At 49.9% G+C, this 422,520-nt stretch overlaps 2 protein-coding genes and 1 pseudogene across 6 annotated transcripts; 2 read left to right on the top strand and 1 right to left on the bottom strand.

The window, feature by feature from the left end:
• The first annotated feature begins 17,916 nt into the window (after positions 1-17,916).
• On the top strand, positions 17,917-18,219 carry LOC119511835 (annotated as a pseudogene).
• A 6,508-nt stretch (positions 18,220-24,727) lies between these two features.
• Positions 24,728-345,073, top strand: CTIF (cap binding complex dependent translation initiation factor). Of its 4 annotated transcripts, none has more exons than XM_037805809.1 (13): positions 24,728-24,912; positions 91,878-92,084; positions 102,566-102,613; positions 123,747-123,818; positions 143,384-143,457; positions 144,109-144,213; positions 147,802-147,877; positions 190,520-190,596; positions 246,361-246,847; positions 248,626-248,925; positions 299,840-299,995; positions 340,592-340,645; positions 342,364-345,073. In XM_037805809.1, exons 2-13 carry the CDS (start codon positions 91,905-91,907, stop codon positions 342,577-342,579), a joined length of 1,845 nt encoding a protein of 614 aa, XP_037661737.1. In that variant the 5' UTR covers positions 24,728-24,912; positions 91,878-91,904; the 3' UTR covers positions 342,580-345,073. The 4 variants fall into 4 exon arrangements, with proteins under 4 accessions (XP_037661737.1, XP_037661736.1, XP_037661739.1 ...); XM_037805808.1 differs by having other exon boundaries at positions 246,361-246,853; XM_037805811.1 differs by lacking the exon at positions 102,566-102,613.
• A 47,591-nt stretch (positions 345,074-392,664) lies between these two features.
• On the bottom strand, positions 392,665-421,648 carry SMAD7 (SMAD family member 7). Of its 2 annotated transcripts, none has more exons than XM_037805971.1 (4): positions 420,548-421,648; positions 419,118-419,171; positions 412,940-413,011; positions 392,665-394,421 (listed from the first exon to the last, which is right to left on the bottom strand). In XM_037805971.1, the coding sequence occupies exons 1-4, from the start codon at positions 421,149-421,151 to the stop codon at positions 393,883-393,885; spliced, it is 1,269 nt and encodes a 422-aa protein (XP_037661899.1). In that variant the 5' UTR covers positions 421,152-421,648; the 3' UTR covers positions 392,665-393,882. The 2 variants fall into 2 exon arrangements, with proteins under 2 accessions (XP_037661899.1, XP_037661898.1); XM_037805970.1 differs by having other exon boundaries at positions 412,940-413,014; positions 420,548-421,645.
• Between the last annotated feature and the right edge of the window lie 872 nt (positions 421,649-422,520).

The following is a 422,520-nucleotide window of genomic DNA, read 5'->3' as shown; positions in this document are numbered from 1 at the left end:
CAAAACAAAACTCTTAGCAAAGGAGAAACAGAAAGGAACTTTCTCAACTGATAGAATACATCTACAAATATTCCTATAACTTACATCATACTTAATGGAGAAAGGCTGAATGTTTTCCCTGAAGATTGGGAAGAAGGCAAGGATGTCCACTCTTACTCTCACCACTCCTATTCAGCATGATAATGGAGGTCTAGCCAGTACAATAAGGCAAGAAAAAGAAATAAAAGGCTACCACTTGGAAAGGAAGAAAAGAAACTCTATCTCAGATGACATGATCTTCTATGAAGAAAATCTGATGGAATTAGAAAAAAGCTTCTAGAACTAATAAACAAGTTTAGCAAGGTAATAGGATATGAGGTAATATACAAAAATTAATTCTATTTCTACATGATAGCAATGAACAATTGGGTATTGAAGTAAAAAAAAACATATCATTTACAGTAGCAATAGAAACCACAAAAAATATTTAAGTACAGAGCTTACAAAATACATGCAGGATCTGTATCCTGAAAATCAGAAAACACTGAAATCAAAGAAGGTCTAAATATTGGAGAGAGAAACCAAATTCATGGATTGGGTCAATTCTTTCCAAACTGATCCCTAAATTCAATTTCATTCAAAATCCCAACAAAATTTTGTGTAGATTCAGACAAAGTAATTCTAAAATATAACTGGAAAGGCAATCTAGAATAGGCAAAACCATTCTGAAAAAGAACAAAGTTGGAGAATTAACATTACCCGATTTCAAGTAACTTAAAAGCACCAATAATCAAGAAAATGTGGCATTTGAGAAATGATAGATATATAAATCAATGGAACTGAATAGAGAGTCTAGAAATATACCCACACATGTCTGATCAATTTGGTTTTCAATTAAGTGAAGAAAGAATAGTCTTTTAGCAAATGGTCTGGAATATTTGGATATTAGTCTTGATCCATAACTTCTACCCTATACAAAAAGTAACTATCAACAGACTAAAATGGATTTCAGACCAAATGTAAAACCTACAACTATAACACTTCTAGTAGAAAACATAGGAAAAAATGTTTGCGACCTTGATTTCTTTGTAACTTAAAGTTTCTTAGATAAGACATTAAAAGCATGATTGATAAAAGAAAAACTTTATAAATTGGGCATCAGTATAACTAAGAACTTCTGCTCTTCAAAAGACACTGTTAAGAGAATGAAAACACAAACCACAGACTGGGAGAAAATATTTGTAAATTACATATCACATCCATTTTTTGGTTATTATGAAGAAAGCTATGAATATTCAATGACAGGATTGGTATGGACATATATCTAGAAGTGGAATTGCTGGATCATAGAGTAAGTGTATGTTTAACTTTAGAAGAAACATCCAGATTGTTTTTCAAAATGGTTTTATTATTTTCCCACCCATCCATAAAGTATGAGACTTTCAGTTACTCCTTAACTTTGCCAAAACATGGTGTCTTTTTAATTTTAGCCATTCTAGTGGACAAGTAATTGTATTCATGAATTTATTTTGCATTTCTCTGGTGAGTAACAACGAACACTTTTGCACGTGCTTATTGGCCATTCATATATTTTCCACTGTGAACTGACAGTTTGAAGTCTTTTGCACCTTTTAATTTGGGCTGTTGTATTTTTATTATTGAGCTGTAGTCATTCCTTATCTATTTTGGATACAATTCTTTTGTTCTTCATTTGAGATTACTTTCTTCCAGTTTGTGGCTTACCCATTAATTTTCTTACTTATGTCTTTTGATATGTACAGGTTTTTTATCTTGATAATGTCTAATATATTCAATTTTTCATTTTATGGTTTTTGCTTTCAATGTCCTGTTTAAAAAATGTGTTTCTACCCCAAAGTAGGAAAATATTCTCCTATGTTTACCTCTAGATGTTTAGGTCTAGGATCTACCTTGAACTAATTTTTTCATGCAGCCTGAGATAGTGGTTGGGGTCCTTCCCCCCACCCGCCATATATTCAGCCTGTTGTTCTAGCACCATTTGTTGAAAAGATTTTCCTCTGAAAGTCTTTGGTGCTTTAGCTGAAAATCAATTGACCATGTATGTGTAGGCATATTTCTGGATTCTCTATTCTGTTCCATTGATCTTATTTGTCTATTCTTATGCCAATACCACACAGTCTTTCAGTACTCCTGCTTTATAAGTTAGTCTTGAAATCAGAATTTCTACAAAAAAGTCCTGCTGGGATTTTGATTGTGATGATGTTGAATCTACAGATTAATTTGGGGAAAATGGATATCTTCACAATATTGAGCATTTCAATCCATTTATTTAGGTCTTTATCTCTCGGCAATGTTTTGTAGTTTTTAGAATAGATATCTTAAATATCTTACACTATAAAGTTTTGATTTAAAAGTAGGAATAAGATTTGAGCATAAAATATGGCTTTTAACTTTAATAGGAGTTGATTCTAAAACAAATAAAGATGCTTCACTCATTCAGTGTATCAAAAAATGTTCAAATAACCACTAAGAATAAGTCATTGCTAGTTGATAATTATCCAACAGGCAGATCAGATTATTAGCATCTTGAAGGTAAGAGAATATCTCTTTGGCTGGATTTGAACAACTCAACATATTTTCATAACCAAGTGAGACTCTAATAAAGTCATTTTAAAAGGTTCATTATATCCCTTGACCGAATTCTACTTGTCCTTTAAAACACCTCCTAAGTGGCACCTTATCTAAAAATGACTACCTGTGACCCATGCTGTCAGTGCCCTGCTACGTCTCTCCCATGCCACCCTGTATTTACCTTTATCTTAACTTGTGATTAGGTAGGCTGTAACAGTGGCCTGAAGTGCAGTGACTTAAACACACATGAGTTTACTCACTCATGCAAAAAAATGGCTGGATGTAGGCAGGCTGAGGCCGGCACGGCAACTCAATAAAGTTATCAGAGCTCCATTCTTCTCTTGTTCTGCCCCAACATCCTCACTGCAGGATTTTCATCCTCAAGGTCCAAAATGGCAGTGATAATCCAGACTTCTGGTCCACAGTCCAGACACCAGGAAGCACAAAACGCAACAAAAGTGCCCCTCCCTTTAAGAAGTCTACTTAAACTTCTACCACATGGGCCAGAAGCTAATGAAGTGAGCACATGTAGGTGAGAAGCCTGGGAGATGTAATCTTTATCCTGGGTAGCAATGTCCCCAGCTAAGAATCAGGATTCTGTCACTACTATAGCAAGAGAAAATGGATGTGGACAGGTAACAGCGGTTCCTGCCAAACTGTCCTTAACACACCCTCGTGTAGCCTGGTTGTCTGTCTCTGTTACAAGAACATGAAGAAATTGAAGGACTCTATATTTTATCACTCTGACCCCAGCGCCCAGTGCGGTAGCTGGCTCATAGAAGGCATTCCAAAAAAATTTTTGTATTGAGGCTGATCACACACAGGTGGCACTAATCTTTAGTGTCTCACCATGAATTTTCACATATGAATATACCATGTAACCACCACTCAGATAAGGATGTAGCCATTTCCTCTACTCCAGTAGGTTCCTTCATGCTCCTTCTCAGTCAGTTCTCCTCAGGTGGACTTCTCTCATCTCAGTCAGTTTTGCTTGCTTTTGAACTTCATATGAATGAAATAAAATGGCACTTGACATTGTAACTAAACCAATTAATGACTTCTAGGAACAGTGACCATACATTCCAGATTTTCTGGGTTAGTTTTGATTTCAAATAAGTTGCCATTATAAAAACATTCTCACTCTCCAGAGCTTTGGGTTTCTTCCTAATTTACATACCCCAATGCTGTCAACAGACTTTATATATTCCAATTTCCTTTTGTCTGCAACTCTTTCCACAATAATGCTCTCTCATCTGCCTTTCCTTTTTTTTGGAAAAAAAAAAAAAAAAGAAAGAAAAGAGAAAGGCCTTAAAATACCACTGCCATCATGAAGTTTTCTGTGCTGTGCAGGGTACACAAGAACATTTAACATGCATTTGATTGGGATGGTGATGATTGTGGGACATAAATAAAAGCTGGCAAAGGAGATGAACCAGGCTGGCCATCTGGAACACCTGCAGCTGGCCTGATGTGATGCCGTGTGCCTGAACTAACTGCCCAGCTGGAGAATTCTATGCCTCTGCCACCCCCACCACTGGCAAGGAACCATCACCCTCCTTACCAGCAGTCAGCTCTTTCTCTATTGGTCAGAAACACAAAAGTGGACCCTCAACTTGCTAGTCAGGCCTGGCAGGACATGGCAAATGGCTTGACAGAAACATAACCAGCAGATAAAAAAGCAGGCAGAGCTGGGTCTGAATGGAACTGGTGTTTGTTTAGAGCAGAAGAGAAGCAGAGCATCTCTGTCACATCTGAAAATGACCCCATTCTTCCTGGAAGTCCACCCCAGAAAGTTTTGTGCTGCTACATGTCAGGTCTTGGCTGTGACCAGGAAGTTGACAGGGACAAGGGGAAGAGAGAAAGGGAACAGAGAAAGGAAGGGGTGTTTCATTTAGCCATCTGGAAGTACCTGCAATCATTCACACTGATGTGGGGGGAATTTGGACATGTGGGAATGATGGCATCGTAACCAGATTGCTGCCCTCCCTCTTTCCTTCAGCTCAAGGAGCATCAGCATGCTCTGATCAATCCCCAGAGAGCAGAGCTCAAGCCCCAGCCTCCAAACACAGAAACCCTGGTGTGATTGTGGGGAGGCAGCTCACCCCATGACACAGGGTGGAGTGGGAAATGCTGGGCTGGACCCTCTATTCCTTTCCTTTTGCCTTTTACCTGCTCTAGCACCCAGGACACCACTCAATCCAGCTGTGTAGAGTCAGGATAGGATGACTTCCGCTGGGGCCAATGCCCCTAAAATGCACTAGCTGGACTGTCTTCAAGGGGGCTGTACTATTCCGGCAGCTTTGCATTTTGGGTTCTTAGACACCAAAGTATGGTTTATTCCATCCCCACTTGAAGAACAGCACTTGAATGTCTCAAAGGGGACCCAGATCCTCACAATGCAAATATAATCTAATGGGGGAGAAGGGGCACCTTCCCTGCCTCAGAGGTGATTCATCCTACTAAGGTCAACCAGGGTGATTCTCTGCACCTTTCTCACCAAAGAAGAGAGAAAATGAAGCTAGATCTCCATGAGGGCATCTGCAGACACCACAATGAGGAGAGGAGAGGGGACTCTCTGCCCTTCACCATTGCAACTCACCCTTCAAGGCCCCTCAGGTCTTCTCTCCTCTGTGGAACACTTTCTTACATTCCCAGTGAAGTTGGTTATAACAGACCTCCATGTTTTCCAAAATCCTGTATTACATAGCTAAGCTTGTCCTGCCCCACACATTGCCACACACACAGCCGCTCCCAGCAGCAGGGATTCGCAGCCATGGGGCATGTCCTAGTTTGCTAATGCTGCAGAATGCAAAACACCAGAGATGGATAGGCTTTTATAAAACGGGGGTTTATTTCACTACACAGTTACAGTCTTAAGGCCACAAAGCGTCCAAGGTAACACATCAGCAATCGGGTACCCAAACCGGCACAGGGCATAAAGCAGATCTTAGTGGGGAGGGCAAGTGTGCTTTGACTAAGCTCCCTTCGTGAGTTTGATTTACCACCTCCAAGTTGAAAGTCACTGCTACACAGTTTAAAACAAACAATTAAGCATTTGTTATATATACCTTTATTTTGTGTTCTATTTGTTTAAGTGTATAAATCTTGTCTCCCTGTTATAGCCTGGGCTCTCAGAAAACAGAAACTGAAACAAAGGCTTATGTGCAAGTATCTTACTGGAAAACGTGATCCCAGGGAGTCAAAGTGAGGGACAGGGGAGAAAAGCAGGGCTAGAGGGAGAGTCAAAAAAGAGGCATTATGAATTTGGTGACTTCCATGGGTGATTAGATCCTGGCCCCATAGATCCATGTGGGAACCCATATGCGATGTGTTGAGTCTCAGGGTAATCCCTCCAAGAAAGAAAGGGGAAAGCGTTTGTTTACCAGCTTACAACTACCCTGAGTCAGTTTTGCTCTGCGAGGTGGGTGTTAACTCACCTGCATTTCTCAACTGTGCAAATGTGTGTGCAAAGGGGGTTCCCATGGCGTCCCTTGTGGCAGCATCAGAGCAACCTGAGGACAGGAAGCGAGAGCAAGGCTGTCCTGAGGGTATATGGGGCCCTGGGCAAATATTTTTTTGTAGGACTCCATCTATATAAACAATTTGACTTAAAAATATGTTACACATTTCAGTGATTTTAGTTGACAATTTAGAATAATGGATAGAGAATAGGTACTTATGTTTGGGTAGAGAATGGGTACTTACATTTGCTTATTGTTCCATCAGTGCATGTGAGATATTTTGTGGTGTCCGGGCCCTGTCTCTTTTCACACAATTCCTTGAACCATCTCTTCCTGTTCACTATTGTCAAACTATTGCGTCATTCCGGACTGATTTCATCTCTCTCCTTGTGAGAAAAAGGGTAACAATACTGATATTACGACGACATGGCTTCTCAAAACTTTTTGCACCAAAACAATACAGGCCCTCTTGCCTCTGCAGTTCCCTAATACCATGTTTAAAGCTGCTTGTGTCCTTACTCATGATGCCACCTCACAGCCATCGAGTCGCCTGTAAATACTGGCTGCCAGTGACTCTCTCAAAGGTTGTTAATGTGCTTCTTTGATGATGACCTCAGATTCAGGTCTTGGCCAGAGTAGGCAGGAAATGTGAGGGATAATACCTTTTCTGAACATATATGTTAAATTTACCCTTCTGGATTTTATAATGTAAACAACATGTTTTCTAACCAATGTCTTCCCTTGAGCTCTTTAGGCCAAAATCATTACATTCCTAGAATGTGATCTCTTTCAATGTTGACATCCCCCTGCCTTCCATATACCACCATCAAGGGGTCGGAGAGGTGAGGGGCCCGTGGGAAGTGCAAGAAGGGCAGACCAACGTCTACAAGGAATGTCCGTGCCTCACACAGCAAGGCTTCAATCTGACCCGGAGAGCACGTGGCCACCACATCAGTCGGGAGGGCCTGCTGGTGTGGAACAAGCATCCTGAAAGCCTCTGGAGGCGACAGAAAGAGGCATCGCCGGAGGACTGCCTTCCTGAAACCAACCAGAAATGGATTCTGGAGCAGCCTTCTTGGCACAAGTCCTGGAGCTCCTCAGGGTATCTGGTTGACTCAAGTTATACTCAAGGCTCAGGGGGACTTTGAAAATTTCGAGGAAGGAAGGTGGGGTGTAGGCCCTGAGGCTCGGGTTAGAGGCATGGGCCTCGCTTTCCTGGGTCTAAGGGCAGTACCGAGTGTTGGGCCAGGTCGGAGGAGAGGCACTGCTAGGCTGGCACCACAGGAAGCTGGTCGGAGCCCCAGCAAAACTGGTCACTACAGTTATGGCTAGAATAAGAGGCAGTGAGTCTTAGATGACCTGGAAAGGTACAGAAAATGATGATATACTCCTCCACGAGATTTTAAACTCTGAAAGGATAAGAACCAAGTCTATTCATTTTCTTAAATGCCCTACATCATATAGCATAAATCTATGAGGATTTAATAAGTGCTCAATAAACATTTAAATTTATTCCTTCAATCAATCAAAAACTCGTATTGAAGGCCTACCTCAAACATACAAAGAAACGCTAGGCTTTGGGAAGAATACAAGGATATATATAGTGCAATCCCTGTCTGAGGAAATACTGCATTATTTGGTCAATCAGTTGAAGGAAGGAGATGTCAAATTTGAAATTAGCAACAGAAGCCCACCCCCTTCCCCAAGGGTTGTATAGTGCCCTATATATATAATAGACACTCAATAAATATTTGTTGGATGGATGAATGTTAATATTAGAAGCTTCAGATTATCCTGCCCAAAATACAGAATCCCATTTGGGGCTACAAGGGGGTCAAATAAAAAAGCATGTATCAAACATCATTGTGTGCCCAGTCCTAGGCTGGGCATTGATTAGTTTAGGAAAGACAAAAGATAAAAGTCCTGCCCTCACAGAACTGACAATCCCATTGGGGAAAAAAGAGAAATCAAAGAACCAGGTAAAATGTTACAGGTCTCAAACATTTGTGACTTCGATCTCAGGGTCCACACCTGTGCACCCCTTATAGCTCAGCACACAGGCTGATGTACACTTGCCTGAACATTTATTTAATGAGGAAACAAATGGGAGAGAGGGAAAAAAAAGAATCAGAAAGTTGTCCTATAAGAACTTAGAACCAGAGCCAGCCTTTAGGGAAACAAATAAATGGAATGTCTCTTTGGTGCCATCCTAATATCCCTTCTAGGACCTTCTGGATTTTGCTGTTCCAAGGTTCGAGGACCCTCTTTCCAGCTGCCTAGCACCTCCACCGGTGCCTCCTTTGGCCAGCCCACCCTGGGCAATGACTCACACCCAGAACCGATTTCTCACCTCTCCACACTCACTCTCCAAACCTACCTACTTCTCTCCCTTTCTTGTCAAATGGCTGTTATGATGAGAATCACTTGCTAGTTAAGAGGCTGATGATAACTGTGTGAAGGCCTCCTTTGCCCATGGGTAAGACCCAATCTTCATATGCCTGAAGAACTTGGGCTTTAGGGGAACATGCTGAATGCCTTTCCTTGTACCCCTAATGTCAATCTGGGAATTCTGAAGCTAGGTGAGGCTGATGGTAGTCAGAACCACTCTGAAAAGATCACTCTGTGTACGTCACATTTCTTGGCTATCTAGACAGTTCCTCCACAAAAGTGATACCACCTTTCCCTATGCTTACAAAAGAAATCAATATTTTAATTCCACCATTAGAAATAAGATATAAAATACAAATATTACTGGTAAAGCTAATCCAGGGATCTATAATCTAAGAATCATCTATAATCAAGATTTCGGAAATAATCAAATCTGGGGTTCTCAACCCTGGCCTCACATTAGTACCACTTGGAGAGCTTTTAAAAAATTCTAATGCCATGCTCCTGCCCCCAAATATTCCAATTCAACTGATCTCCAGTGGAGCCTGGACCCTGGTGACCCTGGTATTTTTTCAAAGCCTCCCAGATGGCTCAGTCAGGATTGAGAACTGATCTACTCCACCTCCATGACCTTATTCATGAGTAGCTGAGAACCATAGAAAGGGGATGTGACTTGCTCGAGGTCACTAAGACAATTAGTTGCTGAGTCAGCTTTGAACCCAGTCGCTTGGTTCTAGTTCAGAATCTTTCTTCTGCTCTGCATCCATAAATAATCAATGACAACACTTTTCCCAAAAGTAGTTTCTGGAAGTGGGGGTGGGATCCTGGATGTCTGGGGGAAGGAGAGAAGGAGAAAGGTAGCCAGGGTGGAGGAGCCAAAGTGAAGTTTGCCCCACTTCACAAGAGTAGAAAGCAACCACATTACTCTTTGCACAGTAAGCGTGGAGGGAGAAGAAAGTAGTTTAGTCCTAAGATTACACTGTGTGGTCATTGTTGCAGCCTTCACTGTTACCCACTGTGTATCACTGTGAATGTTACCATAGTCCCCAAACCTGGATAGGATTCCCAGCTCTGAAAAGACAGCACTGGGCCTGACCTGCTCCTTTCACCTGCCCAGGGAAAATTGCAGCCGACACAAATCCAGCCACTCCCAGGAGACAGTCATGCTGAAAGGGTCCTGTGTCTTTCGAGGCTGCACATAATACCTAATTATCCCCTGACTCCCACAGGGAGAGAATGGAAAGGTGAGGGTTTTCAAAAGCATGCAGCCCTCCAGGCTCCATTATGGGGAGATTCACACAGCCACCTTCCTCTAGACGGCACAGAAGGTCACAGGGACACGGGGCTGGGAGAACAGCCTCCCTCCCTGTCCTGGCCCAACCTGGGAATCCCAACTCCCATTCTTAGCTGTTGAAATGAAGACGGGAGGGCGCGGCTGTAGAAATCCAGCATCACCTAAGAGGCGTCTTCCAGGCAGGCGGGGGGGGGGGACCAGATCCCAGAGAAGCCCAAGCTGGGAGGTCCTGCTTTTGCCGAAGGCCTCGCTGTGCTCTGTGAACCTTTTGCTGCCCACCACCATCCCCAGTCCCACTCAGGTTTCTCTCAGCAGACTGTCTCCCACATTCCTGGTTCTCTCCAGCCACATTAGCAACTCCTGGGGCAGCTTAGTTTTCCCACAGCTATGAACATGGTGCTGAGCACACAAGAAATCCAATGTGATAATTTTTTTTTTTTTTTTTACCCCTAGAAACATTTAAATTTTAACAGTGCACCTACACTTCATGAAAAGCATTTGTTTTTAAATTCTGTAAGTATGCTGAGGAGGGAGCATCCTGCAGTGTTTAAAAATATGGAATCCTGGTGCTTAGATTTTGAGGTCTATTCCACCACTTACTTGCTAGGTTATTTTTGGCAGGCAACAACATTTCCAAGCCTCAGTCTCCTCATCTGTATAATGGAGATAATATTAGTGCTTAACTCCTTGAGTCATTGTGACAATTAAAGGGCTAAGGCAGGTAATGCTCTTAGATGCTGCCTGGTGCATAATCAGTGCTAGCTAAATGGGAGCTAGTGTTATTTATTGAGTGCCTGCAAATTTTTTTTGCCCAGTGTGGGGCAAGGCCGTGGATATACAAAGGTGAATAAGGCAAATGTATGGTCTTAAGACTCGTAATCTAGTGGGAAAAGCAGACTCCTAAAGGATTACTATGAAGTGGTGTCATAACTGCAATACAGAAATGTAGACAGGGTATTTTAGGGAGTTCAGAGCAAGGGAACCCAACCAGACTTCCGGGTGGAAGAGCCACCCAAGTGAAGGATGAACAGAAGGGTCGGAAGTGGGGTGGAGGGGAATGGCATTCCAGGCAAAAGAAACCACAAGAAGCAAGGTACTAAGGCAAGAAACAGACTGGTGTGCTAGTGTCTGTGTGTGCACACACACGTGTGTGCATGGCACTGCCTAATGGGTAAGGGGAGTGTTTGATATTGCTGGGGCTTTAAGCACAAGACAGGAAGTGGTAAGAATATAAAACTATTAGCTACCTTTCCGTTTTTTTTCCGTCTCTGGATGTTGGTTCACAGTGGGGCCTCCCGGCGGGGGATGCCTGGGAGAGATTACATGCTTGGCTTCTGCCACCCACTTCTTTAGGAAGCATATGCCTGGAGGATGAGGAGGAAGGAAAAGAGGCGCTCTACCTCGGAGCTGAGACCATGCACTTAGCAGTGAATTCCAAATGGTGCCGAGTCTGCAGGAGCGAATGGCAGGGCCGGCGGTTCACAGAGCCTCTCGCCTGGAATGACCACCGCCAACCAGGAAACATGCTAGGCAAAAGACTGACAGAGGATCAGGGTCTCTGCTGAGCCTCCTACACCCTCCGCACAGACTTGTTCCTGGATTTCAGTGGTCACCGGCCTTGGTCATCACAGACTTCACTACCTAGACAGGGTGAGGAACTCGCGGAGACCAAGGTCAGGCTGGTGTGGGAGTTCCCTTTTTGATGCTTAGGTAGGGGCGTGATCATATCTGCATGCCAGGATCCGCCTCTATTACCATATTAGGAAATGCTCGGGCACCAAGGACATCTACTTCCTGGTTCAATTACGCACTGCATCATGGGGCCTGCCGTGGTGTTCTGAGTGACGTCAGGAGTCGAGCAGTGCAGGAAGGAGGTTATGCGCCCGCTGTCTGGCGTTAGCCAGTCATGAAGCCAAATGCAGACTCTGTCTCTTACAAACCTCACAAGTTAATTAACCTCTCCTCTCCCTTTCTAAAATGGGAATGAGTACTCATGTCACAGAGCTCGGGGGCAAATTAAATTAAAAAATGTCGGTAATAGGCTTGCATATGTTAAATACTCAAGAAAGCTTGGCTAATATTAATGTAAGTAGTATTGCTATTGTAAGAAATGTAGGTAATTGTTGTAATTCAGGCTATGAGTTTGGTTTTATACCACATGTCAGTTGTTTTAATAAGTGTTGGAGATACTAGTAAGACATGGTTTTGGTTTTCAGGGTTTTGTATTTTAGGAGAGACAGGACAGAAATATAAAAACAGTTGTAGGTCAGGTGCTGTGGGAAAGACAGTCACAGGCCACAGAAACCAAGAGGTTTAGCCAGACTCTGCAAGGGCAGCGGTAAAGTAGTTATTGGCTTCTTAGAGGAAGTGACTCATGAGTTGAGTCTTAAAGAATGGGGAGCATAATCTGAGGGGCAGGGATGAAATGGATAGTGGCTCAGGGAACAACGTTCCAGGCAGTGAGAATGTGGGCATGACGGAGTGTGCTGGTAAGTCTAACCCACAGGCTGTCGGTGGTGGTAAAACGAGGAGAATGTGGTTTGGTGACCAGGGCACTGTCTGATTTGAAGGCTACGTCACAATAGCAGTTTTCAATGGCTTATCATTAGCTGGTGTGGCAGAGTGTGCTGATTGTCTACCAAATCTCCACTCTCCCCTTCTTCTATATCCTGAGTGTGACAAATGCCCAGGTAAAAATCTATATCCCAGCCTCCCTTGCAAATAGGGGTGGCCAAAGAGATGTATGCAGAAATGTTTTGTTTTGAATTTGGTTTTTAATAAAAACTATGAACATATACAAAAATAGAGAAAATAGTTCAATGAATTACATTTTTGTTTATTGAGTGCCTGCACTTTCACTTGTCTTTTTTTTTTTTGGCTAGATTATTTTAAAAGATAGACCAGACATTATATTATTTCCATCCCTAAATACTTCAGTATGTTTCTCCAAGAGATAAAGATTTTCTTTCTTAATGTGACCACAATATCATGCCAAATTTACAATCATTCTTTAAAATCATGACTGTGTTTCGGTTGAGAAAGCTCTTTAAGGGGAATGACTTGGTAGGGAACCCTTTGCCGTTCCTCCCATTTCTCTCCTGTTATGTGATATTCAGATGGCCAGAGCTCAAGTAGCCATTTGGTGGTCTTCAGCCAACCTTGAGGATAGAAGCCACACAACAAGAAAGACAGAGTCGGAGGGTGGAAGACGCTGGGCCCCGATAGCAATGGAGCCATCATGTCAACCCAAAACTGCCTGACTCCGGACTTTTTTTTTTTTTTTTTTAATGTGAGAGACAATCCCTATCTTTCCCAAGCCACTATAATTTGGGTTTCCGTTACTAGCGGCCGAATGCAAGTCCTAATTGATATAGTGGGAATGTGCCTACTGAGTGCTGATTAACTGGACAGAAATATTCTAACATACCACACATCACCTTCACCAAAGCCAGAAGTAACTGCTCATCTACTCAGGTATTATTACCAGTTGACATTTCTTCTTTTTCATGAGAAGGTCAAGAGACTCTGTCAAATGAATAAATCTATGGCTCTCTCATATTCCAGCTCTATTATTAGCATTAGCAATAAAATACAAAATTTCAGTTTGGCTAGCTTTTTTATTTATGAACCAAAGTAGTCTTCAAGTGATTACTTCTTTTGTTAAATGCTTTTTAGTTTAATAATCTGTTTTTCCCGTCTTTTGACATTTCCCTGGTTTTTCATAATTTCACCAAATTAAGAATAGTAGTTTGATAGTTGACTCTGCAAATCCTTTCATAGTTAGAAGCTTCAAATGCTGAAGTGAGCAAATATTCCCCACTATCATTATCCAGTAATCAAAATCATTTTAGCAACTTGATTTGGCCTCATGCTGTGTGATAGATGTGCTCTGGGGGAGCTATATATACATATATTGTTATAAATTAATTCCTATTTGAAATGAACAGAGAAGCTCATCAGAGAAGAGGATAATTCAGTGAATCCTCTATAAGGCAAATAATTCCATTATATGAATAATCGCCCTTGAATTTAGTTCTTTACGAATATGAAATGTTCAAATATTGAGAGTTTTTTTTGACATAAGGAGATTATAGTTGCACATTTGTTACATTCCTTTTTTCTTCTTTATCATCCTCATTTTCATCATTGTCATCACCAGGAAAGGCACTAAATTTTAGAAATACAAGAAGAGAACTGCGTTCCTGGAGGTCGTCTTGCCCATGCTTAAGCAGTCTTGTTCTGTGCTAAGGACTCCCATAGCCTCCTTCAGTACCCACCTCCAGTAGTATATAATGATTACTTACTTTTATGACCTTGGGCAACTCACCCAATTACATAAATTCTTTGGGTTGCAGTTTCTTCATCTGTAAAATGGGAACGATAATGGTACGTAACTCATAGGGTTGATGTGAGGATCAAATGAGATACGAACAGAAAGTGCCTACTGCATGCTGTGTGTTCAATGCCAGCTATTAAAATCATCACTAGTACAGTGTTATCAGTAAATGGTGGAGTTAGACAGTCTTTCTCCCTAAAAGATGATGATGATGCCATCATCACTGATGGGAATGGGAGTATACCAGGTGGAAGGAGAGTGTGGGAAATGGAGAAGTGACAGTGATGACAGCCTGGGATGTCTTTGGTGGAAATGAATGTCATAGCTGAAAGGCCAGCCATTCAGAATGTGCTTGCATTTTACAAGTATTCCTGGAGTTAATTCCACGGCAGAGTGGCATCATGAAGCATAGTATAGGTTAAAACCTGTCTGGATAACTACCACTTCCAGAGATAGGCCAAGCCCAGGAAGATGGTATTTGAGCATTACAACTCAATTGATAGCAGAAGAAGAGTTCCCTGGTGCTGTCTTAGTAATTAAATTACAAGGTGATTATTAGTCTGCTCAGGCAAAAAGATTACATGTGAGTGCTAAAGTAACTTAAGTCTAAAACTCCTCCCAGGGAAAAAATAAAAAACCTGTAACTAAATTAATGCCATTTTCTACCAATTATAGATGTCCTTCAGTGTCTATAAGGTTGTCATGGCAACATGCCCACTGAAAAGGTATGTTTGATAAGGCCTGAAATAAAGTACAGCAGAAAAGAAATATTTCACATCTTATCTCTGGGATAGACCAAAATTGTTTTTTGGGTTGGGGACAGGTAGAGTCACTAGCCTGCTCCCCTCTCTTCCATGGCCCTGTCAGAGATCCCAGGCCGGCCACCTCTGCCACTGCAGGAAGAACAGCAGCCCGTGCATTCCATCCCAACCTCCCCTCACCCCCTGGTCCTGCTGCTCCCTTCCCCTGGGATGGCTTCCATTCCAAATCAGCCAAATGGCTTCTTTCTTTCTCTGAGAACCTGTCTTATCACCTCCCTCAAGCAAGCTTTCCTGACCAACTGGCCAGACTGGAAGCCATTCAATCACTTAGCTGTGCACATCTGGAATTTTATAGAAATTCATTAGCTATTACAGCAGAACCCCTATTTTGGTTTAGGATAGCAGAAAATAAATTCAAGGGCTTCTTACAACCTTTATTAAAGGACCAAACTTGATCAAAAGCAGTCAACACCTATGAAAGTGACAAAGGGAAAGAAAGTAAATGGTAAACCACACTGATCCCATAGACGTGTTCCAGTAAAGCAAAATTCTGTCAATCAGATCTGAAGTTGAGTGCATCAGAGGAGCTGCTATTTAAAGAAACTATAGTTACTACTTCTATAAAAGGGATAATCATCTCCTAAAGTGTTGTTCCGGTTTGCTAATGCTGCCAGTATGTAAAATACCAGAAATGGATTAGCTTTTAAAAAGGGGATTTATTTGGTTACAAATTTACAGTTCTAAGACCATAAAAGCATCCATACCAAGGCATCAACAAGAGGACACCTTCACTGAAGGAATGCTGATGGCGTCCAGAACACCTCTGTCAGCTGGGAAGGCACCTGGCTGGTATCTGCTGGTCCTTTGCTCCCACGTTGTGTTTCAAAATGGCTTTCTCCAAAATGTCTCTGGGCTTCTATCTTCACTTCTCTCTCTCAGCTCCTGTGCTTCTTTGCTTCTTTCTCCCAGGGCGTTTCTCTCTAAGCGGCTGGGAGTCCTTTCTGAGCTTCTCTGGGGCAAACTCAGGGCTTCATCTCCCAGCTCAGCGTCTCCAAACATCCCTCTGTCCGCAACTCCAGGCATCTCCAAGCGTAAGCAAGCATCTAGGTCGGCTCGTGAGCTCTCTTAAGCAGTCCAGTGAACTAGTAAATATCCACTCTGAATGGTGGGGTCCACACCTCTAAGGAAATAACCCAATCAAAGGTTCCACCCTAATCAACAGACTAATAAATCTGCCCCCACAAGACTGCATTAAAAAATATGGCTTTTGTGGGGGGCATAATAGATTCAAACCAGCACAAGTGTCTTTTTGGTACTTTCCTATTTTCATATACTAGATATATTTCAGAATGTAAAACATTTTCTAAAATCCTTTTTGGAGGGAGTGGCGTATAAACAAATTCAATAACCAACATTGTCAAAACAGAACAAGAGGCAGGGTGTGCGTGTTTGTGTCTGTATGTGTGTGGCAGACAGAATGCCAGCTCCCGGAGCACCAGGAGGACAGCTCTTTATTCCCCAGTCCACTGAGACCACCTAGGTGGTGTGCAGAAGGGTCAGATCAGGATCAAAGGATCATGGCTCAGACCAGGAGAGAATCCCACAGTCTGGGCACGCTCCACTTCCACCTGGGTTATCAATTAGAAACAAACTCTCATTGCACCCCTTAGGCCAGACAATAAAGTCCAAGTTGGTCAGATTTTTGTTCAAGATCCCTATACAGCCTATCCTGGGTGTAGCTACAACTACTACAAAAGTAACAACCAAAAAACTAAAATCTAACCTTCAACTGAGCTCTTCCTATGTGCTAAATGCTTTATATACATGTTTGGGATGGAATCATGTCCCTCATAAAAGGCATGTTCAGGTCCCAACCCCTGGTCCTGTGGGTGTGAAACCACTTGTAAAGAGGGCCTCTGAAGATGTTATTAGTCAAGGTGTGCCCAGACTAAAATGAGGGTGGGCCCGAATCCAGTATGGCTGATGTCCTTATAAGCAAAGGAAATTGGACCCAGAGAGGAAGCCACGGGGAGCAGCCAGAAGCTGGAAGTCAATAGAACCAGTAAGAGAAAGGAAAAGATGGTGCTATATGATGGAAAAGCCAAGGACCCAAGGATCGCTGGCAGCTGGCCCCAGAGCACCACAGTCATTGGGAAGAAAGCATCGCCTTGCTGATGCCTAGATTTTGGATTTCCCCTAGCCTCAAAACTGTGAGCCAATAAATTCGCATTGTTTAGGCCAACCCATTGTATGGTATTTATTATAGCAACCCAGAAACTAAGACAATACATTATCTCATTTCATACTTAAACCTCACATCAACATACCATAAAACAACTCCCTATTTTATAGAGGAAATGGGGGTGCGGGTGGGGGTGGAAGTATGTAAGGTAAAGGGAAGATTCAGATCCTAGTGCACCTGCCTTCTGAACCCAGATCTTGAATCAGCTACACAACACTACCTTTCTGGACCTATGTCTCCCTCTCCCTTTCGCTCACCTCTCCACTCCCTTACCCTCACCTCCTAAGACTTGCTAATTCCCATTTTTGAGCTCCTGCTGGTCTGCTTCTTTGGAAAGCCCTCTTCCCACCCCTCCAGCCATCCATCAGATTCACTCTCAGGCCTCAAAGCCTGGTTAGGGGCCTACTTCTCCCATGAACCTTTCCCTGCCACTCCAGCTTTCCCTAAACAATCACTCTGTCTGTAGGACATGACTGGCACATTTTGGATTTTAATCTTATATTGCCATGTCTCTTTTAAATGCATGTATCTTCTCTTTTGAACCAAACTGTGAGGTCCAGGAAGCCTAGATGAATTCACATTTTTGTGTGTGTTTTTTATTCATGATATCTAACTTAGAGCAGACACATTACATGTATTTAATAAATACTAGGGTAATAAATAAACCAATAAAGCACACTCATATTTAGCTGACTGCATCTTCATTATTTTCTGCAATCATTTCATTATTAACAAATTAGAGAACATGACAAACATTCAAAATTCAGAGTATAGGCGTGCAGATGTCATCACCTGGGGCTTGGGCAGCTAACTGCACCTGGGTGTTGAAGGACTGGTGAGAGAAAATGGCCAAGAACAAACTAAGAGGGCAGAAGTCTAGGAATGTATTTCACATAGCCAGCCAAAAAAACTTTAAGAATAAAAATTAAGCAAAACCAGTTACCACGAATCTTAAGAACATAAACATCGTGAATGATGAAAAAGTTAACAGAGTAAATAAACCTTTTGTAGATATACAAAAGGAACTTGAACACTTCTCAAAAGGCCTTCCCCTTGAACCTCTGCAGAAACAGCTGATTTCTCAGCAGCATCATGAAAACAAACCAGTTAATGTTGATGAGGCCACAAGATTAATGGCTCAGTTGTAATAGAGTGGTGATGTATCAAATTCCCAAAAAAGATCAATAAATTAAATGTTCTATACAAAAAAAAATTCAAAGTATAGTGTGTACACCCCAGGGAGTATACAAAATGAGTCACTGGGTGTCAGAAGAAAACACTGTAATATTTATTGATATTCACTTTTATGTAAAAAATGGGCAAAAAAATAAACTTCCCTAAGAGCAAAAAGATTTTTGGACCATTAATTCATAAAATTTTAAAAATTGTTAGAAAATAAAATCTTTAGATCATTGGGCTGGTTTGACTTATGTTCCCCAGAACGCCATTATTTTGATGTAATCTTGTGTGGGCAGAAGTATCAGTGTTGATTAGACTGTAATTCTTTGAGTGTTTCAGTGGCGACGCACCCCACCCAACTGCGGGTGATGACTCTGATTGGATAATTTCCATGGAGGTGTTACCCCACCCATTTAGGGTGGGTCTAAATTAAACCACGGGAGCCCTATAAATGAGCTGACAAACAGAAGGAACTCAGTGCAGCTGTGAGTGACATCTTGAAGAGCAACTGAGAGTGACATTTTGAAGAGGAGCTACAGCCAAGAGGGACACTTTGAAGAAAGCGCAGAAGGTGAGAGTAGCTGCAGATGAGAGACAGTTGGAAGATGGCCACTGAAAGCAGACTTTTGCTCTGGAGAAGCTAAGACAGGACAAATGCCCCAAGAGCAACTGAGAGTGACATTTTTGAGGAACTGCAGCCTAGAGAGGAACATCCTGGGAGAAAGCCATTTTGAAACCAGAACCTTGGAGCAGACGCCAGCCATGTGCCTTCCCAGCTAACAGGTTTTCCGGACACCATTGGCCATCCTCCAGTGAAGGTACCTGATTGCTGATGTGTCACCTTGGACACTTTATGGCCTTAAGACTGTAACTGTGTAACCAAATAAACCCCCTTTTATAAAATCCAATCCATCTCTGGTGTTTTGCATTCCAGCAGCATTAGCAAACTAGAACAATCATCATTTAAAATTTTTAGTTTGATGACTGTTAAAGTATGCAAAATACATGTGCATAATCACAAAGGTCTCTATTTTATAAACAAACATATAGATGTGGGATAAAACAATGTTTTTTTTTTTTTGATTAATGAAGTGTAGGAACAAAGATCACTGTTCTATGGCGCAGAATCATTTGAGGCATCAGATATACACAAATACACACATTTCTCTGAAGCCTCCATTTAAAAGAAAAAAACACCGCCTTACAAATGCACCAGCAAGGTAGAACAATGTTTTCTATAGCTGGCGGTGAGGCACTGGCTGGGGACTTAAAGAGGGCACCCTGCCGTTCCCCGATGAGGGGCATGGCTAAGCTGGCTGGCTCTGTCAGGGACAGCCTGGGTGGACCACCACCCACTTGGTGTCTGTGTACCCCTGGACAAGTTACTCCACCGCTCCCAGCCGCAGTTTCTTCCACTGTAAGAGCTGCTGTGTCGATTATATGGCACAAAGCACAAAAACGGTTTCTCTTGTTGCCTGGCGAACAGTAACTGCTCAATGAATATGTCAGCTATTGTTTTTTGAAAAGGGGATCTAGAGTCCGTGGAATATCTGTCAGTAATATTAATGCCTCAATTATTTTGCAGACACATCAGAATAAGATTTAGGAGACAGGAATCATCAGCTGGTTGAAGAAAGAGACATCTGGGATAGAAAAGAAAGGGCAGCTTCAGGAGGGAGAAATTCTCAACTAGAGGGACCATAACGGCTTAGCTCCTTTCTCTATACTTCTTGTCTTTCAGGCTGTTCTACACGTGGATCTTTGGATTACACAGATCAACCTAGCACAGATTAAAAGGAAACAATTATAAGGATACAGAGATATCAGGAATCCAAGAGAGCACAGCAGAGAATCCTGTGAGGATGACTGGAAAGTTAGGACCTGAGGATACTCTAGACGCCAATCTCTCTCTCTCTCTCTTCTCTCTCTCTCTCTCTCTCTCTCTCTCTCTCTCTGTCTCTTGTGCTTGTTCATCTTGCACCTGACCCACCATGGAAGTCCTGACCCAAGGAGCTTTCTCCAATGAGCATAAGTTTCTCTGCCTCTTCCTTCAGATTCTTGAAAGAGGGAATCCAATTAGCTCAGTTCAACTGATGGAGCCAAGGCCACTTAGGTCCCAGCTAGCCCACGGCTGGAGCCCCCTGGATCAGGTGTACACCCATGGTCCACTCCGCTCTGGCTGCTACTTACAGGGTGAGAGTGGCCGTTGCTCTACAGAGTGGCCTGGCAAACAGTGAAACTTTTCTCCCAGGCCTTCGCCGTGGACATCTTGTGAATGAGGCAATTAATGTCACTGACCCATGAGTTCTCACTTTGAACTTGAAGAACTCTGACAATTCAAGGTCTTCTCTTACTGTATTACAAAGTGGAATCTGCTTGTTTTATGTGACCTCTGGACGTCAGGTCACTGTTAAATGAATATATCAAACTCTTCCAGCTCTCCTGGAAGAAGAGAGCTTAAAATTCATCCTCTTTGCTACTTAACTTTACAGCTTCTTTTGTTAGCTACATTGTAAGCTTCTTGAAGGGAGAACTTCAGATTCGGAAATAATCTTAGAGATCACAGAGTCCAACCCTCTTATTTTACATTTGTGGAAACTGAGGCCCACAGAGAGGAAATGTCACATGGCAGAATAGGGTCAGGTGGAACTTCAAACCTAGTTTCACATGGTCTGTTGCTCATGGTGCCTTGCAATGCTTACATGTACTGTGCTCCCAATAAATATTTGTTGGTTTATTTTTTATTTAGCTTTTGCCTTTCTCAAGCTGTTCATTTTCTATTCATGTCACTTCCTCCACCACTGACTTCAGCCTTAAGGGATCACATTCCGTCTGCCTTTCAGCTGTTGGTAGTTGGAGTTGTGTAGTGGAAGCTGAGATGAGACGTGGGTGAAATTTAACCTGGTTCTATCAAGCCATTATCTCTCCAGGTCAACACCAAAGTAACAGAGCGTGGACACTAGACTGGCAACTTCCTTCCCTCTGTGGGGTCAGTGGCCACCTAACTACATGGATCCATGCTCTAGTTTCCACCTAGAGACACTACTGTTGCAATGCCTCCCAGGCCAGTGCTACAAAACGGGGTCTTGGACACTGCTGACTGCCACCCAATGGGAAGTTACAAGTGGACCTAGTTTCACCTTCCTCCCAGGAGCCTCTGAACACCCAGCCTGCCCTTCGTACACTTAAAACCACCTTCACAGCTGGAGCACTTCACTCATTCTCCTATTATCTCACTGGTGTCAGCCTGGTCTCCTCAGCTCAGGAGGGCGAGTTCCTTCTCTCCCACCAGGCCTTCAGTAAATGTCTTCATTGGCGGAGGGTAACTTTCCCTTGGAAAACTGGTAGGGGGGTGGGGAGAAAGGAGAAATATTTTCTTTTGCTGGTGTCTTAGGCAAGTATGGATTAGGAGAAGTAACAGTTTAAAAGAGAAACCTCTGGCTTTTAATTTCTAGGCTATGTCATAACAAAGCAGATAAAGGCAACTCCTAGCAATTCAAAATATGCCACCATTAAGCCAGTTCCAGTGTCATTCCCCCCAGAAGTCTCCAGTTCATGAACTCTGCACCCAGCAGCAATTCCAACCTAAGCCTGCAGGTTGGGTGGAAGGTCAATTGCAGAGCAGAGAAGGACGGATGCCAGGGGAGGGGCTAAGTGAGCCTTGGGCCTCCCACATCAAGAAACTGTTCTCAGTGAGCCACTGAGCCTTCCTCCCAAAGATCCCCATTGCAGCCCGAAATCTGCACCATCAGAAGCCATTCCAGAGAGTTCTCAGTAACAAGACTGAAATATTGGGGTTGGAGGAGACAACGAAAAGATTATTTTGTCATACATTAATGGAGGTTTATTAGATTGGAGCTAAAGCTGAGAGCCAAGCTCTGAGCATGTGGGAAGCAGGAGGTAAGTTTTTAATGGGCAGGAAGAGTCAGTGTGGGAGCCAGGGCACTCTCCAAAGAAGACAGCCTTGGGTAGGGTGACACTATGAGGGTCCTTGGGCAGCAGGGTGGGAGGGGGAGAGCATAAATCACTGTCAGCTGGTGAGGGTTAAGAGAGCTAGGCCAGTAGGGGTGAGGACTAGAACTGGGTGAAGGGTCCTTGAAGACAAACCTAACCTACTTCACACGTTAAGATGAGTCACCCTCAGGAATCTTACCTGCAATACCAGGTCAGCTGCCTGACTCTGCAGAAAGAAAAAATTAAAGGACCATCCCTATCCAGGCCAGAAAGACCCTGAAAAAAGGAAGGAAACCAAGGATCATCGAGCACTCTCTGTGTCAAAGCCACTTTACATACATTAATCACCTGTTTTCACAAGAACAAGGCATGTCATTAAGTAAGCTGCCCAAGGTCACCCATTTAGAGGTTAAGTAAGCTGTCAAAGGTCACAGAGATAGAAGGTGTCAGGCCCAGGATTCAAACCCAGGTATCAGGCTAACTCATGAGTCTGAGTGGCCACAACTGCCTCTCTCACCCCAGGCACACACTCCAAATAGAGGTGTGTACTCTTCATGGATGTTTTGCATCCTGCACATGGCTCAGCCTCTCCTCACTTCTGGGGGTGGATCCTCTCCTCACCTCTAGGGGTGTGATTTAAAGCAAGAGAAAAGCCAAGACTCAGACAATTCACTCTTGTTTCCTTTGCAGATGGTGTGATGGTCACACAATGTGCAAAAACAGCAGTGACAAGGTAGGTAAATGGGAATTTGCTGAGTGCATAGACTCCAGGACTCTCATTCAATATTTTGTGAACCTAGGAAATCGTCCAGATGTTAAAGCATAAAAATAACATATTGCTGAGCCAATGAGGCATAAAACATAAATGCTAAGAGGGATGAACCAGCTGAAAGAGTCAGATATGCTTCAACATGTTCCTTTGGGGGACAGGAGGGTACTGGGCCAGGCACCCAGACAACTGGCTTCTGGTAGTCTCTTAGTGATTGCATGACTGTGGCCTGCTGCCTCCCTCTAGGATGGAGGGGATAATACTCTGTGCCCTTTGGTTCAAGAATCGAATGGGTGGATGTGTCTTTGCTGCTTTGCCTTCCTTCCGTGTCTTGGCCTACTGTGCCTCAAGCCTGGAAGACTGACCCTTCTCTCTCCTCCACACAAAACTAAATCCCACCCATCCCTTCAAGACCCCGTTCAAGACCTGCTTCCTGTGGGAAGCCGCCTCAGACTCCTTCTGCCCTCTAGACTCACTCTCCAGCCCACACTCTCCTCAGTCTGTCCCCTTCCTCCCTGCTAAGTTGACTACTGGGACTTTCAGAATTTGCTCTCTTCTCTCTCATCTGCCGTCTTTGTACCCAGGACACTTCCTTAGTCATATGCCTACTCCTTCCTTTACCTTTGTTAAACATATTAATAATTCCTAGCTTAGGTACCATCTCCTCTGGGACTTCCCTGACTCTTTCATCCCACCTGGCTTGGCGGCTCATCCCGAGGTGTTCCATAGCCCTTTCTGCTTATTCCTATCCCTACTTCCTATTCTCTCCTTGATATGATCCTTACACTGGACTTTAAGTTCTGAGGGCAGGGACTGAGGATCTTCCTCTTCTTAGCATTCCCAGACGTTCCTGGCTTGTGAAAAGTGCTCACTAAACGTCACGTGAATAAATTAGTAAATGGATTTATAAGGCAACTGTACTGTGTCATACAGTTCCTCCAATGGGTTTATAACCCCTTGCTTGGAGGGGCATTCAGCAACATCTGTTTCTATTGAAGGCCTCTCTGAGCCAAGTTCAGTGCGTGGCACCTAGAGGGTGTTCAAAAAACTCTGGAGCTTGGTTAAGTGATTCTGAATTATCCATTGCAAGGAATTCTCCCAGCCACCACCTCCCAGCCCTTAGCTTGGCCAAGGGAAAATTAATTGGTTGCAAAGTGCACATCTAATTACAACATCCTGCCCCTGCCACAGAAATGCTCAAATGTTAATTATAACATATGCATCTCAGTAACAGACGTTAGCATCTAATGCAGCATTAATAACGCCACTTGGGCCGCCCAATACATACTCAAAGCTCCCTTTTATCCATTAGGACAGACTTTGCACTTGATGCACGTAAATCCTTATCTTTAAAGCCTTCCTGCCCCTGAAAGCAAACGTTTCCCTGTAAGCCTGGACAGCGCCTCAGCCTCCAGTTCTCCCAACGCAGCGATCCCCATTCAGGGCCGCGCCAGAGGCCAGAGACAGCCCGCGCGGCTTGCGTCGTCGCTAGATCGGACTGTCTAGGCTGCTCAGGCGCCACCCGCGGCGTGCAAACGGCGTCCGACTCTCCAGGGCCCGCCATCCCGGGAAAGAAAGGCGAACTACATTACCCAGCAGGCCTCCCGCCTCCCTCTTTCCTTTCAAGTCCTTGCACGTGGCCGGAGGGGAGGGCGGGGCCTGGACGTCACTCTCCTACATTCTCTTTCCCTGTGTCAGAGCAGGGATCATTTTTTTTTTCCTTCCTCTACTCCCTCCCCCCTCCCTCCCTCTTTCCCTTCCCTCCCTCCCCTCTGGGCTGGGTCTGAAAGCTGGGGCGCCGGATCCCCTCCGCAGCCGGGACGCGCGGAACTCGAGGCAGGAGTCGGCTTTCCCGAGCCTCCTCCCTCCCTTCCCCTTCCCTGTCCCCTTCCCCCATCCCCCGACTCGGGCTTGGAGCGGCGGCCAGAGGAACCCCGAGGTGAGCATCCCGTCTTTCGTCCTCTTTTAGTCATCTCAGCTTGCCTATTGATTCGGGGACCCAAGAGGAGGGCGGGGACGTGCGCGTGCCTATAGATAAATACAGGAAAACCGCCCCAAACAATTAGCCCCCTTCCCCCTCCCTGCGCCTCGGGTAACGGGGAGGCAGCATCCCCCTACCCCCCCCCCCCTTTCGGAAACAACACTCCGCAGTCTCGCCCCGTCCTGGGTTTGCCGGGTTCCCCGCCCGGTGCGGAGCCGTGGCCCGGGAGCTTCTGCGCGGAGGGGGTCTTGGGGGTAGGGAGGGGGTGGCGCACGGCTGGAGGACTGTTCGCATTGGTACCGTGCGGTGTAGCCGCTGTCATGTGCCGGGTTCCGACTCCGGGGAAGGAAGGGAGTGAGCGTGATTCCTCTCCCTTTTGTTTTGAAGCCCGCATTTGCTGCATTGAGCAGTTGCAGTTTGATGCCAGCCAAAGTTGCAGCTGTTTCTGACCGCGCTTGGCCGAGGTAGGGAGCGAGGCTCGCGGTGGCGACTACTGGCCGGAGGCTGCTGCACTCCGGGCTACTGGAGGGACCCCGAGAGTGTGTCTCCATGCCGCCCCTCTTTCCCCTGGTGATTGATTGTGTCTGTGGTAGCGACCGTGTGTGTGCGTGTGCGCGCAGGGATGTCTGTGGATGGTTGTCGTCTAGACAGGCTGCACCCCCCTCTCTTCGTCCCCGGTGAGCCTGCGGGCTGCGGGGGGTGCGGGGGATGGGAGCAGAGGAAGAAACCGAATCGGTGAATCCATTGCGTGCGCAGCTTTGGGCATTCTCCACTGTTGTGATTCTGTTAGCTTTTTAAATTATTATTATTTTTCTTGTTGTGGTATAATCCGGCCTGGGGAATAGATCCGCCCGGCGGAGCAGGGGTTAAATTAACAAGCTCTGAGAAAAGCCAGCTCAGGGTGGCGAGCGTGACTCGAGCGATCGCGGGGTGGGCTCCGGCTCGGGCTCATCAAGACAAGCAGATGACTGCCCCCGACGCCGGCCGGGGGGGAGGGCGGGCGAGGGGCGGTGAACCGGTCTGCGGCGGAGGTCTGGGACGCCGGAGTGCCGCGCGTCTGGTCTTGGGTATTCTCCATTGACATTAGAAGACAATCCGGGGTCCAAGTCCCTTCTCTGGTTGACATTGATACTGTTGCGTTTCGCGGAGTGTTCAGGGTTGGGGCTGGGAGTGCGTGTGTGAGGAGGAAGGGGGGTGCGGCGTGTTGGGGGGAGGGGTGGCTGGCGGCGGCGTGTGCGTCCCCACCCCGGGGAGTGAAGCGTCGCCTCCCCCGCCCAGCTGTTTGTGTGTGTACACACCGATCTGGCGCGCGTGTGTGCGGGGGGCGGGGACCGCAGACCGCGGTGTAGTGGGGACGCACGCGGCCCGGGATTCCCGGCCGGGAACTGCGGAAGCCCAGACCCCCATCCGGCCACGCCAGCTTTGTCTGAGTTGAGCTCGTGGTCTCTGTGTGTCCGTTCGCGCGCGCCTCATTTACTTGGAGAGGGGTCTTGCGACTATTGAAGAGGGAGAGACCCCAGGGTCTCTCCAGGTAGGAGTCCCCGACGTGCCGCACGTCTCGGATCACGCCGTTCCTCTTTCCGCGTCCCCGACGCTCCAGATCCAGCCGTCTAGCAGCCTACCCCGCGGCGCGGTGGGCCGGGAAGAGCGCATGCCACCGCCCCCCGGACACGCTCGGGTTGACCCTTGCACCGAGGCGGTCTGTGGGTGCGCGAGCCCGCGCGCGCCCGCCACTGCCTTCGCAGACCCCGGCGAGACCGAGCGTTTTGCGGCCCCCTCCCAACTCTTCTGTCCCCGGACCAGTGGGGCCAGAGGCTGCCCGGCCGCCCAGCCCGGGCCCAGCCGAGCGCCGCGGCCTCGGCTGCTGCCGGTTCCCAGCGGGCCCCACGCCTGGGCCCACTCCGCCCACCCCGGACCCGTGCCGGAAGAGAGGAAGCGACTGGAGCCACCGGCTCCGCGGCGACTGGACGCTCCAGCGGGTGAAAGTGACACAGCAGGAGCGCCGCCGCCGCCGCCCGAGCTGGAGGAGAGAGGAAGGAGCCGCCCAGAGGGGTCTGGGCCGAAAGCCTCAGGAATCCAGTGGGCTCGGAGTGTGCTCGGTCCGCGTGAGAAAATTGTCTGACTTTATAGAAAACCCAATTATGCGGGTACAAAATGCACCGAGCAGACCTTGATGTCGAGTCCCTCACCGGATGCACTCAGATTGCCTGAGGAAACTCCTTTTGAGTATTTAAAACGGGATTCGATTTCCACACATATCAACTCCTCTCTCTTGTCAAGTGTCTGCCCTGGGTGGTGTATGCTCAGATGCCATAACCTTGTAACTCATCCTGCAGGGCGGTGCCATCGTGATTAACAGATTGCTAAAATAATAATAGGATTTTCATACATCATCGCACTTATTCCGACGGTCCTGTGAGGTAGGTGGGTCCAGGTGAGAGCGCATGGGGGTTCTGAAGACAAGTGACTTGCCTAAGGCCTCCCAGTAGGGGAATTTCTGATTTCTCCGTTCAATCCATGGCTTTTTATTTAAACAGGAGCCATTTCTTTTCAGAGTGGGTTCTTGGCACTTCCAAAAGTATTAAACAGGAGAAATGGGGTAAATTATTCGGGTATTTATTCTTTGTCAAAATGTTTTTGATTTGCTAACCATCCCGAATGAGAACAGAAATCTGCAATGGTGCTACACTCACTCACTCAACAATTTGCTGTTGGTGAATGGGTATCAGCTGTGATACATCCAGTGTATACTAGAATCATTCTTGTATGTTATAAATGTGTATAGTATACATGCTTATGCAACACATGGGCCATTCACCTGGGTGTGTTCACAGAGGCTTTATTGAATCTGAGGTTTATTCCTTAGATACCAGTTTCAGAGCCATCTAATTTAAATTGTGGACCCCTGAGAAACCATTCCAGATTGCACACCCCACCCTTCTGCAATCAACCAGGAGAGAGCAAAGAGCTCATGTGTGCCTGTATCTATTTCTCAGATTTCATGTACATGAAAGTTCTTAGACATAGAACTTTGGCCAGAGAATCACCATTTGTTCACAAATACCTACTGAACACTTGTATGTTTGTGTATCTAGAGGGGCTTACAGAGAAAATTTAATACACAGTCCCTGCCTTCCAAAAACATATTCTTGCTGTGGAGATAACTGTAAGAGTTTAAATCAGCAAATGTTTGTTGAGCACCTAACGTAGGCTAGATACTTTACTGCATTTTGGGTATACAAAGATAATATAGCAGAAACAGTTAGGTGACAATGGAATAAAATGAATGATGCAGAGCCAGCAGGAGAGGAACAAACCATAAGTATTCTAGACACTCACCTGGGACTTAATCAGTTTCTCATATGCAGTTGTGAGGGACCCACGATGCCTGTTCTTAACATAGAGCAAATGCAGAAGGAAGCAACTGGAAAGAAGACCCTAGAGCACCTGCTACCCTGGAGTTCAGGCTGTTTGGAACCTCTTGGGTGAGCCCAGAGGCTTGCCCTTCTGGAGAAGCTGGTGAGGAGTTACCTGAAGCCAGCCAGCAAGTTCCTCTGAGCAGGGAGGAGCTGACGAGATGCTCTCCATGGTCCGGCCCCAGCTCTGACATGCTGTGATTCAGTAACAGGCTGTGGCTTTGGCCCCTGACTGGATTTAGTAGTTTCTGTCTTATAGGTCTATGTAGGTGCTTTAATATGAGTCTGCTTTATATCTATTCCCAAACCCAACCCTAGTGGTCCCTGACATTGTCCTCTAATTTCATCACCATTTGGGGGTGTACTGCCCATGTTTTAAGGTTATGTTCCTTGCAGGTCAGATCACGGCAGAGGAAGCAGGAAGTGAGTAATTGGGATGGAGAGAGAATCCCAAGCCCGGATAGAGAACAGGACGTACCAACAGATGGACGGATTGCAGCCTTTCAGGAGTCTCCCAGCTTGATGGCGTTTCTGCATAACTTACCCAATAATGTGGCAGCCCCTTTTGATGTTCTTTTGAGGGGGGAGGGATCCTCTACTTCTGGGCCTCACTGCTGACTCACTGGTCACCTGAGCCCGCTGTTCACATTTGGGCTTTGGTTTTCTTCTGCCTTCCTGCCTCATCCTGCCCACATTCTAATCTAAAGCAATGCTGGGCTGTTGTCAGAGTGACGGTGGCATTCTCCCGGAATTATCATCATGCTGCTTATCGGCATTTGCCTCTTGATTCTGAATTAAGTCCGGGCATGAGCTGTGGTTTGGAACAGTGTGAGAACAAACACAATCTACAATTCTGGGCACCCAGAGTTGAGAAGGACATTGGAGGTTATCTCATCTCCATGTGATGACACAGGGGCCCAGGGATGTAAAATGACGTGGCCAAGGTCTCCAGGACCCCTTGACAGAGCAGGACGGAAACCTGGCTTCTGATTCCATAGCCAGTCTTCTTTCTCCATACTATGATAATTAATAAAAAAAAAGTTGGATCCTCACTTCCCAAAAGAATGAGAACCCTCATCTTCCTCTCTCCTTTCTTCTGGTCCTGGGAAAGTCTCTGGAATTCATTGTTTTAGTCTTGGGATTGCTTTTCTGTGAGACTGGCCTTTTCTGCTTTATCTTTCGTCCCTGGCATCCAGGAATGCGGAGGGGCATATGTGGGAGAGGTGGTGGGCCCTGGGGCTTTCTAGTGCTTATGAGTTTGGCTTGTGGCTTTCCCTTTCTGGGACAGGGACCTCAGGAACCTCCTGAAAGTGTTTACAAAGCGGTTGTGTATGTGCATTTTTCTTAGGGAGAGGATTCATTGCTTTCATTTGATTTTCAACAGACTCACGTAAGGGGGGCAGTAGGATTCGGATGGTAGGTTGGTTGGCTCTGGGGACTAATACTACACTTGGCTTTCCAGTTTGCAAAGTATTTTCACACAGATGATCTCATCTACTTTTCACAACAACCTTTTGAGGTTGTCTACATTACCCCCATTTTGCAGATAAGGAAATTGCGCCTTGGTTGTTAGTGACATGTTCAAGTCAGAAGCAAGGAGCAGGGCAGGGCCTTCAGACTTCAAATCCAGTGCCCAGAACTGAGATGGGTCACCATTGTTGACATCGTGGCAGTTTTGTGAGTAGAAGACCTGGAACCTCTCAGGGCTTCTTTATGTCCACTCTGGCTCATATGCAACCATGGAGCCAGACCCAGTGCAAACTTTCCTAGGGGGTGGGATGAATAAAGCATGGGAGGTAGTCACCATAGCAACGGCATGTGGAATGGGGCCAGTTTGGGATGGCTTCATGAAAGAGATGAATTTGGGAGCAGGCCTTGGGTCAAGGTGGAGGAGGTTTTAGGCTGGGACAATGGCCCACAGCTGGGAAGAGGGAAATTATGTGTGCTTGGGGTGAGGGTGGAACAGAATAAGGAGGATCACCTGCAGTCAGAGGTAGTTTCTTTCAGTTATCGGGCTCTGTTTCTAGATCTGCCCTATGCCAGCCCCTGGGGTTACAACAGTGAATAGGCACAGCCCCCTGCCTTCAAGGAGCTCACCCTCTAGTGGGAGAGACAGACGCTTAAACAGTTGCATTCAACATGGGGTGTCCGGCCACAGAGATCAGGGGAGGCTCCCTAGAGGAGACAGCTGCTGAGCAGAACCTTAAAGGATGTAAAGGAATCACCCAGGAGAGGAGGCTGGAGGAGGACACTGGGGAGAAGGAATGGTGTGTACAGAGGCATGGACATGAAGCTACCTGGGTGCAGGAAGGGAACCACAGTAGCGAGGTGAAGAGCAAGGGCAGAGGGGCAGGCAGAGGTCAGACCTTAGGGGCTTTGCGAACCTGGTAAAGACCTTGGCTTTTACCTGTCGGTAAAGCATGGAGGAAAGGGCTCCATGCAGAGGGAAGACTTGCAGCCATGAATCAGCGGGAACGTGCCTTGGAGCTAGGAGGCTGTTGGACTTATGGGGCAATAATAGATTCATCCTAGGGAGTGAGGCCTGGACCCAGGGCCATGAATCTAGGTTTGGAGGGAAGGTCGTATTTAAAAACTATTTGGAGAGTAAAGTCTGCAGATTGCTTAGATTTGGGAACAAAGAAAGGAGTCCCTGTGACTCTCAGGTTTCTGGCCTCATGGATTTGGTGGATGGGCACCCTCACCCGGGTATGAAGTTCTGGTTGCTAGAGCAGGTCTGCAGGGGGTGGGGCGAGAGGGAGGATTGGCGAGAGGGAGGATTGCAGTGAGTTCAGCTTTAGTCACACTGAACTGGATTCGCTGGTAGGATAGTCTGATGGTGCAATCTACAGACAATATACCACGCAATGTGGGGGCCTGAGGATGAAGTGGGGGCAGGAGCTGCAGTTCTGGGAGTGGGAACCAGTGTGGGTCTGCTGCTGAGAGACCCCGGCATGGGCTTCTGGAGACAATAGGAGAAGACCTCTTCCTCTCATTGTCAGAGAATCCTTTGTCATGTGGGGCTGCTGTCGTCAGGGAAGCCAGGCGGGGATGCTGTGTCATGCTGGAGGCCCAGCTGGCAGAATCCAGACAGCTGAGAGCGTGCTTCAGCCGGAAGCATCCGAGTGAGTTAGGGGAGAGGCGTTTTCATTTTCTGACCTCCACGATGAGCAGAACCCGGAACCAGGCCCTCTGGGCCTGAGCAAAGGGCAGGAAGTAGTGGTCCCAACTTGGGAAGAGCATGCAGTCTAGTTGGGGGACAAGATGTAGACACAGGAATCCACTAAAAAGCTCTAACAACTGGACAAATAGGAGAGTGCAAGTTATATAGGAGAATGTTGCCGATCCCTCTGACTGCTGTACTATGTTTTTATCGAGCTGATGTGTTTTAAGCATAGCTCTGGTCTTTTCAATTTTTTATCCTTGGGACTTAAATAGTACCTGGCACATAGGAGACATTTGACCTACGTTTGTGGAACTGCAGAGATGTGGCCAGAGTTAGTGTTTTGGGGTAGGAGGTCAGCCGGGAAAGGTTTGCATGACCAAGTCCCAGAAGGGTATCCCAGTACTGATTTAGAATATTTTTAGCACCACAGTGGAGTAAAAATCTTGAAAACCTTCCGACTACAGATCACCTGGAACTGCTGGATAGAATATAACTAGCAGCCTTTCGAAGAAGTGCTAAGCTCATAGAATGTAAGGAAAATCCCCAGAGAACACAAAAGTGAGTGTGGAGGGTGAGCTTGAGCTGATGCTAGGCCAGTCCTGGGTGCGTGGTACTTGAGGGGTGGTTACTGGTCTCAGAACCAAAGAGGGTCGAGTCCTGACAATGTCTCCTCCAGGTTTGGAGATGAGATGAGGAGTTGAACTCGAGAGCCCTGCCTAAAAGGGCACCTGCACAGGTCAGCTCACTTGGAGAAAGGATGCACTAGAAATAAGCCTTGTAGTGGTACAGGAGGAACTTGTCTGTTGTGGCCTAATTTGGGGTGGGGAAAAAGCCCTGGGTATTCAAAACCTCAAGCCTGTTATAAGCTTGGATGTCCACTGCACTTATGATCCCGGTGAGAAATGGCCATATCCTGTAAGGGATCTGAGCCAGGGTCCTCGAGACTGTGGCCTCTAGGCCTTCAGGGCTGCTGGGGAGATTCTGGGGCTTGTCACCCTTTGTTGACTTGATCTCCACCTTGGAGAGATGCTTCAGGACCATATTATGTGAGTGAGTCAGTGAGGAGACAGAGGCAGGAGGGCAGAAGCTCCAAAGAGTGCTCTTGGTGGGAACCTTCGAAAAGTGCCAACAAGAAAACTGCACAGCTCGTGGAGGAACGTACAGGGTGTTGGAGGGGTGACTGTTCCTGCCCCGGATTTCGTGTCTTAGGAAAAGCCTGCAGATGCACGCTGTCCAGGAAGGCCAGAATGTTCTCCCCTGTCATGGACTCAGGCCAGGTTTCACATTTGAGGCTTCTTTCCAGGCTCCCCTGTGTACATACCAAGTGTGGCTGCTCCTCAAGGCCGTGCACACGTTGTCTTCCCCACGCCCAGAGTCTTAAGTTCCTAGGATTTCAAACTTGGAAGCAATCTTATATGTGGCTTAGTCAAGCCCCCTCCTGGTGTAGGGATCCTGATTACAGCAGCACTTTGCTCTAATGCTTCCTGTGGCTGGGAGTTTGCCATCTCATGAGGCAGCACCTTCCCTTATTGGAAGGTGTTTGTAGCCCATCATGTCCACCCCTTACCCCTTGAGTTGCTGTCTTGAGAGATGGTTTCCAGGTCTTTCTCCATCCTGCTCGTCTTCTGCTGGAAGGGCCTTCCGTTGTCAAGCTAAGATTCTGTGAGACTCCAGCCAACTTCTCCAGCTTACTTAGCACAGAGGGAGCCTTTGAAGTTGGATGTAAGGTTAGCGGAGCTGGCTGCATGTGCGCAGTCTGTGATGTGGAAGTTTTGAGAAGCCTTGGCTCCCTGCTTTTCTTATTACCAAGAGAGAAATAACAGCACACACGGCAATTCCTTCCTCCAACACCCAGAGTATGTTCCAGCTTGGAAGCGAGTGGCTCAGGAATCTGACATTTATTGAGTGTCTGTTATGTGGCAGGCGTTCTCTACATGCTTCACCAAATGACAGGAACTTCTGTGAGAGAGGCGGAGGCATGGAAATGCCTAACTGGAGTTGTGAAGATTGAGCCCTGAAGTTATTCAGAAAGAATGTGTGTGGTCCCGTGTGGGGTGGGTGGTGCTGACCCATTCTGCCTTCTGTTCCCTTATACGGCCTCCCCTTGGGGTAGGCAAGGTCACCATCTCACCAGCAGCTGGGAACCCACAGGCCTTTGCCATGGTCTTGGGGCATTTGCTGAGATGCATACAAGTTTGAACAATGAGATCAAGGACGTGGCCTGCTAAAGAATTCACATCTTGGTGTGTCATCGAACCGGACACTCACAATGTTTTTTAGAGCATGCAGTTGAACTGTCTTGTGGGAAAGAGCTCTGGGCTCTCTCATGGAGCAAAGACACCTCCTGCCCCTCCATCTCTTGTATCTAGAGGATGATTGGCTTCTGCAGAATTTGCAGGGAGTTGGCGTCACACAGTTGGATGCCTGGACGTGCCCTTGCCGTGTCACGCAGGACATGGTGCTGGCCGGGCTCCATGCGCAGATGTCAGGGATTCAGGGAAAGCACCCAATTTCCCCTCTTCTTTCCTCCAAACAAATTTTTCTCATGCCTACATTCTACTGTTTTGCCTTAATCCTTTGAGCTTGAGGCTCATATCCCTGTAAACATTTGGTTTAGTTTAGCAGGCATGTGTCAGGCATCTGCTCAGAGTCAGGCTCTAGGCAGATTTCAGTGAGCTGGGCAGGGCCCCTGCCTCCCTCTTGGAGGGGCAGACAGAATAGCCCCGCTTTAGTGTAATGTGGTAAGAGCCTGGTAAGGAGAATGAAAAGTGGGCTGAGGCAACTAGAAGTAGGGGCTTGCGCACAAAAGAATATTTTTTTGTCCAGATGAAGAGACTTCTGAGAGTGAAAGGGAGTGCTGTTAATGATCAAGCCGAAACCCCGGTGTAAACTGTATTTGTCCCAGGCAAATGGGAGCTTATGGCCACAGGGATGTGTGTGTGGCTCACACCTGATGCTGCTGTCAGTCACTTACACTGCAGTGGGTACATAGGGGTTGATAGAGGGAGAGACCACTGCACAAAAGAAACCGGTGACTGTTTCCCTATTTTGCTTAAGAGCTAGAGAGGAAAGCACTATCTGCTGGGACTATGGACCTGGAATTCTGATGGGACAAGGTTATATCTTATGGTACCATGATCTCAATTTTGGGAGTGGGGGTGCAATAATGGAGAGATGGAAACTACCTGACTTGTAAGATGCTATGGCTACCAGAAACAGAACACTGGACTAACAGTGGCTTAAAAACAAGTTGCTTACAACTTACATAACAGGAGTCTGATGGTCAGGGATGTAGGGTTGGTTAATTCAGTGGCTCACTGATAATTTCAAGGACCCATTCTAATCTCTTAAGCCACGTTCTTCCACATAGTGGCTTTGGTCCTCAGATTTGTTCCCTCATGATCACAGCATTGCTGCCACTGGACTAGGCATCACATTCTCACATAACTGTATCCAAAGACAAACAGGAAGGAGTGTTAATCCGGATGTGTCTTAATTTATCAGGGTGTGTGTGTGAGAACCCCTCTGTCAGAATTTCCATCCAGTCCCAGTGAACAAAAAGGGATCAATGCTCGTACTCTCGCTCTAGGGGAGGCTGAGAAAGCAAGTCTCTGCTGTTTCCTGACTCACCTATACCACGAGGTGAGCTCTGCTTGCAAGGAAGCTGGAAGAGGAATGATGGTTGGGGAAGCAATGATTTAAGTTTGCCTTACCAAGTTTCATTATGATTTTATTTATTTATTTGAGGGCACTCAGCTTTATTGAGGTACAGTTTACACATAATAAAATTTATTAATTTTAGATGTTTGACGGTAAGTGTGATGAGTCTTGACAGATGTGGACGCTTGTGTAACCACTGCCACAATCAAGATGTAGAACATTTCTGTCACCCCAAAAAGTTCCCTTTGTCCCTTTGCAGTCAATCCCTTCCCCCCAGCTCCTGCCTCTGGCAACCGCTGATTTGCTTTCTATCACTCTAGTTATGCCATTTCTAGTAATTGTTTCTTAACCCACAAGTAGTATTAGGGCATAGGACCTAACCCAGGTGTCCCATGGATCCTTCAGTGTGATCTCAGTGGAGGGTCCCAGAGATCTTTCCAACTTTCCTGCCCTTGGGGCAAGATGGAAAAGCCCAGCAAGCAGAATTGCCCAGTGGGAGGTGGCATACATTCCCCACCTGCAGGTGGCCTGAGCAGCAGACCTGGAGATACCCAAGGCTCTAAGCTAATGGTCACTCTTCTCGGCCATGGCTTGGAGATCCTGCAACCTGCTGAGTGACTCCTCTTGCCCAGGCTGATTGGGAACTTAGGCCAAGGGAATGCAGGCCATGGAAAGATTATGGTGGACACCACCTTCTCCTGCCCGAACCACCATCCTCTTCCTACATACCCACAGAAATAGTCCAGGCCATGGGGCTGACTGCCCAACCCCCTGGGCCAAATCTGTCCCCTCCTCTGGGCTCCTTGTCACTCTACTCATATGGTCATTTTTTGCCGCCTTCTTCCACTCACAGCATTTGGTCTGTAAATCTTCCGGGCACCTGGCACTTTCCCTTTCTTTCTACTTCTTCGTCATTGCTTGGATGTTTGCCTGACCTTTCCTGTGAGATCATAAGCACCTTGAAGATACTGTCCTAATCTGCATCATCCTTGTATTTCTTACAGGGCCTAGGGCCGTGCCTACCACAAGACCTATGCTCTGTGACAAAAAATAATTTTTATGCAAAATGCGAATTTGTAGAATGAGGAAAGGTGTTTGCTCACTTTGGCCATCTTTCCAGGAGCACATCATGGCGTCTTGCCACCCTGATTCATTCACAACACTATTGCGCAGGGCCCTGGATGGAGATTTGTGTCTTTCTACATTTTCCTTCCCTGACAAGGAAGAATGAAGACCAACCAGTTAGTAAATGCTGGGCCCTGTGCGTTGAGCTTTGACCCTCAAATGTATTTAACCGTCACCACTGTCCTGGTCAGAGGTATTATGATGCTCTTTTATGGATGTGCTGTCAGCTCCCACCCTTTCCCTTCCACACCCCTGGGAGCCTGTGTGGCTCCGAGACGTAGGTTGTTTGCTCTGTGGACAGGAGGGGAGATGTCTGTGAACCCAGGAATTGAACTGCTGGTATTTCTTCTGAAACCTTGGGCCCATCCTATAATAATCTGACAAATCTACCATCTGTTAAGGGTCACAGTGTTGAAGGGCTTGGTGAGCACTTTACACGTGCTACCTCAATCAGCCTTTGCAGCCTGTATTTTATAGATGAGAAAACGAGGGCCCAGACAGGTTAAGTCATTTCCCCTAGGTCACATAGCTGGTGAGTGGCATGGCCAGTTTTGCTTGTTTGCCTCTTAGTCATCACACAGAGGGATTGGCAGGTGATGCTCGAGTCCCCTTGTGGTGTTTTGAAAAGGTCACTGGCCTGGGGCCTGCCACTGGTGATCACTTCCCATCCGATGCTTTCTCCTCAGTGGCCTCAGAGTTTGGATGAGTTCGTTTCTGAGGTCTCTCTTCTTTTCATTCTGGGGTTCTGAGTGCCAGCCCTCTGGGACAGGGGTTACAGTCTCAGCTGGAACTGACACAGGGAAGGAAAACTCCCTGCAGCCTCCTCTCTGGCCTACACCCACACCCAAGGTGGCGGCTCTAGAGCTGCCTGATTTGGCCAGGTGGACCTGAGGTTTGGCAGTTTGCTCCTTCCCTATAAAATTTATTCTTTCAACAAAGTAGAAGTTATTCCTCCCCCGTGCTAGGCCCTATTCTAGATCTTCTGGGCAGGTGGGCTTGAGTTATACCACTGAAGGGTGATGTCACTGTGTTTTCTTCCTCTGGATGAAGCAAACTTGTTGAACTCTTGCCTGTAACCTCATTAGCTCCAGAAAAACCGGGCATGGATGCAGCAAATCTTCTTAGAAGCCCAGCTTGAGCCAAGGACCTCTGTGTCTTTACCTTAAATACTGTTTTCATTTCCCGACAGGCCCAGGTAGGTCTAATGGGAAACGGAACTTCAGCGAAGTTAAAAAATTCAGTGCATGTGGGGAGAGGGCGCCAGGAATGCAGACTGAAAACAGGGCAATGAGAAGGAGGAGGAGGCTGGCCGGGCTGCCCCCGTGGGCCTGGTGAACAGACTTTAGGCAGTCCAGTGCCCAGTTTATCCCACAAGGTTTTAGTGATTTTAGTTACCTCATTAGAGCCAAGTTTACTTAATGTACCTGTAATAGACTTTAGAATTACAAAAGCAGTTGAGTGTATTTCAAAGTTTGTTTTTCCCCAGTGGCTGCTTACAGCCTCCACAGCTCCAGAATCTGAGGCTCTCTGGCTCTAATATTCAGACGGATGAAAGGCGGGCTTCAGATTCCAGGGGGTGAAGAGACGCTGACCTTGCCCGACTGCTGTGGCTGGGTGGTTGCCCGCTGCTGTGACAAGCTGAGTTATCACGTCGTTTTGTGGTGGTGTCGGTGGCACCGGGATGATGACTCCTTGTATTCTTGCAAGGAGTGTGGATACATGTCGTTTAGGCAAGATCAACCAGGTGACTTGGCCAAGGTCACATACCAAACTTGCCCTCCTGGTTCTCTAGACTGCAGCTTGTGGAAGTTTCTGGATGCCCAGGCTGCTGTGTCTCCCTGGGGAACCAGCTCCAGACTGCTGCACTCGGTGCACATCGTCTGTCTATTCCAAGGCCCGAAGTGGGTGCTGGAATCAGACACACTTCATTGTGCTTGCCAAACTCGCAGAAACTGATGGGCGATGCCTTTGCAGAGTGGCAGGCGGGTGTGGCTGAGAGCCTGCTGGAGGCAGGACCCCAGGGAAGGATGGCTGTAATCACTCTGGCACTCAGAGCCCGGCACCTTCCGTGAGCTGGCACCTTCCGTGAGCCCTCTGCTCTGGCACTGTCACGCCAGCTTGTCGGAGGAGGGAGAGAACTGAGAGGTTTTCTGAGAACTGCTTGAGGACTTCAGGGCTCTCTGTCTTCCATAGTCTGGGGCATGGGAGAGCTTCTAGACGTTTGACCCAATCCCAGATCAGAAAGCTGGGAAGGACCGTAGGGTCTGTGGCCTCCTGCAGGCATCTGCCCCACAGCGTCCTGGGCAGCCCCTCAGGGACAGGGAGGCCACTGCCAAACCACAGCACCCAGGCCATTATTTGGCAGCCCAGGGCCTACCTTTTCCACGGACCAAGGTCTTCCTCCCATTAGCCCTGGCTCTGATCTGAGATCACACGTATTAAATCCCAGCCTTCTTCCAGGGGAACTATTACAGCACCAAGTCTTTTCCTCCTGGAGGTAAACACCCCATTCCCCCCATCCTAGATCCCCTTCTCTCTGTATCTCTTATGAATGCCCCTCCTAAAATCGGTTCCTGGGAGGCAGTGCTCCAGGTGAGGTCTGAGCAGGGCTGGACCGTTGCCCCGTTACCTCTCTCCATCCGGACACTGCACCCCTGTTAACGTGTCTTGTGACCGTGTCATCTTTCGGCAGGGGCAGCCTCTAGATGAGGGGTTCCCTCTCCCTCACAGGTCCTGCCAAAGTCATCTGTGGCAAAGACCTGTTTCCCCAGCCCCGGTGAGAGCCCAGGGCCGCCCCTGCCCCGTCCTGTGTGACTATTCCAGGCGGCTAAGGGTCAGGGTGTTCAGGGTAGGTGGGGTTATTAAGGGCTGATCCGCCTTTGAGAAGGAAGATCTGGGGCCGTAGTAGTCGTTTTGGGCTTTAAGGAGGCGTGGACTTCCAGGCCCCGGACAAGTGTCAAGGCTGCCCACCTCCAGGGTCCGTGCTGCCCACTTTCCGTTGGAGCCGCCTCCTGTGCTTCGGCAACTGCCTTCCCCAGCGCCCCAGCCACCAGGCACGAACCCAGAGTCCAGCCAACCAGCAAGCTCCCCTGGGAGTTAAAAAAAATTTTTTTTTAATTGGTGCTGGGAGAGGAAGGTCTTCTCCTCTCTGACTGTGAAGCACGAATATGGAGCCTGAGAGCTCCACTGGCCACATCCACTGCCACAACTCAAAAGAAGTAGAGCCAGAGAGCAGAGAGAATATCTGCATCTGTCCACTTTCTCTTCCTCAGACTTGGTGTTGAATTTGATATTTTCCATAGTCTCCGTTCAATAACCCCCCACAATGCCTTTACGTATGGCATCCATACCACTGGTGGGGCGGGGAGGATTTCTAGTTCAATGCCTATGAACACTTAAAAAATGTAAAGCCGTGCATTTAAATGTATATTAGAAAAAATCATGATTAGTACATGAAACCTGTGATTTCATTATTGCCTAGCAGGAGGCTGCATTAAATAAAAAGCCAATACAAAGTCAATAAGAATATTATAACAACTGTATGAAGAAAAACTCTAAGGTGGTGAATTTTGGGAAATTCTGCATGAGCTAGTTTGGGTTGGGTTTATGTCACCTGGCACTGGGAGAGTTTTGAATAATACATGTCCAATAGCAGCCCAAGGCTTTCTCTTTGCATGTAACAACTGTGGTTTCCTAAATATTTATTCACAAATTTTTTTATAAATATGATTGGGATTTGAATTTACAAAGATAAATATAATATATTACATTAAAATATAATGTATAATATTATATAAATATAAATATGATTGTGATTTGAATTTACAAAGGATGGTCATTACCTACAGACAACCTTAGTAAATATTTTTGTAAAGCAAAGAATCCTTTTATTTAGCATCAAGTTTCTTTTGAAAGCATCTGTTTTGCAAATTTAGATTTTCAAACACAGCAACCACGGTTATCCAGGATTTTGATAACCAGAAAATTCTTAATTGGCACCTGAATAACTTTGGCACAATGGCATTTGGTACATTTTAATTGTTAGAAAGACCTTCCTAGCATCAAATGTGCTGCAATAAAAATTCTTCTATTTGGCATCCATTCTACAACCAATAATAAATACTCTTGTCTAGAAGTTAACTAAGGGATGCATTATACAGTTAAGTCACCCTGGTAAACCCAGCCTGGTAAACTTGATAAAGTTTTGCTATTCAGATACTCTCTTAAGAGCTATGTTGACACTTAACCAACTATTTTAGACAAGAATATCGTCTTCCATATTGTGAGCAAGGGTGATTGCAGTTTCTGAACCACAAATCAGGATGCATGATTAAGTACTTGAAACCAGGGCTTCTCCCAACTAGCATCATATGTCTAGATTGAGACTCTGCAGTGTCATTTTCAAATTTCTTTTTGGACACTTGCAAATTCAAAATTCCTGTTTTTGAGAAAAAAATGGATCCTACCTTCAGATCCCCTGAGACCTACTCTTTCTCTTCCTATTTTCCCTCAAAATATCTTAGCTCCTTTACTAATATATCAGAATGTTAAATCTGGGACCTGAATTCTTTCTCCCCTCTCCACCCCCCCAAATTCCTAACGAACAAAAAGAATTTTTTTAAATGTTATCTGTGAAGGGCAGATTCTTTGCAGCCTGAGCAAATGATTGCAAATTAAAAGCCTAATTACTGGTGTCCCAGTTACTATTGCTGTGTAACAAACCACCATGACACTTAGTGGCTTGAACAACAATAATCTTTTATTTTGCTCATAAATCTGGGCAGGGCTCTCTGGGTACAGCCTGCATCGTCTGCACCTGTCGTCAGCTGGGATGGCTCAACCAGGGCTGGAAGATTCACTTCCAAGATGGCCTACTCCCATGGCGGGCAAGTTGTGCTGCCTGTTGGTCCTTTCTTGTATGGGCTTCTCCACAGGGCTGCTTGGGCTTCCTCAAAGCATGGTGGCTGAGTTCCAAAAGGGAGTGTCCCGAGAAGGAGGAGCAGGAGCTTCCACTGAATTCCACTGTTAAAGCAGTCACAGAGTCCAGATTGAAGGGGAAGGGGCCTGGACCCCACTTCTTGATGGGAGGAGTGTCAAAGAATTTGGAGGCTGTGTTTTAAACCACCCCAACTGGTCTCACAGAGAGGGAATGTCCTTCTCACAGACCTTCGTGGAGGTTTATATTTCTTTTATTGCAGTGACTTTTGGAGAGGTGAAAAAAGAAATGTCTATAAAAACCTGTTTGTATCATCTGAAGTCAGTAATGTAAATGGCTGTTTCCCGTGAAATCCTTTTTATATTCTAATTCTTTACAAAGCGGCTTCCCCTTGTGATGGGTATGTGGTCTCTTCATTTAGTCAAAGTCATCTCACTCCCAGAATTCACAGATCTGTGGAAGTGCTGGGGCCCCTGACTTTGCTGGATGTGAGTCTCTCCGGGCAAAGCCATCCACAGTTGTTAGCATTCAGGGGCAACTCTACTGGTGCCAGACCCTGGCTGGCTGCTGGAGGGCTCCTGAGACACCCCAGCCCCGTGTCCCACCCTCAGGGAGCCCAAGGCATTGCCAGTAGAAAGCGATGGCCTCAGTGACACTTTTACTCACGTGTCCTCTTCAACGGGCAGAACCACAGAGGGACCTGTGTCCATACTCTTGAATGAACTATTTACTGCTGAACGGAGAAGAATGAAGCTCTCACTCCCATTTTCTCTGGGGCTAGGGCACTTTTGTGAGCAGCTCTTTGACAGGATTCTCTTCCCTTTATGGGCACTTGATTTTAGAAAGTGTGCTGGGCTAAGAGGGCAGAGACCTGGGTTCCAGTTATGTCAAATAATTTTCCCACTCTATTTTCTTCTTCTGCAAAATAGGGAATTTGGTCTAGTCCAAGAGTTGATCAACTGTGGTCCATGGGTCAGTAAACTATGGACTGTGGACCAAATCCATCCCATGGCCTGTTTTTCTAAATGAGGTTTTTCGGACCCTGGCCACGCCTGTTGCTCCAGGCTGCTTTTGACCTAAAACGGCAGAGTAGTTGCAACAGAGACCACGTGGCCCACGGAGTCTAAAATATGTACTATCTGGCCCTTACAGAAAAAAGTTTGCTGACTCCTAATCTGAAACAAACTTCATTTTACCCATGGAGTTCTTTCTTAAACATTTCTCTTTTGTTTTTCTTTAACAGTAAAAGCAATTCTTATGGCACTTACCATATGCCAGGTACCATACCAAGTGCTTTAAAATTATTAACTGATGTAATCCGTATAAAAACCCTATGAGATGGGTGTTATTATTACCATCCACATTTTAGAGAGGAGAAAACTGAGACAGCGTTAACAGAGAGGACAAGCAACTTGCCCAGGGTCACACAGTGAATAAGCAAGAAAGACCAGATTTGAATTCAGCAGTCTGACCGAATCCGGTTTCGTACCTGAGCCCTCACACTGCCTCTCCCTGGTGGCCTGATGCGATCATCGGGTACCATGGGCCCAGCCAGGTGGAACTGATATGATATGAGCCTGGTCAGCAGCTGCCCCTTGCCCGGTGGCTCTTCTCTCTGCAATGGCTGGAGCTCTCAGAGCCACAGTTGGCCAACCTCAGGAGCCTGTGGATTTAGCAAGGCATGTGAGCTTGGAGCCAGGATGGTAATTCCTTTTGGTTTCTACAAGGGGAATTGACCCTGGTCATTGGGAATTCAGGCTGGCCCAAACAGTGGAGAGCACTGTCCCGGGAAGGAGGATTCCAGATAGATCTTATTTCTAGATGATCTAATTATGGCTAATAAAAACGAGTGCTCAGAGAACAGAGCCCACATTTAGAACAATAACAGGAAGAAAGGCATATTTCAATTAATTTCAATGCCTCAAACAAATATTAAAACCAGTAAATCTATTTGGAGCCAGCTCCCTGGGCCAGAATTATTTACCTTAGAATCACACCATAAAAATTAGCAATGGGGGCTTCACACACTGAATGTCACCTTCCCAGCTCCCTTCTACCAATAACTCTAAATTAGCCTTTGGGGATTTAAGAGATTTAGTGGTGGTATTTCTTGGTGAGGTGGGAGCTTGGAACTGCAGACTGGCCCTTGGGGTCCTCCTGTATGTAGACTGTCTGACTGAGGACCCCTTTTGTAGAGCTAGGGTAAGTAATGACCAGCTCTCATGGAAGTTTGCAGGGAAGAAATACAGCCTCTCCTGCCCTTTGGGATATAAGCTCTCCTAGGAGCAGGGGAAGTGAGGGTGACTCACTTTTACTGCCAGTGGAGAGCTGACCTTGATCTTGATGGTGGTGTGAAGGTGAGTTTTGTATTCAGCTTTCTGGGATCTTGGGGGAGGAGGGAAGGTTAGTGTTTGAGCTTGTCTCAAGAGTGGTACCTGTTCAATTTTGTGATTTAAGAGGATTTCTGCTTCCTCGGGGCCCCTTCTCTGGCCCTTTGCACCTCCGCCCTGGACAGAAGTTTTTCTTGTTCTGGGATTTTTGCTGTCCTCCTGTTTCTTCTGGGTCGGCGTGTGCCTGCTGTGGTGGGGCGTGGAAGCCCGGGATTGGGTAGGGTGGGCTCTTTCTGGATGCCACTTTCCTGCCTTCCGACGTCCCTGGCCCTGCCCCCTCCCCAGACAGCAGCATGAGGCTCCCTGCCCCCTGGCCCCACCCCAACGATTGTGAAAGAGTCTTCCTGAGTTTGGTTCCTTCTCAGCTGGAGATTTTCTATTTAGGGGAACGGCTTTTAAAGTCTCCCAGTTTCTTTTCCACTGCTTTCAGGACATTCTTGTCTGTTCCTACATTTATCCAAATTGATATCATCCTTGTTTACAGGAGACAGCATTTCTGAGTGCTCCTCTCGGTGGTCCTGCTTGTCTTAGACATGGTGGGGTTGGTAATGGGTACCCCAGAGGCCAGAAGGTAGTTCCGCAGCAAAAGGACTTTATTTTTTTAGATTATCATATTTTTCTTTTTTTAAATGCAATTTTATTGAGATATATTCACATACCAGATAATCATCCAAAGTGTACAATCAGTGGTTCGTGGTATCATCATATAGTTGTGCATTCATCACCACAGTCAATTTTTTGAACACTTTCATTATTCCAAGAAATAAATATGAAAATAAGAATAAAAATAAAAATAAAAGTATGAAAGAACATCCAAAACATAATATATACAAACCAGCACAGTGCAATAACTCACTTCACTATGGAGGGAGGGGGCCTGGGCCCTGGGTCCCCACATTGAGCTGTACATTTCATTGGTTCTTTTTCGGTGCTGACCCGAGTCGGGGCTAGGTGAGCAAGGGCTAGGTGTGTGTGCGCCATAAGGAAGTTCTTGTTACGGGTCTTAGGGTCACTTCCCCCTTCTTCATTCCCTGTCTAACTGCCTCACTGGGGCAGCTCCACGAGCTCTGGACACCCTCGCCAGGCCTTGACGAAGGTTCCCAAAGCCTGGGTCTCCTCTTCTTATCCTGGGAGAGTATTTGACCTCATTCATCTAATAATTAACTATTGATAGAATAGAGCAGGTCTTAAATACAATGAAGCCATTTAATTTGGAGGTTATTTTGGAAGATAGAAGTTTGGTTGTCATTCAAGATACCTAATTTGTGTCTGTTTTGAACAACTTGAAAAATATGAATGAATATATGGTGCCACCATTGCACTAAAATACAATTTTAGGGAATAATCATTTCCATGTTACCACTTGGATACTATGTTGATGTTTGCATATTATATCACTTTCCCCTCACGAAGAGCAATTGGCTCAGTTTGCAGTTATATTAAATATAAAAAAAAGAAGGATTTGGTTTTGCAGACTTAATTAGCTTGTTCTCGATTTGTTTCAAGTCTTGATTTGTTAGCGGTGTCACCTCCTGTGCCCCTCTTGTGACATGCAGACTTTGGAACCTGTTTTCTGTAGATCCGAAGCCCCAGAAGCACCGTCATGTTATCGCCTTCGTCAGCGACCTGCTCGCGGCACAGCTAATCTGGTTTGGGTTTGTGCTTCCTGGCTGTGTTTCTAAAGGAAACAGCTGAGCAATCGCCAGGACTGCTGCACCCTTCCGGGAATACCACCTGCCCCTCACTTGTGTCCTCTCACAAATTTGCCAAGTGTTCTCGTGCCTCATATGTGGGCACATGTAGGTGTTATTACTGCCATTTTACAACATACTCTGAGATGAAGTCTCCAGGACTTGGCAGCTGGCACCAGGATCAGAGGCCGCGTGGTCTGACTCTACATCTTGCTTGCTTTCTATCGCACCACAGGACCAGCCACAGAAAACCGGGGAGGGTCCCCCCTGTAATGTCCCTAGGGTCATTTGGGGGCTTAAGTGAGTTGTTCATGTTCCGTGCTTGCGACACTGCCTGATGTGCCATGCATATGAGTTCTCGTGAGAGGCAGTCGCAGTGATCCCAACCCCCCTTTCCCCACCACCAATTATGTGCTAGACACCATCAGGGACATCATCTAGTGATGCAGACAAAATGCAGGCCCAGGTAACTGTCCTATAAGGTGGAAAGGGTGGCTCCCCTGCACTGTGCATCTCAAGGTCCAGCTTCTGTAGTGGTGCCCTTTCCTTCTCCAGGGCAGGTTGACCAGGAGGCCGAGGGTGGGGCTGAAGCTGCTTATGAAGCTGAGCTAATGATAGTTTGTGGTGTGCTCTCTGGGCTTTTAAACTGGCAACAAGTGCAGCAGCCCATTTTACAGATGAGGCTGCAGTCACATGGGCGGTCTGTCTCCCAGCTTTGCCCCACTTACTACTTTCACAGTGAGTATCAACAAATAAACACGCACGTGAGGGAATAAGGCTGCCAATGGGGGAACAAATGTATGTGGTGTGTAAAACAAATGGGGAGTTTGTTCGTTCATTCATTTGGCCACTATTTCTAGGATTCACCGAGCCCTGGGGGTGCAGCAGTGAGCAGAGAGCTCCCGCCCTCAGGGAGTTCAACACCAAGGACCCAAAGAGCACAGAAAAAACACCTGCCAAATGCCTGCGGGGAGGAAGAAGGCAGGGTCAGGGGCAAGAGGGTGTGGGAAGGGAGAGGGTGTGGGAGGGGTGTGGTGACTGGGTGTAAGGCAAGGGAGGATGCAGGAGGGGGCTTGAGGCACAGCAGGAGGCCAGTGGGGTTGGAGGGCATTGCTGGAGAAGGTGGGGAGCAGCAGAGAATCAGGTCATTGAGGTCACGGTGCAGATCTTACGGGCCCTGTGGTCCTTGTAAGGACTTGGACTTGGACTCCTAGTAGTGTCGGATGCCTTTGGAGACTGCAGTGCTTGGGAAAGGGAGAAGCTCTCATTTCTGAGCTCAGCGCAGGCTGGGATTCCAGGTTCTAGCTTCCCCATCCCGCCTCCTGCCCCACATCTGCAGCCTGCCCTACAGGACCTGCCTGTGATCTCCAAGGGGCGGGTCTCCCCCTCCCCACCCAGCGCTGACCACCCATTGCTGGGACTCCACCCTCTCCCACAGTGCACCTGGGGATGCCTCGGGTTTGCTTTCGACAGGTCTCCCCTCCTGACTGTGAGCTTCTGGGACTCGGTCATCTTTGGGCCCTCTCGGTGAGTGAACACGGTAGGCTTCCCCGAGGTTGCCGGGGAAGAGAGGGGAGGTAAAACCCAAAACTAGGTCCTTTGCGATGCCAGTGCCTCAGGGAGTGTTTACAGGGGAAAAGGTGAGATTTCGTAGCACAGATGAGGTGGTATTGGAGGTTGCCCTCACGTGGGATCCGTGGGTTCTGGGTCAGTGGAGGATCGAAGTCAAAGAGCTGAGGCTTTGTGGGAGGCCTGTGCCAGCCATGACTCGGGGGAGAGGGGTCCCTTCCAGGCTGTGGGCAGCCGCCCCTTTCTGCTGTCCGGTTTGAATCTCCGACACCTGGGAGGGTGGCTGCTGCCTTTTGAGCCAACCTCTTCCCTTCACATGCCTCTTTGAAAGGTGTTTCCCTTTGAAATGGGAGTTGCAGTTCTTTGTTTCATCCAGAAGGAAGGGATAGCTTTGGGAAGGCCATGGAAACCCCCTTGGGGGCAATTCTGGGTAGATGACATGAGAAGAACCTTTTGGGAGGGATAAAGAACTCTAATGGGCTCCCTGAGCACTCCTATTTGACTGGCAAAGCCCCATGGCCAAGGGCCCGCCTACCTTCAGCCTGGCTAAGGGACTGTAGGTTTGGAATTTCTTTCAAGCAATGATTTTTAAAAAGCCTATGAAACTGATTGCCAACGGATTAATAATCTCATTCATTCAACAAATGTATTCAACAGATATTTTTGAGCAGCAACTAGGCACCAGGCTTTTTCCCAGGTACTATGGGTATAACAAGTGAATAAAGCAGATGGAAGTGACTCCAGGAGAAATATTTCCTTGAAGACAGGCCCCAGGAATCTTAAAAGTAGTATCTTCTGGAGTTCACATAGGCATTGGTTTATGGATCATTAACTTCTTGCCAGAGAGTTGGTGATGGTGAGGGTATTTGGGATGTCTAGGGACAGAATGGAGTAGAAACTGGATGCCCGATGGACAGAGCAGATGTCCAGCCCTCTTGTGATGCAGCAGAAGTCAGGAAAGAGTAATATCCAGTTTAGAAAGCTGAGTTTGTAAATAGCTGTTTTTGAACGTTTATTATGTTGAGGAGGTAACTTCTCCCGTGATTGGTCTTCCGAGAGAGCATCCAATGTTTGCTCTATTTTCTTTGTGTTTTCATTTTATTTTCTTTGTATATGGTGGGGGTGGAGAGATATGGTCCCTGCCCTTAGGACTGATGTGGTCAAGCAACTTGCAAGCAAAACAAAGGCAAGTGTATTCAGAGCCACCTTATGTGGCTGGGCTCGAGAATGGTGTGGAAATTCCGGGGAGATGGAACTCAGTGAGAGCAGTCTGAGAAGGCTGCCTGGAGGAGGTGGCTCCTGGGCTGATCAGAAGGGAACAGAGAAGGTGTTCCCAGAGAGGTAGTCACATGTAAATATGACTGGTCTGTCACAACAGAGGGAACGGGGATGTGGGGTGGGAAGCAGTGCTGAAGGCTTGGCAGCAGAGTAGTAGCCTGGTGACAGTGTTGCTTTAAAGTGTTTAGGGTGTCAGTGATGTGGGAGGGAACAGGGAGAGCAGGGACAGCAGATGAGCATGAGTCTGGAGAACCAGGGTCATGCCTGAAAAGATACGGAATCTGGCATAAATCCCTTGCTCTTCTGAGCCTCAGTTTACCTTGTCTGTAAAATAAAAATAAGAATTTTAATCCTGGCTGTTTCACAGATTTGTGGTGAGTCTTACCTTTAAGAATATTTGGGACAACACGATTTTAAAAAGTAAAGTGTTAATTCAAGAAAAGCATCCAGGCTATCCATGCCAGGATCTCCTTCTCACTCTGACTTCCTGTAAGAAGTGAGAGAGAAATAACCCATGTGTCAGAGAACCAAGGAGGGGGGGCTAATGAAGTGACAAGCATCGCTGCTACTGCTTGCATTTAGTCTTCATAGCAACCCTGTGAGGTAGGAACACACTGGAAAACTGCCACAGAGCTAAAGCACCCGTGCCCAAGCTCACCCAGCTAAGCCGCAGTGGAGCCAGATTTGCGTTCAGACCTGACCACCGTGCCATCCCTGCCGACTCGAAGCCGTGAGGCCGTATGGAGTTGGGGGAGACATGATTCCTCGTTACATGGGACATCGTGCCAGGAGCTGAAGGAGAAATGCTGATGAGAGTGATTTAGTGCAACTGGCAAACTTGACTTTATTTACTCAAGCAAACTTTATAAACAAAAAGCCCAGATTTCAAAAAAGTTCAACTAACTTGCTTTATGAAAGATTTCATAACAGGTTTCCTTTAAATACCCAGCCTCACTAGTATACTTGAAAAGTGATTTGATTTACTGCAACGTGATTCAAGCACTGTGTTTGCAGAACCTGGCCTTTAAAAGTAGGAGAGGCAGCTTGTAATTACCATTTTGCTGGACCTTCCTCCTCCAAAGATCAGTTTGTTTCAGAAGAGTTTACTGCTAAAGCAGCCGAGGCCCTTGAGGGCCTGGAACCACCCCACTTGGGTCAATGTGCTTAGGGATCCAGGCCTTGTCTAGGATGGTGAGTCCTGGGGGAGGGCAGCACTGACCACTGGGCCCCCACCTGGAGTCGGACGTCCCTTCTGCTGTCTAGGAGCCAACATGGGCTTTGTCCTGTGCCTGCAGCAACCAGACCTAAGTCCTTTGCCTCAGTCACCAATGATCTTGGTCCCCTGCCAGTTAGGGGGCAGGAAGGCATAGACAATGAATATTCAGTGTTGCCCAGACCTCATGTTAGCAGTTTCACACACGTTTTATTCCCCTCATCAGAGCTGCTAACATGACCAGGTTGATTGATTGACTTCCAGTTCTCCCCGTTCATGGAACATATTGCCAGGCACCATGGCAGAAATCCATGTGAGGCCTTGCCAAGTGGGGCGGGCAGTACCCACTCCAGAGGACGTGGTGAGGGGAAAGGGAAGATCGAGGGTAACTGGGAAACCAGGCATGTGCAACTGATCGATCCATTGGCAGGGAAGCATGGCATGATCCTTGGAGCATAAAAGCAACAATTATTGGGAGGAATAACACTTTCATCTAGGGCAGAGGACACTGGGGTTGAGTAAACCCAGTTGCTGGTTGGCTGTTAGACTCTGCGTTCCATCCTTCCATCACAGATATTTATTAAGCACCTAAGTGCCAGGAACGGCACTGTATGCTGTGAGCAATAGGTAATCTCCCCTGGTCGGAGAGAACCTTCAAGCATGATCTAGAAAGTTGCATGCTTAGCCCCTGCCTCATGCTGGAGACAGACATTCACACATAGAGTGGAAGAAGCACGGGACATTGTGGGTGTCCCTGGAGAGCAGCCTGGCTTGGCCTGGAGAGTTAGGGAAGGCTTCTTATGGAAGTGTTGAACAAGTTGCCTGAGAGCCAGTCCCACCAAGAGGGAGGGGAGGAGTGTTTACGGCAGAAGGAACTTGATGTAAAGGCCTGGAGGTGGGAGAATGCATGGGGTGGGGGCTGTTCAGTACTCACAGGGAAGTCAGTGGACTTCGAGGAGGGCGGAGGGAGGTGAGAGATGGTGTTTTGAGAGCTGAGCAGAGCTGAGTGTGATGGACACATCCATGGAGATGGAATAAACCAGACCTTTTCCAGGATCTCACTGGTCTACTTTGGGGCTGGAGGTGACTTGGGCAGAGACTAAGGGCTGGGGCATTGTCTGGACACAGCCGTGCCCCTTTCCCCAACCCCTGGTGCTCTGACCCATGGCTGTTCAGAGGGCTCATTGGGACCCCTCATTGGCATCCAGGCCCGAAGATTTGTGCTTTGATTTGGCTGGGATGTTTGGATGGCCTCCTCTTCCTTCACATCAGGTTGCCTGGCTATTTTCTGGTCTGGGTGGCTGCCTCTGTGCCTCTTTATGCCAACACAGATCTCTTCAGAACCTAGCAGCCTTAGTTTTTCAGGGTATGTGAGCCAACTCAAATGAACCAATCCATGTGTATTGGTTAGTAACAGAGATCAGAAATAACCCAGGCTTAAATAAGCTAGAGATTATTTTTCTAAAGACACGTAAATGAAACCTGGAGGTAGGCTGACTAGAGCTGGTATGCTAGTTCTATGGTCATCAGGGATCCAGTATGCTTCCATCTTTTTGCTCCACCATTCTCTGCATATGGCCACTTCACTCAAAGTACCCTTGTAGCCCAACATAGTTGCTAGAGTACCAGCCATCACACCTTCTTTCTGAGCAAGGCAAGGAGGGAGAACTAGGATCAGTTCTCATTGGTCACTCCTATCTGCAAGGGAAGCTGGGAAATGTAGTTTTTCAGTTGAGCACATTACCCAAGGAAGAATGGGAAAATGCAACAATCAGCCTCTGCCATGTTATAAAGATAGGGCAAGGAGGACCCACAGCTCCTTTAGCGCTTGGCTCTGTGTTCCATCTCACATGTTCTCCATGTGGCACAGCGTGTGGAGATGCCTACTGAAGGGGTGAGTAAACAAGACAGTGACACAGGGGAAACTCCAGTTCTGATTAACAACCACCAAGCCCGGGTGACAAGTGTGCTGTATTTAGACACATCTTATAGAATAAGACTCTGTATGGGCCAGAGTCCAGGCCCCACTTCTCAGACAAGTTGTTTACATACCTTCTTTGAGCCTCAGTTTCCCCTTCTTCAGAAGGAAAACAGTCATACCCCTACAGATTTGAGGCAAAGATGGAATGAGTTAATAGACTGTAATTAGAGCATAAATGTATGTTTGTGGTCTGTAGCTTGCTTAGCTTCTCAGACTCCCTTGCCCTCCCTCTAGATGAAATCTAGATTAGGTTACTTTTCTGAACTCAATTATATGCACAGACTTCTCCTCCCTCCAGGCCGCAGCGGTCATAATAGCCCCTGTGTTTACTGGCATCTTTCTTCTGAAGGGCTCAAAGCCTTGTTAACTCTGGACTATCTAATATTCTAAAATACAGGGAGGCGCAAGAGTTATTCTCATCTGGAAAATGAGCTAGTAACTTGCCCATGGTCAGAGCTGCAACTAAAACCGGGTCTTCTGACTCCAAGCCCAGGGCTCTTTCTCCCAAGATGGTGTTTACAGACCTTTCTTTTTAAAGCAACAGACGCTGCTCTCCAAAATAATTCCGACTCAGAAGTCCGCACCACCCCACAAGCCACCACCCTGGGAAACAGTGTGAAAGCCTGTCCCTCTACCAAATGCCCCTTGCCCCAGGGGTTTGACTGCTCGGAGAGGACGCCAGGGAGGTAGAAGCCCCAGCCCCAGCCTTGGGGTGTGTGACTGAGTCGGGAAGAAGAGGTACAGGGAAGCAGCCCAAGGTCATTGTATGAGAAAATCATCTCACCGGCCCCGGCCCCATCTCCTCATCCAGCCGAGGCCCACCGGCTCTCCCCACCAGGCTCTCAAGTGGCTGATCCTTGCTTGAAGGAATTGTAAATTGTTTGATGTAACCATTTCCCCAAACACAAGGAATTCTAATTTATTATCCTTTTTCCTTTTATAGTCTTGCATGCTTTCTCACTATTTTTTGCCAAGCTTCTTGACTTTTTAATGTATCTGCCCCGTCGTGTCATCCTGCCTTCTCTGTGGTTCACGTCCATTGTCTGCTAGAAATTTAATTTGTAAAATGCTTTTGGAGAGGCAATATGTTTACAGCCTTCAAAAATGAAAGCAAAATAAAAAGATGTACTCTGCCAAGTGCCCTTCCCACTCTGTCCCCATCCACGCCTTTTCTTCTTGTCCCCACCCCCTCCTGGAGGTGGCAGTGCCTTTTGAACATTTTATTATTGGAAATTTCAAACAGATGCAAACAGATAAAAAAGTAGATGGAATAATAAAATGACCCACTGTGTGCCCATCACTCAACTTCCTCAATGATCATCTTGTGGCCAAGTTTGATTCTTCTATTCTGCTGTCTATTCCCCCACGCACAGATTATTTTGAAGCAAATCCCAGACACCTTATTATTTTACTCATAAATAATTCAGTACATATCTGTAAAAGTAAGAGCTCTTAAAAAAAATACCAAGAGGTAGCACTTTTAATATTTAGTTTCTCCTTTCAGTATTTCTTCCTGTACTGCAAAGAAAATGTTATTTTCTCCTTTTTTACATCGAAAGTGCCATACTAAAAATGCTGCTCTAAACCTTGCTTTTTTCACTTAACAGAATTTTCTGTAGATCTCTCCGTATCAGCATACAGTGTATGATATCCTATTGTATGGCTGTACCGTAGTTCACGTGCATCCCTATTTCTGGACATTTGGGTTGTTTCTAGTCTTTTGCTTCCAACAGTCATTGTTCAAAGGTGACCAATACATGGGCCTTGAGGGGCCCAAGACCAGTTAGAGAACAGAAAATGTGGGAAGGCAGAGGAGAGGAGCCAGGCTTTCCTGACATCCCGCAGCTGGCCTCTTCATTTGCTATCTTCCCAGTAGCCATCTGAGGTAGGAAACTGAGGCTCAGAGAGGCTAATCAACTTGCCCAAGTTGCACAGCGGGCTGGTGGTAGAAGCAGGATCTGACCTTAGCTGGTCTGGTGCCAACCCTGCCAGATTAATGTCACTGCATGTGGGGTGGTATGCACCGTGGTGGAGACATTTGAGCCGGTCCTAGAAGGAGAGGGTGTTGGTGAGGTGGGTAAAGAGGGCCGGTTGGCACTTCTCAGCTCCGAGAACTGGCTTGTGCAAAGGCCAGTGTGGGGCAGGTGATGGATGGGCAGTCTTCTTGGGGGTGGCTGGTGTGTGTCTGAGGGTGATCTGCGAGGAGTGGAGCCCCTGTGTCCCGGGGCTCTATCCCTGTGTCTGCCCTAAGGAGCATTGAAGATTATCATTTGAGAGCCGAAGTCACAAACTGGCAGCCGCTGGCCAAGTCTGGCCCAGCCCACAGACCTGTTCTGAGCAGAGCAGCATTTCACACGTTTTATTGTGAAAGCCTTGACAGCAGGCAGACCGTGGACATGACCCTGTGTTTCATGCCCTCCAACCTCCACCCCATTTATTCCTGTCGCCTGCCTGGCCCTGTGTGTTCTCTGTGTGACCTAGGCCAGTCATCTCCATATTGGCTTACCCTAGCAGGAAAAAACAGATTTATGCATTCACCCCATTCTGTGTATATTGATTTTTTGTACTTCATATGCATGCACCACTGCACAAATGTGTAGTGTGTCCGTTTTAAAACATATCAAAAAAGAAATTTAAAAGGATGAGATACAGAAAAGTGCTATTCTGCTATTCTGTTCCACCATGTTCCAGTGGATCACCCAGGTGCCCCACTTTGGAGACCACCAAGCCAGACGATGGGAAGCCAGTGAAGTGCAGGTTTCTGTGACAGAAGCTCCAGGTGGCCACGTGGTGACAGGGGGTCTGTTTAGGTCAGGCCTGGCACACAGCCATGCTTGGCATCGTCCAGTGAATCTGTTGTGTGTCCCTCGCCGGCTGGCATGGGGGGAGGTGGATCGCTACATAGTAAATATGAGCATGTCCTACTCACCTGATGCTTCCTCTGTATCAGGCACCATCCTGGGTGCTCCTGACATCCCTGCAGGACTAAGCATCATTACCTGGGGAACAGGTGGGGTGGCATCCCAGGCACTGCTCTGTCACATAAGGTCACCTTGCACGGAGCAGAGTCTGGTGCCGCTGGAGGCCTTGGGTCTGGTTTGCAGTCAGCACACTGGATCCCACCTCCTTTTGCCTCCTTGCTCAGCAAAATCTGGTCTCACCTCTTCCTTCTTGGTCCCTCGAGCTCCTTCCTGCCGGAGCAGGCTTCCTGGTATCCACCGGAAGGGAGAGGGTCTCCATTCCTGCCACTGTTTGGTTCAGGCAGAGGCTGGCTGCTTGGAGTGGTGCCCATTTGGGGACATTGCATTTCTTTTTCTTTCCATGTTGCATTGGAATGAGTGGGCTTAAGTCGTTCCCTGAATATCCTGTTTAAAGTTGCACACCTTTCTCCCTCTCCCCTTAGCCTTCTCTGTCTCCCTTTTCTGTTTTAATTTTCCTCCATAGCCTGTCACCCTCTGCTTTGGTTATTTAATTATGTATCACCCTCTGTTTCAGTTACCCAGTGCTACATGAAAAACTAAACAAAAATTAGTGTCTTAAAGCAACAGCCTCTATTAATTGCTCACAATTCTGCAATTTGAGCGGGCCTTGGATGGGGACGGGGGTCGGCTCATCTTTGTCAGGCAGCACCAGCCTGCGGGGCTTGGTTCTTGCTGTCCCCTGGCATCCTCTGTTTTCCTCTATGTGGCATCTCTTGGCTTGGGCTTCCTCCTACCTGGTGGTCTCAAGACTTCTTCTCTGAATCTCTAAAATGGAGATAATGGAAATGCCAGCTGCCTGCCTGTTGCTTGTGGGGTTACCGTGAGGTTCAAAACGTGAGAGAATAATAGCTGTGAGAGGTGTGTGGGGTTGGGTGTGGCAGGCTTTTGGGGATCTCCACCCTCAGAGACAGTGAGCCCCACCTCTGCTGCCAGGACCCCCGGGGGTGGGCAGCCATCTGGAGGCGCAGGAGCCAAGTCCAGCTCCTCCTCCTGAGGTGGCGAAACAACCCTGGGCCAGGGTGGGCGGGTGGAGCTCCAGTGTAGTCAGACACAAGGGGAACTGACAGTTGTTGAGCCTTTACCATCCAGCTGGGTCTTGACGTCTTTTCTGGTGTACCCTCCTAACAGTTTTTTGAGGCAAGTGGCACTTTCTCCTTGTTTCCAGACATGCCTGCAGATACACAGCTGAGTAACGGAGCCAGAAGTCAGCTTGGGCCTTGCCAGTTTCCAAACTTCATGCCCCTTTCCCACAAACTGGCCAGGGAGTGAGACTTGGCAAAATGCCAGAATGTTCTTTACTGTGAACATTGTTGATGTTAATGAGATTAATTTTTACTTTTCTTTTGCCTTCAGGGGATTTTAAAAATGAAGTGGCTGCCTTGCAGCGACACATCATGAACAGAATTGAGGCATGCATAAGGACCTCCAAGCCTAGTGACTTCCAACTACACGTTATTTATTGATCTGTGAATTCCTGCTAAGAGAATCCCACACAAGGGGTCGGGAGGAGGGTGGAGACCCACGCTGTTGGTCTGTCTCTGCTCTCCTGGGACTTTCTCTGCCCTCCAGTCCAGGACCGTTAGAAATGCTCCTGCCTGGCCTGTCTTTGGGCTGCTGTGTGTACACGTATGCCGTGAATTATGGCCCCAGCCTCCAGCCTGAGTTATCTGTAGTAAATAAAGAACAGCAACTACATTATTTAGTATTCTCTTTCTAAGGTGAACTCTTAAGAGTGAGGATTTGTGCCTGGATTAGGGCCTTACTAAATGACAGTGCTTTGCTGAATCCAAATCTTGCTTTTTGCCCTGGGGAGCCAACAGCAAACATTTGTGGAGGGCCTAGTGCGTGCCAGGCAGGCGCTGCACTCAGGAAACGCTCATTATTGAACAATTAGCCTCCTGCAGAACAATACATATTTGTGGATTGTCCCTCCCTGACCTCGCACTGCGGAGCCTGCAGCCAGGTGCATCTGCAGCCAGGTGTACCTGCAGCTAGCTGCGCCTGAACCATGTGCCCCTGCAGCCAGGTGCACCTGTAGCTAGGTGTGCCTGAAGCAGGTGCACCTGCTTGCCCTGGCCAGAGCCTGCTGAGGAGTGGGCCTGCACCTGAGAGTTGTGGGCGTGCAGTTACTTGCTCCAAAGATGCCCAGGGTAGCGCTGACCTTTGAAAGGTCAAGCATGTGGCCTTTTGGTCTTTGCCCAGGCCAGCTGCCAGTCCAAGGGAGAAATGTTTCTCTTCTCCTCTAGTCTGGTCACTTTTAAAGTCACATAAAGATACGGCGTTTTGCAGGAATTGAGGGGGTTCGGGCCCACTGGTGTGGCCCGGCATTTCCTGAGATGGGCCTTTATATCTGAGGCCTCCCCGGCATCTCCCTGGCTTCTTCGCCCTGGACCTCCCTCGCCTCTGCCCCTCTCGCTTGCCGAGTCCTCTTTCGATGTAGTTCTCTGCTTCGGCCAAAGCAAACACCAGAACTAAGTAGGTGAAAAGCCACCTCTGAACGGAGCTGCTTCTGCGTTTTCCAGATCCTCTGCCAGCTGAGGTTTAACCACTTCACTGCTGACGAAATAAAGCATGGTTCCCTAGAGGCCCAGTGCAGGATCTGTGTGTGACACAAAGAAACAGAGAGAGGACACAGGTAGGGTTTGCTCTGCCCAAGCTCACTTCCCGAAATTCTATTTAGACTGTAATTCACTGTTCTACTTAGTAAGCTTGGTGTTTGCGGGTTTCAGGGTTTGCCTTCTATGTGGTTTTGTTGTTTTGTTTTCTGACTTTCTCCTTCAAGGGGAGAATGTTCTTTCTAGAAAGCTTAAATTGCTCGTTATTCGTAAAATCTTGAGAACAGCTTATGTGCAGTGTGTGATATTAGAGCACTTTATATTGCAAACCATGATAGTGAATGCACATGTGGAGCCTCCGAGGGTATTTTTAAGGAAATACTGAGTAGGGATCATCATGCCTTCTCAGGAAAAGCCCCTGCAGTGTGAATCTGAGCAGAGGGACGTCCATGCAGCGCAGGTGAGTGGTCAGACGCAGGCTTCAGCTCCCTCGCGGGGCCTCTGTTCCCCTGGAAGGCCCAGGAGGGACAGAGTCTGCCCAGGGCCCCGGCTCATCGTGCAATAGCCTAACGGACCAGGCTGGGGAATTGGACTGACTCTCTGAAACTTGAGGTTAGAAAAGTGAGGAGCAAATCACAAAAGAAACTGTGGCTGGAGAACAATATCCCCTCATCTGTCTGAGGCAGGAAAAGTTGGGTGAGATGGAATCTGACATGTGTCTCTGCCCCAGACCTCGTGTGTGGCCCTCTCCTCCAGTTTTCTTTCCTACCATTTTTAAAAATAACAGCTTTATTGAGATATAATTCATAGACCATAAAATTCAGTTTTAATTTAAAAGTGTACAGTTCAGTGGCATTAAGTACCTTCACAGTGTTTTGCAATCAACACCTCTAATTCCGGAATATTTTCATCACCCCCAAAAGAAACCCCATACCCATTAGAAATCTTTCCCCTTTCGCTCTTCTCCCCAGCCTCTGGCAACCACTTACCTAGTTTTCTGTTTCTATAGATCTGCCTATTCTGATTTTGTATAAATGGAATCATATGGCGTGTGGCCTTCGTGACTGGCTTCTTCCATTTAGTATAATGTTTTTAAGGTTCATCCATGTTGTAGCATGGATCAGAACTTCCTTCATTTTTGTGGCTGAATAATATAATGTTCCATTATATGGATATACTATATTTTATTTATCCATTTATCAGTTGATGGACATTTGGATTGTTTCCCTGTTTTGGCTATTAGGAATAATGCTGCTGTGAGCATTCATGTACAGGCTTTTGTGTGAGCATATATTTTTAATTCTCTTGGATATATACCCAGGCATGGCCATATGGTAATTCTATGTTTAATGTTTTGAGGAAATGCCGCACTGATTTCCAAAGTGGCTGCACCATTTTACATTTCTACCAGCTGAATATGAGGCTTCCAATTTTGCCACATCGGCACCAACACTTGTTTTTGTCCATCTTTTTGATTATAGCCATCCTAGTGGGTGTGAAGTCGTATCTCATTGCGGTTTTGATTTGCGTTTCCTTGATGACTAATGATGTTGAACATTTTTAAAATGTGCTTATTGGCTATTTTTATATCTTCTTTGGAGAAATGTCTATTCAGATTCTTTGCCCATATTTTAATTGGATTATTGTTCATTGTTGAGTTGTAAGAGTTTTTTTTATTTTCTGGATACACGACCCTTATTAGATATGTGATTTGCAAGTATTTTCTCCCAATCTGTGGGTTGTCTTTTCACTTTCTTGATGATGTCCTTTGAAGCATGAAAGTTTTAAATTTTGATGAAGTCCAATTTGCATTTCCTTTGACTGTGCTTTTGATGTCATATCTAAGAAACCATTGACTAATCCAAGGTTTTGAAGATTTCTCCTGTGTTTTCTTCTATGAGCTTTATAGTTTTAGCTGTGACATTTAGGTCAACGATTCATTTTGAGTTAATTTTTGTATGTGGTGTGAGGTAGGGATCCACCTTTATCCTTTTGCATGTGACTATCCTGTTGTCCCAGTACCATTTGTTAAAAAAACTATTCTTTCTCCATTGACTTGTTTTGGTTTCCCTACTATTTTTATCATGCCTCTTTTCTGCTTAAAACTAATTATTCCCTCTATCTCTCTCTCTCTCTCTCTCTCACACACACACACACCCACACACACACACACACACCCCTGCCAGCCTGTCCCACTGTGATGGGCATCCTTGCTGCTTGAGGGAGGCCTACATGCCAGCCCAGGTCTTGTGCATGACCCCCAGGACTCCATCCCTAGGTGGGCCTCGGCATACTCTTTATGTGTTCATTCAGATCCTTCAGGGGAAGGGTGCAGAGGAGGAGCTGCTTGTTACAAAAGAAACACTAATATTTGCCTTTCACACCTGTATTTCTGGCTCCCAAACCAGGTGTAAGCTTTCCCAGGCACAACCTGCTCTTGTCCTTCATCGTTCTGTACAAATGATGTTCATTAATTGGGTAATTATATGGAAACTTCTCCAAGGCCTTTGGCTAACAAGTCATTCATCAAAGTGGTAGTCTGCCTGTCTGTCCAACCATCCACCTATCCATCTCTTTGTCCATTTATCCATCCTCTGAGAAAGAGAAGGGTGGGTTGCTTGCTTCTCGCCTGCTGGCTGGGTCACAGTTTCACTGTGTGTTTGTAGTATTATAAGCTCAGGTTTACCTGCTCATCCAGGGGGTAGTCTGAAGTTTCCCTGGCTGGTGTCACTGCTTGGTGAGGGTTATTGGCACAGGAGCCCTTTTGGTTGGTGGGGGTGGTTCTCAGTGGGCCAAGAGACACATGTCTGACTCAGTGAGCAAGAGTTAGAGCAAAGGGATGGGGGGCCTTAGGGGTCCCCTTTCTCCACTCCAGGGACATTTCTGTCTGGATTGTGATTTCTGTTCATTAGAATTTAGTGTGAGAGGATGTAGCTGTAGGCTTGCTGATTAATCTCACTCTCAGGTGCTCTGTGCAGACCAGCACCTTCCCTGGTGACATCCCTGGGACCTCAGTTCTGTCACATCGCATTTCAGTTACATTTTAGGTAACCTGAACTTGGCTTGGGCCCAACCTGAACACCTTTGGACCCTGTTATGGGTTGAATCTTGTCCTCCCCAAAGTCATATTCAAGTCCTAACCCCTAGTCCTGTGAATGAACACATTTGTAAATAGGATCTTCGAAGGAATGGAGCATGGCTCCCAGGAAGCAGGAGGCAGGGGCTGGGGGCCGTGGGGTGGGGTCCCTGAGTGTTGGGGGGCAGCATTCACCCGGTGGCAAGATTTCACAGAGACAAAATGATGGCACCAGAGGTGTTCTAGTTTGCTAATGCTGCCAGAATGCAAAACACCAGAAATGGATTGGCTTTTATAAAAGGGGGTTTATTTGGTTACACAGTTACAGTCTTAAGGCCATAAAACATCCAACGTAATGCATCAGCAATCGGGTACCTTCACTGGAAGATGGCCAATGGCATCTGGAAAACCTCTGTTAGCTGGGAAGGATGTGGCTGGCGTCTGCTCCAAGTTCTGGTTTCAGAATGGCTTTCTCCCAGGACATTCCTCCCTAGGCTTCAGCTCCTCAAAAATGTCACTCTTAGTTGCTCTTGGGGCATTTGTCCTCTCTTAGCTTCTCCAGAGCAAAAGTCTGCTTTCAAAGGCCGCCTCCAAAATGTCTCTGTAAGCTGAAGCTCCTCTTTCAGTTCCAGTGCATTCTTCAAAGTGTCCCTTTTAGCTATAGCAAGCTTGCTCCTTCTGTCTGAGCTTATATAGTGCTTCAGTAATTAAATTCAGACCCACCCTGAATGGGTGGGGCAACACCTCCATGGAAATTATCCAACCAAAGGTCTTGTCCACAGTTGACTGAATCACATCTCCATGGAAACTCCCAAAGGATTCCAAAATCTAATCAACACTAATATGTCTGCCCACACAAGATTGCATCAAAGATAATGGCGTTTTGGGGGACATAATACATTGAACTCTTTGAGGAAGAGCCAGGGTGAGGCGGCCAGGGACCAGAGGCAGGTTGGAGGGCAGCAGAAGCTGGCCTTGGTGTGGCAGGGTGGGGAGGTCATAGGAGCATGGGTGGGGGTGATGCGGGCAGTGGGAACAAAGAGGAAGGGATGAGTTTGAAGGACCTTTTGGCAGAAGACGCCCCAAGCAGAAGAAGCTTCGGGGGATGACGGAGGAGGCTGGGGAGAGCTTTGATTGCTTGTAGCCCCTGTCACGTCAGGGTCCTCTCTGAGCCCTGGATGGGCTTCTGGACACACTGGGTCCCAGTGACTGCCTGGGTGCTGGTGCTTTTCAGGACAGGGACAGAATGTTCACCTTCCCAACCTCCCAACTAGCACAAGTGAGCAAGTTGTGATGGTGGTGGTAGAACTAAAAGTGGTAATAATAGGACTATTTGAGCTTCTCCTATGTGCTAAACCTTTTCACCTTAGTTCATGTAGTCCTGACGACACTGCCCCGGGGTGGATGCTATGGTTGACCCCGTCGTTCAGATAGGGGCACAGAAGCATAGAGAAGGAAGCCCTTTGCCTGCAGTGACAGCCTAGAAAGGGCAGAGCCTGGATTTGAACCGCAGTCTTAGGGCTTCAGGCTGCCTGCTCTCGGCCCCTCTGTCCCTGCCTTTCCCAGAGGAGTGGGCCTTCAGTCACTCCCTTTTGAGTTTTGAATTGTGTCGATTGTGCAATTTTACAGCTGGCCAAATTGGGCCAGCACCTCCTATTGCTTGGAGCTGTGCCCCACCCTCCCTCCCGCCTCCCCACCCCTGCCTGGGATGCTGGGTATGAGAGGAGAGACCCCTGGGGAAATGCTGGCTCCAGGCCCTATTTGCTAGATTGCTGCTGTAGCCTCTGAACCTCCCAGGTAGCACTGGCCGGGACCTCCGAAGGGCTAGGAATGACACAGGACTAGGAAAAAGGAATTTGTGTCTAACTGGTAGCTTGTAGAGTTACATGCTGCAGAAAATTTTAATGAATTCCTTGTTATCTTAATTTTCTTACAGTGTGAAGTGTTTAGGCATCAGAGGGATAAGAGTGATATCAAAACCAGGAGAGCTTTGAGTTCAGGTCGTATTATTCTTAGCTTTGTAGATTGGGGGTGCTGGGGAGTTAGACTATTTTTAGACAGAGCCATGCTAGGTTTGTAATTAATAGACAGCCTATCCCCCTGCCACTTACTCACCTTGCTCCCGCTTTATTGTAATTAGTGTTTTAATCATCTTTTAGATGAGATGGTAAGGTCTGTGAGGGCCTGGGACATGCCTGTTCTCATTTGCTCTGTCCTCGGCAGGGCACACCAGCCTGGAGGGAGGGAGAGCTCTGTCTGCAGGGACTGAGGAAGGCGCCAGAGATTGGGTAGTTGAACATTAGAAGTTTGGTAGGTGGCAGGGGCAGTGTGACTAAAGCATGGAGACACAAAAGGCTGTTGTGTCGGGCAGGTCAGTGAGGCCCTGGGACGAGGAGTTTGGGTAGGTGATGAAGGTGGGGAGTGATGGAAAGAGGCAGATCAGGTGGTGTGTTGAATGTCAGCTCTTCTCTCTTGTGTTCAGGGAGCCAGGGCTGAAAGCAAAGGCTTTGTAGAAGGAACATGGATGTTTTCATGACCCTGGTCTTTTTGCATACTGGACTGCTACCAAGCTGTACAACACCTTTGTGAAAATCAGGAAAAGCATCCCCTATCTTGGTGGAGGAATTTTGAAGAAAGCAACCTCTATCTTCTCCCCCCAGATGGCTGCAACCTTGTACCGGAGTGCGCAGCCTAACAAATGGGGTATGACCTGGCTCTTGGCCCTTACTCACCCTCTTGGATGGGTATCTTTGTGCAGTGCACAAACTGCACCACTGTCACTCTTTTGCAAATGTTTCCGGGATTTAATGTCTTCCTGTGTCACCCCACTCTGATCATCCTGTTTATGTACAGCCTTCTCTTGGTTATGTGTTGCTGTTCTTTCCATAAAGAACAGGGATGTTACCACTGGAGGTTAGAACCTTAGTAAGTGTACTGTCCACATTTCCCAAATGCTGGTCCTGGACCCCAAACTTAGTACCACCCAAGGAGCTCATCAAAATGCAGATTCCTGTTCCCCAAACTCAAGAGCCCAGGAATCTGTATTTTTCATAGGCTCCCCAGCTGGTGCTGGTATGCAGCCAGGTTTGGAAACCATAGATCTAGCCCACCTCTCCAATTTATTGATAAGGAAACAGAGACCCAAAGAGGGGCATTTGGAATGGGGCTAAAACCTGACCCCCCCCTGTGATTTTTCCCCTCTTCCTCCACCCCAACTGGCTTTCCAAGGCCAGGAAGAATCTGCTCTGTACCATTTTGTTGGCAGACCATACTTCCTGTAGCCATCAGTATTTCTTTTATTACCAACAGTCCTTTATTGAGGTATAATTTGCTTGTAGTAAAATGCATGAATCTTAACTGCACAGCCCGAGGAATTTTGACAAATGTTTATATCTGTGTAACCATCACCCAGATTAAAACAAAGATCATTTCCATCACCCCAGAGACACCCATAAATTCTGAAAGCTTATTGGAAAGGCTGGTGAGGACAGAAGGGATCCGACTGGGAGGTGAATCACCTTCTTCTCTTTGTTCCCTGTACGTGCCTTTGTGTTCTCTGCGCTTTTCCTGGAAACAGCAGAGCCTGTGTTTGTGCCAGGGGTGGGGAAGCAGCAGGATTGGCTTTTGGTCAGATTTCTTAAACTCTGAACACCTTCACGTGCCAGTGCCACACCAAGCTGCAGGAACAAGGTGGTGTATCTTTTTGGAGTGTCGATATCACTTTAAGATTGTGGGGGGAAAAAATCTAACGTGAAATAACAGGATGTATAGAGAGTAGAATGCAAGTGTCATTTTTGTCATTAAAGATAAAAAATTAATTTTAAACAAAGTTCCAGCTTGGCCCAGGCTTCTCTTAACCCCACCTCTGGGTCCTCGAGGGGGGTGCGGTCTAGCTGCTGTCCAGTCCCCCCTTGGGGGGAGTTTGGGTAGCATGGTGTGTGGCATTGCTGGAGCCCATCAGAGGAGCCCATGGCTTTCTGTGTGGTTGGGGTGGGGGTGGGAACACAGCCTGCCCCCCACCCACGGTGACCTACTGGGAAGGAGCCAGCACCGTCCTCCCTGCAGGCTTGGCATGTGGCCCATCTGCGAGGGCTCTCTTTGAAGAGTCTGCACTTCTAAGAGAGGAAGCTGCTGCCGGGGACCTGTGGGGTTTTCATCCTGTCTTTCGGATCCAAGAGATTCCATCTTCTCCAGCCTTGACAGGCTCCCTGGGGCTTTGCTAGGGGGCGTTGACTGTTGCTCCCCCTTCCCAGGGACAGATGGCCCAGCCGCCGAGGACTCCTTTACTCTTGGATGCTGCTTCCCTGGCTCACACACTTTCTTTTTTAATGCTTTCTTTCCTTGCCTCAACTTCACAGCTCTTCATAGCTGAGATTTTTTTAAAGAAAAAAAAAAAAACAGCCTGTGAAGTTTTCCCCTTTGGATGAACGCTCGCTTTGCGTGTTTGGTGGCGTTGCTGGTGTTGACTCAGAGAGCAACAGGTTTGGAGGAGAGGCCCTGATTTTTCCTGTGGACACACTTGTAGGCAAATTGGCAAAACAACTTTGGTGATTTTCTTGGTAGATTCCCAGGGTTTGCATACATATAAAGAATTTTTTTTTTTTAAATACCAAATTACCACACGGAAGAGAAGTTGCACACATTTTTACTCCCATTGGTAGTGAGAATGTCTGTCTTCCTGATACTAGCATGCCCCTTCAATCTTGCAAATTTGATGGGTATAAAATAGTATCTCATTTTCCTCTGCATTTCTTTGATTATGAGCAAACTTGAAGATTTTCTGTTGAATTTATAATCATATTTCTTCCTTTGTAAATTTATCTTTCATGCTCTTTGCCCATTTTTCTATCAGTGTACTTATATTTTTCCTTTGTTTGAATTAGAAGTCTTAATTTATAGGTTAAGTCATTGGTGGCCAGTGTGTTTTGAATATTTATCACTACCCAGATTCCGGGGCTTGAAATAAAGTAAATTCATTTCAAAGTGGTCGCAGGCCACCGCCAAGCCATACGGTGTCTTTGGAGGTTAGGAAAGGTGCCCCTCCCTGGCAGAGGCAGCTCCGATCCGGGACATTGGGCTAGGTGAGTGGCACGCAGGTGGGTCTCACCTGGCGCTCGGCCCCTCGTTGGCCGCCCCTGTTCAGAGCACAGTCTGCACAGCCTACACAACCCACACAACCTACACCACTGCCCGCAGCCGCTGAATGGCCTAAAAACAGAATCGGGTCCAGTTTAAAATATAATAACAAAAACTCCAAACCACAGGATGGACGGTACAATGTCTAATATAATAACCTCTCAAACCACTAACGTGGGGCATGATGGTATTCTCTAATGGAACCTGAATTTGGCGAGCCTTTGGTTTGGTTTGGTTATAGCATGCAGAGGCCTGGAAGAGTAGTCAGAGGTGTAGCTGCTTGTGCTGGCTGCCTTAAAAACTAACACCTGACTTTGGGCGAGCCAGCTAACTTTTCTGGGCCTTAGGTTTTCTCACCAATGAAATGAGAGATTGCAACTAGATTAACTTCAGGGTCGTCTTCACTACTAAAGGTCTGAGTCCAAGTTCTACCTGAATTTTTCTTTTTTCACAAGAAGATTATGACATATTTAAGATATGAGAGATTTATTTTTTCATTAATATCTGGGTTATGTGAAAACCAAAACATTTAAAAATCCTGTACATAGGTTTTTGCATTTCACCAAATTTCTACCTGACCCAGTTCTTCTGTTTTAATGTGTACTCAGAAAGAAATACTTGACCCTTGCTAATCCCTTCTACATTTAACCAACGGACATCCTTGGGGTCTGTGACTGGTGAGAAGGCACAGGGGCATTTGGCCATGGGAAAACTGTGGGTAAATTAGCATCTAGGGTCATTCCCCTTCCTTCTTTCCTTTCCCAATAATCATTTATGGAGCATTTCCCCTGCGAGGCGTAGAAGCGAGCCGGCCCTCAGGGACCTCTTTGCCTAGTGGGGAGCAGGAATACAAGCCTGACATTTAGGGTACTCTCCTAAGTGCCAACCCCTGGGATCTGCCTTTGCTCTGTGGTTATTTTGCTAGAACCCCTGGTGGCTGCTCCCACTGAGGACCCTCCTCGACTCTGTAACTCTCACTGACTTCTTCTCCCACAACTCCACTTCCTTCTGCTCCCCCATGCCTTTCCCACTCCCCACACCTTCCCAGAGGGACCTGTTCTGCAGCCTGTGGAAGGTGGGGCTGCCCGGGCTCCCAGGCCCAAGCCCTCTCCACTTGACCTCTTCCTTGGCCTCTCACCATCTCCTGCGGCCCTGCATGTCACCTGCATGCCATTGACCATCATGGCTTGTCTTCTGTGTCCACCAATTTTCCCACCTGATGGCCGCCTGGACACCTCAACCTCAGGTACAGCAGACCACACATGTCCCAAGTCCAGCTTGGAGTCCTCATCCCTGTCCCTGTCGTGGTTGGCTTTATCGTCATCTAACTAGTTATCCAAGTCCACATACAACCCAGGACTCACATTCTGCTTCTCCTTTATCCCCATCCCCCCACAATGGGTTTGTCCTGCACCCCCCAGACCCCACCCCATGAGCTCGCCCGCTGACCTGTGCACCTGCTTCCTGGACAGCTCCCGCCCGCCTTTTCTTCCTCGCTACTGCCTTTTGTTTTAGCACAAGTCCACATCTTCTCTGGTCTGGCCTCTTAGAATAGTCTCTCCACTGCTCCTTCTGTCTCTAGTCTCATTACCTTTCAATCAACATTTAGTCCTGTGCTACAAATTTAAAATAAGGAAAACCTTGATTCTGTGCCTGGATCAACCCTGGCATCTTTGCTCCATCTCTTTACACCACCCCTTCCCACGTGGGGCAGAACGCAAGCTCGCAGAGATGGACCTGCCGTGTCCCCCCCACCCCCTTCTGTAAACTCTCAGGCTGGACGAGCCGTGTCCCTTCCCCTTTCTTTCCTGCAAATATCCCTCTCCCCCCGTCTCCCACACCCCACGTGAGGCTTACTAGGTCACAGCATCTTGGGTTGGGACGACAGAGCTGGAGGGAGCTGCCTGGTCCAACGTGTAAAATTTCACAGAAAGCCAAGGGGGTGTTATTCAGGGCCATTGGCTGAGAGGTTGGATTCTGCTGACAGTTTAGATCAGAAACTCCCAGTACTGTCCTTGGGAGACCCACACTTTTTTTTTTTTTTTTAATTAGAGAAGCTGTGGGTTTACAGAACAATCATGCATAAAATACAGAGTTCCCATAGGCCACCCTATTATTAACACCTTGTATTGTGTTACATTGCATCGGTGTGGTACATTTGTTACAATTAACAAAAGCACATTTTTATAATTGTTCTATTTACTATGGCCATGGTTTCACTTGGGTTCACTCTTTGTGTTGTGCAGGTCCATGGATTTATTTTACTTATTTTTTTTAAATTCTAGTAGCATATATTTATAACCTAAAATTTCCCCTTTTAACATTCAGATATATAATTCAGTGCTGTTAATTATTTTAAACCCACATTTTGCCACTAATGGGATACTTCTTTGTGGGGGCTGTGGGGTAGAGATGGAGTACTGATGTCATACAGACCTCTTTTAGGGTGTGATGGTGGATCTCAGCCCAGGGAAGGGGAGAACTGCTTTTTTATTTTTTCACATTTTGTCATTATTTCACTTTGAGAAATAAACATGCATGCTATGGAATTTAACAGTTCTACATTCTTCTCTGTTTTACTAAACTGGCAGGCCCGCTGCTATTTTCTTTTAGAGGCTAGTGCCTTATGTTGCTGGTTTTTTTTTTTGTTTTTTTTTTTTTTTTTGATTGCTCTGAAAGTTCATTGTTACCCTAGCTCTCCTGACCTTTGTCTGGCCTTTGCCCAAGGGCAGAGTTTCTGAATCAGCATTTTGGGTGGGCTGGAGGGCAGGCAGCGGGATACACCATGGCTGTAGAGGTTCAGGACCCTGGGCCTGCAGGTGAGGGAAGCCTGGGTCCGGGGCTCCACATTTAGTCTGGAATCCAATCCCAGCTGCTTCTCTGGGGCTTTGGGGGATGCCAGAAAGGGTGGAGACTTGGCTGCAAGCCCAGGCAGCCGGGGCCTGCTGTACGGCACAACTGGGGATGCAAGTGGCCGTCTGTCTGCTGGGTTTACCTGCACCCTGTCCTCCCTATACAGTGACCAGGAGGTCAGGGTAGGGAGCAGCCAGGGAAGTGAACGAACAGCCCAGAATTAGGTGAATTAGAGCCAGGAAGGGCCTCAGAGATCAAGTAGTCCAATGCTCCCTTCCTACAGATAAGGAGGCCCAGGGGTGGCCCAGAGGACTGACTTGCCCACGGTCACAGAATTAGTGACTGAACCACTAGATTTGGGTTTCTGGACTCCACGTCCTCCGCCCTTCCCTGGAACCACGCTGCCCAAGGGACCATGCTGCCATCAGGGTGGGCTCCTTCCAGGCACCAGTTTTATCAGAGGCTGGGAAGAGAAGGAGCAGGTGACATCCCGACAGCACCCAAACCGCAAAAGGCAGGCATCCATTTCAGATGTCTCCTTGCCTCCCTTTCTGTGCCACTCTTCAGTCCCCACTGAAACCTCATATTGGTCATCTACACCATAGCATGAATGTCAGTCTTCTCCCCTGGGAGCTTGGACAACCCTCGTGGGGTGAGATTTGGACTCAGACGGACTCAGCATGCTGACCCATGTCCTTGCACTCTTTGCTTGGGGCCCTCCTGGCTGCAAGGAGCAACTCTTGCTTGGGTCATCTCCAGTTAAGGGGCATCCTGTAAGGTGCTTAAGTACTGAAACAGGCCAAGCTCGGAAAGGAGGAAGCTCCGGGACCTGCCCCCTCCTGGCACTCTCAGAGCCCCTCAGCTCCTATCTGATGCCTGCCCCGTTCCCCTGTTCACTGAGTGGTGGCTGGTCCATGTTCTGCAGTCCAGTCCTGCTCAGGAGCCAGGGTGATGGCCTCGCTGCTACCTCCACACCCCAGAGTCCTCCCACCACGCCCCTCTGTGGGGCCCCGGCTGGCTGCGGGTGGACCAGCCCAGGTGCGGGGCCTGCGGCTCCAGACAGTGGCTGCCTGCAAGACAGGACAGCCTGGCCCGAGCCTCGGAGCAGGACATCTGGGTGGGAACGGTTTCAGCTTCAAGAAGAGGTTGGCGCCACGATGGCAGGCCCCTTTCCTGCCGTGTGACCTTGGCGCCTGAACCTCTCCGGGTTCCCGGTCTTGGAGATGGTATGGTAGTGCGGTGAGGAGAGGGAAGTTACTGCAGCCCATTGGTTGCCTGGGAGGTAGGCGGGGCCAAAACCACTGACTCCGCCCTACGGATGTGGGAACTGACAGTGGAGCAGGGTGGGGTGCCCTTTGGGTGCCTGGCGCTGCGTTCTTTCCACTGAAACACCCAGGTACTATCTGTGGTTCTCTCCCTCCCCCCCAATTAACCTAGACACTACTGAGTAAATTATAATAAAGCTTTCCTGCTGCCCCAGCACCCCAACTTGCCAGGGATGGTTTTTAAATAGCTCCCTGAAGCTGTCCGCTCCCAGATGGGGCAGCAGGAGCAGATGCAGGCTCAGGCTGAGCGGAGGAGCAAATGGCAGCAGCTGAAGCACAGGGAGTGGACTGATAACCGGCAGCCTGCCTCAGAGCCCCGCGCCGTCATTCCCCTGACATGCAACTTTTGTCACTGGTAACCGTTGGAGGCTGTGCGCTGGGCGGGGGAGTGGCTGGGAGGGCTGGCAGTGCTGAGGACAGCAGTTAGCAGGGAGTGGCCGGGACGAATCACTCTGGGCAGCCGAGCAGAAACCACACCTGCCTCTCACAGGTAGCGTTTGGTTCCGTGGGCCCCAGGGAAAGAGCAAAACCTTGGGAGCTTCCTCTCGTTCTGGAGGAGCTGGCTGCTGTGGGAGCCGGAATGGGGGGCCCCTGGGGTCTGGGGGGCTGCGAGGCTGGTGAGGCTGTAGCTGATGCCACTGTCTTTGGATGAGCCCGCACATTTTTAAAATGAGCCTTCTCAAGTTTCCTTCCCACCTTGGACCTCCTCAGCGGATAGAAAGACCGTGGCACTGTGTGCCTGCTGGGGCCATGCTTCTAGGGTTCAGGAGAAGGCTCCGGGAGGGGGTTCCCTCAGGTCGGTCTGTACCTGGCACAGACGCCCAGAGAACCCCTCTAAGAGGGTGAGTGCCCAGATGGAGCCCAGGGAGCTCAGTGCTGGTTCTGTCCTCCTGAGAAGGCTTTGCAGAAATGTCTCTGCTGAATCAAAGCAAAGTTATTTTTATTATTGTCATTGTTGGTATTAGTAATATGCTTTTAGAGTTCTTTTGTAATTTAGACCTGATTTTTATGTTCTTAACAATCCTGCGACGTACAACAAACAAAAACGATGGTACTTTCCGCATTTATAGGTGTAGAAAATGAGACCTAAAGAGGATGGCAAGTGGCATGAGGATCAAACCAAGGTGGGAGCAGATTTTGCTTCCTGTGGGACTACAGCCAGGCTGAGTGATGACAGGGACTCACTCAAATTTCTTTTTTTCTGAATATCTGGCAGTCACTTGTGTACCCTGTGCTCTAAGTTCCTGAAAGACTATTTAGGGGACTGCTTCCTTCCAGAAGAGGACACAGGCCAGAGTGGAGTTTTACCTCCGTGTCACAGCTTCCTGCTGTGTGTGCAGCAGAGAGCAGGAGGGAGTTTGTCTGGCAGCTGAATAGCCAGCTCTGTCTGGGCTCCATGGGCTCCTTCTGGCCTGCCCTGTTCCTGGGACTTCTGCGTGGGAGTTGACCCAGGCAGCCACACAGGGCCCCACTCTGAGAAGGCTCGTGCTGAGTTTGACGTTCTGCCATTGCTGTCTTGAAATTCTTAATAACTTTTGAACAAGGGGCTCCACATTTTCATTTTGCACTGGGCCCTACAAATTATGTAGCCAGTCCCGCTTGCTGAAGGCTACACAACAGTGGGGGGCCTCAGTCCCACTCTCCTCACATCCAAGCCTGGGGCCTTTCAGCTGACCAGTGGCCGTGGAGTCACCAGCAGAGGCCACGGCTGCTCTGTCTGGAGGCAGGCATCTGTGGCAGCCACGCGTGGCAGCTGGGCAGCTGAGCTTGCCAGACGGGGATTTCTGGAATGAGCAGACATTCTTTGGCTGCCTCTCTCCTCCCCTCCCTCCACCCCAGGCCTGCCCCTTCCCTCCTCACTGGGCAACATCATGTGGGCTCCCCTGACCTTGCTGGGTCACACTCAGCAGATGGGTTTCCCCCCTCCCAGCCTGCGGGAGGCTCAGTCAGAGCTCTCCCCTGGGGGGTGGTTTTGGTGGGTTGAGAAGGGAATGACCCAGGGAGCGAGCCGCCTCCTCCCCTAGTGGGCTCAGTCAGGCCGTGGCACGTGCTGACCAGGTGCCCCAAGCCCAGGCAGGCCAGGCCTTTGTGGGGCAGCACAGCCCAACACACAAACCCTGCCGGAGCAGATCCACTTGCTAGGGCATCAAGTTCAGCAGAAAAGAAGTTAGCTGAGGAGAGAGCAGAATTATGAATCCCAGATCACAGTCGCTGTGTGACTCGAGAGAATGGAGATCAGTAGTTAGTGCCAACTTTGCCATCTAAAACAGGTGCTCTCCAGAGTGGGGTGCACAAGGACACATGCAAAGAAAATCTTAGAACACCTATTTATGTTTATTTTTAATCTTTTAATTTCTTTTTTTTTTTTTTTTTTGGAGTTTGTTTTGTTTTGCTTTTTAGTTGCCAGCGATTTATTAGTCACATGGACTCATAGTCTGTGGATGGAAGCGGTCGCTGCACATCACACGGGGCCACACAGTGGTTGTACTCAGGAGCAGAGTGAACCAGCAGAGGCTGTAGTAACAGGGTGGGGTGACCTTGGTTTCTGTGAGTGGATGTGATTGGCTTGTTTGAATTATTATAATGTATTAATTATATTGCCATGGTGAGTGTATGTATATGTGTGTGTTGCATATATATTATATGTCGTATGTGTGTGTGTGAATGTGTGTGTATGATGCACACATGGTGTAAGCAGTGAAACAAACTTGAAAACCACTGGCTTGCATAAGCCGTTTGCCCTGTCTGCGATCAGCCACCTTGACTGTGCACCTGCCCCCTCATGTGCTCCTCAGGAGGACCTTGTCGAGGAGGTATGTCTTAATGGATGATAAGAGTAGAAGGGTGGCTGCAAGGGTTTGTTGGACCCTGAGTCCTGCAGTGTGCCAAGAAGGGGAAGACCCTGTGGGGAGAGGGCCTTTAATGCCAGGCCACAGTGACCGAGGGATTAGCCCTGAGCAGGTGGGAGTAAACGGTCAGGAGACATAGATCTGGCCTGGTATGACCCAGGGCCATCCAGTGATGCTAGGATTTTGAAGTCGGCAGGCACCTGGGAGTTCACCCAGTCCCACCCTCTCATTTTCCTGATGAGGACCGAGGCCAAAGAGGGAGAGAGTCTTGCTGAGGCTTTCAGTTAGGATTAGGATTGGTGGCTGTGCTAGTCAGCTAGTGCTGTGTAACAAAGAACTCCAAAGTTTAGCAGCTTAAAACAACACACATTTGTCACCTGTGGTTTATGTGGCCAGGAATCAGGGTGTGCATTTGCTGAGGCCTCTGCTTTAGGGTCTCTTACCAGCTGCAGTTAGGGTGTTGGCTGAGGCTGTGGTTGGCTGCAGAAGGACCTGCCCATTCGTGTGGTTCATGGTAGCATTCAGCCTGGCAGGCTCTTTGGCTGAGAGTCTCAGCCCCTCACTGGCTACTGACCAGAGGCTGCCCTCAGATCCTTGCTGTGGGGCTTCTCCACCATGGCACCTGGCTTCGTCACAGTGTACAAGTTGAGAAGGCAATAGAGCACAGCAAGATGGAAGTCACAGTCTTTCATAACCTGCTCACAGAAGTGGTATCCTATTGCTTTTGCCATACTCTGTTCCTTAGGAGCAAACCACTAGGTCCAGCCCATACTCAAGGGCAGGGGATTACAGATCATTGAGGGCCATCTTAGAAAGCCGCTTGCCATAGTAGCATATAACAGAAAACCCAAATAACAGTGGTTTAAACAACACAGAGATTTATTTCTCTCTCATGTAAAGGAAGTCTGGAGGCCAGCAGCCCTGTACTGGCTTGTAGACTCTGTGATCATTAGAGGCCCAGCTTCTTTCTATTCTTCTGCTTTGCTGTGCTTAACACGTGACTTCTATCCTCAAAGTTGCCCCGTGGTACAAGAGAGCTGCTGGAGCTCCAGGCATCATGTCCACATTCATTGCAAGAAGGAGAAAATGGGAAGGGCAAAAGGCATGGGCCAGCTGATATAGAATCTTTAAAGGGATTCCCATGCAGTAATGTCCCGTGGAGTAATTTCCCTGTGCATTGGCTACTCCTAGCTGCAAGAAAGGCTGGGAAATGTGGTTTTTAAATCTGGACATTCTGTCTCCCCCCAATTTTATATGGGTTCTGTTAGTAATAAAGGAGGAGTGGATTTTACAGATTCACCTAGAAGAGGCTGCTGCTCTCATGGCTCTACAACTTGAAGGCATCAAAGCCAGGTCTTTGGCCTCCACTGCATCCTGTGGGCCCTGCTCCCAGTTTCTGGTCTCCTAGAGGTGCTGTGTGTGTGGAATAAGGTCAAAGCATTGTAGAAATCAAATGAATGAAGAAGTACAATGTCAATCGGCTGATTCGTTCACTCCCTCAATCATTTTAATGTCCATTTGCTGATCATCTACTCTGAACCAGGCAGCAGAAAATGGGAAAAGGAAAGGACTTGAGAGATTCACAAGCAGAAACAGACATGTGGATGTGTAAATGATCATTCAACATATTACTCATCAGAGAACCAGTCCTGAGGAGGAAGGGCCTGTGGGCTGGGGCTTGACGGGTAGATAGAAGTTGTCCGGGCAGGAGTGGGCCATGGAAGCAGCCTTGCTGCTGCCTTCTGATCTTGCCCCAGGTCTTAGAGCCTGGCTGGATGTTCTGTCTTTTCCATCCTGAGAACTTTGGCTTTTAGATGAGGAGACCTAGTTGCCAATGCAAGGGGTAGGCCTGTAGCTCCGACAGGACCCAGGATGGGGCCTCTTGCACCCTCTAGCCCACTGCTCCTTTGGTTTTTCCAGCCCATCCCTGGCTTCTAGACCCTGCTACCAAATCCCCTAGACCTCCAGTGGGCACACACCAAACTCCAGGCCCTGACATGATGGTGCAGGTGACCTGGGTGGGCAGGGAACTCCAGCCGAGGGTACCAGGGAAGGAGGGGAGGTTCTGGGGGTCTCCTGCTTAGCAGCCTAAGGGAGATCATGGGCATCCCTCGAGCCTTGGTTCCCTTATAACAAGAGAACAATCAAAACCACATGACTTTGACTGTGAACATCTGCTCACTTGTATTTGGGAAGGTTTCAGAGCCTCAGTGTGAAGGCAGTTAGAAGCGTGGTGTCACTAGCAGGGAGGGAAGGTGTGACAGGCACCTCTCAGCTCTGAGGCTAAGGTGGCACCATGCGAGGATGCTCCCAAACGCCTGACACCTGCCCCCACTCCAGCCCAAACATAATTGGACAGGAGGGCCCAAGGGGCAGCAGGACCAGGGCATGCTGAGGAGGAGAGGAGATGGGGACAGGCTTGTGCCTCTGCCACCTCTGTGCATTTAAAATTTTAAGATCAGAACTCGGGTACCTCTTTCCCTTGGAATTTTGCTGCACGGAGACTTCACCACCGGGAGGTATGTGAAACAGTGAAATGGTGTTGGGGTCCAGGCCGTCAGGCTCCATATCTTCCATCGTGTGGACAGAGGGAGATTCTTTTAACAGCACCGGGAGCAAGGACGAGGGCAGGAGCACCAAGGATGACGACAGCGTTGTTTATTGACTATATTGGAGTTTTCACCGCGGGCTGGAAGTGCTTTGTTTTCCTTAGTCCTCCTAAGACTCCCAGGGAGAAGGCTGGGACATCCCAGCAGTTCCCAGACTTCCAACCCCGGCCCGGTAAGGGTTTAGCAGATTCTGGATGAAGTGGTGACGCGATGACAGATGTAGGGATGAACTTTACAGGCCTTTGCCCATGAGACTGCCCAGCCAGCAGGGCCCACGTGCATTGGCGGAGCAGGAAGTGGCCCCTGTGCCAACTCACCAATGGCTGCAGAGAGTCCGTGCACGTTCTAAGGCAGCTTCCCTGCGGGCGGAAGTGAGTGGGTGACACTGCTGGCCGGGCAGGGCCCGCGCCTCCACTGAGAGGAATTTTGGGATATTTGTTGTTTATGGTCATGTTTAATGCATTTTTATAAAGTTGAGATCCTAGTATATATAAAAAATTATTTTCTCTGCCTAATGTGGTGACGTGAGCATTCCCAGGTTGTAACTACCCTTCATAAATAATGCCTGGGAGCTAAGCAGTCCGTTGTGAAGTGGACCATCGTGGGACTGTTTCCTGTTATGGAATGGATGGCCTTTTGCCGCCGACCAGCCTGTCCCCTTCCATGCCTGCACCTGCCTGCTCAGCTGGGCCTTTGCACTCCCCAGGTCGCCTCCCCCTGGCTGGGTTCTCCAGGAATGGCTGGAAGCGCATATTCATTCAGTGAGCCATTGGGGCTCGCTCCCCTTGGGAGGTGGCAGGACAGCGCACCCCTCTCAGGTAGTTGGACAAGATCCCCTGCGGGATGCAGGGTCCTAACGAGGGTATCACGGCCCTCCTCCCTCGGCCTGTTGTGGGGTTCCCTGAGCCACCTGCTGCTCCCCAAAGTGTTCCAGCCTGTGGTACCTGCAATGTCCACCTTGAGTTGTGAGTTGAGAAGAGGGCTGCTCACCAGGTTGCCAACCAATGCGTCCAGCGGCTCTGTGCCTCAGTTTCCTCACTGTCAGATGGAGGCGGTGATAGCACCCGCTTCCTGGGGCGGTGAGCACCAAACACACAGACATGAAGAACTCCTGCACTCAGTCCATGTGACCCATGGTGTAGCTGCTCTGGGGAGTTCCCGGGGGCTAGGGGGCTGGGCCTGGCACAGGAAGTGACAAGGGTGCCATAGGAGACGGTATGCAATGCCAGGCCGAAACCAGCTGCTTGATTGCTCCCTGCCTGCCGCCCATGTTCAGATGTAACCAGCCGCTGTAACCAGGAGCATCTCACCTGGGACAGTGCCACGGTCTGGGCCCCTTTGACATATACTCTCATTCAGCCTCCAGACCCTTCACCCCATAGCTAAGCACTGAGCGAGGTTCAAGGAGAGAGGGACCGCTCACTTTCAGCAGTCTGCACGCCGTGGTGAGCCTGGCTGCTGTGGGGTAATATGTCGTGACTTCCCCAGCCCACACATAGGGATTCCTGTGGCCAGGACGGAGCAGGAGAGGGAAGGAATGGTGGCCAGAAGGCCTCTGGAGCCCAGTGGACGCTCCCTAGGCAGGGTCAGCATCTCCCTCTGCAGGGTCCTGTGCTGAGTGTACTCCTCCTCCCGGCGGGGTCGCCTTAGCTGGGTTTTATGTTCATGTTCAGCCGACTGGGCTCTTTGGGTCTTTCATGGCTTAAATGGTGGTTATGTGGCCTGAGTGCCTGGGAAGGAAGATTGGTTTCCTGTCTAAGGCCTCTGCGGCTCACACACAGCAGTACAGGCTGGCCCGTGCTGCTCCTCAGCCACTGACGCCCGCTCCGTTGGAATAAGGATTTGTGAGCTGTTTTTTCTAGCAAATTGCACTGTGCCCCTCACCCCAGAGGTCACAGCCTCCCAGGGGGCTCCCACCCCTCCCACCTCCTTCTCCCCAGCAGACTTCCTGCTGCTCCTTTAAGGTCATGTGTTCTTGAATCCTCTTTCCCGGAGAAATCATTATTAATTGCCGTTATTTATTGAGCCTCTAGTGCACCTTTGATTCTGAGATAAGCACCTCCAGTGCATGCATCATTTGTTGAGTGCCTACGGTATGCCTGGGAGTGCGCTAATTTTGCATACTTTTGTATAATCCTCTCAACTGCCCTGTCCAGTAGGGATTTTTACCTCTGGTTGGAACTGAGGAGACCTAGGTTCGGAGAGTGAAGTAAATTCCTGAAGGTCATGCAGGTGAGGTCAACGGACTCCGAGGCTCTGGTTTGTCCACCTTTGTTGCTCTGTGCTGCCTCCTCCAGGCTCGGGTCGCAATTCCTGGGGTGCCTGGTGACCCTCGGGAGCACCCCCAGGCAGAGGCTGTGCCTTGTTCATGCAGCTCTCCCAGGGTGGAGCACAGGGCTTGGCACACGCTGGGGCCTTGGCTTTGAATCAAGGATGGGCCAGAGGGAAGGGTGCTGGGTGAACTGAAGGATGCTGCTTCTGAGCTCTGCAAGTGCGTTGCCCCCGGCTCCGCTCTCAGCTTGTAACAAACCATCCTGGATGCTGGGCTTTTTTTTTTCCTGGTAGGCCACCCACTCCTTTGGTTACTGCTGGATGACATGGACAAATTCTTGACTTTCCTTTCCTTGGATCTTCCTGACCAGCCCTGACACAGCATCTGAGTGTCCTGTTCCAGCAGTGCCAGGGCAGCTTCTGTCCGAGTATCTGCTCTCACATGACCCATCCCTGGTGAGATCTGAGAGCTGCCCTCTTCCCTCTCCACCTCGACAGTGCCCGTTCTCAATAGCCATGCTGTTTCCATAGGCCATGTTCTCACGTGGTTCGGACAGTCCTTTCTGGCTTTGGTTCTACGTTTGGGGACGTACGTCTCAGCTCAGTTTAACTGGATCTGCCCTCACCTCTAAGACTCTAGGCCCATTACTTTTTCAGTTGTAAGAATTTAAAAATATATATTTTATTTAAGCAAAGAGGACCTGACCTTGTTAATCTGCATTAATGTCAAGAGGCCAACGCTGGAATTCCAATTTCTCCAAAATAAAAATGTGTTTTCCCATCTTGATCCAGTGCCCCGTGAGACAGTGTGCTGCTGGGAGCTAGGCAGCATGCTTAGATAATTGAGAATCAATTAAGCAGTCTTCTGAATTGCTGAAAAATTCAGCATAATGATTTCTAATGTCAGGCGTGGCAGGGGCGTTGCCCAAGTTCCCTTGTATGGGACCCGATGGGGAGGCTGGCTGCCCGAGGGCCTTCCCCCAGGGAGAGGCGTGTGAGTCAAGGGAAACACCTGGGCAGATCTCCGTAAACATGACACAGTATTGTTGAGTGGCAGCCTGGGGAGTTGAAATGTGGTGTGCTGGCAGCCCTAACTGATGGTCCTTCTTTCCTGACGTCCGTGGCATTGAGAGGTTACTCACCCATCTTTACAGGGCCTGTGGGACCAAGACTATATGTACTGATACGTTAACCTCACTGCCATTTATGCACTAAAAGAAAGCTTTTGTGAGCACAGAAATGTAATACAAGTCTAGGGATGGCAGTATCCCGGAGGTAGCCTGAGGGAGCTGAAAGAACGCACGTTGGCACAGATCTCAGGAAACGAGGCATGTATCCTGTCTGTGAGATGTGGGGTGTGTCACGCCACAGCTATGTGCTTGTTTCCTCCTCTGTAATGTGAGGGATTGGCTCGCCCTGTTTCAGTAATTCTGAGAGACGGGTGCTTTTGCATTTTAGTATCTCTGATGTGAGGGTGCATCCTACTGTCGCTGGCTTCTCACCCTCGCGCTTGGCCAGGGGCAGGTGTGATGAAGTTAGCCTTACCCAAGCACGCGTGAAAGCGGCTGAGCTGCTCGTACCATCACTACTTCAGTTGAATTAGGTCTGTTGTTAGTTATGCACGTCTTGGATGTAATTGTCATTCAAAATGTCTTCAAAAAGATCACAATGTGATTCATTGTTGATACAGAAAGTTATTGTGCACATAGAAGGACATGGAAGCAGAACAGTGGGGCATCAATTAGATCCTAGAAAAGCAAATACTCGTTGTGGGAGGGACTACCATCTCATACATTATAAAACAGTAAGAATTGCAATCTCATGCATGCTAAGCCATGCCACCAAAGGTGGGGAAAATCGCAAATCCCCCAGAGTGGTTGAAACATCTCAAAGTTCCATGAGGATCGTGTGACTGATCTGTCTGCATGCAGGCCTGCCATCAAGGCCTTATGTCATAGTTTAATTAGTAGGATTTTTTTCTTTCTTAGTGGCGCATTAAATAATGGCAGGTTTTAGTCAATGACTTTTTTTTTTCAGGAATATGATGTTATTTATTAGATTTGTTAAAATGCACTTAATCATCAAGACATTTGGGCCATATTTGGAAATAAATATTACTAACAAATTAAATGCAATATCTAATTATATTAAATCTACATTTCTGTCCTGCACACATTTACATTAGCAGATATGTATCTTTCAAGTTTGACATCCATTTTTTAGATATCTCTTAAGATAAAGCACACCTTTTAATTTATTTTTTAAAAGCCCTGGTGGGAGGGAGTGAAAGTCATATTTGAGGAGATCTAGTAAAATGACCCCTCCTGGAGGTAGAGAAACTCCATGGGGTCTATCCTTACCCCCACTCTTCCTGAAATTTAAAAGGGAAAATATCTTAGTAGATCTGTGGGATTCATGGCTTCTTTTTGTTCTATGTCCATTCTTTTAGTATAGAAAACATGTGCATAGCAATCTCAGCATGCAAGAGTTGAGAGAAAACATGGAAATTCTCTGTACTAGTAAGGACAGGTTAGGTTCTGCTGCTGTAATAAATTAATACTAAAATATTTGTGGCTTAACACAAGAAATGCTTATTTCTCACTCTCATTACATAGTCAATGACTTCTTTGCTCTCTGAGGCCTCTTCCTGTTTCTAATATCTAATATGTGTATTTGCATTTTTCTGTCCATTAGAGGAAGCTAACAAAAAATAACATTTCTGGTGCTCTTTCATGGGTTGGTGCTACTCCTCTGGGCCTCCACAGCAGGTGACTCATGATATCGTTGTTGCCTGGTAACTTGTCCACCTTTCCTACTAGCTGGGAGCTCTCAGAGGCCAGGGACCCAGTCAGTACCATTGTGTCCCTAGACCCTAGCACTAAGCTTGAGCAGGTGCTTATTGGATGGATGGATGGATGGAAAGATGAATGGAAGGAAGGATGAATGGTTCGAAAGAAGGAAGGAGGGAAGGAAGGAAGAATGGATGGATGGATGGATGGGTGGATGGAAAGAAGGAAGAAGGAAGGAGAGAAGGTAGGAAGGATGGATGGAAGGACAGATGGATGGATGGAAAGAAGGAGGGAAGGAAGGAAAAATGGATGGATGGATGGATGGATGGATGGATAGATGGATGGAACTACATTGTGAGATACATTCCAGTTTTGGTGAAGCAGCAAGACCCTTTCTGGGAAGCTGCACACAATTCTCCTAGATTCCGTGGGGAGTTGAACTCAGTGGCTTTTAAGGTCCTTTTTCCTTCTAAGCTCCTAGGAGTCTGGAGTGAAACCCAGTGGCTGCTGAGACATTGTGAGACTCCTTTCTGACTTTCCCTCCTCCTCCTCTGTCTCAGTGGAGTTTGCAGAGGGCTGTGGGGAATTTCTCAGTTAATTATCTGCCAGTTAACCACTCAGCCTGCTCCCTGCAGTTGTAACTGTCCACAGATGGCTCCTGCTGCGTGAGTGTAAAGAGGTTATCTGCCGCTATCAAGCTCTGGTGGGTGAAATTAACCACACGGATAATGGGAAATCAAGCCAAGGGAATGTGATGGACTACTAAGAGGAGCCGTCCAGGGTCTGGTACCAGGGGGCTCTCTCTATAGGGTGTCAGGCTGCACCTGGGAGTGGATGCTGCCTTGGCCCCACCCCAGCCCTGGTATGAGAGTGCTCATGTCACAGAAGCCAAGATAGGGACTCCACGGGCCTCCTGCAGGCAGTCCATCCATCTGTGTTCATTCCTGGTCCTTCCATCCAGCTTCTGTTGAATGTCTGCTTTGTGCCTGGCCCTGGAAATAGAACAAGAAAGACAATATCCCTGACCTCAAGAAAGCTTATGTAGTGGGTTTGCACTGGAAGGGACCTGCAGCTCAGGTTTTCTGGTTGCCTGTTCCCCCAATTACTTGACCTCAGCTGGTCCCAGAGAGAGGCACTTGGAGAAACCACCCCCAGGAGAACTACCATGCCCGAGCCTCAGACATGGACTTGACCAACACCTCTCGTCTCTGGCTTGGCCATCCATTGCCAGACCCCTCTATAGTTGGAGCTCTGTGTTACACAAGGTAAAGGAGGTAGCGGGCTGCAGGGGTTGGCTTTCCCACAGCACATAGGACCTTTATCTGTTCCATCCCACCCCTTCCGCCCTTCATTCCTCAGAGCTCCTGCCTGGTAAGAATGTTCAGCTTTTCATTGGCTCATGCCCTAAAACAGTAGAACTCTTGAGAAGCTGCTGGTTCTGGGGATATGCCCAGGGCTGGGGTCAACATGCCCAGGTTATATTCCTGCCCTGTCCTTGGCCACAGCACATTGCCCGTGGGTCTCCATCTTAACAGGAGGTGGTGCTGCGTGCCCTGCCTTACAGCACCCGCAGCGTGACTGAGAGGCGGTGGATGGGTGGTGCTGGGCTGAGCAGACCCAGGCCCAGGAGGCCCAAGGCCACCTCCCTCCCAGGCCTCCCCAGTGCCCAACTGAAGGCAACATTCTCTGCCACCCTGTGCAGGGCACAGAGATTCAGCCTGGCACAGGTTTCAAGGACCATGGAGCACAGCAGCTTTTGAGGGGTGTTGGACAAGGGATGGGAGCATTGAGTGGGTGGCGCTCCGGGCATCTCACTTTGGTTCAGGCAGAATAGTCACATTTTGGAGCCACGCTGCCTGGGTTCAAATCCTGACTCGGCCTCTTACTAGTGACTGGTTAACTTTGGACAGCCCCTTCCTGCCTCAGTTTCCTCATTTGTAGAATGGGGGCGGAAATGTTGCTTACTTTATAGTATTGTTTTGAGGTTTAAATGAATATACAAAAAGCATTTAACCCAGGGACTGGCACATACTGCGTGCTTAATAAATACTAGTTGTTTTTTATCTTTCATATATTGGAGGGGGCCATTTATAGTTTCATTTGAAAAAGAAGTATGGTATTGGAGAAGAAAACATTTGGAAACCAATGATCTATGGGGAATACTGTTTTTATAGTTTGCTTTCCTGCCTCAGAAAAATCCAAAGAGCAGCTGTAATTGAGCCGGAGTAGCCCTCCCTGGGCCCCCCAAGCAAAAGCAGCTGTGAAGGAGGGGCCCTTCCTTCCACTTTGTGGGTTTTCACCACCCTGGGCTCCTGCTGCTCAGTTCTTTATCTGTCTGTGGTTCCTACAGAATTCAGGGAGAGCCCTGGGTCAAGTTTGAGATTCCCATGGTTGCTGTCCAGTGGGTGTCAGACGTTACCTGTGAGCATGTGGGGCCATCCCGGTAAAAGAGGGGCCAACCTTAATTAGCTGGTGCCACGTTGAACGTGCCACTCACCTCTGTGCCCCTCAGCAGCCAGCAGCTGCCTGTTTGCTAATAGCAAGGGGGCAGATCAGTTACCTTCTGATCTTTTTGTTTGTTTGTTTCTGGGAATCCACTGTCAAATTCTCAGTGATTAACTGCATGAATGTGGTGGGCCCAGGTCTGGCTCACAAGGTACAAGGCAAAAGACCCACCTTCAGGCTCTAAGAGCTTGTGGTTTAGGTGAGAAAGGAGGCAGCTGCTCAGACCACATCTGGACTGAGCCTGGTGTGGTGGGGGGTGTTACGGGGAGGAGTGGGGCATCCCTGTGCATTGCCTGGGCCCTTCTTCCCTCCCTCGATTTCCCAGGAAGGGCATCCCTTTCCTGGGACATAGCTTGGGTGCGCCCTGCCCTCTGTGGTTGGCCGTTTCTCTGCTGCTGCAGCGCCATCCCTTCTGCGTGATCTTCCTGAAGCTCTACCTTCAACCAGGTTAGGGCCAAGTCCTGCTGGGCTGCAAGGCTTTCTCTCTTTCTCTTTGCAGTGACTTTGCATATTTTTATTCTGGATGATCGTATATTGATTTTACATTGTAACTCTCAGGGAACAGTCCTTGTTCTTGGTTTCCAAATTCTTAGGGGCACCCCTCACTTTTGTAGACATGTATGATTGACAGTTACTCTATTGCTGGGGTCTGAAACTCAGAGGTCTGCAAGGGCCACTGTTCTAGTTTGCTAATGCTCCTGGAATGCAAAACACCAGAAATGGATTGGCTTTTATCAAAGGGGGTTTATTTGGTTACACAGTTACAGTCTTAAGACCATAAGGTGTCTAAGGTAACACATCAGCAATCAGATACCTTCACTGGAGGATGGTCAATGGTGTCTGAAAACCTCTGTTAGCTGGGAAGGCACGTGGCTGGCGTTTGCTCCAAAGTTCTGGGTTCAAAATGGCTTTCTTCCAGGATGTTCCTCTCTAAGCTGCAGTTCCTCAGAAATGTCACTCTCAGTTGCTCTTGGGGCGTTTGTCCTCTCTTAGCTTCTCCAGAGCGAAAATCTGCTTTCAATAGCCATCTTCCAACTGTCTCTCATCTGCAGCTACTCTCTCAGCTTCTCTGCATTCTTTAAAGTGTCCCTCTTGGCTGTAGCTCCTCTTCAAAATGTCACTCTCAGCTGCACTGAGTTCCTTCTGTATGTCAGCTCATCTATATGGCTCCAGTGATTTAATTTAGACCCACCTTGAATGGGTGGGGTAACACCTCCATGGAAATTATCCAATCAGAGTCATCACCCACAGTTGGGTGGGGCACATCTCCATGGAAACACTCAAAGAATTACAAACTAATCAACACTGATACATCTGCCCACACAAGATTACATCAAAGATATTGGCGTTTGGGGGGACATAATACATTCAAACTGGCACAGCCAGTTAACATATCAGTGAGGGGGCCTATGTAAGAGTGGACACCTGACCTTCAGGGTACAGAGACATCAGGGAGTGGTGGAGTCTGTGGAGAACTGGCAATCCTAAAGGGGTCAGCACTGCTTAGCTCTGGCTAACGGTTGCATTGTGGGAAGGTGAGCCAGGGTTGCTAAGTCTTCCTGTTTTTCCAGAAAAACCCAGAAACGTAGATTTTTACACAAATCATTTAATTTCTAAATGTTGGCTGAAATATTTTTAAAAAGAAAACACCATGGTCCAGATGTGGGGCCCACAAACGGGCATTTGCAATCTCTGGTTTGTGTCTCGCTACTGTCAGGAAAAGCTAATGATCCAAGGTGGTGGGGTCCAGGGACTGAAGGGCTGGCGAGTGGCCTGCCTGCGGTTGCTGAGGGTGTTCCCAGAGCTGGGGCCCCTGCGGACCACAGTGGTCAGGGCGGCTTCTGGAAGGAGGTGGGCTTGAGCTATCCATCAAAAACTATTTTTGTTTGTTTTAGTCTCTGAATCTATGGGGCCTGTTTGGTCACAGTATGTTACAAATATTTGTGCATGTGTTCTGTGTGTGTTTTTTTACACCATGATATCATATGTTTGTCTGGCACTATCCTAAAGCTGGTTTATAGATGTGATGGTATGGAAACAACCCAGTGGCATATGACAAAACAAGCTCACTGGGTGGAAACGAGAGAGGGGAGGAAGGAATTCAGTTCCACCGAGGAACAGAGGTCCACGGCGATCACGCATCATCCGTCCCTCTTGGTTCTGACCATTTTCATCCTGCTCTTCTTCACTGTCACAATCACTTCCTATAAGCTTGAGGATGAAGAGGGGAGAGGCAAAGGGATGCTGTCCTCAAGGGAGCCAGCTCTGCCCGCCCAGCCGTGGCATCTTGATGGTAAAGGCCAAGGCACACGGGCCTGCAGGTTATAGCCCCGTGGAGGGCCAGGCCCTATGGAGCCCCCTGGTCTTCTGAGATGCCCATCAGATGCTCAGAAACAGCTCAGTATGGTCACTGCTCCAGCTGGGCTTTAGTTCAGGAAGCTGTTGCCAGGAGGGAGAGTGCTGGCTGGGGCCCTGGTTACCCCAAAAGAGACACTGCAGAGAGAGTCACCTGAGAAGGGAGGCCTGGGGTGCTGGGGCACTTGGAGGAGCTCTATGGTCTCAACCTGAAGTGATCTCACAGGTGCATTGCAAGGCCCAGAGCAGGGCACTGTTCACCTGTCTTCCTTGTAGGCTCTGAGTTCATTCTCACTCTTAGTCCGTCAACCTAGAGGCATTTGGCAGGCCTGTGATGGGGTCTGCTCTATCTACCGCAGGACCCACAGAGGGGAGAAAATGAGTCCTTATGAATCCAGCCTCTACAGGTTGGCAGAGCTGAAGGCAACCCAGGAGATCAGACTGAGACCCAAGCAGGGCATATGGAATTCAGAGTGGGAAGACATTAGGGAGTGGTGGGGCCTGTGGAGAACTGGAATTCAGAGACAGCAGGGACCAGTGATAGCCTGTGTGGCCAAGGAGGGCTTTGTAGAGTAGGGGTGCCCAGAGCTGGACCCTGAAGGACACGGTACGGAGGGGCAGGGAGGCAGGGGACAGTACAGAGACGGAGTGGGATAGCAGGGCTGGCTAAGGTTGAATGATAAATCACCACTGAAATTGAGGGCTTACAACACCTTAAGGGGGGATACCTTCATCACCAGCTCATGTTAAAGATGAATAATCAGGCTGGGAGATGTGCCACTTGCTTACGGTCACTCAGCTAAGAAGTGGTTTGGCCAAATCGGTACCCATGACAGTTGTGTTACCCCGTCTAGGAGTGAGATGCAGTGCGGAGCCGCCTGTCTGCAGCCAGGGATGTGGCTGGCCGATGACCCTGAGGCCCGTAACCCTGCACAGCTTTGGATTGTGTACAGCAGGCGCCCCTAGATGTGGTGGGAAGAGGTTGGAGTTCTGGTTCTGGGCCCGGGTGACCTTGGTGGGAAGAGGGTTTGGACACGCTGACCCCGGCACCCTTTAGCTTTAAGAACAGGGAGAGGGGCTGGGGGCAGAGGGCAGGAGAGTGGAGGGGGCCGTGGGAGGGCTCGGGGCGCCTTGGGCAGGTCGGCCAGCGTGCATCCCGGGCTCGGGGCGGTGGGAGGTATGAGATGGCATGGGACACTCAAGGATCATGAAGTCTCGTCAAGACAAGAGAAAAAAAAAAAACCCATAAAAGATTCAGGAGCAGGTCAAGAGTTAGGTTACAGCATAAGAGAAGGATGAGAAAGTATGGCAGGCAACCTGTCCTCGGTGCCAAGGCAGTGGGTGATCTGGGAGGCCCAGTGGGGACAGGGGCCCTTGCTGTGGCCCTGGAGACAGGGAAGGTCCGGGGAGTCCACAGGGGCCAGGCCTCCCGGGCTGCCCCAGACACCCGCCGCTCTCAGAGGCCTCGACAGAGCCGGGGACACTGCTGCCACAGCCTCCGCGAGAGGTCCAGCGAGGGACCCGGGTGGAAGCGGCATTCTGGGCTGGGCTGGCAGTACATCCCCCCCGCCCAGGCTGGCGGGGTGCCCTCTCCCCACACGTGTCCGGGGTCCCTCTCCCTGAGGCTGGCAGAGCTGAGGAAGGGAGGATGTCACTGCATCTCCATTGCCTTCCTCGTCTGCAGTAACCTGCCGGGAGGCGCTGGACCAGATTTCGCAGGGAGGAGCTGAGCCCCATTGCTTCTCCGTGAAGGCTCTGGAAGGACCTGGTCCAGGGCCCTGCGCAGAGGGGCTTGGTAGTGGCAAGGATGATGCCATGATTTGGGGCCTGCCTGGAGAGAGTGGGGTGTAAGGGGAGCGGCCTCTCCTCCCCAGAGCCGACCAACAGGTAGAGGGTCGTGATGCAGGTTCCACACCCTTGGAGACCAGCTGGGATGTCTGAATCATGGCTAGAAGAATGTTAGAGGTTTTCCAGGTTTTTGCTGCTTCAAAGGACAGTCCCCTGCCCAGCGGCTACATCCATCATCCTCAGCTGGAGATTGTTAGAAATGCAGATTACCCACTCCCACCCCCCTCCGAGAACTCCTGAATCAGAATCTGCATTTTAACAAGATTCCCAGGGATTCCTGTGCACATCAAAGTTTGGAAAGCACTGCCCTGGGCCACAGAAAGAAATGCATTCTCCATGCATCTTTCTGTGGGTAAGTAAAACAGTTTCCATGAAACTAACAGTTCATGTGTAATACACACTGATATTTTCAAATTATTTATATGCTTTTAATGCTGAGATCACGGCCCACTAAATTTGTTTTATAACCCAGTAAACCTTTGAGACTTGCAGTTTGAAAAATCACTTCTCTAGCTAACCCTGTCTGATGTTTAAGTGACAAAGGGTTGAATTGGGGAGTTCAGACATTTAGAGGCCAGACGCCTGGACTCCTGAGACAGTAAATGTTGCTGATTTTCAAAGTCAGCTCCAGCTCCAGGTGTTTTTGAACTTTCCCGCTGCCCAGTGGTTGGGGACCTTGGGGCGTTCACTGGATTCTGCTTTTCTTTGGCAAATGCCAACGTGTCCAAGAGTTATCAGACCGTCCCTGACAAGAGCTGGAGGGTAAGGGCTGCAGATTGTCCGGGAAAGGGCAGGCTCTCCTCCAGAGGCCTGTTTATGCAGGAGGTGGAGGGGAGCACGGCTCCACTTGGGTGGGCTGGCAGCCAGCCAGACAGGTTTCTTCCTCAGGGAGAGCTGTGGGTGTCCTCCACTCCTGGGCAGCCGTGCCTCTCTCCTCCCTCCTCTTGCAAGCTCCCAGCCACTGTGGCCTCTGTACTGGCCCTGCCCTGGGAAAGAGAAACCCCCAATTGCAGGCTCTGGGTGGCAGGTAGCAGTGGCTAGCACTGCATGGAGGTGGGCAGGAGGAAAGGGGAACGCCAGGGCCAGGGCAGAGACAGGCAGCAGAGGGGTTTGTGGGTAACAGGGTCTCTGGAGGGAGTCCTAGGGGTGCATGGCTTTGCTGGGCCAGGTGGCATGGGAGGCAGGCCATGGGGAAGGCGTGGTGGACATCAGTGGATGCAAAGGGTGGACTTAACCCCAGGTAAGCCATGGTGACATGCTGGACCTGCCGCCCACCCATGGCTGAGGTGCCTACCTCTCTCTGCAGAGTGGCTGGAATGGGTGGACAGACCCAGAGGCCCTAGGGCCCCTGAGCTCAGGAGCTCAAAGCAAGCCCCCTTCTGCTCCCCTGCAGCTGGCCTAGGGTCCAAGGGGGGCTGGGTCCCTTGCAGCAGCCAAAAGCTGGGGGAAATAAGAGCCAGGAGATTTTCCTCCATGAGGTCCCAGAAGAACCATGGTGCCGGGAGTGAGTTGGGTGCTGAGAGTCTGGGGGGCACACGGGTGCTGCCTCCGTTTGGGGCCTGGGATGATGGATTTCCCAGAGAAGGGCTGGAAGGCAGACAGCAGAGTCTCTCAGGGACTGCAGGTCATGGGGTTCATCCCTGGGAATGGACGGGGGAAGGAGGAAATCCCCCTGTTGTAGTTTGCTAATGCTGCTGGAATGCAAAATACCAGAAATGGATTGGCTTTTATAAAAGGGGGTTTATTTGATTACACAGTTACAGTCTTAAGGTCATAAAGTGTCCAAGGTAACACATCGGCAATCGGGTACCTTCACTGGAGGATGGCCAATGGTGTCCAGAAAACCTCTGTTAGCTGGGAAGGCACATGGCTGGCGTCTGCTCCAAAGTTCTGGTTTCAAAATGGCTTCCTCCCAGGACGTTCCTCTCTAGGCCACAGCTCCTCTTCAAAATGTCATTCTCAGTTGCTCTTGGGCCATTTGTCCTCTCTTAACTTCTCTGGAGCAAGAGTCTGCTTTCAATGACCATCTTCAAACTGTCTCTCATCTGCAGCTCCTCTCTCAGCTCCTGTGCATTCTTCAAAGCGTCCCTCTTGGCTGTAGCAAGCTCGCTTCTTCTGTCTGAGCTTTTATGGGGCTGCAGTGAACTAATCAAGGCCTATGCTGAATGGGTGGGGCCATGCTTCCATAGAAATGATCTAATCGGAATTATCACCTGCAGTTGGGCAGGTCGCATCTCCATGGAAACAATCAAAGAATTACAATCTAATCAACACTAATATGTCTGCCCACAAAAGATTGCATCAAAGATAATGGCGTTTTGGGGGCATAATACATTCAAACTGGCACACCCCCTAATGCCCAGCTGCTCCTACAGGGATCAGCTACACTCACTGTCCTAATCCCACTCATCACCAGGTGGGTGGGCCAGGCTGCTGGGTGGCTGCGAGTTGTCTCTGGCCCGTGGGGTATTCAAGGGTGTCCACCTTAACCTTGTCCTCCAGATCCCCAGTCCCCGAAGGAGCCTCGTGGGTGGCAGCAGACGCACCTTCACTGGGCGCTGGTTTTCTAAGGAGGCTGCACAGCTCTGGGCGGGAGCCACAAGGGAGGGTTCCTGTGGGTCTGGAGGGTGGGGAACGAGGGTGGGGAAAGGGGCGTTTTCATCAAGGAACCCTGGGCCTGGTTTTTTTTTTTTTTTTTCTTTCTCCTGACCTTAAAAATAGTTGGGCTTAGCAGCTTGGTAAGTTGCAGTGCCCGACTGTGAGTCATCTCTGGGAAGCAGGGCCCAAGGGGCTCTCCCGGCCAGCCCCTCTGCAGCCACCTCCCCGGCCATCCATCCAGCTCTGCCTGCTCAGCCACCTGCCGCCCCCCTGCAGGCTCAGGGCCGCCCGCCCCTTCCCTTCCTGGCACAGTGCGGCCTCAGCGCTTTCCCTACACCGGCTGCCTCACCTTTTTGTCCCTCTCATCCATCACCTGGCAGGAAGCGGGGCCAGGGCGCGGAGAGGCGCAGCAGGGAGGGGACAACCCAGAGGCTGTTCCTGGGAGAAGGGCCCCCGCTCTGCACGGCACCTGCACCCTGCACGGTCACAGCCAGAGCAGTCTCTCTGCCTCCTTCTACTCTTTCTCCTCTTTCTTCTTCTCCCTCCAGGCCCGTCCTCCTCCTTGACTTTCGCTGATGATTAAAACTCAAGCCCCTCTTCTCTGGCTCTTGGCTTAGCCAGTAGCCCAGCTGTTCCGGGATTTCCCTTCCTGTTCTTACAGTGAGAAACTGAGCCAGGAGGAAACTCCCAAGCAAGGCAGCCAAACAAGGACTTGGGGAGGGCACCCTGCTCCCCACGCATCCGCAAGGCTGAAAGTTCAGCTCTGTTCAAGTTTCTTATCTTCAAAAAGGTGGGGAGGGGCCTGATGAGCTCCCCAGCTGGGGGTTGTGCAGATGGTCCCGGCAGGAGACAAGGACAGCACTTGTAAAAGGGGTAAAAATTCAGGGCCCCTCCAGCTGAAGGAGGGGGGCTCTCAGTTCACACTTGGGAAGAAATGATGTATCAGCCTGGCTCGCCCTCGGAAAGCAGAACCCGAGTCATGGGTGCACGTGCTGGCCATTTATTTGGGGAAATACTCCAAGACCAGGCGTCCCTGGGAGAGGGACAGAGGGAATGCCAAGTGAGGGGTGTCATGGATTTGGCCACACTGTGAGCAACTGGGGCTCAGTCCTTCAGGGACCTACTGGGGGGCCATGTAGAATGTGCCTCCAAATTGTCACGTGAGACACCAAAGAGGGGTGTGTTCACCCCTGTCAAGTGTGCTCCCTGGAATGTTAACTCCTCACACCTGCACCTGCAGCTACCTGCGGGCCAGGTGGGTTCCTGCAGCCTCTCACGGCCTGTGTCAGAGGAGCCCCAGCAGAAGGTACTCAGGGCAGCTGGGGTGAGGCGCTGTCAGGTTTCACTGCGTAGGAGGGGGGCCGAGGGGACGTGAGGACACCGTCGGGTTCAGGACAAGTAACCAGCAGGGGAGTACTCTTTTTTCCTCTGGGCACCATAGTTCTGCAGTTTTCGGCTGCGTCTCAATACCTGTCCCTTTCCTCAGAGAGCCAGTGTGAGTTTGGGGATGATTTTCCTACCCGGGCTCCCTCACGGGGTACCTTGTGCCTCGAGAGAGACCCAGCCATGCCCAGGAGAGCCCCAAGAGAGTGGAGCAAGGCTGCTGCTGCCTGCAGAGCCTGGTACCTGATCCTCCTGGAAACTGCTCTGCGTCTGGTTCCTGCAAAACCTAGTCTTCTGACTGTACCTGGCAAGCGTGCTAGGAAGCCCTTGATAAGATCTAAAGTCTTTCAGGAATCCTGGGAGTGGTTGCAGGCACAGAGTTTTCCTGCTGTTGGCTCTTTTTCAGCATTCTCTGGACATCACCCTTATTGCTCCCTTCCAACTAAGGCTATCCACCCAGGGTCCCCCCGCTGATCGGCATGGCACATGCCCAGCCCTCCAGGACTTGCAGCCCAGTTGGGCAGATAAGAAGCTCCCACTGGAGCTGTGTCACCCCAGTCTGGGCAGGGAGGCACAGCATTTCTGTCAGTGGACTTCAGTGGCCACATTATGCTGGGCTGCCCAGAGAGAGGCCGGGAGGCACACAGGGTGGTCCTGCTTCTACAGAGAGCAGCCAGGCAGGTGTCCACGCCCAGCCATGCTGCACAGATAGCCACTGGGCTTTTCACACCATTTCATTAAAGCCAGCCATTCCTACAGACTGAAAATGGTCAGAGTGCCAGGAGCCTCTGTACCATAACAGGGTTGCAGTATTCAGCTTATAACTTAAGGCCTGTAGGCTTCAACTACTTTAGGGGATAGTCTGGTGACCCAAGAAAAATGGCTTTTTAAAAGGATATATTTTCTGGAGGCCACAGGTTCTGAGGACCCCCTGCACATTCTAATGCTTTGGTCAGGGACACAAAAGTTATGGTCTCTTTTGTTCTGCTTTGTGGGAAGTTTTGTTAAATCCAAGTTGGGAAATGGGGCTTGAGCATTAGGCTGGGTCTACCTTCCACCTTTTCTGAGGTGGGAGGGCCTAACATTGCCACAGGTTACTGTGTTGGCTGATTAGGCAAGCTATCTGCCTTCTCTGGGCCTCAGTTTTCCTCTCCATCTGGTGAGAGTCACAGCATCTGAACAGCGGTGTCCATCATGTACAGATTCTTTCCACTAAGGGTGAGCTGGCACTCCACCTCCTGCTCATGGTTGTTGGGAGAACAAAATGTGATGGATGAGAAAATGCTGCCAGGAGCAGATTCCCAACTGGGAGGTGCTCTCCTGCCTCCAGCAGCTGTTCACGGAGCCCATCTGTTCTCTTCCCAACAGCCTTGTCCCAGGCTTCTGAGCTGGAGGATGGAAAACTCCTCAGCGGCCTCGGCCTCCTCCGAGGCTGGGAGCAGCCGCTCCCAGGAGATCGAGGAGCTGGAGCGCTTCATTGACAGCTATGTGCTCGAGTACCAGGTGCAGGGGCTGCTGGCTGACAAGACAGAGGGGGACGGCGAGAGTGAGAAGACACAGTCGCACGTCTCCCAGGTAAGCAAAGGCCCGAGGAATGAGAGAGGGGCCAGGGCTGGGCAGGCGTGAGGTGTTGGCACACTCACAGCAGGAGATAAAGGGGACCCAAATTCCAGGCAGCTTCTGGGCATCTGGTCCCACAGTGCCAGTTTGGATGGTCCCACCCGACAGAGCACTCAGAATCCTTCTAGGTGAGGTTTGGGATCCAGGCAGAAAGCACCCTGGCTGTGCACATGCAGCGCCTCTGACCCCCTCTACTTCTTCCACCTCACTGGGCAGCTGAGGTCTAGCCAGATCACAATTCATTGCACACAGATTAATTGAGCACCTACTGTTCCCTGTCCTCAGCAGTCTCATGCTCTAGAAGAGAGCTAGTTTGTGGCTTATCCAGAATACCCATAGTCAAAAGGCTACAGCTTGTGAATATTTTCATTGTCTTCAAATACAGGCAGTGGTTGGCAGCCAAAGCAGTGAGTCTCAGGCAGCTCATCCAGGGTTCTGGGTTCCTGGCATAGTTAGATGAGTGGGGCTTTCTGGTCAACTTTGGGTTGGTCTTGCCCCCTCCAGGATCAGTCTGTGGCCGCCCGGGCCTTGGGTGTAAGGTGAACTTGGTGGAACAATTGTGGGTCAAGATTTGGAAGTCTTGAGTTCTCTTGAATAGTAGGAACCCACCAAACACAGGGACCATACCGTATGTACCTTTGCCTAATACTGTAATTCCTGAGTTCATATTTGGTCAAGAGTTTGTTCCAAAGTTGCTATTAGCTGCCTGTATGACCTTGGGCAAATCCTTCCCTATCTGCAAGGCTTAGTTTTTCCATCTGGCTGTTGGAGATTCCTATGCCTCTCCTGCTTCCTCAGGAATGTTGGAAGGTCCAAGGAGATAAGAGCTACAAGAGCTACAGGAAAACAATGTGTTTCTGTCACAAGGAGACACCCTGAGAGTCTTCTCTCTTGTTTGGGTCAGGGTCCCAGGTGTCCACCTCTTGTCCTTGCCTTCCCCTCCTGAGCCTGGGACTCCCCTTTCTAGTAGTGGGTGAGCCACTTGGCTGCCTGCATTGGAGAAAAGCTGAAGCAAGTTTGCTTTCTGGGTGGGGAGAAGATCCCCAGCTTTTTAGAAAGTTGGAATGAACCTGTGGCTTTCTTGGGACTCAGGACTGGGAGTCACCCTGGGAAATTCACAGTGTTCTCATTTCCTACCCCATCAGGAGGCAGGGGGAGGAAACCTACCCTGAGTGAAAAATGGAAATATATGTGATGCTTTCTTTCGTGCCCTTGAAGTTCTAAGGTCACAATTAATGCACACTTATAATTTGTCCATCATTCAGTGTACAAGTATGTATTGAACACCTAGCCTTGTGTCTGGTGCTCTTGTAGGATGGGGTCTCCAGGAGTGATCAAAACAGACAGAAAGCTCTGCCCTCATGGGACTTACATTCTAGTGGTAGGTGATAAATGCTGTGAGAGAAATCGAGCAAGGAAATAGGGTGGGGAGGGCTGAGGCATGGGGAGGGGATTGCAGTTTTAGATAGAGTGGTCAAAGGTGAAGAGTGAGCCATCTGGGGGAGGAAGATTCTGGGCAGAGGGTGCAGCATGTGCAAAGGCCGGGGTGGAAGAGTATTCCAGGCCCAGCAAGGTGGCTGGAGTAGAGAAAGAAGGAGAGTCAGAGCAGATGAGTCAGAGGGTAACGGGGCAGTGTGGAGAAGGTGTCCAAGGCTGAGCCTGGCTCTTCCAACACTTAGAAAGGTGGGATATGTGTTGTGTTCATTTCCTGTGGCTGCTGTAACAAAGTAACACAAATCAGGCTGCTCAAAAAAAACAGGAATTTTTTTTTCAATTCCGTTTTATTGAGATATAGTCACGTACCCTACAATAATCCACAGTGTACAGTCAGTTGTTCACAGTAACATCATATAGTTGTGCATTCATCACCACAGTTTTTTTATTGAGATTGTTCACATACCATACAATTATCCAGAGATCCAAAAATGTATAATCAGTTGCCCATGGTGCTATCATACACTTGTGCATCCATCGCCACAATTAATTTTTTTTCAATTTTTAGTACATTTTCATTACTCCAGAAAAGAAATAAAGACAAAAAAGGAAACTCAAATCTCCCATACTCCTAGCAACCCCCCCCTTCCATTATTGACTTATAGTTTTGGTATAGTACATTTATTACTCTTGATGAAAGAATGTTAAAATACTAGTAACTGTAGTATGTAGTTTGCAATAGGTAAATTTTTTTCCCTATACAACCCTCTATTATTAACTTTTAGTTATAGTGTCATATGTTTGTTCTAGTGTGTGAGAGAGATTTCTAGTAATTGTACAGTTAATCACAGACATTGCTCACCACAAGATTTACTATTTTATACATTCCCATATTTTAGCCTCCAGCTTTCCTTCTGGTGACGTACATGACTCTGAGCTTCCCATTTCCACTACATTCATACACCATTCAGCACTGTTAGTTATTCTCACAATGTGCTACTGTCATCTCTGTCCATTTCCAAACATTTAAGTTCAACCTAGTTGAACATTCTGCTCATAATATGCTACTGCTACCCATTCTTTAGCCTCACTGTATATCCTAGTAACTTATATTTCATGTCTACAAGTTTACATTTTATAATTAGTTCATATCAGTGAGACCCTGCCATATTTGTCTCTTTGTGTCTGACTTATTTCACTCAGTATAGTGCCCTCAAGTTTTCTTCATTAACCCATTTTTTTTAAGACGGTCTTGTTCACACACCATACATTCTGTCCTAGGTAAATAATCGATGTTTCCCTCTATAGCCACTTACTTATGTATTCACCACCATCACCACTATCTATATAAGAATATCTCCATTTATTCCACAAAGAAAGTGGAAGAGTCAAAGAAGGTAAAGAGACAAAAGAAAAAGAAAAAAGAAGAGAAAAAAAAAAAAGAAAAAAAAACATGACAGCTAGGAAGCAACAAAAGGAAATATAGCATTAATCTAGAGTAGAATAAAGAGTCAGACAACATCACCAATGCCATGAGTCCCATACCCCTCCCTTATGTCCCCCTCTTATATGCATTTAGCTTTGGAATATTGCCTTTGTTACATTAAAGGAAGCATAATACAATGTTTCTGTTAATTATAGTCTCTAGTTTGCATTGTTGTATTTTTCCCCCAATATCACCCTATTTTTAACACCTTGCAAGGTTGACATTCATTTGTTCTCCCTCATGAAAAAACATATTTGTACATTTAATCACAATTGTTGAGCACTCTAGGTTTCAGTGGGTTATACAGTCCCAGTCTTTATCTTTTCTCTTTCCTTCTGGTGTCCCGCATGCTCCTAACCTTCCTCTTTCAACCATACTCACAGTCATTTTTGTTCAGTGTACTTACGTTGCTGTGTTACCAGCACCCAAGATTGTGTTCCAAACCTCTCGCTCCTGTCTTTTCCTGTCTGTCTGTAGTGCTCCCTTTAGTGTTTCCGGTAGAGCAGATATCTTGTTCACAAACTCTGTCATTGTCTGTGTGTCAGAGAGTATTTGAAACTCTCCCTCATATTTGAAGGACAGTTTTGCCGGATATAGGATTCTTGGTTGGCCGTTTTTCTCTTTCAGTATCTTAAATATATCACACCACTTCCTTCTTGCCTCCATGGTTTCTACTGAGAAATCCGCTCATAGTCTTATCAAAGTTCCTTTGTATGTGAAGGATCACTTTTCTCTTGCTGCTTTCAGGATTCTCTCTTTGTCTTTGACATTTGATAATCTGATTATTAAGTGTCTTGGCATAGGTCTATTCAGATCTATTCTCTTTGGGGTATGCTGCACTTCTTGGATCTGTAATTTTATGTCTGTCTTAAGAGAAGGGAAATTTTATTGATTATTTCCACTATATTGTTTCTGCCCCTTTTCCCTTCTCCTTCTGGGACACCCATGACACCTACATTTATGTGTTTCATGTTGTCATTCAGTTCCCTGAGACATTGCTCGTATTTTTCCATTCTCTATCTGTTCTTTTGTGTGTAGTATTTCAGGTGCCTTGTTCTTTTCCTGAGTGTTTTCTTCAGCCTCTTGAGATCTGCTGTTGTATGTTTCATTGTGTCTTTCATCTCTTGTGTTGTGCCTTTCATTTCCATAGATTCTGCCAGTTGTTTTTTTGAACTTTCAATTTCTACCTTATGTACTCCCAGTGTTTTCATTATATGCTTCATCTCTTTTGCCATATCTTCCGTAAACATTTTGAATTGATTTAGCATTAGTTGTTTAAATTCCTGTATCTCAGTTGAAGTGTAACTTTGTTCCTTTGACTGGGCCATAACTTCGTTTTTCTTAGTGTAGGCTGTAGTTTTCCGTTGTCTAGGCATCTAGTTTCCTTGGTTACCCCAATCAGGTTTTCCCAGACCAGAACAGGCTCAGGCCCCAGAATGGGGCAGTATTCAGTATCAGGTTTCCCTGAGGGTGTGTCTTAGAAGATTGATACACCCTGTGAGGCCTCAAGCCGCTGTGCTTTTCCTAACCTGCCCAGCAGGCGGTGCCTGTCAGCCTGTTGCTAATGACAGGTGTAAGGAGGTGTGGCCCACTTAGTTTCTGTTTCATCTGTCTTCCCCTAGGCTCTGTGGTCTGGTTCTGAATGGAAGACGGATAGTAGAGCTAGGCACCACCTCCTTCCTCTTAGGGAAGATACACCCCCTAGGAAGTTATCATCTGCATTTAAATAGGTTCTTTGTCTCTCTGAGTCTGCTATCTCCACCCTTGTCTGGGTCAGAGATCTGTGAACTGAAAATGGCTGAGACTTTCTCCACTAAGCTGCTCAGGTTGAGAGAGAGAGAAAAAGGGACAGAAAGCCCTCTTTAGGGGCAGTCCACGCACCCTTCCCCACCCCTGTTGGCCAGAGGTAGCACCTGGTCCTCTGGGCTTCCCCTCTCAGGACGGAGAAGTCTTCTGGCTCTTTAAGGTCAGTTGTCACTAAAAGCCTATGTCTGCTTGTTGGGGATTTGTAGCTTGTATTGAGCTGTCCACATTTGTTAATTAAAACCCCATTTGGAGCTGGACTGAAGTATATTTGCTTGTTCAGAGAGTGCTGCTGTCTATGACAGTGAGGTTTTGCAGTTTGGGCTGCCATGGGGGGAGGGGGCTCCCGGCTCGTGTCCACAGTTTTTACTTACAGATTTTGTGCTGCGATCTCAGGCATTCCTCCCAATCCAGGTTGGGAATAACTGTCCCCCAGCAGTTATTCCAGATTATTTACTAGTTGTTCCTGGTTGTTTATTAGCTGTTCCCGGGGGAATAGCTAACTTCCACTCCTCTCTATGCCGCCATCTTCTTCCATTCACCACAATCAATTTTTGAACATTTTTATTACTCCAAGAAAATAAATAAATAAATAAAAATAAGAATAAAAATACAAGTAAAGGAGAACACCCTAAACATCCCACCCCCCCATCACCCCTATTATTCATTTAATTTTTGTCCCCATTTTTTCTACTCATCTGTCCATACACTGTATAAAGGGAATGTGAGCCACAAGGTTTTCACAGTCACGTGGTCACACAGTGTACGCTATATAGTTATACGATCATCTTTAAGAATCAAGGCTACTGTGTTGCAGTTCAACAGTTTCAGATATTTCCTTCTAGTTATTCTAATACACTAAAAACTAAAAAGGGAAATCTATATAACGCATAAGAATAACCTCCAGAATGACCTCTTGACTCCATTTGAAATCTCTTAGCCCCTGAAACTTTACTTTGTTTCATTTCTCTTCCCCTTTTTGGCCCAGCAGGCTTTCTCAATCCCATGATGCTGGGTCCAGGCTCATCTCCGGGAGTCATATCCCATGTTGCCAGGAAGATTTACACTCCTGGAAGTCATGTCCCACATAGAGGGAAGGGCAGTGAGTTTACCTGCAGAGTTGGCTTAGAGAGAGGACACATCTGAGCAATAAAAGAGGTTTTCTGGGGATGAGTCTTAGGCACAGTTTTAAGTAGGGTTAGCCTCTCCTTTGCAGTAACAAGCTTCACAAGGGCAAGCCCAAGATCAAGGGCTTGGCCTTCTAAATTGGTAGTCCCCAATGCTTGTGAGAATATCAGTAATTTCTCAGGTGGGGATGTTTAATATTTCTGCATTTTTCCCCAGTCCCTCAGGGGGGCTTTACAAATACATTTTTATTCTCTGCCCAAATTACTTAGGGATGTATTGGGGCTTCACACTAACCTGCACAAACGAACCAGACCTCACTCCTAATCAACGTTCCATGTAAGTATGGCATTTGAATAAACTGATTAATACAAGATAAATTATTTAGTGTGCTACAGAAAATAGAGATTTTGGACCAAGTAAACATCTCTTCCTTTGGTCTCACACAGAAGTTGAAGTTTTAAAACACCATCAATATCATCCTTGACCCTTTAGTCTGATTTGCTTAGTCCTAACCAGACCCACTTCATTCATATCTCTAATAGAAGTCTAAACTCCTTTTCAGCTTTTTTAAAACATTTGCTGTATGGGGTAATGCTGACATTCATAGCTGCCAAACTCTGGCTCTGAGTCTCAGGTGACACACAGATACCTGAAATTCCAGGGAAAAACAGCAGAAATTTATTATCCCACAGTTCTGGAGGTAAGAAGTCCAGAATGAGCACGCTATGGGGCTAAAATCAAGGTATCAGCAGAGCCACACTCCCCTAGGTCTCTAGGGAAGGACCTGTTCGTGCCTCCCTCCTGGCTCTGGAGCTCCCTGGCAGTCCTGGTGTCCCTTGGCTCTCGTGTGCATTACCCAGTCTCTGCCTCCATCGTCACATGGCCGTCTCCTCTGCACCTGCGTCTCTTCTCTTCTTATAAGGACACCTGTCCCGATGAATTAAGGGCTCCCCTAATTCATCTTAACTTAAGTTGATTACATCTATAAACATCCCATTTCCAAATACGGTCACATCTACAGGTACTGGGGTTGAGACTTCACCTATCTTTTTGGGGAACACAATTCAACCCATAATAGGATGTGAGGAGGAACCAGCAAAAAGACCAGGAAGGAGCTGCCAGTGAGGGAGAAGGGGAGCCAGGAAGGTGGGGAGTGCTGGAATCTGAGGGAGAGACATTGCAGAGAAGGGGTGGGTGTTAACTGCATTGAATTCTGCTGACAGGTCAGGTAAGATCAGGACTGAGATAAACCTGATTGAGCAGGGGCATGGGGGTCACTGGTGATCCTGACCGGAGCAGTTTCATTGGAGCAGTGTGGGTGACAGCGACTGGCGTTGGTTCCAGAAAGCAAGCGTTTGGAGGAGTTTAGGGCAGGAGAGTGATAGGAGTGGGGAGGTCCTTGTGTGTCGATGGGAATGATGCAGGGGAGTGGGGACTGGCTGGAGCAATGTCCTTGTAGGTGACAGTTGCTGGGGTCTAGAGCCCAGGTGGTAGGAGGGCTTGGCCTTAGCTTGGGGCCCAGGCAGCCTATCCAGAGTACCGGGAGGGAATGGCCAGGTGTGTGGTCCTGCATTTTAAATGACACCTGCAACCCACACCTGGGTTTTTCTCTAGCTACTTTCAGCCACGTTGGGGCAGGTATACATTTAGGAAGTTGAATTTACTGAGGACTGAGGTTTCTTCAGGTGAGTACCGTGGAGGCAGAGAGGGTGAGGGAGATGGGGCAATGATGACAGTGATGTACCCTGGACACTGAGCCAGGTAAGGAGGGAAGTGAGGACACGAGGCAGGTGGAGGACGGTGAAGGGGGTAGGATCGATGGATTGGAGATGCCGTTGAATTGGTGCTAGAGGGAGTGAGCTGGAAAGACAGCAGGGGTATGCAAGAGTGGGATGCTTGGAGTTGGGGGGTGGAGGGAATACAGTCACTGACACTGAAAGGACTGGGTGTGACCATGGGGGTGAAAAGGGCAGAGAGAGACATCCGGGAGGAGGGGCTCATGGGATGGGAGTGCAGGGCATGGGGACCATCTTCATGGTTACTGAAATCATCAAGGAAGAAAAAATGAATGTTGGAGAGGGTGGCAGTGGTCCAGGAGAAAGTGTTGTAGTAATCAGGGACCAGGAAGGTGACCAGGTCATCTACCAATGATGGCAAGGAAGAGGGTGAGGGTGGGGGTGTGTGTGATCTGATGATGTGTTAATTTATTTGCATAACTTTGTTTCTTCCTTTAAACTATCCTTGCAGTTAACAATATCATAACTAGAGATGGAAGGTGAGAGTCAGAATAGATTTCCAAATGAAAGAGCAGGAAATAGGGGAGCTGAGTGAACCATCTCCGGCAGATGCCTGTAAGGGTCCCGGAGCTGACTTCCCCGGAGCGTCCGTGTGGACTGGCACGGGGGGCTGGCCTGGCGCTATCTGGCTTGTGGAATCCTTCATAATTTGCTCCTGGTGAAATGAGCTCTCCCCAAAGGAAGGTCCAAGGAAGCCGGGACGCTTCCCCAGAGGAATGCTTTGTTAATGGTAGAACCTCTGCTCCCACAGCAGACATGGGGGGATAATTTTGAAAGGAGGGTCCCTCCCAGCCCCCCTCTCCTCATGTGGCAACCACTAAGCTTTCTGGAGGTAGAGCAGGTGGAGGTGTGCCCTCAGCCGGGGCCTTCCGGCTCAGCTCACGGCTGACCCACCCTGGCTGCCCACATCTGGACTCTGGAAGGGCTTTCCTGCTTTTTGTTGTGGGGCAGAGGGTGGAAAATGCCGCCATTTATAACATTTGGATACTTTCCTTAAACTTTCTGCAGTTCCCTGGAAGAAAGCAAACACATGCTGAGTTCAGAGTTCTGGGTCCTGCTTGTCTACTGCTGGCAGAGGGGGCACATTTCAGCCCTGCTTGCCCCCCTCCACAGACACACTCACACAGACACCCAGACACACACACACACACTTACAGCGACACACACAGATACACCTGTCCTGCTGACTTTGGAAGAGAGGGCAGCTGTGGCCAACTTCAAGTAGGGCCTGCGATATAGTTGTGCCCAAATAAGAACTTCTTTTAAAAGACAATCTTTATTGACACAGCTTTATGGGAAACCTTTTTGGTGCTAAAGCACTTTTTCTTGCTTTTATTTAATTTTCTGACTATTTTAAGTGAAACGCACCCCACCCCACTGCAAATACTCTCAGAGAATGACTCTGTCTGCCTATCTGAGGTATTGTTTTGATGTTACTGGGAGAGGAAAATTGTTAAGAAACCTTGAGAAAACTCAAAGGAGCAGAGAAGACTGTTCTGCAGTTGGTGAAGTAAATTTTTAGGATTTGAGAGATGACAGTAGGACACTCGGGAAGAGAATTCCTCATGATTCCTGTACAGTTGTGTCCTCCCCACCCCTCCCCCGGGAACAACTGGAAAGAAAGACGGATGGATGGATGGGCGGACAGAGAGCTGTTTAGTTAGATCGATGGATGGAGAGAGAGCACATCCTTTTTCTTAGATGATGAGCCAAAAGAATATGTTTTAGTCCTCCAGCACTTTCAGGATATCATATTTAAAATGACACCCTTCCCCGACATTTCAGGAGCACCCATTCACCAGGGATCTCCATGTCCCCCGAGGCACGTCCTGAAAGTTGTCTTCATTCTGTCCTTGGGAGGAGGGGGATTTAACCCTTTTCTGTAGAAGGGAAGATTGAGGTCCAGAGATGGAAAATGGCCAGAACCCCCTGCTCTGGGGCTGAGCTGGGCCCTGGTGCCCTCTCCCCATCTACCTCTCCCGGTTCCCTGCTGGGTGTGAGCTGTGACTGGGAGGATGTTGAGTGCTGAATATGTTTTCCCCCATGGAAAGAGAATTCAGACTCCGAATCTCATTGACCATTAGCCTTTTGTGGAAGAGATTAGGGTGTTAGCAGTGGGGAAAGGGTCAACTCCTCTGATGATCATGGATGATCTCGTAGATCATCAGAAAGCTGGAAAGTAGTGTTTGCAAACTCTGGCTACACATATCAGTCCCACTGATGTACTTTTCCCACACCCATAAATTCATTTGACAGAATTGGGACCTGAGCTTTGGCATTTTTGTAAGTGCCCCTCCCCTGTGTGACTCAGTTGCCCAGCTGGGGTTGAGAACCACAATCGCCAAGCTCATTTCCGTTCTCCACCTCTCCATGGCTAGCTGCCTCAGGTCTCCTGTAAGACTGTCTCTCAGAAGGGTAGAATGTAGGGACATTGTGAAGTGCAGGTACATTCAATGAAGGCGTTTTTTCCAACAAATTCTCATTAATAGGTCAAATTACGAGCCAGTAAGAGCAAAGATGGTATTTGCTGCCTGGCACTTGGAAGTCCTGGGTTTTGTCTAAAATGCAGTGGCCTTTTGAGGAGAGACTCAGTACAGAAAAATGGGATGGGAGGAGAGTATTCAGATTGGTTTGCAGTCTCTTTCTAACATGCTTTTCTCTCTCTTTTCCTTCGTGTTTTTCCTTTCTTTTTGCCTTTCCTGTTCACCATTTACTCATCCCCCTTTCCCTGCATCTCTTCATTTTCTCCTGCCCTTGAAATCTGCTTTCCCTGCCGTCTTCACTCTTAGGAGGAAGTGCTCAATGGTGGACCAGCCCTGAGAGGCTTAACAGAAGAAGTGAGTTTTCAGGAGGACTGTGGGTGGTTGAGCATGGAGGAGTCATTTAATTTTTCCCCTTATTTTAAAAAACAATTTGTTTTTAATTATACAAGTCCTATATAAATGCACTCTCATTGTTCACAAGACTCAGATATTAAACAATAAAATCTCCCTTAGCTACCACCTCATTCCACTACCTTATCCCTACTTCCCATCAGATTGGTGAGTTAACTTCATCTTTTTAAATGCATTTACAGACCTATCTATGACTTAAAGAAATATATTATTTCAAAATCATTTATCATAGCCAGTGAGTATATTGCTCAATAATTAACAATATGCCGTTGGGATTCTTCCAGGTTTGCGTATCGGCTGTGTTCCATTAACAGCTGCACAGAAATCCATAGTATAGTTTATTTAGCTGTACATCTACTGACGGACTTTCAGGTTGTTTCTAAATTTACAGACAGTACTTTAGTGCATACTGTTGAGCATGCCTTCCTCTGCATATATGCATGTGTTTCTTTAGGGTAGATGCTGAGAAGTGGAATTATTTTAATAGCTGTTGCCAGATTGCTCTCCAAGATGGCTGTTCCATCACTCACGCCACTACCAGTGTATTGGGATTAACATTCTCTTGACTTTTTAATTTGCATTTCCTTGATTTCTCCTGAGGTTGAGTACTTTTTAATCAGGTTACTAGTCCTTTTCTTTTTTCAGTAGGTTAAAATTTTACTTTATTTTATTTTAAAAGCAACAGTTGGGAAAACAAAGATAACTGGAAAATAGAAAGCAATCTGTCATAATCTTTTGACAAGAACTAATGTAATTTTTGTGTATTTTATTTTTATTTATATACCTTTTGCAAAGTTGCACTTATAGCATACATATAATTTTTAGCTTGCCTTTTTATTTAGCATGATCTCATAGACATTGTTTGGTGGTTTTTAGCATCAAGTATAATTATTTCGATTGCCTCTTATTCTGCCAGTTACTCTTGGCTAAATAGTTAAAACAATTGGAGCTATCATTTTATTCATTCACGCTCTGTCCTGGGCTCTGGGGACAATTGTAAACAGACTCGACCATGATCCCCATCCTTGTAGTGTTTTCTTTTTGGTTAGGAAAAACAGCGTAAACAAAGAAGTAAGCAGGTTGTCAGAAGGTGATGAGCCTGAGGCAGGAAGGCGAGCAGGAGTGGAGCGGGGTGCTGGGCTGTCCAGGGGGGCTCATTTAGAAGGGGGCTTTTTTTTTTTTTTTGAAAGACAAGCCCAGTTTAGCAAAACCCAACAGCAGGGATCTATAGAATCAATAAATATTGGTTGATGTTCACAGCGAAAACTTAGCAAAGTTACTCCAATTGGGAGACTTTTTGTAGATAGTTGTTTTAAAAAAAAACAACAACACCTTTTATTTTGAAATAACTTCAAACTTACAGGACAGTTGCGAAAACAATACAAAACCCATACAGACAACTCCAACGTACCCCCCACCCAGATACCCAGGGCCACCAACTTTTACCCTTTGGCTACATTTACCATATCGTTCTTTGTCTCTCTATTTTTCCTCATCTAAGTATCTATATCTATCTTTTAAACATTTGAGAGTAGGTATGTACATCATGTTCCTTGAACACTTAATAATTCCATGTACATTTCCTGAGAACAAGGATATAGAAGGGGACATTCGAACCAGGATTGAAAGGGGGTAAGTGATTGAGTCCATTTGGAGGGAGTGTGCCAGGCAGGGGAATGGCAGGTGCCAAGCTCTGCTGGGGCGAGCGGGCCTGGCTTCAGGGAACAGCAGCAAGGCCAGCTGGCTGGGGCAGGGTGAGCAACGGGGAGGGTAGGGGTTGAGCCTGTAGGGTTGTGTAGGCCCTGGTGAGGATGCTGGCTCTTTCTAAATGACGCAGGATGATCTGGAAGGTTTGGAGCAAAGAAAGTTTAAATAGGATCCCTCTGGATGCCGTATTGAGATGAGGCAGGAAGACCAGGAGGCTATTTCATGGGTGCAGGTCAGGGGTGAGGGTGACTTGGGCCAGTGAGGGCGCTGCGGAGGTGATGAGAAGCAGTCGGATGCTAGATACACCTTGAAGGTACAGACAACATGAATTTCTAATGAATGACCCTGAGGAATTTGGCCTGAGCAACCAGAAGGATAGATTTGCCAGAACTGAGAGGCAGAAGACTCCAGGAGAGCAGCTTTGGGGAGCAAAGATCAAGGGTTCAGTTTTAGACACAAATGCTTTAAGATAGTATCCGGTGTCTTAGCGGAGACATTGGTTAAATGTGCAAAGGTGGCATTCAGAGGAGGGGACTGAGTTGGAGACCTGTATTTGTACTTAGCGTGTGGATGGTATTTTAAGCCCAGGGAGTGAGTTCAGAGAAGAGGGACAAAGATTGAGCCCTAAGTTAAGAGGTTGAAACAGAGTTGAGGAGGAGTTAATAAAGGAGTCTAATTTAAGTGTTTCTCACATTTTAACTCATTAGTCTTCGTAATAATTCTATGAATAAGATGCTGTCGTTAGTGTCATTTTTTTAAATTTAATTTAATTGAGATTGTTCACATACCATACAATTATCCAAAGATCCAAGTGCACAAAGTGCACGGGCAGTTAAGCCCGTGGTACCATCATACAGCTGTGCATCCATCAGCACAATTAATTTTTTTTTCCAATTTTTAGAACATTTTCATTACTCCAGAAAAGAAACAAAGACAAAAAAAAGAAAACTCATTTCCTCCCATACCCCTAACCACTCCCCGCCTCCATTATTGACTCATAGTTTTGGTATAGTACATTTGTTACTGTTGATGAAAGAATGTTAAAATACTGTTAACTGTAGTAACAGTTTGCAATAGGTATATTTTCCCCCTATATACCCTCTATTATTAACTTCTAGTTATGGTGTCATACATTTGTTCTAGTTCATGAAAGAGATTTCTAATATTTGTACAGTTAATCATGGACATTGTCCACTACACGATTCACTATTTTATCCATTCCCATCGTTTAACCTTCAGCTTTTCTTCTGGTGACATACGTGACTCTGAGCTTCCCCTTTCCACCACATTCACGCACCATTCAGCACTGTTAGTAATTCTCACAATAATGTGCTACCATCATCTCTGTCCACTTCCAAATACTCAGGTTCACCCTCGTTGAACATTCTGCTGGCAATAGGCAACCACTCCCCATTCTTTAGCCTCATTCTATATCCTGGTAACTTATATTTCATGTCTAAGAGTTTACATTTTATAATTAGTTCATATCAGTGAGACCCTGCAATATTTGTCCTTACGTGTCTGACTTATTTCACTCAATGTAGTGCCCTCAAGGTTTCTTCATCAACCCATTTTTTTTTAAGACGATTTTGTTCATCCACCATACTTTCCGTCTGTACTGGTTTATATATATTATGTCCCCCAGAAAAAGCCATGTTCTTTGGTGCAGTCTTGTGGGGGCAGACATATTAGTGTTGATTAAGTTGGAACCTTTGGATTAGGTTGTGTCCATGGAGATGTGACCCACCCAACTGTAGGTGATAATTCTGATTGGATAATTTCCATGGCAGCGTGACCCCGCCTGTTCAGCGTGGGCCTTGTTTACTGGAGCACTATATAAGCTCTGACAGAAGGAGCTCACAGCTAGCTGGACCTGAGACAGACGTTTTGAAGACAGTCGTTGGAAGCTGATGCTGACATTTTGGAGAATGCCATTTTGGAATGCAATCTGGGAGAAAGCAGGCGCCAGCCATGTGCCTTCCCAGCTAACAGAGGTTTTCCGGACGCCATTGGCCATCCTCCAGTGAAGGTACCCGATTACTGATGTGTTACCTTGGACACTTTATGGCCTTAAGACTGTGACTGTCTAACCAAATAAACCCACTTTTATAAAAGCCAATCCATTTCTGGTGTTTTGCATTCTGGCAGCATTAGCAAACCAGAACACCATTCCAAGTAAACAATTAGTGATTCCCTGTATAGTCAGATATTTATGTATTCACCACCATCACCACTATCTATTTAAGGACATCTCCATTGCTTCCACAAAGGAGGAGGGAGAGTCAAAGAAAGTAGAGAGACAAAAGAAAAAGAAAAAGAAAGAAAAAAAATATGATAGTTAAAAGGCAACGAAAGGAAAGATAGAACTAAACTAAAGTAGAATAAAGAGTCAGACAACATCACCAATGCCAGGAGTCTCATACCCTTCCCTTATGTCCCCCTCTAATAGGCATTTAGCATTGGTATATTGCCTTTGTTACATTAAAGGAAGCATAATATAATGTTTCTGTTAACTATAGTCTCTAGTTTGCATTGATTGTATTTTTTCCCCAATACCACCCTATTTTTAACACCTTTCAAGATTGACATTCATTTGTTCTCCCTCATGTAAAAACATATTTGTACATTTTATCACAATTGTTGAGCACTCTAGGTTTCACTGAGTTATACAGACCCAAACTTTATCTTTCCTCTTCTGGTGTCCCACATGCTCCTAACCGTCCTCTTTCAATCATACTCACAGTCATCTTTATTCAGTGTACTTGTGTTGCTGTGCTACCACCATCCAAAATTATGTTCCAAACCTCTCACTCCTGTCTTTTCCTATCTGTCTGTAGTGCTCCCTTTAGTATTTCCTGTAGCATAAGTATCTTGTTCACAAAATCTCTCATTGTTTGTCAGAGAATATTTTAAACTCTCCCTCATATTTGAAATACAGTTTTGCCAGGTATAGGATTCTTGGTTGGCGGTTTTTCTTTTTCAGTATTGTTCCAGTTTGCTAATGCTGCCCGTTATGCAAAATACCAGAAATGGATCGAATTTTATAAAGGGCATTTATTTGTTACAAAGTTACAGTCTTAAGGCCATAAAGTGTCCAAGGTAAGTCATCAACAATCGAGTACCTTCACTGGAGGATGGCCAATGGCTTCCAGAAAACCTTTGTTAGCTGGAAAGGCATGTGGCTGGCGTCTGCCCCAGAGTTCTGGTTTCAAAATGGCTTTCTCCTAGGACGTTCCTCTCTAGGCTGCAGCTCCTCAAAAATGTCACTCATAGTTGCTCTTTGGGCATTTGTCTTCTCTTAGTTTCTCAGGAGCAAAGGCCATCTCCAAAATGTCTTTGTAAGCTGTAGCTCCTCTCTTAGCTCCTGTGTGTTCTTCAAAGTGTCCCTCTTGGCTGCAGCAAGCTTGCTCCTTCTGTCTGAGCTTATATAGTGCTCTGGTAAACTAATCAAGGCCCACGTTGAATGAGCAGGGCCACAGCTGCCGAAATTATCTAATCAGAGTTATCACCTACATTTGGGTGGGTCACATCTCCATGGAAACACTCAATGAATTACAATCTAATCAACACTAATATGTCTGCCCACACAAGATTGCTTCAAAGATAGTGGTGTTTTGGGGGACATAGTACATTCAAACTGGCACAAGTATCTTAAATATATCACACCACTACCTTCTCGCCTCTATGGTTTCTACTGAAAAATCCGCACATAGTCTTATCAAGCTTCCTTTGTATGTGGTGGATTGCTTTTCTCTTGCTGCTTTCAGGATTCCCTCTTTGTCTTTGATGTTGATAATCTGATTATTAAGTGTCTTGGTGTAGGTCTATTCAGATCTATTCTGTTTGGGGTGCTCTGTGCTTCTTGGATCTGTAATTTTATGTCTTTCATAAGAGATGGGAAATTTTCATTGCTTATTTCCTCTGTTATTGCTTCTGCCTCTTTTCCCTTCTCTTCTCCTTCTGGGACACCCGTGACATGTACATTCAGGCACTTCATGTTGTCATTCAATTTCCTGAGATATGTTGCTCATATTTTTCCATTCTTTTCCCTATCTGTTCTTTTGTGTGTAGGATTTCAGATGTCTTGTTCTCCAGTTCCTGAGTGTTTTCTTCTGCCTCTTGAGATCTACTGTTGTATGGCTCCATTGTGTTTTTCACCTCTTGTTTGTGCCTTTAATTTTCATAGATTCTGCCAGTTGTTTTTTCAAACTTTCACTTTCTGCCTTATGTTCACCCAGTGTTTTCTTTATAGTCTTTATCTCTTTTGCCATATCTTTCCTGAACTTGTTGATTTGGTTTTTGATTTGATTTAGCATATCTCTTTTAAAGTCTTTAATAGATTGTTTCATTAAAGTGAAATAATATCTCACCTGTATCTTCAATGAGGTGTAAGTTTGTTCCTTTGACTGGGCCATATCTTTGTTTTTCCTAGTGTAGATTGTAGTTTTCTGTTGTCTAGGCATCTGGTTTCCTTGGTTACCCCAATCAGATTTTCCCAGACCAGCATGAGTTCAGGTCGCAGAATGGGGTTGTATTCAGGATGTGTCTTAGAGGAATGACAGACTTTCCTATGAGGTCTCTAGCCGCTGTGCTTTTCCTAACTTGTCCAGCAGGTGGCATCTGTCAGTCTGTGCTCCTGACTGGTGTAAGGAGGTGTGGCTCCTTAGTTTCTGTTTTGGCTGTTTTCCCCCAGGCTCTTGGATCTGGTTCTGAAGGGGAAGCTGGGCCCCACCTCCTTACTCTTAGGGAAGATACATCCCCTAAGGAGTTATCATCTGCATTTGAATAGTCTCTCTGACTCTGTTATCTCCACCTGCCTGGATCAGAGCACTGCGAACTGAAAATGGCTGTGGCTCTCTCTTCTGAGCCCCTCAAGTTGAGAGAGGGAAAAAGGGACAGAAAGCCCCTGTTTGGAGCCAGTACACAGCCCCCCAGTTTCATTCGTCAGCCAGAGGTAACACCTAGTCTTCTGGGTTCCCTCTCCCGGAACAGATGAGTCTTCTGTCTCTTTAAGGTCAGTCGTCACTGAAAGCCTCTGTCTGCTTGTTGGGGGTTTGTAGCTTGTATTCAGCAGTCCACATTTGTTAATTGAAACCCCAGTTGGAGCTCAGCTGAGCTATATTCACTCACTTGGAGAGTACTGCTATTTTCTACCACAGTGAGGTTTTGCAGCTTAGCCTGCCATGGGGGGAGTGGGCTCTTGGTGCAGTTCCACAGCTTTTAGTTACAGATTCTGTGCTGCAAGCTCAGGCATTCCTCCCAATCCAGGTTGCTGTACGATGTGTGGACAGTCACAGTTGTCCCCCAGCAGTTATTACAAATTATTTACTAATTGTTCCTGGTTGTATATTAGTTGTTCCAGGGGACTGACTAAATTCCACTTCTCTCTATGCCACCATCTTGCCCCTCCTCCTAGCGTCATTTTAAAAGGGATGAAACAGAGGCACAGAGAGGTTTAATCGGCTGCCCAAGGTCACACAGTAAGTATGTAGCAAGACTAGACTTTGAACTAGAATATCAACTAGGCTCAACCCTTAACTTCTCTGCTATTGGTAGGTTCTTACAGGTAGGGGAAACTGAGTCTTTGGGATGCAGTGACTTGCCCATGATGATAGAGTAAGTAACGGAGCAAGGATATGAACTCAAGATTCTCTGCTTCAAGCTCCTAATCACTATATCTCTACGGGAAAGTTGTGGTTTATTTTTTTAAAAAAAAGAGGAGCAAAGAAGTCTGCCCCTGTCTCAAACCTCAGCCCTTTGGTAACATCCTCTCCATGTTACACCAAAGGCTTTGTGGAGCGTCCCTGTGCATGGAACGTGAGCGGCCAGCCCATCTCAGGCCCCTCACCTTTGCCTTCCTCCCCTCCTAGTCAGTGAGCCACGTGCCCAGGATAAAGGACACTGTCCGACCTGGTGCTGTCCTTGAGAAGCGCGCATCATTAGGTGGCAGGATAGTGGTCCTGCCCTCCCAGGGCGGGCTCCGTTCGGCCGTGAGGAGGCCACATGGACGTCAGCCTCAGGACCCTCTCCAGGGAAGGGGGGCGGTGAGCGAGAGCCAAGAGCTGTGGTCCCAGCCTGGCTGGCCTGTCCCCTGGGGCTGGCGGCCCATCCCACCGCACCCCTGCCCATTCAGAAGCTTTGGGGGGAGGCCCGACTTTCAAAATGACCCCTTGGTTAAGAAACTCTGGCCAAAAATGACTTTTAAAATAATATTTCATTTTGAAATAATGTCAGACATACATAAAAAATTACGATAGTAGTACAGAGAATTCCTGCATATCCTTTACCCAGATTTTCCATAGTTAACATTTACCACATTTGCTTTCTCTCTCTCTCTGTAGGTGCATATGTAAATTTTCCCTGAACCATTTGAGAGTAATTTGCAGACATGATGTCCTTCTATCCCTAAACACTCAATGGCTGTATCCTAAGAACAAGGATATTCTCTTACATAATCACAGTGCAGGAAACCAACATTGATAGAATACTATTATTTAATATGCAAATCTTATATTTAACCATTTTCCCCAATATCCTTTATAGTAAAAAAAAAAAAAAAAAAAAAAAAATTCTGGTTCAATGTCTAATCCAAGATCATACGTTGCCTTTAGTATCAGTCATTTTTGTTGGCTCTTTGAATTAATACCTGTTTATGCCCTTTGCTCATCCTGCCACTTTTTGGCTTAACCCTGGATAAGTTACTTAACCCTCTCTGTCTTAGTTTCTATATCTGCAAACTAGGGATAGTAAGCATGCTTAGGTGGCTGGGAGGAATAAATGTTAACAGATATAAAGAGCTTTGAGCAGCACCTGATGTTAATGAAATCCTTCTGTATTCTGATAATTGATCCTGTGTTCATTATATAAGGCTGTCACTTGACTTTAATTTTGTTCTTGGTTTCTTTTGCTGCACAGAAGTTTTAAATTTTGACATAGTTTTAAATTTGTATCTCAGATTTTAATCAACCTGGAATTTGTTTCCCAGGGATAGTGTGAGGTAGACATCTATGAGCTTTTTTTCTCAATGTTTAGCCAGTTGTCTCAGTACCAAGAATTTATTGATGAGTCACCACCCCCAGTACCCCCCCCACACACATTTAAAGCACTCTTCTTATCATATTCTGAGTCCCCATTTGTACCTTTTTTTGTTTGTGGAAGTTGCTCGATCTCATGATCTATTTGTTAGGCTTGGAATGTGCTGTGGTGTCTGGTAGGACAAGCCCGTGGAGGGAGCTTTAGAAAGCGCTGGAAGGTGGGCCCGGGTTACCTTCAGCTCCTTTGGCCTCCCCTTGCTGTGCTTTTCCTTCTCCTTCCTCCTCCTTGAGTGCTCCATGCCCTCCTGGCCTCCCGCTGCCCATCACAGAGTCTGTTCATAAAAATACGGTCCAGCCTGGGTGCAAATGACTGATAATGCATTTTAATTATTTTATTGTGAAGTATATCAAATGTACTGATAAAAGCAGACAATAATAGAATAAACATCTTGTTTATTTATTTTTTGTTTTTGTTTTTATCTTCATTTTATTGAGGTATATTCACATACTACGCAGTCATACAAAACAAATCGTACATTCGATTGTTCACAGTACCATTACACAGTTGTACATTCATCACCTAAATCAATCCCTGACACCTTCATTAGCACACACACAAAAATAATAAGAATAATAATTAAAGTGAAAAAGAGCAATTGAAGTAAAAAAGAACACTGGGTACCTTTGTCTGTTTGTTTGTTTGTTTCCTTCCCCTATTTTTCTACTCATCCATCCATAAACTAGACAAAGTGGAGTGTGGTCCTTACGGCTTTCCCAATCCCATTGTCACCCCTCATAAGCTACATTTCTATACAATTGTCTTCAAGATTCATGGGTTCTGGATTGTAGTTTGATAGTTTCAGGTATCCACCACCAGCTACCCCAATTCTTTAGAACCTAAAAAGGATTGTCTAAAGTGTGCGTAAGAGTGCCCACCAGAGTGACCTCTCGGCTCCTTTTGGAATCTCTCTGCCACTGAAGCTTATTTCATTTCCTTTCACATCACCCTTTTGGTCAAGAAGATGCTCTCTGTCCCACGATGCCAGGTCTCCATTCCTCCCTGGGAGTCATATTCCACGTTGCCAGGGAGATTCACTCCCCTGGGTGTCTGATCCACGTAGAGGGGAGGGCAGTGAGTTCACCTGTCAAGTTGGCTTAGCTAGAGAGAGAGGGCCACATCTGAGTAACAAAGAGGCATTCGGGAGGAGGCTCTTAGGCACAATTATAGGGAGGCCTAGCCTCTCCTTTGCAGCAACTGTCTTCCCAAGGGTAAAACCTACGGTAGAGGGCTCAACCCATCAAACCACCAGACCCCTATGTCTGTGGTCATGTTAGCAACCATTCCGGTGGGGTAGGCCAATACCCCTGCATTCTCCACAGGCTCCTCAAGGGGGCACTACATATTTTTTTCCTTTTTTTTTTTTTAACCTTTTTTTTCCTTTTTAAATCAACTGTATGGAAAAAAAAAATTTTAAAAAAAAACAAAAAAGAAAAACATACAATAAAAGAACATTTCAAAGAGACCATAACAAGGGAGTAAGAAAAAGACAACTAACCTAAGATAACTGCTTTACTTCCAACCCGTTCCTACTTTACCCCAAGAAAGTTACATAATATAGCAACATTTCTGTGAACTTGCTCCTACTATATCCATCAGAAATTAACAGACCATAGTCATTCCTGGGCATCCCCAGAACATTAAATAGCTTATCTGTTCTTCTTGGATTACTGTTCCCCCTTCCTTAATTGCTCTCTATTGCTAGTTCCCCTACATTCTACATTATAAACCATTTATTTTACATTTTTCAAAGTTCACATTAGTGGTAGCATATAATATTTGTCTTTTTGTGCCTGGCTTATTTCGCTCAGCATTATGTCTTCAAGGTTCATCCATGTTGTCATATGTTTCACGAGGTCGTTCCTTCTTACTGCCGTGTAGTATTCCATCGTGTGTATATACCACATTTTATTTATCCACTCATCTGTTGAAGGACATTTGGGTTGTTTCCATCTCTTGGCAATTGTGAATAATGCTGCTATGAACATTGGCGTGCAGATATCTGTTCATGTCACTGCTTTCCGATCTTCCTGGTATATACCGAGAAGTGCAATCGCTGGATCGAATGGTAACTCTATATCTAGTTTTCTAAGGAACTGCCAGACTGACTTCCAGAGTGGCTGAACCATTGTACAGTCCCACCAACAATGAATAAGAGTTCCAATTTCTCCACATACCCTCCAACATTTGTAGTTTCCTATTTGTTTAATGGCAGCCACTCTAATAGGTGTTAGATGGTATCTCATTGTGGTCTTAATTTGCATCTCTCTAATAGCTAGTGAAGCTGAACATTTTTTCATGTGTTTCTTGGCCATCTGTATTTTCTCTTCAGAGAACTGTCTTTTCATATCTTTTGCCCATTTTATAATTGGGCTGTCTGTACTATTGTCATCGAGTTGTAGGATTTCTTTATATATGCAAGATATCAGTCTTTTGTCAGATACATGGTTTCCAAAAATTTTTTCCCATTGAGTTGGCTGCCTCTTTACCTTTTTGAGAAATTCCTTTGAGGTGCAGAAACTTCTAAGCTTGAGGAGTTCCCATTTATCTATTTTCTCTTTTGTTGCTTGTGCTTTGGGTGTAAAGTCTAGGAAGTGGCCGCCTAATACAAGGTCTTGAAGATGTTTTCCTACATTATCTTCTAGGAGTTTTATGGTACTTTCTTTTACATTGAGATCTTTCATCCATTTTGAGTTAATTTTTGTGTAGGGTGTGAGGTAGGGGTCCTCTTTCATTCTTTTGGATATGGATATCCAACTCTCCCAGCCCCGTTTGTTGAATAGACCATTATGACTCAGTTCACTGCCTTTGGGGGCCTTATCAAAGATCAGTCGGCCATAGATCTGGGGGTCTATCTCTGAATTCTCAATTCGATTCCATTGATCTATATGTCTATCTTTGTGCCAGTACCATGCTGTTTTGGCAATGGTGGCTTTATAATAAGCTTCAAAGTCAGGGAGTGTAAGTCCTCCCACTTGGTTTTTCTTTTTTAGAGTGTCTTTAGCAATTCGAGGAATCTTCCCTTTCCAAATAAATTTGATAACTAGCTTTTCCAAGTCTGCAAAGTAGATTGTTGGAATTTTGATTGGGATTGCATTGAATCTGTAGATGAGTTTGGGTAGAATTGACATCTTAATGACATTTAGCCTTCCTATCCATGAACATAGAATATTTTTCCACCTTTTAAGGTCCCCTTCTATTTCTTTTAGTAGAGTTATGTAGTTTTCTTTGTATAGGTCTTTTACATCTTTGGTTAAGTTTATTCCTAGGTACTTGATTTTTTTAGTTGCTATTGAAAATGGTATCTTTTTCTTGAGTGTCTCTTCAGTTTGTTCATTTCTAGCATATAGAAACATTACTGACTTATGTGCATTAACCTTGTATCCCGCTACTTTGCTAAATTTGTTTATTAGCTCTAGTAGCTGTATCGTCGATTTCTCAGGGTTGTCCAGATATAAGATCATATCATCTGCAAACAATGACAGTTTTACTTCTTCTTTTCCAATTTGGATGCCTTTTATTTCTTTGTCTTGCCGGATTGCCCTGGCTAGCACTTCCAGCACAATGTTGAATAACAGTGGTGACAGTGGGCATCCTTGTCTTGTACCTGATCTTAGAGGGAAGGCTTTCAGTCTCTCACCATTGAGTACTATGCTGGCTGTGGGTTTTTCATATATGCTCTTTATCATATTGAGGAAGTTTCCTTCAATTCCTACCTTTTGAAGTGTTTTTATCAAAAACGGATGTTGGATTTTGTCAAATGCTTTTTCAGCATCTATTGAGATGATCATTTGATTTTTCCCTTTCGAATTTTTAATGTGTTGTAATACATTGATTGATTTTCTTATGTTGAACCATCCTTGCTTGCCTGGAATGAACCCCACTTGGTCATGGTGTATGATTTTTTTAATGTGTCTTTGGATTCGATTTGCAAGTATTTTGTTGAGGATTTTTGCATCTATATTCATTAGGGAGATTGGCCGGTAGTTTTCCTTTTTTGTAGCATCTTTGCCTGGTTTTGGTATTAGATTGATGTTAGCTTCATAAAATGAGTTAGGTAGTGATCCTTTTTCTTCAATGTTTTGAAAGAGTTTGAGTAAGATTGGTGTCAGTTCTTTCTGGAAAGTTTGGTAGAGTTCCCCTGTGAAGCCATCTGGCCCTGGGCATTTATTTGTGGGAAGATTTTTGATGACTGATTGGATCTCTTTGCTTGTGATGGGTTGATTGAGGTCTTCTATTTCTTCTCTGGTCAGTCTAGGTTGTTCATATGTTTCCAGGAAATTGTCCATTTCCTCTACATTATCCAGTTTGTTGCCATACAGTTGTTCATAGTATCGTCTTATAATTTTTTTAATTTCTTCAGAATCTGCAGTTATGTCACCTTTTTCATTCATTATTTTGTTTATATGGGTCTTCTCTCTTTTTGATTTTGTCAGTCTAGCTAGGGGCTTGTCAATCTTGTTGATCTTCTCAAAGAACCAACTTTTGGTGATATTTATCCTCTCTATTGTTTTTTTGTTCTCTATGTCATTTATTTCTGTTTTAATCCTTGTTATTTCTTTTCTTCTACTTGGTTTAGGATTGGTTTGCTGTTCATTTTCTATCTTCTTCAGTTGATCCATTAGTTCTTTGATTTTGGCTCTTTCTTCCTTTTTAATATATGCGTTTAGTGCTATAAATTTCCCCCTCAGCACTGCTTTTGCTGCATCCCATAGGTTTTGGTATGTTGTGTTCTCATTTTCATTTGTCTCTATATAGTTAGCAATTTCTCTTGCTATTTCTTCTTTAACCCACTGATTGTTTAGGAGTGTGTTGTTTAACCTCCAGGTATTTGTGAATTTTCTAAGTCTCTGATGGTTATTGACTTCTAATTGTATTCCACTGTGGTCAGAGAATGTGCTTTGAATAATTTCAATCTTTTTAAATTTATTGAGGCTTGTTTTATGTCCCAGCATGTGATCTATTCTGGAGAAAGTTCCATGAGCACTAGAAAAGTATGTGTATCCTGGTGATTTGGGATGTAATGTTCTGTATATGTCTATTAAATCTAATTCATTTATCAGATTGTTTAGGTTTTCAATTTCCTTATTGGTCCTCTGTCTGGTTGATCTATCTATAGGAGAGAGTGATGTGTTGAAGTCTCCCACAATTATTGTGGAAACATCAACTGCTTCCTTTAGTTTTGCCAGTGTTTCTCTCATGTATTTTGTGGCACCTTGATTGGGTGCATAGACATTTACGATTGTTATTTCTTCTTGCTGAATTGCCCCTTTTATTAGTATGTAGTGGCCTTCTTTGTCTCTCAAAACATCCCTGCATTTGAAGTCTATTTTATCTGAGATTAATATTGCTACACCTGCTTTCTTTTGGCTGTAGCTTGCATGAAATATTTTTTTCCATCCTTTCACTTTCAGTTTCTTTGTGTCCCTGTGTCTAAGATGAGTCTCTTGTATGCAACATATTGATGGTTCATTTTTTTTGATCCATTCTGCGAATCTATATCTTTTAATTGGGGAGTTTAATCCATTTACATTCAACGTTATAACCGTGAAGGCATTTCTTGAATCAGCCATCTTATCCTTTGGTTTATGTTTGTCATATATATTTTTCCCCTCTCTCTATTAATATCCTTTATTGTACCCATACTGAATCTCTTTAGTACTGAACCTTTCTCCAAGTCTCTCTGTCCTTTCTCTGTTTCTCTGTCTGTAGGGCTCCCTTTAGTATCTCCAGTAGGGCAGGTCTCTTGTTAGCAAATTCTCTCAGCATTTGCTTGTCTGTGAAAAATTTAAGCTCTCCCTCAAATTTGAAGGAGAGCTTTGCTGGATAAAGTATTCTTGGTTGGAAATTTTTCTCACTCATAATTTTAAATATATCGTGCCACTGCCTTCTCGCCTCCATGGTGGCTGCTGAGTAGTCACTACTTAGTCTTATGCTGTTTCCTTTGTATGTGGTGAATTGCTTTTCTCTTGCTGCTTTCAGAACTTGCTCCTTCTCTTCTGTGTTTGACAGTGTGATCAGAATATATCTCGGAGTGGGTTTATTTGGATTTATTCTATTTGGAGTTCGCTGAGCATTTATGATTTGTGTATTTATGTTGTTTAGAAGATTTGGGAAGTTTTCCCCAACAATTTCTTTGAATACTCTTCCTAGACCTTTACCCTTTTCTTCCCCTTCTGGGACACCAATGAGTCTTATATTCGGACGTTTCATATCATCTATCATATCCCTGAGGTCCATTTCGATTTTTTCAGTTTTTTTCCCCATTCTTTCTTTTATGCTTTCATTTTCCATTCTGTCATCTTCCAGGTCACTGATTCGTTGTTCAACTTCCTCTAGTCTTGTACTATGAGTGTCCAGGATCTTTTTAATTTGGTCAACAGTTTCTTTAATTACCATAAGATCATCCATTTTTTTTATTTAGTCTTGCAATGTCTTCTTTATGCTCTTCTAGGGTCTTCTTGATTTCCTTTGTATCCCGTACTATGGTCTCATTGTTCATCTTTAGTTCTTTGAGTAGCTTCTCTAGGTGATGTGTCTCTTCTGATCTTTTGATTTGGGTGCTTGGGCTTGGGTTATCCATATCGTCTGGTTTTTTCATATGCTTTATAATTTTCTGTTGTTTTTGGCCTCGTGGCATTTGCTGAACTTGATAGGGTTCTTTTAGGGTTTGTAGACCTATTGAAGTCCTTATCTCTAATTTATCAGATCTACAGCTTCGTGGAGTACACTTTCTCTAACTAACCAGCAGGTGGCGTCCACGAGCCACCTGTTCTCCACAAGCCAGTTCTCCCCTGCTTGGCCTTTGTGGTGAGTGGGGGAGTGAGTCTTTTGGGGTCCAATTGGTGTACTAAGCTTGCGTGTGTCGTGGGTGTTGCCCGCCCTGTATATGGGGCATGTTTCTGGGCAGTCAGGGAGGGGGGGTGGCTCTAACAATCAAATCTCCCTGGTGATCCTGGAGTTTTAAAGCTGCTGCAATAGTCTAATCCTTCAGTTCAGTCCTGCCACAGTTTGTCTCTGCCACTGACCCACAAGTCCTTGGTATTGGCATATGGCTCCTGAGACTTGCAAGTGGGCCCCTCTTCCAGGCCGTGCACCCCGGGTCCTCTGTTGAGGGATGACTGTGCTATGTCACAGGTGAGTGCCATCCCCCCAGGGCGGTTCTGGGCTGCTGGGCTGTGTAGGGAGGCTCCCAGTCTGCTGAAATGATGGCTGAATGGGGCTTTGTTAATTCACACTGCTCCACCTTCCCAACTCTGGGACAACCAGCTGAGGGTGCAGGTAAGGCTAATGTCCACGCCCAGTTTTGTGGTGTGTGCCTGTTATTTGAAGCACTTCCGTCACAGTAGGTTGTCTGGGGCAGCTCTGGGCTATGGGGCTGGCGATGGACAGGAGTGTTTCCTGTCCACCAGGATGATGGCTGTGAGCAGACGCCCCCCCTTTCTTGGGAAGTTGTGTTGTTTATTGAATTTTCTCAGCCACTGGATTATTGCCTTTTGTCTCAGAGCTCTCTTAGTTCTGCTCTTGACTTGACGTGCCCAAGTTGCAAGTCTTTGAAGCTTTCTGTATTGGGCTTCTTAGAGTAATTGTTTTCGAAAAAGAAAAAAGGATTAAAAAAAAAAAGGGCCCTCCTCACAGATCTAATGGGTTATTGAAATGCTAAGAGACAAAGCAATTAGGGCCATTAAGGAAAGGTCCACAGGGCAGAGAGATCAGCTTTTCTTCGGGATTTGCATATGAGCCTGAGGGCCTGAGCTCTGCCCTTCCCCTTTCTATGTTCACCAGAACTCCAAAAATCCTCCGCTTTTATTTTGGAGTTTTTCTTGCTGTTTTTTGCTATGCCTGTCTGCTCTCTGCTGGGCTGGCTGCTCTCAGATTCTCTGGTGTCTGGTCTCAGTCTATCTATGGTTGGAGTTTGGATCAGTAGAATGAGTTTCCGATAAGGGCTACCACTGCAGTTCTCCCTTCTCCTTCCCGGAGCTGACAGCCCCTCCTCCCACGAGACTGAGCCTGGCAGGGAGGGGTGCGGGTCCCCTGGCCGCAAAAACTTACAGATTTCGCTGATCTCAGCAGTTCCACATTTTCATGAGTGTTGTATGAAGTATGCCCAAAGTCAGATTGCTCTGTGGTGTCCAGTCCACGGAGTTCCTGGCTTTCTACCTACTTTCCTGGAGGAGTAACTTTTAAAGTGATGCCCAACAGCTACATCTTGTTTATTAAATCCTAACCCAGTACTATATTTGTTTCATATTTTAAAATTAAGAAATAAATTATAACAGCAACAGTTAAATCCAGAGCCTCGATGCTCATCATTCCATGTATAAAAATTTCCCACTTTTGCTGCCTCTTTCTATTTGATAACCTTCTCAACTGCGACCCCACCCTCAGGCACGCAGAGGACTTGCATGCCAAGGAGGCTCCAAGCTGTGAGCCAGTTTCTCTTGAAGGAGAGGTGCCCCAAGGGTGGGATTTCAGGCAAGGGGCCACAGTCGGCTGAAGAGAGGATTTGGAGAGGTGGGACCCTCCTTCTGCTTCTAGAATCACCTCCTACAGATCACGTCAGGTTCCAGGGAGTTACTGTGCCTGGAGATTTTCCAGGCAGTGGCTCAGAAAAGGCTGTTGTAGAAGTAGGCAAAGGGGAGGCAGGAGGCAGTGGCTGCAGGACAGGAAAGAAGGCAGACAAGGGCAGAGTCCCAGCAGAGAGGGGGAGGAACCCTGGGATATGGAAGGGAGAGTTCCAGGGAAGAAACACCTGACCCCAACCGAGGTGAGCCGGGCAGCCGCAGGTGGACAGGCTGTCCCTGAGGTTGCTGCTTGTCTGGTGGGATTAGGGGAGGGAAATTGAGGGAGGGGATTTGTAGCCACAAACCCAGTGGCTACAGCTTGGTGTCATGAAAGCTGTAAAGCAGGACCACAGTCTCTCTGACAAATCGCACTTTGGCCTCCATGTTTCTCTGGAGTGGGTTTGCTGTAGACTAGTCCATCTTGCTTGCTTTCCTGCAGGTAGATGCCCCCGCCTCACCTGCTGCTTGTCTGTTCCATGCTCTGGGATGATTTCTTCATGTCTGTCTCTACCCACTGGGCCAGTTCAGCAGAGCTCTGATAGGCCCTCCCCCAACAGAAACCTTCCCGCCCCCGTCTTCATAGGGAAAGTCTAACCTCTGTAGCCTGACGGTCACGCTGACGGTGACCTTCCTGAAGCTGGCCTGGGGTCCAGCCTTCTCTCCTGCCGCCCCGGTTCATGTGCACGGGCTCACTCTTCTCCGGGAATCCAGGGTTGCCCATCTGTCCTCCCTGCCTGCCCCATCCGCCACCTCCACGGAGCTTTCCCTAACATCCCTGCCGCAAGCCCCCCTTCATCCCAGCCGCCACCTGCTGCTCTCTGCACGGCGTTATGAACACCTCACATCCTAGGAAACGGAAGCACTGTGTTGTGTGTCCCACACAGAAGGCATTCGGGATTTATCTCTTGGTTGGCGGGTCTAAAGTCAAAGATGACCTTTGACGAAGCAGAGCGGTGTTTTCAGTGTTAGCGGCGTTGGGCCTGTCCTCTCAAAGGGAACCGAGCAGGGGAGCTGGCGTGATCCGTGGCCCCTGCTCCGTGCTTGTCAGGAGGCACCGTCTGGCTGCCGGCCCCACCCTGCCAGGACCCTGCCGACCCCCATGCACTCTCCCTGGGATGCCTGGGAGGGGAGAAGCCCCCCAGCCAGTGCAGTCCCCCCTGCCGCGGCTCCTTCCACCCTCTCAATTGGGCTCCAGCCAGGAAAGGAACAACCACTCCAAGTATATAAAGCAGAGGGATTTTTGTTTAACAGTAGCTTAAACATTATATCTATCTATATATATAGCCCTATTTATATCTTTATCGTGAAATAATTTTAGATTTATTACAACGGTGCAAAAAATAGTACCAAGTATTTCCATACATTTGTCACCCAGCTTCCCCAATAATAACATCTTACACTTTCATAATACAATTATCCGAACTAAGAAATTAACATTGGCACACTGCTATTAACTAGAGACTTTATTTGGATTTCACCAGTTTTCCCACTGTCATTTTTCTGTTCCATGATCCAAATTTTCATTTAATTGTCACCTCCTTATTCTCCTCCAAACTGTGACAGTTTCTTGGTCTTTTCTTGTAGTTCATGACCTTGACGCTTTCGAAGAGTACTGGTCAGTTATTTTGTAGAATGTCCTTCCATTTGGGTTGCCTTATGTTTTCTCGTGATTGGATTGAGGTTATGCATTTTGGGGAAGAAGTTATGTGTCCTCTGTGCACTATATCAGGGAGCACAGTTTGCTCATATTTTATCACTGATGAAATTAACCTCGGTCACTTTGTTACGGTGGTATCTGATGGGTTTCTCCATCGTAAAGTTACTATTTTTCCTTTTGAAATGAATAAATATTTGTGGGGAGGTACTTTGAGACTGCAAATATCCAAACAGAGGGAAGTTAATCCAGGGAATTGGGTACCCAGGTGATGAAAGAGCTGAGAACTAAAGAATCCAGAGGCCAGCAACAAGAGACCTGTGGGGCTGAGGCACAAGGGTCAGAGTCCTGCAGCAGAGAGCCTGTCAGGTGAGGCCCAGAGCCACGAAGGAGACCCAGTCATGGCTGGTGATGCCACCTCCATCCTCCTGTCTCCCACCTGCCGAACCCAGCCGGAAGTCAGCTGACACAGGAGCCCGGGAACCACAGTCTGCAGGGCTCAGCCCCTCTGCATCTGAGAGCAGGAACGGGCAAGAAGTGGTCCTGAGGGCAGCTTGCCCAGGACTGGAACCCTACTTTGTCCAGTTCTGTCCAATATGGCGGCCACTAGCCACATGTGGCACTTGATCGCTCGAGTTGTGGCTCCTCCAGATTGAGAGGTGCTCCAAGTGCATTCCAAAGACTTAGGATGGCAAATAGAGGGCAAACTATCCCATTATTAATTTTTGCATTGATTACGTGTTGAAGTGCTAATATTTTAGATATACTGGGTTCAGTAAAATATATCACTAAAATTAATTTCAACTGTTTCTTTTTTTATTTTTTAAATCTTGGTACCAGAAAATTTAACAGTACATACATACTCCTATTTGTGACTCTCATTTCATTTCCATTGGACAGCCTTGCTCTAGAGTACATTTATACCCAGCTTATGTCATCAACATTGTAAAAAAAACTCCTTTCTGTGCAAAGGTCATGCCCCTGACCCATTGTCAGGAGGGTGTGTCCAATCAAGGTTTTAGAAAACCAGGACCGTGCTGGCCTGGAGCCATCTGCACTCACTCACTAATGTTTGTAACCAGGCTCAGGGAACACACAGAGACTGGGCTGTCTCTGCCTTTTATATATCATGCAGGGCGCCGGCTAAGGTCAATGTTCAGAATGTTAGCCTGAGGCCAGCTAACGTTCAAAGCAATAAAACCCCACAGTGTAGCTAGATAGCACTTCACAGAGGAGCCATACAAGACTACTGCTTGATATTGACACACTGTTCACAGTTTACAAAGTTCCTGCCTCTCGACCTGGCAGAGTGGCCCAGCATTGCTGTCCCCATTTTATGGAGAAGAAAATGCAGCCTGGGAGAACACGTGGATTTTGGTGGCTCTCAAACTCCTGGTGGATCGATTGGGGAGCTTGTCAAAATGCTGATACTCAGGCTCCAACCTGAGATTCTGATTCACTGGCTGGGGGTGGGGCCCAGGGAGCTCCTGGGAGTAGACTCTGGGTGATTCTCATGCAGGCGGTTGTCAGAATCCACTTTGGGGCACATCAGCCCTCTGAGCACCACCAGGGTGGGCACAACGGGACTAGGCTCGAGCTGGGATCCTGATTGCCAGTCTGGGGCTCTCCCCCAGTGCCAGGCTGTCCTGTCAGTGCACAGGTCCATTGTCTTTCGGAGCTGGGCATACAGGAGGATGCACACACACACACATGCCTCACCCCCAGCCCCAGCCATGCCGGTACACACCCTTGGACACTAGCCAGGTCAGGCAGTCAGCTGTGCTGCTGGTTTTCCAAAACTCAGAATAACCCTGTCCTGTCTGATTGACTTTGGAATGTAGCTAGCTCTTTGGCACTGTGGTGGTCTTAGGTGAGGAGGGAGGCATTTGCCTGGACCCTTCGGCAGGGAAGGGCTTGCCCCTGGAAACATCCGAGTTGGATTTTGTACTGGCAGAGCTTGATCTTCTGCAGAAAGGCAGAGCCACGCCCGGGGAGGCCAGACGGGGAGGGTGAGCCTGTGTGTCCTGCCATCACTGACGGCTCCTTTTCTCCCCTGCAGTGGACAGCGGACTGCAGCAAGCAGCTGGACAGCGGCTGCTCCTTCTCCCGAGGCCGAGCCCCCCCACAGCAGGTAGGGAACCAGTGCCACTTTCTGCCCGGGATCGGTCATGTGCCTTGTTTCTCTGGGTTCCTGGGCTGGCACATGATGGCCCTCCCGAGAGGTGGTGATAATGAGAGAGCAGGAAAATGGGAGGGCGAGGTGTGGCCTGCCTCTCTGGAAAGCTCTTCCCGAATACCCAGTCTACAGTCGAACTCTCCCTCTTGTGAACAACTGGAGTCATAAGGTTTCTTTTTGGCAACAGCATTGTTCATGATAATAAAGATCTGGAAACAGCCCAAATGTCCATTGAGAGCAGAATGGATGAAAGATTTGTGGGATATCTTTACAGTGGACTCATATATAGCAGTAAAATGAATGAACTGGGGGTTCACACATCGACATTGATGAATCTCACAAACAATGGGCTTCTAGGATGTTGGTACTGGTGGGGGCCCTTTGGCAACCACTTCAGACCCAGTCCTCAGAGGGCCTGGAAGGGCAGATTGTGGGATGCCACAGGCCTGTCCATTTTCCCCGATCTACCATCCGTGCAGGTGCCAGGCTGGAGCCTACTGCTTCTGTCCCGCCTGCTTGCCTGTGAGATGCCGAGTGGCCCCCTGTGTTGGCCGTGCGGCTGGGAAGGAAGGGAAGCAGCTGCTTGTCGAGGGCCATCACTGTGTGACCCTCAGCCCACCCTCCGTGCACCCCCCAGTTGTCCAGCTTTTCTCGCTGCTACCTCATCTCTGCTCATGGGATTAGAAGTCCCAAAAGAAGCATTCACGCCCAGCCCCAGCCTAGCTTCAGACCGCACCTGTCCAGAGAGATGCGAGGAGCCCCTCCAGGCTGTTGCATAGTGTGCCCCTGAGTTTAAAACAGCTGCGCTCACCCACTGCCCCCGGGACCACTTGCTGGTGTCTGACTTCAGTCGCATGGTGCGGAGTGAACCAGCTCTTCTCTACTCCATTCTGAGGGAAGAGGGTCCGCGGCCTCAGCTCGGGCATCTTTCTTGGCTGCAGGGCTGTGCCACACTGTGCTGTGGGGGCCCAACTGCCCTGGGAAGCTTTCTCACCTTGCCTGAGGTGTGTTGTCGGGTTAGGTAGGAGGCTGTGGTAAGAGCCCTGGTGGGGCAGGAGGAGTCCTGGGCTCTGATTTCTGCTCTGCACAAACTTGCTGGCAAGTCCCTTCCTCCTCAGGTCTCAGTTTCCTTGTGTGAAAGCCAGAAGGGGACTCGATGGCCTCTGAGGGTCCTTCTGCTCCTCCACACTATTTACAGCTGGGGAAACTGAGGCCCATTGGGGTGCACCGACTTGGCCAACCTGGGGCTTGAACCCAGGTCTCGGGTCTGCAGAGACCGGGCTGGCTGCTTGTCTCCTCCCCACCAGCACTTCTACCTTGCCTTGCTTTAGTAAGTGTCCTTCTGTGGAGGTCTCTTGTCCCTGCCACTGGACTGCCACCTCCCTGGCCAGGGAGCCAGTTTTATACTCCCCAAACCCCTTTAGTCCTTTGCCTAAGGCTTGGCACATCCTCCAATTTCTGCAAGTTATTCTGGGGTTTCCTATATGAAAATTCCTTTAACTCTTAAGCATCAAAGGTGGACTTGGATGTTGGGGGACAAGAACCTGAGAGAGGGTTCCAGGGAAGGGTTGAAATTCCTGCATGGGGGACAGTAGAGGCTTGTAAACTAGAGACTGAAATATCAGCTCTGTTATTTGGTTAGTAGGTGACTGCATCTGGAAATTTCCAGTGGAGAGTTCTTTTTTCTCCACCACCCCCCCACATCACTTTTTCCTGCCCCTTCTCCCTGTCCTTTCCCTCTGGTCCCGTTCTCCCATCACTCCTGATAGGGTTCCCAGGGGCCGAGAATGGGTTGTCCTTCCACTCGTCCTTCCCTTCCTCCCTCATCCTGGGTGACTGTTCAGAGCCTGCCTCACACCTGGAGGTGGGTGGTGGCGAGTTGGCCTGTGGGAGCACTCACCCTGGGTCTCACCTTGAATCTCCAATTTCCCTGCCTGAAGCAGGTGTCCTCTGACTCTCTCTGATAGAGGGATCCAGAGCCATCAGCACCGCTTAAGTGGCTGCATCACGAGAAAAGGCTGTCCTGGAGAGGCTTGCTTATGGAGGGAGGTGTTCTGGTTTGCTAATGCTGCTGGAATGCAAAACACCAGAAATGGATTGGCTTTTATAAAAGGGGGTTTATTTGGTTACACAGTTACAGTCTTAAGGCCATAAAGTGTCCAAGGTAACACATCAACAATCGGGTACCTTCACTGGAGGATGGCCAGTGGTGTCTGGAAAACCTCTGTTAGCTGGGAAGGCACATGGCTGGCGTCTGTTCCAGTGTTCTGGTGTCAAAATGGCTTTCTCCTAGCAGGTTCCTCTCTAGGCTGCAGATCCTTAAAGATGTCACTTGGTTGCTCTTGGGGCATTTTTCTTCTCTTAGCTTCTCTGGAACAAAAGTCTGCTTTCAATGGCTGTCTTCAAACTGTCTCTCATCTGCAGCTCCTCTCTCAGCCCCTGTGCATTTTTCGAAGTGTCCCTCTTGGCTGTAGCAAGCTTGCTTCTTCTGTCTGAGCATATATAGGGCCCTAGTAAACTAAACAAGGCCCATGCTGAATGGGAGGGACCACACCTCCAAGGAAATTATCCAATGAAAGATCTCGCCCACAGTTGAGTGATTACATCTCCACGGAAACATCTCATCAAAAGTCTCCAACCCAGTCAACACCAATACATTTCCTGCCCACACAAGACTGCATCAAAGATAATGGCATTTTGGGGGACACGATATATCCAAACCAGCACAGGAGCGCAGAACCAAGGGGCTGCCTGTTATGAGAGCATTTGCTGGGCCCAGCTCTGATGGATGCTGGCCCTCCCATCCTTTCAGGCTCCCTCAGCCTGGTCCACCTGCTGCAGAAGTGCAGGACTAGCTCTCCGAGACACCCATCAGCCCTGTGGCATGTCCATCTGGCCTCCTCACTGTCCCCGCTCATCCAGGCCGACACCCTCACACTAACTCGTATCATGGTCAGGGTGCTCCTAGCCCTTCCGCCAGCTTGTTGACCCTAGGACGGGAACCAGGGCTGGCTCTACATCTGTATTGCCCTTGGCCCAGGGCCTTGCACACAGCAGACTGCACTGAGTTGGCCCAGGCCCATCCCCAGTCCGTGGTGGTCATTCCCAAGGAGGCCCTTTTACTCCGGCCACACCAACCTTGCTGAGCATTCTGAGGGCCTCTGGGAGGATGGGGGATCTCAACTAACTCACAGGCAGCAGTGGGGGGAGTTAGTTTCACGGGGAAACTGAGGCTAAATCAAGACTGGGGTGGCTGGCTCCCCCTGATTCCCTCCACCTTGGCCACATCTTGCACAGGAAGTTAGGGTCCCAGGAGGACGCTGTGGTCCTGCTGTCCATCCAGGGGGCTCTGTGGGCTGAGTCCCAGACCATGCCTCCACACGATTATTTATTTACCTACAACAGGCTTCCCTCCTCATTTTGTGTTATTTTAATTCATGATAACAACAACAATAACAAATAAAATAAAACTCTGGCCTTCTCTGAACCCTTTTGGAGGGACCAAGTGGTGGCAGTCTTGGGTATGTTGCGTTCTGTGAGCTGGTGGGGCGGAGGCCTCGAGAGTCCAGAACAGGAAATGGGCTATGGAAGTCCAGGGAGGCCCGTCCACCTGCCAGCAGTTGAGAGTCAGCTGAATTTTGGATTATTTGGCATGCTGGAAACCACTTTTCTACAGCGCTTGATCATCACCTAGTCATTTAGATAGGATGTTGGAATAGTTACCAGCTTTTTATTGTAATAAGGGAAATACGTGGAGCTAATCAAGAGGAAGGCACCTGAAATAAGAGAGTGCAACAACAATGCATTTAGAAAACATTTCCAGGTGCTGGCAAGAGTGTTAGCATTCAAGAAAGAGTGCTTAAAACATATGAAAGGTTGTATGAGGTCAGGAGCAAGCACTTCTTTTCCGTTTGCACAGAAGTGCCAAGGACAGGAAATGAATGTGCACCACAGCAGCAGAGCCTCTAATTAGACCTTGAGAAGGACTTCCTGGCTGGAGGACTTATTGGTCCGCAGTGTTGGCTGTTAAGCAAGGTGGAGAAATCTGTGCTGGGAACCCGAGGAGCACGCCTCCTTATCTGCGGGTTCACATAAAGCCCTGGGAAAGATGTGGGTGTGTCAGAAATGACGTCTTTGACTCCTGGCTGGTGGCCCGTGATCCCACATTCCCTGGAATGATGACAGAAGGGCATCTTCCCTGCTCCATCATGATCCCCAGTAGCAAACTGAAGCACAAGGAGAGAGTGAAGAGAGCCTTGGTCCGAGGGTCAGCAGAACCAGATTTGACCCAGGTGTGGCCCTGATTCCAAGCACGTCTGCAGAATGAGGTGTTGAGCTACACAGAGTTCCCTGAGCCTCCCTAGAAATCCCTTTAATTGCTCACATTCTGTGCCTCCATGAAATGATCAGCTGGATCTAAATAGCTGCTAAGCGTAGCAGCAGGGCTGGCTTTTCCTGTTTCCTCCGCTGTCCCCCGCCCACCCGGACACCTGTGTCAACCTGCAGACCAGGCATATCGGTGCCAACATTGATGCTGATCCGAGGGATGACCCTGGAGGTGGAGGAGAAGATCCTCAGACACTCCAGGTGCCTCTGGCCTACAGAAAGGGTAGAAGGAGTTTCCTGCCAGTCATCTTGGTGCCCTCCAGTGAATTACAGTATTTGGTTCTGGACCAATTTTCAAAGTCATTAGCGCAAATGCCATCTTGGTAAAAGGGCCTAGATTTTTAAGTAGCTTCCATGGAAATGTAAAAAACATCATTTTTTTTTTTTACTTTTCATGATGCTACTCACCATTCAGTCAGTATTTTTTGAGCACCTGCTGTGAGCTCAGCAGACATACATGAGCTGGAGCCTCCTGGCCCTCTACTTGTTTGTGGAGGAGAGGTTAGTTAACAAGAAACAGGGTGAAGACATACAAGATAAATCCCTGTAGTGAGGTCCTGATCACAGGTACCCCAGCCACGGTGGCCCATGTGGGTAAGGAGAGGTCTTGAAGGACGTGGGTCTAGATCTGTGGCTTCAGGAATGGGCCGGATGTTGAACAGGTTCAAGGAAGAGGGAGGGCACAGTAGAGAGAGATGATGTCAGCAAAGGCTTGAAGTTGGGCATAGCTTTGGGATGTTAGGGCGACAGAAGAGAGCCCAGGTAGTGTGGAGGTTAGTGCTGAGTGTTACCAGCGTCTTGGGGACTGAGGATGGTGAATGTGGGAGTGTCTGTATGCTAAGGCTGGGATGTTGGAACTCCTGTCCAACCCAACCCCTCTTGTGTGCCTTCTTGTCTGTCTGATAATGTTCTCTGGTCATTTCATACAGGTAAAGTCTGTCTCCCTGTCTTTGTCAGGAAAGCCTAGGTAAGGCTGTAGTAACAAACAACCCCAAATCTCAGTAACTTAACACAACACATCAGGATGAAGCTTGATGGAGCAGTTAACTCAGACAACTTAAGTAGTTGTCTGAGAGTGGAAAAAGAGGTCTGGAGGAGCTCACATTGGCAATTCAATGCCTGAGCCCCTTGTTGACCAGTAGTCACAGGGTCCCATCCAGCCAGAAACACACTAAGAAGTATAATCCTACTAAGTGCCTGAAATGGGGAAAAAACAGAACTATTTGGTGACCGCTAGAATGACTGTCACATGCCCCAACTCTAGTAGAAGCTCACCAGAGGCTGGGGCTGACCTTTTCTTCGTCTCACCTCCATCAAATCTACAGCTAAGCATGACTCGAGTGAGCTCTAGAGACATGTGGGCTTCACATTATGAGGTCTCAGGATGGCAAGAAGCTCAGAAGTTACCTGATCCAACCCCCTCCCTGCAGTGTAGGAACCCCATCATGTGGCTATTGAGCTGCTGGACATTTCCAGTAATGGGGAGCTCACTGCTTCAGAAGCCATCCCAGGACAATTGTTGAGCAGCTCCATTTGATAAAAATGTCTTTCTGTGACTTTCTTATAATGCCAGCTGTTGGTTTCAGTTTTATTCCTTTGTCCCTAGCTGTTTAGTCTCTCCTGCAGCAGCCAACCATTGCAAGTCTTCTTTGAATGCTAAATATTCTCATTCCTGCAGCTATTTCTCTTTTGTCATGGTTAGTTCATTCCTCTGTGTATTAATTTGTTCTTTCATCCACTGATCCAGTCAGTGAATCATCACTGAGGGCCGCCAGTGTGTCAGGCACTGTTCTTTCATCCACTGATCCAGTCAGTGAATCATCACTGAGGGCCGCTAGTGTGTCAGGCACTATGCTAGGAACTGAGGATTGAGAGTCCTGGCTGAGCTGAGAAAGTCCAGTTTACACGGAGATTAGAGCAGGGAGGACAGACACGCCACGGCATTAAGAAGTCTGGACTATGATAAGATGATTCTTGGGTCCTGTCCTCTCCTGGGTATCCCCTTCTGGAAGCAATAATTGTTCACTCTAATTCCTGTCACTGTGCCTCCCAGAACTGAACACACTCCTGCTAGTGTGAGCTGAATATTGCAATCTCAGCTGCTCCCAACATGTGAGACTCCTCCCCCACCCCGAAAATGCCTTCCATCTCTATCCTCGAGGTGCCTTCTGGCTCCAGCTTACTTGGAGGAACAGGATTCAACACTTACCAAACAACATCAATAATTGACTTTTATAGGAAGAGCAGTTGGCAGCTCTTCCTTGAGCATCTGCTCTATATATAATGAGCTGTGTGGCTTGGTCTCTGCCCTCAGAGAACCTCCAGTCTGCTTAGAGAAATAGAGTCGTTCTCATGTGAAAAAGCAGTAACCCACAGCAGCATGTGAGCACAGGGAGAAGTAGACTGGTGTCTGCAGAGGGAACTTGCTTTCTGACAGGAGAGGGAAGATATACAGGCCTGTGGGAGGAGGTGCCATGTTGTTACGGAAATAGCGTTGGATTGGGGGTTAGGAGACATGGGTTTTAACATATCAGTAACTACATTAGATGCGCATGGTCTAAATATATTAATTAAAAGGCAGAGATTGGCAGGGTGGATTTAAAAACATGACCCAATTATGTGCTGTTGAAAGAAATTCACTTCAGGTATAATGATACGGACAAGTTGAAAATGATAGAAAAATAAGTATAATGCAAACATTAATCAAAGGAAAGCAGGAGTGTCTACATTATCAGAGAAGGCAGACTTCAAAGAAAAAAAAATTACTGGAGACAGAGAGGTACATCATATAATGATAAAAAGGTCAGAGCACCAAGAAGACATAGAAATCTCAATGTGTACCCACCAAAGAGCAAGGTTGCAAAGTATTTGAAGCAAAAACTGATAAAACTGAAAAGAGAAATAGACAAATCCAAAATTATAGTTGGAATATTCAGCAATATATAAAAAGAATTATACACCATGGCCAGTGGCATTTATTCCAGGGATGCAAGGCTGGTTCAATATTCAAAAATCAACCAATCTAATCCAGCATATTAATGGGCTATCAAAGAAAAATCACATGATAATATCAATTTATGCAGAAAAAGCATTTGACAGAAATCAATACCCATTCATGGTAAAAACTTTCAGAAAAATATGAATAGAGGGGAATTTCCTCAACTTGATAAAGAACATCTATTAAACACCAATAGCTCAGCTAGCATTATACTTTATGGTGAAATACTGAATGCTTTTTCCCTAAGACTGGGAACAAGGCAAGGATATCGGCTCTTACATGTTCTGTTCAACATGGGGCTGGAAGTTCTAACTAGTGAAATAAGGCAAAAAAAGAAAAAGCATACAGATGGAAAGGAAGAAATAAAACCGTTTGTATTTACAGATGACATGATCATTTACAAAGAAAGTTCCAAGGAATCTCAAAACAACTCCTAAAACTAAGATGAGAGTTCCATACAAAACCAATTGTGTTTCTAAATAATAGCTATGGACACACGGCTACCAAAATTAAAAGTACAATACCATTAAAAATCATTCAAGAAATGATATAGTTAAGTGTAAGTCTAACAAAACATGCACAGAACTTGTATGCTAAACACTACACAACTCTGATGAAAGAAATCAAAGATCTAAATAAATTGAGTAAATGGATTGGAAGACAACATAGAAAAATGTCAATTTTCCCCAAATTGATACAGTTTTAACACAATTCCTATCTAAACTCCATCAATATTTTTGTGGTTATAGAAAAGATTATTCAAAACTTTATATGAAAAGACAAAGAAATTAGACTAGCTAAAAACTTTTTAAAGAATAAAGTGGTAAGAATCAGTCTACCTGACTTCAAGACTTATTATATAGCCCCAGTAATCAGAACTGTATGATGCTGTTAGAGGAATAGACACAGATCAATGGAACAGAATAGAGAACCCAGAAATAGACCTGTACAAATATGCCCAATTAATTTTTGATAAAGGTACAAAAGCAGTTCACTGGAGGAAAGGCAGACTTTTCAACAAATGGTGCTGGAGCAATTGAACATCTGTAGGGAAAAAAGAAACCTTGACCTAAGTTTCACCCTTTGTACAAAAATGAACTCAAAATGGATTATGGACAAATGTAATTGGAAAATCATAAAATTTTTGGACAAAAACATGGGAGGAAATTTTGGGGCTCTATATCTAGGCAGAGGATTCTTAAACTTGACACCAAAAGCATGATCCATAAAAGGAAAAATTGATAAATTGGACCTAATTAAAATTAAAAGCTCTTGCTTTGTGAAAGACCCTGTAGCAAGGGGGAAAAGACTAGCTACAGAATGGGAATAGTATCTAGAATATATGAAGAACTCTCAAAACTCATCAGTAAAAACACAACCATTCATTTTTTAAATGGGCAAAATACATGAGGAGTCTTTTCACCAAGAGGATATATGGATAGCAGATAAACACATGAAAAGTTGCTCAACATCATTAGTCATTAGGGAAATGCAAATCAAAACTACAACATGATATCATTACGCACCTATCAGAATGACTAAAGCAAAAAAAGTAGTGACAATATCAAGTGCTGGAGGATGCCCAGATACTGGATCATACATATGTTGTCAATGGGAATGTAAAATGGTACAGCCATTCTGGAAACAGTTTGTCAGCTGCTTAACAGCATGCAACTACTGTATGCCCTATCAATTGCACTCCTGGGCATTTATCTCAGAGAAATGAAGGCTTATGTTCATGCAAAACTTGTACACAAATGTTTATATAGCTTATTCAACAGTCCAAAACTCGAAACAACCCAGGTGACCTTTGCCTAGTGAATGGTTAAGCAAACTGCAGTTCATCCATACCATGGCTTGCTAGTCACTAATAAAAAGAAACGAACTATTGATTGATACATCGACAACCTGGATGCATCTCCAGAGAGTTATGTTGAATGAACAAAAGTCAATCCCAAAAGGTTAACATACAGTTTGATTCCATTTATATAACATTCTTGTAATGGCCAAATGATAGAAACAGAGAATAGGTTAGTGGTTACCAGGGGTTAAGGAGAGGATGGGGGCAGGAGGAGGGGAGTGTGACCATAAGAGGATGATCTGTACTTGACTGTATAAATGTCAATATCCTGTTTGCAATATTATAGTGTAGTTCAGTAAGATATTTAGGAGAAACTGGGTAATGTGCCCAAGGGACCTCTCTGTATTATTTCTTACAATTGAATGTGAATCTACAATTATCTTAAAATGAAGTTTAATTTCAAGGAAAGTTCAGAACCTTTTGTTCCGTCAGAATCTTAGATGGAAATACCACATAGAAAACAGAAATGGGGCAGAACTGCTTGGTTGATTCAGGGCCTGGAGCCCACCTTCTCCCCCTCCCCACCCCCCATTGCTCTGGAGCACCTCTGCAGAATTTCCGGCTCACTCCCTGGATCAGATGATTCCTCAGAGCCTTTCCTGCCCTGGCCTCCTGTGGTTCTTAGACCGGCTCTCCCAGGGAGGAAATCCCTGGGGACTGGGGAGTTCAAGGAAGGCTTCCTAGTAGTGGGGTGAGGGAGCCTTGGAGGATGGAAAGGTGTTGGAAGGTGGAACCTTGATTTCCCCAACCTTCTAGAAGCTTTTCTCTGCACAGGCTGGGGTCAGTGGAGTGGATCCCCATTATTTCAGCAGACACTGGACAGGTAGTCAGCCGGAAGCAGCCCCTGGCATGGCCCACTCCAGGACAGGTTCCTGTAACATGGCCCATTTAAAACCTAAATCACAAACCCAGTTAACCCAAAGAGAGTGTTGTGGGCAGAAAGGTTTGGCTTAGGAGAAATGCATGCAGTTATCTGCTGCCATCCTTGTCTGTCACCTCTCCCTGGCCTTTGTGTCTTAGTTAGAAGACGAAGGTGGCACAGTTCAAGGGGCGGGATGGACAGACCCAGCAGTCCCAGAGTGACAGGAGTGGCCTCTCCTGTTCCTGAACTCAGCTCTGGTGCCACCCAAGAAACTGCACTGGTCTCTGCCCTGCCACTCTCCTGCCTCAAAGGCCCTTCTGTTGTGGGGGAATTAAAATGTTGGGGGTCTCTGCTCATTTCCACCAGCTCGTGGGGTGCTGTCCTTGGTGCTGATTTATTTTTTGGCCAATGCAGGACTGTTTCTCCTTGGACCCTGCCTTGCTGTACCACCTCCCTCTGCACTTGTCATCTCACTTCCCCTCTGATCAGGCAGGTGCAAGTCAGCCTCAGAGCCAGGTTTGGTTTGAGCCTAGAGGAGTTTCGGATCCAGCCTGTAGGAGATGACTTTGGGGGTTTTGGTCCCCAGACATTTTGTATGATGTAAAAAACTCTCATAGTGTTCTCATGTGTTGCACCATCCTCCTCAGGAATCACCAGTCAGGTCCAGATGCTCACATACAGATGGGGAAGCCCAGGTGCAAGAGCCTGGGTGACTGTGTGAGACCCCCAGAAGCAGGTGGCAGGTCCAGGCCTGGAATCCTGTTTCCCACTCTCTGTCTGAACCATGCGCTACTTCCAGGAAGTTTTCCCTGGAGTCTCCAGCAGCACTGCCCTCTCCCCCAAAGCCAGCAGCATGGGCAGCATGCCCCTCATCGTGGGACACTTGATTATGTGCCATAATTGTTCCTTCTGTTTCTGCAACTCCCCAGTTGGGCAGGGAGACCTGAGTGGGAGGCCTCAGGCCTCGTGTGGTCCTCACAACCTAGCACTGTGTTAATTCACGTACAAGGGTGACAGATTAGAATGAGGGCCGGGGAGTTGGGGAAGGTGTCCTTAGGGAGAAAGAAGAGAAGTTTTCCCATTGTTTTAAGGGGACCCTCCCACTTAGCTCCCCTGGGAACCCCATGTCCATGAAGCGAGGGAATCCACATTAGGGTCAGGCTTGCCTCTTGGTCCTTGTTGTGGGTTGAGTAGTGTCCCCTAAAATTCATGCCCACCTGTGTTTTAGTTTCCTAGGCTGCTCAAGCAAGTACCATGAAATGGGTTGGCTTAAACAATAGGAATTTATTAGTTTATGATTTTGAGGCTAAAGGAAAGTCTGAATCAAGGCATCATCAAGGCGATGCTTTCTTCCTGAAGATGTGTTCTGGGGCTGGCTGCTGGCGATCCTTGGCTTCTCTGTCACATGGCAGCGTCACTTGGTCTCTCCCTTTTCTTACAGGTTCCGTCAATGTCAAGCTTCCTGTGGCTTTCTCTCTCTCTGTCTGAATTTCATTCCTGTTGTAAAAGACTCCAGTCATAGGATGAAGCCCATCCTGATTGGCCTGGGCCACATCTTAACTGAAGTAGTCTCATCCAAAGGTCCTACTTACAATGGGTGCACACCCACAGGAATGGATTAAATTTAAGAACATGTTTTACTGGGGTGCATACAGCTTCAAACCACCCCAACCTGGAACCCCAGAATGTGGCCTTATTTGGAAATAGGGTCTTTGCAAATGTATTAGTTAAGGATTACGATGAGCTTGTACTGCCCTAAATCCAATGACTGGTATCTTTATAAGTAGAGTTGAGGACACACAGAGGCGTAGAGAAGAAGGCCACGTGGGGATGGAGGCAGGGACCGGACTGATGTGTCTATAAGCCCAGGAACACTGGGGATGGCCAGGAGCCGCTAGAAGTCAGGCAGAGTCAAGGAAGGATTCTTCTCCAGAGCCTTCAGAGGGAGCCTGGCCCTGCCAGCCCTTGATTTCAGGCCTCAAGGCTCCAGAACTGCAAGAGAATAGATTTCTGTTGTTTTAAGCCACTGTATTTTTGGGAATTTGTCACGGCAGCCCTGGGAAACTGATGGCCCTTATGACGGAATGGATGGAATGACATTCTGCAGGGAGAAGGGAAATGGAGTGGGGTCGTGAGCCCTTGAGGAACAGGACACTTCATTGCCTTTTCTCGCTGGTGCCCACACTGGGCCTGGGGCAGCCCAGTCGCTCACTCATGGTGCCACTGCTCTGGGGTTTCGGCTGGTGGCGTGGGGTCGTGGCAGAGGCCAGGGCAGAGAGCAGTCGCCCGGTGCAGCTGGCACAGTGGCAGATACTCTGGGGAGCTCTGGACTGCAGTGTCCTGGCCTTGTCTAGGTGGGCTTCACTTGTGACTCTCCCAATAACAGGGGTGGGGAAGAGAGAGGCCGCCCCTTCCTTGTTCAGCCAAGAATTGTCCATACACATACGTGCATGTGGACAAACAAGAATTGCTATGCAGTTGTGTATTAGTAAAGCGGAAACAGCAGCAAAGAACAGGGTGGTTTATTTTTAACGGCACCTGACTGATGGTTTCCTACTGTTCAGTGACTCTCTCGTTTCTTGATTCATTCACTCATGCCCAGAGGTCCTGTCCTTATACATACAACCCCATACTCCCTCTTTCCTCCACTACAATTTGCAAAGGTGTGCTCAGAGAACCCACATGTTTGTAGGCGATGGATATATACAGCCTCATGGAAACCTCCATGGTCAGGCCAGAACTTACCTCAATAGTTGACAGTATCATGTAGTGGGTAAGAGCCCAACATCAGGGCCACGCCACCTGGGTTCCCATCCTGGGAGCTAGCTCTGTGCCTCAGTTTCCTCATCAATAAGATGGCAGTGATGATACCTGCTGCCTCCTAGGGCTGTAATAACTATAAAGGACTCAGGTCGTGCCTGGCAAAAAGGGAGTTCTTTGTCCATATCTGCTGCAGTCACCCTCTCCTGGCTTCTGTCCTCTGCTGAGCTGGGGGGAGCTGTGCACCCAGTGGGACCCTCTTTGGGCCCCACTCAGAGGTGGCTTCACACTCCCAGCCCATTTTCTTTTGCACATGGTTTAAAGTACTCATTATCCCTCTGTGATCTGTTCTGAGAACAGCATGGCTCACCCGCACCTGGTACCCTCTAATTGCCAGTGACAGGGGCTGCCGTGAAGGATCCAGCAGCGTTTGTGCTGAAAACTATGAACAGAGAAGGGTGATTGTTTTTGTTAACCCTTCTCCCCACCTTGGCCTTTCAACAACCTGGGGGGCAGAGGCTGGGTGATCTTAGGGCTGAGGAGGGGGCTGTGCTCTGGGAAAAGCTGTGGTCACCAGGGCCAAGCGTGAAATTACAAACTGGGGACTGTTCTTTAAGAAGCAGTGAGGTTCTGATGGAGAGCTCTCAGAGCCTGCCCATGGAGCCCACACTAAAGCAAATATTTAATGCATTGTACTAGGTAGTAAGGCCAGGGGGGTGGGTCTAATTGAGGGAGAGAGTTAGCATAGAGAGTGTTAGGTGATTGTTTCCCAAAGAGGGGGTTCTGTGGAACCCTAGTCCTTCAGTTGACTCTGTGGAATAAAAATGGGGGTGGGGGTGGGTGGATTTTTGGCTAAATAAGTTTGGAAAGAGTCAATATGCATCTAAGATCAATAGGCACTGATAAGTTCTGCAATAAAGATTTATTTAACCATTTTTAACTCAGTGTGACCCAAACGTTTGGCTTGGGAGCCTTTTTGAATTTTTCTTTCCTGTGAAATTCTTTTTAACATCCAGAGGAACCAGGACCGTGCTTCTAAAAGCAGGTTCCGTGGGCCACCCCAGATGCACTAAATTTAAACTACCCACTCCCTCACCACTTGGGTGATCCGATGCACCAGGACGTTTGTGAGCCAGTGGATTAGCATTTCTAGAATGCCTTTGGGGAGTTCTGCAGTAGAACATCAAGAATGCCATCAGCCAGGTCACTGTGGAGGTCACAGACGCTGGCGACTGAGGAAACTGCAGGGTCCCAGCAGGGAGGCGGGGCTTGAGCTGGATCCCGACCGAGAGACTTCAGCAGGGTGTGTGCAAAGAGCACGTGCTTGTTCTCTCTGGTTCCAGGAGGAGTACAGTGGCCCAACGGGTCCGAGCATCTTCACAGGCAGGATGCTGTCCGAGCCACACAACCGCCCTGGGAATTACCTTGCATCTTCGTTTCCCAGGGCTGCTGTAACAAACCATCGCAAACCAGGTGCTTAAAACAACAGAAGTGGATTCTCTCGCAGCTCAGGGGGCCAGAGGTCCAAAATTGAGGTGTGGGCAGGGTTAGCTCCTCGTGGAGGCTCCAGAGGCTTCTTCCCCGGCTTCTGGCAACTCCAGCAACCCTCAGCATTCCTTGGCTTGGAGCCGTGACACTCCGGTGGCTGCCTCTGCCTTCGGGTGGCCTTCTCCCCTGTGTGTCCTCTTCTTTCCTTATAAAGACATCAGTCATGGGATTTAGGGTCTACCCCAGTCTAGTAGGATCTCATCTTAACTAATTACATCTGCAAAGGGCCTATTTCCAAAAAAGGCCACATTCTGAGCTTCTGGGTAGACATGACTTTGGGGGTCACTACTCAACCCTCTCTGCCCCGGTCTGCCCCACAGGTGCTGCTCAGGGAGGGCCTGGGGAGAGCCAAGCCCTGCTCTCCTGCTCTGTCCTCAGCCTGACAGCCACCTCTCTGCCTGGGTCCTCAGTGTGAGGGTGGGCTGGGGGTGGGTTGCCATGCGAGGCTCCTGGTGTGGAGTTCCTGCAGTCAGGTTGCAGTCTGCCTGTCTGTGGGTCTGTCCACCGCTTCTACCCCTCTTGCTTCTCTGACTTAACAACACCTGTGGACCAGGTGGTACGTGTGTGTGTTTTGGGGGTTGTGGGGTTTGAGGGTTGGTGGCCAGAACCCAGGAGGGTGTAACGTCCAGGTGTGTTTGTGGCTTCACGGGGTTTGACTGGATCTGAAGCCACGTGCAGTGTTGGGTGACTGGGTGGTCTGCTTCCACCAGGGATGGGCGTTTGAAGCCGTGGGGTTCTGGGTTCAGTTCAGTTGTTGGGGGCAGTGACTCTGGTGCCCATGGGCATTGCCTGGGCCACCACCTCAGCATCAACAAAGGACAACAAAGGAAGGCTCTGCTGGTAAGTCTTCCCACTCGGGGCTGAGACTCAAAGGAGAGGGAGTGTTGCTTCCAAATGCCAGGCCATTTCTCAGGCCCCCGTTGATGAAGGTCTGTGTGCAGTGATTATACATGCCTGTCACATTCCATTGCAACAGACTCGGAGGAAATGTCCAAACTCTTGTTTCGTGCTGCAGTTACTGGATCAAATGCACTACCACTAAGGCGGTCGTTGCCTGCAGCCTGGGAAATGCTTCTGCTGCACCAAGACTTTCATTGTGAACTTCTCCAGAGACCTACCCTCTCACCTATAGGACACGGCCTTCCTGGGGATCCCCTTCCTATTATATTCAGCACAGAGGGAGAGACCCAGTAGCTTCCCCTCTGCATCCCCACTTCAGTAGCCCCAAGAGTCCTCTTCCCTGCCCAGTGCTGTCACCTCTGCCCACCTCCCCCTCCCGGGCTGCTGAGTTGCCCAACTCGAGGGGGCACCATCCACATTATATTCTTTCCCGGAGGTGTGCCCCAGAGCACCCTAGGGTGATGCAAAGATGGGTTCTGGCTCATTGTTCTGCAAAGAGCTCAGGCTCCTGGCACTTCTGTCTCTCAGCCTGGAGAATCAGAGTCGAGTTGCCAGTGAGGAGGGACTGGAGGCAGGAGAAGGGTCAGGAAACTTTTCCATAATCACCCTGAGAACTAACAAAGCTGAACCCTGTGGAAGGGGAGAGGCGAGAACCGCTGTGTGGAGGGTCATGGGCACCGAGATGCACGGGCTGCCATGGGGGGGCCTGGGCGAGAGGGACTGGTGTGTGTTCCCGGGAGTGGGGGAGTGGAACGGGTGGTGAGGCGGGACGAGGACGGAGGGTGGTTTGAGGAGCAGGGTGTTTGCTGGGAGTGGTGTGGAGACCTCTGCACTTAAGAGCAGGATTCGAGTTGTAGATGTCTGTTCAGGACTGTGTCCTCCGGGTGGTTGTAAGGATGGGTGAGAGTTGTGTGGATTGTGGGTGCAGTCTGTAAACTTGGAAGCCCCGGGACGGTACCATGTGAAGGTGGCCTGACTGCTCTGGCTCTCCCGACAGACTGTAGGCCGGCTTTCTGGCTCATCTGCCCACTCACCAGCCGGGCCTTGCAGCCCCCCTCCCTGGCCTCTGTCCTCCACCTCCACATGGAGACAACAGCACCCACCACCGGGCTGTGCTGCAGATGCACAGAGAGGTGTTGAGTATCAACTCGTGCATTCAAAAGCCAGGGGCATTGCTGCCCAAAACTTGTGCTTCACTCTGCCCGTCTTTCCCACCTTCAGCCACTGGGGCCTGTCCCTGACCCCATGACTCTGGAGGCCCAGGGACTGAGGGGTCCCTGCCAGGGCTGCTGCTGCAGGAGAGGCCAAGGCCCGAGTTTGCTGCTTCCCTTAGCCTGCGGGAAATGCTCCTCTTCCAGGCTGTGCCTCTGGTATGTCACTGATGAGGCCCAGGAGGGTTAAGTGACCTGCCAAGGTCACACAGCTCCAGTGTTCTCTCATGACAGCTCCCTTGTTCCCTCCACCCCTGATCATATGCTTCCCCTGCCCTGTTAGCTCCCAGCCACCTCGTGTCTGTGAAGGTTGGAGCCCCTGAGCCCCTTCTGCTGGGAGGCTGGGCCACTTCACCTTTTCACCTGCGCCAGCCTATTTCCCTTTCCTTCAAATTAATTAAAAGCTGGAGCCCACCCTCGCTCTGCCGTCTCTAGGGAGAGAGGTCAGTTTCCTCCATGAGGGGTTGGAGAGCTGAGGCAGGCCGGGGAGGAGGCAGCTGGGGTGGAGAGCTTGCCTCCAAGCTCTGCCCCATTTTGAAGGAAATGAAGAGGACTAAAAGGAAAGCCTAAAACCCCAGACCATGTGGCTTCTTTGTCAAGATGCTGGGTTTTGCATGTTGGGGGAGGAAGAGGAGGGATCGTTGAGCCTGGAGTTCTGGTTCATTTCTAGCCTGGTACTCAGTGCTTTGTATGGAGGAGGCCCGCGGTAAATGCCAGATTCAAACACTCACACACATTTTCTCTTTTCCCCCAGGAGCTTAGCGTTGTCCATTTGTACTTGGCTTGGCAGGTGCTGGGGGGATGCTGGCCGTGTCCTTGAGTGGGATGGGCTGGCTTGGTGGGCCGTAGTGAGGACAGCAGGGGAAGTGCAGTCGGGGAGGTCAGAGACCACCAGCCTGAGCCAGCCTGGTCTGTGCTTGTCTTCCCATTACTCTCTTTGCAAGGCCCGGGAGACTCAGGCCCCCAGGTACTTTCTTTGTACGAAGTACAAAGGTTCAAAGGACATGAGAAGGGCACTGGGGAGTTGTCCGCTGGCTGTGGGAGGGAGGGACGTGGAGGTCTGTCCTCACCAAGGGAGTTTGTAGGCGAGGTGAATGGTTGATCACTGAGGAGCACCTGCAGGTCCCCCAGGAGGCCCTGATGAGGACCAAGAGTGGGTGATGTTGGAGACCACCAGCTCACCAGCTCTGGGGTCCCTCGATGCACATTCTCCAGCCCCACCATGCTCCCTGTGCAAACAGAAGGCCTTAGTGTTACCCAGAACGCCCGCTGTGTCCTGCTATGGTATCTTTCTACACACCATTCCCTCTGCTGGCCTGACCCTGTGAGTCCTTTAATCCCCTGCTCAGGGGTTCTTCCTGAGTCCTTCCCCGGCCTCAGGAGAATTGCCATGCTTTGGTCCTGCTGCAGCACCATGAAGCAGAGCACAGATCACGCTGTGCTGGATTGACTTACTGTGGGTGTGTCATCCCATATCATGATTTGAGGGTGGGGTTTCTGACTTCTTCACCTTTTATCCTCAGCATCAGCCCCAGCCTAGGCACTGGTAAGTGCGCAAAAGAAGATCAGCCAACATATGAGCAAGTAGAGCTGAGGGATGATGGGTCCAGGGACAGATTAGTCAGAGCCGATGCCCATGGAATCAGACCCAGCAGGAGGTCCTGAGTATGAGGACTGGGTCTGCACAACACACAGAGAGAAGAGGGTGCCGAAGTGTACAGCTCGATGGATCACCACAAACTGAACACTCCCGTGTAGCTGGCACCCAGATCAAGAAAACAAGCATTACCAGCCCCCCACAGGGGCCAGGGCCCCCTTCCAGAGTCTGTCAGATTTCCATCACCATACATTAGTTAGTTTGCCTGTTCTTGAACTTTTTACAAATCGTATCATGTAGTTGGTACTATTCTGTATCTGGATTCTTTTGCTCCAGATTGTGTTTGTGGAATTCGTTGGTGTCATTGCATATTGTTTGAGTTTGTTTATTCTCATCACTGGGTAGCATTCTAATATGCAGACATTCCACAGCTGGTTTATCTGGTCGGCTGTTGGTAAGCACTGGGGTGGTTTCCAGTTTGGGACTATTGTGAACAGTGCTGCTGTGACACCTTTGTGTGCATGTCTTTAGGTGAGTGTGTGTGCATGTTTCTGTTGTGTTTATACCTGAAAGTGAATTCCCGTGTCATAGAGCATGCCCATGCTTGGCTTTAGTGGATATGGAAATACCATTTTTAAAGGGCATGATGATGGAAAGCACACTGAAGGGATAAGGAGGGATGGATGGCATCAGGAGGGAAGGCAGGGGGTTGGAGGACTTGTCAAGAAAACCATCAGCCAAAGGGCAGAGAAACCAAATCTTAGATGCTGGATCAAGTGAAGAGTTTTCTGTCTGTGGGGGGAAGGGGGGTGATCATGTAGGAAGCATTGGGAGAGGGAGACCAGAGAGGGTTGGCTTGGTGAAAAATTCAGTCGCTGGTGTAGCCTTGGTCGTTGGCGGCTTCTCAGCTCTGTATAATGTTGAGGAGTGGGCTTAACTCCAAATGAAGTCAACCCCTCCACCCAGACTCCCCAGTGTGCTTGGCCCTGCAGAGCTCCTGCCTGGGAAGAAGCCACTGCCGTCAGGCTGGCGATGGTGGTGGCTTGTCAGCAGGTCGTACAGAGCCCCTGATGGGTGCAGAGGCTTGGAAGAGAAAGCCATGTGCTGGGGGCAGCTGAGGCCTGGATCGTTCCCGTTCCTGACTGCACACCTCTGTAAAACACTGTGGAAACGAGGGTCCTTGCCCGGGGGTGGGGGGTGGGTAGGAGGCCTCTGCAGAGTCCTCCTGACTCTTAGTGGGTGCCCCTGTTAGCTGGGACCCTCACCCCAGTGTGCCCAGGATGACTGGACGATGAGGGAAGGGAAGTCTCTGCAGCCCTCTCCAGGATCGGGCCCTCTTGTTTCCATGTCCTGGCTGAGCAAGTAATACGCCCTCTGCCACCTCCCGTCTCTTCCAGAACGGCAGCAAAGACCATTCTCTGGACATGCTGGGCACAGACATTTGGGCTGCCAACACCTTTGACTCCTTCAGGTAAGTGCCTCTTCCTCCCAGAAGATCCCAGAAAAGTTCTCATTTTCATTGACAGTTAATAAAGTTATTCATGCAAAAGTGTATATGACAGAACACTGCTCTTTTTTATTTTATTTGTACTTTTTGTCCTGGGATATGGGTTTTAAATGGACATTGTACCAGCTTCACTAAAATAAACAAGATATTTGTGTAAAAAAAAAAAAAACCCGGTGGAAGTTGACTTCTTTCTTCCCCACTGACTTGTGTTGTCTACCTCAGAGGTGCTATGTCACCGTTTTATTTCCCGTCCGATGCTCTAGTGTCATGTTTTTGGCCCCCTTTCTCTCTCCGGCCTCTCTCAGATGTAAGTGTGGAAACAAACCGTTTTGTGGGGCTGCTGCAGTGTAAGCGCCAGCCCCGCACCTGCGTTTTGTAAGCATGCATTGCCACGCAGCCGGTTTGAAGAGACATGGAGCCTCCTGCCCCACTGTCTGTGGGCACAGAGCTGATCCTCAGGGTTTATTCTGAGTGAGGGGTCCCTGTCTGGCCCCTGCCCTTGCCTGCCTCTTTCTGAGGATGCTTCCCTGCCCGGGCCCAGCCTGGGGTGCCTGGTCCCATCAGTTAACGGGGCTCGTCAACCCCTTCCTTGTTTTTCTCGCCCTCGCCCTCTAGTGGTGCCACCTGGGATCTGCAGCCTGAAAAGCTGGACTTCAGCCAGTTCCACCGGAAGCTCCGACACATGCCCAAGCAGCCCCTGCCACACATCGACCGTGAAGGGTAAGGGGCGGCTGGGAGGCAATGGCAGGTTAGGGTGGTGGGTGGTGGCTGCACCAGAGCACTTGAGGAGACAGAGGGTGGCCTTTCCCTTGGCAGGCAGACTCCCTGTAGCCCCAGATGCACACAGATGGCTGATGTGCCGGGAGGCTTTCCCTCTCGGCCCACAGCTGCAGACTCACCGGCCTACCTCTGGAATCCCTCCACCCTTCACAGCCCATGCTGCCCGCTTTCCTTCCCAACCATCCACAGTGAACCACAATCATCTAGTGCAGTGGTTCTCAAACTTGAGCATGCATTCAAATCACCTGGAGGCTGGTTAAAGCTCAGACCCGCTGGGCCTGAGCCTCGGGAGAAGCCTGAGAATTTGCATTTCCAGCAAGTTCCCTGGTGACGCTGACGTTGCTGGTTCAGGGACCACCCTTGGAGAACCAGTGGTCCAGGGCTAGATTCCTCTCTGGCGGGTGTGAGAGGAGAGCAGTTGTTGCGGGGGAGTTGCCTGGGAAAGGCCTTGGGACACAGATGGCATTTCCCTGGGCAGTGCCAGTCTCTCCTGTGCGTCTCCTGAGATCACAGAGATAGTGAAACCCGTGGGGAAACTGAGGCGCAAGGATAGACGTGATGGCACTGCCTTAACTGACTGAAGGAATCCCATGGGGAATGTGTGTTGAAGCCAAGCTTTCCAAATGTGTCTGCACCTGTTAACCCCAAAATAACTTCATTAACAAAAATACTTGGCCATAGCAATGGATTCCTATCCATGGGAGGGATGATCCCCCTCTGCAGAAGGGTGCTGCTCCTTCTGGGCCAGGCTTTCCGACCCACCAGGAGCCTGCCAGGTTTGCTGAGGGTCGCCTGGGGTCTCCCATAGACACGTGGCTGTGGCCAAATCCTGTCTCTCCTGGCTCCCTGAGGAGTCTGGGTGCGGTATCCTGTGGCCTCCTGGTGGCCAGGCCGGGAACTGCATCTCCTCCGAGTCCTGTCCTACTGGAGGGGGCCGGGAGGAGGCCTCCAGGCGCGCAGCTGTCACGCGGTATCCTGGGAAGCAGAGGACCACTCAGTTGCCAAGGCTTCCTGCAGCCTGTGTTTCCATGGAGGGACAAGAATCAGAGAAGGCTGTTGCCTTGGCAACCCTGTTGGCAGCAGTGACTCAGCTGGTCTGTAGCAACCTTCTGCCCTCAAACCTGCAGCCCTCCAGGGAATTCTGAGCTCCAAGCCAGGGTGGGCCTCGGGGCACAGGAGCCCTCCCTGCACACTGCTGCTGCGGGGAGGTGGAGAGGCCATGCCTGGGTGGTGCTGGGCCCTGGTCTGTGCTCAGTGAGCGGACGCTGCCTCTGAGGGGCACTGTGCCCACACGGCATGGGGGAGGGGCCCCAGCCATTCCAGGCCCCCCGTCGCCCTCCTCCCACTGCCCTGGCATGTGCAAAACACGGGATTTTCATAGGCCAGCCCGTCTCTGCCAGGCACATTTATGAGAAGATGATTGGACGTTTCTAGACTTTCTTCCTTGTCTGTATAAACCAGCACATTAACCAGGGGCCCAAGAGTTTTCTCTCCCCTCAGGGCTGTCCCACCCCAGTTCCTCCTGCCCAGACCTGAGCTGTCCTTCCATTCTCCCCTCTCCGGCTCCAGCTTGGCCCTTTACCCACCTTTCCGCCCCTCCCCACACCCTACTCAGCACAGTTCCCTGCTTGCAACACATTTTGTTCTTAGCTCCAGGCCTGGGCCTGTGACCCTCCCTGTGCCCGGGTGGAACCCTCCTCCAAACTCTCTGTGCTTGGCACCTCACAGCTCACCCAAGGCGTCTCCAGCAGAGAAGCCATCCTCCCTGCCTCGCCCAAGGCGCATCCAGACACTGCTCCTGGGTCCCTGTGGCGCCCCTGCTGGTCCCTGATGCTGCACTGCCCACCCCACAACTGGAGGGCTGGATTGCTGGGCAGATCCCTGACAGCAGGGCGGGGTCCAGTTCCTGCCTTGTTTACACCTGGGGCCAGCACTAGCCCAGAGCCTAGCACAGAAGTACCTGCTGAATGGAGACGTGAACGACTGATTGAGGGCTTAGGTCACGGCCTCACACCGCTCTTGCACCAAAGCCTTTGGGCTTCTCAGCCTCTGGATTCCAGGGCTCCTTGGTCTGTAGGACATTTATGATGCTCATCCAGGCTGCCCACCCTTCAGATGAGCTTAGGGCTTGTTCTGCTAAGAACTCTGAGCTGTCTGAGGGCAAGAACCACGTCTCATTTAATTCCAGTGATGCCAGGGGAGCTAGAAGTGGCTGAAAACATAGGAGATGCTTGGCAAATACTTGAACAAATGAACTCATTACTCTGAAATGTGGGAGCTGCATTAGTTCTGCAGTGGCAAATGCTGCCACCAACTTTTTGGGTGGCCCTCACCATACCTGGGTCAAAAATAATTAGTCAATAGCTATTGATAATAATAATTAACTAATAATACTTATCATGTGCTGGCCATGTGCCAGTCTCTGTTCTCAGCACTTCCTTTGTGTTACCTTGTTTTAAACTCACCACCTCCCGGGTTGGGGGTAGGAACTATCATCACCTCCACTCTGACGGATGAGGAAACTAGGACACTGGAATTGGGTAACTTGCCCGAGGCTGGGATTTGAACCCAGGCACTTTGACTCCAGAGCCTGTCATGGTCCCATCCCTCTTCCCTAACAATGACACTGATAATAGTGGGAGAAGTAGTACTGTGGGGAAATACAGCAGCCAACCTTTAGGTGGGGCTTACTACACACCTGGCACAGTTCTAAGCATTGAGATGAATGAATTAATTTGGTCCTCCAACCACCTTATGGTGTTAGGTACTATTATTATCTACACTTTATAAGTTAAGAAACTGAGGAACAGAGAGGTTAAGCAACTTGCCCGGGGTCACCCAGCTGGTAAGGGATGGAGCAGGGATTCAAACCCTAGAAGTCTGGTCTCAAAGTCTGTGCCCTTAAATATGCAAAAGCAGTGGACCTTTGGCCAGTGAATCGGGGATTGTCTGGCCTGAGGAGGGCCCCACAGAGGGCCCTCCGACAAAGCATGCAGTAATCTGGGGAGATGGGGGGCAGCTTGCTGGACTGGCCCAAAGTCAGGCCAATGAAGAAGAAAGCCCCACTCAGCCTGGGAGACCTTGAGAATTTGCTTCATTCTCATCTCTCTGTGCATTGATTTCCCCTTTGGCATAATAGGGCAAGACAGATGGGGTTTTGTAGAGTTGGGACAGGCTTTGAGGTATTCATTAGTGAGGATCTTGGCTTCTTTGCCAGGAAGTTTCCAGGAGAACACCGGTCCCTCGCTCACCTCCCCACTTGTTGGATACTGCATTAGTGGTCCCACCTACCCCACCCCCAGGTGCGTCCCAGCATTCCTGCCTGTTGTCCTCGTTGAAAGCCCTGTGTTGTCCGGCCTGGGGGAGGAGGGCCTGCTCCTCCAGTGCTGTCTCCTCTGGGTGCAATAGGCCGATTGCGCAGGCCTGAGGGAGGGCGGATCCCCAGGCCCCTCCTCTTTCCGCCTCAGTCTGGGACAGTATGCAGAAATGAACCGTTCTTTCAATGCCTTTCTGTCTTTTCTGGTTCAGGTGTGGAAAAGGGAAGCTGGAAGATGGGGAAGGGATCAACCTGAATGACATCGAGAAGGTCCTCCCTGCCTGGCAGGTAGGTGTAGGGGCAGAGTACCCCCAGACTCCCTTCGGCATCCCCAGCCCAGACAGTGGGCCAAGTCCATACCTTCCCACTCTCTTGGTCCAGTTAGGGGTATAGCCAGCTGGACGGCCATGACAGGTGGGGGGTCAGTGGGGCACCCACCGTGGTCCGGGGTGTCCCACTCTCTGTGTGTGTGGGCAGGGGGCCAGTCCATCTCGGCTGGTCATGAGGCCACCGGTGGCAGGCCTGACGTCCTCCAGTGCACTGGGGCACCTCAGCCAGCTTGGAGGTTTTTGCCCCTTGACCTGAAGCCTCTGAGGGGGAGGCACCTGCATTGTGTTCAGCTGGGACCTGAAAGGGCTGCTGGAGTTTCTAATGTGGTTATTTTAGGCTTTTGAAAAGTGGAGTTTCCTGCCAGCCTCCAGGTATCTGCTGTGCTTGCTGATTTTGTCATCAGTGGAGCTCCTTTCCCCGAATAGGGCCAGGCCCCCAGACAAAGAGGATTCACCCAGCAGAGATGGTGAATCCAGGTCTCTGGGAGACACAGTAGGAATCCAGCAGCTTCCAGGGATGGGGCTGGGCCCTCTGCAGGCAGCTGGGAGCAGCAGACACTCCCAAAGCAGCAGAGCTGCCACTGCTTGCAGCCTGCACCCACACCCCCCGCAGCCCCCTTTTCCTCCCTCTTTGCCAGTCTCTCCAGTCGTTTTACCGACTTCCCAGCTTCTCCACCCTTGTGCCGCTCCCATTCGGACTGTGCTGTGTTCATACCGTAGGCCTGTAATGAGGCTCCAGAGAGTGCAGGCTAAGGCCTCAGCAGTCGATTATGCTGTACCTTGGGCCATTTCTCTTCAGGCTTCTTTGGCTTGGGGTTTAGTGAGATTCTTGATTTTAGTTTAATGACATTTATTGAGATGTGGTTTTCATCAGGTTTGGAAAATTTTCAGCCATTATTTCTTTAAATATTTTTTGCCTCACCCTTTTTACCCACCCCGGGATTCCAATTATATGTATGTTATGCTGCTTTATATTTTCCCATGGCTCACCAAAACTCTGCTCATTTTTTAAGGTCTTTTTTCTCTGTGTGTATCTTCCATTTCTCTCTCTTCATGCTCAAGCTTCCTCCTATCTTCTTAAACTTAGAAGTATATTTATAATAGGTGTTTTAATGCCCTTGTCTATTCTATCATCTGTGTTATGTCTGGATCTGATTCACTAGATTGATTTTTCTCCTAGTTGTGGGTCATATTCTCCTGCTTCTTTGCATGTCTGGTAATTTTATATTAGATGCCAGATATTATGAATTTTTCATTGCTGGGCGCTAGATTTTACTATTATTGCTACTGCTACTACTACTATTCTTATTCTTGTTATTATTATTATTTGGTATACCTTTAAATATTTTAGGCTTCATTCTGGAACTCAGTTGCATTGCTCAGAAACAGTCTGATCTTTTCAAGTCTTGCCTTCCAGCTTTGTTAGGGTAGGACTCCTTTAGTCCAGGACAAATTTTGACCCAGTACTGAGTCAATATCCTTCTGGTGTCTCAACCCAATGTCCTGTACAGATGAAGGTCTTTCCACTCTGGCTGATGGGAACTCAAACTGTTTTCAGCCCTCTGTGATCTGCGGGGATTATTCCATCTATCCCTTTTGGGTAGCTGTTCCCCAGTGATGTAAGTTTCCTCACACATGTGCACAATTCAGGACTCAGCCAAAGACTCAGAGGTCTGCAGACTTTTGTATTTCTCTCTCTCTCTGCAGCTCTCCTCTCTGGTAACTCTGCCTTGCAAATTCTAGTCACCTTGGACTCCTTGAACTTTGAACTGTGCCTCCTTAAAGCTAGAGAAACAGCTCTGTTTAGACTCCTCTTGCTGTGTTGCCAACTGGACACTCTCCCCTCGTTACAAAGGGAAAAATGGTGACTTGATGATGTAGAAACCTGGCAGGCTTAACCGGGTCAACCAGGTGACCAAATTAACATCACCAGTGGTGGGTTGAGTGGCATTATGTGCTCCCTGATGGGCTGCGCATTTCTGGGGTTTTCCTGCCAAGAAAGCATGACCTGAGCCTGGTCATGAGGATACAAATATCCAGGGACATGAAAGGCAGGGAAAGGCTGAGGAACTCGTCTAGACTGGAGGAGACTGACGCGTGTACAGCTGAATGCAGCCTGTGAGCCTTGCTGGGACCCTGGCCCCGAGAGGAGATAGAGACTTCCTTGGGACATTTGGAGAAGTTGAATGGGGTCTGTGGTGGGACATTAGTATTGCTTCAATGTCAGTTTGCCAACTTGGAGGATTGTAGGGAAATGTGATTTTTTTTATTTCTGTAATTTTATTGAGATATATTCACACATTTTATACACCATCTGAAATATACAATCAGTGGCTCACGGTATCATCACATAGTTATGTATACACCACCATGATCAATTAGTAGTTAGATATTTTGAACAGATATAGCCACTGGATGCCTTCAAGCCTCTTATCTAAAAAAAGTCCCTCTTCCAGCAGCAGCTGAAAATTCCTACCATGGGTCACCCCTTTGGGCTGAGGCGCTGATCGCCTGTTCAGAAGCCAGTGGCTCCCTGGGAGAGGTAACTCTGGAAGTTATCATCATTGGCTGATTCCCCAGGAGAACTTGCCTCGCCCAAGAGGCCCTTCCTGATCTGGCTCCTGTCCACCTCTCTGACACTACCTTCTACCACTTTCTTCTTCACCCACTCCAGCCACTCGCTCCAGCCTTGCTGTTCTTGAAACACTGCAGATGCCTTCCCATCTTACAACTTTCTCACTTGCTCCTTCCTCCCACTGTAATGTTCAATGCCTGATATTCTCATAGCCAGTTCCTTCTCTCATCAGGTCTCAGCTCACATGTCACCTCCTCAAAAAAGTGGCACCATAAAACTTAGTGTCAGAAATGTTATTGTTTTTGAGAAATACGCACTAGAACGTTTGAGGGATGTGGGCATCATGTTGGCAGCTTGTTCTCAAACAGTTTAGAAAAAGATAAATGATAATAGGGATTAGATACATCGAGGGAGAGACAAGCAATGTGGTACCATGTTAACAGTTAGGGAATCTAGGTAAGGAGGATTCTTGCAATTTTTCTGTAAGTGTGAGAGAAAAAAGAATCAGTAGGGCCCAGGCCAGGGTGTGTGAGTCAAGGCATGTGAACTATTAGCTCAGGCAGTACCTGTGTGGCCGGATCGAGGTGAAAGTATCACGGCTAATGGAAAGCCAGCCTTGGTGTCAAAGATAAAGGGATATATTTCTCAGAAATGATTTCTTTATCACTATATTCCTAAATGCCTACAGCATTCATTATTGATAGAAAAAACACATTTGACACTGATTTAAGTGAGGAACCAAATACCCGCGGCCCCGGGTGAGATGCCAGCCCCTTGGTGGCCTTAGAGCCAGGAGCCTGGGCAGTGGGGCTGGAAAAGCAGCGGGTCTGACAGCTTTTCCCATTTGGTGATGGGCTCCAAGCTCCTCAGCGGGCAGAGAGGAGGGACTTCCGTTGCTATGCAGAAGGCGTGGGAGAGCTGGGCCGCTGGCTGGCTGGAGGCAGCGGAGGGCAGGGGTCAGGGCTTGGCACTGGGATCCGGGTGGCCTGGATGGAAGCACAGCCCTGCCAGGCAGGGAGGCTTGGGCTAGTTGCTTAACCTTGCTCTGCCTCAGTCCCTCCTGCATAAAATGAAGATAAAAACAGCATCTACCTCAAAGGGCCATTGGGAAGATTAAGAACGTTAATACATGCCTGGTTCTTGGAAGGGGCTTTGTAGGTGCTTGCGGTGATTCTTCTGCAGGACTTGATGCTGCAAGTTAAGCCCCGCCCCCCGTGATGGAACAGGCTCTGGGGGCTCCCTTTTGTTAGGGGGTGTTAGAAGAGGACCCCTTCTTGGCCCTCCGCACCCTCTCCTTTCTGGGGATGACTGTCCACCTGGGCAGGCCCTCTGGGGTGAGTTGTTCTTGGTGAAGAGGGGCGTTTCTGCTGGGGAGCAGCTCAGCTAATGAACCCCAGTTCATTGCTGTCCCGACAGCTGCTACACATGGTTACAGGGCCCCATTGTTTTCCTTTTCCTAAGTGTCATCCAGGCAGTGTAGAACATTCAGACAAGACACATTCTCGCTGTCTGCGCTGTGACGTCCTCCCTGTGGCCTCTGTTTACTGTCAGTGAAATGGGCTAAATTAGAGGTTTGCAAACTGCATCTGTGAAGCCCTCGGGTACCCTCAGGGGTCCTGCTGAGCGGGGGAGTGGGGAGACTGAAGAAGCAGCTCTAGGGATGTCTGCCCAGGCTCCCCCAGAACCGCTTAGCCAGTATGTGTAAATCAGTCTTTTATGAATGATTGGATTTGAGGAAAAGGTTCTGCTACTAAACAACTTTTGAAAATCATCGGACTAATGTCCCTTTCATGTTTCATACTCTCGGGTTCTCTCCCTTCCTTCAAGAGATAGTAAAACAGCACTCATTCTTGGTTTGCCAGGGCCTGTGTGTGATGCAAAGCTCTTAGGTGCTGCTGGGAGTGGAGATCTTCACCCCTTGTCTCCATTTTTGGTCAGGATCCACGTGGTAGAAGGGTGCTGATGTTGCCCCCCAACACCTCACACTCACCCCCCACAAACGTGCACATTTCACTACTCACACTTTGAACCTACTTTCTCCTCACAAAACTGTCAGCTGATACCTGCCCGAACCTTGGCTGCACAGCAGAAGTGCCCTGGGAGCTTTGTAAATCTACAGCTTGACCCCTGCATTAGTTATCCACTGCGGTGTAACAAATTGCTCCAAAACTCAGCAGCAGCTGGAAACAATAAGCATTTATTGTCATTAAATATAATTCCAGTATTTAGCTGGGTGACTGGCTCAGAGCCCCTCATGAAGGCAATCTATCGTCCAGAGCTGCGGTCATCGGAAGGCCCAAGTGGGGCTGGGGGAGCCCTTTCCCTGAAGGCTCACTCGCACGGCTGAAGGCGGGAGGCCTCTGTCCCAACCCAAGTGGACCTCTCCACAGGTTGTTTGAGTGTCCTCACAGTACGGCAGCTGGCTTCCCCCAGAGCGAGTGGTCCAAGTGTGAAAAAGAGAGTACAAGTGAGTGAGAGAGCACCCGAGGCAGAAACTGGAGTCCTTTATAACCTAAATTCAGAAGTGCCTTACCCTCACCTCTGCCGCGTGCTCCGTGTTTCTTACCAAACCACCCTGGTACAATATGAGAAGGGACTACATGAAGGTGCAATTACCAGGAGGCAGGTATCACTGGGGCCGTCTGGGAGGTGGCCACCACACCCACTGAAGCCAAATCTCTTGGCTGGGACCGAGGAGTCTATTTTTTAAAGCATCGCAGGAAATTCTGATGGTTAGCAAGAGATGAAAATCTGACGTTACAGCTGATCATGCTCATGGCTTGATCTCTCCTTGGGGTGTTTGCCTTCTGCACAGGAACCATTAGAACAAGGCCGACAGGCATCTTGGTCCCAAAGAACGGATCTCTGGTGGTAGAATTTGAGGTCCCCGTCCCACCATGGGATGATATTTCTGATTTTTCCTAGGGTTCTTCAAAGCCTCTTGTAGATGGCGCTGGCTGGTTCCAGGGTTCAGTTAGCCTAGCTATTGGCAGTTGGGGTGGGAAAATTCTTAATTGTATGGAACTGTCCAGTGCAGTGTAGGAGATTTACTGTCCACCAGTGAATGCCAGGGGTGGGGAGTGGGAGGGCAGTGCCTGTGACCAGCAGTAGTGCTCCGCACACCCCCAGGGAGCACTGTGCACCCAACTGAAGACCCAAATGGGAGGGAACACTCAACCCCATCCTGAGAGCCCCCACCCTTCCATGGGAATCAGAGAAGCAGTCTGGCTGCTACCAGCTCTGTCTCCCTAGCATCTCCTCACCCCACAGAGACCCAGGCCCCATCTCTGACCTCTCCTCCTCCCAGCCATCCTCCCCACCTCCTCCAGAGCATGCCAGGATGCTCCCTTTCTTCCCTTTTCAGACTTGGCAGATGGGAGCCCTTGTGACTTGAGCCTGCCCACCTGTCGGGCCTCTGTTCTGGGCTCACCCACCTGGCCTGGGCTCCAGCTGGACCCCTTTCCCCCAGTCTGCTCTTTCTGACAGGCAGTTCCCTCTGCCTGGAAATCCAGCTCACCTTTGTGTTGCCTGATGGACTCCTCGTCCTGGCTCAGAACCCCTCTGTGGAGATGAACAGGGCAGAGTGCAATAATCCATCCGCTGAGTCCCAGGCCCCTTTCTCACCCCCATGTGAGGGCTCCTGCCACACCGCACCTGCCTGGTTAACTGGCTGACTCCCCTCCTGGACTGGGGGCTTCTTGGGGCTGGGGCCATGTCCTATTTATCAGCACCTCATTCTTTAATGAATTATTGTCAAAGGATATCCCTTCAATATTCACCGTTGTGGCTGGCTGTGGATCACAGAGAGTGCCTGCAGAGCTTCCACATGAACCTGGTTATGCTCTTGTTGGTGTGATTTCTGTTAAATATCTTTTAAAAAAAAAGAGGATTTTTCCATCATCTCCTGTTTTGTGATATGATAGGCTATGGCATGGTATTGGTCAAACCCCCAGATCTCAGTGGCATCACATATGGACTTTTATTTCACACCTACTGAGTTTCCACTGAGGGTCCAGCTGCTCCCCAGTTCCTTTCCAGCGTGGTGGTTCCAGGGTCCAGTTGGCTTCTGTTCTGTGGCCCTACCATCTCAACCCCACGGCATCCAGGTGGCTGTGGCAGGGGCAAAGATAGGGCTGGAGGGTCATGCTCCAGATCTTAACTGCTCTGGCCCAAAAGTATCACTTCCACTCATAGCCCATTGGCCCACTCAACTGCAAAGGGGCTGGTAGGGGTGGGGGACACATGGCTATTTTGTGATCAGTATATGCCCCTGCCATGTCCTCCTCATTCCTTCACTTGCTTACTTAACTAATCTTCATGGGACAAACGCTTTGCTCAAGTTTTGTAGAGGGAGAGAATAGCATAAAATACAGTTCCCCCAAGCGTGTACAGTCTAGTAGAGGAAATGAGATGTGTACACAAGTTAAAATACTGCAAAGCTGAAAGGTGTAAATGCCCAAACAAACCCTGGGTACCTTACCTAGGTCAGAGTCCCCAATGGGTGAAATTTGGGTCCTTTCTCTGTATACCCTGTCTCCACCCCCAATCTTGCTGCAGTCCATGCAGAATGCAGCTTGGTTGAGAATGGAGCAGAGAGTCCCAGGGGCCGTCAGATTTAACACCTATTATAGATCTCTGAGGAGCTCTAGCTTATCTCACCCATCGAGGCACATGTCACAGTGATTAGTCCTGGGTGAGGTTGTGTCAAAGGTCAGATGCTGACACCTGGGTGCCTGGCCAAGCCCCCTTCAGCCAAAATCAAGGACCCTACCCCTGAGGCTCACACATGGTTGTATTTCCATGGCGGGCAATGCATACGGGTGAGTCTCATTTCGGAGCCCCTGTCATGGAGGCCCCATCACTGGGACTGCTGGGGATCAGGTCCCCGGAGCTTCCCAAGGACTTGGGGCAGACAGAGTGGGTACCCGAGCACACTTCTCCACCCATAAAAGGCATTTATGTAGTTAGTGAGGACCGATGTCAGTGATGTTACTTGTCCCCAAGGCCTGCCTCCCCCACAGCGGTGGCTGGAGGGAGAAGAGTAAGTGAGCTGGAACGGGTGATAGTCAGAGCTGGATTTTGCGTGGGCCCCGAAGACTTAGCAGCGAGTTGAGGCTAAATGCTACCCGAGAGCTCTGATCAGGGGAGGACAGCAGGAGGCTCTGAGCACAGTGACATGGATTCAGGGTGATGTCAGGCTTGGTTCCAGGGTGATAAAGCATTAGGGAAGGACAGAAGCTGAGACCCACACAGTTGAGCTTACAGTGGGGCCCTGGTAAATGGCCTCTGTGGGACCAGGTCCTGCCTGCATTTTGGCATCTCTTGTGAGCTGCGTATGGGTGGAGGGGGTTGGCCGCCTGCTCTTGTGGCAGTGGTTTGAACATTCCAGCTCCATCATTCGTAATCCTGCTCTGAGTGGAGCTCCCGGGCTCGCACGGCCCCCCCGTTAGGTCTGGCTGGTACTGAGGCTGTGCTGGGGCAGATGGCTGCATCACAGTCTGCTCCCACTAGAGGGCACCAGCGCATTTCTCTGGAGATTACACTGTCAGGCCTGGGCAGCGGGATGTGCAAATGTGTACTTGCCAAGCACACCTCCTTATTGGTGCTCAGTGTGCAGATTATCCTGAAAATGAGGCAGGCCAATGACTGGGCTCTTCCTTCCCACAATGAGATAGAGAGGATGAGGTGCTGCACGAGGCAGCCATGCAGAGGCATGGGAAAGCACCTGCTGGGCTGCCGTTCCTCCAGAACCCTTTGCTCTGAGTCCCCTGGGAGCACGTGGCTATGCCCAGGAGGGCAAACTCCAGAAACCTCATTCATCTGCACAGACAAGGAAGGATTGCTCTCCCACCGAGTTGGGGGTGCAGGTGACATCCCCACCCTGGACAGCTTCAGCAGCACCTGCAGGGGAGATACCAGATGACGTGGGGCTTGGGGAGTCAGCAATGTCGGCTTCTGCCCTGGGAAGGTTAGGAGGCTGGTGGGCCGTGCTAAGGAGGAAAGCTGGAGCTCCCTGAGCAAAGCCAAGTTCAACTCAGTCAGGTTTGACGTGAGACCAAGGAGGCAAATCTGAGTAGGTCCAGTGATTTTAGGCTTCTGGCCTCTCCCTGGCACGTCTCTCACTCCAACCTGCCCGCTGTCCGAGGTGTGCTGACCTAGGGGTGCCTTCTGCTCAGCACCTGCGGCCTTGTGTCTTCGGCATCCACGGAGGCCTCATGCCCCATGGCCTCCGGAGACAACTAACATTAGAAAGACAGTCTGCTGGGCCTGCTCTCCCCGTGTTATCCCCAGATATCCTGAGGTTACCCGTGTGCACCAGCCCAGCCACAGGGCCTCAGCACCCTGCAGAAATGATGGATCTTTATTCCTCACACTGCCCTGTCCACTTTGCATCTAACCCTCATTGAAAGACGTTGCTGTTGAATTATCCAGTGTCTTACACAAGGCTTTACGTTAAGGACATATTTTGATCATTTTTCCTGGAGTTCTTTGTCAGACAAACGTTATGTCTGCTGACTTGTCTGACAGTAGGCACTCCACAGCCCAACATATTCCTTCCCTTTGTGCCTTTCTGTCAGGAAATTTTGAATCTGAAGTCTGTCTGCATTGTTTAACTCTCTCTGCCCTGGTAAGGTCTGCTCCTCTGCTCCTCCAGTTACAGACCTGGTTCAGTAGCACATGAAGGCACGGCACTCACGTTCGACACCAAGTAACCAAGTCAGGTGGGATTTCTGGCCTCATGGATTGTACCCCACGGACTCTATATTGTGGGGCCCACAGGACCCAAGGAAAGTGAAGAGGGATTTCTGACCTTGTGAGAGCATGTCCAAGGGCCCAGGGAAAGGAGAACTCATGAGAAGTGCTGAAGGAGGGGACAGTGAGAGTGTGACTTGGGGTTAAGCCTCTCAGCCCCTGCTTGGCCCCAGACACTAGCAGGGTGAGAATCCCTCCAAGAAACCTGGGGGACAGATGAGCTTTCAGAATGAAAATGCCGGTTGGAGTGATGATCAGGTTTGCCAGCTGCCTCCCTGCTTAGAGGACCAAGTTGAGGAAGACGCAGGAGCCCGGCCCCCCAGCAGGGGGCACTCGTGCTGCTTGGCCGCAGGGTTGGCGGGAGATTGAAGCTGACAGCAGAGCTGCTGCAGCCCTGTCCCCAGCCCTCCAGATGGGAAGGAGTGACTTTATTGTTCCCTAGAGCAGTGTCTGCTCTGTTGCCAAGTCTGGAACTTCCAGGATATGCTAACTCACATGTGTAAGGATTATTAAAGTATTCTGAGGTGCCAAGGAACAAAGTCATGTGAAGACCAAGCCCCAGCCTGGACCTCTTCCTCAAGTGCTGCTTCATGTCCCCTCACGTCCTGTGGAGATTTGGTCTGGATTCACTCATCCAGTCCACACTGCTGACCAAGCCCCTTGCAGTGGACCAGGCATCGACTTAGCCATGAAGACTTCAGATGAAATGCAGGAGCCGGCCCCTTTCCAGTGGCTGGGACGCTGTGTTCTCCTCATGTCCCCTTAATGAGAATTCAGCAATCAATAATGCACCCATGACAAGATGAGTGAACAGTTACCGAGGGCTTCCAAGCTCCGGGACTGTGAGGCCTGCTTTCTCTCCATTCCTTGCCTTCCTCATCCTTCCGTCATCCCTGCCGAGTGCATGCTGTTATTGAGCTCGTCTACAGATGAGGATGTCTTTGGTCAGAGCTCACCTCTCAGTCAGGCCTTTTGAACACCTGTCCCAAGCCCTCTTTTTGCTTTATTTTTTAATCCATCCCACTCATCCCACACCTGCTTCCCTAACTCACTTTGGGTCTATACTCACCCACTAGAATGGAGGTTCCACCTGGGCTCATACACGGTGCTCATTCATTATTGATTGAATGAAGAGAGAAACCCCACCTTCCTCCTGTCCCAGAGGTGCGCACCCCCAGAGCCCCACCCGGAGCGTGTGCTCCCTCACACGTACTGAGCACTCGCGGAGCTGTGCCTTTGCCTGTGTCCTCTTCATTTAGCTCTAGCTGCTCTGCCGAGTGTGAGGTGAGAGTATAGTTATTTTCATCATCGTACAGATGAGAGAACTGAGATAAAGCACCTTGCCCCAAATCATACAGCTTTTAAATGGGGGGTCAGGATTAGAACTCAGGCCACCCGACTCCCCTGGCACCCCTTTTCTGCAAAAGGCTTTTCTCACTCCAGGCTGCCATAGTCGTGTACAGCAAGGTGGGGTGAAGGCCATTTCCTTAATAAGCAAGAACAAGAAAATGGATGTCTTTTTTTTTTTAATTGTTATTGCTGAAGGCACTAAACATGGAAGGGAGCAGGGAAAAGCCTTGGCTGATGCCTTTGAAAGGGGAAGAGGCTCCCGGTGGCCTCCACGGACCCAAGCTCCTGCCCAACAGCGCAGAGGACTTACCTAGGAGAGTGCCCCTGCCTCGCTAGCCATCCCCCCCACCCCAAGACGCTTCCTCCTTCGGGATAAAAATAGACGCTGATACAATAAAGGAGACCAGAAGTTCTTCACTCCATGGTTTCCTGTCAGAGGCCACCAGGTAGCAGGGCCCATTGGGAACAGGCAACGTGCTCCGTGAGGCGAGCCTATTTTTATTTTTGTTGTGTTTTTAGCCTTTTTTAAAGAAATTTTCATTTTGGTGGGGGTGGTGGTTATGACTTTTGTTGGTGATAACCAGGAAATTTCCTCGGGAAGAGGCGATTGGCAGGACCCGGGCTGGTTCCCACTGGGTCTTCTCCTGCACCCTCCGGGGGAGGCAGGGTGGGAAGAGGCAGGTAGCAAGTGCCTTCTGAGCTGGGGGGGGCTGGCTCCCAGGGGTCCAGAAAACATCTGCCTCTGTTATATGGTGGCCTCAGTTATCCAGAACATGACTTAGATCCAGCTCAGGGGCTGGCAATCCACCGTCCACACTCCTGGTCCAGCCTGCTGGCCTGTTTTTGCAAATAAAGCTCTTAGGACACCACCATGCCCATTTATTTGGCCATTGTCTGTGGCTACCACGGCAGAGTTGAGTAGTTGTGACATGGACCCTTGAGCCTGCAGAGCCTAAAATATGTACTCTCTGGCCCTTTACAGAAAACATTTGCCAAACACTGATCTAGGATATAAATAGAAAAAAGCCCTGAGAGTTAATGCAGGTGGAAAACATCCTATAGTTCATTCACTTTAGCCATCCCAGAGCCCTTCAGTTTTGCACACAGAGCATGGTGTAGTTCATTCGACATAATTCTCTTTTAGTGTCTATTTTTTTTTGGTTGTGGGAGGGAGTATGGTGGGGTGGAAGGGAAGGAGAGTCTGCTGGGCGTCCCCCCAGCTGCTTCTGAGACTGAGCGCGAGAAGAATCACCTGTCGTCAGACTGACAGAACGCTGTCCCCACTGGCTGCCTGGCTCACTGTGTTTGGAGCCTTCTTTTTCTTGCTTCCTTCCTCTTACCTGCGTGTCCTTCCCTCTCTCTTGCCTAAATCTTCCCCGTTTCACAGCCCAGTTCAAATTTTACCTCTTCCGTGAAACCACCCTGGAGAAATCAAACTACACCAGCCCCCCGAGATTTCTCCTTTCTTGGAAGTTCGGAGAACTTGATTCTGGGCCAGTTTTGAGGTTTTTTAGCTGTTTCTTGCCTCCCCCTTGTGTCTCTTCTTCCTGGAAGAAGTAGATCTTGAACTGGGCCTTGAGTAATGGCCAGGGAGGTGGATCTACAGACAGGAAAGAGACGTTCTGGCATGACAGGCTGGGAGGTGAATAAGCAGTGGTTCCAAAGAAAAGGTGGCTGCTGAGGGTGGGGGATCCCCAAGTCCTCAAGAGACGTTTCCACGAACAGAGCAGTCGGTAGAGGCCCTCGAGGCCTCTGAACTCAACCAAATAGAGACTCATGGAGTATTCCTGAGCAGGAAAATGCATGATGGAAGGTGGCTTTAGGGAGCCAAGGGCCTGACCTCCTGGAGACCTGGAGGGAATTCCTAGGATTGTTTGCAACTCCCCTTGGTGGCCAGGGAAGGATGCTTCCATGGTTTGTCAGGGACAGGCCAAGGTCCCTTGAAAACGGGACTTGCCGCAGTGGAGAGGTCATCTTTTGCACGCACCGCTTTGGGCCAGACCATCCCGAGAATCCTTTGCTGCAGACTAAGGACTTGCTCGGTGGGTGGGGGGTGGGGGGGTATTGAGACCAGTGATGAGGCATTTGGGGTGCCGTAGGCCCACCTCAGGCCAGATTGAAGGCTGTCTCCTTCAGGGCCTTGGCTGGGCCAAGGACAGATCACAGATCAAGAGCTACCAGCCCAGCTCTGCTGCTGCAGTGAGCTTGACCTTGGGATGGGGAGGCTGGCAGAGGCTCCAGGACCACGCTGCTGGGAGCAGGCCCTGTGCTGGCCGGCAGAGCCTGTCTATGGATGCTTAGAGGCTGGTCCACCCCCCGGCCCCTGCGTCACAGCTAGTTCCTGCCAGGAGAGGCCCCACAGCCCAAGGTGAGCGGGCCACCTGGCCTGCTGCCATCCTGTCCTGGGGCAGTGCCCAGGGGCTTTGGGCTGGTCCTGCAGAAACAGGTTCCCCCAGTGGCCCAGCACCTTTCGCTCCTTTGTGCTTTGCCAGTGGCAGGAGCAGCCGAGGCTGGGGGAAGGGGAAGGTGTTCCTAAGGGTGTGAAGCATCCATTCTTCCTTTATTAGCCACTGTGCCATTTCTGGTCGCGTTCTCCTTCCTGGCGGCGGCGGCAGGTTTGGGGGCGGAGAAGCCGGGTTATTTTCGTTCACCCCAGCTCCTGTCCCTGGGAGTGGCCGGTGGGGGAGCAGAGGCGGACGGGGCTACGTGCTCTCCAGCAGGCGCTTGTGCATGGGCCCCCTCCCCCGGGCGCGCTGACTCTCACTGGCTGGACGGGGTTTTTTCTAGCAGCTCAGAGGCCTGGCGGGAGGAAGCTTTCTTCTGGCCCAAGAACAATACTAGGGTCAGCCCGGGGACCTCCCTCCTACACCCTCTTCCTTCCATTGTGAGCTGCTGCACAATCCCAGGCCGCTCAGCCCTGCACAGTGGGGGGGACGGGCCCAGGAGAGATTAGCAATGTGTGCTTGTGCGACACCTCCAGGCGCCTGCCTCCTCCACTTCCCGGGCCGGCCAGGGGGTTCTGGGGGCAGCACATGGGCAAACAGGCCAAGCACATGGGAGTGGCCGTCCTGTCTCTGTGCTTTGCAGGGGGCTGCCAGCAGGGTGAAGCCACTGGCTGAATGGTACCGCCTCCCCCTACCCCCCATCGAATCCTAGCACGTCAGGGTTGGAGGGGATCTGGAACTTCTGCCAACTCCCCTTCCCTGTTATACAGACAAGGAAACTGAGACCCAGAAAGGTAAAGCTTTTACCAAATTTCTTATTGCTGATCGCTGGGTCCTTTGGGGAAACCCCAGACTTTATAGCCTATCTGTAAGGTCCTTTTCCCCCAGCCTCTGCTAGCCTTTCGGGCCTCTCTCCGGTCACTCCCCAGCTTCTTGGTGCTCCAGCCTTGGTGACTGATTGACAGGCCCCTGATCCAGCAGCACCGGCCCCTACCTTAAATGTCCCTTTCCTCACCTGCCTGCCTGCCACACACCTGTTTTTTAAAGACTACTCAAAGTAGTGAAGCCTTCCTTGAAAACCCACTTCCCCATGCCCTGCTGACTATTGGTTCCTTATGGGCTCCTGCAGCACATAATGCATGCCTGTAGGAGTGTCTCCCCCCACCACACACACACACACCAGATCCTGGGGATTGAAAATGTACCTTATTCCCTTTTGCAACCTTTAGAACAGTGGCTCTCAAAATGTGGTGCCCAGAGTAGCAGCCTTCATATCACCTGGGAACTTGGAAATGCAAATTCTAGGGCCCCAACTCTCTCCTCCTGAATCAAAACCTCTGGGGGTGGGCCCAGCAATCTGTTTCAGCACACCTTCCAGGTGGTTCTGATCCCAGCAGGTGCCTTAGGACCTTGCCCAGGGTCTGCTTTTGCAGGGAATTTGTTCTTAAGATTTCTTGATGATTCAGTCAGTAACTGACATCACCTTACCCTATCCCCTTCTATTACCTGCCTTAAATTTTTTTTTTATCATTACTTTGTTCAAATGGGTTCTCGCCCTATTTGACTACCAGGGATAAGGATTTGCAGAGCTGAGTGATTCAGGAGCACACCATCCCCCAGATTCTGCCACTGCCACGCCCACCTGGCCCTGGGGGTGCAGCCTTGGGGGAGCTGCAGTGGGTTAGGGTTCCTGCTGGCCGAAGGTGGAAGTCTCCGCAGTGACACCGTTTCCAAGGGGCCAGAGCCGCCCCCTGAGTTTGTGCAAGGAAGCAGCCTTTATTCACAGATGGTGAAAGCCCTGGGCCAACCCTGAGGGATGCTCACTTTATACCACACTGCTTTGGGGGGGGGGGGGGGTTGCGGAGCGGGGGGGGGGGGGTGGGCAGCAGTGGCCATGTAGGGGGTTTGCTCCCTGAGTGTGGAGCGGCTGTCAGCAGCAGGCAGTGGCCCAGAAGCATCCTTGGTGGCAGAGGGAACTGACCTGGGAATAAAACAACAAACACATACTTCTGTCTACAAAGGGAATAATCAAAAACTGATACCAAATAGACTATACATCATACTAGTAATGTTGTTGCTTGCATGCTCAACTGACTGTGGAAGTGCTAATTATTGGGTCGTGTCAGAAAGCAAGTCTGGTCTTTCTCTCTGAGGCTCAATGGTCTAACTTGTCCCCTAAAGTCCTTGGGACAGAGGGCCGAGGAGGACAGACAGGCTGTCACTCCTGCCTCTGGGCCTTGCTTTCCCCCTGAAATGGGAGTGTAGGATCCTGCTCTCCCTCTGGGTCCAACCTTGCACCCTCCTCACCCACTTCGGGGGCACTTGTAGAGGAAAGACCTAGTCTGATCGTTAAAGCATTGAATGTATTCTTGGGGTTATCTATTTGGCATCTCCACCCCAAGGGTTCAGGAGGAGGTGCTGCCTTAAACACCTCTGGGTGCTGCTGCTCCCGTCATCTGGTGGCCAGATGCAGCCCCCTTTCCTTCCTCTGCCCCCCCATCCCCAGGACTTTTCTCACTCCCCAGAGTTTATAAACCTCGAGGGGTTTCGTCATTCCTGATGGGGAATTTAATTGAGCTTTTTGCTGTTTGTTTCTTGGAGTGTTTCTTTTGGTTCCCAAGACGCCTCCTGGCGTGGCCAGGATCCAGGGAAAGGTAGCTGACTGGCCGCCTTGCCCTCTGCCGAGACAGGAGCGGCAGTGCCCGGGGTGCCGGCTCGGAGGACCTGGGCCGTGGGCTCCCGCGGTGCCGTCCGGAAGCCTGCCGTTCTGGGACCCACAAGTTCTGTGCTGGGGAGCACGCTGGCCTGGAATTGGGTTGCACTTCACGTGAGGCCCTGGGAGTGTCAGGTGGGGTGTAAGCTGGAGCGTCGTCTCCTAACTGGGAGGAGGGGCCCTTCCAGGCAGATCCTTCTGCCCCGTGGTTTGTGTCGTCGTCTCTGAAATGAGTGTGTTGGAGCAAATGATGTCACTAGCCTCTTGCACCGGTACATTCTGTGGTTCTAATTCGCTTATCTCAAACTCATTGGCATAAGGTGGTGCCACCATTGTAGCAGGTGGGATTCAGAAGAGAGACAGGAAAGGGTAGGCCAGAGAGAATCCATGAGGGAATTGGGCCCCAAAGATCAAATAATGTTAAAAGGCCTTTAGTAGAAAATAGCAGCTTTCTGCCCCATTCGTCAACGTACCAGCTCCATTCCTCAAAGAAGCCACTTTCTGTATTTTTTAAATTGTTTTATTTCCTGCTGTGCCACCATATTTCTAAACAACATTTTTAAGCCGCTCTTTTAAATTTTTAAATTTAACAATTTTAGGCATTATCTGCTGATTTCCTGTTAGTGTAGATGAGAATTTAGCTCTCTTGTACCCCTATCCTCTCAATGTAGTAGTAGCCATTTTTAGCTAAATTTATAATCAGATTATTACTTCATTACTGAATCCTACCTTACTTTTCTTTTATTAAAAAAAGGAGACTTACAAAAAAATTGCAAAAATAATGCAAAGAATTCCTGTATACCCTTCACCCAGCTTCCCCAAGTGTTAACATTTTAGCACGCTTGCTTTATAGTTTTCTCTCTCTGTGTTTTTTCTTAATGGCTTGAAGTAAGTTGCAGGCATGGTGCCATTTCACCCCTAAACACCTCAGTGTGTTTTCCTAAAAACCTCAGTTTAACTGTCAAAATCAGGAAACAAAATTGATAGAATTCTATTGTATCACCTATAGACCCTATTTAAACTCTGCCAATTGTACCACTAATATCCTTTCTGCTAAAGAAAAAAAAGGTCTTTGTTGTTCCTTTTTTTTTTTTCTTTTCTGGTTTAGAACCCAACATTAGATCCCACTTTGCTTTTAGTTGTCATTTCTCCTCGGTCTCCTCAGTCTCTGTCTTTAGTGACCTTGGCATTTTTGAAGAGTACAGGCTGGTTATTTTGTAGGGTGTTCCTTAATTTGAGTTTGTCTGATGTTTTCTCATGATTAAATTTTTGCGCTTTGGGAAGGAATGCCACCAAAGAGGTATTGTGTCCTTCTCAGTGCATCATTTCTGGAGACACGAGATGTCGATTTGGTGATGTAACATTGAGCATGTGGTTAAGGTTGTGGCTTCCAGGCTTTTCCACTACTTTTCCCTTTGTGACTAATGCGTATCTTGCAGAGAGACATTTGAAACACTGTAAATATACTGTTTCTGATAATACTTTTTACTCATTCATTTTAGCATTCATTGACGATTCTTGCCTAAAAGAGTTACCATCGTGCTGATTGGCAAATGGTGATTTTTCTAATTCCAGCTAATTTATTAGTTGGCTTTCTACTATAAGGAAGAGCTTTTATTTATTTATTCTTCCATTTATTTATTTGTTTGCTTTTTTGTTTGTTTTGACTAGTGGATTTTTATTTTATTCTATGAGTTATCATCCATTCTTAGTATTTATTTTGATGCTCAAATTGTTCCAGATTTGACCAATATGAGCCCCTTCAAACAGGCTTCTGTGTATTTTTGAAGTGTATCCATTATTCATGGAACACTTCCTTCATTTTGGCACAAATGTTTCCAGGGTCATCTTGTACTTTCTTTGGCCCAGCCCTGGAATCCATTTATCCAAGGGGCCCTGGTATGGTCTAGTGACCGGTTTGCCAGATCTGGGTGCTGGCTGCTCTCATTGCTACTGAACCAAGCTTTGCTTTTTTATTTACACTCCCTCTCTCCTGCCCTCTGTGTGCATGTATTCTCAGGTCTAGAGCTTCTTTTGTTTACTTCTCCAGAAAATAAACCTTTACTCTTTTGCCTGGGGATGGGGATCTAAGGGTAGTTGTGTGGCTGTGTAGGGTTGGGGGTGGGGGGGCTTGGGGATCCCCATGGAAGGACTTTCATCTGCTTTCGCTGTTTTGTCCCAGCACCCCAGCCTTGCATTTCAGGGTACTTGGTGCCTCCAAGCTCTGAGCTCATGGAGGTTTGCAGGGACAGTCGGCTCATTTCCCATCAGTATTCCTCTTTGCAAACATTTGGGTTGTACATTCCCCCACTCTGCTTTGTTCCCTGCTACTTCTCCATTCGTGTTCTGTGTTCCTGAAGTTTGTTGAAATCTCTTTTCTTTTGTGGGTTTAAAACTTTTTTATTAATGGAGAGGGGGAGCTGAAATAAATTCATGTGGTCAATCCACGATGTTGAGCCAGAAGTCTAATTTGGTTGGATTTAAAGAGTCAGAGAAACAGGGAGAGTGCTGAGGTGAGACTGAGCAGCAGCTGGAGCAGACGTGTGCGTCTGGGTGTTGGGGGGGTGGTGGGATAAAGTGGTCTGTCCTCTGCATCCAGGCAGGAGAACGGGCACATGCCGTCACTGGGGCTAAGTAAAGGCGGATATACCTGCATGCAAATAGTTTCTTTCCTCTCCTGTCGTTCAGAGAACTCCAGGTTTGAGAAACACACGCGTCCTGGCTTTACCAACCAGGAGGGCAGACTGAGCAGAGTAGGAACCCGCAGCCAGCTGTCTGAGGGTCCTTGGAAACATGTTCCAGGATCCAAGGAAAAGGCTTTTCTTCCTTCACCCATTTAGGATTCCAGCCACCCCCTACCTAGCATTGGACTTTACCCTTTCCAGGGGGGAAAGACTTCCCCAGCAAGCCTCCAAGGTCCTGAGAGCATCGTACCTTGTCCTACATCACAGCTGGGGCAGGGCTGGACACATGGTGGAGCCCAGGAAATCACAGAGCCATAGAGCAGTTGTAAAGCACCAGAGCAGTTGCGTGAGCCAGCTGTGTGCGAGGGGGAGAAGCAAAGCGGGCGGCCTCCTACAATTGCCATTGAAAACCCGCAGGGAAGTTGCAGGCTGCCTCTCTCTCTTGCTCGCTCTGCAGCCCCTCCATGCCAGCCTGCCCGAACCCTCCCCTTTGGCATTACTAGGAAATGTGACCCAGCCTCTCCCCAGTGGTAGACCGGCTCCAGGAGGCCTCACATAAAGTACAAGCTGTCCCTACTTTTTGCCAATTCACATTTCAAAAACCCATGCGTTCTGCAGTTCCTGAAAACCATTTGCCTCAAACTTCTGGTAGCTTTAATCTTCTTACTTGGGAGTTCCTGCTCATTTCTAGAAATGTTTAAATAAGAAGATGCCCCTGAGGGCAGGCAGGGCTGTTTTTCTGGCCTAACATGTTGCATCTCAGTGACAAAAGAGCAGCAACCCAAAGAGTTACCCGAGCTTGATGGAGGGGCTTTTCTGTGCCGGGCTCTGTCAGCTGCTCCTTGTCTGCAGGAAAAGAAGGCAAAGCCCTGAAGGGCAAGGATTCTGGGGACCCTTAGTACCTGGACACACTCTGTTTCCAGTCCATCTCTGGCCAGGATTTGCTCTGCTGGCAAGTTGTCACTTCAGGGCCTGATGTACCCGACAAAGCTGGGGAGTACTTGGGGTGGGGATGGTGGGGGAGAGAGGGTCAGGTAAGGGCAGGCTGTGGAGTAGGTGTCGCCAAGGTTGGCAACCCAGAGCAGCAGGAGGAGAGGACACCAGCCAGAGGCAACACTGGCGACTTTGCTGGTCGTTCACACTGGTGCTGGCGGGAGGAGCTGCCAGCATGGGTAGAGTCTAAATTTCCTCCCGGATGTGGCAACTTGAAGTACACCTAGTCAACACTCTAAACGAGGAGGGGACGCATTCTAAACAAATCATTCTAAACAAGGAACTAAGGCCCCGTCTGGGCAAAGGCCGAACCAGAGGTGTGCACAGCTAGTTCAGTGGCAGATTCCTGGCCCAGGATCCCTACGTCGCTGGTTCCCACACACCCTCAGTTTCTTTTATAATGAATTCTGATGATTGGTCCTTTTACAAATAAGGCTGACAGGACATCTGTTTAATAACTTATTCTAGAATTTCACAGGGATCAGCATCCAGAAGGTGTCTTTGAAAAGGTGTCATCACTAAAGTGTCTGCATTATAAAATGTTCTGTAGAAAGGAAAGTAGATAAATGGAAAGAAAATTACAGTCAGAGCTGCTTCTCTGCCATGCCCCCCACATGCAAAGCAGAACAGCAGGGCTGTGTAGGCCGCTAGCCCCCAAGCCCCGCTGCCCGAGGCCTGCTCCTCAGCCCTGCTGTGTCTGGGTCAGAGAGAGACTCTGAGGACATCTAGAAAGATGTAGTACAAATCAGGAGGCCTTCATGAACCCCGTGAAGGAGATTTCTCTGTCCTGTTATCTTGACACTCCATGTGGACAATTGGGTTGTGTTCTTCTCATTGGTCGCTGGGTCTAAATACTGTGCTGTCTGGTGGGCCTGTGAGTTCTTTAACCCGTAAAGGCTTTTGGAAAATGTTCTAGTACACGTCCCAGCTCCAGCACTAGCTAATATGGTGACTTTGTGCAAATTGGAAAGAGGTGCCCCTTCCTCAACACACTTGACTGCCTCTTACTGAAATTTTCACAGAAACTATTCAAATCTACGACACCAGGAGTGAGGGCCACCTTGTTGTAAAAAGCCTGGGTAAGGAGAGGTCTGTTCCTCATTTTAAGCAAATTTCTGTATATAGAATTCATTTTATAGTAGAGCCCAGACTTTGAGTTTAGAACTTTCCCAGCTGAAATTACCTCCATTAGGTGAGGTAATTTTTAGGAAGAAGTGGTGCCAAGGTCAGAGTGGTATAGCATGTTCTAGAATGTTATGCCAGAAAGGCACCAAAAAGTCCATCTATTCCAGTTGCTTTCTGAAGCCCAAACAACCTCCCTGTTCTTAGTATGTGGCTTCTGCTCCTCCCCAGTATGAAAAAGACAGACTGAATTTAGAGGCTGTTGTGAGAAGTCAGAGGGTCTCCAGGAGGGTCTCAGTGCAAAAGGTGGTTGATAGAAAAGAAAAGTAGCCACCAGATTCCCAAACTTCTTTGCAGTGGCGGGAAAGGCCCTGGTGGGTCACCCATTCACCTCTTTCTGGTGAAGGTCATCCACACAGCAGGTAGATTCCTTTTCTGGAAACGTCAAGTATATCTGGTAATGCCACAGTAGCATGTGATTCACTTTAAGGGCTTCATTGCAAAGGCCCTCGGCAAAGCTGGCGGTGGGAAGTGGTTGGCCGCACGGCAGGGTCTTCCTAGGCCAGGTCCATAGCCCCCGCCCCAGCGATGGCCCAGCCGGCATCGAGGCTGGTGGGGCAGTCGCCCCTCTTCCACGCTTCTCAACACACACGCAGTAAACCCTAAGAACTTATGAAAGGGTTCTCTAAATACCTTCAGGAATGTGGGGAGCAGTTGACTCTGGTTCTTAGCCTCTGACCTCTAGGGCTTCTCAGTGCCCTCTGGGGAACCATTTTTGGCGTCAATGGAGAAATATTTCCTTGGCAAGAAAAGAGAAGATGTTTCTTTATGTGGCCTTTCCTGGTGGCTAAAAAAAAAAAAAAAAAAAAAAAAAAGTAGACATTGTTTCCAGCAGACTGGTGTGTGGTGTGGTCAAGGAGGCACATCGGTCTGCCTCGGCGAGTTCTTCTCAGGGCACCCCAAAGGGCAGAAGCACCGCACAGCTGGCCTCAGGTTGGGCAGCCAGCACAGGGTGTCCCCAGTGGAGAAGAAAACCTAATTGGTTGAAGATACAGGGTCCGACACACCAGCCTGGGGATGGGGGGCTGAGGAGGAAGGCTGGCTGGGTCAGTGGGGAAGTTGGGCAGGGGGAGCCTCTCTCTGCTACAAGAGATGACCCTAAGACCTCAGAGCGTTTCAAAGAATCCAAAGGTAGTGACCAAGAACATTTTATTCTTTCAATCCTACCGGAAACGTGTGAAGTGGCAGCATCATTTCTGGCCAAGTTGAGATCTTATTTCAGGTCCCTGAAACTCCTTGGTGCTGTGACCCCCTTCTCAATCCCATAGGTATTTAAAAAAAAAACAAAACAAAAAAACTCTTGCCTGGACCCTACCACAGACAATTAAATCAGAATCTCTGGGCAATGGGTCCCGGGCATGGGTAATTTGTAAATCTCCGCAGGTGCAGCCCAGGGCCCAGAACTTCCACCGAAGGCACAAATGGTTTCTCTGCCCTACAAGGCATTTGCTTCATAGAAGAGCAAGTGGTTAGGCAGGGTTTGAGCCATACTTAGAAAACATCAGTGTGGTGGCCTCTCTCCAGGGCTGCACACCTGCCTGCCAGGAGACTCCGTCATTGTCTGGCTCTCCTACAAGAGCATAGGACTCCTCAGGAGCAGGCAGCGTGTCTTATTTGCCATCGTATCTCTCACAGAAGACCCTCTAGATGAGTTCCCCAATCCCCATCCTTACCCAAAAAGTGGTTGATTTTATTCTTAAATATTTATGGGCTCTCCTCCTGCCAGCCCCCTGCTGCCTTCCTAATTCCTAAATATGTCGTCTCTTTGGCTATCGTGATTGCCCCCTAACTGGTTTCCCCCATCTTTGGTTTAGATGCTGTGCTGGTTTGGATCTGTTATGTACCCCCAGAAAAGGCTATGTTCTTTGAAACCAGTCTTGTGGGTGCAGACCTGTTGTGGGTGGGACCTTTTGATTAGGTTGTTTCCATGGAGGTGTGGCCCCGCCCGTTTAAGGTGGGTCTTATTCCCTTTGCTAGAGTCCTCTATGAGAGGATCAAAGGCACAGGCATTTTGGAGAGCTCAGAGATGCTTAGAGAGAAAGTGCCCAGAGGCATTTTTGAAGACCACTGAAACCAGACCAGGAGAGAAGCTTAGAGATGAAATTCAGACTTTGGCCTGGAGAAGCTAAAAGAGAACCCCACAGACACTTAGAGAGAAACACCCCAGAAGAAACAGACAAAGACACACACGGTCTGAGAGAGAGAGCCATTGAACAGCAGATATTGCCATGTGCCTTCCCATTTGACAGAGGAACCCTAGGTGCCATCAGCCTTTCCTCAGAGAAGGTATCTAATTCTTGATGCCTTAATTTGGACATTTTCATGGCCTTGGGACTGTAAATTTGCAACCTAATAAATGCCCATTGAAAAAGCCAACCCATTTCTGGTATATTGCATTCTGGCAGCTTTAGCAAACCCAAACAGATGCACTGTGTGATGATTAGGTTCATGTGTCAACTTGGCCAGGTGATGTTGCCCAGGTGTCTGGTCAAGCAAGCACTGGTCTCACCATTACTGCAAGGACATTTGTGGCTGGTTAGTAAACCAGGAGGCTGGTTTATTAAGTCATCAGTCAATTGACTGCACCTGTTACTGATTAAATCAATGAAGGGCGTGTCTTCCACAATGAGAGAATTCAATGGGCTGAATTTAATCCAATCAGTTGAAGAATTTTAAGAGAGGAAGACAGAGGACCTTCACTACTTCAGCTAGCCAGTGTCTCCTGAGTTCATTGAACACCTTCATCGGAGTTGCCAGTTTGCTTCCTGTCCTACAGAATTTGGACTCTTGTATCCCCACGGTTGTGTGAGACACTTCTATAAAATCTTATATTTACCAATAGCTCTTGTTGGTTCTGTTTCCCTAGAGAACCCTAACTGATACACCCTGGAATCCATCCTCCACACAAACTCCAGCATGAGCTTAGAAGTGCACAGATCGAACTTTTTAACTAATTTGCTTAAGCCTTTCCTTGCCTCCCATGACATTCAAGACCCAGCACCTGGCAGGCAAGACTCCCCCAACCCAGCCCCTGCTTTTCTTTCCAGCCTTGGAGCCCTCATTTTCCCCATCTTGCCCTCCCTGTAGCAACCTCTAGACTCAATGACAGAAGGGCCAAGCCTGGCTGATTCACCGGGACCCAGTGCCTGGCACGGGGATGGGTGATGGCAAATTGTGACTAGGGGGTGCATCACAAGCTCACAGCTCTGGCGCACACCACAACATGTGCAGAACACAGAGGGCACCTTCTAGGTGTCAGAGCCTTCCCTCTCCCTTCCATGCTAGGCGACCTGCACAAGGGCCTTCTCTCCTCCATTCCCTATGTGTAGAATGGCTCCGAAGGCTGTTGTGAAAATCAAGCAAGATCACAACCAAGAAAGTACTTTGACAACTGTCAAGCACTCTTCAAGTCTCAGAGCTCCCACAGGGCATCGGTGCATCTGTGCTGGATCTGACAGCTCATTGGGGTCCACTGGGAGCCGTTCACCCACGTTCCACCATGCACGTGCTTGCAAGCAGGGCCAGCATATCGGCGGCAACACTGGTTTCTTTCCTCAGTATTTTTATAAAGGGAATTGAGTGAAGGAAACGTCTTGGAATAGACAATCTTCCTAAACTCCCCCAAAATAACTTCAGTGGAAACAATTGTGGTAATGTCCATTCTGCAGTTATTGTTTCAGTTCTACTACAACATGGGAAAATCTCCCGGCATTTCCAACTCGACTGGGAATCGACTTGACTTCCAGAGGCCTGGAAACAAAGAGATTGTCCTCCAGGGTTCTTCTGGTGTTCATGGCCCACTGGTCCTGAAGACAATCCCAGGGCTTGTGTACAGTTTAGCTTTTCCTCTCTCCTGCCCTTCAGGGGGCATGTTTGCTACAGGCCTTTGCATTTTCCCATAGGTGACTTGGGGTGGGGGTGGGGGTGGGGCGGTTATTACTGTAAGAGTTTATTATAAGTATCCTTAAGATTCTAGGTCTCCCTCCAGCCATTGTCCAGGCCAGTGTCCCAGCTCTGAGACCCTGGAGTCCTCAGTGGCTCCCTGCACCAGCCCAGGTCTGAGCGGTCACCCCTCTGAATGACCTTTCTCGCTGCTCCTTTCCTCTGTCCTCGCGCAGGTCCAGGCCTGGGTCGTCACCTCCCACCTGGTGCTCCTGCCTCTCTGCTGCTGCTCTTGCTAGTCTCTCCTCAAAGCTGTTGTCCCAGGACTTTTGCTCAGTCCCCCTTCGCATCCGTATGCAGCACGCAGCTCCCCGTGCGCCCGTGAGCCAGGCTGATGCCCTCACTGGGCATCTGTGGGCCCCTGGAATCTTTCTTAACTTCCCCATCCATTCCTGTCATCCAACACCCCCTAATTGTTGCCCCAAATTTTCCAGGACAGCCCTATTTTCCTGTCATTTTCAAAGTGTTCATTTCAGAATTGTTCATTGTGTGACTAACTGTGATTACATGTGATTTAATTGTTGTAATTTTGTAAAATTCCCTCTTTTAGACCACCTGTTCATATTTCTGGCTCACCAGACACAGAAACCAGTTTCCTTCTTGCCTCTGTAACCTGTCTTAAGATCCCTCCCCACCAACACTCGGCTTCTAATTCTTCCATCCCTGAGTCTCTCTGTTGCCCCCACTTCCTCAAGAAGTCCTCCCTGATTACTCCATTGGAACTTCTAGAATCTTTCCTGTCTCAGAACATGGTTCGTATAGCCATGCTTGTGAAACTTTAACATGCATATAAATTATGCACGTTAAAAAATATCAGGCAGTTAGGTACTTTTTTGATGATCAGTCAGTGTTAATAATGCACATGCTTGCAGATCTGGTTAAAATTAATGCATGTATTGCCAGAAGGAACCCTCCCTAGATGTCAAGAGGGCAACACGAATGCTTGCCAGAGCATCGTGAAGGCTCCCTAGTGCCAGCCTAGGCTGAGGATGGCCTGTGTCACGTGATTTCAAGGGCTCTGGGCATGTTTCCTGCCCATCTCCAATACACGAGGTTGGGGGTGGGGGTGGTGGCACATCTACACCACTGGCTAGCTCATTCCAAAAAACTACACTGATTTTTTTTTCCCTTTTAGTCTTAGGCAGTGGTTCTCAATCTGGCCACCGTTCACCCTTTAGAGTCACTTGGGGAGCTTTTAGAATTCCCAGTGCCTGGGCTAGGCTCCAGACCGAGTCCCTGGAATGGGACCTGGGCATCAGGATGCTTTACAGCTCCCCAGGGGTCAGGGAGCAGCCAGGGCTGAGAGCCCCATGATCTAACGTTTTTATTGATTTAAATGTAAATATAATCCATTTATCCTCAAGTGGGGGTGGGGGTGAGGTTGAGTTTTCAGGTCCTCTCCTGAAAGTAGATTCAAACAGCGGTAGGGGAGAGAGGGTGAGGCTGCTGAGGGTCTATCAAGTGCAAGAAATCACCACCAGACCGAGGTGGAAGGACCCAGAGTGGAAGGCAGCCTGCTGCAAAATGCACTTTGCCTCCCAACAATTCTTCAGAGCAGGGGTTGGCAAACTATGGCCCGCAGGCCAAATCCAGCCTACCAGCCTGCTTTTCTAAATAAAGTTTTATTGGGTCACAGCCACACTTACTTGTGTATGATTGTTTGTGGCTTCTCTTGCTAGACAACCCCAAAGCCTCAAGTATTTATTATCTGGCTCTTTACAGAAAAAGTTTGCCGACCTCTGCTTTAGAAGGTTGACCCTGCATGTACTCCCTAACTACAGTTTGTGCATCAACACAGTGCTGGGGATTTTTAAAATCACCTTTCAGACTCTTTGTAAATTTTTAGTCACTCTTAAAGAGAGCACCCCATAGATGAGCTGAGGGTGGCTCCCTTCACGCAGCCCTTGGGGCGGCTGGTGCTGCAGGCTGCTGCCCTCCAGCCTCCAGCAGCCTCTTTGGGTTACCTCAGTGTGCCCTGCAGAGTCACTATCTTCTCAGGTGTCAAAACCTCAGAGACTTAAGGAGTTGGACCAACTGTGCTTGGCATGTGTTCTGATTTGCTAAAACTCGCCGGAATGCAATATAGCAGAAATGGATTGGCTTTTTCAATGGGGATTTATTAGGTTGCTTATTTACAGGTCTAAAGCCATGAAAATGTCCAAATTAAGGCATCGAGAGGTAGATACCTTCTCTGAGAAAAGGCCAATGGCATCTGGGGTTCCTCTGTCACATGAGAAGGCACGTGGCTGGCTCTGCTAAACCTTCTCTCCTGGATTTAGCTTCTGGTTTCCATGGCTTTCTCCAGATTGTCTCTGGGCTTCTATGGCAGCTTCTCTGTGCTCTCTCCAAAATGTCTCTGCCTTTTATCCTCTCATAGAGGACTCCAGCAAGGGGGTTAAGACCCACCTTGAATGGGCAGGGTCATATCTCCATGGAAATAACGTAATCAAAAGGTCCCACCCACAGTAGGTCTGCTCCCACGAGATTGGATTAAGAGAATATGACTTTTCTGGGGTACATAACATATTCAAACCTGAACAGCATGCTTCTGGCCAGAGAAGGAAGGTGACAGGTGAGGAGAAGCCACAGGAAGCAGAGGCTCTGGAAATGGAGAGGGGAGGGGTGGGAGGAGGGAGAGCTGTGCCTGATCAGAGGAAAAGGAGGCCGGGAGAGGAGAGGATGGCCAGCAAGTGCCTGGAGGCCAGGCTTGCTGAGTCCAAGCTCTCAGATTCCCCTCCATTCTTTCTTGAGCCATGCCCATGCTCCTGAAATGAGGTCAGATTGCTGCTACTACAGAGACATGGAGGGAAATAGATACTGAGTGGGTCCTCGAAGCTGCTGTTGCTTCCAATGACCACCCAATTAAATCCACCGGTAGAGGCTCTTCTTTGTGGCAGGGAGTCCTCAATGGCCCACATCCATTCAGCAAAAGGTCAGCCTGCTTTCTGGGAATGGAACAAGGAATTGAATTTCTGAAATGGTAGATTTTTAGATTTCACTTGTGAGAGAGGTACAACCAGTGCCCTTAAAGTACCTGGATTCACTTTAATAATTAATCCATTGGAGGCAGTTAATGCATTTTACCAAAGATATTTGGAGCAGGACTTAATAATTTCCTAGTACAGTTAAAACCTCAATTCTATACAGATTTTTTTCTGCATAGAGTAGCTTTCTAGGAACTCATCTATAGCTACTGATTTCTTCTTTTTGCATTACTGGAAACCTTCATAAGACCATGTTCCTTATATTTTTTAAATTTTTGGCAACTCATTCATCAGGAAGGTCCCTTATATTCCCATGGTGGTGATCATATTAATATTTGGCAGCATAGCTAATAATGCCTTAATTTGGAACGCGGCAGAGGAAAGAAGCAAGGTGTCCCAGCAGAGCCCAGTTGCAGCAGCCCTGTGATCTTAGGCTTTGCACGACTCTGATTGTCTATAGGGTGAACCCAAGGGAAACTGTGAGTGGGGTTAACCTTTTCATGTTTAACTGTTTGCTCATTTTCTCATTCCATCAACAAGTGTTTGCTGAGTACCAACTATTTGCACACCAATGTGTGAAGTACATTTTAATGGAAGCTGGGGGTCTGTTACCAGAGAAATGTCACCCCACTGACTTCTGGATGCTGGTTGCTCATGTAAGTGCTGGGTCTCAGATCATCTGTGAGCATGGCATTAGGATTCAATCCTGAGCATTGTGGGAGAAGTCAAAAGGCACAGGCTTTGGTGTTAAAGGACTCTTAACTCAGAACCTGCCTCCATAAATGATAGTCACTTATTGTCATTCTTATAGTTCGTAACCCATGCAGACATCATTTAGTTCCTTCTATGGTGAGGATACTATGAGCACCCTCCAAGAACACTGAATTGCTCACTCGTGGAAAGGAACAGAGCTACCTGGCAGGTCTGGAGAGGAAGGAAAGAGTTTGCAGGCAAGCTTCCCGTTAGGTCGGGGCAGCTCCTGTACATAGAAATGCCTTAAGGATGCCTTCCTCTTCTTGCAGGTTCTTTATTGCCTTGCCTCCCCTAGGGGCCTGAGAGGGAGCCGGTAGAACACTTGAAAATAGCCAAGGAGTATAACAAGGCGGGTGTTTTCCCTGTGACCAAGTTCTCTCCCACCAGTTTCCTCCCTCTTTACTCCTCCCTCAGCTATCAGTTTCTTCAATTAATTGCATGATATTGATTGAAAATTAAGATGCTAGTTTGGAGATAAAACTACGAGCTCCAACAGGGAGGACAGGGCCCTTAGGACTCCGCAGAGGCCCAGAGCCTTTGCCAAGGCGAAGGTCCTGGCCGTGATCCAGAACCCACCTTCACCCCTGGTCCTTCCACTCCAGGCAGAGAGTGCAAATCCAAGGCAAATGGCAGGGAGCCCCTACATTCTGTAGGGGCCACTGAGCTGGCCACAGTTTGGGCTGGCCCACCACTCTGCCTGGTGCAGGAGAAGCCTTGTTTCAAGTTCCTAAGGAGATCAAACCTACTTCCTTGGACCCTACTGCCATCCAGCCTGCCCTGTCAGGGTGGGGTCCTGAGCCTGCCTCCCTGGTCTCTGTCACTTGTGGAGTCCCTCCAGACACCACTCTTGGTCTGTCTGGCCCCAGCTCTGTGGACCTTCTCTGGCCACAAGCCCTTCCCCATTTGGGTTCAGCAGACGTGTATTCCAGGACAAGCCAGGTGCCTTCCTATGTGTCATCTCAATTGATTTACAGCACTTCATATAATCCTCACACCAAAAGGTGAGCAACCTGACTTGGCAGAAAGTTACACTTGTTACAAGCCTAGGGGGGCTGTGGGGTTAGCACTGGGCACCAAGGATCCACCTGACTTTGCTCCCATGCAGGCCAGTGAACAGCCCCCTTGGACCTTTGAGAACTTCCAGTCAGACCAAGGACTGGGAGATCCAGGCCCTGGGGTCACCTGTGGATGCTCGTGGTCTGCAGTGGATAGAATGGGGGTGGCCCGGAGTCATCAGTTATCTCAACTTTTCATCAAACAAACAGTCCTGGAGGTTGCACTATCTAAGGCACTGGGTTGGGCACCATGGGGCCTAGAGCAGTGAAGAAATGTGGCTCCCAGGCTCCCAAAAGTTTACAGCCTGGTTGGGGTGGCAAGCATGTAAGCATCAGCCTAGACAGGATGGAGTGCTACAAAGAGGTTTGTCCAGTGTGCTGTGTGGCCAAATGGATTAATTCTCATGGGAGAATTAGGTTTGGTGTTGCAGGGCCAGGGCATTTGAACTAAGTGGGCAAAGGCTGGTCAGGATTTCATGCATTAGCAAAGGTGTGTAAGATGTTCCAGGCAAAGGGATGAGTCTGAACAAGGAATGTGCCAATTCACGGGTGGGGTGGCAGACACAAGGGGACAGCAAGGAGGAGTGGCTGACCCTTAGAAGTCAGCCACTGACCATTTTCTAACTCCAAACGCCTGGCATCCTGGTGTCCTGGCTCCCAGCCCAGGTGCATGTCCATAAATAGAAGCTTCAAGCAGTTCTTGAGGCAGAGGGAGGGGACCATGATTACCTCTTGTCCTCCTGGTGGGCTGCTCCTGAAAGCTGACATGTGGGAGGGCTGTGAGAGCCTAAAGCATTGCCTTCTTCAAGTAAGTCAAAAGTCACCTCCCCAGTTGGGAAGGCTGTGATGCCACAGGAATACCAATAATGCCATTGAACCTGGCCCTCGAGCGGGTCACTCCAGCCCTGGCTCTGGTCCCTTGGGCCCAGCTCACACACTCTGACTGCCTTGGCTGATCGTGGTGTGTGCACAGAGCTGGGAGCTGTGTGACTTTGCAGGGCAGCCTCTACTCCTAGAGGCCAACTCTGCAGAAAATGTAGTCACCTTAAAAAAAAAAAAAAAAGAATGGAGCAAAACGCATCCCCTGAAAACGTCATGGATAAAGGGAATACCAGGTGTCCAATTTGCTAAAGCTGCCGGAATGCAATATACCAGAAATGGGTTGGCTTTTAACAGTGGGGATTTATTAAATTACAAGCTACAGTTCTAAGGCCATGAAAATGTCCAAATTGAGGCATCAAGAAGAAGACGTCTTCATGGAGGAAAGGCTGCTGGCATCCGGGCTTCCTCTGTCACATGGGAAGGCACATGGTGACATCGGCTCGTCCTTCTCTCCTGGGCTCTGGTTTCAATGTCTCTCTCTCAGCTCCTGTGGGTCCTTCTTGCTTTTCCTGGGGTGTTTTTTCTCTAAGTGTCTGGGGGTCCTCTCTTAGCTGCTCGGGGGCGTACTCTGGATTTCATCTCTTAGCTTCTCTCCTGGTTCTGGTTCCAATGGCTATCTCCAAAATGTCTCTCTGTGCTCACTGAGTTTCATCTGTCTTTTATCCTCTCATATCCTGGTGCATATAAAAGTTATGTTTATATTATATTGTAGCATAAGTGTGCAATAGCATTATATCTAAAAATCAATGTATATACATTAATTAAAAAATACTTTATTGCTTAAAAAAAAAAAAAAAAGAAAGGAAAAAAAAAAGACTCCAGCAAGGGGATTAAGATCCACCTTGAATGGGCAGGGTCACATCTCCGTGGAAACAACCTAACCAATAGGTCCCACCAAACAATAGGTCTGTCCCCACAAGAATGGATTCAAAGAACATAGTCTTTTCTGGGGTACATAACAGATCCAAACCAACATACCAGGTGCCTTCAGGGAGAATGACTAAAGGTGGCTTTCCTGGCCTCTTCTGTTTCAGCTGCTGGGTGAATCAGCTTACAGAGCTGCCCTCCCGAAAATCTCCTGTCACAGGAGACAGGCAGGCCGGAAGCTAATCCCAGGTGGGCTCTGTTGGCTCACTTGATATGTTCTTGGGGGGTGACTTTTGTGTTAGGAGCTGCAGCCCACTGAGGGCTAATGAACGGACACCTCTGGTCACTAACCAAGTATATTTTATTTGTCACCAGCCTAAGGAGGGGTAGGAGAGGGCGATGGCAGGGAATGGAGAAAGTCAATGAACAAATGATTGAAAAATCTCCTGCATGCACTTCGAAAACAAAACCAAACAAAAACGGGTTGTGCCTTAACTAAATGCCATTAACAAGAAGGCAAACAGACACGTGCCTTGGATAGACACGTGCACTTGACTTTCATACCTGCAGGTAGGTAGTGGTTGCTGCTGAGGCCCAGGACTCAGGCCAGCACAGGTAGAGAGGTCCTCGGGCTGGGCAAAGGGAAACACAGTGAATTCACAATCAATTGCCCACGAAGTTCAGAATTCTTGATTTGGGTACATATGCCCGTGCGGTGTTACATTTATATAAAGGTGTCACTTAAACTCTGTTGTAAAGAGCACATGAGCCCCATATGCTTTTTAAATCTTGTTTCTTTCTCTCCCCCACAGCATCTGAAGGTGAATTAGAGTCAGAGCAGCACAGGATTGGTGATTGAGCTCTGTAAAGGGCTTTCTATAGGTCAGTGGAATGAGTTTTTCATAGAGCTGAGGGTCCTCATAAAAGAACTCTCCTTTGTTTTAAAGGTGTGTCCTTTATGAAATGATGGTGACAGTAGATCGGATGTCCTTGGGCAAAGTAAAAAGCTGGCAAGCCTATATCAGTTCCCTGTATTTTTAATTTAAATTCTGATAATGAAATTCAAAATTTGGGGAACTGCTAATTTAGGCCATTTGTGTCTGATCCTGCCCAGTGGCTTTTCCTTGGGCTACAGACCAGAAACAGTGTCGTTTCCCTCAGCCACACAAGTCTCGTTCCTTGAACATCTTCACGGCTTTGTCTGCCTCAGCCCAGCAGGGAGCCAGGACCCCAGTCAGTGTCCCTCGTGAGGGGAGGGGAAAGTGTATGTCGGCCCACTTCCATTCTCATGTAAATGTCCCTGTGTCGGTGAGCAGTAGAAGCACCCACCAGAGCCTGGGTGGCTGTGTCCAGAACAGCCTCTGGGCACGTAACCTGGACAGGCCCTCAGCCACGTGGTCTCGTTTGGTCTCGGACATAGGGAAAGTCATCCCTTCCACTCCGCCTCTGCACACACACACACACACACACACACACACACACACCCAGACATACACATGTGCAGAGAAAGTCATGCCTTCCACACAGCCCCTCCACATGCACACACACCCAGACACACACGTGTACATGCACAGATACACACAGAGATCCACACCTACACACACAGATACACACAGAGGTCCACACCTACACACACAGATACATACAGAGATCTACACCTACACACACAGGTACACACAGATCCATGCCTACACACACAGATACATACACAGAGAAACGCAAAGATACACACAGAAGTCCTCGCCTACACACACAGATACAGATACACACACAGGTACACACGCAGCTGCAGACCCCTTGGGGATGGTTGATGTCATGGGCTCTCAGCCCAGAAATCGGCCGCATGCAAAAGTCCCGTGTGGTTTCAGGAGGTTCGTAGACCCCGTTAAAACCTGTCCGAGATACAAAGATGTTCTTCTAGAAAAATGCCCACTTCACTGTGGATCTAGCACCCAGTAATGCACCTAAAGCATAGGTTCTCCCAGAGCGGGCAGAGGCCAGGTGGGGTGCCCAGGGCTTGGGGCAGTCTCTGGGTTTCGTCCCTGCGTACTTTCATCTGTATTTTTATACTAGGAATCCAGCTAAGGAAGTGATTAAAAAATACAAATTAAAAGAAAAGCTTAGAAAACCACTAATTTTTAAAGGGGAGAGCCCCCTCCCCCACTTCTGAAGCAGGTCGGCTTCTCTGAAAGCCATGCAGCCTAGAGGTTCCAGGAATTTTGGAGACGTCACCTGTTTATCTCTGCTTGGACGTGACCCACACATCCTGGTCTCGCTCAAGACCTTGGTAGGATAACTTCTGAGAAGCTGTGTAAAAACATGACCCCCGGCAGGAGGAAGGCCTGTCTATTGTGACAAGTTTATTGTCAGAGGAACTGTACTCGGTGTTTCTATGGCCCTTTAAGTTGTCAAGTGCGTATGGCGCTTTCGTACAGTTGGCACCTCGGGCTGGCTCCCCTCCCCGGGCTGGAGGGGCCTGGCCCTGCCTCCGTGGGGCTTGGCTCCTGCTCCCCACGTTTACCCAGCAGTGGGTGGCAGCATCCGGTACTTCTGTGCCAGACCATGGTGACCTCCACTCCAGGTCACCTAGAATTTTCTGGAGATAAAGAAGCCATGTTTCCATTTATTTAATAAGCATTCTGGAGAGTGGCAGGAGTCTGCCAGGGTTAAGATGCAAGCTGGTGAAGAAGAGGAGGGGACCAGATTTCTAGGAGCCCAGGGCAGACAGCCACTGTCCAGGCCGCAGTGGCAGACAGGTGTGTCCGCAGGGCCTCCCTTTTCCAACTCCGGCATTTCATGGTTGTTTGCTACTGTAGATTAGGTATTGAGTGCTCTTTTTCTAGGTCTTCTGCCATCAGGAGGCTCCTCAGTACAACAGGAGGAAAGTTTTCGTGTATTTGTATAACATTTCTCTCTTGTCAAAGAGCCAATGTTGGAGAGAGAAAGATAACCAACCAAAGAGATAGTTAGGCCTGTGTAATTTTTATCAGACAGAGGTCCAGGTGAGGGATCAGAGGTCAAAAGTCACGGGTATCAGGGAAAGCTTCCTTGCGGCTAATGTGGGTTTGGGGTTCCAGGAAGATGCAGGCCATGGAATTGACTTCTGTGCTGCCTTTGTAAACCTGAACGAGGTAGATGAGAGGGCACCACGAGGGGACAGCAGCAGCCTGGGTCCCCTCACCCCACCCCCCGTGTGGACTGCAGGGCTGCGTGAGCCTGGCAGTGACTAACACCAGCCTCCAGAGAGAAGAAGCTGGAAGGGGAGAGGCAAGAGGGGGCTTGCTGACCAGCCACAGCGGGTCCTTCCCTGGGCCTGTGGCAGGCACACGCGGGGCAGACTTGGGGAGGGTGTTGGAACCACGCCCCGCAGACACCCAGCCCTCCATCTTCGGACCTGTGGGGTGTGCACTGGTCACTGGGGAGCCTGTCCCTGAGGGCAGATAGGTGGATGGATGGAAAGTTGGGGAGCTATATCACTCTTGTCAGAGTGTCAGCTCACCACGGCAACCAGGCACATGTGCCCTTCTTGCTTAGAGTGTTGGCTTTGCCCTCCACCTTCACCCCAAGACCCAAGATTTCTTTGTCATCTCAGGGCAAGGCCCTTGCACTCCCGACCTGCAAGTTTTCACTGCCTGGGATAACTGTTGTGGGGCCACCAGCTCTGGGCCTGCCCATAATCCCTTGAAAATACCCACTGCCCCAGGAGTGTCAGCCTCTGCCTGCCAGGATGGCTGAGTTTACATAACGTGTTTTTACAACCAGAGCACTGAGGTGCTGCTCTGCCGTGCTGCTTGTCACAGCAGCGCCGACCTCTGGGCATCTGTGTCTGTGTGTCCGTATGTGGGTGTGGGTGTCTGTCTCCCGTGCACTTTGCCTGTGCTGCCTGGGGAAGGAGTATTATCTTCCCTCCCTCTCTGCAGAGACTGGTTTATAGAAACCACTTGTCTCCCAGGCCCCGTTGGTTACCGACAGTGGTCAGAGGCTGGAGAGAGGGAGCCGTCCCTCCGAGTACACAGCTGAAGAGTGAGTGGTGGTCATCTAGAGGCACTGAGGAGGAGCAGGTCGGGCTGCTGGTGGTCCCAGGTGATGCACGGGGCAGCGCTGACCCAGTGGGCCAAACGCACGGGAATCAGCTGGAACACCAGAGGACCGGTTCTGCCCCTGGTGATGGAACTGCCCCTGGCCTGACAGCCACACAGGGCTCTCTCCAAGCACCGAGCAGAAGGATCTGTTGAGCAAACGTCACCAGATGCTCTTAGAGGGTAATCCTGACAAGCCTGATAGATTTCCTCCTCTCCACTAGAGGGGTATATCCTCTAGGAAAAGCAGGAGGGATCCCTGCTCTAACCCAGAATACCTCGCCCTGGCCAAGCCTGGAGACACTGGCAATTTCTTACGTACCAACTCACGTCCACCCCAGACTCCTTATTACTTGCTCCCGTCATTGGGTGCCCCCTGCCTAGGACATGCCACCCTTTCCAGCCCTATCTTAAGGGTAAGGTTCTAGGGCAGCTGCTTCCTGGAGATAATTGGGTGGGAGGAGAAGCCTGTTCATTGTGGCTGGAGTATTTTTTTAACACTTGATATTCCCTCTGCCTGGAATATATTGCTCCCAGATGTTTTTTCTACAGTTTTCTTGGAAATATAATTTACACAAATGAAATTCACCGTTTTAAAGAGTAACAGTTTACTTTTTGGTTTTTGGTGTTTCACACGGTTCTGCAACCATCACCACTTTTTATTCACCCTAAAAGAAGCCCCGTGTCTGTTAGCAGTCACTCCTCGTCCCCCCGCCTCACCCCAACCCCAGCAAACACTAATCTGTTTTCTGTTCTATAGATGTATCCATGCTAGTCATTGCCTATAAATGAAATCGTAGAACACGTGGCCTTTTGTGACTGACAGTTTCCCTGAGCATGTTGTCCTTACGGTTCACCCACACTGTGATGCGTCCGTACTTCATTCCTTTTTGTTGCTGTTTAATACTCCGTTGTGTAGATGCACCGCTTTTGTTTATCCATATTCATGTGTTGTTGGACATTTGGGTATTTTCCACTTTTTGGCTGTTGTGACAAGTCTTTGTGAGAAGATTTCAGTTCTCTGACTGGATCTGTGTCCTATAGTGACGGTGGCCGTGCCCTTCTGTGTTAGGGGCAGGTGTGGATCAGGCCTCACTCCTGACGTGGGAGGAGAGGCGAGTGCCTGCCGGGACGCACAGGAGAAGAGTCTGCACCGTGCCCAAGGCGGCTGGAGCTGGGCCTTCAAGGGATGTCAGCTGGGGATGACAGGGGAGGAAAAGTAGGGGTACCCTGACGGGTGAGCCTTGGAGGGCCCTGGATGCAGAGCAGGAGAGAAGGCTGCTGCAGGCAGGACCTGTGGGACCCTGTAAGCCAGGCTGGGGCCCGGAAACAGAGGCCTAAGGCATTGAGTATCTTTGTGGGTGACTCAGGCTAACGGTGTCACGGCCATCCAGGCTCAGGTGAAATTCTGTGGAGGGCAGGAGACGAAGGCTGCTCCCCAGCACACTGTCACCCCACCAGCCTGCTCTGCAGCCTTCTGTGCATTCTCAAGTAGTTCTGCGCAGTTCTCCAGGACTTGGCTTGTTTGTTTTGATTCCTAATTCATTTTTAGCCAGTTATTCCTGTCTAAAAGAGTGCTCTACACTCAGTACAGTGAAAAGTCGCCATGTAAATCCCCCGCGATGGGGAATCAGTGGAAATAGCTCAAGTGTCTACAGCAGGTGGGTGCTCATAGAGAGGCTGCAAATAACATGTGAAGTATGATCCCATTGTTTGTAGAAAAATAGCAGTGCATTTGATCACGTGTATGCCCAGGAAAAGGACTAGCTGGCCCTGCCAGGGGGTCAGGGTGGCTGTTTCGGGTGGGGGTCCATGTGTGTGCCTCGTGTGTGTCCTTGGCTGCCTGTCATTTCTGCATTGTCTGTAATATCCACGAAAGCAAAGGCACTGGCATTGGGATGTTCGGGACTTTTTCCTACTGAAATGAATGTCTAAACCAGTTAGGCCTGCTCTAGCTGTTGGGTCTCATCTCATGGCTGTGTACCCACTTTCCCCCTGGGTCGTGTGTGGCTCCACTCTGCCCTAATTAAAATGAGCCTGAATTGTTATTGGGATTATAAGGAATAGTGCTGTATTGCAGGTGAATTTGATTGAAAGGGGTTGTTTAAAGTCACCAATTAACACTACAAATATACATAAGTTCTTGCATGAACTACTGCAAATGTATGACACTTGTACAGAGAGTTAATAATAGAGTAGTGGATGTGGAAAAATGACCTGTTGCAAGCTATGGACTATATCCTTTCATCAACAAAAACAGATACACCACACCAATGCTAGGGGTCAATAATGGGGTGGGTAAGGGATATGGGGTGTTTTTAGTTTTCTTTTCTTTTCTTTTCTTTTCTTTTATCTATCTGTTACTTTTCTCTTTGGAGCAATGAAAATGGTCTAAAATTGAGTGTGATGATGATTGCACAACTAAATGATGACACCATGAGCCATTCATTTTATACTTTGGGTGGAATATATGGTATGTGACTATATCTCAATAAAAATCTGCAGATTAAAAAAAAAAAATAGCTAGCAGCAGGCTTGACTCTTAGTAAGGACAAACAAGGCTGTGCTGGCCCTCACTCAAGTGAGAGAAGGAAGAGGGAATCAGCAGAGAGCCTGATGGAGAAGTTCTGCTTGTGCTTTCTCTGGCCTGAGGCTGGCTGACCCCTGTGAGAGGCCCAAAATCAGCTGACAAAACAAAGCTTTGCATCCCTTGAGCCCTCTCCAGCCCAGGAACAATCCAGACCAGGGCTCTGGAGAACTGACCCCACCCATCAGGCTACCTGGGGCCCCAGCCTCAACTCCATCTCCAGGTGCATAAATGAGGACCCTCACAAGCTTCCCTGGGGCACATTACATCCAACTTGCAGGCACCAGAGCCTCTTCCTGCATAAAATGGAGTGCACTGTGTATTTACACAAGCTTTAATGGAGGACCTTCACTCAGCCACCATGTTCCTCAAACTTGAGCTGGTGGTTCACAGCTCAAGGGGCTGCCCACACTGTCCCCAAAACCAGGGCACCAGGCTGGGCCACATGCTTGCCAACAGATTAGCTGCTGAATCAGGCTGGCAGTGGTTCTTTAAAGCCATGAGCAAGAAGTAAGGATGGGGAAAGTTATGGCAGCAAGTCAGGAAGATGAGCTCAGCTCCTGCTTGGGCAGGCTCTTCATGGAAGGGGAAAGTGAACCAAGGGGGCTTTCCTCCTGCCTCAGAAGAGCCTGCACTCCCCCAGGCAGGGCATCGTCCTCTCCTCTCAGGCCCCATGAACTGCACATGCCACTGTGCTGTCAACAGCTCTAAAGTGGAGGGCTGGGAGGGAAGGTGACTGGCAGGAGAGGGGCAGCTCCAGCTCTTTGCTTGGACCAGTAGTTTTCCAACTTTAATGAGCACTGGAATCACCTGAAGGGCTTATGAAAGCACCCACTGCTGGGCCCCACCCCAGAGTGTCCGATTCAGTTGGCCTGGGGTGGGGGGACACTGAGAAGGTGCATTTCTAACAAGCTCCCCGTGATGCAAATGCTGGTTGGTAGGCCACACTGTAGAACCACTGCCCTAGACCCGCTCTGACAGTACAGGGGCCACTGGTCACACGAGACTATTGAGCATTTGAAATGTGACCCGTGTAAATTGAGATGTCCTATAATAATAAAATACACACCAGATTCTGAAGACTTAGTACAAAAAAAAAATGCAAAATATCTCATTAATAATGTTTTATATTGATTATATGTTGAAATGATAATATTTTAGATATATTGGTTTAAACAAAATATATTATTAAAACTAATTTGATCAGTTTCTTTTTACTTTATTAAATGAGGCTACAAGAAAATTTAAAATTACATAAGTGGTTGTGTCTGTGACTGACCTTATATTTCTATTGGACATTAAATTCCTATTTCTGTGTCACCTTCTCTTTCTATTTCTATGGCTCTAGAGACTAAGACAAAGTCTTGTTCTCATGGAGGTTACATTGTAGCGGGGGGAGACAGAGAAGAGCCAAATAAACAAGAAAAAAAAATAAATGTCAGATAGGAAGAAGGGTTATTAGGAAACTAAAGCAGGGAAAGGGAAAGAGAGGGCCAGGAGGGTGGTATTTTAGAGGGTGACAGTTGAGTGGAGGCTGAGCAAAGTGAGGCAGTGGGCCACATGGGGGTCTGGGGGGGTGGCAAGTGCAAAGGTCCCAAGGCAGGAACAGCTGGGCATGTCATGGAAGAGGAGACGGCCAGGGTGGCTAGATCGGAGTGCGCAAGGCCGTGGGTGGGGGGTGAGGTTGCGAGGTGGGCCAGCGGAGGGTCTGGATTCCACTCACTGACGGGGCACCACTGGAGTGGAAGGCAGGGAGGGGCATAATCTGACTTGCATCTTTAAAGGCTCACTCTGGCTGCTGTGTGGAGAAAGTTCAGGAGCCAGAGCGGAGAGGATGCAGGGAAATGAGTTAGGAGGCTGGGGCAGAGGCAGGGCACAAGGCTGACGGGATGGAGGGCTGAAGGGCAAACCGAGAAGGGCTTTGGACACAGATCACAGGTCAGGTTTTGAAGGGCTTGCTTTATTGAGGAGTGAGGGCCCTATACCCAGTGTTTGGGGGTGGGAGGTGGAAGGGGGCAAGGAACAGGGTAAGGGAAAGGATGGTCCTTGTATCACTCAGCCAGGGGAGAAGTGGTCGGGCCTGGGTGTGTGTGTGTATGTGCATGTGTGCGTGTGTGTGTGCACACTTCCAACCCATCTCTGGCCCACTTTGAGAAGCATGAAGATGTCTGAGGGTGCCAGGGGCTTTCCGGCCAGACTGCAGCCAGCCAGTTGTGGGCTGAGAAGGGGAAGCCGTCCTTGAGCCAGATTAGCTGGTGGCCAGTTATTCTCAGTGTCCTCTTCCTTCTCCTATCCCTGAGTCTTCAGCTGTTGAAATGTCCCAGTCTGACCTCAGCTGGATTGCAGGGACTGGATCCTCACAGAACAATACTAATACAGCAGGATGCCAGGATCATGGGGAAGATGGTAAAGTTGATGATGATGATGACGATAACAACACTGGAGACACTTATTGAGGCTTACTATATACCAGGCACTATTCTAAGTTCTTCAAATATTTTTAATTCATTTCACCTTCACGAGGATCCTATGAGGCTAACACTGTTACTGTATCCATTTTAGAGGTGTGAAAACTGAGGCACATAGAGGTTAGGTCTTTCATGCAAAGTCACACACCCATCAAGGGGAAGAGCCAGGATTTGAACCCTTGCAGCTCAGCTCCAAAGCCATGCTTTTAACTACTATGATATTCTGTATACATGTATATGCATTTACACACATCTATATGTATACATTAATTCTGTGGGATGGGTGGGTGGATGTATAGATGGACCCAGGTCATAGCAACGGCTTCATTAGATGCACTGGGCAGCTGCGGTGTGTCCCTGGGCCAGGTCCCCACCATTGCTGCCGGTGCAAGGCGGCGAGGCCAGAATCAGAGCCAGAGCCCAGGACTCCGGGGCCCGGTCGAGGAGCCTGGCATCTCCCGGGTTCCTGGAATGCCAAGCATTGCCAAGCAGCTCCCTCTGCCCGGCCTCCAAGCTGAGATCTGGATCACAGGCAGCAGCTCGGAAGGGAGCCGTGGCTTCCTGTCCATTGTCTGCTTGGGGCACACCCAGTGGGTTCCTGCAGTGACCCGAGGGGGCTGGGAGGGAAGGAGGGAGGGACGGGGGCCAGCCCAGAGCTTGGTCAGGGTGGAGAGAGGGGAAGCGAGAGAGGAAGACTTGGTGTTTTTCCTTGTTTGTGTTTTGTATTAAAGAAAGCAAATAATATCCTTTGAGAAAACCATTAAACAAAGCACATCCTAAGGCCCCAGAGGCCCATTGTGGCTGCAGAGAGTCCGGAATTCATTCATGCCTCTTTGGCCAGATTGTTATAGACAAGGACGGGGGGTGAGAGTAGGGGATGCTGTTAAAACATATTCTGAAATGTGTTGTTCTCTCCCTGGACTCAGTAAGGATCTAGGCCCAGGGTCCTCCTGAGCCTGTCGTCTTCCCCAAGACTGGCCAGTCCTGGCCCAGCCAGAGCTGCGGATGTCCCCCGGCCCTCTTCTCGGTTAGGGGCGACCTTGTGAAGGCAGCCCAGCTGGGCCTGCTATCGTGGGTTCCGTGTGTCCCCATAGAGGGAGCAGGGCAGCCAGCACCCCAGAACCATCTGGCTTTAATTCATTGTGGGACTTCTGTGGGCCTCAGTATCCCTGTCTGTACAGTGGGGGTGTCAGGCTGCACAGATTCCCACTGGCCACTCTGGGCAGCCCGGGCCCCTTTGCAAACCCGGGGCTCCATGACCTGCTGCCCTCTCAGCCACCCTTGGGTGGGGTGGGGGTCGGACTCAGGCTGTGGACTCAGTATCAGGGCCTCAGGGCCTGCCCTCAGTTGTCCCAGGCCCAAGCCAGACCCCCAGGCCTAGGTACCCCCTACCCCAGCCCAGACTGCCTGTAATGGAATGGCTGTTCTTGCCCCCATGCTCCCACCAGAACATTCTTTTGGTTGGTGAGCGGGGCGTGGGTTTGGTAAGAGCAGAGCCCACCATCAGCCCAGCCTCTGCACGTGTTCTCCCCAGGCCCGGCATTTGCAAGATTCACCCCGTGTTATGGGTGGAGGGTCTCTCCAGCTAGAAGTAATGATATAAGTAGTTACTGCCGTGAGGGTGCCAGTAAACAAAAGACAGAGTTTTCCCCAGTTTCGCCGTTAAGGTTTAAAGAGCTGTTCAGCTCTTTGAAGGTTTTCCCTAAAATACTTCTGAGGCAGATCCAGGGTAAGGATTGTACCAGGGAGCCTGGGCCAGGGGATGGAGACTGGGGCTCACCATGCTTTCCCTCTGCCCAGGCGCAGGGTGTACAGACTTCATCTCCTCGGCATCCCCCTTGCCCGGAGAGGGAGGCGGTAATATCCCCATTTTATTAGGAAACTTGACAGGTTAGGAAATTAGAGGCATAACTTTTCTTCGGTCATCTAACCGGTGAACATCAGTGCCTGCCCAGCTTTGTTGCTAATTCTCTGCCAGACCTTGAACTTGCTCGTTTACCTCTCTAGACTGAGCATTCTCATCTGTAATTTGCAGGGTTGCACATGACTTCCAGGGTCTGTTTTGTCCCTACTCTTCTTTGATGATGTATTTCCAGCATAACCACCTGGTGGGAAAGTCAGTGACTGTAGAACTTTCCATTTTTCAGCCTGGATTTGGTCATCAGAGTCTAGTCTCGCGGTGCTCTTGCTTTTTGTTTTTGGTTATAGAGGTTATAGTTAGTTCAGTCCAGAAGTTCTTTACGCTCTTTCAGCAGTTTCTAACGACCCCCTCATCTCTCCCACGATGCAGGGTTACCACCCGATGCCCCATGAAGCAGAGATCGCGCACACGAAGAAGCTGTTCCGAAGGAGGAGAAATGACCGGAGGTAGGAGAGGCTCTGCCGTGGGCCTTGGCGTCTCTTGTCCTCTGTCGGCTGCCTGTAGCTGGGTGGTTCCAGGCTGGGCTTTGCTGTTGCCCCGCTGAGCACGACTTGAGGCAGGGGGAGCAGGGTTGGTTACCGGTTGAGAGTCCCCCTCTGGGAGTGGCAGCTCCGCTTCTCTCGGTGGCCTAGGCAGTGGATACCTTCATGAGCCTGCTGTGGACCCCCATCCTCACCTCCTCTTCCTGGAGGGGAGCTCTGGGGGCGTGGGGGGCAGAGGGGAGGGGCAGAAGGACACGCCCAGGTTTTTCACTCCGCAAGGAGAAGCACTCTTCCCCCAACCTTCCAGCCACAATAGCCGCGTCCTTCAGGGGACTGAGACCGGCTCACTGCGTGTCCTGACGTGTGGCCTCCAGGAGGCTCCTGGAGCCTGTAATTCCAGGCTGTCTGTCTCTCCTTCTCCCTGGTCCTTGGGCGTCGTCCCTGTTCATGCTGGCCCTGCTGTGCCAGGCAACGCACACGTCTGCTACCACGCGTGCTGCTGTCCATGCGTGCCTAGAGTCGCTCCCTTAGACCCAGGCTGAGCTGGGCTCTCCCTGGAGTGTGGACAGCCGGACAGCCAGAGGCCAGGACGGGCAAGGGGGTGCCTGGGGAGGAAGGAGCACTGAGGCTGGGCATGCTGGAAATGTGGACATTTATTTTTTTTTCAAGGGCAAAAGCCCTTTTTTTTTTTTAATTTTAAATGCATCTTTTTATTGTGAGCTTTAACATATGTACATAATAGTGATAACTTTCAAGGTGCAATTTAACATCAAAGAATGTCGTGGGTCACAGTTCCATAACTTCAGCCATTTCCGTTATTGTAAAATATAACATACGTACAGAAAGGTGTCAACTCTCAATGTACAGCTCAACAAGCAGCTGTGTAGGTAATTTCAAAAATTGTAATGGATTACAGTTCCACAGTCTCAGTCTGTTCCCTGTTATGCAATACAAGGTATATACAGAAAGGTGAAGACCATCAAGGCACAAGTCAATGAGCAGCTATAGAGCAAATCCCAAAGGATGCTATGGCTTCAGTTCCACCTGTCATTTACCTCCTTCTAGCCATTCCGACACCCCAGCATCCAAAAAGATATATATATAATTGTATAAAGTTTCAGTATTCATAGACCTTTGTTAAATCTTTTTTGTTGCTACCCCTTCCTCTCACTTAATCTCTTTCTCCATCTTCGGGGGTGTCTAGGCAGTGAGCACCCTAACTTGTTCATATTGAAAGGGGGTGTTGACAGGATGGGGAAGGGGTCATATCTGATAGTTGATCTTAAAGAGGCTGTTGCCTCTAGGTTTTAGGACTTGTCTGGCACAGGAACAATCTGGTGGATTTAAGTTTCTGAAAGAAAAAACTTAGTGAATCTTTTATAGAATCTCAGGTAGGGACCTAGGTATTTGGAGACTACTTTTGGTAAGGGCATGGCATTCTGTGGCCGTTTGGGGTGTCTAGCAGGAGCTTGCATAAGAGAAACCGCCAGTATAGCCTCCTGACTCTATTTGGGATCTCTCAGCCACTGTGACCTCAGCTTTTTTTCCCCCTTTTGGTCAAGTAGGCATTTTCAATCCCTCACTGCGGGGGCTGGGCTCATTCCTGGGAGTCATGTCGCACACCACCAGGGAGAGTCATTCCCCGGGGAATCATGTCCCCTGTGAGGGGGGTGAGGTTAATGAATTTATTTGCCAAGTTGGGCTTAGAGAGAAAAAGGTCACCATCTGAGCAACAAAAGAGGCTCCCTGGAGGTGCATAAGGCGTAATTATAGGAGGGCTCAGCCTGCCATTTACAACGCTAAATTTCACAGTAGCAATCCTCAAGTCAAGGGCTTGATTTATTAAGTAGTGGGTTTCTAATTTCACTTAATATATATTCTATCCCAAGATAAATGGTCAGTTTCTTACAGTATATTCACTTAGTTGTACAATCATCATCACTCTCAACTTTAAACAATTATAACATAATACATCCTAGTGCTCTTATCAGTTGCTAATTATCATCCCTAGCATTAGTGCAGTCTTGGTAAGATATTCCTATTAAATATAGTCTTTAATATGTAACATATAGTTTTTCCATATATCATTCTGTTGTTAACCCTCTGCACCAGTGTCATACCTTGTAAGTATATCATTCTAACACTTATTTAGGTTTGTGGTGCTAATCTGTGGGTTACATGCCTTTAAACAACCATTTACAAACATGTTTGGCTTCAATGCATCACTGATACTTATAATCCCATTAATGAACCATAGTCACACCTGACCATTCCCATACCATTAAGTTCACCCTCATTCTCATATCTGTACATATTAGATTATCATTCCCCCTTCACTAGCTTCTGCCTATATCCAGGTCCCCTATATTCTACATTATAAGACACTTATTTAACATTTTTCATGGAGTTCACGTTAGTGGTAACTTACAATGTCTCTCCTTTTGTGTCTGGTATATTTTACTCAGCGTTATGTCTTCAAGGTTCATCCATGTTATATGTTTCACAACCTCATTCCTTCTTACTGCCGTGTAGTATTCCATCATATGTATATACCACATTTTGTTTAGCCACTCATCTGTTGAAGGACATTTGGATTGTTTCCATCTCTTGGCAATTGTGAACAATGCCACTGTGACCATTAGTGTGCAAATATCTGTTCATGTCACTGCTTTCAGATCTTTTGGGTGTGTACTGAGAAGTGAAATTGCTGGATCATAGGGTAACTCGATATCTTGTTTTCTGAGGAACTGCCAAACTGTCTTCCAGAGTGGCTGTACCATTATTTATTCCCACCAACAATGAATAAGAGTTCCAATTTCTCCATGTCCTCTTCAGCATTTGTAGTTTCCTGTTTGTTTAATGGCAGCCATTCTTATTGGTGTGAGATGATATCTCATTGTGGTCTCAATTTGCATCTCCCTAACAGCTAGTGAAGATGAACATTTTCTCATGTGTTTTTCAGCCATTCATATTTTCTCCTTGGAGAAATGTCTTTTCATATCTTTTGCACATTTTATAATTGGGCTGTTTGTACTATTGTTGTTGAATTGTAGGATTTCTTTATATATGCAAGATATTATTAGTCTCTTATCAGATATATGGTTTCCAAATATTTTCTTCCATTGCATTGGCTGCCTCTTCACCTTTTTTGACAAATTCCTTTGACGTACAGAAGCTTTTAATTTTAAGGAGTTCCCATTTATCTATTTTTCTCTTTTGTTGCTTGTGCTTTGAGTGTAAGGTCTAAAAAGCCACCTCCTATTACTAGGTCTTAAAGATGTTTCCCTACATTATCTTATGGGAATTCTATGGTACTGTCCCTTATATTAAAGTCTTTGATCCACTTTGAGTTAATTTTTGTATAGGACGTGAGGTAGGAGTCCTCTTTCATTCTCTTGGATATGGATATCCAGTTCTCCCATCCCCATTTGTTGAAAAGACTGTTCTATCCCGGTTCAGTGGATTTGGGAGCCTTATCAAAAATCAGTTGACCATAGATCCGGGGGTCTATTTCTGAATTCTCAATTTGATTCCATTGATCAATATATCTATCTTTGTGCCAATACTATGCTATTTTGACTACTGTGACTTTATAGTAGGCTTTAAAGTCAGGAAGTGTAAGTCCTTGCAGTTTTTCTTTTTTAGGATGCTTTTGGCAATTTGAGGCCCCTTTCCCTTCCAAATAAATTTGATAACTAGCTTCTCCAAGTCTGCAAACTAGTTTGTTGGAATTTTGATTGGTATTGCATTGAATCTGTAGATCAGTTTTGGTAGGATTGACATCTTAATGATATTTAGCCTTCCTGTCCATGAACGCAGAATATCTTTCCAACTCTTTAGGTCCCCTTTTATTTCTTTTAGTAAAGTTATATAATTTTATGTGTAGCGGTCTTTTACATCCTTGGTTAAGTTTATTCCTAGGTATTTGATTTTTTTAGTTGCTATTGTGAGTTGCTTCTTCTTGAGTGTCTCTTCAGTTAGGTCATTTCTAGTGTATAGGAACATTACTGACTTGATGTGTATTAATCTTGTATCCCGTCACTTTGCTGAATTTGTTATCTCAGATAGCTGTTTCGTTGATTCCTCAGGGTTTTCCAAATATAAGATCATATCATCTGAAAATAATGATAGCTTTACTTTTTCCTTTCCAGTTTTGATGCCTTTTATTTCTTTGTCTTGCCAGATTGTTCTGGCTAGAACTTCTAGCACAATGTTGGATAATAGTGGTGACAGTGGGCATCCTTGTCTCATTCCTGATCTTAGAGGGAAGGCTTTCAGTCTCTCACCATTGAGTACTATGCTGGCTGTGGGTTTTTCATATATGCCCTTTACATACTGAGGAGGTTTCCTTCAATTCCTAACTTTTGAAGTATTTTTATCAAAAAAGGATGCTGAATTTTGTCGAATGCTTTTTCTGCATCTATCGAAATGGTCATTTGATTTTTCCCTTTTGATTTGTTAATGTGTTTTATTACATTGATTGATTCTCTTATGTTGAACTACCCTTGCATTCCTGGGATGAACCTCACGTGGTCATGGTGTATGATTTTTTTAATGTGTCTTTGGATTCGATTTGCAAGTATTTTGTTGAGAATTTTTGCATCTGTATTTATTAGGGAGATTAGCCTGTAGTTTTCCTTTCTTGTAGCATCTTTATCTGGTTTTGGTATTGGAGTGGTGTTGGCTTCATAAAATGAGTTAGGTAGTGTTCCATTTTCTTCAAGTTTTTGAAAGAGTTTGAGTAAGAATGGTGTCAATTCTTTTTGGAAAGTTTCGTAGAATTCCCCTATGAAGCCATCTGGCCCTGGGCTTTTATTTGTAGGTAAATTTTTGATGGCTGATTGTATCTCTTTACTTGTGATTGGTTTGTTGAGGTCTTCTACTTCTTCTCTGGTCAGTCTACGTTGTTCATGTGTTTCCAGGAAATTATCCATTTCCTCTAGATTGTCTAGTTTGTTGCCATACAGTTTTTCATAGTACCCTCTTAGGATTTTAAAATTTTCTTTGGGATCTGCAGTAATGTCCCCATTGATTTATTATTTTGTTTATTTGGGTCTTCTCTTTTTTACTTTGTCAGTCTAGCTAAGGGTTTGTCAATCTTTTTGATCTTCTCAAAGAACCAACTTTTGGTTTTATTTATTCTCTCTATTGTTTTTTTTTTCTCTGTATCATTTATTTCTGCTTTAATTCTTGTTATTTCTTTTCTTCTACTTGCGTTAGGATTAGTTTGCTGGTCGTTTTCTAGCTTCTTCATTTGTTCCATTAGTTCTTTGATTTTAGCTCTTTCTTCCTTTTTAATGTATGCATTTAGATCTATAAATTTCCCCCTCAATACCACCTTTGCTGCTTCCATAAGTTTTGATATGTTGTGTTCCTGTTTTCATTTGTCTCTAGATATTTAGCAATTTCTCTTGCAATTTCTTCTTTGACCCACTGATTGTTTAGGAGTGTGTTGTTTAACCTCCAGATATTTGTGAATGTTCTAGATCTTTGATGGTTATTTACTTCTGATTGTTTTCCATGTTGGTCAGAGAATGTGCTTTGAATAATTTCAATCTCTTAAAATTTATTATTGAGGCTTGTTTTATGCCCTAGCATATGTTCTAGCCTGGAGAAAGTTCCATTAGCACTAGAGAAGAATGTGTATCCTGGTAATTTGGGATTTAATGCTCTGTATATGTCTGTTAAGTCTAATTTGTTTATCACATTATTTAGGTTCTCAGTTTCCTTACTGGTCCTCTGTCTGGTTGATCTATCTATAGGAGAGATTGATGTATTGAAGTCTCCCACAATTATTGTGGAAAATCTATTGCTTCCTTCAGTTTTGACAATGTTTATCTCATGTACTTTGGAGCACATTAATTGGGTGCATAAACATTTATGATTGTTATTTCTTCTTGGTGAATTGTCCCCTTTATTAGTATACATTGTCCTTCTTTGTCTCTTATAACATCCTTGCATTTAAAGTCTGTTTTATCTGAGATTAGTATTGCTACCCCTGCTTTCTTTTGGCTGTGGCTTACATGGAATATATTTTTCCATCCTTTTACTTTCAATCTTTTTGTGTCACTGGGTCAAGATGAGTGTCTTGTAAACAGCATATTTTTGGTTCAGCTATTTTAATCCATTCTGCCAATCTGTATCTTGTAATTGGGGAGTTTAATCCATTCACATTCAGTGTTGTTACTGTGAAGGCAGTTCTTGAATCAGCCGTCTTATCCTTTGGTTTTTATTTGTCAGATCTATTTTTTCCTCGATTTCCTCTAAGTTACCCTTACTTATACTCTTCAGTTCTGTGCTCTTCTCTAGGCATCTCTCTCCTTTCTTTTTTTCTCCACTGGTAGAGCTCCCTTTAGTATTTCTTATAGGACAGTTCTCTTGTTTACAAATTCTCTCAGCATTTGTTTGTCTGTGAAAATTTTTAGCTCCCCCTCAGTTTTGAAGGAGAGCTTTTCTGGATAAAGAATTCTTGACTGGCAGTATTTTTCTTTCAAAGTTTTAAATATGTCATACCACTGCCTTCTCGCCTCCATGGTACCTTTTGAGTAGTCACTACTTAGTCTTATTCTGTTTTCCTTGTATATGGTGAATTGCTTTTCTCTTGCTGCTTTTAGAACTTTTTCCTTCTCTTCAGCATTTGACAATCTAATCAGAATATGTTTTGGAGAGGGTTTATTTGGATTTATTCTATGTGGAGTTCTTTGGGCATCTTTGATTTGCATATTTATGTCATTTAGAAGAGTTGGGAAGTTTTCCTCAACAATGTCTTAGAATACTCTTCTTAGCCCTTTACTTTCCTCTTCACCTTCTGGAACACCAGTGATTCTTATATTTGTGAGCTTCATATTGTCCATCATTTCCCTGAGATCCATTTCAAATTTTTGAATTTTTTTCACCATTCGTTCTTTTGCGCTTTCGCATTCATCGTCCTGTATTTGTTCCTCTACGTCTTCACTTCTGCCTTATGTGTCTAAAGAATATTTTTAATTTGATCAACAGTATCTTTTATTTCCATAAGATCTGCTATTTTTTTGTTTACTCTTGCAAATTCTGCTTTATGCTCTTCTAGAGTCTTCTTCATGTCCTTTATATCTGGAGCCATGACATTGATGTTTGTGTGCACTTCTTTGATTAATTGCTCCAAGTTCTTTGTCTCCACTGACTTTTTAATTTGGATGTTTGGGTTATCCATATCTTCTGGTTTTTTCATATGCTTTACAATTTTCTTATCTTGATAGGGTTCTTTTAGATGTGCAGGATTAGTTGAATCTTTATAATTTGGCAGAGCTACAGCTTGGTGAAGTGCACGTTCCCTGATCTACCAGCAGATAGAGCTCTTGAGCCACCTCTTCCCCTCAAGCCAGTTCACCCCCAGCTTCATCTGTGCACTGAGAGGGGGTCCTAAGCATATGGAAGTCCAGTCAGTGCACCAATTTTCCATGTGCACTGGGGACTGCCAGCCCTGTGGGTGGGGGCCTGCCCTGCACAGTTTGGCAGGGAGTCCACTCCAGGACATAGTGGTCCCAGCCGTTCGCAGGGCTGTGGGTGGAGTGCTCTGGAAGTACACAACTGCGCTTCTCATCTTCCATCTTAAATGCCCCACAGTCCCTGTCTGCCATGCGCCCAAGAGTCCCTGGGATTGGGGGAGGGCTCCTGGCACTTCCGTGTGGCACAGTCACCTCTAGGCTGTGCACACCGCGGACTTCTGTGGAGGAAGAGTGGATGCTGTCACAAGCCCGCCAAATCCCAAATTCCCTCAAGGAAGCTCTTGGCCACGGGGTTGTGAAGGGGTGTCTCCCCAGTCGACTGCAAAGATGGCTGCACTCATCTGTCTGCTCCAACCGCCAGTCCCTGGCACGGAGGCTCTTGACCGCAGGTCTGCAAAGGGTTATCACCTGAGCCAAGTGCTGAGGAGGGTGCCCGGGGCATGGAAGGCTGGTCCCCTCCGCGCGCGTCAGCCGGCTCCAACAACCCATTCCCTGGTGGCGTTCCGGGCCGAACGCTCACCGGTCTTAAACTCAGCCCCTCGGTTTCTCCAAGTACACACTCACTATTGGTGTAGAAGTCCCTTCCCAGCTGGTGGAACCCTGGATCTGCTATTCTGGAGCACTTTCTGTCCTTTAATGTTTTTCATGGAGGAGAGTTTTGCTCTGTCTCTCCTAATCCACCATCTTCCTGGAAGCTGGACATTTATTTTTTTAAAAGACTTTCTTATCTGGAAAGGTCTTCAAAATATATTTTAAGTGGAAAAATCCAGGTGCAGAACAAAATTCGCCATTTGGCCATTTGTGTAAAAGGGGGGTGAAAGAGTATATTTTTTGCTTGAATAAGCGTAAATTATTTCCGGTTGGAAATACAAAACAAGAACAAAAAAAGAAAAGGCTTCTGCCTGGAAATGGGGTATCCCCAACATGGGGTGTTTCTCCTTAGGGAATTTCTTCTTAGGTAAAGGTTTTACTTTTATCTTGTGGTTTCACCTTCAGTGAGCAGAGAATATTCTCAGGGAGCCAAGAAACAGTCCAGCCAGCATCGCTTCCTCAGAGAATGAGCTGTGCCTCCTCCCTTCCCCAATGACAGCCCCCTGGGGACTGAGGGTTGTGGCTGAGTGGTGCCTGTGATCCTGCCCCCCTGGACGAGGGGTATTAGGTGGTGGCCACAGCTCTTGGGTGGGTGGAGGACTGGGCTCCCGGAATGCCTCGTAATCAGCTGGTGGATTTCTTGGGTCTGAAGACGTTTGCGGAGGACAGTAAATGCACAGCTTGCTGGGAGGGAGGCAGTCCTGGCTTAGACATCAGAACCGTGAGGTGCTTTGTGCAGCAGCAGCAAGAGGGAAGACTGTGCTAGCAGAGTTGGTCCAAGCCCTACTCCCGGACAGACCAGAAGCTGTGGAGTTGCATCGTGGGTGCTGCTCTTTTGCCAGGCAGCATCCTTGGCTCCCGGCTGGGGGAAGCAGTAGGGTGTACCCCTGTGGGAGGAATGGAGGTCCCAGGCTGAGTGTCTCTCCTCCTCTGCGCCTGCGGTCCTGATGGCAGAGGACCCCGAGAATGTGTGTCCCTGTGGTATTGGGAGTCCCTGCACTTCCGACTGGGCGGACACCTTCTGACCGGGGCAGTGGCAGCCGCCGCTCAGCGGCCAGGTCCACCGCATCTCCATGTCTGACAGGTCGCCTCGCTCAGCGGGAGTCCCCTGCGCACAGAGGCAGTGCCAGGCCTCCGGAAAGCAGCAGCCTGCCCAGGAATGTAGGAGAGGCGCACGACAGGCAAGGACAGGGAAGTGGAACTTCCGCTTAGCCGTGCTTGCGTTAACACCCAGTTTAGGTCAGCACCCCTTGAAGAGGATGTGGGCCTGGGACAGGGCCCAAAGCCAGGCAATAAAGATGATTAAAGGGATGGAAAATATGTCCTGCGAGGAAGGCTAAGGGGACAGGATCAGGGAAGAGGAGGCCAAAGGGAAAGAATGTTGATGCTGTTAATTTCATGAGAGATTTATGCAGCGGAAGGAGAGCCGTTGCCTCCACGTTCACAGGGACCCAATCCGGGGAAATAAGCTTAAATGGATGCAGGATTGCTTTCAGCTGGACCAAAGATGAACTCGAGGAATGAACTTCTTGGCCATCAGGGGGGCAGACTCTGCAACCCGGGGAGGGGAGTGAGGGCAGGCAGGCATATCGCAAGCAATTACTGGGCCCCAGCAGGTGTGCTCCGTCTTCATTCCCAATCTGGAATACAGTGGAATCCATCACTCACTAACATCCTGGAGAGGTTGTGGAGCCCCAGGCCACAGGGACTTTCAGAAGAGCAGGCAGCCTCTTGATGTAGGGACCTCAGTTGTCTGAACTCAGGGAGCCAGAACCAGGAGCCTCTTGGGTCCTTCTTGGTAGATCATGTGGCTCTGACATTTGAAGAGCAACTGCAGAATATTATCAGGACAGCATTAACCCTCACAGCTGATGATGGCTAGTAGTGGGCTTGCTAAGCCCCAAGGCTTTATATTTGACCTCGGTAGTTACAACTTTTGTATAGCAGGTTAACCTCCCTAATTATTCTGGGCTTAAACCGCCCTGACAGTGGCTTGCATTCCTTAGGCACACCAGGTGGCAGAAGGGCAGGGCACCAGAAGCGGTTTTGGTGGCCAAGGCATAGTCACCATCTATGTCGTCTCTGATTCCCCCTCCTTAACTCTCCTCCCCACTGTTAAGGGGAAAAACAGACACTGTTCCCCCATTTAACAGATGGAATCACTGAGGCCAGGGAGAGTACTCAGGTTTATTCAGCTTAGAAGTGGCAGACCTGAATTTGCCTAGACTGACTCCAAATCAGAGGCCCTTTTAATTCCAGAGCCTCAGGTGAAAGGCCCAGCAGGTTGCTGTTTGGTGCCTAGCAAGTGTGGCTATAATTTCACATGAAGGAAAGTGTCCAGCTCAATCCCCCGGGTCCTCTTCTTGGCCTGCCTTCAGGGTTCTGTGGCCTTCTATCTTCTTGCAGAGTGACCAGAGTCAGTTTCAAGTCACTGCAAACTCCGTGCAGCCCGGGCCTGTAGCTGAACCTGGGATTCTGGGATTCCCCGGGGCCTGGAGCAGGAGTTCTCAAACTGGGAGTTGGAACCCTATTCTTCACGCAAGTCTCACGTGGCCTCTTGGGAGTGTTAGGTGTGTGCTGTTACTGCTTTTGTTTTCCATTTAAGTCTAAGGATATTAGGAAGCTGAATAATAGAGTAAAGACGCATGCCCTGGATTAGACAGCTGGGCTGTGAGTCCCACCTCCTCCCATCACTCACTCGTGATCTTGGCAAGTGACTTCACACCGGGAAAGCGCTATTTCCTCCTTGGTAAAATGGGTGCACTAATTGAGAGGCATAAATGAGCTCATCCTTGCAGAACGCCTAGAACCGTCTCAGCGTCAGCCCCCTCTTCAGGTCAGATGGGGAACCGAGTTATCCTGGACGCATTTTAAGGAGAGGATGGAGTGTAGGTGAGGGTGGAGTGTAGATGCTGGTGGTGAGGGATGGGCTTTAGCTCCTTAGCCCAGAGGCCAGGCACCGGCATGGATTGTTCCTTCTCGGGTGTGAGCTTTCCAAGCTCTGCCCTCACTTCCAGGGCTCCCAGGCCCAAGCTGGCTGGGCAAGAGGCCATCTCCAGAGCAGTCTGCTGCAGAAAACCCATGTTCTGTGGGCAAGGTCAAGGGGGCCCTGGGATTTAAAGTTGAGTTGTGGGTGTCTGTTTTCCCATTTTACAGAAAAAAAAACTTACGGACAGTTCAAATATTTTCTCCTTTAAAATGTTCTCAAAACTTTGACAACCAGTACCATGTGTTTATTTTTGGAAGCTAGGGAAGGATGTTTGCAGATTTCAAACAAAATTATGCATTCTATATGAATTTACTTACGCACTCCTCAAGAGTGGGCTGCCTCCAGGTGCTCTGTCCCCAAACAAGCCGGAGACCTGCTGGTTGGAAGGGAGCCTGCTGAGGCTCGCCTCCCAGCCGCCCAAGCTCTGCCCACTGCAGGCAGGAGAGGGGAGTGGGATTCACCAGAGGGCCTGGCTTAGGGCCTGGCCAGCCCATGACTATCTGCTTGTGTTTACCTTGAGGGCAGTCTCTCATCCCCACAGGACACAGGGGGTCTCTCCACCCACCCCCCATCCAACCCATCCTCCACTTTATGGAATGAGCAAACCGAGGCAATGAACAGATGTCACCGTCTGTTTCCTGGGAAGCACCCTCTAGGATAGGGATCAGCAGACAAGACATGTATTAGGGAATGCTCTTGGGATCAATACCTGTAGAAGGGAAGGGAAGGAAGCAGGTTTGGGCAGAGAGGGAAGTTGAGCTGCAGTGCAGTGCAGTGCCGTCCTCACCTGTCCTCACCTGTCCCAGGGTGGTGAGGAGCTGGGCCTCATGTTAGACCCTGCAAGTGGTGGAAGCCTCAGCTTACCTTACAGGGAGTTCTGAAGTTGGGGTGACTCTAGAGTTGTCCCAAAATGGAATGAGGGGGGTGGGCCTTTAAACCCCCACATCCACTGGTCATTGGATGTGCACTGCCCTGGGGAAGGGGGCTGACAGCTGCGTGCTGCCTGCACAGCACTGCCGGCAGCTGGGGGAGTGGGCATGTTGTTCCCGACAGGGGCTCTGGGTGGCACAGCCCAGTGAACACCCCATGGAGCACTATTGAACTCTTCAGCTAGGATTTACTGAGCAGTGCTCTGAGCTATAGTCTGTGCTCTGAAGGTTACAAGGGAAGTGCAAGGCGCTGTCCCTGCTCCCAAGGACCTGATGGTAGAGCTTGCAAAGTGACACTCTCACTCCAGAATCAACCAGAAAGTTGTGCACAACTGTACAGCATCCAAGTGTTATCTTGCAGAGGTTCAGACAAAGAAGCGATCTTCGGGGATGATTACAGACGCTCCCGAAGGAGGTGGGGATAAACGTTGCTGTGAGACAGGAGGAGTCTTTGGAGAGGAGGTGGGAGGATGTCTGGTTGAGAGGAGCATGAAAGCTGCAGCTAAACAGGTGCCAGAGCCCAGGGATTTGCCGCCCTCCCCAGAAGTCACCCCCACACAGTCTCCCAGAAGCAGAGCCAGGTGGGTGGAGCAAAGGCTGCTGCTTTCCCCAACTGAACTAACTAGAAGACGAAAATCACAGAGCCCACTGGCTCCTGAGGACCCAGCCCCAGACTCTTCTAGAAGTCTCAGCAGACTCTGCAGGCTCCAGAGCCTGCCCCCCAACGATTAGAGAGAGGCCGCTCATGGAGGCACTAGTGGCCTATCCCACCAAAGCCCAGGCAGCCAGGGAGACAGGAGAGCCATTCTCCAAATTAATTTGTTTCATTAAGAGAGGTCTCAGAAGGGTTTGTTTACTCCACTTGCAAAGCAGATTTGAAAAGAAGGAGAGAATACTGTGGCCGGACCCAGCTAGTGATCTAGGCAGGGGAGCGAGCCGTCCTCACCTGTCCTCACCTGTCCTCACCTGTCCTCACCTGTCCCAGGGTGGTGAGGAGCTGGGCCTCATGTTAGACCCTGCAAGTGGTGTGAGGCCACGGCAGCTCCCACAGCTGAGCAGGACTGTGCCTTGGTGTCCTCCTATCGCTGAACCAACTAAGAATCCCGCCCCTCCCTCCCATTCCCTCCACCGACTAGATCCAAACTCACCGTGGGCCAGGCTCCTTCTCTGTGGACACGGTGTCAGCCATCAGATTGGACTTTGCAAATTCTCTGGGACATCATCAAAGTCACTGATAGAAATGAACAGGACATCTAGTGGTGATGGTCGTACAGGCTTGTGATTATACTAAAACCCACTGGATTGTATATTTTAAAAGTTTTGTGGCATGGAAAACATATAGCAAAAACCTTTTTTTGATGAACAGGATGGATGATGCGGCAAGCCCTGGGAATACCTCTTCGAGCTTGATGTTTGCATCAAGATTGTGTCAGGCTAGTAACCGTTTCAAAAAAGGTCGTGGATTTGGTCTGGACTTGACTTGGTCTGTATGAACCTTTTCTTCCAGACCATCTATCTGGGAATCTCTTTGGGATGTTTTTCCAATTTTTGAAAATTGGAGCTATACACACATAGCTCCAGTCTCCAGCACTTTGCCTGTTCTCCAGAATTCCTCAGACATGATCTGGGCCATTTATGACCTCACTTGAAGGGGTCTGTCTTAGTTTGCCAGGTCTGCTATGACAAGTACCACACATTGATTGCCTTAAATAACAAGAATTTATTGGTCCACAGTTTTAGGGGCTAGAAATCCAAAGTCAAGGCCTCGACAGGCCTTGCTTTCTCCCTGAGTCTGTAGTGTCCTGGTGCTGGCTTGCTGCGGTCCTTGGGGTTCCTTGGCTTGCATCTCTGCCTCCGTCCAAGGGCAGTGGCTCTCTCTTATGCCTGGTCCTCAGGTGTCCACTAACTTCTGGTGTCTACCTTTGATTATAAAGACTCTAGTAATGTGGATTAAGGCCCATCCTGATTCAATCTGGCCTCATCTGAATAGAATCTTTGAAGATCCTGTTCACAGATGAGTCCACCCCTGTACTCACCTTAACACTTGCAAGGTCCTTTTTTACAAATGGGTTCACACCCACAGGAACGTGGATTGAGACTTGAACGTGTTTTTTTGTGGGGGACAGTCCCCAGCAGTTTCTCTCATCTTGAGCAACGTCACCTCATCCCTTGTGCAGGAAGATGAGAACTCAGAGCCCTGGGCCGTCTCCTGTCCTCGCCTCCCCTGCCTCGGCTTTGTGTGGCTGCTCCAGCAGGCTCTGCCTTTTCTGGTCAACCTTATTCTTCCAGCAGAAGGCAAACCTGGGGGTAGGCGGGTCTCCTCTCACTCAGCTGCACCTCAATTTCCCATCACCTGCCTACCAGCAGCCCCGTGCTTCCCTCCTCCTTCTCACTCTACACGTGAAAATATAACTTGGGGATTGTCGCTAACATTTTTTAAGCCCCGCTCCTTGACCCTGCTCTGACAGTTCCATCCCATGCTTTGAGGGTCAGTGCTGGTGATGGGGGGCCCTCGTTCCATTCCTGAATCCACCCGACTTCTCCTTTTCCCTTCTGGACTCATGGGCGAGGCCCCTGTGGAATCTCTAGTGCCTCCTGAGACCCCTTGCTTTAGGCCACAGTGGCTTTCTGAAGCTTGCCATCCCCTCTAGCACCTCAGGACACACCATCAGTCATGGAGCTCTTCATCTACAAAAATGACTGCGTCCTAGATCGTGCCCACCAGGAACTGGTTCAGAGCCCGGAATCCATCCATCATTTGAACTCTCTCACATTCATTGTTTGGTTAGCCCTTTTGGAAGGCCTTGCTTTTTAAAACAGAGTAGAGAGATGCTGAAGGTAAAGGAAAATATTGTGAGTGATGGGATTTTAAGCCTCAGTAATTGATTTTATTTGTGTTGTAGGGGTAGGAGAGCCAGGGGGAAGAGAAGTGGGGAGCCAGAGACACCCCCTCCGCTGGTTGTCGCCCACCTGGGGTTGCCCTGAGCCCACTGTTGCTTTGTTCCTGGGATGACACCATCCCTGAAGCCCTCGAAAACTGTTCAGCCTTGCAGTGACTATCATTGTCACCCTGTCATCAGGAGATGGGGGCACAGAGAGGCAGATCCACACTCATTGCCTGCGGTTTGTCTTTCTATCCGAGCAAGGAAATTGCCCTCATTAAGTCCCTGCTAAAGATAGATAAGAAAATGGGGCAGGCAAACCCCCACCTGGCAGGCAGCCCTGTCAGTTTCTAAGCAAAATGAGTCAGACAGGGATTATTTTTAGGATCCTTCTCCTCCTCCCCCACGCCCACCCCCAGGCAGGCTCTTTGGGAGAGAAGAGCAGTTCGCTTCTTCAAGCCAGATGTCCGGGTCCAAATTTGATTGAAGCGGAGCCCTGAGAAGCTCCGAGAGGACCCCAGCCTTTGTACAAACCGTGGTGATCCAGATAATCCTGCAGCACGCAGCTGCCTCCCCCAGCGCTCCTGGGCAAAACAAGCTGCCAAAGGGGCTCCCCACCCAGGCTGGCCCACAGCTCCCCTATGTGTGATGCCCTCCGCTGCCCCTCTCTCCTGGGGCATGCTCCACACTCAGGACCTGCTCTCAGCACTCACCTCCAGGGGAGTGCAAGGCCCTGGGGTGCCCCTCCCAGAGAAGGCAAGTGTATCCCCTAGCCCAGGATCTGCATCCATGGGCGGTGCTAAAGAGGCTCAAGAGGTGGTATGCAGCTCATTCTGGTAGAACCCCGGGCACCAGGCCTTCCTACCCTGGCAGTGGGCACTTCCGAGTCCCGTGCCCACTGTTGCAGAGCAGAGCATTATTCTTCCTTGAGTGGTCCCTTCCCCTTTTCCCAGCCATTAGAATTCATTCAGACCCTGAAGCCCCAGAGAGAGAGAAGGGAGGCCTGGGGACATGCCTAGTGGCTGGCGGCCCCACTGGGCTACACCTGACATGGGAAGTAGAATGAACACCCCCAAGAATATAGTTGGTTTACTTAATTCTCTTCGGAGGCCTTTGTCTATCTGTTACTGAAAGGCTGGGCCTTTAGGGATTGGCTCACAAATGCTAAACCCCAACCCTTTATCCTCGCTCGCTGGCGCAGAGGGCAGCAGGCCACTCGGAGGGCCCAAGGGACCAGCCTCTGGCACTGAGTCCGCCCAGCCTTCCCTGGGGGCAGTGCGGTGGTTGGGTGCAGCTCAGGCCTCACCAGCCAGGAAACCCTGGGAAAGTAAAGGACCGCCCGAGCCTTGGCGTCCTCCTGCACCCCAGGACACGGATGTTCAGCCTGGGGCGATGCCTTTAGGGTGACAGGTGGAGCTGGGCTCTGTGTCTGCCTTCAGAAGACTGGAGTCCCCACCCCCTTCTGATGCGGATTTCTGGGACCCCCCTGCCCTGGGCAGCGTGCGGGGAAGGAAGGAACCCTGCTCAGGAGTTTGGGAGCCTGGGTTTTCATCCTGTGGTGCCCCCAAAGGAGTTCCATGACCCCTTTGGAGCCCCCAGTTTTCTCAGCTATAAAATGGGGTCCCTGATTCCAGCCCCAAAATGTCCCAGGGTAGTATTAGAAAGAGCACAGGACTGAAGATGGAAAAGGGAACACTCCTCAGGGAGGGGGAGACTCAACTGAGGGGCAGCCCAGAGGCTGGCTGGGGCTTGCAGGGCAATGAAGCTGCACCCCGTATCCTCATCCTCCCTGGTGGCAAGTTCCAGGAGGGCAGGGGACGTCTGCTTGGCCTCCAGGGCAGGGCCGCACCCTGGGCCCCACTCTGCCTGCCCAGCCCTCCCAGCCCCCTGGCCACTTAAGAGCAGGTGCTGGGTGGACCACCCGACTGAGAGGGCCGGCCGTGTACCCCCTTGCTCCAAGGGCCCTTTTCGCTGGACTCAGCGTCGGCCCAGCCCCAAAGTCATCCAGTGATTTAGCACACACTCACTCTGTTCCAGGCACTGTTGTGAGCCGTTTGCAGATAGTAGCTCATAATCTTCTCAACAACCCTATGTAGATTTCTCTGTTTGATGTGGGATCCGGCAAACCTGACTATTTAGGACCATGTTTTCTAATGGTTACAGGAGATACTCTTATCATCCATTTTACAGGTGAGGAAAGTAAGTTGCACAGAGAAGTGAAGTGATTTGTCCAAAGCCACAGAGCTGGAAAGTAGCGGAGCCGGAAGTCACCCCCAAGCAGCCCGGCCTCAGAGCCTGTGCTCTTAGCCATTATCTCTGCGGCAAACCTTCTCCTCTGTCCCCTCTTCCCCGTACCCACCTTCCCTCCTCTGGGTCCCTAACCTCATCTACACAACCCCCCTATTAACTATCTGGTTAACACATGCAAGGAGATGTTAAAGATGGTGTGGCCCTCTTAGTGGGGAGAGAGCTGCTATTTCAAGTGGATCGAGGGGAGTAATTCAGAGGAATAAAGGGTGAGATTTCAGACGGGGTTGCCACCCTCTGCCTTCTCAAGCCCTGCACCAGCTCAGCCATGCCCAGAGATCCTTCTCCTGTCTGGATGACTCACGAGTGGACATGTTTAGGGAGCCCCTGTGAGAGAGCAGGGTTCCCCAGGTTTCAAGGGTCCCGCTCGCTGAGAAGCCAGAGGGAGCATGCTCTGAGTTCAAATGGTGAGCAGCCCTCAGGGGCAGGGAATCCGACCCCGGAGAGAGTCCTCCACTGCCAGCCCCCACTCCCAGGAGGACAGGCCCGGGGTGTGAGGGTGCCATCCACTCCCCAGGGCTCCCCAGCAGTGACAGGGCACAGGTTTTAAAAATACAAGAAGCCTTCCTGCCTGGGTCAGCATTCACCCTGAGCTCCGGGAGTTATTTCTGAGTCTTCCCAGTAATTTAATTTTCGCCATTTATTCCAATGTGTGTGTTTTGGGGAGGCCGAGATGCCTCTGTTATGGTTGGGAGTATTTTGGGAGGCCCTGGTTTCCTTAAGTGATGCAGGGGCTCAATTAGGCACGACACCAGCAAACAGAAATAACATAACTCAGGAAGACAGGCCCTGGGTCCCAGAGGTGATACCAGCTCTTCTGCCCTGGGGGAAATGAAGAAGAAGGTGTCCCCTGGGCCCTACTCGGGGCATCTCTGAAGCAGCAGGTTGTGCCATTGTCTCCAGCTCCCTGAGCACTTGCAGGGTTCTAAACGCCCTTCGAAAAGTGGGCTGGATGGAGGTGCCCCTTTTTCGAAGTAGGCCCAGACAGGCAGACAGAGCCCGAGCACCAGGAGTAGACAGACCCGTGATGGGCCCTGTGGGTCCTGTTTGTAGAGGGACACTCAAACTCACCAGCAGTGTGTGGAGAGTTCAAAAGTTGCAGCTACCTACGCATTAGCATGATAGAGGTTTCTGGAGGAATTATTAGCAGCTTATAACCTTGCAGATAGGCCTTTAGAACACCCTGCCAGAACCGGCCTTACCCTGAGTCCCCCTACCAGTGCCCCCTGGAGGACATGGTCTGCTTATCCTGTCCCCTGCCCCTCTACCCGCCCTCCCCTCTGCTCACTGTGTCTCTGCTCACTGTGTCTCCATTCCCCAGGCTTCTCTCGGTGCCTTGACCAGGCCAAGCCTGCTCCTGCCCCTGCACTTGCTGCACTCTCTGCCCAAGACCTTTCTCAACCCCCACTTTCTCTTGCTGGCTCCTTCTTAGCTTGCAGATTCCACCTGTCCCCTTCCCACTCCCTCCACTGTCACTATTCAAGCCGTTTATTGCCCTCTCTTGATCTTCCCTGACCTTCCCTAACAGGAGTGGGCAGATCAGGCCTGACACAGACTGGGAGAGAGTTCCTGGGCTCACCTGGAGCAGGTGTGGCAGCTGAAGGATTTGGGGGGTGGGCAAGAGGCCTGAGAACATGGGGGCACTCATGCATTTGGGAGGGGGAGGAGGAGCCCAGTGTCCCAAGTAACCTCTAGAGGTAAACAGATGAGCCAAGGGCAAAAGCGGCTGCCCAGAGCCAGCTCCATGGTTCACCAGTCCCATAACCCACTGTGATTCAGGCTCCAGGGACATTTTTCCTAAAGAGCAGACCACCCACCCACCCTGCAGCTGGCTGGATTCCTCTGCTGCCACCCCATCCCCTCCCCAGGCTTGTCCACATCCTCTGTAACCCAGCGGCTCTTCAGCCATCACCATCACCTGGTGAGGTAAGGAATCTGTCAGACACCCCGCCCGCAGGAATACCACTGCCTTTGAGTTGTCTTAAACCCCCCTCTTTTCAGCTTCTAGGGGAGGTTCTCTATAGTACAGGATTCGGTGGACAGAGGATCCAATTTCAGGCTTGTTGCTTGTCAGGACTGACAACTGAACTCGGGGAAAATCAGGTATATGGATTTGAAACAAAAACGAGAGATGTTTTTAGAAAAGAAAACAGCATGGAGTGTTGTGCGTGTTTGGTCTGGTTGCCTGGTGGCTGCAGCAAACACATGTTCCAGGTTGGCTCGTGTGTCAGGGAGCAGATGGCGTGGCCTGGTCACCCTGAGCAGGAGGCCTGGCCCTGTGACCCACACGCTGCCGTGGCTCTAAGGAGCTGGGTATGGACTGGGTGGACAGAGAGAGGATGGGATTCTGACTTGGCCCCGATATTCCGGAGAAGCTCAGCCGGGAAGGGGGTAGGGAAGTGATCAGCAGGCCTCTCTGGGTGGGACCTGCAAAGGCCAGCTCCCTCCCAGGTCCCCTAATTCTGGTTCCCTTTGCATTGCCCCTCCAAGGTCAGCAGAGGAGCTTGGCAGCTCTTTCCTGGCCAGAGTTCTCATATTTTTAACTAGGATGCCTTATGCTGTGAGCAAAACTGGACTCGAGCAATTGGGAAAAACTAGCTCTGCCTCTTTTCCACCCCCTTTTGACAAGAGCTCCCATTTCCCACTACTCTCAAGTAACCCTTGTGCCCCAAGATTTATCTGACCTGCTTTCCATATAGTAGACGGGTGTCAGTGCTTGATCTGGCCTTAATGGGTAACCCTGGGCAGGTCACTCTGCATTTTAACTGGAGCCTTCAGTTATTACCCAAAAGAATTAAGAGAATGACATTGGTGCTAAAAAGCCAATGTGGGCAAGGTAGGAGGATGAGGGCGGAGTGGAGGGGTCATATTTTTTGAAGGCAGGTCTTTTAGCTCCTAAAAGCTGAAAACTATCCCTTTTTAGGCCAGCACTGTTTTTGCCTCTACCTTCCCCACCTGGAAGTCACATAAACGTGAGCCAGTGCAGGGCCCAGGCTCCAGCCCAATGGATAGACAGTCCTTTGAGCGTGCTGAGTCGTCTTCAGACTCGGTTTGAGTCCCGTTTCCTCCCATTACTAGCTGCCGTAGCTAAAAGTGAGGCATCTCTTCACCTCTCTGAGGCATGTTTCTCACCTACAAAACAGGACGTCTCCCTTGGAAGGCTGTTTTGTAGTTCAAATGAGATGATGCTCAAACACAGGCAAACTGCCAAGGGCTGCACAAACATGAAGACATCTTCCCTGTTTCTGTGTTTGTATTATACACACATCTGTGTTTATAGCTATGTCTGTGTATGTATGTATGTGTGTGTGACTGTTTTAGGGACTTTGCCAGTTCCTCCAAAGTTACTCTTTCCAATGACTGTTTGCTGGAAATGGAGCATGGCCTGGATGTTTGTGTTAGTAATCTGTTGGTGCGTAGCAAATGACCCCAATACTTAGCACTTAAAACAAGAAACATTTATTGTCTTGCACAGTTTCTGAGGGTCAGGAATCCAGGTGTAGCTTACCTGGGTGGTGGGGCGGTGGTTCCTTCTAGCTCAGGGTCTCTTCTGCAATCATAGCCGAGCTGTCGGCTGGAGTTGTAGTCATCTAAAGGCTCAACTGGGGCTGGAGGCTCTGCTCCTAAGCTCACTCACCAGGCTGTTGGAGGTCTCAGTTCCTCACTAGCTTTTTTTTTTAATGCAATTTTATTGAGGTATATTCACACGCCATATAATCCATCCAAAGCATATAATCAGTGGCTCACAGTATCATCATATTGTTGTGCATTCATCACCACAATTTTAGAACATTTTCAGTACTCCAAAATAAAAAAGTAAAAATAAACAAGAACATCCAAACCATCCCATACCCCTTATCCCCTATTATTTATATATATATATATTTTGCATTGTTTTATTATTCATCTGCCCATACACTGGGTAAAGGGAGTGTTAGTCACAAGGTTTTCACAATCCCATGGTCACATGATAAAAGCTATATAGTTATACAGTCATCATCAAGAATCAAGTCTATTGGATTACAGTTCAACAGATTCAGATATTGCCTTTTAGCTAATATGTAGTGTATTTAGTTTCTTATACACTAGAAACTAAAAAGAAATATGTCTATAATGCATAAAAATAACCTCCAGAATGACCTCTCGACTGTATTTGAAATCTCTCAGCCACTGAAACTTTATTTTGTTTCATTTCTTTTCCCCTTTTTGGTCAAAAAGGCTTTCTCAATCCCATGATTCCAGGGCCAGGCTTTTCCCTGGGAGTCATGTCCCACGTTGCCAGGAAGACTTATACCCCTGGAAGTTATGTCCCACATAGTGGAGAGGGTAGTGAGTTTATTTGCAGAGCTGGCTAAGAGAAAGAGGCGAATTGTGGTGTGTACATACAATGGAATATTGAATGGCTGCAAGAAGGAATGAAGTCGTGAGGCCTGCAACTAGATGAATGAACCTTGAGGACTTCATGTTGAGTGAAATAAGCCATAAATGAAAGGACAAATATTGTAGGCCTCACTAATGTAAACTAACTATAATGAGCAAATGCTGAGAATTAAATTTGAGAGCATAGGTTATCATGGGATAGAACGTGGACAGAGAATGGGCAATCGACTATGCAGGAGTGTGGAGTGTTTGATGAGGCTTGATGTAAAGGTTCGTAGACTGTAAGCTCCTCCTCCAGTCACATCTATTCCTGAGTTTTTTGACTGTTATTTAAGAGATATTCATTTGGAACAAAATTTGTATTCTCTGTAGCACCCTTTCGTTGCTAGCTTTTTGTCACAGGTGGGCCTCTTTACAGGGTGCTCCATGGCATGGCAGCTGGATTCTACCAGAGTGTGATCCAAGAGAGAGAAAGACAGACTGGCAGACAGAAACCAAGATAGGAGCTGCAGTATTTTTAAGAACTTAATCTCAGAAGTGACATACAATCACTTCTGCCATGTTCTGTTGGTCATGTAGACCAACCCTGGTCCTGTGTGGGAGGCGACTACATGAGGGTGTGAATCCCAGGCGGTGGGGCCATTGGTGGCTGCCTGGAAGCTGGCTGTCACAGCCCACCCTCTGTTCCCCAGCAACACACATCCCTCCTCCAGGCCAAATACACTCACCCTCTCCCAGTGTCTCATTTCATTACAGCAGCAGCTCAAAATCCAAAATCTCAACATCAAAATTAGGTCCAGGTGTGGATGCGGCTCCTTGGGTGTAGTTGCTAAGTACAGCTAGTTCCTCTCCATGTAAAGGCCTGTGAGTTTAAAGAGACAAGTTATCTACGCCACCGTGTACTCAACATACAGTGGTGGGACAGGCCTAGGATAACTGTCATAGACACTCCTGTTTGAGAAGTCATGCAGGAGGCCTTGGTCCAGAGCAGTTCTGAGATCCAGCCAGACAAAGACTAGAAGTTTGTTAATTAGAACTCAGTCCTACTCCTCCCCACCCTCTACCTTCAGGGTCTCCCAAGAGATGGCAGTCAAGCTGTCAGCCCAGTGGATACTCTGGTCTCTTGTTCTGCCTCGTTTTTCCATGTGTTTGTAGCTGAGCCATTTTCTCAGCCAGCTTCCTGCCAGTAGCCTTTCGGAGATGCAACAGACTCTTTGCATTTGGTGCCACCTCTGTCCCTTTCCATTTGAGCCGGCAGTGTTTCTGCTGATAGAATTCTTCGAAATTCTTGATCCGTCTTCTCTGAACCTTTTTAGGGTCTACTCCACTAAGTAGAAGCTCAGCCACAAATCTCTTCATGATAATCCCTTCTCCACTTTGGGCTTTTGCTGAGGAAGCCCTTAAACTTCTTGGAAGCCCTATTGTTTGATTGAGAAGATCTGAGATTCACACCCTTGAAATCTTCAGTGAGCTTTTTGTCTGACTGAATAGTACTGAGGCAGCACCTTTGATCTTCCTGAGATCTTGACAAAGGACTGTATGGCCTCACCCTCAGCTGCATCTTTGAACCGTGCTTTCCTGGGAGTGCCCTGGGTTTGATCTTTGCTCAAAAGTCATGTCTTAATTTTAGCATCATTTGCCCCCTGGCAAAACTGAGAATCTTCAAAAGTAACAAGTCCCGGCTCCTTTCTTTTTGTCATAGTCTTTCTTTTAGCTCGTCTCTCTCCTCTCACATTTTGCTACACCCAGCACAAGAAAACCCAGGCAGCATGTTCAGTTCTCTGGCTGGAAATCTCAGCCTGGTCCCCAGGTCATTAGGTGCATTTCGACTTCTCCCATACCTACCTGCAGGAGGCAGCGTTGCTAAACTTTCTGCTGCCACCCAGCCAGAGTCCTCCTTCCTCCTGTGCCCAGTACCACGTTTCTCACTTCCCTAAAAAGCCCTCACTAGCCATCTCCTCAAAGCCTGTATTTCTACCAACAGTCTCTTCATGGCGGTTTAGGATTTCACTAATACCGCAAAATCCTTCTGGTTCCTGCCCACTGCTCAGTTCCAAAGCCACTCCCACATTTTAGATTTTTGTTATGACATTACCCCACTTCCAAGTACCAGCATCTATTTTAGTTATCTCGGGCTGGGTAACAAATTATCCCAAAATGTAGCAGTTTACAACAGCAAGCATTTATCAACTGACGGTTTCCGAGGGTCAGGACTTCGGGAGCAGTTTGGCTGGGTGATCTGGCTCAGGGTCTCTCCCGAGGTAGCCGTCCAGCAGCTGGCCAGGGCCGCAGGCGTCTGAAGACTTGACCGACGGGAGGATCTGCTCCAGGCTTGCTGGCATGGTTGTTGGCAGGCCTCGGCTGCTCCCAGGCTGCCGGTGGAGGTGTCATTTCCGCGCACTGCGGGTCTCTCTGTAGGGTGCTCGTGACAGAGCGAGTGACCCAAGTGAAAGGGAGAGAGAGGGGAACCAAGATGGAGACGGCTGCCATTTTCCATTGGTCACAGAGACTAATCCTGGCGCAGTGTGGGAATGATGACGTGAGGGTGTGAACTCCAGGAGGTGGGGACCGCTGGGGGACGTCTTTACCTGTTTCTAATCCCTTCCTGTGACACTGCTTTTCCCCACTTTAAATGCCCTAGTGAAACCCACCCATAGCTTTGAAGGGATTGAGGTTTTAGGTGTTTACCCTCTTTTCTGGTTCAACCTCGCATATCTCTAAAAATGCCTTACTTATCTCACCTTCTTCTTTATGCTCCCTCCCTCCCTGCCCTGTTTCTCTCTACAGTGGTGCGTGAGTTAGAGGGTTTCCTCCCTGGGGCAGGTTTTAAGTCAGACGATGCTGTTGCCCGAGCATTGGAATGTCCTGTTCCCCGGAGGATTCAGGTAGTTCCAGAAAAAGGGCAGTTTCCAAGATACACACACACACACACACACACACACACACGTCTTCGAACAGAGTCCCTGGAAAGGAAGTGATAAAAACGTCCCCTTTGTCAACAGCTGCACAGTCAGTGCAGTAGCCACTAGCCCCATGTGGCCATTTAAGTTAATTTAAATTAAATTAAATTTTCAGTTCCTCGATCACAGGAGCCTCATTTCAAGCACTCGGGAGCCATAGGACAGTGCAGATAAAGAACGTTTCCAACATCACAGAAAGTTCTCTTAGAGAACACTGCTGTTCAGAGTCTCTCCAAGGGCCCCAGAGTGACACAGCCAGTCTGGGGGCGTCTGGGACAGGACACGCTGAGACAGAGAAGGGGGTGCTCACCAGGTCCCGTGCGTGGCCGTGGGATGGCGGCTCGGGAAACGTCTACTCCTTGTGGAGGACGGTGCCACCCAGTTGGGGGTCGGAAGCCCACAGTCCTGGAGGCAGGGAGGGCGTAGCTTGGGGTGGTCCCCAGGCCCCTCTGCAGGCCATCAGGACTCCTGAGGACTGTGGGGTACCCACCAGACCCGATGCAGGTGACACTGAGAGTCAAGCATAGAGCTGTAATTGTGAACAGTCCAGAGCAAATCCAGTCAAACGGAGAGACACCCAGAATTTCTGGAGAGTAGAGGGAACCCATTTGTTAGAAGTTTCTTCAAACAAAATCCTATATGGAAACTAAGTATGCAAAACTGATAAAAGAAAATGTTGTTAATCAGGTTGGAGGTGAAAGACTGCCTGTCCCACCACCATCTCTTCGTTCCCACTTAGGATAATAGTGATTATGGATGCTGCCTTTCACGGACTGCCTCCTATGTGGGGCATTCTGTCCAGATCTTTACACCGTTTCTGTAAAGGGCCAGATAGTAACTATTTTCAGCTTTGCAGGCCATACAGTCTCTGTCACAGCTACTCACCTCTGCCGTTGTAGCACAGAAACAGCCATAGATAAGACATAAATGAATGAGTGTGGCTGTGATCCAATAAAACTTTATTTACACAATTAGTGGTGGCTGGATTTGGCCCATGGGGGTACAGGCAGCTGCAGGAGACCTATTGGATGCTGCCGTGGGGGGTGTTCGGAGTCGGGGGACCAGGAGGTGGCCAGTGATGCCTAAATGGTGGCAGACAGAGCTTGGAAGTCCATAGGAGAAAACAGGGGACAACTGGCCCCTGCTGCCCTGAAGTTAAGGCAGGACCTGAGAAGGTGGCAGGGAAAGGAGGGCCACCAGAGCGATGCAACCGACAGGAGACAGAGCTCGCCTCAGCGAAGGGGCAGCCAGCCCAGACCCCCTGCTCTGCGTGGGAACTCTCCCCTGCTCCCAGGGGGCAGCACCATATCCAGCCTCCCCTTGCAGATGGGGCTGTTTTCCGAGCCCACAGCCTAAACCACGGCTAAAAGCGTCGCAGGCGTAACGGGGGCTCTCCGTTCCTGGATGACCCATCCTTCCCCAGTTCCTTCCTGGACACAAGGCGTCTCGTTCCTCCTCCTCTTGACCCTTTGGACTCCAACGTTGCCTCTTCTCCTGACAAATACAGCCCAGCCGGTGCAGCCTGCTCCCCTATGCCCCTGCACTGCAAATTCTGCCCCGCTGAGGGACAGGCTAGCCAGGTCCCAGCCAGGATCCCGTCTGCCGTGTAGGCAGGAGGCAGCTGCCCCCGACGTGAGCACCCCATCTGGGTGGTTTATTCCTCCCTGTGCCCTCGGGGGAGGCACACAGTGTACTCTCCAAAATTATTTGATCTACAAGTTATTAACGATGGTGCTGGTAGTATAATAGTAATAACTGATTTGAGAGGTGCTGGGAGCCCTGCTGCCCAGAGGTGCCGCCTTGCCTGAGTGTCCACCCATAGTGCGTGCCTTATTTGGGTGAAAACTTCATGTTGCCCATGGTTCTCTTCACAAACGTAGCTGCCCTGGGACAGGTAGCATCCCAAGGCACAGACACCTTGGTGACTGTCAAATGTTTTAATTGCAGGTAAGGGAGAGGGTCATGCACAGAGGCAGAACAGGGAGGTGGGGGAGGTGGGGGTGGAACTGAGGGTCGAGCTGAGCCACCTAGATGACAGCGCCTGGGATCTGTCTACCTGTCTGGGGAGGCACTGCCCCCACCTGCCACCCCACCCCAGCTCATGGAATCCCTCAGACCCACCCAGAGTCTGAGGCTGCAGCAGGATCAGCCAAGCCCTGCACTAGCCCTCTGCTCTCCTGGGGAAGCCTTTTCTGAGTGGGATCAGGAGAGAGGCTGTCGCAGGCCTGGAAGGAGCCTTGCCAAATCCTGTGGCTGGGGAGGAGTGACAGGCGCAGAGAGACTGGGGCAGGGAACCTGGTTCCTGACAGCCCTGGCAGCCAGACTGGAGTCGTGCCTTCTTCAGTGAATTGGTTTGGGTGGGCCTTTAGAAGGCGTCCAGGGGCCTGAGCTGGCCTGTCCCACCTCAGAGCAACTGGGGGTGTGGAGAAGGAAGAACATTTTCAGCCTGCCTGCAGTTTGTAGTTTTTTAAGAGCAGAGTGGGGCAGCATTGTGAAAGGCCTGTGCTTGGGGGCCCCTCCCAGCTCCACTGAGCCCAGCAGGCCCTCCAGCCCACTACTGCTGCTCCAGCCCCTGACACCCCAGAAGGGAGCATAACTAACATCCCTTCTCCAGGTCACCCAGACTAGATCTTGAAGCTAAACTTGTCAATGGTGAAGGCCTAACTTCCCATCCTAAGAATCTGTTCCAGTTTGCTAATGCTGCCATTATGCAAAATACCAGAAATGGATTGGCTTTTCTAAAGGAGGTTTATTTGGTTACAAATTTATAATCCTAAGGCCATGGAAGTGTCCAAACTAAAGCATCAACAAGAGGATACCTTCAATGAAGAATGGCCAATGGCATCTGGAACACCTCTGGCAGCTGGGAAGGAACGTGGCTGGCGTCTGTTGTTCCTCTGCTCCCTAGTTGTGTTTCAAAATGGCTTTCTCCAAAATATCTCTGGGCTTGTCTCTCTTAGCTTCTCTGGAGCAACCTCTGGGCTAGCATCACCAAACGTCTCCAAGCATCTCTAAGCACCTGCTCCCATGCGTGTCTCCAAAAGCTCTCTCAGCTGCTCTGAGCTCCTTCTGTCTATGAGCTCTCTTATAGGATCCCAGTATTTAAATAAGACCCACCTTGAATGAGTGGGGTCAAATCTCCATGGAAACATTCAATCAACAGGTCACACCCTAATCAGAAAGAGTAATAAATCTGCCCCCACAAGATTGCATGAAAGAAAATGGCTTTTGGGGAGACATAATATATCCAAACCAGTGCAGAATCCTTTGTGCATTTTAGCGGGGGTCTTAAATCTGATCGAAGTGGGTGGCATTTTGGGGTCCAATAAAAAGGGCATTTAGAAATAGAGCTGGACATCTCTTTCTGGGGCAAAGCCATTTTAGACATTGTAGCTGATCATCGTGGGTTCTTCTAACTCTCCCTGTGAGCATTGGCTCAAGTCCCAGGGGGACCACACATCAGGGGAAGGGGCTGGGCAGGCAGGAAGAGAGGTCTCCAGGCACTACCAATTCACTCCTGGGTAGGAGGCAGGGGTGACAGGCGAGGGCTGCCCCTTCTTCTGGCCATGACTGCCCACCAGAAGTGGGGCAGGGCCCACCCACAAGCATTGTAAAAGAGATGATGTCAGATTAACAACATTGAGATTATTTTAATCCCAGGCGTCATGGGATTAGCTTGCATCCTGTTTGTCATTGGGGATTCATCACCAGGGCAGCGTTCTGGGAGAGAAAGGAAAGGCTGCTGTCAGAGGCTGACACTCTTGGCAGTACTGGGCTCGCCTGCCTCGGTCCCCTGGGTGGTGGCGATCAGGACCTTTCACCAACCCCTGTACGGACAGATAAGTGGGGACCTGGTCAGGAAGGGAGTGTCCACTGAGGGCTCCTCGCAGGCCTCGGTCTGCACCAGGCATTGGAGGGGCCTGGTCAGAGAGAGAAAATTAAGATAAGCCAACCAATTCATACTTCTTATTACTTATGTATGTGTGTTTGCATTAACATGTGTGTTGTGTCTATGTTTATGCATATGTGCGTGTGTGTCTATGTTGCAGGCGTGTGTATGTGTATCTATATGTGTATTTGTGTGTGTGTGTGTGTGTGTGTGCGCACGCGTGCATGTTGCTAGGGTGTGTGTTTAGTGGTACAAAACAGATCTTAAGGCCCTAGGTCTTCAGAGAAAGGAAAGTTTTTTAGGGTCTGGAATAGCCTGGGGGGCTTCTTGGAGGAGGTAGAACTTGACCCGTCTCTTCATTGGGGCAGAGGGCAGAGGGAGAGCATGCCCGGTAAGAGACAGAGCAGAGGCAGAGGTCCGGAGGTGGGACTGGCCTGGTGTGGAGTCCAGGGACAGTGGTAGGCCGGCCTAACTGAGGAGCAGAACGCCTGCTGAGCCATGGAGGAGAGGGGGCAAGTTAGGGACTCAGGCCCTTGGCAGAGTTTGGACTTGGTGAGCCAAGCTGTGGTTGCTTCCGTAGATGTGCTGTGTGCAGTTGTCCGGCAGCAGGTGGGGAGAGGACTCTGCTGGAAGGATGGGGGGCAGCAGGTGCAAAGACCCTGCCTGGGTTGGGTGGGTATTTGGGGAGGTGGTGCAGAGGGCAAAGGTTTGTGTTGGAGACAAGGAGATGAGGTCAGAGGCTGATGGGAAGGTAGGGAGCAGAGAGCAGTTGAAAGGGGCCCCTGAACCGATTGGTGTCTTCTAGTGTCCCAGGCAGTGGAAACTCTCCACAAAGAGCCAGGGACTTTGGCCTTGGGACCCAGAGCCCAATCTCCATCCTTTCAGACTGGAGTTTTGGAATGCTTGCTAGTGATTGTTTCCCCAATCAAAATCAGTCGGGACCAAAGTCTGAGACATCCTCCCTACCTGGGGCACCTGGGTCTGGTGAGAAGAGGGGCGGAGTGTACTCCACCGCCCGTTCCCCCTGGGGGCCCCAGCCCATCCTCGGGGGCGGAGATGGTGAACGCCTAGTAAATGTTTGCAGAGCAAAGAGCAGATGGCCCCTGGGGGAGGGCTGGGCTGGCTGTCCTCCCGTATGTCATGGAAGGGGAGGAGCTGGAAAGGGCACGCCAGGGTGGTCTGGCTGTTGGGATGGCCTCATTCCTGGGAATGGTTGCCATGAAGCATTTTCCCTGGTTTCTCCGTAGCAGTGACTGTTCCTTCCCAGAATGTTAGGAAAACCAGCAATTACCAAGCCGTTTCTGGGTGGGAGCATTCAGACCTCCTCTTCTTTCTTCCAAGAAACACTGAGTCGATACAGAAAGCAGGCTCCTCTCCCACGGAAGGCAGCGCCAGCCTTCCCGCGCGGCCCCTGGGGGCTGTGGTTAATGAGTTGGGTGGTGATGCATTGCACGTCTGGGATTAGGAAGGTGAAGGGGGTTGGAAGGGTGCCTGTTCCTCTCCGGGCTCTTAGGCAAGCCGTCCCCCCGCTGCTCTTGCCTCATTCCAGGGCCACTCGGCAGATGCCACAGGGCCCCCTGGGTTTGGGGCTCTCTTCTTCCACCAGCTGCTCCGCACGGAAGTCAGAGCTGTGGATGGAAGCCGAGTGAGGGCTTCAGGCAGGAACGTGTGATGCTCGGCTAACGGAAGGGTGCCCCAGGCTGCCAATTTGGCATGGCTTACAGTCTTGCTCTTTTTTGTTCTTTCATTGATTTTTTCCTTTTGGCAGATTTATTTCCTGGCTTCTTGCCTTTACATTTGTGAGTTGTCGTGGGGGCGATGGGCAGAGAAGGAAAACCATATAGATGAAAGGGTGGCTCCAGATTTGAAATGTTCTCAGTGGAAGAAAGAATAAAAGCAACCCCGTGCATCAGGAGCTTTCTGGGCCTGCACTGTCACCGCCGGGAGAGCCTGTGGCCCAGACGGTCCTCCTTGGGAAGCTGGCATTGGTCCTGCCTCAAGCAGGAAGAGGGTAGGGAGCCTCCGGTGCAAGGCAGGCCATGCCTCGGAGGGCTTGGCTTCCTTATCCCTGGGGGAGCACTTGCTCCGCTGCCCCCCTGCCCAGGTGCCTGGGTCACCGGCGCATCCATTCGCACTCCCTGGCACTGCACCCGCTCGGCTTGCGGTTTCCCGCTGACCTCTGCTTTTCATGCTCTCTCCCACCTCCTGCTTGCAGCCCTGCCTCCACAGTCCACCACGTGGCTCTGAATCACCCCAGCCTCTTGCTGCCTGTGCGGGGAAGTCGGTGGTGGGCTCTGAGGCGGCTGCATGGTGAGGCGCTTGTCTTAATCACTTCCCCTAAGGGGGTTGGCTAGTGCCACTCCTGTGGCTTTGCCAGAAGCGGGTTCAAGGAAGCCCCTACATGTGGTCCTTTTAGAGACCCACAGTGTCCACATCAAGGCATAGGGATCATCTTGCTGAGGCTTCTCATTTTGCGGCAAGAGCAGGGCTCCCCAAGGTCAGACACTTGGCATTCGACTATAACCTAGGTTTCCAGCCCCTGCCTTATCCTTCTCCCAGCATATGACAAGGCCCGTCCTGTCTCTCCCCGAGAATTAGGGAGTTCTTGAAGTCAGCAGCCAACCCAGTGTGGGGACTCAAGCACCAAGCCTTAGGGGCTTCCCTTCCATCACTGGCCGAATAAAGGGAACAGGGTCAGCTGGCAAACCTGGATATCAGTCACCCCGTCTCTAAAGCCTCTACCCCTCCTGTGAGTGTCATCATCAGGGTCTATTAATTACTCCTCATACTCCCTAAAGCCAGTTGATAGACATGATTCCTTCTGTCGTAGGAACCTTCAAACCTGAGCAGAGGAAACTGTGGGGTGGAGTTGGCGCTGGCCAAAATGAGTTATTGAGGGAAGCTGGGTTTATGGGGGCACAGTTTGGACCCCCGAGTTGGAAGCCAGCCTGGCACACCTCCTCACCGTGGCATCTGGCACCTCTGTGAGGGACAGAGTCCCCACCTGATAAACACCTGGGGGAAGGATCTCGGTTAGCCTGGACGGTCCGTCGCTCACCTGTGGACACAGCGGGGTGGCCACAGGCAGCCTGGCCCGGCCCTGGCCCAGCCCTTCTTCGCTGTTTGGCTTGTGGACTAACCCGTCTGTCCCTCCTCAGTGTCGTCATGTTTAAAGAGGCAGAACAGTAATCCCTGGTCTCGCAGGTTAGCAGTGGGGGTGGAGTGGGTCCACGTTGTGGGGTGCTGTGCCCACAGTGTGATGGTTAACATTCCAAAATGGCGGCCTGGCGGGGGGCGGGCGGCAGAGGCCCCGAGAAGCTGGGAGACCTGTGGGGGACACAGGTGTGTCACGAGGTTGGGTTTCAGAGTTCACAAGCGACGTCGGTATAGCCCTTGGGTGGTCCAGATTAACTCCTGCTGATGTGGAGTCCGTTAGACCCAGCTGGTATGTTCACAAAATTCTTAGAGTGTGCATCCTGCATTCTAAGGGCTTTACAATTATCGGTGGGTATCGTCCGTACAACCACCCTTTGAGGTTGGCATTGTTATCTTCCCATTTTGCAGGTGGAAAAACTGAGGCAGAGAGGTTATGCAACTTGCCCAGGGTCACACTGCGAGCCAGAGCTAGGACCTAAATCCAGGCAGGCGACGCCACTGTCCTGCTCCAACAGTTCCCCTCCCTCCTCTCTCCCACTGTCCCAGCTCAGCCCCTCAGGACCTCTTTCTGATGCGTTAGCCAGTGACCCAGCTGCTCCCTGACCTGCCCACCCAACCCCAGCCTGTCCCCAAAGCCCAGCTCTTACCATCCACCTTCTGTCCTCTGAGCCCCTTGATGGCTTCCTCCATCCATAACCAAGATTCCTTGCCTTTCCCAATCATCAGCACCCAGAGCCCTCCAGGGCCTGGCCCCATCTCACTTGCCAGAATCCCCGCACTCACTGCCCATGCACCCTGGGCCTCCATCCTCGGACTCCCCCTGCTCTCTGACCCTGCCTGGGCCTTCCCTGCTGGGATGTCTTTCTCCCCAGAAGAAATCCCATCCATCCTGCAAGGCCCAGCTCCAGCCTTACCCAGACTCCGCCTTTGGGGTCAGGCAGGTCATTCATCCATGGCACTTTTCCACCTGGATGACCAGAGTTGCAGCAGCTTGTGGGGACAAGAAGCATTTTATATTCGTCTGTCAGGATGTCCTTTGGGCCTGCTTGACGGTCAGCCCTCTTCCTGTTCCTTATGTCTGCTTAGAAAGGGGCAACTCTGGCTTTGGAAGGAGGGGAGGGGGCTGCAGCTCCCTGCAGCTCTCTCTCACCCATGGTTAGCTCATTGGAAGTCTGCGGCAGCTAAAACCAGACCGTTAAACAGTTACCAACAGGTTATAGATATATTATATTAACTATTACAATATTAAAGCCCAAAGGGTCTCTAGAAATCATTTTCTCTAGCCCCCACCCCCACCCCTCAGCTAAATCCAGAAGAATCCCGTGGCTCTTCCCCAGCTTCCTACTTTCTAGCAGCTTAACCTCTGTGCCGTTTTTCTCAGCTATAAACTGAGGATAATGATGTTGTTTTCTATCTCCTAGAGTAGTTGCGATGATTGAATAAGTTCGTTTGTGTTCTTCGAACAGTGCCTTGCACTTAGAAAATACCTTACACATGCCATTCATTAGTATAGCTATCATCCTCGTTTGTCATCATCGTCATCATCATCATCATCATCATCCGTTGAGAACTGGGGCCCAGAGAGGTGTTTCCTTTAACCCACAGCTGGTAGCCGCAGGGCTGGAGCAGAGTCCGGTGGCCCATCTCTGCAACCAGGTTTCCCCCTGTTGCTTTGCCCTCCCTTCCCTTTAGCATGTGTAGCCAGGCAGTGGCTACCCAGGGGTCTGAAGTGCCACCTGGGCTCTCAGGCTGAAGTGAGTCCCAGGGCTCTGCCAGCACTGCCCCCCGACCCACTGTCCCTCTGCTGGCGTCACTTCCCTTCCTGGCCAGGGCCTGCGCTTGAGGCTGGACTGGGTTTCCCACCCAAAGGAAATGGGCTCCTGGGCTGTTTGGAAAGACCATTTCCCTCTGCCATCCCACCTCCCCCTCTCCTCCTTCCCGGCCATTCTTGGTGCAAGAAGGGACAGCGTCGTCCTCCTCCTGGGGAACGGGGAGCCGCTAAGTGCTGCTGGAACCAAAGGGCTCCTGCGGCCTAACCCCCTCCTCTGCCCCTGTGGAGCTCCCCTCCTCCCCCAGCTCAGGAACCCCTCCTCGGGGTCCACAGTAGGGACCTAAACATTCATTTCCAGTCGAGCCTGCTACTTGCTGATTGAGGCCAGGCACAGGACAGAGGACTAGGACGTGGTCCCTGCTGCTCTCCAGCAATGCCCTGTGGACACAGGCCATAAACACGGAGACATTTACCAGCCGGGGCACTCACTGCAGGCTGCGGTGACCACAGTTCTTTGAAGGAGGCGGCGCTTGAGCTCCCCGAGATCCACGAGATGTGTGAAGGCAGGGACCAGGGAGACGGTGCAGGTGCGGCGACAGGAGTGGGGCATGGACGTGCACCAAGGGGAGGAAGGGAGCCAGGCAGGTTGGAGGACGGTACCTGGACCTCCAGATGGCATTTTCAAGTCTCTGAGACCTCCCGAGGGGCAAGCTGGAGAGCACAAACCTTTCTGTATGCCATGCACAGGAGCTGCGCACCTGAGGCCCTGTGGAAGATGCTGAACTTGCCACAGGAATCCTAGGGAGACCAGAGGAGGCACCTTCTGGGGGTGAGCCTTCTGAGCTCACGTGCAGGGAGTGAGAGTGACGTGCCAAGTGTCCTGACTTCTGACAGCCACCATCTCCAGAGCTGAAGCAGTGACAGCAGCAGCTGCTGCAGCTACTTATTGAGCCCCTGCTCTGAGGCAGGCCACGTGACAGCTCAGTTAACTCAAAGAACCATATGCAATAGGCCTTATCATCACTGCACTCCCAACATACAAATGGGGAAACTGAGGCACCAATCCATAAGAGCCCGGTCCAGGGGCACACAGGTAGGAAGGGACCGTTCCAATTTGAGCCCAGGCCGGCTGGCTCCAGAGCCTGGCTCTGACCCCTCGGCATTGTTTCTCCTTTAGAACTGCGTGGCGTGAGGTCCTTCCGAGGTTGGGGAGTGAGCACCAGGGCTCAGGGGAGACCAGGGAGGCTCACCCCAGGCTCAGCCCCCAGGCCGATTTAGCACTCGGCAGCCCTGAGACGCTTTGGTGGTTTTGACCATTTTGCAGTTCGAAATTATTTTTATTCTTAGTCTGATATTTAATCTTTCCCCATAATGGACAGTTGGGTACAGGCAGGAAGCATTAAAGAACCCTGGTATTAAGAGGCTGGTTCTTGAGGAACATGAACATGGTCATTGTTCTGCAGTTGTGGGTTGAGGTGCTTTGCCCGGGTCCGGGGGTCCCACTCCTCTGGCTGGTGAGCGGCTGAGGCCACCTGCGCGCCACCCTGGGCTGTGCGGGCAGCGGGTCGGGCCCCGCATCACTCAGGTCTCGGGGAGTCAGGACCAGCCACACTCGCGATGTGTTATCTGGGTCGAAGCAATTGTAAGCACCTCCCAAAAGCTCTCCCTTAGAAACAAAGCAAGAAAATTACAAAAACGAACCAGTTGACTTTTAGACAACAACATAAAATTCAAGAATTCCAAGCAGTGGGCCACAAAATTAGTTTTTGGTTGTTTGTTTCTTTTTATGCCTTATATAGTCACACGTTAGCCCACATTTAGTGTAGGTCTGGTGCCAAAGCCACAATGTAACGGTAATATGTCGTTTTTAAATGTCTTTGTAGAAAATCATGCTTTTGCTTTCATAACTCATTTAAAATAAATGAAGGGGAAGGCATCACTCAATAAACAGGGAAAGGTCAGAATGTGCCTTTTTTTCCTGAGTGTTATTTGAGACCATGTTAAACATGAACCTTATAATTCAGTCCCAATAACATATCAACCTAAAACCCAGGTTTTACGTAAAATGACTTCTTTGTCCTATACCACCCAAAATAACAAAACATTTTTAAAATTCCTAAGGGCATTCACAAGATGATATATTCCTGTGAGAGAAGTTCTCAAGTCTAAAAAAATTGACCAAGGCTGCGCCTGCCTCACCAAACTGCCTCCGTTTCCACAAGCATACATATAAGAATAATAAAAATCTGTCCTTTTTCCCACTTGGTGAGGAGGTAGCTCTCCTGGTGGTGCCTCAGGCCCTCCCTGGCAGCAGGGTTTGGCTTTGAGAAGCTCAGCCTTGCACGTGTTCTCCAAAGTGGCAAAGTGACTTGTTTACCTGTGTCCCCAGGTTGTGGGAAAGTGTGGTTGGGGCAAGAATCCTGAGTTCCTCGAAGGACTCCCCATGGATGCTGTGTCTGGCTGGTGGGGCCACCCCTAGGGTGAAAAGCTCTCCATGTTTGTGACTCTTGCAACGTGGAGTAGGACCCCCTTTAGTCAGTTTGATTTTGTTTGATTTGCCTGGTGCATAAGAGATGGATATAAAAAGTATTGCTGCCCAGCCTTGGTTGAGTCCAGCTCTCTCCACTTCTCACCTTTTAACCAAATCTGACTCACTTTTTTTTTTTCTAATTCAGTTTTATTGAAATATATTCATATACCATACAATCATCCATGCAGCCGTTCACAGTACGATCATATAGTTATGCATTCATCACCATAATCTATTTCGGAACATTTTCCTTACATCAGAAAGAATCAGGATAAGAATAAAAAATAAAAGTAAAAAAAGAACACCCAAACCATCCCCCCCATCCCACCCTATTTGTCATTTAGTTTTTGTACTCATTTTCTACTAATCCAACCATACACTAGATAAAGGAAGTGTGATCCACAAGGTTTTCACAATCACACTGTCACCCCTTGTAATCTACATTGTTATACAATCATCTTCAGGAGTCCAGACTGCTGGGTTGGAGTTTGGTAGTTTCAGGTATTTACTTCTAGCTATTCCAATACATTAAAACCTAAGAGGTGTTATCTATATAGTGCATAAGAATGTCCACCAGAGTGACCTCTTGACTCCATTTGAAATCTCTCAGCCACTGAAACTATTTCATCTCATTTTGCATCCCCCTTTTGGTCAAGAAGATATTCTCAATCCCATGATGCCAGGTTCAGATTCATCCCTGGGAGTCATATCCTGCGTTGCCAGGGAGATTTACACCCCTGGAGTCAGGTCCCATGTAGGGGGGAGGGCAGTGAGTTCACCTGCCAAGGTGGCTCAGAGAGAGAGAGAGAGGGCCATGTCTGAGCAACAAAGAGGCACTCAGGGGGAGACTCTTAGGCACAATTATGTGCAGGTTTAGCCTCTCCTTTGCAGTAATGAGCTTCATAAGGGCAAGTCCCACGATACAGGGCTTGGCACATCAAACAACCAGTCCCAATGTTTGTGACAACATCAACACCAGTCCAGGTGAGGAAGTCCAACACTTCTGCACCTTCCCCCAGCTCCTTCGGGTAGGGGGTGGGGGGCTGTAAATATATTTTTCATTCTCTGCCCAAATTACTTTGGGATGTCCTACTCACTGTTAAAAACTTTTTATTTTGACAAAATTTCAGACTCACGGAAAAGTTGCAAGAATCATACAAAGTGTCCTCATAGATCCTTCCGTCAGATTTCCCCAAATAGTAACATTTTGCCACGTTTGCTTTATCCTTCTCTTTCCTATCCATGCTTTCTGACCCATTTGAAAATAAGTTGCAGAAATGATGCCCTGTTACCTCTAAGTATGTCACAGCGTATTTCTTGGAAGCAAAGACATTCTCTTTTCTAACCACAGTACAATGATTGCAATCAGGAAACTAACTTGGTCCAACAGTATTCTCTGACCTGCAGACCTTATTCCTATTTTTCCAGTGATCTGAGGTCATGGGGCCTGTTCAGTTGTCAGGCCTCTGTCATCTCCTTTGACCTGGAACAGTTCCCAGGAGCTCCTTTGTAGTGTATGAAAGTGCCTCTTTTTAAAGGAGAAGGCTGGTTATTTCTGTAGAAGGCCCCTCTGCGTGGTTTCCCTACTCCTTCCTCACGATCAGACTCGGGCTGCATGCACTTTAGTGGTGCTGTGTCATCTTCCAGGCATCCTACGAGGACGTTCTGCTCTGCTAACCCCACTGCTAGCGATGTCAACTTTGATCACTTGGTTAAGGTGGTGTCTGCCAAGTTTCTCCACCATAGAATTATGATTTTTCCCTTTGTAATTAAGAAATATTTGGTGGGGACATACTTTGAGACTATGCAAATATCCTGTTTTTCCTCAAACTTGCATCCACTCCCATCCACTGATGATTTTTGCCTGACAATTATTATGATGATGGTTGCCAAATTGTGCCTTTCTAATTCCGCCATTTCTTCTAAATTTACTAGTCGGCTTCCTACCATAAGGGAGAGTCTTGGGCTGATTGTAAAGTCACTGCTTTAAGCCTCAGGACTCCCACATGTGGGGGACAGGGGGAGCACGGCCTGGTCACCTGTCTGAATGCCTCTGAACATACATAGTGAATCTTGGTGGAGCAGGTGTTCAATGCGAAAGCGATCAGCATCCTGCTACAACCCCTCCTGCATTTTGGAAAATTCTGACCTCAGAGCCCATGTGCTGCAAAGCTGTGTCCCGAGATGGATGGGCTGGGTCAGGGTTCGTGACACGTGTGAAGCCGTTGAGTCCTTGAGTGGCCCCTCCTCGGCGGCAGCGTCCTGCCATAGACCTGTCAGCTCCACCAGCGCTGGCTGAAAAGTGGCCCAAGGGAAGCCCAACTCCAGCTGACTCCACTTCCACATCTCCTCCTCCCGGGATGGAGAAACAGCCCTTGGGGAGGAGCAGACCTGTTGGTAATGAAGTTGTGGGGGGCGAGGCTGTCCTGGGAGGGTGGCTGGGCGGCGAGGGCTAATGGAGAGAGGCTGGCAGCCCGCGGCATGTCCCCCAAGAGCCTGCACCCTTGGTGGGGCTCAGCTGCCCCCAAAGCAGAAGCAGCTCAAGCACTGAGCAGACCAGAACCTACCACCCCCACCTTCACAGAGGCCCCTCGGCTGGCCAGGAAGGTCTGTGGTGCTTGTGCTGCGGGCAGAGTTCATCCACTGCCCTTTGGTCATCCGTTTCAGCTCCAGCCCAGTACCCCAGCCCGCCCCTGGGGACCCGCACCCCACCCCCCTGGCTCCGGACTCTTCTCTTCTTCAGATGTGCCTCTAGTGTATCCTCTTCCTTAGGGTGCTTTGTCTGGGATTCCTAGTCAAACTTGCTGCGCTGATAAAATACCCCAGGTTAGCTAGAGTGTTCTAAATCCCTCTTCCTGTCCTCTCCCAAAACATGTGCATTGACTGAAATGAGAGTGCATGGTGGTGGTCTTGAATCAGGGGCTGGGACAGGCAGGCAGGGAGCTATTTGGTCACTCTGTCACCCAAACCTTGCATCCTCGACAGCTGCTTGTCACAAATAGGAGGGCTGGGCTTGCAAGGAGGGGTCAGGCATTAGGTGGGAGGGGAGCATTTTCAGCCAGGACTTCAGGTCAGTGCCTGGCAAAATGATGCTCGTAACCACACAGCAGGTGGAGCGAGGAGTCTTGTCATCTACAGATGCAGAGCCTGAGGACCTGGGAGAGGAGGGCTGGGCCCAGCCCCACCCTGATCCCTGGGCAGGGCCGCAGCTCCTCTGCTCTGCAGGGCTCCAGGGTGATTGTCTCCCTCCTGCTTCTCTGCCTCCATCCTGCCATGACCCTGGCAGGTGTTTCTGCTGTTCTCCTGCTCTAGAGTACTGCTCCCTGCTCTGCAGATCCTTCTGTCCACCCCTCCTCCAGGAAGCGTTCCCTCACCCCCCCTTCAGAACACTTCAGGCCCTGTGTCTAGCACCCTGCTCTCAGTTATGGTTTTTCGAGTGAATTTAGAAATTCTGCCACAAGATGCAAAGATCTTTGAGGATAGGAACCATACCTTACATGCTTCATAGCTGCCGCAGCCCCCTCCACATAACACATGTTTGGTGAACACATAACACACGTGTTTGATTATTGACTGATTTTAGGGTTGCAAAGTAAAACGCTCATCTTTGTGAGGTGCTACCCTGATTTCAGGAGAGAGCAAGCCTGAGAGGCAATATTCTAACTTTATTTCATTTATTAGTTGGATCAAATGTGGCTGTAAACGAATAAAGAGTAAACTAGTTGAGGAGGGAGCTGTGAATGGCCAGCCACTGGATGCTCTACGTCCCAGTCTCAGCAAGCTCCCCAGCAGGTCACGAGCTGGGATGTGTGGGAAACCCTGGCAGGGCGGCTCGAATGGAAGGGCTGCTAGCCGGGAGTGGCAGAGGTTTGCTGGGAGTCAGGTAAAGGCTTGCACTGGAGCTGGGTTGGGTAGCCGGCCACCCTGCGTGCAGAGGCTAGTGGCCATGTTCATTGTCCCAGAGGCTCTCCTGTTACCTTGGGGTCCTGGGGTCAATGCTCAATTCCATGCCAGGCCTCCGAGTGAAGCACTCGATTCGGAAAGTCTAGAAGAGGAGGACTTGCCTTGTTCCCGAGGCCTTTGCCCTTTCTGCCCTGCCCTCGCCAACTGCTGAGGTAATGGAGAAGGCAGCCCTCGCTGCCAGGCACGGGGTGGACTTGGGCAAGTTAAAATGCCCAGTTCTGCGTGTTTCCCAACTTTCCCTACTCTACTTATCTTAAGTAACAGCTAGAGTCTTCCTGGAAGAGCCAGTCCCTCTTTGTTCCTTGGGCAGCTGAAATGTGCGAAAGAGCAGGGGCCCCCGAGTCACAAGATCGGGGTTCACTTCCTGGTCCTGGAGGGGCCACTGCTCAGCCTCAGGGTGAACGGTTCTCCCCGGGTGGTTGTGAGGATTAAATGAGAACACGTGTACCTGACAGGTGATAACCACTCCGTGCATTTGTTTAATCTGAATTCAGTGGAGACTTGCACGTGGGTGAGCTGTATGTGATGACGATCAATTCAGTAGCATCTACTGTGCGTTGGGCCCTGTGCTGCTCACCGGCTTCTCTTCCTCTCCCCTTCACTCCTGCCCTGAGGGCGAGGGCTGGAGCAGGGAGCCCGGGGTGTGGGCCGGCAGGGGCGACGAAGGCAGAGCTCAGGTCCCTGGGAAAGGGGGATGAGGGGCCGAGTGGAAGGGGCCCCTGGGCCAGGCACCTCCCAGATGTAGGCCCACTTCATCCTCATCCCCTCAGCCGCTCCACGTGGTGGGCATTGCGAGGTCCATTTTATTGATAAGGAGACTGAGGCACAGAGATTAGTCCCCTTGTTCAAGGCCACCCAGGATTCCCAAGGTTGTCATTGCATCAGGCTGCTTCCCCACATGAGAACTCCTTGGAGGCTACTGAGATCCAGGAGGGCTTCCTGGATGAGGTGTGGTTGGAGAATGGGGGGTGGGGGGCTATACATAGGAATAGCTAACTGCTGGCCTGTGAGTGGGCCCATCCAGGGACAGGAGGGCACTGCATTCCCAGGCAGCCCCTCCATGGTAGGGCAGCTCTCCCTGGGAGAAAGGTCCTCCTTTAAGGGGTCCTGCCCTGTGTCTCTGGTCCCTCCTTCCACTGGCCACTTCTCCTTCCCCATATTTCAGAGTCTCAGCAGTTAGTCACACCTGGGGCCCAAGATTCAAAACACCCCTTGGGGGACTTTCTCACCATCCTCTTCCCCTTTGTTTCAATTTGAGGGCCATTCCATCTCAGGCAAATGGGGAAATCAGGATGGACAATGAAAAGGGCCAGTTCTTGGGTGGTTCTCTGAGGTCAGTCAACTTCAGGTAGGATAGCCCGGGGCCAGCTGAGGAGGCCCCTTGATCTTGTTGCTGAGCTCCGTTGTGGTGGACACCAGTGGCCAGGCATTAGCCTGGGGATAAAGGAATCCCGTGGAGACCCTTGGACAGTGTTTCCGCTGGGACAGTGGTGGTGGATGTTTAGCAGTGACTAGTTTCATGGTGGGAAACCGTGTCCAAAGTGCAGTTCTTAGAGGTCAGAATTAGAATGGAAGCCAGAGCAGGCATTCTGGAGGTTTCTTCCTTGACTCCTAACACTTGAAACAACCTCTGTTCCCCCTTGGCCTCAGTTCTCCCACCTGTACTATGGCTGAGCCATTACTCACCACTTCATCTGCCTATCTAGAGGATTTGTGCTGTATTGCTTGGAAAAAAAATACAGTGTAATATTATTACAGGCAAACAGAAATATAGCAGATAGCATTTACGTATATCAACTCCTTGAAAATAACAATCTTATGAAATAGGTACTGTGTTTGTCCCATTTTACAGGTAAAAAAAAAGAAACTAGGTCTCGGAGAGCTCAATGAACTAGCCCAAGGTTGCACAGCTAGAAGTGCAGAACTAGGATTTGAACTCTGAGAGTCTGGCTCTGAAATCCATACTTTGACCTCCTACAGTATGTTGCTTCTCAGCAAATACACTGGGAGCTTTTGTTGAGCACTTGCTGTATTCCAGGCAGCGAGGGGCTGTGAGAAAAGGCCTTGCTGGGGGGGTGGTGGGGGGGGGGTGAGTTCACAGCTGCAGCTGGGCCTCCTCAGTTCTTTAGGAGGTGTGGTCTGAGCTGGTAGAATCTCAAGGCTCCAGCAGTTGGGCTCACCAGATTTTGCTTCCTGCTGTTGATTCATGTGACCAGTCAGTTTAGCCACAGGTAGTAAGAGCTGGAAAAGCAGGGGTTGAGCATCCCAGCTGAGACTTACCCGGAACCTCCTTGGCAGGTCTTTGCCAGCCTCCAGAGTGAGCGCCCAGGTTGAGGCGCGCAGCTCTCACAGCTCGGGGGAAGCCCTGACTTGCCAGCAGGCTGCAGTGAGGGCACTGGCCGGGCCTCCGGGGCTGCAGGGCCTGGCTGGGCCGAGCGGAAGGGCGAGGGCCTTCCCCTGGAAAAGCTCAGGAACTTCTCGCTGGAGCCTGACAGCTCCCCCGGGCGGCTGTGCTCTTTCCATGACATCACACTGCCTCAGAACCTTTGAGGCCAAGGATTCTTGGAATGCCTGATTCACCCTGGAACAAAATAATACCTCAGGTTTATAATGTGCCTTTGTTCCCCGAAGGCTTTCCAGGCTTTATTTCACTGAGTCCTCAGACCAGCCTCGTGGTCCAGGCAGGAATGGGAGAGAAAGTGGGAACCTGCCCCGTGAAGTGCTTTGAGTGGGGACATGTGTCCCCATTCTACAGGTGGGAATGCTAAGACAAGGATTGGGTGGTTTGCCAAAGCCATCCAGCAGATTGGTGCTGGGCAAATGGGGCCAAGAGCCTTGGAATTCAGTGGGGCTGAGAGGAGGACCTGAGAAATGCCTTAGCAGTTGAGTGCATCTAGATCCCCATCTGATATCCCAAAATAAGACACTTCCTTATGGCCTTCTGCACTGCCCCCAAGAGGGAAGGTGGCAGGCTCCTGCAGTTCCTCCCCCCACCACCAGGGTGCAGCACTGAGGCCCGAGGAACCACCCTGAAGACTCAACCTGCCCCTGCCTTGCCTACCAAGCTGGAGCCACGGGAAACGGCAGACTGTGGTGGGGAAAGGATTGTTCCTGGCACAGATGGAAACTGGAGGGCCACATGTGGCTTCTGTGGTTTTCCCCAGACCCAGTGGAGCCAAGCCCCAAAGGCCAGACTTCCAAATCTCAACCCAGAACTCCTGTCCAGAGCCCTCCCAGGCTTCCCTCCCACATCCTCAGCTTCCCATTCCCAGTGGGCTCGGCTGAGCCTTCGGCGCTTGCTTCTGCAGGTCTGGTGCCTGCGCCCTGCCACACACACAGCCCAACTGCCAAGGCCTGGGGTCCTCTGGCTTTGTGTTTCAGTGGCTCAGCACTGGTGTACAGGCTGCCCTGGGCCCTCAACACCTTGAGGCAGGCAAGCATGGAATGCAGAGGTACACATTCTCAAGCTAAACTACCTAAGTTCAAACCCAAACTCTGCCTCTTCCAAGCTGGGTGGCCTCAGGCATGTTTCTCACCCTTTCTATGTCTTGCTGACCTCTCTGTATAATGGGGTGAACCGTCGTACCTCCCTCTTGTGGTTAAATGAAAGGCATACCCGGCACATTGTAAGTGCTTTGCATGTCAGCTCTTCTTTTACTTTTATTCCACATCCCTGTAATCTCTGTTCAGGCCCATTACCTCGGGGCAGCCACACAGGGCCCCACTGCTCTGGTGTCGCCATCTGCTTTGGAACAAGGGGCCCTGCGTTTTCCTTTTGTTCCAGGCCCCACTAATTATGTAGCAGGTCCTGCCTCCAGGCCTCCCAGACCAGCACAGGCCCCTGTGCTGCTCATGCCTTCCTTTCCCTCTTAGCTCTTGTCCGGGGTTGAAGATAGATACCTGTTTCTGTAATTAATGGATTCATGTCTGCCTCTTCAAGCAGATCCTGAGCAGCCCTATCAGGGTCATCGCCATGTTCCCGGGGCCTGCCATGATTCCGGGGTGGGGATGGGGGTTGCCCTGTGGGCCGGGAAAGCTGGGGAAGGCTCCCTGGGGCAAACCTGGGTGGAGCTGGACTTTGAAGCCTGGATAGGATTAGAGGAGTTGCTGAGACTCCTTGGAAAAAGCCAAACAGCTTTCTGTCACCACCTCCCCCAGCTTCCCTGGGCATGTTCTGGGAGTTGTGTGACCTTGGGCAAGCTCAGTGGCGTCTCTGACCTCAGGTGGAGCGGAATCTCAGAACATGTGTAATGGATGAAAGAATCAATGAACCAGCCTTCTCACTCATCATTCTTTCGTTCCCTCAGTCGTTCTGTAATTGGTGGAAAAAGTATGTTCTCTGCGTGTAGGGGCTGAGGTACCAGTCAGGTCCTCTAATTTCCATCCCAAAGCATCCCCTTGGACAGGTATTCATCTAGTTTCTACAGCTTTCAATCCATGGTGTGAAATACTAGAACTTACCTTTTTGTTGTTGTTGTTCTGCATTGGTTGGCAGAGATCTCAGTCCTGAATTATTTCCTTCCCAACCCTTATCAAAAAGAGCAGCATAATCTATTGGAACAGGGAGGCCTAAAGCTTGGCTAACCACTGGCAGCAACGGCAATGTTCCTGGTGCATGCTGGCACTCCTCCGTGGGGTCGAGAGGATTCGGTGAGGGGTGTGGGCCCGGCATGTAGGAAGCACTCAGGACACCGGTGCCAGTGCTGTTGTTACAGTTGTGATGATAACGATGAAGATGATGGTGGTGGTGGTGACAACAGTGATGACCTACAATGACAAGGCAGTTCAGTTGCCTGAGTCTCGGTAGAGATGCTCCCCTGTTCTGCTAAGGTCTCAGATGAGTAATTGTTAAATCCAGTCAGAGAGAGTCTTAGGCAGTACATTAGAGCAGAAACGCAGGCCTGAGTTCAAACGCCAGTGTTAACTAGCTGGGTAACCCTAGGGGAATAAAGCAACCTCTCTGAACCTCGATTATCTTGTCTGCAAAACTGTCATGCCTCCTCTCATGTCATCCTCATTGCCACACCCGAGGGGACTGGCACAGCTGGGGACAGAGAGGCATAATCCTCAGGCCACAAGTGAGTGCTTACACCAGGATTCCAGTGGGCTGCAGGGTCTTGTAGACAGACCTGGCAAGGAACATCCCAAGGAACAGACTCAGCATGCTTCGATCCTCTCATTCAGCTGTGGTGCAGAGTAGGAGCCCAGTTATCCCGAGCTGTCACAACCCTTTCCCCTGTGTTAAGCCAGTGTCCCATTTGCCCTCGGTTTGTGACCTGAAGAGGGAAAAAGTTGCCTCCCGTATACTCTGCCTTAAGTTTCCCAGTCATTGTGCAAACTGGTGGGAGGGTGTGGCTCCGGGCCCTGCGTGCCAACCCGAGCCGAGCAGCCCGTGGGCCGCCGAGAAGCCCCTTATGCTTGTGCTGCTGAGTGTCACCTCGAGCCTTGCTCTGTTGCTTGGTGGCTGGGTCGGGAGGACAGGGCCTGGCAGGGTGGGGGCAGGGTGGGCAGGAACGGAGGCAGCTAAGCTGGTAATAAGCAGTCATCACTTTTCCCCAAGGCAAGAAATATGAGCCCATGCATAGTTCTGAAACCACTTGCCCTAGGAATTTTGCTTTCAGAAATTTTTAAGCAGACCTACAAATTATGTGGTCAAGTGCCCCACATTGAGAGAACTGTGTAAGTCCGTGGCCCTTGGAACCTCTAGTTGGGAACGATTGTGAAAGAAGAAAATGAACAGGGAGATGTTTGTCTGCATTTGGACCACTGTTAAAACCATTTTTTAAAACAAAATCTGAAGTGATTCTCCCTACACCCACCTCCCAAAATGCAGCTGTGATGTTCTGAGAATTTTTTTTTTTAATAAAAGAGTCTCAGAGTAAAACAAGACGTCTGATTTCAGAACCCACAGAAGGAAGAATAAACTAAATGAGCAATGGAAAAAGTATAAACTGACGATTTTCATTCTCAAAAACAAAACGAAACATTATTTCCCTAACAGCAGGTGTTGCCAGTAGCAAAAACGGAATATTAATCTTCTCCCAAGCCACTTCCCCGAGAGAAACCTTTCCCAGAGAAAAGATGAGAGGAGGCGATAAACAGGCAGGGAGGTAGGGGTTTGCCCTTTTTGCTTGTAGCTTCAGAACTTCTTGTCTGGTCTGTCTGAAGCCTGGATCCACGCATCCTTGTATCGGAGACTAAAGGCAGCTTCCTGGCCGGGCTGCTGGGAGTCCAGGTGGCTCATCTCTGGCCCAGCCAAACCTAAACCCACAGATTTCGTGGGGAGCAGCCAGGCTGGCCCCCTGAACGAAGGTATCAACGAAACCCAGTGCCAGCAAACACAGAAGAGAGAAGAGCTGGTCTGGGCCAGCTCAACCAGAGATTGCTGACAAATATTTGTGAATGGCCAGAGCAGGAAGCCTGGGCCTCCAGTCTGGGGGCAGGAGCCCGGCCCCAAGTCTGCTCGATAGCCAGGGCCCCCTCAGCATCTTTGCAGGCATGGAACCAGGGCTCTCGTGTGTCCATCACACAGCAGGTCCCCACAGTAAATCAGCTCCTCTCTCCTGAGGGATGCATCTGAAGGCAAATGGGGAGGCTGACAGGAGGTGGCCTCTGGGTGCTGTGATTAGCTGCTGACTCAACACACTCCCCAGAGCTTCTAGAAGGCCCTCTGCCGTCGGGCCTCACCTCCTTGAGCCTCAGTTGGCTTATCTGTAAATTGGAAAGAAAGATTCCTGACTTCCTGCACGTAGAAGCCAGTCCCAGTGATTGCTTGCCCTGAGAGCTAAGCAGGGCCTTGGGCAGAAAGAAGAAAGAGGGACAAAAAAAAAAAGGCTTGATGTCCCTTGCCTGCAGTAGCATCTGACCTCTTCCCTGCCCCTCCAGGGCCCACCCAGCCAATCCCATCTCTGTTCAGCCCCATAGCAAGCCCACCTTCTTTCTAGTTCATCAATCTTGCCCACTTAGCAGGGAACCCTTGAGGGTGGACACCCTGCCTCCCCTTCCTGCCCACGGACGTCCCTTCTGTGCACTTGTTGATTGGGCAAAAGAGCCACCACCCATAAAGAGTGAGTCAGAAAATCCACGAGGGGCATTCTTAGTCATTGCTGTACTGACAGAGCTGGCTCCAAGGTCTTTCGAACAGAGAGGATGTGGAATTCCAGGCCCCAAAATTTCCAGCATGAATGAACAGCAGAAGCTCTGCAAGGCCTAGCTGATTTCATTCTGAGCTCCTGACTGCCAGCCATGTAGAAATTACCTCCTTCCCCTGTAGGTGGAGAGAAGTAATTGTTTTCTTTTTTTTCTTTTTTTTTTTGGGGGGGGGGGGCAGGGGTGGCAGAAGGGGGAAGAGAGGGAGAAATCCTTGATGGTAAGTGGGAAGCCAGACACAGATGCTGGGAAGGGCTTGGTCACCCATCCTTTGGGGGCATTCCTTGGGCCATACCTGCAGGCACCACAAAAATTCTAAATAAGGATGGCAGAAGTTGTGAGAATTGCATTATCTGCCAGGGAATTTCCAAGGTGCCTCTCTGAGCATAAAAATAACTCATATTCAAAGAACAAAGAGAGTGGAAGGAGAAAGGGCCAATTAGTTGGAGGTAATTGAAACATTAAAGTGGGGAGAACTCACAAAGAGTGGCAGGCACATGGTACCCAGGGGAGTCGTCGGAGGGGCGCAGCGTCTCTTCCAGACTCTCCCAGGTTGTGCTGGTTTGTGCTGCCGGGAATGTGGGCTGCAAGCGTCGGAACTGACCTGAGACTTGGTGCCTGGTTTAGGTCTGTGCAATCTGAAGACTAGTTGGAAATAGGATCACCGGGAGGAACCTGACTCAGTGACCCCACCACCACCACTGGTGGGGCCCAGCTCTCTGCTGGGTGTCTGTGGGTTCTGATGATCCCTGCTCAGCTGTCGGTGCAAACTGACCATCTTCCCCAGTCCTTAAAGTCCTAGGCCCACTGACAACCCTCGTTTTTAGAATGAGATCATTAGGGGGTGAAGCTGAACTTTTCAGGCATGCTAGTAGGGGATGGTGAATTTGGATGGAGGGGTGGCCTCTTCCACCTGAGCATCAGGACAGCACTGCTTCTGCACCGAGAATGTGCATCAGAATCTGAGAAGATCGAGCCTGGGCAACGACAATGAAAAGTCTCATGCAGGCCTCCAAAGGCGGGCCCAGGGCAGATCCCGTCTACAGGAGTCAGTTCAATGTACTAGGCTTCCAGAGATATTTTTATAATGACCCTTAAGGTATAAAAGGCAACCAAGTTAAACAGACAACCAAAACCCCCGAAGATTATAATTTAGACAATAACTGCTCTATTCCAGCCAAATACCTCAGAAAACACTGGCCCCATCCCCACTCATGCCAGCAAAGGTGAGGAGCCTAGACTTCCACTATCCCCAGGCTGTAATGAGGCACCCCAACACCTTCAGAGGGTGACAGTGACTCCCCCTCCCACAGCATCAGTGAAAACTACATGGGGAGCCTAGAACCCCAACTTCAGCCAGTGGTAATGGGGTCACCTCCCACCCTGGTGTCAGTGAAGGTGGCAATGAGCCCTTCCACCCCTCCCAGCAATAATGATGAGCCCCCCTCTGGTATCAAAGAAGGCCGGGTGAGGAACCCGAACTTCTCCCCGTTACCAGGCAGCAATGAGGCGGTACCCCTCTGCACTGCCAGAGTGGCGTCAGAGGAAGCCAGCTGAAAAAGAAGGTTTTATTAAGTACAAACTCTAACACAGTACCCCCAAATGTCCCAGTTTTGGTGGAAAATGCCTTGTCATACCAATACCCAGGAAGATTTTAAACAGAAAGAAAAAAAATGGCACTCAACAGATGCCAACACCAAGATGACAGAGAGGTTAGAATTATTGGGAAAAAAATGTTAAAATAAGCAAACCAAATCCAACAGCATATTGAATTATCTACCGTGACCAAGTGGGATTTATCCCTTGTATGCAAGGTTGACTTAACATAAGAAATTCAATTAATGTAAAACACCACATTAGCAGAATGAAGGGAAAAAAACACACAAGCTATCAATTGATGCAGAAAAGGCATTTGACAAAATACAGCACCCTTCCTTGATAAAAATGCTTAAAACACTAGGAATAGAAGGAAACTTCCTCAACACGATTAAGGGCATCTATGAAAAGCCCACAGCTAACATCCTACTTAATGGTGAAGACTGAAAACTTTCCCTCTGAGATCAGGAACAAGACAAGGATGCCCACTGTCACCACTGTTATTCAACATTGTTCTGGAAGTTCTTGCCAGTGCAGTTAAGCAAGAAAAAGAAATAAAAGCCATCCAAATTGGAAAGGAAGACGTAAGACTTACCGTATTTGCAGATAATATGATCCTATATACAGTACTCATTGGAAAATCCACAACAGAGCTCCTACAGCTAATAAATGAATTCAGCAAAGTGGCAGGGTACAAGAGCAACACCCAAAAATCAGTAGTGTTTCTATATACAAGCAATGAACAATTGGAAGAAAAAATGAAGAAAAATATTCCATTCACAATAGCAACCAAAAGAATCAAATATCTAAGAATAAATCTAACCAAGGATGTCAAGGACTTATACACAGAAAATTATAAAACCGTGCTAAAAGAAATTAAAGAAGAAATTAAATGGAAGGATATTCCTTGTTCACTGATTGGAAGACTTAATATTAATGTGATGATGTAAAGCCTACCCAAAGCAGTGTATAGATTCAATGCAATCCCAATCAAAATTCCAACAACCTTCTTTGCAGAATTGGAAAAGCCAATAATCAGACTTATATGGATGGGTAAGGAGCCCCAAATAGCTAAAGCTATCTTGAAAAAGATGAATGAAGTTGGAGGACTGATACTTCCCAATCTCAAAACTCATTACAAGGCCACAGTAGTAAAAACAGCATGATACTGGCACAAGGACAGCCATATAGACCAATGGAATTGATTTGAGAGCTCAGAAATCAACCCTAACATTTATGGCCAACTGATTTTTGACGAGACGGCAAACAGCACTTGTGGTTTGGAACTGTGTGTACCCCAGAAAATCATGTTCTTATAGCTAATCCAATCCTGTGAATGTAAACCTATTGTAAGTAGGACCTTTTGATGAGGTTACTTCAGTTAAGGCATGGCCCAGGGTGGGTGTTAATCCTCTTACTGGAGTCCTTTACAAATGGATTAATAAGGAGAGAGAGAGAGAGAAAGCCATGGAAGTAAGACGCTGAAAGCAACAAAACCTGGAAGAGAGGGGAGAGACCAGCAGACACTGGCATGTGCCTGGCCATGTGGCAGAGGAGTCCAGGGTCACCAGCGCCTGGTCTTCAGGAAGAAAGCATCACCTTGATGATGCCTTGATATGAACATTTTTCTCAGCCTCAAAACTGTAAGTTTATAAACTAATAATTTGTCACCAGCAAACCTGCCCCAAAAGAATGGCTATCGGACACTCTGCAAACAAAAAGGAAATTATAAAATAAGGAACATTGGAACACTGGGGAAGAAGAAAAGAGCACAGTAAGCAAAAATATGGGTAAATACACTAGGCTTTCTAGGCAATTTAATAGACTCCTCTTGAGTTTTTAAGATTATTGTTGATGGTTGAAGCAAAAATTGTAATACTTTCTGATGTGGTTCTAAATGTATATAGAGGAAATATTTAAGACAATTGTAAACAGGGGAGGATAAAAGGATGTAAAGAGAGGTAAGTTTCCTATACTTCACATGAACTGGTAAAATGGCAACAGCAGTAGAGTGTGACAATTTATATATGTATAAAGTAATACCGAGAACAACCACTAAGAAAGCTATACAAAGAGATACACTCCAAAGCACTAGGTATAAATCAAAGAGAATTCTAAACAACATAAAAGGCAGGAAAAAGAAAACAGACCAACAAGAAAACAAAAATTATAAAATGGAAGATATAAGCCCTTCCTTATGTATCAGTAAATAACTAAATGTAAATGGTTTAAATATACCAATTAAAAGACAAAGCATGCCAGGGTAGATTTAAAGACATGACCCAACAGGAAACTATAAGAAACTCACTTCAAATATGACAATATAAGCAGGTTGAAAGTAAAAGGATGGAAAAAGGTATCATGCAAACAGCAATCAAAAGGAAGCAGGAGTGGCTATGTTAACATCAAATAAAGTAGACTTTAAAGCAAAGAAAATTACCAGAGACTGAGCAGGGCATTATATAATGATAAGAAGTTAATCCACCAAGAAGGCTTAACAATTCTAAATGTGTATGAACCAAAGGACAGCGCTGCAAAATAAATGAAACAAAAACTGATAAAAATGAAAGTAGAAATAGACAAATCCAAAATTTTGTTGGAGATTTCAACACCCCTCTCTCAACAATTGATAGAACAACCAGGCAGAAAATCAGCAAGCATATAGAATAACTCAGCAACACCATCAACCAACAGGACCTAATTGACATTTATTGTACACTCCACCCAGCAACAGCAGAATGCACATGATTTTCAAGTGCCTATAGAACATACACCAGGATAGAACATATCCTGGACCATAAAACAAACCTCAACAAATGTAAAAGAATTGAAATTATACAGAATGTGTTCTCTGACCACAATGAGTCAAACCAGAAAGTAGTAACAGAAAGATCATAGGAGAATCTCCAAACACTCAGAAACTAAACAACACACTTCTATATAACCTGTGAGTCAAGAGGAGGTCTTAAAGGAATTTAAAAATACACTGAACTGAATGAAAACAAAAATAGTGTCTCACAATTTGTGGGATACAGCTAAAGCAGTGCCCAGAGGGAAATTTATAGTACTAAATGTATACATCAGAACAAAGGAGAGTTTCAAATCAATCATCTAAGCTCTCACACCAAGAACCTTTAAGAAGATCAAATTAAACAAAGAAGGCAGAAAGAAAGAAATAATAAAGATTAAAGCAGAGATCAATGAATGTGAAACAGAAAATCAAGAGAAAATCAATGAATGAAAGAGCTAGTTCTTTTAAAAGATCTATAAAGTTGGCACACCTCTAATTATGGCAAAGAAAAAGAAAGAGAAGACATAAACTACCATATGAGGAAAGAAACAGGGGATATCACTCAGACCCTGCAGCTGTTGAAAGGATCATAAGGCAATGCCATGTAAAAGTCTGCACACATAAATTTGATAACTTAGATGAAATGGACCAATTCTTCAAAAAACACAAACTATCACAGCTCACCCAATAAGGAAAAGATTATTTGAATAGCCTATGAGTTCTAAGGAAATTGAATTAATAATTTTAGAACTCTCCCAAACTAAAACTCCAGGCCATATGGTTTCACTGAAAAATTCCAACAAATGTTAAAAAAAAAAAAATAACACCAGTTCTACACAATCTCTTCCACAAAACAGAAGAATGGTGAACACTCCCTAGTTCATTTTGTGAAGCTAGTATTACCAGCTTCATACTCATTTCCAAAACCAAAGACAGTACAAAAAAAAGAAAACCACAGACCAATATCCTTTATGAATATAGATACAGAAGTTCTTTACAAAACATTAGCAAATAGAATTCAGTAATATATAAAAAGAATTTGTGACCAAAGGATGCAAGGCTGATTCAGTATTTTAATTTAGAATATACTTTTCTAATATCTATCAGTGCAGTTCACCATAGTAACAGGGCAAAGAAGAAAAATCACAAATAATATCAACTGATGCAGAAAAAATCACTTGGCAAAATTCAACACCCATTCATGATAAAAACTCAGAAAAGGAATAAAGAGGAACTTCCTTAATGTGATAAAGAGCTTCTACAAAAACTTACAACAAACATCATACTAAATGGTGAAAGACTGACTGCTTGCTTCCTAAGAAACAAAGCAAGGATGTTCACTCTCATCACTCTTGATCAGTATAATGCTAGAAGTCTAGCCAATGCAATAAGGCAAGGAAAGGATATAAAAAGCATACAGATAACAAAGGAAGAAATAAAACAGTCCCTATTTGCAGATGACAAGATTGTCTATGTAGAAAATATCAAGGAATTAATTAAAAACTAGAGCAAATAAGTAAATTCAGCAAGGTTGCAAGATACAAGATAAATAGACAAAAAAAAAATTGTATTCCTATATAGGTAGCAATGAACACAAGGACACAAATTTAAAATTCAGTATATTTGCAAATGCTCCAAAAACAATTTATAGAATATATTCTCAAAACTCAGCAATAAAAAACAATCTAATTAGAAAATGAGCAAGGCTCAAAGAGACATTTCTCTAAAGAGGATATACAGATGGCAAATGAACACATGAAAATATTTTCAGCATCATTAGCCATTAGGGGAATGCAAATTAAAACCACAATGAGATAACATTACACACCTATTAGGATATATAAAATAAAATATAGTGACAACACCAAATGCAGTGAGGATGCAGAGAAACTGGATCATACATACATTGCTGATGGGAATGTAAAATGTTTTGGTACAGCCACTCTGGAAAATAGTTTGGCAGTTTCTTAAAAATTAAATGTGCAACTACCGTACAATCCAGCAATTGCATTCTCGGGCATTTATCCCAGAGAAATGAAAAGTTATGTTCACACAAAAACCTGTATGTGAACGTCCATAGCAGTTTTATTCATAATAGCCCGTAACTGGAAACAACCCAGATGTCCTTCAACAGGTAAATGGTTAAACAAACTGGTACATCCTTAACATGAAATACTACTCAGCAATCCAAAGGAATGAACTATTGATACATATATCTACCTGGATAAATCTCCAGGGAATTATGCTGAGTGAAAACAGCTAATTGCAAAAGCTTACATACTGTATGATTCTACTTACAAAACATTCTTGAAATGACAAAATTATAGGACAGATAGTGGTTGCCAGGGGTTAGAGAGGAAGTAGGAATGGGAGGGAAGTGGGTGTGGCTATGAAAGGCAACACAAGAGGCCCTTCTCGTGGTGGAACTGTTCTGTATCTTGACTGTATCAATGCCAATATCCTGGTTGTGATCTTGTACTCGAGTTTGCAAGATGTTACCCAGGGGGGAAACTGGGTAAAGGGATTTCTCTGTACACAACTGCATGTGAGTCTATAAATATCTCAAAATTAAAAGTTTAATTAAAAAAAAAAAAAACACTTTCAATTAGAAAACACATTTTAAAAAGAAGGTAAAAAAGTCCTCATTCCATCTCCCAGAGATCACCACTGTTAACATTTTGGCACATATCCTTCCAGATTTTTCCATATATATAAATACAGCTTGTCTTAAAAAAATGACACCATGCTTCACATATTACGTATTATGTTATAACATGAAGTTTCTTCCATCGACAAGAATGAACCCTTTTGCCATGTCCTTAATTACTCCACATTCAGTTTTTCACTGTTATAAACACTGCTGTGTTGAACATCTTTGTACTTATATCCTTGTGCATATTCTTGATTATTTCCTTTGGATAAATTACCACAAGCAGAATTGCAAGGTCAAATGGTTCATGTTCTGGAAGCTTTTGAAACAGATTGTCAAATTTCCCTCCAGAAAGATTATACCAATTTCTACTCATAATATGTGGCACATCGAGTGTTGTATGTTACCATTTGTGTAGAAACAAAAACAATACTTGACACCTTTCCCTCATGTAGCAATTTTAATTCACTTCTGAAATTCTTACCAGTAAGTGGAAAACTTTTCAATTAAAAAAATCTCATTAATTTTAATGGGAAAAAATTAGGATGAGATTAGCCCCAACCAAAGATATCCCCAAATTTTCACAGATAAGAAAGCTACTTATTGTTCAATGAAATCAAGTAATGTAAGTAATGAACAATAATTTGAAAGTAAATAAATACACTGTGTTCATAAAATGCAGTGCATGACCGTCTGTGGTATCCACTGGAGGGACGGTTGCAAGGAGGGTATCGGGCTCATTCTGGAGAAGGTAAAGTCTCTGCAAATTTTTTCACTAACTTTACAACTTTCGAGGCGCTCATGGTTATCTTTCAGTCCAACTGCACGTCAAATCAAGTTAAGGCACAGAAAATACCTGGAGAGTGAAATAAAGGTCAAACATGGGAGTAGGCCGCATGATGGGGAAGAGTCATGATGAAGGCTCCTTCCCACCCCACCCCCACACCCCACCCCCACTTCCCTTCAGTCCACACATCAAACCCCTGGAGTTTGGTCTGTGATACACAACTCAAATTTGTTCCATATGGCATTCTCTGCTCAGAAATTGTTGTGTCAGGTAGATCGGTGAGTCTGTCTTTGCCTAAAACCATAATGTTGAAATATCACTTCTTAGAGCATATTTCTTTAGTGGGCTTGGGAGGTGGGGGAGTCAATGTTAAAAAAAATAAAGGAGTGGCTTGAAAAGCGATGTAACTTGTCAAGAGCCATTATAATGAAAAGTCATTGAGGGGGCAGCTTGTGTTCCAAGAGGCTGGTCTGTGTCAGCATCTTGGCTTGAAGGTGCGCAGAAATATGTCTGGAAGAGTCACGAAATAGTAACAGTTGCTTCAGGGGGATATAATTCAGTGGCCGGGGACAGAGGTGAGATGGTTCGTGTATTATCTTTTGTCTTTTAAATTTTGTTCCCTATGCATGTATTCATGAATATTTTAATAAGTGAGCAAAATACTTCCTTTAAGTAAAGGATTGAAGTAAATCCTGTACAGTAACAGGGACCTGTCTGCCTGTCTGTCTTATTCTGTGCCATCTCCCCAGATTCTCTTCAGAATCTGGCACACAGTAGGTGCCCAATAAATGTTTGTTAAAAGAATGGGCGAATGGCCACACCCAGGAATTCCTGTTGTGATGTGCGGACGCAGGACTCTGAGCAGCCCACCCCGTGTGTCCCACTCCCTGACCCCTCCCTGTCTCTTCCTTTGGCTTGCAGACGGCAGCAGAGACCCCCAGGAGGAAACAAGCCCCAACAGCACGGTGACCACCAGCCAGGCAGTGCCAAACACAGCAGAGACCACCAGAAATCCTACCAGGGGGGCTCAGCACCCCACCCCTCAGGGAGGCCCACCCACCACGGCTACAGCCAGAACCGGCGCTGGCACCACGGCAACACGAAGCCCCCGCCCGGTGACAAGGGGGAGGCAGGCGCCCACCGCAATGCCAAAGAGACCGTGGCCACTGAGAGCCCCAAACTTGAGGATGCCCCAGGGGATGCCGGGCACAGCAGCCTCGAGACCCCCTGCAGCCCCCACTCCCCAGCCCCAGCGGCTTCCGAGAGGCTCCCCCCACTGCAGCCAGGGGGTCCGGAGGCCGAGACAAAGCGTAAAGACAGTATTGTCCCCGAGCGCGTCGGGGAGCGGCCCAAAATTACCCTGCTCCAGTCTTCCAAAGACAGACTGCGGCGAAGGCTGAAAGAAAAGGTACCGGTAATTGCATTTTCGTTGTTCTCTTGCACCCGGGAGGACAGCTGAGAGGTAGGCACTTTGGAGGGTGGGCTCGGGTGCAGCCTCACCGGTTTAAGGGCCTAGGGAGCTGTGCGGAGGGTAGCAGGGACTTTGGTGGACACCACGGCTTCACGTACCATCGGCCCGCAAAGGCAGGCCTGAGGTCAGGGCTGGCCACCCTAGGCCAGCTCTGCAGGAGTCCCTCCAGCATATTCTGGCCCCTTCATACCAGCTCCTCACCTCCTGGCTCCCCAAGAGGCCCCGGGTGGGTACTTGACTCCGAGGTCCGGCCTGTGAGGTGGGAAAGAAAGGGGCACATGCCTGGGGGGTGATGGAGGGATGCAGGGAAGGTCTGATCCTTCCCTTGAGCATTTCCTGGGGTCACATATCACCTTGTTAGTGCTAAGGGCTTTTAGGGGAAACATCAAGCTTGTGAAAGGACTGATGCTTCTCCCTGAGGTAAGTACCAGGCAGGCCCTGGTCCCCAGGATTGAGAGCAGAGGTGAGTTGTGCAGAGTGGGAGCAGGCTGGCTCAGCCTTGCTGCTCCCTGCCTTCATCCTGGGACAATGCCTCCCATGGGGAGATATCCCATATCCCTGGATGGGACCCGACTCAGGGACTCAGATTCACCTTCCTCGGAGAGGTAGATAAGTTTGAGGGGGTTTGGGGAGAAGAAGCAGGACATTCAGGGGTTTGGTCCTTACTTAAGATTAAATTCTCAGCCAAAGGACCAGTTGGCCTTGGAACTCAACCCCCAAATGGTGGGGCTCAGGGAAAGCTGTGGATCTTCTAGTCTACCTTCACATTGCCAGTGAGGAAACAGGCCCTGAGGGGTAAAACCACTTGCCCAAAGCCAAGCAGCTACCACGCAACTAGAGGCAGAGAGCAGGGGCTGGAACCTCGGTCAGTTGCCTCCCAGCCCAGTGCTCCCATTGTTGAGAGCAGAAGGGTCATTCTAGGACCCTCACCCCAGCAGGTAAGCATCATCATATTCTTGACCATCGATGTATTGTGTTTGAGTAAATACTTTTGAGACTGTCAGATGCCACTTTGTTCCTGTTCCAGCCTCTGGTCTGTCCCAGTTGCAATGAAACCTCATGAAGGTGTAGGGTTTTTTGTCTGAAATTTCCCTCCTAGAGATGGCACCCATTTTAGTGGCACCTGGGAGGATTCCTCGGTCTTTGTGTACAGAGGCCAGCACAGGGCTGTGTTCCCATAGAACCCACATCCGGAGAACACAACCGTCCTTGGGCTCTAGGAGCTGAGGGCTGGAGGCCAGGGTGGCTGCTCCTTGGGCCGTCTCAACCCAACATAGCAGGCCTTTGGGCTGCCACCCTCCTTCCTGACCTGATCATCCTACCCTCATAGTCTCTGTGGTGCAATTTCCTATGCGTTATCCAATTTCATCTTTTATAAACCTCATTAAATCATGTCTAGATTAAGACATTTGATGGACAAATAAAAAAACAACCTAACAAAAAAAAAAGCGATGTATGGGAGAATCCTGTGTAAGAGCCGGGGATCACAGAGGGATCAGCCTGGTACCGTAGGGGCCAAGGAAAGGTCAGCAGAGAGCCTGTGGGGCCTCCTGGGTCCTTGGCACAGGTAAGCGTTTCTGAAGGGTCCAACCTCAGGTGCAAGACAGGTAGGACAGGGTCCTTTCTGGGGTCTCCTGCCCCCCACCCCCAGGCTCCTCCTGGCAGAAAGCTTGGTTTCACTCAGGCACGGCCTGGTTTGTCTCCCGCGCCCCCAGGACGACGTGGCGGTGGAGACGCCCAGCCCACAGCAAAACAAGATGGACAAGCTGATCGAGATCCTGAACAGCATGAGGAACAACAGCAGCGACGTGGACGCCAAGCTCGGCACCTTCATGGAGGAGGCCCAGAGCTCCACCAACTCCGAGGAGATGCTGGGGGAGATCGTGAGGACCATCTACCAGAAGGCCGTGTCAGACCGCAGCTTCGCCTTCACGGCTGCCAAGCTCTGCGACAAGATGGCGCTGTTCATGGTGGAGGGGACCAAGTTCCGGAGCCTGCTGCTCAACATGCTGCAGGTACCCGGGCTCTCCGCGCCAGGGGCTGGGGCACGACAGGCAGCGGGCTGCAAATCCTGACCACGGTTGAACTTCCACCAAGTTCCACACTTGGCCAATTAGTGATAGAAAATGAGAAGGCACTCCGGGGGCAAGGGGCGATGGAGGGTTTGCGCGTGTTTGTGTGAGTGCTCCATGGTTACGATGGAGCAATATAATTTTATAGCTGCTCTGTGTTTAACCAGCCATTCCCTCTGTCTGTTTCCATGATAAGAGGGCTGTCTCTTGGTCTTTACTGGGCTTGTGCTTTGACCTCTCCATCATCTGAGGAGCCGCGGACTTGCTGTGGGCTCCCTGTGGGCTTCCTCCTTTCCTCCCCCTTCCCAGGCCGTCGCACACCTTTGAGGTTGTGCAGTTGTCATAGCTGGGGCTGCGATGGGTTTGAGCAATGACTCTGAAGATGACTTTGAGGAATCCAAGTGGGTGCAAGAAAGGGACAGTGTGTCTGCTTATACGCTGTGCTTCCTGAAACCACTTTCGGGGCAGAGGAAAAGCTTGCAAACCCAAGATTGTCTTGTTCTTGGTACTCTCCCACTCAAAATCCCTTCACCCCCCGAAAGCTTAACTCCCTCCCTCCCACTCCTCCCTCCACTGATGTCAGTGTCCGGGGATGGTTTAAGCAGTGTGAGCACATGATGGGTGTGGGAGGTGATGGCTGTGGGTGTGGGTTGAGTGTGTGTGTGTGTGTGTGTGATGGCTGTGGGGGTGGGTGGGTGTGTGTGTGACAGCTGTGGGTGTGGGATGGATGTGTGTGTGTATGTGTGTGTGATGGCTGTGGGGGTGTGTGTGTGTGATGGCTGTGGGGGTGTGTGTGTGTGATGGCTGTGGGGGTGGGATGGATGTGTGTTGTGATGGCTGTGGGTGTGAACTGGGTGTGTGTGAGATGGCTGTGGGGGTGTGAAGGGTGTGGGCGCGTGCACTTAGACTGAGCCCAGCATAGTTTCCTTCACAGTGCAGAGCTGAGGGTGAATATCTGCTCTTCTCTCATGGGTGGGAGCCTGTGGATTGGTGGCCCCAGAGCCAGTGGCATCAGGGAGAGGTGGCAGGGGCACCCCACGGCCGTTCTGGGAGACTCTTGTCTGTAGCAGAGTCACCTCTCTTCCTGCTTGTACCTTAGAGACTCGTTAAGCTACAAATTTGAGTTTTTAGTCAAGATTTAATAAGAAGGTGACTTGGAAGTTATGAAGTGAGGGAAGAATTACAGAGCTGGAAGGGTGTCCTTCAGGTTTGTTTTAACTAGGGTGACCGTGCAATTTATCTCCCAAACCAGGACACTTCTGAGTGTCAAAGGGGGCTCTATTGGTAATGACGCCTTGACCACAGGCCCAAACCCAGACTGTCCCGAGTAAACCAGGGCTTATTGCCCCCTAATCCTACCCATCCCGGGCACACGTTTTGCTGCCTTCTCCCTGCAAGCTGCAGGGAAGGAGCTGCTGTGTCCCCTCGGCTGCTGCCCACGGGGCTCCATCCCTGCCTGTCCTTTCCTCCTCGGGGTGAGCCTTGTTTACTGCCATGTGAGTCCTCCCCATGGCCGGGGTGCTGCCCTCCAGCTTCAGGCCCCGATCGGGTTCCCGTTCCTGGATCGCCCGCACTCCCCTGGTGACGAATTCCCACATTACCTGAGGGATTTGCACATAGGCATGTTCCTCGTGGGCCGGAATGTCCTGGGAGCACGAGGGTGACGGACGGGGAGCAGTCTGCCTGCCACCAACTGCCCGGCACCGGGGAGTCAGGGACAGGAGCAGCCTTTGGCCTTGGCTTTCATTTTCTTTTCAGAGAAAGGCCAGGGTGGGGCAAGACTTCTCGACAATGGCTGCCAACTCCCAATAACCCGGCCCGAGCCGGTGGTGGACAGATTCTCAGGGCATGGCTGGGGGCACCAGCCGGAGAGAGCCGCAGGCTGCAGCCCACCCCACAGTCCAGAGTCAGGCATTTCCTCCACGGCCTGTGATGAGAGCACGCTGCTCCCGTGTCGGTGGAGCCTCGGTCCTGGGAAACACTCAGCCGTAAGAGGGGCTCCAGCCCTGTCCCCACCTCTCCACCACCACCAAGCGCACTGGCATAGGAGCAGCTCTAAGATGTCCTGGCAGGAAGGGAGCCTGTTTGGTTGTGTTTAACTCAATGAAGGCCTCTTTTGTTCACTGGTTAATAACTCCTTATGGAAAATTCTGATTATTAAACACACCAAATCTAAGACAAGGCACGCTGAATGCTAAATGTGCTGGCGGAAGGCTGCCCCCTGGGCCCCTTATGGACGCACATGAGTAGAAGGCCCCAAGGGAGCCAACAGCACATACCTGATTTGGCCTCCTTGGGCCCAGCAGCTCCTCTCTGCAGCCGAGGAGGTGGCAAGTTGGAGCAGGGCTTCTTGGACAGCATAGTTCATGGTCACTCACCATCCCAGCCCCAAGAGAAACAAGAAAAGAGAGAAGTGGGTACAGCTTGTGAAACCCTGCTTTCCTTCTTAATACCCACAGGGCTGTCATTTTTCACCTGCTCTATTTTCTGGAAAACCTGACTTGTCCTCTCCTGGCAGACAGACCTAGGCCAGCCAGCCAGTGGAACCTTCCCTTCCTTTCCCCCTCTGAGTTCATGCTCAGTTCTAGCCCCTCAAGGCCCACTTGGTCCAGTTCCCTAGCCAGACCCCAGTTGGGTTTGGCAGCCTCTGAGGCACCCCTCATGTGGCCAAGTTTGGCTGCCACCTCCACGCGCAGGTTCTGAGACCCAGCTTAGGGTGCTGGCTGCAAAGGGCCCAGGGTGTGAAGTGCCCCATGGGCACCTCCCAACAGCTGTCTTTGGTCACTGCCCTCCCTGTCGACTGCTCTTGCTGCCTGGAATTCAGGAGCATGGGAGGAGAAGAGCAGGCTCTGATGTGGTGGGCACTCTGTGGCAAAGGCCCGGGGGCTTCCTGCCAAGCTGGGGTGCAGCCCCCATAGAGTGGGGGGGGGGGGTGAAATGTCCTTTAACCTTTCCTAGCCAGTCAACATTCCTGTGTCCAGGAAACCAGAAGCACGGCCCTCAGGAGCCTTGACAGAGACCCTGGGGTCCCAGTGGACCCCTGTCACCAATCCCACAGCTCAAAAATGGTCTTCAGTCTTTCCATTCAAACCAGTCTTTGCCTGAGATTTGGTCTTTTCTTAGTAGTGTTCTTGTAAAGAAAATTCTAGCTATTGAACAGACATTTCTTGAATATCTATTATGTACCAAATATGTAGTCTTTGTTAGATCAGTGCTTCTTAAATTTTAATGTGCACATGAATTGCTGGGTTAAATGCAGTAGGTCCGGGGTAGGGCCTGATATATTCTGCATTGCTAACCAGCTCCTGGGTGATGCAGACGTTGCTGGTCCAGGGACATGACTTGAGTAACAACACACTGGAGGACTGATGGTTAGCAGATGATGGGTTGGTTTTGTATTTGGGCACACTGAGGCACAGTCTTGTCATTGTGATTGTCAGAAGTGGGGATGCAGCCTGGGAACACTGAGTTTCAGACACCAGCTTTTCTCTCGTTCAGCGGTTCTCAACGGGGCTGTACATCAGAATCCCATGGGGAGCTTTTAAAACATACCAGTCCAGGGGCCCCACCTCAGACCAGTTGAATTAGATTCTCCAGGCATGAGCTCTGGTCATCCTTTTTTTAAAAAAAGATCCACAGGTGACTTTAAGGGGCAGCCAGTGTTGAGGACCGCTATTAGGGAGACGTTTCAGAGACACCAAGACTGCATATCCATTGCCATTTCTGAACCACAGCCGGCTGACCCTGTCCCTCCAAGAACTAGTCAAGACATGCACCCCAAGTAGCAGGCCCTTTCCAAGCAACCTGGAGGACTCAGAGCATGAGCTGGATGGTGAGCACTAAAGTGCAGGCCATCTGCTGCAGAGGCAGTCCCTTTACCTCATCCAGCCTCAATTTCCCTTCAGTGCAGTGAGGCAGCTGGACTAGGCCATCCCAGGAGCCCTTTCTTGCCCTTCCTCGCCATCCTTCTGAGCGTCTTCCTCAGTGGATCTCCGTGCTGACCAAGCCAGCCCGGCATGCGATCGGAGCTGCTCTCTCTCTTCTGCTGCCTCATTTCTCTCTGCCCTTTGCTTCTCCTCTGGCTGCAGCTCTCTCCTTTCCTGTTTCCTTTTTTCTTGGCCTCAGATATTAGGCAAAGCAGCCATCACATGTTTTAGGAAAAGGGCTGCCCTTTCAACCCACACTGCCAAGCTGTGCCAGGGACGGGCCTCCCCAGAAGGCGCACCACTCAGCCTGCTTCCCCAGCCCTCCCTGCTGAGGTCCCCAGAGCCTGCACGTTTCCAGGCTCCGCACTGTACATATGTCTGTTGATGCCTTCTGACTTCCAGGAGAACGTGGGCTGCACAGAAGTAACCAAAACACTCCCTTGATCCTCAGCAGGGAAATGTGCTTCTGTCCTGGTTGGGGTGGGGTGGAGGGCTCCCGTTCCACTGAGAGGTGAAGAATAAACGCCTCTCTTTTTATGGGACCTCTGGAATGACAGGAATCCGAGGCCTGAGCCCCTCCATCCAGCCCCGTGTGGCCCTGTCACCGCCCCAGTCCTTCTGCTTGGTCCCAGGAGTGCTCCTTTGCTGAGATAGGCTTGGGTTGTACAAGTTCAAACCCTCCTCTGTTGAAATGTGTGCCCTGTTTAGCTGAGAGGTGTCTGTATCTGAGCTATGCAGAGCAAAGTATTATTAGAGCAGGCATCAGTGTGTCTGTAACCAAACCCAGCTCTCCCTAGCAACCATCGCCAACAACACATCTAACAGAAGGATGTGATACCTTTTTTTGGAAAAAAAAAAAATGTATACACACACACACACACACATACATACACACACACTCATCTCAGACAAGTCATTAAACACAGCAGGGCTATTGTGAAAAGACAAGGCAAAAGTCAGAATTTCTGGCATGTGATCAGCACCTTTTAAAAGACAGCCTCTTAAAAAGCTGACCTCCAGCTAGAGAACGGATAATCTTATCAGAGTTTGAGGTGGAGGGGCAACCATTAAGTATTGTATTTGGGGCTTTTGATTCATAGAAACTCAATTGGGTGGTGGCAGGGGCTTTGCGAGGCCTCTTTGAGGTCTTTGGGAGTGATTTTCGCTGTGGCTTTTGGCCCCAGAAAGGGCACACAGGACTTTCAGGTCTGGCTGCCCCCATCAGTCCATCTTCAGAGCTTGTGTGAGACATCTCTGTCCCACTCTTATCCCTGTTTCTGTCATCCCACCCACCCAAACACACACACAGCCCTCATTCTGGTCCCATGTTTGTGGGTTGGGAAGAAGAATGAGTCCATTCCTCCAACTCTGTACATAAAGGGAAAACCTCCTTCTCTCCTGGTTATTTCTAGGTTTCAGGAAAGTCCAAAGTTGTTCCTTTTTCCAAACAGTCCAGCATTCCTAACCCCTGTCTTTTCAGAGGCTGGGAGGAGGGAGCTAGCGCTGACTGCTGGTGCTCTAACCAGCTCTAAGCCTCAAGCTCCTCAAGGGCAGGAATCCGTTCCCAGCCCCTGGCCTCGTGCCTTGGGCAGAGCGGATGCCCCGAGGTGTCCGTGGAGGGCGGAATGGTGCCCTCAGGCTGGGTACCAAGGCTCCCGGGGCTTGGATGGGCTCCCCACCTCTCTGAACTGTTTCCTGGGTGTGAACGTGGAGGTTCTGATCTCCCCTCCGAGGCAGGTTCCAGGGCAGGAATCCTTCCCTGCATTTCCAGGAGAAGAAAGTGTTCTGTGAGGCTTGAACACTTGCCCAGAGTCACGGGGCTGTCTGCAGGCAGTCGGTCCCAGTGCCCCAAACTCCCCATCCCCATGCCACGCCCCAAAGAGGGTAGAAGGGTCAGAATCTTAGGAAAATCAAGGATCTGTCTTATGAAGCCGTTGGTGGGGATTTCAAAACCCGCTCTTCTAGAATAATCCCACTGCTTGTCCAGTGGCCTCTGAGTCACTGAGCTCTCTGGGCCTCTGGAAGGCCAAGGGCGCCCCAGGAAACACCTCCACTTCTCCATTTGCCGTTGTCCAGATTGGCCACCCAGGCTGTGGCTGGTGAGGTTCAGCTCTCCTCCTCGCCCCCGCCCTGGCCCTCTTCTCAGACCTCCGCCCTCCGCTCTGCACACCCATGGCTGAGCCCCTGTGCACTCCAGGCATGTAAACTAATTTTAATGTTGGCCCAAGCCAGACATCCCCAGGGATAGAGCACATTGTTCCATGCATTCCAAAGTCCGAGCAAAAGCCCTGGACTGGCTTCACACCCCAGCTCCCCTCCATCGGTTGCTAGAAATCAGGGGAGGTGAAGCAAAGGGCTTAGAGGGCCATACATGCAGCTCTGCCCCAGGGCAGATTGTGGTGAGGGGTTCAGAGGCCTACAGAAGGTCTCTTTTTTTTCCAAAGATTGCTGCCCTGCCTAACAGCTCAGACAGGTGGGGAGCCCATCAAAGCCAGCGTCTGTGCCACGCTGACGGCTAGGCCCTGCGAGGGGTGCAGGGCTGGCACACTCATGCCCCTGAGTAGGGGACCCAGCAGCCCTCCGCAGGCTTGCCCAGTGTCGTGGAAGCTGATTTCACAGGAGCTGCAGCCTCTGCTGCAGGCGGCACAAGTCTGTGGCAGGTACGGGCTACCAGGACAGGGACAAACCATGCCCGGCTTGCACCTAACACTCTTAGCCCTTGACTGGAACAGAGGGGCAGGGGCCGGGCTGCCTCACTGCCAGGCTTGTTGCCCACGCTTGCATTTTACCTTTTTGCTTCCAATCTTCATTTCCTCCTCTTGACAAACATTTATTGAGCAGCTGCTACATACCCCACACCATGGCAGATCCTGTGCAGTGTAGACTTATTTAATTTGCCCACCCCTCTGAAGCACTTAAGTATTTTGCTGGAGGACTAGCTGGGATGGCTCAAAGTCAGTATTTAGACCAATATTTAGCTCTGGCTGTTCAATTTTTATTTATTTTTATTTTTTTGTCAAGGGAGCTTCTGCAAGTGCTAATCTAAGGTTCCAACCTCTGTGGGACTATGGGATGCCCAGTGGGGGCAGGAGCAGCCAGTGAGCTGGGAACAAAAAAGCATTTTGATTTTTGAATCTGAAAATAAGCAGAGGAGAGAAAATGGTCATGGGCCCTCAGTCCCTTCTGGAAGGAGCCCAGGCCAGCAGCCTGCCCAGTCGCCGTCTCACCGGGCAGGAGTGGCGGAGCGGCAGCAGTCTTCCCCACCCCGTCTAGAGGCTATGGCTAATTCTTTTTTAAAATCACCAAGCCGCACTTGAGAAAGCCCACGTTGGCTTTCTAAGCGAGAACATGACCTTTGCAGCCCTCACAGGCAGTTCATAGCAGGCCTGGGCGGGGAATCTAGAGGTCAGCAGGGGCTGGGGTCCTGGGATAAGAGTCACCATTTCCCGTGAAAATGCGCCTGCATGCTGAGAGCATGGGTGGTGGAGGAGAGTGGCAAAGGGGAGAGCAAGGTAGCAGTACAACTTCACCCCTCAGGTGGGCTGGGCAGTCTGGACTGAGCAGGCCGTGTCGCTTTCTCGATTCTCATTTCTGTAGCGTGGATTTATTGCCCGGAGGCAGGCAAGCCCAGGCCTAGGAACCCAGCACGGATCCTGAGCATTTACCAGCCTGCACCTCAGTTTCTGTTCTGGAAAAGAAGCTCAGGTTGAGTTAGAGATTGAAGGAGAGGAGGCCCGCACGGCCCCAGCTCAGCCAAGCCCGGGATGGCCACTCTGTCATCTTGGGTTCCTGCATGAACAAGGAGCCCTTGCCAACGTTATCTCTTGACCTTGCGTTATAGATTCCCCAAGGCCACCCTCTCCCCGGGTCTGAGGGCAGTGTCTCTGTCCATGCCAATCAAGTATGCAGCAGTGAAGGCAGGTAATGGGCACTGGTGGGCCAATTGGTCTTGGGGGCATGGGCACAGGGTTCAACAGTTCCTCCCTTCCTTCTAGTGAGACCTGCCTCCTCCAGGAAGCCTTCCCAGACCATCCCACTCCAGGGACCTCATCCTCCTCTGACCCTTTAAATCTACTGTGCTGTGCCCTTCATGGAATCTTCCAGTCCCTTATTTAAGTTTGTTTATCTGAGACTTATGTCCCCAGGCATCTTGGGGGACAAAGCCTGGGAACATGCCATCTGCTTCCCCCTGCCATCCCAGCACACAGTAGTTGTTTAGCAAGTGCCAGTTGGCTGGTTCAGTGGGGAGGAATGCGCACTGGGTTGCGGGTGCAGGAAGCGTGCAGGCTGCCATGGAACCAGAGGTGGGGGCCTCTGGACCAGGGGAGCATTACCCAGGTCAGGGAATTATTTCGCCATCACCCGTGTCCCTTGCCAGGCCATGTCCTCTTCCCTGTACACCCTGACCCCCACCGGGGCTTCGTTTTCCTTGCTAAATCCCCTGATAGAACCCAGCCAGGCGCTTCCCCGTCTGAAGTTGTCCCGCCGAAGCAGGCCCTGCAGATAAGTGGGTTATTGGAGAAGGCCAGCTCCGGTGTCCTGGGCCTCAGCGAGTCACCCCTGGCTGGCTGGCAGCTCACCCCTAGCACCTCTTCCTCCTCCCTCCCCAGAGCCAGGCAGGCAGGAGACAGCAGATCTGTTCCCACAGCTCAGTGAGTGGCCGGCCCCCTGCCGCCACTGGGAATCTGAGCTATGCTAAGCCACTCCAGATTGCCAACATCTCTGCCGGGCATAGCCAGACCAGACCGGGAGCCTCTACCTGCTGCGGCCGCTGCTGGAAAGCTGGCACCGCCTGAGCCAATGGAAAAAATCTCCCTGTGGGTTATGTAACTGCTCGCCGCCCTGTCCCTGGCTCCCCAGGGACGCTCCCAGCCGCCGCTGGGCAGGAAGGGGACGGCAGAGGGTCACTCCTTCAAAGGGAAGAGAATGGTCTCGAGTTCTGGCCCGAGGTCCTTCTCTGGACACAGGCTGTGCCAGGCCTCACCGTGTCACTTAGCAAATGAAGTGTCCTAGTTTCCTAGGGCTGCTGGGACAAAGCACCACAAACTAGGTTTGTATTCTCTCACAGTGCTGGAGGCCAGGATCAAGGAGTTGTCAGGGCCCTGTTCCCTCAGAATCCCGAAGGGCAGGAGCCTTCCCGGCCTCTTCTGGTGTGTAGTGGTGGCCAGCCACCCTGGGCATCCCTCGGCTGGTGGCTGCCCGGCTCCCGGCTCCACCTCCACCTTCACCTGGCCTTCTCCCCAGGCATCTCCCCGTGTCCTGCCTGCAAGGACACCATCGGGGTGAATTAGAGCCCACCCTCATCCAGACTGGCCTCATTTTATTTCTTCACGTCTTCAAAGACCCCATTTCCGACTCAGGTCACGTTCTTGAGACCAGCGGTCAGGACATGAGTGTATCTTCTGGGGGACACAAGAGAAGACCTGGTGAGGGAGCCGGGCCTGGCAGGGGAGGAGGGGCGAGAGGTTAGAAGAGGGACGGTCAGACCCTCAACCCAGCCGCAGCCCCCTCCCCATAACCTAGACACCCCTCTTCAGCATGAAGAAGTTAGAATGGCCATTGTTCAAATACCCCTAAGCCTGAGAAAATGATCAAATGAGAGGGAGGAGTTGTAACAGCAGTTAGGATTTAACAATTGATTATAAGACTGCTGAATCATATAATTATATAGATATTTCTTTTTGGTTTCTAGTGTATTAGAACAGCCAGAAGGAAAGACCTGAAATTGTGGAACTGTAACTCATACTCTACTTTGAAATTTGCTCTGTAACTACCTGTTAAACTGTATTTTGAAATATGTTATATTTCACTATAAAAAATGTTTAAAAAAAAAAAGAAGAAGAAGAGAGGGAAGGGCTTTCCTGGTGGGGGAAATACAATGAGCCAGGACCTCGAGGAGCAGTGTAAGCAAGGGACAGCGAGGACATTGCCTCACCTGGAATCAAGGTATTGGCTGGTTGTTGAAGGACATCTGTACGACAGAGCAGGTAGGCAAAAGGGTTTGGACTCAATGTTGGTTCTTGAGCTGATGAATCCCAGGATGAATTAAAAGTCATGGAATAAGAGAGATCTAAAGACGGACCTGGAGATGACCAGTCTGGCCCAGTTATATTATAGATGAGCAGCTAGAGGCCTGGGCAGGGTAACCTTTAGGAAGATGTTGCATTGGGGAGTGCTCACATCAGAGGACCAGGGGCTTTAGGTGACCACATGGTCTGTTGCATAGAATGAGCATAGCCAGGATTCGAGCATCTGCCCCTCGAAGATCTAGGCCACGGTGACAGGCCTCTTCCCCATCCCCACTCAGGAGCCTGCTCCCCGGCTCTTGGCACACGGGACAGTAACATGCCAGCCACCACCCACAAACCAGAGGCCAGACACCGGGGCTGCTTCCCACGGGACAGTCAGGCTGGCATGGGAGTTCCCTTTCCTTTCACAAGTGGGCTCCGGAGCTTCTAGAAGGGTCAGTTGGTGGGCGTCTTTGAACCAGAGCCCCCCGGGTGAGCAGGCCTCCCCAGCCAAGGACCTCAGCCAGGTGCCCCCCAGCCTGGCCCTGCCTCCCCCTTGCCCTGCAGTGGCTGTGCTCTGGAGGCCTGGCATGAGTGGGAGTGACTTCTCAGGAAGTTAGGGAGGAGGGAGAGGGAGGGGGTGACAGGACGGCTCTTTCAGCAGCCAGCAAGAATGCCACACTTGCCTTGAACTCGCTGCTCCGAAGGAGGATTTACACCCGCAGCTTTCAGTGCAGCCAGGTTCTATCTCCTCTAGATAAATAAAAGGACCCTTTCAATAGTCAGAGGGCTTCTAGCTCCTCTCCAGATGGCCACTGGGAGGCCACACAGCAGGTAGCCCAGGGCAGAGTGGGGTACAAGCTAGAGGAGAGGGGCAGTTTACCTGTGCCTCGGTTGCTCCAGGGTCAACGGGCATGATGTGAGTGAGCCAGACCTGTGTTAGGCCTGGTTGCTAGCTTCCTCTTACCTCTAGACCTTTCCCTGTTTGATTACCCTCAACCGGGAAGCAGAGGACTGAATTGTATCTCCTTTTGAGGTCACCTTCCAGCCCAGGAACTCTTGGAGTGCCCTCAAGACCATTGGCACAGGGGATCTGCCTTGTGCCAACACAGCAGGACCTGCCCTTGAGCCCAAAGTTCATAGACAGGGCTCCCCACACACCCAGGGTCTCCATCCCTCACTGCCTCATGCCCAGAACTCAGGTTTAAGGTTCTTTGGGAGGGTACCGGGGCCCGGAGTTCTGAGTTTCCCAGGAGAAACAGCCCCAGCCCCTTCCTGGCCCCATCTCAACTCCAGTTCCAGCTGGCAGTTTCCAGGCAGAGGACAGGCTGCCTCACTGGGGGAGCCGGGAGCAACTTGCAGGGAGTATCTTAACTTACCCCTTCAGTGGCCCTTCCAGATCCCCAGGACTGGGGTCAGTTTGCAGTGTGAGAGAACTGCAGGCCACTTTGAAACATGGGGACAAAGGTGCTCAGGCAAGAGCTGTCCCCTCCTGGGCCACCAAAATAAACACCCCTCTGGCCACCCAGCCCTCCCTCTTGGGGATGCTTTCTGCCCCCCAAATCATTCCCAGCAGAGGACTAGGCATACTCTAGAAAAGTGTTGTCCCTGCTGTGTGTTTGCATCCCTGGGCCCCTTGCACCTGGACCCATGAGCAGAGAGGGTTGAGCACCCCCAGGCACCAGGCAGTGATCCCCCCCTCCCTTACTGCAGCTCCTCTGCTGAGCGGGGCTGACACCAAAGGAGTGGGGAGCTTAGGTGGTACTGGGGATGGCCGGACTCCAGCTAACACTTATGAATACCTTTCTATAATTGGAGCAAGTGCATTCTTGAGCAGCTGCATGTGAATCAGAGCTCCCCACCCTTACTGAACTCACGCTCACCATTGACGCCCATTACACGGCAGCCTTGCATTACTCTGGATGTTAAAAAAAAAACAAAAAACAAACAAACAAACAAAAAAACCCTGATTAGGGGAGTGGGATCTATAAAGTGGGGCTGGAAGCAGAGTCACCTGGAATTCAGCCTGCCAGGCCCCAGAGATGTCCTTCAGTGACTTACTACTGTGTGGTCTAAGAAATATTTGAAGCAGCCAAATGAGTCTGGCACGTAGCATCCAGTCCTGGTGCTGGCCCAATTCCATGGGACAGATCCCGCCGTCAGGCTGCCTGCTGCCTCCTACCCTTCTGTTAATGGTGCAAGTTATCACACCTGTCTCCCATACCGCCTTCCTCCACAGGCATCGTCAGTGTTGAAGTCATTCAGAACACATCGCATCTTGTCTGTGTACTCCTAAAGCTCCTTCTCCAAGAACAACTTAAGAATTTCATGAAAGCCTGCTTCCCTTTTCCCCTTGATGAATTCCCTTCATTCACGGTCCCTAGTACAGGCCTGAGATGCAGACGCAGACCTTCTTCTGCAAGGCCAGGGGCCGGGAAGAGCACAGGACTTGGGGTTCAGATGCTGCCCTGAGGGGTCGCCCTGGGATCCAGCCACAAGGAACGCTCCCGTTAGGCCTGCTTGTTCCCCCATGCTTGACATTCATGCGTGAGACATTTAGAATCCTGCTGGAGCAGCAAGACCAGCAGGGCCAGAGAGCAGCCTAGGAAAGTTGGAGAAGGGATCAAGTCCTTTTAGTGTGGGAGGTTGGAGAGGAATTCCTGGAGGAGGCAGGCATGACAGCAGCAGCAGGTTTGGGTGGCCAGAAGAGAGGAGGAGGAAAGAGCCAAAGCACAGGCTAAAATTTCTGTCTTAGGAGTAGCACACTCCCCCGCTAGCCCAGGGCAGGAGGCAGGCAGGCAGCCTCCTTGGGCACCCAAGCCAGCCTGCCCGGGGGCTCTGGGCCCAGGCATTTCACCAAGGTTGATGGCGTGGCATCAGGGGCCTGGCATCCAAAACCGGAGACCCTCCATGACAAGGAGAGAGTGAGGCTGCAGATGCCCCATCTCAGCAGGACCCACTCAGCCCCTCTTTATGGACCCGGTCCTCTCCATGAGCCACCTGCAGAGGGGTGTCCGCACACGTACTCCAGCACAGACGCAGCGGTGTTGTGACAGTAATTTTCCCTGTCCTGGGCCAGCCACATAGCCCTGCAGAGAACCGAAGCAGGCTGGAGAGGTGGGCAGGGCAGCTGAGCAATGCACAGCTCTTACCTCCCCTCTTCTGCAGAAACCCCTCCCGCCACCCCCAGCACCTGTTTTCAGGCCGGCCTCGGGGCAGAGCCGGAGATGAGCGCCCCAAAGCACCAGCCTCTGACCCTCTGTGTCCCCAGGAGGAAGACGAAGGCCCTGGGGAGGTGTGCTCTGCCGGGCTCAGGTCTTCCCGTGTGGCATCCTGCCCCTCTGTCTGCCTCCCAGCCCTTAGAGAGTGGGGTGGTAAAAGTTGCTTGGGGATGAGATTGGGGGTGGAAAAGAAGATAGGGGGTGCTGTGCAGCCTGTAGCTGTTTAGGAAGAAGTGCCCTGGGTTCCTGCCCCAACCCTGCCCTTCTCTAGCTGCATGATTGACCCTTCTAGTGGCTTCCTCACCAGAAACAAGGGGGCTGGAAGTGCTTTCCAGATCTTTGTTAAGGCATGTTGGCTGTGGGCATGCACGGGGAGCCTGTTAGATGCATGACGTGAAGGACAGACCCCAACTCTGATACTCCCCACCCGGCCTGGTCTCCAGTCCTGCAGATTGCCTGGCCTGCCCCTCCGTCCCCTCCTGGACCCGTCCACCATGCACTGTCCACTGGGTCTGTGGCCTTCTGCTCGGCTCCTGTGTCCCCGCCGCGGGCTGGGCAGAGCGGCCTGCAGGGGGCACCAGCGCACAAGGCCGGCTTGGCCTGCCTGCAGCCGCCGCTTCCAGCCCGGCTCTCCCCGGGCCTGGAACAGCCCTGGGCCCTAGTCCTCAGAAACTCGCCTTGTACCAACCAGACTTTAGGTCCTTCGTGAGTGGCATCAGCTCCGGGGGCCAGCCCATGAGACCCAGCCCCCTTGTCTATGGGGAAGAAGTGTCACTCCCACACCCCACTCCCTCCCGAGACGCCCCCCTCCCAGGCTGAACTTCCTGTGCTGTCCCGGGTGGCTGGGACCACTCGCTCTGACCCCTACTCTGTGCTCCTCAGCACCCCGTCTTCTGTCCCAGCATCTGTCACCTGTAGCCCACAAACGTTAGTCACCCAAGAATTAACCCAGAATCTGCCATGTTTGTGCTCCAGGCTAGGGGTTGGGAGTATGGGGGTCCATAGACAGATGCAGCCCAGCCCCTAAGAAGCTGGCAGTCCAGAGAGGGGTCAGAACTTAAATCCAGTGGCCCCATGAGCACATAGGGACAAACTGGGGCTGGTGCTGTAATTGTCCTCTACCTGCTGCGGTGGCCATGGTCAGGAAGCAGGCCGCAGCCTCAGCTGGCTCCAGCATGCGGGCCACCCCCTCCCCAGGTCGCAGCCTAGCAAGCACTGCCCTCCACACGGGCCTGGGCCCCAGAACGGAGGCGTCTCAGGTCACAGGCGGTGGGCAGCCAGGGGCCATGGTGTTTCCATGCCCCCGGCTTGGTGCCCCCGTGCCTGCAGCCTCTGCAGTCGTGACTGTAAGTTTTATGAAAACTTCTGGTGGGATTCCTCCTGCCGTTTTTCAACAGTCACCTTTGTTGGGATGTTCCTAACATGGAGGGCAAACAGGGTACAGGGCCCCCGAATCCTGGCTGTTTGTGAACTTAGCAGAAGACTGAATCAGGCCAGGCCTCCGTCTCCTCTAAGGAACTTATGGCAATGGGTAGAAAAATGGAGTCATTTCTTGTTTTAAGTATTTACTTATTTTCGCTTATTCACTCAGACATGTTCACTGTTCAAAAGGACACAACATGAAGCAGTCAGGGAGCACAGGCCCCAGCTCTGCAGGAGCACCGAGGAAGAAGAGAATGGGTCAGCCATGAGCTAACCTCCAAGTGCTCAATCCCCCAGCAAGACGCCTTGAGAAAGCAACAGGCATTTCCTGTTGGTGGTCAGTGTTCCGTCTGTCTACATGGGTGGACCCTTGCTGGCGTGGCTTGGTTTCTGCTACGGGTCCTCCCCTGTGCTGCAGCCTAGAGGCTGGCGACAGCAGGCCAGCTGGGGAGTCCAGGGCCCAGTGTGTCCCTACTTGTCATGGGGGTCACTGACCTGAATTATAACTCCTCCCAGGACTGCCAGCTTCTTAGGGGCTGGGCTGTGTCCATCTGTGGACCCTCGTACCCCCAGCCCCTAGTCTGGCACCTGCACACGGTAGATCCTCAGGCAGAGCCTCAAGAGAGGGCCTCAGAGCACAGAGAGCCCGGGCAGCTGGGTGGTCCAGGCTCTGAGCAGATACGCAGAAGGGACAGTTCTTGGTGGAACTTGGACAGTCAGTTGCTAATTTCTACTCCTGAACCGAGGAGGCACCCTCCAAAAGTCATCCACAGTGAGGTGGTAAAACAGGAAGCCAGGGGAGGTGGGGTTCAGGGGACACTTGTAGGCCTGAGATTGAGTGCTAGACCTCACGAATCACTAGCAGGCACCCTGCACATCCGTCAGACTCTTGTGAGCTAGGTGCTAATAGATCCCTTTTACACAGGGGAAAGAAAGTTCCAGAGAACTGGGGAAATACGGCAAAGCCATACAGCTGGTTTGTGACAGGAGCAGAACTCGACCCGAGTCCCCTGGCACCCCGTGACCTTGCCCCCTCGGAGGACGCTGCCTCTGTGGGTCAGAGTGTATTTGTGGGTGGGTGGGGCGGGTGGCACCAGGTATAGGCAGACGACAGGTGGGAAAGCGAGATAAAGAAGGCACTGCCGAGGTGAATTTGTTCAGAGCTCCTCCCAGAGACTGAACTTTGGCAGGGCGCCTCCCCTCTGTCATCTTATGCGCCAGAGTATTTGGAGACCAGGGTTCAGCAGGGGGCTTAGGGTCTGCTACTTCCTTCTTGTGTGTCTAGGGGTTCCTCCCCTGTTCTAGGCTGTATTCACGCAGCAAGATGGCTTTTCATTCTCCCCGGCCAGTCTCGGCTTCTCCTCTGCGTCCTTCCCACCGGCTGATTTCTAGCCCATCACCTTCATGCTTCAGGAGAAAATGCAAAGAGAAGAAAACTCCATTCGATATGTTTTGCTCCCACTTTGCAGCCGGGGTGGCTGGAGGCTGCAGCTCTGGGTTACAATGGGGTGTGGAGAGTGGGTGCCCCCGGTGCACTGTTGTTTGGGCATCCGGAGCACCCCGCTGTACACAAACCGCTTGGTCAGGTGACAGGTAGGGGCTCCAGAACCAGACACCCCTAAGAAGCAGATCTTGTCTTGGATGAACCCCACTTTTCCAATTCAGATATAGGTCAGAGGAAGAGGGTGGTCCCCTCCTCACCGTCCACCAAGCTTGAAAGACCAGGACCTCAGGCTGCAAATTGAAAACAAGAGAGAAAGCGCCTGCATGCTGCCTGTTTTCTAAGGCTCTAAATTATTAAGAAGTGTGAGGACCCTGGGGTGTGAGCTGAGGCAGCCCAGAGTTGCTCAATACCCAAGGAGCCCTTCTAAGGTTTCCCCGGCACACAGCCCAGAGTGTCACCCCGGATAAACAGCCATGTTGTAAAAAGCCTTCTTCGCCGCTGCTGCCATGCTTTTCTCTTTTTTTTTTTAAACTCTTCCCCTACCGCTTGATTTATCATGCTCTCTTTACATCTCAGTGGCTTAAGTAGCCCAGGGCTTAACACTGGGAAGGTTGGAAACTGGGTCTGCAGGAGAGGGAGAGACACTTACTACCCTGCCCGCTGCACCAGCTTCCCTGCTCTCCGGCTCTCCTCTTGTTGCAAACCTGGTGAGGCCACACAGACACTTATAAAGGGAATGCTCTGCACATGGGAAGCATAAAATACATCTCCATGGTGTATGGGCACACTGCAGCACACCCCTCCACTCCCTCTCCCTCCAGCCTGGACAGAAGGCGCAGCGTTGTCGGGGCTGACGGGCATGAGGGCCCCATAGGGGCGAGATTCTCAGAGGCCAGTGCAGCCTAACAGGCATACACGGAGCAGCCTCTCTGTACCTGGGGCCATGGAAGAGCTGGGCAGGGCCTGAGGAGGGAGAGAGGTGCAGGTGGGCTCTGAAACACTGTCTGTCCCCGCGACCCTTTCCCCAGCCCCCCCCCACCCGCCTTCCTGGCTAGCACACCTGTTCCATCTCAGGCCACCAAGACTCACCAGCCCCGTACGTCTGCTGGGGGAGTCACAGAAGGCGAGGACCCCCTCACCCCCGCCCCAACCCCTGCCTTCATGGAGCTTCTGGCTTTGCAAAACACTCCCCACACCCCACCCTCACCCCCACTCCTGTTGTCAGGTTCTCAAATGACCCCAAAGGGCTTGCTTGCAAAAGTTTGTTCCCTGGACTTTGTTTTTTTTCCCCATCTGTTCTACCCTCCTAGTGCCTCGTGGCTCCCGCCCCAGCGCCAGCCCCCTGTCTGTCCCTGCAAACACAAGTCAGCTGTGTATGCAGACAAAGCCTTGCGTCTCCACAGGGGCCGAGCCGCAGAAGGGACATTTCCAGGGAACTCTGGGGGCGGCGGCTGGGAGGGCAGAGGCAACTGTCTGATTAGCAGGGACCCGGCGTCACCGTCTAGGGCAGAGAGGGCGCTGGGGACTTGGCCGGGCCCCAGGGGCCCTGCCTGTGGGTGGTGACTGGGAGAGGCAGCCAGCCTGGGAGAAATGTGCTGTTTGAGAAGTGTAGGAAACGGGCTGGAGAGGAGAGATAACAGGCCGTCCTCCGGGTGTCTGTGTGTCTGCGTCTGCCGGCCAGGGTGGCTGGAGCCAGGCGGTCTGAGGCCGTATCTGGTGAGATTTTTGTTCTGGGTTGTGAAAGTGACCTGTGGAGCCAGCAGCAGGGTTCAGGGCCTGGGAGAGAAGACACGTGGCCCTTCCCCCTCCTCCCCCTGGTCTTGTGTCCGTCTCCCTTCCTTCCCCCTTTCCCAAGAATAGGAAATGAGGGAGCCAGAGGGCATGGTGAGAGGAAACATTCTGAGTGCAGTGGAAATTGGTAAAAGGCCTGGATTTCAGTCTCGATTATAACCCTAATTTGACATATGAACTTGGAAACCACCCCTAATATTTCTGGCTCTCAGTTTCATTGGCCGTAAAATGGGGATTATTTATATCTGCCCTGCATATCTTGCAGGGTGGTTGGGGAGATCTTATGAAATAATGATGTGAAAATAGTTTGTAGACTGTAATGTGCCACATAAATGTAAAGAGTTGTAATATTGTAACTTTTTATCTCCCTGTGTTAGGGGAGCAGCTCAAGTTAGCACAGAGACTTGCAGCTCCAGGGGTTTTCGTGGGAGCCAGTGGGAGGTCCAGGCCCAGCCAGGGGAGGGGTCCTTACAGAATCCTGGACCCCAGGCAGGAGGGGAAGACACAGAGAGTCAGGGGCCTTCTCAGGTGGGGTGTCAGTCACGGGGTGGCTGGCTCAGGTGGAGGGAGGCCATCCGATTGGGCATGCACTTTACCAGGGAGGGGGGAGTTAGGAGAAGCCCCTCCCGCATCAGGGTCTCAAGGCCCTTCCTGTCCCGGAGGACAGAGGCAATACCGCTTTCCTTTCCTAAGTCTCCACTGCCCAAGGAAGCCGGGTCACCCTACCCCCGCAACCCCCACCCCATCCTGACCTGGAAATCAGCCTTCTCTGGTGTGGAAACTGCAGGAAGGAGCTGGCAGAGGTGACAGGACTGCGAGGCTGAGAAGCTGAGCTATTTAAAGCGTGCGGCACCAAGGGGGCTCGAGTACCACCCACCCCCAGGCCCTCCAGCACGCAGCAGTCCCTTCCTGGCCCAGATCCCAGGCCCTCCAGGCACCCAGGGGGTCGCAGGTCAGGCGCCAGGGGCTCTGGGGAGCTGCAGGTTGACAGGGCCTGGGGCAGGCAGGGGAAGGCGGTTTGGGTTCCCTCCTCTGAGCCTCCGGGCTGAGTTGGCCAGGCCACACAGACTCTTTGGCTCCTCGCACCTTATAAACGGGGCTGGGTACGCGTGTGGAGCTTAGAGGTGGAATGCACGGGTGCCCGCAGCCCAGGGCAGCTGCCCCTCTCCCCCCATCCCTGTCCCCGTTGGCCACTAGACTCAGAGAGCCAGAGCCAGGCTGCAGCAGCACCGGGATGTGGGGAGCTTTGCTGGTAGGCCCTTTTCTCCTCACCCAGTCCTACCCTCCCATCCACACCCCAGATTACAGAGGTTTCCTTCCTCTATCCCCAATTAGTGTTTGCCTGCCCTGTGCCATAACCCATTAGCAAGGGGTACAGTATATTGTCCTTCCTCCCCTCCAGAGGCCAGCATCTTAACCCAGAAGAGCCACACAGCGGACCACACAGGCCACAAACCTGGTATACACTGTGGGCACCACCCACGTGGCTCATGTATGGATTGACACGGGTGTTAGCCAACTGCCCTTGCTGGGAAAGGCTCTCCATTATTCTGAGATTATATCCTTCCTACTATCCTGGCATTACAATGACCTTTCTCTTATGAAATGATGGATGAAAGATTTGTTAAGATGTCCTTAGCAAAATAGAATGTTAGCAACTCTCAAATTTTGCCAGTCCAAGAAATCCTGGAGTCCAGGCCTTGTGCCCTGGTTGGTCCAAAGCAGCACAGTTCAGCTGGGCACCCAGCTGTCCAGGACCCAGAGGGGCTAGGTGGGCCCTGGGGCCCGAGGGACGAAAGGCCTGCTGGGTGGAAGGAATCGACAGGAGGCATGGTGAGTGGGGTGCAGCCCGGGGAGCTAGCGATGGGGCACTCTTGACCCCGGGGCCTGCGTGTCTCAACCCAATGGTGACTTGCAGCCTCACAGCTTGGGTGCTCTGTTCTCAGCTGGAGAGCCTTCCTCCCACATGGCTGGGAATTCAGTGGCCCTGCTGCCTGCCGCAGGCTGCCGCTGTCTCCCGACATGCCTGGAAAACCCAGAGAACATGCACGGTCTGCTTTCTGTCAACCCCTGCCATTTGGCTGAGCCTCAGAGGCACCCAGCCAGCACCCACTCCACCAGCCTTACAAGAGTGAGCTGTTTCCCACGCACTTAACGGCGCTGCTCTCTCCTCTCTCGCGCCCTCTGTCCGCCTCGCGTGGCTCCCGTGTGCGGTGCCGATGACACCTCACCTAGCCAGCTTCGTTCATTTATCTGCCGAGCACCTACTGTGTGCCAGGCAGTGTGCGAGTGCAAACATGGATGAGACCCTCATAACTGATGGGGGAGATGGACAGGTAAACCAGTAACTACAGAACCGGGTGACAAGTGCTGTGGTAGAGGCCCAGCCAGATGGCTCTGGGACCTTGAGGAGAAAGAACCAGCCACTTGGGTGGTCGGAGGAGGAGACGACAGGGAGTCTTGGTGGATGGTTCGGGAGCTGCCAAGTGAAGTGCACGGAAGAGTATTTTCCGGGTGAACCAATGAGCAAAGGCAAGAAGCAGGAAAGCAGAGTGTGCAGAGCAAAGGGGAGCGCTTGTTGCTGGAGGGGTGGGGGGCGGAGCCAGGTTGGGAGGGGCTCTCTGTCCTCCCAGGGGTCGACGCTAGACCCTTTGGGGTGCATTGAAGTTTCATAGGGAGGGAGCTGTTGCCTCAAGATTGGAATCTTAGCCCCTCCCCCTGCAACAGGGAGGAAGACTGGGCGAGGACCAAGTTTGGAGCAGGGAGTCCTACTGCGGTGGGAGCCTCCTGGGGAGTCCACTCAGGTGGCAGCAGTGGGACCTGAGGATCAGGGAGTGATCTGAGTGGTTGACTCAGAGGGAACAGCTGAATGCAAGAAGTGGGAAAGAGGGAAGTGGCAAGTTTTCCGGCTTGGATGCCACCAAGGACCTTTTCCTTTCCCGTGCAGCTGCACCGTGAGCCCAGGGCTCTCAGCAGAGGGGATGCACTCTTCCCTCTACGTGCAAACAGTCTCTCCCCTACCTGCTCAGGGCAACCCACGCCAACACCTTCCCCATCCTCCCTGGGAAACAAACCCCAAACAGGCTGGCCCTCGGCCTCAGCTCTGCTGAATGTGTAAGCATCAGGTTTTGTTTCTGGCAAAAACAGACACTGAGGTCCAGGCTGAATTTCTTTTTTTCCTTTCTCTTTTCTTTCCTTTCTCTTTTCTTTCCTACCCTTTTCCCTCCCTTTCTCTCCCCCTCCCTCCCTTCCTTCTCTTCTCTCTCTGCTCCCTCCCTCCCTCCTTTGCTCCCATTTTTTAATGAAAGGCACTCATAGAAAGGTAAAAGGAGCCATACAGACTACTGAAGTTTCTTACTCATACAGGTTCCAACCTAAACTAAGCTTGGGTTACCCATAAGTGACTACAAAGTTAGAAAAATAAATTGCAGAAAGTGAAGAATGAAGACTTACATGGGATGCCCTTTCACAAAATAGTCCGATGGCCTCAGTGGACTGTGTGCCCCTTTCCCCACCACGTCCCCACTGCCTGCTCTCTGGGGACCTCCTTGCATCCCGAGGCTGAACGAGTATTTCCTTCCTTGCATACATCAGCCATCCTGCAGAAACCTGCCCACCTGCAGAGAGTTCCTATTTTCCTCTAAAATGAGCAGAGGAACCTGGCCCAACCATGAGACCATCAAGGGAGCTAAAGGCTTTCAGAAGTGAGAATCACCAAAGACTAAACCAGGGGAAGGAACTCGGGGGTTCCTAAGAGACTGCTGGGAGTCAGAACCTGGCTATGACCTCAGCTTGGCCATGAACAAGCTTGTGACCTCAATGGCATCAACACCTGCCGGTCACCAGGCTTCCACTATGTACCTTGGCTGCACGTGGGGAGCTTTTAAAACCTCCACTGCCCAGGTCTCACCCAGAATCAGCAGACCAGACAGAGAGAAGGAAGTCGCTGGCCGAACAGTCTCCCCTTCCCTGGTGTTTGGCAGGAGGCCTGCAGGGGAGGCCATTGCTGCCGTGTGGACCTGGCACCTCTTGGCAAACACCCTGAGGGCCTCCTGGGCCCAGCAGTGAGCAGTGTGATGAGCCTGCACTTGGACCCCCCTTCCTGCCTGGGTCCGAATTCCAGCTCTGCCACTCACAAGCTGTGCAACTTTGGGCACGTGAGCTAATCTTTCTCATTGTGTGATGGGGGTGAGAATAGAGTTGTTGCTGCTGTTGAATGAGACCGTGCACGCAAGGAGCTTAATGCGGTGCCCGGTACCTGGCAGGCACTCGATAAATCCCAGTGCTCTATTACTGGTATCATCAGGCCCTTGCTCAGGGCTGAGCAGAAACCAGATGGGCCAGGACCTGAGTCGATGGGAGATGACCGTCTTCATCCAGGGCTTCCTCCTTTGGCCTTATGCGCTCCTCAGCTATAAGCTTGTGACCCCTGGGCACAGAGTCCAAGCCCAGGACACTGGGGACAGAGGGCAGCAGGGGCCCTAGGCCCAGCTCTTCTCCCTCCCCGACCCAGTGGGCCTTCCCTCTCCCTCTACCACAGTCACTGCCGCCTTCACCTCTCCCCTGGTCACCTCTGAGCCCATAAAAACCTTCTGCTTGGGGGCAGGGGGTGGGCTGGGTGACCTCTGGGGCTCCTGCCCTCCTGGCACTGCAGTACATCTCCTCCTCTTGCCCGGTCACTCATTCTGTGTCCTGCTGAGGACCACCACCCTTCCATAGGGCTCAGCCGGCAGCCGGGAAGGGGCCCCAGGGCTGGAACTTTGTCTGGGGCGTCAGCACCATTGAGGCAGGGGCGGGGCTGGGTCAGGACGACAGCAGAGCCTTTCACTGCTCTCTGGGAACAGCTGTGAGGGGTGCAAGAGGGGACAGATGACTAGGAGCCACCCCCCTTCCTTACTGTTAGTGAGGGGTGGGCAGAGGAGGGGGCTCACCAAGGCTGCCTGTGACCACATTGTTTCACATCCTAAGAATCCAAAGAAAGAAAGAAAGAAAGGGGAAGAAAGTGAAGAAGGAAGGAAGGAGACATGTATCTCTCAGAAGAGAAAAACCATGAGGCACCAAGGGCTTCTCCCAAGTAATTTCTTAAATTACCTGTTGCAGGTTGGTTTTACACTCAGGAAAGCGCAGCCCACCTCTCGCCCAAGCTGCTTGTGCTTTGCAAGCCTTCACCCCTGCTGCCCTAACCCAGATACTGTGACGAGGGCCCCCGAAAAGCCCCAGCTCTCGGCCTCCGAGGTCTTCCCCTGGTTGGGTCCTGGGGAAAGGGGGCAGCCGTGTGCATGTGTGTGCACGCGCGTGTGTGTGTGAGCCTGTGTGGCCACATTATGCATTCCGTCTCCCAGACAGCACTGTCTGGCTGCGCCCTGTCTGCTCCTTTTCCAAAGGACAGTTTGCAGTTTAGATGAACGGTTCCCGGCAATAAATGGTGTTCTCTCTGCTCCTACCCCCAGCCCTGCACAGCTTCCCTGAGCCCTGAGCAGAGCAGAAAAGCATGGCAAAGACTGCCAGCCGGCCACAGTGCTGGGCTGGGAGCCTGGCAGTCGGGGGCATCAGAGTTTCTCTCTCTATCATCTCCTGGGGTGGCAGGGGCCTGGGTCTCAGCAGAGGTGAGGTGGAGCCAGACCCTTCTTGGCTCTGTAAAGTACTGCAAGGAAGAGCATCTCTTCCGACCTTGAGCCAGGGGCTCCCCCTTTCCAACATCTCCAAGTGATAACTCCCAAAGGGGACAACTGGATGGCTGACCCTCTGACCTCTAGTTTGGGAGGAGGAAAAAAACTTATTACTATAATTTTTTGTCCCTTTCGAAAAAGGAGGGAAAGGACCCAGTAACAGCAGTACCCTAAGCTGAGATCCTGCTCAGGGACTGGGGCACGCCGGCTTTGGGGACAGAGCCTCATTCTGGGGACCTCATGTGTAAAATACAGCTGTGGCCCCTGGTGAGGGGCAGGCTGCAGTGCTTTGGGCCAGGATTCGGGATGCTTGAGTTCTGGGTCCCACTCTTACCCTTTGGGGGACTTTAGGTGAGCCCTTTCTCTTCTCTGGCCTCAGTTTCCTCACCTGTAAATAATAGCCTAAGGCGACTGAGGGTCTTTCGTTACCAACACTGAATCCTATGACCCTGATCCTCCCAGTTCACCGGGCCATCCCTGGCCACGCCTGGAGCAGTTACCCCTGCCGGGCCACGCTCCTGCCTGTCCAGTGGCTGCACTGCCGGAAAGGCTCTTGGGGCGGAAGGAGGCCGGGGAGCATGTGGACAGGGACAGCCGGGAGGCACAGCGACCGCCTTTGTAGATAAGAGTCCCAAGTCTGGGAGACGCGGAGTCATGAGAGCCATGGGGACAGAACCCAGACACCATCTCCAGAACAGTGAAACTCCAGGATCAGCCTTGGAAAGGTCACTGTGGAAAAAATAAGAGGAAGCCCTTGTATTTCTTTACCAGGTGGGGGTGAACTCATCACTTCCCTGGAGACGCAGGCCCACAGTGGACACAGATGCCGGGAAGGCGGAGATAACATGCAGGCATGGCTTCACAGGGAGCCTGAGGGAGGCTGCTCACCGACGGCCAGCAGAACCCTGTGCCCACCCCCACAGCCAGCCCTTCAGGCCTGGGGAGACCCTGAGCAGATGAGGAGGGCTCCTGCCGTGCGGAGCAAGGGGGAGAGGTGGCAAGAGTGCATGTGTGCAGATGGCACAGGGTGGCCGCTGGGAGACGTGGAGTCCCACAGGACCCACACGGGGTGCAGACCCTTGTCCTGTCTTAGCACAGTCCCTCCCCACCTCCCACCACTGTGCCTGCAGCTCCCACCTTAGCAGGGAGGACTGAGAAGCCCCAAATCGTTTTCTTTGGGTTTGGGGAGATATTAGCTGATTTTTCCCTCCTACAGTATGGTTGTCAGTAGCATGAAATAGGGAGTCAGACAGACCTGGGTTCAAATCCCAGCTGTACCACTTACTAGTCATGTGATTTGGGATTTTAGATGGGTTTCTTAATCTCTCTAATTCCCACTGGGGATGTGGGAATGATAACAAGTACTCCATGCGGTTGCCATGGGGATTAAATGAGGTAACGTATGTCACATGGTCGGTACACAGGAAGCATCCGTGATGCCAGTAGATATCTAACTGGACTTCGCCTGGGGTAATAGTGAAGGGAGTTTGTGTTTCTATCTGATTCACCGGGATCGTACTGATACTGTGGGTATCAGTACGTGCAGCTCCCAGGAAGTACAATCAAGAGAAAATCAGGGCTGCCCCATGTTCATGGATCAGAAGACTCCGTATTGTTTGGATGTCAGTTCTTCACGAGTTGATCTCTAGCTTCAGTGTCATCCCAGTCAAAATCCCAGCAACCTTTTCAGTAGAAATCGACAAACTGATTCTAAAATGTAGACGAAGTGCAGAGGACCGAGGATCTCCAAAGCAGTCTTCAGAAAGAAGAGCCAAGTTGGAAGCATCAACCAAGGGCTGGTTTCAGCTCCCAGGAAGGTGAAGGCTCTGAGAGGAGACAAGACATCGTGAGAGACCACACGCTCAGTTCCTGGGAGTGTAAGGTGGTGGCAACACGGACAGACGCTGGAGCCAGCTTTGCCGGGGACCAGCCTATGAGCCTGGGCAGGGTGCTTTTCACCTCTCTGTGCCCCAGATTTCTTGTCTGTAAAATGGGGATCACAGCACCAGGACCCAGGGCTCTTGTGGGGATTAGATGAGCTAATGCACTGATAAGATAAAGCCAAGAGAATACCCAGATCCTCTTGTTTGCTTGGGTTGAATTAGAGCTTCTAATCTGGTGGGAAAAATAAGCCACAAGCAAATGGTCATGGGGGCGAGGGCCGTGTGACCAGTGCAGTCAGTAAAGCTAGAGGGATTCAGGGGGAGAGGCTTTCTGCTGGGTTGGCAGGAGACTGTGCCATCGAAGAAGCAAAGCCAGGTTTAGTTCAATATTAAACTCTCCGCTAGATGCTAGGGAGGGGACGGAAATGGGATACACTCTGGGTTCCTGCATTGAGGACCTACGTCCCAGGGAGGTGGGCCTTGAAGGGTGAATGCACTTGCCCAAGGGTGAGACGCTGCCGTTGGTGAGGACGGAGGCTCTGGGAGCCCAGCCCCTCTTTTTCTGAGACCCAGATCGGGGAAGCAGGTTGCCCAGGCTTGCTGGGCCGAAGGTGCAAGGTAGAGGAAGTTTCAAGCAGAACGCGGGTGTGAACACAGGTCTGAGAACAAGACGGTGTTGGTTGGGGCCTCGTGAGAAGAAGGCTGTTTCTTGAGCCCAGAGTTCAAGGGGGCCATGTGGGTAGGTGACGGCCGTCAGGCATGAGTCACCCGGGGCAGGCTGCCAAGCCTGACAGGACGCCCCACAGAGCCCCTTGGCCCCAGCCCAGCTCAGCACCCCCTCCCTACCCCCGGACACACGGACCCCACCAGGCCTGGAGACATTTCCTGAAAGACCAAGAAAGCGCCAGGAGCTGGGGGGGCTGCCTCGGCCCGCCGGGGGCTCAGGGCCAGGTCTCTCACCACAAAGCTGATGTGTGAGGGGAGGACGTGACCGGCAGCTTTCATTCTCAGATGCCGGGGATTTCAGAGGAATTCAGCCAGCTCCGGCTCTGAAGTTCCCACTTCAGACCCCGCCCGGCTGGAGCCACGGGCGCCTCCGCCACCACCCTGAAAATCAGAGAAGCACGTCATAGGCCACGTCTGTGCAGGAGAACACGTCCTCCTGGTGGCCTCTGTGCGCCGGCCCTCCACCTGATCTTCCCAAATGCACATTCCCCTTCAGGGAGCCACGGGCACTCCTCTAACCTGTGAGGGGTCGTCCGCCCAGGAGAGTGCCAGCTCGTGTGACCAGCGTCCCAGGAATGCCCGTCCGAGTCTGTGAGTGCCTGAGCAGACCTGGGGAGAAAGGGCAGGTGCTGTGCAAGCCCTGCATAGCGGCTCAAACCAAAAGAGGGGGACACCCGTGTCCAGATCACTTCGTGGGGCTCCTATATCGCTGTCCGGTCAGGTGGTGAGTGCCACAGGAGAAGGCCTCGCTCTGGACAGATGAGGAAACTGAGGCCCCAGAGTGCATGGGATTTGTCCGAGGCCCTACAGTAAGATAGAGGCTGAACAAGGATCTAGTTCTCTTCAAACCTTGATTGCAGTTTTACTTCATTTTCTTCCTTCTGTAAGAAAAAGGCAAACTCTGGACAGGCAGGCAGGGGCACAAGAAGGACCACCAGACACCAGAGGAAAGGGGAGGGTGGCCGTGTCCGAGTCAGGCTCCCTGCCCCTCCCCATGCTGAGGAGGCGTCTACTAACGAGAAACGGGGGGCAGTGGGGGGGGGTGCAGGCTACGGCCCATCACCGCTAAACCTCTTGACATTTCATGGGAAAGTAGTGTCATTTTATCATCTCGTTCTTTGGTGACACTTAAGTTTCAGCTTCCGGGAAAGTGGTGGAGAGGGTAGGATAGACATGTAGGGCTGCCCTTGCTCCCTGCAGCTTTATATAACTCAGACCTTTCCCACCCAGCCATTGACAACTCTGGCTTCTGTAGCTGGTGCCAATAAGATTAAGTATGTAGCACCCATGATTTTTTGTGCTCAGTATTTCTGACAAAGTGTTTCCTCCCTCCATAGCGATAGCTCGGTAAACAGACTGCCCTGGAGAGGAAAGGCATGTTGTGTGCCCACAGGCTCCAGTGACAGCTCTGGTGCCCCCTTTTTCTTTTTCTTTTGAATAATCAGCCTGGCTGAAGTTCATCTCCATTTATCTGCTTTTCCCTAAAAGTTGTTCCCAAATACTTCACTGAGGTAACCAGGTAAATGCCCAAACGAGACAAATGGAGTAGGTCAAAGTGTCAGCCCACCCAAGTTTTATTAGATTTCAGGGCCATTAGGTCCAGCCAGGCCCCCAGGTAAAGGGGGAAGGTCTTCTGAGAAGGACACAGGGACTGTGTTGGTTAAACCAGCCTTGCAGATAAGAATCCTGGCAACGTCTCCCGGCCACTCATGCCCACACAGTGCTAGCAGTAGGACACCCAAAGTTAAGCAAAATTGAGTGGGAGCATCCCCCTCTGCTCCTACTCTCCTTACCTTCTCTCCTTTCTCCACAGAAGATTCCATCCCCTTGTCCATCTTTCCAGAGGAGAGGGTGGTACCTGTACCAATTCAAGATCCTCTGGACCTGCTAGTGGCCCAAGGGTGACTTTCAGCCCCCCAAGAAAGTGCCACAAGAGGACCCTCCATTGCGTACCCCACTCTGGCCCCCAGCTTGGTTCCTGCTTCTCATACTTCCTGCCTGGAGATATGCAGACAATCCCAAACAGATTTTTTTGTAGCTTCTTCAATAGATTTATTCCCCATAGCCAGCCATAAAGTTGAAGACAAGGTTGAGCTTTTGAACAGCCACACTGGGCAAGGAGTCAGCAAGCATTCCAGCACAGCATGATGGGAAGACAGTAGGAGAGCCAGATCCAGACCACCAGAGACTCAGGAGCTAAGACTCTCAGGCAGTCTCCCACCCAGCACATCCAGTTTCCCCAGGTTAGGGGAAGGGTCTTGCTGGTCAGGAAGGGGTGGGCTTTGGCCAGTGCTCCCTTGGCTTTCCAACAACAAACACAGACTTTGAATGACTTAGGGGGTCAACCTTTCAAGAACCAATTGCTTGGGGTGGCAGGTAGAGAGAAAACTTGGAAACAGAGGAAAGTTTGAGGACAGTCTTCCCAGAATAGCTTTAAAAATGGGACAGCTTTACAACCCACCTAGGATGATTGAAAGCAGGTGGGATTGAACTAGATGCTCGCTGGAGATGCCTGTCAGACCAGAGTTTGCTGTAACTCTGTGGGTTTCCTGATTGTTCACCAGATCTCAAGATACAGCTTGGGATGTTCCTTCCCCCAAGGCTCCTTGTATATATTGCATTAGATTCAGAGCCTGACAGAGTGTAAGCCCACAAACATTTGTGGACGGATGGATGGAGTATAGACAGATGGGAAGATAGGTGGATGGATAGTGTATACATGGCTGGACAGATAGATGGATGATGTAGACTCCAAATTAACCAACCAGAATCTTGCATGGGGATCCATGACAGAGAATACAGAAATCACAAGGACTTAATGTTGTCTTCACGTCCTGTGCTATGGATGTTGGTTTCACCTTAGGAATAAACCATATTTTAGAAGCAGGTGGTGTTATTCCTGGCCAGGTATTTTGATCCTCCAGCGGCAAGGTTACCTTTTCCTTGAACAATGGAGTGTCAAACCAGGACTGGGTTGCTGGAGGGAGGCCATCAGATCAGGGATGCTGTCCTGAGGGCTGTTCTCCTGGCACCCCCTTACCTCTGCGCCCTGCTAATGGGCCATAGCTTCTCCTAATCCTGTTTCTGCAGGGCCATTGGCTCGCACACATACAGTTGCCTGAGGTTATCGTAACTTGCAGTTGTTGAGAAATGGACCCTGCACTAGCTCCCACAGATGCAAGCAGCAAAGGCCTGTGCATCACCTTCTCAGCCCCACAGGACTGTTTTAAGGAAGCTCCCAGATAAAGGAAGCCTGCAGTGACTCCTTCAGTTTAATGAAGATGCCATGCCTGTTGGGAAACAATCACAGCTTAGTTTTACACTTTTAATCAAGCTTCTTAAAATGGTTTCTAAAGGGGGTCCCGCATTCCCTGGACTCTTTTAGGTCTGTGGATCCTGTTTTCCCCAGGAGTTTGATACCCCTGCAGGGATGACTGGCCTCCTTCCTCTGGCTCCCCAGCAAGAGGCTCAGCACCTAGCTGCACTCACCTTCTTTAGGTCACCAACCTGATGGAATTGGACGTCAAGCTCTTGGTGGGGAAGAATTTAAGACCATTAAGTGAAATCCTCTCTCTCTCTGTGAGGGTTTAATGTTTATGGAAAGTAGGACTTTTTTCCCCACCGTGAGCCTTGGAAAGCTGTCGGCATCCTTGCGCCAAGCCAGTTGCCATCCCTGTGTGCTGGCAGTTACGGGGACTGCAGGCATAGAGCAGAGGAGGGAAACAGCCTCTGAAAGGCCAGCTTTGAAATTGGCAGAGATTGCTGCCACTCTGCATTATTTTAGCTTTTGGTTCTGCGAAGGTCAGTGTGCAGGAAGAAGGGACTAGCTGGAGGTGGTGAGAACAGAAAGCTGTTTATCAACATGGATATTCCTACAAGGAAGCAGCCATCTGAACTTCTGTTAATCCCCCCATGCAACCTGCACCCCACCCCACCCCACCCCCAGAACACATGCACCCACAGCCACCGCAAGGCGAGCCAGGGCGGAAGGGCCTGGAACACCTTGCTTATTTTACACAGTTGGGGCTTCTGGAACGTTTGTCGGCATATTCCTACCTTAAATTCCCCAGGGAGGGAGGGACCTGGGCAGTTGGAATTGTTTCCCCTAACCTTGTTGACTGATAAAAGTCTGGGTTAGGGACCTACAATTTCCTTAGGAGTGTCCATTGTACTGCTCGAGCCTTTCAGGAGTCAGAGGTGCCCGGCCCGGAGCTAAAAGGCCATGTCAGCTGTCTGCACTGACAGCATACTCCCCCACCTGGGTCCCCAACAGCCTGGCCGCCGTCTCCCAGGGACTCTAAGGCCCCCTGTTATCAGCCCATAGATGATTTCCCGTAGTCCTACTCCACAGAGGCATCTAAACTACCCCTAATTTTCCTTCCTTCAAACCCCACTTAAACCCTATTTTTCTGAGGGAAGAGTATATTTCTATCAGTTGAACTGTGCTAGTTGACGTTGTACCCTATGGTTTGACTGGGAAGCTTCCAGAGAAACAGAATTATCCTAAAGGCGTGGTGCCAGCGGGGTGATCTCCGGCGCTGTGGCATGCTGGGGTGGGGGCGTTCCAAGGCAGAAGAGAGCCTTCCGGGGCCCCTCTGCCCACTCCCCTGAGCCTGTGCTCTCTGGGCCTGCAGCTGCCTCTCCCCCCAGCATGGGAATCAGGCCTTGGGGTCTCACAGAATCTGTAAGGAGTAGCAGGGCACATCTTAGGAACCCATTTTCCAGATGGGGCTCAGTGGGGTGAAGTGAATCACCCAAGATCCCATAGTGCTCTCTGCACTCCCCTTGGGTGTTTGCTAAGAAAGCAGAGCCGGTGGGCCAGAAAGTGGGACCACTCCAGCTCGCCACCCTTCTGGACTGCAGGCAGAGCATCCACGTCAGCAGATAACACCTCTGCGTGCAAGGGTGACGGGGGTAAGAAGGTGCCAGACACAATTGCTACCACCAGCTTCCTGTCCTTCCTCTCAGCAGACTTGTGAACAAGCTGGCATGATTTTCATCTGGGGGCATTGTCATAGGAGCTGTTTGTCAGCGTCATCTGGTAAATGCAGCTGAATTATCTGTTGTCCAAGACGTCCCCAAATATGTAGTGTTAAGAGTGCTAAGCTGTACACATTTAAAAATGCAGTCAAACTGATGAAAGGTAATTATCTAATGGTACCGACATCACAACCTAAGCACAGGACTGTTAGTTCCAGAGGCCACGCTTTATTTTTACTTTCTCAGGTTTTGGGTTCTTCACACATAAGGGCTCACTCTTTTTTTTTTTTTTAAAGAAAAAAAAAAAAAAACCATGATTCTGTCTCTGTAATCCACAAAGGGGAAATGGCTGCTGATTAAACACTGGGTGCAGCTTTTATACACTGGGTGGGGGTTGTTGATCGATTTAGCACGAGTTCCGTTGAGTCCAATGAAATAGGTGCTTGGTACACAGCTGAGTGTCCTCTGCAGTCCCCAGATGGCTCCTAAAGAAAGCTTTAAGGGTCCCCCTCACGGGCCTTACGTTATCGTTCCCTCACTGGGTGTGTTTCCCAGTGTTACTCAAGAGCCTCTGAGTCTTGCTGTGTCCTAAGAAGTTGCTCCATGGGGATGTGCAAAGTTGTCACCCCAGGCAGTGATCCTCAACTGGGGGCAGTTTTGCCCCCAGCTGACATTTGGCAATGTCCGGAGATACTTCTGATTTTCACAACTGAGGAGGGGGATGTGCTACTGGCATCTAAAGGGTTGAGGCCAGGGATGTTGCTAAATATTTTGTAATGCACAGACACCCCCCACCCCACCCCACCCCAGAAAAAAAAATGTCAATAGTGCTGAGATTAGGGAAACCTGTTCTAGCAGATGGAGCCTCTTCCCGCCTCCCAGTATGTCATTTTACAGGAGATGCCTGGGTCAGAAAGGCTATGGTGGGCAGGGAAAGTGCACAGTGCCAGCCAACAGCCTTTGGTCATGTGGGTCAGTTTAGGAAGCAGCTACTGAGCCATCCACTCAAGGTCAGGACCAAACCGTACTTTAAGGGGCTAAAAGATGAGCAAGGTGTGGTCTCTACAGAACCACCCAGCTTTGTAGAACACTGTCAGTTCACAAAGTGATTTTATACCCATTGCCTCATTCAATCTTCACAACAGCTCTTGGGTCTGACAGGGCAGGTATGATCAGCCCCAAGGTCACATAGCTCATAATGGCAGATATTCTGGTCTTTCTACTGGGATCATTTTTTAGTTAAGTTCAGCACATCCTTTTCTGGGCTCAAAGCTTCCTTTCCTTTCTTGGTTGAGCTGGATCCCCTGTTGGTGGGGGAATCAGTCCTTTCTTCCATCCACCTTAATGAAACCTACATAAGGACAGAACGAGCTTCCCATCTGAGCATCTATGCTTTTCTTGAAGGAGCCTCCCGTCATAGCCCATAGCCATCAGAATCATCTCGTTTTCATACCCTGTCTGACCTTTTGCCAAAGCCAACCTCAGATACAGCAGGGAAGTTACCCATTTGATAAGGGGCCCAGAGGCCACCTCTCACTGTGCCCCAACAATAACTCCCACCCGGGACTGCCATAGCCTCCTTCATTCAGTTTCTCCAACAGATGCTTACTAAGGGCCTTCCATGTCCCAGACACTGGGTATAGATGGGTGAATAAAATAGACACCGTTCCTCTGCCTCATGGCATCTGCAGTCCCAGAGGAAGAGGCAGTCACTGAGCACATAAACCAACAAGTGTGCAATTACCGATTGTGATGTGTGCTATGAAGAAGAGCAAACAAGATACAGTTGTAGATAGTAACAAGAGTGGAGGTTCTACTTCAAGCAGGATAGAGGCCTCTGGGAAGAGAAGACGAGTAAGCCAAGACCCGAAGGATGAGAATATGAACCAGCTTTTCTAAGGCCAGAGAAAGAAGGGAGGGGGGCACCTCAGTACGTGCAGAGACAATTCTACCCATATTTCATGGCTAGCATTTGCATCATCAGACATATCTTGAATGCAACAGGAGTCCCCAAACTGCTGTTTTATACCCAGCTCTACTTCCTGCCAGATGCATGAAAAAGACAAAGAGTAAGATACCTAAGAGGCATACAGTCTAGCCAAGGAAATAAAATATGCCCACAAAACTATGCTAACCAGAACATGAGCTTGCAGTGGAGGTCTCCCCCACCCCACCGCCAGCTCTGACCAGCCCCCCTCTTCCCTCTACCCTTAGTCACCACTTTTCTCCCTCCTCTCTGAAGAGACACCATCACCCTGGCCTGGCTCTAATGCCCATCACACACTGGCCAAGGAGTGGGAGGTTCGATGAGCTATCCCATCACATCTGAGATGGTTTCCACACACAACCTGTGTCCTTGGGCCCTAATTTGGGAAGGCCTAGGAAGTAGGAGAGACAAAGATCCATTAAATATTTACCTTGGACAGGTGACTTCCATTCCTCATTATATTTAACCCTGTTGTCCTTTCTTGGATGGGGAATGTGAGACTGGGAGTCCTGGGCCTTGCCAAGGTCTTGGGGCTGGGTGAGATTCACATCAGACACCCTCATCCAGGCCTGCCTGGCTTTCAAGCCCATTGTGTGTACTTTCAACTCACCAGTAGTTTTTATACTTTTTAGCAGCAGAGTTATTTTTTCCAAACTCTGTTTCAGGGCATATCCTCAACCATGCAAAATGGACCCAGCAGAGGGGTTTTCTCTGAGATTAAGGAACTCAGTGTCCTGCCCCCCATGACCTCCCCTCACCCATCCCTATGGATAGCCACCTAGTGTGTGGCCTGATGCTTAGATCTCATCGAGAGGGACTGAGGACTTCCTTCAGGACCACCCCCACCCCTGCAGCACTGAGCACAGAGCAGTCATCACGAAGCCCAGATGGGTAGGCTCATGTGGAATGGCAGTAGAGGGGCAGACATCTTCCGTCCATGTCTTGGCAGCAAATAACAGACATGACGATAGCTTCCATGTCCATATCACATACTGTCTCCAGACGCAGGGCATGAGCCAGTGTCCCCAGTTCACAGATGCATATTTAGGCCTCCCAACCCCCTTGGACTTTGTGCCCTCCTCTCTCCTGTCTCCCCACCCACGCTGTTCCTCCATATACACTCATAGCTGTCGTTTAACCGTTGTCCAGTAAACCTTCTGGGATACAGCTTGATGAAAGATGTGAGCACCCAATTACAGCTGCCCTGAAGGATAATGCCCCACAAATGTTCAAGTGACTTTTGAAGACCATCTGTGGAGTTCAAAGTCACTGGTGGATTTAGGCTTCAGCTGAGTCATTCTGGAATCCCCATTTTAGGCCAAATCTTTTCATGAACATTTCAAGGGGTTTTCTCAAAATCTATAAATAGTTTAATAACGCCTACGTAATCATCTATTTTTAATGCTGGCCTTCCGGACAGTTTCAGCAGTAATCGGGTTGCATGTTGAAAATAGGATTTCACAAAGTCATTTCTCCAGTTTCCTGGAGTGTGGTCGGTAGGCCTGGCCTGGACAGCATGGCATGTTGACTTGACACTCTTGGTAGACCCTGGTTCTCGGGAACCCTGGGAGCAGACTCTAGGAAGTGCCAAAACGCTGGGTAAGCCAAATCCTGGCCTCAGCTCCCCCTTTCCTCATGTGGGAAACCCTCAAAAGGACACTGCTTCGTGCTTTGGTTTCTCACGTTGTAAATGCAGACAGAGTGACCCTTCCTGTTTGTGGCAGGCTCTTAGCTTTTCCTGAGAGTTTTCACTCAGTCTGTTTCATCATCCCATCACCTCCTTGACCCTGCAATGCAGTTTGAATGGTCCCTTCCCGTTTTACAGATGAGAACACAGAGGCACAGCGGTACGCTTGGGGATATGCCCTGAAACCGAGTTTGGACTGACAGTTACACGGTGCCTTGCCCAAACCAGACTTGTTGCCCCTTTGTTTCACAGTCGGCCTGCTCCTCGGGCTGAGGCCCCGGTGAGCACGTGCCCTCTGCCCCACCGCGTGGAGAACTCTGTCTTGTGGATAGGGTCTGCCTGTGCCTCCAAGCCCTTCGGCCTCCCTCCTAAGCAGGATGGCAGCTGGGCAGGGAAGAATCCTAATTCTGGGCCCTCTCCTCTGGGGGCCCCGGAAGGAAGTGCAGTCCTTCAACAGGACACCGTGGGAGTTAGAATCAGAGACCTAGGTTCCCAGCCCAGGAACCGTGGTCAGTGCAGTAGAGCAGGTGAAACTTCTGGAAAGTACCTGGAAAATTAAAGTGCTATAGAAATGCATGCTGGTACTATCACATCAAGTCGGCCAGGCAGCCGACAGCCAGACCAGGAGCGCCAGCACCACCGTCGTCTCCTGAATGTCTGTGTGCAGAAGGTTGCCCTCAGGTCTGTGGACTTCAGCTCCCCTACTCACCTGTAACCGGCAAGTGGTACAAGTCCCTTCCCTGGACCATGTGAGTCCTGGGACACCTGACTTTGAGAAATCTCTGCTTATCCACTAGAATTCCTCATCTGTCTGCCAAATCCAGCCCTCTCTTCCCACTCAGGCAGAAAGAAAAACTTCTCCCTCTTCTGAGGGCTTTTCAAGGCCATGGCCACAGCTGGCACTTCCTCCCCCTTGCCTGAGAAGGAGGCTTCACACCTGCAGAGGTGTCAGACAGAATTCCCACTGAATCAGCCCAGCTGCTCGGCTTCTCCCCACTGCACCCCAGCGCCTCCTCCCCCTCCACCTCCCACGGAGCAGCCGAGCTGAGCCTACCTGACCCAATTTTGCCACAGAAATATTCAGGGTGCCTACCCCCTGGGAAGCTTGGAGAATGTCTCTAGAACCATCTAGATTCATCAGGAAGTGGCTGGTGGCAGTTGCCAGCCACAGTGTGTGCCCTTCGCCTGGAGCCAAGTGCCCAGGAAAAAGCACTCAGCCGGCGTCGTGAATGGTCAGTCACAAAGAGTGGCTTGTAATAGTAGTTAAAGACCAGCCTTTGGGGAGTGATTGGCATGTTTGTTGATTGGAGCAGATTCAAGATCATCCCCATAATATCACCCTCTCTTCATGCTTTCGGGTGGGGCAGAAGAGCTGCTGTCACCACCACCATGCGGGAAATTGGACATGATGCTCAGCAGAATCGGGGCATGTGTGAAAGCCGCCCTCGCGGTACCAGGCCCGCCTCTGTGGGCAGCTGTTGTCTTTGTGATCTGGGGTCTGCCACAGGGTCCCACCCGACCTCAGCCGCAGAATTGGTCACGTGACTTGAGGCTGGTGTTCAGGAAGCTTATCTCCGTGTCCACAGCGGTAGGCCTGAGGGAGGGGCAGGTGACAGGCAGGGCCGGACGGAGTCCTCCCTTGAGCTTTGACAGTTGAACCTTAGGAGAGAAGGGGTCTGTCTTCCTTTTGGCTCATGAGTTGCTATGATAGAGACTTGGGGCTGCTGACAGCCATCTTTGCCATCACAAGGGGAGAACCCGTGTGGGGCAGGAGAGAAAGTGGTCAACATGCGAGTCAAAGTGGAGGCACGCAGAGGTAAGGGCAGGGAAGGAGGACAGACTGGCCTTGTTATCTGAGCCCTGCGGACCCAGCTGCTTCCTTGGACCCCTTCTGTGTAAGCCAATCCAGGCCCCGTGTACTCATGCTAGTGGGAGAGGGTTTCTGTCACTTGCAACCGAAAATCCTAAGGAACAGTGCCGGGGGCAGAGCAGAGTGAAGCAGTGGAGGAGCCAGGGCTCCCAGTGGTGGTGATCTTGGGTGTCATGTGGGTGGGACCTGGGTCATGGGCCAGGAGGGTGAGAACACTCAGAACACCCGGACTGAGAAAGGATATGCCTGAATGCAGGGAGTGGTCCGGGGCCCAGTGGGCATCAGAACTCCGACAAGCCAGCTGTCCTGGGGTGGAAGCTGCAGCCGCCTGCTCACCCAGTCCTTGGAGGGCACCTCCTCCCTCTGGACAGGAGAGGGGAGCCGCAGCTGACTATTGCTGGAGCCTGAAGAGACCTGCAGGTCAGATTCTTGCTATTCCCGAGGCACAATGCAGCAAAGGCCCCCGGGGCCAGGTCTCAGAAACCAACGGGATGAGCCAAGACTGGCAACTGTGGGCAGATGTGGCCTCAATGGCCAGTGTGAGTGCAGCCTGGCAGGTGCCTCTTGGCTGGGGCTGCACACACAGCCTGCCAGGAGGAGGGGGGTGGCCAGGTCTGGGGCGAGCTTTGGTGGATGGAGCAACTCAGGTACAACCACCAGGAAGTCTCGCTACCACTTCTAAGCACCTATTGTGTGCCATGTACACTGCGCATGTCACTCACAGAAGCCTAGGAAGTCTGCCTGACCAGGCCAGAGTGACGCCAAGACTGGGAGATCCTTCCATGATGCCCCCCTGAGTTGGGGGTGGTGAGAGGCAGGGCCCCTGGACCACAGCACGGGATAGGACAGAGGTGCTTTCTCCCTGCTCCTCCTCTGCCAGCTCCTTGCCCTGCTGGAAGCACTGCTCACCCCAGACTTAGTCCACCCTCTGATTCTGCCCCATCCCCCTCCGCCCCATTCCCCTTCCTCCTGCCTGGGACCCGGGAATCCCTTATTCCATCATAGAGGAGGGGCCTGTGGATTTCACTAGTTTTCTTTGGTCCCAAGTCACAGACACCAACTTGAGGTTTCACAGAACCCAAAGGTCCCAAGAAAGGACAGGAGATGTTATATTCAGGGACCCTCTCTTGGGCAGGGGTTACCTGGGTTGTTATAGTGTCTCCGTGCTCCACCCTCCAGTCCAGCCCCACGCTTGGGGACTCCCCTCGCTCTGATGGGAGCAGGGGTAAAGGAAGGTCTGCACTGCCTTCTCTGGGGTGAGGGCTCCTTATGGTGGGGACAGGGCAGGGCTGGGCCTTCCAGGAGCAGCCCAAGGCCATTATAGGTGGGCAGGGGGCTTTAGCAGTGGGGGGGACTGAAGAGGAAAGCCTTCTGGATGGGCCAGGCAGCCCATCTGGCTGAAGGGGAGGCTTGGGGCTGGGGAAGAGCTCAACTGAAATTGCAGGTGACCCCACACCATTAAATGGCAGCTCTGCCACTGAACATAGAAACTTCACCATAAGGCCAAAATGTTATCCCCAGAAATGAAACATGCCATGAGGTGGCCCTGCAGTGGGAGCAGGCCCCATCCTCTGTAGATTGTCAACGCCTAGAGTAGGGGTGGCAAGGAGTAGGTGGGGAGGAAATAGCCAGTGAGTGAAATGACAGCCACAGATGAAAGAACAAGTGAGTCAGGCAAGCACATCAGTGCTCTCTTCTTAGTCTCAGATTCAGAAAGGAGAACAGTCGGAGCCTGGACCCTTTGAATAGGTTGGCCTCTTAGAGAAGAGAAGCGCGGCCACGTTTACCCATCCAGCCCACAAATGTTCACTGGGCACCTGCTCTGAGCCAGGCACTGACCTTGGAGACATGGCAGTGAATGAGACAGAAAAGTACAGGATTCCTGCTCATGAAACTTTCTTTCTAATAAATGAATAGGTCATCTGCAAATGCAGGACTTCACAGCATGATGTGGGCTCGGACAAAAAGAAGGTGGGCTCGGGGGCTGGTGAGTCATGGGGGCTGCTACTTTGGAGGCCTCCCCAGGAGCTGACGTTGGAGCAGAGGGCTGCAGAAAATGAACATTTGAGCCAAATAAAAATTAGAACACCTTTTATTTGAAAAGCACTTTCCTCTTTCCAATATAAAGAACTCTGTCAACACTTTCTCAAGCCCCCTCCCCAGTTACATGGGAGAAGAATGCCCTTTGGTGCTGGGCTCTGAGTATCCCCCCGGCTCGTCCCTCCCACATCTCAGCCGAACTTCTCAAGGGAAAAGAAACTTCCCACCAGCAGTAAATAAAAGTGCACCTTCTCCCCACTGGGGAGACGGCAACCATGGCCACCTCTCTGGAGAGCAATAAATCAGAGTCACTGGGGAGACAGCACTCGGATGAGCCCATTTCCCTTGGTCATTTGTTTTAAAAGAGAGTAATTGTGGTGAGTGTGCAGAGATTGGGGGCTGCCCATCTACTTCAGGACCTTTAAAAACACACTGCGCTCCTTGTGCTTTAACCCCTGGCTTCTCTCAGCAGCCGCGTGTCCCCGCGGTGGCTGCCGGCCGGCTGGGTGGGAGTGTTTTTCCCCCTGTGCTCGTCCGCAGCTGTTTTTGGCTTGGCCACTGGGTTCCCCACCATGCCAGGGTTCATGTGGGTTTCCAGAGCAGGGAAGAATTTCCCAGAATGCCTTGAGAAACCTGAGACACTGAATGGCTTTCAGGGCTTATTGATGTGGTCGGTGCAGGAAATAGCAGTACGTCAATAAATAGTTTTAGGCAGGAAACGGGGCCCAAATGGTAGCCTTAACGTTTGGGGAAAGGCACTAGGGGTTGCTGGGATGGAGCCTGCCAGTCAGATGAGAACCTGGAGCCAAACACCAGGCTTTGAAATGGCTGCCACGAAAGGAGGCCCCTCACTGGTTCTGGGTGGATGAGGCTAGGGTTGGGAGCAGAGCTGGAGACCCGGGGAATGGCTGGTTTGGGTTGCCGGACAGGGGCTCGTTGTTCCAGAGGAAAAGCCGGCAATCTACGCCGTGTGTGCTGAGAGGAGACACATAGGCTGGGTTGTGGAGGCTCCTGGGCTGGGCCTGTGGACAACCCACTTCCCCTCCCTTCTTGTGAGAATTGCTTTTGGCTGGCAGGTCCGCCCAAGAGTTCCACTGTCCCACTCAAAAAAAATTAAGGAAAAGGGTCATAACCTGCCAATTTCTTTTTAAATAACTGCTTTTTCTGTTTTAAAAAGAAGCTTTCACAAAAAATCAGGGAAATAAAATAGTGAAAAGTAAAAAATAAATTCATCCATAATTCCACTGTGGAGAAATAACTAATATTATTGATACTGTGAATATTTCTCTTTTTCCCTTAAAAAATTAATTCATGGAGAAGTTTGTATAGTGCACACAATTTTGTTTGTGCTTTTTTAACTTGACATTCTGTAAGCGTTTTCCCATGTAATTACAAAATGTTCATAAACATAATTTTAAATGGGTACATGGATCATCATTTACTTACCCATTCCCCTATTGTTGGATGTTTAGGTTATCGAATTTTTGTGCATTTATTTTGCCTGTTATTTTCAGTTATTTCCATTTGATAATTATCCAGAAGTGCAATTACTGCATCAAACTATAAGAATAGTTTTAAGGCTTATTTTAAGGTTTTCCAGAAAAGTGGTACCAATTTACGCTGCCTGCTGTGAGACTGTCTGTCTCACTGCATCTTCACCCGCATTGACAATTATATTTTTTTAAGCTTATCTAATTTAGTAGGTGAAGAAAAATGGTCTTTGCATTCATTTGATTGCTATTGAGATTTAATTTGTTTTCATATATTTATTACAATTTATATGTTTTGATATATGAATTATCTTTTAATGCCCTTTCCCCACTTATCCATAAGGGATTTAATACTTTTATTACAAATTTGAGTGAGGTGTTTCTACATTAAGATCATTATCTTTTGTCAACATTTATTGCAGTTTTTTTCCCAGCTATCGATTGTTTGCAATATTTTGATGCATTCCTCTGTTGTTTTAATGTGGAAAGCCCTTCTTTATCCTGAAATTTGATGAATACTCAATTTCATTTTCTTTAGGTTTTTATGGTTTTTCTCCCCTCCCCAATGATTTACCTCTTTATTCCATCTGGAATTTATTTTAGGGCCCAGTGTGAAGTTAGACTCTAAATTATTTTTCCCCTGATACTTAGACAGCTGTCCCTGCACTATAGCATGAATGAATAATGCTTCCTTTCCTGCTGATTTGTTGTCCTTCCGGGATCGTGTGATAAACCCTTACAGATGCCAAACTTGTTTCTAGGCTGTCTGATCTAGCTGTCCATTCTATGTCAGTTCCACACTCTTAATTATTAAAGCTTTAGGATAGGTTAAAAGTAATACAATTCTTTCTAGTTTTGTTTTGTTTTGTTTTTAGCTATTTCTCCCATTAGTCTTTCAAATTACTTTTAGAATCATTTTTTCAACACTCCACCTCCAGCAACAAAAAATTCATGTTGTGTTACTGAGTACAAATCGGTGTTAAACCTGTGCATTATTTCAGGGAGAATTACTGTCTTTATAATATTGGTTCTCCATTAAGGAATACTATGTTTCTTCACTTCTTCAAGATTCTATTTCATTTTGTAGTTTTCTTCATAGAAATCTTATGCATGTCTTAATAATGCCATTTAAATTTTATTTGCTAAATAGATGCACTTTGCATCAAAATAACTCATTGGTTCCTCCTATCATAAAAGAAAGCTGTTGGTTTTTGTATGTTAATTTTGTATATAAAGAAATACTCTTATTAAGAAAATAATTACCAGAATCTCATAATCTCATATTAATGATAATTTTTTAGAAGGTTCCTTTGGGTGTGTACATATATATATATATAAAATCATGTCAGATCATTTTATCTTCTCCCTTCCAAGGGTCATGGATGTTGCTGCTGTTTTTTTCTAATCAGCCTATTGATATAATCTATTATATTTATAGATTTCCTAATAATAAATCATGCTTGCCTTCCTGGGATAAAATCTACTTGGTTATAATGGATATATTTGTTAGTATTTCATTTAGGACTTTCATATCTGCTCACATTAGAGAGATTAGCCCATAGACTTCCTTATTTGTAATGTACCATCATTATGAGATTTTGGTAATAAGGAACTGGGAAAGCTTATCTTTTTCTATGTTCCGGATCAATTTACATAACAGAGCAATTAATCTTTTTTTTTTTTTTTTACATTTGAGTGAACTTGCCTATAAAATTCATAAGCTCAGAGATCTCCTTATAATAGGTAATTGTTTCATAACTTTTCATTTTCTTTTATGATTTTTAGTCTTTTAGTAAAGTTTGGTGATATTTCATTTCTTTTAAAGAAAAATAACCTACTTCATTTTTGTTTTCAAAATCATCAGCATAAACTAATTTTTTGTTATACTTTTTATCTATTCCATATCTATTATCATATATTGCTCTTATTTCTAGTTTTATTACCATTTCTTTTTTTTTTGATTATTATTTATAATTTCCTTCCTCGGTTTTCTGCTTAATTTCTGGTTTGATCTGTATTTCTTCCTTTCTTATATTTCCTTAGTTGTTGGTGGTTTTCTAATTCTTTGAGTTATGTTTAAATCCACATTGTCTGATAGAAATATAATGCAATCCACGTAGGTAATTTTAAATTTAATCATATATTTTACTTAACCCAATACATGCAACATTTCAACATGTAATCAATATTTTTAAGATATGAGACATTTTACATTCTTTTTTCGGCGCTAAGTCTTCAAAAACCAGTGTGTCTTTTACACTCACGGCACATCTCAGTTCCTACGTTTCAAGTGCTCAGTAGCCACATGTGGCGAGTGGCTTCTGTGTTGGACAACATAGGTTAGGGTGATACAGTTTATTCCTTTTTCTAATAGCCAAAATAGGTAAGACAATAAATTTACCCCTCAGTATGGCTTTGAGCACATGCCACAAGTTTCACAGTTTATTTCCTAAATCACCTATTATCATATATTTAATAACATCTTTATTCTATCTTCCTTTAGGAAAGTATCTTATAAATATCCAGATAATTTGCTATTCTTTTAATTGTTGTAATTTTTGGGTCCCAGTATGTAGCTGGTACAATTTCTGTGTTTTGGAATTTATAGTGGAATCACTGCTTGCTGGGAGATTCCTGTCAATTTTGTCTTATTAATTACATTACTTAACTCATCTAAGTAATTTATTTTTTGTTTAATCAGCAGTAGAATGCTAGTGGTTTCATTTCCCAATATAATTCTTTCTTTCAGTTTTTCTTATGTTTCCAGTGGCTTTTGTTTTATATTTTTGAGTCTGTATATATTTTGATACCTATTTATTCTAAATTAGATTTTTATTTATATAAATAACTTTTTAAGCTTACGTACTTTTTTTTTTACCTTTTTTCAGGTATCTTTTTTCTTCCTTATTAGAGAAGTTGTGGGTTTACAGAACAATCATGCATGAATTACGGGGTTCCCATACACCACCCCACCACCAGCACCTTGCATTGGTGTGAAACATCTGTCACAATTGGTGATAGCACATTTTTATAATTGTACTATTAACTGAGGTCCGTGGTTTAACCTAGCGTTCATTGTTTGTGTAGTATAATTCCATGGAGTTTTTGTTTTTGTTACCATATATACAATCTAACATGTCCCCTTTTAATCACATTCAGATATGTATTTTAGTGCTGTTAATTGTATTCATAATGTTGTGCTACCCTCATCGCCATCCATTACCAAACATTTACACCATTCCAAATAGGAACTCTGTAATTTCCCATTCCTTAGCCCCACCCCATCCCCTGGTAACCTAAATTCTAGATTTTGTCTCTATAAGTTTGCTTATTCTAATTATTTCAAATCTATGAGATCACGTAATTTTTATCCTTTTGCGTCTGGCTTATTTCACTCAACATGGTGTCTTCGGGGTTCACCCATGCAGTCACATGTATCGGAACTTCATAGTATCTCATTGTATGTATATAGCACATATTATTTATCCATTCACCGGTGATGGACACTTGCACTGCTTCCATCTTTTGGCAATTGTGAATAATGCCACTATGAACATCAATGTGCAAATATCTGTTTGAGCCCCTACTTTCAGTTCTTTGAGGTATTTACCAAATAGTGGGATTGCCAGGTCATATGGCAGTTCTATACTTAGCTCTCTGAGGAACCCCCAAACTGTCTTCCATAGCAGCTACTCTATTTACGCTGCCACCCACAATGAATGTGTGTTCCTGTTTCTCCTCTTTCTCTCCAACATTTGTTATATTCTGTTTTTTTAATAGCAGCCATTCTATTGGGTGTGAAATGGTATCTCATCATGGTTTTGATTTGCATTTCCCTGATGGCTAATGATGTTAAACGTCTTTTCGTGTATTTTCTAGCCATTTGTATATCTTATTTGGAGAGATGACTATTCAAGTATTTTGCCCATTTTTAAATTGGGTTGTTTGTCTTTTTGTTGATAAGTTGAAGGATTTCTTTATATATTCTGGATATTAAGCCTTTATTGAATATGTGGTTTCCAAATATTTTCTACCATTCTGTCCTTTTACTTTCATGATAAAGTCCTTTGAGGCACAAAAGTTTTTTACTTTGATGAGGTCCCATTTATCTCTTTTTTCTTTTGTTCCTTGAGCTTTGGGTGTAAAGTCTAAGAAACCATTGCCTAACACAAGGTCCTGAAAATGCTTTCCTACATTTTCTTCTAGGTGTTTGATAGTTATGGCTGTTGATATTTAGGTCTTTGATCCATTTATGGTTGTTTTTGTATATGGTGTGAGGTAGGGATCCTCCTTTTTTTGGCAAATGGAGATCCAGTTTTCCCAGCACCATTTGTTGAAGAGACTATTCTTTCCCAATTGAGTGGTCTTTACCTCTTTGTCAAAAATCACTTGGCCATAAATATGAGGGTTGATTTTTGAGCTCTCAATTCATTTCCATTGGTGTATATATCTGTCCTTGTGCCAATAACATGCTGTTTTGATTACTGTGGCTTTGTAATAGGTTTTAAGATGTGGAAGTGTGAATCCTCCAAAATCATTCTACTTTTGCAATTTGGCTTTAGCTATTCAGGGCCCCTTACCCTTCCATGTATATTTGATGATTGGCTTTTCCATTTCTGTAAAGAAGGTTGTTGGAATTTTGGTTGGGATTGCATTGAATCTATAAATTGCTTTGAGTAGGATTGCCATTTTAATGATATTTAGTCTTACAATCCATGAACACAGAATGTCCTTCCATTTATTTGGGTCTTCCTTGATTTCTTTAAGCAATGTTTTCTATGTACAAGTTCTTTACATCCTTGGTTGGATTTATTCCTAGATATTTGATTCCTTTAGTTGCTATTGTGAATGGATTTTTTTCCCTTGATTTCTTCTTCCAGTTCATTGCTTATATATAGAAACACTACTGATTTGGGGGTGTTGATCTTATACCCTGCCACTTTGCTGAATTCACTTATAAGATCTAGGAGCTTTGTTGTGGGTTTTTCAGGATTTTCTGTATATAGGATCATATCATCTGCAAATAAGGAAGTTTTACTTCTACCTTTCCAAGTTTTGTGACTTTTATTTCTTTTCTTGCCTAATTGCTCTGGCAAGAACTTCCAGTACAATGTTGAATAATAGTGGTGACAATGGGCATCCTTTTCTTGTTCCTGATCTTAGAGTGAAAGTAGCTTAATGATTTTTATCTTGAAAACTACTCTGATTTTATTATTGCTTTAATTTTCTTTTTATTTGCCTACAATTATTTTATTCATTTATTTTCTATAATCTGTTTCTAATGCTTACTTTCAATATTTTTTTAAAGCCTACTTTAACTTATATTTCTCTGATTACCAAACTTGAGAAAGAAACAATACCCTATGAATCCTTATGGTCTAAATTATGAAATTCTGTTTGTTTTATGTTCTTCTGTTCCCCTCCCACCAGCGTGTACCAGTCTTCAGTAATTTAATCTTGGATTCTTTAATCATTACTATAATGAAATTTTAATCACTTAAAAATTTAATATCATTTCTTTCAAGGACGATTTCTGGCTTTGGATTCAATCTTCTAACCAAAATTGTAATTATATATTTGACTTAACTTCTTACATCTACCTGATGTCAGTTTTCACTTCTGGCCTTTCTATTTTGTGATTTCCTCAGAGTTGTTATAAATCGTGCATGCATCCAAGTAGTTTTAATTTTTTAAAACATAGGCATAGCAGTGGGACTTTTTTAAACATTTATTTCTATGAGTTGTCTTTCTCTTGCTTTCATTCATAGCTGAGTCTGTTCTTTCCCCTCAAACCTATGAAGATGTTGCCTCAATGTCTCTGAATTTCAAAATCAATGCAGAAGTATAAGGTTGACCAAATTCTTGTTCCTTTGTAAGAAACCTGGTTTTTCCCTTCAAAGATTTTTTTTTTTTCCTTTTCCTTGAAGTTAAAGAAAAAGTTCCCCTGCTAAGTATAAGTGGTGAGGCTCTGGAATACAGTGTACCCTTTTAACCTGAAGAGTCTACTGGGTTTTTGTTGTTGTTGTTGTTGCTTTTCAGCTTAAGAAACCTTTTCTCTCTGGTCTCCTTGTTCCAGGTATTCTGGTATCCTTTTTGAAAACCTCTATAATTCACAGGTTAGATGTCCACTCTTATTCTTTTTTCTTCTTTCCTTTTTCTGCCTGTTTTGCTTTGTCTTCATCTTTCTGGATGTTCTTCACATTGGTCTTCTGTATTACTTTTTCTACAGTATCCATTCTATCCTTTACTGCCTCCAATCCACATTTTCATTTTGCTGTGGGACTCTTAGTTCCTGTTGGTTTTCTCCTAATCCCAGTTCCCATCAGACTTCATCTCAGCCTAAAGTTGGGTTTAGCTAACCATGATCCCTTCCTTGGAATGCCTTCTCACCTGTCCCAGAATCCACACACCGCCATTCTTCTTACAGACATTAAAGCTCACATGTTTTGTATTTAGGTTTTTCCTTTTGTTTATTTTTGGTTTATTGCAGTTATACATTTTCAGAATTATATATTTCCATTTCCTCTTCAAGATAATGCGCCCCTATTCTGTTATGTATGCTTTTCCCATTGACACCACATTGTTTTTCTCCCCTCCTTGCCCTTGAGCAAGGAAAGCTGTGTCTGGTGGATCATCCCTGGAATTATATTACTCAATGTCTGCTGAGGTAACAGTCGAAGAGCCTCCCTCACAGCCCTAAAGCTGGTGGGCGGCTTCACATGCACATCCCCAAACCCAATTTCCAATTTTGAGCAGGTTTCAGTCTTCTACTGAGCTTTCCTGGCCCAAAACAGAATCCTCTCTTGATGCCATTGGTTAATTATCAGGAGGAAACTAAGTCAGGCTGTAGTTTTTTGTTTTTTTTTTTAATTGCCTTTGTTACATTTAATAGAAGCATATTACAATGTTACTATTGATCATATATATTTTTCCCCCAATACCATCCCCTTCCCAACACTCTGCATGGTTGACATTCATTTGTTCTCCCACATGCAAGAACCGTTTTATATTTGTACATTTAGTCACAATCATTGTCCACTCCAGTTTTTGCTAAGTTAAACAGTTTTATCTTCTGTCTTTACCTCATCAGGCTATAGTTCTTTGATCAGAGGCAATCAGTTTTTAAGAACTCCAGTCCCTGGTATGCACTCACCCCAAGACTTTTCTACCCCACAAAGGGCTTTACCAATGGTGCCACCTTCTAGGGACACAGCAAAACCTGGCCTGGCCTCCCTCTCCGCTGGCACCACCGTTTACCTCCAATAACAACCGGAAGAGCAGAGCGGAGGGGGCTGCCTGGGAACGGGGGCAGGGGAGGTCGCTAGTGGTTATAGACTCTTTGTCTACCCGCCAGGGGCAGACAGGAAGGGGCTGACACTTCAAGCTACCTCCCCATCTCACCCCCGCCTTTGTTCTTCTGGATCCGGGAGCTCAGCTGCCCTGGGCAACTCCAGAGTTTCTTGGAAGCAGCGGTTTAGTTAATAGTTCTACCTCCCGGCTCTGGTGAGGAGGCTGCTGGTGCACTGTTACCTTCCTTCTCAGTGTTGTGGGGCTTTGTTCTTCTGTATGTCTTCGTGGGTATTTTATGGGACATGGGGAAAGGTCAAGTCGGGCCTTGACGGAGGACCACCATTTTAACTCCCAAGTTGGCGCTTTATAAAGGCCTGAAGCGGTGGTTTTCAACCATGATTGCACCTTGGAATCACCTGGGAAGCTTTCAGAACTAACCTGTGCCAGGCCCCAGCCCTGACCAATTACACCAGGCTGTCTTGGGTGGAGTCCAAGCATCAGTATTTTATACACTGTCCCATGTGACTGCAGGGTGCCACCGGGACAGAGAAACTTAGTCCAGAGCAGAGAGCAATGGAAGGGGCTTCTGTTCTCTGTCAAGTTCTAGTACTGTGTGATCTTGGGCAAGCCTTTTAATCTCACCTACCTGTTTCCCCTGAATATGAATGAAAATGGTAATGCCTGACCCCACCCCTGCCCTGAGCACTTAGGATACTTTGGGATAAAGAGAGGTTAATGAGGGCGGAGCTGCCAAAAGATGTGTGTCTTCAAGGACAGCCCTCTGGGGATCCTGGCAGGCTCTGTGTGGCAGGCAGAGCCCCTCATTCATTCACAGATACCCCGGGAGGCTGCCTGCTCCAGGCCCTGTGCTAGGGAGGAGATGCAAAACCACTGACCGCTGCTGGACGCCCACCCAGGAGGGGCCCCTGTCTAAGCCCAGGGGACCTCCCAAGGGTCCCCACCCTGCTCAGACTCTGGGGGTGGGGTGGGGGGAGACAAAGGACAGAAACGGTGGTTGTTCCCAGGTAGAGAGTGGGAAGTGATGGGAACGCAGGAGGCCCGAGGGCTCTGGTGTGAAGCCTGTGAGCTCTGTGGGCACAAGAGGACTTCCTAGGAACGGTCTGGGCTAATGGCTTTGTGGAAGAGCAGCCATGGAGAGTGACAAGGAGCTTGAGCTCTGATGTTTTACTTTGCCAATTTGAAAACAGCTGTCAGAAAGAAAAGGGAAAGAAAAAAGCTTGGTCTCCAGAGCAGGCAAACCTGGGTTCAAATCCCAACTCTGCCATTGCCACCAAGCCATGGGCAAGTTGCGTAACTTCTTTGGCCTCAGATTCGCCGTCTGTCAAGTGGGGGCAATGAGACGACCTGCTTCCTAGGGTCATCGTGACAGTGAAATGTGATTTGCAGTTAAGGCCCTTGGCTCGCTGCCTAGCTCACGGGTTGTAGCTGCCGCTGCTATTGTTTTATATATATATACATATATATTTATTTTCTAATTGATGAGACTCTGATAGGTATAAGCTGTGACCTCACCTCATTAAAAGCTGAAACTGGAGGGATCTTGGGGATCTTCTCATCCAACCCCTGATTTGCCAGCTGAGAAGGGTGAGGCCCCATCTACCCCTCTAGATAACACTTTCTTCACATACAGGGATAGACATAAACCAAGTGGTTTCTAAGGGCCTTCCACCTCTGGAGATTCTGAGATTCTGACATTGAGGAGAGTGCTCAGCCTCCATAAGCAGTGGAGCGTGGTCCTGGGCTGTGGGAATGGCCGGGGTCATATTTTACAACCTGCTCCCTCACATGTTCTATTTCTTTTGGTGGCAGAGTCACCCAGACCCAGAATCTTGGCATGATCTTTGAGTCTTCCTTTTCCATCACCTCTTACAACCTACCACTTAGCAAGTACTGTTACATTGACAGTGCATCTTCTATCAATCCTATAGGAGGCAGCTATTGCTGCATAACAAACAACCACAACATTCTCAGTGCCACACAACAGGAAGCATTTATTTAGGTTATGTGTGTACATTTAGTTAGCGGTTGGCTGCTCTAGGCTTAGTCTTGGATGGGGCCCTCCTCCACATCCCTTTCACCCTCCCCCTGGAACTGCAAGGTCAGCTCAAGGATGATCTTCTCATGATAACGAAAGATGCAGAACTACTTGAGGTCTCTGAAGGCCTAGAATGGGAACTGGCACCCCGTCACTTCTGCCTGGTTCTCTTGGCCAAAGCAAGTCACATGGCCAAATCCAAAGGCTCACTTTAGTGGAGGTTGTAGAAAAGAGTGATTATTTCTGGACATAATCTAATCTGCCCCAGAGTCTTTCAATTGTCAGATAAATCAGGTTTTTATGCCTGGACTTCTGCAGGGGCCTCCTTCCTAGTGTCCACACATCCACCATATTAACCTTTCTAAAGAGCACAGGTATGATGGTAGCACATCATGCCCCTCAGAACCTTCCCTCCCGGCCACCTGAAACCCAGCTCCTTAGCTGCTTTCAGGAGTCTTTCCCAAGCCCCAACCTTCTTCCCCAACCCTGTGTCCGATTCTTCCTCTCTACCTCATGGAAGCTGGAGCCAGGCTAGTTTCCCAATGCCCGTGTCATCCTCCCTGGGCCTTCACCCTTGTCATTCTCTCCACCTGAAATACTCCCATGCTCCCGTGTCAGAATCCTAGCCTCTTTCATATGCCTGATTTCCAGTTGGCAGTAATAACTCCTGCCTCTGCACTCCCATTGTCCCTGTCTTAGACCCTCTGATGGCTTTTAGGCCTCTCTCTTAGATCACAGTAACGAGTGAGCATGTCTCATCCTAGCCCCTAGCGCCATGCATGGCACACAGTGTGGCAATAATACTTCTAAGGAGGAAGAATGAGTGAATGCATGAATGAATGCCTCCAATCTCCCTACTGGTGTCCAGGCCCCTTGCAGGCAGAGGCCATAGCTGTGCCTCCAGCCCACTGCTAGGGCCCAGATGGGGCTCAGCCTCTAATTTCTGACCATGCTGTGGGGCTATGCTTTGGTTACCCTCTCTGAGTGAAGGGCATGATTTGGGGGGCATCAAGAGGAGGCAGTTTGACCACAGGGAGTTGAACTGGGTGCAGGAGTAGGTCTGGGAATGGTATCATCTCCCCACCCACCCCACCCCACCTCAGCATTGTGGTCAGTGAGCTGAGGATGAGGGGCCCCGCTAAGAAAGGCAACCTCCAGCAGGTCTGGGCAATGCCCAAAGGAGGGGCAGCTGTGCCCTGGATCTGGGGACACTTGTGGCCACAGGTGAGCCCATGGCACTCATGCTTCCACCACAGGTCCCCCCAGGCCCGGCCCCATTTAAAACCTGGGGTTTGCCTGTACCCCTGACATGGGTGGCACGGCCCTCCCCTCCCCGGCGAGCTGACCCGGTCTCTGTGCCTCCGCAGAAGGACTTCACGGCACGGGTGGAGCTGCAGCGGCAGGACGTGGAGCGCTGGCTGGGCTTCATCACGTTCCTGTGCGAGGTCTTCGGCACCATGCGCAGCAGCACCGGCGAGCCCTTCCGCGTGCTCGTGTGCCCCATCTACACCTGCCTCAGGGAGGTAAGAGCCGGGAGCTCCGGCACGCCAGGCCACGCCGGGGCGCAGTCACTTGGCAAGCGGTCAGTGGTCAGCCCTTCCCTGGGGAGAGGTGCAACTCCCCGAGGCTTCTGTTTCCCAAAGCAAGGTTTTTGTTTATTGCATTCCCCCAAAAGGAAAGTATTGTTGACTCAGACTTCAGTGATTCCTAAGTGGGAACTCGACTGCAGAGAGGAGGCCACCAGTATCATTTGAATGAATCTTTGGATTAAGTTGCTTTTTCATTGAATTATTTCTTTAAAAACAAACATATTTTCTTCTACATTTCACCTGAAAAAGAAATAAACAAGATTAACCAAACACTTTTATAAAGCAAGAACACAGTGGAGTGCTTGCCCTGCCAGGGTCACTCTGGCTGCTCTTGAGGGCCAGGATGGGAAGGGGACAGAGGTGGATGCTGGGTGCCCAGCGAGGAGGCTCTTGGTCCAGGGGTCATCTGATGAGAGGGTGGTGGCTCAAAGTAGAGCTGGGACAGTGAGGAGAGGCAGGAGTGTTTGGATTCTAGTTATATGTTTGGGTTAGAACCAATGGGACTTGCATAGAGATGTGGGGAAGGGAAGACGTGATGCGGGCTCCCCTGGTGGCATTATTTTCCAGGCTGGGGAACACTGGAAGAGAAACAGATAGAGTGGGGTGAAAGTCGGGTGTCGGTTTTCAGCACGGTACATCTGAGTGGCCTGTTGGAGCTGCCCCGTGGTGCTTAGGTGGAAGTATCGAGAGATCCTGGAAAGGTCAACACTGGAGGCGTGCAACTGAAATGTCCAAAGTGGCTGAAATGTCGGCATGTACCTGGTGTGAAGGGCTGAGGAATGGATGAAATCGCCAGGGGAGAGGGAGTAGATGCAGGAGAGGAGAGGAGCCAGCTGAGGAGGCTGGGGGAGAGTGGCCAAGGAGGCAGGAGGCTCAAGGCTCCAAGAAGGCTCTGAGAAGAAGGCTCTGGGAGAAGGCTTGAGGAGAAGGCTCGAAGAGAGCATTTGAGAAGCATCACAGTGGACCTTCAGCGAGGGCCTATGCCAGCCTCACCCCACAGGTAGCACCCCCCTCCCGTCCTCAGCAGCCCTCTGCAGTGGGTACCAGGATGCAGGAGTGGCAGCCTCTGGGGAATGCAGCTAAGTGCTAAAAAGGAGCAGGACAGAGAAGCATCCTGGATTTGGCAACAGGGAGGTCCCTGCAGACCGTGGTTTCAGTGGAGGAAGCCCTGAAGCCAAACTGGAATGCAGCGAGGAGTTAATGGAGGTGAGGACGTGTGTGTGTGTGTGTGTGTGTGTGTGTGTGTGTGTGTGTGTGTCTGCAGACCGTGGTTTCAGTGGAGGAAGCCCTGAAGCCAAACTGGAATGCAGCGAGGAGTTAATGGAGGTGAGGACGTCTGTGTGTGTGTGTGTGTGTGTGTGTGTGTGTACGTCTGTGTGTGTGTGTGTGTGTGTGTGTGTGTGTGTGTGTGTCTGCAGACCGTGGTTTCAGTGGAGGAAGCCCTGAAGCCAAACTGGAATGCAGCGAGGAGTTAATGGAGGTGAGGACGTGTGTGTGTGTGTGTGTGTGTGTGTGTGTGTGTGTGTGTGTGTGTGTGTGGATGAGTCTTACGGAGAAGTTTTCATATAAAGGCAGCAGAGAAAGGAAAGTTTTTGGCTTAAGGGGATGGGGTGGGGACTAGGGACATTTTTGTGTTTTTGTAAGCAAGGAGATAACAGAGCAATTTACGAGGAGGGAGAGGTGCATTTTAAAGTATTTTTGAAGCACCCGTTTATGAGAAAATGGCATGCTCATTCCAGAACGCCTGGGTGCTCACCAAGCAGAGGCCACAGGCCCATCTCGGGCACTTGGAAAACCCGAACACCTCTGCCACTCTGCACAGCCAAACTAGGTTTCTTAACAAAGGCTCCTGAATTCAGACTCTTCATAGATTCAGACAATAGCCTCTCCCAACTTTACTTCTCTCTCAAGGTGTCTTAAGGCCGGCTTTGCCTTTTTTTATGCCTCTGGGATGATTCTATGGCAGCCCTCTTGGAGGCAGGGGGCTGGCCCAGATGGCCTCTGGGGTCCTCCCGTCCCTGCCTGCTATTGCCCTGCGCCCCCTGACAACCTCCCACAAGACTGTTCTAGGGCAGTGACCTGAATTGCCCCAACATGTTCACTTTCCGTGATCGGGACACCTCCTGGTGTTGCTGTCACCTGCTCCGCTAGCAGGAAGCAGGGCGATAGCTGAGCACTGGCCCTGGCTGCTGGGACATTTCTAACACCGCCTGAGATAGTGCAAACTCTCTGGTGTGAGATCCAAAGATGCCAGGAAGTCTGACAAGAAACAAAGAGCTTCCCCCCAGTGCACACTTGTTTAATGCATTAAACTTTTCAAGGCTCATGGTAAACTTAGAGGGTAAGTAAATCATCTGTGTCTTTTTTGTAAAAGAAGGAAGCATAGACCTAGGGTGCCCAGCCACAAGCCTGAGGCCACAGGGTGAGGTGGCTAAAGAGAATCATTCCCAGGCCAGGCTTCTGCCTGGGTTCAAACCCCAGCTCCACCATTTTCAGCCAAGTGATGTTGGGAGAGTTTAACCACTCTGACCTTTGGTTTTCTCAACTGCAAAAGGAGATTTGCAGTCTCACTGTTTTCTCTGCAGAGGTTTGGGGAGGGTGACAAGGCATGAAGATGTGCTGACCACATGGAGTTCCCAGGGACACACAGTGGGTCCATGCTAGGGCTGATCCAGAATTCCTGAACTCCTGATCCAGGGCTCTTTCCAGTACAGAACACAGCTGCCCTAAAATGGGGTCCCGAGAAAAGACGGGAATATAGAAGAGGACCCTAGCGATCTTATGAATCCCTTTGGAGAGCTTTCCCAGCTCCTGAGACCCTGGAATTTTTAGTCAGTTGCTGCCTCTCCTGCTTTATCACATGTACACACTCACACCCAGTCCTGACTAACTTCTCCAGAGCAGGTCAAGCTAGCTCTTGGCAGTTTCTAGAAGCCAAAGACACTGCTATTGCCTCTCTCCATGCTGGAAAGTTGAAGCTTTTTCCTAGGGCCATGCAGACAGCTGATTACAAATTTACAATTCCCTCTCTGCCCTGGGATCCTCCTGAATCTCAGAACCACCCCCAGGCCCACATTTCCAGCTGCCCACCAGACCCATCCCAGGTCAGGCCCCAGACCCCTCCAAACCGAGCTGGCCCCAGCTGGACTCCACAGCCCTCCTGCCCCTTCCAGGTCCTCACAGGGGTCCAGAGCGCCCCTCCTGCAGGCCAGGCAGCAGCCCCAGCACACTGTGCCACCCACTCCATCCCGCTTTGACCCCCCCCTTGCCATCCTACCACCCCCACGACACCCCCTTCCTTGCTGACTCTGAGTCAAACTCAAACGCACTGGCCATTTTGGGGTGAAGAGTTGAGTTTAAAACAAGCATAAGGAGAAGCTACAAAGTGGCCCCCAGCCCCAGGCCCTGACGCTGAGGTCACCTTCATTCCTGGGCCCAGGAGGATACCCTGCTCTCTGTGGCCCGCCCCACCCTGGCCCACCTGGGCATTTGCTTCTATACCCCGACCTAGGTGAATTAACCCTTCTCAACCCTGAGGGTCATCCCCAAGTCTCCCTCCTCCTGGCCTGACACTCCTCCAGGCTGGCTCAGAGTCCCCTCTTCTGTGAAGCCCCCTGCCCCACAGTGGGGCACAGGTTGGGCAGTGCACCCCCTGCTTGCAGCCCTGCCCACCTCCATCCTCCCCACACTGCCCTGTATCTAGTAACAGTAATGGCACCTTTAGACGGCACTGCCCACAGCACGTTATGTGTTCATTTCTCTTTTAACTCAGACAAAACTCTGGGGCCAGGAGGGCAGGGAGGTCAGGTGACTTGTCCACGGCCATGCAGCCAGAAGGTAGCAGAGTCAAGATTTGAATCCGCATCTGGCCTTGTGGGCAGAGCATGTCCTTGGTCCCTACCCTTGCACCTGCTTCACGGCGGGGGCCCAACGGACATTCACAGAATTGATTCCGTTTTGCCTCAAATAGCACGCCAATCAGAGATCCTTCTTGGAGGGATGGATAGGAATAATTTTCAGTGAGCCCATTTATTGTTTAAGAGCAAATGGTTTCTGCCAAGATGGTTTTCAAAGTGCTTGAAAAGTGTTGGTCCGGCCCTCAGGCTCCAGTTCGTCGCTTTCAGAGGACACCCTCGTCCTGCCCAGGTCCTCAGCTGGACTGCGTGTGAGGGGTCCGCCCCCAGGGGCTGTGCAATTCATGTTTGTGACCTGAGCTCAGGGGGTCACCATCACCCCATCTCCTGAGATCCACCTGCCAGGCTCTGGGTCTGGCTCCTCCAGCATTCCTGCCCCTCCCACCCCCTCCACACCCCGTTTTCTGATCTCGCAGCCCTCTGCCTCCTCCACTCGTATCAATTCTGTGACCCAGCGGTGTTTGTGCTAAGCAACTTTGGGCAGTCACTGAATGCTTCTTTCTGGGCCCCTTCCAGAGCTTCCCTGAAAATTCCTCTGGCAGGGGATGCTGGAGGCTCTGTTAACCTCTTCGCACCTTTCACCATGGAGCAGACTTTCCCCTTGCTGCCCTGCTTTCTCCACTTCCTCTCATCCTCCTGGCGCCCTCCCCTGCACATCCCACCTCCCATCTCTCCACTCCCAGCCCACCCTTCCCCATATTGCCCACCCTCCTCTCCGGCAGCCAGAGTGGGGTTAAAGAGGAAGGGAGGGAGTGTAGGTCAGGAATCCCTCATCCTTCCGCTCCCCCTTCTGACTCCCACCAGCCTCTCCCCTGATTGCCTGTCCTTCCCTCCAGGCTCCAGAAACCCCAGCGGCCCCTCCAGGCACTTTCCAGGGGCAGGGCGGGGAGGGGGCAGGCGGCATCCCGCTGGGGTAAGAGCTGACTGGGCTCCTGGAGGGCCGGCGGGCGCTGGCTCCAGGAGAACACAGGTCAGCAAGTCAGGCTTCTCAGGAAATGAAATTGCTCCGTGCAACAGGGAGAGAGCCACTTTTTAAAATTTTTGCGTGAGCGTGCATTCAATTGCTCACATTGTTTTGGCTCCGGGGGAAATCTGACCTCGGAAAAGGCCGAGATGAAGTGGGTGTGGGTGGAGATCCTCTGCTATTTTGCAGGGCTAACAGAGTCAAGCAGAACATTCTTCAGAGGGACCATTCCTCCTTTCCCAGGAAGCTGGAGAGGGAGCTGCATTTGGCTGCCCACCTAGGGACAGGGCAGGGTCCACTTTGGCCAGAAGAGGCCAAGGCAACTGCCCAGTGGCAGCGAGGGACTCAGACAAGGAGCATGAGAAATTGTCCTCCATGCAGCTCAGGGCTTCTACCCTGCACCTTGGAGAGCTTTTAAAAAATTACAAATTCCCAGATGCCTCCTTCAACCAGTTAAATCAAACTTTCTGGTGATGGGTCTGATAAAAAAATTGTAAAAAGCTACTTAAGCTCCTTATGATTGCGGTGTGCAGCCAAGGTTACATAAGGCAGAACCATCTCTTCTTGGGGCTTCTAGTGAGTATTCATTGGCAAGCCAAGGAACCCTGTGGGAAGGGCACAGCCCTAACAACCAGAGAGACCTGAGTTTAAATTCCAGCTCTCCCACTTACTAGCTGTGGGGCTTTAATCTAATTCTTTAATCTCTCCAAACCTCAGTTTCCTTAACTGTAGTGCAGGAACATACTCCCCCTGTAGGCTTGTTTCTAAGCTTACCGTAAGCGATGTTAGTTTATAGCAAGTGGCCCGTGACTGCCATCAGGAAGCTGTCATATTGTGTACTACTGTTCAGTGCCCCCTGTGTTGCAGGCAATGCTCAGAAAAGTGTTACATCAGAGGCAGCCCCATAAGGTCTGTTCTCCTCAACTGGGCATCCCAGGCTCCCCACAATCAAACTCAACCCTGCCTTTCCCGGGGAACCTCTCATCAGCCCTCTATGGCTCCAGCCAAATGCTCCAATTACATTTCCACCAAAGGCCTCTGGCACTCCTCCAGCCTGGAGCCCACCCTCTCTCTTCCTTGCTGCCGGACTCTTGCCCACCTTCAAGGCCTGGCTCACTGCCCATCTCCTCCAGGAACTCTTCCCCCGTCAACCCAGCCCACCCAGATTTCCCCCTCCTGTGATGTAGAACCAGTGTCTACTCGGGGCTATTGGCACCTGTGTTCTGGACGTGTCTTTTGCTAGATGGTTGTCTTAGTGCCTTATGACCTCTTCTTGGCTGCTTTTAAATCATATCCATCTTTCATTGGTATCCAGAGGCATTTTGCACAGGACTCTGTGCTCATTCAATAGCAGTGATTTGATTTGAGACAATGCTACTTTCTTACTGGACTGCAAAGTTTCCTAGTAGTACTAGAAGGAGGAAGTCTAAGTTGGGATGCTCCCCAAGGAGGAGTTTACAATCCACTTGACCACCCCCTCCACAGAAATAAAACAGACATGAACACTTACGATGGATTGTGTGCTGGATGCATATAGAGGGGGTTCCCAGGCTGTGGGTTGCTGCTGGGGGGTGAAGGGTATGCTCCTGGCAGGGTTTGACCCTGAGCTAAAGCTTAAGGGGAAGTGGGCTTTGGACAGGCATTGGGGGAAAGGGAAAGGCTTCCAGGAAGAAGAGGTTGGGCCAAGGCACAGGAGCTGAAATGAACATGGCCAGTCTGTAACAGCCTGGTAAAGAGAGAGCTGGTGGGTGAGTTATGAGTGGGCTCTGACTCCAGGAAGAGACATTTGGTGAATGCAGGATGACACTGAGAATCTCTGAAAGTTTTTAAGCTAGAGAGCAATACCATGGAAGGCATAAAAGAGAGTTCAGTTTATTCATTCAACAAACATGAAAAAAATGCTATTCATATTGAACTGAAAAGTCTTCTAGACACGTGCTGAGATTACAAAGTCAAATAAATCTGGGCACTCCCTAGGTAGACAGACCTATGGGTAACTCAGTAGAACTGTGATAAAAAAATAAGGCCTGGGAGTGGGAAGGGGTATTGTGGGAGAGCAGAAGTCAGATGAGACAAATAGATCTGCTCCAGAGGGGTGTCTTAGCAGAGAACGAACGACTCCTCAACTCATTGTCTAATTTTTTTCTTACCGTAACAGTTCAACAAAAACGTTAAGCGGAAAGTGAAGGGCTAGAATGAAGCTCGAAAAATCTCATGATTTTTCTCATGAACAGTTTATTCCAGCCCTAATCTTAGGCACAGACCCTGCCTGGAATGTCCCTCCCAGACTGTAGACTTCTTGGGGCAGGTACACAGCCCCTGGGCCCTGGTTTAGCATCTGAGTCCCTCCAGGTCCAGCAGCTGCCGCTATGAATACCCCAGCTTAAGCAAACATTCCTGTAACCACCGCCAAAATAACTCCCCACCAGTTTTGTTCCCTCCAGAGCTTTCCTTCCCCTCTTTCACGTGGCAGAGGCAGAGAAGTTCCCCAATGGTGGGATGCTGCGGACCTGCTCGCCCCCACCTCACCCTCACCCCCCTACACTAAGGCAGCCCCAACAGATGGTGCCTGGGATCCCTGTCCTCCTCGGAACAAAACTCAGGCCCCCCACCCCCACCTCTCCCAGACCCTCTCCCCAACCCCCATCCTTAACTGCTCTGCTTCCTTAGCCAGGCTTGGCAAATTGAAATGTGAAATTCGAAGCCAGTGTTTCCCTTAGCAACCACAGGAACACAGGATCTGATAGAGAGCCTTGAGTTATAAAAATACCAGCTTCCACCAGACACTGGTTTCCAAAGGGAAACCAGTCCCCAAGCCAGAACCGTTTTTAAACAGTCTTAAAACTCAAGAGATTTCCAAACCGATCTCAACATGGCTTCGGGCAGACGGCTCTTTAATTCTCGTTTGGAAGGCGGTAGTGCATTTTCTCCAGAATACAGAGATTCAGAAAGGATGTGGCTCACTTGAGAATTAACTAGTCTTGTAAAGGATGTATAGATTGAAGCCGTTTTTTTTTCCTTAAAAAAACATCAAATGTTTGGCATTGGTAAAAGTTAGAAGGAACTGCCGAATCCCCAATGAACTGCAGTCCCTCCATTTGCCCTCCCAGGGGCTCCTTAGCTCCCTCTCAAGTTCATCTCCCCTTGGTTGAAAACAATAGCAATTAACTTAACCACTTTGTACCGGGAATTCTAGGTGTAGGGCCGCAGGTAGGAAAGCAAGAGGTGGAGTTGCCCAAACTTTTCTGCTCAGGCCCAAAAAGGAAAATCCTGCGTGCCTTCAGCCCCGTCTCTCCCCTCCCCACAGACAACCCCTTAGACGGCAGCCCTGCGCGGGGCCCGAGAGCGCCCTCACCTCCGCGCGCCCTGCAGGGGGCGCCCGGCCTAGCGGGGTTGGGAGGAGCTCTTCCCGGGGGCGGGGGCGCCTCCCGCGCCGGCCTCCAGCCCCGCCTCCCGGCCCTAGGCGGATTTGCCCTCCCCGCCTCCCTCCCCCTCTGCGCTCTCCTCCTCCTTCCTCTTATCTCCTGGGGCCATGCCTTGTAATTTTGAAAAATATTCTAACTCGGTAATTAATGTCTGAACTTCAAGAGGCCCCTGCTTTCTGCAGAGCCGCGCTGCAAACAGCCCGGGGGCGGGGGGGGGGAGTTGAAGGCCTGGGCGGGGGTGGGGGTGCAGATTTTTTTTTTAAGTGTTGAATATTCTGAAATGCACTGAAGAGGATAAAATTGTATTGTGTGTACAAGATTACATACACATATACAGATGCATCTTTTTAGATTTTTGAATCCTTTGGGTTAAACACACACACACTGGGATTGGGGGATGAGGCTTACAGGAGCAGCCGTGTCCCAGTAAGCTGATGGCAGAGTCTACTCAGCAAACTTGGAGCACAGGGGAGACAGCCTGGGGCACTTTCTGGCGGGAGAAAGAGAGAGGAAAAGAAACCGTGCCCTGTGGGGGTAAAAAATAGCCATTGGTATCTTCAAATAACCCTCAGGTCAAAAACAAAACAGAAAAAACAGTTTGCTTGGTCCCCACCCACAGCTGGGGTGTATGTGGCCACACTGCATCCCAGCCTGGCCCCCTCCCTGCCCCCCACTCCAGTGCCTCCCCACGGCCTGTCCTCCTCCCTCATCCCCAGTCCAGGCCCTGCCCAGCCGTCGTGCATCCAGTACCCCTGCATCCAGCAATTTGGGGGCCAAGGCGGCTGCCTCGGGAGAACAGCATGCTGTCTAGTGGGGAGGGAAGGCGCGGAAACCGTGCTTAGCGTGAGGTGAGAGCTCCTCAGAACACGGAGCACACCCAACTCTCTCCATCTCACGGAGCACATCCAACTCTCTCCATCTCCCATGCTGGTCGTTTTCTTTAACTTGCTCCAGTCCTTGTCAGGACCTACCGTTTAAACTGAGCAGTTGATTACACCCCTTTCACTGCTCTTCCCACTGGCAGATGTAAAGAACGTTTAGGCAGCACTTATTTACATGTCAGGGCCAGACACAGATAGGAACCGCTTTTCTCCTCTTTGCTGCCATCTCAAAACCTAGTTGGAATCTGGTTCCCAATTGGCTGCTCCTTCGTCATTTCCCACCAGCACGAATCGTTAGGTTCCAGGTGGCCTGGGCCAGGCCCTGTAAGAAGCCACCAGAACCAGCCCTTTCTTGTAGCCGGGAAGAGTGTGGTGCTGGGGAATGAAGGCAGACTTCAGAGCCAGACAGACTCGGGCATTTGCCCTCTCGGGCCCTCGGGATTCTTGTCGGGATGAGGAGTAAACGTACGTAACTTGGTAGATTTGCTCCATCCAGATTTGGAGACTCTGTAGCTCCCTGTGTGGTGGACACCACACAAACAAAAAACGAAGATATGAGAAAAGGAGATTGTATAAATTTAAGTGCTTCTCAATGAGAAAAAATGTAAAGGAACAGGGTTACTTAAGTCTCAGGCCTTGGTCCTCATGGTCCCCTCTGCCGAGAACGCCCCTCCCTCCTTCTGGGGGTCCTTCAAGGTGCCCCTTCTCAGAGGGGCCTCCGGGGCTACGCCCACCCCACCCACCACCTTTCTTTTTCTTAGCCGCTATGGTATCTGTCTCTACCTTATAACTTTGTGAATCTGATTGTTTTCTGTCTCCCCAACTAGAAGGGAAACTCTGGACAGGCAGGGAATTTGTCTGTTCTGTCTGCAACTATATCCCCAGTGCCTAGAGCAGTGCCTGGCATGCCGTGGGTACTTGCAGAATAAATTAATGAAATACAGTGTCTAGACTGAGCGAGGCAGGAGACAATAGCCAGCCCTTCTACAGTTACTCCTGGAAGAGGTCCCAGAGGAGGTTAAATCCAGAATCCTGGAAGAGATAGGGTGAGCGAGCGGGGTGGGCCTGGGCTGGGGGCGGTGGTCCCCGGGGATGAGCTCAAGATGGCAGAGGGGAAGAGACATGCTCTGGGACATCCTTGCCTCCCAACTCCCCGCCAAATCAAACTCAAAAGACGCCGTCCGCTGGGAGTGAACCCGCGAGGAAACCGCTCCCGGCCCGGTGACGCAGACTGTATCCTGTCCCGTCTTACGCTCGGTTAAGGGTGGCACGAGTCTTCCTGGCTTTCTGGCCCGAAGTCTGTCAGACTTCACAGGGCATTTAATTCGTCTGTCTCAGAATCCCACGAGCTGCAATGATCAGAAGTAAGAGTGGGCTCCTGGCAAAGCCTGGCAGGTTGCGAGCCCATGGCAAGTTCGTGAAGAAGCCCGCTGTGTGCTGTGCCGGCTGCCAAGGGATGGGGTGGGTGGCTGGAGATGCAGGGGAGTAGCAGGGCCTTCCTCTCCTGCCACCCCATGGGGACGAGAGTGGGGAAGTAGGAGGTATAGGGAGCAAGAGAAGCGGCGAGGGTCAGGAATGAAGCCAGAGCACAGCCCAGGGGGTGCAGGGGAGAATGGAATGGGTGGGAGAGGATGCCCCACACAGTCACAAACCTGGGGGATGACAGAAACCTCTTAGCCCTTAATAATTACAGCAAACACTCACAGCAAACACTATGAAACGTGTCCAGTGGCAAATAACGTGAGTTGCGTTTTGTAATTTTTAATTTTCTGGTGGCCAGATTTTAAAAAAGGAAAAAGGAACAGGTAAAATTAATGTCAATACTATACTTTCTGCAACTCAATATATCCAAATAGTTATGATTTCAGCAGGGACTCAATATTAAAAAAAACAGCATTATCAGTGAGACAGTTTTAAAAATTGTTATTCTAGTACCCATATACCACCTAACATTTCCCCTTTTAACCACATTCAGATATATAATTCAGTGCTAATGTTGTATTACCATTACCACTGTCCATTATCAAAACATTTCCATTGTTCCCAATGGAAACTGTACATTTTAAGCCTCAATTCCCTATTTCCTATCCCCATCCCCATCCCCTGGCAACTTACATTGTAGATTTTGGCTCTTTGAGTTTACTTATTCTAATTATTTCACATCAGTGAGATCATACAATATTTGTCCTTTTGTGATGTGTTCAAGGTTCATTCACGCAGTTGCATTCATTCCTTTTTACAGCTGAATGATATTCCATCATATGTATAATACCACATTTTGTTTACTCATTCATTGGTTGATGAACACTTGCATTGCTTCCATCTTTTGGTAATTGTGAATAATGCTGCTATGAACATTGGTGTGCAAATATCTGTTCAAGTCTCTGCTTTCAGTTCTTTGGAGTATATAACTAGAAATGAGATTGCCAGGTCATTTGGTAATTCAGAGGAATCAACAAATTGTCTTCCACTGCAGCTGCACTATTTTACATTCCCATCAGCAGTGAATGAGTGTTTCTATTTCTCCATATCCTCTCCAACACTTGTAATGTTACATTTTTTTTTAAATAGTAGCCATTCTAGTGGGTCTGAAATAGTATCTCATTATGGTTTTAATTTGCATTTCCCTAATGGCTAATGATGTTGAGCATTTTTTCATGTGCTTTTTGGCCATTTGTATATCTTCTTTGGAGACGTCTATTCAAGTCTTTTGCCCATTTTTAAATCAGGTTGTCTTTTTGTTGTTGAGTTAAAGCATTTCTTTATATATTCTGGATAGTAAACTCTTTTTGGGTATGTGGTTTTCAAATATTTTCTCACATTCTGTAGGTTGTCGTTTTACTTTCATGACAAAGCCCTCTGGTTTGCAAAAGTTTTTAATTTTGACGAAGTCCCACTTGTCTGTTTTTCCTTTTGTTGCCTGAGCTTGGGGTATTAAGTCTAAGAAACCATTGCCTAACACAAGGTCCTGAAGATACTGTCCTGTGTTTCCTCTAGGAGCTTGATAGTTCTGGCTCTTATATTTAGGTCTATGATCCTCAATGAGACATTTTTTTACACTTACATCACCTCTCAATTTGGACTACCACATTTCCAGTGCTGAAGAGCCACATATGGCTGGTGGTTATTGTCCTGGACAGCACAAGTCTAGAGTCTAACTTCTGGAATCCTCCAACTTTTGGAAGAATTCTGGGTCTCCAGAGTTTCAAAAGCATTTTTAATAGGTGTTCTCTCTGAGCACCCAGCAGTAAGGGAGAGCAGGGGAAACTAAAGCCCTAAAGCCCACAGCCAGTGTGCTAGGCGGTAGTGGGTGGTTGGCTGGAGCTCCCTGGCAGGGTCTGCAAAAGGCAAAAAGGTGGGAAGAGTGAAAGAAGGGACAGAAAAGGTAAGAAATAAGAAAAAAAAGGACATGGCAGGGTCGGGGCAGTGGACAATGTGACAGGGATAAGAACAGAATCCGCAGACAGGAAGGAGCTTTGCTGGGCAGGGGCAGGCAGCTTCCAGCTCCGCCTCACCAGGGCAAAACAGAAGTCGTGGCCCGACGCATAGAAGGCACAATTAGCTCATCCTTTCATTGCCCTTCTGATTACACGTTGTTCTCGGGACTACCATTTCTGTAATTAAGACCTCCTCCCTTACTCAGAGGTATTGAAACATAAAAGTATTTGCTGAATCTGGCTTCCCAGAGTTAAAAGCCAGACTTAGGAAATGCAAACACACATTCAGTAACTAATTATCCCTTAATTAAGGCAGAAGCCCTGCTTGAAACAATTAGCTCTGGGAATTGAACAGTGGGTACAACTCCACTTTTTGCTAATTGTTCTTTCCTGATAGCCGGGATGTGACCAGTGGTTGGGAGTACAGGGCTGAGGGAACGATTTAGTCCGCTTTTTGTCCGTCTGGACTGGACATGCACTGCTCGGTTTGGGACTGTTAGTCAGAGGAGACTTTGGAGACGCATTCTGAGGGTGTGGGGAAGGGCAAGGAGGATGTGGTTTGGGCAAGGGGAGTCGAGAGGCTGCCCCAGGCTTGGACGCGGGCCATGGGAAGTCTCAGAAGCTGCTGCTGGCCACACTGAGATGGCTTGCCTGGCTGGAGCTGAGGGCGTGGGCCAGGGATTAGCTGACTGGAAAGCAATTAGATGAGGTGGGGCTGGCTGGGAAAATACCTGGAATCCCATGACCAGAGTTGAGACTTGCTCAGGGAACACCGCAGGCGGGAGGCCCCGTGGGGTCTTGGGGATAGGAGGTGCCAGTTGCTGAGGGTGGCTGCCCCAGGCCCTGTGGGCTCGGAGCCTTTAGCCTCTTGCTGCAGGAGAGAGATGGATTAGGGGGTGTGAGGAGCCGGGAAGAGGCCCTTTGTTTCCTGCAGTCACCGTTTCCTCTTTCTAACCATCTCCCCCACTTCTGCATGTCCCCTCCTCCAACCCCCTCAGACACTTAGGTCTCCCCTGGGATCTGCCCCAGCCCTCAATAACCTCCCCCTTTCCTAGACTGGGTGTACAAGGTGTTACGATTCCAGGAGAAGTGGGAAGAGAAAAATGTGTGCCCCAAAGGATAAAACTGTGCTGGGTTTTTTGGAAGGGTAGGGTCAGTGACTGAGCCCTCTGAGAAGGTGGTGCAAGAGATGAGCCTTCTCCCCAGGAAATGCCCACTGCATTAAAGCCTGCAGTCATCCCGGAAGCCTGTCCTGGGTGGCTTCCCAGGTACCCTGCTCTGGAAGTGGAATTTTGAGTTTTGATACAGGCAAGTGGGGCCTTCCAGAAAACCCTCAGAGGGATTGTGTAAGGCTCCAACTGCTGCCCCAACCCAGTTAGGGACTCCCACAGATTCCAAAAGCCCCTGACAGCTCACTTTTTCTTCCCCAGAAAGAATCCCTGCTCAAGGGCATCTCTCCCTCTCCTTTTTCCTTCCCCTCCCCTCCTTTCCCTCCTCCAGTCTCTGTATCCCTCCCCTCACCCCGAGTCATAAGTGCAAATTCTGGGGCCTCACTCCAATCCTACTGAAATTCTGGGGCCAGACCCAGCAATATGTGTTAACAAGCCCTGCAGGTGACTTTGAAGCACACTGAGGTTTGAGAACTGCTGCTGTAGGGGAGAGTTTGCTGCTGGTGGGTGCTGCCTGTGGAGGACACTCACTGAGTGGTACTGATCTAGTCTGGCCTCCCAGCCCCATTTTACGGAGGACAAAACTGCGACCCAGAGGTTTGTCGTGTATATACATAGCTCTGACATGTGCACCCCAGGATGCAGGGCTGACTGGTTTTTCTATCTCTAGCTGCCTTCAGAGATCTGCCCTGCCAGCTCACATGGCCCAAGGCTCTAGACGACACACAGGAAGTGTGTGTGTGTCCTCTGCAGTCTCAAAGATGGCAGGACTCCAGTGAGTCACTTCCCGCGAGCGCTAGCCGTCAGGGTGTCCTCAGTCAGTCAGCTGGCCAGCCCATGGCGCTCTCTGGGGAAACTCCCTGCCATGTTCAGAGATCTGCAGAGACAAATGGGCTGAACAGAGCTTGGAAGTCAGACTTAATGTTATTTCAAATCACACACTGTTGGTACTGGCTGAAACCTGAGGCAAGCTGCTTAACCTCGCTGAGCCTCCATGTCCGTCAGTAAAATGGGGAAACAGCCCCCACCTCTGCAGGGTTGCTGGGAGGATTAGTGATAAATCTGTCAAGTGTCCAGCACATGGGAGAGAGCTTACATGGTGTCTTTACTGGCTGTGCTGGCCTTATGTCCTAACCATGGAGCTACCTGGCTGTAGCCTAAAGAGACGCAGAAAAAGTCCACATGATCCTTCTGGCCGACACACAAGACCCGTGGTTGTGTCGATGTCCTTACAGAGGCCATCACTGGCACATGCTCTTGTGACATTTCCAATGATTTAGATTGGGGTCGTAAGGCCCATGTCAGAGGTTTGTAACTGTGGCCCATGGGTGGCCTTCAGGAGCTGGGAACCCACTGAAATTGTATGACAATGTCTGTGAACCTGGGTAGATACGCATTTTTCTGGGAGAGGTGCCAGAGCTTTTACCAGATCCTCAAAGGGGTCCATGTTCCCAAAAATAGTTAAAAGTCACAGACCTGTAAACACAATGCATGTAAGAGCATCAAAATATTGAGACAGATTCCTGGATTTGGAAATCAGCTCCCTGGCCCCAATGTATGGCCTTGGGCACGTTGGGGATCATTCAGATCTGAATTTCCATTTCCTCAGCCCTAAGAATTATGACTGGCACAGCTGTGCTGCCAATTCCCAGAATCAGATTATGTGCTACATAGGAAAACCCTGCGGAGAGCAGACCTGAGCACGTGGGGCTCTCAGGGTGCCCCTGGTGAACGAGGGGGCCTCGGAGGGAGCCACAGGGCAGGGTCAGCATGTTTCCTTCAAATTTTGACACCTGAAAGGTTTAAGATGGGCAAAAGTAAGCTATGGCTAGGGGTGGGGGTTAGTGAAAGGGAGGAGCAAATGGGGCCTCTGGGGTGCTACTGAGGTTCTATTTCTTGTTTGGGTGTTGGTAACAAGTGTATCCCTTCGTGAAAATTCATCTAACTGTATTCTTAGGATTTGTGCATGTTTTTGCATATGTTATACTTCAACAGAGTTTTCTCAAAAATGCTAAAATGAGAAAAGTAGAAATATAATATACAATCACCCCCTTGGGGGGGATTTTTCTACAGAAATATAATTTTGCAATAAAGGTAACCCATATCTTGAAGAAAGAGTAATTTGTATATAAACACAAATAATAGAGTAAGTTTTTCTAAAAATCCTCCCCCACCACCGATAATGTCTTTCTTTTCTTTTATAGATTCTAGGGTTCCAGTCTTGATTAAGAAGGTTTCTACCACTGAAAATTTCTTGAGTGTTTTTTTTTTTTAATGTTCTCAATAGTGTTTATGTTCTAGAGTATACCTAAAATCACCTCGATTTTCCTGAGGAAATTTTACTTTTATATTTTTACATGTGTTTTTAAATTCGAGAGGAATCCAGTTTAATTTTCTTTTGGTTGCATAGCTAATTGTGTTGACATCATTAACAAAATATTTAATTTTATGGGCATCTTCCTTCTTAACCCACACTGCTATCTCAGTCTGCTTACATAACATTTGCTTTCTTTACCTTGCGGCCCACAGGCTGTCTCGGGGCTTCTTCGCACTGGGATGGCCCTGTCTTGTCCCAGCCTACTTTGGGTAGCCCGTCTGCCAGCGCAGTGGCTCTGCTCAGCACACCCCTGATTCCAGAGTGTTCCTGACCCATCACCTCTCGCCTTCCCAAGGCTGCACTCCTGGGGTTTTTCCTCTCCCTCCTGCCTCACATAGCTCCCCTCTCCATTGGTTTGTTCTCCTCAGCCCACCAAACCCATCTGAAGGGGCAAAACCTGCCCCTGAACCCAAGGTCCCCTCCAGGAAACCCCCATTTCTCCATTGGAGGTTCATGGATTTTGAGCCCCTCCAGTGGCTTCCTGGAGGGTTGAAATCCTACTTCTGCCACTCAAGGGGCTTGTGAACTTAGGGAAGTCACTGAGCTGCCTGTGCTTCCTTCTGTGTGGATTAAATGTGGTAACCCAAGCAAAGGGCTACAAGCGAGGTGAGTGGATGTGAGCTGTTGTCCAGTGGCACGTCCCACACCCGGCCACCCCGCCCTGTCCTCTTGGCTGGCTTCTCCCCTCATCCTTCGGGTCTGCTCTGCGTAGAATCCTGGCCTGCCTTGCTGTCTAAAGGAGGCACCCCTACAGTGGTCTCCCTCACAGCCACCTGTGTGCCCCTCCTTAGTGCTGACCAGAGAGGGTATTTGTTGCTTTGTTGTCACTCACTCACCCAACTGTAAGCTCCTCCAGGGCAGGAACCATGTCCGTCTGGTCTCCAGGCCTCTAGGATCCCCACATGTTACACATTTGCTGCAGAAAGGCTCTTGTGCACGCTCCCCGCCCTGCCGAGGACACGTTGCTTGGAGCCCCCATTCCAAGGCCTGCCTGCCAACTTCAGAACTTCTCCATCTTCAGGCCCTGTCTTCCCTCCACCCAAAGAGGCTGGCTCCCCCTTTGCTTCGGAACGTTCAAAATCCCATTAACAAAGTCAAATGTGATTGCATGGTTTCCCTTGTGGGCTCCTGGGCAGAGGTGCCCCATTAGGCAGGCCCTCTGATCATGGCCAGCAGCCCCTCAGGGTCCCACGTGCAGAGCCTGGTCTTTTCCAAGAGTGCTGCAGGTCACCCAGTCGCCTCGGGGGAGCCCATCCCACCACTTCTATCACTGCTACCATGTAGCTGACCTAAGATGTGGACCGTGGGCCGTGCGGGCCCTCGGCCCTCTCACACACCAGCTCCAAATGTCCGAGCAGGCACGAGGGACCAGTGAGGACCCCCAGCACCCCAGCACTCAGTCCTCTGGTTCCCCACACCCCACCAGGTTGTCCCAGGCTGCCGAAGTGTCTGATTCACCCACACAGGCAGGGACAGTTGTGTACGGGGAGTGGTATCTCAAGTGTGGATTAGCCAGGCCCTCTTCCTCCTCCCCTCTCCTCCTGCCTGGTGGCGGCACAGCCAACAAGGAGTCAGGAAATCCAGGTTCTGGTCTCAGCTCTGCCACCGACCAGCTGCGTGGCCCAGCCTTCGGTTTCCTCACGGGGACAACACAGATCTGACCATGTGGCTGCTTAGTTTGCATCACCCACCATTGCCCTTGTGTGAGGTTCTGGGACCCTGGGAGAGCCTTGGAAATTGTCATGTACTGCTCTTCGTCCTGACCCATGTTTGGGTCTTTTCTGCTTCTCGTCACAGTAGCGACAGCGGAAGAACAGGAAGTGGTGCAGTGAAGGCTTGGGTAGCGAAGCGTGCACTGGCAGGCCTGGGGACAAGGAGCCAGGCCCCTGGAGGCTGTGGCTGCCAAGAGTCTGGGGACCTTGTCTTGTTCCTCCTAACTCTGGCCCAATATGTGAGCTCTCAGACCTCAGAAGGAGGAGGAGCCGCCCTGCCTGCACGGGGTGCTGGGAGGGGTGACGGCCCAAGGCCCACCCAGCCCTAAGCCCAGGGCCTGGCTTGCGGTCGATGTTAACTTACCTTTTCCCATTTAGGTTGCGATGCTCAGGGAAGGCAGAGATCCCCATGAGCTGGGGTGCTTTAGAAAGGAGTGGGGGCTAGAGCTGGGCTTTGGAGGTTGGCCTGGGTTTGGGTGGGGACTGTGACAGCAGATGTGGATGCTGTGGGCCCGGCTGACGGGGGAGCCTTGGCTGAATGCAGGGCAGTCCCGAGTGATTTTGGCAGAAGTGATTTTGGCTAAGAAGGAGGTCCCAGTCATGTATGGAGGCTCTGCTGCTACCACTGACCTTTTCCAAAGTGGTTTCCACTCTGTGCTGCAGAAACACTCAAAACCATCTTAAGTTAATGCGGGTATCCCCAGCCCTACAGAGCCCTGATATGGAAGAGGTGAGGAGGGCCCAGCTCTGTTTCTGAGGCAAAGCAGGGCTAAGAACCACCTGCTATCCCCACATGTTGCCTCTCTGCTCACCATACCTGCTGCCCCTCCAGGTGCCCCTCCCCGCCTCCCACAGCCTGTCCCAGCACCCCCCCACTCCCCACCCACCCCCCAGGTGGCTGAGCCACTGCAAGCCTGAGCCACCCCACAGCCACGCGCTTCCTGCTAGTAGGAAGGTCATGAATAACTTCCTGACGAGGTGGGCAGGGGTGTGGGACTTGTCTCTTGAACTCTGATTTGGCTTTGCTGCCAAATGCCAGGCAGGGTGGTGCATTGCAGAAGAGGGACTTTCAAAAATGTCATCATCCCCAGGGTTTTATTTTACTTTGGAAAATAGAAGGACTGACTTTTTCTCTTCTTTTCCCAAACTTTCCCTCCATGACTGTCCCTCAAATATAAAGAGTTCTCCATTACCTGGGTGTGGATTCTCTGCAGCAACTTAAAAAACAAAAACAAACAAACAAAAAACCCCTGCTTGTTTCTCCTGCTCATCTCCCCCTCCCGGGGTACATCAGCCCCCCTCAGCTGTTGGGGTGGGGGGACCTCAGGGACAAGAGCCTACAATTAACCTTTGTCCCAGAGGAAATGCCTATTGGAAGGCAGATGGGCCACAGCCAACGAAATCTGCAGGAGAGGTTTCTAAGCCAGATAGTCCATCTGGAACAGAGTGTGCTGGCTGCCCAGGGCTGGAGTGAGCTCTCATCTGGAGAAATTCTCCCCTGGGTCCTTGCACAAGCAGGCAGGCAGGCATCACTTAGGTGTTAGAAGGAAATAGAAGGAAATAAGACTGATTCTTGTATGTCCCCTTGAAATAAGTCTTCTTTCTGGTCATAGTTCCATAGTGCACATTTGGATGGGTGTCAAGGTTTACATGTTAGCCACAGCCTTGGCCTCTCTCAGGGTGAATGTCCACAGAGTATAGCACGGGCGTCTTCACCCTGGGACTATGTCTGCCTTTAAGGCCTTCCCCCACACCGCATTTGGTGGCTGCCTGACCGGAAGCACGGAGAAGACGTGCAACCATAGCTGGTGGGGGCCGGAAGTGGGGCTGGAAGTGTTAGTCACAGGCAGATCCCCAGGGCAGCAGCTGCCCCAAACTTGACCTGCACAGACTCTAGATCCGTGCCTCCAGGTCTGGGCTCATCCACCTGAACCTTCCCCTGGCCGGCCCACGGACCCCTCAAACTCCCAGCATCCTAAGGGAACCATCTCCTGTTCCCCAAACCTGTTCCTCCTCCCAGAGAAGGTTCCAGCATCCCCGGCCTGGCCAGCCTCTCTTTCTCACCACCAACCTCACTCAGGCAGCCCCCAGAGCCCAGTGTAGCAGCTCTTACAGATTGCTTGGGTCTGCCCCGCACCCCCCCTTCCAACTGGGCTCAGCCCCTTCCCCATGCTCATCCCTCACCTGCTCACCTTGCTCTGTCCACCCCAGGCTCACAGGGCTCTACCTGGAATGTTCTTCCTTCCCTCCTCCTCCTGATTCCACTCTTTCCCTGAACCCCCCACCCTCACCCCAACCCCTCAGAACTCCGTTCTCCATGGCATGCAGCTCACTTAGTAAGAAGAGCTAACTTGATCAAGCTCAGCTTTCTCGGTGCCAGACACTATTCTATTTCACATAGATTCTCATTTAGTCCTCTGAATCGCCCTCTGCGGGGGGAAACATTACTATCTCCAATGAGGAAACTGAGGCCTGGAGAGGTTACCTGTGCACCCTGACTAGCAAGGGGCCAAGGTGGGGTTACAATCCAGGCGTTCTCACCTGACAGCCGGATCCCATCACCCCCTGGCTTCCCCACTAGGCAAGGAGAGGGCTTGTGCCTCCTTGTTGAATGAGTGATGAAAGCGCTGTTACTGCCCTTTCAGACTCCCTAGGGGCTGAGGGTGCTGGGCCCCGGACTCCAGGCCTGTATGTCATGGGAGGCAGAACGCTGCATGCCAGGAACAGAGACGCCCTTCTGATGGCCTTGCCCCGGCCCACACATGCTTTCCTTCGAATCTTCTCTGCGGACCTCAGAGGGCTGGCCAGGCACAAGGTCCTAGGCAGCAGTGTGAAGGAAATTAGCCTAGGAGACCCTGACCTGGGCCTACCTCTAGGCAGAGCCAAATAGTTGGCCCAGGGCTTTCTGCTAAGGAGGTCAGGGAAGGCTTCTCGGAGGAGGAGGGCCTTGTGGGCGAACAGCCACGGTGGGAAAAGGCATGCCTGGCAGAGAGAAAGGCAGAGGAGAGGAGGCAGAGAAGGACAAGATGTGTTCACAGACCTGTGAGCAGATGGGTTTGGCCATTGCGGAGACTGGTGAAGTGGAGGGAAGGGCAGATAGGGCCCCAGGGAGTGGCCTGAGGGCGAGGCCAAGCACATTAGCCTCCTGCGGCCTGGTCAGTTGATACACAATATTGACTCCCATGCTCATTCATCCGAAAAGATCATCTCAGTTTAGAAAAAGAGTGGCCCATTATTAAAATGCATATTCTGCTAAGGGTAAGGCTCTAAAACCAAACAAACTTCCAGGTGTCAATTAAACACTCTTATCTCTAGCCTTTGAGTTGGCAGAGTCCTTAGCAAATCCCTTCAGAGTCCCTAGGCAGCCCCGGGCCCTTTGCTCAGCCCAGGCCTGTCTGCCCCCTGTTGGGTGGCTGCTGCCTGAGAGTACAAATGCTAATTACACCTTTAGCACAGTCCTATTATTCTCTGCACATTAACAGAGCTTAATTGTCCTGGGCCCAGCTGTCCCTGCCCAGTTGGTCCTTGGTTACTGCCTCATGCCCAGCCCCCCCACAGAACCCGCCGAGCTCTGTCACCAAAGGACGGACTCCAGCTCAGTGTCTGCGATGTGGCTTCAAGCTCTACCCCCCCCAGAAGGCTGGCACTGCCACCTGGGAACCGGCCACCGCAGGCGTGTATTCCTAAGTGCAGCGTACAGAGCTCATCCTGCAGGAGAGGACACGGTTGAAGTAAAGGTGTCTTTAGTATGCCATGCTTCAGTGTTCCAGCCACGGTGCCTGCTCCCCAACTCCTCAAGGCTCCTTGCTGGTTACTTATGCCCCCCCTCACCACCACCACATACCCTGTATATCTGAGCTTGGTAACAACTCCCCGCCATTTGGAGAAACACCTGGTTAGCTTGGGTGTTCCATGAAGAACTTTCTAAGAAACTTCTTTCCCAGGCTCAGGGGATGGTGGGTTGGTGCAGCCCTGCAGATGACACTGTGCCCTGGTCAGTGAGCTGGTGGGGCCAGTGGGCTGGAGTGGCCCTTGGGCTCTGGGCCTTCACTGTCCAGCCTGGGGCTCCTCCCTCTGAGGCAGGGGGTGGGGGGTGCTCTCTGTAGCAGTGCCCTCCTGGAGGTTCCTCTGAGACTGCAGAGAAGTCAGCCACTGCCCACAGCTGCCTCCCACCACCCTTGTTTCTCGTTACAGTTTTTTGTCTGTGCAAGGAAGCATCTTGCACTCCCAGGAGGTGTTCCGTCTTGCCCACTATTTTCCGATGAATTTAATAAAGAGGGAAGGCAGGAGGCAGGGGCGAGTGAAGGGAGGGGCCGCGGGCAGCCCTCCCTGTCCCAGCTCAGCGACTCGGGTGGCTGGACCGCGGCTTGCTGCCCCAGGGGAGCTTACCCAGAGGAGGGAAGGACTGTTTCGCAAGCAAGGCCGGGCATTCTGAGCTGGCCTGTCAGCCCCTGGCATGCGGCGCGGCCTCTTAGGAAATCAAGGAGACGCTTTGTCTGCCTTCCAGCAGGCGCCACTTCTCTCTTTCCACTGCTTTGCTCAATTCGGGGAGCTGGCTCCAGGGCCAGGCTGGTGGGTGGGCAGACAGGCCGGGCACCCTCTGCCTCAGGCCTGGTGCCCGGGAAGTGCCCACTCTTGCCTCGGCTCGTGTTATCACGGGGGCCAGCCTGAGCCCCAGAGCGGCACTGATAAGGCCGGCAGGGGCGCCTGTCGTGCCACCTCGGGTGGTAAGACAGGGTGACGCTCAGGGAAGGACTCCAGACTGTTTCCTTGTCGGGCTGAGCTCACGCCCTTATCTCCTTTCCTGCCAGGCGAGGACTCCTCAATTCTCACACACAAAAGAAAACCCCACCCAAGACACACAGACCCTACATACTTGGAGGTGGAGGTTTTGCCTCTGGTTTAATTCAGTCTACGTGGTCATCAGTCAGGGGATCGATATGTGTGCATTGTGCTAATATTATAATAGCATATATTTAGTCCCGAAAGGGGGGCTGGTTGGGAGAAGAGGACGTCCCAGAGACGGAGCCACCTTGGGGGCTGCCTTGAAAGTTCCTTGGAGTTGTCAGTCATCTGAGATGCTTCTCAACTGAGAAAGAAACAGGGTGTGGGCCAAAGGCCAATCCCAGGGTGCAGGCTGTAGGGAGGGGCTGCTATGGAGTGAGGAGAACAATCATGGTGGAGGGGTGCACAGCCCCTCATCTGTTCATCTTGCAGCCTTCGCCCAGTTCAAAGGCTGCTCACTTTAGGACTGGGAGCAGCTCCCACGCCTTGCAAGTCCCACCTCTTTCCCAGGCTTACTGTCCCACCTCAGAAGAGCACGGCGGGGTGGCAGTGGGGGCCTTCATTCTGACCTGCTGCTGGGCTGCACTTCTTGGAGGCAGGGGACTGGCCTAGTTGACCCCTCAAGGTCTTGTTCCAGCCTAGCTGTCCCTGATTCTACGAGGCTAGTTGCTATGGGAACTATAACTTTGAATTTCCTGGCTCTGGGGCTGTGAAAATCACAACCTGAACCTTCCGTTGATGTGGGTTTCTCGATTAATTTCCTGTTTGATTGTTTACTTTAGAGAGCGGAAAATGCCTTTGCAGGCAGCTAAGTTGGCTCCGTGGAGACTCTTATCGCACCCCTCCCCCTGTAGCCAGCGGGGTCAAGTCCGGGCCTCGGGTGGGCCGGGAGGGGTGGGGGGTGGGAGTTTGGGGCAGGGGCCCCGGGTGGGAGGAGGCCCAGCTATGAGCCATGGCGGCTCCAGCCACCCGGCCCTCCCCTTCTCCCAGTGCCTGCCTGGGGTTCCAGGCTGGTGGGTGCCCCGGGAAAACCTGTGGGTTCAGAGCCCCCCCCCCGGGGGGGGATCTGCCCACCCACCCCAAGCCCCCTTCTCATAGAGCTGTTTTGTGTTGACTCAGATGCAAAACACAGCCGTTCCTCCAGAGGAGTGGTCCCGAAGGGTGGGGTGAGGGGGATGAAAGTCGGGGGGTGCCACCTGCCCCCACCACACCCCTGTGCCTCTCTGGCCAGGTGCTCCTGGCTGTGCTGTCATGGGAAGCCTGGAGAGCAGCTGCTTTTCTAGGTGTTTCTCCTCAAACTGCTCTTCCCACGGCCCTGCAGCTCCAGCACAGAGCAGTGGACATCTGTGCCTATGACCATCATCCCACTGGTTCCGGCTCCCTCCTGGGCAGTGGTTGGCGCTGGCAGCTCAGGTGAGGCCCTGGGGGCAGAGCCTGCCTGAACCCTGTAGAGATGGGCAGGAGCTCTCATCCCAGCCTGGAAATAGGGACCCAGAGGCCCGGGGTGGTGAGTGGCAATAGGCCACAGGTCTTCCAACAGGCTAATGCAGAGCCACAACTGGGCCTAGTCCCTGGACTCCCACCCCAGGGCCCCTTGCAAGGGGAAACGGGCGAGCAGAGAGATCAGACTGCTTGCCTGATCCATAGGCAGCTGGCCAGGTGGGGCTGGGGGCTGGGAAGGGCTCCCAACCCCTCGGCCTTACTCCCTTGGTCTGGGTGGCTAACAATGTAAGGTAAGGACACTTTCATGAGTGAAAGGAGTGCTATTAATAACCTCTTAGGGGTGCTAGGTAAAAACCGGACCATCCTGGGCAGTCGCAGGACGTCTGCTCACCCCGCCTCTTGCTGACCTCTCCCTGTTTGCCTTATTTCCGAGGGACTTACTCCTGGGGCAGTAGCTCAGTTATTTTGAGTTTGGAGTCAGACTCACAGGTTAAATCCTGTTTCTCCACTTACATTTGTGTCCTGGGAGAGGTCACTTCGCCTCTCTGTGCCTTGGTTTCCACACCTACAAAATCATTAGAACGGCAACTAAATCAGATAAATTGCTATGAGGATAAAATGAATTAATGATGGACAAAAAGCTCAGCGTGTGGCACCTGGAGTCCGCAAAGAATGTGAGCAGGGTCATGAGTGAGAGACCAGAAGGGGCTGATCCGCCTCCAGGTGGCCTCTCTCGAAAGGTAAAATCTCAGGGCTGCCACAGGCATTTTCTGCTGACCTTTTAGGGAACACAACAAACCACAGAGAGGACAGGCAGAGCCTCTAGAAGGGACGAGAAGGACACTGAAGGAGAAGCTGGAAGGTGTTGACAGCAAGCTCCAGCTTCCCTGGTGTTTCAAAAACCCGACCCAGGGCCCTGGGGATGCCTGGCTGTGGGCAGACTGTGATCAGAACTGTCCCCCATCCTGCCCAGGCCACTGTCCGGGGCTTGGCCCCCAGGAGGAACCGCTGGAGCTGCGGCTCCTGTCCTCGGGCTCCAGTGTCTGCAGGAGGGTTCAGTGTCTGCTCTGAGCCCCAGATTACATTTCCACCCCCGGGGACCAGCTGTGGGCTGGAGCAGTCCCGTGTGACACTTACTGTCGCCACTTTGTACGGAGAGGTTTGCAAGCTCTGCAGGAAGGAGGCTAATTATTCCCTCTGGGGCGCCGGGTCTGCAGTTAGGGTGCCGCCTGCCCGCCTGCCTGCCCGCCCCAGTCAGGAGGGCAGGCAGCCAGGCCACAGGGCCCAGGCTCGGCCAGGAGCCCAGGTCAGAACCGTGAACCTCCTTGACTTCCTGCCCTGGTGCCGTACCAGCGCTCCTTATTAGGCTTGTGGAAAAGTGGCACTTGGGGCAAATTCCCTCTCCTAGTGATGCCTGACATACAGGCGGACACAGTATGCTCGTAAGAAGTCGTGAACATAAAACACCACTAATTCCCTAGCTGCACTGACAGTCTGGGCAGTACAAGCATTTCCGAACTTGCCCATGTCCCCAGCCACCCTCGTCCCTTCTTCCCTTTTCAGAGGAGAGAGATCTCTTCTCATTTTAGGCTAATCTCTGGGCTTGATCTCTCCTCTCCTCTGACTCTCCGCTCCTCTCTTGCTCTCCACCCACTCTCCTCCTGCCTGCCTTAAACATACGCAAGTCTCCTTACTTTAGGAGCTATCCCCTTGACCCACTGACAGTTTCTTCCTCTTAGCATCCTACCCTTCTTCTCTTCCATAGGCAAGTCCCAAAAGAGCTCGGCAGGAAGAGATGGGTGCAGAGACAGAAAGAGAGAGGAGAAATAACAGAAACCCCAGAGAAAGAAATGGTTTTTCTACTTCCTGACTTCCTGACTCTGCAACCCCACAGTGCCCGTTTTCCACCCTGCCTTGCCGCTGCACTGAAGTCGTCCTGGCCAAGGTCACAGTGCCTCCTAATCACCAGATCCAGGAGACCCTGGTCATTGTTCGTCCTGCTTGACCCCTCTGAGCGTTTGACCCTGTTGGCCTGCTGCTTCTTGGAACTCTCTTAGCTTCCGTGAGGCCACTTCCTCCCGTTCTGCTTAGCTCTCGGACTGTCCTTCTTTTCCTCCTCTGGCGGCTCATCCTCCTCTACCACCCGATGGATGTTGCTGTTTCCAGGCTCGGAGCATTTGCTCTCGTCTCTTCTCATTCCTCATGTTCTCCCAGGTCCTCTCCCCCACTGATGATGGCAGGGGACAGACTCCCCCTCTGCATCTTCACTCATCATCCCCAAGCACCATGGACTCTAATTCTGACACTGAACTCATGTGCTTCTCCCAAACCAATTCCTCCTGCCTTCCCAGTCTCATTAATGGTGCCACAATTAATCCAGCTGACCAAGCCCCAAATCTGGGAGTCATCACCCTCCACATTGTCCCTTTATCACCCTCACTTCTGCCTCCTAAATATATCTCCCCACTGCACCTGCCTCAATTCAAGCCTCTACCATTTCTCTCAGCAGCCTCCTCCTGGTCTCCCTGCCGTCAGGCCCACCGCTGTGCAAAGGGGATCTTTCTAAAATACAAGTATTATCTTGTTACTCTCCAGTTTAAAATTTTTCAGTGACTCTCCAGTCCCTTAGGATAAAATCCAAACTCAGCAGCATGACTTCTAAAGCCTTCATATGTAGCCCTTGTCTTCTTTATCATCATATTCTCTCACTACCGCTCTCCTCCTGGCACCATTTGTTTTAGCCATCTTGAAATACTTGTTGATTACCAGTGCACTCTGCTATTTCATATATTTTGCTTTTACACAGACTTTGTATACTAAATGGCTGGAGTGTTCTCCACCACCACTGTCCCATCCTGTGCTGCAAACCCATCCACCTCACAAGTGTCTCTTGATGCCCCCCTACTAGCTACAAGTTACAAGTCTTATTCTTCTTGTTATCTCTGTACTTACATAGTGTTCAGTACATGGTAGGTTTTCCATAAATGTTGAAAGGATAGGTAGATGGATGGATAGATGGGTAAGTAGGTGACTGGGTAGATGGATGGATGGGTGGATGGAATGTTGGATACATGGATGTGTGAGTCGATAGAAGGATGGAGGGATGAATGGATGCATGATGGATTGATGGATGCAGAGCTGGTTGAATAGATGGGTTAGTGGAACATTATGTAAGTGGGTATGGGGATGGGTAGGTGAACAGGTGGGTTGACGAATGGATAGATGGTAGTGAATGCAGGTAAAGAATAGTTAAAGGCATTCCAGTGTTGCGATGGCCAAAGTTTATTATTGTCACCAGTCAACAGAATTAAGAGCTCCAGCCAGCAAGATGAGGATTGGCTAATTTTGGAGAAATTAAAAATCATTCTCCAAAGGAAAAGAGGCTGACCTGGGAGTCTTGAGCACCTTCAGATTTGCTGGCTAATTTGTGCAAACCACTTAACTACTGAGCCTCAGTTTCTCTGTCTGTTAAATAGAAATAATTATGCCTGCAGCCTATCCTTGTCTCCACAAGTGGGTCATGGTGGGAAATGAGATGACACTTACAAAGCTTGTTGAGGTCTTCAGGGAAGAGATATGTTTATCAAGATATATGTTTAATAACAATAACAACTTCCATCTGAATCAAGCTTTGCACTTTTCACTGATCTCTCACATACATTATCTCCTTTGACTCTCAAAACAATTCTCGTCAGGTATTATCATCCCCATTCTCAGGTGAGGAAGCCCAGGTGCAGAGTGATTAAGTGATGTGCCTGGAGTTACGCTTAGTGAGAAGCAGGCCTTCCAGCTCCGAGTCGGCTGCACGTCCCTGATGACAGCCTTTCTCGAGTGGATTATCTTCCTCCCTACCTCCCAGAACCAAGAACCAGTCATAATTGACCCTCTTCTCAGTGACTCAGGTGATTACCCTGGTGTCAGTTCCTGTGCTGTCCTCTGGACTTAGTTGTAGATGCTGATCTGGATCCGGCAGGGGTGCGGGATAGATGGGCCCTGACATGTCAGTGAACACACCTGAGATGCAGGTGGGCATGTGCAGCCTGCCACCCCACATGCCACACATCAGGCCATCTCATGCAGCCAGGCCTCGTTCTTCTCCCTCTCCCCTTTCCCTCCACTGTCAGCGTCTGTGCTCCTCACAGGAGCTGGGGCTTCCTCAGCCACTGCAGGCGTCCACCTCCACTCTCTGGACTGCGACTTCATGCTTCAGCTCTTCCTGCCTCAGACCTGGCCCTTCTTTAGACCCAGCCACCAATCAGAGCTCTCCAACCTTGCTCTCCAGCAAACCAGCCAACCACACGTGCTCTGTAGTCTCCAGGTTTTGCTTCCTGGTTGCTGTTCCCCAGCCCACCTCCAACACAGCCCAAAAAAGGGACGCTCCTAAAGGCAGGTTCTGAACTGAGGTCTTATTGTAGCTGCAGCAGGCTGCTTGGGTGAGTCCTACCCTGGTTAAATCCCGAGTTGTGTGAGCTGAGGCAGTGTGGGGGCTGGTGGCCCATCTCAGGTTGGTGGTGACCCCTCTCTAGGCAGGCAGGAAGTTGTGATCTCCAGCCTCACGTCACTCCTCCCCGGGAAGGCGGCTCTGCAGGCCCTCCCGTCAGCACCCTCCTCCCCTCCCCGCGGGGTGGCATCCGAAGCAGCTGGCCTGGTGACCTCCCGAGCTTACCTTGGGCAGCCTGCCCGTGCCCTCTGGACCTTCCCTAGAGGACTCTGGGATGTTCCCACCATGCCGCTTTTTTTCTCTGGCTGCTGCCAGGCCTCCCACAGCCGACTTGGAGCACCTTGGCCTCTCCCCAAGGGAGGATATGATGGGTGTGCCCACAATAAGTCTCCAGGAGAGACAATAGGACAGGAATGCATTAGCTTCCGAACAAACACTGTGCAGGCTCACACAATCGCCTTGGATTCTCGTCCAAGAAACACATTTCACTGTTGGAGGGCGCGGGTGCCCCGGCCCGCCCACATCCCTTTCTGTTCCAGAGACGTTGAAGAGTGGGCTGTTCGCCCTCAGCCCTGGGGCCCTCAGCCCCAGGTTGCCAGCCTTGCCTCCCCCGCTGGCCCAGCTCTTCTCCCAGAGGGTGGTGGCCGCGAAGGGGGACAGCCTTGCCCAGCCAGAGAAAGGCCCCAACCACCCAGAGAGCGCTGCTTCTGCCATTACTTTTTTTCCTTTTTCATTGTGGTAATATATAAATAGAACATAATATTTCCCATTTCAATCACTTCCATTCTCTGCCCCCATCCCCACCCCTGGTAACCCATCATCTACTCTCTGTCTCTATAAATTTGCATATTCTAGTTATTTCAGGTAAGTGAGATCATACACTATTTGTTCATTTGTGTCTAGCTTTGTTCACTTAATATGAGGTCTTCAGGGTTTATCCAATCATCTGTTGTCAGACGCTTGGGTTGCTTTCACCTTCTGGCTGTTGTAAATAATGCTGCCGTGATCCTTGTGTACAGATATCCGTCCAAGTCTCTGCTTTCTGTTCTTTTGGGTATATGTTCAGAAATGGAATTGCCGGGTCATGTCTATGTTTAACTTTTTGAGGAACCCTGCCATTACTCTGTGACTCTTACTTGAGTTAAATAAAGCCTTGTCTCCAGAAGATCCCAGATAGAACATAAGTAAACAAAAGGGCTATCCGTGCCCCCCCCCCCACATGCCAACAGGGATTAGTCTGTTCAAAATCTAGCCATCCCTTAGGAAAGCAGAGAGCCCGAAGAAAGGGAACACAGAACAGACCAATTCTGACCAAAAAGGAAGAGTGGACACTGCCCAGAAAGACAAGTCCAGGAAGGATTCCCGCGAAGCCGTCAATCACCCAGGGCTTCGGGACCTCAAAGCGGGTGCTGGAAGGGGTGCGTGCCTTGGGAGGAAGCACCTACAGAGCTGGGTCCAGGGCTGACCTGGGAGAGGCAGGTCAGCCTCGTGTTACAACACCAAGAACAGCAGGTTGGAACTTCCTGGTCATAGACCCAGAACTGGGAAGGTTTCCTTACTGGTACAATGGGGAAGTTGAGTCAAATGCTCTCTTCAGCCCCTCCAGCTTTAAGGGTCTGAGAGTCCACTCTCAAAAGCTGGCAACGAGAGGCTGAGTCAACGTTTGAGAGACAACAGGACCTGCCGCCACTGATTCCCTTCCCTTCCCTTAGCTTCTCTCTGCATTTCAGCAACTGTGATGGAAACACGAAGTGAAAAGCTCCCAGCCCTCCCTGACTTCCTTGAGAAAGCCCAGCAGGCTGTTTGCAAGACAGCCTATCACACGATATGATTTTTGGCTGGACACACACTTTCCCAAACAACCAAGCAAAAGCTGAGGCTAGAAGAGATGCTCAGGGTGAGACCCCGCCCAAGCTGTGTTAGAGGGCCCGCTCAGGCCGCACCCCAGAGCCCCCCACACCCCGCCCAGAGGAAGCTGCGGTTATGGGGTGGTGGGCACAGCCCCTGGGGACATGCCAAGGGGAAAGGAGTAGGGGGTGATTAGAAAGTCATCCAGTCACAAAAGATGAGGCAAGAGAGGAGAAAGAATGGAAAGAAAATGGCATCTCCCTGCAATTAAGAGTCTTCCAGTCACCAAGGAGCAGAAGGCAGGAAGGCGGGCCTTGGGCCATAGAAGAAATGAGAGACACCTGCTTATCAGGGCAAAGCGTTCCCTGACAAGGAAATCAGGGCTCAAGGAGGCTTTCCCTGCAGCCCTGCTGTAAGGCCGAGGACACCTACCTTGGAGAGAGGAGCAATTACATTTCAGACCACCTAGCACTTGTCAGGCCCTGCTTTTCATGGCATTTCCCATGATGTCACCCCTTTGGTCCCTAAATCTCACAAACTGGCAGACCCCAGGTGTAACCACAGCCCCCTAAGTAGCTGGTCTCAGGTCAGGACATGGCCCAGGTTCCCATCATCATCTGTCAACTCACCATCTAGAAGAATTTGTCGAGCACCTACCGTGCATCAGCCGACATGCTGGATGTGTCCTGAGCCGACCCCGTCTTCCTTCCCATAAGCTCCTGGGTTCGGCCTACTCTCCTCATCCTGCCCAGCTGCCACCTCCAGGGGTCCCTTCACACAGATACCCCTCTTCCCCATTTCCTGTGCTTCCTACCAGCAATTTTTATTCTAAATATTTTGCCTGTAAGCACTATGGGAAACATATATGAGGGAACAGATTTTTCATCAGAAAAAAATTCCATCAAGATCTTACAGTCCCTAACTTCCCTTTTTCTCCCAACCTCCATCCCAGACAGGGGCAGGACCCTCCTGAGCCCCTGGGACCAGCCCCTCCCATCGGAGGCAGGGCTGGACACAGAAGACCCTGCTGCAGGACAGCCTTCCCCCAGCGGCCCCGCGCCCGCCCCACCACTGGCTTGGTGGAAACCTCTCGGCTCTCCTTTAGGATCTGCAGCCCTGGCCCTGGGAGACACCCTCCCACACGGCACCTGTGGGAGGAGAGCTTTCCTGTCTCTGTTACCTTCACCTCCCCAAGGAGCCAAAACATAACTACACAAGATGACTCCAGAAGTAGACACCAGGGTGGAAGAGGAAGGGCACCTGTGTGCTGAGAAAGTAACCCCAGCAGGCAGAACTTAGAGGGTTGTCACTGCAGAGTCCAAAACTCTATGGGTTTGGGCTAAGAAGCCAGTGGAGCACAAGGCAGGTATCAGGAGCTTGAAAAGAGGGATCTGAAGCCAGGGCCAGCCCCAAAGGGCCTTTTGGCAGACTCAGTTTGGTCCTCCTTCAAACAGATGTTCCTTCAATCTTGCTGACCACTTTTCAGAGGAGAAGTTGAGGGCTGAAAGAGAGAAGCGCCAAGAAGGTGCAGGAAGCAATTCTGCTTGGACCCCAGGCCCGCAGCCCCACCCGGCAAAGCCAAAGCCACCCGCAGGATGTCTCCCAGCACAGAGCAATAGAACGTACTCCTTGGCAGTCTCCACCACCTTCACCCCAGGAAGCTTTTAGAAGTAATCATACAGCACTCATATTATAATCCCAACAACATGTAGATCAGTATGCACAGTGGCTCCTCATTTGCCCTACCTCTTCACACGGTTTCAGTGGCAGGAGTGGTCTTAGAGTGCCCCAGCCCACCTGAGTGGGAGCCAGGCCATTGGACACCCAGCTCAGTCTTGTGAAGTCTGACTCTACCAACCTCCGTGGTCAGCCTCACCTCGCTGCAGCCTGTATATATGACTTGGGGGTCCCTCACCGAGCCCCAAGAGCCCTCCTTCTCTTCCCAGTGGGAGGGGAATGTTTGTATTGGCAGATCTTCCTGAGTTGATCTCAAATCTGCACGGCCCTACTGTTGCCTTTTACATGCATGCAGCCGGTGATGAAAGAGAAGTTGCCAGCCAAGCCCGTGGTCAGCCCTCCACACGGGCCCAGCCTGGGCAGGTCTGTTTGACAGCCGGGACAGGCAGGAGTGGGGGGTTGGGGTTCTCTGCCTCTCTGTGAGTCTCTTCAGCAGGGTGGGATGGGAAGGGCATGGGCCCATGCTGGCAAAAGCTTCCTGGATCTCCCGGGAATGTTGTCCTCCCTGATGGGTCCCCCATTCAGCCTTTAGGAGTGAAAGATTATTTTCCTAGAGTCCGCCTTCTGCTTTTGGGGTAAATCCTTTTCATTGTTTCATGTATGTGTTATAAAATACATAGAACAGAAGATTTACCGTTTTAACCATTTCAGTGACATTTATTACATTCACAATGTGCAACCCTCGCCACTGTCTAGTCCCGGAACATTTTCATCACCAGGACATGAAACCCCGTACCCATTAGTGCTCACTCCCTATTCCTCTCTCCTCCCAGCCCCTGGCAGTCTCTAATCTGCTTTCTGTCTCCTCTGTCTCTATGGATTTTCTTATTCTGGACATTTTCTAGAAATGGAATCATACAATAGGTGGCCTTTTGGGACTGGCTTCTTTCTCTTCGCATTATGTTTTCAAGGTTCTTCCGTGTTGTGGTATGTGTCTGCTTCATTCTTCTTTATTGCCATGTAATACTCTCGTGTGGCTTTTGTTCGTCCAGCCACCAGTCGCTGGGCGTCTGGGTTGCTTCCACCTTTCCACCATTGGGAATAGTGCTACTATGAACACCTTGTCCAAGTTTTTGTTTGAACCCCTGCTTTTAATTCTTTTGGATATATGCCTATGTCTTATTGTCTAGGGCTGCCGTAACGACATGCTACAAATGAGGTGCCTTATAGCAACGGAAATTTATTGCCTCACAGTTCTGGAAACTAGAAGTCCAAAATCTCAGTGCCAGCAATCCATGGTGTAACTGGAGTGCTGCTTCCGTCACATAGCTGGGCTTTCTCTCTGTCTCCTACTGATCAGATTCAAATTTCCTCTCCTTGGAAGGACCCCAGTCATACTGGATTAGAACCCACATGAATCCAGTCTGGCCTTGTCTTAACTAATCCTGTCTTGAGAGAGCCTGTTTCCAAATAGGGTCATCTTCAGGAGACCAAAGGTTAGGACTTGAACATATTTTTTTGAAAGACACAATGCAATCCCTAACAGCATAGAAATAGAATTGCTGGGTCATATAGTGACTCTATGTTTGACTGATTGAAGAACTACCAAACTGTTTTCCACAGCCAATGGCCGCACCATATAAGGATTCCAATTTCTCTGTATCTTCACCAAATCTTGTGATTTCTGTTTTTTAAATAACTATCCTAGTGGGTATCTCATTGTGGTTTTGATTTGCATTTCCCTAATGACTCATGATACCGAGAATCTTTACATGTGCTTGTTGCCCATTCATGTGTCTTCTTTGGAGAAATGTCTGTTCAAGTCCTTCGCCCATATTTTAATTGGATTGTTTGTCTTTTTGTTGTTGCATTGTAAGAGTTCTTAATTGTCTTTATTTGCCAGGCTGCTATGACAAATACCACACAATGGGTTGGCTCAACAACAGAAATTTATTGTTATTGTCTCATGATTTCCAAGGCTGAAAGTTCAAAAACAAAGCATCGACAAGGCCATGCTTTCTCTTTGAAGTCTGTACGTGCTTGTGCTGGCTTGCCACAGTCCTGGTTCCTTGGCTGCACCTCTGCCTCTCATCGATTGGCACTTTCTCTCTCTCTCTTTATGTCGGTTCTTCCAGTTTCCACTGACCTCTGACTTCTTCCTGCGTGGCCTTCTATGACTCCTGAGCTCCAGTTTCTTCTCTTTATAAAGCCTTCAGTAATATGGATTAAGACCCACCCTGATTCAGAGGGCTGCAGCTTAACTAATAATAACATCTTCAAAATCTTCAGAAGGTCCTATTTACAAATAAGCTCACACCCTCAGAAATGCACATTCAGATTAAGAACATGTCTTTGTCAAGTCACCACATTTATAGACTCATAGCAGTTATATGATCTGTAAATATTATTTCCCATTCTGTGGATTATCTTTTCTCTCTCTTGATGGTAGCTTTTGATACACAAAAGTTTTTAATTTTGATGAAATCTAATTTATCTGTTTTCTTCTTTGTTGCTTATGCTTTGGAGTCATATATAAGAGACCATTGCCAAATCCAAAGTCATGAAGATTCACCCCTTTGTTTTCTTCTAAGATTTTTATTGTTTTAGCTCTTATATTTAGGTCTTTGCTGCATTTTGAGTTAATTTTTGTATGTGGTATGAGGTAGGGGTCCAGCTTTATTTTTTTGCATGTGGGTATCCAGTTTTCCCAGCACCATTTGTTGAAGAGACTGTTCTTTTCCCACTGAATGGTCTTGGCATCCTTGTCAAAAGTCAATTGACCATGGATATATGGGTTTATTTCTGGGCTGTCAGTTCTATTCCATTGCTCTGTATGTCTGTCCTTGTGCCAGGACCCACTGTTTACATTACTGTAGCTTTGTAGTAAGTTTTGAAATTAGGAAGTGTGTATCCTCCGACTGTGTTCTTTTTTTTCAAGATTGTTTTAACTGTTCTGTTTGTTTAGTTTTTAATTCTTATTTTATTTGCTTTCTGAAGATTTAATACTTATGATATAACATTCAAAAGAGGTGAAAACTCACTCTCCTACCCATGTCCCAAAAAGAAACACCGAGACCAGGCAGGCAGGGTACCTACCCCAGCCCCATACCTCAGGGGGTCCCACACTTTGGAGTGTCTTCCTTGAAATTTTCTAAGCTCCCCTCCAGTGCCTGGGACCAGCCAGGACTGGCAGTGAAGTCTGAAAAGGCCATTCCAAGCCTTGCCTTCGTCCTGTGTGAGCCCTGTTCCCCGTTTCCTCCAGGGCACTCTCTGACCCTCAACCCCCCAGATTCCACAAGAATCTCCAGTACTTGTGCCCATGAGGTCATCCCCATCCTTGGTTCCATTGGGGCTGTCACTCCCAATGGCCAGGGTGGTATTCATTTCCCAGGACCACATTATACTGGGCTCCCAGCAAGGGGCTAACATCCCTATTTTGAGTGACTCCCATTGTTTATATAGAGGGGCCCCTAAAAGAAATACTTGCCCCAGAGTCTACATTCCCCAAGCAGCCTTGACCTCAGCCACTCAATTCTCCTCCCCAGAAGCAACCAATATTACCAACTTTTTTTTTAACCTTCCCAAGACAATTTATGCAAGTAAAATGGTGGCAATCAGACAAATTATCCTGTCTTGTTTTGTTTTAAATTAATGACCTTGGAGCTCTTTCCATAAAGCCTTCTAGTTCTTTTATAAAGGCTGCATTGTACTCCATTGTATAGACACATCATGATCTATTTAACCAGTCCCCCAGTTGGTAGATGTTTGAGTTACTTTTAATCCTTTGCTCTAACAGTAGTACCTGTGTCAGATCTCACATGTGTGAGCATGTGTAGGATAAATTCCTAGAAGTGGAATTGCTGGATGGGAGCATATGTGCACTTGTAACATTGATAGTTATCACACCGCCACTTATAGAGTTATGCCCACGTACACCTGCACAAGCATTGTGTTTGCAGACATAGCAATTGTAGTGTTGTGCCTTGTTCCCTCTGGAGAGAGAGCACCTCATGGGGTGGAACCCTCCCTACCCCTCCCACTCCCCTTTTCAGATGCATGTGTGCCAGGGTGACTTGCAGCTGAGCTGCCTTTCAGGGTCAGCCCTTGCCCCCTTGCAGCCTCTCCCAGCCGGATGGGTTTTCTCTCCACCTCCCAAAGCATATCCCTTCAGAGCAAATGTTTACCAAGTGCTGGGTGTGTGCCAGACAGCATGCCAGGTGCTGGGGATGGCAGTGGGCAGCACAGAGGCCCTGCCCTCAGGGAGCATTGCCTTCTGGTGGGGGAGACGGACGATAAACAAACAGGCAGGCAGTGTGTCAGCGATCGATGCAGCGAGGCGGGTCAGGATGATCAGTCCCACCATGGGCGGGGCAAGGGAGGCCCCCCAGCGTGGGTGATATTGGGCAAAGACCTAAAGGCCGTGAGGGAGTGAGGGCTGCAGCTATTGGGGGTGAGCGTGCCAAGGCCAGGAGTCAGGAGCGTGCGAGTGTGTCACGCAAGCACTTAGAGGGCCACCAACACCTGTTCCTTTGCACACCCCATGTGTGAGCAGTCCGGGTCCCACTTTGGCTCATTTGTTCCAAAATGATTCCTTGCCTGCGTGTCTGCTGCAAGCCCAGGTCTCTGCCCAGTTCTGACCGATAAAAAGCGGAACGGGGATGGTCCCTCCGAGCATCTCCGGCCCGTGGAGCCCATGCTGCCCTCTCCTCAGGACCCCTGTGTCCCTGGCAGCCGGCTCAGGCTGTGGGCAGGTAGCAGGGGCCGCCGTGGACATTCAGCTCTCCCGAAGTGGGCGCTTGTTGCTGCGGCCGGATGGGCCCCTGGCCTGGGTGCACAGGGAAGGGGAAGAGGAAAGGCCGTGTGGAATTTTGATTTCGAGCCAGCACTTGCGAACGGTGCCCCTGGATGTGCATGACCTCACCTCTCCTACTTGACCAAGTCAAGCCAAGGCCACAAACCTTGACGAGGAGGCCCACCCCACCCTCCCTTAAAAGATTAAAAAAAAAAAGTAGAAAGCATACATCGCATGAACCAGCATCCAGTGGACACCTTCTATTGCCAGGCTTTGTGCTGGGTGTTAGAGGGGCAGCAGAAATGAATGTGGCCCAGTCCCTGCCTTTAGGCAGCCAACAGTGCACAATGGAAAATATCTTTTCACTTGGTGACGTCCTGAGTGGGTGGTAGAGCCAGGGAGCGCTCTAGGAGTGAGGGTGGGAGGGGGCTCCATGGGCCGGGGGTTCCGGAAGGTTCCCAGGAGATGGTGGGAAGAGAGCTGGGCCTTGACGGTGCGGAGAGTGTGGAGAGCAGCCTCCCCAGAACGGAGGCCTCCTATGGGATGGGGAAGTTGGTAGAACACGCACACCAGCTGTGGAGTTGGGGCCTTCGTCCCAGGGAGGGGAGGTTGGTGAAACATTGGGCTTTGGATCCCAGGAGGTGCCCGAAGTAGAAGTTGTGAATCCTCCCCGAGCCTTCTTGCCTCCCACACCCCACCCAGAGGCACAGGTGTGCAAACCTGACTCTCGTCACAGCCTCCCCCACTGCTGTGCCTCCAGCTTGGTCTCCCGTTGTCCACCCTTACCCCCTGCGCCCCCACAGCAGGCAGAGCTGGCCACGTAGCGCATAAGCCAGGCCCTGTCCTGCCTTTGCACAGAGCCCTGCAGTGGCTTCCGTGTTGCTCAGAGTAATCTGGAGTCTTACCCTTGCCTTCAGGGTCTCCCCCACCTCACCTCTCACAGCTCTCCCCTCTGCTCTAGTCCCACTTTGGGCTGCCCTCCATGCCCTCCTTCCACTGGCCCAGCCTGCCCTCTGTGCTGTTTTCACCCAGCATCTCCCCATGCCTCGTTCCTGATCACCCTAGCCACCACCCAGCGCCCCTGACACTCTTACCCAGTTTCATTTTCATCACAGCACTTATCCCCACTGGGTTCATTCTCTGCATCTCCAGCCTCCCTGCAGCAGGACCGTGTCTTTGTTCCATGCTGTGAACAGGGCAGGGCCGGAAGCAGGTGCTCAACAAATATTTGGGACATAAATGACCCACCAATATATATTTTTTTCTTTTTTGGTAGCTCTGTGCTGCTTCTGAAGTGCCACCCTAGTGTCACTTGCCATTTGGTTTTGGAGCTCTAGCATCTGTGTGGGACTGGGGAGGCCATGTTGATGTCAGACAGTCTAAAAAATGGTCTTTGCGTCTATGAAAGTTGAGGGGAAGATATGCTCATGTTTCACATAGAATTTAACTTTTATTTTCATTCATTCAACAAATATTTATTGAGCACCTACTGCATATAGTTCAAAGACTTATGTAGATGAAATGTCCATTTGTGAAGTGACTTAAGCATTATTAGGGATGCTTGAGTTGTGGGTTGGGAGTTCAGTCTGGCTTGCCTGGGACCCTGGGGCTCAGCGATGGTGCCACACAAGCCGTGGGACTCCGGCAGCTGCTGATTTGCCTCGTGACAGAGTCCCCTCTGCGTCCAGCATTTCCTGAGCAGGACATGGTGGAAGATCCCCCTAGGTCTTCAGAAGGGGCGGGAGGGCTTCTGGGAGGGAGAGACACGTCAGAAGGCCAGGCAGTCCTCCACAGGTGGAACAGCCAGGCTTCATCTTTGGAGAACTGGAAATGTTCCAGATGCATGTCCCAGAAAAATGAGCAGAGCCTGGTGACTCCTTGGCAGTGGGGGGGCAAGAGAAAAGGAAAAGTCCACAGTTCTCAGCTGGGAAGTAAGGGGGAGCTGCTTTGAGGCAAAGATAATGTCCCCGTGTCCCCGGAGAGAACAAAACAGGGGTGGAAAAGTCCGGGCTGCATGAGGGCAACGGCCAAGACTCACAACCCAAGAGCTGTAACGGTCAAAGGGGCAAGAGTGAGGCGAGCAGAGGTCTCAGGATAAATATTTGGGGAACAAACAAAATGGGGGAACGCCTACACTTGGGGTTGGAGGAGAAGCATTAGCTAACAAAGGAACAGCAGAAGGAGCGCTGAGCGGGATTTGCAGGGCACAGAACACTAGTGCTTCCCTGATGCCATCCCCTGAGTTCCAAGCAGTCAAGTGGTCAACACGCCACATGCTCCTGGGGATTCAAGATACAATTAATCAAAACAATAAAAAATCTAAAAATGGAAAATAACAAGGGTTATCAAGGTTGTGGAGAAATCAGAACCCTCAAACATTGCTGGTAGGAATGGATAACTGTGTTGCTGCTGTGACAAACCTCTGGCCAGTCCTCAAAAAGCTAAACAATACCCTGTGACCCAGCAATCCCACTCCCAGCCAGCTACCCAAGAGAACTGAAAACACATGTTCACACAAAATTCGTACCTAACTATTCATAGCTGCACTATTCATGATAAACAAAAGGTGGAAACCACCCAGCATCCACCAGCCAATGAATGATGAACAAAATGTGCTGTATTGTTCAATGGAGTACTATGCAACTGTAAAAAGGAATGAAGTTCTGATACATGACATGGCATAGATGAACCTTGAAATAATTATGCAAAGTGAAATAAGCCTGGCCCAAAAAGGCAAATATTGTTTGAGTCCACTTATATGAAACATCTAAAATAAGCAAATTCACAGTGATGGAAAGGAGACTAGTGGCGGCCAGGGGCTGTGGGAGAGGCAAATTGGGACTGGCTGCTAATGATACGGGGTTTCTTTTTGGAGTGATGGAAATGTTCTGGATTTAGATCATGGTGAAGTCTGTGCAATATAGTGAGTGTACGTGAAACCATGGAATTAAACACGTTAATGCTTTGAATTTTTATTACGGGAATTGTATTTCAATTTTTAAGAGAGACAGAGATTGAGAGAATGAAGACAAGGCAGGTAGAGGGAAGCCAGGACGGGACATGGCCAGAGCTGGGGATGAGTGGCCTGGCCCAGGCCTCAGTTAGAAAGCAATTCCCACCTTTAGGGAAGTCGACACAGTCATGGTTTTGAAAGTTTAAGCGGCTGATCGGGGGGAGATGACTGTTTGATTGCTGAAGTCCTCCTGTAGTCAGGGTCGGGGAGCACCTGGGTTGATGACCGCGCCTCCTGGCTCGTAGGGCGTCACCAACAGGGACATCTTTGAGCTCATTTCATTTCCCTGGGGATTCTCGCTGACCAGTTGTTACCAGCCTATGAGCCAAGCACACTCGCCTCTGCCTTCAAACCCAGCTGCCGCCCTTCTCTGCGCTCGCCTCCCATTTCAGCCTCTGACCTGCCCAGAGTCCACACTGCGTCGTCGCCGCTGTCCTCCAGCTGCCCAGATCCCGTCAGAGGGGCCGCTGGCTTCTGCACGGTTTTGCCTCTGCTCTCCGACCTTGTCGCTCTCGCCCAGCCCTGGGAGGCCTTGGTTCACCAGCTGCATCGGGGCTGGGTGTGGAATGAGGGCAGGGCAGGGCGGGCACTGCCGAGGGCTGGGCTTGAGGGCCGTCCCTCAGCCGGGTCCCTGTCCCCTCTCCTTTCACAGCTCTTGCAATCTCAGGATGTGAAGGAAGATGCTGTCCTTTGCTGTTCTATGGAGGTAAGTGGTGGGGCGTAGACGTCGCTGGGCTCAGACACAATGCATCCCTCTCCCTTTAAAGATTGTGGGGTGCCGGGGTGGGTGGATATATCCACAAGTGCAGGGAAAGAGTCACCAAGCAGGGCCAGAGGGCTGGCTTCACGAGTAGACAGGGACTTCTGCATCCAGAACTGTCAACTCTAAACCAGAATAAATGCTGACGTGAGACCATCTGAGCACTGAATGGAAAGAGAGAGGACTTCTGGTTCTCCAGAGGGAAGGACAGATTGTCTGCTTTCTCTGCCCCAAAGACCACCTACTCTTGGATCAGGCTGTCCATACAGATGACTCCAGCTGGCCCCTGCCCCGGACATCTCTCTTTGCTTTGGTGTTAGGGGGCTTGGGGAAGATGACTGGTGCTTGAGCCCTCCACATTGGCACTGCCCACTCCCTGTCCCCAAGGTGCTGCCCCTGCCCAGTGACACCTCCTCTGGGATCTCCCTTCAGAGGCTTTGCTTTGGCCCCGTCATTGGGGCAAATCTTTGTCCTCAGATAATAGCCCAGAGCCATTCAGAAGAAGTGTGAAGAGGAGAGGGGCTCCCAGCACGAGAACACCAGGACACGTCAGGTGCTCAGGAGCAGGGCTCTCCAGGTCTGCCCTGGCTGCAAAGAGTGTTCCCAAGGAGCCAGAGACTGGAAGTTCCTGGAGCCCCACAGCAGCCATGGGTGCATGGGACAGTCACTCAGCCTTCTAGTTCATTCCGTGGGCTTCAGCTCTACCCAGCGTGGGCTGGGAGCTGGAGGAGACTGGGAGAAGGAGAAAGTGGAGGGCCTGCCCTCAGACAGCTTCTGGTCTAGTTAAGACTAGATCACACACACAGTGGATAGCAGTGTATAGAGTAAGCGGGTGCAGAGCAAGCCAGCGTGGGCTGCAGAGGGGCGGAAGGCTTTGTGAAAAAGGGAGAGCCTTGGAAAATGGGTGAGCCAAGGCTGGGGCACAGAGATGGGGACGGAGATGATGTGGCAAGGACTTGCAGAGGCTGCTGACCAAGGTGTTGCTGATTCAGAAAGACTGGGGCTCCTTCCCATCAGGGGTTTTTCGTGGTCATCGGGGGCCTCTCAGGAGGGCAGGCCCTCTGGTGGACCTTCTGCCCCAGGTCATATTTCTCTCCTTCCCCTCTGTGTCACAAGTATGGGCAGAGGTCAGCTCTGGGGGCTGGTGGGTGGGGCAGAAGAGATGGGAAGAGGAAAATAGGAGACTTCATCCTGGCTCTCAGGTTCCACGTGGACTTACCCAAGTAATAATAACCTAAGCTTATTTCCAGAGAGACACCCTAGCAAGTGAAAATCAACACAGTGCTATCAGATCACCAAAGGGAGCAGATCATGGAGCCATCTTGTAGGGTGGGCATTAGTCAGGGAAGGCTTCCTGTAGGAGGCGGTCTCTTGGATGAGGGGGAGAATGGCCTGTTCTTGGTGAGGACCTGTTTGAGCCCTGGGCACAGGTGATCTTCTGGTCCCTTTTGTTCCTTCTTGTGGATTGGTGTTTTAATGTGGGATCTCACAGTTGCATACTTCCATCCTCAAGCCTTCCTGTCCTCTTTCCCTAACCCGTGGCCCAATCTGTACATTCCTAAGACAACTCAACTATTTCCTGTCCCTGTCCCTGTCCCAGTCCACCTAACAGAGGTGGACTAGGAGCCCAAGTCCTTTCCTAACTCCTGCTTCTCTGGCCGCAGCTACAGAGCACAGGCCGGCTGCTGGAGGAGCAGCTGCCTGAGATGATGACGGAGCTCCTAGCCAGTGCCCGCGACAAGATGCTGTGCCCCTCGGAGTCGATGCTGACCCGGTCGCTGCTCCTGGAGGTCATCGAGCTCCACGCCAACAGCTGGAACCCACTGACGCCCCCCATCACGCAGTACTACAACAGAACCATCCAGAAACTGACAGCCTGACAGCCAGGGGGACTGGCAGGCATCCCGCGGGCAGCTGGGGCCCTGGTGCACAGGGCCAGATGGACAGGCGGGAGGACAGGGGTGGTCCTGGTGGGAGAAAGAAGTGGGGAGGACGGCAGGCAGAATCGGCAGCCAGTCTGCAGCCAGGCAGGGGAAAGGACGAAACCCCTAAGAGGAGCCCCCCACCCACCCAAATCCGAGCCCAGCCCCCAGCCCCGAGCATGCGTCTGCTCACACCAATAGGAAAGCATGCTCCTTTCCATGGTGGTCCCGGCTCTGGCCCATCCTCACTCCTGCTTCCCCCACTCTCCCTCCCACAAAACGCGCCCTCCGCAGGGGCTTTGTGTAAGGGGTTGCAGCTCCCTGACTCCTCAGAGGCCGTGGCAGCCTCTCACGCTGGGGCTCCGCTTGGGTCCGAGAGGACCTCAGAAGGCTGGAAAGTGGGTCGGAGACGGGCTCGCATTGTTCCCGCGTTCTGTCGGCCGCCGTCGCCAACTGGCAGGAGGCGACGTGCAGCAGATGTTTGGGGACGACAAAGGCAGGCACGGTCCCCACCAGCCGCCCGTAATTGACGGTCTTTGTCAGCCACAGTCGAGCTGGGGGCGAGCTGGGGGCGAGTCGTGTCGCCGGTAGCCTTCACGCTCCACCCTCCCGGCTTCTCTCCCTCCTCTCCTCGGCCCCTCCCCCAGCCTCGGGCCTAGGGGGTCGGGAGCAGGGAGGGGAGAGGGAGTTTGCAGTTATATTTGCACTCTTTTGTTTTATTGTGTTTTGTTTTTCAAAAGTTGGTTGCTTTGAAGTCTTTTCTCAATGAAAAGAGCCCGTGATGTGAGTAAGGCGAGGACCCCCTGATTAGTGGGAGATCAAACCCGGGCCCCCTCTGGGAGGAATCTAGCCACAGACGGCGTGCCAGTAGCCAATTAGGGTAATTGGAAACTTCTGCCCTGGCGGGGGTCCCCGCTGGGTTCTTGTGTTCCCCAGCCACTGGCCTGCAGCGCCTCAGCTCTCTCGTTTTAGTCTCTCTCTCTCTCAAAGGGCTGATACTGTCACCACTGGAGCTGCATTAAACCCTGTCCTGGCCCCAGGGTCTGGTGGCAAACAGGGCCCAGAATGAGGCTGGAACATTAAAACCAAAATGCCAGGTGATCCTTCCCAGCTCCCCACGTAGGCCTCCCTGGCCCCAAGCACTTACTGGGGAGAAGAGGGGCCGGGGCAGCCTGGCTCCCCGGGATTCGCGGTTTAGCTGCATGGGCCTTGTCAGCTGCCCTGGCTGCACGCGGGCCGGGTGCTCTGGCGTGGGCTCTGGGGACTGTGGGCCTATGTTGTTGGGGAGGGAGTGAATTCGTGGCGTCACGATGGGGACATTTGTAGCTAGCTAGATAGACAGGGTCATCAGACGGAACTTCCCGGGCTGGAAACGAGGCTGGGATGTCTTAGAAGGACATGTCCTGGGGAGCAGCCCTCTTCTGCAGGTGAGAGGGGAAGACACAGTTCGGGTTCCGGGAGGCTGGCTTTGGGATCGTTACTAGTGTCCACACAGCTCCATCTCTAGGGTCTGGAGCTCACATTCTGAAAAGGACCCAGAAAATGGCATCAGAGCCCATCTGCTTCCTCATTTGTGGCCAGTTACTCTGCAGGTCATCTTGGAGGCCCCTCCTGGAGATGACGGATGGGGAGGCCCCCCTTTATGGATTCTGAGTCTAGGAGAGCAGGCAAGGTGGGGTGGGCAGAAGGCTCCCAGTGCTCGCTGGCTTTCCCACTAGCCATATCCCGGGGCTGCCCGTCCCCAGAAAGAGCCTGTTGGGGACATGGTCTGGGAGGCAAAGGTTTACCTGAAACAGGGATCAGCAGCCTCTGCCAAGAAGCCCGTGCTGCCCCCGGCCCTGGCCTCCGCCCTCCCTGGCTCTCCTGAGCCTCCCTCCCTGCCTTCCCTCCTCTGCCCGCACCTGGGGCCCAGGATCCCAGCGGCCCCACAGGAGGCCGTGAGGGAAGAGTAGGGATGCTGTGGGGATGCTCAGAGAGGGACACCAGGGAAATCAAGCTCCTGCGTGCTCCGCCAGCCCAGCCCACAGCAGCCGCTCACTTGCAGCCTCAGCGAGCCGGGCCTGAGCCTGGGCCTGGGGCCGGCTTCCCTCCCTGGTGGTGTGTGCATGCGTGTGTGCCTCGGTGCGTGCCTGCATCTGCTGGGAAAGAAGCAGGCCCCAGGAAGAAGGGAGAGGCCCAGGAGCAGGGGCTCCGATCAAAGAGGAGGCAAGGGAGCAGGGTCTCCCAGACCCATTTTGGGACTCAGAGAAGGGATTGGGGGGGCTCCAGATCACTGTGTGCGGACGGGTCCGGTGTTCCCTGGAGAAGCGAGGCGGGTCTCAGAGCAGCACGTGGAACCCAGGGTCCCCTCCTAACGGCCCCCCTCCTTGACTGTTAGAACTAGAGTGTGGAAGAAGCAAGATATAAATATGTACACATATATAAATATATTTTTAATTACGTGTCGTGTCAACGGTGGCTCCAGACATACGATTTGCCTAGTTTATTTTGTTGCTCGAAAGTGCTTCCTGGCCAATGCGAATAACAATTTAAGCTGTTTTTCTAAACGTAGTTGCTGCTACTTTTTCAGACATGGAGGGAAAACATTAAAAAAAAAATTTTTTTTTTTTAAGGAAACAACAGTAAAGCCGAAAATCTGAGCCGCTGAGGCAGCCTCCCTTGGGGGGCGACTCAGACAGGAACTGGGGAGCAGAAACGGGAGCCTCCCAGACCTCTGCCCCCTGCCAGGCCGACCCCCCTCTGCTGAGTGAGGCGGGCCGTGGCCAGGCTGACCGCTGAATGTATTCGGTGGGAAGCAGAGCTGGAGATGGCGTTTCTAAGGCTCGTGTTGTTTTCCCTCTTCGCCCGCGGTTTTCTTGGCGCATTGGAGAGGCAAAGTCCAGCCATCTGATGTTGATCCTGTTTCCGTCCCCCCTGCCAGTTGGGACGCCTTAGTCATTGTTTTCCTCTAGGACGGCCCCTCGCCGCAGCCCTGCTCCCCACAGCCTCGGGGCTTGGCCTGAGCTCTGGGACCGCGGCCCCAGCAAGGCTCCCCACCTCCCCTGGATGAGGCCAGGACCCCCACCATCCTGCACTGGGAATGTGCACCCCCAAACCCCAGTGTCCGTCTGTTTGTCCTTCCTTAACACTCTGTAAACCTTTAAAGTTTGGGGATCGTCCTGTCCACCCATGTAAATGTAAACGTTTGGCTGAGTCGGTATTTATTCTAATTTTTATTTTATTTTATTTTCTCTGGGGTGGGAGGTGTGAGACATGAGCCACTGCTCCTGGCCTGAGCAGCTTCAGGGACGGGGGCTGGACAGCCAGGCCACCACCAGCAGCAGCCCCGGAGACCCAGGTCTCTGAGAACCCAAGTCCGAGCCGGTTATCTGGCATCAGAACCGGCCTGTGTTCCGCGTGCAGTGGGCTCCTGGGGTATGCCCATGGGAATCGTGTCCCTCGGCTGCCGGCGCTCTGTTGGGCAACCTCTGACTGGGCTTTGAGGACGCAGGTCAGAGAGAAGACAGCGCTGCTGTCTGGACACTCGGACAGAAGGGCTGCCCACCTCGCCTGAGCCACCTGCCAACAGGATGCCGGGCCTACCTCCCCGGGGCAGGGGCCTGGGGCCTCCCGCCAAAGCTGCAGCCGGGTCCTGCTCAGGCGACCACCCTCCCTCCCTCCCCTCTGTGTGTCCTGCTTTCCAGCTGAACCCAAACTCCAAGTGGGTTTAAAAAAAAATAAACACCACCAAAAGACAAAACTGCCCTGAATCTGTTTTCTTGGCATGCTCAGCAAAGGAAATCTCTCCCACAGGTTTTTGTGCCTCAGCTGGTGTGTGGCAGGGCCTCAGAGGAGCCCCTGCCCAGGCAGTGAGCTGATGAGAAGATTCCCCACAGTTTAGCCAGGGTGGGGAGCAGGTCTGGGGCTTGGGGGAGTTTGGGAAGGGGTGGTCCAGGATTACATGGGGAAAGGAAACTTATGTCACCTAAAACTGGGCACTGTGGCCCATCCCAGGCATAGGATAGGATGAGGCCAGTCCTGGAGAAAATGCTTCCAAACTGCAGGTTTAGTTTGCTGCATATTTAGTCACCCAAACCTACCCCTTCCCCAGAAATGTCCCTGTGGCATTTGGCAATGACTCCTTTTAGGAAGGCTGAGACTCGGGCCAAGCGGCTTCTAGACAGCAAGCGTCTGTCCAGTCTTGGTTGGTCAAACAAGTCTTTCATCAAAGGGTCCCAAAAGGTCCCAGTGATTTATTTTCCTGTGATGACATGTCTCTTGTTTTGCACAATCCCTCCTATGGTGAGTCCTTGGGGACACTGCCTCCTGGTAACAGCTCCTCCTTGGGGATCCCTTCTGGCTAGAACTTGCCAGTCTTTCGGTTCCTCGGGGTGACAACTAAAGCAGCCACCCTCTCCATGCTTCCTGGCCTGGCCGAGGCAGCAACCGGGCAGCCCAGGGGCCTGCTGAGGTCTGCTCACTGCCCGTTACTGAGTCACACCCCACCGTGACACTGCACAGGGACACCCAGAAGTACACAGATTGGGTGGAAGGAGATCACACTTTAATTAAACAACTGCTCACATTTGTGAAACCAAGGTTTTTTTACTAAAATGCAAAAGAGTAGAAACAGAAATTGTAGGTCAAAATGAAAGGTGTCTGAAGGTAGAAAAGAGGGTGGGGAAGGGAGAATTTTACCAAGCATTATTCACCCTAAGGGAGAGGAGATTTTCCTGGGTGCTTTAGTCCTGGTTCCAGAAGGCTCCAAAGCACTAAATACTAAGAAATACATCATCCAAATAATGTGTTTCAACCCTGCATTTCACCATCTCTGCTGTCATGGATCCATTTGAAGATGGGTTGCATTTATCTTGGGGTATATAGGCGGGGCTTAAGAGGGAGAAAGAAGATTTTATTTTTGGATGAATAAGCTGGAAAATACACCCACACAACGTATAAGTGCCCTTTAAGCACCTAGGCAAAGGTGGCAGAAAGAGAAGGGATTGAGAAGGTGAAAGGAAAAGATAAGGTCAGCTCTTTTTCAGTGCTCTCTCATTCCCATAGGTCCCCGTGCTTACGGGCCGTCCATAAATTGTCTCAGCTGGTCCAACAAAGTAGGCAAACGAGTGTTTTAAATTCCCACTTCCCATGCGAGACTTAGAAAGGCAGCATGGCTGACCCAGAGCCGAAAGCCGGTCAGTTAAAGAGCAGGGGCCAGGGTGCGAGCCAAGTGCCCTCTCCACTGGCCCAGAAGGCAAGTGTGTCCTTCTGTCTGTCTGCTGCAGAGCACTGCCCCTGGCACTCCCGCCAGCCAGCCAGAGGAGGAGCGGCCAGCGGCCTGCTGAGACTGCCATGGGCCGGCTACCCAGCGTTTCTTCTGTGCTGGGGAAACTGGGAGCGTGATGAAATAGCACAAGCCAAAGGATTTCACTGGGTGGGGATGGGGAGGAAATGGGGCAGTGTTGCAAAGCTTGGTGCTGTAATATGTGCAAACTGTCCCGTTGGATTTCAGGTTCACCCCAGCCCGTGGTTCTCAAGGGGATGGAGGAGCGGCCCCACTATGGGGCATGTCAAGAGGTGGGGGTCAATCTCCAATTTGCTTGGGAACTTTTCAAACGACATATCAAAATGGGACACGCACACACACCAACATTTTCAGAATTCTGGCCTTAGGGAGCCCCTCTTCTTACTGGCTTGTGTGTGCTGTACCTTCGGTGGGGTGCCGTACCCTCAGTAGGGTGCCGGAGAAGGGATGGTGGAGAGCCTCCGTCCACCTCTCCAGGCACACAGCACAGCAATGACCACAGAGAACTGTTAGAGCAATGCAGAATTCCTCCCTGGCAACAGCAGGCCCTGTAGCTGCACCCCTCACCATAGTTTGCAGTGTTGGGGTTTGCCCTCTTGACTGGAATGAGGCTGTTCAGGACATTTGCAACGGCTGGAAGAGGATCCTGTGAGTCGCTATTGTGGGCTCAGGGCCCCATTCTGACACTCACAGGCCCTGGGTACTTTTGCCTTTACAGGCCCCTTCCTCCATTAAGAAAAAACATGTATAAAAAAATTGTATTTTATGAGTACATTGGGGTAAAGATGAATATATTAATATTACTCATCAAAGCACTTTCTTTGACCTGAAAGTTCATTTTTAAACTCTGATTTTAAAAGAAACTAAAACATCTTCGTGGGCCCCTGTAGTCCTCTGGTCCCTAGGAGCCTTGCCTGGTGGTCAGGCCGCCTTGCATGGACGTCTCACCTGAGCAAGGAGCCCCTCCTCTCCCTGCTGCCCTCCTGACCCCCAGGAGGCCCAGGGCAGGGGGCACGTCTAAAGGGCAGCTCGCACCTTGCACGCTGTCTCCCCAGGGACGCAGTTGGCCCACACTGGGTGCAGCTGCAGTAGCCGCCTCTGCCCCTGTCTGGAGGAAAGCCGGGCAGCCGGGTTCACCTTGCCAAGGAGACTCAGGCCCTGGAGAGCCCAGGTGGTCACCCAGCTCTCCCTTTCACAGCCCTTCACCCACATTGTCTGATTCTAGTCTCAACGTAGACCTCCAAATGAGGTGACTAGAATCCTTCGACCCATTTTACATCTGGGGAAACTGAGGCTGAGAGAACTCTACTGTAGGTTTAAATGGCGCATTGCAGTTTTCAAGCAGATGATCTCGTTTGATCCTCACAACAGCCCTGCCAGGGACAGATGCTTTGCACCCCGTTTTAAGACAGGAGACAGGCTCAGAGAGGCAGAGTGACGACCCGTGTCACGGACTAGGGGGCAGAGGCCAGGCCATTGCTGCCTTCGTCCTGAGACAAGCCTGGGCTCCTGTCACCGAGTGCCCCCACCCGGTCCTTGTCAGGGCTAGGCCTCCTCCTACCCCCACCAGCCTCTGCCTCATCTGGTCCCCATCCCTTAGCACCCACCGTGCACCCCAGGCGATGTCCTAGGCACTATGGCACTGTGTCCCCTCATCCACACCTGTCCCTCTGAGGGTGGTTGGCCTGCTTTACAGGTGAGCTCAGGTGGTGCAGCCAGGGTCTCTCAGCGACCTGAAGCAAAGCTGACTCTGAGGATGGTGCCTCAGCCACCGTGCTCCCCGCCTCCAAGCCATGTCACCCCACCCTGGGCCCTTTGGGTGTGCTTCACCTCTTTGTGGGTCCCGCCTGCTCTCTGACGGCTGTCAGGAAACAAGCAAAGGAGAAGGAAGACACCACATCTGCTGGAACCCACAGACAGCCACCAACCAGCCTGGCCCCAATTCGGGGCATGTCTTGGTACAACACCCCTGCCCAGGGCATCCACTGTGCTGCAGAGACAGTAGCACCTGGCTCGGACCCTCCCGTGGTGACAGCCTCACTCTCCAGGGACCCTCCCATTACTAACCACGACCTAGTGAGGAGGGACAACTGCTCCCCAACCCTTCCCAGGACAAGCCAGATGAAAACCAAATGCCTACCGAGGCTAGAGGTAATGAGGGATGTCTTTGGTGGGGAGTGAGGCAAACTAGAAAGCTTCAAACAAATGTATTCTATTGCATTTCCCTAAAAAAATCAGAAGTTTTATTAAAGCCTTGAAAATCCTGTTTTAAAGATACCTATATACATACACAGAATCTTACAATTCTGCAAACTAAAATCTTACTTCTTGTCTTATAGACTGCTTAACCAGTGGAGGTTTCGGATAAACGCTGTGTCAACCCCAATAATCTCCCGTGTGATTCTGTGCCTCTTGGGGGAAATGTCAGTGAAAAGTGTGCAAAGGGCTTCTGCAAGACTTTCCTTCTGAGCAGCGCAGATGAGGCCTTTCACAAGAGCCCACAGCCTCTTTCTTCAATGCAGTGGAGTCTTCTCCCTGCACAGCAGGCCTGCTCAGGGGGCCCTGGGGTAGGCCAGGGTTCTGGGAGCCTCTTCCTGTCCCCTTTCCCACACCAGACCTGGCTGCCTAGCAGACACAAGGCCCTCAGGCCACTCCTCACCTCCAGCTCCCAGGGGCAAGCAGGGGGCTCAGCTCAGGCTCCTGGACTCCCTGGCGACCCAGCAGAATATATATATATATAGGGACACAGGCCTCAAATGACACAGAATGGGAGGGAGAGGACTCACAGCCTGGTTGCAGAGTCAAGGTCTGTCCCATTTGAGCAGGGCCAGGAGTGGGCACCGCTAGGGGCTCAGCTCAGAGAAAAAGGGGGAGCCTCAGGGCTGAAGAAGGGGAGGTGGGCACATAGCCTGGGGGTATGGGCGCTCAGGGCTGTGCTGATTAACTATTGCCATGCAACCCTGTGGAAGCAACAAGCTTAAATCCCAGAGACGTGCAACAGATGCTCTCAGCTCTTGCTCACAGGTCTGTGGATGGGTTGGGGTTTGGGTGATCTGGGATGGCTGGTTGGGGACTCAAGCCCAGTCTCTGGGCATCCCAAGGCCTCCCTTTATGGTGAGAGAGAGCAGGCCTCAGCATGCAGGGAGTCATAGAGGTTAGAGATACAGGTAGGCACCTTTGCTTGGTGCCACCTCCTCCAGGAAGCCCTCCCTGACCTGCCCCCCCCCCCCAGTTGGGGTTACAGGATCCCCCTACATACTCCCACAGCTCTCAGGGCCACTCCTGCATGGCTGTGCTGGCTGTATAGGGCCATCAGCGTGTAGGTAGCAGATGCCCACGGACCACAAGCTTGACCTTGTCCCTTCTGCATCTCCAGCGCTGCACCCAGAGGGGCAGCCAGAGCCTTGACTAGCCCAGACAGGGCCTCCGTGCCCACTGGAGAAAGCACCTTTCCCTCAGAGGCACACAGCCCTCCCCCATGGCCCCCTCGGCCGGGCACCCTTAGGTGGGACACAACCTGGGTACATGGGGGTTCTCAGGGGTGTGCGTATGTGTGCACACGTGAACCTGTGCTGAGGTTTGGAAACCCCAGGCTGACTGGCCTCTGAGCAGTGGGGGGTGGGAAGCAGAGGCGTGCAGGCCCCACTTCCAGTTTCCTCCTGGACACAGGGCGTCCTCAGAGGGGGCCCCAGTGGCTGGGCCCTCACCACACCTGGCAATGGATGCTGCGGGCCCCGCGATGTTCAAGGGACAGGCCGTGGGTCCTGCTCACCAGAGGCCTTCCTTCCCTCAGGCTCATTTGTTAGGTGGTGGAGGGGAGGGTGTCCGGACAGACCGAAGTGGGGAACGTGGGGAGGAAAATGTGTCCGAGGGGCCAAGGGAGACACCTGGAGAGGCTGCGACTAGGAGGGAGGGGCCGGGAAGACAGACGGGGGTCCACAACAGGAGGAAGAATGTGTTGGAAGCCACAGCGGCCCAACAGCGGAGACCCCCATCGCTGGCCGTGTTCAAGCAGAAGCTGTGCCGCCCCCTCGGGAACGGTGCCAGAGGCGTCTCTCCTTAGGGGCAGGGCGAGGACCCCTTTAATTCTGAGGGTCTGTGAAAGGAAAGGCCTCCGGGGGCAGCTCCCTTCCAGGCACAGGACTTGCCCTCCATTCCCTGGAAATCACTCAATCCCTTAGGCTGTCAGGATGTGGACGGGAATTTAGAGCCCATCCAGTCCCCCTCCCATTTTACAGGTGAGGAAACCGAGGCCTCTCCCCAGAGGGGAGGACTTGCCTCAGGTCACAGTGGTAACCGCTGCCATTCATGGGCGAGTCTTAAACCAGGGATGAACTACCTCTCCATCATCTCACCACAACGCCCCGAGGGGTGTCGTCTCTATTGTACAGAGGGGTTCACTGCCCCAGGTCACAGCTAGGAGGAGGAGGGGCCGGCTTTCTAACAGGTCCCCTCTGCCTCCAGAGCCCTTGCTGGTGACCCTGAACCCCAGGGCCCCCTCCCCAGAGACCAGATCCGATAAGGCCACTGAGAAATGTGGACAGCCCCTTCTAGTGATGTCTGCTGGGATAAGCTTAGTGACCCTGGGCAAGTCCCTCAGGCTCTCTGAGCCCCGAGTTTCTGCTGTTGAAAATGGGGACACTGGCATCTACGTCCTGCTCTGGTTGGGAGATTTGGATGACTAGCGCATGTCCTCCGGGTCCTCATCCAGCGACAGCGCTCCTCCCTAACCACCAGGTTCTCCAGTCCTGTGTGGCTCTTATTCTTTCGGGTCCAGGTGAGCCCTAAAGCGGGCCTGTCTTCCCGATGGTCCCCTCTAGGACTCGGGGGTCAGGGGATGGGTTGGTTGAACTTCTGAGCTCTTTTGAAGATGGGACTTGGGACAATGGCTTGGCCACACCACTGAGGGGGTGACAGGTGAGCAGACCTGTCCCCCACATGCAGCTTCCTCCCAGCCACCCACAGCCGACCTGGGAACCTTCTGTGAGCCAGAGGAAAGACCCCGCCCCCGTTGCTGGCAAAGCAAGTCCGTGCACCCAGCCCTTCCCATGCACCCACTGTGCGCCAGGCCTGTGCTGGGCATGAGGATACTGTGGGGAGCATGGCAGCGGAGGCTGGTTGTGAACAAGGAACCACCATGAGATGTGTGGGTTAATCCCTGGGGCAGCTGGGGGCCCGTCTCCTGGTGTGAACTGATGGGGTCCCCCTACCCCGGACACTTGAGGTCAGCCTCAGCGTGGACCTGCAGTGTGACGTGAGCACAACATGAGGTCAGGAGAGGTGGGGTTCTCTGCAGGAGAAAATGGGAGTCCTGGGAGGCTCCTTGTTAAAAGAGAAATTAAGGAAGATTAACCTTTCTGCAAGAGGCAAAACGGATTAAAGGGAAAGAAAAGGTGAGAAACAGCAGGAAAACCAGCTCATTATCCAGGGAGGCAGCAGCTCTGTGGGGAAGTGGGGGCTGAACCAGAGTCTGAGTTCTGGTTTTCACACACGTCCATACCCCCGTCACAGACGCCTAGCAGTGTCCAGAATGTGGGGGTTACACATAAATTCATCTTCTGTAGCTGTAACTTATCTCTCTAAATAGCAAGACTTTTTTTTTTTTAATTTTTGGTAGAAATCTTTCTACAGTGGATCATGCACAACCCTGATTTCTCAAATAGAGGGCACTGTGCTTCCCCCTTTCTGGATGACTCGGGGGTCTTTTCCACAACATTAATTAATAGACTAGACTATAACCCAGGTTAGCCTCAGGGACTATCGAGGTATATCCAGACAGCTTTGCTTTTTAAATTACTGCATCTTCATTTTACAGTTTTTCTGCCTCCTCCGTCATCATGAAGATCTCCTCACCACTGTCAGTGTACCTGCTGTGGCCTAAGATAGTAGACCATCACGCTGGTCTTATTTGTCAAATAAGAGCCAAGAGGCTCTGACTGAGGGCCTCAGGTCATTTTTATAAGCAAAGAGCATGAAGCTTACTGGATCAGTGGATGTTTTAAATAATCGTTTCTTCTGCAGAGGAACCAATTTTGCTTGCTTTCTGTGTTCTGATCACTTCCAAGAGCGTTGGCTCCACCAGATGAGTGAGGATTTGCTGAACTAGAATTAAATCTGTATGAGTTCATGTGATTCTCCTGGTGGCCCTGTGAGACCGACAGGGTGTGTCTTATCCTCAGTTTCCGGGGAGGCCAGCTGAGCTTGGAGGGCTGGGGTGAGCCGAGATCAGATAGTGAATTGGGAAGACTCTTCTGACCAGTGGCGAGGGCACTTTGCCTTGAGGCCACACCACATCTTCCACCCTAAGAGCTGCAGAAACAGAAGCCAGAGGCCTCTGGGGCTTGTGGAAAGAGCACTGGATTGGGAGTCAGCAGATCAGATTCTTGTCCTGGTTCCACATTAACCAGCTAGGAGTCTTTCGAAGGGTTTCTTCTGTAGGCCTCAGTTTCCCCATCTATAAAAGAAGAATGAGTATATTAGACCATTTTTAAGGTGTCCTCTCCATGACTCTTGAGATGACTTTGCCCATTAGGGAAAGGGAGAGCAAGAAAGAAGTAGGTTAATGGTTGCTCTGCCTTCCCAGGTGCCCCAAATTCCCCCATTCCCCTGCTCTGCTCTCCCTCACGGCACACCCCGCACCCAATCCATTTTATATCTGGGCTGACCCCCCAGGAAACTTGTAAATTTCTGATTAGTCAACTAAGATTCTACAGGTCTTGCGGAAAAGGCATGATAATAATGCCAACCTCCAGACGCAGAGCTCTTTCCAGGAGCAAAGATCGCGGGTTGGTGGCCACTGGGAGGGAGAGAACGCAGCCCAGTGGGGCTGAGCTGGGAGTGAAACCAACATCTCTGGACTCCAGAATCCACAATTCTTTAGCCACTTTTGTCTTTGGCACCTGCCACCTGTTTGCAGGGCCATAGCCTCCCTGCTTTAAGCCACTCCTCTCCTGACCTGGTGCTAAGAGATCCCAGGCTGCAAGGACATTCCCTCTAAGGGCAGCAGGTGAGTCCTGCCACTCCAGTGTGAACCTGTTGGAGGCATTCTCATCTGGGAGGGACCAGGAGGGAAGGCAAAAGTTGTAACTGGCTGGAGACCCCCGTGGGGTGCCCCCTGCCCTACCCCACCAGCTGGACAGGCTTCCCAGCCTCGGCTTCCCTGCCTGCCCGTGGGCCCCTTCCCAGTCTGGGTGGGGGCAGCAAAGCCTTCTCCAGACCCCTGGTGGCCCGTGGTCTGCTGGCTGAAGGCCCCATGCAGTTTTCCAGAGACCCCAGCCCTCCTTTTCTGCAGTGACTCTGCCCGGCTGGGACCCGAGCTCGCCCACTTTCCTGGGCTGCTGCCCTATTGATTCCTTTGGCTCCTTTTCTGCTGGGGATATCAGTTTAGCAGGTTCCCGGGATGGCTGTGTTTTAACCTCTCACCCTGGTCTAGACTCCATCAGCTCCCGCTGTCCCTCAGCCAGGAAGAGATGGAGGGCCCTGGGTCTCTCGGGCAGGCTCTGGAGCCAGCGGATTTCCAGGAACAGATGCTGGGATCGCCCGGCGTCTCCACGGCCCCGCCAACCTGCCTCCCTCCAAACTGGCCCGGTGAATTATTAAAGATGCAATTTCCTCTCATCTTTCCAGTAAAATCGCTCCCTGCCATGATCCACTGCATTCCTGTCATTGGCAGGGCAGGGGCCTCGGCAGGACCCTCACTTGCCCCACCCTTCCACATGCCTGGGCCCTCCTAGGAGGTAGGGGTGGAGCTGACCCCTTCCTATGAGAGTCCAGGGAGCCCAGGAACCTTGGGAAATCAGGGTAGGGTGGAGGAGACTTGGAATCATAGAAAATTGGAGACTGCTGTTTCACAGCTGGAAGAAAAGAAGCCCAGAGAGGGACAGCAACCAGCCCAGGGCAGCACAGCACACAGCACAGCTGGAGCTGGAACCCAGGCCTTGGCCTCCCAGCCAAGGGCTTCCCCTTCTGCAGCAGAGTAGCCTTGGGAGTCCCAGGGTCTCCCTTCAGAATGACCCTCCAACACCTCCCAGGACAGAGAGCTGGTCAACTCCTCGCAATCGATTAGGTCTCCGGGTGGGATTTATGGCTTTGGTTTCATTTACCGTCCAGTCCCCATCCCTCTTGTCAGCATTCATTGTTTCAGCTTTCCCTGTTCACTATTGGTGATGATCACAGAGGGGCCATCCAGCAGGCAGCTCTATGTCATCGTGGACAAGCCTTTGGCACCGTGTGGTCTTGTGCCCAAAGCTCTCCTTCTCAAAGCCTTGTTCCAAATCTTTCTCCTCCAAAACCCCCTCCTAATTTACCCCAAAGAGTCCAAAAGGCTTCTACCTGCTCTTTTGCTCCCATCTGAGCTCTGCTCTGAAGAGGAACTTGGAAAATATTTTGGGGTCTTCAGCAGCGCACCCAGTCCCCAAATGCCCTGGGGCCTCCAGATGAACACATCCCAGGGGTCAAGGCCGAGGTCTGCCCAGGCACAGTCCCCTCAGACCCAAGAGGGGCCCTCGAGGCTCCCAGGTGCTGGTGGGGGCTGCCAGCCCCCTCCCCACTTGGCCACAGCCCCTTCAGGATGGGCCATGGTGAGAGAGTCAGGGCTCAGAGAGCCTCTTCAGAAAAAAGGGGCCTCCAAGAACAGGTGTGGAAAAGCCTGCAGGAGGTGGAAATCCTTACTGGCCACCATCCCATGGAGGGAACGGTGTCGTGGGCCTTGTTAAGGTCTTTTCCAGACCCTGATTCAGGCTGCGGTTCAGGTAGTTGCCCCCTGCCTACATCTTGCTCCAGCCGAGGCCCAGCCTGGCTGTGACACCTCCCACCCCACACCCCCTTTGCAAATGCACGGTCCTGGGGTCCCCCAGCTCCTCTCCCCAAGTCCTCCTTGCTCCCCTCCAGTCTCTGAGACAGGAGAAGACCACAGGCCCAGAGGAGTCTCGGAGATCGCTCTGTGTTCAGGCTCTTCATCCTGAAATTGGGCACCCGGCCCCGGCTGACCCCTCCGAGGTCTAGGGTTGACACTCACCCTGGCTGTTAGTCATCTGCACGTGCCGACCCAGCTAACCGGTCTCGAGCACTTCCCGTGTGCTGGAGACCCCTTCATACGCTGCCGTCCATTCAGTGTGTGAACCGTCATCCTCACAGCAGCCTGGGTGTCAGGGACTGTCACCCCCATTTTACAGACGGGGAAATTGAGGCTCAGAGGAGGAAAGCCGTGGAACATCCCCTTAGCCCTCCCATTTGCTCCTCACAAGCAGGGGCCCCATGGGTGCCATGCTCCACCCGTACCCAGTCCAGGGCTAGGCCCTTCAATGTGGGCCAGGTTACTGACAGCAAGGGGGCTGCTGCAGGAGAGCCGCTGTGAGTTCCCCAGGTTCAAACCCCAGTTCCACCACTCACCGGGCAAGGGGCATCATTTTGGGCAAATTCTCTGGGCCTTTGTTTTCTCATCTGTAAACAGGGGTTGATGACAGTAATAGTAGCAACTACTTCAGAGGGTTGTTATCAAATTTAAATGAGCTACCCATGTGTACAAGTCTGGAAAATGAAGATGAATCTACAGTGACAGAAAACAAATCAGTTGCCTGGGGATGGGAAGGGAGGGGTGGGAGGGAGGGAGCACAAAGTGTTCTGAGGAAACCTTGAGGGGTAATAGATTTGCTCATTATCTTGATGATATATGTCAGAACTTATCAGATTGTATACTTTAAAAAATGTGTGATTTGTTGTATACAGATTATTCTGCAAGAACACTTCCTAAAAAGACTACGCGAGCTAACAGTGAGTGGGCAGGTCCCGGGCACATGGCGGCAACTTCTACAAACATTACCTGTCCCCCCTGCCCCCCCATCTCCTCCCTCCATGCCAGACCCTTGGGTGCTTCCTCTAGGAGCCCAGGAAGTGTGGCTGAAACCCTGAAGCTCACCCTGCCAAGGGCTTTGCCTTCTCTTTTTAGCTCCTCGGGGTTCCCCGAAGCTGGCCCAGGCTGGAGGCCGCCAACTCACCCTTGCCAACCACGGGACCACACCACACCCACTGTTAAACTCTTGAAATTCTTTGGTGGCAACTGCTAAATATTGCCTGGCCCCCACCCCGGCAGAGCCCCTCACCCTCACCACAGCTGCCCACCTTGGTCATTAAAGGGGCTGGCTGGACAGCATGGACGGTACTGTTCTACGCATCACCCCTGTGTACAGGTCACTGCCCCCCATGGCCAGCAGCACTGCTGGGGCGACGGTGGTTGGAGCAGGACCCTCCCAAAGTCCAGGCACAGCCCTGGGCCCCGCAGTAATGTCACTGTCCTCGAGCCCAGCCCAGCAGGAAAAGCCAGCAGCTGGGAGCATGGGGGACTGTCCGAGATACCCCTGCCCGGGGCTTCCAGGGAGCGGCATCCTCCCCCACCCCCCACCCCTCTAGGAGCCACTGTGGAGTGGGGGAAGGGCTCTGGGCTGGGGGTCGGAGGGTGCGCGGTAAGGGGGCATCACATCATTCCTGGACATGGATTATCATTTGCTTTTCTTGGTTTTCCTGAAGCATTTCCCCCTTCTTTAACTCTACCTGTGTTAAAGTCAGGGGTAAGGAGGGCCCAGACCCTGACTCTTTCTCAGAAGCCAAGCCCAGGGTCAGGGCTGGGCTGGGGTGGGGGGAGGGGCAGCTGGTGGGGGGGGGTGGGGGGGGTGGGCAGCAGGATTCCAGCCAGGGGCCAGGGCCCCCCTGAGTACCTCCTCTTCCCAAGGGCATCTGGCTGGTGTAGAGAACTCTCCGTTGCCCCCTGCTATCTTTTAGGGGCTAGTTGAGCTCGGTACAGAGCACAGTATGTTTAAAGGATGGGTGGGCCTTGAGCGGCAGGGAGCCCAGGGCCTACAGGGCAACTGCGGGAGAAGCAGCCAGCCTCCCAGCCCACCCTCAGCACCTCCACAGGCTAACCCTCCCAGCCTTCCTCATCCGGCCCCAGCCGGGCCCCGCGGCCTTTCGACCCAGCCCTGCCTCGGCCATCGCTCCCTCTCCAGGGCTCTTGCACCCCTTGATTTGCCATTTTATGCTCGGCCCTGGGGAGAGCCAGAGGCCCGTGCCTTCCTCAGGACCCCACGTGCCCACATGGCCCCGGGGCTGGCGGAGGCCTCGGCTGGCTCACAGCAGGTAAGTGAGGCCGCGGAGTGCAGGAAAAGTGACCTTGTCGGGAGTGGCCGAGAAAGCCAGGGCCAGGAAGCCACCTGGTCGCCTCACAAAGTGTGAGGAGGCAACAGGGGTTCAGGGTCAGGCCCCAGGTCTGCAGGAGCCCCTGAGCCTGTGTGAATGGTGTGAGTGTAAGTGTGAGTGTGAGTGTGTGAGAGAGAAAATGAATGTGCAGAGAGTGTGAGAATGTGCTTATTTGTGAGGGCGTGAATGTGTGTGTGTGTTTGTGCCCAGGCCAGAGGTCAAGTGTCTGAGCCTGATGCCTTCCTTCTCCTCAAGGAGCCCAAAACGGAGTGGGGTCAGGTCGGGGAGCAGGAGGAAAGACCACACCCTAGCTCCATCCTAGCCCCTCCTCCAGGGACCCCCTCTTCCCCCAGCTCCCCTCTGCTCACCCAGCCTGGTGGGCACACAGGCCGAAGTGCCCTCCCGCGTTGCACTGACCCTGAACCTGCCTTTGTCCAACTCTGGAACCTCAAGCCAGCGTCTGCCCCCTCAAATCCATTCCTTCTTGAGAAAATGAGGCGGCTGCGTAGAACAGTGGTTTTAAAATGGGGTTCGGAATAAGTGCTTCATTGCCAGCACCTTCAGTTTTACCTATTTTTCATATGGGAATGATGGCCACGACTAAAGAGGCCTTCCTGCTTTAGAAAAGCTCAAAAACCACTGCCTGGGATATTTTTTAACCCCCTTAGAAATCTCCGATTCTGAGAGATAGTTCTGCAGGTGGACGTGCTGACTGCTGGGCTAGGCGGGAACTGCCCCCAGGCCCCAGGCCGGGGAGTCCTGGGCCAAGCTGCCAGGGGAGGAGCTGCCGCGGAATGCCTCTTCCCTCCTTGGGAGGTCCTGGGGCTCCCTCCTTTTCCCTCAACCAGAGCCCGGTGTCTCCATGTCCTCCTTCTCCCATGGGCTGCCACGTGGTGAGCTGGGGCCTGGGAATTCCCACCTCACCCCACCCCACACCCTTGCCTCAGAGGGCCGTTAGGTGCCTCAGAACCCAGGCTATGCAAATATGTCGCTCAGCCAGTGGGACGGCTTTCCTGCAAGGGCCAAACAAGGGGCGGCACCCTCTGCTAGTCACAGTCCTTGGGCGAGTGACCCCCACACACACCTGGGGGTTGGGGGGGGAGGGCTGGGGAGCTCGCAGCACTGCCACATGTCTGCCCTGCTGAGGCGGGAGAGAGGGCCCCCCTGCTGACCCGGCCACTCCTCAAGTCATTCCCCAACAATGCGGCAATGTCGGGGGGCAGACAAGCCATTCCCGGGTTCTGTTAGCCTTTTGGGGGGGGTCCTAGACCTTTCTGAGAATCTGAGAAAAATAACCACACCCTTGGCAAATTCTATCACAACTTCAGAAGCCTCATACGTCCATCCCTTCAGCATATGTGGGTCCCTCCACTCCAATTAGGAGCACCAGAGTCACGGGTATGAAGGCAGCCCGAAATTATTTTCAGTGGCAGGGAACTCAGCTAGAATCCCAACACACAGAAGGTGCTGGAAAGCCCGCTGGTGAATTAGCGCACTCCCCACGTCACAGCAAGGTGTCGTGGCAAGAATGGGGGACCAGGAAGCGAGAACCTGGGTTCCTCCAGAGACGTTGTGAACTGAGGCTTTGTTTACTCAGTCAACACTTGTCATCACCTCCCTGCTTTGGGCCAGGCACTGTATGAGGTAAAGGGCCCATGGGGAGGAATAAAACACACACACACACACACACACACACACACACACACACACGTAATCTGCCCACATGCTGGTTATAGTCTGGGGAGTACAAAGCATTGACAAGTAAATCCATAAATACATATGTACTTTTCAAAGTGGGCAGGGATTCTGTTTTCTCATCTGTAAAATGAAGATAACCATAGCTGTTTGCTGGTGTTTCTATGAGGAAGAAATGAGACAGCCCGTGTTGAAGACAGAACCCTGAGCCTGGCACAGAAGGGCTCGATGTACCCAGGAGTGTGCCCAGGAGGCAGAGAGAAGCTTGCTCCACCCGGGGTGGCAGAGGCTTTGCAGAAACCAGAGCACCATCATCCTACCCACCTGGCCTACAAAGCAGCCAGCCTAGAGGCTGAGAACAGCTTTAGGCAGCAGCCAAGCCCAGCAGGGCCGTAGGGAGGGGAGAGGACTCCACGCAGGCCGAGGCTGGCCCCTTGGGGGTCGGCCTGAAGCAGCAGGCTAGAATCATGTCCTTGCAGGGGTCGGCTCCCAGGGCGGTACAGACTTCCACTTCTGGCACTAGTGGAAGGGCTTAGACCACACCAGTTTCCCACCAAGAACAACTGAAAAACATTGGATAAATATATTCTTTGGAATGTGGTTGTGTTTAAAAGGAGGCCAAGGACCTGGAGAGAAGGGAAATTCAGAGAAGTGGGCCCAGCATTTGGCCCCATTTTTAACTGTGAAGATGAGAATTTGAACAGAAAGCAGGGACTGAGTTTTTTGCAATCTCATGGGATTAGGTGAGGGAAAAAGGTGGGAGGTGGGGGTGGGGCTAGTTCAAGCACCTCCAAAGATCTTTTTTAATTTTTCTTTTTTTGAAATATAAGCTTTCAGTTGGAACCCTTGAAGAGCGAATCAGAAATAGATCAGCCTTCACAGAGATTAAAAGCCAGCTTCAAATAAATTTAATCCCCGATTGACTTGAGGTGAGCTGCCTTATCCTAATTCCCTTCCAGAAACAAAAGTAAATCCTCTCTGGCTCATCCAGATTCTCAAATTATCACTACAATTTTTTCATATACAATGTCTGGCAGTCAATAAAACTTAGCAAGCACACTAGGCAACAAGATCATATGAATGAAAACCAAGAAGGAAAAAAAAGACAATCCAACAGATCCACAAGAGATCCAGATATTGGTGTTTAAAGTAACAGACTTTAAAATAATTGTGATAGTATGTTCAAAAAAGTAGACAAAACAGAGCATTTAAGTGGAAACTTAAGAAGGATCAAATGGAAATTCTAGAAATGAAAAATACAATAATCAAAATTAAGAATGCAATGGATGGACTTGATGCAGAGTAGACACAGCTAATAGAGGATTACAGAACTGGAAAATAGGTCTGAAAAAAATAGTGAGAATTGAAGTACATAAGAAAATTTGCTAGGAAATAAAGTCAGTGCATGAGAAGAAAATTTCATTTAAAAATCCCTAAATTTGTACATGGTTTTGTGTGCACAGTGCTGTATAGTAGTGTAGGGGCTGTGTGTGTGTGTGTGTGTGTGTGTGTGTGTGTGTAATATATATAAGGGATTGTATGTAATAAAGTCTACATTGGTAGAATGTACTTAGTGTGCTTCAGTTACATAAAAGATAAGGAGTTAGAAGCTTCATCCATTAAACGTGAATTTGATGAGACTCCGTGGTGTATCAAACAGGGTGACTGAATGAGCTTTGGCGCTTGCTGCCTGGGTCTGAAGCTTGCCTCTGTCGCTTACAAGTGTCGACCTTGGCCCAAATCACATTGCCTGTCTGAGGCTGTTTCATCATCTATAAAAACAGTGAAGTGTTGTCATGAGCATTAAAGGAGATGGTGTACATGCATAGCACATGTGAACACTTAATTAAATGATAGAGGGACAAATGGTCTTGTTTGGGTCATTAGTAGCTGGTTCTTCTCTTGTGTGTCTGCCCAGCACAGGAGCTGTTATCCCACAGAAGTAGCTCCATTCCCCTCTCCCACCTCAGTGAGGCACATCTTTCGGCTTCCTTATCCCATCTAGGGAAGCGTCAGATGTAATCATGTAACATAGCAAGTCCTTAATGGAATGTTTGCTTTCTGAAGGAACAGTGCAGGGCAGGGGGCACGGGGCAATGCTTAACCAATACAAATGGCCGATGGTGGCATTTCAGGCACAGGCAGACCCTTTGGGAGGGGATTCTTCTTTATGCTCCTTAACCCTAGCACACAGGTGATCCATCTCCCAATCCCCACTTGTGGTGCTCACCCCGCCAACCACTCTGGTCAGCCACTGGCCCTCTTCCAGTTCCTTGACCTGCCAATCCCTTTTCCACTGCAAGGCCTTTGTGCATGCTGTTCAGCGGGCCTTGGATGCTGGTCCACATCCTACTCCTGCTCATCCTTCAGGTCTCGGCTCAGACATCGCCTCCTCAGAGGCCAGCCCTGACACCCTGTCTCCATGTGGCCCTGGTTACTCAGTCCTTCCCCTTGCCTGTTTCCTTCTTGGCATGGCCACACCAAGCAGTCACTTGATTTGTTCCTTATCTCTTGCCTATAAATTGCCTCTGCTGCCTAAAGCAGTTCCTATAGAGCCCCGAATATTATAATCACAGCTTGTTAGAGACTGGAAGGGCCAACACACGGTGAGTCACTCACAAAGTGTCCATGGAGCGTGCACCCGGGGCCAGGCACTGTGAGGACACCTGGGCGACAGGAGGGTCTGAGCAGACACCGACATGCCCAAACCAAACTCACCAGGTGTGCTGAGCACCACTGAGGGAAACACAAGTGTAAAAGGGACAGGGAGGGCAGAAGAGAGAAGGGGAGATGCTATTCCACGTGGGGAGCCACCAAGGCGTCCCTGGTCAGGTGGCGTTTAAGCGAAGCACTGAAGGAAGGGCTGGCCCCCGCCGGCGGGAATCTGGGCGCCCAGCCCTCCCAGAGCATCGGAAGGGGGCTTGTTAGGCTTGGCCAAGGAGGAGAACGTGCTTGTGCTTATTTGGTTGCCAAAGCAAATTACCTCTTGTGATTTGATGAAATCCTCTGACCCACAATCTCACTTAGGAACTCGGCCACAGAATAAATAATGTACACATATCTATATATAAGGATATTGACTAAATATGGAAAAATGAAAAAAACGGAAATAACAAATGTTTTACATTAGGGAAGGGGGTAAGTAAATTAAGAACATCCATTCAATGGAATACTGTGCAGTTATTTAAAAGACTTAGAAGAATATTCAAAGATAAAGGAAAACGTTCATAATTATTGTCATAATCTATGTCTACTCAAGTGCCATTTTGTGTAGAAAAAAAGCATACAGAAAACTGAATGCATAAATACCAAAATGTTATTAAATATACCTAACTATCCCTAATGCATATTTTCTTTTCTTTTACTTTACTGTTTCAAAGATTTTTGTATTGCATCAATACCATATTAATGTTGTAATTTAAAAAGTTATTAAATAAACCAAACTGTCTTAATACATAGTTCTTTATGCATTGAATAGGCATTTACTGAGTTCTGACCTTAGGCCTGTCACTCTGATGGTAACTTTCTAGTGACAATGAACAAGTAAATAATGAACCAACCAGACGACTCTCACTTTGCTCAGGAGGGGTAGAGAGGCTCCCACCAGCTCCCATTGGCAGGAGGAAGGCAGAGAAATTGCAGGGAAGTTTGTAGAAGAGAAGGATGTCCTGCTTCCCTTTCCTGGGTGAAGTACAAGGCAAGATCATCAACGGAGAGCAGGCAGGGGTGAGAGGTTTGAGGAAAGCAGAGGGCAGGAAGTCTTGAGGGTCAGCAAATAACCCCCAAAGCATGCAGACTCCCTGGCAGCGATGAGCTCCCCCGGTGGGGGTCTGTGCTCACCCACTGAAGAGAACCCCATCAGCCCAGCTGTAGAATCTGGCAAATTCCAGCTCCCGGGGAAACAGAGAAGGTAAATAGTTGGGTTCAACTAAGGTTGGGATTCTCCAGATAGTTCAAGAGAGGGAGAGAGGAGCCAAAAGTGATTAAGCCACCAATGGTGAAGTCAAAAACTTGTTGGGGTTGAGGGAGAGTGGGGAAAGTTGGAGAGCCCGGAGAGAGGGGGGCAGAGAGAGAGAGAGAGGCTTGAGTTCGGGTTGCAGAGGTGGTGTGATTTCGGTGCTGGGGAGGGACAGGGTGTGGCCCTCGGACTGCCTGGGGAGGAGACCATGGCTGGAGGCGAGGTGGTCAAGGACCTGAGATGTGGATGATGGTCACCCACCTGGAGAAGTCACAAGACTGGCAACAGAGCCACATCCCCAGGAAAGAAAGTGAGGGACCAGGAAGCCAGCAGGTAGTGGCAAGGAGGAGGCAGAGAGTGGATGACCCAGAGGGGCGAGCTTCAAAAAGAAGGAGGAGGGAGGGGAGATGGTTGGAAGTGGCAGTGGAAGCAAGAATGGTGCTTCCCACCTGCTGGTTCTGAGAAAGATGCCGAGAGAGAGAAACCAGCCTCCCGTGGAGAGGGCTATAGGGAAAGCACGGTTGGCAAGGCAAGCAAGGGGACAGGGACAGTCATATAAGAGCCTGAGGTTACGGACAAGTTGGCAATCACTGATCTGGAATTAGGGACTGGGCAGGGTGGGAGGCTGGGTCAGACCAGGAATGTCGGAATGGAGTGAGAATCTGGGGATGGTGGATATTCCAGAGCACTGGACTCTGTTAGACACAAGGAAAAGGGGATGTGAGGAAATCTGACAGAATAACCCCAAATGGTGTCTAAGGAACGCAGCTGGAGTTCAGAGCCAGAGCAGAGCAGAGGTCAGTGGGGGTGGGGCTGCTGGTGGGTGGGGAGCCTGGCCACTTCTGCTGGCTCTTTTGGGGCTCAATCTCCAAGTACTTTCCAGGTAGCTGGGTGCACGCCCAGCACAGGGAGAAGAGCCACAAGTCCTTCGGGGCCCCCTCGATCAATGGAGAACTTGAGTCCTGCAGCAGACTCAGGGAGTGCCGCTTCATGGCATGGAACCCAGGACCCCCAGCTCAGGGGGAGGGGACAGGGTGCGTGGGGCCTTCTCGCCTCTCTCCAGGGGTGCTGCTAGCCACGCAGCAGGCTGGGCATGGCGGTCCTGACTCACTGGCCCCAGATGCTGTTCCTCTGTCCCAAGCATTCCAGGGTGTTTCAATGCAGTGCCGAACTTGTTAAAGGAGTAAATTTAGCTTTTATGGGGAGCAGCAGCCAGGCTTGGTCAGGGAGGCCGAGGTGGAGCCAGGGACTCCACGGCAACCCCAGCCTGGGAAGACACCTCCTGGCCCCGGGCTCCTCTGCCACTTCCTCACCTGCCACCACCTTCCCTTGCCACTTCTTAACAGTGAAACTTGGACAGGATAAGATGAGAGAGAGAGGAAACTGCTCATGTCTCATCTCTGGGCCTCCTCAGTAAAATGGGTAAAAGGCCCTCAGAGGGGTGTTGTGGAGCCCTCAAGAAATGTCTGTCCTTCACTTACCCTAAAAGGCAGACTGGGCAAGAGCAGTCTGAGGCTCTCCACAGAGCAGGGACGGAAGGCCGAGGCGGTGTCACTGGAAACAGCTTCTCTCGGGGAAGAAGCCTAAGGGGACCTGAGGGCAGCAGGTGAGGAGGCTGCACTGCTTGCTGCTGTTGTGACTCCGGAGCCACCCGGTGTTGAGCATGAGGGGGCAGCTAGAGGAGGAGCCCTGAGAGCTCCAGGATGATAGAGCCGCTGCAGGGGAGTGGGAGTCTCCAAGGAGCACCCAGAGTCACAGCCCTCACTTCTACTGCCTGATGGTGTGGCCAAGTGTGTCTTGGTGGTGATTGAAGAGAAACCCAAAGGACCAGGCCCTCTGTCTTCCCAGCGGCTAGTCAAGATCCTCAGACGTCATCTCCCTTGAGATCCTTGCTTGTATGAGGGACAGAGGAAAGGGGATGAAGAGTAGATAGGGAGGCAATTCTGATCCCCCAGAAAGGTAGAGGGAGCGGAGGTTGGTGGGAGCACCCAGGCAAGGCCGCAGGGGCACCCTCTAAGCAAAATCGGCCATCTGAGGGGCCTGGGCCCCCAGCAATGGGCCTGCTTGAGGACCCCCACCAGGCAGGATCCCCACCAGGCTGGGGGCTGTGCATGGGAAGGAGCCTCTGCGCACAGTGACGCTGGGAATTCAGTGCTGGGCCTCGGTCATCCCCGCTCCCAAAGCCAGAGGACTGTGAGTTGCTGGAGTCAGGAGGCAGGAATCCAACCCCTATCTCCCCATGGGGCCACAAGCAAACAGGTCAGCCTCTCTAGGCCTCAGTTTCCTTGACAATGAAACACCTGCCTCCAAGGGAAGTAGAGAGAAGTTCATTGCAACTAGTGGGGGCAACTAGCAAGGGCCTAGTGTATCCTAGTACTTGGCTAGTTCCCCTTAGCCCTGAGCATGGCACAGGGGTTCTCAACTAGGGAAAGGCACCAGGGGCCCACGGTGCACTGCCACTGGCCAGGGGACACACAGCCCTCTCTCTCATTCTCTCATTTCTTCTCCTCCTTCCTTTCTGCCCCTCCTCACCATTTCCAGTCAGGGCATACCTGAGACTTGTACTCACCTCCTCTGGGAAGCTCTCTCCCACCTCCTGTCACCCCTTGGGTCAGTCAGAACCACCCAATGCAGCACTGAAATGTTCTAAACAGCCTCATCCCTGCTGGGCGTGGAGCTCCCAGGAGGCCCATCTTGCCATCTGCCTCCCCTGGCATTGGCTGAGTGCACAGAAGTCCCCAGACTGATTGGAAATTCCCCAGAATGCCAGCCAGCCCTTGGGCACTGTCTGCTGCTGTGGGGGCAGGAAGAGACCATGCATGTGTCCTGACGCTATTAATTAAGCCTCTCATCAGCCTCCTGAGACTGGGTCTTTGCACACATGACACCTGGGAGCAGGTGAGCAGGGACTGGGAGACTGAGGCCTGGGTGCCTAACCCAGCAAACAGCATCGCCAGGCTGGGGACATCAGCCTCAAGGACTCAACCAAGGGCACAGAGCTTGGGGGAGGTGGCCCCAGCCTCTCTAAGTGTCTGTCCTGCCTGAATTGGTGGAAGGGGCTGGGTTTCTGGTCACAGGGCCCAACTTTCAGGATGAGGGGAACTGGGGAAAGAGGAGCTGAGAACTCCTACACCAGCCTTCCCTTTCCCAGGAGGATAGGACAGCATCCAGGCATGGTGTTCCTGGAGAAGGGGGGACCTGGAGAGCACCCCCCAACCTCTCCCAGGAGGAGCAGCAGGCCTGGCCTTTTTGCTTTTCAGTTAGCTTTCACTTCTGTCACCACATAGGCCCTGCAATTTTCCTGGGAGAAGCACAGGGAAAACACTGTTGTTCACACATACAGATAAGGATAACAAAGCCCAGAGAGGGGAAGGGTTTTGCCCAAAGTCACAAAGCAAGTTACCAGCAATCTGCACCCAAACTCTGAATCCAAGTCTCCTTCCACTGCCCCACTGCCTGCTGGGAAACTCTCTCCCCATCCCTGTGACCTTGTCCCAGTGACTTTTCCTTTCCGCACATCAGTTTTCTCATCTGTACAGGGGAAACAGCAATATTTTCCCTGTCTTTCTCCCAGGAGTGTCACAGAGGTGTTGTGAGGCTGGCATCAAGAAGCACTTCTAGAGATGGGCACCATGGCTCTTCCCAGAAAGAAGCTTCTTTCTGCCCCAGTTGTCCTGAGAACTGCTAGCCCATCCTGGTGCCTGGCTCTGGACTAGGCCCATAGCTGTTCTGCTGCAACCCCAGCAGCAAGCCCAGGGCTCGGGGCCCAGGTGAGCACCCAGGGTGTGCGTCCACCATGGAGCTGTACTCAGAGATGCTAAAACAACACCGCACAGAGCGTGCATGTTGGAAGAAAATCAAGTCCCATCTAACCCCATGTCCTGTGCTCACTTAAGGAGGGCCTCTGCTCCATTCCCAAGGACCCCAGGATCCCTGCCCACGCAGGCTCCTCCATTCTTTCTAACACACACACACCCCTGGGCCCCCTAACCCGTGAGGCCGGCCAGGTAGGAATGAGTTCATCTCCAATCTCAGGGCTTCTGCCATCAGCCACCTGCACCTCTCTGAAAACAGAATTTTGTTTCTGAAGGTGACCTGGACTTGGAGAAAAGCTAACAGTGTCTCCCCAGCTGTGCAACCTTGGGCAATCACTTGCCCTCTCTGAGCACAACAGTCATGTCTATAAGGTCTCTAACAACTCTGAGTCGTGTGCTGTAAAGAGGAGCTGGGGGCTTGGTTTGGGATGCCTGCGGGGCTCAGCGAGGCCTTTCCAGATGCCTGAAAGCCAGTTACCTCCCCTGCAAAGCGAGGAGGGGTGGTGTGAGCTGCTCTCTGAGGCTCTGGGATGCGGGCATTCCAAACCCCAAGCAAGCGCAGCAAAGCCACAAGATACCTTTGAGCAGCAGAGGCGAGGCCGCTGCAGCTGGAGGGATGGGGAGGGGGGAGATGGGAGCTGGCCAGGATTTGGAGGCAGATGGCTCATTGCGGGACTCTCCTGGCAGGAGCAAGTCTGGCCTGAGAACGGCCTCACTCGCCAGCTCCCTCCCCCTTTCGCTGGGGCTGAGCCTCCCGAGGGAGGGACTCCGCCATCTGACCCCCTCGCTCCCTCAGGCTGGCGCAGACACATCGCCAAGTCGGCTCCCAGGCCAGCCGGGCTGGGCCCATCCATTACAGCACCCTCCCCGCTCTCCCGGCTCTCCTAACTGTGGGTTCGCTCGATGCGCCCACCCCTATCCCCTGCCCCTGGTTCTGCCCTACAAAAGTCCGGGCCTGCGACGCCCACAGCCACGGCCTCTTCCCTCCACCCCGGGAAATGTGAGCCCCAAAGAGTCATACCGGTTTGATTCCTGGACCCTCCTTGACTTTCCCCATGGTTTTTTTTGTTTGTTTGTTTTTTAAAAAGATGACTTTGTTCACTGCAAAATATCTACCAGGCTAGTTGCCTGTGGCCAGCTCTGGGCTGCTCCAGCAGGGTTAACACAGGGCCAGGTAAGCCCACCTCCCGTGTGGGCTGGTTTGGGAGCCTTGACCCGGCTAAGGCTGCTTTCGCTGCCGCCCTCCCTTTCCTTGGCCACTGCTTAACCCTGGGAGGTCCCGGGCACCTGCCGGCCCCTCCCTCCCCACCCTGCTGGCAGCTCCTGCTCCCAGATAGCCTAGCTGTGAGCTAGGGCCCTGCCTTGTCTGGGTTTCTCCAGTGCCTGGCCCCAGTCACTTCCTGTTGAATGAATGAATGAGTACATGAATGAATGGAGACATTTGCATTTAAGCAGTTTGGGCACATTGCCTAGGCTATAACAGAGGGACTGGATTAAACCCTGAATCAAAGAAATGAAACACCAGGGAGCTGGAGTGGACAGGACTGGCTGGCCACTGAGATATCGCGGGGTGAGGGGCGGTGGCATGCCTGGGCAAGAGGCGCTCGGTTTCTAGGCACTCAGTGCCAGACCTAAACCATCTTGCAGTTGGATACCAGGCATGTCTCACAGAAGTTCTGAGCCTGTGTGGAATGTGCAGCCTGTGGAACAATCCAGGCAGTGCGTTCATCTCTCAGGGGACATAGGGACCATTTCAGCATGTCCTACCGTGATTTCATTTTATCCTACTGGTAACACTGTGGGGCAGGCCACACTGTCCCCATTTTACAGATGAAGAAAGTGAGACTCTGAAAATTTCCTCACTCTAAAAGCACTTGCTTAGAGCTAGGTTTGAACCCAGGTCCTGTATTGCTCCAGAGCCCTTCCTCTTTCTTCTGTACCTCACTGCCCTTTGCCACAAATAGAGTCCTTCTATCCATAGGTCCTCCTGGGACCCTGGAGGGCAGTAAGAGATGGCCACAGGGTCTGTGATTACTCTCCAGATGAGATCTGAAAGGGGCCAAGTTTTCTGAGCAGCCCACCCAACGCTGTCTCCACTGTGGTAGGCTGCAAGACCTGGGCTCTTCCCAATCTGGTGCACGGAAAATCCTTGGGGGAAGTTAGGAGCCCTGGGTTCTCATCTCAGCCTGGCTGCCAGTGGCCCCACTAAGCTTCCATCTCCGCTGTTTCTCGAACCTCCCACACACATGCACAAAGGCTTTGCCCAGTCGGCGGGCCATGGTTGCCCACACTTGGGCCCACTACGTGGCAAAGAAGTGTCTTCTGGCACCAAAGGACCCCTCCTGGACCAGAGTCTCAGCCCGGTGAGCCTGCAGGTGAAGTGCTCCGAGGGAAGGCCCGGGCCTGAGCCCTCAGGTCTCTAGGATTCTGGAAAGTTCATTTCTCTCAGGCCAGTCCTGAACAGCCAATCCTGAGCGTTTGACCTTCATCGCGTTTCTTCATTTCTTGACAATTTCCGGAGCACCTGCTCTGCTCAAGGCTTTTGGGCAGGGAGGCCTCGAGCTGGGGTTCTGCCTCCTTAAGTCCCCAGGGGACAGTGTGAGCTGCACTGAGGAGCAAGACTGCCAGGCTTCAAACCCCAGCTCTGTGATACTTGGGGAGGCCACCTCATCTGTGAAGCTATTAATAATATTTCATTTTGGATTTAAGTGGTTTAAAAAGATTAAATAAGATCATGAACAGCAAGTGTTTTGCATCATGCTTGGTGGATGGTAAGTGGTCAATAAAACTCAGTCCCTATATGTGAGCACAGCATGTGAGCGGGCCCTCGATCAACCATGCTTCAGGGCCCAGCAGGGGCAGAAATGGTGCTGGAAGGACCTGGCCACTGTGTCCGTGGAGCGTGCTGAGGGGACCTGGGAGGACAGCCTCTCGGAAAGGCACAGCTGGGAGCTCTCACCGGTCAGCCCTGACTCTGAATCCCCTGCTGGACCCCTGGCTGAGGCATGGGATCTCCCTGGGACCCCCGCCAGACTGCTGCTGCCTCAGGAGCACACCTCAACCCCACCTCACCTGGCCAGACACTCTAAGTGAGGCAGAGACCCATGTGAGCACACACACATGCACACACACACGCACACAGAGTTGGGGAGGCCTGTGAGGAGGTGGCTCTGGGTCTGGCAGGGTGTGTGCATGCGCCCCCTTCGATGGGCTGGGGAGAATGCCAGCGTGGTCATGGTGGAGGGTAAGAACACACTTCCAGGCGGCTCTGCCAGCCCTCGCCGTGTTCCAGCTTGTTGACACAGTGATGGCATAATTACAGTTTCAATCGCAGATTAATAAGTCATTTTTGCAAATGAGGAGACAGGTCTGCACTGGAAAGGGCCCCAAAGGGCCTGTCGCCTCTGCTATCTGAGGCTGCTGGCCGGCGTTTGATGTTTTCTGCCGAGTTGAGACTTTTCTAAGGACCAGCCTAACAACCACCGCCACCAAGGTAATAATATCTTTGCCTGCCCCGATGGCCTCCCGATGGCAAAAGATGATGATGGACTTAGCTTCAGAGAAGGTATCTGCTTGTGTGAGTGTGTGTGGTGTGCATGTGTGTGTGTAAGAAGTACTTGTGTCGTTCAAGACTTGGGTGCCTGCAAGGGTGCTGGTACTTGTTTGTGAGCGTCTGCTGTGTCCGTGTGTGCATGTGTGTAGATATTTGGGAGTGAGTGTGCTCGCATGTGGCCTTAGCAGTGCTGAGAGGGATCTGCCCCCCAGGGAGAGCCCCCCACCCCGCCCTACCCTTCTCCCCCAGGGGACTGAGCCAGACGACCGGAAGTCCCCCAAGGCACCACTGAAGGGAGCTGTGGGGTTCAGCCCAGGCCCAGCTGGCCCTCCTGGGGCTCCCAGCTAGGGCTGAGAACACATGGCACGGCCCTGCTCTGAGAGGAGTTGGTGAGGAGCTAACAATAACAAGTGACAATGGCAGCTTCTTCCCTGTGTTCAACTATCTTCTTTTCTTTTCTCTTCTATCTCCGTGATCTCATTTGATCCTCACATCTGCCCTGAAGGAGGAGGGCAGGCCTCGTGGCCTCCACTGGCCCCAGGTGGAAACAGAGGCTGGGGAAGGAGGGAGCTGCTGGAGGTGGCACAGGGCGGATGATGGAGTAGCTGTGGTCAGAGGCTCAGGTGCCTGCTTTACACCTGGGTGTAGAGAGGCCCAGTGGGGGCTGGAGGCCCCGCCCTCTGTGACGGCCTCAAGGCCGGCATTGGGGTTCCACCAGACCCACTGCCCTCTCGGCTGCCTGGGCCCCAGAGCAAGGGGCTGGAGGGTCAGAAGCTGCTTCACATTTTCCAAATTCCCTTTGAAGTCAAAGGGATGTCTGTGCCCCTGTGAATTGCAGCGTGACTGCTGCCTGGGCACTGAAAGCTGGACAGTCTCGGGCAGGCTCGGGGCCTCTCTGGGCCTGGTCCTCCACCCGTTTCCCTGTAGACCAGGCACACACCTGTGGCCTGCTGAGGCCACACAGGCCTGAACCTGACCCCCTCGCAGGACAGTGATGTGGTGATCTCATGCCCCACAGTCTAGCCCGACCCCGACGGTTTCAACAACCTGGGCAAGAGCAGAGAACCCAAGAGGGGGCGAGTGGTCAAGATTTTGGCGAGGAGGAGGGGTTCACATGGGCTTGGCTTCCTGCTGCTGACCCTGTCCGGTCCCCATCGGGCAGACTTGGCACTGCCTCTGGGCTCCTCATGACCCTGCGTGTCTGAGGGTCAGGCCTGACGTTTGCTTGACTGGCAAAGATGCCGCCATGTCCGACTCCACGGAGTTCAAAGTAGTTGGAGGCATCTGACCATGTGGTCAGATGGTCCCATTTCTCAGCTGGGGAGACTGGGTCAGGGCCCAGCCTGAGACGGGGCTTCTGTGGCTGCCTCACTGCTGCTGGGGGTATTGCCCTGTGGAGCCCCTGCTCTGGGCTCTGCCTGAAGACCCACCCAAGAGCCCCTTCCTGGGTGTCAGGCCCCTTCTTTCCCCTGAGCAGAGCACGTGTGGTTTGAGTTCCACACAACCTCTGCTCAACACCCTTTAGGGACTCCAGAATAAAGAGACGCTGTGTCTTTAGCCTGCTACTCAAGGCCCTTCACAAGCTGAACCTAACCCACCCCTCCAACCACATCCCACCCCGGGAATTGACCTTCGGGCCTGGGCTTGAGCAGTGCCCCCCCACCCCCATGAATGCCCCTCTTCCTCCTCCTCTGTCCGGTCGGAAGCTTGGCCAGCTTCCAAATCCCTGCTCAAGCTCCTGTTGCAGGAAGCACCCAGCAGGGGCCTGCCATGTAGCAGGCACTTGGGCATTCCCCGAGTGAACAAATGAGTGACTGGGTGAGGGAATAAATGCCTGCCCATTGGCCCTGGCCTGAGCTGATGCCTCTCTCCTGAACCCTTGAGGAACAACTTAAAGTATCTGAGCTTTGCTCTGAGTAAGCTTTAGGCCCCAGGAAGCCAGGTGGGGCTGAGTTGCCCCCTCCCTGTCTCCAGGGCCCTGGAACATCCCAGCGCACCCACTGGAAGCCCCAGATCTACTTTCTTGTTAATGGACTTGAAAATAGAGAGGAGTTGGTTGAGCCCATGATGGGAAATTTTTAAAATGCAATCTCTCTGCCTTTTCAACCTAGACCCTCCACTCAAGTAACCAAGAACAGTAGGCACGTTCTATCTTTGTCTTCCAGTTTTCATTCATTTTTTTTGTTTTGTTTTTGCCTCTGTCACCTTTATGTAATAATAACAATAAACCGTTCTAAGTACATTGCATGTGCTATCTCATCAGAGCCTTATGTACCCCTTCAAGCCAGTAGTTCTCAACTGGGGCCAATTTTGTGCCCGGCGACATCTGACAATGTCTGGAGACATTTTTGGCTGTCACAACTCAGGGGATCCAATGGATAGAGGCCAGAGATATTGCTAAATGCACTGCAATGCCAGGACAGCTCCCCTCAAACAAACAATTATCCAGCCCAAAATGTCAGTAGTGTAGGGGCTGAGAAACTTGGCTCTGAGCCTTAGAATCTAAGGTAAGGTCTACGATCATCTTCCCGTATTACCAGGTAGGAAACGGAGGCTCTGAGAAGTTAAGTAACTTGCTCAAGGTCGCACATCTGGTCAGCAGGTAGTTTTAATGCAACCAGGTGCCACAGTCCACACTTCTGGCCACCACACTCTTCACCTCGTGGGGGTCTCCCTTCAGTCCCGTGGTCAGGACCCCTTCCTTGTGGACAGGACCCACAGAACTGAAGCCTCCTCCCAAACAGAGAGAGGAGTGGCCCCCTCAGGCCCAGATGAGGGTCCCAGAGACCTAAGCCCCATTCCACAGCCCCTGAGAACCTGGGATGTCTATACCAAGCCTACCACAGGCCTGCCCAAACTCAACTCTCTTCTCGGAACCAGTCCCAGCCCCATCTGTGGTGCCCGGCACCTCATGTGCAGGGCCCAGGATGGAGGAGAAAGGGGCCAGGCGAGAAGTCACACTGCCTCCCACATCCCCACCTGCAGGCCCAGGGCCCTGAACACACAGGGGCCTCAGTCAGCCCTCTCTGGTTTGGCCTATGACGTGTGCAGGCGGGGACCAAGGTTCTGGTATAGACAGGGATGACTGCTGAACAGACGTGAGGCCAGGGACGCCCGGCGGCCCCCAGGCACCACAGAGACTGGGCTGGAGAGGAAGCGGTGGTTGGAATGAGGAACCTGCTAGGGCCTTCCAGACAGCAGGGCGGAAGAAGAGGCCCTGTGCAGAGGGAGGGAGATGCTAGGCTCAGCACCCAGTCTTCTGCTTGGCCAGACATCCAGCCTCTCTCCCACTTGTGAGCTGGCCAGGGCCAGGGGCCCAGGTTGGGCCAGATGCAGGAAAAAGCCAGCTGGCGCAGTGAGAAACCCCCTACTCACCGGCTGATCTCTTCGGGGGGGGGGGAGGTGGCAGGGAGGGAGGCACCACTCCCCTCCCAACCTGATGGGCAGGATCTTGCACAATCCAAGGGTCCCCAAGAGATCCTGCAACCCATCACCTCTCTGCTGGAGGGATACAGCGTAAAGGGAAGGGAAAGATGGAAGGAGGAGGCACAAGTCAAAACCAAGAAGAGACCCCCGAGGGGATGTGAAATTGAGAAGTCACAAGATGAAAACCCACAGAGAAGGAAGCCAAACCCAGGGCTAGGGAGTAAGGCTGTCAGCAGGCAGCCCGGGGCCTCCACTGGGCCCCACCTTTAGCCCATCCCAGGCTAGGGGTCACCTTTCTGCCAAGGCTGCCCATTTCCAGGGAGTAGCTCCCTCAGGCCTCCCTGGAGTCTGGCTTGGCCTCACAGCCACCCAGAGGGGCCAGGGCTGCTTCCCTCCCACTGGTCCTCCCACTGCTTTGAGATAACTCACCACACCCAAGTCCTCTCCTGATGTTAAAGAGCTCCCTTCCGCCTCTGCAGGAGGCCCTTTTAGGACATGCTTAAAGGTAGGCGGGAGGCAGGGAGAGCCATAATAAAGAGTACATCTATTACACTTTACAAAGATTATCACATTTATTGCCATGTCCCCAGCACTTCAAACAGTGCCGAGCACAATAAGCTTTTGTTTCAAATTAATGGGCACTCCAATAAGGGATGCCCTAACATTATTCCCATTTTACAGATGCACAAACTGAGGCACAGAGCGGTCATGTCACTTGCCCAGAATCACACAGCAGCCTTATTTAAAAGCCCATACTCTTTACCCACTCCTCGTTTTTCCTGGCACGCTGGGTTTTTTTCTTTTGTAGCACTTGTCAAAATTTGTAATTTTATATTTTTAGATCCACAAGATGGTAAGCATTTTGAGGGCAAACAAGTCTCAACCAATTGCCACTTCTCCGTATAGTTAAACAAATATTTATTGAATCTATTAGAAGCCAGGCCTGTATGTGTAAGGGTGAGTGAAAATATTTAATACAGGGCTTGACTCATGGTGGGCGATCAATAGATATTTGTTGTTCAGATGGATGGATGGATGGGTGGAAGGAAAGGTGAGTGGATGGGTGGCTGCGTAGATGGGTGGGGGCATGGGTGGAATAGGGGTGGGGGGCTCTAGGTGAAGGCTGACTGGGCCTGGTCTCAGCCTCCTGTCCCCCTCCACCCCCACCATCTTCAGGCCTATCACACGCTGAGACCCACACTTCCTGCACAACCCCTTCTCTCCTTCTCCATCAAGGCTGTCCAAACCTTCCCAGCCTTCAAAATCCTGCCAGGACCCCCTCCAGGGAGTCTTCCTACACTACGTGGTCTGCTCCTCTCCCACACTCCTTCTGATGAAGAACCCTATTCTGCGTAGTATTTGATGGGCGGCCCATATCATCACCAGGCATTCCCCACTGGCTGTTCCCCTTTGGATATCCAGACCCAGAGCTCTGGCAAGGCGGGGGCTTTGGCTCCCTCCTCCTCTGCTGTCCCCAGGGGCCAGTCAGTGGCAGGCCCTGGGTGAAGCCCAGGAGCACCCAATGCTTTGGACAGACGGGTTGGGGTCGTGGCCTCTCCCTTGGCAAAGACAGAGGACCCAGGTAAAAGGCTTGCAAGGGGCACTGGCAGGGGGAAATCCTTGGCAACTCAGCTCCATGGCAACCGCCAGCCCTGAGCCTGGAGGAGCTGGGCCATAGCCTGACCCCCTGGCCAGTCTGGGGCGGGGCCGGCAGCGGGGAGGGCAGGCCAGCAGCAGCAGGGGCTGGAGCAGGGCCTCCCTCCCCACCCCAGCCCGGGCCGACCAGCCCCCGGGCAGGCTGGAGGCCTGTTTGCCTTGGCCCTCGGCCAGGGCCGCCCCGCCAGTGAGTAATGCGTGAGGACCGCCTGGCTCCAGTTCAAGGGAAACGGGCTGGAGACAGGGCCTCCTCGGCTGCAGCGGGGCTAGGTCCCGGGGGCGGCTTCCCAGAAAGAGCCTGCCTCAGGGCCACGGCCAGGCCCCCACTCCCACTCCCCTTTCACCCTCTCCCCTCTGCCCTCCTCCTCCATAGAGACCAAGGAAAGGCAGATCTTGAGCCCCCAGGAAAAGACCCTCAAGCTTAGCCCAGGTCCGCAGCTATGCACCCTCAATAGCTGGCCTTCACTGGTCTGTTCAACCCACATTTTCTGAGCACTTACAGTATAGGGCAAAGGGAGTTCATAGGATTTCAGGGGGTGGAGTAAGTAGCAGCGGGGAGAGGAAGCTGCAGAGGAGCTGGGAGCTACTGGAAGCACCAGTACTGGAGGAAGCCCACACCCCAAGGCTCTGGACAAAGACACTGAGGCCCAGGGAAAAGAAGTAGCTTGCCCAAGCCACCCAGTGTTCATTCCAGCACTGGGCTAAGAACCCAGGCCTCCTGACCATGGGGGCCTCAGCCCCTGACCGTGGGGCCCAGCACCCTGTTGCTCTGAAGGGTGACCTTGATTTGCAAACTGCATCACTCTCATGCTGAAGGGACCCTCCCCCCCCCACACACACACATACACACACACTTCCCCAGGACATTTCTGTTGAGACGCTGGGTCCTCCTGGGGCAGTCCAAGGGCCTCTGTCACTTTACACTTTGCTCCTGCTGAGTGGTCTCTGCCTGCCAAGGACCAGAGCAACCATGCGAACGGGAAGGACACGATCATCCCCACCACCCAACAAGGCAGAGGTTCCCAGTCCTCCTCTCCCCTTGGGGATGGCTTTGCACCCAGCCATGCCCCCTCTGCTCACCCAGGCAGACCCTGGTTGGTCTTCCAAGTTGTGAACTATAGAAAATCATTCTGACTAAGGTAAGCACACACACGAAAAAGTCATGGTAGGATTCTGGGTAGTCTCAGAGCTGAAGCGCAGGCCAAAGAACCAGGCCCACAGGCTCCACGGCAAACTACACCCAGCACTGGCCACTTGGGAACCACACTGGCCCCACTGCCGAGCCCCGGATGAGTGGCTCGTCCCTCCCCCATTCACATCAGCACTGGACACCAAACGCTGGGCCCTGCTTTGGCCCCACAGTCCCTGCTGCCCCCCAGAAAGAGGGTGTGGCCACAGCCCACCACTGGAGTGAGTTGCCTGCATCCCTACTTCTCTGTCCCCAGGCTCCAGACTCCAGGAGGAAGCGGGAGCATCCAATCGGCCAATCCCAGGTCACATGCCGGCTCTGGGCCAGGGGGAAGCTGGGAAAGCAGCTCTCCTGCTCTTCAGTCTTTCACCATGACTCAAGTAAGGAGAATTCCCCAAACCAGGTAGACAGCCCAGATGGCATGCGGGCAAATCAACAATAAAAAACACCCTCTTGAGTGCATTGCCCCACCTCCAATCCTGTCCCATCCCATGCCCTTCCCAGACTACTAAAAGCAAAAAACGGCAGGGGGAAAAATACAATGCACACCAAGCAAATGAAAGAAGCTAGGCAATTTTCCACTCCAGGAATGCCAAAAGTTGGCTAAGAAAATAAATGCAAACATAGTACACTACATGACTCAACAGTGAAAAATATTGGTGTAGCTCTAATGATGTAGTATTGACTACTGATGAGAAGGGAAGTAGTGGGAAGGTGCAAGAGAGCTAAATCCCCAATCAGAAAGTTCCTGGAAAACTAATCAATAATATCTAAAATTAATGTATCAAGAAGTAGCCAAATAAGAACACTATTTAGAGATATGGTGATACAATCACATTTCTAATGCAAGTTACACCTGAAAAGTATCATTGAAGAAATTGAGAAGGGTTTTAACTTTTTTACTTAATATATTTCTGTACCTTTTGAATGTTTGATGATGAATATATATTATTTTTTAAATATTTTAAACCAATAAAACATAAAAAGTACCAGGGGACAAAAAGAAGTATAGTGATAAATACCAAAAGAAGCAGCAGGAAGAGTTGTTTCTGGGGAGTGATATTGGGGGGAAGAGAAAAAGGACAGTGGACTGCTCTTTTTCGTTATAAGCCTTTTGGTAGTATTTGACTTTAAATTTTGTGCATCAATTATTTTGAAAAAAAAAATCAGTTAAGAATGAATGGACCCAAGGATTAACAAACCATGAGAAAAAATAGGCAAAGGACATGAACAAGAAATTCTTAAAAAAAAAACAACCAAAAAAACTAATGTCCCCCAATCACACGGAAAAAAAAATTCACCCTTACTAATGATGAAAGAAAACATCAGAAGTAGCTACGCTATTTGTGAACCTGGAAAGATGTTCCCATTATATTGTTAAGTGTGTCTGTGAAGGGGGAAGCAGACAGTTTACGAAACAGTATTATACTTTATTTTATCGCATTTTCAATATTCATTCCACAAATTTTCTTAAAGCATCTACTATGCAGTAAGCACTTAAAAATGTACAGAAAAAAGTCTGGAATAAGATGTGTGCAGGTGTTAACAGGTTCTAGTGACGGCTTTTTTTTTTTTTTTAGTACTTTTAATTCTTTTTCCTTTTTTTTTTTTTTTGTTTATCTAGTTTCTAATTTTTAAATAATGAACATAGCCTGCTAAAGGGATAAATACAATAGAAAAACAAACAGATTATCTATTTTGGCAACCCCAAAATAAAAAAATAAAACAACAAATACTGGTTTGGATAAGCACCCAGTTATTAACCTGTTCAGACACTGACATGTCCCCTGCAGAGGGACCCCAAATGCAGCTGCCCCTGGGTGTCCAGAGCCGAGAGCTTCAAGAAGGGGGTAGTGACACACTAGGCTACTTACCCTTCACTGGTCACTGGGTGAGAAAAAGTCAGGATGGAAAGAGGGGCTGCCCTGGGAAAAGGGTGCAGTCACAGCCTTCCTTCCTGGGCACACCAAGCGATGCTCTGCCCCCCGCTCTGGGCTCCCTTGCACGGCCCCTCTCTGCGATGCAGCTCTCTCCATGCCGTGGCGGCTGTTTGCTCATCTGGTTCTACCACTATGCCAGTGACTGAGTCTTTCAATAAATATTCATTGACAAGTCCTGTGAGGGCAGAGACAGTATAATGTCCATTCTTGTACTTCAATGCCCAATATTGTCAGGCACATAGTAGGTTCTCAAATGAACAATTGAAATTGAGCAGAGGCTTGTGGGATATTGTGGGCAGGGGCTTAGGGGCTTAACCGTATGTGTGTGAGCCTCCAACATGTAAATGGATACTAATAACTCCACACAAGGGTGTTAAAAGGGTTAAAATAAGGGATGCATGTAAATCACTCAGCACAGAGCCTGGAACTTGGTAAATGCTCAAGAAATAATAGCCACTAATAGTAGTAGTAGTAGTAGTAATAGTTGTTTTTTTAAAAGATTTTTATTGTGCTAACATATATAATGCAAAATTTGCCATTTTAAGCAATTTTAAGTTACAATTCAGTGGCATTAATTACATTCACAGTGTTGTGCAAACCATCACCACCATCTATTACCAAAACTTTTTTATCATTCCAGACAAAAACTGCACCCATTGAGCAATAACTCCGTATTCCCCTCCCCCTAGCCCCTGGTAACGTCTAATCTACTTTGTCTCTGTGAAGTTGCTTCTTTTAGATATTTCATATAAGTAGAATTATACAATATTTCTCCTTTTGTATCTGCCTTGTTTCTTTAGCATGTTTTCAAGGTTCATACATGTAAGCATGTTTCAGAACTTCATTCTTTTTATGGTTGAATAATATTCCATTATGTATTAAATATGTAAACCATATTTTGTTTATCCATTCATTTGCTTGTAGACATTTGAGTTGTTTCCACTTTTTGGCTATTTTGAATAATGCTACAATGAACATTGGTGTGCAAGTATCTGTTTAAGTCCCTGTTTTCAATTCTTTTGTAAATATACCAAAGAGTGGATTTGTCAGGTCATATAGTAATTCTGTATCTAACTTTTTGAGGAACTACCAAACTGTTTTCCACAGTAGTTGTTCCATTTTACATTTCTACCAGCATGCAAGAGGGTTCCAATTTCTCCACATCCTTGCCAACACTTGGTATTTTCATTTTTCAACAATAGCTATCTTAGTGGGTAAAAAGTAGTATCTCATGGTTTTGATTTGCATTTCCCTAATGGCTAATGATGTTGAGCATCTTTTCATGTGCTTATTGGACATTTGTATATCTTCTTTGGAGAAATATCTATTCAAGTCCTTTGTCCTTTTTTTAAATTGGGTTGTTTATCTTTTTGTGGTTCAGTTGTAGGAGTTCTTTATATATTCTGGATATTAAATTCTTATCAAGTATAGGTTCCCAAATATTTTCTCCCATTCTGTAGATTGTCTTTTCACTTTCTGAATAATGTCCTTTGGAGCACAAAAGTTTTTTTTTTATCTTTTTATGATGCACAGAAGTTTTTAATTTTGATGAAATCCAGTGTATCTATTTTTTCTTTTGTTGTTTGTGCTTCTGGTATGATATTTAAGAATCCTTTGTCAAATCCAAGGTCATTAAGATTTTTTCCTGTTTTCTTCTGAAGAGTTTTTTTTTTTTTTTTTTTAAACTCTTATATTTAGCTCATTGTACTTTTTGAGTTAATTTTGTATGTGGTGTGAGGTAGGGGCCCAACTTCATTCTTTTACATGAGGAAATCAATTTTCCCAGCACCATTTATTGAAGAGACACTTCTTTTGCTAGTTAATGGACTTGGAAACCTTGTCAAAAATCAATTGACCATAGATGTGTGGGTCAATTTCTGGACTTTCAATTCTATTCAATTGGTCTGTATGTTGATCTTAATGCCAATACCACACTGTTTGATTAAAGTAGCTTTGTAGTCACTTATGAAATTAAGAAATGTGAGTCCTTCAACTTTGTTCTTTTTTCTCAAAACTTTTTTTGGTTATTCAGGGCCCCTTATACTACCATATCAATTTTTATAGGGATTGCATTGAATCTGTAGATTTCTTTGGGTATTATTACCATCTTAATATCAAGTCTTCCATCTCATGAACTCAAGATGTCTTTCCATTTATTTAGGTCTTCTTTAATTTCTTTCAGCAATGCTTTATGGTTTTCAGTATAGAAGTCTTTTATCCCCTTGATTAAATTTATTCCTTGGTATTTTATTCTTTTAGATGCTATTGTAAATGGAATTGTTTTCTTAATTTCTTTTTCAGATTGTCCATTGCTAGTATACAGAAACCCAACTGGTTTTTGTGTGGTGATCTTGTACCCTGCAACTTTGCTGAAGTGTTAGCTCTGGTGGCTTTCTTCAGCAACACCTTTTAAGAAATGGACTTTTACTAAAGTATAGCACAAACAGAAAACTGCATCAATAATATGCGTAAAACTCAATGAATTTTCACAAACTGAACACCCCCCAAAAACCAGCCCCTAGATCAAGAAACAGAACATCAGTCCCCAGAAATTCCTTTCATGACTCCTTCCTGACTTCTAACACCACAGATTTATTTTGCCTGTTTCTGAACTTTACATAAATGAAGTCATACCATGTGTATTGTTTTGTGTCTGGCTTCTTTCACTCGACAGTATGATTATGAGGTCCATCCTATTGTTGTGTGTAGTTGTAGTTCTTTCCTCCCCTTTGCTCCATGATATTCCATGGCTTCGATAAATAAGCAACATTGGAAAAAAAATCCATTCTGCTTTTGATGGACATTTGGGTTGTTTCCATTTTTGGGTTATTACAAATAGTGCTGCTATGAATATTATTGTGCATGTGTTTTGGTGACTTTCTGTATGCATTTCCAAGGCAGGTATGGTTATCTTAACTTTAGTAGCTGCTGCCAGTTTTCCAAAATGGTTAGACCAATTTATACCCCCAACATCATTGCAAGAGGGTTCCAGTTGCTGCACACCTTCATTATCATTCAGTAGTAAGTGGCATATCTTTTTTTTTTAATTCATTTTATTGAGATATATTCACATACCATGCAGTCATACAAAACAAAGCATACATTCAATTGTTCACAGTACCATTACATAGTTGTGCATTCATCACCAAAATCAATCCTGACATTTGCATTACCACACACAAAAAAATAACAAGAATAATAATTAAAGTGAAAAAGAGCAATTAAAGTAAAAAAGAACACTGGGTGCCTTTGTTTGTTTTCCTTCCCCCATTTTTCTACTCATCCATCCATAAACTAGACAAAGGGGAATGTGGTCCATATGGCTTTCACAATCACATTGTCACCCCTCATAAGCTACATTTTTATACAATCGTCTTCAAGATTCATTGGTTCTGGGTTGTAGTTTGATAGTTTCAAGTATTTACTGCTAGCTACTCCAATTCACTAGAACCTAAAAAGTGTTGTCTATGTTGTGTGTAAGAGTGCCCACCAGAGTGACCTCTTGGCTCCTTTTGGAATCTCTCTGCCACTGAAGCTTATTTCATTTCCTTTCACATCCCCCTTTTGGTCAAGAAGATATTCTCCATCCCATGATGCCGGGTCTACATTCCTCCCCGGGGATCATATTCCACGTAAGTGGCATATCTCTTAAATGAAAACTAGCACCTTTTAAATTCAGCTCCAATACTAGACAACCGTGAGAACGAATTATCTACAGAACTGTCCATGATGTATCATCACATGACATGAGTGAGTTGCAGGCCAATATGTATAACATGACTCCACTCATGAAAATTGTGTGTGGCCATGTGAAGAAGTAGAGGCCAAATTCAGGAAGCGGGGTGAGGTGGGTAGCAAACCCTCCACAGCAGTCACCTCTGGGGAATGGCGTTGGAAGACAGAATTTTTAAATGATGATGAGTTAGGGGTAATTTTTACTTTTGATTTTGTGTTTTTCAGTATTTTTTAAAATTAAAAAAAAAAAAAAAGAGCCTTTTATAAATCAAACTCTTCACCCCTTACCCCCATTGCCACCACCACTCACCATTCCATTACCTAGAGCCGGTAGTCCGACCCTGCCTTTCCTGTTATCTCTTGGCATTCTCTCCTGCTCCGGGACAGGGCCTCTGGGACAAGTCCCGTGGGCACTTCAGTTTCCCTGGCTGCATTGCATATTAGAAAATTTGGTGCTGATGACACAAGAGCCATCCACAGCAAAGATTACAGCCTCCGACAGGACCGGACAGCCTGACCTCGGGGCAGAAGCCAGGGAAGCTGCTAGCATCTCCAGGCTCCCAAGGGGGCTCAGGACTCAGCAAGGGCTGTGGAGTTAGGCAGGCCTGGGCTCAGATGCAGCTCCACCATTCTTAGCTGTAAGGCTGTGGGCAATGTGATCTCCTCTCTGGTCTTCCATTCTCTCCCCTCTAAAATGGGATAACGATAGTACTTTCCTCAGAGAGTTCCAAAGAGGACTGAGGCCACACAAAGCACCTTGCCAAGTGCCTGACACACAGTCAGCCTCTGATCGATGCCAGCTGCTGTTATCACGATCACAGTGGTCATCGCTGCTGCCACCACCCCAAGAGGCAGAGTTTTGCACTCACCTGTTGGGGATGGGATACAAGAAGGACTTTTTATTTTCATAAATATTGTGACACAAGTGCACACCCAGTTGTCTTGGAGCGAACTGGATTCACCCGGAACTTGAATGCCTATGTTTTAGATGGAGAGTTGAATAGTCATTCAACATTTATCCATTCAAGGGATATCTTTGAGTACTGTGAGCTGGGCACTGTTCTAGATTCTGAGGATATGGTAGTGACCCCAGCAAATTCCTTGCCTTCACAGAGCTTGCATTCTTCTAGGGGATCCAGACAATAAACAAACCAACAGAGATATATAAAAAAAGTCAAACATATATATTATTCAATACATGGGATGTCAAACCATGTGATTAAGAAAATAAAGCACTGGGGTTACTTCCTTCTTTTGGCAATTGTGAATAATGCTGCTATGAGCACTAGAGTGCAACCCAAGTGTCCATCAACTCATGAATGGATAAACAAAATGTGGTATATACACACAATGGAATATTATTCAGCCATAAAAAGTTCAGATACATGAGACAGCATGGATGAAACTTGAAGATGTTGAGTGAAATAAGCCAAACACAAAAGGACAAATATTGTGTGATCTCCTTGATGTGAAATAATTAGGATAAGCAAGTTCATAGAGTCAGAAACTAGAATACAGGTTACCAGGGGTTGGGGTGAGGGTAGGAATGGGTAGTTGGTGTTTAACTGGTACAGAATTTCTGTTTTGGGTGATAGAATGTTTTTGGAAACGTATAGTGGTGATGGTAGCACAACAATGTGAACATAATTAATAGCACTGAACTATATATTTGAATGTAGTTAAAAGGGGAAATTTCAGTTTGCATATATGTTGACTAAAAATTAAAAGAAAAAAAAACATAGAACTGGACGACACAAACAGTGAACCCTAATGCAAACCATGGGCCACAGTTAATTGTACAGTTAAAATAATATTCTTTCATCAAAAGTAACAAACGTACCACACCAATGCAAGGTGCTAATAATAGGAGACCAGTGTGGGAACGCCGTATTTTCTGCATGATTTTTCTGTAAACCTACAACTTCTCTAAAAAAAAAGAAAAGAAAAATAAAGCAGGATGAGAGGAGAGATGTGCCAGGAATGCTGTCTGACCCTTGTCTTAGATGTGTTAAGTTGAACCACAGCCCTGTGTCTGGAACTTTCTCTCTCCTTGGCTGAGTGAGGAAGCCTGGGTGGGGACTGGTCTTGGCTGGCTCCAAGTTGACCCTGGCCTGGGCTGGAGCTGGAGCGTGCTCCTGTGGAGATGGGTGGGTTTGAGGTGGAGGATGGAGACGGCTGCAAGTAGCTCGTAGCAGATGAGGAGCAGGCAGGGCAGATTTGTCATGAGAGAGCAGCTGTGGAGCACATGGGGACACTGGGTCCTGGAGGGTGCCTCGAAGGGCTCTGCTGGAGGAAGTGCTCCAGTTCAGGTCAACTATAACAGGTCATCACCAGGCACCTCCATGAGCCCTGAACTGGCCTTTGTCCTATGAAGGATTCAAAAAAGTGTGAGGGTGGGTGCCTGACCTCAAGGAGCTCCCAGTCATGCTGGAGATACAAGACCAAGCACCATAAAAAGAAGAAAGAAGACTGATTACATTGAGACAGGCAACCCCCAGAAGTCCGTGTGGCAACACAGAAAAGCTTCATGTTCACAGTCTGCTGAGGGTCTGGTGGTGTTCCAGGGCAGGACTCTGGCTATTTCCATCTTATGTCTCCATCATCTCAAAACACAACTTCCAGGCTTCTGTGGCAGAGGAAGAGAGAGTGCTGCATCACGGCACGCCAGGTCCACTGCTCTAGCCCAGAGGTGACACGCTGTACTTCTGCTCACAGCCTATTGGCCAGAATTGGCCACAGACGGCTGGGGAGGCTGGGAGGTGCGGGGGCAAGTGGGTGGGAAAGAAATGTCTCTGCCACAGGCCATCACTACCAGGAGCTGGGCAGGCTGTGAGGGGGAAGTGGAATTTGAAACAGGTATTGGACAAGTGCCACGTTTTGGATGAAAGAGTCTACAGCTCAGTGGCTGCAAAGCGCTAGGTGGACTTGAGGAGAAGCGCCAGGTTTGGCTTTGCCCACTCCTGGATGGGCAACTTGGGCAAGTCACTGATCTCAAATCTTTAAGCATCAGTTTCTCCTAAAATGCGGGTAGTGAGAGCTCCCATCTCCCACTTCAATGGAAGAATGTGTGTAAAAGAGCTTTCTGGACTGTTGAGAATTATTTAAATGCACATTTAATATTGTTATCAATGAAATACCTTTATGTTCCTTAGGGTACAACGCAGCCTAAGACACACATTCTGTTTCTTCTTCCAGCCTCTCTGTTTCTTGCCTCTGATTCCCTCTCATGATTTCCCACCAAACTTCCCACAGCAGAAGAGAAACTGGCCAGGACCTGGGGCCAGTAAAGCCATACGCTTGAAATGTCTTACTTTTCTCAACAAGTCGTGTGAATTTTGCATTCTACTACATAATATGCATGGGCCTGTCTTTTTTTTTGATACATTTTCTTTTTAAATTAGAGAAGTTGTGTGTTTTCAGAACAATCATGCATAAAATACTGGATTCCTATATACCACCCTACCACCAACACCCTGCATTAGTGTGGATCATTTGTTACAATTGATGAGAGCACATTTTTATAATTGTACTATTAATTAAAGTTCATGGTTTATTTCTGATAATTTGACCTGTGATAAACCTGGTCTTCCGAACATCCCTAACTTACAGGCATCCATCTTGCAATACCCATATGTGCCAATGACAGATCATGGCCAAGGGAACATGGGCCTGTCTTTTGATAAAAATAATCACATTCCTTCTCCCCCCAAAGCTTCTACTAAAGTGGCAGCCCCAGGAAGATGCCCCAGGCATATTTTCTGCTTCCCCGGCCCCTGGCTCTGTGACCTTGGGAGCACCTGGGAGCTGGGGACACAGCTCTCCAGTGACATCGGGGCCGTCCCATCAGCCCCACAGAGGCTCCCTGCAAAGAGACCCCCAACTCCCCCAGGTCTCCATGGCTCTGATGGGCTTTACATAGGCCCCGCTGTGAGCCGGCCTGCCCCCGCCCCCAGCCCCAGCTAGTAAATCGTCCCTGAATTAATCAAAGTGCTTGCACTGGTCCGTACTCACCAGGGGCCTCCTTCAGCGGCCACTTTGTGTTCAGTAGATTAATTGCAGCTGGGGGAGGGGAGGGAATCCATTTTTAGAAAATCATTACTTTCAGAAGGAGAGGGGGCCTTCTGCAGGGGGGAAAACTGCTGAGCTGGCAACTCAGGCTGCTGCTGGAGCCGCCAGGAAACCTGGGGCTGTGTAGGCTGCTCCCAGCTCAGCAGGGAAGGCGGCGGGCACCACGTGGGGCTGGAGCCGGGTGGGTGGTGCCCCTGCTCTCCGCTTGGTTCCCCGAGTCCGGGGCTCCCCAAGATTCTAGCCCTCCAGCCTGGGCTGCTGCTGATCTTTTCTTCCTGCTATGGCCTGAACTCCCCTGTTGGCTGGTGTTCTGAGCAGGAAGGGGCCACCCCAACATTATCAATTGATAAACTTGACGGTCTTCTCTCAGCCCCGCTTCCTGTATGACACCCTGAGTCCACTGTCAGCTCCCGTCTGCTGTTCCAGGGAAGAAAGAAGGCTGGGGACCCTTAATCCGGGCTGCCTTGAACTGAGCATCTTATAGATTGATCCACAGGAAATCACAATTTTTGTAGGTCAAAATAGATATCAGCATCCTACATGGCTTAATTTAATTATCCAATCCTTTACATATATGGTCTCACCAGTCCCAAAACTGGCCCCACGAGGCAGGTATAATGCCCATTTTATGTTTCAGAAATTGAGGTTCAGAGAGGTTGAGTGACTTGCCCAAATCAGGACCCAAACCCAGGCCTATCTGACTCCAAAGCCCATGCTCATTTTCCTCACCATGAGTCACATCCTATTTCATGTCAGACCCCCACTTGCCCCCAACAAACGTAGCCACCATCAAGAGCTGTGCTTTTCGTTGTTGGATCACAGCTTATAGAAAAGTCTTTTGCAGGCTGAGCACTGGGGCTTCGCTGACACATCAGGAAGTCTGTGTTTGCTGGGGACTTGGGTGCAAATCCAACCCCCCACCATGGGCTGGGCAGGGGGGGCTCTTGGGCACTTCACTCACCTATTGGAAGGTGTGGTTCCCCCTGAATCAAATAACGTCTGCCTTGCTGCCAGGGAAAGGCCCTTGGTGAGCTGGGCCAGTGTATGAATATCAGCTGTTTCTATTACTCAGCAATCAGATCAGCTCGGTCCTTCCAAAACAGAACTTGTTTTAGAAAAAACATACCCAACATAGTCATCCCTTAACCTAGCCCTGCTCATAAAGATTAGATAGCACAGAGGTTAGGAAATCGGACTCCGCCACTTACCAGCTGGGAGATCTTGGGCAACTAAACCTCTTTGAATCTCAGTTTCTTCATCTGTAGAATGGGAGTGATGATAGTAGCACCCACTTTTAGGGTGGCTACAAAGATTACATAAGACTATCCCAATGTAAAGTGCCTGGAACACTGCCTAGCACTTAGAACTATTATTATTATTACTATTATTATTATTTTATTCCTAGCCCAAGCTAAGCCCACTCTTCTGCCTCTCCTTCCCTTGTTCATGGGACAAGCCCAGTCTGAGCATGGTGCCAGGGCAGTGGATCCTAACTGGAGCCACTGCTGATATCCCAGAGCTCCAGAAAGACAGAATCCTCCACCACCAATAGTCCTTTAGGGTGGACATTTTGAAAAGAGGGGAAGCTTCCTGGAGAAGTTGTGGTCTGAGCTGCATTCTGAAGTAGAAAAGACAGCCAATCGAAGAAGGGGCTGGAAAGCCCTTGTGATGGAAACACGTAAGTGAGGTGTGCTGAGGGAACTGTAAGTCACCCTGCGTGCCTGGGACAAAGGGTCCATGTGTGTGGAGGTGGGCGGTTAAAAGGTGAGTTTGGCTGAGGCGAATGAAAGCCATTTGGCCTGGGGTTCAGAAGACAGGGAGAGGCTAGAAGGCGCTGAACTTAAATCATTCTAGCCGGGATGGAGAAAAGGAATCCACATGAGAGAACTTGGCACTTCACAATTATTGAATGAGGTGGAGTGGACAGGGTCTGTTTTTTTATTCCATGACTGGGGACCAGGAGCAAGTTTCTGTTGGAGCAGCTGAGGCCACCATAGGTGGGGGTGGGTGAGGCCACCAGAGCAATGTCACTGCCCAGGGAGAGGCTGTGTCTGAGAAGAACCCTGTAAGAGACCCCGAAATTTGAGGGGCAAACTGAGAAGGAGCAGCCCGAGAGAAAGGAGCACCAAGCAGACTTTCATCCAATGGGGACGCCTTCTCCCGCCTTCACGCATCTAAACGCCACCTGGACAGAGGCCCGCCATGTCGGGGACCCCCACCCCCACCCCATTTCTAGGCTCCCCCTGAGTGATCACCTTATTCTGCCTTGTGCTGCTGGCAACCATCTCAGCTGGAGCACCTTGTCCTCCAGCATCCCTCGAGGGCATCCCTCTGTGCCCCCAATTCAGTTCTGGGTACCCCAAAGGTACTGAATGGTTGCCTGTGGGGTGACGGTCTCTCTGGCAAGGTGATGGAAGTGTCGGCTGCCAGCCAATGTGTGCTTCGAGCAAGTGATGGCCAAACATCCCCTAAGCATTCCTCTTTCCCTGCCAACCCGGAGTCAGCTGCCCCACCAGGATCCACACAGCCCCGTCACCCCACCCCCAGCCTCCTGAGGTGGCAAGGTATGTCCAGGGTAACAGAATGGGACACAAAGTTGTCTCTGCCACAGCGTCTGCCTCCAGAATCCAGAGGCCTTGCCCAGGCAGCAGGGTCGGTCCAAGGGGGGTGGCCCAGATTCTCCCGATGCTGTGGAGTTGTGGGACCACCCAGGATTCCTCCAAGTGGACATTTCTACAGATCATGGACCGTAAGAGCCAGTCAACCCAGGCTCAGATCCTTGGGCAAGCCATTTAACCTCTCAAAACTGCCAGTTTTGCAGAAGGTCCTAGCGAGGATTAATAATTCCCTTAAATGCTTTGTATCTACCATCGTGCCTGGCCCCTGGTTAAGCATTCAATTGGTAGCTATTATTATTATTAAAGAGCTCCTGGCATGCTGATGCAAGTTGAAACAAACGAAAATGACTTTGACAGCTCTAATGTAACACCTCCCATCCCCACCCCTCCTCCGCCACTACCACCCTGGAGTTAATTAGAACCCTCCTTGGGTGTTTTCCAGACATGGGATTTTACACTTCCTCTGGGTTATAGAACTGGAACAAATGGTGCTGGGTTTCGGTTCAACTGAGAAGCAAAAAGCTGCTTCGAGGGGTAGTGAGCTCCCCGTCAACTCAGGTGTCCACACTGGCGCAGATGACCACTTGGCAGTAATGCTCTGGTTCATAAATCGAAATGTATTAAAATCCCTTGCTACACAATTACATCAGAATTCCATTTAATGAAATGGTGGTGCTGGAAGGCTGTAGTGCTTTGTGTCATTATTTGCCAAAATTAAAAGTTGACCATCTTACGTTGTCTCTCCAAAGAGGTTTTTGGAAATTGTACCAGTTTGTAACAGCAAAATTTTACAAACCCCCCTTGGGACGGTGGGGGGAGGGCAAGCCTGAAATATGACCCCTTCTGGATCTGAGGTTTGAGAGCCCCCAACATCGACAGCTGTGTGAGCCCACTGTTCGGTGTCCACCTCTCATGCAAGATTCCCTGCATCTAAAACCTGGCTCTACTGAGCTAATATCCCAGGGTGGCTGATGCAGGGGCAGTACTGCAGAGATGCTACCAACAATCCCCCAAATGCCATTGGGGGCTGGGCCAGGCTAGAAGAGTTCCAGCCAGAGAGCAGCTGCGGGCACTACAGAGTACTCGGGAGGGACCCAGGGGCCAGCCCGGGCCCTCTGACCACCCTCATTTCCCAGGAGGCTCAGCACTCATGGAACCTGTTCTGGAATCCAGCCTGGGCAAGGCACAGCAGGCTCAGGACTTCATGCTGAGTGAGGAGATCGCAAGCAGGAACCATAGCCAGGTCCGTGGGGCTAAACCTGCCCAACCCAGCCCCCAACCCAGCCCCCTACCCAACCACCTCGACGACTTCAGCAGCTTTGAAAAGCTACCTGCCTTTGTAACACAGGGCTCCCTGAGGTTGTCCCCCATCGCAAATTGAGGACACCCAGCCGCTACTGCCCAGGGTAACTGGCCAGAGCAGGGGGAAGCTGTCTGGGTAGTCACAGCAACTTCATCTTCCCAGAGAACGGGGAAGAACCGCCACCTGCAGAAGACCGGGTGCTGCTGTGGGTGCCCCCCTTTGGCGGCCCACCTCCCTGTCCTCCAGGGAATGGAGACCCCACCTCCACCAAACTCCCTCAATACCCCTCCCAGCTCCCCTCCAACCGGAAGACAAAGGAGCTGGAGGACAACGTGGAATCAAGTATGCATTTTAAAAATTGTTTAATGGAACATAAACTCCTTTAGAAAAACATTCAGCTAGGTGATAACACCCATAGAAAAAAACACCAATCTTGTGTTTATCTTTTTTAATTTGGCATTTGTTATTTGCATTTATATTAAAGCAAAGTGCATCTTTCTTTATTTTTCTTGTTTATACACATTGCACAATACATAAATAATGATGCTTATAAAACGTCTTTATATTTACAAGTAATAATATATTTATATATAACATAAAATACATTTTTTTCTTTAATAAATCTCAGGGTTTTTTTTCTCAGGAGTCCTTTCTCTCTCAAAGCACTACAATGCTAAATTTCCAATGAGAATGCTTCTCTTGTTCATTTAAACCTTTGTAGTTAGAAAAATAGCTTATGTTAAAGTCTAAACATGCTCATTGAGCTAAGAACAGTGTCGAAGTATCATACGAGTGTATGAGTTGTAGAAGAAATGAAAGAACAGTTAGGTGTCAGCCTCGGGGGTACCTTGGGTTATGATGGACCAGGTCCTTCTTGGTGGGAAGGGGGGCCACCGAGAAGTGTCCCCCCGGGGAAGTGTCCCTCGCTGGTCTAACAGCAGGGCACAACACGCAGGCTGTGGAGGGGAGCAAAGTGCTGAGCTGGTTTTCTAAGTCTGGGAAAAACCTGAAGTCGCTGGGGTCGGAGAGAGGCTGAAGGGGCAGAGAGGGTGGTGGGTGAGCAATACTGTGACAGGGCTGCCCTGGCAGCCCACGGGAGCCCCTCTCAGAGAGATCCAGGAGCAGGTGGCAGGAGGGGGGCGCGGCAAAGGTGAAAACCACTGGTTCTGGTTGGGACTCTAGCCAGGTAGCTTCTAGGAAGCCTGTGGACAGGCCCGTGTCCGAGAAGGGGGGAGGCAGGGCGGGGGCTTCCCCAGGCTGGGGGCAGAGCCTGGCTTCCAGCAGCTGTCGGGACACCCGCTGCCAGCTCGCCCAGGTTCTGACTCTGCCCACCAAGCACGTTCAAAGGGCAAGAGAGACACAGCTTGGGACCACAAACCTCTCAGCTGGAGACATCCATAAGGAACACAAAGAGGATGCCGTTTCCCCCATCTGCCGTTCACACACGTAGGTGCACACACAAGCACACACTCGCAGCACACACACTCACTCATCACATGTATACTTCTGACAAGTGAAATGATGACCCCCAAGTTAAGGACTACTCCCCAATCATACACTATGTTTGGTGGTTGTCTCATTTTTGCTTGTCCTTTCACCATGGGGTGTCCTGCCAACCGTACCCCCTCCTCCCCCAAAAAACCAACAATTCTTTTCATAAGCTATTTCTCAAAGAACAAAACAAAAAAAAACACAAACAAGAACGAGGGGGGAGAAAAAAAAAAGACCAAAGAGTCTGCACGAAGAGCAAGCACTCAGGAGGAAAATACTAGCAGCAAAGTAGTTTGAATTGTGGCCTGCTCGGCTCAAGCTCCGTCCTCTTCCCACGTGGCTACCGGCTGTTGAAGATGACCTCCAGCCAGCACGGGCAGCTGCTGATGAACTGGCGGGTGTAGCACTGGCCCCAGCCCTTCACGAAGCTGATCTGCACCGTGAAGCCAGTCCACGGCTGCTGCATGAACTCGTGGTCGTTGGGCCGCTGCAGGCTGTACGCTTTCTCGTAGTCAAAAGCCTTGATGGAGAAACCGGGGAACACCTTGTGTACCAACAGCGTCCTGGAGTCCGGGTTGTCCAGTGTGGCTGACTTGATGAAGATGGGGTAACTGCTGCGGTTGTACACCCACACGCCGTCCACTTCCCGTGTCAGCTGGATGCCGCAGCCGATTTTGCTCCGCACCTTCTGCACCAGCTGACTCTTGTTGTCCGAATTGAGCTGTCCGAGGCAAAAGCCATTCCCCTGAGGTAGATCATAGAAGATGTCCAGGGAGGGCTCCTGGACGCAGTAGAGCCTCCCCACTCTTGTCTTCTCCTCCCAGTATGCCACCACGCACCAGTGTGACCGATCCCCAGGCTCCAGAAGAAGTTGGGAATCTACAAGACAAAATGGTGCGACATTTTGATGGGAACTGGCATCATCCTTTTTCTCCTGGAATCAAGACACACACACACACACACACACACCCCATAACCAGCAACTTTCTCAATACCAGGCAGGAGGTGATGGTGGTGGTGCCAGGAGACCCTGGTCTACCTAGGAGGAGAGCCCCGCCCTGCCTGTAAGCGTGAGGCTCACCGGGTGCCCCTTCCCTCCACTCCACCCCACAGGGCACAGCACCTGGTCAAAGAGAGCCCCAGCCCCGCAGCGCACAGGAGCCAGAGGACTCTTAGTATCTGGGCTGCTCCTAGTTTTAGGGCTAGAAAGGGCCTTAGACATGGCATGGAATCACAGATCTCGAAACCGGAACCTTGAAGGCTGGTCACTCCAAGCCCCTGTCATCCTCACAAGAAAACTGGGACCCAGAAAGTCTGTTGGTTGGGAAGCAACAGACCTAGAGCCCAGGTCTCCTGAATCTGGGTCTACCCAGTAGGCAGTCCCTGTGCATTGGCATCCAGCTCTCAAACCAGTGCCCACATCATAAGGAAGCCTGGTGGGGTAAAAATGGGATGATTCAGGGCAAAAACATCTATCTTCCTCATAGAAAAATGACTCTCCGTTTGTCAGCAGCAGCTCCGGACACAATGGATGAATTCATGTCACCGTGCCAAGTCACAACGTGCAGGCTGGTGTCACCCCAGACACCTTGACAGCTTCCTCCAGCCTCAATGCAAGATGAGCAGCCCCCAACCCCACCTCAGAAGACCCCCACCCCTCTCCGTTCCCAGAAGCACACCAGGATGTGGTTCTCCCTGGGCATCCTGCCCCGAAGCCCCAAAGCCCTACCCCAGCTCTCCTGGACCCGGGACTTCCCACAGGCAGCCTGGGCGAGGGGCCTGGGAAGGTGATTTTCTTAATCAGGCACGCTTGGGCTTTCAAAAGGGGACCCCGTGGGGGAAGAGGGAGCCACGGCTGTCACTCCGACTCCCCCCAAGGCTGGAGCCGGTGGGGTGGGCCTCAGGCCGGGAGCCATAAATCTCCCTGGCCCAGGCTGGCTGCAGGAACGCTGTGGTTTGTGGCGGCAGGGTGGAGACCGGAAGTCTTGTATTTGTTAACAAAAATGGGGAAAAGCAAGGGGAAAAAGAAGGGGGGAAAGCCCAGCCATGGAGGCCTCACCCTGCCCTCCCTGCAGCGCTTCCTTCTCACTCTCTGGTGAGGTTGAGCGGGAGGTGTTTTTTGTTTTTTGGAACCACTGGGCTAGGAGTCGGTGACGACGGCTGTACCATGCAGGGCCGGGAGGGGAGGGCTCGAGGGCCGCCACGTCCTGCTGCCCAGGGCAGCACTGCACATCAGCTCCTTCCAAAATGACCGACATGTCAGGACCTGGGAATCAGTCGGTTCCATTAACTTTTTTTTTTTTTTCCCAAAGCAGCAGCCAGTCTTGGGTTGAGGAGTCCCGGGAACGAATCTAAATAAATGCAAACCCTGCGGCTGGAGACACGCCGGCCCACGGAGGTGGCCCACGGAGGCTGCCACGACCACACGCTCATGAGTGACCGTCCTCCACAGACACCCCAACTGGCCTCCCCGAATGCCGGCCCCAGACATCTACACAAAAGGGGAAGCTGATGGCTCCTTCCTTACCCTTGCTCCCCACCCTGCTGAAAATCAATACCAGAAAGCCAGCCTGGCTCCCCTCCACGTGTCCCTATAAAACACTCGTGTGAGTCCACGAGTGTGAGCACATGCGTGAGTGTGTTCTGCGAGTGTGTGCGTGTAAGCACGTGTGTGTGTGCACGCGCACATGCTGAAACACATGGAAAAACAGGAGAGGGACTCCAAGCAGAAGGTGACTCATCGGGCATTAACTTGTTTCTGCAAAGCATCCATCAACTGCTAATAAACTCGCCAGCGCTGGCAATCTTTGAACTGTTCTGCCGAGAGCTCCGTTCCGAAAGCTACACCGAAGACCCACGACATCCTGTGAATGAGCGTATTTTGGGCACGCGAAGGGGCTGGGGAGGAGAAAGTCCTCTTCTGGGTGATGCAGGGCCTTTTGGGGAGGAGGGTGTTTTGAACTGTAAGAAGCTCTCACTTGTGACCTAAACTCACCACAAGCCTGGCTGGGAAAAGATTTGGGGAGTCTAAGGGGGTGAGGACAGAGGTTCAGGGGACCCTCAGTGGAGCCTCACAGTACTTTGTTTCATGCAGCTCAGGCCACTGAAACCTGGCAGGACTAGCAGAGGGGAGGGGGCAGGGCCAGCTGCTCCCATGCCAGGCCCCCCTCCATCCCTGCCTCTGGAAGGGGTGGGGGCTGCATCTGCAGGGGCTGGGGCCTGAGATCGGCTCAACTCCTCCCAGCGGCACATGGGGGGAGAAAGGGGGGCGTTCTGGCCAGTTTCTTTCATCCGTGCAGCCCGCCAGTCCACCCAGCAATCTGCTGCCAGACGTCCCCTGGAAAAAGCCCCTTTTCTGTTGAGGTTAATGGCCCAGCCCAGATAAATGGCAGCATGTGGGTGTCCCTGTGTGAGAACAAGGCCCTGGAAAGCCCCCTCTGTGCCCAATCTACCACAGCAAGACCCCTGCCTGCCTTAGATGGTCCCCAGCAGTCACCCCCCTACTTGATGTGGGGGCCCCCTCTCCTCACCCTTCCCTGGTCACTTTTTGAACTCAAAAACCTACTCTCCAGCAAAACCATTAGCAACACTGAAGGACCCCTTAAGGCACACCCTAGTGTTCACAACATACCTTCTGGGGGCCCAGGACAATGGCCCCCCTTTTTGCCCTCAACTCCCCACCATGTGGGCTCAGAGAAAATACACCTGAGCTGGAGAAACGGCTCACAAGTCTCCCCATAGGGCCTGTGTGGACGCTGAGTCCTGGGGGCTTCCCAAGACACCCCACGAGAGGCCGTGAAGCCCCACACCCAAGTCTCATGACTACAAGGACTGAGGAGTCACGGAAACCCAACATTGGCTTATCACCATGGCTTATCAACCTCCAAAGGCCAAGACTGCCGTCATCTGCTCATTTCCCTCAACATTATAACCTTTTCCAGTGTTTTCAATAGCTTTTCCTGCTCCCCAGAAAACTGTACAAGGTCTTGTTTTTGAAACTTTATGGGTTCCCATTTTAAAGCATCCAAAAAAAAGCTGTGTTGTAAAAAGCAAACTAATCAGATGCCTGAGCACACTTTTTTTTTTTTTTTTTAATTACAGTTTAGGGAATTTGGGGAGCGACACAAGAAAAATGCTGAATCTGCCTAAAATTCATTTAAGGTGTTTTTCCCTCCCCCTTCCCCATTTCCCTTAAAAGCATAAAACCTTCCCTTTAAAAGGGAAGGGGAGGTGGGTGTTGAGAAGGGGACGGATTTCGCCTTGTGTCTGCACTTGTGTCGGGGGGACTCCGCAACAAGGAGCTCACTGCCTTACGAAGAGGTATTTAAATCAGCCAGGTCATGAATGAGCAGACCCTTCCAGAAGACCGAGGCCCATGAATGAACCTCGCCCTGGGATCCCAACGGCACAGGGTAACCAGACCTCAAGGCCACAGGCAAGGGATGTCCCCCCTTCTCATTTTCAGCTTGAAGGTGTGAGATGAGAAAGAGGAGAACTGAGGGGAAGGAGGAGAGGCCGAGCAGAGTCCTCAGGGGAGCCCCCTCTGGGCTCCAGCCTTTGAAGTCAGCCATGAGGCCAGAGGCAGGGCCGTTCTGAAAACTCTGGGTGGGATTCTGAGAACACGGGCGTGCCCGAGGGGGGGTCATCTGCACCTGGCTGTCTGTATCCACCTGCACAAATGTGGTGCTGATGTCGCCAAGATGCTGACCTTTCAGGACAGGGACACACTTGGGAAACGAAGCCAGCACTGATGGAGCCATCACAGCTGGCATCCACTGGGGGTAAACGTACCCAACAGCCAGGGTGCAGAAGGGGCCGGAGTGAAAGATGGGGAGGGGGGCACCAGCCCGCAGTCACAGCTGCCAGCCGCTGGAATTAATAGGGTTCTTTCTCTGCCAAAGTCCAAAGGTTGGACCAGCCTGTGAGCCCCCTTCCCCAGTGGTCCAGCAGGGCAGAAGACAGGACGGAGAAGTCAGGACAGGAGCCCGGGCAGAAGGGTTGCCCCCCAAAGCCTCTCCGAGCCGATGAGGGCAAAGGAAGGGCAGAAACATGCACACAGGAGGCTTAAACCCAACAGCCCTGAAACGCAAACATCGCCACACCCTGCCTGGCAGCCGGTCCAGGGTCCTCCCCCCTCCTCAGGACCCAGGCGCCACCAAGGGTTGCCTCATCCTGCCTGTCCTTCCCTACATCAGGCATCTCAAAGGTCAACTGCACCAGTCAACTCCGCTCCCCACCCTGCGCAGGAAACTGGCGGGGTGAGACCAGCGGCCCACTCCCAGCCGAGGGCTCGCTGTCTACCAAGAGAAAGCGGGACCCAGTGCCAGTGTACCCAATCTGTTCTCATCCTGGATACTCTCCAGGATCCTTGTCGGTCTCTTGTTTCCAAGAGGCAAATGACCAAAAAAATAAAACAAGCACATCAAACTTGTCGAGGCGAGTTCTGGGGTCAGCTCTGGACTCCCATGCGGACAAGTTCATCCAGAACATCAAAAGGTCATCCCAAGGTCTGCCTGATTCATTAAGCAACTAAGTAAGGCAGGGCAGAGCCAGTCACCGTCAGGGCTCAAACAGACCCAGCCCGTTCCAGGTTAACTCTCGTCTACCCAGGAAACCTAATTTCTTGGACCCAACCTGTTCCCACCCCAAGCTCTTTCACCGAGTGGATCAATGAATTCTAGCCGGCAGAAGGCCAGGCTGGGAAAGGTGGATGTTTCTTTTCTCAAGGTTCTGTAATGTCTCCACTAAGGAGACTCCCCAGCCCAGCCAGTGGGGAGCTTTAGGTGTCCTTCAAAGGCTGCTGTGCAACTGTGGGTCCCAGGGCCCTGCCAGCTCGAATCTCGACCCTCGGGGAGTTCTGGCCCTGGCATCACAGGATGGTCGTGAGGATCTGAACACAAGCGGCCTCAGCACAGGCTACTTGGTTTTCAGCAGGTCCCTTCTCTTAGATTCTCCCGCTGCTCTGAAAACTCTGCCCAATTATCCCTGTTGTCCCATCTCCCCTGATGGGAGAATAGTGCCCTGCCAATGCCTAGACTTAATGAGCATTTACTAAGTACCAGGCCCTGTTCTAAGTGGCTTGTCACCGCCCCATAAGGGCACATGCTATCACCATTCTTTTGAGGTGCTCGTCACTTGCCAAAGAGTAGATTCATGCCCAGAATACTGTCTGGATAGGCAGCCGCCCTGGGCCTCTAAAGCCACTGGTCCCCAGGGGTTCCTTTCCAAATGCTTGAGGGAAAAACAAGTGTCCTTCAGAACACACTTTGGAAAGACAACGCCTACTTTTGGAACTGAGTGTGGGGTCCGGCACCAAGAAGCAGAAAAGAGGAATGGCTTCTTTGCCAGCAAGTTGCTTGGGGACCTTGGCCAAGTGAGACCTCCCGTAGTCTCAGAGTGACCTGCCCATAAATAAAATGAAGGGGGATGGAGTAAAATGGCCCCAGGGCTCCTTACAGCCCTCACCATGTCTGGTTCGCTCTGTGCTTCACATGTGCTACATCAGTATGAAACAATGCTGGTTGCATTATTATTTTTTTTTTTTACTATCTTCCAGAGGCTAAGAAAATCACTCTGGGGAGCAGGGCACATTTTTGCATTTAATTTGCAGCAAAAAAAAAAAAAAAAAAAAAAAATCAAAAGGGAAAGGAGGTTAGAGTCAGGTTTTGCTATGTACGTCTCGAAACAAACATCAGGAAAAAATGGGTCCCTAAAGGGCCTCCCCTTTATCATCATACTTCCCGTGTCTGCACAGGCTTGGCTCCTTGGCTGCCTCCTGCCTTACCCACCTCCCTCTGCAACTTCTCCTGAGAGTTTGCCTTTGGCAGTGCCTGGTGGGAAATCAGCTGCAGATCCTGCTAGTCAAGAAGACCAATGCGTGTCTGTGCCCTTACAGCCACATTTGGATGAGTAATCAATTACTAAAACTAAAACTAACTACCCTGTTCTCTGAACTGGCCCCGCCCACCTCTGGGCACCACTGAAACATCCAAGTCTGAAGCCCCCCGTCCAGGGTTCCCTTCTAAGGGCAGTATCTCACCATCAGAGAACATAACTGAGGGTAGCATGGGGCGGGGGTGGGAGGGAACATCACAAATCAAAAGCTCCTGTCTGTCTCGCCAGTCGGGCTGATGCGGCTTCCTGTGCCCCAGCGCTCAGCCATGCAAATTACAGCGTGCACCCGGCGGCCTGCCTGTGTCTGCGGAGGCCCGCTCTGCCCGTGCTCCCCGTGCAGCCTCAGAGGAAGGGTGGGGACTCCCAGGCCAGCCAACTCCATTCATAATATTGACAGTAAATGCGCCTCTCTGGCTGTTCAGTGCACATCCAGCCTAATTACTCCCCAAGTTGGAATGTCAAGACTCTTCCATTCCATTAGGCCTTATAAAGTTCCCACCATCACCCCCAAGTACCCCAGAAGCTCTCTTGAGCAAGGGTGTCCCTGCTAGTACATGCTGCCAGCTCACCTGCACATAGCACCCCAGACGTGCAAGCATTCTCTGCTCACCTGCCTCTCCCAGGGGTGACCTTGGACACCCTCTTCCTGTCCCTTCCTGAGAAGACAGCATGAGGGTCATGGTGAATCTCCAACCACACCCACCCACCTGCCACGCTGAGGGAGTTCGGAGATCCCCCAAATTCCCCATCTGGATTCTCAGCTGGGGAGCTAGCACTGAATGGTAAGACACACACAAACACCCCACTCACTGGCATACACAGATCCAACCAAAGAGCCTTCTCACAAACCACCCCAAAGCCCCCCATTTTCTTCTTTTTATTGACCACTTGTAAGTTTGGTACCTACATGTGAAAGCTCGGTAAAAAAGTTAGTAAAAATTGATGCACAATAAGCCAATATCCTGAAAGGACAAAAACCCCAGAGGTACAGGCCAGGTTTTGCCTTGTTTTGCAGGTCTGGGGGCTCTGTATGTGCAAGAAAGGCCCTCTGGCAAGCTATTTTTACTGTGGGCCCCATTTAATAAAGCCCTGTGCTACCCTCACCTCCTCTTCCCTGGAAGGTATTAAGACCAAAAGGCAGGCCCTGCCCGGCCCCCACCCCACGGCTCCCCCTCAATTCTAGTTTTTCTAGAGAGTAGGAAAACTGTCCGAAGACATGGAAAAACACAGTGAGAAACAAAAGTCCTTTTCATCTTGCCCCTCCCCCAGCTCCCATGTTCCACAACAATTATGAAAACTGTTTGGACGGGATGGCATTTTGAACATTTACTGCATTCCGGCCAATAAATTCCAGCCCAGGATCTGATGGAAAAGCCTCCATCTCTGCAAGCTTCTTTGCTCCCCCACCCCCACTCTCTCCCGTCCTCATTCCTTCTGCCTTTCTTTACAACCCATCACCGTGGCCAGGCCAGCCCAGGCCACACTGTACACTCCCGGGGAAAAACAAGAGGAGGACAGACTGGAGACAGTGTGCAGACTGGAAAAGTTAATCATTACTTCTGTCTGCCTCCCTAATCTAATCTCTCTGGCTGTGACACACTCACTGTTCAGCCATCCCAGCCCTTTCACCCCCAAAGCACCCAGGACCTCCTGGGCTCTCCCACACCCCACTCCCCCACACCCCCAGCCCCCACCTTCCAACTAGGAGGTCAAGACAATGAAAGCGGCATGAGGGGTTTCCCCCAGCCTGGGCCTGGAATTGCAAGGCCCGGGAGGGAACATAAATCACCAGCTGCTCAGCTGCTGAGTGCCCCACATTTTAGAGCACCATTGCCTCTGACGAACACGGGCTTCGAATGTGGCTTGCATTACTGCAGGGTGCCAGCGCCACCCCCGTGCCTAAGGACAGCCGCAGTCTCTACCTCCATCTCACTGGCCCACCCCCAGTTCAGCTGCATCCAAGAGGCCTGGGTGGGCAGTGCAGTTCCCTGTCCCATGGGATCAGGTCTACACGGAAGCTCCAGGCAAGGAGGCCTTGCCTCCCCTAATGCTGTCTTGCCCTCCCAAGCACAGGGTTTCTGGATGGGGGATTCCACGGGTGGGCTTCCACAAGGCTCTGGGGCCCCTGAAGTGTATGCTGACCGTGGTGTGTGTATGCATTTTTCTGGGGAAAGACTTCTCAGGTTTCACTCATTCTTGAATGAGTTTCCAAGCTGAGAAACAGAAAAAAATTGCTTCCATTTTCCTTCAAAATGGAAGCAGCCATCAGCCATCCCCACCACTTCACCAACAGGGATCTCATCCCCACACCTGCGCGATCAAGGAACCAAAGACCACAAACCCCAGGATGACAGAACCTGCAAGGAGCTTGAAGGTCAAGTCCAACCCCCTACTTTGCAGGTAAGAAAACTGAGGTTCAGGAATGGAAAATGGCTCCCCCAGGGCCACGCAGCCAGCCCCACGCTCAGCCCAGGGGAGCAAACCAGCCTCTCGGGACATGGACCTGGAGGATGCTTTCCCTCCCACTGTCTCTCTGCCAGGCATCCTGCAAACACCGAGGCAGGGAGGCTTTGCAGCTACGGAGATGCCTCCAGGCCCCCACTCCAGGCTTTTCCCCAGGAAGTACCCCCAAGTGGGGTTTTAATTGTGACCACACTGAGCTGGAGGAGGGGCCCATCTGTTTTTAAGAACGGTGCTGTTCTATTTCATAAATTTATGTAACTAGTATTCCATTTTGCTTCAGTAGGTTTAAAATGTACAAAAAGAGTTTGGCTTTTTTAAGAAGAAACATGAATATATGTAATTAAGATGTTGGGATTGCAGTAATTTTTAAAAGTAAACTATTCTAATGTTGTTTGGGATATATATGTGTATATATATTTACATATACATAAGTTATGTGTATACACACATATATATATAAATTAAGGGGGGGAAAAAAAAAAAGAACTGTGCCATGTACCCAGAAGACAGTAAGAGCTCCACCTGTGCCCTGCGCTCTCTCTGGGGGTGACAGTGCTGGCTAAGAGGATGATGAGAACTGTGGCTGACGAGGCTCCCCAGAGCTTTCTGAGCTGGGCCACTTTTTTATGACCCCCTCTTGCCTCAAGAGCCACTTGGCCTCCTGGGGAAGGGGACATGGCCAGGGGACTGGGAGCAAGGACAGCTGGGAAAGGGCGATGGACAATAACTTAACCTCCAGGCGACTTCACAGTGAGCCAGCCCAGAAAATGCAAGGAGGCCAGTCTGCAGAGAGCTCAGTTGTAACTTGTTCTCGCAGATTGTTTGCTCCTGTTGAGTGACCATCTCGGATGATGCTCTGTACACCCCCAGATCAAAAAGTCAAAACGCAATACAGAAACGAGCAAGCACATGAGCCACCAACAGTCAATGTTCTGGTTCGCTGAGTTGCCTTCTGTCTGAAAGACAGTACAGGCCCAGCTCTGCGAGATGACATTGGAATTGGGACCAGTCCTTCCTTTGTGCCCTAGATCAAACCCCAAGCCAAACTGGCGCTCGTGGCCTTGTCTTGCTGGTGGGACTCCACAGAGGAGCACGAGGACTCCTTATGGGCTCCACCAGGTACTGGAGCCACCCACTGGCATTGCGGGAACAGACGAGGGCAGAATGAACGTGAAGAAGAAACACCTGGGTGCTTGTATATTAGATTACTTCATGTCAAATCCACCTCAGGGCTGGGTCATGCAGATTTATACACTAGAAAGCAAGGGTATCATCCCCACAGTCTTTAGGAGAACGAAGCCCACTCAAGTTACAAAGGGAAAGTAAAAATCCTGGGCCCTGAAGACATCTCACCTCCCCTCTGGCTGTCAAGACATTTCAGTAGTGTGGCTCCACCTGCCCCCGCCCCCCACCCACCAATCCCACCACCTGGCTGAAGTCCCAGGTGAGGCTCATCACCTCGGCTCTGGGCACCCAGATGTGACCAGGATCCGGATGGTTGATTATAACTGTACCTCTAGCTGTCATTCCAGTCATCTTACAACCCACTAACCAGGACTGAGAGGGACATCCGTTTATCTACAAGCCATGTTTATCTTACCTCTCAACAGACCACACAACCAAAGCCCAGGCCAAGGCAAGTGGCAGCAGAGCCCTGCCTCCCTTGTGTGCTCGACAACCACCCGGGGGGCCATCGCTGTGCCTCTGCATCTCACGGTGCCTCACTCCATCACTCAGCACCCCCAGAGTCCAGGGAGGGACCCGGCTCCTTACATCCTGTAGAAACTCCCCACAAGCAGCCCCCTGGCTGACTCCAGATGGGGCCGTCTCCCATTCAAGACCCTTCCACCTCATGGAATCAATACCACCTCCAGACTAAACCGCTGGGTCTGCTAATCAGGGTCCAGGAACTGCATCCTCAGTGCTTAGCCCAGGGCCTGGCCTAATAAATACTTGCTAAATGAATGAACCATACACATTGGCTTCTTCCGAAGTAGCTGACCCACCCAGCGTCATGCCTGGTAGAAGGCAAGTGTGAGCTCACCTGGGAGGGGAGCATGCCATCCAGGCTGGGGTCAGATGGAAAGGCCAAGCCCTTGTCCTGGGCTCCCTGCGGGGGAGGGAAGACAGAAGCCCGTCCTGGGGGCAGCCACCTCACAGCCAGCCACAGCAGACCCCACAACCCTAGAGATATTTCCAAGCCAGGTGCCAGCTCAGCAACCCGAGGGCACATCACCTGCCCACAGCACCCTGCTTTGGCATCCTGCTCTGTTTGGACAAGTTACCCTCACCAAGTGTTCAACAATGCTTTTACACACCCTAAGGCTCTTGTTGTGTTATGAAAACAAAACACACCAGGAAAAAAATAGTGAGGGGTGGGGAGTGGGGGGTGGAATACAGGCAAGCCACACACAAGCCTCTTTCTTTCTGGTCTCCATGCTAAAGATGGCTTCTTGGCAGCCCCAGGACGGGGGAGAACAGGAGGGGTGGGGGCACCGTCCCATGCGTGGAGAACACAAAACAGTGACATCGTCCAAGGGAGGACTTGGATACCCAGAGATGAGTAAATGGAAACTGTTTTCATACCCGGGACACCACCACCTTCTTATCCAAACCACTGTGGGGCTGTGGTGAGCCCCTCTTCCTAGGGGAAGTTTCTGGAGACCTATGGGCCACATCATCCCCTCCCCACAGGACAGAGGGGGTGCTGGGCTAACTGCAGGCTGAGCTCAGCACAGCTGTGCCAGGGAGCACCAAGCCAGCTTCCTCACAGCTCCTCAGGGCCCTGGAAAGTTAAGGAATATCTGCACAGTGGGAGAAGACGGATCAGTGGTTTGAAACTGGAGGCATCCCCGAGTTCAAGCCTGCCCACACAGGGAGGGGCAATGTTGGCCTGCAAAGGCTCAGGGAGTGAGTAAATTCCTACCTGCCCCCCATGAAAAAAAAAAGTAATTTTTTTTTTGCAAGTTAAAACTAAGCTAATGGCACTGGGTGGGGCCCAGTGTTGAAGGCTGTGCAGCCAAACCAAAATTAGCTTCCAGCCAAGAGTTGCTTGGCCTCACCATTTGGGGAAGGAAGCTGAAAAAGTCATGAAAGATTCTTTAGTAAACCGGGAAATAAGGCTGCAGTTAACGTTTCAACTGAAGGTGACCCTTCTGGTAAAATATTTTTTTAAATAATAAAAATAACATAAAGTTCTCAAACAGCCTCTTTTTTTAAAGAAAATGGCCTAAAAGTTCTCGTGAGAGTGGAAGGGAAGAGGGGGGACAACAAAAACAAGTCTAGCCTCCTCTCCACCGCTACCTTCCATGAACAACTTTTTTCTGGAGTTCTTCTCATAAAAGGAATGATGCAATTTCCTGTCTTGTCCCAATATTTCCTGTTAACTTACAAGGTGAAAGTTATCACCATGTTTTAAACAATTGCCTTAAACTCCACAGAAAGTTCCTTTCCCCACCCAGTGCCCTGTCTCTATCACTAAACCTCCCATCTTAGAATATGGAGACCATCATTTTCTACAGCTATGAAAAGAGTTGGAAGAGTTTTGGAAATGGTCAGTGTTGATGGAGAACAACATTGTAAATGTAATTAATGCCACTGGATTCTATGTTTAAAAAAAATGGTTACATTGGCAAATTTGTTACATTACCACAATTAAATTGAAAAAAAAAAAAAGAGTTGGTTTCAAAAGCCTTAGTCTCCCTATAGCAGACACTGACTCTCCAACTGCAGCTTCCAGGAGAACACAATCAGGGACCCTGATGCCCAGGAGACCCCGTGGGGAGAAGCGGAAAGGGCTGGGGGGCGGCCAAGCCCCCAAACGAGCCAACGTATTTAGGCAGAAGGTGTTGGGACCAAATGAATGTTGCTTTCTTGGTGTGTTAACCACTAAACTGAGAACTGTGCCTCAGCAGTTAATAATATCTTCCCGCTGAAAATAGCCCAGAGAGGAAGCCTCTCTGTGACAGTAGGCACCCAGCCAGACGCCGGCTGGCCATTCAATACCGAGCGCGAGAGATGGCACCGCTAGTGGTGACCTCCCCGTGGCCACGCTGTACAGTATCCTTTCCTGAGGTTCCCACAAAGGGAGGAATCTGGCGTGTTCATCGCCTCCTCCGCAGCCCTGTAACCACAGAGAAGACTGCACAGGGCCCTGGGGGCTCTGTCGATGGCATCATGGGCCAGGGAAATGTAACATCACCCAGCAGGTGTCAGCTGGACCCTGGCTTCGGGAGCTAGTCCTTGCAAAAGCTCCAGTTAGCAGCCACTGGGCCCCCCTGGGCCGGACAGGACAGGGGGAAAAAACAGCATCTGATGCAGAGTGGGAGCAAGCACGTTTACCTCCCCTGGCAGAAAGGTCGGGCTTGGAAAAGTAACCAGAGGGACCTCTTCTTCCTCTCATTTCTGCAACCCACATGGAAAAGGAAGGGTTGAGAAACTAACTCTGCAATGAGTATGCTTCTTCAGGTAAAACAAGCCAGAGGCTTCCAACTACATTTTCCCACCCACTGGAGACCTGAGAGGGGCTTTGGAGACAAGTGTTCACATCAGCAGATCCCAGGCATCTAACAGAAGCCTCTCCATTTTTCTTTTCTGCAGCTGTTCTTCAATAGATTATCCAAATATTTGCATGTATTTAAAAGCTACCATGGGTCACTTTTTGGTGGGTGTTAACACGCATATAACCTAAAATTTACCATTTGGTACTTCACAATGTTGTCACCATCACCAGAACATTTTCGTCACCCCAAAAAGAAACCCCATATCATGGGTCCCCTTTACAATGTCATTCACAACGGCAAAGCAAAATGGAGGAAGGTGCACGGTTCAGTACTGTTTTCCCTCAAATGTTTCTGAAAATCAAGCAAGAATCTCGGTTAAGAAGAACTCAATAAGAAAGAGACTCAAATTGTTCACTATGGGAGCATATATGGAATCCCAGGAAAATCCTGCACCTCACCTCCACCAAGAGAAACCACCAGCAGGAACACAGGCCCCTTTCATTCCTATACCAGAATTCCCGAACGTTTTTGCATGTTGCAAACAACTGGGGAACTTCAACAAATACTATGCTTGGGTCCCACTGACAAGAGATTTTGGCAAGACCCCGAGTGATTCTGAAGTGCAGGCCAGTCTGGGAACCACTGCCCTATACCTGCTTTTCTCCTACCAGGTTAAGACACTTGCTTTCAAAGTGCTGCTCCAGCTTCAAGGCCTAGCCTAAATGAAAACATACCAGCCTTGGATCAGAATATTGCAAGGAGCAATATCATGGTACCATAAAAGCAACAATAAAGAAGCAAAGGAAGCCAAATCAGAATCCTCTGGCATTTCCTCCCCTTTCACTGCCCCACTGGCTCGAAGCGTGCCCTGGCGGTCCCACACATCCAGAAGTCCACCCAGCCACGACCAGGGTCTGCTAAGGGAAGGCCCAAGTGCGGGAAGGGGGTCCCGTGAGCTGGACGGCAGCCAGAAGCTACAGGGAAACTGGCTCTCCCTTGCCCCCAACCCCCTCCATCAACCAGTCCTGTTCTACCTCAGTGAGAACGCAGGTGGCAGCTGCCCATCTAGTCTGGTCGGTGGAGCAGCCTGAATTTGCTCCCGACTCAAAATGCTGTCCACTGCCCTTTGACCCCTGCCTGCCTGCCTCGTTCTTTCCAGGATAAAATTGGTTTTATCAGAGAGCCTTTCTCCAGGGATGAGTGCACAAGCTCAGGCATTGCAGAAGAGGCGGGGAGACAGCCTGAGCTGCTGTCCTCAGCTGGTCTTTGCCAGCAAGTGGGTGTGTATCAGGTGAGCCAGCCCTAGCTCCAAGTCACTGCGCTGACCTTTACAGAGACCCAGGCTGGCACTTTTCACCATGGCCTTGGGAGGGGCTAGGGTAGATCGCTCCTGGTCACGTGTTGTTCTGTCTGACTACATCCCCCTCCCCCCAAAGCCCATGCTTTCCCTTAGCCACTTGGATGAACTGCCAGCTTGGCTGCGAGCTCACGTCTCTGGCAGCAGAGGCTTGTTCCCAGAGGCAGGGGCAGGAGACATGAAAAACCCAGCAACAGGCACTCAGGCCCAGAGTCCCAGTTCACTGACACAATTTCAAGCCAGACAAAAGAATCGTTCACATGCAGCTGAATAACTTTTCTTAAAGCAGAGTGGAGAGATCTTTCCTAAGCCACTTGGTTTAAGCCCAAGGTGACAGCAGACTTAGCCAGGGCTGCGTTTTCAGGTGACACAGATATTTTTGAAGGCTTTCTTCTATGGCAAACACACAAACCAGCAGGGGTCAACGAGGAGGAGGAGAGTGGACGCTGACCTGGACATGCCCATCTCCAGACTTGGGAACCAGAAGCCACTACTGAGTCTTAAGACCTTAGCAAAGGGGTTGGCCACCCTTGGATTGGTGGGATGGTGTCTCTCCAAGAAGTACAGCTTTGCATAGCCAAGAGATGGGGTTCCCTCAAACCCCAAAAGGCACATCAGTACTTCTGTCTCCCTTGCCTTCCACCTCCCTCGTTGAGATCCATGGTGGCATGACTTTTGAAGTTTAAACAGCTACAAATCCTTGCTCTACCCTCCAATCCCTGCTCTAGCCAGGGAGGTCCCAAAGCCTGAGGCCCAGCTAGCGGCAGGCACTGTAGGAAGGGGAGGCTGGAGGATGGGTATGCAGTTGAATAACCTACAACTCCTGAGTGAGGTGGTGCTGCCTCAACCCACCTAAACCAGCACAGTACATGGGCTAAATTAAAGCCCCCCAGAAACCCCAGATGAGGCTGCAAAGAGACTTTAACACATGCTTTTAATTATCAGTGACACTGAAAAGCTCTTGGGGCAAATCCTTTCTATTTCCACCACTGAGCAGAATCCAAAAGCTTCCTGTCTATGTCAGATCTCTCCAGGTGGGTCTTCCTGGGCCATGGCACATTTGGGTCCAAGCAGCAGCAAGGGCCTGTTCTGGAGTTCCATGCCTTTCAAGAGGCAGCCACACCCAGAGAGCTTAACTAAGGCTGCCAAATCACAATTCAGAATCAATCCACAAACACTGTTCCCCAAAGTCCATACCCTCATGGAGCCACTGCCCCTGATGTCACCTGACCCCATATGAGAGGGACCCCAGCCGATCCCAGAGCCTTCCTGGGGGCATCTGCATGCTCGTGTGTCTCTGCACGGGACCATCTATCTGTACGTCTGCAGCATACACAGTCACACATGCCTGTGCGCATGTCGAGCAAGCAATCCATCTGTCTCAGAGGTTCGGCTGTCAGAAATGAAAGTACAATCTCCTGGCTCCAAGTCACTGCCTTCTAAAAATGTCCCGTTTTCCCATTCTGAGGACACCTGCAGTGACGGGGTGTGTCCCACTGCAAGCCCCAAAAGAGTGTGCCCCCGGCCTCACTGGCCAGAACCAGAATCCCAGCCTGCAGCCAGCGGCCCCAGGGCTCCTGCCGCCCACCCCCCATTCCTTCCTGCTCCTTTTCCAGGGCACCCCAGCATTTCCAGAGGGGGCATTCCTCTGAGCACACCCCCACCCCCACCCGAGGCACCACATTTTCACATTCGGCTTTTTTTTCCTTTCCCTTCTTCCCTTGCCAAAAGAATCAAGCCCTGGCTCCCGCTCCCGACCTTCCTCCCACCCTAAACTGAGCCCCATTCATTAAGCCAAGGCAGGACAGGAAGGAAAACAGCACACAGGGCCTGTGAAAGAGACACTCAGAGAGGTTATTTCAAGGGGGGGGGAGGGGGGAGAGAACCCTTGCAGGCATTTTCACTGCTCCCCGCCTTGACGCCATGCTTGCACCCTCGCCCCCCCCCCCCCGCAAAGCCAGCACTGGCTCCCACCTTCCAGCTCTGCTAACCCCTTCCCCTATCCGGCAGGGCTCAGCCACCACAGCCGTCTCTGGGGCCACTGGCCTCACCCTCTGCCAGGCAGACACACCCAGCTTCTCCTCCTGCCCCTCAATGGAAAGATCAACTTCTTAAAAGGAGGAGATCTGGGCTTTCGACATTTGCAAAACCCTCTGCCCTGGACCCGGGCCACTAAAATCTTCTCAGGGGCATTCTTGCAACAAAAGGTGTAGACCTAGGTTTTCTCCGTGCCCATCGCTTTCCCTCCAGACATCCCCGACCCAGGGACACCAACCCCCAAAAACAGTTTCCTCAACCACCATCCGCCCTGCCTCCCTCCCCCCCAGCATGTTAACCTTACAATGCTCCAACTCCCCACGGAAAGAAGAAAGAGCTCAAACTTTGAAGCTTTGGGAATTAGTAAATCAAGAGCTGAAATTCAAAACAAATGCTCTTTTATGTGGAGGTTCTGTTTTGGGGGGGGTTCTTTATTTTTTATGCAGTTTGGCTAAACCACGCAGTCCCTTCAGACACACCACGCCTTCCTTGCAGCTCATTAATCGAAATGGCTGCAATTACCTTGGTGGAGGGGGGAGTAGTTAATAATTGTTTTATCTCCAGTTTCTCTCTAGGACTGGAACAAAAAGCCCACCTATCTCAGAAGGGGCTGTCCGGGTCACACTGTTTACCTCTCAGCCTGATGTCGTCATTTCCTCCAAGAGAGGAGACAGACAAGATGTTATCAAGAAGACAAACCTTCCGAAAAAGCGACCACTTCCCTTGCTTATTTCATGTGGTTCAGCGGGGCCAGGGCTCCTCCCTGCACCCTCAGGATTTAAAAAATACAGCTATCTAACAACATCCTGCCTGTGTTCTTTTGCACAGACCCTTTCCTCCCCTTGGCCTTCTTTCTTTTGGAACTCACTCAGCCTTAGAAAGCACAGAAGCCGTTTCACATGCTGCTGCATCTTCTCCCTCCCCAAAGCTCGGGGCCACCCCCACCCACCCCCATACACCCTCTTCTCTAGATCCTTCTTTTTCCTGCTCAGTTCTCATTAGGAGCTTCGAGTAAACAATACTCTCTTTCTCAGATAATAGTCCTGAGTATATATTGCGCTGAAATAAAAACAAACAAGGGTCTCCCTAAAGACATTCTTAGCAAGCTCAGTTCCTGGAGAGGGCTGGGGAGGGAAATGTCTCGAATGAACTGAGCCCGGGCCATGTGCGGCAGCAATGCCTGACAAATTCGTAAGGTCACCTCACCAAGAGGGTGCACCACAGTTCCCCCTAAGAAAATTTTACAGCTTCCACCTGAGCTGCCATGACCCCACGCTCATGTCCCAAAGGCAAGCAGTTCCAAATGTTCTGTACTCTAATTGAGTTTTCTTTTTCTGTATTACTTCCACTCTTGCTTCAGCTAGTTCTTAGAAAATCCAGTGATGATATACTGCAGTGGGAAAACAGGTGGAGAGAGATGTCATTGGAAAAAACTAAAAATGCCTCCCACTTACATTGCCAATGAGTTTCTCTGCTTATCGCCTTCCTCTCAAATCCCTCAGGGACAGCGATGCCCACCTCATCCAACCCCACAAGCCACCCGAGGGACACTAGCATCTCAGGCCCTCCCTTCCACATCCCGGCCCTGAGGAGCAGGTAGAGCTCCTGCTGTCCACAGTGTTCACCACTCTGCTGCTCCATCCCCAGACTTGTGCTACAGAATCCCGCAGCTTAAAGGACAGCTTCTCTGAACTCCCAGCTGACACCTGGGATCTGCCTTCAACAAGGTCTCCAAGGGTGGAACCAGCCCCATCGACGCACTATGCACATAGGGAACGGGCAAAAAAAAATTCAAAAAGAGAGCTTAAACTTCCATTCTGATGACACTGAAGTCACTGAAGTGGAAGCCCCCAAGCCAAGCTGCTTGAACACAACCACACAACACTTCATGGCACAAAACCAGCCCCCCACTGGCCCCCGTTTCCCCATCTATCGGCCAGGCCCAGAGTTCTGACGTGTAAAGGACTGCAAGAGCACCAGCCAAAAGGCACCAGAGCCACCGAGGATCCATCCAATTTAACATGCATTAAATGAGAATTCATTCCAGACCACCGGGGGTGGCAGAAGGCTGCCCCCACTCCACCAGTCTCCAGTGATTTCAAGGTACCCTGGAACCACAAGGAAAGTAAGAGAAAACGTCTTACCTGAAAGCCCCCCAGGGGCCAGATAATTCGTTCCCCCTGTTTCAGCGGAGGAAGGCACAGCATCTGGACAGTCTGCTGTGGGTTTGAAAAAGGGAGATGAATAAATAAATGCATAAATAAATAAATGAAAACACCAAGATTAATTTTTAAGCACATTCTAAACAGCATTAGAGAGACCACACATTCCATAGGGCTGACTCGAAGCCACGATGCTGATTAATGTCTGCTGGGGCTTCGCCCCCCATCCCAAGGCAGACCCAGCCACCCTGTCACTGTCTGGGCTCCGGGCGGCCAGTTAATCACTAGTTGAGTAAGGCACAGTCACCAGCTGGCTGGAATTCCTTTCATTACAAGTCCCCCATTGAGGAAACCAGGTAGTTCCCAAGGTCAAAGGTGGTTTGGGCTCAACTTTCTAAACCGTGGCTGCTCCCCCCTCCCCAACTCCCTCCAATCTTTAGCAAAGAAAATCACGGGAAAAGCCTCCGTGCTTGGATCCAGTGGCCTCTCTGCAGCTCCCATAGCCAGGTATCTGCTCTCATCTTTTTCTTTTTTTTAATTTTTACACTTTTCACTTTGAAATACTTTCAAGCTTACAGGACAGTTACAAAAATAAAACAAACCCCATACAGAGAACTCCAACATGCTCCTACCCCCCACAAAACCACATCTACCAATTTTAACATTCTGCTCCATTTGCCATATCATTCTGTCCAGCTATTCATCAATCAATCTGTCTGTCTATTTATCAATCCATTTTCTGGACACTTGAGTTCATCTACATCATGCTCCTTGAACACCTAATACTTCCATGTACATTTCCTAAGAACAAGGATATTCACGTAACCACCTTAAGTGCAATTATCAAGTTCAAGAAATGTAACATTAATGGAAAGGCTACAAACTCTATTACAGTTTTTTTCATATGTCCCAATAATTGCGCTTATCTTTTTAAAGACAGATTTTCCAGTTCTTTAGGAACTTTCTGTCTCAAGACTGGTGCTGGGCTGAGGGGTTTCTTTTTCCTTTTTAATTGAGGTGCATCTTAAATACAGCAAAGCATACAAATCTGAAGTAAGAGTCGATGAGTTTTACTCATGTGGACACCTGTGTAACCAACGCCAGGTCAAGACAGTACATTCTCAGGGCCCCGGCAGGCTTGGAGCTGGAGGGAAGACATTCTACCTCCTTGTTTCAGGCCAGTCCAAACCCCCATCTTTGGAAGCCTTCCCAGACAACCCCAAACCTGCAAATTCCTTTCTGGCACCCAGCACTTGGCGTTTTCTTCCACAGTCTTTACTGATATTTTGCACTCAGGTCCTGTCTGCCCGAACCAGAACCTAAGCTTCTCTCCAGCTTCTCTGGCACTCTCAGGAGCTCAGGCATGGGGGCTGGCATGTCAACAAGGATAAGGGGCAGTTCCAGCTCAGAAACAGACTCACAACCTCCCTCCAAACAAGTAAAACAGAATATAGTGCCCATGAACCACACCTAATTCGCCCTATGAAACAAAAATACACAAGACTCCATCAGCTTATCATTCACCACTCCCAATGCCAAGCCTACTGAAGTCCACACAGAGCCTGGCTCCAGAAAGGTGACCCAGCACAGCAGCAAACACACCAGCTTGGACAGTGCAGAATGCATCCCAGGGCCCCTCGAGGATGTTCCTGGGCTGCACGTTGCCAATTTCCAACCGGAAGGACTGGGCCATGCAGGCAAGCATGGCGGCCAAACCAAAGACCAGTCTGAGGCAAGGAGCTGTGGGAGCCTGTCAGAGGCAGCACCTGCCTCCACTTTCTGATAAACAGAAGGCATGGGACAAAGTCTGGCCTTCAGAGAGCCCCAAACCACCCCTGAGCTGCTGCTGCCTGCCCTCTGTAATCCAGGGTCTCTCCCTCTAATGCATTCCCTTAACACTCTCTCTGGGACTGGAAGAATAACTTTTCAAGAACTCTCCTAAACAGCAATAAGGAGGGGGAGAGGGAGGAGTGGCAGCAAGCAGGGGAGAGAGAAGACTGTATGTGTAATCTCGTTTCATCAGGGTAAAGTATAATTCCTAACAGGAATATACAGTTTTACAGGATATACTTAATCAAATGGAAAACAATAGAGAGAGGCAGGAAGTGGCGTTACTTGTTAAATGGTGTATATAGCCCGCACTTTCAAAACTACTTTGATGGCCTTCACTGAGTTCTTGAGATAGGCTTCTCAACCCTGCCGGCCACCCACCCCCAAACGGAAGATACCCCCACATTAAACAGGATGACTTATCCACGCCTACTCCCCACTGGGCTCTGGCTGGCTGAATCCCAGGTGCAAGGTGTGTTTCAAAGCAAAAGCCCAGCATCTCAGAGCAGAGCTGGGGCCATAGACAGGGTGTCAGCCTGTCTCAGATCAAAGGTAAGCCAACTCCACACTGGCAACCACAAGCGTTTTTATGAAACGGTGCTCTGCCCTTCTGCAGTGCCTTTGATCTCAGGAGGGAATTACAAACATTAATTAGGCCTGCCTACTACCCCTGTGAAGTAGCAAAGTATACCTGTTCGACATGCATTCAGGTAAACTGAGGCGTCACTGACTAGCCCAAGAGGCCACCCAGTGAGGGCCTTGAATAATCCGCCTGGAGTGAGGTGGGCCACACTCCAGAGTCCAGCTCCTATCCCAGGGCTCTCCCTCCCCCACCAGGTGCCAGGTGAGACAAGGACAGAGACGAGACAGTCTTAAGTATCCAAATTAGCCTCAAGATGCTGTCAGGATGGTAAAGGTCAAAGGGGCCACGCCTGAGCCCCTCATCCACAGAAAAGAGCCCAAAAGATAGATTTCAAAGTCAAGATTGCAACTTCTGGCCATGCTTCTCCCTCCCCAAAACCAGGCTGGGGGACCTCAGAAGCTCTAGGCCATTCCCAGCTCTTACCACCACTAAATATTATCAAACACCTAGTGAGTGTTAGGTTCTGTGGAAGAAAAAAAACTCCTTCTCTTCTCCCCGCAGCTCCAACAGAAGCCATAAAAATCCAAGACCATGGAGCATTCAAAGTATGGACTGCTGAGAATTGGCACAAGCAGAGGGAGTTGGGAGTCCCACTAAGTTTCTCTTCCTAAGAGAATGTTTTCTGGAAAGCCAGGCTATTCCGATCAATTTCTGAGTCTCCCAAGCATTGCTGAGGGCAGAGGGGACTCCTCACCCCAATACACCCTGAGTCCCAAGTGCCCAGGCTCTGCCTCAGGTAGTTCATCCAACCCGGAACTCAAATGAACCCTTGACCACTGGATTGGACTCATCAGATTTTTAAAACTGGTACAGCCTCAGGGCTGTAGAATGAATGAATGAACCAATGAATGACTGACTTAATGAATCATCTAATCTAACACTTTCATCAGCTGGATTTAAAACAAGGCCTGGAAAAGTTAAGTGAGTGATCTTGAGTTAAGAAGCAAACACAAGGCAAGATCTCCAGTCAAGATGCCAGACTTCGTTATGACGCTTTGGAGACTCCATCTGCCACTGGGCACTGGCCACCACCTGGATTCCCTGGCCCAAGCCAGCAGAGCTCAGCCAGCAACACCCTCCACACCATTCTTCAAGCCTTTCAGACCATCATATCCAGAGAACACAGAAAGCAGAGTCCACACAGCAACCCCCTGCCCAGCCTGACCTGCATACCCCCTCCATAAACTGCAATCTATTTTCCAGGGTATGTTCTTATTCCTTATGAGATGAGGGCTCTTCCTGACTTCTGACAGCCATGAGTTACAGCCTCTAGGTTCAGCCATACCTAACTATCCTTCCCCGAGGATCCTGCTAGCCTAGGACAACCCAGCACCCAAGTACACAAAGGCCAGGCCCTCCCAGAGGCTGCAGTGGTGTGACTTTAACCACAACAAAGTGGCACTCCCAGTCTTGAGCCTTCAAGTTCCTCCAAAGGCTGCAGGGATACCAGGTCCCAGCCCCCTTCCTCCTACCTAGCCCCTTCCCAAGCTGCAGACTTCACGGAAAGGATTGCCTTAGCTAGGCCAGCAGTTAGGATTTTAACAGTTGTCCACTGTAAAATCTTATGCCTGGTTCACATCTAGTAACGCAAGACCAAAAAATTCAGCTTGGGGCTTAGAAACTTAAGAATGTGAGTGGCCTTCTAAATTCTCAGGCAGCTCACTCCCCATACACAGGGCAGGGGTGAAAAACCTGGGGCAGCAGGACCCATCTGGGTGTCTGCCCTCAACACCAACAAAACCAGTCCCAGACCTGTCCTGGGACCCCCTCCCCCAGCCCCACCCACTCTTTGTCCCTAGGGTCCCTCCAGTCCAGGACCTGGCTGCCTGACAATGCATCAAGACAATCCCTTTCAAGGCCGCTTGGTCTGTTCCAGCCCCCGTGGTCCTCCACAACTATGCCTTTTCTCATTTCTTTTTGTTTTAAACAAAACGTTTTGGGTGAGTAACCAGCTGTTTGAATTTCCGATTGGCAGGTTAATCACTTCCTATTGACTGATCCGGAGAACTTTTCTCCCCCTTGGAAATGGCACATTCCTGTCTTTGTGGCTTCTCTGTTTACACACATTTTGCTACCTAATGTCAACACTTGCTAATGAATAAATATATCACTCCACACACCGAAAATGAGGTCTGGCTTGGCAGAACTACTGTTTAAATCCCACGAAAAGATTTATCCCAGTATCTTTGCAGGAAACCCAGTAGAATGCGGCCCTTCGTTTCTTTTTAGGCGGTTTCTGGGAACACAGCCTTTACCCCTGGAGCCAAGGTGACTGTTCCATCTCTTTTAAGGAAAACCTTCTAATTTAAAGACTACTAAAGGAAAAACAAATACAGGGCAGAGATGGCCCCTTGGAGAACTAACGTCATGAAAGATTTTTGAACCTTTTAAGCCAAAATCCCAGTCTAGTTACATTTCTTTCAGAAAACAGAGATTGGTACATTCTAGTCAACGTTTGTTACAAATACAGAGAGCTGGCTATCTCCTCATTAATGACCATTTATCTGGTGTTTTGTAAATCGAAAGCAAAATATCACATGCTTTGCAGGCCACTTATTAGACAGGCACTGAGGCAAGCAGCAACGCCTTCCCAGCTTGAGGGAGCCGGTGGAGTTCCGGGAGGCCTGGCTGTGCAGCACAGGCTTCGGTTACACCGTTCATTAAAGTATTTAATTTATGACAACGCCCCAGCAACACTTTTAATTAGTGGGGGGAAAAGCCCAACACCCAGAACTCATGAGACAGAAGGGCTTGTAGAATTCCAGGAGCTAAATGGTACCCAACCCTTCACTTTTCCTTCTCCCAGAAGCCTGGCAAAATTAAAATGTCACAAGCTTTACATTTTTCAGACACCACTATACAGGCACAAAGGCAAAAGTTATAATCCATGCTTTCAGCAAATAAATCTCCCACGGTCAGAAGGGGCTCCAGGAAACTGGGGCTCCTCTCTGTTGTCAGCTCTAAGTCCCAGCTTTGCTGACCCTCTCCCCCTCCACTGTTCCTACTTAGGGTGAGCCCTCCTGCTGCCAGCCAGAAGTTGAATGCAGACAACCGCAAGTGGGCTGGTGCCAGGCTCCAATGGGCTTCTGCCTTGGCCTGGTGCCATCTGGTTACAAAGAAACAGGCAGGCAGAACTATGCTAAAAACTTTTATGGCCCCTACCAAGAATTCTGAGAGAGGAGGAGAAAGCTGACTTGTAAGTGACTGGACCTGGGAGGAAAAAGGTCTTAAAAATCTTCTAAATCCTCACTCCAAATCAGTCCTCACTGTACCTTTTAAAAGTGTCTTGCCCTGCATCTATTTACCCAACCTTCCCACAGAGTCTCCTGGCACTCACAAAGTAAAGACTTTGAATTTTCCCATCAACATATCTTATTTGGCTCCCAAGACATTTCTGTATGGATCAAAGCTTCCATGTGTTAAAGCTGAGCCAACTTCAGTCACGGAGGGCAGATACATGGAAAAGGAACAAAATATAATGCATAACTAGGAAACGTCTTCATAAATTAAAAAATCCAGCCACAACAAAAACTCAGAAAAACCCAGCAAACTTCCAATAGAGGAAACTGACAAGCTTGGAGGAAGACCAGCACCTCCTCAGATCACTGCCTAGGCTTAAAACCTGGTTTCTAGAGGCTCCCTGTCTAACTTAAAACAGTGAGGATATTTTTTAAATCCTCTACTCACCAGTTTGTTTGAGAAAATCCATCGGGTATCTGGAGTAAGGAGGAGGGGGAGACTCTGGAATTAAAAAAGTAAGAGAAAATAAAGGCCGAGCCATGAGAAAGAGAGATAGAAACTTATGATAACAGAGGCATTCTTTAAGCCCAACTGTTTGTCTTAGCTGTGGGGGTTGGAGGCTGGGCCGCGAGGCGGTGATTGCCTTGATATTTAGCTGTCAGATAAACAAAAGAGGCCGCCTGGCGCCAGCCTCGGCGCTGCGCTCCTCCACGTCTGCGGCGGTCGCCGCCGCGGTCCGCGGGCCCGGCTGGAAACTACCGGCTCGGCCCGGGCCGCGCGCTTCACCGTTCACCGGCCGGGAGGGGGGTGGGCTACAAGTCCCCCACCCCCAGCCCCCAGCCCCCGCTCCCACTGCTCCCCGCCCGGGTCCGCCCCCAAAGGGCGCGATTCACCCCCGCCCCGGCCGCTCCGCTCGAGACTCGCGCGGGGGGCTAAGGGGGCGTGGGATTCCCTTTCACCAGCCCCAACTTTCCTGGTGAACTTGAGCGGGGCTGCCTAGTGGCACTCGGCTCCGCCGGCCTCGGGCGCACCTCGCCTTCCCACCCCCAGCCCCGAGCACACAGGCCTGGAGAAAAGGGAAGGGATGGAAGAAGCTGGGAGGATAGAGGGAAATGGGCTCAGGGTCTTAGCCCCGAAGCCCAGTCCAGGCCCCAGCGCTGTAAGCGGCGGCAACGACACGCAGGCGCCGGAGCACACAGTCCTCCAGACAAGTCTACGCTGTTCTGAGCTGGAAAAAGGAAAAAGCAGGGGAGACCTAACTTCTCCGGGCCGCTTTTCTTTTCACTCTGCAGCTGGCAAAGTTGAGGGTGGGTATCAAGCTCGGCCTCCCATCCTAACCCTCTTTGCCCCAAAGCCTCAAAGCGGTGCTGCCAGAGCTGTATCCGGGCCACTTGTGCCTGACGTGACTCTCTGTATTTACTAAAAGAGAAGACACTTTCCAGCCTTTACAACTCCTGCTTCTCCCAACCTTCCTTGGCGGGCTTGGACCAAATCCAACTCGGCCACACACCTCAACGTCTTTCCGGGGGGGGGGGGGGGGAGGCGTGACCCCCCCCCCTTTTCTCTGCATCCCCCTGCTGATCCGGAAATGAGGGTACCTAGTTTTTAACCGCGTGTCTGTGCAATGTGTGTAAGAGCAGTCTTCATAGCCCCCCTCGGGGCAACAGACGAGAAAAACTGGAAGGGAACCCCAGGGAATGTCCCTCGAGTCTCCCCTCCACTCGCGCGTTCCTTTTCTTTTTCCCAGGTCTCCTCCCAGGAAGGGATGTACACTTCCCCCTGGAGTGTTGACAACGGTGGGTGGGGTGGGGGGTGGCTTTCCTTCTACCACTGAGCGCGGGGGAGGTGAGGAGGGTGGGTGCAGAACAACTTCTTACCTAGTTCGCAGAGTCGGCTAAGGTGATGGGGGTTGCAGCACACCAGCTCGGGGTTGATCTTCCCGTAAGATTCACAGCAACACAGCCTCTTGACTTCCGAGGAATGCCTGAGATCCGGCCACCTGAACACTTTGCACAGCAGGAGGGGGAGTGAATAGGACGAGGGCGACTGCGCGGGCTGTGCGCTGGCGGGTGTCCCCGGGCCCAACCTGCAGTCCAGGCGGCCGGGCAGCAGGAGGCACGCGGTGCGGGTACCGCCGCGGGACTCCACGGCCTGGAGCAGCAGCTCCAGCTGCCGCTCCTTCAGTTTCTTGAGCACCGAGTGCGTGAGCGCCTTCAGATCCGCCTCGGCGCCCCCGGCCGCGCCGGCGCCCGCGGCTGGGGGATGGGAATGGTGGTGACCTTTGGCACCTCTGACCGCCTTGCCCATGCAGCAGCCAGCCCTGCCCGCGCCGCCGCCTCCGGCCCCATGCGCCCGTCCGTCCGTCGCCCCTTCCCCCCGCGGCTCTCCACCTCCCCCCGCGCCCTCCTCCTCGTCCTCGCCGCCGGGCGCACGGCTCCTCCAGAGACGCCGGACGAGCGCCGATCGTTTGGTCCTGAACATGCGGGGCGAGGAGGCGAGGAGAAAAGTCGTTTGCCGGCTAAAGAGCGAACATGACCTCCGCACACCATGAAGAAGTCGGGCGCCGAGTTGGGGCAGCAGGCGCAGGCGACAGGAGCAGCAGCAGGAGCCCGGGCAGGAGCGGCGGCGGCCCGAGGGGCGCTCCGTGGCATGCGCCAGTCTCCCGGAGGCCGGGGCGCGCGCGGGGACCGGGGGGCGCCCGCCGGGGCTCAGGGGCCTGCGCTTCGGCTGCCCCACCCCGCGAGGCCCGCGCCCTGCGCGGCTCTCGGGCCCCGGCGCGCCCCGGACAAACGCGGCCGCCGCTTCCCTGGGGGCGGCCGAGCCTGCCCCGGTCGGCGCCTCCACCAAAAGACGCCCCCCCGCAGCGGCTCCCGAGTGTCGGGCTCGCCAGCCTCGACTTCCTACATGGAAGATCCGCGGGGGCAAAAAACGAAAGGCGTTCGGCAGGGGCGGTGGAGGGAGGAAAAAAGGCTCTTTCCCCCTAGCTAAGCAACTTAATTTGGGGGTGGGGAGAAGCAGGCGATTTAAAAAAAAAAAAGCAGGCACGCGATTTATTTTTTTCCTCTATATCCTTAGTAACCGGATCTCCTCGAATTCCGTGCACACGAAGACTCGGGGGAGGGGGCCGAGTGGACTTCACCCCGCATGAGATGTCCGGCGAAATAAGGAGGCTCTCTCAAAAATCTAAGAACCAAATATGCAAAGCCAAAAAAGAAAACACAACCTTCTCACATCCCGGAGGTCTGGGGGCGTCCGGCTGCAGCTAGGGTTTAAAAAAAGAAAATGTTTACAAAGTGGAACAAGATGTTTGAGGGGTGGAAAAACGTATCCACGAGTTACATTCCCCCCCTTTTTTCTTGCAGATCCCCTCTGGTCTTCTCCTTTTCTTATGCCAAAAAAAAAAAAAAAAAAATCTGTATGTATTTTTTTAATCCACAGAAAGCTTTGGCTTGGCTGCTTCAATCCTCCGCATCTGGGTATTTTAGGCGAGTCTCTGGTCTTGCCTCCAGCTCTCTTGGGGGCCCCGGTTCTCGGCGGGGACTTCCTAAGGGCTGGCGGGGACGCAGGGGCAGAAGATGCTGCGGCTGCCGCTGAACCCCGGAGGAGGGCGGCGCGGCGGCGGCGGGCCCCTGGCGGGTCGGCGCGCTCTCGCTCTCCCGGGCGCAAGCGGCTCGCTAGTGCTCGGGCCGCCGGCGCCCCTTCCTCTGGCAGCGGCTGCCAGCCGGGGCTCCCCGCATGGGCTGCTCGCCCCGACCCGGCAGCGGCGGCAGGAGGCGCCGAGGTCCTCTCGCCGCCTTCTCCGCCGAGGCTCTCCTCGTCGCGCCCCGGAGCCTCCTTGTCCCCCGTCCGC

The sequence above is a fragment of the Choloepus didactylus genome, chromosome 16, assembly GCF_015220235.1.
Source record: "Choloepus didactylus isolate mChoDid1 chromosome 16, mChoDid1.pri, whole genome shotgun sequence".
In the NCBI taxonomy this organism is placed as follows: domain Eukaryota; kingdom Metazoa; phylum Chordata; class Mammalia; order Pilosa; family Megalonychidae; genus Choloepus; species Choloepus didactylus.
Note: the sequence above shows the minus strand (reverse complement) of the source record. Positions and strands in the feature narration are given on the sequence as shown.

Coding starts and splice junctions, on each gene's coding strand:
- CTIF (XM_037805808.1), top strand. CDS start 91,905: ATGGAAAACTCCTCAGCGGCCTCGGCCTCCTCCGAGGCTGGGAGCAGC. Junction 92,085..102,565: donor CACAGTCGCACGTCTCCCAG/GTAAGCAAAGGC, acceptor CTTCACTCTTAG/GAGGAAGTGCTCAATGGTGG. Junction 340,646..342,363: donor TCCTTTGCTGTTCTATGGAG/GTAAGTGGTGGG, acceptor CTCTGGCCGCAG/CTACAGAGCACAGGCCGGCT.
- SMAD7 (XM_037805970.1), bottom strand. CDS start 421,151: ATGTTCAGGACCAAACGATCGGCGCTCGTCCGGCGTCTCTGGAGGAGC. Junction 419,172..420,547: donor TAGCCGACTCTGCGAACTAG/GTAAGAAGTTGT, acceptor TTTTAATTCCAG/AGTCTCCCCCTCCTCCTTAC. Junction 413,015..419,117: donor GGATTTTCTCAAACAAACTG/GTGAGTAGAGGA, acceptor TCAAACCCACAG/CAGACTGTCCAGATGCTGTG.